Source organism: Scophthalmus maximus, chromosome 21, assembly GCF_022379125.1.
Source record: "Scophthalmus maximus strain ysfricsl-2021 chromosome 21, ASM2237912v1, whole genome shotgun sequence".
NCBI classification, from domain to species: domain Eukaryota; kingdom Metazoa; phylum Chordata; class Actinopteri; order Pleuronectiformes; family Scophthalmidae; genus Scophthalmus; species Scophthalmus maximus.
The window spans coordinates 8805732-9382447 of NC_061535.1; the positions used below are offsets into that span (position 1 = coordinate 8805732).

Here is a 576716-nt window from a genome sequence, read left to right on the forward strand (position 1 = left end):
CTTCATTTGTCTGAGCTCAGGAACAAATCCGGCAGGGGAGGACTTCCGTGATGAATTGCACCACTTGCTCAACGGCGTCCAGTTTTATGAAAATGAAATCAGCCAGTTCCTGAGGCCCCGTGGAAGCTTTCCTAAGTGAATTAAAATGTAAAAGTGTATAGGCTGTGTTGGGGTCACAATGGCGCAGGGAGAGCGAGATGAGGTAGTGGTGTTCCGGATTATATTTAGAGAGAAGAAGAAAAACAGGAGCTCCGCTGGAAACCACAAAATGAAGAGGTCACAGCTTCTGTTCAAACAAGCATAACAAACCAGGGCTTGTTTTAGCCTCACTGGTGAACAGTCCAGAGGACACACACTTCTGAGCGGACAGCTGTGGTATCTACCAGAACCACAATCTATTACCATTAGATAGTGACTCTACAATAAAAGACAATGCCAAGAATAACAGCCATAAAATAGAAAAAAAGATCACCCCCCCTTTTACAACATAGGTCCCTTGAGAGTGTGCATTTAGTTTTTGTTATTTTTCTATGGCGTTTCTGTTCATGCACCAGAACCAAGGCAAAATGGGAGACATGGGCAATGAGGGTCGACTGATCATAGAGGACTGGTGAGGTTGGTTCTTATTCATCATTTAATCTTATATGCATTTCGGGACATACTCTAAATCCTGCTTTACTTCGCAGTTTAATCATCCTGTTGTGCTGGTTGTAAGGTGGATGTGCTGCTGCAGTGTAGCGGTAGAATGGTCCTTTTTTTAGTGTCTTGTCTTATGTCAGTAAGCCGTCGACCCTAAAGGAGTGCGTGGGAGTGTGGCATTCACCAGCTATGAGTCAAATGTAACATTAAGGGACAAGACATGCGGCACAGCGCTGCTTTAGTTACGTTCTCACAACCTCAAAACATGAGAAAGAATGGGAAAACCTTCTTATATTCTAACTTGGTGGATTTTTCAAAAAACTATGATCAGTCACACTCATAATATTGTCTAAATTAGCTATTTTATAGGACTAGTATTTCATTAAGTGACATCACACACACACACACACTCTGTATAAGGCCACGTTCAACCCTCAAGCTCCTTTTTGAGAAACGCAAATATCGTAAATCAAAGCACCTGTTAGGGACGATGCAAGATCATTTTTTTTTTTTTCAAAGACACTCTGAACTTCTTTGAAAATCATCGCTCTCCTCTTTGTAGGGCGTTGATTTACAACCCACGACTCCATAAAAAAAAAAAGAGTGATGAATAGAGCGGGCTGTCGGTTCAGGGAGACAGAGTGGATCCTGTCTGCGCGAACGGCGGAAAAAAAAGCGAACCTCTCTAGGGTAACGAAGGGGGCGACATGTTCGGGCTTGCTGACTTAAAAGCAGGTATAAGGAGCCCCTCAGCACGTCCTGGCACTCCAGTTCCTGCCATTTGTTCTCAGTCTCTGGGATAAAAAAAAAAGAAAAAGAACCCCGGCTGAAAGCACAGGATGTCGGATGTAGACAGCTCTGCGGGTTTTGGACACGTTTGTCTGCAATTGCTTTTTCTCGAGGTCTCGCTCGGAGAACCTGTGTAGACATCCTCGCTTCCTCTCGGCGTCCTCCTTCCCCCTCGCGCCTCCTACTTCACCTCTCTTACAGCCTGTGTCCGCAGTGATTTCACCTGCGGAGAAAAGTGAGCAGTCACACGAGAAGCCATCCCACCCCCCGCCAACCCCTAACCCTAATCCTGGCCTTGTCTTTCCTTTGCCTTTCTTTTCGGTCATTTTGCCTCGAATCATCATTTGGAAATCGACCCCACAATTAAGTAATCTTCTAGGAATTTGGCTCTGTGCTGGTGAAACACTAGATGACGCTGGTCTGGTCAGGGGGCCGCGCTGCCAAGCCACGGGCCGGAGAGAGTGCATTCGGCCTCTACTCCCTCAGAAGTGTCATCTGTCATGGCCGACATGTGCAGCACCTGAGCAGACGAGTTAAGGTCTCCCCGCCGCCAACGGCAGCGCCGACGTCGCCGGCGGGAGCGGCCGGCAGCAGTGTAAATAAATAGCTCACCTGTCCCCACACTTCCTTATGCAGAAACCAGGCTAATTCCGCACTCGAATCAAGCGGCGGCGATCGGTTTACCAACAGCGTCGGCCCTCCCCTGTCATCCTGCCTGACACTGTGATGATAACAGAGTTAATGCTGAAGCCTCCCTGCCTCATCTCCCTCGCGCCCTTTGCACGCAGATTAATTTCCGGCTCCGGTTTGACAGACAGACACGTCGTCAAAACCTGCCCCGCCATGCGAGGTTACGGAGTCGAGGCTGGCATCAGGAATGTGCGTGCACCTGCGTGCGTGCGTGCGTGCGTGCGTGCGTGCGTGCGTGCGCGTGTCTCATTGCCTGCCTCGTCTACTGCGCCTGCCAAAGCCACTTCCTTAAACATGTCAGACATAATCCTGTCATTGCTGGAGGGGAAATAGCCGAGGCCAGCAGGCGAGCCAGGCAGGGGGAGGGTGGGGAAGTAGAGAGATGGATGATTAAAAAAAAAGGTTATATGTCCAGGTGTGGCTGTCTCCACCGCACACCTGTACCAGAGACACATTTAGGGAGAGAGTTAAATTAGCCCTCCCAAAACCAAGTGTATGCTTGCATTTATGGAAAGAGGACAGTGGTTTTCGAAGAAAAAAAAAAGAAGCCACAGTAGCAGCGGATAGTGGATGTGGGTTTGAGGTGTTCCTGTCGTTTGGCAGAGTTTCTCTCTAAGTGGAAAAACACAGATGTCAACAAGACTTTTCTGGAATCTTGCACCCAGCTCCTTTTTCTCACCAATGCTGGTAACCGTTTCAAAACCAGACTCCAGACATAAATAGTCGCCACAAGTGTGCACCGTTTAAGGCTGTAAGGTTAGTGTTGGACATAATGTCTATCATTTATGATAAAACTGTACTCATCAAAGTGTAAAAGCTGAGATCTGGTAACACTGGCGACTAGATTACTGTATATATGTCATTTGGAGGTAAAAGGGAAAATGTGAAATATTGGTAATCGTCCCTCATTGCACAGGTAAACTGTGTTAGCGACTTATAATAAAAAATAAAAAACCTGGATACCTCATAACCCTTGGTCAGGTGACCTGAAGCTTTCCAGGTCCTCCATGTGCTCAGCCATCCAACATAATGATTTCCAAATATTCCTCAGTCATTCCCTGTTGTCTTTAACTGCCCTTCTGCTCGCACACTAACACCAATGTAATATTTTGTCCGAGCATGATCTACAAAAGCCGCAGTCCAGGTGGTGTGATTTTACAGCATTTTTCCGAGGGAAGGTCCACACAGCAACTCATTAAGGAACTGGAGGATTAACAGATGTTGTCCATTCACCTTTCCACCTTCTTTCCTCCCTCGAATCTGGGAATTCAGAACAGCAATGCAGAGCTGCAAACCCGGGGCCTGCGATAGTATTTGTGCGTATGGAAAAACAGCATGAACGTGTGTTGTTTTGGTCCGAGTGCCTTCCCCTGCCACGGTGTGTGCTGTAGACGTGTATCAACAGCGGCACAAAGTCAAAGGCTGTCCCCCTCCACACAATGACGGAGGTACCGATAGAGAACAGACGGGCTGGCAGGAAGAGATAGTAGATACCCCACCCTTGAAATGAAGACGTCAGCCCCTCTGTCCCGTCTGTCACCGACACCAACCTGCCGCCTCCTCCGCCTCAGATTGTCTTGGCACCCTCTGCCTTCCTCCGCTCGCGTGAGGAAAGATTTCTTGGCTGACGTGCGTTGAACAAATGTAAAGAGCACATGCAGTAATTCCGAGGCTCCACAGGTGTTTTTGTGCAGCACGAGGCAGCGCATGGGGAACCTGCAGGGCGATTTGTTCTACAAAGATCAGAGAAGAAACGGAAATATGGAAGTGATGGTAGACTCGGAAAATATTAACGAATGAACATCTTCCTTGTAGCCAGATTGTATCGTATTTTTATTTTGATAATAACATTTTGTTTTATTTTATTTATTCCAATATTATGCTGTACATCCATTTTCAATGTGTGGACTCAATGCTGTTGATTGTCCTGCGAGAGGGATTTCATGGGTTTGTGTTTTTAATTTTCTTTTTTACTTGGAGTGCTATATACACAAAAAGTTATTATTATGAATGAATTAACATAATTAATAGTTTGTCCTAAATGAACACACAGGCATCCTTTACTGCACATGTGGGATCCTCGTGTTTGGCCTCGCAAAACTTAACCAAGTTCCCTGTCAGTCAGTTAGCAATAAATAACTGCATCAAAACAAAGGGATGAAAATCGCAGCATTTATGGTTTGCACGAGTGATTCTAGGGACTCTGAAGTTGCAGCTGACTGTTACCTGCCGAACCTGTATTAGTCCCTATACCGTTTTTCCCTCACCGGGTCCCAGATGTTTGGTTTGTCCCTCTTGACAAAATGGAGGAAGGCATTCCATCCCTTTTACCAAGCAGCTGTAGTCCAACATTAACAAAGCCTTCCGAAGCACATATATCACCCTGCCATGGAATTCAATCTTTCCCAGAGGTTCAAAAAACAAACCCCTCGCTCCCCCAACCAAGGCAAGAGGTAGCATCTGTCAATAAAGTCGAACTGAAGGGCTTGATTATACAGCTGGCTGGCTCGGAGCCATCTCTGCAAAGGCAGCAGCGGAGGAAGAGTGAAAGAAAAGAAGGAGACGGAAAGTAAGAATTTGGTTGTTTCACCTCGGCCGGGCCCTTCCTCGCCCGCGCAGCTGCTGTAAACGCACCAGTCAAAACAAATCGGGGATGCCAAGGGCTATTCTGCTTTCTGCACACACCCCAGCTGCACCTATACACACAAACCTGCGCAGTATTTCTTCCGCGGACTCCTTCTCTGCCATGTGCACACTCCGCCAACGATCTCTCTGCGACGGCGTCTCACAGAGCCGGGTGACACGTGAGGCCGGTGGCACAGCAGACAACTTAGCCGGCCTCGGTGAGCGCTCATCCACTTGTAGATTGAACTCTCTCGTGGAGTCGAAACAACAAATAATCCATTCCCGACTGGTAATGTTTGGTTGAAGAGCCGATGGATACAGCAGAAGACTGCGGAATGTGAACAAGATGGGGGCCCGTCATTCAGATATATGTGCTCCGCCTTTAAAAAAAAGAGCCCAGAAAGAAGCCGTAAAGCACGCCAGGTCAATAGCTCACCTCGAACCTGCCTGATGATGAAGTTAAGAGAGCGTAACGGCGACTAGAGATGATGCACAAAGCAGAGGCCAGCTATAAACAAAAGAAAATGTCCCTACATATGTACAACAAACAGCTTTTCGAGGAGACGGGACAGGTATGGTTTTATGCGGAAATGGCTCTCCTTCTCTCGTGGGGGCCACTTGAAGACAGACCAAGCCGGGCCGCTCACAGGCAGCGCATGTGTTTGTGTGGAGGACCCACAGCGCCTCGCCCGGCGGAGCCAGCTGCGCGCGCTGCATGAGGCGCTCCGACATCCCACCTAGCAAAATAAACTGGGCTGGATTAAAAACACGGCATACAGGCCCAGCTCCACTCAGGACAAACACCTCAACTTTTCCAGCGCTGCCCCCAAACGCCTCCTCGCCCCCAACCCACCCCCTTTCTCCCACCTCCTATCCAACTGCTTTCTTCTTTTTTCACATGCTTTTACAGTGAGGTACGCTGAAAGCTCTCTTTGTTGCCACGGTCTGTGGCGTTTGAATGGTACCAAACAAGCGCCCAAGTGCACCGAGCCCCCAAGACGGTGCCTGAATAGAATTCCTCCCCTGACTTCTCCCTGGCCCAGTGACAATGAGTGGGACCACTCCTTTCTAGTCAAGCCCGCACTAATGGCTAAGACAATATTTGCAGGAATGAGGGGGATTTAATTTGCATTCAGGCTGTCTCCATTTCTTTTCACAGGACCTGGGCCTGCTCAGTTCAACTGTGCCGCAGCCTCTGAAAGTACGCATTCTGCCGATTTCACTTTGATTTTTCCTTTGTCTTTTGCGAGGGTGGGAGTTGGGGGGGGGGGGGGGGCTGTCTTTCAAACACCACTTGCAGCCCTGTGCTTAGTTTCTCTAATTCAGAACGGGGGGGGGGGAAGAAGAGAGGGGTTGGAAGGAACAGGTGTGGGTCGGAAAAAAAGACGACAGTGTGGAAGTGCTATCGTTATCCCTTCTTTTCTTTCTTTTTTGCACAGTTGGTTTTCAGATAATTCTCAGGTGCAATACATCAGAGTCCTTGTGATCGTCATCATGGAGGGTCCACAACTTGATGTACCAGCCTCCAGGATTGACTACAAAAGCTCATTATCTTCAACTGATATTCAAAAGCTATTGATGCAGGTTCAAAATTGGCTGCGGGAAAGAAAAAATTCTCGGCCGACGCCCGATTAAATAAAGCAATTAGCAGGGTCGTCCTTAAAAAGGTCGGTGCTTTAGATTACAAAAGAAAAATACAACAGGCAAAAAAAAGACAGCCTTTAATGCTGACTGACAGCAGAGAGAGTGGCGAGATGTCGTAAAACACCCAAACTGTGTTTTTCCTCCGGGCTTTTTGAAGTCGTTCAAAGCGGGTTCCACTCGCACCACACACACGTTACGCTGCGCACGCGCTGGTAATTATCACGGCTATGTGGGTTTGGTTTTTTTTACCCATTTGATGCTGAAAATGAAAATGTTCCTGAGGATTGTTACCATAGAAATCAACTTACTAAATGCCTGTCGCATCAATTGCTACCGTAGAACTGACTTTTTTGGGGGGGGGGGGGGGGGGGGTTTCCCTCGCGCGGCGCCGTAACAAAAGGACGGCTGAGCTCGACGGCGGTTTGGGTATTAAACGGCAGGAACGCAGCCGTCCGTCTACCAACAGACAGTCAGATCGTTTGCATACTCAACGCCGACAGTGAAATCTATATTTCGGTTGCCGGGCTGTGAAGCAGTGATCTGCTGTGTGTTTACTTTGCTCGCTGGGAATGACAGCAACGACTGAGCTATTCAGAATTACAGCCACTTTTGATTCCCTTTCACTTGCACCAATATATTTGTATCATGCACAGAGAATTTTTTTTTAAAAAAATCTGCAGAAAAGGCCCTTGCTTCCTTCTTGTCCTGGGTGGCAGGGAGCAGGTGGAGGGCCACTGGACCCCTCGTCCCTCTCAGTGCCAGTGACGGACATTTGGCTCTTCACGTCCGGAGGATGAGGCTTCAGTCTGGCTGTGGTGTGGCATCGAGCCAGTGGTCCTCTGAGCTACGTTTGGCATGATAAAATGCTGATGCTTGTATTGTCACTGTGAGCGGGTATGAGTTCCTTTAGACAATATAGTCCTAACTGCTACCGTACTTTAAGGTGTGGGGGCTTGAAGCACAATCTCTTGCGAGACAACGTCACATTTACTCCTATTTGTCCTTTGTGGTTGTAACACTCACATTGTTCCTTCCTTTAAAGCAGAGACAGCTAACTGCTCTTGTTTCAAAGACATCTTTCAGCAGGAAAAATAAATGTTGCCTCTGTAAATCTGAAATGGTGAACATGTAGGAGAGGGCTGCTCACACACACACACACACTGCAATAAAGCAGTTTGTGTTTGAGTATTTTCTGTAAATTGTCTTAGTGGTGTCGAAATTTGTCTTTTCAACATTAACATTCAGTGGACAAAATGAATAACGATGTTGCGGATGCACCAAACAGGATGGGATTCTCTCTGACCCTTTGAAAGACCTTTTTAAAAAATAATGACTAGTACTATTTAAATATTGAGTATGATAACATTTCTTTTCTCCATTCGTTTTTGGTCTCATTTCAGTTTTCATTTTGTCACACAGGGGCAGATGTGTGTGTGTGTGTGTGTGTGTGTGTGTGTGTGTGTGTGTGTGTGTGTGTGTGTGTGTGTGTGTGTGTGTGTGTGTGTGTGTGTGTGTGTGTGTGTGTGTGTGTGTGTGTGTGTGTGTGTGTGTGTGTGTGTGTGTGTGTGTGTGTGTGTGTGTGTGTGTGTGTGTGTGTGTGTTCGTTCTTGTGCATAATGTGGGGTGAATGTTAAGACAAGGTTCATTGTCACTACTCATTACTCCTCTTCAAATTGCCATAACTGAACATTGATCACCTCTGGGGTGGAGGAGCAGCACGGCACAATACCACTTTTTCTTTTAAAGGTACTTTTGGCCCAATTGCACCTCTTTTCCCAGCCCCTCTCGCCACATTCTGGTCTGCAGGGTCAGCAGAGAGGGGAGAGCTGAGGCATCTGCTGTCAAATCAATTCTGGCTGTCAGAATGCTGTGCCACACATACACGCACGCATGCACACACACACAGCCACACACAATCACCACTCACCTTCACAAAATAATGGAGAAAAAAAGATCATGTATAACTCACTACAAAAACAAGGAAAGGCTGAGTGAGAGCCAGAGAGTTGGGTTTTGTGAAGTGGGAGAGAAGAGCTGAAAGAAGGTGGTGGTGGTGGTGGGGGGGGTGACAGGGGCTGAAGTTTTGAACTGTGCATCAGGGAGGATGGGGGGTGAGGAGGAGGAGGAGGAGGAGGGGAGAGAAACTCACTCATATTGAATGAGCGCCGCGCTCCCTGTTTGCTGCCCGAGCCAGGTCTCAGATTGAGGGGGACCAGCTCCACCACCATTTTCTCGCCTGCGGTCATATTGACTCCAGCCAGGCTGTTGGGTCTGATATGACTGCAGGCTATGTGTGGGCCTGGCTGGTTTCCCCACGGGTTGGGGGTGGAGATGTAGGGGGGTGTAAGGTGGGAGAAACTCAGTGAGTGTATTTTGTTTTCCACGGGGCAAATACCCGCGCTCCCATCTAGCAAATTAACGAGATGAAGCCCCGACGATAACGATTCTGACAGCTTGTCTGTCTGCTGTCTGGCTTCGCCGAAAGTGCGCAGGAGCAGCGCGTGTCTATATGGCAGGAATTCCAATGAGGCCCGGTCCAGAGACTGATTGCATTGGTAGCTGCATTCCCGGAAGCCATTTTTTGGTGAATCTAAACAGCCAAGGCCTCTTACGCTGTTCCACTACTCATGATGGGTTGATGTCCTAGCTGAGCACTTGCTCATTATGCGCGAACGTACAAGGGAGTTTACTCCAAAAAATTCCATAACTGTAAAAAGCCCCAACTTTTCACATTCCTACCCGTTCCTATATCAGTCTGCATGGGGCTGGCCACAGGTGAAATACTCCGGCGTCAGAGCTATACTTAAACAATGACAGGTGTCCACCCTCAGCCCTGTTAAAACGCTGAAAAGAATACACTGCAGCAGCTCTCTTGATTCATGGCTCTGCGGCGGAGAATTTACTTGACACTTTACAGCTCCCTGTCAATTCAAATGTGAATTATGATGACAGTTCCTTAAACAGCAAAGATCCCGACTCTGTCTGTCTGGCTCTTTTTTTTTTTTTACCCCCGTTCACAGCAGCTCAGTTTAAACGGCCACGTGCGTGCACATGTTAAACTGATTTAATCCACACACACACACGTCAAGGTTCCAGTGGGTAAATGTAAACCAGAAAATGTTTAGAATTGCAAATTAAGTATTTCCAGGGGGAGCCTGTGTTTACTTGCATCACGTTCCAAACCCTGCCAGTGGCCAATCAGATAAGGGAACACCCCCACTCATTTGCCTCTTGATCTCTCTCTCTCTCTCTCTCTCTCACACACTCACACACACACACACACTGGAGTGCCCCGAAGAGGAAACATTAGCCGGCTACAATGTGCTACTAGTGAGTATTTCCCTGGGTACCTGATGCTGGTCTCGTGCTTTCATCTGCTCTTGTGTTCTCATGATCATAGACGTCTCCTACTGGATCATCAAAGTGAGGACACGTCACCAAACGGCAGCACTCTGTCATCTCTGCTGGGGTGGAGGTTACAGGGGCTTATAAGATATTTCCGTTAAGGACAGGGGGGGGGGGGGAAATCATTTGTTTGCAAAACCAAACAAATTTAACACACAATTCAAATAATCATTTAGTTATTTCCCTTTATTTGTCGGTTGCAGGAGAGAGATGACAGGAAATGAGGGGAAAGTCACCTGCACCCCCCCCCCCCCCCCCAGAAATATCTTTAATTATTCAATTATTCAATTACATGGCCAACTGAAAGTGAAAGTATGTTTACCATGAAAACATTCTCACCACAAGGCCCAATTATCAGCAATGTTGGAGCTTTTGATCGTATATCACACAATCTTCAATCTTCAGCAGATAAAGTATATCCGGCTGTCACAGATTTTGGAAAATGCTCCTTTTGCTGAGCACTTGATGGTGATGACGATGAGAAGTCCCATAATTCTGGCCTTACACGTCGGGAATTGAAAGATGAAGCGGGACAGTTCATTTGACGTGACCTTAAGCTCCAGAGCAGCGACTAAACTTACCTTGTGTTGACTTGTACAATTTTCTAGAGTTCGTGAATTAACTTTCAGTCCAAACTCGCTGAGAAGACACAGATGACAAATACTGCTCCAGCAAAATGGAAATTTGAACCTTTGAGAGTGTTTGTGCCATGAGCAGTTTTTACAGTACATTGTGTGCGAAACATCATGAGGATGGGAAAGATTTGCACAGTGAGGCACGTGTTACTCTGAAGACTGAAATGTGTATGTCCACGCACAGGTCATGTCCCTGTAGTGTCGGCTAAGAGGCCACCAGTGTCCACTGTGTGAGAGGGTGAAGGTCTGCCGGGGTGGTCTCAGCCCTGAGACAACAGCTCTATACGCCGCGACATTGTCTCCTGCTTTGTAAGAAGGCCTCGGCGAATTAGCCCCTGCCGCCTCTCACAGGCCCCTGTGCTCCGCCAACCACCATGAATTGATCTCCATTGTTGCGCCACATAATGTAACAATCTCGTCATTACCTGACTGCAGAAGTTTCACTCGCGACGGCAGGCGATGTTCATGCAGGGAGGGCGGGGGGGGGCTTCTGGGGGTGTGAAGATGCAGCAGTGGCCACAGTCACCTCTGAGGACTGTTCTATCAGCCTCCAATTAGAACTAATTGGATTTCTTGTCACCCCTTAAATTAGTTTGGCTGATAAGCTCTCCTGCTGTCAGACAACTGTGTGCAAAATAATGAATAAATACCGTATTTTAAGTCCGAGGCTCTGTTGCTTCACACTCATCACAGGTTCACAGAAAGAAAGGAAGAACTAAAGGTAAAAGAATGTAATTTGCCTTCCTGAGATTGAATATTTAACAAAGTGCATCAGTTTAAAGAGTAACACAATGCTCAGGCATCGACATTCCTATTAATTTTTAACCAGCTGAGCTACGCATTCAGTGGTGTGTTCCCTCAAATCGGTTTTGCATATAAAATTAGGGATGCAGTATGAAAGCAGGAGATTTAAAAATTAATTGCACGTCCAAATGGACACGTTGCTCAATCCACTTATGTGTGCACTATGCTGCAACTCTTACATTGCCACGTTTACCAGTAAGCAGAGTCGGTTTTAAGGGATGTCAGCTCCTGGTGTGTGTGTGTGTGTGTGTGTGTGTGTGTGTGTGTGTGTGTGTGTGTGTGTGTGTGTGTGTGTGTGTGTGTGTGTGTGTGTGTGTGTGTGTGTGTGTGTGTGTGTGTGTGTGTGTGTGTGTGTGTGTGTGTGTGTGTGTGTGTGTGTGTGTGTGTGTGTGTGTGTGTGTGTGTGTGTGCGCGCGTGTGCGCGCGCGTGCGCAGCCCCAGCGGCCAGTGAACCAGAAGATATTCCAGTGACCTCGGATGTCACACCACCACTCCCCTGGTTGGATGTTTTGTTTTTGCACACATTTGTGTTCTGATGCGTTGAAGTAAAATGCCAGGAGCAGAGACAATGAGACTCCTGAGGATGCTGTCACAGCTGGGAACCCATGCATATATATTTATATATATATATATATATATATATATATATATATATATATGATTCAGCTGGCAAGAGAGAAATGGAAAAAGCTCCAACAATAACTGTTGGTCAAAATTTAATGTATGTTTAATCTTTCAGGACACTTCGGCGGCAACAGTGTGAAATTTCCCTCTCAAAAATTCTATGCAGAAGTAATTCAGAGAAAGAGAACATGGTCATGCATTTAACAGCTATTGTGTGCGGATATGGAGGCTTAAAGCATGAGCTACAGAAAAGGCCTGGAGCCCGCAAGGACGTACCGCGGAGCGCAGGCTGTTCAATCAAATCAAATCTCCACGCACCACGGCAGGAAACTTTGGCCTTCACCACGGGGGGGAGAATGTCTTATCCCAATAATTACATTGGGATGTAGAGATTGCATTGCCACAGGGCTAAGAATATTCCCATTGCTAAAACTTCTCAGCACGGCAGCAGCCACAATGAGCCTGAGAAGTTGGGCCGCGTTTGATCCTCGTAAAAATGGGAGAAAAATCAAGCACAGACATGAAGTGCCGAAAATGACTCGTGTGTGAGCCGGATAGACGTGAACATAACAACGCATGAGAAGACACCGCTTGAAATTAACTAATGGCCAATGTAAAAACAAAACTACTGAGAATTGAGGGGGGATCTTGGCTTCTGTAAATGCGAATAAATAGATTTTTCAGCCCTATAATTGAGAACCAATGAGAGCTGAAACTGTGTTTGTGTTTGGTTTCAAGGCCTGACAAGAGAGACCTTTGGAAACGCCGCAGTTCTAGTTTTCAAAACTCCGGGGTTGAGTTTTTTTGAGATTCCTCTGGATGACAGACACCAACATTCATCCATTCATTCAACAAACATGATCCATCATGCTCCCATCACATGATCCCTTTGTAGAATTATGGTTGTAGCCTAAGTTTGAGTGTTATCCACACCAATAAATTCTATTTTGAAACAGCGTTTTTAAAATGAAAAGGACTTTTGTCCAGGGGAGCATTTAAGGTCTGTATTAGAAATAATCTCTATTCATACTTGCACACGTAAAAAAGGCAAAACATGCTGGTGAAGACAGGAAGCAGATTGTCTACTTGCAGTAAGTTGCATTGTTGCAAAAGAATATGCAAAAACACAAGAAACCGCAATGGTGACGAGTAACAGCAGGAATTTTATCTTGGGCCGATGACGAGGTGGAACTGTTACTGACAAGAACCAATCAGGAAGTGAACGTGGGTGACTTCGTCATTGTTACCAAATGTCTGTTTCTTCCAGACTAAAACAAAACAATCTTTTCAACCTCTTATGGAGCCTTTGGTTTTTCCAAACTTCTCAGTTTTGGGGGCTTTGCTATCGTGTGGACTGCAGATGTAAACGTGGCAGAAGGGATGGGGTGTAAAGGGAAGCACAGTTAGTGTGGATGTAGCCTGCTCATACAAGCCGGCAGCATTCTGCAGCGTCAAATGAAGCACTTTGTTCACTCTCCCTGCTAATCATTTGTTTGCACTGGCCGGCAAACAAACACCAAGCTGTGATACAGTAATGGTGTGAGTCATTCACTGTTAAGGCAATTAGTGAAATCAACTTATCCTGATCTAGTGATTCTTTAAAAGTAACTGGTTTCACCAGAAACCACTAAATATTTTTCTGGATGTTGACTGTTATGTTAAATCAACGCTCATCTTTGGTTTGTTGTAGCCTTCCAATGAAAACGGTGGATAAGAAATATTGTTTTTCTGGGCGGAGTAACATTTTTATTTTTACTTTAAAATGAAACACTATATATAGTGTTATTATAATGCAATACACTACGCTTTAAATTTAATTTTAGTTTTATTGCACTAATATGCAGCAGGTGTTCTGCTAAACTCACGGAAACACGTTTACAATTGTTTGTTGTATTTTGCAGACTGGTGCCATATTCTATAGTTTTAAGTAAGTTTTATAATAAAAAAAACACTAAACCAAAAGTTAGTCTGTCTCTGATACTCAACCCCAAGTCCATTTGTTCCCATTGAAAACTTGTCTAAAGGAATTTTTAAAACAATATGGCACTTAGATGACTGTTACTATTGGTTTTCTGACTCCAACAAGTCCAATTTTTCAGTTGTGGATCAGGTGCACTCTTAGTTATGGCAGCAGGACGGCAGCTGGTGCATGTGGGATTGACTCTGAACAAACTGCAGTGCCATTAATGGTAGCGAAGGGCAAACATCACCCATTGCAACAGAGAGGCACACTGAGATAAGATATATCAGGCTTTGGATACACAGACAACACACGTCACGCTCAGTGTTGGTTTGGGCCTTTTCGCGGAATTGGTTGACAATATCATAAATGTGGAGTGTGTCAGTTGCGAACCTTTGGCTGAGATGCGATGATCTCTGGCTCTTCGTCAGACCACGGTGTAAATGCGGCATCTGTTTGCCACACCGGCCCGTGCTCACCCGTGACGTGGCTGCCTAATGAGGCGCGGAGGCCAGGTTGTAGGTTATGGGAACCTGGGCCATGGTCAGAGCCTGGAACTGTGGACAAACAGGGAGACAAATGCAACAAACGAGATCCGACACTGGGGCCCATTCACTCTGAAAGGCCGGGAGAGGAGACACCACGGAGTCACTTCCTCTTAACTTAAAAGTTCAAGTTACTAGTACTTCCAATGTAAACCTGGAGTAACGACACTGTTCTGGGATGACCTATCCCAAACCATTACATCCTATTGTCTATCTCTGGGTTTCCTGAGCGGGAGGTTTGCCATTTCCCTTCCTGTCATGCTTCACTTTCCCATGTAAACACCAGGAGGAGGGAGAGAAAATATTACAGCCTAAAATGCAGTTAATATGTCCATTCACTTAAGCAAAATCCCCATCTCTCTGTCGGTTTATACTCCCGCCGGCAGCTCTGCCTGCTCTGGATGCCCGCCTCAGTGTCAGATTAGGAGCGAGTTGTTCATGAATATACAGCTGGTTACCCTCATTTCATAACATTAGCCGCTGTTTGGCTCGGAGCCAGTACAGTAGGGGTAAATAGAGTAAATACAGACAGGTCTTGCAGATGCTAATGTACTTAGCGCTAGCGGTAAACAAAATGAGATTACCGGGAAGGGAAGGCAAACTCTGAATTTGATTTACTCAGGCTTAGCGTAAACAGCTTGTCAAACTCCTGCTCTGCTGCTATGGAAAGGCTGCAGAATGTGTATTTGACTAACAAGCACAGTAAGAGTTTCTCGCTATTCATAAAATTACAAAGGCGCAATTGTCACTGTAATTGGGAGCGACTGTGGAAAGAGAGTGTGTGGGCGCGTCGCCCCCACAATATTGTTTACTTTATATATATATATATACTGTATATATATTGTTGTTGTGTTTTGAGTGATAGGGGATTAAGGCGAATAGTTAGGGATCAATCTGTTCAGTTATTATAATAATAGAATCTGCATAATGCAAAATTAAAATCACATAAACATGTTCAGCACAAAAGTACAGCGAGAAGAGATCACCTAAATGTTAGTTAGTGTGTCCGTGTGTCTCTGCACAAATTAGCATAATCCACAGTATAATCCAGAGGCGGCGGCACGGGCTTCTCCATAACGACGCCGATAACGAGCGCAAGACACCAGTCCTTATGGGAATAGAACTCGGCTAAATGAGATGGAACCAGGCTTAGTGCCCTTATTATATGATAAATAGGATTTTTCTAAGTTGGAATTTCCTGGCATGTTCTGGCAATTTTTTTTTTTTTTTTTTTAGTTCTGTTGGCTCCAGCAGTCACATTATGTCCCCCCCCCCCTCTCACTGTGGGGAGAAAAGTTTTCAATGTCTCCCCACAAAAAAAAAAAAGACAGGCTAATTGCATGTCAATAATTCAATGCTTAATTTTAATGACCAGGAGAGTTCATTTATATTTCGTCTAGGCTGCCTGACGATGTGATTAATAGGGATGAAAGATAAAGCTCGCAGAGGAGGAGAGAACGGGTGGGGGGGGGGGGGGGGGCGTGAGGATGGGTGATGTTATAGGCTCTTCTATTCTCTTCCTCCCTCCACCCTTCCCGAATGGCAGAGAGGTCTCGCAGACTCCTGAGTCGACAGTTTGGAGGAGAGTGTGGGCTGTCAGAGCGCGTGTCGAAGAGAAGGAGGTGGAGGTGGAGAAGGGACGGCAGGGGGGAACAGCAAGAGGAGCTGGATGGGATTTTTTCTCATAATAAGAAGTCAATGCAGAACTTTATGTGGATCCAAAAGATGAGCTCCACACACCTATGGTGAGGGGAACATTCATTTTTTTAAAGTTTTGTTTAGTTATGGTCGACAAATCCACTGATGATCGTGCATAATCCTGAGCAAGGTGAACATGAAGGTATCACAGGCACATTATGAGTACGCCTGAAGTGCCTGAGGCCCCCCCCCCCCCCCCACCCTGATTGGACGAAGATGAAATTACCGCAGACCTCTCCTTACAATGGAAGCACTTCCTCCAGGCCTAATGGCCCCTGAGCTGCAGCTTTTGTCCCCTGATTAGCCAGTCCATTCAGGGCTCAGCCCCCTAATTGCGTAGCCTGTTTAGCTACCCGGCATTACAGTAAGAATTAATGAGACACAATTACGGCACCCAGGGAATCTCCCGTCCCAGCGACCTCTCCGATCTGCAGGGGAACCTCGGTGCATAAAACCTCCTTGAGTCTAGAATTCAACCTACTGTCAAAAAAAGTGGAGCACGAGGTTTTTTCCCCCCTCCCTCGCAGGAGGGAAAAAAAATACATGTATTTATTCGAAGCTATCTCATAATTAGGCCCTAGAGTGAATGAGTGAGTGGGGGAGAGCAGGGGAGGAGACGGAAGAACGAGATAGAGGAGTGGAGGGGGGGAGGGAGAGAAAGCAGCATTCAATAGCGAAAAAGGCCCGTATATACAAAAGGCAGAAGAATGACAGGCACAAGAGTGAAACCTGCTCAGAGAAATGAGGAGGGGGGAGGCAGAGAAGATGGATGAGGGGGGAGGGGAGAGAGGGGGGTTGAGTCAGATGCTGATCCAGACCTACAGTGTAGCTGCAGATAACATCTCATCAGTGTGGTTCTGCGAGAAAATACGGAAGCAGCTCAAGGTGGGCAGCCCGGCCTATGCTAATGGCCCACAGTGACCCTGGAAAGATCTCAACTATACTGCTTGGAGCCAACAGCTAATAAATGTACCGGTATATTCTAAAATACATGTATCTTTAGCTGTAGCCATGACTCATATCTTCTTTTTTTTTCTTTATGAGAGGCTACACTCACAGCTTTGTATTTACAAGAGAGACAGAGAGTGGTATCCATCCGCTCATCTAACGCTTGCAAGAAAGCAAAAGTAGGTTAATCCCCAAAATGTAGAACTGTGACTTTAACTCCAGCAAACAACTGTTGAATTCCATTCAAAGGTTCTCCAACGTTTAACCAAATCCAGTTGGCAGGGAACCAAATACAGGCCGATCTTGTGTGTCCAGAGGAAAGTAATCTGTGTTTGGACGTTCACGATGCTTCATTTGCACAGTGTCCGGACACTGTCCTGAACTTCTGCGGAGGGGCTGTGTGTGGGAGCAGGCGTTGACCCAGACATTCACCGGAACTTCTCCTTCCAGCTGTATGTTGGTGAAGCTACCTTGATCCCATGTGCATGTTAAAAAACATCTCTTTTTTTTGGTCAAACTGGCTCAGAAAGACGAAAAATCCAGTAGGAAAAATGTCATTCTAACTCGAGGACCAAGGACTGTCTATTTTGTGACAACACAAAGGGTGCCGCCCCCCTCCCAGTTATCAGCTATGTTCTTGTAAGCGCGTCTCTTATATCTGCTCGCTGTTGCTACTCAGTCCCTCGACAAGAGTGGACCGGTAAGGTAGATGAGATAAGGCTGAAAAGGTTGAAATTTGCCAGCCGCAATTACCGCGGACGTCTCAGTCACTCGTCAACATTCCGTCTGCGGCGCTTTGCCGAGGAGGTGCCGATCAAACACAAAGCATATTGATTCTTTGTCACAGAGTCGTGTGGTCCACGAATGCAGTGTTGGAGTAAGCGAGTGAAGGGGTGGGGGGCTTTTCAAGTCCCCTTATATGGTTTGTAAGTTCTGAATTCGCCCAAGATTAGCCTCCATAAAGAGGATTAGTACTTTTGGATGTATTTTCAACACTGGCGAAGTCATTTCAGGAATGTTCAGTGGGGCTTACAGAGCATTGTGTTTACTCACCTGTCAGTCTGTTTTTCCTTTCCGTTCACTGATTGAAACAACCCACACACACACTCACACACACACGCACACACACCTGACCCACCCTGAGCACTCCGAGTGCTCAGGGTGGGTCACACACACTCACAGCCGAGTCCGCTGGCGTGGCCCTTTGCAAATGCTCCTACATTAGCCTCAGTGTTATCTTCAGTGGGAGCCTGTCTGTCTCAGGCCCGGCTCAGAGGAGTTTACCTGAATGGCCTTTGTTTGGCGTTGACCTCCCTTAGAGGAGGTCACCGCCTGGAGCCATTCCACCCTGGATCTGGCCCTCCTCGGGTTTCCCGCCTCTCGGAAAAATAGAAAAAGAAGAAGCGAGGGAGCGAAGGGAAGAGAAGAGAAGTGCAACGCAGATGTAAAAGGGGAGGTCAGAGGCTCAGGTGAGCTGAGCGTGTAGCATGTCAATCAGACATCATACGGCATAGCTCGGGGGAGGCTCACTCCAGTGCCCCCTCCCCAACCTCATGGCGCTCCATTTACCTTTGTGTGTCTTTCACAACACATTGAAACATACTCAGATTCACAAAACTACTTTTTCTTTTCCTCACAATTTTCCTTTTTCGTGTCCATGTTGACTATGAGGCCTGAAACTAACCCTTAACTCACATTTGAAGTATCATACCAGAGTTCATTTTCCATATATATATATATATATTTTCTTAATAGCATGTCAACATCAGACTGTTGACTTTGGCAATGGCAGTATATCAAATATAATACTCTGCGTCTTGGGAAGCATAACTTTCAACATTTTTCCACATAATGGTAACAGTCTGTGCACATATAATCTTGCTAGACACAGATCAACAAACAGGAATTTAACAGTTTCCTGGTGCATTAGCTAACTAGCAGGTCAGACAAACCAAGCTGTAAGGCAACTCCTTAATAAGTGTAAAAGCTCAATAAGAATGCGGTCACAACCCTCATGTTTATCCTGCCTGATTGCACAATTAGCTTATAGCAGCCCACTAAGCACACTCGCATTGTTGGGAGATGCCAATCTTAATGGTGTCATTGGCTGATAGAGACATCCTGAGTCCACACCAGCGGAGATAACATCATCAGCTGAGAGAGTCGAAGCACTATTAGGCTGTTCGTTACCTGCCTGACGCAATCAGTGAAAATGAAAATAAAAAGTACCATCTAAAGAGCTCAGTCCAGCTCGCTAACCTCATTTCAGCAACACGATGATTTCCATTGATCCAATTATCGTTGGCTGGAGTGGAGGCCCGACGAGGGTTGGAGGTGGAAGAGAGTGTCAGGTGGGAGCTTTTATCACTCGGTGCCGTTGCACATTGCACAGTCGGACCTGGAATGAGCGGATGGAAAGAACCAACACACCATCGATTCTCCGGGTGCATTTCCTCCCCCGAGGAGGAGGAGGAATCAAATGTCCAGAAAAGGACAAACAGGTCATGCTTTGTGATTGCTAAAGCTACAAGTTTACATCAGACGCTAAATGACAAATTTTACCATCCCGCGCATTCTCTCTCAGGCGGGCAGGATTCAGCACGGACACGGTAGATCCGGCTTTTGCCATGTTCGTTCACGCGACAAGCGTCCAATCCTCAGTGGGCAGACTTCACCTCAAGACCGGGCCCAGGCTCCAAGAGTTAAATCATCTGGAGATGCCATCCCAAGTAATACCTCCACCAAGTTTGGTGAAAATCCGTCGACGTGTTTTTGAGTTATTTCGCTCTCGGCCTATGCCGGCGCGCAGGGTGCTGACATGAACCAAGTCATTCGGCCAGGGGATTGTTGAGAGTCTGAGGCGTTCCTGGCCGTGGAGAGACGGGGTGGCAGCAAGCGTGTAACAGACAAGGTCATCAGTGTCCCACTATCTGGCCTCGGGGAGCCTGGGTTTTCCCTCTCTCACACACACACACACACACACTCACACTCATGCCTCCAGCTCATCGCAGATGTTTTCCAGAGGGGCTCAGATCAAATTTGGGGGGCCCAAATCAAGTCTGTACTCCGTGTAAACCCAGCGATTAGCCCAGCTAGATTAATACGTTAAATAATGTCTGTGTTTACATAAATTAACGTGTCCTAATCAGACTGCTAATGAGCAGTGTATGAGCCCAGGGTAGCAGCACCAGGGGCGTCGCTCGGCCTCTGATGTGAACACCGACAGCGTTCGGGGGGGGGGTTTGATCGGAGACCGCCAAAGCACGAGTCGCAAACGCCACAAGGTCGCTGGTGTTTTACACATCTGCTACCTCGCCGCTTCTGAGCCTCTCGCCCCCCCGGGTCTGGTTTCCCACTTCCCATACCTTGTCGTTTTCTTCCTCTCGCTCTCCCTCCTTCCTTCTGTCTGGCGGTCATCCTTGCCCTCGCCATCTGTTTCACGGTGTGCCACACACAGAGACGGAGGGAGTTAGGGAGGAACATGGTGCCAAAAGAAAGTGGAAATACTGTACATACACCCGTAGACACTTTTAGACTCTCTGGTGTCATGTTGTTGGGCTGCTTCCAGAGATAACACAAGGATTTCATGAAGACATCTCAATGTATCTGGAGCAAAGATGCTTTATTAAGGACTATTGTAGACAATAGAACAAATTTTCCATCAACACTGGGCAAATTGGGTGAGAAGATTAATACTCTCTCACTCTCTGGGATAAGAAAAAATATTGAACTATCTTTTTGAGCCTGAAAAAAAAAAGAAGGTTGGCACTTTTAACGCTCAAAATTATGTTTTATACATAATGAAACAGATTCACATTGCTGCTTGGCAACTTTCATTGTTCGTGTGGAAAAGTTGCCACAGCTTTTTAAAGGGTTTTATTTACCCAAATTACAAATTACATTGATGAATAAATTGTCCCAATTTGGACATATGCTGCCTTTTTCCTGAGATCTCTGCTGCCACCCGGTACAATGGAGGTGAGTGGACGTTCAGGTTCCACCGTCTGACTAGTTAACCAAGTGCTTGAAGTTGAAGTTTCTCAAGAAGCGGTCTCTTGTTGTCAAGTAAAGTTGACTAGTGCTCCTTCAAAACTGATAGTTTTTACTCTCCACACACACACACACACACACACACACACACACACACACACACGCGTGGCCCCTGGTCCCTCAAGGAAGAACAGTGGTTGTAAGGAAGGATTTACTGGGGCCGCCTGTCCTCCCAGCAGTAGGCTGATTGGAGGGGCCGGCTGTGTTTGTTAAGGTAATGGGCCCAAGGTGAGTTAATTCACAGGGTACACGCTCCACGCTCTGTCACCTCAGGGATACACCGGTGGACAGAGGGGTTGCCCGGCGGGGGCTGGGGCTGAAGGCTGGGGGGGGGGGGGGGGTTTTCAGCTCTCCAGCTCTCCCCACAATCCCCTCAGCATTGCTCCGGCTCCTCTAGCTCCACCTGAAAGTGATTACCAGGCCAGCCGTGAGCAAACAAGCCCCATATGGAGTGTCTATAGCGGGGCTGAGGCTGGAGCCCGGGGAGCCCTCCTCCATCCCTTTGGAGAGAAGAGGCCTGAGCAAACACAGCTAATGAAGTCTTAACAAGCAGCCCCGGGTTAGCGCGAGGCCGCTAAATGCCACCGAGGCTCTTGGAATTGTGTCCAGCAGATTGGATAAATCTCCCCGAAGCTTTCCTTTACAAGATAAAGTTGCATTAGCATATATCTCTGTCTCGCCATCTCAGAGGTAAGTCCGGGATCGGGGAAGCAGTCACGCTTGATGGGGTTTCCTTTCTCCAGCCGGAGCACTTGATTCTGACTGACAGAATGGGACTTGAAATTGAACACATTAACTTTGGATCCCGATGCGACTGTGGATTTTATTCATTGGTCACAGAGTATTTCTTTGAGGCTTTGGTTCTGGAGGGGGGGGGGGGGGGGGGGAGATTTTGCCAACAGGATATGAGACTTCCTCGGAGTAAATCATTATCTCTGTGCAGACTTGCTGCCCTCTCTCGCCCTCGTCTATCCTCCCTGTGTTCCCTCGAGCACGCTCCCACACTGTGACCAGCACCTTACCCTCACTCCCTTTCTATTATGTGTCCGTTTTCACACGTCTCCAACACCCGGGTTTATTATTGGGAGAATATCACACCATCCATTGTGTGCACAAACATACGCGCATACCTCCACACGCCGCTGACTAGCCGAACTCTTGTTTCCTAATCAAAAGCAAACAGCCATTAACAGAGCGCCTTCCTTGTTATCTCTCACTGGCGAGTCACTTAATCAATCTGTGCTCAGCAGATGCTCGGCTCCGTCTGGGTTATTCTATTCATTCTGTAAAAGAAGAAGAAAAAAAAGGCTGCCTCACATGATAAAGACCTGGCTCCACTCCAAACACAATACCTCTAAACTTAAACTCCATCACCACCCGGGCCCCCGCACAAAACGTTGGATTTTGCTTGGATAGAAAACAGGGAGGAAGATGCTTCTTTTTTTTTTAAAGACCACACATTGGCCTCAGAGCACCCAGACTCTGCAGGAACTCGGTGTGTGTGTGTGTGTGTGTGTGCGTGTGCGTGTGTGTGTGTGGAGTAGAGGACAAAATGTCTGTTCGAAAACACATCCCTCTTGTTAGCGAAATGAATATCAAGTTTCGAACAGATGTGCCGATCACATGTCTGGCCTCGCTTGCCTCGTTTTAACAGAAGCCGCATTCATTTTTAAATTCTTGAACGGTCTGTGATAACGATAATAATGATATTCATGACGACACAGAATCAATTTTGGGTTTTTTGGCTTTGTGATTATTTTTGGTTTGTAAGAACATCTTTTTAACAGAAGCGTGTCAGTAGGAAGTGTGACTAGCGAGATGCCCTTCTGATGGAAAAAAAAAAAGAAAAACTGTGAGCCTTGAAAGATTTTAGCCTTTGCGGCCAAATCCAACACAGATGAGATCTTCTTATGTGCCAAAAACACAAAACAAGACGCAAACATCAAGATCATTTACTTGTGTCCAGTACAAGTTCAGGTTCCTGCATGCAAAATATTACTTGAGTGAAAAAAGGCAAATGTGAGAACAATGCAAGTATGAAAAGAAAAAGCACTTTCTGGGCGAAAGAATATTGTGCCTTTTAATTCCTGGATTGTCAAAAGTGTTGCATTAATGTTTGAGAAGACATTGATTTTAAACCATACATCGTGCACTACCTTTGGTCAGTTTGAGCTCACCGTGTGTTTTAATTGAGTGTGTAAAGTGACCATAACTGCAGAAAGACTGAATAGAGTGGAGCACAACGTGCAGTATTTCCCTCTGACATGGAGAAACACAAAGTGCCAGAAAATGCAAGTACACTTCAAGTAGATGTCCCACAACGAGAAGAACTTCGATACTTTTCACCTCTGCAAACATGCATATCACAAGTCTGTATGAAAATGTCCTGCTGAGTGCGCAGTCACGGAACGACTACAGTATGGCTCAGGAAATATGAGTAAATAAAGGCACATTATGATTCAAGCCCTCACAGAGACAATCCGGTGGGATCAGTGTGTGTGTGTGTGTGTGTGTGTGTGTGTGTGGAGACACCATACTACCGAGATCCTCGCTCATCCTCTGTGGGTGTTATGTGAACTCTGGGTGTGCGCGCTCTGCCCACACCGCCTCGCCATCCAGTGCGGTGGCGCGCTGCTTGGTCTTCGCCTCGCGCAATTACGCCTCCCGCGGAGCTCTATGCAAGCGTTAAGCGAAACATTAGCACCTCATTTAAAAAATAAAACGGCTTCTTCACGAGGACAGACAGCTCCCTGGGCAGTCTTATCATGCGCAAATTAGCCAATTTAACAAACTGCCCTCTCTCTCACTCACTGACTCTCTCACACACTCACACACACACACACACACAGGGACAACTATTCCCCCTCTCTGCCTGGTGTATGTGTGTGTTGCCATTGTTGTGTTGTGACACTATCAAAGATTGTGTGTCAGAGGAAGTCACAACACAGTGAGCAGAAAGTTTGGTCCCTTCCTGAGGTAGTAGCTCGTTGCTTTAATCACTTGGGACATGTGATTGTGATTATGATAATAATATTTTAAATGACTTATATGGCACAAACCCATTGCAGGGCAGTTTAAGTTTATATTCTTGTGGGAAATGGGTCGCCATACATTGACATACACGGAGTATGATGTGATGATGATTTTTTTTTAATGATTGTTTTATGATTAAATGTTCATATTTGATTTGTGATAACCATGTGCTTGCAGGTCACCAGTCACCCTACACATCGTCCACATCACCGCCTGGTGCCACAGACACCGGCTGAGCAAATGTGATCATGAGCTGTAGTGTAACAAAACATTTGAGGTGAAAGAGAGAAGGGGGGGGGTCCAAATGATTGACACATGGGAGGCACCGCCCCCCGCGGCTCTGCGATTGGAGCCGCGGCTCCGGGGGCGGAGTCAGCCCGGCCGCCGTATATATTGTCACCGCGTCGTCGCCAGGCTGATGATTTGTATGGGAACCAGGATTAAGGTGGGACGAGCCGGCCGAATGTGGTCGCTGTGTTTGTGAAGAAAGAGAGAAGGCCCACGTTTTTATTTCCCACCTGGAGCGATCGGACAGCGGCACTTTGGGATTTTTCTTTTTCTTCTTTTCGAACAACCGAGCGTTGGAGGATAACGAGAGAGCAGCTTCCAGGAGAAAAAGGTGGATTCTTCTCTCAGCCATCTTGACTGCTGCCCGCCGCCCTGAAGGCTGCTTTCTCCTCCTCTCCTCCTCCTCCTCCTCCTCCTCCTCCTGCTGCTGCTCAGCCGAAAGTAAACACGGCTTGCGCACCGCTCGCAACTCCGTGCGCGATCCCCCGAGGAGCGAGATGGGCTCGCCGCGCCGCGTGTAACGGGACCGCGGCGGCGGAGCGGCTGAGGGGGGTTCTCGCCGTCGGTTCGGCAGCCGAAGAGGGGGGACGCGACGCGCCGGAGAGATGGACCTGTTTGGGATCCACCTGCTCCTCTCGCTGGCTCTCCTGCCCCGATCCAGCGGCACCGCGGCCAAGGAGATCACCTGCCAGGAGATAGCCGTGCCCCTGTGCAAGGGGATCGGCTACAACTACACCTACATGCCCAACCAGTTCAACCACGACACGCAGGACGAGGCGGGACTGGAGGTGCACCAGTTCTGGCCCCTGGTGGAGATCCAGTGTTCGCCGGACCTCAAGTTCTTCCTGTGCAGCATGTACACCCCGATCTGCCTGGAGGACTACAAAAAGCCTCTCCCGCCGTGCCGGAGCGTGTGCGAGAGAGCGCGGGCCGGCTGTGCGCCTCTCATGAGGCAGTACGGCTTCCCCTGGCCGGACAGGATGAAGTGTGACCTGCTGCCGGTGCAGGGCAACCCCGACACGCTGTGCATGGACTACAACCGGACCGACTCCACCACGGTCTCCCCCGTCCTCTCCAAGCCCACCAACCACCCGGGCAAGGGCTACAGTCCGCCCAAGAGCAAGCCTGGCAAACCCGGCGCGCCTGGGAAGTACAAGCCGCCTGCCGCGCCGTGCGAGCCGGGCTGCAAGTGTCTGGAGCCCATGGTGCCGGTGAACACGGACCGCCACCCGCTGTACAACCGCGTCAAGACGGGCCAGGTCACCAACTGCGCCATGCCGTGCCACAACCCCTACTTTACGCACGACGAGCGGGCGTTCACCGCCTTCTGGATCGGACTGTGGTCCGTGCTGTGCTTCGTGTCGACTTTTGCCACGGTCGCCACCTTCCTCATCGACATGGAGCGCTTCAAGTACCCGGAGAGGCCCATCATCTTCCTCTCGGCGTGCTACATGTTTGTGTCGGTCGGCTACATCGTGCGGCTGATCGCCGGCCACGAGAAGGTGGCGTGCAGCCGCGAGTTCGACGTGGAGCACATCCACTACGAGACCACCGGGCCCGCACTCTGCACCGTGGTCTTCCTCCTCATCTACTTCTTCGGCATGGCCAGCTCCATCTGGTGGGTCATCCTGTCCCTGACCTGGTTCCTGGCGGCCGGCATGAAGTGGGGCAACGAGGCGATCGCCAGTTACTCCCAGTACTTCCACCTGGCCGCCTGGCTCATCCCCAGCATGAAGTCCATCGCGGTGCTGGCGCTGAGCTCCGTGGACGGGGACTCGGTGGCGGGCATCTGCTACGTGGGCAACCAGAACCTGGACAACCTGCGCGGCTTCGTCCTGGCGCCCTTGGTGATTTACTTGTTCATAGGCACCATGTTCCTCCTGGCCGGATTTGTGTCCCTGTTCAGGATCCGCAGCGTCATCAAGCAAGGCGGCACCAAGACGGACAAGCTGGAGAAGCTGATGATCCGGATAGGCATCTTCACGGTGCTCTACACGGTGCCGGCCACCACCATCGTCGCCTGCTACTTCTACGAGCAGCACAACAGGCAGACGTGGGAGATCACGCACAACTGCTCCAACTGCCTGCTGGAGCGCGACCGCCGCAGTCCGGACTACGCCGTGTTCATGCTCAAGTACTTCATGTGCCTCCTGGTGGGCATCACGTCCGGCGTGTGGATCTGGTCCGGCAAGACGCTGGACTCGTGGAGGACGTTCTGCACCAGGTGCTGCTGGGGCAGCAAGGGCACGGGCGGCTCCATGTACAGCGACGTGAGCACCGGCCTGACGTGGAGGTCGGGCACGGCCAGCTCCGTGTCGTGCCCCAAGCAGATGCCATTGTCCCAGGTCTGAATGGGGAAAACAAAAGCCGCTTACGAGGACTGCTAATTGTTCGGGAGATAACCCATCCCGCCCTGTCTTAACCAATTTGCATAGTAATGACCCGCTGCTGAGGTGTGTGTGTGTGTGTGTGTGTGTGTGTCCCACTCCTGCCTCCTGAGCATCCACACACACACACACCTCTGTGGGGAGAAGTGGTTGAAACAATGTACCTGGCATTCACCGAGGTTAATTCCTCCCTGTGTGTATGTATTAGTGGCACGTGCGGAGGCTTTTTACGCAAACGGGGCATTACTTGTTGCGAGCAGGGCGACGCGCTCGTCCCCCCATGAGCTCCATTCAAAGAGCATTTGGCTTCTTTTTTTTCTATTCTTTTCCTCTCTTTTTTTTCTACCATTTTATCTACTATCTAGTGCCAGATAACATTGTCCAATTCAATCACATCAAAGACAGTTTAAATTAAGCCTTAACAGTGCCCAAGTATTTTGTACGGGTCGTTCGTTGTTGTTTTATTTTGTAACTTCCAATGTATTTATATGAGAAGAAAAAAAAGTTATGTAAAAGAAACCGTGTACATTTGTGTATAAAAGAAAACTTTATAAGCTATTGTAAATTTGTACAAAGTGTAGATGTCTCTTTTTTTGTGACAAAGCAAATATGACCTTTATTTTGGCAATAAAACATGTGATGAATCTTGAGGATCTGTGTAACTTTCTAGTGTTTTCCCAGAGCATGCAGGCACATTCTGTGGTTCCCTGTGGTCACCGTGTCGAGGATGGCAGCAGCACTAGCAGCTCTCCGAGAGTCCTGGCTAAAAGGGGAAGCCCTTTTAACCATCGCAGGCCGGTAATTAGAGGCAGGGGTTGAGCTGGAGCATCTCCATAATTGTTAAAAGTCCTCTTCACATGCCTGCCGAAGCCCGCTTTCTTAATTTAGTAAAAGAGGGAGTGGGTGAATGGGGGGTATAAATGCAGGGAACGGGCCCCTTTTCATCTGCAGAAACTTTGATCTTTCTTTTTCAACGGGCCCAGAATAAAGGTGGTGTGTATTAGGAGTGTCTGTCTGATGTGCCAAGGTTCCCCCTAAACGTCCCCATTTGGATGCTTTGATAGATGTCCTACAATTGAAAGAGCATTTTGGAACCCCTCTCTCTCTCTCTCTCTCTCTGCTTTTTTTGGGGGGGGATTGTGGATTTGTCAGAGCTGAAACCTGCCAGAGCCCCCTGCGTCTTGTGTTTGGTTTTTGTCCCTGCTTTTTTTTCCCTTCTTTTTCCTGCAGAGCCTGAATTGAAACATCTTCTTCTCCCTCGGCTCAAGCTGTGTCAGTGAGTGCAGGGGCCTTGACATGAATGATATTGAAATAGCAATGAAAGCCCCACAGGTGGTCCGTTCACATGATCTCACATCTTAGGAGCCCCTAATCGAGGCATCTTTTGCGACAAATGTATCTGGTTTGGTCCCAATTAACCCGATGCTCTGGCATAAGATGATACTCTGTAACGCCGCGGAGAAAATGCCTTTGATTTACTGGTCAATAGCGACAGTGTGCTTTGTACCTTCTGCTTTGTTCGGGCTTTTTCTTCTTCTTTCTTTTACACTCTGCACACTACAGATGTGAAACTCCCCAAAGCTTCTATTCGGCGTGGTGCAGACGTGCATCTGTTGGCTGTGCAAATCAGCCATATGGATCCTGCACCGCAGCTGTCAGCGAAGACACCAGGCGGTGAAGGTGTGCTGCAAGTGAGAGCAAAAAGGTCGGGGGGGGGGGGGTTTACTATGAAAAGGATGCGGCCCCTTGAGGTAGAGCGGTTCTGTTCCGTGTTAAGTGTTTGTGTGCAGCTACTGGAGATCATGTTAAGGAGTTTTAATCCCGTTGTTCGGATGCAAGTTTGACGGGTCATAAGAAAATGGATCATTTCTCAGTTACAGTTCTAAGCTTGGTGGAGACCAGCTGTTGGCATCATCCATTCTTGTTTGGTTTCTGTATTGTTGTTGTTGTTGTTGTTGTTTACTGGGTGTTCCCTCCAGTGTGCAGCTCCAAGCTCAGACTGCCTGCCCCATCGCTATGACACTGATGTGCAGCCCCACCTAGTGGTGAGAGCAGCACTGCACATTGTCTCCATCCTCCTGCGTAAAGCCCAACGTGAATGTTGGGCTGTATTGCTGCCTCCTCGTATGAAGGCAGACAGTGTTGTTCAAGCAATGGGAAATCACGAAGGGGACGTTGAAAAAGCAGGTTATCAGGCCGAGGTGCGTGCAAAAAGAGTTAACATGTCTATTCAAAAATACGATTCATAAAAGGCACGAATTAACTCTTGCAGCACCGCACCAAGCTGCTGCCTCCTGCACCGTCCGTTGGATGACCAGTGAGTGACATTTGAACTCGGCCCCACCCAACTGGAGCCCATCACCTGCTCAGGTACCTATTTTAGGAAGGGGCCAAACAGATGCAACGCATCAACATAGCTGTGTGGAAACGCGGACGACTTGAACAAGCTGATTTCATCTGTGTAACTTGAATGATGAATCGATGGATTAACAGGAGCCCGGGAGTAAAATCAAAAAATCCTATCAGAAACACGGGTTAATGTCTGGAAACAGGGCCCATGGAGAAATCGAAACGAATATTTTCACTTATATCCAAAGTAGAAGATGTGAAATGTATTTGTTGAAGCCATCAGCTGATTGGGCGCCTGCGGGGCCTAGACATGATAATCCTAGTCGTTATTCCACAGCAGGTGTCACCGCAGAAAGCACGGAACACTTGAACCTTGACAACAGTTAAGTCTTTAAACTAAGATCCAAACTTTTGTATTTGTTAAGATTCTTTTTCTTTTTTTCTTCTTGGCAGATTTAACATTCAAATAGCCTCCGGCGTACACACACTACCCCCACGGACCAACCGTCCGGGAACATAAAAGCAGCTCGTCCTGACCTGACTCCTTCACACACACACATTGTAATTGACAGGTAACGGCCCATTTCCTCCACTAAAGGGGCAGTTTGCAGGGGAAAGCAGTAAGAGGTGCTTCTCACAGACAGGGCAGGGCTCTCACAATTGTCGGGTGTTAACTGGTAATGGTTCCGGTCAAGTCTGAGTTCACCTCGAGTGTTTTTTTGCGGACGCATCGGAATCTTGCTGGGGCTTGTCCTCGACCGCCAGCAGTGGCCGGGAGAGCTTGGCGTTATCACCGGGCTCACGTCGCTGCAGAACCAAGTCACCGACACTTCACAAAACAGGAGGGAAACACATCCCCCTCAGACCAGGGCACAGGTCTAAGAACTGATCTCCACACGCAGCCTCCCCGTCTGATTGAAATGTCTTCTCTCTCGTGACCCCCGTGTTCAGCTGTGGGAGCCTCCCATGCGGGGGCGAGGAGGAGCATTCTGACATCACTTCCTGTCAAATATTAATGGCGGCGCTTGAAGAGAGGCGGACACAGAGGCCAGAGGGTGGCTGAGAGGCGGGACAAGAGAGAATCATTGTTGCTTTAAAAACATAACTTTTTGACATTTGAAATGAAATGGGGTGAAATGGGTTTTTTGTTTTTTTTAGCAGCTCTGGACTTTGACCTCAGTATGCACCTTTAAATGTGCGGTTTAAAAAGTGCAAACATGCGGCTACATGTGGGTTTTGTACACACGATGTTGGTTAGTGTAGTTTCTGTTTACTTGCCAGAGCGTATTTGACAGAGGAAGACGAACTATTGTACTACAGAAAAAAAGCAGAGTTTCCATGGTCGCGTTCTTCTATACATGAAGCATAACGGTGACCCTGGGGTTTCAGTGACCCCCTTTAGATTAATGGTGAGGCTGCTGACCTACAGCCCGGCCACTTTTATTCCCAGCCGGCCGTCTGAGACGCCAGATGTTGGAAAATGTAGGAGCTCAGCCTCCCTGAGTCGCGCCAGGCTGCATGGTTCCAGTTTCTCAGGGACGTGGACGTCACCGATGCCACGGTCAGGAGGAGGGTTGAGGTCAGTCCCTGACTTCTATCTCCTCAATTTCTTTGTATAATCCATAAGCATATTTATATGTTCTTTTTTTTATGCTATAAAAATGTGCCGTGTCTCTTATAAAGGTCAAATTAAAAAGTTGAAATGAAGAGAAAATTGAAAATTGCTGTCAGTGTCACTCATGTGGTGTTCCATCAATAAATACTGCACTTAAAAACATTCAAAATATCTAATTAACTAAGCTGTTCACAATTTTTTTTTTCAAAAGACAATGAATCCCAACTTTGTACAATCCTATCATGTTTATTTTAAAAAGCACATGTACTTCACGTTGTATGTCCAGTGTTGTGTAGAAATCAGGTCGCTCCAAAGAGTTGAAGCTTTTTCTTGTCACATTTTTCATGTTTTTGAAAATGACACCTTATTAAATGCGTTACCACCGTTTTACCACTTGGGGGAGGCATTACCCACATATTGTCCTTTCACCGCCACCTTTAGACAACACAATGCTACACTGGCAAGATCATTTCATCCATACAATAAAGAAGATGCCTTCTGCCTCCGTGGGCTTTACGTCTCCTCGGCCACTTGTGTCCATTTGGATTCACATCCTTCGTCCCTGCAGATAGTCTAATGTGTGGCCCTGAGTTGTACCTTCATGAGGTAAGGTTTGGGAGACAGAGTCACCCCAAAAACTGGCGCGTAGTCGGGCTCTCCGGCCTCCTCGGGCCAGATGAACTTGAACTTCCTCAGCAGGGTCACCGTGATGAGGAAGAGCTCCATACGAGCCAGACTCTCACCGAGGCACACGCGGTGACCTGGGGATGTAAAAGGTCAAATTAGTAAAACCAGCCAAAAGAGTTGTCCTTCAGAAAGAAGGCGCAGCACAAAGTGTTGGGGCTCAGGGAGGTCAGGGAGGTCTCGCACCTGCAGAGAAAGGCATGAAGGCCTCCGGTTTGACGAACTCGCCCTGGTCATTGAGGAAGTTGTCAGGGTTGAATTCGTGAGGAAATTTCCACTGTCCCTCCTCGCTCAGCACCGAGTCCAGGTTCTGGACGATCAATGTGCCCTGTGGAAAACAAGAGGGACGACTGTGAGAGCACCAAGGGAGACAGGCGGCAGAAGAAGTGCTTTTATTTATTTATTTTAAAAACAATGTATCTTTCCAACAAAACTGTCTTTTAGTTGCTGCCTACCCGTGGCAGGGAATATCCCATGAGCTCCGTGTCTGTGGTTGTAGAGTGGAAGACACTGAGAGGGACAGTGTTGGCCGTCCTCTGGACTTCATGGATCACAGCCTGGATTCGTAAAGATCAGACAGACAAATATGCGTGAATCTGCCATGGATTTCTTTCAAACAACATGAGAAGAAGCGAGACCCGTAGAATTGTGTCAGCAGCCGTGATCACGGCCCCGCGGCGTCTCTCTTCTGCCACCAGGCGTCGCCATTCTGCCCCCGTGACCCTCTTGAACTCTTCACCGACTTTTGGTTATTTCTTTCACGACTCTCGTGGACCTCTTTTGTTTCTCGCGGACTTTGACCGTGGTTTGTTTCTTCAGTTTAGTTCCTCGGTCTGCCTTGTCGGTGTGTCTCCTCACTTCCTTTCCTCCTGTGATTGTCTGCACTTGCTCCTCATGCGGTTCACCTGTGCTCCGTCCGCCCCGGCCCGCCCACCCCGGCTATGCAGTCTCTGTGATTCACGTCGTCTCCGTCAGTTCGTCTGTCATGACACGTGTTCTGTTCCTCCCCTGTGACGCGCGGGACTGTTCTGGATTCCCTCTTTTCCGTCTATGAGTTGGCTGTTTTTTTGCCTCGCAGCAGAGGAACAACCAAGAAATCAAAACCAAACAGTCTTAATAATGCACCTACCTGCATGTAAGGCATGTTGTGCCTGTCGCCGTAAGTGACGTGCGCCTTCTGCTCCAACGTGAGGTCTATCTCCTGCTGACATCTCTCTGACGGAGACAACATGAAACAGGTTCAACAAAAGCCACATTGACAGAAATCACAGATTGGAAAGAATAGCAGTCAGACCTTGTATGTGGGGGTAGGTCATGAGGTAGAGGAAGCCAGTGAGCAGGGTGTTGGATGTAGTGTCAGTGCCGGCAAAGTGAAGATCCAGAACGAAGAGGCTGAGTCGATCCTCGCTGAAAGAGGAACCGTCATCGCCTCTCTGGAATGAGAAGAGATTTTATTATTGTTAGTTGGTTCACTTCTTCGTTCTTCCTCTGTTATTTGAATACTTTACTTGTATGACGCACACACCCTATCCAGTTCATCCAGATAGCAGTCAAGAAAGTCTCGCGGTTGCCCGGGGACTCTGGTCCTCTTATGCTCCGCAATCAGGCGGGTGGAAAGTTTCCTACACGTCTGAGAAATCAGAAATTTGTGTCTTGTCATTGACCAAAAAGGAGGAAATGTTCCAGGATTCTATGGAATCAAAAAAGATAGCACAATTTTGCTCTAAGGGGGGGGGGGGATGAGATTTTAAACCAGACCAAGTACTAACCTCAATGTTCTTAAAGGCCTTCATGAATGGCAGCGGGAGTTTTCGAATCATGTGAAAGGAGTCATACAGCTGTGAAAGAAACAAACTGGGTTTTTCTTTTGTTGCAGATAGTTTTGGATTCAGTTTGAGGGTGAAGAGGGAAGAGGAGGAGACATCTTTCAACGTATCTTCTGTTTACAATAAGAGCTAGAACCATCCTGAACTGTTAAATAAAAAAATGGGATTTTGATTAAAAGCTTTACCAGATTCAAGTCCAAGAGGAACACGATTGTATCAATACAGGACCGATATGGTAATTTTCAATAGTCCCAACCAATAGTCTTTCAAGGCCTGTTTCAGTTCTGTCACAATCATTACTTTCTTTTATTTCTTTTAACATGTCGTCATCACAAACAGGAGGAGCATCAGGACGTCATGCGTTTCAAATAACGACTGTATCAATGACTTGATTCGGATGTCATTATCACTCCCCGGAGCAAAATGTCCGAATGGAATAGTGGTTCTGACAGACAGGACTCACCATAGCCCAGGGCCCATTAGCTATCTTGGAGTTTTCTTTGAAGCACTGAACAACCACTTTGATGAAGTCCTCATCATAGTCGTATCGTGTACCAAACAGAACCTGGCAGATGATGTTGGAGGCTGCGTTGTGAAACAGAACTTGGGGACTCAAGTTTGTACCTGCGACAGACGGAGCCGTGTTTATGTTACTGTAGCGGCACGTCACTGTGTAAATAATGTGCCGACTGTCGAAGAGGGCACAGAGAGTTCACCCACGGTTGTCGTACCAATGCTCTTCTCCAGTGTTTCCGCTGTGAACTGTATCTCTCCCAGAATCCTCTGCTCCATGGACTGCTTCCCCAGGCCCAAATTCCTCAAGGTCATCAGAGTGAAGCGGCGATGCTCCTTCCAGCCAGGGCCGTAGTCTGCCAGCACCATTGCTGCAACAGGCACGGATGTGGGCATGAATTTCTTACCTTCAGCGATCTTCCGTACTCGGTCCTTACCTCCGTCTTACCGTTCTGGGTGATGTCGCCGACAAAAATGTCTTGGGGTCGTCCGGCAAAGTCGGCAGCCTTAGTGACCATCGCCTCCTTCATGGCCTGCACCCCATTGATGACCACAGCTGGTTTGGGACCAATGAACAGGCTGTAGACGTTTCCATAGCGCTTCCTCAGCTATAGGAAAGGGGCCAGTAAGACGCGGTTAAAGTTATCGTTAAGCATTGGCAAATGCAGCATGCATCGGATCTTCCTTCCTCTCACAACGACGTAGATGATTTACTTTTTGAAGTCAGCGACTGAGAATATTGCCTCATCCAGCCTATTGAAATATTACAGGGTGAATCAGATTAGATTTTTTTCAGCCAGGCGTTTGAAATCACAGCACTGCTGAGCAAAAGTTTCTCCCAATAACCATAGTGGCCTACACATTCTTATCCAAATCTAAATATTGCTGTTGTGTCACTTGCCGTGAAGCAATGGATGCCTCAAAAAAATCGGAAGCCACTCTCATAGGGTTCTTCGAAAACGGTAGTAGAGTACAACTTACTCCGGTAGGAATGTGGCCGACGATGATGATCAGTCCCGTGTCAGTGTTTTTCTTACCCTCTCAAAGTCCTTCATGGGGTTGTCTAGGCTGAGGTTCAACAAGTTCCCCAGCACCGGCAGAGGAGTAGGTCCTGGCGGAAAGTTCTTGGGTCTCTGACATCTGAGACAGAGAATGAAGAAGACGACACAGAGCCACAGGAGGATGAAAGAGACCAACATGGTGGAATGATGGACCGTGCGGAGTTTGAAGAGGTCTCGGCGCTTAACTGGCTTTAAAAAAAACAAAAGAAGAAAAGAAGTGTTGCTCAACTCTCAGCCCTGCCTCCTCCCTGGCTGTTTAAATGTAAATGAGCAGGTAAACAGTTCAGACACGAGGAGAAACCCAACAGAACGAGCCCTGGCAGGTTTTCGGCTTTCCTTCTTCATAGGAAGCACAAGCAGCAGCATCAGACATACCTGTGACTACATGCATGTTGCACACATACATTCCCAGCATTCCAGTTTACATGGGGCAACCTGCACAGGGCCTGGAAAAACGGACCGGCAATGCTACGATTGCCGACGGAACAACTGCTGCTGGCATTAGCTCAGCTCGTTTCTCTGACAAGACCCAGACGTCTGATCACTAAAATCCTTCCTACGTTTAAATATATAGTGTTTCATCGAAAATGTGGCAGGATAAAGTGTATTTTGACACTTCTGGCAGACAGATACAATGCTGACACAGGACGCCCCTGATATGTGACCAAATGAAACCAACCGTCACCTTGATCAAAATTATAGTTACAATATAAAGTTTAAAACATTGTCCGAAACATTTGGGATCATTTAAGTAAACCAATGAACAAGTTGTATAACATTGTTACTTATTGAGTTAAGTGACATATCATAGCTTTAATTACAATAGCTGCAATATTCATCTATGAAATGGCATTGATATTCTACTAATGTGCGACAGCAAATATGTCTTGAGAGAAATGTAATCCTGCCTGAATGACATTTTTAATTCAACAAAATCAGGAAACATTACTTCTTTTCTTTTACAGTTTGCACATCTGCAACATAAATATCCCCTCACATTCATTGACGTCTGATTTAACCTTTTTATTATTATTATAGACACTCAAAGACTTGGGTAAGGTTAGTAACAAAATGGGGTTTGATGTTGAAAATGTCACCAGTGACATGGACCCCTGGGGGCCTTGAATGGGGTCCACAGTTCAATATTCCCCAGGTCCCTTCAGCAGGATAAACGCGCCCAGCTTGTCAGTAGGACTTGTATATCTGCATTTTAACATCCCAAAGCACCAAGAAACCTCTAAAGCAATGAAGTGCCACAGCTACTGTTGTGGTGAATATTACATTGGCGTGGCCAGAAATAAACAAAAGTAGGAAACCTTAAAATGTTTTAACAACAACAACAATTTTTCCCACAAATGAAATATTCATACATTTTTTTTTAAATATCACAAGTTTTAGGAAGATAAAAATATTCACATATTAAAAGTCATTAATCACAACACCAGATCCAACAATTTCAAGTTTTGGATTCCACATGGCAGCATTTCACAGTTTGCATCACTGGAGGGCAGCAACATTTCAAACTACAGTACTGATGAAGAGACCACAGCACAACGGACTGGCCCAAACAAGAACAGTTACAATAAAGTGCTTTAAAGAAATAATGTAATCTTATATGTCCCAGTAGTTTATGTAATATCAGTGATACTGATGAACAGCCATAACTATTACACATACAAGGATGACTTTACATTAGAGAGTCAGTGCAAAACATTAAAAAACAAGAAATCAAACAAAAACCATCATTTGATATGAAAGATGGGAAATTATACAAAATGTGTACGTATAAATAGCGATATAAGTGTGTAAAACAACACAGATTGTTCAACATTATATCATCAACATTGTCATTTACAGGATAATTGGCACCTGATGAAAATGATGAAAAATAAAATTTAGATTAAGATCATCCCCAGGTGGTTTAACAATATACCCAGGCATTAGAGGGCAGAACACCAGTAATCAACAAGTGTAACTGAGTCCAGCTTGGGTGAAAGTGGTTGTACGTCATCTCTTTTCCAGGGTCATTACGTTTACATTAAACACTGGGTGTATGGAGGAGGCGTGGCACCGTCAGACCTGCTGTGGTCCGATGAAAGCCTCCTGGTCTCCAGGCTGCAGAGCTCTGTGGATGGGTGTGAGAGACTGACGCCGGGAGCTTTTTGTCTGCTTCAAAGGGCCCACAAGAGGAGAAGGATCAAAAGCTATCCGTTTACACAAAGACCGGCCCCCTCAGCTATTGAGCGACAGTCCTATGGTGATGTTGCTGATTTACGGTGGGAGTGTGTCACAGTCCTGGGCTAGGATGTTCAGAAAAGGGGCTTACACCGCTGTCGAAAAAACCTGGAAGCCAAGGAAAATGGTTTTATTGCCATCATAGCATCTATGATTGACATGGGTCAGTGCGATGCAGGTGCAGCATCCACATGAGCAATTGAGCTTTGATCAAGGCGAAACCAAAGCCATCAGCAGGCAGGGTGGGGATATCCCGAAGGGCAACAGACAACGCTGCTCCTTTGCAGAGCTCCGCTGTGCTCTATTTCTAGTGTCAGTGTGTATGCACAGGCTTGTATTCCTCCTAAGCCCCACGAGGCCCTGAAATAGCGTGACAAGCCGTCTCCATAAATACAGAGCCCCTATGGGGGGGCATAATTGCTTTGTTAGCCTATGTGGGCTTTGAGGGACTTCAGTGTCCTTCACTTCTGACAGAGGAATCCTGTTCTTTTCTTTGAGCCCAGTTACAGCACCTTAAGCAAGACGATTGTCTTTCATTTGAGCCCAACCTTCTTCTTCCAGAAGGTCACCCAAATATCCAAGCACTGGGCCCAAGGGCTACCTGCATCCACTTTAACCCCCGTGACCTACACACAACAGAGAGGGTCTTTGGTTGTATCGTATAGAATGACAATGGTAGGGGCGGGTGTTTGTGTCTGTGGAACAAGTCAAGGCCTGCCTTTGTTTATGTACAGTCTGTCATTGTAGGTGGGGTGAAGCCAAAAAGGGAAGAAGAAACAGGTGGACTGCACTCTTTTAGATTTTCTCAAGGTTGGGATTTGCTCAGGGACACTTCAGGCAAGAGTGTCCGGTCATTCCTGACTTGTTTCGTCAAGAGGTTTTGAATTCATGACTTGAATTCTTGTCGCTTTGTATCCACTGAGCTGGAAAAGGCATGCTCCTCGAAGGCAATGTGATAAAATGGCATGATAAAAAAAAAAAGCAAACAGCAAACGTGATGAACGTACTGCTGTTCTGGATTCTCCTTGAGTGACAGTGCAGTCTGTTGTAAAACGAGGTAGAGAGCGTGGCAGGATGTCAGCTCCAACAGTTGCTGCCACTGTGTAAACCTCGGGGCATCGCAGTCTGTTTCTCATATTGCTGTCACACCCATTTGCCTCACTCTTACGTTTCAAAGTGACCTTGAAATAAAGTAGTCAAACCCACTCTGATCTTTTGTCCTGTCCATCATCATTGGCCTGTAGCTCTGCGCCGCTGCCCAGCTCCACCAGCGTATACTGACCCACCCTTCTAATACTGGTTGCTGCTGCTGTGGAAACCTCCCCGGTTGTCCCTGCTGATGCCGCAGGGGGCAACCCAAGGTCCCGTCTGGGAGGAGGTGGCGGTTTGAGTCGATTGCGTTTGCTAACACGGATGGATCTGGGTGTTCCCATCGGCTCTGGGGGACAGAGAGCCGCCTCACTGCCATTCCTTTCCAGAGCCTCCTCTGGGCAAACAGAATAGCCATTGTTCCCGTTTGTGTTGCAACCTGGGGGTCCTGGAGCGAGTGGGAGAGAGGAGTGCTCCAGACAAGATGGATCCTGACTTAAAGCAAGCATTCCCCCTCCGCTTCCTCGCCTCTTCCGGAACCCCCCTGACTGACCTGCTTCCCCCTCTAAATCCTGCAGAGCCAAGGAGGCATGTTTGTCCTTTCCCTTAGAAGCCCCCCCGCACGATAGGAAGCCTTGCTCTTCCTCATATAGTTTCTCCAGCGACATCTTCTTCTTGCTCTTCTGCCTCACCGAGCGCTTGATTGCGCAGATGAAATCCAACACGTTTAGGAAAAGGGACAGAGCGGCCACACCAAGCATGAAGTTGAGCATCAAAGTCTTCTCAGTGGGCCTGGAGATGTAGCAGTCGACCTGGGTGGTGCACGGTGGATGCTGGCACAGGAACCTCCTGGGGACGTAGAGACCAAACAGATAATAGTGAGCTGCTCCAAACCCTGCCTCCAGCAAAGTCCTAAGCATCAGATGTAGGATGTATGCTCCCGTGAAGTGCCGGGCCAAACTTCGCTCAGGTACCTGAGGCATCTCGTTGCCGTTCGTCTTGCTGAATGGCTCCTGGTGGGTCTTTAACAGTGGCATGTCTCTGACGTGGCCAGAGGAGTTCAGGTCCACAGTGAGGCCATTGGCCACCTTATGGACCACGTAGACGACAAAGATGAGGAAGGGCAGACACAAGGTGACGAGCTGCACCAGCCAGAATCGGAACAGGGAGATGGGAGAAAACAGATCGTAGCACACGTTGGCGCAACCGGGCTGAATGGTGTTGCACACGAATCGCTCCTGCTCGTCCTGGTAGAGAGGGTAACCAGCAAGGAGGAGCAGCAAGATGCGGAGGAGGATCATCACGATGAGCCACACTTTTCCTGAGAGTGAAGCACATCAGAATTTAAAAATGTGCTGATTTGACAGTGACTCGTGACTTAATGAGCGTAGCAGGTTTTCTTATAAACGCAAAAAAAAATCGTATACAACCACAACAAAAGCTGAAATATTCAAGTGCACATAAATAACACAATGATACCAAAGGTTTTTTTTCTATTTGATTAAGTCAGAAACCATCTAATCTCTGTCGGTGAAGTCAACTCACCCATCAAAGTGATGCTGTGATTGACGGAGATGAAGATGATCCCGGAGGCACTGGGTCCTGCCATGCTCCCACCTCCAGTCCCGGGCTACAGGGTAAACGAAGCCAGCACCTCGCTCCCTATCCAGCCACTATTCCTTCCACATACACCCTCTCAAGCCAGGGCCACAGTTGTTTCCAGTAGCATAATAACCCCCAGGTGGCCGCTCACAAGGTTTCCAGTGGCAGTCTGACACTCGATAGAGATGCAGTTAGGTCCTTCTTGGAAAATCCAGCCCGATCCACTCGGGTCTCTGAAACCAAGTAGATACTGCCCGTCTTACCTCTTGCTCGGTCCCCTGCAGACAACCGTCTGTCCTCAGACCACGGAAGACAGGAGCGAGCCCCATTGTGGGTCTATTCTTAACACACTTCCAAAAGCGCGTCGCCGTCCTGGCATCGCAGAGATATTTTGGTGCTGCTGGTTGTCCTTGCAGGAGAGGAGCGAGCCTCCTCACTTGCTCACTCTAAATTGCAGTATTAAGTTCTCAAGCACAATGGCAAGCATGTTCCGACTGGCAGCGCCATAAATAAAACCAAAAAAAAAACAAGCTCTCACTGTGAATCTTCGAGTGATAAATCAAGATAACACGTAGTCATACAGACTGGATTATCTCTCATGAAATGTAAGTAGGCAATAAACTGTACTTGCACACAGCCGGTGTCAGTTTATGAGTGATGGGGACCTAGTTTATTATCAATTCATAATGGAAGTTGGGTTCAATCATTAATCTGAGGTACAACACGAGTAAATCAACCAGCCACATTGACACTTAATTCCCAAATAGAGAAATTGAGGGGGGGGGGGGGGGGGACTTGCACCCATTTTCATCACAAAGGTAATCTATGAGACATATCTGCCTCTGACCTCACGGATTACTTTGCATGAAATGGGAGCGCGATTGCCCCTCTCGTGTGTCGTTTGGAGGCCGTGCTGACAATATTAAAACTTTCCTGAGGGAAGTTTTGCAGGCTCTTCCCCCTCCACCACATCTCCAGCTTCAGCAGTTGGTGTCATTTCCATGCACGCTAACGATCCTTTCATTTCAGACTGCTGGATATTCCCCCCCCCTTGGCCGGTACCTGCTACTGGGCCGATTTCCCGCCTCAGTCATTACCTGGCCGTCGACCTGATCCCACAGCGGGTCCCCATTCCCCCATTAGCGATGACGACATGAGCAAAATCATGTTGGTCCGTTGTAACTATAAAGCCTGGCAAGTTTATTTGAATGGTACATTTTAAGAGAAAGGCAATACAAGAAGATCATTATGACAGAAATGAATGAGAGTTTAAGAGTTAAAATTAGGGACTGACTACATGACTACACCAAAACCACTGGCTTGGCTTGTGCTTATTAACTTCACCGACTGAAGCCGAGTGCTGACTTTGAATTGTTCTTCCCTGTCTCCGAAAAACAATGACTGACAGTCTTGTCTTTGATTAACTGAGGGGAAATTCTGGCACATCCAATCATGGGTTTCTTTGATGCACTCGCTCAGGGCTTGTATGAGATAATACTCCTGCTCTAGTAATTAAACTGTCAAAATATGACGATAGGGCATTTTAAAAGATCAGATATGTCGTTATGGAATTATCTCCCGACCCTGTCGTTCCCATCAGCTCAGCGAAGCTGTACCGTCGCAGCACCACAGATGCCTTCCCATGTAAGAGGTGTAAACCACCTACGATACTTGAGTGGCTGCCCAGTGTTTCTAGGCATGTTCTCCTCTGAGTCGGATTTTGTCCTTTTTGAGGAGTTCGGTGTTGCATGAAGGAGGCAAGCACGACTGTGAATGGTCTCGACACGTGATGCTCATCCTTTCAGCTCTGACCCAATCTGATGACGTGTGTCTGGAGCATTTACGATTGCGTGCGTGCTTGGCCTGAAGTTTGCAAACTGTACATTTCCATTCGTTTTTACATGTTCAATGTAGTTTATGAAAGATATTTGAAAAGTGTTTTCACCAAAGCTCAGAGCACCTCTCCATCGTACTGAATTGATGTGTACAGCACTTTACCACAGTGGTGATTGAAATGGAAAATCAAGGCTAATATGGAGGATTAAAAGGTGTCCTCTTAATCTTTATATTACCACTTGCTCCGAGTCATTTAATTGTCTCTCGTGGAGAAGAAACCCTGCCGAGTCACATACAATAAAGAACATATTGAAATATCCTGCTACGAAGTGGAAAGCCTTTGGGATAATGAACGACAGATTTTTAGTCTCGGTGCATTACGATAACCTCTTCCAAAAGGTGAAATAATCCTTTTGCATTAAACAAGAGACAGGCAGTGGGTTTATTGCAAGGCTGTAAAGTTTAATTCTTGCACACGTTTTTCTAAACATTGCTTCAGAAGAGAAAAAAATGGGAGCAGTTCTGTAAATCATAGGAGAAAACTTTCAGAGAAAAAGAAGAAAATAGAGGAGAGAGAGATCTGATTTTGGCAAAACTGAGAAGAGGAACAAATGACTGACTCACGAGACGGGAATTAGTACACTGACAATAACAACAGAGTACAGTACAACTTGTTGAAAATACCAATGAAACATGAACCAAAACAAAAAAAAGGTCACAGCTCCAGCAGTTGACTGAGGCTAGCTCGGGAAATCGTCCCGATCAGGGCTGAATTTCTAGAGTCCAAATGTTGCCACTGAAAAGGGGAAGAAAAACCAAGAGGAAGGTAAAACTCTAAGCAGAGGTAGAGTTCAGTGCACAAGGCTATGACACACACCTAGTAACCAGCCGACTGGACGCCACAGACCCATGGTCTTTGCTGTTGGGATTTTTCCATCTCGGGACTCACCATAGGCATCAACGCTACACTGGGCTGTATGCACACAAACGTACAATAAATAGGGATATACAATCCTCGAATACCTCTAACAGTTTGAACTCACAACAGCAACTCCAGTAACGTCACTTTCCTAAAAGAAATGATCTGTACTTTAGTTCCCACTCACTCAAAGCACCATGCAAAACGACAGCTCTCTTTCCAAGACCCCGATCCCTTTTTTTGTATACTTTATGTGCAAATGGTTCCGTATCATAGCAACTCGTGGAACACGATCGACCTCCAGGCACGAAGGAGGTTACGCTCGTGTACCAACTTGAATGACACCTTTTTGTTTTATAAAAGAAAGATGCATTCAAAAATGTTTTTTGAGATTTCCAGGTTGTGTCACGGTATTTTTTGTAGCCTACAGTGATGAAGTGGAGAAGAATGTGAGTTCTGCTGATCATAAGGCAAACAACCACTGTTATGAAGTTCATATATTAAAAAAATGAGTTGACACTTTACTTGACCCATATCCTCGTGAAACTGAAATGAAATAAACCAATTCAACTCAAAGAGATTTTACCCTCTACTACATTGCTGCTACATTTTCCTATTTCTGATGATGAAAAGAGCAAATAAGGTTGGGATTGTTATTTCCAGTAAAAACCTGGGGAGCCCCAAAACTGACAAACTGTTGGTAGAGGTCATCAAACAAGTCACAGTTAACTCATAAGTAGATAATATTGTCAAATAATGAAATCATCGACTGAAACTTTCTTTTCCTTTAACTTCCAATTAGTTGGTAAAAGAAGAAGAATTTGCTTTTGCTTTTACTTGAACCACCAATCAGTTGATGAAATAAATAAATAAATATTTACTTACCCTTACTCTACAGTTCTTCGGCATGCTTTTTTTTTTTCTTCTTTCAACTCCGTTTTTTATTTTGTTTTAATATTGAACCTTCGAACAACATAATCATTTACCTTTAATAAGAATATATCATAATCACAATAGTTTTCAAAAGTCCTAATTCTTATATTTGAATGTATGTCTAGGACTGTGTGGCTAGCCAACTTAACTGTAAACGCTGGTAGGTGATCACACAGAGCGTGAGCCTTTTCAGCTCAGCCAGCTAAGGCTTACTTTGGTGATAAAAATACACACGCCAGTGCCAATAATATGAACTGTCCATACACTGAATTGCATACAGCTATAGCATCACTGTACAAACTCATGTCACAGTAGCTAAACATTATTAGCTGGCAAGTAAACGCGAAAATACTTTCACCTTTGCAGCTGATGCATTTTTACCACATTTTCAGTGGGAAAACAGAACCAGGAAGAGGATTAACAATTTCATCTGTACCATGATCCAATAAGTTGAAAAATGAAGGAGCTTATGAAAAACGAAATGATCTTAAGGTAAAGAAAAGTCAAATATATTTTCTGAATCGACTGATTGGTGTTACATAAAAAAAACAGCAGCAGGTGATTAGTTGTTATATTAGATGTTTTAAAGAAAATAAAAGCTTTGTATAACTTTTTACTTTATTTTATTTAACTAACAATATTGATGTAATTAGTCAAATTTTTTTAGGAATGAATCTGGAAAATGTATCTGGCAATGTTTACACACTGGGGCATTTAAAGAAATGACAACACAATAAAATTTGCCTGATTTGTCCTGTATTATCTCTAGATACCAAATACAGCAAGTGACACATAATAATGGCATTTTTTGCAGTGCGAAAACATCAAAACAAGAAAACCGACATAAGTATTCAGTGGTGTCTCCCATTTAAATCTTAATACTTCTTCTAGTTACGGTCCCCATCATGTACAGTAAAAACTGATCCAATATAAATACTCTAACATCTTTCTTGGTGGGGTTCTGCGTTGGTCTTTACATTACGACTCCAGTCTACAGATTTGCACACTGGCACTGTATTTACACTGTACAGAGACAATTAGGACATTTTTTTTTTTTTTTTACAATCTATCTTTGTGTAAGCAGTGTCTGAATTGTCACACATACATTGTCATTCATTTGGGTCCCCTCCAGAAGAACGTCAACAAAAACAGCCCCCGAAGAATCATGCTTTGAGTGGCTTCTAAATGTCCTTATTCGATTTGTGCTGTTTGTTTGTAAGCTGGAAGAACCATACAAAATGTTAAAGGAAAAAATACTTCAGTTATTTGTTCTTTTCCTCCGCTAGAAAGGGGAGAATTGTTAAATTAGCTTATTACAGGCACCTAGGTCAGGACAATGGCAGTGAATAAAGTACAACAGAAGCTCTACAGTATGTCTCACATCTGTCTCGGAGTAATGGACCCCCGTCTTCCAGTCAGTCTTCTCCCAAGTACACATACTTTATTGTATTTAATAGCAACAATAAGGTGATGCATGAATATTGCTTTAGGCTGTATCTTAATGGTGGCTGTGCTATGAGACGAAACCCTTCTGCAACTGGATTTGTGAAGTTGAATTGTCAGGTCCTGTCAAAGCGCCCCTTGAGCTAAACACGGAATTGCGTCCAACGTTCGCTCCCTGCATGAGAGCTTCAGTTGAATGGCTACGGTGCAAATGGCATATGATATCAAGGAGGGCTGATGATATGTAGTCCATCAAAGGTATTAACTGTACACAAAAGTTAACAGTGGAATGTACATGTCCCTCCTTTGTGTACGTTTGAGTTCTCTGCTGGATGGGAATGCAAATGAGCGGAATAAGAACAACAAAACACTAAGATAAATTGAAGAATTAAGCATTTAAGATTTTAGATGTGCCCGAATGCGGTCAAAAAAAATGATGTCACGCTTCAAGAAACAGACTGCACTGAAATGTTAAAATCAAAGGGAATGTTCATGGCCTCCGTCAATCAACCATACACGCCAGTTAAGCCTCAAAGGGAATTATGAAACGCTGTTGCCGCTGTCATGAGTTGTATTTCGCATCAAACTTGTTCCTTTTTTCTTTTCCCAACTTCACACACTCGCTTATATTGCCAGCTGTATTTCCATTTGGCCTCTTCTTTTTTTTTCTTCTGCAGCCAAGGCCACTTCATTGTCACAACTTTCAACCACACATCGGTTTGGTTCAGCTCCGCTCCGTTTGGCTCAGTGCAGGACGCCAGTGGGACTTGTTTTATGTACAAGGACCCAGGGAGGGTGCAATCTCACTGGTAAAAGAGCCAGATTGTGTCTGTGTGTGCGTGTGTGTGTGTGTGTGTGTGTGTGTGTGCGTGTGTTTGTGTGTGTGAATTCCAGACAGACCCACTGATCCACAGGACCGCTGCCCACCTGGTTCGCCTGCTTCCCAGGCAGAGATAGAGAATGTCTGACAGGTCTATGTGTTCCTCTGCTGCATGCTGCTGGCAGCCAGTGTTAGGAGAGGATGGCTGGACACCACCGCACCACCAACAGGTTGTCTGCGCTCACTGACCGCTTCTTGGCTTGTTTCTTCAAGTCCTTGTATTTGTCGTCACACAACCGTGAGATGGCCTGAAAGACAAAACAAAGATTTGATTTTTTTTTTTTAAGCATTAAAAGTCCATTAACAAGCACAGGGGTACTTGTAACATTGACAAATGTCTCTAATCTACTGAAGCATTAAAGAGCCATACAAGTGAGACGATTGCGATTGCCTTGGAACAAGAAAATCAAGCAGTAATTAACGTCATTAATTATACCAGTCTTTCCTGTTGGGAAAAATGTTTTTACTTGAATAGAGAAAAAGCAAGCAGACAACAACGTCATCACTGTGTCCAAGATCTGTTTGAAATGCTAAGTGCACTGAGCAAGGCAGAGGAACAGAAGATGAGGCAGTGAAGCAAATTACACAGCAACATGGCATTATACCCTTCGCCCAACAGAGGATCTAGACCAAAATCTAAATCTGCTTCCACCTCTCTGTGTGTGCGCTATTCACCTCCAGCTTCTGGGCCTTGTCCCTGCTGAGGGGTTCCAGGGGGAAACAGAGGTTGTTGGCCTCAGCCATGGAGCGCAGGTCGAAGTAATACTTGGCGTAGACGCTGGACGGCACGTTGATGTTGAACTGCAGCAGCTCCAGGAACTGACGCTCCAGCTCATTCCTTCAGCAGAGAGGATATTTTGACATGTACGTTCAAATTATACATACATATTATACTTATATTCAGGTTCATCATTTTAATTTGGGTTATTTTTTGAAATGGTTTTCACGCTCGAATGGTAAGAAAACGCATCACTTTCCCCATACTGTCTATAACTGCAACGCCTTTTTACAGCCTCTGACTGAAACAATTGGTCTTAGCCCCTGTCTCTTTAAGGCCCCCCTCCTGATGAAGCCAAGTCTGCTCTGATTGGCCAGCTGGCCCCTGTTGTGATTGGTCAACCGCTTCCACTCTCACTCTCGCTTCACCTGGCTTTGTTAGGGGGGCGTGCCAGACTATAACACTATAATACACAAGCCGGATAACACACTAGAGGAAAGGCAAAAAGTGTCGGAGCGAGTTAAGATTTTAAGTTAGTTGGTCCATTAAAATTGAATTTCTGTCCACAAATGAAATCCAGTATAGACGGAAAGAAGAGGAGACATGGAGGCTTGAGTGCTCATGAGACCATCGTGGCAAATCCATCACCTCATCCAGAGAGTGGGATTTATCTTCACATTTACAGTACCAGTGCTCAAGCACCCGGTAAATCCCCAGTACGCCCACCAAATATAAGCCTTTCCTAATAATATCTAAGCAATGGAGGCCCCTCAGCATTATGTGCAAAGAAGAATATTAAATCCCGCATCGTGAAAAAGGTTGTTGTCATGCATTGGCTTGTGGCTGACAGCTCTGTGATCCTCTCTGCAGCGCTGTGACAGCCGCTTTCATCAATTTCTCCTTCCTCATTTTGCATCGCAACCTGCAAAAGGAGCACAATCCATCTCCTCTTTCTTGCCCGTTCCCCCACCCATGCACACTTACAGGCATGCGGCAACAGAGAAGCTATATTTAAACTCCACTGTATCCAAACACTGCCTAACAATACTGCCTCTTTCAGCTATTCCCATCTGTTTCCTTTTGTGTGTGTTAATTCTTCCCGAAACTTCCCTTTGCAGTCATTTTACAGCCAAGAGGTGGAAAGGGGAATTCAGCAGACTATGTTCCAGAACGGGGATTTATAAATATAAATAAATATACTGTGTATAACACAGATCTTCCAAGGAAATATTTGGTCAAATTCTGAGTCACCGTCCATATGCACAGCTGAAGCACATTCTGCGCTTCTCTCCCTGCACAGCGTCTCACACAGGTGGATTAAAGTCAGTCAGCTGTGTCCAAGGACAAGAATATACAGCCACTGGCACAGAGGAGCACGAATGTAGAAGAGGTCAGAGATCGTAGCAGTGGCAACACGTCAACAGCGTCATGTTCCCCCTCACATTAATCCACCAGCCATTCCTGTGGATTTGAGACGGATGTGGCGTACGGGACACAGACCTCAAAATGCTTTCCCCCCATTTTAAACACTCAGATTTAAGTATTACGCGCAGCAATGAGCGTAATAAATTGTGACGGTTGCGAGAACCGAAATGAGCTGCGTAAATCATCCTCTATTAAAGGGAAGACCAAAGGAGTCGGACAACATGGGCAGCGGGCGACCTGAACATATCTGGACGCAGCGTACACGTGACTCTCAACACCTCTTGAACCCAGCCCGACCCCACAAACAACAGGCTATTCTAAGCAAAGAAAGACCCTGAGTTGTTTGTCACAAACTGAGGCGAAGACAAGTACAGGGGTAAAGTAGAAAGGTGAATGACAATGAAAAACAACAAAACTGTTTTATGGTCAGCAACGCTCACAGCCAAAGCAATGAGTCAATTGAGTTAAGTAAGTTATTCAAGTTATTTTTAAGTAAAAATGTCCTGAAATTAAACTTTTCATTTGTAAATACAATTTTACTGTAAACCGAATGTATTTCAGTTTTGGATTATGGGATAAACGCGTGATTGACAGGAAATTAGAAAAAGTTGACTCAGAACAAGAATAAAAGTCCTGACTTGGTCACACTCCACAGACCAATCAACCTCAACTGAGAGCTACTGGCTATTAAGTCACCAAATACATTTAACAAATCCCTCACAAATATATTAAGTTAAATATCAGCCAATTTATTTTATGTTCCCGATAGAAGTTGAGTAATGAGCAGTTGTCTGGTCAGGCCGTGTGTTACTGATTATGAGTAAAAACACCCTGCCACCTTCATAGGACAAAAATACAATCATCTAAAATAAATTTCCCAGATTAATAATTATTATTGTTGCACAATAGAATGTAGGTCAACAGCCACCGTCATCAGCTGCTGAATCGACAGGCCTTTCTAAACCTCTATATATACAATACGCATTGTTTTCTCCAGGTTTCTCCAGGGACTCACATGTCCTCCACGGTGATATCCTTGAGAATTTGGCAGTAGTCGACGTTCCAGACAGCCTGGTCGTCCCACACCTTGGATGCCAGGAGGATGGCTCCTAACACGATGCGCTTCCAGTTGGCAGGACAAATGTCGATCTCAGCGTAGGTCAGGAGCCTCTCCACGTACACCTGAAGACAGAAGAGGTGTCTCAGAAGAAGCCCCTTGTTTACTACTCCTTGTTTTTTTAATGTACATTTACACGACGTGCAAAAGAACAGCAAGTAAATGACACAACAACAATCATATCAATCATTTCCCTACGTAATTAGCATGAGCCGGTGTTCATTCTGTGTTTACTGTTTTGCATTCCCTGGTGAAAACCAAAATAACAAGATGTCAGAGGCTGATGAAATTGTCCCCAGAGCTCCTCGTAAAATATCCATGTGGATCGAACACCTCCATCTCCCTGCCTCTCTCCTCCTTTTCATTTCTCCTTCTCTCTTTCAGGAGCCAGAACTCCCACCGGTCCCTAAAGCTCACTCCACCCGCAGGTAGCCGTTCCTCACAAGTCGGAACAGAAGCTGATCCTTCTGATCATCGCTCTGTTAGAATCTATGAGAGAGTGTGTGCTATCCCATTCTAGAGCTGTTCTGTCTGAATCTGCACATGGGGCAGAACTCAGTAATATGTGACTTTACAAGTTAAACAGACACCTAGAAATCTTTTCGAAAAGGAGATGGTGTGTGTGTGCTGGAGGATTTTTACTGTGGAACTAGTGGACATATAATGGTGACTCGTGGCTCGGACGAAAAGAGAGGCCAAAAAAAAGATTTCGCATTAAAAAAGAAAAGAAAATATTATTTCATCCTTCACAGCCTGTTTAGACTAGCCCACTCGCACAGCCCCGGTGGATAATTGGACCGGTCATGCTGGGCTGGGCTTCGTGCCTGCAGGGCAATGCTAAGCTTAGCTATCTCTGCAGTGGCTCGGAGACTGCCAACAGACGGTGCATGTACACTCATCTGGCAGCAAACACAGAGGAGAGGCTGCATGAAATGAGAAGCGACCCACTTGCTGAGTGACATGAATGCAACTGCACACAGAGAGACAAACAGGCACAACAAAGAGTCCAGACAGAGCCAAACAGTGTGTAACCAGACCCAAATTATTTAATGTTGTGATTTTTGAGGTTCGGCACAAACACCGTCACGCATCAACTGGCCTCCGTGGAGTTCAAACGTGGAATCAAACGTCAGCCTCAGGACGGAGTTAATTCTCTGGAACAGAATGTTCTCATTGGATTAGAAACTGTAAAACGATAAAACACTAATTAAAAATTTGTGTTATGCCCTCTCTTATATAACACGAAAAAAATATAATAGAGTGACTTTACGTCTATTGTTCATAAAAAAGGGAAAGCACTTGAACTTGAAGTTTTTCTGCCAGAAGATGATTGTAGAGTGGAAGGAAGACGTCCAGTTTCCATCAACTCGCTGATCTAAAGTTAGTTAAGTTAAAACCCCATAACCACCCACCTACAGCGCTATTCAGTAACGGATGGCATGCCAGACATTATAGTGGGGGACTGGAGGAGGCAGGCTATGTGCCAGGCCGTGCTATGTATACGCATTTATAAGTCTTGTAAGACAACATTTGGTGAAGACCACCTGTACATAGATGAAGCTCATAGAGACTCAGCGTAGTTGCTTCCCAGTTACAAATTCACACCCATATATATATATATATATATATAGTTCACACATTTGTGTTTCAGGAAGTAGAGCAACCCAAGGGCTTTACTAGGCCATGTCGCAGTCTCCTGGGACACACACATGTTAGCCAGAGTGACAATGTGCGGAAAGAGAGGTGTCTGAGCAGATGAGAGGGGAGGAAGAGAAAGTTCATTTCATCATGAATGTCTCAGATAAGAAGATTTAAAACTATAGCTGAGTAAGTAAAGTAAAGTAGATTAACCCTATTCTGTATCCACATAAGACTGCATATGCATGTTCTTGAAGTTAGTTTATACTGTTGTAAAATAGACACTAATGCTTGACAACATCATATTTTATTCTAACCATGAAAAAAGGTAATATTCCTGATTACTTCATTTAGATACCTTGAATCTAATGCTTGTAATCGTTTTATGATGAACAGAAAGCACTTGTAAGATACAGAAAGAAAGAGAACAGCTGTCTTTGTTTTTGCATTTTTTTTTATACAGGTGGGCACTGCGGGATGTCATAAGAACATATTAAAGTCCCATAGTATACGCTTGCTACAGGCAAAGACAAATGTCATACAGGTCTGAAAGGAAACACCGGAGACACAACCTATAGGGATATACTGAACATTCTACATGAATCCAGAAGAAGAAATTAGTGAGAGGAAACAGTCCAAGGGAGGTAGCAGAAACAAAACAGTGCATGGCCCTGGAGAGGAGGATCGGGAAGCAACACTCCCTCCTAGTGTGAGCTCAGAAACACATACCCACACACATATATACGAACACACACATCCACTCACCAATGTGACAATCGCACACTCAGCGGTGAGTTGTGCGGCGCTGAACAGCATCCGGACGAAGCGGTAGATCTGCTTCTGCTCCGGGTCGTGTTTTTCATAATCGGCAGGGACCTCGGACTTCTACAACGAATAGAAGATAGCAGCGAAACAATATGAAACACACCAAAAAAACAATAATAATTGATATGATTGTTTTCCACAACGGAATGAGTATTGATTTTGAATGGCGTGCTGTGTATTTATTGGATTTTGAGGCAGAGGGCTTGTGAAAATCCTCAGATTGAAACCCAACTAAAAATACTGTACATGTGAATGGACTTATTTGCTGTTCATCCGTTTGTGTGGTTTGTCTTGTTGATGAACAGTGTATGCATTATGGAAACGTGTCTTCAAGTGAAGGCCTTACGGTGAGCGGATGCAGTTTCTCATCCAAAATGTCTAACACCATTCTTCCGTCGACATCTCTGAAACGACAAGCGGAGAGGAGTATCATCAGACCATGAAAGTAATAAAATAAAACATTGCATTTAAAGTATGACGTCTGCTAACCTAAAGCAAATGGACGAAAAACCCTTTTCATACCTGTTCTTTATGTGGTAGTATATTGCGAGGGATACGCTGCAAAGACAAAATGAGCAACACTTGAACGTCTCATCATTTCAGACTGAAATTGAATATCACACAGTGGGTTTTCTGTGATGAAGTTACCATTTGATGGTGTATTTGAGGTTGGGCTGACTGACGGTGCTGTCATCCAGGAATATGGTGGAACACGAGCTGTACTTCCGTCTCACCGGGCCTGGATGATGCTGGAGATCACAAACAAACACGTACACATTAATCTCTACTTCTGTCAAACTCACACCTGCCCACGAACAGCCATGACAAGTGGGGCAACCTATCAACCCACAGACATCTGTCTTTGTCTCACATGTTTGCATGCAGGAATGGCATTTATGGTAGAGTGCATCTTTGGAGAACTTCTAACTACTTTCTTCTCATTGGCTTGTTTTGTTCTACTTTATTTTGTCCTAATGCTTTATCGGAAGTCACAGAAACCTCCTTATATTTGCCTTTTTAGATGAAAAGTCATTAGTTGATTCTAAAGTGCAAATATGGCAGTATTTCTTTCAGAAAATTAGATTAAAAATACAAAAAAAGGAGGTTTATTCCTTTCTAGAGAAAAATCTTACTGACTTCATAATTTGAGGAGGAATGGGAGAAGATGAAGTACATCATAATGTGATGACATTTTTTCTATTAGGTTTGACTGAATCTAATAATGACATGTAACAACATCTGAGCACTGAGTTCCTTTCAGGTTATTAAACATGACTGAAGCTGTAAATGGAATCTGTGAGGTTTGACGAGGGCGGGACGGTGAAAGAAGGGCCGGGTCATTTTCAAGGGTTATCCTGAGCACTTTACCTTGTTCTCCGAAATGTGTGTGAACTTGCAAAAAAATACAAGACATTGAAATTACCATCGGCACAATCATTATTATCACAATTGTAATACCCGTAATTACCTCTGCCATGGAGGTGACATTTTTGCCCCAGTCCATACATCCATACAATTTTGGCTTGGATACGGAATTCTTTTTTTCTTTAACATTGGGAGATTTTCTCCAATCTGCTGGGAATAATTCATGAATCTTGATGAAAATAATAAGGCATATTTAGGGGACTGATATCTATGAGTGTGTGAAATGTGGTGCAGCTTGATTGAGTCTAAAGGGGACTGTCGAGCCATGGCGGAGGTAGGCGCTCTACTTGGGTAGATCTATTCACAGTTAAAGAAACTCCCTCGCTTCCTTAAGTTTCACATTGTCCTTGCTCTTACTTACATGGTTGATGTAAAGGCTCTTCCGTTTTTCCCGAACTGAAAAAAAAAAAAGATGGAGAGACAGGTTGTCAGTATCAGTGCAGTACACCACCCTGACAGACAGGGAGCAGCATTTATCCAGGGTTCATAGCTTTTTTTTTGTCATCATTTTTTGGGGGGGAGAATAAACTGATTGAACTGTTTTTTCCTCTAATTATTCTACAGTGCATTACACAAAAGCAAAGCAATTTCACTTCATCGAAATGGTTTTGTCTCCTGGCACAGTGGAATTTCTGTTTTAATCTGAACGAGAGTGAACAAAGAAATAATCCATTCATCAACATGAGTCCAGATTAATCACATGTATTTTCCTTTCTTTCTGTTCACACGGATCTGGTCATTTGCAATGTTAATTCTGTTCAATGGACATTGAGTTTTGTAGAGCTCAGTTCTCTGGCTGTCGTGTCGTGTCATATAGCATAACAAACACAGCTGTGTGTCAGCACTGTGTCTATTTGTGTTTGCCCGACTGTGAGTGTACATATGTGTATACATGTTCGCTCTGATGAAGGAAAACACACAAGAGGGAAAAGGCAGGCAAAGCAAACTGGAGCAGTGACGTTGTTAGCTGTCTGGCACCTCTCGTCCCGGTACTGTCTGTCTCTTACCTCGAACACACACGCGTACACACACTCTAATGTACATTATTTTCCCACTGAGCAGATGTGACTGTGTGCACAGCTTTCTAGCAAAAAGCAACAGGCTCTTACGTCATGAATAGGGCTGCATAGTTTACTGAAAACACAAATAATTCCAAATTCTGGACGTGTGGAATATCATCATCATCATCATTTACTCATACAACGGGACGAACACCCTTCTACACAATGTGCTCTGATACATGAATCAAATCAGTTGCCCTGGTTGAAGCCTAACATATTTCGCACAACATTTTTTTGGCGCACTGCTGACAAGAAAGAGAAGTTGACACATGACATTTCATGCAGACATGCAAATACACACTGAATGACACCAGCAGCTCAGCAGTGAAGGCACACACACGCACACACACACACACACACACCCTTCTTACAGACAGGTCGATTACAATAATACAATAAAGATCGAGACTACACGAAGTGTCCAGGCCAAACACACTGGAAGCATAATTTCACCTGCCTACTGGGGACCAGACACATTCATGCTTACCTCTTCGGTTGGGCACAGCAACTGAAAAAAAAAGAGTCCAAAAATGTCTCTATGTTTGCTTGTAACACAGATGCACAATGGACCTGAGTGGAATAAAGTTTTAGGGTGTATAAAGTAGCCCGCTGTGTGGCGTACTGTAGTGGTGCAATGTGTCGGGAAAATAGGCCAGCAGATATTCACACAAGAGCCAGATAAGGCTGAAAAAAAGAGCATGGAGACTCAGCCCCTGATATCAGATCAATACATCAGCCTTCAGGCTGTAAACTCGTCCGCTGCACCCGTGTCTGTCGATGGAGCAAACATGAATCATCTTATCGTCAAAGCAAAGAGATTATATCTACACTGAAAGGTAATCCCAAAGAACAACTTCATCCCATTTCAGTTGATATGTGATATTACAGTCAGCCTGAAGGGTCCAGACAGCTCAGACTCAGTCGCTCTACAGCCTGACAGCAGATTAACGAAATGATCCTAACTCCAAAACAGAAAATCTGACAAAGAGGCAGCTGGTAGGAAACGTTCACACGCGTGCAGCCTTTACGCTGGATTAAAGGATGCTGGTCAGTGGGACTTTTTTTTATCAATCCGCATCTGAAATCCGCATCTGACATCTTTTCCCACAAAGTGGGAGGCACGTGTTGTCTCTTGACGTGAATGAGTTTGAAATATGAAGATACATTTGTGGTATCAGGTGGTAATCTGCCAAATCTTTGAGGATCAGTGCCAATTGATAATGTACAGGAGACATATGAAGTGTTCGATAGATTTCTCTGGTTATTTGCGGGCGTTTGACTAAATCCATGACAAGAAACACAGGACGTTTCTTCACTTTGCATCAGACAAACACACAACAGGTCTGAGCAGGTCATATGTCTCATAGTGAATCTGCTTCATTGACAGTAAACAGGTTTTCAAACCAACCAACAATATCCCAGGTTTTATCTCTCTCTCTCTCTTCCACTTGGTCCAAAAAATAATCCGATCATCACACTCGTATTATAAAAAAAGGCATTTGCCAAACCAAGGAGTGAGGATTTGCAAGGTGCCAATCTTGGAATAGAGCAAAACCCACCGTCGGTTTGTGACTTGCTGAGGAAGATGGTACTGGCCCGGGGGTGATCCGAGGGGTTATACTCCATGGGCAGATCTGGAAGAGGAAGAGGAGAGAAAGAAAACTTTTGTCTCACAGGCTCAAATGTTATAGTCATTCCAAACGCATTTGTTTACTGCAAGCTGTGTAAACCTGGACGACCAAGATACACTTTGTGTCTGCTGGAGGCTCGAACTCAATCACATTGTGGACTGCAACATTTCCCCTCTTGAGGCTAAAAATGTGGGATTGTTTTGAGGGGGTGCACCATCGCTCTTGTAATCAACTGAGCTAAATGGAAAAAAACAATGTGTTGCCACAACACTTTGCTGCACCAGCGCTGTGTAAATGGCAGTTTGCAAATCAGCGCACTTGACAAACACAGCAGAAAGGTATAGATCTGTTTAGATCACTGTCTCTGCACACACATGCAGCACCAGCGAGGATCAACCCGCGGATCAGACAGTCGCTGCCAACAGATCACACGCACAAAAGAGCTTTGAGCTGGGGATAGATGACGTTGTCTGATGGCAGGTTTGAATTAAATCACCTGTAGCTTCTGACTGCGACACTGAGGTGTGTCTCCAGGTTCTCACACAGGGTGTCAAGTGCTTCTGCTTGTGCAGTTTGAGCATGACAGTACAAGAGTTGAATTTTTTGCTTTTGCACCTTACTTTCCGGATATCTGCCTTGTACAGCCAGAGGAAGTGTTTCCTCTCCGTCTGCATCCTCACCACTGTTGCTACATTGTTGAAATGAGGCCCATATTTTGACTATCAGACATCTGGGGTCAACGTGTGCCAATATTTGGTTTTAAAGGGATCAATTACACTTGCTGGAAAGCTTTTTATTGCACTTGACAGAAGACTGCTATATAAAACTGAATATATTAGCATCGGTTTTGTCAATCAATCAAATTATATTTGTATAGCCCATATTCACAAATCACAATCTCAATAATGTGAAGAGGTTTTATGGCCTAGTTTCTTCACCCTGATAAAAGGCCAATTCATGTTTAAACATTGGTTTTCATTGATAAATTATAAACAGGAAGTTTACAAAGAAAAGTTGGAATTTAGCAGGTTTTTGTAGCATGCCGGCGTTGTGTCCATATCTGTGGTTAGAGAAACAGAGAGCCACAGTTGTTGAAACACTTATTATACTTCCAAGATTGCTTGAATTTTATGGTGGTCAGGTCAGTTGATTAAATATCCTGAACAGCCTTAGAGAAAACATTTGTTGACACAAGGCTACAATCATTATCGAGTTTCCATCTGGGTTGAATATTAACTCCTTAAATCTCACCGAAACAAATTAACGATAACACACAGATGCAACATTGAAGCCGTAAACCCTCACTGTCAAAACCTAGGGAAGGAAAATAAACCAAAATGCAATGAACACGAGCAGTGTGGGGTGTTGACCCCATCAGCAGCTTCTTGGTATCTCGGGTGATGTCAGTGAAAGAGGAAGGATCAGGAAGAAGGACCAACACCCAGAAACACTAATAGAGAGAATGAGGTGAGAACAGACAGGCTGGTCACGGCAAAGAAGAGGGACAACGAGGGCAAGAGAGCATAACATCGGGCGATGAGAGTGACAGTTCTGAAATGTGATTGCCTGGGAGAGAGGAGAGAAACGCGGCAATGAGAAAAGAGACGGGAGATGGGAGGGAAAGAGGGGAAAGGGGGATATGAGAGAGGAAAGGGTTGGGCAGAAACTGGGGGAAAACGAGTCTTTCAGTACACTACAGGTAATGCTCGCAAGCCACCGCTATTGTGTCCGAAACTCTTTTGAACTACTGTCTTTTTGTGTTGAAGAGCCACTTAAAGAGCTTCAAAGGACAGACACACACAAACACACACACACACACACACACACACACACTTACGATCAGGGAGGAAGTGCTGAATAAAAGATTGCTGTGTGGGAACAAGCAAAGAACGGTGAAGGTGAACTGAAGCGGGGCTCATGATGGTGCACACACTGCTCGACTTTTAGTGATGCATACACATTCAAGTCAATGCACACACACACGCACGCACGCAACTGCCACATTTTGTAATTGCCGATGATGTAACCAGGGCAGGAAGCTCGGGTGTGTCCCTCACTACGGCCGGGGTCAGTGACCTCTGGTGCGCCTCCACCCTTCCCCCCCAGTTCTCTCTCCCTTTCTCCAAACCTGGGGTGGACGCAAGCACCCAACTTCCTGCATTTCAGGAAGCAGAGAGGAAACGAAGTTGGGGCTGGCGGTTACACATTGTTAGGGATGACAGCTAAACACAGAGTGGAGGGAATAGGTCAGTTCATTTATTACCGATGTAAAGAAATAAAATGACCAGTCGTTTGTACCACAAAACCCAGAAACATTCACCTCAACCAGCTGCAAACGCTTGAGGAGGACACCGACGCTGCTGGTTACATTGTTAAAAGAAAACCCGGCGCTCTGCCGGCCTGCTCTCAGAGCCTGTCATGATGAGGGTGGCTTCAGGTTGCAACATCAGCCCAGACAGGAAGTCCCTTTGCTTTTTTTTTGGCTGCCCTGCCGAGGTGTCAGCCCGGGGAGGTGGGAGAGGGAGGGGGCGTCCAGATGGCACAGCGTGGCACTGCCCTGCTGTCAACAGCATGCTATCAAACAGCACACCCACACAGCTAAGATTGGAAGCACACAGCACATCTTGTGAGGGCTTGAGAAAAGAGCACAAGATGGGCGTCTGGGTCCGAAAATAGATAAATTGAGAAGAAAAAAACGCCTCATCGCATCAGATCGCGTCAGTGAAGCCGTCCTCAGTTTGTACGAGGATCCTTCCTCGAACAATTTAAGCTCTTGCCTCAATTGGCCGGTGTTTCCCTTTTCTCTTGAAATCTCACCTTGAATCTCATCCACCGGCTCTCAGCCTCACGAATGCAGCTGTGAGCAGCAAAGCAAACCAGCTTTCATCTCGTACTTACCACAGTGCAAACTTTACAACCTCGGGCACCACATGATACGGTGGGCTGGCGCTGATAACAGCTGTGTGTGTGTGTGTGTGTGTCATAATAGGAGAAGAGTGGAAAGTGTGAGAACTCCAACAGAGAGGACCCCGCCATTAACACACACAGCGGGCACTGGAAGCGAATAAGGAACAGAGTGTGAATGTGCGGCAGAGGGCAGATATTGACAGTCAAGTGGCTCGGACAGCAAAAAAAACACTTTGCAGAGTTCTCGAGGTGTGGCGAACAGTGAAATATTATGAGCTCTCCTGAGGGATTAACCCGGCACCTCTCTGAAAAGTATCTTATCTGTGTTATGGGAGTTATCTGTGTTAGAGAGCTGCTGTGTTTTCATCTGGTGTGTGTGTGATAAGAAAGAGCACGAAACAGATGAGCGAACAAAAGGTTATTAGCAGCTTGCAAGTCGGTGTGCATTTGCATATGCCACGGAAGTTTGCTAAAAAGATAAAACCTATTTTAAGTTATTATTGTCCTTAAACGCCTCGTCAGACTAAGGTTAAAAATATTTTATTTGATGTCGCCATGTTATTTGTCACATTCACTAACCCACCTCTGTTGGCGACATGCTTTGCCCTGTTGGCCGTGTTGGTTCTTTTTCTTTTTGCGTAGGTTTCAAGCATCTTTTACAGACGGGTTTGCCCTGAGTGTCGGCTTTGTAGTAGAAACAATGCCACTTTTTCGCTCCTTGCGTCTGCTTTGATGACAATCTGTGTTTGGTTGGCAAGAGCGCAGTTGAGAGCAGATGTGCCTCTCGTGTTGTTGTCCCCAGGAAATGTGAAAACACTTGACACTACCATAAACCTGCAGGAACAACTCATATGATATACATCTCTTTTTAAAGCACATTTACTCGTCAAATGTGGCATAGTGCCGTAGGCAGGCTATTGTGATTCCCCGACAGTGTACCTTGCCTTGTGTAGTGATGTGTTGGATGTGGAACACTGCTGTTGGTTACTTTTAAACATGACAGATCGATGTAATTAAGTGAAGCTGATATGCAACAGCACACGGGAGGGAAGAGGAGAAAAGAAAAGAAAAAACTGATCTCAAGTAAAAAAGCAAAAAGCACTATAAAAACTGCAAACACACCACATGCGACACAGTGTTTTCTGTATGAGTTTCTCAATACATGCTAGGAAGCTACATTTAAAGATCAAGGGGACAAAATAAGCAGCAGTGAATGATGCTGCAAGGACAGACATAAAAAAAGGATGTTGCAAAAGCAAGGACAGAGAGGCTGCTCTCCAAATTTTATTGACATTTAATTTACTAAAGACCAGTAACTCATATTTTTCCAGGCACTTAAGTCTAACGGTCAGGTTCAAGAGCAAACTTCTGCTGTTACACTAAGAATTATTGATGACAATGAAGTTTCCCTTTGCCTCTTCTTTTTAAGCAGCGGCCCTGAGACTTTACGGCTCAGATTCATTCGTTCCGCCATGAAGTTAGAAATCCCCAGGGATACACAATTATACAACACTGAAAACTCAGTGTAGAGCTGTTCCACAACCCTTAGTCCAAACACTAACAAATGTCATATCACATATACAATGGAGATTTTAGATCCATAGTTCAAAGGGAAGCGCAATAGTTAGACACAGAAGCGAGTAAGGGATGTAAGGTGTTGACGTCTTCATCGACAGGGAGAGGACTCATTTACTCTGCATGCTAACCAATAAACCCACCCTCCCGCTTTCCCTCTCCTCCCATCCCTGCAACCTCTCCTCTGTAACTAGGCAACGCTGGCTTGAAACGATTCAGATGGCGGAGGCAAGCCCATCAAAGGCGAAGACAGATAGCCTGGCTTTTTTTTCCTTCCTTTCATTTGCTCTATCTCTCTCATCTGCTTCAATTCCACACTGTACCAGTTGTTACCGAGTTGCATTGCGCTTGATGATGCGGCGACACTGTGCCCACTGCACTGATTTCTTAAGTCGTGGGCACAACTTCACACACTGCCCGACTGATGGAGATCGGAATTCATTCTTTCTTCCGTAGGGAAACGAGAGACATATAGTAAAGAAATGTGCCACCTGTGCCACGACAAATACAGTGTAACTTTTGCAGTGCTCTGGGATCCGGGACTGTGTGATAGATAGATGTAACTTTATTGACCCCAAACCCGGAAATTCAAGTACACACAGAGCTAGTGCAGCAAAGAAGCTGTGGAATAATAAACAAGCAAAGCCTTGCTGTCCAATTTACTGTGAAATGTCAAAACTGTAATTCTGTCATCCGTCTTGATGACGAGACACATGGGGCCAGATACTCATGTGCGCTCAGAGAGAGACGGAGCACAGGTGCAACTCTGGCAAAGCTCTGTCACGGTATCCATCACATACACGCTGGGTTATTATTGGGCATGGACCTATTGTGAAAAATTCTGTGCTGAACCCAGTGCTGTTGTGGAAGAATAACAATTTGGCCGACTGCTGAAACCAATGTTTTTTAACCAGTGCATTGTGGTTGTAGAAAACATGCCTGGCGTCTGCAAACAAAACAGTAGAAAATATTTGTCGAGCAGATGGTTTGGTAGTTTCGACTTGTCACATGAACCATGGCTCTGTATGGGACTGACCTGTGCTTTTCCTACAGTGACATGTCAAGATGTCCGCCCAGAAAAGGGTCTACAGAGTGTATTTGGCTCTCAAGTGCTGGCTGATTTAGTCCCGAGTCTTCTACACAGAAATAAGTCCACAGGCAACCAAGAAAGTCAGGGAAGGCAACATTTTTTTTATGTCATTATAATCCGTTGCCACAACACATTGGCAAAAAAGGCGATTAATACATGTAAATTCCTTCACTTTTTTACATGGAGTACTATTGAAGAAAGATGCATAAAATATTAGAAATGGTTTGCTAGAAGAGTTGTGATGCATTAGACTGCCACCACCCGTTGCTCCTCTCACAACTCCTTTTCTAATCTCTCTTTCTTTCCTTCTCTCTCTCTCTCTTTCTCTGCGGGGTTCATCCGCTGTCAAGCTGTGAACGGAGCCGAAGATGACAGGAGGGCCATCTGTGCCAAGCTCTGTCATACTCGGTCTGTGTTTACATTTCCACACAACACATACGCACATGCAAATGTTGCCATGCACATGGATTTGTGCGCACAAACGTAAAATCCACAAAGGCACAAACAACCACACCAAATGAATAAATGTGTGTAAGTGGCAAATGACAGAAGGCACATTATCTGAACCACGATTACACAGAGCCCGTCAAGCTATTTATCTGTTGTTGTTGTTGTTGTTGTTGTTGTTGACTGTGTTGGCTGTCTGGTGCTACTGTGTCATTCTGGCAGTCAAGGTTAATTTCCAACAGCCAATCAGGAGCATGTAATTACCTCCACACCTGCTCACCAGACCAGCAGCAGCAACTCCACCGGTCCCATCTGATGGCTGCATGCTCGGTTAGCCGGCTAAATTAACCCTGACGGCATAAACAATAAGAGTGTAGAGTGTATCTATAGGAGAGAGCAGTGTATGATTTTGTAATCACCCACACAAGAAAGTCCCATGATGAAAGCCCACATGTGGATTCAAACCACATGTTGGTGTTAATAAGTCTAGTGGATGTGTTAAATGTGAAATAAGAAAACTGCTGCCAGTATAGATCATTAACATCAGCGACATTGAAAGCATCTGTGACAGTTGGCAGGCATGGCTGTTTCTCAATAACCTTTGGGAATATATAATATTCTAGTTAACAGTTTCTTAATGTTCTTTAAAGTTCCTTTTCCATTTTAAAGCTCCATTTTGGCTGATAAAGTCTCTTTCCTCTAAAACCGAAAATCAAAAATCAAAACCCAAATAGGTCTTACACCAATGGTGGATATATTGCTTCCCAAATAACTGTGGAATGTATAGGATTATTAAGAAATTTTAACTTCACTGTTATGCCTACCACTACCACTACCGCTACCTTTCCCAGTTTTCATCACAAATTTGCCAGTAATGCAAGTGGCGTGCGCCCAAATGTCTTGAGCTCCCAAACACCACATCTGATTGCCATCGAGTCCCGTTCCCAAACTGTGCACTTGGAAGCACCACTTCAACAAGCACATAGACAGATCGCATTATGTGAGCTTGCTTTCTAATTATACAGAACAATGAATGATAGAATCTACTCTCGTTGATTGATTTCCTTTTTCCCCCTGCTTACAAGAAAGATTGGATTTGGGGAATACTCTTGTTGAAGACTTGGTTCACTACACAGCCATCTTCCAGAAGCTTTTAATTCTCTGACAGCACAAAACCAAAATACTAAACTATTCTATTGCACAAATCCTTGAGTTTAATTTTTTTTTCCTCAAGCAGCATCAACTTGTTCTTTTCCAAAAGTAAAGGCATGAGGGGAAACCACCATTCAAAATCCCTTTAGTACCGGGGAGACCTCAAACACACCTATTAATAGTGTGGACATGGCTGGACTCATAAGCCCTCATGTGGCATTCTACATACACATCCAGCATTTACTTCTATTATAATGTACTACCCATTTTCACAATGTGAGGTGTGATAATATTATTCTGCAAAAGCAGACCATCAACTTTTGATCTTAGCTGTGAATAATGAGCTCAAGTGATCAGTCTCAGTGAAAACTACACCCAATGGCCCAGAATATAATCCCAACAAGAAGGATCTGAAATGAGCTAAGGATCTCACAGCACAGAATGGCTATTAGAATATTACACCGCAATAATACTGAAACACATCTTCCACACAGAGACATGCTCTTTAACTATCCTTGCTCTGTGATCCAGAGGCTTGCTCCCATCACTTAATCAGGACAGCAAAAGGCAATTTTGCGTGAATTTCTCAGGAGAGTTGGGCACTATGAGCAGGTAATTTGTGGGCAGCAGATGCACCTTCCAAAGTGTTGCATATATAACGGGTTGACAGTCAAGCCTATTTGAAATGCCGTATCGGTCCTGTCAGTGCTGACGGTCCTTAACAAACCTACAAATGCTCCATTTTAAAAACAAGTGTAATGCTGCATCTTTTATGAACGGGCTCCACAGTGGGATCAAAAATCGTTTTTCAGTTTTCATTGGTTGCACCAGTGCAGGTCGGTCTCTGTGAGTGAACAGTATGTGCAGAACAGTCCGTTCTGGGAAGACCCGCATCCTACTCAGCCTCTGATTGGCTCTGACCCTGACATTCTTTGCTGAGTGATTAGTGGTGGAAGAAGTGTTCAGATACTTAACCTCAAGTTAAAGTCCTGCATGGAAAATTCTACTTCCGCAAAAGTACCTCAAATATTAGCAGCAAGAGGTTGTGTAAATGTCGAACCACTGTTTCGGTCCCTGTGATGTATTATTTCATATACCTTCATTATATTCACTTCCATAGATTTGGTTAGATCCTTATTGAAATGAAAACATGTGAGAACTTTAGTATGACGTAGGAAATTTCAACATAGTCAGTTAAATTTGAATTTTGACTTTTTTTAAATCTAGGACATAAAGACTCCAGACAGAATAAGGAGAATTTTTTTCACCTCATCAACATACAAAACATCATAGTTTCATGCAGCCTACATCTAGGTCAACTCGTCTGGAATTCCTGGTTAGGAGACTCCCCAGGCTCATCAACCAGGCATGAATAATCCATGTCCAGATTTCAATTAGCCTGCGAGCCTCAAACTCATCAATGTGTGCGTGTGCATGTTCGTGTGTGTGCCTATGTGTGTGTGTGTGTTCCAGAAATGACTAACTTTAACACTGATAAGAGTGAGACAAACGCTGGGCCTGGAGCCACTGCTCATTTACAGATGTCTATGTTAAGTAAGAGTGAGCCATCCATCTGTCTTGTCTACCAAGTGTCTATCTCTTCTCTCCTATTTCTTCCGAGACATCAACTTAACTAAGAGCTGCTGTGCAAAAACAGTTTCTGATCATTCTCTGATCAAATTAGGCTAAAAATAGCTCAGCTGTGTAGAATGTCTGTGAATGGCAAAAAAAATCAGAGCTGCAGCTGAACCTTTTCTAGAGCCAGATGAGATACTGTTTGTGTAAATGAAAATATGTTCTCTTATCTCGTCTTCTTCTATTATTCCCCCTCTCCTTCCTGGACTGCAAAAAATATTTTCATTCAGCCAATTTTTCTCCAAAGGAGCAAAGAAAAGTGACCGTTTCCCTTGTGTGAGAAATTTGAATTGTGTGGATGTGTGTGTTTATGGTCAAGAAATGTGGAAATTATGTTTCATTACTTTCTATTAACATCCAGGATTGGTTCAAGCACAGTGCTACTCTCCATTGCTGGGTCTTTTTTTTATAGGTGGTATGATATGATCCTCTGAAACAATATCTTTGCTTCTGTTGTGGTGCAGTAAATTCACAATAATCATTAATTGTGCTGACCATAACTTCTCTTACTCTTCCTCACTCTCTCTCTCTATCTATCCCAGGTTGTCCATTCCCTTGGAGTTAAGACTGAAAGTTTTATTTACAGCAACGAAAAATGAAAATCAAGAAAGACAAAAAAAAACTCACATGTTCTGTCCATTATCAGCACCTACACTTGAGTTGTAGTGTGTGTGTGTGTGTGTGCTTGTGCGTTTGCATGTGTTTGTGTGTGTGTGTGTGTGTGTGTGTGTGTGTGTGTGTGTAGGCATGGCAAATTAGATTTGATTTGAATTCAATTCAATGCTACTAATACAACTACTAATAATAATAATTTAATTCATTAATGGGAAAATTGGTCCATCTTACGATCAATCTGACCCCCTCCAATCAACAAGATTTTGAATTATCTGCACAACTCTATCAGGTATTAGCACATTGGAGTATTTTGTTAGTAGTATTTTGAGCATAATTCAATTGTCAAAAAATGAAATAAAACACAGAATCAACAAGAGCACTCGGAGAGCTCAGACCTCCGCCAAGGCTGAGCAACCCCCCACCTGTCGCCTACTCATTTTTAAAATGCGATGTATTTGTGAACATATGTTGTTGTGCCCTATCTTACAATGGTGAGGATAGAGGATTTCTATAGATATCCTGATATAAAGTGTGAATTTCTTTGGCCACAATTACCTTAAATGAATTACCTAAAGCCTTTATACCCACATCACTGCTGCCTTCTGACAACATTCAATGCATTTTTCACATCAAATGCGTTTAGACCGAAAGCATCTCGACCATTGAATCTGCTCGGTGACCACACAAACCACTGGTCGAACAACCCTGGAGCCAGAGAGCAGAGGAGTATTTCACGAGTGATTTCCTCCGCTTGCCGATCAATTCCTTACCCTTTGTGTTGATAGCAACCATAAAACTTAACAACCCTTTGGGCCTGTACATCAGCAGCAGTCGACATGTCTTTATCGTAGTCTGAGACAAGTGATGGGCTTAACCTTGATGTGCTGAGGAGACCCCATGCCCTGGTATTGGCATGCTTACACGTGCTGTGAAGTACGACCTATATAGCCTGACAGAGGCATAAATAGAGACAAATAAGCTGTCAGGAGACGTGTGACTCTCCAGCCGCTAACACCGACTGATGCAGAAATTATGATCACAACTCAGGGAAACGTACAGAGACTGAGCGAGCAAATGCTCGGGCAAATGAGATTATACTGCTGCTTTGTGAAATGCGCCACTTCAAAGACCCTCTGTAACTGGAAGACTGTTCAATGAGCACTGTGTGTGTGTCTGTGTCTGTGTGTGTGTGTGTGTGTGTGTGTGTGTGTGTGGGTGTGTGTGTGTGTGTGGGTGTGCACGTGTGTCCTCACCACAGCAGTTCTCTTGGCTGATTTTCTTTTTTTTTTGTAATCACATGCTCAATGTGCCACACGGAAAATCACACGCAAGGAAAGAAGAAGCATTCATGCAAACAAGACCAGACTATGTGTCCAGGTAAAAAGTTAAACACGTGTCCTTGCATCACATGATCTCCTTCTACATATTTACCGTTCAAACTGTACTCGAGATTACACCAGCTATTTGCTACAGCCATGGCTTGGGTTTGATGACCTTCAGACCATGTAACTTGCCCATGTATCCATTTGCCTGGACTAAGCCGTGTTACTCCACAGGATATGGCTGTGGAGTGCCATTAGAGGTCAGGTGGCAGGGTCAAAGGGTCGATACCTAAAGACTTGCGTAAACAGCGACATAGGATAAACACTCAAAACCAGCTTGAAACCTGTTCTTGCTCTCCCTTTCCTTTCATCACAACAGTTACTCTAACAATTAGTCTAAGGCTACAGAAGCTGGTTAAGGTGGTTCCGACACCTGGTTCGGATTGGCCACACTGTGGAGGTGTTCCTGGCAGGTCCAACTAGGAGGACAGCCCTGGACGGACCCAGAACACGCAGGGAGGGATTACACAGTATATCCCATCTGGCCTGGGAGTGTCTTGGGATTGCCCGAGGGGAGCAGGAGGAACTCACTAAGGAGACAAGATGTCTCGAATACTTAACCCGGTACTACAGATGAAAAAAAGCTCTTTGGGAAGCTCAAGTCCACAATTAGTGTCAATATCCATCTTTCCCTCATTCAATATCTGCTCCATCACATACAGAGTAGCTAAAGAAGGCACAGATCAGACCCTGAGGTTTTCTTTTCCTGATTACCCACTGCAGGGAGTCCAATCCTCACAGGGGGGGGAGTGCAGCGAGGTTGACTGGCCCCTTTTTTTGCAGCACATCATTTAGACTGAGCAATATCGCTCTGGGAAGATCGCTGCCACGCCAGAGAAAGTGAGACAGACGTAAGTGCAATTGGCATTTTGACCTGTTTTTTGGCTGACATCATGGCGCCCTGCCAGGGGGCTGTTTCTACTATTTGTATCCTCTTACGCTCTGCACTGTGTGACAAAAGCCCTGATCTCTACTCATTTCACCGTGACAATGTGATGCCAAGTTGGGTGACGCGCTGCCGCTCGAACCGAGTTTGCTCCGACGACTAGCATCAGGACTAGTTCCTGTCCTGTGTCATATGTCATGTTTTCTAATAACTGCACGTTTCCTCCAGCACCACAGGTAATCTCCTGTTAGTGGTGGCATGTTGGGATGATTTACTTCCTTCTCCCTCTCCTTCCCATGTCTTTGCTAATCACTGGGGCTCCTACTTTTTTTTTGTCAATAATACACAATTAGAAACAAGTTAGATACTAATGAATCCGCACGATTGTGCAGAACTGTTGTCTGATAAAACTATACAGTACATCTGGCCGGGTAAATAACATATCAAAACATTGTGCTAGCATTTAATGAGCCAAAAGTGGTTTCACTGAACTATTCCTCAATTATCTCGCACAAGCGCAACAGTTTTGATCTGTAACGTACAGCAAATGTCCCAGCGTGAGGGTGCTGGCGTTACTGAGCGATCAAAAGTGTTTTGCCGATCATTCCCTTTTAAGAAAGCCAGTCGACACCCTGCCGTTGCCGTAGAAACCATCCATCAAATTCACCCTCCTCACCCTTCAACATGCTGTGTGAGCCGCGGGAATTCAGTCACACACACACACACACACACACACACACACACACACACACACACACACACACACACAGCGAACATGAGGCAAAAAGCTGGAGGTCCAGCACATCCGAGTCATGAACCTCCATCATCCAATAGACTGAGAGTCCCAATACTTTTTTCCCAGCATGCCTCAGAAAGCCCCAGGTTTGGGCTCCAGACAGCACCAACCTGGAAGGTGACGGAGAACCCTGAAATGTAACAGAGACTCCAACAGGGATGTAAAGGCGGGGGACCACTTATAACGTGACACTCCACAGAAATCCCCAACATGCTGGTGGGCTGGAAAAGGGGGGAAGCAAGCCTCCAGTACTGCAGTTGGTGTAGTGGGTGGGTGGGTCCTTTGCGCAGATGTTGCACAGTCGCCATGAGCAGTTAACAGGGCAGCCTCAGTCTGCAGCGGCGGCGCGCGCGTTCACAGAACAACACGCGCCGTATCAACATCAATGCCGTTGCCCCTACCGTCCAGGTTCTCCCTGTCGCTGATGTGCTGCAGGTTGCAGCCCGTGTCCTCGCGACTCAGCTCCGGCTCGGGCCGGTACGACTCCAGCCGCGAGTGGTTGTTCCTCCGGTGCTTGGGGCTGGACGACACGCAGCAGGAGGTCGTGTTCCCCATGGCGGCGGCGGCGGCGGCGGCTCTGGTCCGCGACCCGGCGGCGTGTTGTCTCCTTCAGCCCCGCGACTGCGAGAGAGAGAGGGGGAGAGAGAGGGAGAGAGAGAGGGAGGGAGGGGGGACGGGGGACGGGGCGGTGATCGTTACATGCCCCTTCTCTCGGGTCGAACACGGACGAGCGGAGTCATTCAAATTCAACACGAACGTCAAAACGAACCAGTGTAGGCCGATGCACGACGAGGAGCGTCCCGCCCCCCCTCCCCCCCTCCGAGTGTCCGGTCGAGGGCAGGTGGTGCCTCTATGTCACAAGCTTCGGTTCCTCCGTCGACTCCGTCGCCCCTTGGCTCCCGTCCGCGCCTCCTCTTATCGCCATGGACACATCCCGACACAGCGTTTCTTCATGGCGACATTAGTGACGAAACAATCAAATGGGGACGTGATACCTCGAGTTGGTCGGGAGGAGAGATGTCGTCGCTCGCGGAGCTACATGGTTGCCATGTACTGTTACTGTAACTGTTACTGTTGCCGCTGCTGCTGCTGCTGCTACATCCGCTGCCGCGTTGCATTCAAGTAAACCCGGGAAAGTCGGAGAATGAAAGTCCAAAATTGGCTTCGCACTTAAAAAAACTAATTCTCCTCAGTCTGGGTTTTACACATGGAAACTAAAAGAAATATAATTAGATCTTGGGTTTAGAAAATGGGTGAATTTGCCTCAATTACTACTTGTAATTGTGGTAATTACAACTTGTAGCATTGGTTGCTTATGTTATTTTTTTCTCCTTTTTTTTTTTATAAACAAGTGACACAGACAGACAGGGGCACAGTTCATTTTACCTCCCGCTGCTGAGTCTACAGTCCTGCTGTTCCTTTTTTTGAAGACGCACACATTTTTACCATACTGAGGGAAATGGTGTAGTAGCCAATGCAAGCAGGAATTACAATATTTCCGGCAGCACGTAAATACATCTTCAAAACCTACAGCGCCGTGGCTGTAATAATGGAAAAGGTTCCGGTTCAAGTGTGGTGGTTACAAATGTGTCATAAATGGACAATTATGACCGTCTCTCTGGGGTTTAATAAATCAAGAAAGATGTAGTTTAAAATGATAGAAGAAAGAAAAAGGTGGGTTCCTGGGGCCTATTAAGGAGTTGTTCCGTTTGATGTCCATATTTATCTACAGTTATTATAATAACAATGAAATAATAATATACAGCCTTTTCATTATCATATCTAAAAAGGTGGGTTAGCACTACTGCTACAGCTGTAGCTTGGTCCCTGTCTGGGACCCATTGTGAACATGGACACCTGTCATTTAGCTCCTACACACACACACACACACACACACGTGTGTGCCAGTTGATTATATGATCTTGACTGATGCCTATCAAAATCTGTAAAGGGCTTTGCTCTGCCTCTGTCTGAGTAAAATGGCTGCTCAGTCTAACTCTCTCTTGCAGCATTTAGCAGGATTAGCCGAGGTTGACGTAAACAGAGTGGGGTCCTGAGGACCGTCCTAATCCACTCAGATGTTCCCTTGACGTGCCAGACAATGTGCTGCCACCGATGCCTCAGACGAACACTGGTAATGCCGGAGACTGACGAATGCATGAGGAGAGGTGGGCTTTATTGCATGATTACACAGGTTGTACTATAAAGGTCAGGTGCGGTGCTGTAGCGCTGCCTGCTGGTACTGCAGCTGCATTGCATTTAAAGACTCAGGTGCGGCCACATCACAGCCTGATCCAGATTTATTTATTTTAGGACATTGCATTTTGAGATCTGATAGACGTTTTTTTACACACATCTGTCTTCAAATCCCCGAGGTTCTAATATAACCTTTAGAAAGTTAAACAATCAGCTGTTTTGTATTCTGCTAACCAAGACTTGGGATAGAGAGCCGTAGCTGTATTTGAACATGTTTCATTTTCAAGACAGCATTTCCTCCCCCCCCCCCCCCGCCACTCCATTCCACATAGTTTGGTCTCTATCAGTGTGGAAGTCCCCTGTGTTTTGTCGTAGGCAAGGAATGAGGTTTCACAATAGGCCCAGGTTGCGAGGCAAGTCTCCATGGTATAGGATTCTTTCCCTTTGTTGTTTTGTTCCCAGTGACGTCTTCCCAACAAACAGCACAGAAGATTGACCGAGCAGGAAACCTACAGTCGCTGCAAACCAAGCACATAGACACAACATTGACAATTTAAACGTCTCTATTTGAGGTGTTTGAGGAGAAAATGCAAACTTTTCTGGTCTTTTAATGCAAAAATATTAATTTCCTGTTTGGCCCCTGGTTCACACTGAACAACGTTGTACAGTATGTGGGTGTCCAATTCACTGTGTGAGAAAACCACACAGACAGATGAGCAAGAAAACTTTATTAAAATACGGTGCGGTAAAAACAAGACAACAGCTAATGTTGAAAAACAAAACAAAACACCAACACTTGTTAAGAGCTGAATTTCAGCATTCAATTTGTCATCAAAAACTTCTAACATCGTCTAACAACTTCAATTTTAAATGATTGTGAAGAAACGTGATTCAAAACACAGAGTTCATACAATTTTAACAAACATTATTTTGTGTATTTGTTAACTAAATATTAAACTTACAATTTTTAAAAAATAAATATTAATGCCACAGGTTGAAAGCAGAAAATGCCCTTGCAGACATTGGTAGGTCTCTGCATTAAATATGAAGGATGGATGGTGGATGATAAATTCCTGTTGGTATGCTTGCATTTGGATTTCTGAAGTGGAATAGTATAATTTCTATGAAAGAAAAACAAAAACGATGTTCCCCGTGCACAGCAATGCTTCTCCTGGGTGCCAGACGGTGCAGGATCAATCACAATGAGAAAACAAAAAATGTCAAGCTCAATCCTGGCATCCTGGTGTGTGCTGGAATTTTTTGTTTTCTTATTGCCATGTGAAACCCCGATGATGAGGTCCCATTTGAACATTTGGTCTATGAAAGTGTTTCCCTGAACAAAGATCCCGTAGCGAAATACAGCAATTATAAAAAAAACTAACGGCTGATATAGAATATCATCAGAGCCAAATTATAAAACTAATCGTAAAGGAATGTTAAGTGTGGAGCAGCACATGTGACGGATCAATGCTGGACCTCTAGTATCTGACTCAGTAAGGCTTTGTGAGTGTGCAGGTGATCCATATATTCCTTCTTTGTCTTCCTGCTTGCTTTGGCTGTACATGGGACATAAGCTCACTGACAATGACCCTGACCTGAAACAAGGTCCTTGTTGTTGCTGGTAGTAGCGTGCGCACGGTTCAGAGCCAGAAACATTGACATCATCCTGTAAACACATTTAACGGCAAGAACAAGGAGTGTTTTGTGCGAGTGTGTTCATGTGAGTGTTTGTACATGAGAAAAAAACCTCTAGTCCTCGAGACATCTCACGGAAACCGACTACTGCTCATAGTTCCACACAGTCGCGATGCCTTCAGAGGAGTTATTCAGCTTTGTGCTGATAAATGTCTTTTAAGGCTCTAAGCTCCTCAATCAGAGTCTTGTTTTGATTTTCCAGCACGGCCACGCGATTTTCTAGGCATTTGACATATTCCTTCTTCTTTCGTCGACACTCCCGGGCGGCTTCCCTGGAAGCAACAATAACAAGAGTCAGCACGAGAAGAGACTCTTGGCTTTGCTCCAAGACACAACAGAGAAATCATACTGTCCATGAAACAGTTTACACATAGGGGGAAAGGAGAGCTGACAGTAATAAAACTTGCAAAGAAGTTGTCACGAAACAAAAAACCAGGCAGCGGCAGCAGTGACACAATGTTGTTTACAACAAACACAAGTGTGCAGAGTGCTAGTAGCGGAACATGTCGGCCAACTCGCTCTTAGCGCCAAACATATGCTACAGAGTAGATAATGGGCAGGCAACCTGAGAATTAGTAGATTAAGGCTCTGGATGGAGGAGAATCATGCATTTGAATGATGATAGGCTTGTGGGTCTTATCATGACCTGCAATTATTGTCATCCACTGATATTTGCCAAGGCGTTGGGAGAATTATACTGTAGGCACAGCAGAAAGAAGATTGGAAGATTTACTGCTACATGAGCACAGAACATTTTTGGTGAGGTTCCCTTAAAAAGTGTTATCAGTCTTTATGTTAAGTTAAGCTAATCAGCTGTTTTTACCAAATGATCAAATAGTGCTTTATAATACCTCAAACATCTTTGCCCTTCTATGCTGTCCCATTAATTATGAGCCACCATATGCACAGATGCCAATATACTGTATCTAACATAGTCAATATCTGCTGCTGATGTGGCTAATTTGGTGGTCTAACGTCGAGGCTCATGAGCACGAACGGTCCTCTCTACCTGTTCTTCTGCAAGCGGAGCTCTCTCTTATGTGAGACCACCTCTCCGGGCTTCTTGGAGCTATGAGCAATGGCCCCTGCCCCCCCGTGCGGGAGGCTGGAGCTGGCTTTGTGCTGCTGGTAGGCAGTGAAGTCACCCGCGGAACCTGGGGAGACACATGTCGACAAGTCAGACAACAGGATTGTGTTTCACCAGCTACGCGTACGTCCATCACAAAGTCTGCGTGTAAAGTCCTTCCAAAGCAACGACTGTATACGCTAGTTGCAAACTAGCCATTTACTAAACTGGGTTTCACTAGTCATGTCAGGTTTTTGTATTATGGGGATGGGAAACATCTCTCACGTCCTCAAATGATTCAATCAATTGTGTAAACAGCAAGTCTTTATGGTCACAGGCTGTAAAATAATAAAGCTGGAAGACCAGCCATGCATAGTGTCTCTAATGTTACTGGTTGCAAAAGTGAATGTATTATTTCAACCCATGACGTCATTGTCTGACTTCATAGTGACGCCACGATGACATCATTCCAACCCTGTGATCATCAATTATTGCTACATGAGCTTTAGGTCATGAGATACCTCAAGAAACAAACATGTTGCCCTGCGATACGTTGGCGACCGGTCCAGGGTGAACCCCCACCTCTTGCCCAATGTCAGCTGGGATTGCCTCCAGCCCCCCGCGACCCTTCATGGATAAAGCGGTATAGATAATGGACGGACGGATGGATGGTCACGATGGGTGATCATTTTCTGATAACTATAATTAGATTTACATTGTCTCTATTATTATGTTCACATTGACCTTTAAACAATCAGCCCTTACAGTTAATCATCTGGAGATACATTCCCACTTGGGAAGGTATCTTGGGAGGGTAAATCCGTATGTGGGTTGTTGAGTTATTTTGACAAAACACACATACAGGTGAAAACAATACCCTGCTCACTCGACTATCCACGCAGGGTATATATGTGTTTTATCTTCAGTCAAATTAAAATTATGTGGGACTATCAGATTACGCAAACTCAACCAATACTATCTGGCCGATTGCCAATGTTATTTGCCCGACATTCTGAAATTTGAGATACAGTTCATTGGGTTGTTTTTGTTAACTGCTAGTTTATATTCAATAAACAGAACTTCTTTTAACCTTGTCAGTGTGACTTCTTTCTTTTTTTTTTCATTTAAACAAGAGCCTCTCGTTCATATGATCATAAATCGTGGGGATGTTTCGGAGAGTCCAAGCGAACGTCATTGTGAATTCACTGTGGTTTAAATAGATTTAGATGTTGACGATACGGTTTTTATTATTCATCACATGATTATGTGCTGTGAAACTTAAACATATCAAATTTAAGGCTGTAAATAGGTCATAATAATAAATAGATATAATCAGAGGATAAATGACACTGGAGCACATACAGTTCTACTCTTTCAAACTAAATCAACAACACATTTATGATAGTACAGAACAGTTGGAGACGTTGTCATTCTTATCTTTGTCTCCTTCTGTTCACTGTTTGCTCACTGCCCCTCACATTCTCATACGCCGATGATTAATTCTGTGATATCTTCAAATCACGAAGAGGAACTGCACATTATCACAGCGTGACTGGCGACTGACGTCAACGTGCATCACGTTCGGTGGTTTGCATTTACATGTCGTTGCCGGGGGGCCTGTTCCAGGAAAAGCAGTGACGTCAGCTACTGCTGCTATGTGCTGTGAGTGGGCAGAGCACTGAAGCATTTCACAGAGAGTGAGAGCGCAAGGGTGGGAGTGTGTGTGTGTGTGTGTATGTGTGTGTGTGTGTGTGTGAGAGAGAGAGAGACAGCAGGCATGGAGAGAGAGAAATAGCGAGAGGAGACAAGCAGAAAATGTTTCTTGTTGAAGTAAGCTGGCTTCAGCTGACTGTAGAAAATGAGAGTAATATATTAACAGATCCTTTGCTGCTATTCCAAACAAGCCAACTCAATATTTTATTTTGAGGAACTGTTGCATTTTATAATGGAAACTGTGTAAATGTGTAAAGGTTGTGTCTAAAAAGCCCGTCTTGCATGTCTTTTAAAAAAATGTAAATACTCCAGAATTAACTCCAGAATTTCCCCACATAGTTTGCTGTAATCAATGACTATACTTAAAATTTCAACTGAACAAGAATGTTTGAATTACAATTTAAAAGAAAACCAACAAGATTTTTAGGTGTGGAAGTAAAAAAGATAGCAAAACATACCTGTTTCTGTCTCATCCCCAGTTACAGCCATACTGTATCTACTCCCAGGTTTTCCAAGAGAAGTGTCCCCTTCAGAGTCTCCTCTCTGACTGAAATGTGACCTCAGCCAACAGCGAGGCTATGTGTGCAATTTACAATTAGAGGCATTGACATCAGCATGACATCACTGGCCTCCTGATGTCAACAGTATGGTTTGCGCTCTCTCTTGCGCGCTCTCTCTCTCTCTCTCTCTCTCTCTCTCTCTCTCTCTCTCTCTCTCTCTCTCTCTCTCTGTTTCTCTCCCCGACACAGCGCTATGAGTCAGTGGTTGTGATGTTTTTCTTTGGAAAGGAATTTGAACACAACACCGAAGAATATGGCATGTTGTAAATGGACAGGCTTTAGATTATTTGCACAAACACACAAAGCTTTTTGTATTATTTATATACAGTACAGTAGAGTATTTGAAATGGTATATATGCGCAAAATTACACTGTATATTACTACAGTGTGTCTGTACTGTATATCAATCCACTGTCACAGCAAAACAACTCTCAGCTGATTCATCTCACACTGAAAGCTCAAGGAGGTGGCGCCCTCTGCAGGCACAATAGAGGTTAAAAAAAAGTTCTGTTTAAACAAATGTAATGATGTCTTATGTTTTGTTTCTAAATTTCCCGTATAATGTCTCAACCATTTGAAAGGTTAGTGAGACAGTGATGGAAAAAGTTTTCAAATCTTCACTCAAGTAATGACCCCTACCAGTGTAAAATACTAGTATTAAAACCTGTGAGTGTTATGTTAACGGTTCTATATCACTGGCTACCTTAACTTCTTTCTATTTTATTTCTACTATAAGGTAGTTTAACCTATGACAATACGTAATTCATAAGTCCTGTATGCAAAATAGTAACTTTAGAGTAAATAGAAAGTTTAAAGGTGCATTCAAATGGATATACTTATTTAAAGAACACAACTCAAATTTACACCCAAGTACAGAACTTAAGTAAATACACTTAGTTACAATCCTAACCCTTATAAGAAATTAAGTTAGTGCTGTCTTTATGTGATTTGTCCAATATTTTGATTCATGAATAATTTTTACTGTTTCCTGTGAGTTATAAGATATTGGCTCTGTATATGCTGTTGGGCTGCAACAAGTAAGAAATTCTTCACTCATTTCATAGGTTAATAAATATGTGTATCTGACTATTCTCATCACCCTGATCAGACATAACTACCAATATATTTGTTGGTGGTAAGCTGTACCACCGAGACTGTCTAATATGATCATTAAATCAAAGATCAATTAAGTTTCATATCAGTGCAATAATTTAATCTGATGTTTACAGACATGATGAAATAAACCCAGAGCAACTGTCGCAATCATTCCTTTTTGCTTCCCAAACTAACAATTTCGCTGCAGTGGTCTGGGAATCAGGTGTTACCTGACAGTGTCTGCTTACTATTCATCTGTGGCTGGTCCAGCCTGTCCCTTCTGTTCTCTGTGGTGCTCGTCGTAGGGTGTGGTGTTTGCAGCAGGATGTTATGTGTTCCATCAGGTTGGAACTGGACAGGACGACCTTGAAAAAAATGTATTTGTGAGTGAAAAGGTAAGAGTACATAACAACACGCCGACCTTTGACACAAGTTTGGTTGTGATCTTAGCAATAACAAAGTTTCTGCTCTCTTTTATCTATCACACTTTAATAATTTGCTTAATATAACGTTATTTATCAACTGTAAGATACAGCTCGGAGGCTGTTGCCCTGTTGTGGGCATGGACACAAGAACTCTACATACAAAGAAAAATACGGGGCGAACTCCATGCAGAGGACTATAGTAAATATTCAAACTCTGCACCCGATTACTCCATGCTGCAACTGTGTTTGTTGTCATACAATGAGACACACACGTCTGGGAATAAAGTCTTACCTTGCAATGTGGGCATACCATAGTGCTGCATGCGATTCTGCACAACACTATAGTATTGAGAGGTGCCCGGTAGAGGCTGCTGTGTCTGTGGGCCGGCCATGGCCATAAACGGCAGGCTAGGGTCATTTTGCTGGGAAGCAAACCACTGAGGATGTAAAGGAATGGACGTCACAGGTGGAACTGGCTGACAAGTCTCCTCTTCCTTCATCCTGACAGGCAGTGAGAGGGGCTGCTCACTCAGGTTCACCTAGTTGATGTAGGAAGACTAAGAGTGAGGGGGTTTGATTTAGCTAAGATATAAAGCAGTATCTACTTTGCCACCTCTTCATCCTCATCCTGCCAGCATCTTAAAAAGAAATTCAAATAACACACAAGGAATCAACCAGTCACGTAAAATTTATGAAGCACTTCTTCTGTTCCTCCTCCGGGCTTTTTTCGAGGTTTGAATTTTTTAGGTTAAAGCGAGGTTAGCTTGCCGCCGGATACTGCTGCTCCCTCACATGAATGAAATATGACAGCGGGACAACACATTTATCATTAGCTATTGATTTTTTTTATGGTACCTCATGTAAACGGAGAAATCGTTGCGATAACAGTGAAAGTGCAATATTTGAAAACAAGTGGACCACAAACTGGCCTTGGCTAGCTCGCTGTGCTGGCTAAGTCAAGCTATGAAGGTCTCTCCCTATTTAAGATGTAGATTCATATTAGAGAGATATAAAATAGACAAAATAATAACAGTAGTTATAATAGTAATGAATTAAAAGCAAGAATTACAGTCACCTAAAACAGATTTTGCTATAGTGTCAAAATTCTACAAACTGACAAGCTAGCTGGTGTTAGCTAGTCACTAGCAGCATTGTGCTTGTAACTGTGACGCTGTCCCTGTTGCAAGAAAACCTGCTGAGCTTGAGCAATGTTATGAATTATGATTTAATTTTTTATGAATAAAAAAAATTGAAATAATGAATTAAAAGCAAGAATTACAGTCATCTAGAACAGATTTTGCTATAGTGTCAAAATTCTACAAACTGACAAGCCAGCTGGTGTTAGCTAGTCACTAGCAGCATTGTGCTTGTAACTGTCACACTGTACCTGTTGCAAGAAAACCTGCTGAGCTTGAGCAATGTTATGAATTATGATTTGTTTTTTTTATGAATAAAAAAAATTGAAATAATGAATTAAAAGCAAGAATTACAGTCAAGCTAACTCAAACTGATATATAGCTAGAGTGTTTACATTCTACTAACTGACAAGCTAGCTAGCGTCAGCTAGTTTCTAGCACCCTTGTACCTGTGCTGCTGTACCTGTCGTAAGAAACCAGCTGAGCTTGGGCAATGTTAAGAAGTTGAACCTCAACTTAGTTCTCAACAGACTTGATCATTCGTATAAATTCGTATGAGTGTGGGTTTCTGTCATATTCCCTTCCTGTCATATGCGATGAGATCACAGGAGTGTCAGTGTGTCTACCTTTGATTCTTTGATCCTTGATGTCATCGGCGATGACATCTGATTTGCATCTAGGGCTGCGGCTAACGATTGTTATCATTATCCGTGGAGGAGCGAAGAACAATTTTCATAAACACTACTTGAACCGATCAATCGATCATCAAAATTGTTGGCGATTAATCGAGTACTCGATTACTTGTCGATTAACTGTTGCGGCTCTGTGTGCATCGTAATGGAATGTTTTGATTTGAATTTTGTTTTATTTAAAAAAATAAAAACACCCCCCCCCCCACACACACACACATAAATACACAAACTAAAGCAATTCACAGAAAACCACCACTTAAATAAATGAATACATTAATTAATTAATTAAATGAATAAACGACTCGACTTTTAGTTTCACTGTAGATGTACACACATCTTCACATTCGTGATTTGAGCTGGGAAGCAAATGTACGCGCTGTCTTCATGAAACAAGAAACAGAGTTCATTAAAAAAATCTATGGCTATATTATTATCATCATATTAACACATTTTAATACCGACTTCCTACGAGGTTGCCGTAGTTTTGGACGATACCACGCGCACGTGGGTGTTCCTGCCACTTGATTCCGAGCGCGTTTGGTCTTCTGACCAGCGTTCGGTCTTATTAAAACGTTCACATGGCGCCGCTTCAGATGGACAACACCTCGGGGGCAACACGCGAACATAACGAGAGAGAGGGGCCTCGCCGCCAACTCACGCTTGTTCACAATCCACCCCCATGCGATGCGTTGGTATGACCCGGGAGGTAGGGGAGACCTGTGAGTGAGACAAATCAAGCCTGTGACAGCGGAGAAACTTGACTTCTATAACAAGTGAATACTGTCCAGAGGTACGTATCATTCTCGAGTCCACACTTGACCGTGTTCGACAGACAGCACCGTCTCCTGCCGGGCTGTCAGTGCGAACGGGGGCGGTGGCGGCTGACTGAGAAATAAGATGACCATTTGCTAGCGATAGCTGCGCTGTCGTTAGCTTCCCGCTAGCCGCTAGCCCGATGCCTTAGAACGGCTGCGGCTGGAGCAGGAAGAAGTAGCATTCGCTAGCTGAAAGCCCGTTAGCCCTTTTTTAAGCTAGCCAACCTATTTAGGGATTGGCATCCCGCAAGCTAGTGTCCCGAACTCGGCTGGCTGGCATCGTGTCCGCGCCCGGGCTGTCCACCGAGGCACGGTAGGCACCAGCTTTCGAACGGCGGACATCGGAGTTACGCGAAGTGGCTAGCGGGGGGGGGGGGGAGTGTGAATGAAGATGTTGCTGTGTGTGTGTGTGTGTGTGTGTGTTGTTTTTTTTTCTTCTTCCTCTGACGTGAAACCATCTGGTATGAATGACGAGGGACAACACGGGGCCTAGACTGTCCCACTTGCAGGTGATGTGTGATTCTCCCCACACACATGTACCGGTGGAGCAGTGTCTCCCGGTCGATCGCGCAGGGTCGATGGCTGGTGGTTAGCTCGGTGTGTTTACTGCCGAGGAACAATGGTGTCTCTGCCATGCACTTGGGCTCAATGGCCATCTCAACTGTTGCCACTGTTGTAGTGTGAACAGCTGTTCTGACACAGGCTATTTTACAATTAGGCCAATTTTTCCTACACTTTCACTCTGCCTGATGCCCTGGCAGCTGTGCTATGTGGTCATTGCCCTTGGATGCTATTTTCATATCTCTTCAGAATGAATTTTGTTGCGATATTACTCTCTGTTTTCTCACCCATGTCTGTGTGTTTTCGTTTTGTGTCAGGTTGAAAGAGAAACTGTACAATGTCCTTGAAGCCGCGGGTGGTGGATTTTGACGAGACATGGAACAAGCTACTGACAACAATCAAGGCTGTCGTAATGCTGGACTATGTGGAGAGAGCCACTTGGAATGATCGCTTCTCGTATCCTCTGCGGTCTTTGCTCCATGTTGAAATTTTGACCACGACTTTTGCACAGTTTCAGTTCAGGGTTGTGGACAAGACGTCCCGCAGCCGCTCAGTACAGTATATTAAGTTGCCTGCTTGCGTAAAGCTTGATATAGTTGATTTTATACAGTTAAGCGCATATTTTATTCAAATAGTTTTGATGTTAAATATTGTAAATTTCAGCATGAAATTATGAGTTTTAGACTAAAGTGGTGAACTCTTTAATTGTAGGGATTCACTAACTTTGAAGATGCTATATCCGGTATTACATGCACACAACATCTTTTTAAACTGTATATGCATATCTATACATAATATTAATCGTTATTATTTATCCTGAACTTTGACACCAGTGACATATATGCCTTGTGCGTTGCATACCCAGAGCCTCTGGGTGAAAGATTATACACAGAGACCAAGGTGTTTCTTGAGAACCATGTTCGGCAGTTGTACAAGGTAAAAGCACCAACATAATGTTGCCAGTCGTCACATCAAGTGCTCTTTTATCCCTGCGTTATGCTTACCCCTGTCATGGTTGTGTGTATTTTAGAAAGTCCTGGAGTCAGAAGAGAAGGTTTTAGTGATGTACCACAGATACTGGGACGAGTACAGCAAAGGAGCTGACTACATGGACTGCTTGTACAGGTAACATTTATTCCTCTTATGACCTCTTTTTGTCCACTTGCTATGCTGATGTAGTATTTGACATCAGTGAGTCAAAAGGCTGATTCACCATTTAGTGTGGCCGTCCTCTACTTTGCCTTCAAGATTTTTGCAAACAGCAAGCTGAAAAAAAACACTTATGATGACGCTGTTTCCTTAAATTCCCACTTGTATGAAAATGGACGGCTAGTTTCGTTTTTTCTCTTTGCAATGTTTGTGAAGAACAAGTTAAGGCTACCAGGTGGAGGATGTACATAAACATGTGCCAACCTGTTACTGGCTGTGGTTTGTGTGCCGTGGTCAAGTATAACTTTTATCAGAAGTTGTGCGATGATGTACAGTAGCTGGCTGTCTTTGGCAAGTCTAACTAACTATTTGAAGTTGGCTCGGTGTGTTCGGGGCCTTTAATGCAGAGTGTACTAATCCTGTCGCAAGCTAGAATATTTCAGTGTACAGTTTTTGTAAACTCAAATTATTACATGCAGGCGTGAGGTGTGTCCTGATTTATTCTAAATCAATACTCCCTGGGAGAGCTTTCAGATCTATTTTTATGTACTTCCAGCAAACTGCCCTGTGTATTCTTTGTAATTCATTTTCAGCATGAGCAAAAAGGGAAAAACTTGGATTTAGCGGTGACATAGTTGTCTTCTGTTCTTAATATAGAAGATGGTCATTTATTATCCTCAAAAGATCTCTGTGCATGTCTTCATGTGTATGTTTACATCCTGTCAAACACAAATCATGATGCTGCTGCACTGAATTATATCAAAACTGTTAAAATCTTCACTCACACCCCCGCTCTGCAGATTTCATGGTCATTGGTGCGCCACACTGGCTGCTCTACATGTCATAGCCGTCATTTAACACTTGCTGCTGGTGCAACTATGTCTGTCAAAGCTTCGGTGTATGAGAGAAATGAGGCTGAGTGTGACGGATTTACCTCTGAAGGTACAGTGGTGAAATCGACACATCATTTAAGGTGAATCGGCCAACAGAGTGGCGATGACAACATTCAAAATGTGTGTCAGCCTGTTTGACCTGCTGCTGACTTACTCCTCGCCGCTTACGAGAAGAATTGAAACACCACAGAGATGTGTTGAAACGTACTTTCAGTTTAGGGCTGTCAACATCAGGGTGTCTGTCACATGAATTATTGTCACTGCAAAATGGATCTTCCTCATGTAAATCCAAAACAATGAGCTGCAGTCTTGGGTGGTACTGATTTTAGTGCTCCAATAAACTCCTTTCATGTAACACAACGTCTTTTAATTAACTGTTAATATATTACATTTTTATTATATACTAATGACCAATCATTGATTGCCTAATTCACTGTTTCTGTCAATATTAGGTCAATAGTTTTAATCTGTCTTCCTATTAATTACTATTAACTGGAATATATTTAGGGGTATTTGTATCAGCTGATCTCTCAAATAGCATTTAATAACATGCTTGAAGTTCCACAGTTTGCTAAAGTCTGCACTGGAGCCATGAGAATGGCTGAAAGGAAATACCGTATCCATAAATACTGGTTGGTGTATTGAGAAACCTCCCGTCTGCCTGTAATGCCAGATGAAAACAACTGTGGTCAGTGCAAAATTAAAAAAACAAAAAACACAAAACAATCAATCGATGAATGGAGAAAATAATCAGCAACAAAAACTACAACAGTAAAGTCCTACATAGACAATAATGCACGCGTGTTAATAGTCAATCTATTACCTCTCATGGACAGGTTTTTTAACAAACAAGTGTATCTTCAGATGATAAATCGTAGGAGCTGATCGATCAAAGGTCAAGGTCAACTAAAATGTGATCCGAAAAACACACTTTCCAAGATATATCTGCAAATAATAGGACTAGAGAGACAATCTGAAGCTTATATTGGTCAGGAGATTATTCCCCATCATATGATATCATGTGATAAGTGACATCATGTAGAATCCTAATGAAGTCAGAAAATGATGTCATGCATAGTTCACAAATGCATTTCTTGAGGTGTCTCTGTATCCTGTAGGACTACAGACATGATCTAAAGCTTTTATAGATCGGAAAAATAATTTAGATCATATTGTTGGAAAGATGCCATCGTGATGTCACTATGAGGTCAGAAAATGTCAACATGTATCTCTATGTCCTACAGGATTATGGACAAGGCAGTCATGATGACGTCATTATGAAGTGACTTAATTATGATATAAAAACGTCAGCATTGTCTGAATGGGGTATAAACAGGGTCATTGTAAGTCATAATAATACTTATAATTTTCAAATACCTAAATATCACGATATCGTGAAACTGTGATATATTCTGAGATGGTTATCATACAGTTACAACCCTAGCAGTCATAACATTTCCAAAACAGAGCTCCCCAAAGTAGCAGCCATTCAACAACCCTAAAAACAAACAAAAATTATGCCAGTTTCAGGTGAAACGTTTTTATAAAAATGCTTTCATGTCGTCCCTGGTTCAGGCTTCCTGGACAGTCTTGGCTTTTATTCACTGACTTGATATTAAATAGCCACAGAGTGAGTAAGTGACCATTAGGGTAACCAAAGAATGACTGTCTCACATGACCTCTGTGGCTCATTGAACTCAACATTGGATGACACCTACCTCGACTCCTTGAGTTACCATTGATATCATAAACCCCCCCTCCCCATTTTGTTCAGGTACCTCAACACTCAGTTCATCAAGAAGAACAAACTAACGGAAGCAGACCTACAGTATGGCTACGGAGGCGTGGACATGAACGAGCCACTCATGGAGATTGGAGAGGTACTGACTGATACATAAACATTTCTCCTGCACATTCACTTCCACATGGGATGATAGATACAAGTACGAAGCTCATATGCACAAAGCGATCAAGGGATTAAGGGGATTCAGCTTCTGGGATCCAGTCCCTAGATTTCACTTTCAACCTCCCAACTTTCACTGATCTGCTCCGAGGTTCGCCTGCACTGTCGTGATACGCTGTCTTCATTTTTTGTTGCAGTTGGCGCTAGATATGTGGAGGAAGCTAATGATCGAACCCCTTCAGGCCGTCCTGATCCGGATGTTGCTGAATGAAATCAAGAAGTATGTTCCTCATACAGGCTGAGCTGAAAGAAGTTATTTTCCAAAATCCACTTTTCCTTATCTGGAATCCGTAATTCATTTCTTTCTGCATTGGTAGAGATAAGCGAGTTTTATTAATTTGCACCTGGGTTTCTCACATGATGCAGAGAAATTTGTATTTTAGTATAATGGAATGCCTGATTTCCAGTTCTATTAATATCTCATTGGGCTGCAGTATTTAACCTGCGCTTGAACCCCCCTTCCCTCCAGAATAGAAAAAAGTGTAGTTCTCTGGAACTCTGTAATAGTTTCATGTCTAACAGCAGCTTCCTCATGTCCTCCAGTGATCGCTGCGGCGAGAACCCCAACCAGAAGGTCATCCACGGGGTCATCAACTCCTTTGTTCATGTTGAACAGTACAAGAAGAAGTTTCCCCTAAAGGTGAGACAGCAAATAACGACCCAATGATCTGATTCCCAGACTGTTTATTCACTGTTTGTTGTTATGGATTGTCTTAATTCACACAGCCACAAGGTCAAACTCCAAAGCCACAAATTCTAATTGTTTCTGCACAATCATCAACAGTCTGCCGTATAGTGGGCATTCATAGTTCTGTGTATATCCATGTATGTGAAATCTTTATGTTGTACTACATCTGTTTTCCCGTGTTGCAGTTTTATCAGGAAATCTTCGAAGGGCCATTTCTGACAAAAACAGGGGAGTATTACAAACAGGAAGCCTCCAATCTACTGCAAGAATCCAACTGCTCACAGTACATGGAGAAGGTAATCCCAGTATGTGAATGTACTTTTTGAGTTGTAAGTTGAGTTTTGATAATATGGCTCAGCTGCGTGCGTGCGTGCGTGCGTGCGTGCGTCTGTGTATTCACCCAGTGTGTGACCTGTCATATCAGTCTGGTGACATAAGAGTTTTAATCTGAGTATTAGCTCGACTATTAATGCGATAAGACCTCTGGGCTACTTCAGCTGCCATGACCTCTCTCTTTCGTCTGTCCCTCTCTCTCTCTCTCTCTCTCATTCAAATCAGCTTTAATCAGATCGATCGATCCCTCTGTCCTGTAAACATTAAAGCTTCACCAGGCATTGGAGCTGTGTGCTTAGCCTTCCTGTTTGATCTGTCACTGTGTTGACAGGTCATTATGAGGATTGATCTGTAATATGATAAATAAGCTACGGGTCTACAGTACAGTGCAGTCCGCTCCTGATTTAGTTTACAGCTTCAGGGAGGCAGCTTCTTGTTTTGTTATCCTTGCAGACCTTGTGCCGTGTGCTTAAAACTATGGAGATCAAAACATATCATCTGCTGCCTTGTACTGTTAAGAGCTGTAGGATTTGAAATTATAATTTTTTACACTTATGTCGGTTGGAATGTGTGATGGAAAGTAAAAAGAAATATTGCTGGAAGAGGCAGTACACCTCATTTTCTTAATTTGAAAGTTGGTTATGATTTGGAAAAAAATTCAATGTTATATTAAGCATTTGTTCAGAATTTATTGATCGAGTTGGCATTCTCATTCACAAACCTTGATTTGGCTGAATATTGCATGGAACCAAAAGTTATCCTGTGACCTCTCTTTTTTTCACCTTCATCATCCTCCAGGTTTTGGCACGATTGAAAGATGAAGAAGTGCGATGTCGGAAGTACCTGCACCCCAGCTCCTACGCCAAAGTCATCCACGAATGTCAGCAGAGGATGGTGGCGGACCACCTGCAGTTCCTGCACGGGGAGTGCCAGAGCATTATCCGGCAGGAGAAGAGAGAGGGTCAGCCTTCCACCGTCCTTTGTCCAAAGAAACAAAACTAAGCTCTAAACGCTGTGGAACTGAGATCAAATTGTGTGTCCTGTTGTGTATGTTTTGTCCAGACATGGCCAACATGTACACCCTGCTGCGGGCCGTGTCCAGCGGGCTGCCCCACATGATCCAGGAGCTGCAGGTTCATATCCACAACGAGGGCATCCGAGGCACCAGTAATCTCTCTCAGGAAAACGTAAGAACTGTACAGCAACGTGTGTCCGCCTTGCATGCCTCCACTTGTACATGTGCATTTCCACAATCGTGTTTTTTTTCGTGGTGCCTGTTAGGGCCTGATATCTCTGCCCTAACAGGCCACGTTGTAGGACTACAAAAGTGGTAATTTGATGTCATAAAAAATTCCTAGGAAAACAGTGATTGTCCAGGGATTGAGAGGTTGTTGTCGTCAATTGGATTTTGAAATACAAGCGTTCATTATTTTTCTCTCTCTCTCCTCTGATTACTCTAGATGCCAACGCTGTTCGTGGAGTCGGTGCTGGAGGTTCACAGTAAATTTGTTCAGCTCATTAACACAGTTTTAAATGGAGATCAGCACTTCATGAGCGCCCTCGATAAGGTATTCAAGCCCAAACTTTAACGGCTGGTTCCTCATTGAACAACACACTCATGGTGTTTACTAGATGTTAAGAATTAGGTTGTTGTCAGTGTATTGTCTGTAAGTGCAAAACTACTAAATGAAGTTATAAATGTGGAGAAAGTATAATCAGGTTCACATATTAATGTTTTTATTTTGTTTATTTGATTTCTCTTTCTCAGGCTTTGACGTCTGTGGTGAACTTCAGGGAACCCAAGTCCATCTGTAAAGCCCCTGAACTTGTGAGTACACACACACACACACACACACACACACACACACACACACACACACACACACACACACACACACACACACACACACACACACACACACACACACACACACACACTCACTATAATACACAGTGCCTTGACCAGGTCATGTCCCCCTCGGTGTCTCTGTCCAGCTGGCGAAATACTGTGACAATCTGCTGAAGAAGTCTGCAAAGGGAATGACGGAGAATGAAGTGGAGGACAAGCTGACCAGTTTCATCACAGTGTTCAAATACATAGACGACAAGGACATCTTTCAAAAGGTGACAAGAAGGCCTCTGGTGCTCGAAAATGACCAAAAAACGATTTCCCACCTGAGCCATTCTGATGTACAGACTAGAAAGATGGTTTTGATCTTAAAATAGTCTGAGCCTCACGGTGTGCCCGTTTTCAGTGTCCTCAAAATACACAGCTTAAGAAGAAGATTTGTCCGTCACTGCGTTAACCACTGTGTTTGTTTCATGTCTTATTTTTCTTCGATTTCCACAGTTTTATGCCAGAATGCTAGCAAAGCGGTTAATACATGGTTTATCGCTGTCAATGGACTCAGAAGAAGCAATGATCAACAAACTAAAGGTAAATCCAAATCTCTGCTTTATAAACTTGTAAGACTTGTGTTGTGTCTGGCAGACACTTAATGTAGAGGTACTGTAGATCCAGTTTATGATGCAGGTGTGATTCTTTCAATGTCCTGTTTCATCTCCTGTTTGGCCACAAGGGACATGCTCACACAACGCCCCATCTCTCTCTCTCTCCTCTCTTTTACCTTTATACTCCCCCACATACTCGGCTCTTGTTCCTTATTCTGCAGCAAGCGTGCGGCTACGAGTTCACGAGCAAACTCCACAGAATGTACACAGACATGAGCGTGAGTGCCGACCTCAACAACAAGTTCAACAATTTCATCAAGACACAAGAGACAGTGGTGGACCTCGGCATCAGCTTCCAGATCTATGTATTACAGGTGAGACAAGACAAAACATACGACACCAATGAATAGTAAAAAGTACAAATACAGAAAAACACATCATAGCTGCTTTCAGACATGCACTACAGTCTGGACATTTTCCTGAACTTCTCCGCAGGGGCTGTATGTGAGAACCCTAATGGCCGCAAATTTTGCTGTGAGCCCACATGAGAATACAGCAGTTGCTGTTTACAGCAGCCAATCAAACTGGCAAATGTATTTTTACATTTGGTGGGACCTGAACCTTTTCAGTTTAAACTGCTGAGCTCTGTATCATCTGCCTGACGGTGGCAGTTCAGAATGTACATCTAGATTTGAATATATTTCAAATATTAAATATTGTTACTAGTTATTTGTTTTTTCAAACATATCACCCTATTTAGCCTGGCTTCATCCACCAGACTCATCTTGTATTCTATGTTTTCAGTATAAGTGTGTAAAGTTGTTTTTATATGCAATATGTTTGCAGGCTGGAGCCTGGCCTCTCACACACGTCCCCTCGTCCACATTCGCCATTCCCCAAGAACTAGAGAAGAGTGTGCAGATGGTGAGTGCGCTCTCGCCGAAATTTGTCAGTGATTGAGGTTCATATAGATGACAGGAGCCCGTTGTAACATAAATTCAACATTCCCCTTCCTTTTTACAGTTTGAGTTGTTCTATAATCAGCACTTCAGCGGGAGGAAGTTAACCTGGCTGCACTATCTCTGCACAGGTAACACAAACACCCACACACACACACAAACACACACACACACGAGCCAAATCTCAAAAGTGCCGCTGCAGCTCTAGACTGTGAGCTACAGTAAGGCGGTTTTCGTAGTTTCACCCTTTCATCGTCTCGCCACCAACAGGTGAGGTGAAAATGAACTACCTGTCCAAGCCGTATGTCGCCATGGTGACCACCTACCAGATGGCCGTGCTGCTGGCCTTCAACAACAGCCAAACGGTGACCTACAAGGAGCTGCAGGATGGCACGCAGATGAACGAGAAGGAGCTACAGAAGACCATCAAGTCCCTGCTGGACGTAAAGATGCTCAACCACGACTCGCAAAAGGTCTGAGCCGCCGACGTGCAACAAGTGGGATGTGAAGTAGATCCCACTGCTGAGTTTGACAAGTTTTGTCGTTTCTAATTGATATTGATTGGGAAGTTTATTTGTCAAATCTGATTATATGTTAGCTTGAGAACTAGTGGCATGTCTCCCTTCCATCCCTACCCAGACCACTACTGTAAAAAAGGGCCTTCTATGCAGGTCTCTGAGTTGTGTTACAGTATTCTACTAGCTACAGTTGAGTGCATTTTACTTGCTAGATTTGTGTTGTTTATGGCCTTCTTCTATACCAAATTATTTTTGATTTGTGAGTAACTTGTCATATGTTGCACAGTTTGAATGATCATTCCAATTCTTGATAAACGTTAACTGAGGTCCTATCACACAATCCCTGTTGATGCAACAATCAAAGGATCAAAGTCACACACACACATACTCGTACTCCTGTGATCTGTGACTTCATCGCATGTACAACAGGAAGTGAGCTCTCGGAATCTCTCCCTCTTCCTACAGGAGGAGATCGAAACAGAGTCCACATTTTCACTAAATATGAGTTTCACCAGTAAAAGGACAAAGTTCAAGATCACGACGTCAATGCAGAAAGACACGCCACAGGTGAGACGAACCGTTTCTCACGTTCCGCTGCTGTTTGACAGCGAGGTCGGCGTCTAAAAAACTCACATGTCTTGTCTGATGTTTAGGAAATGGAGCAGACGAGGAGCGCCGTAGACGAGGACCGCAAAATGTATTTACAAGCTGCTATTGTGAGAATCATGAAGGCCCGCAAGGTGCTCCGACACAATGCCCTCATCCAGGAGGTGTGTGGAAGTCATATTACTTTACTTGATTTCTTGATGATGTGAAGGGGGTTTGGAGACGAGCGGGGGAATAGCTCGTGCATACAGTACATACCACTCAAAAGCTTTGTCAAAGGGGGTTTACAGGGCATCTGGTAATATGAAGAGGGATTACGTTTGTTATGGAAGCCTGGGCACTAGAACAGGTTGTACCCTATGTTTACTCTAAATAGAAGTATAAAGTAACAACAGGCTGCCGGGAGGCGTAGGTACAGGACAAATGGTATATTGCTGCATGAACAAATCTATTTAGAGCAAATCTTGTGTATGTGAATGGTAGATTTTGTGGTGGCGAGGTATCACTGTTATAACAGAGGGTTGAGTTAGGACCGGGACCATGTTGGAGCACGTTTGCAGTGGAAGAATCAACTCCTTGTCAGCTGACAGCTACAACACCCACACTCAAACACTATATGCTGTTTCCCAACTGTGATAGCATATTTACAGTATGTGTAACACAGTTTGGTTACCACGTCCCCTCTGTGCTACTACCTCACTTTTTAAGGACTAGCTTAGAGTTTAAGCTCAGGTAAATTCATAGCATACTTTATGGTAAGGCATATAGATTTCTGAAGTTAAAATATATAATTTTTTCTGTATATTATGTTTTTCAATCAAAACTGTAATTGATATATATGAAGACATTCTGCACATATAACTGACTGTAGCGTAACTGTTGTGCATTGTTTCTCGACCGTCCCTGTGTGCAGGTCATCAATCAGTCCAAAGCCAGGTTCAACCCCAGTATCAGCATGATCAAGAAGTGCATCGAGGTGCTCATCGACAAGCAGTACATCGAGCGGAGCCAGGCGTCCGCGGACGAGTACAGCTACGTCGCATAGACGGAGGAGTTGAGCCGTGGGGCCGCCTCCACATAAACACTCACCTGTGTGACTGACTGGCAGATACAGGTTTAAATCATGAAAACAAAACAACAAAACAGGCGCATTCATTCGTTTAGGTTTTGGACTGTGGCTGTCTGCTGTGATGCCGTGCGGTGACTAAAGCAGGACTGGTGCCGTCATCTTTTAAAAAAAAACGAGATTGGTCATCGTGTCTCGTCAGACAGCCAGCTGACGCCACCACCCATAGGGCCCTGCTCCCAGCCCCACCCACCTTCTGATTTTAAGCTGTTTACAACATCACCAGTGCCACGCACCCGTGCGTCAAACAACAAAAAAGAAAATGCCTATGGCATTTTGAGAGGAAAGAGCGGATAAACATACGAGTTCACCGAAAAATTAAGGAGAAATAAAAATAACGGGGGGAAAGAGTTAGCTGTGACATCAATGACATTTTGGTGGCTTCACATTTTAAAAAAATCATGCTTTCTTTTTCTCACCTTTGCAGTTGTTGTGTGCTTATTTTTCTTTCTTTGTTAAATGTACTGAAGTTAGGAAAAAAAATATTGTAATAAAACTGGTATACTGACTATTGTATCTACTTTCAAATGTAAAGAAAAATGAGGTGTGACAAACATGATCCTGCTGCTTGTCAAATAAATAAATAAAAACACTGAAGGGTTTTATGTAAACATTCATGGATTCATATTTGAATTGTTTGTCAGTGAATTGCACACTCGGATACTGAAACTGTCTACTGTGACATGGCAAACAGTAAAGATCATAGTTTCTGATTGGTGACTAACATCACTAACACACTGAGTAGATATAAGAACTTTTAAAGTTATATGCCATTATAAATAAGACTATTATTTGATATTTTTACAACTATTTTACAAATTGTGCTTTACTCTGCCTCCTCGTAAAAATGTTAATACATTACACACGGTGTGCTCACAGCTATGCTTACTCTGTCATTTAACTGTTTATGCACAGCTTATATATGAGAAATATTGTTTATAAAAGGTTTGCTTCCTGTAAACCCAATATCATGGATGAAGACCTACAGTGAAATATGTCCAAGCATTCATCTCTGTGTATGTTGGTCAGCCCATATATTGTCGCCAATGATATTTAATATGGACTCAAACAACGGTCAATAATAATAAATGTCGACGTTTGGTCATTTTGCGAACCGATTGGTTTGTATGAACTCATGTGAAGTCTCATCAGCGTCTGACCTGCGCAAACCCTGGCGTCATGTGCGCATGCGCGGTTCGGCACGCACCCTGCAAAGCTTGCATCGCATATTAGTCATGTTTACTGTGGATGAAATACAAACTAAAGCACAAATAACACCAACGATTTTATTTTTATTTTTAAAGATTTCTAGCAAGCTGTGTTGAAACACTTGCGTACCTCAGACCTCGTGGCGCAACGGTAGCGCGTCTGACTCCAGATCAGAAGGTTGCGTGTTCAAATCACGTCGAGGTCAGTGCTCCTTTTGAACGTGGATCACAACAACTGCACTCGCACAGAATCGGAAGAGTGGGTGCATTCTTAATTTAATGTGATGTACAGAAACAGCTCTCGGACTGCTGGAGCTGTTCTGCCTTGTATGGGCATAACACAGTAAAAAAAAAAAAAAAAAATTAGGTTCACATAATTTTTTTTTGGTTCAATGACGCTCTTGGGTAAGATATTTGCAAAACAGGCCTTTATGCAGGAGAGACAGACACAGAACTCATCCATATGACATGACCTGAACAGTTATGTGGTCTGATCTTACAGCAGAGTGTCACTGCGCTGACCCTGACGTGATTTGAACACGCAGCCTTCTGATCTGGAGTCAGACGCGCTACCGTTGCGCCACAAGGTCACAGCCGAGGGTCACTCAGGAGATCTCCTGGTGAACTGGGAGAGGAGACGAGCGTGGACCTGCTGGTTTTTTTTAGAGATCCACTCAATAGGGAGCAGAGCCTGAGCAGGACAGGTTCCTCACGTGGCCTCGGGACATCCTTTCAAAATAGCTTTTCAAATGTGAAAAGGGCTGCGGTCAATTATCTGGTACTTTGTCAAATATTTCGTGAGACCCTCCTTCAACATTCCCATCCCAATCCCTCATGAAGGCTGTGGATAACTGTTCATAATCAAACTCCACAAAACGTCCACGAGTAGTGACCTCAACATTGAGCCCTGGACCCTGTCATCCGCTGGCTGTGTACCCATGGTCGTTGTCCAATGAGGAAACCGACCATCTTTTCCGGCCTCATTTTTACTACAATGAAATCAATCGACTGGCAGTCGGATCGAGGCCTTTCGCAGTTATTGTCACATTGAGCAAAAGTTACTTGTGTGTCTCCTTTGAAATATGTGGATTTTTCCCAAATGTCAAGTCTAATCCTGGTTACCTTTCTAAAAAAACACCTTTCCATCTGTACTGGGTTCACATAAATATATTTGTGCGATATCGGAGATGCAAAACAGCAGCGGGGGGCATTTCCTCGTCTGGGAAATTACAGTGCTGAGGCTGAGCCAACGCCGTCCTCGGTGCTCACAGCACACGCCGCGTCCAATCCCCGCAAACACGCCAATTAAAGGCCTCTGGTGCCCTAATCCAAACAAAGAACATTCCCGGAGAGAACACAAGATCAGCTGCAGTGTTTTTTCCCAGCCTGCAGATGGGGCCACTTGGTTTTCAGGAACGCAGACTAGCAGTTGCAGGACGCAGCAAACTGTGGGATACAGTATGTGAATTAGGAAAACAGACGTTGAGGGGACGGAGGCCTGCGACGGTAAATCATGGTTCCTCACTTTGCCGCTCTTGGCCATTATCTGCACGTATGATACACATATTTATTCGACTGTTATGAAATGAGCTTGATAAAATGATAGCTTCCCCCTGAGCCACGTTCTCACTGATGACAGGTTTTGCCAATAAGAAGAGTTCGAGAAAACCTCCGGCACAGAAAGGTGGTACAAGAAGAATGTAAAGGCGGAGACATGTTGCAACAAATCACACGAGTATGAATGGATGTATGCAGAAGGCATACAGTATATGCGTGTGTGTGTGTGTGTGTGTGTTGAATTCCTCAGTGGTGAGGTGCGTCTGTGATGACAGAGGGAAGGTGTCGAGCGTGACCTCTCCTACACTCCCGCCACCGTGCTGCAGCACGTCTGCCAGGAAATGATACATAAACCTAGTGTATGGGGGGGGGGGGGGGACACACACACACTCAAAAACAAGATTGCAAAGTGCTTCACGGCCACAAAAGCACATAAAAAAAATACACAGTGCAATTACGTAATAAACCGTTACGATGCAATCAGGAGATGGGAACAAAGATAAGCGGAGACAAAGAATCTTAAGAATAAATAAATGAGTGTCAAATAAGTATAAAACCAACAGGAAAATGGTCATTAAAGGCCCTTTTTTTTTAGAGGAGGACAATGAGGAAGCTTTTCTGATTCCCAAGGGAAGGTTGTTGCAGAGTTGAAGAGGCCTTACAGTAAATCCCCCCCCCCACCACCGCCCTCTGTGTCCAGCTTGGCCCGGGGGAGCAGTGCAACAGCTGCGGATCTCATGAGAGAGAGAGACGGAGGGAGAGAGGGGAGTGAGGGGTGAGAAGGTCGATAACGTGAGACGGGGTAGGACCGCTCGGTGAGTGACCTCCCTCCGTCAGTGATCACCACGTATGCACGCAGAGACGCAGGCACGCGCGGGCTTCGTTGACTCAGGTCCCCTCAGCACTGCAGCTCCACGTGGCACGAAGCCGGAAAACGCGTAGGAGGAGAATTTGGATTTCTCAAGGTTGGACGATCAAGGAGGGGGAGCTGTGACATTTGTTGCATGGTGCACACACGAGAATTGGACCTTTTTTCCTGTCAGGTTGAGACATTCGCCGCCGTACAAATCAACTGTACAATGACATGCCATAGTTACTGGATGAAAGATGTCCAGCCTGATAAATCACACTGACATTTTTTGGGCCTACACTTCTCTGAAAGCTGCCAATCATCTCCAAACACTGCTGACGTGTCGCCTTTCTTTTGGCGTTGTCATAGATACGCGTGACCAAACTGTACAGTAACCTTCTCAGATGTTATGACAGTTCGGTCGCTCTTTGACCCGACTAACGGGCTCATGTGTATGGAGGAGTATCGGGGTTAGGGTTTTTTTTTTCCCCCTTCCTTTCTCACGACGAGAATAAAGACATTTTTCGTTAAACAGTATTGGAGGTACAATAGGAATGAGACTGTTCAGTCATTTTTAAGTTTCAAAACACCCAGCGCTCTTCACCAGTGGGACACGGACCTCCTCGGGCCGTGGGGTCTTGCTCTCTTTGCACCACTGTCTCACCACTGCCCCCCCCCCCCCCCCCCCCTGCATTCCTCATGTGCAGTGGATATACTACGACTTAAGCTGGGGACTCATCTCACGATAGCCGTTTTAGGGCATAAAAGTGAGCCAGGAGCTCCGTGGCTCACGGCGAGTTTGGGTCCTATTGTCAAAAACACTCGAGAAAATGTTTTTAAAACATAAGCCGCCTGGCCAAGAGGGGAAGAACACAGCTCCACCGTGGGGATTTGGGCACAACTTTTGGAATGCAGAGGTGACGCAAGTAGCCCATGAAATCATCAACATCTTTAGTTTGCTATTTGGGGAGGTTTTTTTTTTAATTTTGGGGGAGCGTTAGTTGTGTGAAATTGGGAAACATGAGTTGGTGCAGCAGCTAAAAGTTGCTGATGTCCAAACAGTACAACTGGTGGAAAGAGCTCAGAACAGATGTAGTTCTTCACCTCGTGACTCCTGTATACGCTGAAGTGTAGGTGATTGACAATGTCCCTGACCCTGTTGTAGGAAAAAAAAACAACCAACCAACCAACCAACCAACCAGACTGACTAAATGAAAGTTGGGCAAGGATTCTTAACTTTAACGTCCAGGCCATTCTCGAAAAAGGAGATGCTGTGGTTCAGAGACGGGCCCGCAGATCTCGCGACTGTGTTCATGCTCACTCATTTGGACGACATTAGCTCATAAAGAATAAGAGCCGCAGCTTTTGCCGCCAAATTGGGTCACGTTGTAGATGCAGCCGTGGGCTGGTTTCTTATCCTGCACTGCAGTTCAATAATTTAGACGTGTGCATAACATGAACATGCTCAGTCGCTCAGTGCGGCTCACTCGAATGCCGGTCGGACTGTGGTCTCAGCAGCCGCTCCTTTGAGATCATGCGTTTGTTGATGGGAGTTGAACTCATCCCAAGCCATTCCAGTTGAAACTCAACATCTAGTTGACTCAACCAGGCAGTCACAGACACGTCACATCCGAGTGTGGCAGTATGCGTCATTCTTGCTGCAACTGACCTGCAGTGCGTAACCTCAGGCCGAATCAGTTTTCTTGAAATTTTCATAACTCGCAGAGCCTCCGTCTGATAAAAAATCATTTGATTCCTCGTGCAATGTTTGATCAGCACACTTTTTATGAATTGCGTTGATATCATTTGTTAATTTTGATTTGGACAAACTTAATTCATTTGTGTTACGAATTGAAGTTTTTCTTTTTCTAACGGTGGTCCACCGGTGGTCTTTCTTAAGTGCAGCTTACATCTCGTGTGCAGTGACACATTTGACAGGTCCTGCTTCTCTGTTACTGTGTCAACCTGCATCTGTTCATCATAAACCACAACAGCTGCCCTGCGGTTTCATGCCGGAATACCAAGTGGCCAAAGCATGGGCAGAGCCCCCAGCCCAGAGCCACGGGGCCCCAGGATCCATAGACGTCCCAGGCTCTACAATCCCAGATGACCCCCACTGATAAAGGGCTGATGAACTTAAAAAGGGGTTAAAGGTATAAAGTTTATTCACTCACAATAACTCTCAATTACCATAATAATAATAATAATAATAATATATTGGATTTATAAGAACCCAAGGAGCTGTGATCGGTTCCATCTCTGCTTGCTTTTGGAAGTTTTCCTTTCTTTCTGCACAGCCGACAAACAGCATTTTTTTTTTTTTTACAGATATTTGCCTATGAAGCGTTTGTGTTTATTTTATTCGTCACGAATTTATGAATTCACCTCCTTAAGTAAGGGAACACATGCTCATCTTTCCTCTGTGAAATAAAGGATTTTGGGGTCTGACTGTGGAACGTCTCTGAAGGCAGACGGCGACCCTTCTCAGAGTACTCCAGTGTTTTTTTCCAAAACCGATGGAAGTGATGAACAGACGTGACGCGGACGGCCGCCAGGTTCACGCCGGGCCCCGGTCCTGGCGGCGGACACATTCTTTCGGTGCCTGCTCCGACATGTGGGCGCGCGCGCTCGCGGCGCGTCAGGCCAGTGGTGCGCCCTCGCCGCGGAGGCGTTCTGTTGGGAACTTCGTGCGAGCGAGCGAGTCAACGCGGCGCGCCGGGGGGAGGACGCCGCCACCCTGCACTTGCCCGGATCCAGTGCTTCGCTTCTCAGCGCCTCGCAGGAGATTTGGATTTAGTTTTTTGTTGTTGTTGTTGTTGTTGTCTGTTGTTGTTGTTGAGGGGGTTCAAGCCGTGGCGCGCCGGGGATGGATGTTGGCGCTTTTACGCGGCTCTTTCCTCGTTGGAATTAACGCGGCGGGCGAGACATGAAAGTGACGGTGTGTTTCGGGAAGACCCGAGTGGTCGTCCCGTGCGGAGATGGGAATGTGAAGGTGCAGAGCCTTATCGAACAAGCTGCCATGAGGTACAAGAAGGCGATTGCAAAGGTAAGTGCCCCCCCCCCCTCCTCGCTTTTGTAACGATTCCCTCCCGAGTTGCACGCTGCACGGTCCACACTGGTGCCTCAACATGGCGCTCCTCCTCGGGCTGGCAACTGGGGCTGGAGAGAGCCAGTGGACTGGCTGCTCCGTGGAGGAGCCGGCGGGGACCCCCAGGGGCCCCCCACCCCATGCATTGGAACTGTCCCCAACCAGTACTAGTTGTAGTGTTAGGAAAGTACGCAAGAGTGCGCAGTAATCACCAAGAGTGTGTGTGTTGAGCAATGACAGTGAAATGGGTGTGTGTGTGTGTGTGTGTGTTGTTTGTGCTGTAAGTGTAGATTCAAATATCACAGCGAAAACATCCTGACAGTAAATATATTGAAAACAGTAATCTGGCCCCAGCATTATACAGGAAGTCTTTGTGTGAGTGTTTAGTTATTAGTTAAGAGTAACATGTACCATGCACTTTACTGTACATTCACTGTGAGATAGTATAGACACCCAATCTCTCTCTCTCTGTGTGTGTGTGTGTGTGTGTGTGTGTGTGTGTGTGTGTGGACTCCTGTCTATATGTCTCAACTCAGTTAATCAGTTTCATGGAAAATGGGCCAACAGGCCCGATGGAATCACTATCCCGTCCACGGATGGAGAAACCCTGCTTTGCACTGTAGCTGCCCTCTCAATTACACGCCTGGAACTCAGGTTTTTGAGTTGATCCAAGTTCCATGTATTTAGCGATGGAACGCGGTGACTGTGTGAAACTTTCCCTGAACGGGGTCTGACTGTAGGACATTGATTCATTTTCCCGCTGTGGGATTCAAGCCTCTACTAGTGAATGAATTCAGGTTTGAGAACTGTTGCTGTGGTTAGTGACAGCACTTTCTCCTCATTCCCGCTCGGTGGTAATACCAGTCGGAGTCATGCAGTTTATCTTCAAAGGATTGGAACACCTTGACGAACACACGCACGTTGCTGTGTTCTTACCGATTTGAGTTTGAGATAAGCTTTCAGCATCTTTTTCTGGAGAGAAGGGCCTTCGTTAAGGTTTAGACAGGTGTATGGAAGGAGAATATAGTGAAAGCATACAGTATGTGGTTTTGATCGGACAAAATCCTTTTTCCCACCCGCAGTGTAGTGCCAGAGGTTTATAAAAAAAAAAACATCTTTAAAATTCCTGGAAAAGCTGAATATTCTCTGTTTTCCCACTGAGTGTTAACAGTGGCAAAGTACCCTAGGTCAACATTAACACTCATTCTAGAAGAGCACTTCCTCCTGCGACCCCCCCCCCCCACACACACACACAGACACACACACACAATTCGCTCCTGTGTTAACCAGAGCTTGCTGGTTTTCCACGGTTCAGCAGAATGGAGGCGACCGCTCCATTGATCCATGCAGCGGTACTGTAAATGTGGAAGTGTAGGCTTTCCCTCCGAGGAACACTTGGCTCCGGGTCAACGCTTACTACTGTATTTAGAGGCCAGCGAGGACCTTTGGACTTCAGGAAGACGTAATCACACATTGGGCAGTTATTAGACACTCACGCTTTTTTTTATGGCTGCATTAACAACGTCATAAAAATCCCAAGTGTTTGCCACAATTCAGAAGCCCTAAGTCTGTGAAGAGACATCCTGCAAACTGGGGTGACACCGACAAGTGCACGTACTGTACACTGCTGCCGGTCCATATATCTATGGGGTGTCTGTGGCATGGCACATTGCAGACTTTTAGTTCTGGTCCGGCTTGCTCATGCTGACGTATTTACAAAATGAACCAAGAGGAGTAAACATAAAGTTATAGACACTGACAGGTATGTTTCATTCATCTGCCAGATTTTGTCCAGCAATATATGAAGAAGGTCAAAACTGCTCAACTCAGTTTGAACTTTAAACTCTCATTTTCTGACCGATCGAGGAAAATCTCTGCACTCTAAAAAAAAACCGTGCATGTTTAAAAAAATAAATCAAAAAAATCCATGGATACTGAATGACTTACAGAAATATATACACTGTCTATAAATCATGCTAAAAGCCGTCGTAAGATCCAGTCACAGCTGTAGCAAAGTCCACATGGATTTGGACCAGGCGATCTCGGTCTGCACCAGGGTGTGGTTGACTGCTCAAGGCAAAGCCCGGACAAAGTGCACTAAATGAATGTTGTTTGAGCTGAACCAGAAAGGTTATGTGTGAGTAAGTCGAGATTAATCTCCTCCACGCCTGTTGTACCACCCCATTTAATTATTTCTTTATCTGGTTTATCTGGAGACACATTCAAAAACAACACTACACATTCCTTGGCCTGCTCTCTCGCCTCCACCTGCATTCTGCTAATATCTTAATTGACCTCTTATCATGCATGAAGTATTCCGCTTTGCAAAACTATTTGTTGAATGTATTGTCGGGCTTGTTATGGCAATCCTTTGAGGCCTTTTGTTCTGGCACCCTTTGCCCTTAGGTGCCAATAATATCAGTGATCTATAGAGGTTTTATCTTTAAAAGCGAGCTGTGAGTGAATTGGCCGAACCAATAGCGTTCCTCGATCTTCTCCCAGGACACTTGAGGGCTTCATCGCAGTCTCAGTGGGACCAGGAAGTCCGCATCAATCACCCACTCAAGCACCATTAACTCCAGAGTCAATCTGGTCTACAGCGTGCACAGTCATGAAGGATTAATGCTTAAATGGCTTTTCAGGCTCCTCATCCGGCCCTTCTCTTGTAAACAGGAGAAATACAAATATGCTATTTTGTGGACTGCTCTGTTGGCAAGAGCATAAAATGCCACATGGACGTGACTTGGACGTTCACATCTTCTCCTGCAGTCTTTGCCCTCAGAGACATGAAACAAAGGCGCAGTGAAACACACAATGCAGTCTCTGCCTAATCCATAATTTGTGGCTCCAACTCGCCAAAGAGCCGAATTTCTAGGTTCTATTTGTCTTCCACTTTCCCACAGCATCTCCACCTAAATGTAGATTGAGGCCTTAAAAGCACATAATTGTCGTTCTTTTCCTCCCCAAAAATTCCACAAATGCAGGCCTGCAGAGATGTCACAGCCCAGTCGAGTTGTCGAAACACACGGATGGAGAGTAGCTTTAGGGGACAAAACAGCTCAGCAAAAACAAAGTGGAATATCTTTTCTTTCATCCCTACTTTAATTTTACTGTACATCCGCAGCATATGATAACCATGTGTCTACTGGTTCCTGGATGTCTGACTACAAGTCTATTAAAGTAATGATTTATCTGTCCTCATAGCCCTTACAGATGCACATGATATCACAAAAAATGGTAAAAGCCCAGCAGTCGACCTGACCACTATGGAAATACTGACAATAGCTGTTATTGAGAAATTGTTTGTTCTGCCTGGTGAGAAATGGGGAAAAGCTGCGTCCGTCGTTGCAGTCGAGGAGATCTCGATACTTTTTTCTGCTGTAGGACAAAGTTGAGCAGCTGACTAACAAAAAGCATCAAAGTCATGTTATGATATGTTGGGGGGGAGATGAATGAGAAAAATGGCTTCCAAAACACAAGTTAACTACATCCGGAGGAGCAACCGTGAAGCTCTTGGCCTTTTCATAGAAGGAACGTGCAGCATTATAATTTGGAACGTTTTTTAATGGCGTGTTTTGCATCTACGCTGTAATGCCAATTCAGTTTCAAACACTGTTTGACTGGCCTGGGGATTGTTGGCCTTCAGTGAAAGTACAACCAAAGTTGTCCTAATCCTAATCCGTTCTAAGGCAAGGGCCTAACATGCGTCTCTGCACTAGTGCAGCTCTACAGCTCTGTCCGAAAGTGGGAAGTACCTTTGGAAGGGTTGCCGGTGCTCATCAGCTCACTACACTCAGCGGCTCACTGGTTATGTAATGAAGAGGAGCTGTAGGACGATGGGATGCAATGTGATTGATGGTAACTGAGTACGAGTAGGTTTATGGTTCAGCTGTGGTCAAGCAGCAGTGATTTTTTTTCCCTAGAGTTCCTTTCCACCACAGCAGGGTACAAAGCAGGCGAAGTAGATGATAAGTGTGGACTCAGTAACCTCTCATCTTCTTTGTGTTTTCTTCTGTTTTCTTCTTCAGTTTCAAATAATTTGTTTTCCCTCTCTTATTTCCTGATGTCTTTTTTCTACTTTTTTCCGTTCTTCTCTAGCCGGTCAGCACAGTGCTGTCTTCCAGTTGGCTTAGCACCGTCTTTGCTTTTGTCCAAACACCTTCCAGGGGAATTTTTTCCACTGTCTGTCTTTGAGTAAAACATCACACGCCTGCTGCTCCAGAAAAAGTCACGGGTTGAAGTTTGCCCAAGCATCCAGAAAAGATGTTCAGCACCCAGTCTGCACTGCACTCTGCCTGCTGAGGACAGTGATTTACTCATTCTTCCTGAGTTTTGGGCTTTTAAAACGAACCTATTGAATTGGTAAAGTATCTGCAATGTATAGCTCCGGTGGCAATAAGAGAAAATGCTGTGTTGCTTGCAGAAAATAGATTGTGCAGTACTAAATGGCCTGTAATTTCCCATGGAGGCCGGTCTCAGAATATTTACACTAGCATGAAATGGTGACAGTAAATAGTAGACTTTTTAGAAGTAGACCAGTAGTTAAATATGAATCTCAAGTGCTAGTAGAGAGATCTTAAATAACTACTTCAGTGTACGTATAATTCAGGCAGGGTAGAAACATAAATAGCTTATTTTGGTGCTCTACTCAAGCACATTTGGAATTGAAATGAAACAAGTTAAAGTGACTTTTAACTTTTCTGATACTTTCCCAGTAATGTCAGATGAACAGTGCAGGACCGGCGGACAGGGAAGCACACATGTCCTAAACATACAGCAAGGCAACCATGGTGTTTTTTTTTGAAGGCCTAAAATTGGTATGGTCTTTGCCACAACTCAATTACAAGAGACACTGGTAGTAGTACAGGCCTAACAGACCCTTGTGTCACTGTACAACGAATATGTAAGGACTGCACTGTAGGGTTGAAATAATTTTTAATACATTTGTGTGGCTTGGCTTATGATTCAATGTCACAGAGTTTGAGACTGCTTCCATACAACCCGTCTGGCTGACAGACTCCCGGAAGCTGCGATTGTTTGGCAAGCTTCAGTATTCATATGAATGGTACCAAAGACAACACACCTCCATGAGCCCTTTATCGTTCCCAAACAGTGCCTCTATTCATGGTCACCCTAAGATGTCTTTGGGGCTTCCACACTGGCGAGCATGCATTTAAGGTGTACACACAGGTGCTGCACATAGTAGGGTGGGCACAAGCATGCATGCGACTATTCATGACCGCAGAGGACAAAACATCAGCGACTTTGGATGCTCATTTGAAAGCATGGGGCTCGAGGGTTGCACACAAAGCCGGGGGCATTTCTGGCAGGAGCTTCTCAACACAGCAATGCAAGCAGGCCACATGCCATAATGGTAACTGCCAAGGTCTGAGTGTGCCATGGCCATGCCAAGCCATTGCGTGCCTGGTTTTCCAGCTCCATAGATTCTGTGTTGGGGTTTTCTGGGTCAGGGTCAGTTCTTGTAGACATTGCTAATGTTCTTTTAATAGTTGATACAGATTTTTGTGTTCCATTTGTGGTTTTGCTGTCTCTATCCACTGCCCTTGGAGTTGAGTGAAAAAAAAATTCCTCTTGTTGTCAAAACATTCACAGTTTTAGCAGGACTTGACACAATGTGGGAAGAAGCACATGGTGAATTGCAGGGTGTGTTTTATATGTAAGCATGTATTTGCGTTTGTGTCCTCAGTGAATTGTTTTTTCTTCTTGCAGAGATAATGTGTCTCTGACCATGGTGACCTGTCAAACAGGAGTTCTTGCTTGCTGTTTGCCATGGCCTTGTGTTGGTCGGGACTCCGTTTTGTTAACCCACTGCTTCAGATAATCCTGGTAATCATTAGCCTGAACCGTTAGAAGCCGGACAATAGGACCAAAGCACTGCACGTGATCCCGCTCAACTTAGACGTGTGTTTGCTTTGAAAGGCTACAACTCACAGCTTCAGAAATGTTGGACCTCAGAGAGAATTAGGAGAGCCTCCAAAATGTCCTCATGTTTTTGTTAATTCAATATGCAGAAAACCTGCAGCTATCACCAAGAGCTCTTTGTTTTGTCATTATGAATACAAAATGGAGTTTTGTCCCTTTGAAGGGCTCTTTTAGTTTTATTAAGCAGACTTACATTCTGGCAACCTAAAACTGAATGGAAATCATGATTTGACGTTTGGTTGGCACAGATCATCTGAATAATTGAATTATAGGGGTTTGTGGCGTAAGCAATTACTTCAAACCTTCGTTCATATCCTTACAGCACTGCCTGTTGTCAGGCAGTCATTTAGCGCTGGTAGCTGACTGGAACTTGTTGGTTGGAGAATTTGATTTTACTTTTAAACCCTGCACAATGGAGAAATGAGACCTTGTGGCGCAACGGTAGCGCGTCTGACTCCAGATCAGAAGGTTGCGTGTTCAAATCACGTCGGGGTCAAGGTTTTAAGATTAAACCTATCATATCCTTTGGCATACAAATATATCAACAAGAAAAAACAAAAACTAATTTTTATACACTGCTGATGGCGGAACTTTCAAAATCAAATGTATACCATCTCACATGCACCAAAGGACCTTGCCTAGATGCTGCACTCCAATGGACAACTGGTTCATTCATTTATGCCGAAGGATATGTGGTATATTGTTAATTCTTTGACCCCGACGTGATTTGAACACGCAACCTTCTGATCTGGAGTCAGACGCGCTACCGTTGCGCCACGAGGTCTCATTTCTCCATTGCGCAGGGTTTAAAATGAAAAATGAATTTGCGAATTCTTCAATCAATAAGTTCCAGTTAGCTTTCAGCACTAAATGACTGGCTGACAAAAGGCAGTGCTGTTAAGGTGTTTGTCATGTCTTACTTACAATTTTTGGTTTGCCAAAAAGTGGCTGTGCGTCTTAAAATCTTGATCGTGCTATAACTTGAACACAAACTTCCAACTGGACTCGCTACCATCGTACCGCATCATCTTTCCCTTCTTATCACTGCTGCTCTCCCTACCACTCCAGGATAAGAGGCAGAAAATAGGCCCATGAAAGAAGGTGTCAAGCTGTTGACTTGAATTTATTTCAGGCAGGAAGGTCTGGCTCTTTCTGCTAATACTGCCAAGATGGAAAAGCACTTTCACTCTTTCCAACACATTCTTTAAGTCTGTTTTGACAAAGTCCACTGTCTACACCTTGCATGTCTTAACACGGAGCCCCCCTTTCTGCTCTTAAAATACACACAGGCATTACTTTTCCATGCAGTAATGGCGGTAGCTCCTCATTTTAGTCAAGGGAAGCCCCCAAATCTGTCTCTGTTATAGATATACAGTCATTTCCTAGAGGCAGACACAATCACAGCGGTTGAGTTAAACCTCATGCAGCCGAGGAAACAGCCCTGCAGATTGGGAGACATGAAAGGTTTGAGCAATATGAAAATACAATGAACTTGAAATGTCAGTTGTGGTAACTGATAACTATTTTAGCAATTCAGTTAGCCAAAACAAAAAGTTATTAACTCAAGATAAGCGATAAACTGCAATGAGCTCTAATGTGACTAAGCAAGTATTATATATCGGTATATATCAGCATTTGACCATTTAGATTGCAGGGAGATGCTAACAAAACTTAAATTACAATCTACTCTTGTTCATCAGTTGCAGGACAATGTTTGATTGTTAATGTGATTTGCTTGACTGGCCTGCTGGTTTGGAATGGACCGAAGGTGACACTGACCACAGAGTCAAGGAAGTGATGTCATCTCTATTCACAAACCAACAGCTATGGTGTGTTGAGCCAAATACATTTGCTTTACTTACCCATGAATGTATAGTGTTCCTTAAGGTGACATATGTAGGGCTAACAACGTCGTTTTTCAATATGTCAATGTGGTCAATTCAGTTATTTGGACAGCAATTTCAACTGCATTTTCTTTTTTCAGTGCAGTGACTTTCTGAAGTACTTTGAGTCGTCTTCGTCACACGACAAGTCCTGCCTCCAGCCGGATCCAACTTTGAGCAAGTTGTAGCAAAAGCCAACTATGTGGGCTGCAGTGTTTCAACACGCAGGCCATGCCAGGCCCTCTTGGGTGTGATCCCCTGTTTTGTCAACAGCTTATTTCTGTGGCCATGATTGTAGTTGCTGAGCAGCAAGCTGTTGGAGTGCAAGCACGGCTTGTTTGTCAATGTATAACAAGAACAGGGAGGGGAACACCTGACACATTTTTTCTTCTTATACAAAGGTTATTTCCATCTCACCATACGTGTATCATGTATGGTGAGATGAGACAATGTTATGCGAATACCCCCTTTGTTACAATTCATAGGTATATTTGGTCTATAACACCCGGGTCAGGGATTTATGTATATGTATTGTATATGTAGTGGCTTTATCTGTTCAAATAGCTGGCACCTTGAAAGACACATCACATTGGCCTATGAAAAGCAATGGCGACAGCAATACATAGAAACATTGGAACATTTTAAGATTAGTCGCTGACTGATTGTGAACGCACCGGCGGAACATTTATCACATAAACGTTGTGTCTTTCCCATTAGGTTTCGTCGGTTAGCCGTGACGGTGGGCTAGCGTTCACAATAGCGGGCCCCACAAATGGAACGCAGCCCTCAGTGACCTCATCGAATGCAGCTGTGTGGGTGATATAGCGGCATATGGTTTCGTGTGCTTCGTACATTTGCTGGGGCAACATGTCCGCAAAAAAGGGGGGTGTCCACAGAAACGGAGCAACATTCGCATCCATCTGGAGTTGTGTGTCTAGCCAGCCGAGGCATGTAAGTCCAATTCTCACTCCTCAGCCAGCTAGCTACAGGAATTGCTAACTTTTACCAATTTTTTGCTGTGAAACTAGCTGCTTTTATACGCGCGCAAAATTAGCTCACAATAATACTTACCTCCTCTCTGCTAGCTTAGCTTTCTTTTAGCCTTGACCCCTGACTGGCCTCATCTCGGGCCTGCATGGCTCCCTTCTCCTCCTGAGGAAACGTTTTCAAAATATGTTATCAGGTCCATGTAATTTGTCCTTCTCAATGTCGTGCCGTCTTACCTGACGTACAGCAAGTATCTGTGAGGCAAATTACTCTTGTACTTGCTCAGACTGCGAGGAACTCACACAAGAGCACAGTTTCAGCTAGGGTTACCAATTATCATTTAAAATTTGACCAAGGCCAGCAAAATGTGTCATTCAGTACAAGAAATCCTGGCAGGGTTGTTAAACCTCAGTCAACACAGATGCGATATAATGTGTAATAAGCTAAGATACTCCCACTTGGGGGGTCCCGACTCCAAAGGTGGGGTCGTAAGATCATTTCTGGGGGGCGCCAGATGGTTGTCGAGAAGAAAATAAAACTAGAATAAATAAATGAAGAGAAAAAATACTTTTATTTTGTGAAATTGACCACTGCCCTATGGAATGCCTTGCTCAGCAACACTTAAACAGGGCAGAGCTTGACAGCGACTCTCTGGCAGAAGGGACAGTACTTAAAAAATATATTCATAATCAGAACAAAGAATTATTTGCTAAGTTCCATATTCTTGCATCAGCAGTTTTAATATTTGTTATGAGGGCTTAGAATAACTATGTACAATTAGCCAAAACATTCCTGTATACAAAATCAAAGTGCTCCCGTGGCTTTGTCCGTCATTAGCTTTTGATCCCTCTAATGCACGCTGGGTCTTTCAACCCCTGAGCACTATATGCACACACAAAGCCCCGTCTTTCAATGGATAAAGTAAATAAAATAATGGATGTGTACAGTCAGTAGCTGCACTGGGCTTATATCAAAAACCATTTAACCTACATTTTGATCTCGTATTAGTGGATCAGCCTGAAAGATGCTAAACCTATCACCGAAGGGTAATTCATTATCTGCGTGAGATCATTGTAATGTTGTATCTGTAGACTCACAGTATCCTTTTGTTGCTAACTGCGATGATATAGGCGACATCATGAGCCGATGCCTTCTCAATAAAGTGATCAATGTGTTGAGACTTAAATGCCTAAACTAAAGGTAATTTCGAATTCTGAGATTTTTTTCCAACCCCATTTGTAACTCTAAAATGGGTTTGGCTTCAGGATATCATTATCATCATAATTCATTCAGTATTCTTTATCAGCATGATCTTAATTTTTCATGCTGTTGATACAGCAGCTCCCTGGATGTAGTTTAGGCTCATTAACTTAATGTGAAAAATAAAACTGCAGAAAGGAGGGGACTAGAGGGGACTGGCATCTTTAGAACCGTGCATCTATTGATCAGCCACAACTGTTCACATGAACCGTTCCCTACTGGTCTGGAATCTATTATGTTGTCAAATTAAATCACTGTTAAATCCCTGCTATAAATCACATGTTTAGCTCAGGGCACTTAGCCAAGTAACTGAATAATCTCCCCTCTGTAATATATGACCTTTCTTTACACTCCATTGTTTTACATGTGCTGCAAACACTTCTGCAAAAACCTGGCGGTTTGAAAAAGGATTTCACGTTGATGCAAAAATTCAGAATTAACCTGTGATTGCTGTTTGGAACCATGTACTTTTTTATTACTGCTCACAGAAGTTCTGTTTGTCTTTGATTTTTTTCCCCCCAAACATCTGCCCACCAAGATGCCCTTTCTAACATCCAGACAGATCTGTGAAATGGAAAAGGCGTGCTCAGGCCTACAGGAAAAAAATAAATCCTTGATGTTTAAGGGGCTTAGACGTTGGCGGGACTTGAGGATATTAGTCTGTGGGATACTGCGCTCACGACTTGGACTGATGTATTTTGAGTCAGTGGCATATGAACTAGGTGACAGGCTTCTAGGCTACACTCAATCTTTGTAGAGTTAATGAATGCAAAAGTAAGGTTCTTGACAGCTTTAAGCTTTGGAGCTCAAAGTCTTTAAAACTGAGAGTGCTCTGAGAAGGATTTTAGGGGCCAATCGCTGATTGCTGGAAGCAGTATCGGCCGATACCAATCACAAATTGTGTTTTTCGAAGGACTATAGCGATGCATAGGCTCAACAGATTCTGTTCTGGACGGCTTCCGACAATGTGTTTTTTACACTGTGGTTAGGGTGCTGTTGGTCTCAAGAAGACGAGTTAAAGCTCTGTGGTGTCCTTCATAAGCCTGTCGACATGTGCATACACTGTTTGGTATAACTGCAGCAGGCATACAGCAGTTAAATATTTACACCCTGGCAGAGTGCAGTGTGCCTCCAAGTGGAACATGAGTTGCCTGAACCCTTTGACTTCCTCAAGAGACAGTGGCTGCTGATGAAGGCATATGAATTCCCATATTTTAGGGCTGATGGGTGTGGCGATTGAGTCGCTAAATAATCCCACTGTCTCTCTCTGCCTCTGTCATATTCCCTCTCATTACAACCATAAAATGTCAAGTGTCATACAAAGGTTTGTGGTGTTGAAATGTTTTTAGTTGCAAGTGTACACATGCTCTAGCCTCAGTTTGCTGATGCTACATGTCCTGTGTGTTACGGTTGTGGCCCTGAGCACTGCTATTTGACCCTGGCTGTGACTTAAAGCCTGTTTTATACATAGGATCGATGCAGAGTTTACGCAAAGTGACTTATGTTGTTGTGAGCATTTACTATACTTGTGCACTTGTGTCCAAACCCTGTTAAAAAGGAAGTTACTGCATTGCAAATGTAATTCGTATATGGTGGTGCTGCTCTGTTGCAAACCACAGCAAGAAGTGAAGAGCCCAAAACAAATGTCCTACTCTACGGGACAGTAAAGGGAATCTTGGAGAAGCTGCCGTGTGTGACAATTGAACTGATTGAAGCCGAAAGAGGGTGAGTTTTGTGTTCTTGTCCAGCCACTGGACGGACGAGACATGCGACCAAGCAGACCATCATAACCAAGTACTAAGATGTAGGCTACGGCGAACACTACAGCACGGCTACAACGCTGAATGTTAATTTGGCCTTCACTGTGCATGGAGTAAATGACCTAGTTCTTCATTGCTCTTCAACAAGGACAGTTACGATATGCGATTGCAGCCCAAGGCTACAAAGCTCGTCAAGAGAAAAATGTTTCTGAGATGACTCAGCCTTTTTGTCATGTTGACTGAAATGCCTTTGATTTGAATTGACATGTGCCCAGGAGAGCAATAGCCTGCTGAATGTTTCGCTGTCCCATGAGCACCCAAGGGAAACCCCATCCAACCCGGCTTTGCTCTGAGGCCGCTTAACCTTGGACAAGTTTATATATCGCCACAGCCTGCTTTGGTGCTTTAACAGATTAATAGTTTGAATAACATCACGTTGTGAATTGATATTGTGGTTTGTTGGTTTTGTAAGCACCTAAGTTGGCAAGAAGAGCAACATCTTTTGTTGCTGGCTTTGTGATATTGGAAGGATAAAATGAAACTGATATCTCAAGGCATCACGCACATCTGCTTCTTCTCCCCATTGGCAAATCCATTCAAACAATCGAATCATCTTTACTGGTTTTCATCAAAAGAAATGCATTGTAAAAATGTATATTGTTCCTTTCTTTGTGCATTTAGTGAAAATTGGCTGATAGAGACATAGATGCTGGAGTTCAGTCCCGGTGTAGAAGATAGCAGGTTGATGTTGAAATAATAAGGGTAGACTGGGTTACAGATTTCAACCTTATAGTGACGACATGACTCTGCAGCTCATCTAGTTTCGATGGCCAACATAGCGATTTTGCTGGAAGAATTTCCCTGATGGATATGTAAAGTTGCGGATTTGTCTGTGCAGAGTAATTTCCTGCCCAGACATTTTTTTCTGCTAACAGAACATGTTGTGGGATGATTAGTCGTTGCTTGGACCATGAAATGGGGTCAGTCGGTACAGACTAGGCTGAAGTGCGGCTGAAAGACATGGGAACTATTTAAACTTGTAAGCATAGGTGGTCCCAGTGCATTCATGTGTTTGTCTTGACTTTTCTATGACGTCAATGTTCATTAAAACATAATATTTCCCCCATAAGTGACTTCTTAAATTGACTTTTCAGCTCATATTACTCATGTTGGGCGAAACAGGGACTGCTTTCTGTCTGCACTCTGGGAAGCCTATGGAGGAAAATTAACCAGTTATTCCGTATTTTAAATTTCTGCAGGACACTGACTCATGGTCTAGAGTATCATCCATCCTGCCCAGAAACAATTGAGAGACAATTGAAGCAGACTTGAAAACGTCATTAGAAATCATGGTTGTGTTATTCTATTCCTACTCGGATGAGAGCTACCGTACATTGATTGCACATGCGTTTTTGCTCGGCAGTTTTCTGCGGCGGTGAGGATGCTGAGTTGCCACTGACAGACCAGCCACCTCACACCCTATGATTATGGATGGGTAATGCTAGAGGGAAGTAGACATCCTCCAAGTAGCATCTGCTTCCTGCAGACAGATCCTTGCATTGATAGCTCACATGGACAGCTCCGGGTGAAGGAATGGAAATGCAGCTCACCTATTGCAATAGATTTCTAATGTGACTGCCTTTATTTGTTTCCTACATTTATAATCAGGAAAGTGGTCCAGACCTTCCACTTGTGAAGCAGTGCTGGATTCTGTTTGAAATATTTTACCTAATTAACATTCCACCTTATATACACAAGGAAATCTGTGGAGTTTCACATTAAGGTATATGTGTTAACGGCTGCTTTTCACTGGGTTTGTTTTTACATGATCCCTGTTTAAGAGAGGGACTGGTGCTGCAGGATTTTCTTTGCAGGAGGCTGATTGGCATCGGGTGTTAGGTTTCTTCGATCACATTACACCACGGAGTCACTGTGTACTATAATCCCTCTGAGGTGTTTGTGTGCGATTCTACTTGTATACTAATGACTTTGAAGGCCTCTACAAAGCAGCACTTTGTAAACACTCCATCTGTACAGCAGCATGTCTGTCAAACACGGCTACTTCCTTACAGATGCATGTTCCTTTTTGGGTATTTGTTAACAGCAGCCTGGCGAGAGAGTGCGCGGGTGTGTGTTTTACGAGTGTTTCTGTGTGTGTGTGTGCTGTCAGTTGTAGGTGAATGACCTGGTTGAGCCGGTTTCTGACACTCAGCGTCAACCCACAGTCTGTCAGACAAATAGATTTCCAAGCAGCCCTCCTCTTTGCAAATGACAGAGTGCCGTGAGCCACTCAAACTTTCATCACCTCGTTTCTTGTCTGTCGCCTGCAGCATTCCCATGAAAATTCCCAAACCGGCCCCTTCGGTTCTCAGGTGATCCAGGGACAGATTTTAGGTTGTTTGTAGATTTTTTTCTGTATAAGCTCAGTTTTGTAGCCAAAAGAGGAGATAACTTCACATTAAATATTGATCTTTTTGTAGGTTTTAGCAATATTACACCAACTTACATGTAATGATTTGCTGAGTTTCAAAAACAAGTCTTCACATTGAAAGTAATGAGCTGTCTTGGTTGAAATCCCTTGACGTTGACATGAACCAAACTGTTTCAAGTTCCTGCTTTTTTCCAAGTCTATCAGGAAAAAACGGTGGATTTAGAGGAAACAAAACTGGTTCTCCGACATTTTGAGGTGTTTGTCCTCTGCGTTGGCCTGCAGTCGTCTGGCAGTTCAGTTTAACTTGGAGGTAAACGCACACAAGCCCCAGTCTGCTCCTTCTGCTTCAAAGTATTTGGATCATCCCAGCATTGTTTACAGTGGGTCTCTTCACCTCTTCAACCATGCAAACAGAATGCATGGGAATCTCCCACCACCACCACCACCACCACCCACAGACTCCGAAGACAGGGGCCAAAAAATGGCCATTCCTCCTCTCCACTGGCTCTCTTCTCACAACAGGCCTTCAACACTGGTGGTCCTAAAGAGAGATTGATGGCGCCCCCCTCCATCACTCACTGACTTTAATGAGAACAGCCTCAGTGAAAGGACTGGACAGAGGGGGAGGCCGGGCACTGAGCAGTGAGGAGCCTGTTGGCACTCGAGCAAATACAAAGGCTTTTTATGTCAGATTGCATCTTAGACAGAAACCACGGAAAAGTTGGCTCACCTGTTGCAATTGTTCACTGCTGTCGTAGTGTGGCGTCATAGAAGGGAGGAGACATGAGACAAACAAGTTGCTATTTGGAATAAGCTGGACGCAGTAACATCACTGCTGTCACCATGAGAACAGAAGCGTCCACGTTCTTCCCATTAGTAGCTCTGAGATGGTTTGAACTGATCCAACAGATTTTTTGCTTTTTTCTCAGTTTAGCGGCGCCATGTCTTCATGCACAGCCCAAGAGAATGAGATGTATTGAGGTTGCTTTACATTACAGTCTTGTTTCAAGCATCAGCAGGTCCTGAGATGTGTGTGTGTGTGTGTGTGTGTGTGTGTGTGTGTGTGTGTGTGTGTGTGTGTGTGTGTGTGTGTGTGTGTGTGTGTGTGTGTGTGTGTGTGTGTGTGTGTGTGTGTGTGTGTGTGTGTGTGCGCGTGTGAAAATTTCAACTCTCCTTGGCGGAACTCTTCCTAATGCACTCGTCGATAAACACTGAGCTCATTAGATTTCACCTTGCAGCGCAGCCTCTGGTGCTTTCTCTCAACATCTTTTCTATTGTCTCTCAACCTCCTTCCCCCTCTCCACACCTCCTGTTCCTGTCCTCCCTCTCTTTCCCCACCCCTTTCTTTTTTTAAACTACCCTCAGTTAGATCCTCCCCACCCCCGTCTCCTGTATTCAGTTTTCTCTCGTCTTCTTGTTTTATTTTTTTTATGTCCCCATGTCTCCAGCTCTTTCTTCTTTCAAGTCTCTATTTCTTGTGGCTCACAGTTCATCTGTTGAGAGGAGACGCCACTGGGATATTCATACCTCATCTGTTTTTACATTTCAGATTTCACGTTGACATCACATCAGAGACATTTTTGCAAAACAGCAAAGAGCATGATGGCTGATCACGCTGAGACATGGGAATAGATTGGTGAAATACATTCTGAGACTTTGAAGGTTGCGTGGTTAGTCCATTAGCAGACAGGATAAAGTAGCAGAGAGGGCGTAGTATCCCGGAGTAAAGCAGCATGGAGACATGACAAACTCAATACTGTCCACAGCTTTACTGCTCAAGCTTTATATTTTCCAGCTGGTGCTCCTGTGGAGAAATGATCGTACCCGTGTGAACGTTTCTCATGCAAACCCTCTTTTGAGTGCACGTCTGGAATGGCACCGCTTTTCTCCTCACAGGCACTTCATCAGTTGTGGGTGGGTACCCTGGAAGTTAAATATAATGTTGTTATGTTTGGAGGACTCGGTTGCTATCACAAGGGCAACACAGGGAAACCGGGGCATTTACAAAGCTGAAACGCACAGAGGAAGCGTTCTGTTTCTCAGGTTAGGAAGTTGTCCTCCTTTCTGCACTCATATCCAATGGATAGTGAGTGGAATTATCAAAAGACGGGTCTAAATAACTGTGTCTCTTAGTGCTTAAAGTCATCTGCGGAGTTTTAAGCTTCGGGAGATGCATGCACATCTGTTAAAACTTTTACAAATATTTCTTTCTTACCAGACACATGTAAAAACCCCATGATTTGAGGGGGAAAGGGAAACAGCAGCATTGGTATCCCTCAGCTTGAATAACCCACCAGAATGTCACCACTGTCTTCCAGCATTCAGCTCCGTTACACTGCATTAGTCCAGATTCATGACATTGATGCAGGAAGTCTATTCCGGCGACGCTCTGCAAGCAAACACGTCTGCACACTTTCACCAGCAGGCTGCTGACAGTATGCGTTAGCCAGGTGTCTCTGTCAGCCTTCGGTTTCGCATGCAGCTCATGCTGCCAAGCTTCAAGACGGTGAGCAGGAAAGCGCTTGAGTTGCTTAGTGGCCATGTGTGTTTCGTCCCAACGCCGCTGTCGGAGTCGACACATGGGAGTTGCAACGACACAGAAGCAGATTGTATTCATCTGTGAATCAGCACCATTTTTAAAATAAACATGGTGGTTGATTAAATAGTTTCTCATGAGTGTGGGAGGGGATGATACAGTAATTCTCCATAATTCATAACGATCCCAATAAATCTGAGCAGACTTGGTGGTGTGTGTTCATTGAGATGGATTTCACAATGTCTCAAACCAAGACTAAATGAAAACGGGATTGAGTTTAATTGTGTTTGCTGAATGTTAATGTTTGTGTTTGCGTCACTGCTTGATGTTCGAAGAGTACAGGGAAGCCGATTCATTATCATACCACAGTAGTCAGCACTAATAGTGTACTCTGACCGTGAACGTGTGATGCGTGAGCGATCTCTATTTGAACAGGTCAATATGTTCTGTTCCAAAACAAAAACAGAAGATTTGGCAGCACATTAAGCCAGTGACACACTGATGATCATGCCATCATGTGATGAAACCTGCCGGTGACAATCCTGGCCTGGATTTTCAATTCATCTGAATAACGTCATGCTCTTTCCCATGTTTGCATGACAGATCATTTGGCTAAAAGAAATGCCATTGGTACTTGTTAATTGAGGTGTGAAGAGATGAGCGTTGCATCAGCTCACCCAGTATAGAAGACAATGACAAGAGAACAGAACTTGTTACCTCTGAAACTATTTCCTCTGTCAGTTTTACAGCAGACTGATTCATTTTCATAGTTTACAATGAAGTTCCAGCGAGGTTCATCCATCTGATGGGGATTGTTTGTGCTGAAGGGCACAATGTTTCATCATAAATGATGATAAATGTTAGAAAAGTGAATTAATTAGTTAGTAATTCGTAAATGAATCTAATTAGTAGAGGTTCAGAGGGCCTTCCAGTTTGAAACAGCAATCCTCGGTCCGATTTTCAAATTCCCTTCAGTCCCATTGGGTTTAGTGCGTTGAAGGTTGATTTGTACTGGCTAGGAAAACAGATTTTCTGGTTAAACTCTTCACCTGTTCCTCCCACAGAGGTTTTGAATTGTCCCTTGTCGTGTGAGATGTAACATGAGATATGACCTCAGTGCGATGCGAGGTAACTGGCTGCCCTCACTCCCTTTTCCTCTCTTTGTCAAGTCGGTCCATCTAATCTATTAAGCACATCCTTTGTCCTTGATCGTCTTCCCTTTTCTCCGTCTCACTTTCACTTGGGGGGTCCTCCTGCTTCCCTGCCCTTCTCACGTCCCTTCTATCCCCCCTTTCAACCTACATGGAAGTTTCCCACTGATGTTGCTTCTCTGCAGGCTCAAGTGCTTTTCCTATGTGTCGCCTGTTTCCTGTGCGGGGTCAATGAGCATTTCCCCAGCCATGGAGTCAACTCCTCCATCCCTCAGTGGGGGTTGCACAACGGCACGTGTGACAGTGATCCTGGTTGTTATGAACATGAAGCTCCCCTTTAAATGATTCCTCAGCTGTCCGTGACGCCCTTTGCTCCCTCTCCTTCACTGATGTTAGACTTGGCTGCGTTGAAATGGCTGAGTAGGAGTTCATGGTTGACCCCAATATTGCAGTTTCTGTTCTGTGGAGCACTAGGCTTAGAGGATGTCGAAAAACTCCTTATATTATTTCATAATGTGGTCCGCTCAGGAGAGCAAATGGGAAGCAGGTAACTCAAGCGGGCCTGCGCATGTACGGTACAGTTCTGCATATAATAAATCCTGCTAATACAGCGCGGCACAGCGTGGCACGGCGGTATTTGTGAACCCCCGGGCTTTTCGATCCATCCCGATGGATATTTTCAGTTTTCTTCACCTGGCAAGTTCACTCTGTCGGCTTCTTTCACAGTTCCTCCCCCCGGTGTATTGGCCTTTGTAAACCTTTGCTCGGTGCCCTTCGTGTTTTTTCTTCCCGCGGTTGTAAAAACACAGACCCAGATTCTCCAGAGACGTTTCACCGTAAGTAGAACTGTCACTTCCAGGCTCATGTTGAAATGTGACAGTCCTCACACGCGCAATTCTTCTTCCATTTTACATTGTCAGCTCTTGTCCACGCAATCACTTGTTATCACCAGATAATGGATGTGTTTGAGAGCGGAACTCAGTTTGAGCTTTGGCAAAGCATAAACACAGTGTACCAGAATATACTGCGCTCAGCTCCTTACAAATACAAGCACACATCTGGGCTTTCTTTCCCCCTTTCCTCCTTCTCCGTAGACAGCTTTCTCTCCCTTTGTTTACATCTCGTGTATTTTTGAGTCCGTTGCTTTACTGTTACTCCGTGGCTCGGAGTTTCAGACGTCAGTGTTTGTGGATTTTGGATGTTTGCCCCGGTGATCGTTTGGAAAGAGGCTTCCATAGCTCTCTCTCTTCTCACCCCTTCCCTGTTCTGTCTGTCTGTTTGTCTGTGCTTGTCTTTTTCCCTGACAACGATTCAGAAGTTGCTGTTACATTGGAAACTTCTTTAGAAGAAAACGTGGGTTGTTTTTCCTTCCCATGACTGTAAAATGCCTTTGGCAACTACCATTTATCATATAATCCATTATATTTCGAAATAATGAATGGTTTCGTTAATGACCAATGCTACATGATCTAAGTTGATTGTGTTGTTAACTGGGTGATCAAACACATTTTGACATCACATTGACACAAGTCGTGTCATTCCTTATTCTATACCTTTTTTTTATGAACAGTATCCCCTTCACCAGCCTGGCTGTTGTCCCGAGTGACATTCATTCATTGTAAAACGCTGACCCCGACGTGATTTGAACACGCAACCTTCTGATCTGGAGTCAGACGCGCTACCGTTGCGCCACGAGGTCCTGTTATTTATGAATGAGACACATGATGTTGAACGTTTATAAGTAATTGCCATCATTTTCCTCTTCAATGGAAAGGACCTAGTCGGCATTCGAGGATTTCATGACAGAACCTCTCAAGGCCTTCAGCGAACATGTGCAAAAGTCCAGGAATCTCAAAAAATGTCACATGTACATGTAGTAGATATTTAAATAGTTACCCTGGTCAAGGGGGAGGAGACTGGTGGCATGCAGCTGCAAGTGGCTTCCTTGACATTCAGTCGTGTTGTCACCTGGTCCGACCGCTCTGCGTTTCCATGGCAGAGCTGCAAACTGTCTGTCAACCCCCTCCAGCTTTCTGCGTTCTATCCAACTGTCATGCATAATGTGTGACTGAGCTGCATGACTTTAGTCTGCGCTGACTCAATAAAGGACTTACAGCATGCTACCTTGAAGTGGCCGTTTGAAAGCAACCAGAAGTCGAGAATGCTGAAACAACATGAACAAGGTGGTAAATATAGAAGGGCAGGTTTTTCTGTGATCTGTGAAGTCACCACACTGTCTACCCACAGTGTGTTTCATCTCAAAGTGTATCTTTAAATAGTCTTAATACATCAGCAATTATATTACTCACCATAATAAATGGGTTATATTTATATTCTGAGAAGCCAGGCAGTGGGTGGACTGTAGGTTGGCTGTGATGAATCAAATTTCCAAGACTTCTTTTTTTTGGAAAAACCTAGTGCACAGCGCACCTGCAGGTTATTACCGCGGTGTGGGCCTGCGGTTGGGCAGTGCAGTATGTTTCTTTGGCTGTGTCGCAGCAGTGACATGACACGTCGAGCACACAGAGTGGACCAGCGAGCTTCATTTGTCACCGAAAGGAGACAGGTTTAATTTCCCCTGCGATGTATGTCGTACCAGATGTGTGTGAAAGTGGTAAGAGCACCTGAGCTTGTTTTGTGCCCTGCAGTTGTAGTACAGATGTGGTGAGTCTCAACACGTGGGACCAAAGAGTTGCCACTCCCTTCTGCTGCTCTTTGCAGGCCTGGGAATCTCGATTTCTGCCTCACACATGTTGTTCTTCAACACACACACACACACACACACTCACTCGATGAAGTGTGGGAGAGGCTTTCATGGTCACACATTCTGCTGCTTCTCCACAAACCGTAATCAACACACGTCTCACTACGAGCAGGTTCTGTACGTCAGGGTGTCTGGACTGAACATGTTCTTTAAGATGATATTACATGGTCACCAACCGGAATTATACATGTTATTACTTCTCATAATTGTGGTAGTACTTCAGAATTGAATACAACCTGAGTACGTCCTAGTGGTGTATCGATTCTGCAAATCCATAATTTGGTTCAGACCTCAATTTTGAGGCCATGGATTCTTTCATACCTTGGCTTTTTGGGATATAGTCGTTTGCAATCTTCACTCTCAGAGCAAAGCTTGAAAACCATTTGGACATTTTTTCAGGAAACTTCACTTTTTTGTTAGTCAGGTAGTGAAGTGGTGCCCTGTGATATTTTGAGTTATAGGAGAAAAATGAAACAACTTTCTTTGATTGTGATTGCAGCAAATGTTCTGCTCTTTCAGGGTTTGTGGGTGCTGGGGTTGATATGTCATCTCCTGAAGACTCTTGTTAAAACTCAGGGTTATTATCCATCTTGAGCGAATTAGTTCACCGCAGGCATCATCACTCAAACATGATTGGACCAAAATGGTCACATGACACGTGCAGTCTGACGACAATAAAATAGATGTAATAAAGGATGTAGCAAAAACTTACTTGCCCTAACTTGAAATAGAATAATTTACAAGTGCTTTTGTTGTTAATTGCTGAAGGAAAATATTAGTAAAATACTTAGAGTTCAGTGGGTTGTGGCATCATTGTTCTATCGTCCTGAATGGGGCTTGTGGACACTTGTATTGGCAATTCCGTCTTGGTTTTGGAAGTATTACAGCCCCTTTTCTGCCTGGTAACTGTGCATCTCCTGACTGACTCAAGTCTATACCAGTTGCCACAGATGCCGCATGATTGTAGCTGTAGTTTTGACCATTTGTCTGCAGGAACACTGACATTAAACAGGACACAATATGCAGCACATAATGATGTTTGTTCCACATTTAGATCCCGGGGAACCTCCTTCTCGTCCACAAACTCAAATCCTACAAAACACTGTTGGGTCCTCCCTGTGTTCTCCACATCTGCAGTTTGTGTATGTGTGTGTGTGTGTGTGTGTGTGTCTGTGTCCTGACATCTCCACTGTGGGTTATCTTGTTTGTGGTGATTCGCCCTGCGCTCACTGCTCCTCTTGGCTCAGTCAGAGGTCCCATCTGGCAAACATAACCCCTGTGCTCATGTAATAATAAACAAAAGTGTGCCGAAATTGTGCTGACTGCTGCCTCTGTAAGTAGACAAAGAGTCGTGCAGTGCTCAAACAGTTAAACTGAATCAGCCGGCGTTAACATGCAGCAGTTTGGAGTCAATGTTGGACAGTGCTACAGTAGAAATTGACTGGCTAAGCAGTATTTTCTTTGCTACTGTAGTAATCACAGGGGTTTATTCCATGGCTCAGTTATAATTGTGAATGTTGGTGTGACACTCATTGTTCTCTTCTTTCTGTCATGATGTAATTGTCTGTACACCTGTATTGCTGCGTATTGGCACCGGCACGTCTGCAATTGTTATTGTCATACCTCAATCAACCTTAATCCTTCTCAGCGTATTATGACACACTGATGGTGAATGATGAGTAACTATTGATGCCCTTTAAAAATCTGTCACCACCTGCTCTCCAGTCTACATCCATCTAATAGAAATCACGTCTGCACCAAACCGGACTCTTCCTCTTCCCGGGTCCCAGGCTGAGCAGATGGCCTGCATGGGACGTCTCCCTCAGGGTCTGAGACTAAAACGCCCTTTGAGTAACGCGACACCTTCACCCTCTGTCAGTTGAATTCGAAACACAAGTGTTTGAAACGGACAGACTCATCATTAATGGGCCTTAAGGAAACTGTCCTTTTGCCTCCTGGCATCCACAGGGGGGTCAGAGGTCAGGGTCGACAGGGGAACTGTGTCCTGTTAGCATAAGAACTCGGTGTCTTGCAAAAGACGCATCAGTGTAGCAACTGAGATCGAGTAATGTTCAACATTTTGACTTCAGCTTCATGCTTGTAATTACATATAAAACTAGATGCTGTTTTTGTTATCAATGCATGCCTGTTGACCAACCGTATTTCAAAAAGTGTCTGATGCCAATTAACATGGTGCTGAAAACAAGTTAAGGAAATAACATTTTTAAAGAGCTTTAAATCCCAGTACGACTTTCTTTCATACACGCCGCTTTATTGTTATTATTATTCTTTGTTTCATCATCTTTCATGCCTCTTGCTCTCTGGCACATTCCGTCTGAAGTTTTCCTCTTAAATTGGCTTAATGATGTATCATTATGAAAAGAGCTCAATGAGATCCTCGTGTGATAATGTCTGTTTTAATTTGTTGCTGAAACCTTCATCGCAGCAGTGGTTCCACCTCACGCTGAGCCATGAGGCAGCATGTCTGGCCTGTGTGGACACAGACACACACACACACACACACACACACACACACACACACTCCCAGACGACCTGCTTTTTTTTATCCAGAACAGATGCTCAGCTTTCCACTCATCATACAAATCCCCGACTCAGGCCGATCACACAGCGGGGCGACGGCTTCAGACGTTCATCCAAGCACACAACTCACAACTCACAACAAAATCTGAAATCTTGGAAAATCAGGTGTCACTTGTGTGAACGATGGCTGTGCCTTTGACTTGTCGTGACAGGACTTTTCCAGAGACACCGGAGAATTGTTGATCTTGTTGTTTTCTGCTCTGGCCCAGTGTGTGTGTGTGTGTGTGTGGGTGTGGCAGATATTTGGAGGGTCGCGAGGTCAAGACGCTGCAGGACTGGCTCTGTGTTTGACAGGCTGGCCGGAATCACCAGCTCCATCCCTCGCTAACCGCTTTGGCACCAGTACTGCCACTGTGCTGCAGTGCACAGGATGGGGAGATGTGAACTGTTGGCCAAAGGAAATAGATCATTTTATCCTTTCACTGCAAACATATCCAACTTACAAAGCCATGAATCTACTTATGTTTCTTTGTAGAAGGGTTTTCACCAATCGTGTGGGAACTTTGGCTTGTTTCAAAGTTGTTTCTTTTGAGCTTTTGGATTAGCATGATGGTGCAGTTCTGCCAAAAAGTATTACTGGATTGTAAACATGATTAATGTGCTCCTATGAATGTGCAACATACAGGTGTGTGCAGAGCTGCGTGTTATAACATGAGAGGAGATACACATTTATCAAACATGCAAAAAAAAGCTTCAAGTGATCCATAGTAGAATATCTTTTTATTCATTTTTAATAATTTAATTCAAGGACTAAGGTGCAGTCTGTGGATGAGCTGTGTGCGTGTGCAGCAAGGTGTCATGTTTCTCTCAGTGTTGTCCTTTGCAGGCTGCGGTTGCATTGGGCAGACAGGGCATCAATAATGCACCTACACGCAGATATACTGTACTTCACCCACAGAATGGGACTGTGAGGTTCTACTGGGAAGCGACTGTTACACCCTCGAGGGACATTCAGTCTATTTTAAGTGCGATAAAACAAACCCAAGGCACTGAACCAAACTGGAAAATCAACTGCTGTTGAGGCAAGAGTTCGTCTCACCCCAGATGTATGATGTCAACCAGCTTTCTGTTTGCTACGTGTCAGCGACAGGTGTGCAGGATCCAAATCGTGAGCGGAGAACAAAAGGCAGAAATCCTGCACACTGTCCTTGTATGCTTTGTAAAAGATTGTAACAGGGCGTGGCTTTTATAAACCCCCAGTAATTAGGTCTTCATGAAATCGCCGTGTAAAGCTTTGGAGGGAAATTGTGACTAGATGAGCACTGTCGCTGTAACAGAGCTGCCTAAAATTCTGAATTTTTATGTGTTAGGACCAATAATATTATCTGTTTAAAGATAATTAGCAATAGTTAAAATGTCAGTATATATATTTATACATATACAGAAAAAAAAACCTTCCCAAAGATGCACAAGTAAATTTGAGCACTACATGTGACCTTATTGTGTAAGAAGCAGTAGACTTCTACTTCTATTTTGCATTTAGCTTTTTACTTTGTCCTGGTAGCACTTTGGCAAAGATACAATGACACACTTGTGTTTATGACTCACAGTAGAAAATAATACACTCCATAAATCACAGCCATTGATGTGCTGCAGAGTGAAAACTCTAAAAGTGGGAGGTTGAAAGGTTGAACTACTGGGTTGAGCTGACGGTTTCCAGGGAGGCCTGTACTGCCAGAGGTCAGAGGTCACAGACTAATGGTGATCTCTGAGCTCTGAGCTTGCAGGCAGTGAAAGTCTGGAGATGTGGCAACCTCTTTAAACGACTTGGTGTTTATCTTTTCATTTTCACACCGTTCTCTCTGGATCGTGTCATCACTTGATTTTTCCTCTCAGTGCCAATGGGATAGCTATGGTGAAATGGCAAATGTGTCCTGATATTCCTGTTCAGACACACTGCAACGTGAGACAGAATACTGATTCATTTGTGTTCCTGCTCGCACCTGCTACAGGCAGATAAACCATGCTCCGCTCCGTTTGTTGGCTACAGGGACTTCTTGATCACACCTTGTAAAACATTTAAATGTGAAAGTATTTTAATTTATAGCAAACCGGTTCTGTAGACATGAGTTCTGTCCTGTAAATGGGTCTTTTCATGTCCCTGGTGGTCTAGTGGTTAGGATTCGGCGCTCTCACCGCCGCGGCCCGGGTTCGATTCCCGGTCAGGGAACTTCTTTCCCTGTTTCCCCCATGATGACCAATAATCAAAGTATTTCACAGCCAAGTCATTAGTTCCTTTGAAACAGTGATAGCATGAAGAACAGATGACTTACAGTAAGACTGTGGTTATTGTTCCTTTGTAAATGAAACCGCAAAGTGCCGACTCACTCTCTAATTATAGACACCGACACTTTGAGGAATTGAATTGTGATCAAGTGTTACAATTATCTAGTAATGGAAAGCTTTGTCTTTTCACTCTAGACTATGTATGAGACTTGATTGCGCTTGAACGGACATAAGCTGCTTTGAGACATTGGCTCTGAAATCCAGACATTTTTCAGACATGTTCAGGAGGGGCCGTATGTGACAACGCAAATGTCTTGCCACTTGCCAGCGCCCTAGTTACATTTCCGGAAAATTGCCAAAGTTAACCAATGTAAGAATACAGCTGGAAAATCTCAGGGAGCGGTTGGGTCGATTTCCTCTCTCCTGCAACTGCACTTTACGTGTCCCTGGTGGTCTAGTGGTCAGGATTCGGCGCTCTCACCGCCGCGGCCCGGGTTCGATTCCCGGTCAGGGAACTGCTTTCCCTATTCCCCCATGATGACCAATAATCAAAGTATTCAACAACCATTTCATTAGTCCCCTTGAAACAGTGATAGCATAAAGAAGAACAGTGTTTGTGATGGGGCTGGGCGATATGGCTGAAAACTGTATCACGATATAAGTGTTTCTTATCGGTCGACCGATAATTATTGATAATATTTATGATCTAAGAAACACAAACACGAGCCAACGAGGCGGCGCAACCAAACGTGATACTGTTACATGATTGGCTATTAGGCGTGTCACTCCATACGTTGCTAGGTACCAGAGGACGAGTGCCGGCGTATCTGGCGGCCGGCGTAGCTAGACTCTTTGCTCCGGTTTCGTCCAACAAGGAAAAAAAATGATCGAAACGTTCTACCGAACGCATTTTCTATTGATGTTGATTACGTGTCTATCGCGATACATATCGTTATCGTTTCATCGCCCAGCCCGTAGTTTGTGATATTCATCAGTAATTCAGTTTACAAAACAGACTGTGTTTATACTGTTTTAGGAAGATAAGAGACAAGGTCACATTTCACCTGTACTCTTTTTGTTTCGTCTGTGAAACTGCATCGTCATTCTTGAATCACCTCCAAATGCTGGACATTCCCCACCGGGCTGGCTAATGGCAAACATGTCCGTGTGTTGGCTTTGCTAGATCCCACAATTGTGACTGGCATTTCCCTTTCCGCCCTCATTCATCTGTGTGTCTTACGAAGGCATTCCACTTTCTTAATCTATTCCTGTGACTTGCCTGGATTGTTATTCATAACGCGGCGGCGAACGGCAGTGAGGTTCATCAGACATTCAAAACACACTGACCCCGACGTGATTTGAACACGCAACCTTCTGATCTGGAGTCAGACGCGCTACCGTTGCGCCACGAGGTCCTGGGGAGTGAGGAGGGGGACGCCGCGCGCCTCGCGTTACCCCGCCGGGAACAGCGACACGTGCAGGAGCTAGTGCGGCAGTCGTAAAACACACACCGGCACATGTGCTCTCTTTCTCGCACACACTTTCCTTTTGGCACCCTCCTCCCTCGCCCGGTTTCCTCCAGGGCCCCAGTCTTTGTGTGGTCTTTGACGGAGACGGGCAACCCCATGCACTCCGGTACAAAGACTCACATAATGGGGTGAAGGGAGCTATTGTCTGGGCTTGTGTTGCAAGTGTGTGTGTGTGTGTGTGTGTGTGTGTGTGTGACACACACACAGAGAGAACAGTTACCTGTCTGTGTCCTCTCACCTTCTACGCTGGATCCGATAAGCGGACACCTGATCGGACTATGGTGCCGGTGTGTCACTCACTAGGTCAGCGGGGCAGCGGACAATACTCACTGGCGCACCCACCCTGCGCGTTTGCACAAAAGTCTTTAAACCCTCGCAGATCTTTTTTTCTTGTGTGTGTGTGTGTGTGTGTGTGTGTGTGTGTGTGTCAACCCCATGGGCGTAGCCGCTCCGTTTGCTTCACTTTTACCTCGTGAAAGTGAGACCAAGCACGCTGTCGCATCTGGCAACGCTGCATGAAGACAATTCAAGCTACTTTTGCACTTTATTGTGAAATTCATCTCCCCTTTTCTCAGACTCTCGACTCCAGTGACAGCTTTCTTAAAGACTGAAGAATCCTTTGTTATGTAATGGCGCAACTGCATTGAGATCTTAGTTGTAGCGATGCTTGGTTATAAAGTTCTCGCTGCATCTATCAAGTATCATATCGTGTCAACATATCTCATGGTTTGATCGTGCATTTCCTAGTTCCATGATGAAATTCTGCAGCGCTCTGTTAGGTCTAATGTTGCCGTTGTTCGGGAGGTGTGTGTTGTGGCTAACGCTTCACGTAACATTTTGTACCTGACCTGAGAAAGTTCGGCGCGGGGGTGAAAAGTTACATTTCGCAAGACACTGGTGTAACTTTAGAGTCTTGATAATCCCTCATCCAACACATCCAACACAGGTTAGACTCGTTCCTACAGGTCTTCAACGAACCCTCTTCCTGTTTGGAAGATGACTTGCAGTAAGACAGGACAGAGATATGTTCTTCTCACACTTTGAGACATACGTGGCTCAAAGTGTCTGTCAAAGCTACACATGAGAATTGTTCTTGTCGGATCAGTTTTCTTCCTGTGGTTATCGTTCCTTTGTAAATGAAACCGCAAAGTGCCGACTCACTCTGTAATTATAGACACCGACACTTTGAGGAATTGAATTGGGATCAAGTGTTACAATGGTCCAGTGATGGAAAGCTTTGTCTTTTCACTCTAGACTATGTATGAGACTTGATTGCGCTTGAACAGACATAAGCTGCTTTGCGACATTGGCTCTGAAATCCAGACATTTTTCAGACATGTTCAGGAGGGGCCGTATGTGACAACGCAAATGTCTTGCCACTTGCCAGCGCCCTAGTTACATTTCCGGAAATTGCCAAAGTGAACCAATGTAAGAATACAGCTGGAAAATCTCAGGGAGCGGTTGGGTCGATTTCATCTCTCCTGCAACTGCACTTTACGTGTCCCTGGTGGTCTAGTGGTTAGGATTCGGCGCTCTCACCGCCGCGGCCCGGGTTCGATTCCCGGTCAGGGAACTTCTTTACCTGTTTGATAATAGAATATCCTATTAACAAGCATTTCAGCAGTGCCTTTTGGGACCATCTTGCGAGTTGCCGCCCCCCTGGTTCAATTTATGTAAGAATACAGCTGGAAAATCTCAATGAGCGATTGGATTTGTCGATGACTGGAAACATGAACTCTGCTTTCAGCAGGGGGATTAGCGTCACATCCTGCCCCCTGCATGCTCTACCCGGACGTCACAGAATGTTCCCGAAACGTTCCTGCTGGTGTGAACACGGTTTACAGACATGCTGCATGGATCTGATCTCAGGTGTTATGATAAAAACCTCTTGCCGCGGAGAAATGCAGATGCAGAGATAAAAAAAAAAAAAAAAAAAAAAGGTCTGAATGCTCCACGTGCAAGAGCCCGTTTTGTGCAACGTGTTGACTCAGTTGCAGAGATCATTTAAAGAAAACTGAGCTGAGGTTGAATGCTGAGCGTGCTGACACTTAATCAACTCTGAATCAACCGCTGTCCTCCCTATCCACCGTTACTGTACTGTCACAATGCACTCCTTGTTGGAAGGATCCGCTCCCCCCGCTTCCCTTCAGTCCAGTTCTACTGGTTTCCATACGACATGTGTTGAACGTTTGAGGAAGCCCATGTGTGCCTAGTGTGACAGATGTGGTGAAAGCTCATTGGCCGACTCCCAAACTCATGTCAGGGAGCATGTGCCAGATATTTATCTTTATATGTAAAGTTATTGTTTTAAAGGGGAATTGTAAATAAATCGTCCCACGAAGCATCTTTCAAGATCTATGTGACACCAAGGCCTCGCGAATTGTTGTGTAAAGATACGATGCACAAATGAGATTATCAGCTGTCACTGGGAAGATAAATCATGTTCTCAAATACCATGAAAACAGTAATAAAATTAGTCCAATAGAGCCCGGTCGATATGGGAGGGTCTTACTTATCTACCAGGAAAAAAAAACATGAGTCGTGTGTGTGTGTGTGTGTGTGTGTGTGTGTGTGTGTGTGTGTGTGTGTGTGTGTGTGTGTGCATGAGTTAAGACTTAAGTATCTACACCAAAGTATTCCGTGATGATCCCCAAAACACAAAATCCATCCCACTCCCAGTCAGCGAGGAATCCTCTGATGTTACTCCCATTATGAGGAGTCTCGAAACTGGGAATTCTCAAGTACTGATTTTGGTTATTGGGAGGCATTGATGTAAGGATTTTTTTACATAATTCAAACCTAAACTGTATTTGGCAAAATCTAATTCTTGCCTCCCGTCCAAAGTGTGTTTCTGGGATTACGTTTTTGCGGCTGAGCTTCCCTCAGAATGATATTTCTTTCTTGTAATCCATCTGAGGAACGAGTCTGGTCGCGGATGCCAAACAGACACGGAGCGCGTCAGAGTTTGAGACTTTAAGGATTTTCTTTCCCGAAGCCTTAAAACAGAGGGTCAGTTTGCGGTTTGTAATGGCTTCCAGAGATGGTAAATATATGCAGTGTCTGTCTTCCTCTGGGGTTATATATGATTTGTAGTGGCGTTATTGTGTAGTTTTAGCATTCTATCTCAGGTCGGACCAAGCTTGGCTTCCCAGGAAACACAGTCCTGCATTCATCAACACAACACATTATACTGCACACGTACGAACCCTCTATAGGTTTCTATCATGACCACAATGTTGAGTTGCTCTCTCCATTGTCCTAAACAGTACTTACTTTCCTTGTCTTGTCTGTGGAGAACGTGCCCGATGAACTCGCCATCCTTTCCCTCTGACTAACCCCTCGGAAGGAAGGAAAATACCACACAGTCATTCCCCTCATTGGTTGGACCATTTTGCCTGGTGAACCACATTGGAGCTCGGTACAACAGAGCCGTGCATGAAGGCATTCAACCACAGACCTGAAGACAGCTCAGTTTGGAGGGGAAAGTGACGGAGGCAGGGGAAATGTGAGTGAGAACAAAATGGAGACAAAAGAGCGAGGAGATTCTCTCCTCGCATGGCGGATGAGGAAGGACGCAGTCCCTGAGCCGAGGGGTCGCTCTTTACCCTCCTGCCTGACTGGGCCATCATGCCAAACGTCCATTCTGGTTCTTTGACTGTATTTGATTATAGTGTATTTTGCAAAATGTCCTACATTCACCCAAGACATGAGGCTGCTTTGCACATCCAATTTCCCCAATTCCCCACAAAGAAAAGTCTTTTAAACGTCTTCACGTCTCTTTTACTTTGAGAATATATTATAATTTGGGAGGGAACTTCCTTCGACGAGGGAAGTCGGACTCATCTACTCCCTCCTCTGCTCCCACGTGAACAAAGGGTTCGAGCCATTTGCTCATTTTTGCAGGCGATCCAGCGGGGGATTAAAAAATATGTCATAACTGCTATCATGCTGTAAATCCACAGCCAAGTCCGGGCCCCCGTGCGCGCCGGCCGACTGGATCGGTGCATGAACCACAGTGTGACTAGATCAGCTGATTCTTAAGGACGCACAAGCTGCTTAACGCTGCAAGAGCACATGGCGCGAATAAACACAATCTCATCACCGGGCTAATACTCGCTCTCTCTTTTGTTTTTCTTTCAGGGCGTCAGCTACTGGGTCCAGGTCCACAGGCTGGAACATGGAGACGGGGGCATCTTGGACCTGGATGACATGCTGTGTGATGTGGTGGATGACAAAGACAGGGTGAGTCAGATTCTGTGCGCGCGTGTAGGAATGAGAGAAAAAATTAAGTGTTTGCATATTTCATTAACTCCTTCGTTCTCCAAACTGTTTCCACTCGACTTGTCCCTGTGCTTAACGTCTTTGCTGGGATCTGAACTCTGAATCTTCGTGCATTACACTCTGGCAGGACTACAGAGAGCCTCACAGGCATGCGCGCATGATTACACCTGTCTGCTGTTTACGGTCTCGTCATTACTACGACATTACGAAACAGTGAGCGACTGCACACCCCCATGTTCTCCGTTTAATCATTGCAACCTGTTGGCAGTTCTCCACAGCTCTCATACCTGTGGAAGTTTGAATCCCACAGTGTAGTCTGCCGTGTTACGCTCACGGTTCCTCTTTTATGTGTCTCTCTCTGTGTGTGTGTGTGTGTGTGTGTGTGTTTTTCTAAATTTGCTAGTATAAGAGTGTGTGGGCAAAATGTAAGAGGCAGCATGATGCTGCGCGGCCCACCCCCCACCCACTGGACCAGCTGTAAATGATTACCCCCGGTCCCACTGCGTCCCTCCCATGGGAACAGCGCTGACTACACCTGAGTCACTCGCTCTTCGGCTTTCATGTCGGGCCAGTTACTGGGCTGTACCCCCTTGTCTGTGTCTCTGTGAGTGGGAAGTGGTTTGAAGGGTTATTCTCATCCGGCTGCACGGAGGGCATGGTGGGTGATGGCGGGCTGTGTGCCAGAATTTACTCCACAGCGAATGCGCACATGGTCGCCCGACGTTAAAAGATTCCCAAATGAAAATATAGGATCGATTTAGCCGACGTCCTGGTGTGGGTTCGTCATGGACGACTTGAATGGACGATGGAAGTCAACAGGATCCTGGGACTGTCGATGTCTTGGACGTGCCACTGTGATCTTGTGAAATCTGAAAATGTATCCTGTGTGTTTTCTGCTGCTAGTCCGTGCTAAGCAGCAGCTGATCTGAACAGTTGGTCTGCACGGCTGAAAATGGAAGATCCTCTCTTGTTTAGTTCAGTGTGCATGTGCATCTAATACACACCTAATGACGACTGTGTGGTCGCTGCCATGGTTACGTTCCAGGTGGGATCAGTGGTGGGAGCAGCTGTTTTACACCTGCTGACTGAAACACTCGTCCTCCCTTTTCTTCCTCATCTCATCTCATTTTGTCTCATCTCGTCCTCCTCCTCCTCCCATCTTCTGTGATCATCCTCAGCAAAGAAAGAAAGCAAAAAAAAGAGGCAGTTAAATTGAACCAATACAGATGTAAATATACACATCTTTTTTTCATTATGTTCATTTGCGCAGATGCTGTGAGTATTTGCTCCCTCTGGTGGTTGTCCGGCCTCATTGCATGTCTCTGATTAGACTTTACTTTTCTTGCTATGATAGCATTTAACCTTCCTGTTTCATGACCAATTGAGAGACACAATAAAGATACCTTTACTCGAAGGTGAACAGCCATATTTGTCTGTGCATGACTTTAGCTCAGTGTGTGTTTGCTTCTTTTATGTGGATATAGTTGTAGTAGCAAATCCAGTCTGACCGGTTCTTTGCATCAGTTACTGCCTCCATCCCTGTTCTTCTGTCTAATCTACCAACAGACACACAGGCAGGCACACTGCTGTGGACATGGTGCTTCCACAGCAGTGTGCCACTGAGGCTGGTTTACTTGTTCTTTACCCGGAATTGGCAGATTTTTTTTCCATTGTTGTGCTGCTATTTGATGGTATAGAGCTCAAAGCGTTTCCTGCCCTTGTGTAGTGCACGTGGGGACACAAACTCTTCTGCTGTGGCTAAACTTACACATAAATGTGTTCAGACTGACAAACGCCCGAATAGTGCTCTTCAAACGGAAGGTGAAATGATAGACACTTCCCTCCCTCGACAGTCATGATCCAACGTATTTTTCATGTTTGTGAATATGCAGCTGACCAGGGTTGTTTGGCCCAAGTGACTGGGTCATTTTCATGTGTGTGTACACAGTTGACTGCACGGGTTCAGCGGGTTGCCTCCGCTGGTGGTTGTGAGCATCCACCCGTTCACCTCAAAACACACTGACCCCGACGTGATTTGAACACGCAACCTTCTGATCTGGAGTCAGACGCGCTACCGTTGCGCCACGAGGTCCTGTGTTCTGGCACCGTCACGTGACGTCCAGAATTTACAATTAGGTCAGGTAGGTCGGTAGTTAGATTGAAGTCAACATTTTTTCCTGTAACGAAATGGCCAACGGGCCAAGTCTAGGCACAATTTTCAATTAGATGGAAACAAATGGAAGTGTTGTTTGGCGCTGTGAAATGCAATTCGTTGATTCAGTCTACGTAAAAAGACTTGTTTACAATGTAATTCAATAATCAAACCTATTGCCTCAACAGGACCAACTAACCAATCACCTTTAGACCACTAGGACGTATTTCATAAACACTGAAAGACAAAAATGTTTCTATGCCACAACTGGAAACAGTAAATCGTTGAGAGGACATGAGAAACCAATTTTTCCACACCATAGAATGGTACTGTATAGTGTGGTCCGTCACATGAATGAATGATCTCATATCTACTGTGTGTCACTGCAATAACAAGGGAACAAAACAGCGGGGGGGGGGGGGGGGGGGGGGGGGGGGGGGGGGGGGGGGGTAATGTAGAAACTACTGATTGCAAGTTTCAGTCCTTCTTTCGTTGGGAGCACCCAAACTCTGTTTGTGTGTGTGTGTGTGTGTGTGTGTGTGTGTGTGTGTGTGTGTGTGGTTGTGTGTGTGTGTGTGTGTGTGTGTGTGTGTGTTTGTGTTGTTTGTGAGACATCTGGCAGAGGATCAGCAGTTAGATTTGTCATGCTGTGATTCATATTCAGTCACAGAGCTGCATGCCGCAGCCTGTCTGTCTCTGCTCCACAGATCTTCACACTAATGATCTAACTTCCATTTTAACTGCACAGGCAATGTGAGAGTACGTGTTTGTACAGTTGAGGCAAGGTTCAGTTTTGTGTTGCACAAATGGCCATGTTGCTGAACTAAAGAAAAGTTATTTTCTTCTAAATGCTGGTTGTTGTCATATTGACTCAGATCGGTTTCCTGGAGATCTGGCTCAGGAGCTTTCACATGCATCCTGTTTGTTCATGATGACCTCACACCGTTCACAGAACTGCGTCTCGTTGTCTCGGATGTATGCTCTTGCAAAAAGCTTTTCAGGAGTTTGTTCATGTTCATTGGCCATGTCGCCACAAGCTTTTTGGTGCACTACTGCCACCGACTGGACTGAAGTGTGAAGTAGTACTTTGTTTCAGTAATGGACGGTGGAGGAGGATGGAGGGATTCAAAAAAAACAAAAAAAAGCTTTCTTTGCAAGTGTTCCATTGAATACTATTGACGTTTATATATCCATTGCACTGGTAGGAGAAAAAAATCAAATGTCAAATGTTAAATGAGCATTTAACCTTTTGTTTCGTTGTGTATGATCCCATCCCTCATGTGGTCACATGAGGAGAGGAACAGGCATGAGAATGAACATATCACACTGGCTACTTGATCAAATGAATAAAACAAATCCTGCAAGTATAGAGTTTAAGTTCAATTTCCAAAATTGTTTTATCAAAGTTATTGACTATTCCATGAATGTTACTTTAACAGCTGCAAGAAACAGCCCAACAGGCTTCACATGAGCCCACTGTGGCTTGTGATTTATTTTTCATGAATAGTACATTTGTTTTAGAAAATCTCTCCCTCTCTCTCTCTTTTTTTGTCACACCTCGCTCTCTGTGCAAAGCGGAAACATATTGTGCTGATACATAATAGTTACCGCTGCCGACTCCCAGCCTCAGTGAGCCGACCGAGTGTTCGGCAGGGCTGAATGAGCCCCGCGGCAAGTCAAACAACGTCGTACAAATGCTTCAGTTAATCTAGTGACGAGGGAGGAGGTGGAAACATCTCGCTGAATGAGAGCCTTAGGTTAGTCTTAAGAAAATTCATTCCGTGTGGAGAAACCCCCCCCTCCCCCCCGCCCGCCATATAGCCGTGGAATGACCGGGAATTGCTGTGATGCAGACGCTCCATCCATATAGCAGATGGCAATGAGGCAATTAAAATGACTCCTGGTTAGATGATGGCCCCGGCTAAGAAAATTCACAAGATGCGTCCGTGGAAATGAGTCCATAAAGGAAGGAAATGGGCGTGATACGGCCAATTAGATCAAAATAAGATTTAACTTTAATGGTCATTGCCGAGGGATTTGGCCTTTCGATGGATTAGGCTTGTTTGTCTGATCGTAGCAGTGGAGCTCACTGGAGAGAAGAGGCGGAACACATTTGCTGGCGTCTGTGCCGCTGTTGTGGCAAAAGGGAAGTTCAGTGTAAACGTGCAGCTCTCCGGGGAGACATGCAGCTCGGGGCACGTTGTCGCCCACCGACCCGGATCCACTTGAGCTGTCTGTCTCGTCTCATGTCCTGGCTGTGGCCGCCCGCACGTTCCCTGTTTTCAAACTGCACGGCTTTAATTCCCCCCTCACTTCACACGGTAGTAATTTGTGCGTTCACTTGCTCCTCGGAGGGTCTCATCTTCCCGAGTAGTGAAGTCGCTGCTGCGACTTCGGTGAGGTTCATCCGCTTAGAAGTCAGAATGTGGGGGAAACCACATGGACGCTGTGAACAAAACGTGTTGTATTCATGTGTTTCGAGCGTGTAAACAACACCTTCACACCTCTTTCCAATATTTGGATGATAACAAAGACAAAGGATTGGGTGAGACAGGCGTATTAACGTGCGCGCGTTAACCATGAAAACATCTGTGCTGGCCAAAAAGTGTGGTGTTAGGTTCTTGTTAGAGATGGACATGCAGTTGGCAAGTGACAAAAGTGTAACATTTGACAAGTTCACTTTAAAAGCTACAATTTAGAGCTGTTGATTGGTTTAACGTGTTTGACATCAGCAGCTAACAAACTTCGGAGTCGTTCTTGCGCCTGGAGCCGGCGTTCACGTGAATTTTCCCGAGCCGGGAACTCAATTGTTCGGATTATTCCGAGGCCACATGAACGCGCCTTTGCGCTAAACTGAGCCCCATCCGACTAGTCTGCCCCTGCTAAGTGTGCGAGTTAGCGTCTGGGCGTTTTGTCCCCAGGGGCCTCGATAACCAGCGAGTGAGGAGGACTTTCCAGGTCCCTCGAGTGTCCGTAGCCTGGATCTCCCTCATTAACGCAGGCGAGTCGAAGCAAGCACATCCCCCTGGGCTCAATGAGTGAGGGGCCGAGGGGTGAAGCCTCACAGGTGACAAAACAGACAAATCTCATTACAGGACTACCCTGAATCACCTGAGTCAGCAGTTCAGTGTCTTTTTACACAGCAGGTGCATGCAGCGTGCAGACGTGGTGCATGATGGATGTTGCAGTGGCACTCGTCAACCACAGAGAGGCACCTAAGCCCAAGCAATGGCACCATACAGCGTTGCCTGTGTAGCGTCTGTTGCACAGAAAATGTCTTCTTTTTTTGGGGGGGGGGGGGGAATGGATATCCAGCCTCGGAATAACAGACGCACCTCAGCCATGTCAGGGGGAAAAAAAAAAAAAAAGCCAAACGTAGGAACCCAATGTAAAGAAAAAGAAGCGGGGCGAAGGGAAGTGACTGCCTCCCCAGCATGTGTTAATATCGCCTGTCTATGATGAGTAGCACATTCGTGGCTCCTGCGGTTGAGCTCCTCGAACAGTTGGCACTTCCTTGGCCCCTGAAGTTGGCATTGCCATGGCAACAGCGGCCGGGTGCCAACTGGGCACCTGTGCTGGGTCGAGATCAAGCCGTGAGTGAAATTAGCCAAGGCTAAATCAGGCTACCAGCAGCTGCCCCCTGGTACCAGAACACTGCCGCGGGAAATCAAAGACTAATTACTGTGTTTGTCTGCGTGTGTGTGTGTGTGTGTGTGTGTGTGTGTGTGTTTGTGTGTAAGAGTTTGTCTGTCTTTCTCGGTGTGTGTGTGTGAGAGTTTGTCTGTCTTTCTCGGTGTGTGTGTGTGTGTGTGTGTGTGTGTGTGTGTGTGTGTGTGTGTGTGTGTGAGTTTGTCTGTCTTTCTCGGTGTGTGTGTGTGTGCGCACAGGCGCGCCTTTTTGCTTGAACGCAGCTTCTTTCGGCATAGATCGAGGACTATTGTGTGTGGGTGGCTGTCTCGCGCCATCGTCTCTCAGACAGTTTAGTGCTTTCACCTTACGCTCCGAGGATTTATTCGGTATTTCCTGTACATCTCTCCAGCCGCTGGCTTGAGAAATCTGCCCTGTGAAGTACTTCCAGAACATTTTACTGTAATAGATCCATGCAGCCCTATTAATTTTTGCAGTACAGTGTAATAAAAGTTTTCTTGTTCTGCTGGTGGAGGATGAGAGAGTCTGAGTAATTGAAACTGTCAAACCGTTCTTGTGTCTTTGGATTGTGCTAATGCAGGGCGTCTCAAACTTTTTCCACCCCCAACCTCCCCACACCACAGTTTCTTCATCTGAGGCCGGTTTGCACAGCGGGGATCATGGACTGTAGCTGCGATATTGAGCTGTCCCACCGAGACAACCACCTGACCGACCAAATCACGAGTCAAATTCAGCTGCCAAATCAAGGTGTTTCCCCCCAGTTTCATAGCATCAAAAAACTATTTAAAAGCAAACTGATCAGAAACCATCTTTGGGAAAAAAATGGCTGTATGTAATTTGACATTTTCGTCCCATCTGCTTACACGGAAGAAGCGGGGTTAATGACTTGTACTGCAGCCAGCCACCAGGCCACACGCACCCACACACACACACACACACACACACACGCACGCACACGCACACACACACGCACGCACACACGCACACACACACACACACACACACACACACACACACACACACACACACGACATGTGTGTCTCTACAGTTGTGAGGACCCCCATTGACATAATGCATTCCCTAGCCCATTATCTTAACCATAACCATTACAACTAAATGCCTAACCCTAACCCACACCTTGACCTAAACCCAATTCTAACCCCAAAACCAAGTCTTAACCCTCAAACAGCCCCTTGAGGTTGTGAGGACCGGCCAAAATGTCCTCACAACGTCAAAATGTCCTCACAACGTCAAAATGTCCTCACAACGAGGGTGTAGAGCCAAAATTAGAAAATTAGAAAGACATGCTCGCACACACACACACACGCACACTTGAACTCCTCCTGACATCACACTCATACGTTCCCACGGAAACACACATGCCCACACGTACAGTACATCTAGACAGACGCACACGCCGCTGTAGCCATCTGTAATTAGCCAGTGAGGGACCAGAGCCGGCTCTGCAGACTCGTGCGCTAACAGAATTTATCCTCACTTCCGCTGCTCTGCCCGGAGGGTTGCAGGCGGCAACAAGCAGTTTTTCATTGCATTTTCCTCCGGGGCTTTGGATTTATTGTCCGTTGCTGCTTGTTTATTAGGTTGCTAGTTTTTGCACTTCACTTGCGCGGGGTAGATTTGTTGAGCACTGTTGTGTCTCGTTCAGCAAATCCCTCCTTCCCACTTATAATCCCTCACAGAGGGGAGCTGCCCGGTGCAACTGCTCCAGAGAACCGCCGGCCTTTATTCTTAGCTACTCTCAAGTCTGTGGGTCAGTGTGCTCTTGTGTGTTACATGAACCACTTGCTGTTTTTACTGTGAGTAGTTGACTTTTTGAGTGCACTGGAGTGGCTTAAGCCAGTGTTTGTTGTTTGTAAAAGCACCAAATTTGTGGGAAAGGGGAAACTTTTTCAAACTCACGCAATAATGACGGTAGTTTCACAGCAGATGGTGTTCTGTAAAGTGTACAGATAATTATATCTCATTATATCGGAGGGGAAATATACCTCTAATAGGGGTTCATTCTTTTTTCTCTCCCAAGGTGATGTTAGATTTCTCTACGCCCTCTAAACACAGGGTACAATAAATGTGGCGTTTGCAAGCTGTGCAACTTTATTGTCATGTATTTCTGCCGGCTAGAAATATATTGGAATGAGTTGAGGCTTTGTGCCAGGAGGGCTTGAGGAAAGGTCATGTGAGGGAGGATAAAGTCACACACACATTGAGCCGGTTGTGGTGTATGAATGGGTCAAGCAGGACTCTCACCCAGGAGGCTGAGGTCCAAATTCAGCCTCATTATTTTACTCAAACTTATCACTCTCAGTATTTTTTCCCTTAGTTTTATTACATATCTGGCAGAACGGCTGTTATGTGTTGCGAAATCTTTTGCCTCTCAGGGTTTCCGTAGGTTGGAGGGCTGCGGCAGTCTGAGGGGTCACCAGACAGCCTTGAACGTGGAGCATGCCCACCTGCGGAAGATTCTGATATAGACCCGCCGTATAGACGACGCTGATCCATCCTTGTCGACAACGCCACTGCTTCATCTGTGTAGCATATGCAGTGTGACGTACACATCCCCTTTGCCTGGGGTAAGAATGATGCCGCTTCATATTGCAAAGCAGCGGGCGACTCCTCTGTCTTCGGCTGTGGCCTCCCCCAGAGCCGGGTGAAATCAGGTCATATCACCGAGTGTTTCTTCCAGCTCGAAGGCAGCCCGGCCAGCCACGTAGGTGTCTTTGATTTCTCCTCCATGACAGCCCCCCTGCAGGAAGAGGTTTCTGCCGAGGCACCAAATTGCTACTGACACTGCGGCGACTCGCCTGAGCGCTGTCTGGTAATTCTGTGGTGTTTAACCAGAGGATAGTGGATAGGTCAGTGCCAAAACAGGAAAACATAGTGGAAGGACTCACACAGAAAGAATGAAAGTGCAGATATATCTACGCACCAATGTACCAACAGTCATGCACGTACCCACACACACACACACACACACAGACATACTATAAGTGACCACATACACTCATCCTCATATTGTGCACATGTGTGTGTCATGCATTTTGGATGTTTGTTTCTAGTTGACAGCTGTCAGGCCCGCTTTGGTTCCAGCGTCTGGATACTTTGCCAAACGGGCCTATTATCTGCAGTGGTGGAGTCCCGGGGAGGGGCCCGGTATCGCCTCGGGGGGTCGATCCGGGGTCAGCCGCAGCGAGACAGGCCCTAAACTGACGTGACAGATACAGGCTCCCCTCTGGGATCCTGCCGCCCTCCCAAGGACCCCCGGAGGGATTTACCTCGGAGCGTCAAGATAGCAAAGGACAGCAGGCATCAGACTGACACGGGGGAAGAGACGGCGCCCTGGTTTCTAAACGAGTTGCGTTCGCCGTTTATACTAATTGTGTCTTCATGTGGCTGCAGTAGGACCGGCCCCTGAGTCTCTCCCGCCTCACCTCATGGGGGCAACAGTGTATTCTCCGTGTGGTTCTGTGAGCATGAGCTGCCTGTTCAACAGGAACTCCGGTCTTAAAGAGAAAACTTCAATCTACCATCAATTGCTTATTCTTTTGAATATAGACAAATTCCTCCCTCACCCTGCTGCCTCTCAGCTCCTTGTTAGACCAAGTGAGCGCCTCTTCTGCATGACAAGTATCCCAGCGCAGCCTTTTGTCTCTAGAGTCTCCAGACCGTGAGCGACTGTTTTCAACACTCGACTACTTCCCTCAGAACCACACAATTACCCTCACAGATCCAAAGTCGACCCAAGGTTGTGTCTGAAAATTGGCTCTCAAATAGACTTTGAAAGGGCGAAGCTCTGTTTCAGACTGGGTTAATTTATTACAGGGGATATGATACACACCAGGCTGGCTGGGCAGAGGGGATTTGAGTATTGAAGCAATTAGCATAGCTGTAACTACAATGCAGGGGCAAATAGAAGAGGGACCTCTGCATATACATGAGCAGTCAACGTGAACCTGCAAAAACACATCCATGCAAATACTGAGGAGGAGAAATCCAATAGATTGAGGGAAAAAATGGAAAAATCTAAGGCAAATAGAAAGACAAGTGATACATCAAGCAAGTAAGCAGCAAAGAATAAACAACTAAAGACCAGTGACCAATGAAGGAAAGAGAATTATGACACTCAAGTAAAGGAAGGAAGCAATGCAGGAAGCAAAGAAGAAACCCAGTCAAAGTGGAGTGCAGGCGTTGCCGCGAGCTAAGCTGAGTCTGGCGTCGCACCAAGCTGAAGTTCACACTGGCACAAGGAGGTAGGGCCGTGCCAGGGCCAGGAAGCTAAGCCCGGTTTGGAGAGCTTTAGACGGGCATATTGTAGCAGTCAGAGAGCTGAATCCCCTCTAACACCGCGGCTGTGCGCTCTCATTGCCTCTCTCCTCGTGACAAAAAGGCTAAAGACCGCTTCAGATCTGCTAAAATACCGGGGGCTTACAGACAGGCTGGGGCGCTGCATGCTCTCCTCTTGCACCGCGTTCAGTCTGGAGTGCTGCGTACTGTTTTACATACTTCTCTACTCATTTCAATCGCACAAGTTAGTCGGCTCAAACAGCCGCTGCATTTTTGATAGTGGCATTGTTAAACATCTTTACACAGAAAGTATCATTTCATAGTTTGTGATCATAGTTTAGCACATCAATTCGTAGTCCGCGTGTGATCGTCGCCATGGCAACCGATGTCAACATCCCTCGTCTCTCACTTCCGTTGTCGCTCATTTCCCTTGTGTTGTGGCCTTTGCATTCCACATATAGACTTTTGGGCCAAACACTAATAATATTCTCAAACTGGAAGAATATAAAAAATTTGCTGCTTCTTCTTAATCAATCAATAAAAAATTAGAGGAAGCTATAGAATACAACAACAGTACATATAACATAAAACATGTTAATGCAATGGATTTTGATAAAAACGATATTGTGATTATTGATATATAGTCAACATTTAATCTAAAAAAAATGTATATTTTCAAAATAAATCAACGTCTCAGTGCAGTCTTAATAGAAAGAGTCTGATCTGACATTAATATGGAATAAAAAATCTTCTGTCTCCATCTTTGTGTCCTCTTGTGTCCCTGCACTAGAAGTCAAGAATACTAAGAGCTCTATGCTTTTCATGATGGAGGGTATCTGAAGGTTAGTGGGCCAATTTCAGAGACTGTGTCTCAGTGGGTCTTTGTGTGCAGCCGTGGTTGTACCCAGAGGGGACTTTTTTTAGGAAGAAGACCCCCTCCGTCGCTATTCCTTCCTTCTCCTATAGTGTTTAAAAAAAGCTCATACATCACATGCAGTGAGTGTGTGTATGTGTGTGTGTGTGTATACAGCATGTGTGTGTGTTGTATTGCATGGGGAATCTTGAGAGTCCCTGCATGAATGCCTTATGTCTCTTCAACAACAGATGTACCACAGCCTAGGGTTGTAGCTCGTTATGTGTGTGTGTGTGTGTGTGTGTGTGCGCGTGCGTGCGTGTGTGTGTGCGTGTGTGTGTGCGCTAGGGAAGACTGCATGCTATTCCTCTTCAGAAGCCAGTGGGGAATTTTCTTATGAGGCAGAAATAATAGGCACCCATTTATCTCTGAAGACATTCATCCGTCAGCGCGAACACACACACACACACACACACACACACAAACACACACACATACACACATCTGATGGTTTGTGATATTATTGCTCTCTTGTGCCAGAAGCTCTGTCCTGTATACACGTATTAGAGTGAATGTCTGTCTTTACACAGAGGAAGGAGAATCAACGTGCGATGCGCTGCGTCGTCCCCTGTCAGTAACTCTCCCTGGTTTTTATTGGTTGGGGCCATTACACTGTAAAAGCCCTGATTCACTCAGCGACAGTGTGTGTGTGTGTGTGTGTGTGTGTGTGTGTGTGTGTGTGTGTGTGTGTGGGTGGCCTCACCTACTGATGACACCCCCAAAGGACACACAAACTACCCTCTCCACGGCCGTTAAAACACTCTCTGCTTTATTTTGTGTGATGTGTATGTATGCAGCCAATGCAGCTCCCGTGTAGCTTATCATTCTCCTGCGAGGATCTAAAATCATCACTCTCTGCTCTGATGTTTTGTCAAGACAACCGGAATCTCCAACCTCTTTTAATGTCTTCCTTTGGCTGTTCGTGCGCCACTCGCCGCTTTGTCCTCAAAAGCTCTCAGACAGTACATGGGGGAAGAGAGAAGACAAGAGACAGCCCTCGCCTTTCCTCTCTAATCCCATATTGATCACCGGGCAGCGAATGAACTGCACGCTGACGAGCTGACTCTATTGATCACAGCAGCGACACACACACACACATACACACACACACACACACACACACACACACACACACACACACACACACACACACACACACACACAAACGCCAACAGTCGTTTACCTCTTTTACCAGGAGGCTTATTAAAGAAAACTACAGACTATTACTGTGCAGAAAGTGACAGTCACATTATGTGCAATGTGGTGAGAAGGGGAGACACCGCCAAAGTGAGTCTGAGCCGGTTCAAGCTCAACGTTAAGTGAATTAATTTCCTGCAGCTCAAAGGGAAACAGAAAATTGGATGTGGTTTTCTTTTCCAAACCACCAAACATTTCACCAAATCCTCATGTAGACGTCGCCAAGGTTTTTTTTCTCTCTTCTCTTTTTTTTTAGCCGGATTCGTAAGTCTGAGGTTTACTTTTCAAAACACGACTGCTGTTATTTGGCCTTTGTTTCAATCCCCCCAGCATGTAATGCGGGAGATCTGGAGGTCCGTGTGTCTGTCTGCAATCATTTGGTCTCCGAAGCAGACCTCGGAAACCCTTTGGCATCTGTTCATGAAACTTCACAGTTATTCGATTCACATAGTGAAGTGGTGCCTTTTGATATTGTGGGTTTCTTCAATTTTTCTTTCTTTCTTCTATATTCCAATGGCAACGGGCTTGACTTGACTTAGTGGAATCTGAACTCAGAACTTTCCACTAATGAGCAACAGGAATGAACCACACAGTTTATAGGGTTTGCATATAGAGGGATTAACTTGTTACGACTGTCACTGAATTACATTATCGCTCAATAATCTACACTTGCACACTAAATAAAAAACCATATGAAACTCCAAAAATGAAATAAAATAAAACAAAATAAGAACCCTGAAACTCTGGCGCTTTTCTTACATTTAGTTATTTATTATTATTTATTAAGTGAAATCATGGCGACTGCTGCTGCTGCCGGCAACGGCAGGATGTTAATAATTCAGGGCAGGAAAAAACAAACCCCAGACAGATGTGCCCCATTCAAGTATGGCTCTTTGAACAACAACTGTGGAACGCGTCCTCATGACCAACCACCACCGGAAACCTTCTCTGACGAATTGCGCCAAGCCTCGCTGTTTTCGTCTTCGTCTGTGGCAGTGCGCAGATGGGACACATGTTTTTCACAACAACACATGGAACTGAAGTGGAGCGTTTGTGTGTGTGCGTGTGTGTACGTCATCAAGTTGATAGAGAGTACACGGGTGTGGGACAGCGTACAGTATGTGTTAGATCAAGAATGGCAAGGTTTTCATGGTTTAATGTTCGTCTGTTTGTGATACTGACAATGAAAAACACAAAATGATGCATAAACACACACACACACACACACACACACACGGACACCCGCTGAGACCTGAAACCATGTTGCTCCATCAACAACACATGCTGATCTATTATTCAACGTGTTGCCTATGCGCTTATGATGAGGAAGAGGAGGGTGGAATGAAGGGGACCGAGAGAGTCCGAGAGGAGAAGAAAAAAATTAGTGGAGGTTTTGGAGAAAATACTGACAAAGCTTTTGCACACGTGTCAAGTTAAGATCTCCATCCTGTCTTTGTTGCTTTGCTTGTTCCCCCCCCGCCCCCCCTCTTTTTTAAATTTTTAATTTTGTACCTCTGCCTGCCTCATCTGTGTTTTCTGAAGAATAAGTCATTGTTTAATATTTAATGTGTCTCTTAAAACCGAGATATAAAGAGTGTCTTTAAATCGAGACGCTGGTTCCACACACAAACACAATCCTCAAATCCTGAGCGAAGCACACGACTCCCCGGTGTGTCTGGCCTTAGTCTGCGTGTCTCTATAGATATATACCTGTTTGCGTGTGTGTACGTGTGTGTACCTGTGTGTACGTGTGTGTGTGTACGTGTGTGTACGTGTGTGTGTGTGCGCGCTCTCTCCTAGTGCCAGGCTCCAATTACCGGTCCTATTAGCACAGGCGCGGCACCTGAGACCTGAATGGCCGCGCCAGGAGTTCCCCCTCGGCTGCAGCGACTCTCAACCCAACACTAGGAGAACCGGCCCCTGATTGAGGCGGACAAAGAAACGAACTGTGACATTTTTCGTTCGGCAGCTCAAAGTTCACATTTTTGTCGTGTGGCTGTGAAACTTCGTTTCTTTGCTGCAAGGGGAGGAAATTCAGAGCAACGTTTCAGACGCACATTGCTCGGGAGGCAGAAGGAATTGAATCAACGCGCACAGCAAAGCGTTTATCCTCGGCAGCAGAGTGTCATATGGGGAGAGGGTCGTAAAGCAAGGACGCTTCTTTTTCCTCCACAAAGAACAATGAGGTGCAATGTTATCACAAGCTGAATCTACAGTGAGGGATTTGGTTTCTCATGCAAATCAGCACTTGGAGGTGTGTTGCGTTCCCCCTTTTTTTTTGTCATTCACCTGCCGTTGGGCCGTTGGTTCAGTTGCTTGAACACGAGTGTGAGGTGCAGAAGGATCCCGAGGCCGAAATCTGACGCTAGAAATGTAGTGAGTTTTAAAAAAAAAAAAAAGGAATATGCTGTGCCTATATCCGCTCATCATTCCACCCCTGTCTGCACCTTGTTCTGTTTGTCATTTCTTCTTCGTCCGTCGCCCATCAGTCCGCTCCACTCCACCAGCTGGGTCCTGCTTTCTAATTGGGCCGCTGACGACGGCCATGACGGTGGATTGTCCTCGGCTGCCCGGGGGGGGGCGTTTGGCGGGACAGTCGCCCTGGCCCAGCGCACTCTCATCACTTGGCATGGTGCCCTCTCTGCATCTTTTTGTTTCGTTTTTTGCCTTTTACATCTCTCCACAGGTGTGTTTGCATATGCATGTGTGGAATGACATCGGATCATCCAATTTTTGTAAACTGCCTTTTTTCAGACTTGTAGACTTTGTCTATTTGTCACCCTTGTATTTTCACCCGAGTTCCACAGTTTGCCGAAAAACAGGAATGTTTCCTCTTCATCAAAGTAAATCAACAAAATTTCTGTCTCAACTAACAATTTAACTTATTGATGATCAACATTGGCTTCACTTTTCTGTTTATTTTTCCTGTGTTTTAAAAATAAAACAGAAGACAATAGACATTTGGAAAGTAACCAGATACGGCATATGGAATGTCATTCTCATCTTAAACATCCTCCCGTTCGAAACCACAAATCCTTGTAACGTGAGTCAAAGCCGACAACTTGTTTGCAAAACCATATCACAGCGAAGGGTCACCGGGGAATTTCTTCATCTATACCGAACATCTCCTCATCCCGCAGCGACTCGCTCCACTGCGGCAGGAACGTGTCAATGATAGCATGGATCAGAAGAAGTACAATTACCTCTCGGGGATGTCAGAGCGATCCACTAGTGGAAATCGGAGCTTGTTGGACAGAGATGTCTCTGACTCATGACTCCCTTCGGGTCGCACTTTTCCGCAGTGGCAGCAGGGGGCACTGTGGCACTGTCGTAGCCTGCACCGTCTGACAAGTGAACAGGGTCAAATTCCTCTGAAGACAGGAAACCACTGCTAAGCCACTCACAGAAAAAAAAAATCCCGTCGACATTAAAAGGGGTGTTATTATGTAATGAGTTGTGTCCGCTTGACTGATTACATCCATAGATCATATTCAGATGTCTGCTCTCTGTCGCTATTTTAGGCGTTTAGCTGATTCTGTCAGAAAAGAAGGGGTTTCCCTCATGAACACCCTGGTCATTTATTGGTTGTAGGGATAAAAAAAACCCCCACGTCTTACGTTTCTGCACGTATCAAGAGTATCGCATTACCCCAGTGTTGAGCCACGCACGTGTATTCAGAGACCTGGGGTTTTCGGCAGCGGCAGCGGCAGCGGCCGTCCGCATCGTGAGAACTTCATGCTCTGTAGATGTTCACAGATTCCTTTCAAAGCCAAATTGAGGGACTTCTCATCACAGCAGGAGTAACTCAAACCTCCCCTGCCTCATTCCTTTTGTCAGACTGGCTCATGCTTCTCGCTGGTGTGTGTGTGTGTGTGTGTGTGTGTGTGTGTGTGTGTGTGTGTGTGTGTGTGTGTGTGTGTGTGTGTGTGTGTGTGTGTGTGTGTGTGTGTGTGTGTGTGTGTGTGTGTGTGCGTGTGTGTGTGTGCGTGCGCGCGCGGAATGAATTTACAAAAGTTAAATGTGACATAGGTGCAGCGCTGCACACACTTGAACACACTTGTTGGCGATGAGAAAAGCTAAGATTTGACTATAACGCAAGCAACGTGCCGGGCAAGAAGCAGATGCCGACCTTGTTCCCTCCTCCTCCTGTCGTCACCTTGATGTGGAGGCTGACAGGGAGGGAGGATGTCCCGTTTGTTAGCCACCATCCTCTTCATCATCTTCCTCAGCCACTTGCCTTACACCGTGCGTAAAATAGCTGCAATTGGATTCCCTTTGTGTACTGGAAGCACTGCTGTTCTGCTTTTTTTTAAATGAAGCCTGGCCTCCACCGGGGGCTCCCCCTGCTTTCGGGCATCCATCCTGTAAAATATCTAACACACTCACAGGGCTCACCTTAACTTTCTGCGTGCGTGTGCACATGAATCCGATTTCTCAGCCAGGAATTTGGCGCATGTGTGTCTGTGCGCAGCTGTGGTGGTGGAGGAATTTGCCCCATCACATTTTCAAAGTGAAAAAGTTTCTCGACTCGCCATTTCACTCGGGCTTTCCCGGACGGATCAGACGGGGTCTCGGCAGACTGCCCTTCTCTTATGAGTGAATCCTGTTCATAGACTTTCAGAAGACGTGGATGGTGGGAGCACAAATCACTCTTACACCTTAGTCCTTCAACTCATCCCTTTCAGTGTAAGACCGTCTCTCCCTCCCTCTGCGAGGAAATCTCCCCCTGGCGCACTTTAGAAAAACTTCCCTACATCTGCAGCGCTTGAAAGCCCTAAGCCTTCTGCCTCTCAACTCCCACCGTACACATCTTTGAAGCATCGCTCATCGACGATAATACACTGCTTGGAGAGCTTACGCACCGGAAGCCTAATGGCCCAGCGCTGGTAAACTTCCAGGCTTATACCCCTGTTGATGAACTCAGGCAGCCATCACCACCGCCTCTCATCCCAGCTAAAACCGGCATTGTGCTGGCGAGGTTTACAGATGAGGAGAGCGAGGATTGTCAATAGATATGAGGGAGAGAGAGGAAGCCGGGTGGAGGACTTCGGAGAAACCCTTAAATAGACGTCTAAGCTGCAGCCAGAAACTCTGGAAGAGTGAACTTTGAAGACACGTGCGTATGCACAGACGCTGTCAAGCAGGTTCAAAGGATCCGCAGAGCAGGATTTACCGTTTATACCACCTACACAGTGTCAGTCAAGGTTGTGTGCAGTCACGTAACCCCGGCCGACACTACGATGTGCTGCCCGTTAACATCAGTCGCCCCCATACCGAGAGTGAGTGGCGTTGAGACATACAACACTTGAAGATCAATTCTGTGTTTGACGCGGGAGCGAGACTTTTTTAAAGCTGCCCCGATTAAGGGCAGTCATACAAATCCGAGTTGACACAAAATACAGTTAGTCATAGTCCACAGACATCCACTGAAGGCTGATGTCAAGTCTGAAAGCTGTTAAACCATAAAGTTGACAATGTACTTGAGCCATATTGGCGACGGGGACATGTTCCGTGACTTACCTGCGGCCGTTAAACCCTATGGTGCATGAGATGATATTGCTGATGTAATGGCCTCGACTAACAATGTGTTAACCTCTTGACTCTGCTGCATATCATGCCATACTCCATCGTGTGGGTCAAAGATGGCATGTATATATCCTGTGTCTATCAAGGTACCTGTTCGATAATCAGGTAGTCAGGTGATGTAAAATATGAAGCCTTTTCTCAACAATGAATAAAAAAGCCAGTTATGAGCCAGAGGCGTTAAATGGAACCTCTTGGTGTATTTATGTACTTTGCTCCTGACGTCCTTGTGACAGCATCTAGTGGAGCCTCTGCACTTGCTGCTGCTTTATGGCCAAGTAAGTCTGGTAGACAGACAGGCCTTATTACCCATCAGCCGGCCAAAAAGAAACGCCCCCCCCCCCCCCCCCCCCCCAACGAGAGAGACCGAGTCCTAAATCGACCTGAGGAGAAGCTACCGTTTTCTGCCCTGGGTGGCTTTGTTTTATCGCCCTCCGCATGGAGGCCTTATTGGAGGGGCTCACTTGTGTCAGGGAGAATTTTATGGCTGATTGCGTGTATTGGAGAAGTCATAAAACCAAGCGGAGGAGACCCGTCTCCATGGTGTCAGTGGTGGCCGCGCTTACAACCCATTTGACTCAGGGATAGGACTACGGTGTGTGTGTGTGTGTGTGTGTGTGTGTGTGTGTGTGTGTGTGTGTGTGTGTGTGTGACTGATGTCTTGAGTTGATAGACATCAAAAACCCTAAATGGACCTGGTCGAACTTGTAGAAGTGGGAGTCAGTTTTGTTTCCTCTACTCGTAGCGTTGATGCAGTAGGTTCTGCCAAAGGCCTCAGGTGTGTGCAGCAGCTTCTGTTGTGCATCGGGGAAATCATTTGTTGAACCAGGATGCATGCCGGTGTTCCCGATGGCCAGATGGCCATTTCCTCCTGACCTCGGAGCCTCGTACACACCGGAGCTCCACCTCATAAGCACCGCCGCACTCCCTAATGTTTCCACACATGCCATCCGATGGGAAGACTCTGTACGTTTTGTAACGCAGACAAAACACCCACACAGGCTGAATTTTATAAATGTGAGTGACCCTGAGGACATTCCTTTGTGGGGTGTTACACCCCACCTGGTGTTTGTGGAACAAAATCACTGAATTGAACGCTCTGTTACAACACTACAGTATATCGTTACATGTCCTTGTGGCTTTTTAAGAGGGGGGACGTGTATCTTTGTGCTTTTTTTAAGTGGGTATACAATGTACACCTGCAGAGATTTCGTTATCTACACCACTGGTATTGAGTTTCGATTTTTTTCCTGCACCCAATACTTCATCTGGAGACATTCGCTCAGCATCGACGATGTCGATGCTTCACTTTTCTCTGATTTGGTTGTGTTCAAATATTCTCAATACAGTGGCTTTGATCATATTTCCATTAAGCCTTAAGGATGTTTGGTAGGAAACTCAAATATGCAGCCTGAGAGAAAGACAGAAAGGAGAGGGCAAAGTGTGGATCAGCCCCTGTTGTGCTCTCACCCTCCATGGTAAACAACTTTCCCGGCAGGACCTTGCAAAGGTAGTGCGTCTGACTCCCGACCACGAGAGTGTGTGTAACAGTCCTGTTGGGGTCGAGGCCTTTCAAAATGCCGGGTGATAATCCTCCGATACACATACTCTGCTGGGAATTTTCACTTTCCTGTGTAGGAGCAAACGTGACCCCTCGCTGCACGCGTGAACGGAAATGTGAGCATTTGTTTTTTCAAGGGAGTAGACACATTGTGAATATCGGCACATCTGCAATTCAGATTCTTATTTTTGTTTTTTAATTCCGAATATTTCAGTTTCGATGGTGTGAATTATAGAACACAAGTAAGGAGTTAGTCCTGTGGGTAACTTACAGTCCACAGGCCTCCTGCGTTTACTCTGACTCTCTTTTGTGTTTTTTATCCACACACCCACACTGGATCCTCCGGAGCAAAGTGTCCCTTTCGCCCCCCCCCCCCCCCCCCCCCCCCCCCCAAAAAAAAATCTCTCGTTCTTTGTTTCTCGTCTGTGCATCTCTCAGGCAGATTAGAGTGCAACACTGTGCAGATGTCCAGAGCCTGTTGATGAGGTTATGGTCAAGGTATTAGCGTGGAGCTGAACGGGGGATACTCCACACCTCATCTCTCTGCCCACACAGCCACTGATAGGAGGATCATTATGCATCAAATGGCCGTAAATGGCCCTCAGACTGCCTGTCTTATCTGGGCGAGCAGCTCCCCTCAGGCTCCGCGTAATCTCTGTGTGTGTGCGTGTGTGTTTTACTGTAGTGTGTGTGTGTGTGTGTGTGTGTGTGTGTGTCTGCATGTTTTCAGTGTTTACACTCCACACAGTTTCCATACCATGATTTTCTTTACATGTTCTTCATGTACTTGTTGTACCTGTGCGCCCCTGCCGGTTGTTTGTCTGCATAATTCATGTGTTTTTGTGTATATGTGCAGTATGGTCGTGCACATACAAGCTTATACTTGTTTACCAGACAGCTCGTGTACACCCCCCCCCCACCCCCCCTTGCATATCTAACCTCCCCTCCCCAGTCTACCACATTAGCTCATGCTACTGATAGAGAGCTGATAACACATCCTATCACATCATGCGAGCTACGGCGAGCGCTCGGAGGGTAGAACGCAATCCTTCCTTCCATTCCTCTCTCTCTCTCTCTCTCTCATCCTTCTTTCCACCCATCCCCATGTTAAACCAATTAACAGTAATTACCAGGCCACCCCAGGCGCATCTTCTTTCTGCTGGCTCTGCTGTTTTGTCCTCATCACCACGCCGACACGAAGGGAGGCTCCGAGACGTGTCGGGAAGCAGGTCATTACTGTTTATTAGCTAAGGGAGGCTGATTTCCCCCGATGGGCCCCGGAGAAAGCCCGGCGAAGTTTGGCTGTTTGGTCACGCAGCTGACTTTACACATCAGTCCATGTTTGATAGTTTCTAGTGATGCGGCTGCAGCGTGATTGTTACTGTGCGAACACAAGTGTGGAAGGGGACGGATGTTCACAAGCTCAGGGTGACGCAGCCTCACTTGATAATTTATATGTGTACGGGCACATTTCGGCAAGAGCGTGAGTAATGATGTGATTCAGCTCAACTCTGTTGCCCCGAAGGAACCAATGACGGCAGTCGCTGGGATCAAACGTGTGACCTTTTGGCCATTTGAACTAAAGTAAGCTGTTTCCCTGCCTCTGAACCATGCTGAGATAGACTTCCAGTGAATACATCGTTTGTCATTTAAAAGTTGTTCTCTATTTGTTGCCGTCTCAAGTTCCCCACAGCTATTTTGTGATGCATGCGATGTTTCAGGCCGTATCAGATGTGAGGACATTGACTGGCTCAGGAAAGCTTACCTCAGAAATGAATGAGTGAATGCGATAACCGAGCGCGTGAGGCGACAGTCCATCTCGCCCCGTCCGCGGTGAGTGATTGACAGTAAGCAGAGTCCAACGCAATGTGCACAGTTGTATGAAAATGCTCAACTCGGCACACTGATAACGACGGAGCAGTTGTGATGGATCGCCTCACGCTGTGGAAGTTGTTTATCCTACACAACAGGAATGAATGGCAGCTAATGACTTCCTGTGAAGGCCGGGAAATGGCCCCTGATATCTCCATCAATGCTGACAATGTGCAGACTGGAGCCATCAAACGTCTGACTCGTGTGTTTAGACTACTCTGGACAAAACTACATGTGTCTTATCTCATTTAACTGTTGAATGTCAAAACATGGACTATATATCCATAACAAAACATTCAGTTAATAAAACGCAAATATTATTAACTTTATAAACAATGCAAAAGAAATAATAAACATCACACTCATCTATTGTGAGACCTTTCCATTTATATTTAGAAGTTTTTTACCGGGACACTAATTGTTCAATTTCTAATATAAATATATAACATTACTAGAAATATTTATTTATGAAACCAGTTTAATCTACGAGAGAGACTTTCAATAACAGAATAAATGATGGATGTCATCTCACGCTCAAAGTTGCATCGTCATTAAGCAGCCCTATGGAGGCCCGGGTGACGTCTTGCGCATCATTTGCGTATCCAAACAAGGAAGAATTTGATGACATTTCGTGGCAGCCAACACGAGAAACAGGTCGTTATTATTCAGATGAGCCATTCAGCGCGGCGAGACATAATCAATCGGTCACAGACCACACATTATTCCAGCAATGAGACACAATCAATCATGCTTAAAAATTTGCCTAACCTGTAATCACAGTATATGCTGACGTCTGAAGTTTGCCGAATTCAAATGAGGGAGACCCCTCCCCCTGTTCATTTTTTAACAAATTCACGCACGCACGCACGCATGCACACACACACACACACACACACACACACACACACACACACACGCAAGATAAATGAAGGTTGGTTGCAGACTGAGTTGGTGTTGTTGGTGCAGGAGGTCACAGCACTGCCACCCATGATGCCACATCTCATAATGAACTGGGGTGACACATACGTACGCCCACACATTACCCCCCAGCACACACCCCCTACTGCGTCCGAGGGACCATGATCTCATGTGAGAAGTCCCCCACATCCCAGAGTATGGTGGGCACCTCTTTCCTGAATTATTAAAAGGCCTTTTATATTTGGAGTCTTGGTTTTGGTGCCCCCCCCCCCCCCCCCCAATTTTGTCAGCTTCAATAATAGATGGGCTGAGCAGTGGGAGTGGGGTCTGTGGGGGTCTGTGCCCGTTCACCAGCTTGGCAAAGAGGGCTGGCATGGTAATATGATCTGACTGATGAAAATGAAGCACTTGACCTCTATGAACTACGTGTGTGCGCGTGTGTGTGTATGATGTGTGTATGTGCCTGTGTGTGTGTGTATGTGTCAGCCTCGACTTTTGTGAGTGCACAAGAGAATTGCAGCTCTCACCTGTCTATGAGAAGAGAGCAAGAGGGTCAGGCTCCCAGATATTAAACCTGCGCACGCATACACACACGCAAGCACACGCACGCACACACACACACACACGCACACACGTGCACACACTCACAATCTCTGGTTGATGTTCAGCTTCTATCTCCCGGCTTCAGGTGGCTCAAAGACCTTGTGGCTGCAGGGCCGGAGGGGGTGCACTGACCCGTGAAAACCTCCAGCTCCAGACAGTTCACTCTAGTCTCTGGCTAATTCAATAAAGACCGTTCAGATGAAATGTAGCCAACATCTGTGGACGTTCACGCTCCATAGCGGCCTGAGCAAGCTGCCATCTAGTGCCTCGCAAAGCTGCTGAGAGACAGAGGTTTTCAACCTTTTCGCTTGTCTCCCACCCAAGCATGTAGGAGAACCTGCAGCGGCCTGTGTTCTGTACTGTGGAAACATGGTGGTGCAACATGATTCTCCTGCTGTAGAGACAGTATGAAGGGCTCATTCTGAATATAACGTAAAGGTTATAAGACACTAACGAAAACATATATTATGAATATTATGTTCCATTATTGCCAATAGATCCCCCTAAATCCTGCACACTGTTTTAATTTTTTTTCGAATAAATGCCTATAAAATAAAAACACTAAAGCACCTTTATCAATTATTAGGAAAGAATTGGATTTCTTTTTACCAAAGCCAATGTCACTGATGTGTCACTCGGTGACTATACAGCCTGTATTTGGCATGTTATCATTCAGCACAGATAGTTCCACAGGTAACAGATCAGAGGAATGCTGTCGCTCGTCCTCCTCTCCTCCGTTTTCCTCCTGACATCTGTCTGATAGCAGAAAAAATGGCCGACAGAGAGAGGAGAAAAAAAAGGATGTCTTTGTCTGTTAATGTTGGGAATGGAGTGGATGGAGTGTGTAGGTGTAGGATGTAGGGGCAGGGGGAGGTATCAAATTACCTCCCTCCCCCTCTGCTCCAAATGCTGTCTCCTGGTTTTATCAGTCCTCGGCACCTCCAAATTAAATTTGTCTTGAGGAGGGGTGGATAGTGGTGGTGGGGGGTGGGGCAGCCTGCTTTGCTCCATCAGAGCACCAGGGGCCCCTGAGGAGCCGAGCTGGCTGCTGACGATGACAAGCCAGATGCAATCAGGGATTGGGCCGGGGTCTGAGCGTACCTGTGTGTGTGTGTGTGTGTGTGTAAGGTGCAGGTGAAAGGAGAAGCCTTTCATAGAGATAAACATATAGCGTCAGTGGAGCCCTCAGCCCGGCCCGAGTGCACGCTTCCTGTCTGCCGTACGCGTCCCCTCGCAGAGAATTGATTCATCTCTCCTCTGCAAGCTGAACCCATCAATAGGAGCGTCTCAGACTAGAGTTTCCTGGTGCGGTGCAAACTGCAGCGTCTGTCAGAGGAGCAGATGGCCAGATAAAAGAGAAAAAAAAAAAAAATGCTCTCGAATGAAGCCTCTCAAGTCACAATTGACGGGCTCACCCTGACCTCGCAGTGCTCAGACACCGAGGTGGACGACAGTCACAACCATTGTGAAGAACATCTCACCCGTCTGCTCTGCAGCTGCAGATTGGAGATTGCTGCTGTATAATTCTTCGCTCATACATTACTCCATAAATCATTAATGAATGTCCTCATCAGAAAATAAAACTCCAAATTTGACATCTTGGTTGTTACATGGTTGTAAATTTGAATATTTGTTATTTTTGAACTGTTGGTCAAACAAAAAAAAATCTGGAAAATTGTGACAAGCATTTTCCACTTTTCATATACAGGTCACATGATTATCAGTGAATTAACGTGATAAAATGATCTGCAGATTACCAGGGTAACACCAAACAGGTGCACAAAATAATAAAGAAAAGAAATAAGAGGAAATAGCTGGAGGAAAAATGACCCGTAGGTTATCTGTGCAGCAGCTTATTATGACCCTTAGATGTTAATACATTGTATTCTGCATTCTTTCATAATTTATAGTTTTGTCAAAATCCTCAAAACCGTGTCCCACACTTTGTGTGGATGAAGGGTATGTAAAACAAGTAGTGGGGACTTGAAGTAACAGTATGTTTTCACACAGTGTTATCAAGTGCACCCACTCCCGACACGTTCATTTCTCACTCAAAATGAATAATCTCTCCCGGAACAAGGACCTCGTTATCTCTGAATCTGTAACAACAACTGCTCCCCCTCTCACTCCGAAGGCGTTCGCGGAGTCTCTTTTAATTCGCACAAGTCAAGTCGATGTATTAAGGCTAAACTTTTCCTCGTTACAGATGTCGGAGCTCAGCTTGTAATGTTCCCCTCTCCGTCTCATCACGAGCGTAAACGTAATTTCAAATTCGCATCAACACAGGCGATCCCTTGAAGGAAATGTTTCACCCTGCATGCGTAGCGCCATCTCCTGCACCAGATTTCCTTTTAAGCATCCCCTCGAGAAGAGCTTCAGGAGGCTGCCGAGGAGCTCTGTTGTTTGTTTTATCGGGAAAATCGCTGCGTGGATACTGAGAGTTTTGCTTGGCATTTTGTGTTGTTTGCTTTCTCTTTTGTTTGCTCAGACGTCTACGAGAAAAGGTCGATTCCCCCGTTGGGCCTACTACGGTGAGGGAAAAAATTAAATAACCAAGCCGACGAAACCTCAGCATCTGACAGCTACAAGTGCGGTGCCTCCAATTTTCTATTGTACATAGTGTAAAAGCAGACAAGAAGCTTTTGTGGGACGCGAGTCCTCCGGCATAAAGGTTACCTCTTAATTGAGAAAGGATCTATGACAGTTTCAAAGCATTCAGCCTGCTGTTGAGATAAGAGGCTGCGTTACCGACTTTGAGATGTGCAGTGTCCTGGTACAAAGAGATATAATGAGCTGCTCGTATGCAAACACACGCACACACGCACACACACACACACACACACACACACACACACACACACAGCAGCAGCAGCGTAGAAAAATGCAAGTGCAGAGACGCACACCTACAAAATGAAACACATTTATTCTGTAGTTGAGTGTCCATTGGTCCTTGATGAATGTAGCGAGAGGGCCTGAGTGCAAGGCCTTGCCTGGCTCTCTCTCTCTCTCTCTCTCTCTCTCTCTCTCTCTCTCACACACACACACACACACACAATCCCCCCCATCTACGATGTGACAATGGCTCTTTTCAGACCTCTTAATCGGCCTGACACTGACTAATTGAATTCATTAACCGTCTGGCCGCTGTCCTCTCATTGTGCTTCCAGTTATTTACAGGTCCATTTAAAAAGCAACAATACAGAGGAAATGTCAGGTTATAGTTTGAATGACATTAAGGGAAAGTACTGTGTGTGTGTGTGTGTGTGTGTGTGTGTGTTCATATTTGAGTTATATTTAAACACACACAAGTACTGTTTAATAGCCATGAATGATTTAGTGTGCAGTCTACAAGGAACGGAGGAAAGCCCCCCACTCACTCCAGTTGACGTTGTTTTATAGGCAGACGTTGACAAAGAAAATTAATCATAACCTACTTAATGTTTGGTGTGTGTGTTTAAGTGTGTGTGTGTGTTTAGGTGTGTGTGTGTGTGTGTGTGTGTGTGTGTGTCAGGCAGGGTTAACCAGTCTATAGGAGAGGGAGCACCCTAGGGAGGGCTTTTATTCCAAGCCAAATAAAATCCTACATCAAGCATGGTTTCAAAAGCTATCCCCGAGGCCTACTTAAGAAAATATCAACGCCCCATATTCCAGATCCAGGGAGTTTTCAGTTCTGGGAACAGCTTCCCCTCCCCTCTCTCCTGTTATTCCACAGACTTAAAAGTATTTAGACGCGTCATGAAATATGCTTTTCTTAGCCTATCATTAGTTTTCTGTGATTTATTGCATTAATTTCAGCAGTGCTATTTTGCAAAAACACTGTGGGGATAGCTGTGAAGTATTAAAGTGGACTTCTGTAGGTATTTGTTTAATTTCCCTGCATTGAAATATATATTTTTAATTGCCCCACCGCTTTTACGTACTGACTGATCGTCAGTGATTTTGATATCTAAAGCTTGTGTGTGTGATCCTCATGTCAGTCATAGGCCAGTTTGCAGAACTCTGATTGGTTAAGGGTGTTTGATTTGCAGACTTCTAATGTTTTTCATTCATTCAGCTTCTGTTTCAATTTAGCCCTATTGTGTTTGCAGAGGGCACGGTTACCTCGTCCGTGTGTTTTGTCTGTCTCTGTCTCCGCTCCAACGGCGTGCCCTGACCGTGTCACGGCGCTGTGCTTAATTTAGACTTCCCATGATGCTGCTCTGTTCAGGGCACGTCACGGGTGTTTGGCAGGGCAGCGCCGAATGAGGCCCAGGTGTGTGAATGAGCTCTATCCACACTCCAGTAATTCTTTTTTTTTTTCCAGCACTGCCAGAGGGGGGGGAACACACACACACACACACACACACACACACACACACACACACACACACACACACACACACACACACACACACGCACACGTGTTGGAAGCGGTGTCCTTGGGAATCCAAACAGCCTGTTCAGCTAACTTCCTTGTATTTCCTTACACATGTTTTAACCAAATTGACTTACGCCGGACCACAGGAAGTGGATTTCTGGGTCAGATGGGTAACATGCCGAATGTGATCACCCCAGGGTGAGGTCAGCGGGGGGGGGGGGCTCGTCTGCGAGGTGGGCGCTGGAGACGGGTGGGAGAGGAAATGTGAGAAAAGCAGGGGTACACAAGAAGTACGAAGAGAGCGACTCTTATGTTTCCTGGTTTTGTGTGTTTTTAGTGCCCAGAGATTCGTTAACCTGCACCTCACGGGCAAAGAAAGACAAAATATGAGTGGAAGAAAAAGAAGTCACGTAGATCTTGTCAGGCCCAATTAACTGTGGGAATATGAGCCCAGCTCAGGGCCGTAACCCCCCCCCCCCCCCCCCCCCCATGGCTGCCTCTTTAGGAACCATGTGCATACTAAAAGCATTTTAGATGTTAGGTGTGGTAACTGATTTACTCTCCGAAAGCTGTAATTCAGACGATGGAATCGGACGGCTCTGGACAGTTGTGGCCATCTGTTATTAGGATCACAGCTGAAGCTGACGCCTCAGTTCCAGGTTGATACGACCGTGGAAAGGGTTATTGCGCCAAACATGTAAAACCTTGTGTCACAGTCAAAATCAGACGAGATAAAGACACAGGCACCTGTTGTCAGGAAGTTATTTCAGTGAGATGTGATTGTTGTTGTAGGATTTTAAGTGATCACACATAGCATGTTTCATCCTTTTTATTTCACTCCGGCCTTGTTTTTTCCACCTTCCACTAAAATCATTTTTTTTCTTTTTTCCGGGCCTGTATCTATGAATACGGTCTCTGTCTGTTTCTTTTTATCCTTCTCGTTCTCCCTCTTGACTTTTCTTACTCTTTTTTTTTTTTAATCCTTGCTCCAGCTCCTCTTTTTCATCTTGTATAAGCGCTGCAGTGTTTTTCTCATCATCGTCCTGCAGAACAGTAGACCACGTCTGCGGTCTGCCGTTCCACAAACCCTCCCATTTGTTCGGCCAACTACCATTTTTGGCGGCTTCACTCTTGAACACGCGCGCGCGCGCACGCACACACGCACACACACACACACACACACACACACACACACACACACACACACACACAATAATGACCTGTTGATGTGTCACCAGCTGGTTAACTGTTACTACCCACTTGTGTGTACTGAAAGTTCAAATGCATCGGGTCAGATTCAAGCCGTAGCTATTGATCGTTATTTGATTGCCTCCTGATATTAAGGGCAGGAGACCAATATGTATTTATAAAGCGACTGGGAAAGCAGATGCAGTCACATGTGCATCGGCATACATGTACTGAGTGCTCACACGCAAGCATCCATCACATGCACTGTTGCCTTCCACTATGGCCTGATGCTGACAGCCACATCATAGGTAAACAGTGCAGTCCAGCCGTAGCCCCTCTCTGTAACAAATAGCTGGTCGCTGAGGGGCAGCTCATATAAATACCTATTAGATGACCCAATTGTCTTACTGCCAGCTCTGGGACGGCACCCTGGCCGCCTCAATTGGGCCCCAAGTGGCATTCATCAGCGTCCATTGTCATTCCGTCTCCCTCTCTCACTGGAGGTAATTGACTGGAGAATAATGCCAGCCGATCAGTCCACCTAAGGAGAGACAGGCCATAGATTGATTAGCTCTTTGGCAACGCGGTGAGCCGCGCAGTCGCTGAGATATTGTTATTCTCTGATATGAAACGGCTCTAATGGAGCTGGACAAGGACTGATGATCAGAGGGGATGGCATGGAATAAAGAAGAGTGCTTGAAATATTACTGCGGCTTGTTTACTTAAGAGGCACAGTTTGCTCAATGAAAAGGTTGAGCTTCTCAGCGTTGCTTGTGGTATTCAGAGAGCAGGGAAGCAATAACTGAAGTTATTAGACGGGCGATCTGCCTGCCTGCAGTCTTATTGCTGATGGCGCTACGGTGACACCCCACGATAAACGTTACTGTAAAGATGGGCCGGACAGTCTTGCACGTTCACAACTCCAAGTGGCAGAGGCAGTCTGAATACTATCAGGTTTCTATTGGGCAAGGGGAATACAATCTGTCCATGCTTCTTTGGACTGTGGACAGCTTGTATTTTGATGCTGCTGCCACCTGTAAATGAGTTAGGGTATCTAGTGTGCTGTGTGTGCAATGGATATACTGCATGTAATGTCCGTGGAGTGTGTGTGGTTTCTCTGCACTACTCAAATCAAATTCCCACTTGGGTGTGGTGCTGTGCACAGACTCAATGTTGTCACTGCAGTTGTTCATAAACATGAACGTATATATTTGAATGCAGACTCTTTTTCACTCTCCAGCTGCGTTCAGACATGTGTTGAAGTCCAGATATTATCTTGGAATTCTCCAGGTGAATGGGAGAAGGCAAATGTCCACAAGTTGCTCCGGACGTTTTCCAGAACTCGTCCGACTGAGCCCATGTGGGAGTACATGGCAGTCGGCTTGTTGATGGCAACAAACACAAACTCTGCCTTCCACACCGGAATCATCGTCATGTCCGGCCTCTTGCTGCTCTACCCAGACGCTTCTGTATATGCAGGTTTTTTCTCTTCTTCTTTTTTGTCTCTGTTGCGTCATGTTTGATGTCACAAAAGTGCCAGAAAAGCAGAAAGCAGCACAGAGGCCAATTACTATGTTATGGCACTTATTTAAAAAAAACGAAGAAAAAAAAGCAAAGCCGAGTGAACAACCTTTGAGCACTGAGACGGATGGAATCTGTGACGGAGATGGCAAAGAGTCGCAGAAGTTACGAACAGAGGTGAAAAGCCTTCATTGCCTCCTTTTTTCAGCGCGTCCACACACTTATCATGTTTCCGTCGCTCCTGATCGGAGCCAGAGCCGATAAATCCCCAGAGTCATTGGACCTGGGGATGAAAGCTGACTGCACCCATTCACACCGAAGACAAACGCCAGGTGTTACTGGGTGTTTTTTGCTCACTGTTAAATGGCCTCTAGAGGATCTTTTTTAGCCGCAGCGTATCTTAGAACTGACGTGGACCGGCCATCTGGAGGCTCTGGAAAGTGGGGCCGCCATCCGCCCGGTCCCATATGGCGACCCAGGGTCCGAGTCGGTGGCATACGATGCACCCGGAGAACCGCTGTCACATGTTGAAAGTTTTCCCCTACAGGAAAGGCGGAACAGCCCATTGTGTGTTGAGCTTCCTGCACCGTTCTCCCATCAGTATGGTCTGGATCCTCCTTCCCCGCCTCTCTTCTGGGGGGGGGGTTGGATGTTTGTTTGTTTTTTTGCAAGAGACACAGTGAGAGAGAGAGAGAAAAGTCTCAGCTGATGGAAGTGACAGTGACACTGGGCTTATTGCCTAGTCGAACACACACCACTGCTGCCACACACAGAGGCCAATGGGATCTGCCCATCGGGAGCAGGGGGACCTGCTAGTCGGCGCACTAACTGAGCCGAAACAGTTTCATTCTGCCGCTGTCATACACAGAAAATGGGCCCACTTCAGTCACGGCGGGCCCTCCGAGGAGCCTGCCACTTCTCTGCTCCGGCAACGACGGCGCTGACACAGGCAACGAGAACTTATGCTTTCACGTTGTGAAACCCAAACGGATGCGACATGCAATTTCACCTGGAATGAACACAAACTGTGTTTTCATGAGCTCGACTTCTCCCAGCTTGCCTGGAGTCACACCCATGTTGAGCAGGGGGGGGCGGCGCGGTCCTAACGTTGACAGCGATACAAATAGACCTGCGCCCACCTCATCGATGGCGGATGGTATTTTTCATCCTCTTCCTTTGTTTTCCACCCTGTAATCAGATTGTGTCGTAATGAGGCTGTTGGGGAAGGGGAGGACAATTATGTGTTCAAAATGAGCTCAGCTCCTCTGCGTAAAGCTTTTTTTTCTCTCTCTCTCCCCCTCTTACGTGTCCGTGGGAGATGCTGCTTGGAAGTGGCCCAGATTGCTCCCCACAGGGCTTTAACGCAGCTCTCTGCTGATTGCTCAGCGTGATTGCCGATTGAATCCGGACATGCGTGTGATTTTGTGTCATTTTGTCAAACGGTGCTTCGACAAACTCAGATCGCCTGTGTTTGGGGGGACGTTGTACCTCCCATCAGATCCTGTTGTGGAGCGGGTCAGATGTCTCACCTGGTGTCTCCAAACTTCATCATGCCCACTATATTTTTCCTATCAATACTTCGACCGAAATGGAACAGGAATTTTTAGACAACCGTTATAGAACTACTACATGTTGGTATGCGGGCTAGTGTCCTCGCTGCACTGCACATTATTGCTATTTATCTTTTTCTTTGCTTTTTTGATGCTGTGGGAAAACAGAAGAGGCTTTTGGCTTTTGATATTCTTATTTTTAAGAAGATTTGTCGCAAGCAAAATAAAAACAACATGTTCTATGCTGCTGTAAATTCACCATCCTTGTGCCTCCTGGGTTCAGTCTACTTGAGGGAGCATTATTGTGTGTGCGTGCCACATTCATCCACACATTTTACAATATGTTATTCAATTTATATAATCCAGCGCAATACCTTATCAATTCGATTGAAGGGCAACAATGAGCATGGAACACCACTCAGCCCATTTCACAGTGTTCATACATGTCACAAATTTTCCCTGGGTTCGGAGCTGAGCTACCATAGCTCTATCAAATCAGTCATCATCCGGTTGTGTTGTGTGGTTGTGTGTGTGTTGGCATGCACAGAGTCTGGCATCATGAACCCATGCAGAGCTCTGCTAAAAGGATTTGCAAGGGGCCAAATGTGAACAGTTCTTTGCGAATCTAATCGTCAGTGAGCTGGCGTTTTTTTTTTTTTTTTTACAGCGGCTCACTTTCTCCATGTTTGTGTCTCTGTTGAACGATCATGTTCATGTCCCACAAGGGGCTGCGCATCATCAGCAAGCTTCATTTGGCACGCTGGGATCCACACTTGTACCACTGCGAGAGAAAGGACAAGAATAGAAGAAATGAAACTTTTATTTTCTTGGCTGAATATAACACACGCTCGCACGCACGCGCGCGCGCGCGCGCACACACACACAAAACGAAAAAGTTTTCATGTCTGCTCTCTTCCGCCTCCTCCTCCTCCAGTGCCATCTCGCCGTGTGTCTTGAGGGGGTTTGGAGAGCCGAGGAAAACCCTCTTTTCCGGAACCTTATCTATTGCGCAGCTTGCCCTCATGCAAACACCCCACAAATGCCCCCAGACACACTGAAATTAACATAATTTCCAATTTTCTGTGTGTTTCCTTTTTTCTCATTCATAAGAAATATGTTTACTACTTGTGCATGGGCAATAATGCACAGCGAGTCGACAGTGAGGTACAGGCTGCTCTTAGCAGGAAGCTGCTGCACAACACTGCCTTTTTCTCTGCGGATGCTTTAAATATCAAGCGCAAATTCAAGTCTGCGTGGGTAAAGATCCGATAAACAACAATATACTGTATACAACCCAAGTGCTTTGACATTCATTGAAGAGACTGGCCAGTTTTGTTCTTCAAGCTCTGAACATCTGCCTATGGAATAAAGTCTGTGCTGAGCCAAAGTTCTGCCTCTCTGCCAAGTGCTTTTTTTTTCTATTTTGCATGCCTGAACTCTCCGGTCTCACAATTTAGAGTGTAGATGGCTCGATTAATGCAGTGTGGTTATGTCAAGGCATGAAATATCACACTGACATAACACATGAATCAATGTGATAATACAGCTTGAGGCATCCATGGAAACAAAAACACTTGCTAATTTGTCCATATGTTTTTTTTTGTTTTTTTGTTCTTTACATTTCGCCCCTGATTTAAATGAAACAAATAATGTCACACCTGTATAGGTTATGTACTATAGCCCCCGCCCCCCAAGGGCCTTTTCTATCTGTCACAATCCTTGTATGTAATATTGTAAATGCACCTGCTTGGTCTATTTTACCACCGTCCTCACTACTTTACAGTACATGTCACTCTCTCTCTTCTTCCCCTGCTTTTCCTCTTTTTCATCCCCTCATTTTTATGGGTCTCATCTGTATTCTTGGTTCCATCACAATGCGGTTTTTACTCCGCTCCTCTCCTCGTCTCTCCTCTCCTCGTCTCTCCTCTCCTCTCCCACTAAGTGATGCTGTGTTGCCTGGATACTTGTTTTCTCCTCCTCTGTAAGAGTGGGGTGGGCTGGAGGAAAGAGGGAGAAGAGAGCAGAACGGATGGAGAGAGGGAGTGGAGAAGGAGGCCAACAACAATCACCACAGGGCTACGGAGCCACTGAAGGGAGACGGCTGGAGTAAAGATGGGGAGAAAGGGGAAACGGAGGGGGATGGGGGCAGCTGTCAGTCTCTGGCTTGGTCTGTGCTTCTTATGATCCGTTTTTTTTCATCTTTTTTTGTCTGTTTTCTACCAGTGGTATATTAAGTTGAACCGCACATACCATTAGAATATAGCATGTAGCCTCAGCTGTAGGTCTGTGTGTTTGTTTGAATTATTGATTCATTTGTCTTACGTGAATTATTGATGGGGAGGTAGTGAGAGAATGGAACTTATCTACAGGTGAACCTGTAGTAATCATACAAACACACACAAACACACACACACACACACACACACACATACACACGTGTCTGTCTTGCTGCAGATCTTTGCATCGTGGACCTCACTCACCCCTCACCCTTCATTTCTTCCTTCATAATAACCTGTGCCAGTCTCTGTTTCCAAGACAACCACTCCATCAGCCTCTCATGGCTTTGCTACCAATAGTATTGCCGGTGAATTGTATGTGTGTGCGTGCATAAGTGCCTGCGTTTGGGTGTGTGTGTGTCTGTGATAAATACTACTGAATGTGACCCTTCCACTTGCTCTTCTGTGAGTTATTGCAAACAAAGTGTTCGTCAAGATTGAAAATTGATTTGTGATGTAGTATGTCTTGGCTTGGTCCTTCCACAGGGGGTAACTCCTATAAATAAATAAATGTTTATATATCTGTAGATATAGATTGATATAACATGCTGTTTTTTGGTCCGATAGCACGTGTGAGTTGTTGAGTTCATCCACCCTTTTTATTCCTCGCTGGCTCACTCGGTGAATCGTTTTTCACATAACCTTGATTTTCATCCAGCTGTATTGTGTTTGCACTATAAACTTGAACCTCACGTGGGTGCCGTGTTGATATTAACCCCTCCTTCTCGCTTTGCTTTTGTTTTTCTGGTGCCTTGCTGCTGCTGCTGCTGCTGCTGCCGCCGCCTCCTCCTGTGTGCGTGTTTCTGATCCACCAGGTAAGTTATTTCATGTCCCTCAGTCACAGAAGCCTCTTTCATCACTGTGTTCAAAACCAAGAGCCAGGCCATCATGAGCAACCCCCCCCCCCCATTGATCCAACTCTTCTTCTTTTCATCTCCATCTTCTCCATCCCTCCTCACTGTTGAGAGGCCATTTCATCCCTCCTTCCCGGTGGGCGTCTGTTCCGTATTATTATGGGATGTCCGTTCGTCCCACTCCACGCTGAAGGGGGCCCCGCGCGGCTTAGTGTGTGTGTTTGGTGTTGCGACAGCAGCGTTGATGAATGGGGCTGTCAGTGCTGGATCCAGATGGAGGCAGGCCTCGTCTAATAAGATTCCATGAAGACAGAGATCCCATAGGGTGATGAGCGAGGTGGCCAAGCAGGTCGAGTGAGGCAGGCCCGATGGAGAGAGAGGGAGAGAGAGGGAGAGAGAGAGAGAGAGGACGAGAGACTTCTCACACACACACACACACACACACACACACACTGTAGTCCATGCATAATTGCATTAATTCATGCATCGTTTGCCCAGTAAATACACTCTATATGCATGCAGATGTTTGCTCTATATGCTGTTTGTACATGCTTGAAAAGTGGCAAACATATAGACAAACATGCTTTGTCTCAGTGCAGAGTCTGAACTGTTATTATTTTATTACTTTATTTGTTTCACCTGCACATTACCAAAGTGACAGAAAATAATTCAATAGTATCATAATAAAAAAAAGCTCTAAGAATTTTTGAATGCAAACATGCCTGAAGTGATTTAAGTAATTAATGAATCAATGCGAGGAGGTAATGAATGCCCGTTTCCACACAGTACATGTGTGTTACTATCAAAACTTCAATCAAAGAGATTACCTGTTGTGATTATCAAACACAGGGCAGTGCAGGGGGAAGGCACTAGGAGTGTTTTAAACAGTACATTGTATTCAGAAGATTGAATTAGTCTGTGTGTTTATAGCTCATATCAGTCAACTGTGATTCAGTGTTTAATGTCTAGCCTGTGTGTGGTAAACAGCCCGATCTCTCACAGTGTTGAAACACGGCAGCACTTAAGCAGCAATAAAACATTTTTCTTTCATGGACCTTGTTCACCGGTTCAGAACGTTTCACGTACTTTCAGATTCAAACCAAAGTGAATTTTATTGATACCCGTGCCACAGTTCATCTTTAATTCAAGATACTGGAAAGAAAATAAAAATCATTTCAAGCTGTAACAGATTTCAAAGACAGTAGCTCTGTGTGACACACACTAACATTATTTTCCACATGCATTACTCCTTGATTTACACTAGATGTTGTAGTATATTAGAGATCGATATTAAATAACCGCCAAGTTAATTGTGTCGAACCAATGAGACTGTGCTCGAGCTCTCCTGCCAGCTGCTTTGGCCTTTTTGTTCACGCCACACATTTTAACACATGATGGTGTAACTGATAGAATTAATGACGCTCTGTTCTATTCGTCATGTCCCAGTAAGACATGACAGTTTGACAGTGAGCGTCATGCACAACGACAGATCCCTGAGACCGAAAAGGAATTCAGCCATCGTTGACGTTATCATTCACACCTTTTTGCTGTTTTTGGCGAAAAAGTGATGTGAATTCTACCTTTCTGATATCTTACATTAAAAAATATATTTATAAATGTGTTAGAACTGATTGTTCTTCAAGCCCTCAACACCGTCTGTCACAAACATGGAACTTTCTGCTTTTTCTGGAGTGGACACAAATTATATATCGCTAATGTATTTCAAATGATCTGCTGTTGCAGGCTCAGCCATTAATATAAGCGTGAAATATATATTCAAGAATCACCATCGCCATATCTATATATACCTATATTACAGAACTACAAATCCCAAAAAATCAAGCACTATTCATTCTGTGAATATAGGCATAGAGGTATAATGCGACAATTGTCAGTAACCATGTGGCTGGCACATGATCTGCAGTTATATAAATTATACAACAAGTAGTTTCCACCATTACACTCCAGGGTGTGCTTCACCTCATTATTGTCAGCCACGACTGCATGACTGTCGTGACAATAATCCCCCTCTCTCTCTTTTACTATTGTTTAAATCATCATTTGAGATTTATCATGACAACCTGCGCACAACTCCGTACACTGTGTAGGCCTGAAGGCAGAATAGTCTCAGGTTGTTTCATTAATCTGCTGCTGAGCCTGCTCTTGGTGTTTTATAGTATTAAATGTATGTGTTCATGCCGTTTCATGTTCAATCAGTGAATATGGGTCTAACTTAGCTTGTGTATAGATAAGCAAACTATTTTGGAAGCTTTATCATAAATATCAAATCCATAATCTTCAATTAACTACATATTTTTCAATTATGTACATTTTTTAGAAAGCGGACAACTTTTTGTTATTATGAAGTTTGGGGGAACAAGCCCCCCCACGCTCCTCGGTATTAGCGGCCTTGTTGTCAGAATGTAAATGTAGGATCAGGTCGTGCCAGTCTTGTCAGTAATGGCCTCATTTTGCTGATAGTCACCAGACGAATACCTCGATATTGAAATAATGATGGGAGCGATTATAGAGCTGAATGAGTTCTGAGGAAACGAGCCAAACAGGTTTTAACATTCGACTCATTGACTATAGAGGACAGATTCACTGGGACTTTCTCATCTGCTATCTACTTAGCATAACAGGCTGTTTTCCAACAGCAGTTTGTATGTTAAGTGAGACCTCACACGGGCGGCTGGAGCCTCTGCTGTTGGCTCGCGGTCAACGGACGCATAAGCATCTGTGTAGCACCGAGAAGCAGCTTGAGGAGCTTATAGGCACTGAAAGGCAGTAATATGAGACGAGTGTCATCGACATCATCCAAACAAATGCTTCCTTTACGAAAGATCCTCTCGTCAGTCAGGCTGATTGATAAGCATGTTTCCAGCTGAGCAGGGGTCATTCACCTGACACCTCGTCACGAACTTATACAGAAGATCCATGGAATATATTTAATTTCGCCAACACTCATAATGTCATATTGCGAACGTACTATAACGACGTCGTCCTTCGGCTGCGACTTCACGACCTTCCGTCGCGGTCCGGACGGGTGTCTTGTTTTACCACCTCAAAGTCTTCACATGAAATTATACGAGCCGGTCTCCGTGGTGTCATTGCTGAGCAAGTAATCACATGCGAGCGCTGAGTGAAAGATATGATAATACGGGTGGAAAAAGTGGCGGAATGAAGAAAAGAGTACCGTGATGTATTCAAAGTAGTTCAGTGTCATGGCACCTCGAGTCGCTGCCAGCAGGGTGAAAGCGGTGGCACCTCTCGGCCTAAACTCGAGCGGCGCCTTGGAGATTATAATAAAACACAGAGCAGCCACTTTTGCTCATCTTAGCTCCACTTTACAAAGGCCTCTTTGTCTTTGTGTTACCTTTTGTCTCTTGTCTTTCCGCTTCGCGGCTCTTTCCCTCTGCAATCCGACCAGAGCGACAGTGACATCAGATTGTATTCAAGAGTCCGACACCCTCTGTTCAGTTCGGTCTGGCCAGTTTGCATTCGTCACGCTGCTCCGGTCAAGTTGCCGTTTAGTACACATGCATTCATACTGTCTCCTGTGTTCACGCCGCCTCTTCCTCCAGCTCACTTTCCTCTAGTGGACGGCTGCTGTCTCTCACCGCTCACTCCGTCTCCCTGGCAGCTTTTGTAAGATGCTTTTGATGGCAGCTCAGTGGACAACTGGAGCGCTGTCTTCCTTTCCCCCTTCTCTCCCTTCAAACTGAGCCGCCTTCAGTGCGTCGCGGAGACCACTGTGTGTGTGTGTGTGTGTGTGTGTGTGTGTGTGTGTGTGTGTGTGTGTTTGTGTGTGTGTGTTAGAGAGAGAGAGAGAGAGAGAGAGAGAGAGAGAGGACCAGCTGTGAAGTTCGCTAATAGGCTCGCTGGCCCGATGTCGGCGTCTCGCACAGTCACCGCTTCCATCTCCACCCTGCCGCCTTCATGCCCTCTCAGTGAGAAATAACACCCTGGCATTGTTAGCCGCGGAGAGAAAAGAAACACGAGGAGGCAGAGGGAAAGAGAGAGCGGTGGAGGCAGAGAAACACTCCCTGTGTACCTGATATCATAACCGTTATGTTGCCCCTGTCCCGTCTCCATCCTGAGTTTGCCGGGTTACTTTTACACCTGGCATAAAAACATGCTCCTCTGGTGTTCACTGAAATTAGATTCCTGCCGCAGTACACATCGGTTCCTCTTAAAGCCTCCCAGCGTTCACACCCTCGCTGTTATTCCTGTCACTCATTTGTGACCATGTTAGTATCCGAGTTGCCTGCTTGCTCACTGTGTAATTTGCGCTCCCTTATTAGATCCACACATGAAAGCGTGTGTCCATGCCTGCACTTGCTGAATGTGATTGAGGTGATCTGCTCTTTGGTTTGATCTTTATTATCTCGAGTAATTTCACCCTTGGGGAAGAAAAAAAAAATGCTTTTGATTGCTTATGCTGCATGACACAATGGAAACAAGGTCAAAGTGAAATAGGGAGTTAAAGACAGAATTAAGTTTTTTCTTCTTCTAATAAAATTGCATAAAAAAAAAAAATGATGGGCACCTTTTGTCCGTCGCAACTAGTTAATTGTGTAAAGTGAGGGATGCTTAGTTTTTTCCCTCCCGTTCTAAATAGGTCGAGGCAATAGGGAGCATAGACGAGGGGGTATCCACTGTCAATCACGCTCTTTCTCTCATGCTTAACACACACACACACACACACACACGCACTGTCCCATTGTTGGCCTGTCTAAGCATGACTAAAGGAGTGCCTGCTACATCTCTCAATTCAACATTGCTCATTTCTATAACATCGTTGGCACAATACGACGACGATGATCATGCACAGTATTGCCAAAGTGGTATGCAATTTATTTAAAGCACGCAACCTATGCATTCCCACATTTAATTGATACGATTTATGATATGATGAGTTGTTTAGCCCGTAAGCGAGATAGTATATTGTAACCACCATGCACACGACTCTATAACGACCAGTAATTATTTTGTTTTGACACAGGTAGGGAGAAAAGTACAGATCTCCTAGATCTCTGTCTTCGTCATTCACCGTCTTCAATCTCATCTCCCATGACAACCCCCCCCCCCCCCCCAACCACCACTCAATATTAAAGCACTAATGCTGCCACTTCATGCGCAAATATTTGAGCCTGCCATCAAATCCCTAATCACACCGATCAATCTCCCAGATATTACGGTTCAACTGCAGACCTTTGGACAAGCGCATTGATTTTGATGTTTTCGAAGACATGTCCCTTCTCCACAGATATATCAAGCCAAAGTTTTTTTATTCTTTAATATTGGGTAAATATTCCCTTCATCCACTCTCAGGGTGGCAAGGGAGGCTTGTCTCATAAAACGGTTTAAGTTGGATCGCTATCACAAAACAATAACCGGCGACGGTTTTCTCACCTCGCACTTGGCGCTCCGTTGTGCTCTTTGCTGTGCACATGAACAACACAAACAGCTCATATCACCCTCTGATTGTGCATGAGTGCATCATGATAAGAAGCCTGAAATGTCTGCGGGTGGAAAACAAGTTAATGTCTGTAGCCTGCATATCATCGGGCTAATTAGGCGGAGCCAGGCTTTGTGAATGCATAGTTAATGAGCGCCTTCTCCATCTCTGCCGGGATCACCCGACACATCTAATGGTCACATAAATTCTCATTTATAGGTCATAATCTGTCATTTATGTACATGGGCTGCCCCAATTAGAGTCGTGGGCCCTTCAGACTGATGCCTCTCTGGGGGATTCACAGCTCTGGTACCCTGGCACTCACAGGGCCCCATTAGTGACAAACCCTGACCTTGCGTCCCAGCTGACCCCGGAGGGCTACGGATAATCTGGCTCATAAATGGCGCCGGTACAGGGGAATGGTTCCAGGTGCTTGTAGTGAGTGTCCCGTGTGTCTGTTTCGGTGTCTGTTGCCTCAAATTGTAAGGGACTGGCAGGAAACCAGCAAACTGAATCTGAGACAACAGGGAAAGGGACATGAAAGAGCGGTAGCTTCGCTTCTGGTGCTGACATTTGGTATCCGACTGCTGCCATTTTGCTGGACAATTACTATTCTATTAAGAATGAATGAATGTTTATGGATCACGTGGGCCAAATTTGAATTGTAAATAGTCTACGAACCCCAGAGCGCATTCTGCTTCACTTTCATTTGAAGAAAGGATTTAGATTGCCAGTGAATGGGGACATTTCACTTGGTCCCTGTGGAATCACCTAAAGACCAAGTGAACACATTCCCATGACCCCTGCAGTGTTGTTGCCCACATGCAGGAGAGCCAGGCTTCCAGCTGCTGGGGGACAGGGTCCGTCGCAGAGAGCTCCAGGGAAGGAAGTAGAGATTTTAATTAACTTCTCACAGCAACGTCCTCTCCGAGAACGAATATGGACACAACTTATGCAGTTCTGAGGGGTTAAATGTCCCCTGGACTATTACCTCTCCTTATGCATAATTACTCCACTTAATTTAATTTAATTTGGATGCATATTTTTATGTTTGTGTCTTCATGCACCTTAGCGTGGAAGGTATGCATGAAATATTACTGCATTATTACTCCTGCAGAGGCTGAGGGCAAGAAGTCATTTATCCTTGAAGCTCTTCTGGAGGAGAGAGACACTTTCATCTTTAGACATGTCCTCTCCTGTTTGCATTTTTCTGTAGTTGATTAGAAAATATAGCTCCGTCCTCTTGGAGACTTTGCTTTGAATATTCCAAACACAAGCACTGCTGTGTTTTGAATACAACGCCAATGTGAAACATACAGTAAGAGAGAAATGAGAGTATACTTGGCTCGGATGCGCATTTATTTATTGGAGACAGAGCATTTTATGCTGTCATTGTTTCCTAATCTCCCTACGTGTAACGATAGTTGGACCCCAAAGAAAGAAGGCTGTTGTTATTTTGTCAATATTGTGTTGGAGCATCTTCGCTCTGCATATGGACATGGACTCATTTTATTAGATTAGCTCTTGCAGCATCGCTCTCATGCCGTGGTTTTGCACTGGCACTGTATGTAAGGAAATGTCGACTCAAAAAAACCCCTCCATTTACTGCGAGTCACGGTGTCAGACACAGTGAAAGTCAAGTTATCCTTAATGGAAAAAGAAGGTCAAGCCAAGAAGTGAAAGTTGACCTGCTCCCACTGTGATGACCCCCAGGACGACTGAGGCTGGTTAGCCCTTGTTGAACCATTCCGCGTACAGTCCACACCGCCGCAGGTTGCTTTTCCAGGAAGTCGCTTTGGATGCTTTCAGCAGCTTCAGTTCTCTCTGGAGACACTTATATTCTCCACGGTATGTCATCATAGTCACATTTTCTCGCACTCTTTTTTCTCCCTCCTCGCTCTTCATCCTGTCCGTCCATGGTTCTCGGAAAAAGAACTCAGAGCGACCTCAAAGTGCTGTTTTATCGAAAAGGAAAGCAGGAGGGCATCCCGCTCCTGTCATCTCTGTCAAACGGTCAGTGCACATGGTTTCCTGCGGAATGGAAACATGTCAGATAGCGGCACAGAAAATAGAGAAACGGTAGGAAACGAGTAGGCCAGGCAACCGGTTCATACGCCGGGCTTGTTGTTCAGCTAGACAGCAAACGGTAATCGGAGATTTACACTATTAGAGCGATAGTTCCACAGCGTTGTCTGTGTTTCTTGAACCATGCAAAGTGAGCACAATGGTGCTGTCCAAGTTCTAGTTGTGTGTACTCGCCAGCCGTGTTGCAATCCAAACGTTCCATGCGCCCGTCAGTATGGGTCAGCGTCGGGGTGTGGGCGCTTAGTGGGTTCTGCTTCCAGACAAGGAGGAGAAGAGGAGACGGTTGTTATGGATCACCTCTGAATCTGTGGGGGTGAAGAAAAAGAGCACATTATTTGATGCCTCTCGAGGATGCAGGCCAAACATACTGTAATCTCTTATTTGAAAGGCAAAGTTGTGCAGGGCCCGAAGGTCTGTGCTCTCGGAGCCGTTGATCTTTGTGCGGTCAAAAGGCCAGAAAGAGTCAAGAATGGATGAAAGAACTGGGTAACACGCAGAGATTATGAGAAGGTACAGCCAAGGTTATAGTTTTGACAACAGGGTAAGAGCAGGTTGAATAAATATACGACTTTACTGGCCCCGTGTATTTAGCTGACAGATCAAACCTGGCAGTCGCTGTATTGCTCTTACCACTCTGCTGCGGCGTGTTTATTCACTGCACTGAAAGAGTCATAGCGGCTTTGATGTTGCCCTGACTCCGCTATTATATTCTTGTTGACATCCATTTTTTTTTTCTTTTCAGATGATACTGCAGTCTCCACTGGATAGTGGTTAGCTCTGAATAATGCATATTAAGTAATGAGCTGCCCAAATGGATCAGTGGGCTGTCAGTTAGACCATGCATAAAGCAATCAATTATTCGATCAATAGCCCTCATTAGGTCGTCATATAGTTAAACTGTATGTATGGGCCTCTGGTTGGAATGAATAATTTACGGCCCACAGAGGGAAATGAGAAGGCTGGCCCAGTTCAGTCCTGTCACGTGTCTGTCGCCTTCATGTGAGAATAGGGACATTTTTTGGGAATTAAAACGATTCGTACCATTGAATTCTAACACTAATTTGTATTTCTAGAAACAACTAGTCATTCTATTTCTCTTCATTGTAATTTTACTTTTGTTATATTGTTGGTAGAGGGATCCCTCCCCTTGAAGCTATTCAGGAGGTTTCTGAGGTCTAATGTTTAACGCTGTGCCGATTGTGAATGAGCTTTTAGGGCAAATTTATGAAATGTAATGTCAAGCTATATGATTACAATTTAAAACATTTAAAATAAATAAATTGACAGATAACAAGCCAGTTACCTCAAGGCAGCAAAAAAACAGTTTCTAACCACTGGATGTGACTACTGTACGCATCTCTTTATGTGTGGAAAATAGCACCAAATAAGACTACGTGACCCTAAACAGTGGAATGTGTCTGAGGCAAAAACCCTTCGCCGCACATGTGAGAATGCACCTTTGCCTTCAAAGCCCTTTCGCCGAGAGTCGTGCTGCGCAGCGTTCTGTAATATTTCCGGGACACATTTACAGATCTTGGTCGGCGGTTGTTTTTTTCGCCGAACGGAAACCTCGCTCTCGGGGGGCAACGCTGGGAACCTGAGCCGAGCTGGCGCCAGTGTCGCGTAGCGATAATCTGGATGGGGCGGAGCCTTTGGAGATCACAGAGGTGCCGCCATCATAGCTTTTTTCTCATGGGACCCTTAAAACTGCGGGGAAAGAAATCTCGAAACCGCATTCACCTCTACACTCCAGTCTTACTTCATTAGGAACAGTTTTAGTGTAACTTTATTTACCTAATTACAATGGTTGGACCAACGATTTTACCAAGTTTGAATCTGGGGAAATAGTTATTCTGTGTTTGCCTTACGCTCGGCTTTCACTCACAATTATCAGCACTATCTACCGCCCAATCATTAGGCTAACTAACAGTAGTCTCAATTCCCAGCCCAGTGTCTTAAATCCCCTTCCTGCCATAAGTAGCCATGTTTCCTCGTTCTAATTGCATCCAGCCGTTTGGAATCAGAATCTGAATGGCCGTCTAGGTGTTAATTGGTTTGAAGGACTGCTAACAGGAGACAAGCAGGGGAAAGGGTGAATTAGGACGGTGCATGTGGCCCATAAATAGCACGGTGCGGCCTGGGTGCTGTCATGCCTTGTTTACAGGTGTTCTGGCTTATGTTCTCCATTAGGCGGCCCCGGAGAAAAGACGTACACACCCTCACACACACACACACACACACACACACACACACACACACACACACACAGACACACACATCACGAATCGCACAAACACACGTTCTTGTGTTTTGCCTGATGCAATCATCTTCTTTGAAACTCACCCATGCTTCCCAGACTCACCCTCTTCTTCCATAGGCACACAATGAATTCATGGAGTCGTCTATAAAACATGAGTCAGGGGTGGAAACATGGTTACGCTGCTCGTGGAGAGGCTTGGCTACCTCTGCTTGTATCGCTCCTTCTCTTACTGTTGAAGAGTCATCTCAGCTGCTTCTCTTTCATCCCACTGTGAACGTTTTTTAAATGTTTTATTATTATTATTCCAGGGCCAAGGAAATAATGCAATTTTAATAGCCTGTTTGGATAAATGTGAGATGACTTGAAAATGCAGTTAGATGTCTGTTAGCAGGCTGCATTATGGAAAACGTTCGGGCACTGTGATTGCTGTGAGACCTTTCAAACAGCACATTATCCGCTCTCTAAGACTTGGACCGGTGTGTGTGTGTGTGTGTGTGTGTGTGTGTGTGTGTGTGTGTGTGTGTGTAGTCCATAACTTTTGCACTGAGTGCTTTATTGACTCCACGTCTGGAGCTGAAATAAAAGCTTCTTTGAGAAAGACCTTAGTGTCAAATAAGGTCTCAAGCGCGAGTGAAGATCAACACAGCTCAGTGCCTTTTAAATTACTCCATCAACAAACTTCAATTTAAGAAAATTTCATTTAGAGTGCACTTGTCAGGGAGCTTAGTGAAATACCAGCACAAAATGCAAAGCAAAAGCACACGCTGGCGTTTTTTGGTTGTCCGGTTAACAGCTTTCTCTTAATGTCGTCAGAAACATCTCTCGCCGAGAAACTCATTTTCCCCGTGGCCCCGGCAGAGTGAGGACAGGTTCCTACGTGCGCTCGGAGTTCAAAATGCTTTCCGGCGTCGCAGGTGTCAGAGGCGGCTGTTTCCCCGCAGAGAAATCTGCTGATTTTGTTCGCTGAAACCTGCAGCTTTCACATCTTCCCATGGCGGGGATTATGCTCTCGGGAGGCCTTTTGTTGCACCCCGAGTCACTGCTGCCCTGCCCGTTTTGCCGAGGGCTATTTTCTACGCAGATCAACTGTCCACCTGCTAGAGGAGCTGCCACTTTGGCTCGTGCTGCATGCTCCAATTTCCAAAGGAACCTTTGAGGACGGCTGGCGGGGGGGGGGGTGCGGATTATTGCAGCTGTGTACAGCAGAGGGGAACCTGCTTCTCCAGCTGGTGTTGGCCTGGTGGGGCTACAGAGCAGGGTAGTGTCACACTGGCCTCTGTGTTTAGGAAGGATGAGCGTGAGTGTGATCCAGCGTCATTCTCAGCTCATGCTTTGTAGGCATATTTTTGAATGGTTTGATATACCTTCACACCTCCCTCTGCTCCTAAACTGAACCCTGAATTGAACGGAAACATCGGTGTCTGACTTCATCAGGAGCATTTCAATTATGAGATACTGTACATGTGAGCTGTACATGAAATGTGTATGCAGCTGTAAAGCTGTCAAAACACGTCCAAGTATTATTCTACTGAGTCGTGATTCATTAGATACGTAAAAACAATAAGAAACAGATCAGGTGACACTTTCTGCTTGCAACGAACTTCACCATAAGCACAAGACATGAACCTGAACACTAATCCCTCCTAATCTTTTCTTCATTCAAGTACACCCCCAAACCCGAATCCTCATCCAAAACTCAGGTACTGTTCACCCCCGGTCCACAATATTAGATGCTCTTGTTATAATATAAGGCAATAAGACACAAACAGACACTATTTCTCCCTCACAACCGTAGCTCTGGTCCTCTGCTCTGTGCCACCAGCCGACTGCCTCGGTCGTGTCACTCTAATGACACTGCAAATGAACTATAAGGGCTCAGTGCGGAAGCTCGTTTGTCACTCCATAGTCAGACGATGAACTTCGGCATGAACGGAAGCTGAAAAGAAAAGTCGAACCCTAATTGAGATCGGTTAGGGTGAGGGTTCGTTTTCTGAATGAGAAAAAGACAGAGACGGACTGAGATGAACATTCTTATAGACAGAGAATGAACAGGAACAAGAGCAACAACAAAAAAAAAGCATGAGGAGAAAGAGAGGAAGTGGAAGTTTGGACAGACAAGAGTAGAGAATATGAATTTTGGAAAGAAGTGCAGAGCCTCTCCTCTCCACCCCTGAAGGTGGCTGACAGCATGATCCACCTGCTGATTTACATTCATGACACTATGCGCGAGCAGACACGAGCTCTCTGCCGTCTTGTGAAGTGCAGATCTTTATTTTACCTCTCCATCTAGCTCTCTTTATCTCCCCCTTTATCGCACAGCTGAAAATCTCTCTGGTATTGCCCTTTGAGAACCGGGCGAGCACGAACAGTTGGATGTTTTTTTTCCACTTTTTCCATATGCAGCAAGTTGTGCCAAAGTTTTTGTGTTGTGTATCAGAGGGAATTTTGCCTCCAGGCTGCTAGTCTCATAACTGTTTGATGACTCAAACTCGGGGCTAAGTCTTGACAGATATTACCCGCAATGACATTCCTGACAATATTTGGATGAGCTGGGTAACTTCTTGTAAATATGGCGCCTTTTGATCTGTGCTGTTGACTGAGTAAAACACTCAAATGTCGCCAATAAATTATGACGGGTCTGTGTTGGCAAAATATAAGAACACAGTAACTGCAAAGCAGATGTTGACAGGTATGAACCCAGGTCAAAACAGGCCTCCGAGCACTGATACATCAAAAGGCGCGCGAACATCAGTGCATTGCTACATACTGTAGAAACATTGAGGTATAAGTGCGGAGACATCTGTGTGTCTGGTGCGCGTTGCGGAGCAAAGAGGAGACGGCAGTAAACAGTCGCTGTGGTCTGCCCTATGGCCTGGGGTTGTCATCAACACTGTCAGCCAAGTGCTGATTAAGAGATGGAGTCGAATCGCCGACAGCTAACTAGTCTCCGACCAGACCCCGACCTTGCACTGTTCACCCCTTGCCCCGCCAACACCCACCCACCCACCCTTATAAATCCCAGCCACTCAAAACAAATGTATTCTCAAATTAGATGTCGGCAGGCTTTTTAAACCCGGATTAAGAACATTGACATTTTGAAATTCTCTCACCTCTCCACCAACACTTCAAAACCTCTCATCTGCTTCGGCCTCCCCTCGACTTCGCGCGCACTCCGTCGGAACACACGGGCCTCTGATTTGCCCCCCTCCAGTCTTCAACCTCCAAACCAGGCTCAGGCCAGATCAGCGCTCTGCTCAGCCCAGCACGGCTTCTCAAGGTCGGGCCAAGGAGAAGCTGCAGAAAGGCAACTCTTGCCATCTGTTATTTTTTTTGGAACCCGTCCCAAGTCGGACCGCGCTGCCAGGTACGGACGGAGCAAGACGCTCATCAGATTTAGAGCCGGATAGCGAAGGAGAAAAGCAAGACATTCCTCTACTATCAAAGTAATGTTTTCTTGTTTTGTCAGCGTGTCACTTGTTTTCACATCCGATTGACCCGGGAAGTGTGAGATATACTGAGGGGTGACGTTGCCTGGAATAGTTCTGCTATTTGTTTTCACAGAGGTCTGCTTGATGATGGATGCCTGAGAAAGTGGCCCGACTCCCCCTAGAGCCCCAGCACTAGTAAAAATACCCCATACCCTCGGACAATTAGTCTCTCCCTGCGTATCTCACAGCCACAGAGTTTTCCTTTCAAACATAAATATTGTTCCTCCCTCAGCAGGAACTCCAGTCATGGGAACCCTCTGGCCTCCGTGCAATGTCACCTCCCCTCCCCGAGGTTGCAGAGTCAGACTAACTAGTCCCCTCGCCTCCCGCTTACTAACTAGCCCACTAGGCTGTGACATCTTCATCTATCACAGCCTTAACAAGGGGTATCTTTAATTACACCCTCCTCCTCCCCACCCGCGGATCTGTGTCTCTGTTCTCTCTCTCTCTCTCTCTCTCTCGCTCTTAACAGACTCACATCCATCCATCCGTTCGTAAAGATCCCTCCCAGGGAAGGCTATAGCGTGTCACTGTCCCAATGCTCGGGACTCGGTAAGTCGATCCAACAGGAAATCAATAGCAGGGACTAATGCTGAATAATTGAGATTGCGGGAGTTCAGCGGCGCTCCCCAGACATGCGGCCCACCCCATCGCGTAACCTCCCATTATACACAGGGTGGGGCGCGTTCTGTCCTCGTGTCCCTTCTCTTACACAGATACATGTGTTTGGGTTACTGATTGTTTTAACAGTGGAGCGCGCCGTCGCGCTGTCGCGTGTTAGTGGCTTTGCAGTCATGGATCTACTGTGCGGGCTCATCTGGTGAAGTAAAACATGCAGCTCGACTCAGAATACAGTTCTGCCGAGACGGAATTCGTGTCACATCTCTTGCAAGACATACTGCAAAACACATTATGGGTGGAATTTTAATGTCATGTGCATCTATTTTTGTAAAGCCCGATTTTAATTTAAGGTTCCTTGCTGATACCGCAGCTTTTCATAGGCACATTTCCTGTGTATTGCCAGATTGTAGAAACGGTAGGATGTAAGCAGAGTACAGGTTACTTGCAATGCACTTGGAGAGTGGCATGCACTAGAGGGCACAAGCTGCCTTGCTAAGACTCACATTTCCATTTGGAAAGGACAGAGAGGGTGAATTAAGAGGTACAGACCTCTGCTCCACAGGACGGAGAAGACTTTCTCGAATGTTTCACCTTTGCGATGAAAGGCCAGCAAAATGAAGCTCATTCACTCTCTCAATGTTTGATTCAAGGTTATGCCTGAGGCGTGAGTAGTTTTGTCACTTGTGGGCTGTGCAGTCAGCGGCTGTGGCGTACACAGTGCACAGATTTGGGTTGATTTTATTCTCAGCTGTCAGCGTTATGTTTGTGTGTATATATCAACCAGAAGCTGTTGGTATTAGTTTATTTTTGGCAAACACGGTGCAGATCTGTTTGTCTCTGTCTTTTGAAAGAAAGCTAGACCGTGAGGAAGTCACCACTGACACACCGGTATAACTAAAAAGACCAGAAGCAGGAACCCGTCCTCGCTCCCTGCCCCCATGGCAGCTCCACTGATATGCTAAGGTGTTTTTTTCTGCATGTTTTTACTTTGTTACAGTAGCTTCGAGTCAGCGTGTCACTTCTGCAAAGGTGAATAAAAGTCTCCAAGAAGTGTCTTTTAAACTCCAGGATGTAAGCTTGCCTCCATGTGAAGCTGACTGCAACACAACCACACGCACACACACACACACACACACACGCACACACATACACACACACACACACACACACACACACTTCTTCTCCACAGACAGAACTCCACTGTGCCATAGAGGTGCTGAGCTCGGTGAAGTGATGCGCTTGGCTGTCGCCACAGAAACAGCATGGGAAGGAAGAAGCTGCAGAAAAACACACTCAGTATCTCAGTGGACCATGTCCTTGTTATTCAGGCGGAATCTCCAGTGCTTCTTCTTGCTGTCTACAGACAGAGCCATCCCACATACATAAATGTCTGCCCTCACGGATCCCTCGCGTCAGCTTACCATGAACCAAACAACACGTTTAACGAATGATCCAAAGTGAAAACGTATTGAGGGATGATTTGAATTTGAACTGTTTTGTAAATACTTCATAGCAGCACTTAAAGAGAAAAGTGGGCTTAACGTAGTCACTACCGATTTGTCTTGTCTCTGTGTGAGATGCAATTTCACACACAAACACACATACACACACACACACACACACACACTCAAACACAGACACACACACACACACACACACACTTGTGATGGGTTTTGTCTGTCAGGTCGTTCTTGTTGAGCACACTGCTGCAGTTGCTCTCGTGTAATGTAGCACAGTGGATGTGCACCTCTCTCTCACAGAGCAAGCCAGGCTGTTCCCTTGTTGGCACGATGCCATTTCTTTGTTGTCTTGCCGTGCGTTTCGGCGTGTTAGTGAGAGTGTGTGTGTGTGTGTGTGTGTGTGTGTGTGTGTGTGTGTGTGTGTGTGTAACCCCCTGCAGATACACACATGAGGACTAGCCCGCTCTCTGCCTGTTTCACCTCCTCTCCCCTCCGTTTCCTCTCCCTCCAGGCTAAGGCCACTCAGGCCTGCAGATGGCAGATAATGACAGTGCTGTCCCCACCGGCTAGTTTGTGTTCTTGTGTGTGTGTGTGTGTGTGTGTGTGCGTGTGTCGTAGATGTTGGCTCTGTCTCGGCTCGATTCAGTGGCGTTTAGCGCCACCGCCCGTCGGGGGCCACTGGCCGGCCTGGACACGTCATCGGCTCACGACCCACCGTTATAGTAATCGCTGACATACTAACATAATACACCAAAAGACCGGTTCTCTTGCTGACAGACTGGATGGCTAAATAGCTCGGAATTCACTCACTCACTGGCTCAGTAGCTGACTGGCTGGTTGACTGTTAGACTTACCAGATGATTAGCAGTTTTGCTGGGCACCAAACAGGATAATTGACAAGCTTACTGGATTAGTGGCACAACAATGACAGCTGCTCAGCTATGAGACAAATAGGGATATAGTAACCAAACTGTGTGTGTGTGTGTGCGTGCGTGTGTGTGTGTGCGTTTGCGCATTGCTTCAGTACCCCTTCCTTTCGGCCTTCTTGTATTTTACTGACTGGTAGAGAAAAACAGTACGCAGTAAACTCTCCTGCTTGGAGAGCAGCGACCTAACAAATAAAAACAAAGACCCTTTCACGCTGGACAGACACTCATCTAACACCCGACACGCTGATTGCAATGCGATGACCCCTCTCCCGTCTCAGCCACGATTTTCCGTCCATCTCTGTCCTCGCGGTGCTCGAATGTCTTCCAGTCTGCGTTCGGTCTGAAGAGAGACTGAAGTATAGGATATAAAAATAACTGCTGTGACATGTTCACTGGCCTTCATGCCGCTTTCTGCTGTGTATCTAGCCTGTTTTGCGGTGCATTCGTGTCGTGGAACATCACACACTAGAAAGATCAAACACAGGAAATCAAACTCGTCTGTCGGCAATGGGCAAGGAGCACATCGCATTCTTTAGCAGGTTTACCCCCCAAAAAGATATTGCATATACGTGTCAAGACACACTAATTTGGTGTAAAACGGGTTCAAAGCCAGTTTGTTGTACTTTTTTTTGGAAGTTAAAGGAGTATTCCAGAGGTATGGTATTAGATATTGGTATTAATTACTATGATTATTAATTTCAGTGCTAGTTTTGATTTGTTGATGTGGAATGCCAAAATGTACGAAACCCAAGACATATATAGCCTCTTTTTTATACAAGAATATAATGTTCCAAGCAACACAAGTAAATGAAATATAGAATGAATTACCAATGATCTGCTCTCAGTAGTCAAACTGACTGAGGTATTTGTTTTGAAGTTTATTTTACATTTCAAAGTAAAGTCTTTTTGAATATAAAGTAGTCCACGCCTACACACAGCCTCTGTTGTTGGGCCATGGCCCCGGGCTGTCAGGCAGCTCACCCGGGGACGTCCCAGGTGACGGGGCAAAAGCCACCCAGCAGGAGACCCCCCTATAAGTCAACCTGAATCCCTTGCGTCACATTGATATTATCTGTATATGTATTGCAGCCTGAATCTGAAAAAAAGAAGATTTTGATGAGGATTGTTTGGCCAACACTATTAACTCTCTCCTTTATCCTCGTCTATCCTGCTAGCTTCCTTAGAAGAGATCACCCCGCACATAATATTCAGCTCTCTGAGCCAAAAACCCAACACACAAAGTTAAGTGATTAAAAAACACACACTTTTGAGCAAACTGTCAGCAACATGCCTTGGATTTTATAGGTCAATTTGGGTTTCAAGAAACCTATTCGTCAAGATACTTCCCGTGCACACATGCTTTTGGTGTTAACCTCCTAGAATCAAAGAGAAAGGATTTTTTTTTCTCTCTGTCTTATCGAAAACGCTCCGAGACAGATAATACTTACGCAGTTCAAGTCGGCTGTACGAGATGATCTTAAAGCTTAAAGTCAGGTTAATGAACGGGTCTGGCCTTGTTTCAGGTATGAAACCGCTGACTTCCATCCACCTTGACTACAGAGGATGCACGGCCTTGTCAGGGACTCAGCTCTCTGCTCCTCATTCCCCCCGTCTCTTTCCACAGGGAGGCCTTAACTGTTTGAAGTTTCTTCCTTTTTTTTCTACTGGCCCGCTCTCCCTCTCTGTGCCAAGGTCCCTGAATGTGGAGTTTTTAATTACTCTCTCCTGGCTTTTTGCATAACCAATGAAAGATTGAAGGGCACTTCCCTCTGAAAAGCACTGTTAGAATAGTTTTTTTTCTTCTTCTAATGCCATCACCTTGGGAGAGGAATACTAATACACAAACTGTGACTTTTTTTTTGCTTTTGTGTTCATTTGCAGTTGGTGCGTATGGATGGGTTGGTGCACTCATGTATAGATATTTGTGTGTGTGTATTTTTGAGCTCGACCCCCTAGACAGACAGTGCGGCTGCTGTTTTGCATGTGAATCGAGACTAGGGAGGAACGGCATTATTACTTTGGGTGTGCAGTGTGGTGGGAGCAGGCTGGAAGAAGACTGGGAGCAGGTAGCTGCATTGATTAGATTCCTCAAGTGCCCATATTATGCTTTTGGGGTTGTATAGCTTTCTATGTGCATCTAAAAGTTCTGCTAAGTTACAAAGGCTAAAGTCCCTGGCGAAGGGAGTCCTCACAGAAAACTTTGCTCAGAAAAATCCCAGGAAGCCTCTGGGTAACGGGTTGACCAATCACAAAGGAGTGGGCCATGCTGACTGGGCTTTTTGGAAGGCTGGCCAAGAGCTAATATTTATACATATGGGGGAAAAGAAACACTGCAGCTATGAAATGCATATCGTGAACACTACAACACATAAAGTTTTTTTGTTGTAGAGCCCCTAATTCAAATTATGGACGTATGAATGACCTAACATGGGCCCTTTAAGAGCAGTTGGGGGGTGGAAAGCCTCAAGGTGCCCCCAATAATTCTGTTTAGACAGAAAAATGCATATAGGGTGTCATTAAAATCAATACATGATACCATAAAGAAATTATTAGTTTACACAAAGCACAGTTTATACACAAAGTACAGCCTGTTCTCTCTCTCTCCCTCCGTGCATTCAACCCTCAAAGTTCAACGTCCTTCAACACAACAACAAGTAAAGTGCATGTAGCTGAAGAATATTTTAGACTACATTAATGAATGTTTAGGCCCAAATGAATTGCAAGAAAATAATAAATATATGTTCACCCACAATGGAACACCATAATTAATGTTATTACATGTAAAGATGTGGACATGTTGATGGAACAAGATTAGTTCAGCATTATTTCACGTGTCTGCTCAGTGTTAATTAGCATCAGGGGATTGATGGTTATTTAGCCCCTCACGCCCATAAGATGCTCATCATGTTTGTTGCTTTCTTATGGACACCCACTCTAATTGCATTCATGAATATGTCATCATTTTTTCCCTCCATCGCTCCCTCCTCTCCTCCGCTCAGTCTTAAGTTGCCGACTGCAAAGGTCTTTTGTGTGCATTCAACACAAGTCGGATTATTTCCCATGGCTGAATAGTGTTGAGTTGTACATATGACCATGGGTTATAAGATATTAATATACACAGCAGAATGCGGCGGGGGTGTCGTTCGGATTCCCCCTTCTGTCAGCACTGCATAGGTAGCGCTCGCACCGGGTTCCCTAATATGTGTGAATTCATTTCCTCCAACACAGGAGGAAATCTTCAAAGGCAGGGACGAGAACCTGACCGAGTGGATTGCAAAGGGATGAGTTTCTAATCTGGTTAAACTTTGCTTGCTCTGTATATTTTCTTGATGCCTCCTCGCCCCGTCTTTCTTTAACACCCCTCCTAATTTGTGTTTTTTTCTTTTCTTCTTCCAGCAAGTGAATCTACGTCGCGAGCTGTTCTGCTTTCAAAAGTAAAATAAATGATGATTTGATGTTTTTTTCTTTTTTTTTTTGCGAGAACAGCAGCGTAAACCAATCTAAGGACTTGCGTTTGCTTGTTTGGGGATTATATTGCTTTGAGCCTGTCATCTTCCTGCTCGCCACAGCATGAGCCCACACCACCCAAACACATCCCTCACCCCTCAACCCTCACCCTCACCCCTACCCCGCCCTCCTGCACTAAACGGAAGGGTGTATTCCATGTGCTGCAGCGTCTTTGCACATTACGTTGGCTCTGTGGCGTGTCATCATTTCAGCTCTTGCCTTAGCAGGCCCGTGGGGCATTCTTCCGTTGCATCAACCCCGCGTGACAGCACCTGAAATATGCATATGCTTCTGGAGTGTTGCGGGCTGCCATTTGAGGGTTATTTTGAATGCTAGCGATGGCGGGGCGGATGCTTCAGATCTATTCTCTGAATATATTAATGAGCAGGAAAAAATACAGGACTAAGCACTTTGTTGGTTTGCTCGACTCAGGGCGTGTGAGAAATAATGGACAGCAGGAAATTATGAAATATTGAAAATGTGTGATAACTCTACAGAAAGGGGAGGGGGGGTAGAGGTTACAAGTAAAGGTCACATTCTCCTAACGTGTACGGAATTAAAGGACCATTTGCCGTCTCTACAGGGAAGAGTGTGTCATGTGAGGTTGATCTGTCTGCGCACCAATAAACGATAAAAAAAAAATCTCACTCTCTGATGGATGCGTTAAGGATCCATGGCTGATAGATGGAGAGCGTTGTCGGTGGTGAATGGATGGATGGATGGATGGATGGATGGCTAGTGTGTGAATGAAGGATGGTGGCTCATGGCTATTACTCAAGAAGTTTGGAGTCCGCGTTTTTTCTTTTGGGTGGAGTAAGTGGCTTTCACACTTTCCACCATTATTGTACCTATAATAACTTTGTGCCCCTGGTGCCCTTGCAGTAAAACGATGATAAATGATAGAGCGGGGAAATAAAACCAGGATGCTTTGTTTGTGTGTGTTTGTGTTTTGCCAGAGACAGTATATGTGAAAGTAACAGCCATTGCATAAACCACAACATAACTGATTCATTCTAATTAACACGCTGGTCTTTCCATCCTAAGTTAATCTAAAAACACACAAGGCAATTAACAGAGTCACACAACTAGGAGGGAATGGAGTAAATTCTATTCGACAAATGTCTCTTATCTCTCTATTCTTCAAATTATAATCACAGCGTACAAGCCCGACAAGCTTTTAGATGTAAAGGGAAAAAGAAAAAATGTCCGGCAGACAAATGAATAAATATTAATCTCGTCTCAGAGGGGTTGCTTTGTGCAGCAATAAGTATTCACAGCAGGACGTGGCCTAGCACGACTTTGGATTTGCTCTTTAATTGAAGGTGTGGATTTGGTGGACAGGTTTCCCGCGGGTTGACTCGTGTCAGCCGTCCCATCCACTCGGCTGTGAAAGAGCTGTCGTGGCAGATATGGATTAGTGTCAGAGCGTCGCAGTGCAGGTATTACATGTCTCTGGTGGCACTGCCAACGCCGGCCCCGCGACTGCTCATAACCTCTGTTGTCTTGCGTCGTCGGGGATGTTGCTCGGCGAACGCTTGGCGGACACTTGGGACGCCTGCTTTGTACCGGTGCCAATCCCAATGCCCGGGCTGCCCGTCAGATCGGAGGTTTCTGAAAGTGGAGGGGCGTGTTTGGTGGAGGAGGAGGGGTGGGGGGGATGGAGGGAGGTTGTCAAAACATCTCCTCATCCCCTCCTCAGCTGCTTCCTCGCCCTCTCCTCTTCTGCCGCACCCTTCCTGCCAAAAGCCAGAAGCAGATCAAAGGAGGCCGACATGAAAGGCATCCCTGAGATTCTGTTTTTTCGGTGCCCTGTCTCCCTGCTCCCTCCGTCACAGATATGGAAATGCTGAATCCCAAATACCGCTTGTACCTTGGCTGCAAAATAAACCCTGCCTCATCTCACTCTCTCTCTCTCTCTCTCTCTCTCTCCCTCTCTCTTTTCCCTTTGCTTCTTCTCCTCTGCCTCGTCTCGCCCCTTCATCATCACGTCTCTCCATCCTCCACTCGTGCCTCTCTCCAGCAGCCCTCCGGCTTCCAGGTAGATAGCGGTTGATTGGCAGCTGCTGTGACAGTCAGTGGAACTGGCTGTGAGTGGATGAGTGTCAGCCTTGCTCCAGGGGCTTAAGGCAGCAGCAGTGTTGTAGCTCCCTGCTCGAGAGAGAGAGGCGCCCATGAAATGAGACTCAGTTCTTCTCTTCTCCTCGCTTCTCTCAACTGAAGCAGGTAGCGGCTAAATAGGTTTTTCAAATTGCTGCAGAGTTTATCCGGCGACTGGAAAGTGGAACGTTTCCCTAACTCACATCCTGTCATGTGCTCTCCTTCTCTCGTTTCCCTTCTCCTACCTTTGGTTCTGTGTATCTGTGTGTTTTATTGTAGGGTTGTTTCATCGTTTTATTCAGGGGCTCTTTAAAATTCTACTTTTTTTTTTATTGCCCTCCCTCCTATCCGCTCGGAATCCTCCCTGTCAGCTGTCACGCTACTTGAAAATTAGCCATGCCGTTCCCGTTTGCGCATCCCTACAAAAACTTTTTCTTGCCTTTGAAAAACTTCTGAATACAAGTTGACGCCCGCTGTACATGCAGCCACAGGGGGAAAGTGTGAGAATGAAAGAAAAAAGAAAAATTGAAACGTGAAATTGTCTCAGTTGTAAGTGGCTGTGACCAATTCCCCGATGGGGGGGGGGGGGGGGGGGGTGGGGGGGGGGGGGCTTTCGCTGTGTCCTGTCAACAGTAAGAATTGCGTCAGTTTTCTCCACAGCACAGGCCCGAGGCAGAGGCGACAAATTGAGGAGTCTTCATGGCGTTCTTCTCAAAATCTCCAAAGATGCATGTGCAGACATGCATCGATGATAAGTGTGTAAATCTAACAAGGAGGTTGATGTATTTTCAACTTCTTTTCCGTCTCTGTGTGTGTGTGGTTTGGCCATAGTCCAAACGATTGGCTTTAAGCAATTCTGCCACTTTCAAAGATAATAAGTCAGTGAGTGTTAGAACTGGACCTGGCAGATGAACATACTCGTATTGAATCGAGAAAGAAATAAACTTTCAGATTTTGGTTTGTAATAAATATTCACGGGAGATTGACATTAATATGATATGCATCAGTGCAAAATATTTGATATTAAATGATTAAATATGGCAACACCCACAGCTGAACTCATATCATTGTGATGTGACTTGAAAATACATCCCAAAGGTATTTTAATTTAAACACATTGTTGTTGAAAATTTTTGTTGGGGTAAAGATTTAATTTCATGTAAAAACATGAAAATATAAAAACACTCTTTCTACTACCAACTCATCGTTCAATCATGCCCTTTCATGTTTGATTGTACGAGTCAGACGACTTCCAGGTAGTTCGATGTCTCAGCCCCCAGCTTACAAGAAAGTCGATCAGTTTTATGAGCGGTGGAAACTTTCCACGGCTCTTTGGGTTTAGGGGACGAACAAGCTCTTTCAAGAGCTCATAAATATTGAATGCAGGATAAATGCAGGCCCATTTGATTATGAAATGCCGGGTGTGTGGATGAGTGTAGCTGCACATGATGTCAGATGCCCACTGAGTGCTCTGGAGTAGCTGTTAAAAGGATGCGTGGCTCAGCAGAGTGGACCTAATTAGAGGCATTCGGAACATATTTGAAAAAGAATCACACTCCGCCGCCACACCGACAACTGTATTCACCGCATCTCCAAATGGGCTGCTGGCAGGCAGAGGGCTTGTCGGGTTGCTAAACACTCCCACCCACATATGAATGGGAGGCCTGATTACTATTGTCGCTAATGATTCATTGGCTCTCACGTACACTTGGGCAGGTCAAATCCCTCGGAGGGCTGTCCGCCTTATTTACCAACAACCCCAAAAATCGTGCTGGAAATTACCTCCCCATCTGTCTGATTTCTTATATTAAGGCCTTCTCGTTGTGTAGCACCAGATATCTCTTCTTTCTGATTGCCTTCCTGGTACACTGAGCAAATTTTTGATAAACCCCTCACAACCTGAGGAATATCATTTTCAAAACCGGAATTGAACGTGATCATAGAGGGAAATGGGTGAAGCCCTCAGCGACAGGGGTGCGTCTCAGAGATGGTATTTGGATGCAAGGAAACATCTTAGATAAAACCCCCAGAAATACAGTCTGCTTTAATTGCGAAGAGCCAGCGTGAGAGATGCGGCTGTAAATTATGGCAACAGTAAACCACAGAGGGACACTCACAGAATAAAGGCATAAATTCAGATACACAAACACATACACACTTCGGGATCATCCCCTACATATGAATTGAATCGAAAAAGAAGAACAGGGGCTTCTAAACTTGTTTATATGCAGATTTCCCTGTGTTGGGCTGATGAAAAACAGCAAATACATGGGGGGAAAAAACGCAGTTGTGCTATTTTTACCCTGAGAAAAATGCGATGCTTGATGCACAAAAGCTGTTTGCTGCCATTGGCAACCAATGCGCCCTTTTGTTAGTTGCTCTCTCCACATCCGCGGCCTTCCATCAAATAGATTTGCAGGTAAGCACAAAGACGTGAAAAGGAACTCGACTCAAGTCTGTAATATACATACTATTGTTCTGTAGAGCATGGTGTGTATCAGGCTGCTGCTGTACGATTGCTCTGTTTGGAAGGAATATGAGGTTAATCTTCTTGTGAGAGGTTTAGTGACAGGCTGTGCTGGCAACGAACACCGCTCCTCTCTCCTCTGTCTCTCTCCCTCACCCTCTACGTGTCTGTCTCAGTCTAAGAGCCAAAGGAAAAGCCTTGACTCGTATGTACTAAATCAGCATTGGCTCATCTAATTTACTTTACTCCGATGAAAGAGGAAACGCTGTGTAGTGTTTCTTCTGCGCCTTAATCCAGCCGCCTGCCTCTCTCTCCCTCGCTCGTTAAGCTGTAGTGATGAGCAGTCGGTGTTAATCTGATAATTATGGGATGCTGTGGGTGGGGGTTCTCCCTATCTGGCCTGAGAAATGTGGCAACGTGTCACCTTTGTGGTAATGGAGCAGCTTCTCGCTTTGGGAGCCAAACCTGGCAACCCGGCACGTCCCACGCAACATCACGGCAGACTAAAATCCTGACATGAGTAATTTGGGCTGACATACAGGCAACATTACCTGAATATGAAATTACAAAGCATGCACATATATACTGTATGGATTGACACATACACATGCGTAAAAGTAGAAACAAACTCATATTGACTGTCGAGGCATTTCTCTCTCTCTCTTTATCTCCCAAAACATGCGCTTCATGTGTCTTCTCTCTCCAGCTCGTGGCTGTGTATGAAGAACAGGATCCTCACAATGGAGGTGACGGCACCAGCGCCAGCTCTACAGGTACACAGAGTCCCGAAACCTTCCCCAGTGAGATGAGTTCGGCGTCTGCCTTCCAGCCCTACCAGACCAGCGGTGAGATCGAGGTCACTCAATCCGCCATGCGATCCAGTGAGTAGATATTAAAACTTTACACTTTCTCCCAGGGTGTTTTATGTGTCTGATCGTCTGTTTTGTCGGGGGCTGTTAGAGGTACGGTATGGCATAGAAATTAAAACGAATTAATTCAATTGGTGGGGGGAAAAAACTTACACAGCATCAGACTGTGCTTTTTAAAAATGATAAGGCAATGTATGCCATTTGCAGGAATTGACACTGCAAAGATGTAATGTTCTTACACATGAAAGTTCATCTGCCAAATACTTGAAAAGTCAAGTATAACGTACTGACCATAAATATTAAGAGACCAGAGAAGCTAAGTCCCAGTAAATATTTGCCCAAGCCTCTGTAAAGTTAATTTATTGTTTTGAATTTCCCAAGATGTCAGAATGTTGGATATAAGACAGCGGGATTAGAGGTTACCAAAACATGTCTACTAAATGTACGCATGGGAGTCGTCCGGCTTTAGTTTATGAGCTTTGGATTTGTCTGTATATGGACAATATGAACATGACTGAAACACTACCAACATTCAACAGAGTAAACTTATTCTACTTGACGTCAAACTGGCCGGTGTCAGTTTTACTTGACATGCTTCAGGTGCGTTGAGGAGTTGAGTCTGTCCTGTCTGTCAGGACTGTTGCAGCGTGTCCAGGGAACTGCAGCATGCTGACTTAGACAGGTAGAAGCCGAGACAATGGGAGGAATTGAGACACAGTTGGATGCTCAGTCATCCATGAACAAGAGCACACATGCCAGCGCAAGTTGGACACACTCACACATGGCACACACAAGTCAGTGACTCAGATGTGGCTCATGTCTGCATATTCACGTCCCATGAAGTGGAACCAGTGATGTGATGCAGGGCTGTCTTAAACTTTAAAGGACATCCAAGACATCCAAAGCCAGAAGTCACATACGTGCATGGAGCATGCACATGAATGCATAGTTGAATTTACTCTCCTGGTTTCACCTCTGAAGGTGTATCCTGGCTTCTCTCAGCCAGGATACGTTTGATGTCTCTGGAACGCAGGTTGGTTTGAAACTATCTGACCTGCTGTCAACCGGCTTCAAACAAACCCTCATTTGAAACGTGGACTTGCTTTCTGGAAGAGACAATATGTCGCGAGTCATTTCTCCCCCTCTCCAACAAAAATTTGCTATAACTGATTAACAGCTTCTTAGACTGTTCACATGTAATGGGAGGATGACTTGAAAACACTAAACGAGGTTTTAGGTTGTGCTGGAAGATTGTTAGGAGGTTCCTTGAACAAGACAATAATCTCTGCTTCAATCCCACACGGCACCTTCCCTCCCAATAGCAATAGTTAGTGGCAGTGAAGAGGAAATGTAGGAATGAGTTCGAACCTGACGGTCAGACAGATAAGGCCAGTGATTTTGCATAAGTGCAGTATTGCCAAGAAGATACACGTGAGATTGCATTCTTTGCGGGATGTGTTTGTTGCCTTGAGATTATGCATAATGGACATCGACTTTTACCCACTTACAAGTTCCAATTTTAACTCCCTGATAATACCTGAGAAGTTTTTATTAAGAGACGGAGAGACAGCCGGTCAGACAGACAGACAGACGGACTGACTGACTGGCATCAGGACTACACAGACAGGGAGATAATGGTCCATCCAGAGATGCAAATGAGCAAATTACTGGCAGCAATATTACATATCAGACATCAAAGTGTAGCAGCAGCGCCCTTGGCAGCTGTGCTCTGAGGCAGAGAATTATGGCTGTTTAAAATCATCATCTTTTAGAGCCATATTGATTGTTTTTTTCCTCCTCCTCCAACTCCCAAAGTCCCAAACTCTCCCTCCCATTTTCCTTCTGTCCCCCATCCCTCCCTTGCCTCTGCCTCGGGGAACCCATTTTAGATTTCCATGCTAACATGCGGCGTGCAGGTCAAACTGCTAATAATTGGATCGGAGATGAGATGTAAATTACAATAATGAATGTAATTTTCTTGTAATTATGCGGATGCCAGAGCTGCCTCTGCCTCTGCTCACCACAAAAATTCTAATCTTTCCAAAGTGAGACAAAATGTCTGAAACTTTAAATTACGCTGGATCCTAACGCGGTTTTAGCTTGGAAATTGAATGCTTAGTTCTTTTTTTCTCAAAGAGTTTTACTCAGGTCCTTTTTTTTAAACCAGGAGTTGACTTTGTATTACTGGCACTCCATTTTGTCAGTTTCCCTGTACTTGGGTTAAGTGTCATGCCCAATGACTCTTCAGCATGCGGACTAAGGGACGCGGGGAATCGAACCGCCCTCTGGTTTTGAGTTAGTTGTTAGGGCTTAAACCTGTGCCCAGTGTCTACAAGCTGACGGGTTAGAGTGAAATACCTCGGACACACACCTACATGTGTGAATGCAATATTCAACAGCTGATAAAAAACTGTTCAGGTCACGGCCTCTTCCACTGGCGTGTCTCCCTTGACCTTCAGTGATTACTACTCTTTTGTGATTGTTCCTTGATTGTGAGGATTTTGATCACTGCCTTTTTTTATTTATAGTGGCTCAATTGCAGTTGCTCAGGAAACACAATCAGTAAATGGGAGAAGCTAAAGTGCTATTGACATGGGTCAAAACTACACTGACATTGACGTTGGAATGGCTTCACAACATGAACAGACGATCACAGTGATTGCAGTGATACTCTAGTGATTGACCCACGCTGGGATCAAACCAACAGACGTCCAGACCACTTTTTAGACTTTCAGTACTCGACAATAGAAGCTTGCCTTACGGCGTTCTATCCATAAAGAGGACCGATGTGGTAACGTGTTTTCCATTCCTCCACTGACCTGCCTCTGTGGCCCTTGAATCTTCGCTCCCTTGGTCCTTGAAGCTCCACAGTGACGGGGTTGCTGGAAGGCCATTAGAGAGATTGCCTGTGGGGGAGAAAGTGTGGACACCTTCGAAGGAGAGGGCCTTCATCTAATCAATTTGGCTTAGTGGTCTGCCACTGAGCAGGCTCCCTGCCGTCAGCCAAGGCCATATAAAAGTCACTACAGATGAGGAGACGCACAGTGACACTGCCAATACACAGTGTAAGTGCACATTGTTCACAGTAACCCACGTGTAAGTCAGCATGATTGTAAAATGTCACACAAAAGCTGCTCATCTACGACATTACTTTTTCACGGGCACTTGCTCTGAGACGGTGTATGAAGCATTCTTGCAATATTTGTGTCTTTTTAAGAGCTCCATCTCAGATTGATTTAAGGCGTAAGAAGTGGACTGGCCCTCCATTGTGGGCTCTCCAGCGGGATTGGGTGAATTCCAAAATCTGTGATTGCCCATTATAGATAAACTGCCAGGTCTAAGTTTGGAACCACATGTGGCTAGGTCTGAGAGCAGGCACTGATACTTATCTGTCTCATCGGCCCCCTCTCTGTCTAACCGTCTCTGGTCCAACACTGCCTCTTTAATCTCTCACTTCAGTGGTGAGCAGGTGACACAGTACCATCAAGGGGCTTAGATATCGCAAGAATCTCAGAGTTGATAATGGTGCCGGTGTGCATCTGCTGATTGGCCCTGTCTGATGGTCGACCCATCGGTCGTCTCTTTCTACCCTCGCTCACCCCCAGGAAAGTTCTGAGAAGCTTGTTGTGGCTGTTGAAAATTATTGTTTATTTATTAGTTATTATTTTGTAGGATGTTTGGCATTATTTGCTCTGAGGTTCGTACTCTATAGCGCTGTTTATATCTGGTTAATCTTGGGTGATCTGATTTGATTTTTGACAAAGGGTCCTTTCTTTGTCCTTCATACTCTATGATTTAAAGAGTTCCAGGAAGTAATCAAGCAATCATGCTGCAAACCTTTTGGTTCCCGTAGGTGTTCCAGTTTTGGGTCCAGGCACTTCTGGCTAAAGGCTGATGAAGTGTCATATAGCCAACAAATTGGCAGCAAAGTACTGTGTACTGTGTCCCCCCACCTGCCTTTGGAAAGCTGGTTTCTACAAAAACAGACATGCAGTGCTGAATTAATGTAAGGAACAGCCTCCATTTCTCGCTGACTTTTATCAGTACAGGCAATTGAATTACCAAGAAGACAAGACATTTTTCAACTGGTGCACTTTAGTTTTCTCTTCTTTTTTCTTTTTTTTTTTTTTTTTTACATTTTTGGCTTTGGGCACTGGTGATGAAATAGCCTTCTTTAGGACTCTGCTTTCTCCCTCCTCCTCTGCAGTGCCACAACACCATCCAGCAGCATGAAACACTCGTCATGGCGGGCTTATCTCCTCCAGCTAACACTGAGCAAGAATCAAACATTTATTTAGCTGTGATTCAACAGAAAAAAAAAGAGCTATGTATTATATCCTCTCCAGTGATGCATTCACTGGTGTTAAAAGTGGTTACGTAAGCACGGCACTATTGTTCTAATTGAAAACAACTAGCTGACTGAATTGATCCAGTTGATGCTAGAAATCTTGGACCACTACTCCATGTAGTTACATCATGGTGGTCCTTCCTACACCTCCAAGCCTTATTCACCAACAAACCACGGCCACTCCAACTGCGCATAACAGCCTCTCAAAGTCGTCCAGCCGTTGAGTACTCACTCGGCAGCGAGAATGAGGAGATGGCAAGCTGATCATTACCAAGCTGAAAGCACTTTTACGCTCACGGGTCCCTATGAGAGTCTGAACAGCCTTCCTGTACCTGACTTCGTGGAGAGGCTATTAGTTATGTCAACTTTTAATCATACTCGGGCGTGTAGAGCGGGGATGCTGTGCCCAGGGTGGGTCTTTACACTGCTGAGGAGTGGGCGTTCATTTCACGGTCACTGGGAATATTAGTTATAAAAACACTCATAGTGTCATAATATCATACTGGGCTTATTATAGCTAATTATTGCATCCGCCGGCACCGTTAAATGGGGAAGACAGTGTTTTGGTAATGAAGTGTGAAGTGCTCGGAGTGGTCAAAGTCTCCACTCAGCACCGCTGGGAATGTGCTACCAGAACTATTCCTATTATTACGTCTGCCAGGATCCCAATAAAGCTGCAGCTAGACAGCTGAATCATGTGGAGCGTGTGTGTGTGTGTGTGAGTGTGTGTTGACTGCTTTATTGCTTCCTGAGCTGGGCCGAGATCAGTTTGGCGGGTCGCTTGTGTCACACTTAAAGCAACACAGGAGCGCCGAGGTCTTGATTGAGAAATAAAGTCGTTTACACTCTCTGACACGCCGACGCAGACTCAAATGGGGACTCTCCGTAACCCCGTGACAGGGAGCATGGGAAGAGAGCCAAAGTTTATTTGCACTGACTCTGGTGTCGTCTCAGTAACGCAGACACTCTGCAGAAGGACATGTGGCGGAATTATGTGTCTGCCTGTCACAATCTAAAATATGGCATCTCTGTCCACTTCTGACTTCACACTGGACAAGTTTATGCACCATGTAAACGCTCACATATTTATGTGGTGTTGAGAGAAATCCTGTTCACGATGGCATCGCTTTGAGTGATAACTTGCAAGAGACCTTCCAGACACAGGAAGCGTTAGCAGGAAATATGACTGCAGAGGTGACGAGTCATCGACAGAGGCGAGGAAGGAAAGAGTAGCTGTTCCATGTCCTTTTCTCATTTGTTACCACTGAAAATATCACAAAGTGTGTCTTGCCTGGTTACAAATAGGGCCTTCAAATTAAAAAGACAATTTAATTAACTAAGTCCAATATGTAGTTTTCTCTTGAGTCATGAATGAACGAACAAGTTGACCCTCTGTTTCTCTGTGAAACGCAGAGATCAGTTAAGAAGTTGTTCATTCTCTGCAGGCTGCTCTGAAGTTGGTGCAACATAAAGAGAATCATCTTAAATTCTTAACAGTCTTAGTTTTCTCCACCACTTCAAGTTCTTCTGCTTGCTTCTCCCTCTCCCTTCATCTGAGAACAACCCAATGAAACTTGCCTGTAGTTTCAGTCGACACTGAACTGGCACAACTGTTAATCGGTAACAGATTTGCTTTGGTATAAACTTTGAATTTCCAAAACAAAACAAACCATGGCATTTGTTCCACTAATCCTGTGTGTGCTCAACTTTTAAACGTATTTCTTCACAAAAACAAATATGGGACATTCTAACATAGAACACAAATAAGAGAAAAAAAAATGTGGTTAGCTTTATTTAAGCACTCATGATAGTTAGAATGATTGTATATCAGAAACATTTGCTTAATGATGCAAGTTTTAACATCTATTCAAATTGAAATGATTCTAGTTAAATGGTTAAACTTAAAATAAACAGTAATTCCAAATAATAAATCCACCTTTATATCACTCTCTCATTAGTCAGTGAGAACCTCTGGTTCATTTACATTGTGTATGACTTGTCAAAAGAGGGTCACACTTGGCCAAGGGCAATGCCTCCTGGGCTTGGCACAATAAGTCCTCAGAGGATTACGGGGTGTTTAGCATCTCTTTGTCTCCAGGCTCTTCATCTCATTGGACCTGCAAACAACCCCCTCGACTCCTCCAAAGTCCCTTCGTAAAAAGCCCCCCACCCCTGTCTCGGTTTCATAGTCGTCCGCGGGGAGGTCACCTGTGAAGCTGCGAAGCACGGGAGCATTCGGAAGGCATGTGCCATCACTCGCCAGCAGCCACATGTGGTTAGACACACGCGTATGTTTCTACAGTCGGCACGCGGGCATTCATCCACTCATGGTGATGCACTCATGCATGACGACACGAAAGGCGTTGTTGTGTCGACAGTGCGGGCTACATGATGTCCGGGGCCCCTGGTAAACAAATTGTTTGCTGCGTACTCCCTCATAGGGGAATGCTCACCAAGTAGCACACAAGCGAAGGTTTCATGAATAAATATGGAACTGGTCCTAACTTGCTCACTAGAAAGATTTATGTCCTTGTCCGCAGCTACAGTAAGTCTGTCTTGCTCCTACTGTCCCCCCTTCCAGTTTTCCATCAGATCCACAGTCCATCCCCGAGCGCTGTTGTAATCCTAGAACACCCCCCAACCACATTCCCATCTTCCCGCAAACATGATCATTTTCCGAGTACTTACTTTGGCTCACAGAGCCAGCTTTGATGAAAGCAAAACATTTTCGCCTACCCCGCTTGATTTATTGTTTTCTCTCATGGAACGGTCTCTGCCAGCCATTTGAACATTAAGGGCAAATTAATTTGACGATGTGCAGCGACTGCCCGGCAGACTTCCTGTATGCTGCCCTTGCAAAATGCTAAGGAACCACAAGTCGGTTCATTGGACTAACGCTCTAGGTCTGGAATGTTTGGAAATAAGTTCACAAAGATACGCCCTATCTTTTGGCAAAGATTTGACCATCAATTGATTAATTATTGATATGTGTTCAGATGCGTTCCTGTTCTTACAGGAATCAGCGAGTGAAAACATCCCCGACTCGCCCAGTGCAGCAGACTCCCAAGTAAATATGTTGTGTAGGAAGTTTTTCTTGCATTTTTACTGATCAGTTGCAGATGTTTATTTTTCATCATTGGAATCACTTCTTGGTTTAACAGCAATGATACTTTATTGATACATTCATTGAAGCCCCCTTTAATTTCTTATGTGGACTTGTCAGTACTTGGTCAGCTAAAGGAAAACTCCCTGGAGCTGGTTTTTAGTGTCTTCTTGTAGCAGAGACATGCAGATTTACATGTGGGATTGAATTCCTGCCCACTTCCTAAAGCCCGCCGGCCCAAATTGCCTTTGTCATGTGGATTTTGTTGTTTTGGGTACAGCCCAGTGGTAGAGCCTTTGACTGCAGATCGGTTGGCCCCTCAGTTCCGATCACGACATGATCCATGCTTCTAATGGAGACTGGTTTCAAGTTGTTTTCGAAACTGTGAGTGAACTCACAGTTCACTGAATAGCCCGTGATTCAGAAACCAGTCGCATTCATTTACCTTAAACCTTGTTTTGGTACTTTGAAACTGATCTCAGTTCTGCCCTCTTGCCATCAGTTACAGTAGAGCAAGAAATGGGATAAACCAGCATTCATGTCTTCTTTTAGAGTTTCTTGTGAGTTTTTACAGAATAAAAGCGTTTTCAGTTTGAAACAGTTTTTCTACTCTTTTTTAAATTATAAACTATGAAACTGATTTTTTTTTCTGCAATGGACAAGCACATGCAGTTGGGGTTCAGTTCACTTATTTTCACCCTATTTTGTATAAATTGAGTTTATATACAACTAAACAGAAAGAAAAACTAAAACATGACACAATAATTAGCATTGATAGAAACCACAATCTTTCATTAACCTGAATTCGAGTGCCTTTGTTGTCTCCCATGTTTTATTCCTGCACTTTTATTGACTCACCCTTCTCAAAAGGACATGAACCTAAATGCGTCAGCAAATATTTCAGCTAGCAAACTTCCATGTGAGTGTGACAGCACAATTTAAAGTGATTAATCCTTTCAAGTTTTGTGAAATGGAAGGGCGTGTGTGCAGACACCCTGTCAAAGTTCATGCTTTTCGGCACATCACCAGGACTTCACTACTTCAGGTGCTCTTGCAATTGCTGAAAAGTCACTCGCATATTTCATATCTCCACGCCTTGCTGTGAGGTCCAGTTGAGACATTGCCCTGAGCAACTGAAACTTTGGACCTCTGTGAAGTCCCGTCACTTGCTCCATCTACAAGCGCAAAATGTCAGGAATTCCGAAGTTTTGCTCATACGGAAAGAGCGTCACCCCTTCCCTCATCTGGAATGTAAAATAATCTCTTTTGTGCCATAACACACCTTCCTAAATCTGTGTGTAACCTAACCTAGTGGTGTATGTTGGCAGCATGGGGTGCGTGTAGTAATGATTCACTGACGTTTGAGGGCAACACAAAGCACCTTTGACCCCTCAGCCTCACTGTGACTCATACACTTCCTATCCAATCACCGCTCTCTCCGACTATTTGAGCATTATCTTGTGTGTTTTTGTGCTTTTATCATCAGTGAAACTGGAGAAACGTCTTCCCAATTACACCTTATATGTTCTTTCTACCGGCGATACTACCTATACCTAGAAAAAGTTGCATTTCTGAACCCGTCTAATCTCTATGAAAACATCATGCAGTTCCCTAATGCCGTGTGACTAATTGGAGTGATGCATATCCATAGCACACAGTCAGCACATCACAATACCATCTGTTTCTCAGGATTTCGTCTTTACTTTTTCTGAATCTGTTTGAATAAAAGTTTTTCACATAGAGTTTTGGAGTTCTTTGGTGTTTTTCCTCTGTGTTATGGAAAGAGCGCCTCTATTCTAAACTGCTCTGACCTCACACACGCTGGTGTGTGTGTGTGTGTGTGAGCAGAAATAGATTTATGTGTGTGTGAGCTGTTTTAGCTGATTAGCATATGTACTCAGTGGCGGATCCCAGCAGGCAGCTTCTTTAACCAGAAATGTCTCAGTTCATTCAACAACACATTTAAGCCAGGCCTCCCACCATTGCCCCTATCACTCCTCCCGCAGCACTCCTCTCATCTCACACACCAAATAACTTTCTGTTTTTCCCAATAAATCATCATTGGCTCCAGAAAAAGTTGGGCAGTCTCGGTGAAAGTTTGCATTTGTCATCTTTTTCTCTCTCTCTCTCTCTCTCTCTCTCTGAAAAGAGCAGCTGGTGTGAGGATGTTTTTTGTTCAGAGCCGGGGAAGGAGTTGTTCCCCCAGCTGAAATGTTTGCGATATGGATTTTGTGTACGTGCTGTCTGGATACTGCAAATGAAATGAGCTTCATGCTTTAGATGCTGTCTGACCTGCCGGAAACAGAAATTCGTTCACTCACTCTTCAGTTTCCTCCAGTTTCCGCTGGCACATAGACTGTGACAATTAAATCTGTTGCAATCTAAACTTGTCCGGGGTGAAGCAGAATAAGAAAATGCTTTGTTCCGTATACAGTCACCCTGAAACGACGACCACAGTGGAAAATGCATTTTAATGGCTGGTATTGGCTGCAAGTCTTCGCAGAAATACTCAAAACGATTTGAGTTACTATTATTTTACATTTACACATGATATCCATTACACCTGTTATGGTTTTGGATATTTTCTGTGCATGTCAATATTAAACTGACTCCTAAAAGGTGACAAGCCTGGGAGCGTTGGCCTTGCCTCTAGCTGCCGCGGCTCCCGGCTCATGATGTTTTCAGAGCAGTGTTTTTAACCATGACCGCCTTGGCCACATGTCGGGCCGAGTGAGATTTATGGCCCCGTTTTTGTCTGGGAGCCTGCACCTCTGGACGGGACAGAATAAAGAAACACGCAAAATGGTGTTTACACGGCAAGGTGCTGCTGTGGACCCGTGTCTGGGCTGGCCAGGGGCTGTTTGGTTTGCTGATTAGCAACTCTCTGGAGTCTCCATGAGACTTAGTCCAGACAGGAGTTGTGGTGTTGGGGGCTCCTGGTCCCATTTTGTAGCACAGTTCTTTTTTGGGGGGAATAACATCGTTAGGTAGAGTTTAATATGCTAGAAATAGGAAAGATCTGTACTATACGAATCAGGAAGTTTAATATGAGAACCACTGGATCTTAAAGCAGGACTGAAATTAGCAAACCAACATACTGTATGCTTCCAAACCTTTCCTGGTAGGACTAGGTGGGGTCAGGAGGGGTGAACAAGCATGACAACCCCTAATGTTAATTCAATGTTTTGCAGTGTCAGTATGAACATAATGTGCAAGTTTGCACTTATTCATGTGTGTGCACACACACACACGCACACACACACACACACACACACACACACACACACACACACACACACACACACACACGAGTTCAGTAGTTGTGTGTTGCCCTCTGGGGTCTCAGCCTGAGTAGAGCCTCGACCTAGATGAGTCAGGCTTGATTTGGGGAGTGAACTCCCCCTTCTCCCCCACCGCCACCTCACCCTTGTGAGATCTTAATTGACTGGGGAAACAGACTGCGAACAGCACGTACACACACGCACACACAATGGGGTTATTGTTGCTTTGCCGGGGGCCTCATCTCCGAGAGCTAGAGGAAGGTTGACATCCCCTCCTCTTTTTTCCCCCAGTAAATAGTGTGTATTGCCTTTCTGTCAGGAGAAAAGAATCTGTCTCTCTTTCCCTCTAGTTCTTGTTCAAAATGAAAACCGGATGATTCACTCAGAAACCCTGTGGGAAAACAGATCTCACCTGTCTTATTGTTTGACCCGCAGACAGCGAGAGGACATCACACCAAAATCAACACTCGCATGATTGAAAGATGAGGTTCGCCATTGAAGGTTGGACTGACTCTGAGAAGAACTTTCTTGGTAGCATCTTTATCCAATGGTTAAGCACTGCAGCATCCTGACGCGGAAATTATAGCTGATGAATTATGCATTTCTGAACAAAGGTAATGTCATAGATTACATCTAATCGGTGCCGGTGAGAGATCCATGATACAGATCAGTATAACTGCAGCCATAAAAAGTTCATTTTGAAGCGATGATGATGACACTGTGTATAACACTGACGCTGCAATGTATCAGTTCTATCAACTTACAAAAGACCTGGAGATTATTTCCTACAGAGGCATCATGCATGTTAAGTGTTTTGTAAAAGAAGCTGCTTTGTGAAGAACTTCACCATGAACCTGTAAATAAAATGGAGGATAAATCCAGGTCAGCATTTCGATTCCATCTTTGCATGAACCAGCTGAATGGTGCATTGGTAAATAGAAAGTTGACCAACTAGTAACATTTTATTTGTTTCACCCTCTAATTAAAATAGTTCCAGACCTTTATTGTTTCCCCAAGAGAAATTTGCAGAATTTTATCATGGCTAATGCAAGTTCATTGATTTCTTTTGTCATTAAAGGCATTGGCCTATAATGAAATGAAGTGGAAGCTAGAACAGGCTTGCTGTCCTTTAATGTGCTCAGAATCAAAAAGGACATAAAAATGCAAAAAATCCATATATGTACATACAGTATGTGCATGTTCATGAAAGCTCTCTCACACACACACACACACACACATGCAAACACAATGCATAGACAGTTGGGCACTTAGCTCCAGAGCAAAGGAGGGTTTTTTTTGTTTTCTTAACTGCTCCGTTGCGTTTAAGTATTTTTCCTTCCATGCATCTATTGGATTTCATCTTCCGCTCTCAGTAAAGGTCAACAGTTGATTTTTATTCACAGTTTGTCTCATCCCTCGGTCCGACAGCGCATCAGATTAGAGTTTACACTCCACAGAAGTAGTCTGACTGCTATTCTTGACCCTGTTTAGCCTTCAGTTTATCAGCATCCTATTTAAGTCTTTTTCATATTTCATCTCTTTGGCCGCAGTCCTGGTTCCCACCGGTCCAGAACTGTCCTCCCCTCCCCAAAAACTGATCCCTTTTCCCCACTCCGTGATTCAGGTCCGGGTGTATTCAGTGGAAATCCCCCTCACTGCACACAAGGGACATCAATATGTAGTCGGTGGTTGGAGAGAGAGTTAAAATGGCTCAGTGCCATAATTTATTCAGACATTGAACTGGCCAAAGCTTGAAGAATTCAAAGTAGCCCAGGAAAAAAAAAAAAAAAAATCGCTTTTAGACATTTCATGAAGGCATGGTCGCATGGCATTTATATTTAAATCAGTTTGATGTGAAAGCAAAGACTGGGAGTGTGACAGGGCTGGAGGGCCACGAGAGGAGAAACCCAATTCACCTTCTAGACTGACTTCACCGGCTGGCTGATGGTGCTTGTTTGCTTATACTGTATGCACACATTTGTGTTTAGATTATGGTGGTGAGGACCTGACCTCATTTATCCCGTAACCTTTAGCCCAACCTTACTCTATAAGGTATATGGCCTACAAGGTCTATTGTAGCATGTTATTATCTGTAACGTTCGTACGTGTGCTGCGGTTGTTATGCTGTAATTATACAAAGTGTACCTACTCTTCCTGGAGCCAGCCCCTCGTGTTCCGATTAAAGCATTAACCCACACATAGGAAACCAAATTGCCGTCGAACAGCTCTTCGTGGGTCAAACGCCCAAGCACGTTGAACTTCTGGGTCTCGCCCCGATCGGCGGCGTCGGAGAAGGTCTATTTCATTTGACAGCTGGCGACAGACATCTGCTGCAGCATCACACTCGACAGCTTCAAATCCACCAAAAACAGCAGTTTTGAGCTTCCTGAGCTCGCCTTCCTATATCAGACGGCATCCAGCTGTAAACTATTTTCTTCTGCAATTGATGAGTGGCAGAATGGACTGGACTTTGTTAATTTTAACCCCTATGTGATCTTTAAGTCACCGTACGGATAGAAACAAACACAACACACACACGCACGCACACTAATACAATGCCTATCCTCAGCGTGTCTTCTCTGCAGCCCTATCATTATGCCGAGGCACAAGCTCCATTACCTTGAGTTGGCAGCCAGTCAGGACGAGGGGCCACTCCCTTCTCTCCAGGTATACTATAGGGACCCCGTGTCTGTGCTTCATGCCATTTCAGTGATTGGAAACTTCCACAGCTAATACATTAGAGCTGACCCCCGTGTCTTTCAGCACTAAGTTGGAAGTTGATTTGGCCGCGTTATCTCGGAGCCACTGGAGGAAAACGTGGGGAAGTGAAGTGAGGTGGATGTAACTTTACAGGCCGGCGTTTTTTTTTAATTTTTTATCACCAAGTTGAATGATGATTATATAAAAAGTATGTGCAGTCTATTTTATTTCTTTCACCTGTGTTGCACTGCATAAAATGTTGCTTACAGGCCATCTGGACTAATAAGACTGCAGACGGTCATCCTCACGCACTTAAACATGTATGTTAGAAGTGTCACTTGACATCTGCTCACAGGGGAAATTTAATTTTTCCTTATAACAGCATCGACAACTGCAAGGGACACCAGAACAACAAGGAAGCATCAGGGTCGAATAAGTGTTTCCTCATGTTTTTGTCTGACGACCACTTGGCTTGAGACTGGACTTGTTTAACGTGGACTTGATGATATATGACAGTTATCTCCCCTCAGCCAACTACATTAATTTTTCCTATTCCTGATTAGACCACCCACACACAAACACTAACCGGGGGCCGGACTCTTATTGGCATTTGGCTCAGAATTCTAAGCTGGAAAGACAGAGAGGGTCTTCATTTTTTCCCAAATTAGTGCCTTAATTATGGAAAATGGGCAGTTCACATGCTACAACATGATCCATTTCAAATCTGTTACACCTCAGACAAATCATTTTACACATGAACTAGTTCATTCTCATTTATTGTTATTGGATTTTTTGTTGTTCTGGATGTGCGGAGCCAGAACACTCAACACTGAAATCTCCTTGCCTTCACAATACTGAGTCCTCGAGACTCATCTACAGCTGGTTCAGATACTTAACAAGTGGTTTATTGGCTTTATAATTCAGTTAATGCCCAACACATCTACTCACAGTTCCCTCCTTCTCTCTGTACATCCACCTGCCTGCAGATCCTTTGGCCATAAGAACAGCAGAATTCAGTCCTGGTGCCTGCTCTGTAAACCCAGAATCAAGTTGCGTAACCTCCCACCCTTCAGAAAGATTCTGCAATCTAATTCTAAACTAATTGACTTTAATATTGACTCCTCCGCTGTGTGTATTTGGCGACGCTTTTATCCACAATGATTCACACAAGTTAATATATTTCTCCTCCAAACAAGGTGAGTGTGAAAGATAAACAAAGCACCAAGCAATACGAGGTAATAGCCCCCAGACAGTCTGACCTTTCCCTGTGGTGAATCGTAGTGTGTACATCTCTATGACCCTGCGCCCTGGCCGTAATCCTCACTACAGGGGCTGGATTAGGAACTCGTCTTATTAGCCCCCCCCCCCCCCGGTGGTCTCGCTCCCTCTTCAGACTGGATCGATGGCTGGCTCGGTCTGAAGTGGCAGCTCTGGTTATTAAACGTGGCCCCTGCCAAACCCTTTGGACTGCCGGGATAATCCCTCCCCGAATTAAGTAGATGGAAATTGGTCAGGGAGAATGGAGAGTGGAGAGAATCTTCATTTTGTGACCTTCTAAACTGCGAGCACACAAACAAGCAGACGCATGGCAACAGCTCTCTCATTTATCAAATATTAATCTGTAAGCATTTGTTCCGTCAATGGATCAACAGTTTATTAGTAAGAAAACCTCATTGAAGGGGAGTCCTCGTCAATCTGTGGATGCCAGTGGCATGGCAAAACAGCCACACATGATTAGCTGATGTGAAAGCATAGATCCCACATGCAAAGAGTATCAGAGGACTCGTTTTATCAGTTATATTTGATAAATCTCACTGTGAGTTTTGTCATCTTGAAGGAAATGCATGATCAGCAACGATGACATTGTTTGATTAAACAGTAAAACAGAATATCCTAATCTAGTTGGATACATTTAACATTAAAATACATCTTCTAATTTCAGCTGCAGACTCGCTGGCCTTTGTTATCTTCTGCATTTGGATTTAATTCAGTTATTTTGTTTGGATTTTTAGGTAAGGATGTTTTTTTTTAAAGAGATTGAAAATAAAGATTGAATCCAACTTCTTAGTTTGCTACATCTGGAAACAATCATGTTGCATAAAGCAAGATCGATGCTGTGTGGAGATTCAAAGATCCAGATTAACGTCAAATAAGAGCTGAGCCATGGGATATTCCAGGAAATACACAGGCTATCAATTCAACAAGTGCAAACAACAAGTGCAACTCCACGCACACACACACACACACACACACACACACACACACACACACACACACACAAAAATAACGGATTCATGGAAATATGATTCAGTGATTCAGATTTGTCTCCGAGCCTTTTCAACCCCTTTTCTCATTCAGAGTTTTTGCCTCTCAATTGTCCCTGTCCTTTAGGATATTACTTCCCCCCTGTCCTGCTGTATCTGTGTGTGTGTCATGTCCAAGGCTGTCATGTAGGATAATACGCAACATTAATTACCCCAGCTGTCACTAGAGTCCTGAACTGGATGTGAACCAGCCGTTACCGAGAGCGGGCAAAGTCTATTAAATGGCATTATTGAATCTTCAACCTAATTTAAGAGTGAACGCACAACAACCGGCCGCCTGGCTTCTGGCTGTGGTCTCTTTACTCGATTCCCAACCTCCTTGGAGGAAGTCTACTGACAATGGGCTAAATAAATGAAACACATTTGTAACAGAGGAGCACAGAATATATTACAGGCGGCTGGTGTTGTTCTGGTGCAACACGGTCCATGTCAGCAGAGTGATTCAGTCACAACTTAATTTGGAGTTAGTTTGGGGGAGACTTTGTTTGAAAGTGAGATTTTACAGGCTACCTTGATTTGCAATTTATCTATGTGTTTATTCATTTCTCATGTTTCCTTTATGAGAAATAATTAAAGTTACTTCACACTCGGTCCTCAAATTCCTAAAACACGTCCTGGAAGCTTTGGAAGGGAGACTGAAAACAATTTGTGACCTAGTTGGAAACTATAAGATATATATATATATATATATATATATATATATATATATATATATATATATATATATATATATATATTTTTTTTTTACAACATACAGCTTAAATTTAATGGCCAGCAGTACTTGGCAATCATGCTGCTTTTTCGTAGGTGATTTCATAACCATTAAACGATTGTTAAATGTAGTGAAAGTAATGAAACAAGTCAGCGCCGCTGATCAGAGGCCATGAGTGTGAGGCTCTGTGATGGTACAGCTGCCTTGCTGTGATGTTACTGCAAATGCCCTTTGGATTATTGCTCTGTGCACAACGCTGGCACCAGACAAGTTATTCTTGGGAAAACCCAAGAAGCTATTCCTAGATACATTTTGACGCTCACTCTCAATGGTTTCAAAACTATCACTTTCTACATGTATGGTATGATCGAGGTTCGATGAATACATGTGCTATGGCAAGTGAACTGTGAACAAGGAATAGTTAGAACTAATGGACTATGACACCAAGATAGAGTTAGGGAATGATGGGTTGAGTCAATAAAATGGCGAGTTTTCACCGACTCTTTTCACAGACTACAGACTATCTGGCATGTGATAGCAGGAAACGCACAGATGGAAATGGTAACTTTAAAAATAACTGCGATCCATTTGGGTGAGCAGTGCACGGTGGCTCACCGTTATTTTTGCCTAGGCAGGTTCCTGCCCCTGCAATTATATGTGCCAGACGTAATAAGAGCAGGTTGATGTCTTTATACTGTAATGAAAGATGCTTCTGTGCTTCCTCCCTTATCTCATTTAGCATAGTGGACTATCCTTTATGAAAGGAGAGGCAATAATGCCGACTCGCAATTTATTGCGGCGACAACATTGATTGAGCCATTTCATAACATCCGCTGTTAGTGCACTCAGATTCTTTGAGCACAGCAGTCTAAGGCCTTGTAACTTCTCCTTCACATATTTCCTTGACCTCATGATTTGATCAGAGTCAAGGAAAAGTGGATAGGATAAGACTTTTTTCCAACTGCGGCCTCTGCCTCCACATCCGTACTTTTGGTCTCACTACATACGGGACACAATACTTCCTGCATTGTCACTAAACACTGGTAGGTGTGTGACTGTCCGTGTGTGACAGTAGAATCCGCTTCAATTTTCCCATAGATAAACAACATTTCAAGCAAAGGGTTGGTGAGAAAAACAAACTCCCGGCCACTGAATTATCTGGTAGGACAGTAATTAGGGGGAATAGGAATGAAATAAGTTGAAGTGAAATACTATGGAAGGAGAAGCACAGTTGAAGGGTGTGAGGGATCGGATGTGGGGAGATGTTTTGAAAATATTTGCTTGACAAAATATGGAAAGATATGTTTTCTCCCGTGTGTTTCCGTCTCAAATACACAGGAAACTGACAAACACATGCTAATCTCACCTTTATTTTGGGGGGATTTCAGTTACGTAATTACAACTATCTCCATCCCCGGCTGCTCTGCGGGCGGTCTTAAGAAACACTTACAGTAGCATTCTGAACTCCACAGTCTTGTCACGGCATTAAAATACGCATGAGTTGCGGCACAGTGTAAGCCATGATTAGAATGCGTCGCTTCCACCACTAAGACATGTCTGTGGTGTATCAGATGGAGGCTTAGCACCGGCATATGCTCGCTGCAATGATCCGCCGGTGGATGACAGGTGGTTATCCTACCATTTGCATAATTACGGGTGTAACGCGCCGACTGCTAGGATGTCATAAACAGATCCATATGGCCTTTTGGGAAAATCCAGATGATTCACACCACGGCGCGCAGATATACAGTACTTACCGCCTTCCCTGTGTAACAGGCATCGGCAGGATTTCTCACTGAATGTTTAAACGGAGTGTGAAGTGAGGAGCAACTTCATTCCCTCTACTTGTTTTGGCAGCTCCGACCAAATGTGGGAACTTTATTCTGGTTTGTAGTTGTGCGTCGGTTAGTGTGTAATACGGCCCAGTGTTTCCTGTGCAGTGTTGTTGTAGAGGTTTGATTGCGGGGGTAATTTTTGGTGCTGAGACCAAGTTTCATTCTCTGGAAACTTTTCAGGATCAGCCTCAGTTGGTAGTATGGCAAGAAGAAATGACCCTTATCTTGAGAGCCACTCGTGATATTCCATAAGTGCAATTTTGGTGCAGTTTATAATTATTTGCACAGTGGTTAGTGGCTATAGCTGGGCAACAGCTTAGATGATCATTAACATACATACTTCCTTTTTTCTTATAGCTGTCTGGGTAGTCTTCAAGCTAAAACCAGATCAACAGTATATTTCTTTCACTATAGCAGGACTCGGGCCAAACCTTCCATAGTTGTACAGTGTTTCCTTTTGGGCTCAGTTGGCCTTTTATAAAAACAAAAGTATTTATAATCACCACTTCCCATGTGTCTCAGCTGGACTGCTGAGGCTTTGGGCCAGAAAGAGCAGAAACGTGTAACTGTTGGAGCACCGAGTTGGAAAGCGATCTGCTCTGTAAGTGGATAAAGCAATACGTGGTTTGTTGTTGCTGTAACTCTCCCCCCCCCCCCTTCTCATTCTTTTCTTCCCACCCTCCTCGCACTCCGCTGTCCCCGCCGCAGACATGCCTCTCCACGTCCGTCCCAGCAGTGATCCCTCCCTGGCCGGCGAAGTCCCAGTTGGTCCAGAGGAGCCGTCCAGAAAGAATCCAACTCGCTGGTCCACAACCGCTGGCTTCCAAAAGTACAACCACAGACCAAACACAAGCACAGGAACCGGCAGTCTGGAACGAAAGGTAACATATTACATAAAACATCATCTACAAATCTGGTCAGTGTATTAGCTTTAATTTGACAGATCAAGAGAAATACACCAAAAAACGTTTACGTCATAAACCACTGTCGACATTGCATTGATTCTTAATTTTACTAGTATATTCTGATTCTCTTGCATGTTGGAGCTATTTTTCACAGTGCTGCAGATGTACGGGAGCAGCATCAATTACAATGTCAGCGATGCAGCAATGTGCTCTGAAATCCACTAACCTCCAGCAACCACTTTTTTTTAATCCTCCTTACTTGACTTTCTTCCCTCATCTTCATTCCCACTCTCCTCTGCTCCCCAAATCAAAGAAATAACCACAGCGTATGAAACCTGTGCTGCTCTGCCTGCAGATATCCAGCTGCGGCATAGACGGTCTTTATCTGAAACTAGGTCTCTCTGATAACACCCTTTCTTGTCTTTCAAAAAGACGAGCAGAGGCTGTTGAACACTACTTTCACCTTTGCTTGGGCTTTTTAAACTTCTGATTATGAATCCCCCCCCCCCCCCCCCAAAAAAAAGAGCCGCTCAGGTACATCCTCCCACCGCGGTTTCCAAAAAAAGAATGGAAGCCAATTAACTTCTAAAATGGCGGCCCCATGTGGTGCTGATAGACCTATACGTCTCGCAAAGAAAGAGATATGTTCCCAATGAGACGAGGGGTGTTAAAAAGAGAGAGAGGTGATTGAGTGCGTGGAACGTGACGAGGCAACCCTCCACGTGATTAGTTTGTCTCAAAGCGTCGCCTGATAATCCCATTTAAAGACACTTTGGTTTTCAGAGGCATGACAATGAAACGGCACACTCCACAGCGGGAGTGGACGAGAAAGTTCGGTGGTAAAATGGATTTTTGATCTTCCACTTTGTCTGAGAAGCTTCCTTTTTGGCCCACGTCAAACCGAGCAAATGTGTAAGAGTGTTTGTGCGCTCAAGGGGAATGAAAAAGGTAAAAGTAGAGGACCAGGAGTGTCAATAGATGCTCCCTCTGACATTTTAATGCAGTTTAATGCAGCTCTGCCCTGTGCGTTCCACTTTTCTGTCCACTCTGCAGGTTATTAATATTAGTATAGATTAAAATGTACTGCTTTGCACTGAGGGATAAGCAGTGTACAGGTTGTTTGATTTTGCATTAACAATCATAAACAAATAATTGCCTTCAATGATCCCCTTAACATTTAACAACACTTACTGTGACGTTACACTACAAATTATGAAAACTGATTTCATTTTTGACTGGATTACTCACACAAGACATAACTTTAATCCTCCTTGGTTACAAATGTGAGGTTGACATATGATTGAAGGGGACAACCAAAATTTCCATCACATTATGGCAAAAATAATGCTTTTTAGATTTTATTTCTCCCCCCCCCACTGTGCCTTAGTGAATGTAGTGTTCAGGTATCCCATTTAGTTCTTGACTTCTATGTGCAGCAGGTGATCAGTTATCTGGATTAAATCAATTTCAGTCGTGGTCCTGTCACTGGTGACTGGGATGAAAAGTAATGAGCTAACACCAGGAGGCCGTCTTTTTTTTTTTTATGGTCCAATTTTGACAGGGGTATTAGATTTTTTTTTTTTTTCAATAACCCAGGAGTCTTAGTCCCCATAATCCTCAGTATCTCCTTTTTTAATACATCCAACTGTCACACATTCACCACCAGAAGAAGAGGAAGTCTATTTTCATACAATCGGCAGCAGATGTTGAATGTATTGTGTCGACTGTGATATATTTATGTCTTGGCGCTCGCATTTTTTTCTTAGAGGGACCATACATCAGTGACGAGCACTGCCAAAAGAGTGCAGGCAGGCAGGCCATACTGACCGTACGCACAGACTCTCCTCTGTTGTCTGGGATCATTTCACACTAAAGCCACGATCTAGTCAATTCCCCGTGAGTCCACAATCTAGGTCAATGGGAATCTTCATTCATCAGCTCGCACTGTAAACTCATCACGTCTCCCAATGACTTTACAATGCCTCATACTCTGGGTCCTCCACGCTTAGCACGGTCAACTAAAGGGATTATAGGCGGTGGATATGAGCCTGCTGATTTACTGTTACGCCTCTACTATCTGTTTTTTCTAGGCATTTTACGATCTGATGTGTCATAAAAGTTTGTGGAGAGGGGTCGTTTGTCGCGGCGTGTTGCACGGCGGGGACAGAGGTTAGACGGTGGCTATCGGGGGCCGTCTCAGCCGAGCCCACGTGTCCGGCTGAGTTTTACAGTCCTGTCTGCCGCGCTTCCTCGGGCCCACGTCATGCCACATTGAGCTGCACTAAAACACACATGGCTTATTACTGCATGCAGGGGACAGTGATCTGTCTCCTGTTCTTTCGCTTTCTCTTTTTTTGGTTTTTTATTTGCTGTTATTTTTTAAATCACAGAGAATAACTTGTTTTGGTTTGCCTTTGTAATGTCTCTCATTCTGCAGTAAGCCTCTTATTTATTTATTTTTTGTAAGTTTTGTCTCTCTTTTGTTGTGTGACTCCTCATCTTCTGTCTCTAGCTGCCACTTCATATCTCGTCAAACCTTCAATGATTGTCATTCTGTTCACCTGCTCTGGTGAATCGCTGTCGCCACAGTGATTCTTTAATATTCGTTTGCTTTCACTTATATTCAGATTTCTTCAGCCGCCATGACCTTCAATCACCTGGCTTTCAAGGCCATAATGTCTGGAGTGTAATCTAGTGCGCCTGTGTTTGTGTGCTCACGGCCATTGTAATAAGTCGGCTCAAATCTGCCGGCGTTTGACACAACCTTGGCAGGAGCATTTTGGAAGGTGCTTTTCGTGTAATGTAAGAGCTCAGCTGTGGCCGTCTTATTATAAGAGGCCTCTTGTTAGCAGCTCGGGTTTAGCTGTGGGAAGGGGTTAGGGGTGAGGGTGGAGTGGAGTGAGTGACTTGAATGAAAAACTCAAGTTTTGGTGTGTGGCAATGCTCCAAGGCAAACTAACCAATCATCCGCCACAAAATGCCTGTCATCCAGCTGCGATAGCACTAATCCACTAAACTGTCAGTTTAAACGGCAACAATACGGATGATGGATCAGTCTCTGAATTTAAATGAAAATAAATGATCATTTCACAGCAGGTTTCCGTGTCAAACTCGTCCGGTGATGTAAATCTCTCGAAACCTTTCTCCTGTTTCTCTGCAGGGCAGAGGAGCCCATGCCTACCGGAGTCTTCCACGGGACGCGAGCGGCTGGACCACTCAGTTTCAGCGAGAGATGACTCGATCCTCCCTGAGTGCCAACCATCCAATGGTGGACCAGTGGCTCGACAGGCAGGAGCAGGTATTGTTCAATTCGATTGTATTTGGATAGCGCCAAATCACAACATGCATGCCTCCTGTGTGGAATCCTCATTAAATTTGTAAAAAAAAAAAAGGGTGAAATGTCCACGTTTACCTGTTACATTCATACATTGATGGTGGGCCACAGCAGCCCACAGTCTCATACTATATTGCATAAAAATTGATTTGTGTGTGACAGTATACCTTTCAGCGCGAACACTGCTACTGGACCAGTACTCGCTGTCGCTGAGCCTACCCAAAGTTGTGGGATCAAATTTGATCTTGGGAAAAAAAAAAGTTGGATCTGTGCGTTGCAATGGACGGATATAGTTCAAAGTGTGTGTCAGGCGGAGATTATCATATATATATATGGAAAGAAGAAGAGTTTTCACACTCACTTGGCAGCCATGTTGTCATAATATTATGGCCTGCTGAGTGCCAGCAACATGTCACCTAAGGTAGCATGAACAAATATGTCTGGCACCTGTATTTATACTTTCTATCGGCAGATTATCCATGACTGCACATTTGATGCTATGCTGCGTTGTGTCATAATCTATCATGTCCCATTACGGTGTCATAACAATGTTAAGCACAGCAGTGGCAGATAACAGAGTAGCGATTACAGCGACACTGACTGCTCACTGCCCAAGCCACCGTGAAACCAAGACACCGACTGACAACAAATTCTTTTCTGCGTGGCAGTTTCTCTTTCTCAAGCAACACTGTGCCCTCGCAGTCGTCGCAGGCTTGTCTCCTCACTTTACACCGCCTCGCTCTGTCGGCACTTTGTGATTGTCTCACTCCGTGACTGGTCCCTCTGCTCGTCAGCCTGTCAGAAGAGAGAGAGAACATTTTCCCTTTAAAAGTTATTAAAAGTGACAGAGGCTCTCTGCTGGGAGAACTGCAATGACCTTGGGAGGCGTCAGACGCCGCGTGCTCGGCGCTACGAGTTTGCCTCTCAGTCTTCGCCCATCGCTCCCTCAGCTACCCGATCTGACCCATGTAGGAGGTGTTTAATTGATCTCCCTTTCATGCCATGGAATAAGGACAGAGCAATGAGACAGACTGAAACGTGTAGAGGTGAGATGAAGAGTAAAGTGAATGCAAGAGCAACTGGGTAAGTGACGAAAGCTCAAACATAAAAAGTGCCGATTGAGATTCAAGTTAGCAAACTTGTGGCCCATGGCTCAAATTTCAACTTCCTACATTGGATTCCATGTTTTCTTGCCAGGGTTGTCACGTAGAAGTATGGGCTACGGTGAAGTGGGTATCTAGGTCTGGGTGTCTTTCTCTTGCTGGTGCTTTTTGAGGATGCATTTTTAATCTTGTTGCAGTTTTTTTTTCTCTCTGGCTGGATAATGGGTGTGCTCAAAACGATTCAATTAAAAAAAAAAAACAAGCCCATTTAGTGCAGTATGTGTGTAAAGCTATTACAGCATTACTGTAATAGAAGGCCACAAATTACAGAACAAGTTAGTTTGGGTCACCTGACCTGACTTATTCCAACTGCTTCTTGTCATTACACTCGTCGTGCATCTGCAGCATCTCCTGACAGAATGATTGGCTGAAGACGTGGAGACTATGATCATGCACAGTAGTTTGGTTACAGTTGTAACACAGATTCATTTATATTAAATCTGATCTTCATCTTTTAATTCATACGTGGATATAATCAGTTCAAACTATTCATTCAACTCTATTACGTGAGATCTATTACATTGGCACTGGGCTGTATGCTAAACCCTCCATCTAACTGTGTGAGTCTTTCATTTGACTGTGTCTGTATTTCGTTTTATCTAGATTTTAGTAGGAAAGAATTCATTGGCTGAAAGAGAAGAAGAAATAAAATCTGAGATTCATGTTTAAGGGTCATAACAGCATCAGTGTGCAAACAGTTGGTGAATATCAGCAGGAGGACCTCATTGTAAGAATCCACGAGTGGCTATTAACCGAGTCGCTGCAATCTGACGGTTGTATGAATTAGAAGATTCAACAAAAACATGCAGGAATCCGCTCATTAGAGGTGTCACCGTGTAGCTTTCAAAGGGGCACGTAATTGCCCTGTTGTTTCTTTGCTTCACTCTCTGTATCTCAGCCTTGATCGCATGCTTTTCCCGCCCACGCGTGACACTTTGATACTTTGCTTTCTTTGTCTGTTTTGATGGACAGGCGGCACAGCAGCATCGAATTGTGAGATTGTTGGATAAAAATATACCGCGTGGGCTGATTATAAAGAACTGAGATCACTGCTGAAGCGCAGGCGGAGATAATGAGTTTGTACGCACACACGCACGCTCACACACACAAACACACACACACACAGTGTGTGCCTAGGTTTTTCGAAAATCACACCAATTAACAGTTGTAAATTTATCATGGATTTTATATCCGCGGTACTGCATTGTTCTGGTTTATGAGTTTAAAGCCACAGCCACCATTTGTCTCTGTTCTCCTGAATAAATGCACTAATTACTTTGTATATGTACAGTACATGTGTGAAGGTATGTGTGTGTGTGTGTGTGTGTGTGTGTGTGTGTGTGTGTGTGTGTGTGTGTGTGTGTGTGTGTGTGTGTGTGTGTGTGTGTGATGCTCCAGCAGCATCCTTTCCTCCCTGCACCTTTAGAATCTAGGCGTAAAATCTTTTCCTTTAATGGCCGATATGTGTGCAGCAGCTCTGTTCTGCCCCGTACCACTTGGTGCACTCTTAAAGTGCTTTACCTCACCATTTATATTTAACCAGGCCCTCCCACCGCCCCGCTATGAATTAGGAATGCGATGTCTATTCTTAAAACACCAAAGCGTTTCTGGGGAACTTGGATGCACGACACCACGGACTGTACAATCTGTGATTCTGTCGTCACCGCGGGAACCCAGAGGTGTTAAACTCGAGACAGGTTTGCAGATGGGAAACGGCAACTCAGGGAGTGGTTCTCTCAGAATTTTATCTCGGACCACGCAGTGTGCTGTCGTCATAAAATGCAGCGTACATGTTCAGCATACACACTGATCCCAAGGCCATCTCGTTGCGAGTTGATATTTTTATATTTAGTTTACACACACACACACACACACACACACACACACACACACACACACACACACACACACACACACACCCTGCCAACTGTGTTATGGAGAAAAGCATGCTCCATCAGGCCATGAATGCCAAGGCCTTATGAGTTATTGTTTACATAAACAGCTGACATTAACCAGCCTGTTATCCCACTGATGAATGCTAATGGGCCTTCCCACTCAGCATCACACACACACACACACATACACACACACACACACACACACACACACACACAAACACACACATGCTTACACACATTTGGATCTGGCTCAGTGCTTCCCCACAGTATTATTTTGCAGCCTTGATGAGGGACCAGAGGCCATTTTCATGAGCTGTACCAGAGGCGGGACTGATACCAGCTGTCAGTCAGAGAGGGGATTTAGTTGGAGCTGCAATATTTATCGTTTCAGCATCGTCGTTGCAATCTCAGCATGTGTACCAGTCACATCGCAGCACGTGCAATGTCAAAAAAGGCCGATTAACTCAAACGTGTCATGATGTTTATTTTTGCTGCTTGTAAAGGAAAACTCGTACAGTTCTAATTTCCCATGACCAATCTGCAAGAGACGTGGATCTTATATATAATAATTTAGTCCGATTGAAGGGGTCTCGGAGTACATGGAGTTTGTTGAGACACGAAGGCGCTGCATGAACAGAGAACAATTCATATCAAACAACCAAAGCAGGCGTCGCCCAGAGTGGTCATCGAACACAACCTGGAAATGAGCGAGAAATGGAACTGAAGCAGAGGCTTTGGTTGTGGCAAGAAAAACATTGGTAGTTGTATGGATTTTTTTTGGCTACAGAACAGGACGATGTCGACCAACAACAGGTATTCAAGTCATCCAGAGAAAATGTCTTGTATTATTTTCATATGCCAATATAAATTGCATGAACAAAGTATTGTAGTCATGTTTTCCAATGTTGCACAGGCCTAGATTTACCCCAGTAAAATAGCTCACAAGGACGGAGACAGAGTTGGATGCAAGAAGACATTTTGTCATAGTCACGGTCATGTTTCATAAGTAGAACCGTTTTTCTGAACTATTAGTTATCCTTAAATGCTCTTATTCATTTATTCACTTGTTATTTCTTGGCTTTTAGAAGTCCACTTTGAAAAGGCAGTTTCAAACAACACATTTAGAGAGAGAGAGAATAAAGAAAAAGAAGAAAAAAAAACTTAACAGTTACATAACCAAAGATGTCTGAGTAGCACCAGCTCTGATCAGACATCTTTGATCAGGACTCCAGCTGTCGGAGTGCCTCCCCGTGTTTGTTGTCTAAATGAGACACCTTGTCTGGCGAGTTTTAAAGGAAACCCAAAGTGGCGAGGTGCCCAGCTAAATCAGTGAGCAGACACGTTGAAAAGAAGACGAGTCCGTTCAACTTCAAGCCCAGTATAGACGAGAGTGGGGAGCAGCGTGAGCACACTCCTTTGCTTTCATATTCTCACATCAAAGATTCCGCACCGAACAAACACAGATTGCCATCCGTGAGCTTGTCAACGGGAATGTTAGTTTCCTCCCTTTTTTCCTCTGCCTCTGTCACTTCAGTCAGAAGCCGGCAGTTGTGCTGTTTTTTCTGGTCTTTGCACAGTGCAAGTCCAGGTGTATGAATATGGACTAAATGTGTGTCACATTTATTTGTCTGTTTTGTTTGTGTAGTGTTGCAGCCGGTTGGTATCTAAGCGGATTCTCGTTGCTATGCTGGCATCAACATTTACAGGTATTTCCAAGGGACTACTGCCTGTGTAGACTTCCAGTCGAACTGTGAGAGTCCCTATAATGACAAATGCATGAATGTCCCTTTAAATATAAGCTTCTTTTTTTTTTGCTTGTTTCTTCCATAATGACTGAAGTGCCTTATTTCAGGATTCAAGTTCAAATTTTAGAAAACAAACCATGGCTTTACTTTCATTTGAGTAAGTCCTGAAATGGAGGGGCTAAACAAATAAATATAAAACTTACTTTTTAAAATTAGAATACTTTGGGAAAAAAACCTTGGGGAAGTCACGTCTTCACAAAAGTAAAGCATTTCATTTTTTTCTGCCGTTGTCGGTGGGTGAGCTTATTCAGTGCGTTCATTCTCCTGACCAGCCTGTTGGTAAAGCCCACACAGTGTACAGACCCTGAGGCGAGCTGCAGGCGATGCTGGAGCAGTTGAACGTGGAGAGGAAACCGCGCTAACCCCCAAACCCTGCCTAGGAGTCTGCCCTTCTTTCAGTCTTCATCTGTCTCTCTGAATGACTTGGAACCAGGTGAGCTCACCTCCCCAGCCTCACCCATCCGCCGTCCTTTCTCTCCCGCTGTCCGCTGCTTATGTGGTGGATGCAGTGTGCATAAACGCGACCATGCATCATGGTTTGGGTAAGCCTGCGTCAAAGTTTGATGAAGAGCAGGTCGAAGGGTGCGCCCCGTGCAGCGGAGAGCGCGCCGACAAACAGCGACCCACATTCCAGAGCGGTGCAGTCAGCCCTGTCGTGTTGTCCCGTGTCTGCAGACGGGACTTTGCTTTTCTCCAGACCCTCTCAATTCTCCCTGAAACACGCAGAGGAGGAACACATGCAGATATACTGGACACGTCTTTTCTAATTGCTGCCCTGTGGGCCTGACCAGTAGGAGCTGCTGTTTATTCAACAATGACTCTGAGCACACAGCAGTGTATTTCATCCTTTTAAATATCATCTCTATTCGTATTCATCTTACAATTGTTGTCTCTTAAACACTGCAAAAAACATTGGCACTGAAAAAGTGAAACTGTGATTGCCATTTTGCATTTTTTTGGCAACATGTAAAGGCTTTGAGAAGCTCTGAAAACATACTGTAGGTCTCTCTGTTGGCATGGTTTTTTCCCCTTTGTTTTCTTATTCAACAAATTAATAGCAAAGAAGTACAAAGCAGCAAATATGCACAACGTGACCTGGAGCATCCACCTACGTATTGCACCTTTAGAACCACATCTAAACTTGGGAACAAGCAAATAGCCAACTTTTCTTCAATAATGTCTCATAGTGTGAATTTGTCAGACAATGTAAAAAGTGTGTGTGTGTGTGTGTGTGTGTGTGTGTGTGTGTGTGTGTGTGTGTGTGTGTGTGTGTGTGTGTCTGTGTGTGTGTGTGTGTGTGTGTGTGTGTGTGTGTGTGTGTGTGTGTAATTTATATTGAGACCGCGACAGTCAACTATATCCACCAGGTTTTTCTGCCCAGAAGCTTTTCCTCACTTGGCCTTCTCTGTCTGTTAGCATTCAGGATGGCTCCACTCTCACCTTCACTAACACACACACACACACACACACACACACACACACCGAATGTGAATGATAAAAAGAATTGCTTAGCAATTCAGAACAACTTTCACAACATAATCCCAAACACATAACACAGCAAACAAATGTAGTTCCCAAGGACAGTTTGTGAAGAGGCCGTCGGCAGCGGACGCGAGGAGAGAGACAAAGCTGAAAATGTTGCTTCTACTCTGAAATCAGAGAAAACCCTACTTTTTTTTTTGTCCCACAACAAAGTTTCACATCACGTTGGCCCTTTCCTTCCCCTTGAAACAACATGTGTCTTATTTGCCCCAACTCTTCATTTTCTGGATTTTCTCAAGTTATTGAAAACTGTGCAAATCATCTCTCTCTTCTTATCTCCTTTGAACAGGAGAGAGGGCGGCAGACTTTTATTTTGGAGGTTGGCGACACGCTCTATCAGCTGTGCTATAGCCTGAACATGTTGGACCTGTCTCGCTCTGCAGGCTGTGTGTGTGTGTGTGTGTGTGTGTGTGTGTGTAGACGTGTGTGAAGTTTAACTGATCCAAGCTTCAGAAGGCTCACAGCAGTGACAATTAAGAGGAAGCCTTTTGTGCCATCTTTCAAATTTGATCATTTATATGCGAAAACTCCCCTCAGGGATTTAATAAATGGTGACTTTTACAATCAGGATTGTCTTTGTTGCTGTCAGAGAGGAAAAAGCCTCTGAAAAAAAAAGAATCTGAGAGACAAAAGTTAACGACAAAAACAATAAACGGGCGTAACGTGATCAAGATGTTATGAAATCAAATGAAAATACTTGCTGGATTGCCATTCAGGCTCACTTTCTCAGTGGCTACTTACTGCTCAGAAAGTTTTGTTCATTTTCTTTTATCTTGTCTCACTTCAAAACACTGAGGATGAGTGGATGTACCAAACAGATTTTTTCCAATGAAAGAGGAAAAGCTGTTATCATCAGGGACTGTTACTCCTCTTTTGTGTTCCCCTTCCTTTTTTTTGTCCACGCACAGTAGACATCACCTCTACACTATCCGAGTGGTTATCCCTCTCTGCACTGCTGGTTATAAATGTGTTAATTCTTGATTAGAGTTCACGCACTCGCCTTCTCCGATTTGCTCTGTGGAGTGAGAAATCACTTTCTCAATGAGAATAATTGAACACGGGCAGGGGGGTGCCAGCTCATTAGCCACAAATCACAGGGTGCAGGGGCACCTTAGCCGAAGACAATAATGATTTCGGGGAATAAAAGTGGGCTGTCAGCACGGAGGCAAACCAGCTCGGGCAGCCAAGAACAAAGCGGGGAGAGGTTATCGCCGTTTCTTAAAGTGAAAACATTCTGTTCTTATCTTCCATGCATGTTTAAGGTGAATCAATTTCATTTTCTCAGAGCGGACAGTGTCCGTGTCAGTGGCACTGGAGGGATGCGTTGAGTCCTTTGTAGGAGGAGCATGGTCAATATTACACCCGAGCGCACGCTGGTTCCCAAAAAAAATCTCCTTCAAATGGTCATCCTAAGATGAGCTACACCGTAACCAGCTCAAAGGACAAGAGGGAAACAAAGACACAGGCCAATGAAATATATATTCTGCAACAGCCACAGCTCAAAAGCTAGGCTCTTCTTTTTCCTGATGGACTTGGCTGATTGACACAGCCCAGTTTCCCACCGGGCGAAGTCATTCACTCCTATTTATTTGATTTCTCTCCACTTTCTCACCCTCTCTTTCCTTTGCTGCTTTTCTAAAAGCATGTGCCACACTATCCCACTTTCCACTGAGTGCCAAATGAGTTCACTCCGACACAATGAGCTCCATTGTCACAATGGGCTTTTCTCACTGTTTTATTGGTCCCATTAGGGGGGGCAATGCTTTTAAGTTGCTGAAGGAATGTAATAAGGCCCCGACCGACAGTAAACATCCACATCTCGGGGGCCACAGAGAAACATGAGATGGGCTGCTTTTCTATCTCGGCCGTAAGAGACCCGTGTTAATTTGCATTGGCCGGAGAACAAAAGCGGTCACGGTTGGATTTCGAGAGGAGAGGAATGGGGTGGTTTCATTTCAGAGCCAAGGAGATGGATGGATAGAAACTAAACTTCTAAAAGGAGCGGGTGAGGAGGAGAGAGACGGTAGCGGGCCAATCAGACCATTTCTGGTCCTTCCATGAAGATCTAGATCGTTATTATTCGGATTCATTCATTTATTCTGAGCCATATCTAGCTAGTTTTATGACAACATTTGATGGAGAAAAGCCTAAAACTTGTAAAGATACATACAGTACTCCTCACTATAGTCGAGGGTAAAGGACAGAGGATGTCGCACCTTGTACAGATCGTCAAGCGCCGAGGCAAATTGTGATTTGTGAATATGGTCTATAGAAAGGAAATTTGATTGGTTGATTGATTATGTGAGAGCGAGTATAGTCCCATTGTAGAAATATTGAGGCAATCTCTGTGCTGAAGGACTTTTGTGGCGGACATTTGTGTATCATATTAATAGTCACTCAGTTGGGTGGCAGAGAGCAGCCAATCAGAGCCCTTGTTCATAGTTTTATTTAGTAGATGCGGTGAAGAGGATGATGTAGAAGAGTTGGCTGCCCATAAGCTAACCATGCATGTGTGTGCATTCAGAAACATAACCACACACCTAAACGGGCCCGTTGTTCCTCATAAATACCAGTGGAGAAAACCTCCTAGCATCTCTGTATTCTTGCGGCACACTGATTACACACCCCTAACCAGCTACAGTGACAGCCTGAGCTATCAACCCTTCAATACAATCCCTGCACACGCCAGTGTGTCCGTCAACTGTCAAACGTACTGGCAAATTGCCCTTGAACATTACCCTACCCCATCATTATTGTACTTTGGAGAAAGATTTTTGTAAGTCAAAGTCAAGAAAAACTTTGCCAAGTAAAGTAGTGATTTATGAAATATGATGGGGAGGACCGAGTTCAGCCACTGTTGGAAGATAAGCTTTTTGAATTTGCTTAAGATAGATTACATAATCATTCACACCAAAAAATTAGGTCACCCTTTGTCCCTCCTAAACTTAAATTGCTATTATCTTGCAAGGTAGTTGAAAATACCAAATAGTTGACATGAAGCTGCGAGAAGCGTTCCCACTCACTCATTATGTGGTCTGACCCAAAGGCAAGGATGAGGGTAGCGGGAGTTTTGTATATTCTCTGCTGTTGGCTATCTAAATGTAAAATCTTGGATGTTGGAGCTTCACACCAACACATTAATTCACCACCCTGGAAGACAAATGATATCGGGCTTGACAGTAACTTTCATCGAGGTAGCATGATGTTCCCAGTGATAGATAAACTCCCGTGTCACTTGCAGCCAAATACACGGGCACCAACCGCTGTCAGGAATTTCTCAGGATAATTAAGATTTTTGAAAAAAACAATGGTTCACTTTTCATGCAAAATCACATTGAATTTGGAATAAATCGTGATAATGGTGTCACCGCTGTCATGGACGGTGATTCTCCCGGCGCAGCGGTTTTCCACTGGAATTGCCTCCTCTTTAGGCTCCAGCTTTACAGCTTGCACGGGAACTGTTGCATAGAGTAGCACGCCTGCTGAGCTCCATCACATCACACCCTGATACTCCCACACGCATTTATGATTTCAACCAGCACCATGCTGACAGCTTTTTCCATTTAGAAAATGGTGTAGCGGAGAAACACAATGTCGGTTTGCGTGTGTCTGATACTTTGATATGTAAGTGTGCCTCCACGTGCCCTGTGCGTGTTCGGTGGCAATATTGTAGGTGCATGTCCTGACGTGTGCAATATTTATGTGTTGCAATCTATCCGTGCGCCAAATTGTGTTGTTGGTGGAAACGCTGTTGATTTTGCCGTGTTCTAATCTCTTCGGTGATTGCACTTGTTGCATATAGGAAGTAAATTACCATCAACTCAAACTAACCCACTGCGTCCATCAATCGATATCCTGATTAAACCCAATGCACATCAACACATACAAACCCAAAAAAGGATCTTTATATCAAAATCACAGTGATGTTATTTCCCTCACCGCATCTCACACCTTCCTTTTATTCCTCTTCTCCTCTGTCCTCCACTGAAGCACACCCCCCTGCCGCCCTCCCACACTCTGCCCCACCTGTCCTGGGTCCACTAGATTGTCGTGGCCGTGCTGGAGCCTTTTGGGACCTCTCCTCATTACTGGTCCTCCACAGGCCCCTCATCGCCACACGGCCCTGTTCATTTAGCCCCAGCTGAGTGCAAGGTCTCAGCGTAATGGCTTTCTCTCTCCCCCCTTATCCGAGAATGTCAACTTCCAATTAAAATGAAATAGAAAGCACCCCCCACCTCGCCTCCCACCGCTCCCACGCCGCCGCCGATGAACGTCCCACACTGCACCCCCCCCAACACCTGCTCAAACAAGGCTGCAAACAACCGTTGATCTGTGGAATAGGACGCTCGCCCCCTGTAATAACTCGCTGCAGTGTGTACCAAAGCTTTACTTTCCACTAAATTATTCATAGTTCAACATCATTCACCCTCATTCCCTCGTCATCATTTCTTCCTTCTACATGTTCAGTGTATTTAGGTTTTGAGGTCACAGTGTGTTAAAACATCCTAAAGGAGATGAATGACATTCTTGTGTGAATAGCTGCTCTCCTATTTTCTTCCCCGGTGCTTCCCCTGTGATTACTCGCTGATACATTTGCATCTCAGTAAATATTGTATTTAATAGTCCACATGACAACTTGGCAGAGCAGGAAGTGTGGTTTATTGGCAGCCACCGTGCTACTCAATAAGGCAGTTTGATTCTGACTCACATAATATTAGGCGGGGGCTACTAAAAATGTACTTAATTACAATACAGCTCCGGCCACGGGGGCTCTCGTTGAAATTCAAACAGCCACTATTATTTCAACCGGGGTAACATTCGCTCATTGACCTTCACAGTTGGAAAGATGGATTAAACATTGTGAGCAGCGGAAAGCAGACTGTCCTCCCACTTAATAAGCTCAAAATGATGATTAATCTGCGAAAAGCACCATAGAGCTCCTTTTAATGCATGGGTAAAGACCCGGGATTCAGCTGGGCCGCGCACTGGACGCCCTGGATTATCTGTTCAGAATCGTGTCCCCACACCCGAGCCAGGTGTCTGGAAAGACATAATATCCCTTTTGAACTATATCTCATGCACCAGGAACTCTAAATCTGCTGCAAAATGCCCCCTTTGAAGGGCTATTGTAATGCAAAATGCCACGCACGTTCAGACTCTTTGAAACACTTCGACTGTATTCAAACAACATTATTCACAGAGCCTGTAAGAGCAAGAAGTGCTCTGGACAAAAGCCGGTGACGATAACTCAATTCACAGTAATTCCTACCCGTTTGAACCTCCGGCTCTCTGGTACAGGAGCGGTCTGCTCCGGTTGCGGCTGTTATTGATGAGGCTTGGAAAAAAAGTCTTGGGCCTCTCCGTCCGCCTTGGGCCCGTGTTATTGACCTGGTGATTGATTTAAGCCCTCATAATTAGCAGGCCTAATTTAATTAAAGTGCAATTTAACGATGCAGTGGGCAAAGGCATAGGCAGCTGTGTCATTGATAGATCAGTCCAGGCCTGATATGAAACAGGCGCGAGCACATGATGTATTCCACACACCGACGGAGGCAGAGACAGGAGAAGAGACAGAAATTGTAGACGCAGGACACAAAGGGACAATGAGAGGAGTAAACGGGGCATTTGTTTTTTTCAAATGTCAGCCGCACGCAGCGCTGTCCGTCCCTGACCCCCGCCCCCCTGTACGTCCTGCCGCTCTCTGTCCTGATGTGGACAAATGCCGCCTCACATCTCTGATCTAATTTGCTTAACAGCATCAGGAACCTGTCTGTCCCTGTAATTTGCTTCAAGTGAATCCACAGCCGAGTCCAAACATTCATAAGCCAGAAGCCGTACCCTTCCAAAAACAAAACAGAGACGGACAGATTTAAAGGCTGGAGATTTTTATGTTGATAAGAGGGAGGTGTTGGGATGAGGGGATTATATTAAATTTGGCAATACAATATACAATTGATATCACCTGCAAAAAAATCCTCATTTTATTTTTTCATATGAATCAATAATCTCAAGAATGTATTTTTTAAATGTATAATCTGTACCCTTTTCATTTATTCTTCAGGTAAGGTCAAAACAAAAGAATCATTTGTTTTTCCCCGTCTCGCCGTTGACAAGATGAATGTTTCCTGTTTTACACAATAAAGTAATCGCATTTGTTTGATGCTCAAAATCCTATTAAAAAAGCTGCATTCATGGAAATGTCTTAAGTTCAAAGCCGGTTGTTAATACTCAGCCCCACTCCCCTGCCTTCGCCTAGAAAAACAACGCATATTTGACTCCGTCTCCTCATTATCAACAGCAATAGTACATCTAATCTGGAATGCAAGTGCTCTCCTTTGAACAAGGCTGGAGCCCATGGGCGCGGGGTGTGAAATATGAAAGACAACACATGTCCTCATCAGAGGACAGGCTCTGCTTCGTCTCCTCTCTTTGGCAAACAAACACAGGGCTGTAGTATCATAACCCCTCTCCATATTTTCTCTCTTTGTCTCTCTCTCATACTCGAAGCAGGAGATGGCAGTCACCGAGGTCACACTGCTTTGATTTTCTTTTTGTCACATCCACTGTTTCTGCTCCGAGCCGAAGCAAATAGTTTGCCAAGCAAGTACGACATTCGCGGAAAGAGGACATGATGCACTTCTCTGTATATTCTGTGTTTTACTCCCTTTTCTCGAACACAATGCATCCTCGTTACCGCATATTGAAATGGCCATTAGCTTACATCATCGCGATCCTTTAGATCATAACAATATAAAGAAGATAAGGAAATGTGCTGAAACAGTTTTTGGCCTCCGATGACAGCCACTAAGTGCCATTTAGAGAACTTGTGGTTTGGTCGAAGGAGGTAATTATGACATGTCATCATCCACTCACTGATTAACTCCTCGCCCAGCCTTTTACCATTTTTGTCTATCGCTAACATAAATGTAAATAAGTGTCTCGTGATCCCTGTGATTGTGACATATGAGTTGTTTTAATGGCGATGGAGTCCAACGGGCTGCGGGGCAATGAAGGAGTTAAGGGTAGTGGAGAGGGTGGGGCTGGGTCATGGGGTGCAACAGTTATTGTCAATCTAATCACAGAGGCCATTTTGGGGCCTAATTTGGTCCTAATGGCAGTTTGCTCTAAAGGAGAGGGTGGGAAGGATAAACGGCCGATTGTAACATGAAGAATAATCCATGTATGGTAAATGGTGACACAACTATGACCAGGTCATCCTACACACTGGATATGCCATCCATCAGCAGCTGGTGAAGCCTGCTGCTCTATGTTCACATGTCGGGATCGTCTGTTGTTCACATCGTGTCCAAAGCCACAAAGCTTCCTTTAGGGGCTGAGTGAAGACAGCGAGATTTTCTGGCTGCGGTTGAAATGTAAAAGTATTGATAATTGCTTTGTGAGGTCAAAGGAACTGTAATAGGACTATTACAAGTTATTACCTGCAGCTTGTCTTTGCATGTCAATACCTTTGTGTAATGCGGCGGTGGTGTGAAGTCCTGTTTGGTCTTTTCCGTTGTACAGTGTTTAGTCGAACTGCATTAACTCGAGGTAATGAGGGTACAATTATGGCTCCTTAACCTCTTGTGACAGAGAGGGAAACCCTGTGCAGCTTTTTTCTTCCTCTATTACACCTCTGCCGACTGCAGGCAGAATATTTCTACACATTACCTTCGTTTGTTACCTTTGGCTGGTTTGACAACACAATTAACGCTTCATATTCTTAGCTGGTCAATTCAGGAGGGAGGCCATGTCTTTGTAAATATTTCAGCAGCTATTTTTGATGAATACCCTCGTTAAATAGCTTGTTTCCTTTACTCTTACATACATCGAACCCGCCACAGACATTGCAGGCATTTTCTGTATCCTGTTCTTTGGCCTCCATTGTTCTGCTCGCCACAGACGGCTCATTGTAGGGGAGCTATGACATCGTCTGACAGGGAGGCCTGTTCCGCACATGAGGCTGTCACGCAGATGTGGAGCTCCGCTCTAAAGGAGGGGTGGTGGCCAGTAACACACCATTTGCTGTGACCTCTGAACCTGTCCTTGTTAAGCCCTTGACGCCACAGATACACTCCGGAGGGAACCCCCCCCCCCCCCCCCCCCCCCCCACACACACACACACACACATTTCCCAAGCAGCTACATGTTGTACTTGCCCATGGCTAATGGCATGACACACACACACACACGCACACACACCCACGCATGTATGCCAGCACGTACAGTAGGTGTCCTTAAGGACAGTGGTTGATGGAGGTTGACAGCTCCTCAACACACACCCTTTGCCCCAACCCTTGAGCATTGGCTTTCTGTGTGTGTGTGTGTGTGTGTGTGTGTGTGTGTGCGTACCTCATCCCTCTTGAGCAGACAGCTGCTCCCCTCCCTCCCTCCTTCCTACTCTTATTCTCGCCTTCTTCTGTCCATTTGAAGGTAACAAGACTCTGCACTTTACAGCCGTCCCTCTCTCTCATCCCTCTCTCCCTCTTTCTCTCTTCTTATATGATCCTCAATAATCTAATGCAACAGCTGTCAGATGGCCAAGTCTGTAACCCTTACTTTTGCTCCCCTTCATTGTCCAAAAGCCTGCTGTATTTTTTCTTTGGCCTCAAATCAGCGCTCCGAGCCCTCCGTATGACATACAAGGAGGGGCGAGGGAGGGAGGGATGGAGGGAAAGTGAGAGAGAGAGCAAGTTCGGACTGAGTGCCTTAGAGAGTTGAAAAGCCTTGCTGCGTCCCCACTCCACTGGTTACCAAGGGATCAACAGGGTGCTAAAAGCACCCAGGGGAGGAAGAAATGGAGGGTTTTTAGAGAAGGGGAATCGGAGACGTTCAGCGTGATGGAGGGATGAAGAAAGAGAGAATTCAGGGAAAGCGGCGGTGCACAGAGAGAGGGATGTATATTTAGCCTGTTTCTCCCCTGCTGCCACCCTCTGCTTGGCTTCGTCACAGACAATAAGTGAATTGGCAGTGAATATAAGGAGAGATGACTTCCACCCCTTGTCACAAGGAGACGCTGACCCCTGCAATACTGACTCAACAGCCTGTCAGGTTGTTGTGAGGTCGGCAGCCAGTCTGAAGGACTTCACTGGACGAGATGTGCGTCTTAACAAGTCATTTTTCATCATATTCCTTCTCAGACGTGGTGTTTGTTAGCCTGGTGAAGGCACAGAGACTGTCCGGGATAATGAAGCGGCTGTGCCCTCGCTGGGTGGAAACCCCCCACTGTGACTCTAACGAACCTCAGCGGCCACTTAGGCCCTGCCTCATGAATCCTGTTGTCAGGTGTCGACCGTGTGCTTCTGTCTGCGGTGGCAGCTGACTGGCAGTTGAAGCATCCGGTACATTCAAATATAATAAAAATGACCACATTCCTGGGGAAATGTTTTATTTTAATTGTAAGGCAACGAACTAAAACCAGTGGTGTAAAATCGGTGTTTCAGCGAAACAATAGACGCAGAGGCACGACGCATTTTGCCCATTTTTCGTAAAAACATTACAAATCCCACCAACGCACTGAAAACATTCCGCTCCAATACCCAACGTCAATCAACTGTTCCACATACGTCCTTGGAACTAAAGTCAATGTCTGAGTTAGGGGTGTGCAACACGGATCACTGCACTTCTGTCAAGGAGAAAAACACTTAAGGACGGGGTTTTGTTTTTTTAGGGGAAATCTCACGGCGGATGCTGCAGGTTTTTCTTCTTGTTTTTAAACTGCAAGGTTTTAACCATGAGGCTTTGCAGTTCTCCCCATTGTTCATCTCTTCTGCCCCATTTCTCTTTGATCACAACTCATTTCCTCTCTGCTCTCCGCCATTACCAACTCACTCATGATTTGCTCACTTGTGTTTTATTTTGTATTTATTTTTTACCTGGTCCCTCTTTTTCTTGAAAAGATTGATCCCTTCACCGTTGGTGCTCTGTTGGTAATTATCACTAGTGAAATGAAAGAGGAACAAAGACACAATCACGCCAAAACCATTTGCTACCTACAGGAGCAAACTAGTTGCTGTGAGCTGCTGTTACCCACGTTAATTACGTGTCACTTTCAGTGATGATACCTCTTTCTCAAAGTCAACATATTCCTTCAGCTTTCATACTTTCTGCCAATCTTGTCTCCTCGCACACACTTATATTTATTCTGTTCTTCCAATTTCACCTGCCTTCTCCACTTCTTGCCCTCTCGTCTTTATTCGTGGGTTCCCGCATACGTGGCTGGGTATTTTTGTGCACAGCATATGGTATATGCATCTAAGAAAATATCCAGCCAACCAACCCGAGGGGTTTTCATGAAGAGCATTGCAAATAACGGGCTCTGCAGGGAACCCAGGACCCCGGCTGACACTTAATTAAAGGTGGGGTGGCTGGTTGACTGACTCATTTTCATATGGGACAGTTAGAGAGGGGAAACAGACAGGTAGGTCGAGTCGAGGTCTCCTAAGGCGGACTGCTGATGCAATCTTCACCCCCCCCCCACTCCACCTTACCCCCTCACGTCTCCAATAAATAAATAGGGGACAGAGTCTCTCTGCCCCACTACTGCGTGCCGCTAAAGATATCCCGGCCTCTGAAAAGGGTTGAATCCCATTTCCATAAAGAAAGCAGAGAGGCACAGGACCAATTTGGATGTGCTTGACATTTAAGTAAAAGAGGGAGTAGGAGGAAGGTGACGGGTGAGGGCAGGGTGTAACAAAGCGTTTCAGCAGACGCTCCTAAGGAGACGAGGCGCTGTCTGGCTGCTGACAAGCTCACCCATACGCACACGTGCAGAAAAACACACAGAGATCAGCAGTTAGTTACTGGAGCAGAATAGAAATGTGAATTCTTCCTCCTGAAGTCCAGTGTGCCTGTCACTTGGTGATGAACCTCCCCTGCTCTCGCTGTAACTAACTAGACTAACTAGGTGACGATAAGTTGAAAATGAACCCCGTGTTATTAAATATGCCCCCCCCTCCCCCGCCCCACCCCTCCATTCTACAAACAGCATGTCATCACTACAAGTGCCCCGCTCAGTCTGAACCATCCCCATAAAGAGAGCTCAGATAAAGATTTTATTCCCCATTAAGGAGAGCATGAAGCCGCTGTCTCATCCGCGAGCCTAGTTAAGTCCTCAGACGTCTGGCTTGCCTTTGAAAGCCGCCGCCCTCCAGCCCGGCTGCCTAATGGCCCTGAAGGAAGATGAGTAAATGAAATGAAGAGAGTGAGAGAAATAGATGACAGCAAGTGCGACCACTTCACTCTAGACCTCATCGCATCGCTGCGAATACACGGCAGTGTTGCCACGCCCCGGGGGCCAGACCTGATTGATAGAGCCGGAGCAATTGATCAGGGCCACTTTGTCGCTACGGTCGCTGAGGGTTTTTTGACTGAGGAGGGCCCCGGTTTGTCCTGGTGTGAACGTCTCTTTTGATTTAAAATAGAGACGCTGACTTGTTCCTGCGGGTAATTGGATTAAAAGCCAGAGGAGAGGTACCGGCGGGAGGGGAGGGGGTGTGCAGGCACAGCCAAATTGAAATAATGACAGAGAGCTGAAACACACTTTTAATGATTCATCCTGTCTTTCTTCTTTTTCTGTCTGTTTAGGAGGAGGAGGAGGAGGAAGAAGAGCAAAGGAGACAAGAGAGGAGGATTGAGCGGATAGAGCCAGTAGGGCGGGCTGACTCCTCGTTGGAGAGGTCAATGGTGTTAAGTCTAGAGTGAGTCCATCCACCACAGCACAATTGGGTTGTTCGTTTGTTTGCAGTCATCACAACATTCATAGAAAATGGATAATGTTTATTTAAATGTTATCAATTTACATCACTGGAGGTTTTGTAAATTCTGGTGAACCAATTTATTATATTCCGAATAACAACATAGGTGGCAATGTTTGTTAAAAAGACCACCATTGAATACCTAAACATGAGATCACATCATTACCAAACGCATTTTCCGTCCAATATCATTGCACACATCTGCATCTACCGTTGTGTTCTTTTGTCTTCACGTCTTTGCACAAAAGAACCCCCTACTCCCCGTCCTCCCTTCCTCCTCAACACGTTTTCGATTAATTTGCTCTTTTTTTCCCCGCACAAGTCTGATCTTAATCACTTAATTGGAGTCTCCATTTGGGTCCCTAATCGACCCTGAGGTCCACCGGCCTCACGTTGTAATGGATGACTTTGTATAGGCAACACAATCCAACTCCACCAACAAGGCTGCACAAACCCCCCACACATCCCATCAACCTTGTCATGTTTGCCCGTGTCGTCTTTTATCTGCGGCTTCCCTGCATTCTCTTGTCATTCTTGTTATTTTTTATTCATGCATGTCTCCCTGTGCCTCCTCCCTCTTCTCGTCCCCTCGGCCACATCCATCATCGTGCTGCAGAGGCATGCTCAGGCCGGTCGAGGTGTCCAATGGAGGAGGGCCCCTGGGGATCCACGTAGTGCCTTTCAGTTCGCTGGATGTCAGGTAAAAGAAAGACAAGGATTCTGAGAATCAATGCATCTTCGTGTGCAACAATGGCTAGTTAGTCTCACCATCAGATGTGTCTCCTGCATCTTATGTATTGACGCCCCAATGGATGTTGCTCTCTTTTTGCTTTTACTGATCATTTTTTCTCACTTTCTCAAGCATAGCTTCTTTCTGTTCTCTCTTATTCATCTCTTTCATGTGTTACCCTAGGCCTTCTTTTTCATTGCCTCCAAGTCTTCTGGCTAATTTTATTTTTCATGTTTGCTAGCCTCACTGCTGAAACTGCACTGCAATGCTCATCACTGCTCACATCCCAGCGCCCCCAGTGGGCGGGAGAACAGATGAAAGTAGTTTTGCCCCTCACAGCTTTTCTAAGTCTTATTGAGCTTTTCTTTTATTCCAACGAACGTCAGTGCGCACTCTGCGTCCAAGGTGATCCAAGGCTTTTTCCTTTTTGCGTTTTTTTGAGCCAATGAGGACTGTCCTAGTTTATGGTTATTCCAGAAAAAAAAAAAAAAGGGGACAGAGGAAGTGGCCAGAAGTAATCAAACTAAAAGCTTGTGCATGACACAGATCCCTGCTGCACGCCAAGCGACTGGCTCGCCACCAAGGTGAATGTGACTGCTCAGTGCTGGAAGAGGGAGGCAGGGGACTGAGGTGAAGAGACAGAGTGAGGAGATGAAATGGGCTGACATTTGAGGGAGTGACGAGGGCTGTCATTGAAGACTGCTGCATGTCATTTCTTTGGGACACTAATCCCATTGCTGTTCATAAGCAAGTGTCAGGAAACTATATTTAGCTCTGACCCCGTGCGAGTGACTCTCTCTCCGACGCTGCTGTGACACGGAGTTATCCTGAGTCAGAGGATAAACTAAATGAAGCGTTCATGAAACTCTAGTGAGCAACAGTGCTTAGATAAAGGTCAAATCTAACACTTTATTAGGCCTGTTGTTGTCCTTTAGCTACTCTGCATTCCCACACAATCAGACCTGCATTTGCAAAGCACAGCAGTAATGCTGCACGGCCACAAGATTCCTTCTCCATCAGCTCTGGATGCCACTAATAGCTATCAGAGCCTTCAATTAACTTTCAGACATGATAAGACTCAAGCGTCTGGTCAGTGGGATGATGCTAATGGCCCGGCCCAGCGCTTTCCTGTGCACTAGGACAAGAGGCATTAGGCTCAGCGAGCTGTCATTAGTGTCTAGACCAGGGACGCGGGGGTCAGACAGCCGGCAAACAAGGAACTGCAGGCGCTCCAGCGTCGGCTGCCTGCATTTTGCTCCACTGCTCCGACAACAAGCTAGATCCGAGCAGGTGGGGCGGACAACTGCAGGGGAGAGCTTAGAGACTCCGTCACTCCAGCAGCCAGTATCTCTCTCTCTCTCTCTCTCGCTTACACACACACACAGATACACGGGTACCTGGAAAATTAACTTTTACCGTTCAACTGTTTTTACAACAGCTGCCTTCTCTCCTTATTGCACACATGGAAATGGTTACTGAGCAGAGCGGACTTATCTCGAGTGCTGTGTGCAGACATAAATACTCGCACACACACACACACACACACACAAAGAGCTCTCACAGATGCTGTCTTCGCCGCTTAATGAACTTCTCATTCCATGACCAGTTTCAGTTGTAAACAAAGAACGGGCATAATTGCCGTACATAAACGGATCATGATTGGATTATTACCGTTTTTGATTAAAGGCAGTAGATGAGAGCAGGTGGCCTCCTTCAGATTATTGCTCAGCGCTGCTGCCCAGCCACAAGATGGAGTAGAGCCATCAGACAACGCTGATGCATGTGTTGTATAAAAAGTAGGACTCAGACAGTATTTTTCTCCAGAGTCTGCAAAGATCCCTCCAACTGCAGACTCTGTGTGCTCACATGTGACTTCACCGACTTGCAGCTATGAGAATGCCATTTAGATTTTGCATTAGCTCTCTTTCTTTTACCCAAGTCACTGATAAGCATCTACAAAAAACCCATCAGTGGGACAGGAGTGAATTGAGAGGGTGGCAGTGCATTACACTCGTCACAATAATGGTGCTTTTATGAAATCATCATCTTCCTCAAATCCCTAAAAAGATGCCGCTTTATCCCCAATCCTCCGTGCTGCTGCTTTGAATACTGATTAGGGATCAACCGAAACTCTTTTATCTGCTGTCTCTGGCCTGCCACCACGTCAGAAGCCATTAGATTCCGCCCATGCTGTACTCTTTGTGTGCAATACTTTGTTTTCAAGCTGCCAACACTTATGGAGATAAAGCAAAATCATGTCCACTTCCACACCGCCCCCAATTACCCTCTGTTCAACACACTTAGTCTGACCTGGCAACACTGGCTCAGACGCTGCGAAAGAGGAAAGGGCCTATTGTGATCTTTAACTTCAACTTAATGCTGAACCATTTACCCCCGTTGAGGAGCTGAGATGAGTCTGCGGCGTGAGCGTGGATGTCCACATTATGCAGCCAATTAGGGCAATGTTCTGAGAGTGGCCCTGTTTGCCTCAAATGCTAAAGAGCTCGGCAAATCTGCCCTTGACGTCTATGGTAAACAGGGTCACAATTTAAAAGTGTTGTTGTTTTTGTCGTCGGTGACAAGAGAGGAAATAACTGAAAGCTTGCCTCTGATGTCCTTGGCCGCAGATAAACTGCTGATTGCAGTGTACATTTCTTATTCTTGTAAATCATAATTTGGCTTCTAAATCATTTTGGCTCTGATATATTTCATCATTGTTTTTTAATTTCCCAAACGTGAGCCTCGGCGGCTTTTGTCAGTTTACACAAGGCCCTCAAACGTTTGCGCTCCGTCAGTCTACCTGCTTCCTCAGGCGCACGGCGCCTCAGAGAACGACGGCGTTCGCAGTTCTGCTGTGCCAGTGCACATCAGATCTCTCCATGTGTTTATCCTCGGGGCCCGACCAAAGCCCCACAGGGCTCACTGATGTATTTATTTAGAGGAGGGAGAGAGGGACGGCATATTTGAAGGTAAAGGTTGCCTTTTTTTTGAAGGGATTGCTGAGACGGAGCTGTTGTGCAACTGCTTGAGTATTTATTACAGCACTGCTGGCTCTCGCCTTAGTTAAGGCAACCGCTGTGTTTCCTCTGAAGGCATAAGATGATCTCTCAGCTGTTGGTCGGGATTACCTTTTACAACCCACCATGTCGTTCCTATCAGACCTGCCCACAGATACGCAGAGACAGTGGAGGGCAGAGGGACGGAGAGCGGCTTAAAATGTTGCCTCTACAGGCCGCAATAAAAATGCAGGTCTTTATCCAAGCTTAGAGTTTTGAAAGTTAACTTCTGTCGACAGTAGGGCACAGAAGTACAGTCCGTTGTATCAGTGAACTTACTTACTCTCCCCCAAACTTTTAAAGTATGCTGATACTTTTTCACGATGTCATGATGATTTGGATAATTCTCATCACATCATTAATAGTCACTTTAGCCCCTTTCACACTGGCCAAAAAACCCGTTGAAACCCGCTAACACCCGGCGTTTTCTGCAGTGTGAAAAACGTTTGATCGGCATTCAGCCCCGGGTCAAATGACTCTGCAAAAGACCCGGGTAATAACCGGCCTCACCTCCGATCGGCACTGATGTGAACATCACACCCGATCAGGCGGTCTCTGGCCCGCTGGTCAGTGTATGGATATGTGACCGTGTGTGGCCTGATTGATACGGTATGTTTCCAAGTTGTGCTTTGCGTCTAACCTGTTGTGTGATGCATTTGCAGGACTCAGGGTTTGCTCGTGAAACGCCTGGAGCAGGGGGGCAAAGCTGAGCAGGAGCGTCTCTTCCAGGAGAACGACTGCATAGTCAAGATAAACCAGGGAGACATCCGCAACCTGCGCTTCGAACAGTAAGCTCTACAGTTGGTCATCTGTTCCCTGCTACCGTAACTCCGCATTATGTCTTTGCCCTTTGCGAACTACTCACAGTTGACATTTTTCTTCTCACTGGACACCATTTCCTTTTTCCTTCACTATCTCCAACGCTTGTGCACAGACAGCATAATTCTGTCCACGGACTGATACAGTTCACACGAAAAGCCCTGTGTTGGACATTAAGTGCAGTGGCGGTAAACAGTGTTGCTGTTGATAAGTGCAGGCCAAACTGCAGAGGGACGTGACACCCACACAGCTGCACAATAAACCAGAAACATCACTGACTTGTTGGCCTTCCCCGAATGGGCCTCAGTGACCTGCAGTCCTTCATCACCACTCTGCCCTTGTGATCTTAAACCACCTACACTCTCCTCGCGATTCATTTCTATCGATTCATCACTCCCCTTCATTTCCTAAAGTGGAATGAAGATGTAATCCCCCCCCCCCCCCCCCCCCCCCCCAAATTTATCCAGAGCCAACCTCACACATTCCTGCACATCCGCTGGCACACGCATGCAGTGACGCTGAAATATAAAGTCATATCTACACCCCTGTGTGTGTGTGTGTGTGTACTCGTGTGTGTGTGTGTGTGTGTGTGTGCGCCAGCCTGAGAAATAGATTGCTTCTCCTCCAGGCAGGGCTCTGGAGGCAGTGCATGGAGGTGGGCTGCTTGGCTGTCTTGCTTATCGTCCACTCCTCCGCATGAAGAAATATCCTGGATCCCTGCTAATGAAGGCCCAGCCTACAGTCGCACTGGGCTGGACGTAGTCATCTAAAAGCACTGGGCTTAGAGCCACATCTTCAATGACTGACAGGAATCAAGTCTGGAACTGAGTCTGGAGTTAGAAACCACCGGCTTTCTTCCTGAACAACTCAATCACTGTCAGAATGTTTTGTTTTTATTATTATAAGCAAGGCACGTATAACATCATACAACCGACTTTTGCAAAGATAAGAAATGCTCTCCATCAGCCCGAAAACCCCAGACTACCAGAGTTATCTTACCACATTATGCTAATGTGTTCACCAGACTGTGTACAATGCCAGTAAGGTTTCCGGATTTTTTTGTTTTGTTTGTTTCAATATGATGCTATTGTCATTAGTAAACATTCCAATTTCCTTCCGAGCCTATTCCACTGAGAGAGAGGCTTTCAAACCAAATCCACAAGGGACTGATGTTTTGTAGCGCTCCGCTCTTACCCTCCTCTGCCAAACGCACGCTCCTCACCAGCATCCAGATGCACACGATGTTTGTAATTCTGCATGAAAATGAGGAGAAGGAGCTAAACTTTCCTCCCCCCTACCCCAACCTCACACAATCAGGGGACACCCCCCCCCGATTGTGTGCCGCACAGTGCAACAATTTTAAGTGATAGTCTAATCTCCTTGGATTGTTTTGCATGGGTAAATATTTTGAGGCGCTTAATCTAACTGAATGTAATGATGCATTGATGGGGTAATTTATTATTCAATCAGGCTCGCGTGGAGGCTGATTATCGCAGTGGCGGCGCGGTATATGTGCATGTGGGAACATTTGCGCACAAACACACATCCCCACTCAGTCACTGCCTCTCGTGTGAGTGATTTTCTTTTTTTTTTTTTTTTTGGTAAATTACCATAAGAATAAAGATTGGAGAATCCAAATCCCACTGAAGTGGCCCGATACGGTCGCAGCCTCTGCGACACCTCTTGAATGAAGCGCTGTCTATTGTAGAGAAAGCAACTTAGTGGCTATCATTTGGATAGAATCAGCATCGTATTACTGGTGCGGTAATGGGGGTCTGGAAGCAGGCGCTGGGGTTGTTGGATTCCAGACATCTACCACACCTCTTATGCTGCCGCATGGCTTGCTCATGGCAAGCCTATCTATATGCTAAGTGCGGCAGGCAAACCAGACTAAACACCCCTCGTGTATGGGAGAGATGTTGAGCTCTTGTCTTAGCTTATTCGGGGCCCTAAAACTCGCATTGAGACTCAGTGTGTGTGTTTTGGCCTTTTTCGCCTTTTTTCTCGTTCATGTGCGAAAGGAATGAAGCGTCCGTCTGCTTACTCTGGAACCACATTGTCTGGAGAGCTTCCCCGATGCATGATTCATCATCTCTGTTTTGCTTGTTGAGTCAACTCATGTTCGCTCGTCTCCAGCCACACAGACACAAACAAACACACATACTGCTTTACCCTAGAAAGACTCTGAACACAGTATGTTTCGAGGCATAATATAGAATGCACAGTATATCATATTTCATTACTGACTCTCCATTCACCATCCTTATCTCTTTCCTGTCTTGATGCTGGTAATTACTGATAATGGTTTTTTTCAATTCTCTGCTGCTATTCACTGAGTAGCCCGCAGTAGCCCTGCGATTAGCCACACTAACCTCAACTCCCCCTATCGCCTCTCAACATACAGTACATCATAGCCTTCCTTATCCCTCCACATCTGCCAAGCTATGATCGTACATTATTGTACTTGTATCTCTTATCATGTTAAAGCTAATGTATTTCTGTGTGACCTCCACACTCTCTCTCTCTCTCTCTCTCTCTCTCTCTCTCTCTCCGTATCACCGCCAGAGCCCAGAACATTTTCAGGCAGGCGATGCGTTCTCCGGCCATCCTCTTCCACGTGGTCCCCGCAGCCCTGAAGCGGCAGTACGAGCTGCTGTCCGCCCAGAGCGAACTCAGTCCGTCCAACAGAGTCTACTTTAGCCAAGCCACTCAGAAACCAGGCGACAGGGCGAGTCTCGTCGGGAGGCCAGCGTCCAGGCCTGGACCACAACCCGGTCTCAACCACCAGTAGGTTTGACCCTCTCTTCGTTGCCATATGTTTTTGGTCATTGGAAAGATGTGCAGACGGCCTGCACACAATGCTGAAAGCAAGTTCCACTTGGGTCAGAGTGAACCCCCATGTCCATAGTTGTCTGCAGTCACATCTATCCTGGAGCATGGAATGAAAATTGCCCTATTCGTTGGATGAATACAAGCAGCAGTTTCTAATGCAGGCCAATTCTGCTTTAATTACACCAGTCAACGACTTTGGCGTAATATCTTCACTGTGAAACCATCATAGTTTAAAAGCTACACAATAAAAGACGATTAAATAAGAGTTTTCTACCTGAGACCTCCGAGCCCACACCAACGATCATCTTGTTAAAAGCCCATTTTATATACCTGTGGTTACTATTAATTTCTGTAATGCCTTTGGCCAAATTCCAGGAATATAAACACGTGGTGTTTATCAATTAGGTCTGTGTCTGTAAGTTTACAGTCTTCATTTTCATTTTTTAGTCTCCACTGCTTGGAGATGATGATTTAATATAGAGACATCTTGGTTGAGAGTGATGTGCATTGAAATGCCGATCTACAACTATTACTGTAAATATGAAGATACAAAATAATCTGAAAATCCCAAATCTGCTTGCTGGTAATGTCAAAGGAACTGAACAACTGTTCCCTTTTCCACCGTATTTTGAATTGTCTGTTTTTATCTCTGTCTCGCTCCTGTAGCCACCAGGGCCCGCTGGCTGGAAGCACCCCAGAGCCGATCCGACGGTACACCACGCTACCCCACACGTTGGTCTCCAGGACCTCGTCGGCCCCCTCCCCCTCCCTGCAGCGCAGGATAAGCACCAACATCTCCAACAGCTCCTACCTGAAGAACAAAGGCCGCATATTCAACATCCAGCTGAAGAAAGGTACGAACCAGCAATAACAGCGATGCGTGGTTGTAAAGGTGAAAATATTTGAGCATTTTCATGGGAAAATCAAGCAATCAAGAATGTGGCTAAATGGGAAGTAGCAAGTGTAGTGAAATGGCAAGATTAGCAGTGGTGTTTTGTCTCTACTCCTACTCCCCTACTCCTCAGTGAGTTGAAGGACCATCTCATCATATTTATGCATTTATTTATTTTTTTCTAAAATAAACAATAGATTCAGGGAGAGTAAAGGAAACTGAAAATCTCTCCCAAAATATTCAGAAATATCTTTTTGCCTCTGGGTTTCGTTTAAGAGAGCGAGCCAAACGCACGTCTTGAAAGATTGTGATTTGCACGAGGCCGGATCACCATGGACGTATTGAGTAAATATTCAGTAATCGGCCCGCCTCCAGCCGAGGTTGGTTTGTTTGTGTACAGGCCTGTGATGCCGCGGTATTTGTATATCTTAGCCCGCCATTGTGGTGGATTTACTGCCAGGCCCAATCTCATTCTCATCACCTCACTATCTTTACACATATTGACAGGCAGTGGGTTGTGAAATGAACCAGAGCAGGGCTGACTCCTCTCTCTCCCTTTTCTTTTTTTTTCCGGTCCTTTTTTTTTCCCTGTCGGAGGCTGCAGATGTTTAGTCGGAAGCTGGCACCGAGGCCTGAGCAGTGAGCTTCTGGGAAAAGAGCGGCTAGTGAGGGTCGCAGCACGGGCAAAATGCAACATACCCATGGGGGAAGCAGTCACATGCCGCTCTAATATCTTTGGCAAAGTTCCCCGAGCTGCCCAGTGCAAGTTATATTTATTTGTTTATAATGTGATTAATTTCTCCCTTTTTTTGTTTGCACACCGGCCGCTCATTTTAATCAAGACCAAGCCAGGGAGCTGTTGGTGGAGCTCCGGCATGAGACCTGGGCCTGTAGTCAAGTTTGCCTTTCACTAGCCACATTGCTCATAATTCCTCAAAGTATGTTTTTGCCCGAGTGACAGAAATGGTTGCTGAGATCATTGGCTCATGATTTAAATGGGGCTTACTGGAATGAATGTGCCTCGCTTGTAAACTTCAAACCGTTCGTAAACTTGAAATGGAGATGAATTATTGTCCAAATGTTGTCGAATCGGAAATTCAACTGAGCGCTGAAATCGTAGCGCGTTCAAATGTGCCTCTGAAATTCATATTGACAGTTCCATTTGATTACCATCATACTTTAGCACTACTAATGTACTTTTGGACAGTTTTGTTGTTGACTCACTTTGTGATTGTTGTGATTCGGCCTAAGTGGCCCTGAGTTCCGAGTGGCGGGAGCAGCAGATCGTGCATGGCAAATTAACAAGAGTGCTTTAATCAAATACTGCAGTCGAAAAGGACATGTGATGCCCATTAAGTCATTCTAATGTGCCTCAGCCTCTCCTCATGTTTGCTGTTTAATTGGCTTATTGGAACCAGGATTCCAACTAATCCAGAAAGGGCCGTCTATTACCCAAAATAAAGACGTCAGTGGTTAATTACTGCAGCACTATTAGAGAGGCATTCTCCTAATTGCCTGATTGGAGACCGTTAACTACAGGATCATACAGTGGGCGGGCGTTTGAGTCCTTTATTATTAGTTTGTGTGCAGGCCGGGGAAGGAGGGGTCACTGTTGAAAAGGGAACAAAGATCTTGATGTAGAAGAAGTGAACGTGGCTCCCTAATATGCTGCTTGTCTGGAAAGTTGGGAGCTGCACAACATAGGAACAGTGGGGTGTGTGATGGTCTTGGGAGTAATGACCAATAAACATTATTTAGAAATCTTTTACAAATTCAATCAACATCATTTTAACAGTCTTAAAGCAGCTGAAAATCACGGCAGCCTGTGTGACCTTGTAATAAAAGTTATTCGCTCAAAAAGACACATTTAACATTCAACGCTCGCAACGGCAGCTATTTCTGTCTGCAGAGTTATCGTGCCGCATTGATGGAGAGATCATAGCGCGTCGTCAACCTGAGCAGCCCAACTTTCTGCCTTCATAAGCAACCTCTTCATCACCTCTTCTGCAAGTTTGTTTGTGTGCAGAAAGAAGGGGAAAGTTGCCATCCGCACTACTCCCTCTTTCTCGTTCGTCAACACCATCACTGTCAGCGAGACGGCAGACTGCTAGAGAGACGCACTGGGAAAAGTAGGTCATCATGAACCATCAGAGGTGCTGACAGCTCTGCGAAATGAGCAGCTACTTTGACATGAATACTAATCACTGTTGTTACCATCAGAAAAAGCCTCAACCGAAACCACGCGTCTTTCCCACTTCTCTGCTCAAAACTCCAGCAGCGAGGTCATGCGTGGTGGAATTCATCTCTGAACACTGATCTCCATGACCTTCTAATAACATTAAGTAGCAGCAGGGATATTGAATTCTGAAACATTCTGTCAAAGAATAACAGACAGACAAAATTGATATGGTTTACCTCTTCCCTGGCTGACATTCGAAACAATTTCTTGCTTTTATTTGACAACATCGGGGTATGGTCAGCAGAAAAGGTCAGCCCTGAGATCCTCTTATTTATCCTTTATTGTATTTGCTCACTTCCTCCAGACCAGCAATCCCTATTCATTTGATGAACCTTAAAGGTCAGCCTCAAAACCGAAGGCAAATGGCTTCGCACAGCTGATGCTTGAAGTGTTTTCTCCGATTCAGTCGTTGAATTTAGCCTTACCATTCACTGCACTTTAAAAAGGCCTGTGTCTCTTGCTCAAGGATACATCAATAAGAAACAAATGCAATTTAAACGTAAAGATCACCGCTGTCTATATTATGCAAACGTCAAACTATTTGTATATAGCGAAAGATCTTCTTGAGCCAGACACGATTTGAACACAGCCTGTACCAAAGAGTCTGAAGGGCTTTTGGTTAAATCATCCAGCACATGGTACATGGATGATTTAGAAAACAGTATTTGCGCTCTTTTTATTTAAAGAGGCTGTTGAACAGCATTTTGATGCATTCTGCAATCCATACTCATTCATTTCTCCCTGTTTATTCTGGTTGATAGCTGCTCTTTAATCTGACCATGAAGTACAGGAGTGGCTTTACAGTCCACATGCACATATCACAAACACTCAATTTTGGTTCATAGCGTTGACTCTATATTTAGAGTTTGGGACGTGTCATCGTTTGTACTTCCCAAAAAACCTGAGTAAGACACACCCGGATGGCAAACCGATGAAAAATGTGTGGATGGACAAAAGTATGTTGGAGGCACAGAGAAGGATGGAAAAGCCATAATTTAATCCCTGTGCAGTGGCTGCTCATGTTACAGTGACATGAAAAGTATCTTTCCTGAAAAGGATTTAAAACTCAGGTCAGTTTCTTAGAGTCACAGTGGAAGCAGTATGATGGTTTAGCATATTTTATAAGGATCCACTATGACTTTAATTACCAATAATGATGATGACTTCTCCAAAATATTTTTCTTGTTCTCCCAGGTCCAGAGGGTCTGGGCTTCAGCATCACATCCAGAGATGTCCCCATTGGTGGCAGTGCTCCCATTTATGTCAAAAACATCCTTCCGCGAGGGGCTGCCATCCAAGATGGCCGACTGAAAGCTGGAGATCGGCTGCTGGAGGTGAGGCTGCACTTTGTTTAACCTTTAACCATCACACAGTGCTGAGCGAGTGCGCTCTTTGAGATTGTATGTTATTTCAGAGACTAATTAGTCTTTTGATGATGATGTGGCTTCATTCCAAAATTTAATCTTACAGGGCTTTGTTGAAGTAAGTCAAATGCTCTGTGTTCCCTATGGCTATAGCACAGCTTTGAATTGCAGAGGAAAATTGGTTAGATGGAGCAATATTTTGATTATACTTCAATCAGACTGACATGAAAACCAGCTAGTGCTCACTTAAGGGGAGAATAACCCATGTTAAAATTCAAGCTCCAACTGGCTCTGACAGTAATCTGCATAAAGGTTATGTGGAGGCCATAGATTCTCCCCATAAAGTCTGAGAGCTCTTTGATTTAAGTTTTGACTGTGTGTGTGTGTGTGTGTGTGCACAGGTTAATGGAGTGGACCTTAATGGAAAGACCCAGGAAGAGGTGGTGGCCCTGCTACGAGCCACACCCATGGGTGGGCCTGTGAACCTGTTGGTGACCCGCCAGGAGGACTCCCAGCTGCCCCGAGAAGTGGTCAGTTATTCTGCAACTATTGTGTTTCGTGTACTGAGATACAACTACAGCTATGGGCATTATCACGCAAACACACACACACACACACACACACACACACACACACACACACACACACAAACACACACTCATGTACATAGAAAGAAAAGACTTATAGTCAAATGCACATTCACTAACAAGAGCAAGGGATGTGATACTATGACACACAGTCACAATATGAAGTCGCACACGCAAGCACGCAGACACACACACACACACAGTTTTAGCTTTGTTCATATCCGCGCACCCCCTTGCACTCATGCACACGGACACTGACACGGACACATTCCACATACACACACTCCCACTCAGACACACAGCCTACATACAGGGTGACTTTGGCTGTCGCGCAACAGATGGTGAGGCGACTGCCCTCGTCCAGCCCGGGCTCAGCGGCTCTGACAGCAGGCTCGGACGTCACTGCACCTTGGCAGACCAGAGGCCCCTGATGCCAACCTCACTCCTACCCATAAAACTCAGCCTGGCACCTGCACTGTTAACCCCGCTGTAGGAGCTGTTCGGTCTTTAGAGTAATGGCCCACCGAGACACATTCTGCTCTGCTAATGTGCTTGGGGAGGGGGGGTTAGAAACCCTCTAGACTTAGCTGTAGTGAAATTGGTAATTTTCTGTAATTTTCATATTCTAAAAGTGTCAAATGGGCACAGATATAATTACCGCACGTATTAAAGAAGTGTCCCCGAAATTCTTAGCTTTGAATTCAGGAACCTTGCACAGACTGCTATCTTGCTGTGACGCCACTGGCTTCTTCTGGCATAAGGTGTGACCTTCAGGTACCTCAAAATGATCTTGAACCAGTACAGCCAACGCTCAGATGCTAACTGAAGAGGTCCAGTCGACTGACTCATGCTCCACAGCAGCTGAATGTTGCTTTGAGGAGTTAAAAAGAAAAGAAAAAGAAATGCACAGCTCCCCCTGGCCTGTCGACTCATGAGTGGTTACACTCTTTTAGCTATTCAGGCATGACGCCATTAGAAAAAAGTTCATCATGGAAATACTGTCTAATGATCTCTCTCTGCGTTTTTGTTTCCCCCCCCCCCCTCTTGACCAACTTCTGCATGCTGTGAGAGAGAGTTTGTTAATATTTAATCGCTTTCCATGGAATATTAGCATTTTGCCCTCCCTTGATTTTCCTTTTTACTCTTTTTTTTTTTTACCTCACATTTCATAGCAGTGCTTTCACAAATCTCAATAATCCCTCCAAGTATGTTCATAAAAATCAGATAAGGGAAGAGGGAGGGGGGGGCAAGACTGCCGTTGACAGTTATTGCAAATAAAGCATGGTGGAAAAGCATACTTGGTAATTGCCTCCTCAGTCACACACTCCTTGAGTGTGTGGTGTGTGCGTTTGAATGCCACACACTCCAGACTCACATCAACACACACGTATGGACGACTGCTTATGTGCAGTCATTCATCTAATTCTCTCAATGATAATGTGATGATGACGTTTTAAAAATGCAGCCGATGCAGTGATATGCCAGAGAACTGCTGGCGTCTGTCAAAGAAGAATTGTGTATCTCTCTAACACACACACACAGACACACACACACACACACACACTCAATGGCAGGAGATCCAGTTGTAAAGATGAAAATAGAAGGGAGACGTTTTTTTCTGTGTGTGTCTAGTTGACATTTGCCTGCTGATGTTTAATGTCAGCGCTGGAAATTTCCCTTTGTTTAGATGTTTTATTGTGTGCCAGGCGTGGAGCACGAACCCCCAGAGGAATTAATTTACCCTCCCAGCGTGTTTTCGCTGCATCTTTAATTACCACGGTCGGGATGTATTTTGACATGCTTTCAGTAGCGATAGCGGCGGCTCTCAATACCTTTCAATAAACATGTACTCACAGAGAAGAGAAAAGGTTAAATGGCAATAGAGCGGAGTGGGGCGTTGTCTCCGTCTTTGTCTGTGTGGTGAACTGCTCCCTCTCTATTCCAAGGATATCAATACACACTTTGAGACGAATGTTGTATCAGAGAAGTAGAACTGGCGTAACCTTTACCAAACTTTGGACTTTTTAATACCTCCTTCTTCTCTCTTATTCTCACACTTTTCACGATAATATTCTATAATAATCTTTGGACGGAATTGTGTTGTCTGTTTCGCTATGTATGTTGGATTTCTGTAGGATGAACCCTGCGACCTTCGGGTTACAAGACACGTTCATTGATAGAGGTGAGACGAGACGAGAAGAGTAGGGACAGAATTTTCTCCAAGAGCATCACATGAAACCTGAAGACGCAGCAGGAGACTCTGATCAATGCCTCTGTGAACAAAGTCACTTGTCAAGTGAAGTGCTGTTCCTTCACTTGACAGCTATGGGATGTTGGATCAGTGATTGCGATGCAGGATTACAACAGACTAAAGAAGAAGTCAGAAGAACTGCTCAGTTTAATTCAGAGAAACGTGTGTCTTCAGAGGGCAGATATGAGTAAGTAGAAAGTCATAGTGGAAAAACCCGGGATATACATGAAGATATGTAGTGACTTAGTGCTTCATGGTTTTAAGATAACAGGTTTATGCATAAGCTCTGGGTCACGCCGTTGAGGGGATTCACTGGAGTAGCTTAATCTGGCACAAGTCACCTCTCCTCTTCTTTGAGATTAATCTATGGTCCCTGATCTAAGAGGTAAAGACTAATGCATGGGCTCAAAAAGACAGGTACATTTTGTCAGCAATAATTGCAGAGATGATGTGAATATGGATGGTTTGGAATTTTGTCGGAGGTCCCACTTAAATCAAAAGGCGTTTAACTCTGCTGAAATTCTCCCTTGTGACACAAACCACCATTCTCTTCCCTCTCCCTCCACTTTCTACATTACCTCAGATGCCTTACAACTCCACACACACACACACACACACATATATCACTGAAATTCTTCCCAAGAAACCACGCAAAGCATGTAGTGCACACTTCCCACGCATAGCCCGTGGATATTATTTATTGTAGACATTTATCTCCCTGCGTGCAGCGCTGTTTGTGCTTACAGCTGCGAGCAAATCTGTGCCGTCAGTCCAGCTTTGTGGAGATTGAGTTCCTAGCTCCCCCTTTTCTTTTTTACTGGAATAACCAAGTCAAACGTCATGATTCACTGTGCAACAAGCCATGGCACCAGTCCAAAAAATGTTGTCCATCCACACGCTGCCGTCAGTGGTGGAGCTCCACATTAATTTAGAGCAGACACAGCAAAGCAGAGGCAGACAAATATAACCAGTTTGTTATTACACAAACAACGGTCAGGAGAAATAAAGTGCCACGTCCCCGCTCATGAAAAATCAGTTTGATTCATTCCAAAATCCTTACAGTATAAGTGAACTAGCCTGCAGGTATTGCTTTGACACACTGTGTGTGTATTCTCAGTCCTGTTTTAAACATATTTTACATAAGAGCAGGAATACCAAACCCCCCCCAAGTGAAACATGACACACGATATGGGTTTAATTAGTCACATATGCTCAAGTGCCATAATAAAGTTGTCAGTGCTCACCCTTACATTCATTCTGTGACCCAACATAAATAGTATTTTTCCCATCCAATAGGACTATGGGCCGTTAGGGTTGACGAAATGGACTCGTGAAGCCTCTGTTTTAACACTGCAGAGTACATAAAAGCAATCAAACAGTGCATTAAAACCCCCTCTTTATGATCATATCACACTTGTCACTGATCCATTAGTAGCTATATCTGCCAAGCAATGAGAATCTTAATTGCGCAATTAATTCCGACCTCTGATTGATGTGACAGACGAATTCATTGCTTGTACGAATGCTGAGGACATATGCGTGACAGTATTGCTGACAATTATAGCAGACTAATGGCCTGTTTCATAAGTGCCAACCCCGGTGGCCTGGTTTCAAAATCCTCCCTGCCATGTTTCTGCTAGTGGAATGTAATTGAGGCATTTAGAACTGTACCCCATTTGAAGATTTGTTTTAGTTGCAATAATGCTATTTATATAAGGCCTTGAAATAGTTATATACAGTAGAAATAAAAGCACTTGGTTCCCTGAAGTGGTTCAATCCAAACAAGCTCTCCATTGTATTTCTCTTCCAAGTAAGGGCAATCATTGTCAGTGTTGCGTTGCCTTGCACAATTATCCTCAGCAGATGATATCTTGGTTCCTTTTTCGTAATCATTCCGCTGACAGTGTTACACAGCTGTTTTTTGTTGTGCCGCCCACAGTACAGTGAGGTTACAATTCGCGATTTGCCCATATTAAAGTCAAGAACAGACTTAGGAAGCCGTATTGATTTTTGTGCTGCTGAGATCCATTTACCGAGTCGGTAGAGGGAGAAATGAATTGATACAAGGCGAACAAAACACGGTCCGCTGTCTTTGGACAGCAACTAAATGATACACAGATTTGTTGAGTCAGAGCCAAGTTCACCGGATTCTTTCATTTACTCCTCAGCATAGAATTTAACTTTGCCATCAACAGTTTAGTTTAAACTTAAAGTGGAAAATGGAAAAACAGAATCCAAACTGAAATACTATCTAGAGTGCCTGACAATGGATGCATCGTTGATTTTCCCGGCGTATTCTCACATGGGCTCGATCCCATTTCCAGTCGGCTGGCTCACAGGAAAAGTTCCAGATAATGTCCGGAGCAAAAAATGTTACGGACATTTGCGTTCTACCACACAGCTCCTCTGGAGAAGTTCAGTCTGGACTCCAGTGCATGTCTGAAAGCAGCGCATGTTTTCTCAGTAAGTTCTCTATTCACCAAGTCACGTCGCTGCTCAGTTTTACTATGGTTCATCTAGGATCAAAGATTAAACTCTTTGCTTTGATTATATGGAACAATGTAAGGCATGAGATAAGATGACTTACATCGTCTTGTGCCCCCTCCCACACAGAGCAGTACAGCGCTGTAACAGCACTGATAACACTTTGGGAGAATAGAATTGAAGTGGCGATAAACAGTGCGATCCTAAGCTATGTGGTATCTACGGGCATGCCAAAGAATTACATCTTTGGTGTTAATATAATTAGATGCCTCTGAGAGTAATGCTCTTTAGCCTCACCGTAAAGATGATGTAATGCATTGTAACTTTTTGCTAATAAAGCTCCACAGACAGAATCTTTCTGGTCTGTCTCTGAAGGAGTTTATTTATGTAACAGCAGTGACTGAGCCATATATTTTACCTTCGTAAACCTTGGCAAACAACTTGAGGAGATGAGTCATTTCATACGTGTGGGGCTGATCATTTAAGGTGTTTCAACTCTTTTCCAGCATTCGCACTTCTTCAATAATGAATTCCCAGTTGTACCCGATGATATAACTTAAAAACAAACCAGCTGCTATAATGTAATTGGATGTAATCAGAAAATTGCTCTCCTGTTGCAAATGTCAAGAACTGGCCGACCCCGACTTCGTAAATTTGTCCTGAAAATACTGTTGGAACTCAGGTGAAGTCAAATTACAGGAATTACTCTGCAGGCCTTTGGAAGGAGTTGTGTAGGGTTGGGGTTTGGCAACCTGCAATCAGCGAGAGCATCTGTGACTGTGCGGAGCTCTTCAGAACAGTTTGGCAGCAGCAGATGCGTCTTGGAGGTCACTTTCTCTTCCACTCTGTGTCTACAAATAAGTCTGAAATGAGAGGACGTGGTGATCCGGTGGGTAAGGGCTCCATTGTGTTACCATGGCACATACAATATCTTCCACATCTCATGAAAAGCTTCATAAAATTCATACCTTGCTTTATGCTGGCTTCCATTGCCTTACTCGGCCTTCTCTGCCATGCTGATGAGTTCCTCCTACATTATAAATCATGGCTCTGGGGTTTTTCTGACCAAAGCGCAAAGTTCAGAAACAACGCTCCGTCAAAATTAAAGCTAATGCTCCGGAGTGTGCCTGAAGACAATGCCCAGTGCTGGTTGACGATTTCCAAGCGTGTCGTCTCAACACCACCTGTTTTCGTCGAGCACTGCTCGTTCAGCTGCTCCCATAATTATGCTTGTTGTCACCGCAAAGAATGCGAGGGTGCACCGCAGCGCTGTGCTATGCCAATAAACAAGGCAGCTAAAGGCCACTCATGGGGACACACTTACTCTCCCAAGGGGGATTCGGCATCTGATTCCAGAACACATAATGGGATGGTGTGTGCATGTGCGGCTGGTCATACCAAAGCGCTTCTCATCCACCATTAGCTTGAAAATGAGAGGCGTCTGCTTCCTGATGTGCGTCAATACTTTGGACGAACTGAAAAGACCAGTTGCCAAGTACACTCACAAAGTCACCTTATTTTTTTTATTTGTCTCTCTTTGATTCGATGTGTTTCCTAAATCGCCTACAGAGGCTTCTGGTGTCAGGTCAACCCTCCACACAGTGTCATCCACTCGGTGTCCTCACCGATAACCAGTAGCCGTGACGCATTAGCAGTGATGCAGACGTATCTGGCCTCAGATGCCCTCATGGAAACCGAAATTGCTCAGCTAATGAGCCAAATGAGCTTTCTCATTAGAATGTCTGCAATGGACGACAGTTCAAGTTTGTCATTGCCGAGTCCCAATCTGCTGGATTACCCCGCTGAAGAACTTGAATTGTTAGTTCACAAACACTTTAAAAAACCTGGCACCGCTCGCTGTGACCTTCAGCCCGGCGAAACCTGAGTTTGCCTCTCAACCCCGTCGCTGTGCCTAAAAAAAAAGAGAGAGCCCGGATTGCGTTGAGGCTTAGCGGTGTTTAATATTCTGTCCCTTTGTCAGAAAATGTTGTGAGAAGAAACACCGCCAAAAGAAATTTGTGTTACAATACTTATCATGCGTACACCCCTTTTGCAATTACATCCATGGCTGATTTCTTTTAGCCTTTTTAAATTCATTTCCAATGACCTTTAATGTGCCAAATTGGGCCAAGTGTGGAAAGAAGTTTCCAGCAGTGTTAATTGTTTTAGGCAGTGATGTGCAGAGAACTCAGAGTTATGTGTGAATAGAACTAATTGTGATTCATTTGCGCTCTCTCTCTCTCTCTCTCTCTCTCGTATCTCACTCAGGCTTTCTCGGTCGCTGCGTTTCTCCGACACACACTTGAACACGTCCAACACACCTTCCTTGTTAGTGTGCGACAAGTTAAGCGAGGTAGAAACAAAACAAAAGGGCCGATTAAGCAGGCGGGACACTTTCGTTGGAGGGACAAGCAGTGTTCCCCTCTGCCCTCTTCTGTTCACCTGCCTGCGTCTCTGCTCAAAAACGCTGCCTCCATCACCGTCCCCTGCCCACACAATGGGCTGTAATGAACGGGAGCCGACCCATCGCACTGTTAATTAATAAAGGACCTAATCGAATAATGGACTGTGACTGCATGGCTGAGTCAGAGAGAGCAGAAAAAAGGGCGACGACATGGGCTTCTTGCAGGCACTCCACTCAAAAGTGGTGGTAATGAATTTGACCTCAAGGATCAGTACCCGCCCACAGCACTGCACCGGTTCATTCACCAGGAGTTTTACGTTATTTTCATTCGCAATCCTTTGGATTTTGTTGTTTAACGTAAAATCTAAATCATATGACACAATGTGAACCACACACTCTCCCAGCCCCTGGATCATTTTGAACTGTTATAATGAATCGGCACGGATGAATCTAAAGTTTGTTGTTGTAAATCAACCTTTGCAAACCTGATGGATAAAGCTGCTCTAGAAATATATTGAAGAAAATATATCTTATTTTTTTGATTGACTCATTGGTGATGTTGCACAATGACACTGTGACAGATCCTGCTTTTGGGAGCAATCTGTGTACAGACACAAAGCAGAAAACTGCATTTAAAATGTAGAATTCGCGATTAGAAAAAAAAACATCTTAAACACAAAATGTTATCGTGAAGAATTGTTATCAGTTCATATATTTATTTTTTTATTTTTGCCCACAACTTGTTTCCTGCAACTTTTTCAAGTTTATTTATTTATCATTTCACAGTTTATCTATTGTCAGTACTTGTTGTACTCTCTGTCCCAGGTGCAGACATGAGACTGAGCTTGGCGCTACAGAGGGAGTTGAATCCAGCTCTGCCTGAGCTTGGATCGCTGCAACAAGGCCTGTCAAGCAGCCTGACAAACTCATTCTCAGCTCGCAGCGCTTGCTCCTGTCTGATGGAAATGTTACACTGCTCTCTCATTCTCTGCCCCGGCCCGCTATTCCCGGAACACAGCTCTGAGTGGGCGGTTATTCTGTCATCATTTTGGAAGCGAGGGAGCGGGCGCAGACACAAACGCACACACACGGGCTTAGACGGGCTTCATCCAAAGTATCTTTATTCATTTTTTTATCCAATGTGTGCTATCCTCCACTGCAGGGCTAAAAGCATCTCCAGTGACTACTGCTCACTATTTTTTGTTGAATTTTTATTTTGATAAAACATCTTGATTAAAGATTAAAAAAAACTGATCTTGCCGATGACGCATACGGTTATTCATCCACAAGTGTTCTTTTCTCTTTCTCTGCATTGGAACCCCAGCTGATCACAACCCGTGAGTTGGAGTTTGTCAGATGTGAGCTGTCTTGTCTCTGCAAGTTCCGCACAGGAAGAGGAAGTTCGACATTAGCGATGCATTATATTTACCCATTCACTGGATTGAAATCGTTCTTCAACAGTTGTGTCTTTCTGTCCCCCATCTGCTTCATTCGGTCGCCTGAGGAAATGCAAAGGGTCATTTCTTGACAAGAGCCGGTGATTTCGTCGATACGGCTGGCACAGTTGTTGAGACGCAGGGCGATTGCATGAATTCCAGCAGTCTGAATTCACTGCCCGCCTATTCAGGGCCGAAACCCCGCCACAGACAGGTGTACGACCATTTTGAAAGAGGGAGAAGCAAAAACAGAGAGAACGAAAGAAAAGGGGGCAGATAAGAGGGCCGTCCGGAGAATAGGGGGCTCAGTCAGAAGGTGTTGAAAAGAGCCTCCACCTGAATGCATCACTGCATCCTAATAACTCCTCATCCTCCGAAAAGAAAAGAAAAAAAACACCTTTTTCTCCACCTGTCCCTTCTCTCCTCGGCTTCACTCTTTATCCGAGCAGCTGTGAAGGGCACACACCTGGCTGCCATCCATCTGTGTGTGTGTGTGTGTGTGTGTGTGTGTGTGTGTGCGCGCGCGCGTGTGTGTGTAAGCGCGCACCCGTGTGTATTGATTTGGGTCTATTTAGAGGGCTCTTGCGGTGGGTTCCTGGGGTTGATTGCTCTCACCACCAGTGTTGTTCATGTGGATTCGGCTGCCATGGCAATATCCACACGTGTACAGTAAACCAATGTGGAGCAGTGCTCCTAGGCTTCCTGTGGAGCAGGCTTGTGACTAGACAGTCGTCAACGCGTATGTGCTGAAGGCAAAGTGACTGGGATATTATCTTGCTCTTCAACAACAACTGCTGCTGATGTGCCCTTGGACTAGGCACATAACTCCCAAGAACTGCAGTGGTTCTCGGTGTAGCCACTAGCACCGGCTGGTATGGTTGAGAGTGTCTTATTTCCATGCGCCAGACAGTTTGGACACAACAAAAGTGTGAAAGCTTCTGATTTCAGCATATTTACTTAGTTCCGTAAATGTCCCTGCTGTTGTCGACATGTCTGACTCAGACCTTCTGCTGCTGCGTTCTTCATGTGACACTTTCAAACTCTGGAAAATTTGCGGACCCCTATTTTCTGGACATTTTCAGTTCATGTCTGAAATCAGCCCTATAGTATCTTGGCTACATCTGCAATATCTTTGGTAAGCGCTAAAGCTATTATTGGGAATTATTTTAAGCTCATTAAATCATTACCAGGTTTTCCCATTGTCAACAAAAGACAAATTGCGAGTTCCCCCATGCCTCTGGTGTCTTCCCCACACCATTAAGGTTTCTCTCACACCTCTTTTCCCAAGTGAGATGTTCATGGCTACATGTTACAAATGCTCTTTGTTAGACACCAGTGGTTGTCTGATGGACCATTTTCCAGCTGAATTGATCTTGTCGCCTATTAGAAACTCTCTCTCTCACACCTCTCTCTGGAATAAGTACTTTTTTGTGCACTGTGCATGAGGATCTGCAGCACAGACCCTGCAACAAAAGGCTACTATGGTACTGTTTCACACCAGATTACACAGGGAGAGAAAGTCACATTCTTTAGGTGTCACAAATAGGGCTGTTGTTCAAAGGAAGCCACCGCCGTTTGGGTATCACTTTGCTATTTGGCGTTTCCAAAGTTCTCCTCGGTTCCCACTGTAAATACACCAAGCTCATGACGGTGGAAAGGAATTAGCTTCGCTCGGCTAGATGGTATGACCAATTGATGATGGCAGCCCTGAGATACAGTATGTGACATGCTTGCCATCCATTTTCTTTCTTCTCCTGCTCCCCTCATCTTAGCCCTCTTTATCTTGTCTCCTGCTCGCTTTCCATTTTCTTGTCATTTTCCATCTCTGATTTCCTTTTCTCCAACTTTTGTTGAAACTATTCTCTGTTATCTTTTTATTTTGTCTCTTTATTTTTCTGTCTTTTCACCAAAGTTAACGTAAGATACTTCTCACAGGCATTTGAATGCAACAGTGACACTGTTGCGGCGCTCAACAGCAGTTTGTCAGCTTTAAAGCTGACATCACAGTCTTTAAAAAAACTCAGTGCCCGTTTCTTTAGCACAGCACATCAGCAGTGCCACAGCATCACAAATATCCACTTGGTTGTATTCTTTTTGAAGACCAACTGGTTTAGAATACAACAGATCTCAAAGAGACACTTCTGTCTTTCTTCACTACCCTCAGCAGCAAGAGGAAGATGAAATGGTGTTAACCCCGGATGGTTCCAGGGAGTTCATGACCTTTGAGATCCCCCTGAGCGACTCGGGCTCTGCAGGCCTGGGTGTCAGCGTCAAGGGGAATCGGTCCAAGGAGAACCATGCCGACCTGGGCATCTTTGTGAAATCCATTATAAACGGAGGGGCTGCAAGCAAGGCAAGTAACTACTCCCACCTACTTATCCTCTGAACATGCATTCATGTATTTCATTGATTTTATTCATTGTTTTCATTGTGACCCGGACCTACAGGTAAAGATGGACCACTGTGGTGTAGAGTTGCTCTCCCACTGAAATACTGTATCAAACTCAGCCACTTTGTGATTTTCGAGTGGTCACAATTGATTCAAAAAATATATATTGTATTTAAATCACGTGTTAAATGAACTGCAAGTGTCACACTGTATCCTTCAGGGTCTGAATCCATAAGAATAACAGCATTACTAATTAATAGGGAAACAAGGTTTTAATATCGCCCCTGTATCTGTGGAAACAAGATATGTGTGATCCCAGGAGCCGCTGTTTGTGTTTACATATTAGATGAGCAAGATCTAACTTTCCCCTCACTGTGTTCTTCTGCAGGATGGGCGTCTACATGTCAATGACCAACTCATCGCGGTGAATGGCGAGTCGCTGCTCGCGAAGACCAACCAGGAGGCCATGGAAACGCTGCGGAAATCCATGTCTGTGGAAGGCAACAAGCGAGGGATGATCCAGCTCATCGTGGCTCGCCACCTGGCCACAAACAATGAGGTAGCCACACAGACAGGGATTAGTCACAAGGATTCAGATTTTGTTGGTCTGCACTTGTTTAAACTACAATTCAAAGATGGATTGTGCAGTCAGTATACATTTTTCATAAACACTCAACAAAACACACATGCTCGCTTAAATTCAAATCCTGTCCGTGAATAAGTGGAAGACATATTGAATGAAGAAGAGGGATGGCTACATTTCAGCGGCACTGAATGATAAATGAGACTGTCTTTCTTCTACCTTGCCACTATCTGTCCCCCATAGGTTTTTTTCGGAGCTTTGAGATAGCTAGAGGAGGACCTTTATGAAACGACCACGGCACCATGCAAATCTTCAAACAGTCCCATTTCCTGTGCGAGATAGGTGATACGTCTCATATTTCCCACGGTGGGCCTTGATATGATATCTCAGAAGCACTTCACTGAGTTGTGATTGACAGGCCTGGGAAATAACACTGTCAGATAGCCAGATAGAGGAATATGTATTGCGTTTAGGTGAATATTTGTCATGAGGCAACAGTGGAGCATATTAAAAGCGAGGGGATTTCAGCTCCGTGAAATGTCCATTGTGAAAAAAGAGGTAATAACTCTTAAGTTAAAAAACAAGATGAATGTGAACTGCAGAGTACAGTGTGACTGTATTTCCGGACTGCGGAGTCATGTGTAAGTACCTCGACACACTCGCGCACGTTCACTCACCCTGCAGCCAGAGGTTGTAGATCAGGTTTGATTAGTGTTGCTGTGACTCTAATTGGAGCTTGTGTCCTGTGGCTGTGTGTCAGTTTGGAGGAGCACCGCTGAGCCCCCGTCCTCCCACTCTGCCCTTCACCCTCCCCGCGAACCCTCATCCTCCCAGCGCTGTCTCGCTCTCCTCCGCCACATCGTGCACCTGGTGCCCCGTGAGCTTGTTGTTCTTCTTGTTTTTGATGTTAATTTTCACCTCCTTTCCACTCAACTTGAGCGCCGCCCCCCACCTACTGGGCTGCTCTATGCTGCTAAAAGTCATTTTTTATTTTCCCAGTGATACAAAATTCTAGTCCAAACAAGCTGATGTAAAGTGCTACTTGGGTCGAAATCCCTCCACTTGTCTGCTAAAATAAAGTAATGCAGTGCAATAACTAAGAAAGTAGGTGTAGCAGCAGGAAATATGTTTGGGAAACAGAAATGTTCCTCATAACAGCTTTAAAATGCCCTAACTCAAAAATTTCTCCCCAGCCCTGTGTCTTCTGTTAACTTCGATCGTCACTCAGTCGAGCCCTCCCTTTAAGCTCTATCGTTTTAATTTCATGGGGATGAATCCTCGTTTCCGAAGCCGTCTGTTTCAGGCTGCTTTCAGACAGACAACGGCGCTGCGTGAAAAAAAATAAAATGCTGCCCCCCATTATCCACTTGAAAAAGACCACTGTGTTTTCACAGCAATGGTGGAGAGACAAAAGGATACTGTGAAAAAATGTGGGGAAACAAAAACACAAAAGATTAACACTGTTGAACTTTTGCTCTAACATCACCCTCGGTACTGTACCACAATTTTGTTCTACTGTTTACCTCAAGATCATCTCGATGGAAGATGAAATAATAGCTCCTGTGCTGTATTGCTCCAGTATTATAATCCGCTGTGCAGTGTTGTGGTATTTTGTAATCCTCCAAACGCATGAATCTTTTACTCCCATCAGACTTCCTGGATTGTGTTTTGTTGTCTCAGTGGTACTTAAAGAAACTCGCCCCACCAACGCAGAAGCATGGCTGTTTTCAGTCTACAAGCACTTCTGGGTTGTTTTTTTCAGTCTGCCTTCATCCCTTCGCCACCGTCTTCTCCCTCGTCCCCCCGCCTCCAGACTAGGGGGGCGGGGTACATGTCCCTCCTGGGGAAGTTCAGCCCCAAGGTTCAGAGAGTTCTATCACTTCGGTCCAGTCACCGTCCTGTCCTCATTAATCCCTCACCAGCAGGCAGACAGGTAGGCAGACTGACAGCGAGCAGACAGTTGGGGTCACAGACATGCATCTGGAGAAACACTAAAAATACGATTCGTTTTTTTTACACTCTCACTCTGTAGGTAGACGGATGGAGGGTGACATTTTTACATTCAAGTTTATTACAATTTTGATCCATTTTGGGGAGACAATTTGGAGAGGAATTTTGACAGGTTTGTACGTAACTTTACATTCATTTCAACATCAGTTGCCATGAAGCAGCATATTGATGATGTTGCAGAGAAAGATTGAGGGTGTGTGAAACCAAAGGGTAAGGGAGATGTAACAGTGCATTTTAGATATCATCCATGAAAGTCCCATTACAGGCAATCATGCATTTGTCAAGATGCAGTGTTTTTAAGGAAGCGTCGTGGTTTTTCAAAAGGTTCCACAAAGTGGGAATTTGAATATACTCGGAGAAGAGAAAAGATATGATAGTAAATGAAGAATTTAAGGTCAGTTGCAAATGCTCAAATAAGGAAAGCAGGAGTTAAATGTCGACGCGGGCTCCCGGCAGCTACATCCACCCCCCTCTTCTCCCCTGCGCTGCTGTGTTGACCAGGCAGCAGGCAGATTTGTGGGGAGCCAGCGTCAGTTTGCCACTGTCACCCAGCCGAATGGGAGTGAGCACTGGAGGCCACCATTGAAATGAATCAGATCCATCACTGTCTGCAGGGGAGAGGAGCCGAGCAGTACAGCCTAATGCATCAGCGACGAGGACTTGGTTGGGTGCAGCATATCCAGGCCACTTCGCTCCATGAAAATTGCATTGATTTCATCATCGCTTGGTCCTGTGGGCTAAAGTGTGATCATCTTTGTTAGAGCACAGCAGTGAAGTGTTTCTCTGTAGCTTAAGCTTGTTTGTTGGTGGATATGGAGCTGACATTTGTTTTTCGTCTGTTTAACTGAAAATGTTAAACGCTAAAAAAAGGAACCTGAAATACATGGATACAAAGTCATTACTTAACACGCGCACGCAGGCATGCTCACTGCCCAAGGTCTCTCAGAGGCCCATTTGCTTTCAGCAGAACTCGTGGCGATAGCCATCCAGACAGATCATCTCAGTGGCAAAGACAAGTGTTTCAATCGTCTGGTTCACACTGCTGATGGCCCCTGATTAAGCCCACGCCTGAGGTGGAGTACTTGGTCGACTTTTTGCTGCCCTTGGTTAAAATGAGGAATTTTGCCGACCTTGAGATAAAGAAAAAACCTACTTCACCTTTCAAGCCTTCAAGATTCAAGCCAAACAAAGCAGCATGTCTCATTTTCATTGGGGATGGGGTTTTTTGTTTTTTTTAACTCAAAGCCAGAAGGCTCAGGGAGGCTGTTTCAAAAACGGACAAGTGTGGACACTTACTGGCCTTATTCAAGTTTTAAAGCACTCATCATATTTTGCAGAGGAAGGCCCTCGCTCAAATGGTCGACCGGGGATAATAGTAGTGAGTCCAGGATGCAGCAGGTCAAATGGAGCAGCTTTCAAAGTCAGAAGAGCTGATGAAGCCTGTTAGATTAATAGCAAAAGTTAGAAACCATTCTCCATTGACAATACCTAATATTTCAGTTGATAATTAACCCAACGGAAGACAAAAGTAGGTTGAAAAGTAGAGTTCATAACATGTTAATATGTTCAGTACACACACACACACACACACACACACACCAGAAACAATCAATTACCCCCTCTGCTCCAACCCCCCCCCATCTGAAAAACTACCATTCTGCCCCAGATAGTCAGGCGATATGATTGGTCACTGCCAATTCATTTGAAGTATGGTAATTGCATTGCTGCTTCAGAGACTGTATAATTTCCTCATCTGTATCTGAGTTCTGCTAATATCTCGGCACATGTGTTTAAGCAATTAAATTCATGAAAAGTAATTTCAGTTCCATTATTGATTAATTATTATTTGGCACACACTTCCTGAATGTTCTCCGTCTGTCATTTCGTTTTGAGAGACGCGCGTGATCCGCACAAGTCACAAACCTTTGTTCTCTGGTTTTCAGGGTTGGATTTATTTCCATCTTCACTTTTGATAGTTTTCAAAATGTCCATCCATTTGGAAAATTGTCCATTATATGGTTAAAGCAAAGAACTAGGCTTATTGTGAGACATCATCAATACAAAGGTGATTATTGGAAAACTTTAAAGGAGCTAAAAGGGTGGGAATTAAAGGTGATATTGTTACAATAAAAAAAAGAAGAAAGTCTGAGCTCATAAAACATCCATCCTCCTCTCAACTTTCCCTCATATGCTGTTTATACACTTTTGATCAGTGGTGAATGTTTGTGTTTGTCTCTGCCGCAGCAGCTTATGACATTCCTGTAGGATTCAGTATTAATCGCACAAGCATCTAAAAGCAGACAGGCTGATGATAAGCATGTTTGGTTCGGGTTTCATCTCTGATTTGGAATTCATCACACGACGTACGCACACGCCTCTCTGTGCATTTTGATGTTATTTATGGCGAGATCTTCTGCAGACACCGACGATTTTTTTTTTGTCCTTCCTGACAGTGGCAAAGCAACTTGCCAGTGAAGCACTGCATTGATCTGAGCAACAAAAACATACTTACAAGGGAAAAACCTATCTCGTCCTCCCTGTCTGCGTTTTGCCGGCGAACTACTTTGCTTCATCTGCACATCTAGTTAAATTTCGCAGGGTACTATTTTTATACGCTGGTGCGAGGGCCCAGAGTTCTCATGATAATTCATGAGATGGAGCTTCTGCCTAAGGATGTTCTTTGCTTCACCAGTGATCCTCCCCATTTGTTTGATTCCATTTATTGAAATAAAGATATATCTAGCTTCGGCTTAATTTTTTTTTTTTGCTTGTCTCAGCGGACCTCTCTGTCAAGAACACCTCGAGACGTAACTGTGAAGCTTTTATGTAAAGGTTTCCCCCTCTTCTGACCGCTTGAAAGAGTTTTCCAGTCCAGCAGCCCCAACTATGTAAATACAATGTGGGAGAGGAAACCACGGCAAAGTGGTCCAGCGCATTTAGTCACCTTGTTTCTGGTTTCCTGTTCCCTCACTCCTCAAGCCTCTGCATCGGAGCACATTTGCAGGAATGTCCTCTGGTGTTTTGCTGCTCCTCGACAAATGCACCACTAGTACTTCCATCATTTACTGCACTGCTGAGGTTTTGATATACATGACAGCTAATTAACGTCAATGCTTTAAGTTGAAGTAAGGTGACAGGCTCATAACAGCATGATGCATGAGGATGACAAAGCAGCGTGAAGAGTGAGGTGGGGAGGGATAACCCCCGTTTTTGGGCTGACATAATGACATGAGTTAATATGAACACAGAACAGCAAGTGGAAAACAAAAGAATGCAATTTAAATATAACAAGGTTTTCACAAAGAAGGAGCAAAACAATTTTTTCCAAAAAAAACCCCATTGTTTTATCTGTGGCCATTTGCTTGGTAATGATGACCAACTACAGATCATAAATTACCTTGCTCCTGTTTTACGGCTACACCATTACGGAACACGATCAGGTAATGGGCGAGCTGCAACGCTGTTTTATTATTGATGAGGAGCAGCGGGAGTTACAGGACCATGATCAAAGCAGCAGAGACTTTATCTCATGCTTTCACCCCAGCATTGTTCCAGCAGAGATGCTTGCAGTCATAGTAGCTTAGTAAATTCTGTGGAGAGAGTAGATATAACAGCTTACCCTGTATCTTAAAGAGCACCCAGACAGTCTCCCCAGCATGCCAATGGCCCGTGTTTGTAATTCATTCCAATACCGTTGCTGTTCGTCACTCAGAGAATGTTTATGCAAAGAGACAAGGGGGAAGGAAGTGGCTGGCCCTAACAAAAGACGCTCCCTCGGATGAGAGAAGGGCTGATCGATAAAGCCTTGAGAGAGCTATCAATCAGAGTCCCGGCCTAGTAAATTATGGTTTTATTAGTATTGAGCTGACCACGACTGCGAGAGAGACCTTAAAGCACTGAGATGCTGGCCCAGAACAGGGGCAAAAGGCAAGGGATGGAAATCTGTGTTGACCACACCCCGTCAACCTAATACGGAGCAAAGCCCTGTTAGATCACCACATGTAAAAACTGCGATTCCGCCTGTTGTCGAAAAAAATGGGGAGTGATTCATGAAAAAAAAAGAGGACAGAGCCGGGTAATAGAGAAGTGAACTCTGGGAAATGCAGTCTTGTCACAAAGCGGTGACTAAATTGTGGAAAGTAGATCGCAGAGCAAGAGAAATGCAATTCCAGTGCTGCCGGCCCCTCATTCCCAGCCGACTCTCCGAGGACTAACTCATTTAGGAGCGGCAGGGGAAACTCAATGGGACCAATTGAGAGAATAATATATTGAATCTGGTGCTTGAGTGGGCTGCTTCGTCATAGTGGAGGACTGCTGAGGTGAAGTGTGTGCTTTAGTGTCTGCAGACACAAGTATTGGATGTGAACACGCGCACACACACAGACACACACCACTGCATAGTAAATGCTAATTGCTATTAGCATTAGTTCTATTCAAGTTGGTCGACTCTCAACAGGTCACGATCAGAAATATGCATCACTATTGAAGAGATGAAAATAAGATGGAAGATTATTTGGCTGACACCAAGTAGTATGAGAGACGGGTGATATGTCACAACCGTTGACAGGAAACGTGACCATTTAGCAGACACAGTTCTGCAATTTTTTTTTATTCAAAGAAGAAGAATCAAGAGAAAACAATGGCTACCAAGTTGGTGGGGCACTCCGGATCAAAAGATGGTTTGCCTCTTCGCAGGGCTTCTAGCGTGGCTGTAGATTCTCAGTCTTGTTTCCTCGTGGTCTGTTGTAGTGGTTAGTTGGTAACAGTGGTGGGACATTGAAATGCGATGAGAAGTTACTCTCACGTTTCCCGCTGTTGTGCTGATTTCCTCTCTGTGTGATTTCCTGATGTTTTGGTGAAATTGAAGTTTTCGCTGAGAACTCAAAAAAAAAAAAACCCACCTGCTGGTGCACCTGGCAGGGAAGCCCCAGCATTAGATGAGGCTCTAGGTGGATGTGAGAAGCTAATGAAAGTGGGGAATCTAGCCAGCAGAGAGGTGAGTTGTGCCTGTGGCAGGATGCAGGAGCTTAAGGATTGTAATTACAGCATTATAGTGGAGGTTGACTGGATTAGGGACCAGAGCAACAGGCTGAGACCAGGATAGAAGGCCAGGAAATGGCCATGGACTTCATATTATTAGCCTTAGTTGACAGCTTAAGACCAACCCTGTCAACGCTCAGCTTCTTCTCCCTCACTGACTACTCAAGGTCAGGGAGATGCTGATGTAAAAAAAACAACATTTGTGCACGAGTCTGCACTTACCACAAGTGCATATATACGCACGCGCACACACATGCATATAGATGCAGTTATGCACGCACACATCCTCACTCTATATTCACACGTACTGTAAAAGCATTACCTTGAACACAGAGACACACATGCATGCGCCGCCAGTGAGCGACGGCTGATCTTGACGGGGCTCGGTGTAAATCACAGTGCTCCGCCCTCTCCCTCAGTCAACAGAATAATCCACCCCGAAAATGACTAGATTAGGGCAGATTAAGCACATGATGAGGTGATGAGAACTGGCGGTAAGAAAGGACTTAAATCTCATCAATGACACTGAAAGACTCAAAGGAACACATCCACTTTTGGGCAATTAAGCTCTTCGACCAACTTGGCTCTGCTTGTTTTAGGGATTACAACAGGAGCAATTTGAACATTGTGACACCACACAACAGTTTATTTTGTCTTTGCTGGTTTTGTTGATTTATGACCCTGTAGGTCAGCGTAGCGCAAATGAGCGCACCTTGTGTGTGTGTGTGTGGACAAAATTACTTGCACGTATGAATAATCACCAAACTTGGTGGGAATATTTGTTTGGATTTTATCGCCGGATGATTAACTTTTAATGCTGAAAGGTCAAAGTCAAGGTCAACATAGATATGGTGCCCCTGCAGAGCTAAAGAGACAATTTAAATCTTGTGCTGATCAGAAATGTATACGCTATGAAGAAGTCACAAAGGAGTCCGAAAATAGTCTTGTGCAGTTAAAAAATATTTATTTCGAGGTTGTCATATTGAATAAATTACATCATGATGACATCATTATGAAATGGCATTATTACTAGATAAAAATATTGCACAGGGTATGCATAGCCTCTGTGATGCTTGCCAACTTTGCAATTTTTGTTAGTTCTTTGTCAATTGAGACAATTGTGGCTATTGCTAATGCAATTAGTATGAGAATATCAGAATATTCTACCCGAGTGTCAGAATATTCTACCCTAGAAAGAAAGAAAAAAGCGTATATGTTGAAGACTGATAAACGGGTGACAGCAAGGGGAGCACATTTTACATAAAAAATATCACAGCTCGTCATACAATGTTGGGCCAGTCAGTAAACATTCGCAGTGTGCCAAAGCATTAGCATGCACAGAGGCAGACTTAATTAATACTGGATACACAAAGATTAAATTGCTGCCATTTTGGCTCTATGTTAAATGGTTCCAAAGTCTATTTGCAATAGAATCCAATGAATACTTTTAAAATAAGCCTCTTCGGCTCTCAGAGATAGAGGTAGACAGTGACACAAGTGTCTCTCTGAGATCTGTTCCACTTGACGCACCCTGCACATGGTTTTCATATCATTCGGTTCTCCGCCGCTTGCCCACTGTTCCACTGTGTCCACACATATTTCCCTACCTCTATACCTGAAACCTTCCATCTTACTCCGTGTCAGCTCATGACAAGTGTGAAACAGATCAGCAGTCCGGCGAGGTGTTGAGTAGAGGAGAGAGAAGTGAGTAAAATAAATCTTCAGTTAAACAATTTGAACCTTATTGAGTCGGAATCATCCAGGGACATGCTTTCTATAACAAGACTGGCTGTGGCTCTGATTGTAATGGACCCAGCCCCGAATGTCAAATGCACACACACACACACACACACACACACACACACACACAAACACAGACACACACACACACACACCCTCCTCGACCCTCATTCTTATCAGCACATTGTGCCGATAGAGTCCTGCGCTCCAAACCTCTCATTTATATTAAACAGCCAGTTACTCCGACTAGCCCGGTACAGTTTGCATCTCCCCTGACACTCTACTCCCACAAGAAGGCGACTTGACAGCACCCGCACTGCACCGTGGCCTCAGCTTCCAAACTCCCACATTTCTTCCTATTTCTTCTCATTTTGTTTGTTCACCACACACTCCCCATGCACCACCATGCCAGTGCCCTCTTCTTGTTCGGTCCTAGTCCCGATCTCCTTTCTTCCTGGTGTTTTCTGATCTCATACTCCCCTTTCTCTTGGCTCGTAGCCAATGGAGTATCATGAGACATCAATTTTTAGCCAGGGCCAACTTAAACATGTTTGAGATACAGAGCGGAACTACAAAAGACTATCTAGCTGAGAGGGAGCTATCTGTAATAGGTCCTGTACAGGGAGTTCCTCTCCGCTGTATCCCCTGACTGCCCACAGGCTGCAGTGAAGCATCATGGGAAATAAGGCCAAGGCCCAAGCTTTATTCTTTAACTCTCTGCACATGGATCACCCCCCCCCCTCCATTCCCTGAGCCGTCCTGCGGTCGCTCCATTGTATCTATCATAAAATATCCCATTTGAAGACTGGACTCTGGCCTCCTGGTCTCACACCCAAGGACTAACTACTTACCATGTCACCTTGTCAAGACTGACACATGCACCAAGTGTGCAGTGGGCTCAGTAACCAGCAGTGTGGCACATTGACCACATGGCAAGTGTCACTGGTCCATTGACTAGGGCTCATTGTTAGAGGCAGCTGTCTATCGTCCAATGGGAAATCTATGGAGCTTTATCCAGCTCAGACTTCTGCAGGAGCCGTTTCACACTGCTGAAGCAGAAAATACCGATGTAAGCCGAGATGGATGCCGAGGACCCAGTTCCATGTTTTCAGAGTATTGATGGCATCACATCAGGAGCCCTGCTGTAGCAGACTGCATTTCTTCCCTTGTGTGTGTGAATTTGACTGTGTGTATGAATTCCTGTTTATATGTTGCCTATAACAATAACCTGTAGCTGGAACAAGTGGAACAAGATTAGGTTTCAGCAGTTTGGAAAATGAAAAATTGAAAAAATCCTATTCTCGACTCATTTATTCAACCCCTAGACTGTAACACTTGGCAAAATGGATTAGTCCGAAGTCACAGTCTGATTTTAATCCACAGAGATTTAATACATAAAATACATAGTACATACGTCTCTCCCCTGGTGTCTGTAGGAAGATTCTGGCAGCCATCGAGTTCTAGAGCACTCCATGGACTCTCTGCTGGACAACCACGAGCGACGGATCTCCCACTCTCTGTACGAGACCATCGAGGACTTGGACAACGGCTCGACGCCACGGGTCAACGTGATCGGACGAATCGGTGAGTCTTACACTTGAAGGGGTTCTTTCACGCTCCCTCTCACCTCACACCTTCGGGTATCTTTCAACTGCAACTAGACGGGAAAAAAAGGACTCAACCCTTTTATTGTGTGTGTGTGTCCTGTGGTTGTGTGGTTGACCTGCTAACCTCATGCTCATCGCACATATTTTCCTCATGAATTGGTGCAGTCTGTGATCTAACATTTAGGGATCACGTTTTTTTTTTTTCCTCCATCCACTGTGAAGTGCTTCTGCTGTGCCCTCTTCCCTTAAACCCCCGGCCAGCGTCACTTTCAACGCCTCTCCCCGCCCCATCGCACCGCGCCCCAGGGTGTGCTTTTTCACTATCCAAACCTCTCATGGATTAACGTCATCCCCAATCCTCCCCACCTTCAATCCACTCCAAACTGGCTTCACTCGGGTCAATTCCCATTCTACCCAGTTGACATCAGCACGCTAAGATCTCGGCTCGTCGGGTGTATTAGAATTGGCAATTCAATCCTCGGCCCGACGCCGCTGTCATCTCGACATCGACAGACCTCTCACATATGCGCGCACAAAGAAGCTGACGGTAATTGCATCGTTGCAGTGAGGGAGTCTTTGTTAGGGATGATGCAGTGTAGTCGTGTGTATCTACACTTTTTTTTTTTATCAACACACATACAGTAGGTTTTCAGACACTTATTTTCTAACCTTCCAATATCATCCATGTTATTTCTTCCTCCATCCTCCCTTTGGTCTTTTAACGTCTTCTATCTCTTTTTCTTCTTCAGATTTTTACCTACACTAGTTCCCCCATTTTACTGTCTCCTTTTCACCATTTCTTTCACCATTTGTCTCCTCATGGTCTCCTCGTCTCCTCCTCGTCTCCTCCTGTCTTTCTTTCACCTCCCACCCTGTTACCGCTCCCACCTCCTCTGCATGGATGGGGTAAATTTGTAATCTGTCAATGATCTACAATTTGTCCCTCTCCCCCCTTCTCCCACTCGTTCTCCTGTTTCTCCCCTATCCTCTCCCAACCATTCCCCCGCAGTGAGGTGCCACTCTGCTACTGATCATAGAAGATCAGAGGCTGTGTCAGAGGCAGCTGATGGTTAATTAAACCTGCAGATCAATAGGGCTTGCCCCTGACACACGCTCTCCTTCTGTCTCCCAGTCTCCACTGCTCTCTCTTTTTTTTTTTTTTTTTGAGCGCTTTCATCGTGTCTTGCTCCTCAATCCCAAATCAAATGTTCTCAAATTGGTTGGGTTTTTCCTCTCCGTTTGGCCTATTTATTCCGCTTGCTTTTCCGATGCAGGCTTTTTTAGAATGCTGCTGTGATCATAAGCGGCAACTGTGGGCGCGCTGATGGAAAAAGTTCCTCGGCATTGAAACTTCAAGGGCACCCAGCGCTCGGCTCATCCTGCGGAGTGGGATTCGAATGAGCCAAGTGGAAAGGTTTCAGGGGTGGGGGGGTGGAGTGGGTGCTACAGCACTAAGTTATTACAGCCGATTCTCAGAGGAGTCTCAGATCTTTGACTCGGATTGTCTTGCAACGGGAAAATGTCAGATCCTTTTCTTCCATGTCTTCAGGCTGTCTCGGAGCCGTGCCCTCATTAACCCCTGCAAATATTTTTTGACAGGTCTTCATCTTTTTAAACAGGCACAATTCTGTTATTTAAATTTCTGATGCAACCAGAGATTACTTTATATTCATTACAGCAACACAACACTGCCGCACTGAGGTAGAATTAAGCACCTCAGATGTAAAATCCAGGAACGCGTTGCTCAGACACCGTCAAATTTGGGGTTTTTGCAATTGCTGTGTTTCTGTTCCCCGTGTTCTTCTTCTCTATTACTGAAGACGAGGATGTATTTTGTTTTGTTTTTCTAAAATGCATTAAAGCACAGTTGCTATCTCTGAAAACTAATTGGATGATGTAAGTACAGTCTCGGTCTTTCCCGTCCACGAGTGACCTTGTCCGCCGACAACAGCTAAGATTTAGTTAACCTTCGTCCATGTCTCAAACATTCACTTTCAAAGCAGCGTATCCCTGACGCATCTTACTCATTTGTGTTCGTCCAACTTGTTTGGTTGGGTTTTTTTCAGTTGTTTTTTTTTAAACCAAAATATCAGTCTTCTTCATATGCCCACTTGAATGAGGGTAACGTGTAAATAATAAGAAATGGAGACGTATTAACATTATAAAATAAGAGACATTAGTGTCTCCTCATTTACTCTCCACTAGTGTTGACAGTAATCTTGTGCAGGCTAGACTGACAGTGGCTGTTTCTACTCGCTATCTTCTTCTATGTATTACTTCAGATGGGCTCAGACACATTGCCCGGCGTGTGAGATGTGACAGTTGTGGTTAGAGGACAGATGCTGAGATCGGCTCTGCAAGGTCAAGGAAGCACACAGCCGCCAGGGCCTGACTGACAGCTCGGTGTTGAGTGTATCTAGACCAGGTAAATTACTGAATCATGAAGGCCAGACGTGTGGGGTTTGGGATATGCTCGGGCACACATGCTGCAGTACAACATCTCCATCGGGTTATACACCATCCCCACTGATGTGGGATATACATATTTTGCTCAGAGCAAATAGTGTCTACTTATAAAAACTAAAAGACAAACTCCCTAACCAAATCAGTCCATCTCCTCTAATTCTCTCTTTCCTTATACTACCTGTGCTGTTATAAAAGGCCCACGGCAAAGAGGTAAATGTAATGGACTGGTTTCACTGCCTTGTTGAAAAAGAAAAACTAGCTGCCAAATCCTATGGATGCATAATCTTTCCTTTCGTCTACTCACCTTTTTTGGAAATTACAATAAGCACCATGGCAACAACATTGGAAAAATCTCAAAATAACGCAGGAGACAGGAGCTATTATGCTGGAACAGTGCCATCATATTGACTGTAAGGGCACTTGGTCTTCATCGTAGTGTTACGGGCTGTCATTCAGAACTATCTGCTGTTTGTGTATTTGTTGGCGCCAGCATTCAGCCAATCAATTGTCCGGGTTAATTCCACTCCCCAATTGCTTCAGTAAGCCATGAAATGCTGTGATATTTTCTGCTTTAGCTTCACTCAGGCACACACACCATGAGCTGTAGCATCATGGCGAGGGGCTGAAACCACAGCTAGCAGGTGGTGAACTGTGCAGAACGCTCTGCTTGAATCCCTGCTCGAATGAAATGGGTTACCAATGCTTATTTTATTTAGTCCTCCTGTTTCCCTTCCAGCCCCACACTCCCTTTGCCCCTTTTGTGAGGACGGGATAGAGAATTTGACACGGCCTCTTTCAAGGCAGGAAAAACAGAAACAAAGAAGCAAGAAAAAAGAAATGGGAAAGAAACAATGGAACAGAGTGAAATCGCCTGCGCGCACACAGTGTGTCTGCGACAGCCGAGGTTTGACACAAAGGTCGTTAGCATCACACCCGGCTTCGCCTTCCGTCCTGTTTAATTGAAAAGTGCCACCGGGTGAGGGGTCTCCATGCTGGGGTGAAAATTGAGGCCCGTGGACTGACGCTTTTCTGTGGATGTGACTGTTTGGCCAAGTGCCTGATTAAGAATGCACACCCAGGACTGGCACAGGGGCGAAGGTGGTGTAGGACGGCAGGCTGGATGTGGGAACCAGCCAAGCCGACTCACGCTGGCGTCACACAGGAAAGTAGATGTTCACAGGATGCAACACATGCGGTGCGGGCCATGACACACGTCGACACAAATCCAAAATGAGTCACCTATAGAAGTGCAGAACAAGCTCTGTACGTAAACTATATTATATATTATATTCATTACAGGGAGATATTTTTTAAAATAAGGATGTAAGTGCAAGAGAAAACACACACATAGACCAACCTCAGGGTGTCCCCAGATGCCATAGTCGTCTCTCAGGGTGTTTAAGTAGGGCCGTGTTCCCGGGATTTGACCCTGCTGTCCCCTCACCTCCAGTATTTCACAGTCTGCAGACTCATCCTCCCTGTGCACTCAGCCATCAGTGCAGGAGATGAGGCAGAGTGACCGCCCTTAACCTGGTGCTCCCGAGTGCTTCAGAGGGCTATTAGCATGCCTCAGTGTGAGAAATGGCATAAATGTTACACTACGGTCCCTCGTGTGAGTAAAAGAGGTGTAGCCGCACTAATGTAACCTTTTAAGATATTCTGTGACGACTGTGTGCGAATGTCTCTCATCATGTTCGGTGACCCCACGCGAGTCCAGCACAGCTAACGCAACGCATGCCAGAGCAGGGGTCTGACTCGGGGTGCAGGTCTGCAATGCTCCATTTCTGATTTGATTAATGTCACGTGGTGATAGGCAATGCAATGAATCCGCTCACTTCCTTGTTCAAGTATTTTTAACCGATCGCATTTAGTGGATGATTTGATTGATAGCAGCCCCCTGCCTCAAGTTACAAATGTATGAAGAGCACGGTATATATTTGCCTGTAGTGTAGATGTATAGCATATGCAGCTGGTGCTAGTGTGAAAAGGTTGAGTTGGATTTTAAATGATATCCCCTGAAATGGCATTTAAATGCTACGTATCCGACTCTGACAGGAGGGCAGATCTTCCTTCAACACTGATGATGGCTTGATCTCTGGAACAGGGAAAACTTTTAGCCTCATTACGGTGATATATGCCAGAGAAGTGGTTGGTTCAGTTTGGTGCTTTACTGGAGATCAGACCTTGGGTGTGTCATTGGCCTCCTTATGTAATACATATCGATATTTTATATCAGGTTCCAAAGCATATACGAATAGCTACATTTTGTCGATATGTGGTCTTGGGGACCTGTATGACTGGGAGCCCAGAACTCAGATAAAAACTGAGTATGACAAGTTGGTGATTGCTCTGTTTCCCAGTCCATGGAAATCACTGATTAGCCCCATTTCTCTGTGAGTCCTAGTGTTCAGTGTCTTTATTCATAGACATCTGAGTGCAGGCATTGAGTTTCTCTACAAGGAAGTGAGACACTGTCCTCAAGCCAATCAACTAAATGTTCTGATCAATTGCATTGATCTGGGAATCCCCCGGAACACTTTTAAGAAATGGCACCAATGTCCCCTGTTGGGCATAAGGCTTTGGTTTCCACCAGTGTGTACTTATGGTGATTACCTGCTGCAATCCATGCCTGGGTCTGATAGCTGTGGCAGCGTGGATCAACTAATGATCTCCTCTCCGGGCGGATCAATAGGCCAAAGTGTCACAGAAGGAGGGAGGAAGACAGAGAAGAGAGAGGAAAAGAAAGAGTGAGAGTGTATGATGGGCAGGAATTGAGGAAATCATGGCGGAGAAAGAAGATGGAGTGGGGCTATTAGCGTGACCTCTCACCTTCCAGCTCAACGTTTCAACGGGCTGCGCTTGGTCAGAGGGCAGAGAAGGAAGAGAGTGAAGCTCTGATCTGGTTGGATGGATGCAGCCAGGTGGCCTTTCGAGCCAGAGAGCCCATCTGTCTCTGTCTTCACCCTCTGCCAGAGGGAGGAGGAACGTCTCTGCTTCACTATCATGAAATAGCTTCCACACGCTAAGCACGGCTAGCCAGGGGGGGGCTGCGTGTGCTTCAGTACAGTGGTGGAAATGGGATTTCCACTACAGTGATTGCACTCATCAAACTTATATGCATTGAGTGGACAGATAGGATGGGAGCACTACAATGTGATAGTAAAGTCTTTAATGCGAATAGAGCTCATTTGATTTGAGCATCGCATGAAACCAATTCAAATCTTTCCAACATTTTTAGTGTTTGAGTGATGATGAAGGACAGGTTCAGTGACATTCCTAACATGTAAATAAACAACCACAGTTTTCCCTTTGACTTGAATATCTCTCAGCTAACTGCGTTGTGTTAATCCTTTGCATGGAAAAATTATTGCTAGATGGCAAACCAAAACCAATGACCTGCGTATGCTTTTAGCAGGATGATTATTCTAACAGTGGATACTGATGTAGTGGGTGTGTGTCTGTTTCTGCCATTGAGCTTTCATTAATTCATTTCAAAAAGTGCCATGAAGGCCATAGTAGCATAATCATGCTAGAGAACCGACAAGCATGAATCAGAATCTTTAAAGCAAAATACCAACTAGCCCCTTTGTGAAAGAGCCAGATCCTGAATGATTATTTTAACCCAAGAGATGTCTATCCTTGTGTGACCTCTCGTACATGTCTCTGAGATATGCGAGTGTGTGTGTGTGTGTGTGTGTGTGTGAGTGAGTGTGTGTGTGTGTGTGTGTGTGTGTGACTGCTGACTCATTTGTGATGGCATCGTGATGTTAAAGTATTTCTTTTCATTTGCTTTTCATTACACAAAGGCTCCAGTGTTTTCGGAATTGCCAAGTCATCAGAGGCTAAATCACGGCATTTTGATTCTTGCCAAGATAGTGGGTCTGGGGTTTGGAGAAAACAGTGATTGCACTCACACAACCCAGGTTTGGAATGCTTGCGCTTATTTTTGCCCTGGCGAGAGAATAACCGGGGGAAAAAGTTAAACTTACCGGCAACAATATGTTCAGAGGACCTTTTCTCAGCACAGTAATGTAAACTACAGAGACAACACTCACGGGCTTTAAAGGGAGACTACAAACAAGGTACTGGATGGATTCAGTCATTGTTTGCTTCCAGTATCTACACTTCATAATGAATAACCTTGACTGTTCCTTATGGAAACACAAACACACACACACAGACACACACGCACACAGTCAGTCAATTTGCCGGCAGTAGGAATGGGAGTGTCTCTGCTGCTACTGTCATCTTCCCTTTTCCGATCATCACCAGCTGTGCAGGCCTTGTCAGATACAGCGGCGTTAAAACAGTGAGTGAGCAGTTCCATCTTCACCTCAAAGTCCACTACCTCTCCACCTCGTGCCTGTTTCCCCACTCCGCCTTTTGCTCTTCATCTTTCTCTGTCTACCTTCACCAAAGGGCCATTCATCACGGACTGAGTCATTTGCAATTTCATTTATAACTCTTCTCGCCAGTCTAAGATTTGTCTGCTTCATTGTCCCAGTTTCGCTATACATTGATGTTTGATATTAACTTGCTGTATGCAAGAACAAAAGGGAGTGGGTGGATTCCCTTTCTGCTTATTATGCTAACAACGGCAGAAAAGAAAGTGGTGCAGCTTCTCTAATTATTCTCACCTCTCAAAGGCTCATCATGGCCCTGGCTTTACCTGTCCACTGGCCATTTATTGTGCGTGCCTCCGTGTGCATGTGTGTGTCCTTTAGCTACTTAGTAAGGCGGATGGTGGGGGGAATGCTCTCAGCAGCTCTTCATCTGCTGTGCTGGCCACTTGTGTCAAAAGGTCCTGACTGGAAATATTTCATAAAGCTGGCAGAGGGAAGCTTGCAGAGTTTCTAATTAAAACTGTGTCCTCTGGCCAAAGTGCTGTGCGGACATGAGGGAGTGTAACGTGATTATGGGTAATGCATTGTCTTTAAGTGCACGTCGTGAATGCAAAGGAACGCGCGTTGTGTATTTGAAACACCAAACCGAAACCTTTTCACAAAGCTCCGTTCCAAAGTCTCGACTGGAGTGACATTCACACTGACGCTGATGCAACTGAAACGTAACTCTGCCTCAGAAGCGAAGAAAACGAGAGGCCGGGACACGGATGGCCCCATGTGGACACACAGCCGCAGGCCATCTCTTATTGACACTGACGTTCTTTCCCTACACCGACTGTAAAACAGAGACGATGACGACAGAGGAGTGAAGTGTTGAATTATGGGACGGACTCGCTAGAGGAGCTGTGCGAAGACTCTGAGGTCCCATCTACACCTGCAGACAGAAAAGAAAATATAAATTCTGATAACCACATACACAGATGACAATAATGGGGGGGATTTTGCTGCAAAGGTAAAAAAAAAAAAAAAAAAAAGTTTTTTCCCATATGCAGATATCACCATCACTTGTTTTTCTGTACAAAGGAAATACCAGAACTAACCCCTACGCAGTATATCATAATATCTGTCGACACAAGTATGATGATATAATAAAAACATGTCATTAAAGACAAAATATATCGCCCAGCTGATTCAACTCCTAACGTAATTGGTCGGCCGGCTCTGAAGGTGAAAAGTGAAAGACCTGGCTCAGTCACACCCACGCCCTGGAGTTTCTCACTGTCCTGACTGCGGTCCTGCCGAGTTCGAGCACAGGGCGAATTCAATTACCCGCTGTTTCTCTGTCACGCTGCCCAGGTGAGCAATGGCCTTCATTCCACCTGTACAGTGTTGGCAGCCATCTTAGCTGGCTACAATGAGCAGTCCGCAGACAAAGGGATGAGGCTTCCAAGAAAATCCATCAATACATTAAACAGGGAGCAGCATAGAAAGCGTGCACAGGTATAAAAGAGTTGGCCCTACCCTGAAGAAGAGCTTCATTTTACAAGGATGAATTTAAAATAAACATTGAAGTAAACGAACATCGTAGATATATGATTCAATCTATCCACTGTAATGCGGCATTGAGGATTTAGGATATTATGAGGATCCCCATTTGCTGATGTTGAGCATCACTTACTTCATGTCTAGTAAAAGTACTTCCCAAAAGTATAAGGTATGATACTTGAGACTTGATTATTGTTTTGTTCTTTTAACTCATTGTTCTTAGAGCTGGATCTTTATACACCCACCTTGCTGAGTCCCCCAGTGCACAAGTGTTTTGTGATGGATCTTTGTTTTCCTTCAATTTTTTTTTTTTTTTTTTTTTATGTGCAAATAATTGAACTGCACACCTCATTGCTGTGTTGATTGGTGCTCTGATTCACTTCCACAAAATGCATTTATCATTCGTCGGGCCCCAGTGAAATTAAATGCCTCTCCGACTCAAGTTGGGATCCTGCCAGGGTAAATATTGTTGTCTGCTGTTAGTGATTACACACAATTGTTCCGAAGCTATTAAATTTGCAAAACGGCTCTCCTCTAATGCAAACAAAAGCAAAGACCATGGGAAGTTCAGTATTTCTGGAACCCTTTGTCTAATAGTAAGCAGGTGTGTGATAGGGGCTTACACGTCATTACTCATGTTGACTTTGATTCCCCCACTTTTCCATCCGCACTGCACGCACTGATCCATTTGCAGAGTGGATCTTCCGCCGCTGTATTGTAATGCCACTTCTCATGCTGCTGAACAACCCCTTCTCCTGCCCTTGGTGCTGAGTGGCAGCCGCGGCAACTCACTCCCCATCGACTTTGACTCCTGAGGAGCAGCAGAGGAGCGATTCAAAGAAGTCCGCAGTGGGGAGGGTCAGGCAAGACAGAATACAGATCAGGGGAGCTCATCTTCTCCTCATATGTGCCCTTGGAGAGGAGAGAAGGAGAATAGATTACTAACTTCTAAGTAATCCAACTTTTGGATGTGACGTCAAGAGACTGGGTTCCAGACAGCAGGTCACGTTATGTTTTTGTTTGGTTCCTTTGTCCTGTCATTCGCACCGGTTTTGACAGCCTTGGCGTGTTTAATGAGTCGCTTGGTGGTCTTTGTATGCATTCACCATTGCAAAATTGTACCTGATAAACACAATATTTCTCTGTTTGAGAAGTATAAATGTCCTCCGGGCATGTCCTTGCATGAAAATGTCCACGCACAATTATCTCTGTTTGCAGTATTATCTTCCTAATTAATAAAGTAAGATCAAATTGTTATGTGAACTCAAACGTGTCTGTGGAGGAATGCGCCTCCCGATGTGGACATCATTTGCTCAATCTGATTCGTTCACAGTCATTATCAGACGCCGCTGATTGGATGTTTTGTATGTAACTGTGAAGAAACTTCTTCGATATCTAATGTTTCTACCCCTCCTCTCTCTCTCAGGTAACTACCAGCTCTCTCCAACTGTGAACATGCCACAGGACGACATAGTGATGATCGAAGACGATAGGCCGCCCCTGCTGCCTGCCCACCTTTCAGACCAATCGTCCTCCAGTTCCCACGATGATATGGGCTTTGTCGGAGAGAACCCAGTGCCCTGGATCCACGAGCTGCCCGGTTCCAACGAGTGGTGAGCAGGCCGGACTATTTATGACCTGACGGACTTCAGACAGACTCTGTGTGGAAGAAAGCCGGACAGTGTTTGGATGACGCGTTGGTTCGCAGGCATTAGAGTTGAGCATGTCTGTGTGTATGGTTTGAATTTCTGGACTGTCAGCGAGTGCCGTGAGTAGTTTTTCGAGTACTGATCCAACAAACTAGAGAACGAGTTCTCTTGACTTAACAAACCAGGAAGTACAATTTTTCTGCGTCACACATTATGTTTCTTATGAGAAAGTAATGGCATTTTGCTTAGGGCTATAAATATGCAGGTGTGTGTGCGTGTGTGTGTGTGTGTGTGTTTGTGTGTTAAATAATGGATGACCCAGCAGCAGTAGTTGGACTATGAGTAAAAAAAAAACTCTCAGGGACTATACTTCCACCTCCAAAACCCCAACCACCGCTGGGGTTTCAGGGCCCGACTCTGAGTCTGCAGCCTCATAATAAAATGTGGAGGCCGATCTCATCAACCTCGTCGAAAAACCTCCTTAGTCTCCTTAGGGACCGGTTTAAGCAGAGAGGAACCCAGACAGACCGGGGGGGGGGGGGGGGGGGGGGGGGGGGGTTTCAAAAAATTCCAGCAGATTGAAATGGTGTCAAAGCAATTTTCTGCTGATTTAAAAAAAAAGCTTTACATAAAGTCTATCTTTATTTCCGTCGGTGAAAGGCTGCCTTTTGAGACAGGAAGTTATAGCCGTTCACACTTGCAGGGACAATCACCCACTCTAAAATGACACATGGCATTTCATGACAAAATTGCAGTGTTCACGTCCAGGAAATCAAAAGGCAAGACATTCAATCATGTCCTCTTTTCTCATCTGAATGACAGATTTTCTTTTCTTTCTTAGAGTGAGTCTGTTTTTATATAAAGGTTGCTAATCTCACTTGTGATTGGTCACACGTCTGAAGACATGCAGCAACACAACCGCAGACTTGAAGTTTTGTTTTATTTTGTTTCGTTTCCAAGGAGGAAGGCTGGCTGCCACGAATTGAGATTATTTATTAATTTTCTCTCTCTCTCTCTCTCTCTCTCTCTCCCCCTCGCTCTCTCTCTCTCTCTCTCTCCCCCTCTCTCTCTCTCTCTCTCATGTATTACGAATGATAGATTTGCTCATTGTTCATGTGATGTCAGAGGTTTGTCATAGTGGATTAGGTTTACAACATATGTCTGAACCACGCTCAGACCTCCTCCTCACACACTATCTCCCCATCCGACCAAACTCCCACGAACACACCCAAACACAGAGACAAACTCACATACACACACACACACACACACACACACAGACATGTACATGCATGCCGAAGTGTGCTACGTACATATACCTCCGCCTTGGGTTATTGTAAATAATTCATGGTCTCAAAGTCTCTCTCTCTCTCTCACACACACACACACACAAAGACACACACACACACACACACACACACACACACACACAGCATACCGCAGCCAGCAGGGGATGTGGGTCAGCCAGACTCCAGTGTACTGGAACTGTTACTTTTTAATTAAGCTCTTGCAACAGTGCAGCCAGAGCCCTGTACGTGTTGAATATGTATTGTGCAGAGCTATGAAAATCTCACCTCTGGCCCCCAGTATTATACAGCCGTCCTCATGGGAGGCGCCTCGCCAAGGCCACGGCTATACACCTACAGTGCATACACAAAACAAGGGGGGTGGAGGGGGGGGGGGGTTGACTTGTACAATAATTGTTATTCAGGCTCTTTCTCTTCCACCCAGCGGAATTTAACAAACTTGGATTTCCTCTCTCTTCTCTCGTTCTTCCCTTATTTATCTCTTTTCTTCGGCACCGGCGCCGTATGTGACTTTGCTCATGCATTGAATAGCAAGCATGCTGGCGTTAAAAATGAATTTCATCCTGGCTTGCTTCTCTCTACAAATGTAGCGGTAATCAAAGGGTCATCCCAGCATCTGGTAGTGATTATGATAAATGTAAAGAACCACTAATGTAAACAAAAATCAAGGAACAAAACCCCTGTATTTTTTTCTTGTTTTTTCTTGCTCATTAAGCTCATTCCATGGCATACATTTTTATAAATTTAAATTCCCATCTTTCTCTCTCCTCAGCAGGCCCCAGTGTTAATGCGTAGGCCCCCAAGATGAATGGTTATTTTAGAGGCAGAAATCCCATCTCACACAAATCACATAACTTGACCTAGTTTTTTCTTCTTGACATCCCTAGCCAATATCTAATGGGTGCATGAGTTCGGCCTATGGTGCCTATTTGTTTGCGTTTCATTGTGTGGAGACACGTGCCTGTTTTGCCTTCTGTTGAACACGCTGTTGTTTTGAACCTCTTTTGCACCGTATCAGCTCTACAGGCCTCGAGTGAATATAAAAGGGGCTATAAATATTAAAAATGAATACTTTTATATCTCTGTTAAAATGGCAATGTAAAGATGCCCCAAGCTTTTATTTGCTGCAGCTGTATTACAGACTGTTTTATTAGTGTTATTATGAAGACTTTTTATCAGCTAGGTGTTGGCAGCGTGGTTCTTAGTGGAAGCTGCTTGCGGATACAAGTTGGTGGCAGATTTAAACCTGCAGCCTTCGTGGAGATACTGTAGAGGTGCTTTTAAATCCATCGCACTGTCATGGCTCTTTGTCAGACTGTGGCTTTGCTGGTTGAAGTCCAGGATCTCAGTGTTTAAGGTTAAAGGGTGTGTGAATGTGGTTCAGTGTAATGATGGAAACCAGCATGTGTCTTCTGTCAGGTTTCACAAGATAAATAAAGATTGTAAATGATTACTTTGCATATCTGCACGAAGTTCATCGGAGCTCCGGGTCCTGACCCATCTCATTAATTCCCTCTGCGGTGTCTGCCTCCTCCCTCATGAGTTTGAATCTAAAGCCAAACAGGAAGGGCCGCGTCTCAGTGATTTACAGTGAAACAGATAAGACACACTGGCAGATATAGTGGCTATGCAGAATGATTTGGATAAATGCAGAGATGAAAGTGTTTTTTTTTCCCCCTCTGTAATGTAATGTGCAGTGTCAGAAACACAATTTAGTGCACATTCACAGCAGCTCCTACAATGTAATACATGCAAGCTTTCGTGCCAGCAGTTGATAAAGTGCAGTTGCAGGGTGTGTCGGTTTTCTTTTACTGGGGTCCAAGCCCATGTCTGGTGTTATTTAGGCCAACACGGTTAGTGTGCAGATAATGAACTCTTCCTCGTATACAATCCATTAAAATAAAAACCTCAGAAATCAGAGATCCTGGTCGACAAAAACATAAAGATGTCCAGTTCTGCAGAGATGCTCCCATCAGCTTCCTGTGTTCTCAGGCGTCTCAGGACTAAAACACTCGGGACCTTCAATTTTGACTGCTCGGCACCATCATTCACGCCTCAATGAATATTTCCCTTTTGCATCACTGCCGCATTAGTAGCCGATCTAATCCTCACTGAGATGCCTTCAACTTTGTCCTTCGCAAGAAAAGGAAAAAAGCCTTTCAAAAGTATTTGCAGGCTCACATCGCAATGTAGCATCCAAACAAGACGAAACAAAAGTCCCTGAGCTGCAGGAAAAGTTTATAAGAGCACCACAAGGATTTTAAAATCCTTACCTACAAAGTTCTGAAGGAGAAAAACTTGACTTTGAAGACGAGGCTCTGTCTGAGGCCGGTAATGTCTCTTCTACTTCCTCATGCTACTTTATTCAACCCACAGGTTTGTGTTGTTCTGCCTATGCTGCTGCTTGTGGTTTATATGCGCAATTCTTGTGAAAAAAAGTATGATGAACCACAAACTTCTGTGGCATTTCTAATAATACCAAAAAATCCAATACTTGATGCACTAAAATGTAACATTCGACCAGAGCACCTTTTTATTGCTTAGCTACAGTTCACTAATCTTGATACACTGCGACACTGTTACTGCTCACGTAATTACACATGTACAATGGAAAGAGAAGTGTACACAGTTTTTCCGACATAATTACTATACAGGGTAGAAGGTTAGGAAGAATTTAAGAATGTCCTTATTCTGAAAATATGAGAAAGCGAGGCTCATCTCTGCCACAAGCACACCTTCACTCTCAGCTCCCGTTGCACTCTGCATCTCGAACTCACCGTTTTCTAACGTATACGCGGGTGAGAGGTGAGAGTGCGGTGAGCACTGAAGTGCAGAAAATAAGCCACGGGGGTGTACGCAGCGTGCTCATCAGTCTGAGGTTCAGGGAAACGTTACACAACATCGCTGAGCGTCGGGATCTAACTACTTCCTGGCAGATAGCCCGTGGCCCACAGGCTGCTATTACCATACCAACCACTGTTATCATAGCCGCCCCGCAGACCACCTGAGTTAAGCTTCACTACTTACAGGAGGAAATGAGACGTGTGCACAATTGCCAATTGTGTTCTAATTAATACAGCACAATTTGCTAAATTATGTATTGATTGTATGATTGATTTAATTGTTTCACACCCCCCCCCCCCCCCCCAACCCTCAGGGTTTCATTCTCCAGGTTTTTTGAAGATTGTATTGGATCTACCAAGGATTGAATTGTTGGGTTAACACAGAATAGTAATTATTTTCAGATGTTTAGCATTAAAAAAAAAACAACATTGCACAATAACCCTGCAATGCATATTATTCTATACTTACAACTTACTTCCTCAATGCCAGAGATCCTTTCCCCACAAATATGGAAAAAAAATTCTCAACAAAAAACTGTCAGATCCAAATACCTGATGGGTCACATGCAAAAAAAAATGGATAACATGTAGCTTCATTAGAGATTAGAAATGAGTCCCTGTGCTCTAACGTTTCACTAGAAACCATGGACTGAGAACAACAGTTGAGCTGGAAGAGGAAAAGTGAAAAAAAAGGAAAAATTACACTTTCCCTCTTGGATCACGGGGCCACTGTCAATCTGAATGAGGCTGACAGAGGATGAGTGTCAATTCTCATTGAGGTGAGAGAGAGAAGCGAGTCGGACAGTGAGAGAGACGGAGAGAAAGAGGGAGAACTAGACTGTGTCCTCCTCCGTCTTTGTGAGATGTCGCAGGTGGAAATGTCATTTCCCATGCAGCTATGACACAGTCCGTCAACCAGGAGAGATGGAACAGGACTCCAGGCGAACACGCGCGCGCGCGCGCCCACACAAGCAAACCATTCTTTTGTCTTTGTGTGGACGCCATTTTAGCCCCTTGCTCCAACCCAGGACCAGCCAGAATGTCCTAATTTCCCCAAAATGTCCCCAATCCCAAGGTCTAAAACTCAAACTGGTTTTCACAGAAGTACATGTACGTACACACACACACACACACACACTCAGTCTCATGAGTGTTTAGATACACATTGGCTGGTAAACAATTTCACAAATTAACATATAAAGTGGAAATGGTCCGCATAGACACGAACAAACAAACTTCCGGACTAACACTGCAGGCAGATTGCCTACTTCAGTTGACTCCCTAATAGTCTCTATCATCAGTAATGTAACTAAGAATCACAAGTGCTCTATTAACCATGTGTTTTTCCTATCAAACTATCGGCGTAAGTACATATAAATGCAAACAGCCTTGTAGTGCACACGCACACACACACACACACACACACACACACACATAATCTCAAATGTCCATTTAAGTTTGCAGTGATTTTTTAACACAATGTAGTGCGCACACACACACACACACACATGTAAATTGCAGGCATTCCTGAAATGCTAATAGTCCCCGCTATCTTTATGAATATTTACTATGTCTCAGCGGTGCACCTTTGCTACAAGCATGTCATACATGCTCTCATTGCTGTGCTCACCTTGAGCGTGTTTATCTGCACCTTCTTGCGTGTGTTTGTGTGTGTGTGTGTGTGTGTGTGTGTGTGTCTGCCCTACATTGCCTCACTGTGACAGGGTGCAGGCGAATCTCAGCATGAATGATGCCAAAGTAACCTCCACGCAAGCTCTTGCCGCACAAAGCATCTCTCTGCCTGGTCCCCGTCGGTGTAGTCAGTGTAACAACAAAAGTCAAGAGCACCCTCACACCGGGCAGGTGATGAACGAGGGGTGAGCACAAGAGTCGGCCGACGGACTAAGAAAGTCTTAATTGATTGCGTTCTCTCACTCTCTGTCTCTCGCTGCAACGTCATCAACATCGGAAAGGGGATCATGGCTAGTCACAGGTGCAGCTGTTCGTCTCTGTGGCACTGATGGACCAATTTTATTTGATAGGTTTTCTTTGTCCGGGCTTAAGTCAAGTCTTCTAAGCGTGCAATTAAACAAGTTAAATAAAAGCTTTAATCTGTCAAATCATTTTTTACAATAATCTCACGTTTCAGAACATTTTATTTTAAAGGGGGTATAGACAACTCTCCACTCACCTTTTTTGTCCCCCCTGACAGTTTAGTGTCCACCGGTGCACCTGCCGGCATTACAGACCTCTGCAGCAACTTCTCATGCAGGACTTTATGCAGTGATTGAAGGCACCTTCAAGCTCCTTGGCCCACCTATGCATTCATGCGCTCAGCTGAATTGCCCCTGTCCAAACCTCAGAAGGACCATTTCATAAGAACCTCACCGAGTATTGCTCTCCACCTCTTGCCCGCCCTCTGAGGCGCTGGAGCGAATGCACAGAGCCCCCCGCTAGTCGATCAGACTGAGCTGCACTTTTCTAAGTAGTAGGACGCTTTGAGACTTACTTCTTTGGGGTCATTTTTAAATGACGGTACGAAGCATTGGGAGTTGGTAAAAAGCAAAAACACACAAGTCACCGGGGTAAACTGTGAGCTCAGAGAGCTTTTAGCACACACCGCTTAGCAACGAGGCCAATGTGCAGTTTGACACATTTAACTTCCTGCGAGGGAGACAGGAACGAGTAAAATGCAAGTTAAAGCTGTGGTTTTTGCCTGTGAGCAATCCTCGGGCTGGTTAATTTTAGATGATGGGAGGACTTTGAACGCGTAGGAAGGCATCTGCGCGGAATGGTGGAAATTGCTTTTAAACACTGTGTAAAGAAGGAGAGATGAGAGAATGTATTATCCAAATGGATTGGGCCCACTATTAAAAAAAATAACCCAGAGGCTTGGACAAGATGGATGGTCTGAGGAAGAAAATTGTGGCCCTCTGCAGATTATCTAACTTCTCCGGGAGGCGTGGTCAAGCTCGTTCTTAGTCCCATCGGTCCAATATATTTTTCATTGAGCATGTGACCAAAGTGAGCAAATCAGTGAAGTCCAGTACGGGTCGCACCATCATAGACTCAGCCAGACGAGGTCGGTATTTCTGTCTGCCGGTGGACAACATTTGAACTTTAGAAACATCTGGATCAGAACAAAGAGACTCCCAAAGCCGTATCTCATTACAACGAGCATTCCTTAGCCAGTACAGAGTGAATGCAGAATCTGCCATTGAGTGCTGCATGTACTATTAATGCACTGTACAGGCTTTGAATCCTTGAGTGCATGTTTTAAGTAGACGCGAAGATTAATGCTAGCTTTGCAATATTTGGTACAGTAAGTAGCACACGTATTGGTGTTATGTGGTTAAAATGCCATCTTTTGTGATCGTTTTGAATCCGCTATGGAATCTGCAACACTCAATTGTGTAATATCTGATTGGTGTAGAGGGTCACCACCAGTGATTCTCATAGTTATTATTGCTTATAGTCTTGTTTCATAGTTAATAATGCTTATTTTGACCTTAGTTCTGACAGTAAGTACAGCATCTCTGGCTTGTGATACTCAAAAAAAGACGTATGCCAGCTTCTCTCCAGGTTACCCTGGATCCCAACCCTGGTGTTTTGTGACTGCTCTGTGTGAACCAAAGTGAAGCAGCAGCGATGTCAAAATGGCTTCTTAAACGTCAGCTTTAACCAACAGATCTGACGTCCCACCAAGTGAATTTGCACCACCGCTGGGCCGTCCCTCTGAACATCACTCTCACTGCCCACAGATTTCTCACCATTCTTGCTCTGACACGGCGGCTTCTGATTCAGCCCAGCTGTAATGACTCTCACACTCTCGCCAACAGTCTGTACCTGTGTGACAGGGCTGTTCACGATCCCACCCGCCGGCCTCACACTTTGTCTATGTTCTGTGTGTGTTCAATTTCCCCAGAAGCACAATCCTGGCAAGAGCGAAGGAAATCTAAATTCAGTCTGAAAATGATCGTCCTTTCTCATCTGCACCGTCTCAGTCACGCTCCGACAGATGACATTTGCCGAAGCGGAAAAAAAGGGAGGGCAGGCTGTTTTTTTTTGTGGGCTCGGGATGATGAGAGGAGAAAAAGTGAGGGATGATGAATAAATGAATAATACATCTGTGCTGTCATCCCCCTCTTCCTGCCCCACCTCCCTCTCATCCCGTGTCAGCTGGAGTTGGTCCTGCGAGGCGGTCTGATCTTAGTTGGGATTGTCAGGGGTGGTCCACAGCAAAGTGACACGTTGACGCCGGCTCCTTGGTGACACATGAAGCGGCTCTTTCGTTAAATGGGGTTGACGACCCAAATGCGAATTGTGTACATGCAAACAAGTGCTCGCAGATCTGCGGTTGCCGTGAGGTGATACTACTAATATTGAAGAGTGCTTCATGGAGCATCTACTCAAAGAGGATATACTGGAAAACACAAATTCACATAAACTATATTGGGACAAAAAATATCTGTAAACAATACAAATGATGATCAACAGAACAAAAGGAAGTGTCTCTCGTGGGCTAACATTTGTTAGACTCTGCATCGCACTGCCTCCCCTCCCTTCTGTCTCCCCTTAATTGTAAATGCATTCTTCTGCATTCAGATGCCCGTGTCCCCCTCTCCGAATCCCCTTCACCCGCTCCCCTCCGATTTTCAATTAAGATCCAGACAGAGATAGAGGACCTCAAATAGGGAGTGCGCTTTGGTGGGGCGGGCCCCTGCCACAGCTCCAGACATATTGGAAGAGGGGGGTTATTGAGTGGCCATGACCCCAGAGCACCCTGGAATACCCCCCCCAAGCAGAGATGGCAGTGTCCTTTATTATAATAGACATTGAATTTAAGGATCGGAATTGACTGACTGTGTGTGTGTGTGTGTGTGTGTGTGTGTGTGTGTGTGTGTGTGTGTGTGTGTGTGTGTGTGTGTGTGTGTTTGGGTTGAGCTGTTGGGGCGTATGAATAATAATTGATTTTGTCTTCTATTCCTATTATTACAATGCCCCCTGGCAATATTTAAGCAACCTGATGTTGATGATTATAACATATATTCTTTATTCGGATAATCATCGGATTAAAAGGTGTACGCTTTTGGAATTACTGTGCTACGGCCATGACTCTTTGATGATATGTATTATTTTTTTTTCTTCTTCATGAACTGCAGCACGCTCAGTCCTGACGCAGACCCGGATGGCTCGTTCCAGAGGGAAGGCTTTGGCCGGCAGAGTATGTCAGAGAAACGCACCAAGCAATATGAAAATGCTGCCAACCTGGAGATCGTCAAGACCCGCAAGTCGAAGAGCATGGATCTAGGTAAATGCTCTGCTATGTGAAAACCAACATCACACGTCAAGAGTGTGTGATTGAAGGAAAAGTTCAACATTTAGGCAAATATTCTATTTTGCTCTTTGAGAGACAGAGGAGCTCTTTCTGTCGTACTTGTTCTTAACCACAAACTAAATGACCATTAACTTTAACACTGTCTCCGCTGGGTCTCCACTGGTTGCCCGGCAACTGGTCTTGGCAAATAAATAGTTTAGCGCATGCCACCTCTTTAGGGGTGCTGCTAGACAGATTGTATTACAGTTGAGTAGAGCAAGGCCAACTGTTTCCACCCATTGAGATTCCAATAGTGACCTGACAACAGAGAGCAACATAAACCATTGTTACAACAATAAAACCAAACGATATAGTCACACACCACAAAGCAATAAATGCAATATTCCGATTGTGTTACCTTTGGCAACAAGTCCAGCCATCAACTGTCCTTGTTTGGCATCCGCATCCCTCGGCCTTTTGTCCAGTGGAGCATGGGTAAAACACAAGAAAACAAGAGAACAATGGCCTTTTTAGTGACTGTATAGTGGTGGGAATGCTGGACACACACACACACACACACCAAACACACATTCACACACACCAGGGAAGAAAATGCTGTCAGTCCAGAGACTCTCCCACTGAGGCTGAAGTAGACGCTGCCTTCTCTCGGATCACTGGCTAATCATAACAGATAACAACTAACTCTCCTCCACAAGGAGCCCAGAGACCTGTAGGAACCTTTGACTCTCTGCCAGACACATGTAGGTCCGGACCGCTGCACTTAGCTCCGTGGGGTCCACCTTTCCTACATCAGCTACAGCATAGCCTCTGTTCACCATCATAACTTTCTCTACTCCTCAGTGAAGGCAGACAAAACAAACTTTTAGCAGAAAGTGCCGCTTTGGAGAAAGATGATAACTGGTTGTGGGAGAGATTTCGCTGAGGAATGGGTTGACCCAAAAAAATAAAGAGTCTCCATTATGTTCTTGGTGTTGAAATATGATTGGACATTACCGAGGACAGGAAGTGAGCAGAATGGATAGGGAGCTGAGATCGCTCCATGATGGTTCTCATTATTGCAAAGGCAGATCATCAAGTTGAATCAAAAAAAGGTTCTTTATTGAGCCAAAGTGGCATCAGCATTTATTTGTTAATTTGATTAGTTCTAGGAAACAGCCCTTGTTTTTATAAAGGAGACTAGTTCCTCTGCTCATAAAACAATACCTCACCCATAGATTAACCAGCGTTATTGATTTTTTATAAATCTCTGTTGACTTTATTGCTTCTTAGATCAGATCAGTGTGCATGTGTTGTTAGACATAATTTAAAATCACATTCCGTTCCACTGCTTTGAGGGCCCAATTGAGTTTGTGAAATATCCCGCTGTCAGAAATCCCTGCCAATGAAATAATCATAATCCATCAGTGAGGATATCGCAGTGTTCAGATGGTGCACGGATATAACTCACTTGTTCCTCTCCTAATAACTCTTGTAACTGACACGGGTTCCCAGAGGAGAAGCGTTTCAGTCCCTACACGGACCACAAACCGTTTTGGGGTTTGCTGTTACAACACAGGCAAGGAGGATCCAAACGCACGCCGAAAGGCAGGCAGTAAAGTCAAGTCAAAAGAAGAAACTGGCCGACAGGCAGACAGGTGCATGAACATGCCACAGGAATCAGAACACAGGCAATGCAAACATGAGCAGCAGAACAAAGGAGGATACTCTGGAACATAAACCAGAACATACAGAGATGAACTGCTAAAGAGCTTTTGACAAAGGCAGGTAGAAAAACTGACAGAGGTGATGGGATAGGTGTGTGTGTGTGTGTGTGTGTGTGTGTGTTGTAGCAAGCTCAGGTGATTTCAAATGAACAACAGGTGAGCAAGTGTAACGGAGGAAAAAGTCCAGGGACATCTGGTGGGCAGAAGGAGAAAGACATGTCCAGGGAGAGATGAAGAGAGGCTGAAGACGGGGGCCGAGCGGAACTGAGCAAATCTGTGTCACAGGCTCGGGAGCGTGTGTTCAAAATGAAATCTACATATGCGAATTGCTGTGTATCTAATGGCATATAAGTCCAATCTATCTCACTGGGACACACTGCCATAGTATTATTTTAAAATGAAATTATTACATCAAAGCAACACAATGAAAAATGGCCCATGGGTAATGTATAATAGAGCTGGAAATTAAATCAGCCAAAGAACATATTGCCGACGTTTTTTCCCCTCAAGCCTCGGCGTTTTGCTCACTGTTGGTCATTGACAAGTTTGTCTTCAGAAGTTCGGTGAAGCAGGAGGTGTAAATACGGTGCCTCTCGTCTTTCCATTAACACATTAATAAAGCTGTCCTTCCCTTTCAAAGCTAGCCTGACTAAGTTGTTAACATGGCCAACAGTGCTGTACAGACTCATTTTCTTCTGTCACTAGGTATTTTTTGTCCCTCCTTTCAGTCGTGTTCCAGGTGCTCCCAAATGACATCCGCAGATGGATTTCGAGACTTTGAAGCTTGTTGGAATATGCTAAACCAGTCAGCAGTCCCGCAGTTCAATCCGATTTAGACAGAGAACTAAAAGTGAGTGAGGGAAGAAAAGGGGGAAGAAAGAGACGTGAGGTGCGACGGCTGACAGTAATAGGTTAGCGCATTCCAGCCACTTTTCCTTGTAAAGCCTCATGATTGACAGGCTGTTGCATGGGCTGGAATATCTGCTCCACTTTATATTGCTCTTCTCCAACTGTTCAGTATCTGCCTGCACTTTCTGCTTCTGTCTCTGCTTTGCATGCGCTCAATGACATGGCACAGAAGGCACTAACCACTCCCGCCTGTTTATGCTCTTTAACAGTAGCAGATGAGATTAACGGCGGCACAAGAACCAGCGGAGGTAAGCGACCATGTCGGCACAAACTCAATACACTCACACCATCCCTACAATGGGCCATTATGGTCGTTCAGCTGGGTCAATGATACAGATGAAACAGTTCCACTCTTTCTCCATAACCAGCACACAACCAGCCATTATTGGCTGTGTGATCTTGGCACCTCTGGATGTATATGAAGGACAGGGCTGTTTGAGGTAATTGCGGCATGATCAAAAGACAGTTTTCATACTGCTGAGAGGGAGTTGCGCGGCATTGAATGGAGACTTGGCAACTAATGTGGGAACCTGTGCCATTGTGCTCGTTCTGCAGCGCGAGTGATTGAAGAAATGTCCCGTTCCCGCGCGAGGTGTGCGGGGCTGGAGAAAGCCAGGCAATGGAGTGGCATTTGCAATTGAGAGACATTCATTGCCAGTTGGCCTCTTCGGCTCGCTGCAATTGATCCATCCTAGTCGGGCTGTTTCGAGCCTGGTTTCCATCACATTAGAGAGCATTCACTCCAGTAAATTAGCACAGAATGAGCCGATGACTGAGACACAAAGGGATATTTTTGAGTGATTTTGTCTGAGAGCACTCATTTTAAACTAACATGCTTATCAATTGTTGTGTTCAGGGATATCTTAGGGGAAGAAAATACCTTATATATGCCCATATTTGGTAAGCAACATCACTTTCTGCAAAAATACGACAACTTTGTGCATATCTCAACAACTCCTTAACAGGCAGGAAAAGTGTAAAAGATAGATATTAAGTGGAAGTCACCGATTGGCCGTGTTAAATGAGAGATGGGCACTCACCCTAATTGTGGGTTTCAGTTGCTGATCCAGTGGGTTGCCATTCTTGGCTTGAAAGTTGCCAGCCTCTGCATATTAGTAGCCGGTTTAGCAAGTAGGCTTACTGTTAGAGTGATGAGCAAGTATGAAAGTGAAAAAAATATTGACCACAGGAATGTATCCGGGAAATTCATGATTAAGATATCAACCACCAGCACCAGGCCATGATGATTCCTTTGCGACACATGTTCAGCGTCCGGAGGACGTCCTCTGTCGGGCTAATGATCCACAACTGGCAGAGACGTAGGAGCCCGGCCGACCCAGTGATGCCTCTCTGCCAATAGGACACCTGGACATGGCCTTCGCTCGACCACCTTGGAGGCTATTTTTAACATAATTACCCTTTTACCACCCTACTTAAAGCCCTGACTCTTTGAATAAATTATGTGTAATGGAGCCCCTGTCTGTACACAGATCTTTACATGCAAGGGCCTGTGGTGAATAATGGCTTGGGAGCATAGTTTTAGCTGCTCTAATTATACTATGGGCTCCTGTCCCTGTAATAACAGCTGCTGATTTATTCATGGAGTTTGCCATACCTTCCCTCTTACGTTTAATGGCAATGGATCTTCTGCAATTAACCGTCCTTGCCCTTAATCTGGCTGAGGAGCACAGCACAATGGCTATTTTTTGTCTTTAGCCATGGCAAAATTCCACGTGCACTCCTCCCATATGTGGTTCGATTGTCTATTTTTTTTCTTTTCTTCTTATTTCATTACGGTGATTTTCATTTCTCCTCCAAACATATAGGGAGAGACGAGCTCTTGTCTGTATGCAGTAGGGGGAATATGTATTTTCATCCCTCTGAATAAGAGGGAGATGAGGAGCAGGGCACCGAGGCTTCTGTTGTGTGATAGGAATCGCATAATAGACTGGCATACAGAGAGCTGTCCGTCAAACTCTCCCAGGAGATCCAGGGCTGCCTCTGATGAAAACAAAGGCAGGTTGGAGGCAGCCGGGGTCTGTGGGCAAACTCTCTCTCTTTGCTTCGCTCTCCCATTCTCTTTGTCTCCCTGCGTCTCTCAGTCGTTCACCACGAAGGCGAGAAACAATGCCAAAGGGGATCATGGTGCGGAATACCAAGCGGGAGAATAATTCCCTGTTTCCGAGTACAGCAGATGTCATTTGTGTTCCCTTGAACTGTTGCATCCTGTGCGTCTCTAACTTGAAATCCCATTGTGTCAAACATGCACCCTGGCTTCTGCCTGTCCTCTGTTGGCAGGATTAATGCACCAGCTTAAAAACACAAAATTTACATGACATTTGTACTGGGTTGATGGAGTTTTATCCACAAAGTATGAAAAATTACATCATTTTCCGGCTATGCTGTATCTGCGCCTGTTTCCTTGTGATACATTTTTTCTTTAGACTGTCCTCTCTTGTCCTCCACATGATGAGATTACTCCTTCTGAACAAATGAATTACATGATTTTTTTTTTTACTTGCATTCTCTTGCTCTCGTAAGGCTCTTTATGCTTCCCTGGCATTAAAATTTGTCATAGTAATCAGAAATGGTCTGAGGAACTAAGCAGTAAAATGTGTCTTCTCTTCCTGCAAGCAGAGAACGTTTGACCTCTTAGACATTTGTGGTACACGGTAAAGTTTCATTTTAGTGGTCTGAAACGGCCCGAGGGCGCACACTTGAGCTCTCCCCACTAAATGGGATGCAACGTTATTGGATTGGTGTTCGTTTATTTTGAATGCTACTTTCAGGATTGAGTCCAGGCTCTCTGGGGATTTGTCACTTGTATTAACATTGACAAAAAGGAAGGGGAAATGGTGTGTTAAATGCATAACAGTACGTTCACCAGCCTGGGAACCCAACACCGCTGGCTAACAGCTGACCTTTTAGCCTTATCTGACTTCTTTGACACCACATAGATGACGGAGAAGCACTCATACTCTCAGTATGCATACGTAGCGAACACAGCAAAACAACGGGATGCCCTTGTGACGGGGAAAAAAGATTCCAAAAGGAGCATTAACACGTTCAGCTCCTTTAAAAATAACAGGACTGACTGAAAGTGGAAATCAGTCAGCATCGCGTTTTCCTACATTTGTCCTCTGCGAGTAACTGTCGAGATGAGTGTTTGAACTGGCAGGCTCATCACCGGTGAGCTGCTGCAGGTTTGCTTGGTTAAGGGATCAAGAAGAAGATCGCAAAGGCATTCAGCCAACAAGAAAAAGAACAAGCTGTCATTGGTGAAATTACAGTAACAATGACAATAACAGTTGCAGCATATACACATTTGTGCATCGTGTTGCCAATGTAAGCTCTCTCTCTTCCCTAAGCTCATTCACACCCTGCTTTGGTAACCCTTGTGTGTTCACCATGCTTGATATTCCCTCTCTTCCTCTTTTAATCTCTCGTGCACTGAAACAAACCACGGCCCCCAAATTGTTTTCCCTCAGTGATGGGGGTTTATTTTCTTTGCCTTACCTGTGTTTGGCCCCGCGACCCCTCCAACTGAAGATCCACTGTGATCACCGAGCTGCAGCGGGTCACGCCTCATTTAGGCCACGTTAAACATGTCGAGGACCTTGTTGATGTTAGTGTGTGTGTATAGATCGTGCGTTTGTGTTCTTGTGCCTATTGAGGAGTTCCTGCGCGGGGACATACAAACATATACACCCGGTGTCGGCATGTGTGTGTTCTGTTCAGTGGGGGTAGAGAGACGAGACCTTAGAGCAACATTTGCCATTGGAAACCAACAGGAGGAGCTGTAGGAGACATTCATTTACACCACACGAAGCCACAGAGGAAACAGCAGCACACACCCGCTCCATGCGGTGGGTCTTATGTGGTCCGCAGGGAGTCGTAAAGAAACAATGCCGCTCTGTCCAGACCTCATCGACATGTGCTCCGTCCTCAGAGAGTCCGTGAGGCTGCAAAAGTGATTGAATCAAGAGCTTATCCGTTATTACTGATATTTTTCTCCGCGCAGAAGTTTATATTCTAACAAGGCCTCACTTGCACTTATTCAGAAAACCGCCCTGTCGTGTTTGACAGCGCCGCGCAGCACGCTGAAATCGAGGTAGAGTAAAGGGGACAGAAAATCAACCGGCCTGTTTGTTTACCAACTGGCAGGTAAGGCAAGAGCTCCGGGGAGCTGACAGACGCTCCCTGACAAAATGAAATACCAATACCTGAGTCGCGCTCCACTAACATACCCTAAACAAACCCCTGGCAAGCATTGGAAAAATAATTACTGCCTTTTCGGGGCCTGGCTCCAATGTTGAAAAAGGGGTTGACTGATGAACATTCACTAGGCTCTCTCCACAGTTGGCCCACCGGCTTGTGTATCAGCACGTGTGTACGCCCTCCGAAGAATGAACGTGCAGAATTAGCTGCTCTGATTTTTGTGAAGCAAGTGGCCATGAACGCTATTTCCATGCTCATACTAAGGTGTGTTTTGAGTTTCTATGTACAGTTCATGTGATGGCACCAGGCTAATTTTCTTAAGGCTATTAACAAAGCAGTTTAGTTTTATTCTTAAAAGTGAAATTGTCTACATGTGGTGGTCTTAAAATGCAGCCGTATGAAGAAGAATATAGAGGAAGAATAAATCTTTGCCTTTTTTCTCCCTCCTTTCTGGTAGAGGGAGAGAGAACAGAGAGTGAGGACCACCCAAGGGATCTGTTTTCGGTTCACGGCCTCCATGAACATTTTTGGAATTTATAATATTTTAGCATAACACCATAATCACTCTGGTACATTGCTGTCTTTGATATTTCATTTATATGCATTATGCTACAGCCATATGATTTAACTCTGAAGGCTGAATTATAAGTCGCAACAGGAAAATGTCTCCGTGAAGATGTAATACTCTGTTCTCATTTCACACACTTCATTGGCCAGGCAATGGCGTCATTTGTTTTTCGAGCTAATTGCCAGACTCACACTTTCTCTTTGCCTGCCAGGTTCGGCACAAAAACATCATCCCATACAGAACCAGCTGAACGTGAATGATTCATTGACACGCAATGAGCTTCGTGATGATTAGTTTTAGGTTTGCCATCGTGGCGGCGTTAGAGTCACACGCCATTAGTCTGCTGTCCTCAGTGACACAATGTACTCTCTCCATAGGCACCGCAGAACAAGAGGTCGGGCCCTCGCTGGGCCTGAAAAAGTCCAGCTCCCTCGAAAGTCTCCAGACGGCCGTTGCTGAGGCGGCGCTGAAAAGTGAGATCAACGTCAACCGGCCACGCTCGCGGATCGCCCGGGGCCGCGGCTGCAACGAGAGCTTCCGAGCTGCAATCGACAAATCGTATGAGAATCCTGGCGCCGCGACGACAGAAGAGGAGAACAGCATGGAGACGTGTGAGTGTTTAGACACCGAGATTTTTGGGGGGATTATTCAGAGTAGTGATCCAGGATAGTGTGCCCGGTACTGTGTGATTTAATAATGTACAATGGAAGATAATAGTAGATCATTTCCGGAAAAAAAAGAATTTAGTGAAATGTAGGCCAACACAATAACGCTTCGGCAGAGTATGTTCAGAATGACTTCAGCCACCAAGGAAACTAGGTTAGGGATCCCCACTCGCTCTAGAGAGAAATGAGAGAGAGATTGTGTGTGTGTGTGTGTGCGTGTGTGTGTGTGTGTATGTGTGTGTGTGTGTGTGTGTGTGTGTGCGTGCGTGTGTGTGTGTGTGTGTGCGTGTGTGTGTGTGTGTGTGTGTGTGCGTGTGTGTGTGTGTGCGTGCGTGCGTGCGTGTGTTTGTTTGTGTGTGTCACAAAGCACATGGCAACAAGCATCAACGTTACACACTCATTAATATTCACATCCTGTAGTTGATGTTTAGTGGAAAGTGTTTCCCTGGAGCTTACATAATCTTAAAGTGCATTGCCATGTTTTTCAACATAGTGCATGCAAGGTGAGAGCCCCTGCCGCACACTTACATCACACATCAGGCCCCTATTGTGTCCATTCCACAGGTCAGATGCACGTGTCGTTACGATGACTGTGATTAGAAAAGAACTGGAGCGTGCTTCGGTGTGGGACAGTTAGCTCTGACACATAAGTCCGGACGACTTTTGTTTTCCTGCGTGCGTCACGCCGAGTGAAACCAAGATGTACCTTCCTGGAATTTACCTTAACTGCGAAAACTAGAAGAGAAGAAAAAGAACGACTCTCTTTGAGTGGATATATCCATTTCCACTTGGTGTTTGGTGACAAAAAAACATGCACTGGGTATAGAGAGACAGCCGTCTTATGTTTTGCGACAGGTAATAACACTGCAACACCACAAGAGTAATCACCGGATATAAATTTCCATCCACCATTAAAGGATTCCATTAAAAGAGCTGCGGGGACGTTTGAGAGAGAAAGAATTATTTGCCTGAAACGCTTTGTTCTCATAAGCTCTGTCGGCGTGCCACTAAATACAGTCTTATCTCTGCAAAGAAAAATGGGGAAAGCAACCGATTTCCCTTGCCGCGGTATATTGCATTCTCCCTCATGATATTCAAATAACTCTGTTTTTTCAATTTAGATAAAAGCAGCCAGTCTGTGCTCGTCACTGAGGTTAATAGTCAAAGTTGACAGATAAGCCTCTGCCTTCCTCTGCTCCCAGACTTTTATTTACATAAAATAAGAATGTGGCGTCACCCAAAGAAAATGTGTCCCCAAAGATATCCTGCCTGGGCAAAATGCACTCCCCCTTGTGTGTTTCATCTTTTGAGGAAAACGGTAAAAAGAAAGAAGGAAAAGACGCCGTGTAGAGCAAAAATCCCTTCTTTAATGTATCCTTCGCGACTGTTATGACCTTCACCGATAAGCCAGTTAAAGCCAGATTATTAAAGCAGGGAAGTTTTCGCTAAAGTGACTAAATGTTTCCTGTGGTTGTCTGTCTCGTCAAATTGTCTTTGTCTCCTGTCGTTTTCATAAATGCCCCCGCTGTCATTTTGAAATCGTGAGCCGAGTTGCTCTTCTTTTCTGTTCCATTAAATCGCCGCGCATTGGCCTCACATTCGGTGTCCAGTGATCGCGGCTTTTGTCAGTGTTTTTGGATCGGAATCCCCTTCTTATTTTGTCTTGCTGTATCTGAAATATTCCAATGATGGATGGAAGACGATGATGTAACGTAGCCACGTACATATGAGACGCACAAGCACACGTGGCCGCTGCCCTCTGGGAAGCTCTGGAGTATAATGTTATCTGCAGATTGGCATCGTTAGGCAGTAGCAACATTAGCACTCATTTACATAGCGAGATAGAGCTCACAGCTGCTATTCACTGCTGTTGTTCTTAAGCGGGTGATAAGCAGGCTGAATGATAAAACTGATACTCAGTTGGAGAGAAGGGAGGGAGGGGCCACGTGCGGCAGTGCGCTGCGTAACTGAGCAGGTTGAGGCTGCAGAAGTTCGCTCTCTATTCCTGCAATCCAGCGCCCCACGTTGAGATTCCATTTCAGTAATTCCCCGTGAGATGGCGGCTGAAAGAAACAGCCGATAGCTCCGCAGATCACAGGAGAAAACAAACCCCACTGTTCACCCTTGAAATGGGAGTCCGGCAGCTCCTCCCTCCCGCAGTCTGCCTCCCCCTGTACGCTGAAAATCCATCATGGCCTCCCCTCCCTCCTCTTCCCTCACGATAAGCGCCTTTCCCTCCTCCATCAAAGGCGGAACTTAGACAGCGACACGCAAGACAGTAATAAGTTGTAATCTGAAGGACATCTACCTCATGCCTCAGAGTCAGAGATACGCCGTAGACAGGAGCTATGCCGAGCACACCGCATTTGCAATTAAGATCCCCGGGAGCCTCTTTTTTTTTTACGATTATTTGAATGTATAATTACTGACAGATTAATTACATTTTGCACATCAGTTCTGATTAGATGTGATGGAAACTTTGAGTTTAATCAACCCTACATCTCCGAAGGAGTTCAGTCTCAATTTTATGTCAGGGTTGAAATGAGATGCAATTTAAGAAATGTGAAATTAAGAACCAGATTCATATTCATATCATTACAACTTCTGTTATTTGGTCATATCATTTTGGTTTGAAATGCAACAGAAATTGGGGGGGGGGAAAGATTGTTCTCTTGTGAGCTGTGTGAAAAGTACACACTTAAAATAACTCCAGGCTTTCAGCTAAGTGAAAATATGTTCAACTATTCTCAAAGGGTGTACAATGTAAATATATTCTGCTCTAATGAGATGGATGAATTCTGCTTGTTTTGTTCAAAGCTGCTATACCTTGTGGGAGACACCACTTCTTTTAATGGTTTATCTGATATTACAAGAGAAAGTGATTCTTGGGTGTTGTGTGCTGATTTCAAATGAGGCTCTGGGATCTACGGGGAGTCAAGTAGAAGTTTAAGTTTCTCTCTCACTTTATTGACTTACTTACTTTTTTATCTTTCTCTCTTGCACGTCAAAGTTCTGACATCCTCCCCATCCCCTTATCTCTTCACTGCAGTGGACGAGGACACGGAGGGAAGTTCCCGATCGGGTCGTGAGTCGATGTCCACCAGCGGTGACCTCATTGTGGGTTCCGGGCTGAACGGCAACCTCTCCAAAGAGGACAGACGCAAAGATTGGGACAAGGTTGGGGGGAAGGAAAAGAAACCAGAAAGGGACAAAGAGGAGAAAGACAAGGACAAGATCAAACCCAAGAAAGGCATGCTGAAGGGCCTGGGCGAGATGTTCAGGTAAGAAACGAGACGGAGCGACGCTCAAATTGCCAAACAAGTCGCCCCTGTCTAGCCTCGAGCTCCGACTGCTATCTCTCTATTTAATTCCTCCCAACACGTTCACAGCTGGATCATACAGAATTTGAATGCATTCTCGGGATGTTGCCGGTGCTAATCAGGGACCCCTCTCCTTGAACCCTGTGAGATGGAGGGAGTGGAGGGGGGGGAGGGGGGTTGTTGACCTCAAGGGCCTCTGGCACTTTTGAACCAGATTATTTTTAATAGGGGCAACATGTTTTATTCATAGACCCACATAAGCACCGCTCCTATCCAAACACGCTCATTTGTTAACCATCAGACAATGTCCAGGGCCCATGCGGGTGCTAATGCGGGAGCTGTGACTCGGGTTCTGGGGATAAAAGGCCTTTGGAAATGATGAAATCCACTGCAGGTTGGGATTTTTGCTTGTGATCGACATTCTCTCAGCAGCTGTCTCATCATGCACTTGCAAAATTTTGGAGGGAGACATACAGTTCCAGACTGAAGTCATGTCTTGGCAGTTATTTCATAAAGTCACCTGTTGTAGGTCTTTAACAATGTGTGGACACCTTATACTGTATACCCCGGGAAGCTGGCAGCAATTTTCAAGTCTGACACGTCTCCTGCTGAATGTTGTGGTTGTTGCTTCCGGTCTGTAATATAATACAACTGCCACTGAGGCAAAAAACAGATCTTTTTACCCTACAGTAATGTGGATTTGAACCACACACTGTGCACATAGACAACAGTAGGAGAAACATGCAAAGAGACTCCAGATAAAAATAAACATCCTGCGGGTATCCATTCAGTATCTCTGCCACAAGGAAAATTAGTGGGGGAGTCACATTAATTATTTCAATTCCGTGCACATTTGAATATGGAATAAATTAATGGTGGAGGCAGTGCGGGCCGTTATCGTGCCGTAAGTTGTTTTCATGTGGATTAGTTTAATGGGATTAGTTAGCGTATCGTGGCGCACGGCTCGGTAATGAACAATAAAGACGACAAGTGTGTTTTGAGGTCACGATTGAGGAATGTGGGGAGCTTGCTCATCTTCCATTATTTTTCACTCTTGTGGGTTTGTGTTTTTTTTTTAAACTCGACTGTCTCTGCATCATGTGGTGTTAATGCATAACGACTCACACGGGCTCAGAATTCTCTCGCACGCCAGGCGTTGAGCACCGATGTTGAGACGCACACGCATGCTCACAGGAGCACACGCACAGAGAGACGCTCTGCAGCAATAGACAAAGGAGGACATCTGAGCCACAGGTTTGAACGCTCTGTGACATTTTCCGAGCGCCGTTGGCAAACCGTTTTGAGGGGGCCGCGTGCTCGGCCGGATAGAGGTGTCTGCTTGGTGATTTTAGCTGCGCCCGTGGGCCCCTCGGCCTCATCATCGTTCTTCATTATCTCTGAGTGCCACTGCCACTTAAGAGTTGGCATGTGGCAGGCCTCGTTGACACCCGCCTCCGTCTCCATGCATTTAACACCGGGCCCTGTGCCTCCTGAATGCAAAGAGGCAGCCTCCCAATGCAGCATGTCCCTCCGACTCTCAGTCTTTGTCTTTCCTCCTCTCGTTGATACCTCAAACAATTTCCTACTTAAGACTATGACAGCTCACATACCCACACTTCTACACTGACTTTTTTTTTCTGTTCTCTCTCTCTCTCTCTCTCTCTCTCTCTCTGTTCCCTCACAATTCACCAAACAGATTTAGAAAGTGAGAGATGGCAAAGAACTGAGGTGAATATGAATGTGTCCCACTGGATAAAATATCCAACTTTTTAAGTAAAGAACAAAGTGGAGTGATGTGAAATGCTTGGCGGTCAAAAAGGGGGAGAGGGAAAGAAAGTGAAAGATCTGCCGTGTGACTCACAGTTGACAATTCTTGCAAAAAAGAGGTGTACTGTGCATGACAAAGGGTTCGGCTGGCAGTAAGTAAACGCTCTCAAGCTTACACATCATGGATAGAATTTACACGAGCAAGTTTCACTCGTGTGAGTGTCTCACCGTTGAATCAAAGCATCGAAAGGACTCGCTGATTGGGGTAATCTTTTGTAATGCTTGTCTCCGTGCTTCCCATTTGCATAAAGTGGACAGGCAGGCACTCACTTTTTTTTCCTGCTTTTCTCACACACTGCGTCTCTTACACTCACCTTCTCCCTCCGAGGAGATCTCAAGGAGCTTGCGGCGCGCTGCAATTTGAGCTCATTTGCATGCGGGCCTCTGGATGGCCTGATGAACGTGTAGCGCACGTCCGCTTAATGGACAGTCTGATTGGGAGTGCATTAACATCAGACCCAGGGGAAAGGAGGCCGGCCTAATACAGAGGGGGGAGGATAGAGGGAGAGAGGGAGATAAATACTGTGAGTGCAAGAAGGACTGAAAGTGTGCAAGTGCGTGATGGAAAGAAAATTGACTGCCTGAAGCCCAAAGCAAGGAAAGTGTACTGTAGTACACGAGCGTGGCTTCCCTGCCTCTCTGGATTCATACTGCACTGCCTCTAGGATGGCAGGCTGCCTGGTCCACAGTCTTCTACCATCCACTAATGGATAACTTTTAATCTTATGAATGGATAGCAATGTGCATGCATGCATGCATTGGATAGCCTACAAATTTATCCCCGGGCAGCTTGATATGATAGTTATTTCGTGGATGTCTGTTGCATGCATGTATTGCCGCGTGTCCGTGTCGGCCTTCAGAGGGATATTACTCGATGTGATTATTCATCTCCTCTCTAGTGGATAAGATGTGATCATTACTTTCTGATTCTATCAGTTTTGTTTAGGGGTCGGAAGCCTTGCCCCGGGCTCTGTTCGCATGGTAGCAGACAATGAGGTCTCAGCCCCGGCCTTCGAGACTCCCTTCAACAAGTCTAATGAGGTGTTGTTTATCTGCTCTGTGACTGACTGACCTCCTCCATCAAAGGCCATCCCCCGTCTCTCGATGTGTTGACGTGTGTGTGAGCACATATAAAGTACACATTCTGGGTAATTTATTATATGGCAAGTATTCAGCTGTTAAAACAGTGACAAGTAATTATTTCAGGGGTTGAATGGACTCATTCGATATCTATATCCATCTTCAGAATGTTGATATACATGGTTGTGTATTTGCACATTCATATTTCTATGTCTAAATAATTTTGTATATATGTATAACTGAGGGAAATGCATCATATTGTTGAAAAGGCAAACAGTAGTATGAAGGAGAAACAGTAGTGTGAAGGCTGCAAAAAAGGCAAGGCAGTGTTGGGACGGGGGACTGGGGGCCAGATATGAGGGGGATGGAGGGCGGATTGGGTGAGAAGGAGAGAGGGGCCGTGTGCACTGGAGTGAACTGGGGCACCAAGGGAGGGTGGGAAAGGAGGATGCAAAGGAAAGGGAAAGGAAGAGGGGGAATAAGAGAAGAGGGGGGGGGGGCTTTTCACAGCGGCAGTCACGGCATCGTGCTGCTGTCTGCCTGGAGGCAGGTTTGAGGATCTCTGGTGATTTTTCTCTTTTCCCGGTGCACATGCATGTGTGTGTGTGTATAATGCATATTTTGCGTGCACGTGTATAAATAAAATGAGTCGTGTTGTTAGATGTGTTAATGGGCTCTGGCATCTCATCCTTGCTCGTCCGTGTTAGTCACTCACACACACATACTGTTAGCCCACCAATCTGATAAGTGGCATGCCTCGTGCCGAGCCATCAACCGACTCTGGAGCTCGAGGTGACATTCTGCCCCCCCCCCCCCTTTTGACCCAACATCACCGCTCGGGGACCTCATCTGCCTGCCCCTCCCTGCGGACGCAGCCCCACTCAAGGCTGCATGGAAAGATGCAGGAGGGAGGGGTGTGGATGGGAAAAGGAAGCAGTGAAAGATGCAGAAGTGAAGGGATGCTTTCTATCTTTCAATCTTTGCTATTCTCGGGCAGTGTTGAGCCACGCTGGAAGAACTGTGTGTGTGTGTGTGTGTGTGTGCGTGTGTGTGTGTGTGTGTGTGTGTGTGAGTGTATGCTTGCATGACTATGCCTTGAATATGGACACCACACCATGAAAGCTCAACTGTGTTTAGCACGAGAGTAGGTAGTTAGCGTGTTTCCGTGCTGCTCCGTGTCGTAATATCATATGATTCTTTCTGCTCGTGTGGGTGTGAACAGCTGATGGCGGGTAAGTGGGTTTGATCATTAGTACACCGACATGACACATGCATTAGCTTGGCTTTACACACACACACAGACAAGAGCATGCCGCCTGATGGATCAACATACATTTTTTTTCTCTTCATAACACACCCCTCGTTCCCTCAGCCTTCTACCAACACACCCTCACATATGCTTGTAGCATTATACCACAGTTGATTTGGAGGCAGCAATTAGCCGCCTCCACATGTGGGCTCTGACATCTGCTGAATGTAATGTGAGAGAAAATGATAATTGTTCTGTCTTTGCTCCGCCTCGCTCCTCATAATGTCTGTTGCTGAGGTGGTGAAGGCCCGCACGGGGCACAGCATCACGGGTGGAGAATGACTGGCAGCCTGGGGTGATGTGAAGAATCTGAGAAATGCATTTCATTAGAAAAAACAATGTTACACATCATGGACTTTGGATGGTGACGTAAAATTAGACATCTGCTCAGCAGTGTGGTCGGTGACTCCTTTAAAGTGCCCTTGAGCAACAAAGTGGTTTCCTCTCAGCTTTGGGCGCACTTTTTTGCTGCCGACCCCTTTGACCTCGAGGTGGAGTTGGTGAAATTAAAGTTGGCCGCAAATTCTCCCCGCCACGGATGAATATTTCCGAAAGGCGAACTCCATAGTGAACTTTGGCAGCTTTGCCAAGTGCAGAGTCGTACCTCAATATCACCTTTAAAAGGCTGCGCGGCTAAAAGAAAATATCATGTCACCGAGGGCACAGTACAGAGACAGGGTCGGCTTGCCTAACTTCTCCGGGAAAACAAAAGAGCACAAAAATGTCCTCTGAGTGTGACATCCCATTACTCTCTTGCCAATCATGTACCAAAGAGGCCCAGCAGGGGGCCAAACAACGAACAACAAAGTGCCCCCCACTGGGAAGATTAGCGTCACAGAGTGCAGCGTCAGGAGATGAAAACAGTAAAACAACAAAAACTCTTCTGTACGCCCTGTTAAGGCAAATGCAGCTTTGTGGCACAAAAATTAGATGTCACTCAATTGTTGGTCGAGTGAAGAATTTAGAGTTGGGGCGAGGCTGAGTGATAGAATTAAGGAGGGGAAGGAGAGGCTGCCTTGTGACTTCAACCACCATGCATGAATGAGGGATGGCCTTTCGAAGCATTGGGGGTGGGGGTGGGGGGGGGGGTGGTGGTGTTAGGGGGGGTCTGGCTGTCCGGCCGCACTTCCCCGGCCACTCGATGCAAATGTGATTGGGCAGCACTGGGCCTCCATCAGACAGCCCTGGAGTAATTATATTTAGAATGATCATGCAGAGCTCTGAGATAGACCTTGAAGCGGTGTGTGTGTGTGTGTGTGTGTGTGAGAGTGAGTGTGTGTGTGTGCGCGTGTGTGTAAGAGTTGGTGTTGCACGATGTAGTTAATTGAATCTGAAATCCTGTTGGCCTGAAATGAGATCCACCGATGTCTCTCACGCTGTGTCTCAGGCAGAGGGCTGCAAACATGACTGAATTCATAAAGTGTGTTATTAAAGAGCTCAAATTAAGTGTAGCAGTGCACCCCTCCATACTCTACCAGGCCTATGACTACTAATGATCCAACCCCGGTGGAATCGCACCCAGACCCCACCAATGGAAGCCATCTTGTCTTCTAACACGCTCTTCTCTTCCTCCCTCACTTTACTCTCCCCCTCTTTTTGCCTTTCATCAACCTTGATGTTCGGAACAGAAACCGCCTTGTGTTTCTTAACTTCCTCCTTCTCCGTTTGATATTTGTCTTTCACACTTTGAGACACTTTCAATCCACTTTGATGTTATTTTTTTCACTCCGGCGCGCATCGCTTTGATCAATTTGAGGAAAGGCTGTCCCAATGCGAGTCAACTCTCCGAGGACAGGTGCTGTCGGAAATAATGAGAAAATATTAAGAGCCAGTACAAGGATCTCAGAACGGCAAAAATCCCATTTTGTTTCTCTAAATAGTGCAAATGAACCACTAATGCCGTCCTGCAGTAAACCAAAGTAGATTTATGTTATGGTCTGAGGAAGGGAAGAAAAGTAAAGCACAAGCTGACTTAGAGATGCAAAGCATGCTTGATATTACAGAGACAGAGGTGAGAAAAGGCGCATGGGAGGAACTATTTATTTCCCCCTATGTGCTATGCAAATGAAGTGTGCTGCCTGCTACAGTAGGACTCATTGCTAGTCTGCTCACCCATTTCCCAGGCTTAGCATGTAATGAAATAGAGGCCTTTGGCTGAAATGACCTTTCCTATCCACTGAGTTCCCACCTGCTGATGTGTGCATACCCCCGCACATGTGTGTGAGAAGATGGGTGGTGGGGGAGAGACAATCAGGGAGGAAGAAAGAAAAGCTGGGAAAATTGCTTTTGAATTACAAAGGCAATATCAATCAAGGTTGAATTACACTTGTGATTTCCATCATAGGCAACCAATTAAAGCTACGAACCACATTCCTCTTGTTCTGTCAGCGTCTCTCACATGTGTTTGGCATGTAAATTGAAATTGTCCTTCAGTTTACCACCACTCTCTCCGACTCTGATCTTTGTATTTCTGAGATTATTTTCATGGCTGGATCAGGATTCCATTGCTCTCTCTATGTTTGTCGTGAAGGATTCTTAATTGGACTCTCCTTCTCACATCAAGATGTGTGAGCTGTTAATTGTGTATCAACAAATGTATATCCATACCCAGGAATTACGTCCTTATTGTTTATTCCTGCACCTTCTGATTTGCATCTGATCCCAATGCCGAGGGCTAATAGAAGAGGTTGCATGTCCTTTATGTAGTGAGGTGAAAGACTATACAATGGGCTTTAATACAGACCTGCAATTAATATTCGCAGATTTATTGACCATAACCATGATCCTCTCTTATTCTTAATGAAAGGGTTTGACCAACCCTAACCATCCACCATCTTCTTGTACCATAAGGTACCTTCCCTTTGTGCTGTAAATCTGTTCAAATCAGTTTATGAAATGTAAAATGCAATTATGTACGTGAGTGGAGGCTGTAAATCCTCTTATTGAACGGGCCGTCTCATTTGTTTACAGTAATTGTACTAAGGTTTTATAAATGATTTCTTGACATTTATGGTCCTATTCTTTTAATTTTTATTTATTAATTTTGCTTTGGAGAACCATCCAACTGTACAAGGCCAGTGGACAGAAGAGGAGTGTCCAGCATTATTTATCTAATCCTGCTTGTGATATACAGTCACCATCCCTGAGATTCCATTGGGAATCCTTCTCTCCCTCATCCTCACTTTTTTCACAATTACTGTCACTCTCTCCGTCTTTCTTTCCATATGCCCGCCCATATCCCCCTCCCCTTCCCTTTCTCCGCTGCCCTGGAGATTCATTGTGGCATTGACAGAAAGACCTCTCCCGTCTCGCTCTCTGAATGCTGGGAGGGATGTATATCACGGACGAGCAGTTCCCCTGTCTCCTTTCGCCAATGGACTCAACTATAACGCCTGGGCCGGTGTGTGTCCGTGCCTGTATTTCAAAGTCTGACGTTTACGAGAAAGAAGATCTGCCTCACTTCTCACCTCGCCTGTCCTCGGGCGAGCCTCTTGGAAAATCGTGGAAATCAGGCATATGAGTGTTGCGAGGCACATCTGTCTCCAGCCTCATCAGCATGTAAATTAGCTGGGAGACAATTGCAAGGAGTATGGATAATCAAAACAGAAAAGACGAGGAGAGGAGCTTGATGAACACAATTAATTTATGTGGTAATCTTGTGTCACGACAATAATCATAAGCTATTTCCCCTCACCTTCATCTCCCTGTGGGTTTGAGTTGTAGCAGGTGAGAGCAGCTCTTATTACCACACCACTCCTATTTTCAGTGGAAGTGTGATACCCCGAGGTTTCTACACACCTACACCGTTAGGAAACTCATGTTACCATCCACAGTTGCTGCCATCGTTTATCGAGTGGAGCGGACTTTTGGCTGCTGAATGCTGAGATCTTTGTGTTTGAGGCGTGCGGGAGGAGCCCAGCGAGTGGCAGTGATCAAAATGGCCCATTAGGAATGCAGTGTGCCATACTGTATCTAGGTCATAGCCCGAGCCACCGCCTCCACAGGGAAACCACAGCGCTGTCAGCACCACATCCCCCATCTCCGATCCTGCACCCTTACTTGGGTGGGTGAAGTGGGGGGGTTAGGCTTCAACCAACTGTGATTGTGTATATGTACCGCATATGGCCTTGAGAGAATGAATGTGTATTTGCATATTCCTTGGTTGTGGCGAGCCGAGGCATTTGGCGACTTCTGTGTATGTCTAGTTGTGTGTGAAGTCAGAGAAAGAAAATGTGCAGGATTACCGCGGAACAAATATCAGCAACTCATCACGACATTACTTTGAATGATCGGAATGTGAACACATACATGCACAAAGCTTACGCCCGACATCCGAACTTCCCTCAGAGCCGCTGAAGTGTCTCTATGCTAATTGTCCTGCAGAAAGTCGCTACTCGCTGCACTCATACACTTTAACAGATGGATGCATGAATGTGTCTGGACTGTTTATTTGTGTTGTAATGGGGCTTTAATCAGTGGTGTCAGGGATTTGAAACGTCGCTCAGAGTGTGTGCAAAATACACCCCTCGCCGCCTCACGCACACACACAAACACACAACTGAGTGATTTATGTTCAACATTAAAAGCAATCATGTTGGGCTGGGCCTTGTCCTTTGTATTGCACAAGCTGTTATGAAATATGGACAAGCCGAGCTGTCCCTTGATATACAGGCACACACACACATATAGATAAAACACACACACACACACCCTTAAGTGAACCTGCTTTTGCTTAAATATGAATATTTGGAAAGACACAAGCCTCTCTCATGTTCAAAAACTTTAACGTAGATGGACTTTTACACATACACACTCACAGTTCAACAGTTGCTTTCATTTTGATAGTTGTTAGTTTAAAGGCGTAGAACATCTTTATCCATCCACTCTGATGTAATTCTATCATCTTGGATGTTGCTGCAGCGCTGTGTCTGTATTTTGTCTGGTCTCTCTATGTGTATAGAACATTTCCCCCATAAGAGCGGATTAACTCTGTTTTTGAAAATCCACCATGCCCTCCACACACACAAGCACACGCACACACACACACACACACACACACACACGCTCACATATAAAAACAGAAGTACAATGAAGTATCTATAGGATGGATACCAACTAAAAATAGCCTGTGGCTCTCTGTGACTGACCATTCTTCACGCGCATATATTTATTTTAGTCCAAACCCTTTTCCCTGCTCCTCCGGGGGTGTCGGGGGTGGGGTAAAAAGGATCGGTTTGTCTTTGGTTATCAAACAACTCGACAATTTTGTAGAATGCAGTCGTTGATCAGGCGATTGGACACACACACATGGCTTTGAAAGAAAACCAGCGCAAGCTAGAGAGATACATTCTAAAAGAGAAGTGTGAAGACATGGGGGGGGGGGCTGATGGAACAATACCCGGCTGGTGAATAACAGAAATGACAGTCAATTCTGACTGACGCGGCAGGGAGAAAAAGATAAATCTCTTGTAAGGGTGCTATAGCAATTTCTATGCATCTGTATTTCAGCCAGAAAATCTTCATTTCCATACAAGAACCTCTTTATGGTAAACAGGTTGGGACAGTGGTATTGGTTGAGAAAAATCATTTAAAGAGTCATTTAAATACAACAATGTGACATACAATGCATAGACTTGCAAATAGTTTTTCTTTTTTTTTAATGGTTTTGATATTGTGTAGGACCACACAGAACCAATGTGACGGCGTCTTCTTTGCTCAGCTCGGAGACCTAAGAGTCATGGAAGTTGCTGGTGAGAATCATTTTATCTCCATCTCGCCCGTGGCGCTGTCCCCCCTCCTGGGGCAAGGCCTGATGTCATGAATAAATGCATGTCATGCCTGCGGAATGCGGGACACGCCACTCTCCCACCCGGCATGAACCATCTTGACTCCTGTCCTCCATCGTTCCTGTACCTCTGCACACCGTTGGTGAAAGACCCGGGGTTGGTTTCCCCCCCAGCGCTACAGCCAATCAACAACCCAACCGCCTTGGAGGAAATTGATTGGTACTGTGTGCACAGGCCCTCGACCAATGATGTGAACGCACAGAGCTGTCATATCTTGCTGTGACCTGTAAGAGGCAGAGTCCCTGCAAAGGCAAGGGAATGTGCCACTGCATTAAGAGATGTTAGTTTGAAAACCTGCGTTCCATATCCTCATTCCCAAGATGGTGTGAACCCTAAGAGCTGCTACCTAATCTTATGCATTCACTGATGAATCTCAGGTTGCCGTCTTTCTCTTTAAACTCTTAAAGAGAGCCCTTTTCCTTTCCTTAAGAAATTCTAAATTCTACTTTAAAAAAGCGGCCTGGCTGAGCGGGGAAAGCTCTGACTGACATTACAGGTTGCAGATAATGAGTTCCGCGGGGAAGGAGATAATCGGCTGGCGTTGGCTTGAAGCTGCAGGAATGACGGGAGAGTGTCCTCCCATACCTCTCTGGGGTTGGTGTCCCTGGAAACCGGTGGTGGCAGCGTTACGCAGAGGCCACTCGACGATAACGAATGCCCCTTTAATGCCTGTTAACGATCGCTGGGTCACAATGTGATTTGTAAGGAAGGGGAAAAAAACCAGCCTCTCTCGCCCTTTTTTCTCGTTTTCTTTTTCTTACAAGGCATCTGTGTGTCTCACCCGGGGTAGAGAGTGTTCACTCACCAGAGCTGCAACAACACTCGCGCTGGCGAGGAGGACAGACAGAATCTGACAGCCTCACCTTTCTAACAAGGCGCTATTAAAATGACATGTCATTGTCAGGGTTTTGCCCTCGGTGCAGCGCTGTGTAGAATCATGCGCTTCTACATATTGGCATGCCCTTCCACTGGACAAGGATGGGAGGAGACAGAAAGGGAAATAATGTGTTTGTGTGAGCTTGTCTCAACTCTCGGCTGTGCACTTCTTTGCCGTCAATAAGAAGATCATAATGTCTCGATTCGTTTCTGAAAAAATATGGGTATTTTTCATGGCGTTTTATGGATGGGCACAATGAAATGCAGTGGGCGGAGGCATAGTTATTTATTTTCTTCCCCACGGCAACAAATACAGTTTCGGGGGCATGGGGGCGACTGTCTGTGGGAGACTTCGCCCTGGGAGATTCGGATTAACTTTCAGGTTCGCCGAGCAGAAACGATAATGATTCTTTCTGTCTGCCCTTGAAATTATCCTCTCATCACTTACTCAAACTGATGGATGCAGTCAATTTTTTTTCTTCCTCTGGCTCACCTGTTCCATTTGCAGGTTTGAATAATGCCAAACGATTTTAACACCTCATATGATGGGCGCATCATGTGAGGTAAAATAACAGTCGCTCCCTCAGATACTTGGATTCTCTTCTAAAAAAAACACAGATTTTAGTGCAATGAATAGGCAGCTTGTGCCGCTGTCCTTTCTCCCGGAGTCGGAAAACTTCCAGGGAGCAAACCACAAAATTCCCCACAGAAGATGTCAAAACAGATTTGCTTCTCTCAAATCTGCTCCCCAGATTAAACGATTTTAACTGCTTTTGAGGCTTTGCATAATTCTCTTTGGAATTTTTTTTTTTTTTTGCTCCACTGTTGTGCCGCAGCCTTGAAGTGTTATTACTCTGTAAATCGATGAAGATGATGTATGAGGCATGCACTGCAAGTAATATAAACCCTTCTGTTTTGCTGTGATATAAGAGGATGTATCATATTGACTGGAGTACATATTTACTGACTTCTATTCTGGTGAAAGCAGAAACATACAGTACAACAGGATAACACCTATATGCGTATAATGTATTTGAAGACATTTGTTTTTTTACGAGACGCTGTCAGCATATGTCTAATCCAGGACACTTTGATTGAACACTCAATGTTTCAGACATCAGCGGCCGTCAGAAGCGTATATTATATATGGCTGACACATGTTAGTGCGTCTGGATGAGGTTTAACGGCCAATCAGACATCATCAAGACCAAACAATGATGAATTGCCTAAATCAGCTCAGGCTCTTAAAGCATACCCGAAGATCATATCTGGTTTCTGAGTGCATATCACCGTCCTTCTGATCAAACCAACATCTTACTCAGCTATTGTGCGTTTGCACTCATTTGATCTTAACTAAACCTATTCCTACCCATTGGTTCTTGCGATCTACATCTCCCGTTCTTTGTCTTGTGGAAGGCCCCTCTGCATTTCTGTATTCATCACTCTTACCTGCTGTCCGCCGCAGTGAGATAGACGCTTATGAACGGATCATTAAACAGAGCTTTGGTCTGGGGGACTGAAGCAGAAAAAGATCAGAGCTTTTTGAGGAGCTAAATGGCGTATCATTGTTCACCTGCTTGAATGGAGCTGTTGCTCAAATAGCGACTTCTGTAAGTCAAATAGCTATTTATGTTAATTATCTTAATTGCAAAGGTTCGCCTTCTTCTGGAAAATGGAAATGTGGACATTTCATGTTAAGATTATTTCATAACTCTTAATTTCCCAAGGTCAAGGTCAATGTCTGTAGTCCATTCAAATACGTCCTGTACTTCCGTGAGTTAAAATGCCTAGGTTCTAGTCTTACTGCTGTGTAGTCACACTAGAAAAAAACGGACTCCTCAGACTTTTTGGCCAAAGTGAGATCTCTCCGCCAAACTGCTGTGTAGTTGGTCCTTTGTTATTCTACCCAGGAGTTGTAGCTGCCAATCAATATCTTATTACCAAGCCTCAACAACCTCACTCTCAATACTGATGCCAGCCCTGATTAATGCCAAGGTGCCAATAGTGGCCCGAGAGTTGCCATAGAAACGAGTTTATTTCTTCCTGCTCTGTGTCTGATTCTCTTGGTTTCTCAAATGAGACGCTTATCTTCCAGAGACAGGTTGTACTTTATATAAACAGTGTGGCACCACAGATTTCTGCTGGTTGTTGAGTGTAGAAGTATTGCGTTGGGGCTTGTGCATCATCGAAGGTGCGGTGGCTAATCCCGTGTTCCACAGTAGTCCCCACTGGCAGGACGTGAAGGGCAGAGCCATGTTGTTAGAGAACCGGCAACTGTCTGGAGCCTTCTAATAGCCCTGGTGGGATCGTCCCTTTCCTCCGCCTCTGCTTTGATGTGGGCCCCGCTTCTCCAGCCACCGGCGATGGGGGAATAGCCTTTCATATGGGAACTGCTGCGTGCCCAGGATCCTGCCCAGTCTAATCCGCCAATACGGCTCACTATGACAAATTCCCTAGCTGTAGTGATGTGGATCCAGAAAAAGAGGGAAAAGCGCTGAGGGCAGAAGTTTGTCTTCCCGCAGGTTATCTTGTGGTTTTTTTTAGGCGAAGGTTGGTGTGGAGAAAAATGGAATTAGAAAAAGAGAGAGGTGTATTTTCCTCGGGGGAAGTTAATGAAAGTCTTTGAAGTGAGGTGAGGAGAGCTGTCACCTGCCCTGCTGATAGATAGCGGGTTCACTATTATTAGCGTTCTCAGCCTCAGCCTGGAGTTTTATGCCTTAGTAGAGCCATTTGTTGATTAATTAATCAGGTAATGTATGCTATCTGTGCTACAAAGGAACCCACATATCACTCCCTCTGCCTCTTCTGTGCTCTCTGCGCAACCACAAGCCAGGGTCTCCCACCAGGCCGCAGCCCATTCCAAAGATTATAGCTCCGAAGCAGCCGCTGCACAGAGAAGCCATTTGCACAAAACCTTAGAGTTGCTTTTAATCCCAAGTAGAATAACAAACATCTATGAGGGAAACAGTCTCCCATTTCATGAATTGATTCACTTCCACCGGCCCAAAGTCAGCCTCGTCTGATGTGATTTATTTTTTTCTCCAGCTTTCCGAGAAAGTTTTCAAACTGTCAAATAAAGCTCGGCTACGAGGACGGTGAAAGTAAACTCACAGCGGAGCACTGTGGGACTGCAGAGCCTAATGCTTTCTTCTGTGCCGCTGTCTGGAATTTGAAACGGGACCGCTCGGAAAAGCCCATGTGGAACATTGTAATCGATGTTACGTAATATAAACACTCAATAAAAAGCCAGTACTTTACTGTGATTATATTTATTGAATTTCTTTTCATTTGTGGCCACACACGCCCCCCCCTCCCCCCCCCGCCCCCATGCCCGTACACTTTCTGTTATTGCCTCGTCTCCGCGATCATCAGGTTTGTTCATGTTTGGCCTGGTTTCCACCAACCTGACAATCACAAGTCTAAAATCAAAAGTACTGCCGTACATTGCCACTAATTCCAGAGTTTGTTCTCTGCTTTTCATGCATACATATTCAGAACCACATAGCATGGATCACGGTAGATATAGTAACATTTGAATCTACTATATGTGGTGAGCATATGGGCTTCTATCTCCATGTGCAAAATGATGACCATCATGCGCGCTTCCTGGTTGTCTGTCTTTAATACATCCCTTTTCTGTATCCTGCCGTTTTGCACTTCCTCCACAGCTGGCCCCATTGTGGGGCGGCAGGAAATGACATCACACTTTCACCATATGGCCTTTCCTGGTCTGTGTCGCGTCAGAGAGTTTATCCTTGATCACTAAATTCTGGGCACACGTGTAGTGTTGGCATCGGATCTCCGTGTCATCCACAAGCACATTGTTGTGAGTAGTGAAGACTCAGGCAGTGGAGTCAGACTATAGAGTTGTCCACTTTGTGTGTGTGTGTGTGTGTGTGTGTGTGTACTGTACTCCACTCCTGTCAACTGCAAGCCTCATCTCTATTTTCCATTCTTCATCATCATCATTTTCACACACCGCTCACACAGCCAGAGACTCCACTCATTTATTTGCAGAGCACCAAGCATGGCTGACCAGAGGAATTTGCTACCAGCGGCATGGCTTATTCTCACCTGCGGTAAAGCTGTCACGGATTACCGCAACCGGTGTGTCACCCCCGTCGTTAAAATGTAAAAGTTGGTGACACTGCCTAGAAAGTTACAAACGATGCCGCGAGCTTGGTGGTTTCCTGCACTGTTACATTACATTACATTACATCTCGCCCGTTTGCAGGTAGTTTGTTCCCTCCCCGCTCAAAACTAAATCATGAGCTGTCACTGCTCCCCTCACTCTGAGTAAACTCTACAGCTGAGGGACGAAATGGGGAAAATTTTCATTTAATTCTGCACACTGAATCTTTTCTGCTGTCCTGGGTTGAGTCTTGTCAGGGAGGGTAGTCAGCGTGTTGGGTTTATCTTTTTATATGACTTGCTGCATTTTTATTGCATTTATTTGAAAAAGGCCAAGTTATTCTTTCAATAACGAATGGGTGCCCAGGGAGACCCCTCCTGAGCTGTCACCCCAATACAAACCCAAACTGAGGATTTTGACAGTTTGACACTCTAATTTCCTACTGAGTATTTCAAATGAAATTGCTGGACAAAGGAAGAGACATGCGGTTGTAAAAAAATAAAAATGTCCACATTGGGTCAGAAATTATAAAAGCCTGGGCCTCAATTAAATCCACTTCCACCCTTCTCTTCTACTCAGGCTTGTAAAGCACCGGAGGGATGAGCGGCCAGGGGAGAGGATGGAGAGGAGGAGCTCCAGTAAATCTAAAGCCGAGGACATGCAGGCGTCAGAGGAGGAGACCCTGCGGATGAGACTGGAACAAGAGAGGTGAGTGCTCAGACAGAGCTTTGGCTCGCTAAAAGCCTAAACAATTAGGTCCCAGCTGAACAAAGGGGAGGAAAAAAGGACACTGCTGACCGGAAAATTAGCAAACTACCTAATTAACAAAATGGTGGAGCAAGCTTGGGAAATTCTGGGAAAGCACTCAGATGTCAATTTGTGAAATGTCCCGTTCTTTTATATCAGGACATTAAATAGATCATTTATGGATTGTTGTTGCCTGTGCCATTCAGAGGCACTGACCTCCTAATGGTTCTCGTAGGCCCCCGTGGATTTGCCATGATTGAACGGTGCTCATTATAATAGCGAAATCGATGTAGCGCTGCATTTGTCTTCTCCTGCAGTTCTCCCAGGTTGTTAATCGCTCAAGAATATGCTGTTCCTCTTTATCCAGCCCGCTTGGCGCTGTGTCCTCTGGTGTTTGCGGACATCAGGGTGTCCGCAGGAATAAGGCAAAGCATTGGTTTGGCCTCACGCGCCTCATCCCTCGAAGACAAGCCCCATTTAATTCTCTCGCCATTGTTCTCCACCAGCCAAAATGAACTCAGTAATCAAACTGCCGTTGGTAATGACAGCTAATTGAATAGAAACAATAGGGCTTGATACCATTCCCTCTTACAGGCGAAGAGGCAGAGGGATGGATGGCTGTTGAAAATACACGGTACCACAGACACAAACAATTGCGAACACAGAAAATCACTCGGGAAGGCTCTCCTCCCCGCTGAATGGAACATCTGGAGGCCTCGCTCAAAAAGCTGTTGCACATTTCTTTTCAGTATTCAACTATGAATTGCAATGAAGGTCCTCTCCGACGCGGGTGCGAACCCCCTCTGGCTGAGGGCCCAACATATTTCCCTCAGTGCACCCTGGAGACCAGTGGGCCGGGCTCTCCATCCAGATCCGTCCCCTTTGAGCAGCTCCCAAAACGACTGTCATGCTAAGCAGCAGAATCAACACAGATGCACAGTGGGCATGAGATATGTAGACTACATGTCCTCGACTCGCCCCTCCCCTCACAGAGACACATAAACACACACACACACACACACACACATTTTAAATATTGCCCATACTCCTTTCACCGCTGTCAACCAATTTCTTTGTGTGCTACTTTGTCTTACGGCACATTCGCCCTCCTTGTCTTGTTTGTGTCCGTTCTGCATGTGTGAGCTCCAGTCCCAACCAGGGCAGCCTAATTCTTCCCTTTTGTACCTGTTCCGAAATCCCATCACTCAGCCAGGCCGGGATTGCCCCTCGGTTAATGGAAAAGGGAATCCTGAGGGAAATGGTGGTGGGTAATAATAAACCAACATGCCATGGAAGCCTAGTCAATATTCAAAGCATTAGGCTTCAGCAAGACGGCAGCTCAGAAATCCATTACTAACTTGTATTTTTTGGTCGCGCTACGATATTACACTCCCAAGGTGCTTCGTTTGATTGTCGTAGGTCTCGGATTTAGGTACCCACTCAGATTGATTGCATTGCTGCCACGGGAGACAGGTCCATTTCAGAGTGCGTTTATGAAATTATGGATCGGACTGCAACGGGTATCCAAAGTTGGCAACGGTCAGCCAGCGCGATGCGTCAGCATGATCCGGGATGGGCCGCGGCCAAACTCCCAGCTCGGCTGACATTAGGGATCATTAATTGAAGCAGACGGTTATGACAGGGCCTCTTAGCGATTCAAAATAGGAGTCAGAGAAAAGGTGAGACAGATTGATTAATTCATAAAACCTGCCCCTTTTTTTTGCCCTGCAATAAGGCAGCTATGGTTATATGTTTAAAACTTTGACCTTGATATGATTCGTGCAATTTATGGTTTGGCCCGTGAACCTTGCAGACACAACCTGTTTATTTTGAGCAAAAATGCCAACTGATATCTAGTCAGCTGCTTATGGAAGCATGATAGAGAAGAGAGTCCATAGAACTTTTGACTTAATTTCGGCAGCACAGTGCAGTGCATCGACCTGATGAAAAGTGACTATCAGGGGCATTTGTTTTGCTGAAAGCTGGCAGATTTTGTGCAGCGCGTGTGATTGGCTGATTCATGTCTCATCAAAGCCGAATTAGAACCCGCGGTTAGGCTGATCCTAATCACTGTTCAGCCCAGCGGTGACAGCCTTTACTTTGGTTTCTCTATGCCTGTGGACAGCACCCAAGACACCCCAGTCTGATTGGCTCATGTTGAGAGGACTGTGGTGACAACAAGCTCTGTGATTGGACCCTGGGTGGGTTGGAGAGAAGCCGCCTCTTTGGCCGTGGCCTCATCCATACAAAGGCCATTGGGGAGAAGGGAGAGAAAGAAAGGCAAAGCACCGGGCAGGTAGTGTTGGTGGAGCTTTTGTCAGTCTCTGACTTATCTCTGCACATGTTAGCCCTGGAACTATATTTTCCTGGCCAAAGTGGGCGAGCACACAAAGACAACCTAACAATGTTCCTTCCTCATTTTCTGCCTGAACTGAACTTCATTCCCTCTCTGTCTCTGTGGCAGCTGATTATGATGTCCATTCTCTCTTATCTGCTTGGCTCTGGTTGGCTTCTAATCAGCGGCCAGCACTCCACTGCCACTCTCCTTGTCCCATTTCCCAGACCACAGGAGAACACATCAATGGCTCTTTTTTTTTTTTTTTCCTAGACAGCGGCTCCGCTTCCTCTTTGTTTGTTGTTTGATTTCCTGCTGACTCTGTACAAACAAAATCTCCGCAGTGTTTCTGGAGAAGGTGAGTCAGCACAATTCCCTTTTGACGTCAAACATGGATTAGGCGTGAGAAGTTGGTCTGGTATTTAAGTTCTTTTCTTGGACCATGTTCATCATTTAAAAGAGGAATAAAGGCAGATCCTGTCCTTTCTGTTTTTTGTCACAGTGATCACGGCACCAACATTATCTTTCCACTTTGTCGAACCATCTCATTATTTCGGTATACAGTTTGAGTCTCATTTGCATAGTGAGTTCAGAGGAAGTTACAACTGGCTTATTGGGGAGTGTGATTACATTTGTAATTACACTGATACCTACAGCGAGTTAATGTGATTATTAACACTGGGAATTGACACCATGAAACTTTGACAATTATCTCTGTGATTACATTATGCTGTTGTGGGCCAAGTGTCAACTCAAAAAGATGGGCAATTGGAGGTTTGCACAGACAGCTGCACGCCGAGTCATTTACTGCACTTTGATTAGATTCAGAATCATTCGGCTCTCCATCTGCAGCACAGAACAATAGACCGTGTTTTGATGAGGGGGTATTGAAAGGAAAAATCTATTCAAGGCGGCTGGATGAGAAAGTGAGAGTGCAAATACATTCTGTTTCCTCCGACATGGCAACAATGCATATTGAGGAGGCAGGCTTTCAAACGTCTAAGTGTGCTGACTTCAAAATGAGTGTCTGAGAGTTGGGACAGCTTCCCTGGCCTTCCCTGGGGTAGATTAAACATTGACAAAAGTATGGAGGAGTCTGCTGGTTTCGGTCGTCCAAAACAACAGCCCTGTCGGAGAAACAGTGAGATTTATTCTGTGTGAAAAAGGACTCGGGGCGAGTTGGCACGTTGCTACCAGTCCACACCGGGCCTCACATTCTACCAATATAATATGTAAGAGTAATTAATTATCAGTCTTCTGTTTTCACGTAAATTCGCTGAAATCAATCCTATCAAGCCAACAATACCATTACAAATCCAGTTTTGGTTCATGTAAGAGATTTTCAGTCTGAGTTCAGTGACAATGAATGACAAAAAAAACAACCAAAAAAACAGGAAAAGAATGGGGGTCAAAGAAAGAATAATGTCATCTGGCTGCAACAGTTTTTATTGAAGACATGGTCAGCCGAGGGACTAAGAGTTGAACTTCAGCTGCCCTGAAAGCCTCATCATTAGACTGTCTAGACTCTCCGGCCAGGAGGAAATGCCTTTCGACTGCACTGTTACAAAGAAAGGACAAGTGAAGGAAGCATTGTATTTTTTTAATTAAAGGTACATGTGAGGTCAGTTCTCCTTGTAAGAATATAGAGTGAAACATGGGCAACGCAAAAAAGACAAAAAGAAACCAAGTAATTACTCACGCAGCACTGGAGGTATCTTTTTCTTTCTGACATCAGTATGACTAGTGCAGGGGGTGTTAGTAGGGGGCTGATTGCTCGGCCTGCATTAATCTAGCTTGCTAACTTTCTTGAGAGCATCATCCAAATAACTTCACACATATGACCTCGTACAGAAACACGGAAGCCCCTTGAGGCTGGGGCGGGTAAAGAAATAAATAAGAATCATATGTAAATATATATAGGCTCTGGTTTTTAGAAATCTGTGCGCACGGTTTATAAGTCGCGGTCTTGTAAACTGTGCCCTCGAATCCTTGAGCTCAAACAGCCCGCTTTGCGAGTGAACAGTAAATACAATGTTACACTATGAGAGGGATGAAACCTCCACTGCACAATGCAACACAGCATAAAATGTACCCGCATGTGTTGCACGTAAATGACGTGCTGAAAAGCACAGTGTAGACGGCAACCCCTGGAATTCTTGGGTTGTAAATCGTCCAGGTGCTACAGTGCCCTTTTAGTGTATTTCAGCCTTTTTCTTCGAATTCAAGTAACATTTAGAAAACGATTTTATGCTTTCTCGAAAACAGCTCAGTCAAAATAAAATCTCAATTGACAATGCATTTCCTTGGGTCATCAGCAATAGTCAAGTTGGTGAGCAGAAAACAGACAGAGTTTCTTCCATTTATTGTCCATTTATAAATTGAAAATGAAAATCCACAGCAGGGCTTCTGTGAAACACTAAAACCTGCTTGTCACCTTTTTGAAATAAAATCCCCCCAAGCAGACGGCATTCGAAGCTACAATATGTCCCCTGTTCTCGTCGTATCTGGTAATAGGAGAAGAGAGGAGAAGGCCTAGTAATTGGGGCTGTGGAGTAATAATGTGTTTAGTGTGGGCAGCACTTTCCTCAGTGTTAACATGCTGGACCATTAATTGGCTAATGGAGTATACAGTGGTATGGTACGGTGCGGGGGTGGTCTCTCCGGAGAAGGTGGGGGAAGGAGAGGAGTTGGACGTGGAGCAGCAGTTGCAGGTTGCCCAAGAAGAACGCAATTAGCAGGTGTGAAAGTTTTGCGCTAATGGTCATGATACAGCGCAGAAAAAATGGCTACCAAATTCAAACCCCGTTTCCTATAAAATGTGTTCATATTCCATTCATTTGCTTCATGGTTTTGTTGTTCTCCTCGTTATTTCATAGGGAGGAGGGGTGGATATTTGGCTTTGACAAGAAGCTGTGCTTCATTACAGGTGTTTTTAGATGTTAAAAACGACAAAAAAAAACCTTTAACATGCCAGTCAGGGTTGACTTTTCAAAACTTCAATGTCACAATCTTTTCCTAATTTTCAATTTCAGATATTGTTGTAGGTAAGATACGTGGACAGAAGTGTCTACAGCCATACTTGTATCTCTGTGCGGCTGTACTTTGCTTAGCTTTGTTTTAGAGCTAAATGCTATCAATGTTAATGTTATTAATTTTAATTCTGGACACATAATGACAAATAACTCAATAGAAGTTGTCTCGCAGACAATATGCACTTGAATGTAGCATTCACATGTGAGCTTGCCACAGAGACCTACTGCCAGCCAGCCAAGGATGGAAACTTAACACCGAATAATAGGCCAGCTTCTCTGAAATAGGCCTCTCGCAGTAGACTGACAGGTTCAGATTGTGGGTATGTTTTCTCCACAAACACTCAGACAGATAGATCTTTTGTTTTACAAAGGAACCATGACCTCTCCCTATAAAAATGGGAAGGCTGTCATGAATTTAATCAACAGCTGATTTTGAAAGCTCGTGAGGACAAAAAAACGCAGGATGGCTCTGGTGGTAACAACACTAATGACAAAAAGCATGACTCACATCTGTGGCATTTTCTTGTTAATACCCTTTTATTGAAATGCGCCTATTAGCTTTATCCATGTCGAGCCCCGGAAGAGAGGTCTCTCCCCTCTAGCTTCGTGTCGCCAGTCTAGCCGAGGCCATTATCTCATCCCAAATGTCAATATCGCCGTTTTTATGAATCTGATTAGTCCATAAAACGCCAGAGGGTCTTGAGATCCCAGTGGACTTCCGTGAACCTGTGGTAACATCATTGTCTGGTCCTTTCTGGCAGAGATCTGACATCACTTTAGCCAGATGGCAGGTGAAAGGGCCATTGGGAATTAGTTTTCCCTCCTTGTGCAGCCTGTGTTCTTTCTCAACAGCAAACGCTGAAGTGAGACCGCACCGGGTGTACACAGCTGTGCTGTGAGTGGATCACTTTCATACTGTACCTGGTCGGCAACAATGAAAAAATACATTGAAAAAGCTTAGAGGCTTTGTAGATGACTGCATATAATGTAACATTGCATCAGGCCTCCATCAAAATGTCATTCTGGAGATAATGCTTAGAAAATGGGATTTTGGATGGCTAAAAATAAACAAGGCAGTCTTTGGGAAGGTTGTGGGAATCGGGTTAATCCGGCAGTGAAAAATGGTGATTGTTTGAAATGTGATTACTGTTATTAAAATACACAGACATGCGGGAGAAAATTAGGCTAGAGGGACTTTTTGCTCCGTTCCAAACATGTCAGTCATCTGTGAAGAGCAGCAGCCGGGGGGGGGGGGGGGGGGGGGGGGGGGGGGGGGTCAGAGGTCAGTTATGACCTGAGGTAATAGGGGAAGTCTAGCAATAGTGGGAGGTAGCACGTGCGCGTATGGATGTGTGCTACCCTACAGCGGGGATACAACATCTGGAACCAGTGAGCAGCCTGGTGGCTGCTGCCAGGGTCACCACAGTGGGAGGTCAACCCCCCCTCGTCTTGTCTTCAGCCCTCCTCGACTCCCCAATGTCCACCTCCCTTCTCTTACAATGCCAGCTCTCCACGCGCACACATGCAACAGCATGACTGAGACTTGTTAGCTGCGGACAGATGGGCATTCACATGGAACCATTCTCTGAGACAGGAAAGGTCCTGTGAAAGGCTCTGTTGTGTAGAAGTGGTCCTGGGGAGAGGAACGGCATGGCGGGAGAGGAAGGCGTGGGATGGAGGAAGAGGAGAACACACTGTCTCCCTCCCACCCCTTCTTGTTGGAGGACCTGTGGAATAAGATCAGTGCACTCATCTCAGCTCTCTTAAGGCTCATTGGAAGCTGCATATTTGAATAAAGGTTACAACCTCTGTTCCACCTAATTAAATCTGGATCTTGAAGGAGATTTCTCGGAACCTCGGTGCTATCCAGCGAACCCGCCCACATTTCCAACACTTTTGAATGGTAATCAAGGATGTGTCATCAACGCAGCACAACAATGCACATTTTTCCAAACTGTGCTCAAAATTAGGTGTGTAGACCGAAACCTGTTCAAATATTGGTGGAAAGGGTAAAAATGGTTTCTCTAAGTACAGGGGAAGATCATTTCCTCTATCCTTTTTACCTGTTACCAGAGAAGAAAGCCACTTAAGAAGTTTGAGGAGAAGTGGCCTTTAAGTCTGGACCGATCAATATCTAGGAATAAACTTAAAGCTGCTGAAAGCCTCTATGAGAATTTTTTTTCTTCCTGCTGTGTTTCTGCCCTACATTTCTTAAGTATCTCTTTTGTCTCCTCACAATCTGTAAATCCATTCTAATAAAAAAAAATGCATGAATGTGTTTCCATCAGCAGGGCATAGACTGATTAATATTAGGCCATTTGATATTGTTCATTTGCACCAACTGAAGTTGACAAGACACACACTGTAGTTTCACCAAAAGACAAAACACTTTTTGTCTGGCGAATGATCTCAAACGTTTGACTTGTCGAAAGAATTTCCATCAGAATTTGAGGGATAACATCCTTGCCATAGTTTTTGAGTGTAAAATCCCTCACCTTTTCCACTATGTTGGTTTCTGTTCATTTTTTGTTTGCCAAATGATTCACGAATAATAAAAGAACATTTCACAACTTTTCTCCTCAATGTTTTGATCACAGAATACAGGCCAAGACTCGGGAACTTCGGGAGAGGCAGGCAAAGGAGAGGGAATATGCTGAGATCCAAGATGTTGTCGGCCACACCTTTAGCTCAGATGAAGAGCACACGTACGCTGGCATCGGATCGTTGGACTCGTCGGTAGATAGCAGCAACGTGGACCATTACAATCAAATCTACCATCTCCCTCAAAGTGGCCAGAGCCCTCACCTTCCCTCGAGCCTTCAGGACAACGGTCCACCCCTGGAAGCTCTGTATGCCCAGGTCAACAAACCTCGCAATGGACGCCCTGCATCTTCTGACAGGTGAGGAGCCTCCGAAAGACTAGTTTATATCCGGGGATTGCAACAATCTAGTTCATTTACACCACATCTCTAATATAGAACCATTAGTGTGACATTATTTCTTCACCTTTACTTGTCAAACTCAAAACAATCTGTTTTTGTCCCCTTTATTATCACTGCCTTCTCCCTCACGGCAAGCAGGCAGAAACCATAGACAAGGTACAACAACACCACGAGCCTCTGTACTTGCTGTACCTGCCGGTAAAAATCTTAGAATAACAACCAAAAACATTTAAACTGTAGAGATTCTTTGAAGTGGATAAAGTTACATTAAGATAGCTACAATCTCTTCACACCTCAACAGAATTGTGCTTTTTTCAACCCTAACAATTCAGCTTTCTGAAATCTATATGGATAACACGCTGCACCTGTTGCTTTCACAAAACTAAGTTGTTGCATTTGATTTGCTATATTATACAGCTCCCCGTGACCTTTGAGGGTGTTTAATGTTGATGGATTGGATAATACCTACCTCCTGTGATTGACAGCTGCCACTTGGGGGCTTGTGATCAATGCACTGCTCGGCTCAGGTGGGGTGTATTTGATCACGACGGAGCGCCTCCATTAGAGTGTGTGCATGTTTTTAAAAGGAGACACAGATGTAGAATCGCCATCCTGTAACACACCCATGACCGTAATGACAAGGTTATCTGCCCTCTCAGATAGCCGGCTTAATCCATGTGCTAATACACCTGGGGCTCAGCGAAGGTCACCGATCCTTACGTCTAAAGTAAAGATTACCTCCACATGTTTCCTCAGGATGGCCTGGTTGTGTCATAGCAACTGTCTTCTGTAAACTATCCCACTTCCGAAGTAGCAGAAGTTGATAAGTCTGGCAGCTATTTAAAAGGCAAGGGAACACTTGATTGGTGGTTAGCCTGTGTATTCAGATCCCAAAACCCTAAGTTGTCGGTCAGTGATAGACATGCTGCAATTGATTCTCACTGTTAATATCAATACGCACTGTGCAGGGATACAGTATAAAAAACTTAACCTAAGAATGAAAGAGAAATTAAGGGAGGAAGAAGACATCCTGCATGAGGGGTCTGACTGGAATCGGAGGCTTTGTTACTTTAGGGGCTACAAGTTATTAAATTAAGTTTTCAGATGTTCTCGGTTGCTGATGTTTATTCAGATTTGGCCAAATTTTCTCTGATCATTTCAAAGCTGTTTCGTATTTCTGTCGTTTTTAATTTTCTCTCCAGTATATCATTTTTGGACATATTATGTGTGAGTCTGTCTCTGAAATTCAATGGTATGAAAACGCAAATAACAACTCAACACAAATATCCTCTCTTGATTTTGCAGTTCCTTGGAAAAAGTGAGTTCTCACCTTCATGGGTTTATTTCCGCATAAAAAGCTTAGTGTTGCACGTTAATTATACATACAAGCTTAAATTTAGTTTGTGGTCTGAGCCTTGAGTATTGATAGCGGTGTACGGAGTTTTACTTTTAGGGACCGGATTAGCCGTTGCAAGCGTTGTTATTTGATTTGAAATATGCACTGCATGTTCAACACTGCATTCTTGTTTTGCACCTCTCGCTGCTTTGCATATCTCGTGTATGCCAGCCCGGCTGTATGCCTGTATTATTTGTCTTGCTGCCTTTGAGATATAATAATATGCGCTGGTTCTTATTTAGCTCAGAGGCTTTCTATTTACGATTTGCAAAAAGGAGCTTGAAACACATTCAGATTCAACACTGCCATCACTTGCCTATCATAACAAATACAAACAATAATTTGCATTTCTATATTAAACGTAATGGAACTTTCATAGTTGTGCCAGCACAACAGAAATGTATTTTTTTAATCATTTCTGACGGTTCCATGTAAAAAAACAGCAAAATCTCAGACCTTTTGTTTTGCAATATAGAGATCCGGAATGACTTTATTTACTGTTTTGGCCAAGTGCCAAATAACATAAAGATAACACAAACGTCCTGTTAAAAGATTCAGGAGAGGGAAATAAATGAGGATTGTTCAGGGAAGCTTGCTCATTCCTGGCTGTCAGTCACTCTTCAATATGAAGGAGGACAATCGGCCGCATTCACCTCTGACATGGACGCTGCCTTCTGAGGTGGACCCCAGAGGAACACACTCCGATCAAAGGGAGAGTTTAAGGATCCTGTCTGGGGATAGTTTAGTTATTTTCTCGTAGAGTTACGTCCCATGACGATACACAATTGTCAAAAGATGAAATAGTTCCCAAAGGATTTTTGGGAGAGATTCAGACGTTACGTACCCTGTGAGGAAATATATATTTCTTGACTTGTTTGTATTTTGTTGTAAATCTTACAAAAACACACATGGAAAATATTAATACCAGAATTGCCCCTGCTCTCTGTTGCTGGCTTGCTTCCACTATCTCCCACAGCATAGTAAATAATGTTTTATGGGGATATTACCATGGTGCAAGCCATCTCCTGATTATCATATGACTTCTAGAAGCATGGCACAACTGCACAAATCTTATCTTGGAGAATTGGTTCCAGGGACCAAGTGAATGGAAGTTAATTGAGTTGAAATTAGCTGACAGCCTTCCTTTAATTCTCAGTGTTTGCTGGGAAAAACACACCAAGTGCTGACTACACGTATCAGTGTCTGGGTTCGCATTGGTTGGTTGACCGTACATCCTCGGTGCTGTCACCGGACACATAGGGCCCGCCAGTTGATGTGGGGAGGTGTTCCTTCTCAGAGGAGGCGGGGTCTCAATGCCTACAATTGCTCGTAACCGTTTTGCATTTTGCACTATTTTTTTTGCCGCCTGTGTTTATGCACATGTGCATTCATTTTACGCCATAATAAAGGCATTCACCCATGTCTTGGGAAGGGTTTTCAAAGCTGCACGTTTTGTTTATCCACTACAGTTTATATGAAGAAGCTGCAGCTGGATAAATAGAGCAGGAAATACGCCTCTCTCTCTAATAGACCTTTGATTATGGAGCCCTAATGGGAAGGTCACTGTGACTGTAAAGCTGGAATGAATCAGACCCGAGCTTATAAACCATAGGAGATACGAGGAACACTGGTTGCTCTGGGCGGCAGGAGATCGTGTCCATTCTGCCGTATCAGGTTTTACTGTTTTTCTATGAGATCACGGTAGGACAAGAACTTTATTTGACAATTTATAACCAACCTCCATGTTATTAGACCTGGCGGCACCAGCGCTGTTTTGACAGTGCTGGAAGACTCAGTAAAACTGAAGGGCACCAATAGAAATCTGTCTAGATTTATTTATGTTCAGTTTTGTTCAACCTGATATGAAGGAAACGTAAATATAATTTGACCCCCTTAAACCTGTAGCATGAATTCTCCTCTGTCTGTTACAGAGTTTACATGAAAGTGAGCTCGACGTAAACACCTGATCTCAGTGTTTTCTTTTTCAGGTTTTTTTTTAAATGTATTGTTTTGGCTCACCGTATTATAAAAAGGGTAGGCCTCGCAAAAATGGATTGACCTCCTTTCTTGACAGGCAGCTGACAAGTCAACCCCTCCCTCTGCCCAGGGACCGCGGGGTTGGGACGACTAGCGTTGGATGCAGCGTTTCAGAACGACAACCTGACAGGTGCCAGGCTCGATGGGATTTGTGGGAAGCGAGCATGAAACAAAGCATCACCTTTGAAACGGCAATTTGATTGACTGCTGCTCCCATTACCCAGTCGGGTTTCTAAAGCTCCTTAGAGCATAGGCATGAGAAGGAGTCAGGGAGACACCGAGAGGAAGAGTCGGTGGGGGGGGGGGGGGGCAGGGGAGAAAGGGAGGAAGAGATATGGAGCTCACGGAGCTCAGCGGTGCAAAGCCATTGAAGTCCTCTGCAATTCAGCAGCTCGAGGAAGGAGAGCCTGGCAGGCAGAGAGCAGGGAGAGAAAAAGAACCCAAAGATCCCCGCCTAAAGAAGTACTCACTGGGGTATTTCTCCCCTTGCTCTCCCCAAACTAAAGTTCAGTCAAAACATCCGGTTTGCATCGTCTTGAAATTCGATTATCAGGTAGCTGCCGCGTTTTGCAGCGCTAATAAAAGGTCAGACCGTTTGTGCGGATGACTCCCCTCGGTAGCCCCTCTATTGCCCTTAAGAAGAGCCATCTTTTTGGCTGCTTGTGCTTCTTTGCGCTGAACCAAACAAGCCAGCGCATTGCAGGCTGTGTGAAGAGGCAACTTGTGAGGAGGGAATATGCATCAGGACACGTACTTCACACCTCAGATGAAGGGTCTTTTACAGCTGCTTTTAACATCCTCCCTGTTGTCTGGAGCATCATCACCAAGACCAATTCATATCCTCTCATTCGCTACATATTTATTTTGGGCGGAGAAAACACAACAGTAACATTCCAACAGGGATACATAGTCATTTGGTTTTATTCTAAGCTTCACTGTCTGAATGGACCACTGGATGAGTCCATTAGAGTAACGCGGATGGAGAACAAGTTCTTAGGAGCAACAATTCCACCTCAATCAGACGATCACTGAGCCAATCTGAAGTAATCACTTTTTTATTGTTTGCTGTCTCTTATTTGGCATGTGTAATTAACTCTGCAATCAACAATCAGTCTCTGTGATTTTTATTGTCTATATTTTCATTTGAATGCAATCAAAGTGAGATTAGCGACATTTTCTGACGGCAACATCTGTAGCTTTGATTAAATGCTACCTCTCAGTAATTCATTGGTAAACAAATGAATCTTTTATGACCCCCGCATCTGCGTCGAGACTTTAATAACGGCTCGTAAGTCTCTAATAACATTTTCCCGTAGTTCCCAAGGGAATAAAACTGATATGTCTATCATCAAGGAACAGTTTGCCTTAATGAGACAAATACATTACTGATAACTAATTACATTTGACTTACTTATCGGTATCTCTTGTTATTCCGGGGATGTGTTCTCTGGTGTATCCAGTTCCTTCACCTCTTGTAGGATACCGAGCTAAACAAGGTTTAGAAACAACAAACAACGACTGACTGAATCCCATTTTATTCCCAGAGCCACGGCAGCATGTTTTGGCGCTGCCTTTTGTTTTATCTTTGACATCCACCAGCGTTTTCCATTACTCCCTCTTGAGTATCCTTGTGTGGGTGTGAAATTAGTGTCAGTGCATGTCTGGAGCAGTGCCTTCTCCTGCTCTTAATTGAGAATTTCCACCAAGAAAAAGGGACACTGAGGTAATGCGGAGAGTTCAGGTGGAATGTCAGCTCCTGTTGAGAGAGCTGTCGGAGTAATGAATGAGCCCGGGTGAATCCTCAGGTCAGCTGCTGTGACCGGTGTCTGCGGGACAGATCCTGCACCTGGTAAACCTGTGTAGATTGTGTTGCAGTCCCCGCACCGCTTTGGAAAAGCCCCATGTAAACCCTGTAGATGAGTCCGACACACACATCCGTGCACTGACCTCTACCCGCGTCCCGTTCTGTGCCGTGGCGATAGTGAGGGAAGCCTAATGCACCAAAGGCACATCAGCCTTATCGCGGGGGTTCTACGCAGATAGCAATGTGTATCTCCCAGGCAAAGCAAGTGAATTATTTTCCCGGTCCCTGTTTTCTTTTTTCTTTTTTCACCATCCCGCTTCATGGAGAGGCCCCTGTGGGATGGATGTGATGAGATGGAGCACAAGAAGGCAATTTATCCTCCGTTTGTACCATTACGTTCATTTAAGAAAGCAAACAGCCTGAGAGCAGATTGAGAGAGTGAGAGAGAGAGAGAGAGAGAAATATAGACCCACCTCACCTTCAACTCTACATCAAGTGGATCAAGCTGATCAAGGTTGCACGTACAGTTGCGTATGTATTTTATCAGCGTCCTTCAAATTGGAAGCCTGGAAGACGAGCATGCGGCACTTAATGAATTTTCACGAGAAGATGAAACGAGGCGAGTTGAGCGTGCCCCAGCAAACACAATTGGAATTGGAGATGCGGGAGGTTCGAATATGTCTGAGGGCGGCCCAGGGGCTACAAGCCCAGACCATCTGTGGCTCCGTGTTGTACAAACAAAATAAACGGTTGTGTAAGTGAACGATAGCGCTTCATATTTATGTACACTCATTCACCATTGACTAGTTGTTTATTCTGCACGGGAGTGTGAAGAGGAGGCGCCTTTAGAACAGAACCCGGGTCTGTTAATATACGTGCCAAACTACTCGTGAATTGTTAATGAGCAACACCTCACTTTAATGTGGAGTTATATGTACATAATTAACACTTGTGTTTTGAACATAAGAATAGACCATATTTATCAAGTCTGATTAAGAGATAATTACTTTTTATGGTGGGCTATACTGAGCAAGGCTTATTAATACAACATACATAACTGCTTCCTTACTTAATTTCAGTAAGCAGTAATTGTGAGGTTATTGAGAGAAAACTCTTGTATGTATCTGTGCCAGTATGCCTAATAGGAAATAGGTGTCCCTTATATAAAGTGTCACAGTGCGGGCTATATAAGAATTTTAGGGATATTTCCAAATATATCATACATATCTTCTGGATCACTTTGGGAATTTTACGTTTATCTGGCAAAAAGGTCAGACTGGCTAACTCGCTTAACATTTGTCAATAAACCAGTGGTTCTCCAATCCAAAGGAACTGTTGCTTTTGGGGCCTTACCTTTTGTTGTGACCGCTGTCGCAGAGGCGTCATTGATTGTGCTCCATCCTTGCCAAAAGAAGGCCGCAGAGGACTGACTGAGCTTTTATATATGAGAATGTCACCCAGCCCCACCCGCTCCCTTAGTCCCTCCATATCCACACATAGGCAGCAGAAAGGATTGAGGTTGGTTTCCAATTTAATTGTTATTTTGGATTATTATTTTTTTTGCCTCTGACAGGACGATTCGAGGATAATCACAAAATATACCCGGCTAAACATCCGGGAGCCCGATGGTCGACAAAGCCGATGGCGCTGCCGAAGCCTCGTTTGTTGAGCGGCACCAGAGGGCATCTCATTCCTTGCAATCAGCACCTGCAAATAGACAGTTAATCCCCCTCCCCCCCCTCAACTCTCTGCCGATGGCTGACAGGCCGACTGACTGTACTGTACTGCACGAAAGGGGAGATTAACAAAATAGTCGAGCCTTTGCTGGGCATGGCAAGTTTTCCTCTACAACGTATGATGCATTGGATTATTTGTTTTGAAAATGTCACAGCAACTATTTGGGGGAAAGCACACTGTTAGCAAATGTGGGATGGACTTTTCTCCAAATTCATTCACCGAGAAATCCGTTTCGATTGAATAACACACACTGTGACTCGAATATGAGGCCGCCCACTGAGAAAACCGGATTTTCACATGATAGATAACCCAATTTTCATAAACTAATCACGGGTCCTCTCCACTAACAGAGCATCGCCACATTCATCCCCGCTACTCGCCACTCTCACACGGGACGGGGCGCTCCACAAATAGATCAGGTGGGGAATGCGATTTGAGAGGCAGGTGACTGCAGAGCGTGAGTGAACCCTGTCAGCGAGCAGATGACTCTCACGCCTCCCGATCCTCCTCGCCACGCTTCCGTCACACTCTTCGGTTACGGCAAATCTGAACACAAACTCACACATGAAAGTGGCCTCGTCGTGTCTGACACAAGTGCTAACTGCTGAAAGCCGGTGAAGTCAAAGCTGGTAGGGCCATGAGTTTGTCCGGGGCCTTCCCCTCTCACTATGACTTGTGGGAGATAGCAGAGCACAAACTGGGCCACAGAGGAACTGCGATGCAACTGCAAAGCAGAATCCTACAGAATAAGGCGCAGTAGTTCTGATTGACCAACAAAAAAATAAGGTCAGAAAACAACCTTGAAGGACAGTGAACACAGGAAGAAAGAATTAGACTCATTCTTCCGTTGCTGCATCAAGTCGACATTAGCCTCCATCAAAAATGTAAAAGAAAATTGCCATTTGGCGGCAGTTACTCCGGTGCCGGAGAAATTGTTTTGAAATACGATGTTAGATGTTATCTTCAGATGAGATCAAACCCTCATACAATTACGCCTCACTCGAAATCCTGCAAATTTGACTTTTAACCGGTTCAGAATGTGTTATGTTGAAATATAGTCATCAAACTCAATTGAAATAAATGGTCTAATGTGATCACTGTTTGATCCACCCTTTTTTTAAGTGCAAGTCGACGTAACAACAACAACAACAACAACAACGTGTTACCACCACCACATCAGCTGCTCCAAAAATAAACTTCTACAAGTCACTGCTCATGCTTAATTTCTCCGCCCGCACCCTGAGCAGCACGCCGCCTGAGGACCGGCCAGGGACCTCCGAACATCTAGCAGCTTGCCAGTCCTCAGATCTCTTGTTGTTTCTCAAAATATCTGCTGCGGTGTCAAATCTTTGGTTCCACGCAAACCTCTCACTGTCATTCCCTTATTGCAGTAATGACAAAGACCCTGCTCATATTTGCTGTACAAGGGGTTCAAATCCACTATATAAATGGAGGAGGCCACTATACAGTCTACAGAGTAGAGTTTATAGGCCTGAAACTTCTGGACTGACGAGCAGCTCCTGCATAAATTACTCAACTGCATCTCGAACACTATTTCCAAAGTGGTCGCTGGGGTACGACTGCATCAAGACATTAGCCCATTCTAATCTAAAAGCCAGCCAGTGTACAGGGCACGTAATTAAATTTACCTTGCCCACATCTGAGCCAGCGAGCATCAGCATCAGTTCTCGCTGTGTTAAAGAGCAGTATCCATATTCCTTTGTCAGACTACGCCATTGTCGTTTCCAATCCCTGTGCCTTGAACAAGCTCCCGGCGGCAAATCGGATCTCGGCGAGAGCCTTTGTAATTACAGGGAGCTGAATGGGGGAATACATCCCAAATCCACAAGACCAGCCAGTGACACATTCCATCTGTCTTAAGCCTCCCTCCAATATTTGAGATTGACGCATGTGGAGTCTGCTGTTTGTGGGGAAATTCTGTTAAGTCCTTGGAAAAGTTCTGGACACAATTTGTCTTGGAAAAAATGAAGGTGTGTCACAATAATCAATAATTCTGGAAAAGGTTGTTTTGTTCCAGGGACATTGAAAATGTGACATGTTTGCATAACATTGCCATGTGGATGAAAATCTTTTGTAGTGGTGCATTTGGCAGAGATGCAGTGGTGCAATGCAAAAGTGCGAAGTGTGATATTTATCGTAATTTAGAATAAAACATGAACACATAAAAAAAAAATGTATATTCCGTAATACAAAATATGTATTTGCTTTTAATTTTAATGTTCATGTTGTCTGACAGCCACAACCTTTTCTAACTTGACAGATGGATATATTCATGCTTGTCAGTAGAGGTTATAACCCAGAGGGTCATACAATGAACATAAGGCTTATTTCCTGACTTTTTTACTGCATCAATCCATGCAGGTAGATTGGATGTAAACCTGCATGTACCAGGGAAAGCCTCAGGGCCGCAGTCTCTGCTTGTTGCCCAGACTCGACTTCAGCGCCCCTCTAGCGATATGGGACGTGTCCTGTCTTGGGTCATTTGAGCCGGACCTGTTTGAGCTCACCTAATAAAACCCTGTGAGGGCCACCACACATTTCCAATGCCATCAGCATGCCAGTAAAAATGCTCTTAGCCCCTCGCTATAGAGTAATGGCAGCACATGGTCTTGTTCGTGCGCCGTAATGGGCCCATGATGTCACCACGGATCATCGTGGAGCCAAAAGTCTCAGAGTCTGGCCTGTTCTCAAAGAAATGTTCAGGGAAATCACACAAGTATCTTCCAGTTTCCACAGTGGCCACTGTGAATGGTATTTTGTTTATGCCAGAAGAAATTACTGGGAAAGTTAATAACCACAGGCATTTTAACCTAGTCAGCCCTATTTAATTGGTTCACTAATTCAAACAAATGCCATGTAAGTCCCTGATGATACACTCCACTTTTCCTCTTCCCCGCCTTCTCTACAGTTTGTATCCTGCCTGGAATTGAACAGTAAATATACACTTATTAAATTCCAGTGCTTTTGGTGCTTTCCAAGTTTGAAACAACTTTTATTGCATTATGGATTTAAATAAAACATAATTAAATATGAATTAAACTAGCTTATTACGGGCAATTTCTCAGATGTGTGCGTGACAGTGTGAGCTTTCTGTGATATTGTTGGATATTACCACCTAAACACAGCTGCGGGACTGTGGGCCCCCTCCTCTTCGCCATCCTTTAGCTTATAGCAGCTTCTACAGCTGAATGTCTGTAAGTGTCCCGGTGAGGGACGCCATCCCAGAAACACTCGTCTTCTCTGCCGTGATTAAACATGAAGAATAACCCTCGTCCTGCAGTTATATGGCAATCATTAAAAGCTCACTGCCAGGCTGACCTGCAGTCAGTTCTGCCCAGCATAAGAGACGTGTTTTAGTGGTAGTCAAGGTTGTCAATTAAAATCCACACTGGTTTTATGACCTTTTGTTATAAGTCGTGGTTCATCAGATTTACGGCGGCGAGAGCTGAATACGTGACAAAGCCTGTTATTTCAAATCAGTTTATGGTTTTGTGTTTATGTGTTTATTGCTGAGTATTGTATTCGTATTTGTATTGTGGTGCGTGCGTGCGTGTGTGTGTGTGTGTGTGAGCCACGTTTGAGGGCAGGCATGTGTGTAACCCCTCTTTGTCTGGCGTGTGTCAGTGTCTGTCATTTACTCAGAATTTATCACAACAGGATGAGATACGATTGCGCAGGATGACTTTATTAGAGTGGCTCACAGTGGGGCCTGGGGTTCTGACTGGAACTGGAGTGATTCTCAGATGATGAAACGTCTAGACCAAGTATGGTTACATATATAGAATTACTTCCTGGTTTATTGAGATGATGTCTTTTGACAAATGTGTAACTTCAGCAGTGTGAGTAGCTGCAGACGGAGTTTTGAACAAAGTACATTTGTTCTTCTTACTTAATAAGAAGAACTGCTTGTTTTCGGGTTCTCTTCCATATAAAGAGTGTCCTATGAAGTGCACCAGAAGTTCTAGATTCATTTCATACTGCCACAACAACCCAGATCATAGGCCTCAGAATATCACCAAAGAAAAGACTTGATTATTAAAGAGAATTAACCAACAAACGACGGGGTCTGTTTAGTCCGCTACATCAGTAGCGATCGTGTGGACGTATGTGGACAATGTAGTGCAAGGTGTTGTGGAGTGAAAATAAAGCAAGGGCTAAGGACTGGAAGCTTGTGGTTTGATTTCCTCCATCTGATTGGATGCTGCAATCAGGCCCTTCAATCAGCCACGTCATCCAGAGACAGCTCAGTTATGAACAACAACTGAAAGTAGGATGAACGGGGGTCATCACATACAATTTAGCCAATGCGATTTATAAAATCTGCCTACGCAAACTTGATTGATATATATATGATATATATATATTTTTTTGCTTATTTATTCATCATAGTTCAGATTTTGTCAACTTAACTTTTTTGTCCAATTGACAAAGTCTGCTTGTGGATGCATTTGAAGATGAGAGTCAGATGTCATCTTTTTTAAAAGGAGCTCTCCACTGATTTTTAAAAATCCTTTTACTTGTCCCTGGCAGTGCTTATCAATCTGTTGAACCAGTTGTGTTGAATGAAAAGACACTCTCTGCTCGACCCATAGCTTGACCCACAAGGTCATTTATTTTGGCCACTGCTGCTTTGGTTTTGATCATTCAGTTTCATGCGGCGGTGGTAAAAATCAATATCGACGAAATTTCCATTTTACTAGACACAATAGCGTGGTCGTTCTGTTCACAAGTTTCACTCTTACCTCTGTTTTTTCTTCCCGCCTGCTGTGTAAGCAGTCACACACATTTGTCCTCAGTCCTCGATGTGGAAGAAAGTGATTCCCGCTGCAAGGTCATGGATAATCTATCGTTCTGCCTGTTGTCTCACTATGTGTCCGTATCATGACAGTAAATCTCAACCGACAGAGCCGGAGTCATGGATATAGCAAGCTGCTACATATCAGAGCATATATCACTGGAGCCGTTCGTCCAGTCCTGTGAGGTCATAAAGTGTGAGATGAAGAGGTTAGAGATTTCCTCGCTCAAAGTATTTCCTGGAGCAGCTCCTTGTGTTGCTTTTCATCATTGCCAATTGCTGTCAGGAGGCACATTCATGTGAGACAGTAAGACGTATAGTCAGAGACATTCAACAAAATGCATCACAGTTTAGAAAAACACATTATACATAATACGTCTGCTCTTTAGAACAGCATGGCATTCAGGAAAAGCATGAAAATGAATCAAATCTGATATTATTTCAATCATCGATAATGCCTCTCAATGCTCTCTATAATTTTCATCTCTTACCAAACTCTGCATAAAAACTGGCAGACCATGAATGGATGGCAACCATTCCAACCCTGAAGCAACGGTGCGTGTTAGGAAAATGTTTTAACTCGCACACTTTTGTCTCTTGAAAATAACATGTCGTACGTGTGACGCGAGAAAAGAGAAATATATGTTGTAAGTATGAGCAGGATATAGAAAAGGTTATGTCCGCTTTAGTGCAATGAAATAGAAAGTGTGAATTTTGATATCAGTTGTAAAATGTCCTTCCCATCCAATTTAATCCGTCCTCCATTGTGAGATTATGAAGAATATATACTTGTTCACCTCTTTTATTTTGCTTCATTAATGCTCCTTTTTCTCTCCAGTTTAATTTGCTCGTATATTCTTTTTTTCCTTCTTTCCTGTTGCACTCTTACCCTCCCCACCCTCCATTTCACATCGCTCTCCATTTATCGCCGTCTTTCTTCCCCGTTTTCCACCAATGCCAGGGATGCTGAACGAGCCCCAGCTATCACGCCGTAATGAGCATGTTCACGAAAGCACTGAGTCGTCAGGACAAAGAGAGGCACCGGGAGAGAGGGAGAAGGATGGATGACAAGGGGGAGTCAGAGAAAGAGAGAGAGATGCTGGAGTGTACCCTTGAATGGCTCTGGATTGTAAGCCCCTACAGCTTCCTCCTCCTCTGGCTGTATTTTTCTTAATAGCCTCTTGGGCTATTTCTTGTCCCCTTTTAAATGAGAGGTGGGTGGGAGTGAATGCAGTGAAGGGGTAGAGGTGGATGAAGGGGTGTGCGTGCGTGTGTGTGTGCGTGCTTGCCAGTGTGTGTGCACATGGGCCGGGGGGGGTATTTGGCCCCAATAATGAATAAGCACTCCGACTCGCAGCATCAGGGGTGGTGCTGGTGAGGTTGTGTGTGTGTGTGTGTGTGTGTGTAGAGGGCTCACTGTTGCCACTGGAGACGACGAGGGAAGAGATGCATACACGCGCATACACGCGCACACATGCACACACAGACGCTCACACAAACGCCTGAATGTGGAACCTCCAAAGCTGATTAGTCAAACTTGTGATTTCCAATTTCAAACCCGCGACACAAATCCTGCACTTAATATTCATGCAGAAAGCAGCAAGGCCCCGTGCTGTCCCGCGCTGCCGTAGGGCTGTGGGTTGGGGTTGAGGGTGAGTAGGGGGGTTGGATGTGGCGGCGGCGGTGGTGGTGGGGGGGCGCTTTTAATCAGCTTAGTTATAGGATGGAGATGAGAGAAAGAGAAGGATGACAGGGAAAGAGAAAAGAGAAAGTACTGGGGGTTTTTTGCTACATGATTGGGTTGGTGGCCCATTGGTGAAAGCAGTACGCACACACACACACACACACACACACACACACACACACACACTACGAGAGATATGCTGTAAACAATTTCATTAAACAGGGCATTTTGCTGTCACCCCCAGATCAGCAGACTGAATGAGACAAGACGTGGGTGGGGGGGTGAATAGGAGGGGGTTCATCCCAACACTCTGAACCCCTAGATAAGATGTCCACTCTGCACGTGTGTTTGTGTGTGTGTGTGTGTGTGTGTGTGTGTGTGTGTGTGTGTTGATTTTTGGATCTGCTCACGCCTGTGTCCCAGAGCACACACACACACACACACATCATGAACAGAATTACGGCCGCATCTGACAGACGTCATTTCCATTTTAGCGGTGGTGACGGTAGCACTGCCACGGTTTTTGTGTGACTCCCCCGTCTGTGTCTTTTGACCTTGTAATTGGGATGGCGGGCTGTGTCACCGCCACTTCCCTCGCACGGTCAGAGCAAAGAGCTGCGAGCAAAGCAGAGACGAGTGAATTTGCGTGAGAGAGAGGAAGGAGCGGATACACAGACTTCAAATACAGGCCGGGATGTAAAAGTGGAAGGTGGAACGACCTTACATTTGTAAAACCACAGATCTAATCACAAATATAGAGCTGATGAGAGAACGACCAGATGAGAAAGAGAAAAAAAAGAGAGAGAGAGAGAGAGAGGGGAGAGACAGTGAACCAGACAAAAAGACAAAGATTCACCCCGGAGTAGTGAATACACAGAGGCGAGCAGACCTGCACCTTCCCAGAGAGCAAGACTGATGGAAGTGAAGAGCGTTTCACCCTCCCACGCCTCCCTGTCAGGGCCACGGCCGGAGACTCCCATCCCATCATTCATCCGACCATAGCCGCGTGGTGCGAGGTGTTTCCAGTCTCCACCGCGCTCCATAACTCACCCCTTTTCTCCTCCGCGGAGACGCTCCTTAAACACCGCCTCCGTCCACCTCTTCCCTCCTCGCTCTCATCACTCCCATCAGGCTGTCTTTAAAACAACCGTCTGGAGATAGGAGGAGCGGCGGCCCGCGACCATCGTACCGTAACTCCCCGCGCGTCGACCTGCCCGACTCATGCAGGCCAGGGGCAGCAGAATGCGGTCGACATGTGGACAGTGGCGCTCCTCGGGGAGACTTAAGGAAAAATGGCAGCAATAGAGTCGGCAGGGGCTATCATTCACCGGGCTGACTCAATGATGCTGTGACACGGTTATTGGCCATATAAACCAGAGCCGTCACGGTGTCATTAATGCTCACCTCCATGTGAGACCATCCTTTTTTTCTTTAATTTGCTTATCGCTTATTTCCTTCTTTTTTTTCCGTGTGTCATGACATTGCAATCGATGCCCCCCGGCAAAAGAATATACCTTTGCTTTCCTTTTGTGGTGATTTTTGCTTTGGTTTCGATGTTGAAAACACACACGACGGCACATTTACAGGACATACAGAAGACGTCGGTTAGGTGGCTGCGTGCCTGCAGGCTGGGGACAGCAAGTAAACACAGAGGAGGAGCCTTCATGTGGCGTCTCAGAATGAGCATTATATCTCTTACTCCTGTCAAAATATCATTCAGCAGCTATCTGTGTTGTCTTTTTTGAACAGCCTAAGGTTAATTCATGTATTTCCAGACAACATTTCGAAGCATAACTGAAGACGCGGTGAAATGCCGTCATTAAAACCAGTGAAGCACTTTCCCCGTTTACCTGTGAATCTTAACATCAAACGGAACAAAGGGGATATGGAAGGAAATGTTAGGACGCCCTTTTTTAAAGGGGGAACCCCATCGATTATACTCTTAAAGATCAGCTTACTTGTCACAAGGAGCACAACTCGACCTGTGGTCGTGTAATCTCACACGCTGTGGATAAGTTCAGAGCCGCCACCGAGTCTGAACTCGTCCGCCCGGGTCTCTGGCTTGATGCAAACCACTAATGTTACAGTTTATGGTTGACACCTTATCCCCCAGACCACCAGGCAACACCAGATTATAACCACTTTACTACACAGTCCATTAAGCTGGTTGGTTTATAGTGTCTTAGACTAGACTGACCTATGAATCTGGTATTTCCACCTATTGTATAAGGTAGCGCGCACAAATGCCAACGTTTCCTTGGGCCCCCAGTTGCTGCTGTTTCCAATCTCAGTGCAGGCAAGTTGAGAAATTTGGAGGTGCTTCGGCAATTCCAGCAGTGAACTTTACCGTGGAACATTATTTCAATTACGTGGATTGAGTTTACAGTGTCTCACTTATCTGGAGTGGAGGCTTTGCTTTGTTTCAGTGCCAGTGTGTGACTGAGGTTGATGAAGACAGGCTGTTTCTGCTTTTAACGTACGATCTTGCCTCGCCAGGAACTCAGCCATGTCTTGCGCTAAAATATTGTTTTTCCGTTCGGGTTTTTTTAAATATTTCCCTTAAAATCTTTGCTTACAAAGAGTGCAAGGGTGGCTAATATATATATATATATATATTTTAATGTCACCTGCCTCTCTGTATCTGAGGAAAAATACAACCTCTTGGATTTGTGGCCAAACTCTGCAGCAAATTCTGCTCCAAAATATTTTCAGCATTTTCAGAAGACAGCTATCAAGCAGCAGCGTCTGGGTAGAAATACATTATGTATTGCGACGCAGCAACACACACACACACACACACGAGCATGCACACATGAACACATGCATTAGTGGCCACACCAATATCCAATTACCCTGTCTGGTAAACACTTTTGGTCCAGACCATCTCGATGTTTGAACCTCGATTCTAATTTGGTCCTGCACTAGATTATCGCCAATTACCTTTCCAGGGCGGGTTAGCACATTTTTAGTCTTCATCATCAGCAGCCCCTTGTCACCTCCTCCTCTGTCTGACTCCATCTTACTTTCTTTTTTCCTACACTGTCAGTATGACCCCCTCTGTCGCTTGCAGGCACACAAACACACATACACATGCAGGGACGCTCGGGAGCCCTGAGGAGGAGCTGTCAATCACCCATCAGGCTGCCAAATGTGTCGTATCAGTGTGCTCCCCGGTGTCAAGAGCCCTCATTATAGGCCAAAGGCTAAACCAAGGGAGTGAATGAGGCTGTCCCCTTCATTATTTCCAGTCCCCCATGACCCCCTAACCTCCCGTGCTCTCTCTGCACTTCAACGTAGCCATCCCCCATACCTGGCCACAACCTTTAACCAAACACAGTGGCACAACCCTGTTTCCCTGCTGGCCGTGGCCCTGCCGCTGCCGGTGAATCCACTCATGCTTCCAACTGCTTCTATTTTAACACTCTCTTCCTTTCTTAGTTTTCTCCCCTCCCTCACCTCCTTCCCTTTACCATTCTTTCCTTTCTAAAAGGCCCCGAGGAGAGAGCTCGACAAGGGGCCTTAGAGCTGTGTTTTTACACAAAGATGGTGCCCGACGCTTTCTCTCTTGAAGTGTCAGCGGGCTGGGAAACTAACCTGGTTGTAGAACGCCAAAAAGCTTTGGCCTCCGAGCAACTGGGCAAATTCTTTTTTAAGCATCGCCCGCGCAGCGTTTGGCATGACGACTCCACAACAGAAATCATGTGAAGCGTTTGTGTCTTCTACCTGTGTTCGATTCCACATCAGCAGTGGGATCAGTGTAACCACCCTGCAGCGTGTGGAGTGTCCCGGTGTTGGCCAGACACCATGACGGTGGAATCGCATTGGCAGCAGAATTATTATTAATTCTCAAATCAATTAACTGTCATCGCAGCATCTGTCTGATGAATTGCTCATAATTAGCCCGTAGGTGTAACAGAGCCATCCTCCGTTATCTGCCTCATGCCCGCCTGCGTGCTCGCTAGGCCAGCTGATGTGAGCTTAGATGGCTTCCCTGCACATTAGCCTAACACAATTAAAGTAATTATTGATTTTTGTTTTGCCTCCATGCAATTTACGGCCCAGATAGCACTCTGTAAAATAAGGCCCGCTGATTTTCGGGGTAGATTAAAGGGAACAACGAGACACATTTGGCAAAGGACGACGGTAAGTTTAGATCGCTGTTTATTTGCAGTTTTTGAACCCTGCAAGGCTGCCAGGGCGGCAGAGTTATATGTGTTATATGGAACATTCATACACTGGAATAAACAAGGTTATCTGGAGACCTTGGTGGCTTCACATCAGTAGTAACACAATGGCTCCAGTGTCTGTTTGCCGGTCCGTCTTATCAGAAAGGAAATGATTTACAAAACAGCATCTGTGCATGATTTAAATATCGCTCTCGGTGTGGGTTTAGTCACAAAGGGCAAATAAACTGTGGTTAACGTAATACGTGCGCGCACTAAACCGCACAGTCACTCTCCAGATACGAACAGGTTAAGTAACCTTAATGGACATTGGCGTGAAGATGGTGTCATGTTTTCGTATCGTTAGGTGAATAAAAAGCCCAGAAGCCTCATTTTGACAGATATCAATAAATCAAACTGTAGATAATGTAAAAAGGCAAAAATCCTTATCCTCTACTACCTTTTTAGTTGAGGTCTTCGAAGTTAAACTGAAACTATTTTTTTTTTTTACAAACTTTCAGACAGAACCTTTTAGTTTGTCTTTGTCACGTTAAAACTCCCTTATTTTTACCATTACATCACTGAGCATATAACAGGGTAATCTTACCACGGGTTAGTGTGCCACTGCTGGCACGGTCACAAGCACAGGACCAGGGTGCAACTGTGCAACATTTGGCCCCTTTGTGTGTGTGTGTGTGTGTGCGTGCGTGTGTGTGTGTGTGTGAGAATGTCAAGTAGCTGAACCCGGGGCCCCTTCATCTCGGCCTCCTCCTCCATTCATCTCGACACATGCCACTGTGAAGCTAAACTGTGCTACATGTAAAGCCTGCCCCTGCAGGATAAGCCTCATTCAGTCCAACATATGGTGCTTGACCACGATGGAAGGAGAACAACACAGGAAGTGTGGCTGGGCAGAGTCAAAGAGTAGAGAGCATTCTTAGAGCGGTAAGGAGGCACACTAATCCCTCCTCCCCCACCAGGTGCTGAGAGAGAAGATAATCGGGGAGACAATGGCATCGGACAGGTCTCTCCATATGGGCCTTAGTGTGTGTGTGTGTGTGTGTGTGTGAGTGTGGAAGCAGCAGGCTGAGTATGTGGGTGGGTGGGTGGGTGTCGGAGGGACCGGCAGCGAGAGGGATAACAAGAGTGAGTGAGAGGGATGGAGGGACCTTTGTCTCTGTTTTTGCAGGCTAAACAGGGATTAGTGGCTTGCTGACATTTTCTGTCACTAGCCTCACTGAGACGGCTGCTCAGAGAGTCGACGGCTCAATGAAAGTGAGCGTGTTGTTTGCGAGTGACCCGCCCCCGCCTCAAAGCCTCGCTGACTCATCTGTGTCTGAGGGCTACTGGAATGACCCCCTGCACTTTGCTGAAAAAATGCTCATGCTGTGTACATGTCAAGTCCTTTCCTGACGAGGACAGAATCGTCCAGTTTGTACCTAAATGGTTTAATGACCTAAATTCAGTGTCTTTAAAATTGAATTTTCATGTCAAAAGCCAAACAGTTGACATTTGTTCCTGTTCGATTGGGAGCAATTAATCTGCCAAGGCTCACGGTACTACAGCACTCGAGTACTGTAATACTTGGCAAATATTTGGTGATAGTTGATAGATCATGCTTATTGATAAATAATGCAAAATTGACGACAGAAGTTGAGAACCTGCTAGCTTTAAATGAGGCGGTCCAAAGAAAGCCGTTTAAAAGCAATAATTTAAAAAAAAAAATTGTTTTGCAAGACGATGTACCATTATAGCTCATTATATTTATTTGAAAGCGTCAAACGAACAGAAGCATGATCAGGTTTTTTTGGGTTTTTTTTTTTAAACACCTAGAATAATGTCTTATTTGTAAAATGATAAGAAATTATAATTTGTGCTGCTGTGGGTTCCAGCTCTCCTTTTAACTGAAATTGACAGCCCAACAAAAGTGGGGGAATAAAGACCTTCTCCTTCACACTCTGTAAGGCTGGGGCCCCGTCACATTTGATTCATTAAAAACCCCCCGATAAAAGTGCAGCATGGCAAGTTTCCTCCGGTTACCTCACCGCCCACACATTGACATTCACAGATCTGGCAGCCCCTATTGAGATTTCTTTGTTTCATGCCTCCACTGTGTAAAAAAAAAAAAAAAAAAAAAACTTTGCGTCTGTCTGCAGAACTCACAGCTCTACCTTTGTAAAAGTGAAAGTCTACCAGGCGGAGACCAAAGCGAGTGAGGCCTCTTTGTTCCTTCATGCTTTTCATATTCTAAACCTGAATTGCCATCAGCAGTGTCAAATTACAGGCAAAACCCTTTCTGACTTTAACCCAGATTCTTATGCAACACGTTTCTTTATTCTTCCTCTGTTCACTTTTTCCTCTGTCATTGTCTTCGCCTGAAAACATCCGTTGGCTGACGATAACTTTTGCAACAGAAAAAGTTGTCTGCTCTTTATTCGCTTTTGTATTTTTGTGTTGTATTCATTATATTTTATGAGATAGCAACTGGGTGAGTGCTTGAAAAAGGAGCACGGTCCTCTGAAAGGGGGGGGGGGGGGGGGGGGGGGGGGTGAATTGAGAAACTGAGAACATGGCGTTTTTTTCCTGTTTCTGAGCGGGAGGGAGGTGATATGACGATAAAAATGCCATGCTGACCGAGATAGGGCATGACTCAAACTTGGCAGTCACTCGACAGCCTTTCCACTTTTCAACCTCACATCGGCGGAGCGGTTTCTTCTTTTTTTTACTTTATTAGCACGGAACACGTGCAACAAGAGACATGCCACATTCTGCACTGAGACATTTTGTAACTGCAGAACCTGGAATCGAGCCGCGGTGATAAGATCGCTGGTGTAACACCACCTGATAGTGTCCCTAGATGACATGCGGTACAGTACCCCCCCCCCCCCCCCCCCCCCCCCCCCCCCCCCCGCTTTTCCATACTCGTACACATTATTCTCTGGCGTTGTCTGCCAACGGGCTAGGTCTTCGACCAGTTCACGTCAAGTATCAAATGAGCAGCGCGCGCGTTGTAAATGATTGCCCCACAGAGGCGATCTTTCTTGCCTCTGCCTTTTGGAAAGTTCTGTTTATTTGTTTAGCTTTGAGCCACAAACGCTGCCTCTGTGCTCGAGAGCCTTCCGACTGCGCTTGACATGTGAAACATCGGGCGCTATCGGAGTGGGGAATACTTCTTTTTTTTCCATCAATGCCGGCCTTGTTTGGCCAGCGCAAAAGGGGGGACATGAGGGTTAGACCAAATGCTAAGGTCTGGAGGTTTTGGTGGTTAGGGATGTCCTCGGGCCTGTCCCCAGCGTTGGAGACGGCGTTACAATGACCTCCTTGTCCGGCCACTGAGGGAAGAGGGTGGCAAAGCACGTAACCGCAGAATTAGGCTCCAGATGCCCTGACGCGTGTGCCAGTCCGTTTTTACAAAGAGAAGCCACGGAAAAAAAGAGTTTAAGGAAGCATTGCGGAGACAATTATGAAATGTTACCGCTTTGGAGAACTGGCTGTGGCTTGTTGATGGTCAGCTGAGGAAGATCCCATAATGAGGCACGTGTTTCCTTGTACAGAAAAAGGCAAAGCACTGATGCAAATGGGTGAAAGCAGCTGCACCCCCCCCCCCCCCCCCCCCCCCCCCCACCTGGCTCGTTGTCCCAAATGAATCTGAATTTAAATTCTCCTGGCACAGGGTTGAACACATTTCCCTTCATTCATACAGTTGTTATTACTTTGCTGCTGTATTTTGCTGCACTGACAGTTTGAATGTCTTTACTTTCATTACAGGGAGTAATTGGCACATTGACTTTTCACTTCATGGAGGATGGTGGTATTTCTTCCAGTCGGATTGTACTTTTCCATTTGAGACCATTGGTGTTGTTTTTATATACTAGTTCCCCTTGTTACCATCCTAAGGAGATTCATACATATTGATGTATAAGCACTTGCATTACATTGCACAGTCTCCGTTCCACACCAGGTGATTGGGAATATTCTGAGGCTTCGTACGTAAATCCAGACTACGCCTGCAGAAAAGCAAAACGTCTCTCAGAAATAATTCTCAAATGGAGCAAAACATCCTTCCCAGCTACCACTTCCACAAGCCTCGCGCTCTTTCTCTCTTATTTTGATCTTAGCTGACAAGTGAGGACTTTCTCAGATAGGAGAAGACACAGGCAGCGGGGCGCACGGAGGAGGTGGCTTTGATAGTGGAAATTAATGAGGCTGGATATGTTTGGCTCCGCTCATTATGCCTACACATAGACCCCAAACCCTGGGGGCCCCTGTGCTGCGCCTCTCCTCTTTGTGCCATGATCTCTCTGTCTCCTGATTTAGAGCCTCCTCCACTCTTTTCTCCTTCTTCCTTTGCTACTTTTTCTGTCTCCACTTCCCTCCGTGCACCCACACCTCGGCCCCCAACTCTGACATTCTCTCCTTCTGTGGCGCGTGGAAGAGGGAGATAATATAGTCAGCCGTGCATGGTGAGAACAATAAGTGTGTCGTGTCGGGTTGACATGAAGCAGACACCTCTTCAAAGCCACCTTAACATTCCACTTCAGCCCTGACTCCATGTGGCTGGAGGAAGGCAGAGGGTTGGAGGAGATGAAACCCCCCCTCTCCCAAAGGAAGCTACGTCTGCGTGTGTGTGTGTGTGTGTGTGCGTGTGCCTTCCCATGCAATGGGTAGAATAAGAATAAGATTTTTGTGCAAGGCCGGATTCGTTCCAGAATGAGATTTATCGAAAACACCGTCTCACAGTGTGTGCGTGTGCATATGTGTGTGTGTGTGTGTGTGTGTGTGTGTGTGTGTGTGTGTGTGGTTGTTTGTCTCTGTGAGTCTGTGAGTGTTAAGGAGTTGATGGGTTTGAGGTTGGTCCCGAGATAAGGGGAACATCTGTTAGTCTGTCTTTATCTTTGGCAGAGCTCCTGGCACACCGTAGTAAGAAGCCCCATCTAATCAGAGCAGACACAGAGTCGGGGGGTGGTTAGCATGGCTGCCAGCTCTGTTGCCCATCCTGCCTCAGCCCTGGCACCATGATACACATACACACACACACAAATACACATCGCACAAAATAGAATATATTTTTCCTTTCTTTGCTCTTCGTTCAATTTTTTCCCGCATTCTGTGGTTACACACGGCTCATATTCAGTTTTCGTTATATACATATATATTTTTGCAAATAACTGTAATGTGCATGCATGTCCTGTTCTTAATGGATACAGTTTTGTATTTACAGCTGCTGCCCAGTCGTCGATACTCTACTGATGGCACCATTTACATGCTTTGCTTATGGGTAGCTTAACGGTTAAGTTGCTGATGAATCTCCTGCTGTTATTTTCATCACCCGCTGCCAGTCACGAGTGTTTAACCGGCCTTCTCTTCTACCCTCCGGGCTCAACACACGCATTTTTGCAGAAGTCAGCTTTTGCCCCCAGAGAATAGAACTAGTTTTCTCGCAAGTATGTCATCACCGCTGCCATTTTGTGCTCCGTCACTTCAGTGTTTGCCCATCAACTTTTACCAGCCCCGACACCGTCGACTGTTGCCAACTTTTAGAAGTCAAACACAATACCTGTCACACTCTCTTACACAAATTGAGCAATATTGAGTGCTAGGTGGTCTCACTGTGAATCACGATTGATTTTGGTCTTCTACCATGTTTTTCCCATTTGCAGCATTTGTTTTTTGCATGTGTGTGTGTGTGTGTGTGTGTGTGTGTGTGTGTGTGTGTGTGTGTGTTTGTGTGTGTGTGTGTGTGTGTGTGTGTGTGTGTGTGTGTCAGGGTAACCAGCAGTGACACCAGCCTGCAGTGCTGTATGGATCTTGTCCTTAGGAGTTCTAATAAATGTCGGTGAGCCTTGTCACTGTGTGTCTCCACGCTACGCCCGGCCGATCATGAGAGCAGACAGGTTTATGCATCTGTGGCGACTCCCTTGGGAAGTGGGATGCAACAGGGGCAGGCACCCAGGGGCGCGCGCACACACACTCACACACACACACACACACACACACACACACACAGAGAGACCCACTTTTACCATTTGCCCAGTCTGATTGATGCACGTGCACGCAAAGTTCTGGTCAAGTGGCCAATAGTCACGGCCTGTTTTCAATGGCAGAACTGCCTAAGAGCTTGGTAACAGTTACCAGAATGTTTTTTTAAAGCCTTCTAGGGAACACATGTAGATTATTTCATTTTGTCAGTATATGTGGATCAAATACAGGAGGGCATATTTTCTTCTTCCATGTATGCTATCTCATATGGGTTAATAACAAAATAGAGATTTTGCCAATTAAAAGCACAGTTTCTGTTTGTTCTTGGTGTTTCAGTTTGTGACTGCATAGGCCTCTTTGAAGAAACACACATTCAGCTCTCCCTGAACATTCAGGCTTTCATTTTCATTATTATTTCTGTGAGGAAAATATTAGCACCAGGAGATACCGTCTTTCATTTTCCATAACTGTGAGTCAGAGATTGTTATTTTCCCTCTCATCTCTGTAATGGAAATTTATTCCAACTAGGGGGGGCTTCAATTTATGGCTATTACATCCCATACGAATGGGTGGCAGTGATAGAAACACAAGTCGACGGTTGAATCATGTATTCCGCATTGGTGGTCCAGGGGTAATCAGGAATCAAATGTCGGACTTTTCTTTTTTGTTTGTTTGTGTGAGTTGAATTAATATGCATTGTGTTTATTATGTTTCCACCATCCCAACCACAATGTAGACTCAATCGCCATTTTTGCGCTTGGACTAAATTATGTCTGGAACATGACTCCTTTTCATTTCACATCTGATCCAAGAAAATGACAAAACCAGTTTAAGCAGCCGACTGGCCGAATGGCTCACACCTGTAGCGTGTTTCTTTCCTGACAGCCGAACACATGGACATTTCCAAATATGGGCTGCCGATTCTCTGTCCCCCCCCCCCCTTTTCCAAAGTCAAAAGTCACACTCCAAGCCCCCCCTAATAACTTAATTAACGCAATTTTCCTTTTTTTAATCCTTACCATGTCAGCTCTCACAGAGGGAGACCTTTGACTTGTCAACCCCCGCGCCCCCTCCCACGAGCGCGGCTGCCTTTGTTATGCTGAGTCTTAACATGTGTCACTTTCCCTGGTGTGCTGTTTCCCCGGCCTGTTTAGATAAATGCCTATTTGAAGCCTTGCTTGTCAGGAGAAATTATGGCATCACATCTCATGTTGGAGAAAAGCCAGGAGTCTCCCTTGTTTACGCACATGTCATTTAAAGCTGGACTTTAAAAGACAGCCCCTCGTTCTCCTGAGCAAACACTCTGGGATTTAAGAGATTGAAGTAAACTGAAACCCATCTCGTGACTCGAAGAAAGGAAATTAAGAGTGTGGGAAAAGGTTATGGCAGCCTTGTCAAAACCGGTGCAAAGGCTAAACACGTTTGTGCACAGTTCTGGTTTGTGTCCATGTGACTGTGCAAAAGGGTTGCTGTGTGTCTCAAGAGCATTATATATGCATCGCTCAGTGCATTTGTGCGCTTTCTTTCTTGTCTCCTCTGCTGACAAGATGCTGTAGTTACAGAGATGCTGTCGGATAAAATGTATTTCACCTGCAGAATTATGCATCAAATTATTTTCATATCACCCTCAAGCAGCTGGACCTCCTATGGAAATGATTATCTTGACTACCAGTGATGATCATAGGACAAATTATATCTTTGATGGGCAAAAGTTTATCTAGCCGTTCATGGTTCAGACGATCCTTCTCCCTCAGCCGTTGCCACTCAGGTCTATTGGAAACACAGCAACAAGGGGCAAAAACCCCAGCACTTTGAAAGCGTTTAAGCTCATACCTCTGGAGGTAGGCAGGCATGGAGGAGATAAGGCCAAGCCTCTACCTCTCTTTATTTCCCTTTCTCCCTTCCTCTCCGTGTGCCTTCTCCGCTTTTCCTTTCAGGCAAGCCCAGTCGGGGGGGGGGGGGGGGGGGGGTATCCACAGTTCAGATGTCCTATTGTGAGCCTTGGATGTGCCTCCTCAGTCGGGAGATCTGTCATTCATCGTACTGCCTGGAATGAGTCGTACAACCTTCAGGCAAGAATCATGTGTCCAACACAACTGTAGCGAATGGTAGTATGATTCTTTTTTTAATATATTTTGATGATACACTATCACTATTTTTTACAAGAAATTTGAATAGTGGTTGTTAGAGAAACCATATCTTGGAGGTGAGAGTTTTTTGAGATGGTGTTCTTTAAGGACAAGCTGTTGCACTCACCTCCTCCGTGTTGTTTCTGTGGGGAACTAGGGTTTGGTGATGGATCAAGGTGCTTTTGTCTGCGCAGGAAAAGGCCTCCGGTAGCTATCATGAGCAGCACAGCTGGTACAGTAGATTGTAGCCAACAGCTACTCCTGCTCTCAGCAAGTTGGTCGTTGCTTGTTGAGTAGACTCCTCACATCTTGTTTCCCGGGGTTGAAATAAGTCAGTAAACTTTGTTTTAAATGGCTTTTTTCCCCCAGCATTATACCTGTGGCTTTGTTCTACCCTTGTGTTGACCTCCACAAGTGCTGCAACTGACATCACATATGCCCACAGTCAGTGTGCCGATGCAATGCCACACTACAGAGCCACACATGGGGGGAAAGGGTTGTTTCCTCTGTTCAGCTCAGCACAGGGGGGAGTCTTGCCCCCCTCAATATGTCAGCCCCCAGCAGGGCTTAGCATGTAGTAGGATGGTAACTACCCAACACATCCCAATCCCCAAAAGAGCTGCCCTCCTTCCCACAGTCAATCCATGAAGCAGAGGGAGGGATGGCCTTTGCACAGCTGGAGCTACTTCCTACCTCAGAGTACATAGGTAGGAGAAATTAGGCCGCCATGGAAGAGATGCATCATCTTTAACCTTTCAGCGAAAACCCTTTCCATGTCACGTTGCTCTTTGACTTTGATGTTCAGGATGTCAGTCGTTGAACATATTAAGTAACATCTCATCACTCAAGTTTTGCTCAGTTGTAAACATGAGTAATATCTGGCACTTTTTTCATAAGAGTACATAGCTCCCACTCGGAGCACGGCCCCTTGACAACACCTGAGTCTGAGCAAATATCTACAATATCTATTATGTTCTCGGGCCCATGTCCAGCTCTTGGCCCCTGAACCATCTACAGTTGCTTCCACATGCTCACACCATACAAAATGCAAATTAAAGAAAAAATAATCAACATTTACAGTGCAGTAAAGCCATTTAGGTGTTAGTATGTCAAAGGAATTAATCAATTAACCAACCATGACCCATAATAATAAGTGTCTGTACACTCATGTGCCTTGCCAGCAGCCCAATCTCTCAAAGAGTTGGTGACTTGAATTGGTTGTGACAAGGTGTGACACAAGGATTACAGTCATGCTGTCAAACACACTAATGTACAGGCATGCACAGACAACCCAACCCAATAGATACAGTATCTATTGGATAGCACACACTGTAAACATACAGATTTCATCACATATACCCTGATCCTACCTGGAATCGTATATGTATTTCCTATAATAATGGGAATCAGGTGGACCGTGCATTTGCTCATGGCCGCTGCCATTTGAGGGGGAGATTAACGAAAGGACACTGGCTCCACTTCATGCACATCCATGGAATTTGCGTTCGCACAATTTGCACTTCAGTTGTTCAACGCTGCCTTACAATTTGCACCGACGTGGTTTGCACTTCAGAGACGTAAGAGCATGTCCACACAATTTTATCCAAACAATTTCACACAGACACGCAGGTAAAAAAAAGGCACATCGGTAGGATAGCACTTCACACGCACACGCACACGCACACACGCAGAAACGCACCTGACACATTGAGCAGTAGGTGCTCACTTTTTCACAGTCCAGAGTGGCTTCATAGCCTGTGATTTAATGGTCATTTTGTTGGCTGCAATAGCATCCTCTCCCATCCCCTGGTGCCCAGTGGTTAAATAACAGGCTCTGGGCTCATCCACAAAACCCACAGGACCACACTTGAATCATTGCTACAATTTGAGCTATCAAATCATAATGGGAGGACGAGATTGCCTTTCTTTGCTCGGTGCGTTTGTGTGTATGTGTGGGTGAATGTGTCCATGGCGGGAAGCTAAGCAGGTTTATATTTCCCGGGCCCGCAGGCTCGGGGTTAATGTGTTTAGATGGTTCACATTTGTTCGCCTATTTCCTAACTGAGGAGAGGGTGATTTTTCTTTGTTGTTGTACTGTTTTTTGCCCCTGCTGAACTCCCTGTCTTAATTAGTAGAAAACTGGGAATAATGTTTGTACTATTTCTTTTTCCAGTTGTTACGTTGACGTCTTTGCCTGTGTGGGTTTCTAACGCTGCAGCACATTCTTTGTGTGATCTACGTGATAGGAAACTATCTCTTCATATGGGACTCATATCGAGCATGACATAATGAGTAATATAATACTGCAATTTCAAAGCACCAAATGTGTTTCTTATGACATCACACACAGCGTAGACCACCGTGCACGCCCTGGCTGCCACGGGGATGGCAAATGATGAATGGACGGCATTTATATAATGCTTTTCTAGTCTTAACGACCACTCAAAGCGCTTTACAACACAAGTCATAGTCACCCACATCCATACAAGGACACTTCATCATGCAGGCTGGAGGAGCTGGGCATTGAACTGACCTTCTGGTTAGTAGACGACCCGCTCTTCCACCTGAGCCACAGCCCCCCACGGCTCCGTGTGTTGTCTGTGACCTAATTCCTGCCTCATTTCTTCCTTGACGTTGCGACTCCAGTGCCAGGTTCGTCTTGACGTCACCTCATTCTTGTGTCTTACGTAGTTTTCCTTTGATCAAAATCGCACTGCAAGTGACAATATACCAGTGGCACAGAAAAAAAAAAAGGACAGACAAGAGAGAAAAATGCAGAGAGCAATGGATGATTGCCCTTAGTCCAGAGACTCTGTTATTACATGGAGTAGCCGCCTGTGCCGCCACAAGAGCAGTGAGGTCAATTTTTCCTCTGTGAATGGAATGTAATTTGCCGTCAGCTTTGTGTAGGCAAGCCATGGTGGTGGCAGAGAGCGCCGTCTCTTCTGCTCGGGCTAATGATCGCCTTCGACAGAGGGATGGCCGCCGTGCTTCTCACCACAATCCTTATTCCGCCCGCATTGATCCCCCTGCTTATTTTCACACAGTAATGGATGGCATTGTCCCTCCCTCGCCACTGTTAGTACAAATAATTACGAATCAATATGCACTCAAGGCCCCACATCAGAATATAATTTTAGCACATGATTTATTTCCCCCAGCGCTGCGCAGTCCCTCCCATGTGCAGGAGTCAATGGTGAGCGACTCGGTGACGGACTCACAAGCCCAGCGTGATCAATCAAAGCAATCAACTAAAGGCTCTCGGTTGTAGCTGAGAAATTTCGCTGCATGTCACCTGTGTGTGTGCGTGCGTGCGGGCTTGCGAAGCTTCCCGGGAATTTAATTGGTTGTCTGCTATGACGACTCACCTCACAGGAATACAGCGTCAAAATATGTCGTATCCAACACTCTTTAATGCCTTACACCCTACATGTATCAGCTCGTGGTGTCTGTGTCGTTATTAATGGCATAACACTAATAAAAAAAACGCCAGTCTCAATGTCGTAACTGCTCAGCAATTAATGCTGAACAGCTTTTTTTTTGTAAGACCAAAAAGTGCTGTAGGCAAGCGTTGATATTTGGATCATTGAGCGGGGTGATGGTGGTAAAAGAGTTACTGTATATGAACTCCATCTGAACTAGGCACATTCCCTGAAGGCGGAGTTCGACACTGGCAGACAGACACCGGGCATAGCGTAGACTCACAGCAAAGGACTGTGGACAGACTGTGGCATTGTCTGCTGAGGGGCTGTCGGGCCCTCTGTCAAAGATACAAGGAATGTGTAACTGTGTGTGTGTGTGTGTGTGTGTGTGTGTGTGTGTGTGTGTGTGTGTGTGTGTGTGTGTGTGTGTGTGTGTGTGTGTATTTAGCAGACAGAAAGTGGGGCAGCCAGCTGTTGGGGGTCAAGTCAGGTCCTGGATGTTCTTCTTCTGTTAAACATTCACTCACAAACTCTCTCTCTCACACACAGACATTAAAAAAACCATACTTGCATGTTTCTTCTTTTAAGACCGTCTGTCGTGCTTGCCCATTTCAGCAGGATTACAGTCTTTGATTCTCGGCAGATGAAACAAAAACAAACGTGGCCCCAGCAGCACACGACAGATGGAGGTCAGGCGCCCTGAGAAGTAATTTTGTGCAATGGATTTTAGAATTAACAGGCTCATGCACACGCATACATATCCCCCACACATTTCTGAGCATTAGTAAGTGTTAGTGCAGTGTCTCGTCAGTGGCGGGAGATGAGTGGTTTTGGGATTCTCTTTGATGGCTGTGTCCCCCTGCTGAGACACCGAGCCATCTCCTATTTCTGTCTCACAATTTCCCCTTCTCACACACACACACACAATCTCTCCATCCATCCCCGATATAAAAGCATTCGACAATCAGAAACATAGGAGCCATTTACAAACTTTGTGGGGGGATGTAATGGCCAAGAGGTCAGTGTTCCCATCGTCTCCTGCGGCAGTCACACACACACACACACACACACACACACACACACACACGGAAAAGATCACAGTCTTGGCAAAGCAAGAGAGACAAGAAAGCCCCAGTGTACAGTCGCAAAGGGTGGGAGTAGATGAAAAGCTACAGGCCGGGACTCTTCAGACTCTTTAATGTTTCATGTGAGAAGTGATTGGCAAACAAGTGACTTGTTTTGTAGGGCTTGTTTTCATTTAAAATTTGGGCAGTGTCGATGATAAGCAGTTGGCTCTCTTGTTTTCTTCCAAGGTGACATTCAGTCGCAGTTATCACAATTCCTCCACCTTGCCACCTCCGACCAAGCGGCCTCTCACAGCGATGCCCCTAATTAAAAGTGGCCTGTCCACTTTCCTGCTTGGATGGAGCCTCTGCCTCGGCTCCACAACTGCCAACTCTGGACAATCTAATCAATCTCCTCGTGTTCCGAAGCTGTTACGTGAACAGCATTGAGCTAATTAATACTGCCAAGTAGCGGGGTATAGGGTCTCTTATCTGGTCCTTTTTTATTTCTGTCTTTTTACTCACTCCGTCGGAATAAGTCATGATGTACCTTCCCGGCGGTGGCTTTGTACCTTGACGAAGGGGGCAGATTTAAATAACTCAAAGCGCCTTTGCTTAGACCTAATCCCCAACCCCACTCTAATCAACCCCGCTGTTCCCTTCTTCGTTCGTAAAATTTTCTATGTGATGGAGTGAGGCAAGGCCAGATAGAGGCATTAAAATGTAAGTGCTGACAGGCTAATCTCTTCAAATCCACCCTCCGTTGCTTCCATTACTCCAGCGAGGTGTGCGTTGTTTTCTTTTCTTTCAGGTCATTCCCTTTGATACAACAAGTCAGAAAGTGATTTCTCACAATCTGAAAGACTGCCATTACTCACTGCAGTTTCAGCACCAAAATTAAACTTAAAGTTGGAGTAAGGGATTCTGGAAAAAAGACTGTTGACATTTGAGCTCAACAAATACACCCCTTCATTCACTGCGCCCCCAAATTCATGGACGTACATTGTCATGGCAGCGACACGATGGCCGAATCCAGATCAAATCAAATGATCATACAAATGCCATGCACACAAGCACTGCATCGAAAACACAAAATGCAACTCCAGTGACTGATGAGAGGACCAAAGGTGTGCAGCTAAGCTAAATAACTCGGCATATCGGTTCAACCATGTGCAGACAAATACTGTGATTCATAGTAGAGCAAACAACACTTCTATTTTTCCTTTTGGTTCTTGAGACATTGCCTGAGCCTCAGCCATCTCTGCTTCTTCCTTTTTGAAAGTATATTTTTGGGCCGCTTTGCCTTTAATTCGACAGTGGAGAGAGACAGGAGACCATAGACTGACATGCAGTAACTGGTGTAAACGCCGCAATCACACCGCTGCTGGTCGGGGGTTCCTTCCTTCCGTGGACTCAGTCTAACGTTGCAGCTGGTCTCGCGTCTGCAGTCACAATCAATCCCTCCCCTACGTTTTTGCCAAATCGGGACGTTTACCTTATTATTTATCTATCTAGTGGAAACATCATTGAGATCCCGACAGGATAAGTGAGATCATTTTCTTCCAGCGTGGTTATTATATCCCCCGCCGCCCATCTTTGGAGCTCTGCACCCTGAAGCAAAACAACACAATAAAATATAGTTTTCTAAAGTGAATGGAGCACCCAAAGTTCCCATGGCATTCGGTGAGGATAAAAATCTTCAGGGAGGAATCAGCAACATCCCCAGCAGCCTTAGCGTTTTAACCGCAGGGAGAGAAAGCAATAAAAGTGCAGAGATAAGATGAGCTGATGGTGCAGACTGTTTTGGCAGTAATGATGCCTTCTCTGTTTTGTTTTTTTGCCGCGTGCTTAACCCACCATTTTCTACAGATTTTGATCGTGTACTGTTAATGTGGCTGCTTCACATATTTATGGATGCACATATGGATCTACAGCAGCAACTCACATCTTTCAATTTTTGGTGTCAGTTTTCACCACAGAACACTGAGTCAACACTTCATTTTCTGTATACACCGCAGTGCATTCGACACATTGCTTTTATCTAGGGGGTTCTCAGCTCCTCATCACTTTCTCGCGGGTCTTGTTCCTCCCCCTCCCACCGCTATTGTGGAATCTTGGAGCAGATCCCACCAATTTGGGGGGGATCGCAGGGCTTTTTCCACATCCAGTGACCATATCCATTGTGAGGGAGCAAAGTCCACCAACTTTTACCCCCCTCTTCCTGCCCAGTCTTTCAAGCTGCGCACTTGTCGTCTGTCCATCCATCTTTCAGCATGTCCGACAGGGTTTATGACACAGATGCTCCAGCAGTTGGAAGACTGGAACATCTGTGGAGCATTCCTGTTCAGACCCTGCTGACCCGAGCCCCAGTGAGCACCAGGAACTGGTTAAAGGAAGGTGAGGGGGTGAAAGCAGCCGATTTTAAAGGCTAGTGTCAACTTTATTAAACATGTCGCTGTAGCAGTATTTCACAGCTCTTTGAAGAAGGTTAATATGTGGAAATCAGTGTGTAATCACTCTTACTTTCTTACCCAGAATTACACCTGTTCTATCCAAATGAGGTCCTTATGTGTAAACTGAGTATAGTCGTGTTTCTGTTGCAGTCTTCCCTTGAACATAGTATAGTATTACAGGAAACTGCACGGAAGGGTTCAGTTAAGATAATCTCAGTATCAAGAAGGTCAAACACCACAAAACATCTTTTGCAAATCAATTACATACCTATTGAAGGGTGGCTGGTAAAAGTTGGCAGATATAGACATAGCAGCTGTAGTCAGCTTCAAATAAGTTCATACAGGTATAAAAATGTCAAAGGACACTTTTCACTGCCAAAAACTTATTTTTAGTTTAAGACTCGTATGGAATAGTATTATTTTATGGAAACTATAACACTTTGGCAAAATTTGAATTGCATAATTTAAATGCAAATCTATTTAGCCGCTTCATGCATCGTTTTTAAATGTATCCGCTCAAGAATCTATTATGATTAATCTCTTACTGACTACAACAGAAGTGGTGTTGAGAACCTTGACGGGTGTTTATGTTTAGTGATTTTGTCACGACCGTAGCATCAAAACCATACAAGATACAGTCACATAGTCCAACGGGTGTGGTCCAACCCATGAGTGCCGAGTACTAATTATATTGTAATAAGCTAGTAGTCAGTGTACAAGGCAGCATGAGGCCATCCTCTCAGCGGTGGTGTGAGGCCTCCCTCCTCGGCATATCCCCCAGCTCTTTAGAGGATCCCCACCCCTTTTCACCCCACACCCTAAGCACACAAAGAGAAGAGGAGACAGAGTTGGCCTGGGTAATTGGGATAATAATTATTTCTGCATTTAGTGCCAGCTGGGTGCCTGAGAAGGTCAGGGAACAGCATGAGGACAGGCTTATCTCCGTGTTGGTGCTGGCTTCCATATGGCAGCAGACAATAGGAAAGGGCCTTGGCCCCGGAAACAGCAGCATGGCACAGGACTGCCCCCACAGACAGAACACAACGGCACACCACAAACCACGGTGGGTCTCGGAAACTGCCTCACAGGCTGCTTGGCCGAGTGACTGGCTGCTCAGCAGTGGACTGGCAATAGAGGACAGTGGAGAGGTGGAAGAGGGAGGGAAGTGGAGGGAATAGAAAGAGAGCAACATAAATTGAGACATTAGGCACACGAGTATGCAAAGTGCCGTTTCTATGTAGTTGAAATCATGAACTTGCTGCAGTTAAGTCATTGTCTCATTCAGCACACACATACCTCTGTTCTGGCCTGAATGGAAACAACGAGAAAGGCTTTTCGTTATTTATGAAGAGGACTTTGACCCCTCTATTGGAACTCTACCTTCATGCATCAGCCTGGTAAAAGCTCCAGGCTTGATGAAAGGATGTGAACAGTGAGAGGTTAAAAGTCTTTTCTCACCATTCTATGGCTCTTTATTCAGCCGCCCCTTCGACCCGACCGTTCACTGGGTTACCATGGCACCAGAAAAAATAACCCTGGTAACCCGGCCTGAGCTTCATAAATCAGTTTTTTACCGTGTAGCACTTCTTTTAATCTCCATCTGCTGACGGCTTTATTTGTTTCCTTGTCTTTGGAGGGCTTTCAGTGTTAAGTCCGACCTGAAAGGAAAACCTGGGTGTTTGTATGCATGTGAGAAAAGACCTATGCAAAAAACAATGTCGTCCAAGGCTCCTTTGAACCCTGTGCATACATTTCTGTATGAGTTTGAGTCTCCAAATGACCCCCCCCTCCCCCCCCCATGTGTTGTGACTTTGAAATGAAACCTCTGCAAGAATCATCCCTGCTTTTATGATAAGTCGTTAATCTTCTACTGGGCTGCAATCGTATTTAGCTGTCCTGTCCAAATGATGAGGGGAGTCCATTTTTTCTCCCCTCTTCTCTCCCCTTTTCTCTCCTTCCTTTTTTTAAAAAATGTAACTTAATTCAATTAAAAGGGAACTTGGCAGTGTCCAGACGGACCCATGACTTATTCATAATGTGACTTTGTTCTGTGCGACCTGTTAATCAGCTGTAAAGAATACGAGCTGGCAAAACCCCATCCCTGGGCCGCCGTCCACCTCTAATACGGCTCACTAGTCCAGGTCGTAGTCTTGTCTCAGTGAGCATCTCCCAAACAAACAGCTCAGTTGAGGGAGGACAGCCCTGACGTGACGGAGAAGGGTTCAGGGTGAGCGACAGAGGAGTTTGTGCATGGCCGAGGCGGTTGAAGCGTCTGGGCGGAATGATACACTGCTCCAAGGGCCATTTCAGTAACCGTCCCATTGATCTGCAAGTAAATGGATGAGATGGCTCTGTAATGGCAGGAATCTCTGGCTCTCACCAGCAGCTGTCCGTCTCAGACGTTATAACCTGTGATCGATGAGAGGGCCGTGTGAAATCAGAGGCTGAGGTTGAGTAGTCGCGAGTCTCCCCGGGAGAGAAAATGTGTTTGTGTTTTGTTCTTGGTGTGAAAGGATTTATACTTTTCAGTTTGTACAAATGCCTGGTTATGTGTGAGGAGGTTTACGTGTGTGTGTGTGTGTGTGTGTGTGTATATAAAGTATGTAAACGCGTGGAAGGTTTTTCCACTGTGTTTCTGTGCTTCCCTGCTTTTTGAAGGTTCGTCACCTAACTTAAAATGAGTAGTTTGACATTTTGAGAACTTTGCTCTTCCTTCCTTGCTGCAAGCAAGATGAGAAAATCAAAACTCCATCAGCTGTAAAACCAGCCGCCAGCCGCCAGTTACCATCACTCAGCGTAACGACCGGATAAGGGGAAAAGAGCTCGCCTTACCCAGTTTGAACATAATGAAATCCGCTCTAAAGATCACTGATTACAATATTATCATTTGTTCAATCTGCACACAAACTAAAAGTGTTTGTTAAACTAAAAAATGACACGTTGGGAATAAGTGCTGGGCTGTTCCTGGACAGGAGCATAGTGAGAGAGAGTTTTATGTTTGCGTGTTTGTCAAAATCCACTTGCTGTATGTCTCGTGTGTCTGTCCCCATTCAACACAGGAAATTAAACCAAACGTGTCTTCAGAGATGTTGCTATTTGAGGCCATTAGCACTTGTTGTGCAATGTCGCCATTACTGAAATAACCCGGGGAGTGGAGAATATTGGATTTACTGGAGCAATCGCCAATTCATGTTTTTTAAGTTTGGCAATCGCCCACTTGGGGAATACTGTGATGGCCTTGTGCAAATATGGATGTCTGCTAAGGAAAACTACCCTTACCTGCAAGAAGTGAAACTACTAGGTTTCAGCTCCTGAGGAAATATTACACTAAACACAGCAATATCCTCATCTTCATAGGATGTGAAGGAATTTTAGGATTGTCCAGTTCATTCCTGAGTAAATGGTAAATGTTGACATTTAGTCATTTGTCCAGTGTCGATCAGCTGTTTTATATAATTGTATTTTTGTTGGTTGTAGATAACATGTTCTTTCTGACCGTATAAAATATTCTAATGTCTTAAAGTGGCAGAAAATAAGTACCCAGTCCCTCCTGTTACTCAAGTTGAGGCAACGTTTGGAACCTGAATTGATTTTTGTTCCATTTTTGGCATGGCAACCACGCCCTGCTTTGGAGATTAGCATTCTGTGAGTGCTCGCCAATTGGCGACCACTGTTTACTGCTACCAGCTGTTTTTGCCCATTGAAGCTGCTGCCTCTCTTTCACTCATCAATCTACGTTTTCTCTCTATTCTCCCCTCTCATTAATCTTTACAAGATCCCTGTGTTTGGCATGAGTTAAGCTGTGCCATATTAACTGGCCGTTGAGGCCTCTTAAAGCTTTTTTTGGGGAACGCCTTGGTTTTGATCAGACTATGACGAAAGATTAGAATACCACTTGTTGAGCTAATTTCATTCTTTTACTCAGTAAGTGTCTCTTGATGGTGATGGATTGGACTTGGTGGGGTGTGTGCAGATGGCTGACTCTTGGGATGTTGGGTGTTGTTTTTGAAAGACAGGGACGGTTGCGCTCTCTTCTCCTGTTGAATGTATTCGTTATAAGTCTCTTTAATGTTGTTTTTCTTAGTTGACCCAACGGTGTCCTTCAGACACTGTCGTGCCGTCAGAAGTTTCAAAAGCCTGCTCTCTTGTCCTTCTCCCTGTCTTCTTCAGAAGATCACCTTGCCAGTTCTCTGGTGGAACGGGGGGGAGGGAGCTGGACTGTTTAAACGTGATAATGTTTTTTAATCTGCGCCAGTGATGATTTATCAGCTCCCTGGCCGGGGCCTCCTGCTCTGACTTTAAAACATGAAATAGAAACTGTTACCTATTACCAACTCATTGCTCATTTCTTTGAATTTCTGAAAGTGGGGGGTAAAAGCGAGAGGGAGAAAATGATAGGGGGGGGGGGGGGGGGGGGGGGGGGGTAAGAAGGAGGCATGCAGGGAAGGATTCATCTTTCTTCTTTTTTTTTTACTTTACAAAGCCACCACAGCTCCAATCCAATTTGCCAGGCGTGTGGAGTTATCCTTAAGCCTGTCAAATGCACTGACAGGGAAAGCTGTCACTTCTCGTATGGTCATATGGTCACCATCAGCACTCAAGTTATTTATGGGTCTCATCCTTCACACACTCACTACGACATGGACTCACATACCCAGACACCTCCGCCACTCTCTGAGATCATAGGAGAGCCAATTTACTCATTTAGTGTCACCTCTTTATTATCCTCTCAGCCACGAGGAACATTTTATTATAGAGTCCACAGCTGTTGGGAATTGTGTTATTTAATGGTTCCACATTATATGAGGTGTTTATGGTCTTCAGCAATTCACAAGAACTCACCTAGGAATACATAAAGTAAAAGGAACTTAAATGTAAAATAAATTAATTTAGTCTTATTATCTGCAGTTATACTAGACTACCAACATTAATGTAGTAATAATATACTAAAGTACTCTTGTACGCAGCAGCTTAAAATGAAATGTTAAAGATGATGGTAAATAAAATGAAAGTTTCTTGCACTTTTGTGGGAGGAAAGCTAATTCAATGTTCTTCAGATATTTCCTCCTCCACTCGGACTGGCCACTCACTTCTCAGTTACCAACAGCACAATTATTGCTTCATTTCCCCCACATGGCCATTGGCTTTGTGTGTTTTGTCATAGCCTATACCTGGAGAATATGTGTTAACTCAGCAGGTTGAGCATTACCAAAGACCTCTATTGTTCTCAAAGCCATTGAGAGTTCTCTGAACACTGGCCTATAATTAAAGAGCTCACTCCTACTTAATGCTTTTGTTCTGATGCCCCACCCCTCCACCCCTCCTCCCCCCCACTCCCATCCTGGAGGTTAGGGATAATGAGCATTTTGTCAAGCAGATGTAGTTTTGACTCGCTGGTGCATTCATTCACAGATCAGCCACCGCGGTCACCATCTGTGGTCGAACCCATGACCGCTTTGTGGCTAATCCTCTGTGGCTTGTCTGGGACTTGCCATCACGAGGGTCGCCGCTGACGCTTATTCCTTAACCCACCTGAAGGTGACAGTGTTTTGTCATCAGCTCCTCTCAGCTTCCCTCTCTGAAAGTGCGGGCTAACCTTTACCCCGTAACCCAAAGTCAGCCACCTAACCAGGCCTGAATAATTCTCTTAGACATTACAAGGTGCATCAGGAGCTTGGCTGAGTGCTTTGCTGTGTCACATTTAAAATGTGGCTCCATATAGGGGTTTCTGCCCATGAATATGTTGCCTTGCCAAAGCTTGGAGCTGTGTTATGCGCTACAAAAACCATAAGAGGTGCTCCAGCTTCTTTCTTTTCTTATCCCTGTGATGTCCACTCCAAGTTCCTCTCGTGAAACTGTAGTTTCCTCTCATGGCTTCCCGAAATGCCACACAGGAGTTCCTCTCAGTGGAGGAGGTTAATTAGATAGATATCTGTTATTGAGGTCACAAACTCTGCTTCTGTCCATTTTGTTTCCCTCTCATCTCCTATCCCTCGCCCTCTTTCCGCAGCTTGTTTTTCTCTGACTCTGAAGGCCGGTTAGACAGAGGATTAAAAGAGATTACACTGTGATGTGGTTTGTGATAACTGCTCATATGTGGGGAAGTCCAATAATCACCTGCACCGAAGACACAGACAGATGCACCCAAATTCTTATGTACCATCAATATTATCCTCACCAGCTGTCTGTTGAAAGACAGTGAAAGACAGTAAAGCCCATTTCAACAGGAACAACAGGACAGGACTGATGTTAGCTTGAGACTCCTGAGACCCACTTCAGATGCTGCGTCTGTTTCTGGGGGAGGGGGTGTTTGTGCATAAGAATGCATGTGCACATGGGAACGCTGCCATCTTGTAAACTAGAAGCTTGACACAGCTGACCTCATAGCTTTCGGTTGGGCTGAACATGGTTAGTTTTGTCCCTCTGAATCTCCAGGGAGGACGGAAACACGCTAAGATCGTCGACGGCCTCGCTGCAGTGACACACGATCGACTTTTGGAATACATGCGCATGTTCTGAAGAAAATGATACATGCGCATGTTCTGAAGAAAATGATTTGAACCAGTACTGTGTAGTTTTGCATGTTGACTTTACTCACCTCCAGATCAGAGCTTATTCAGTTAAGCCAATTAACATTAAAAGATATAAAGATATAATTATACTTGACCGCTTCTGTACCCAATGGCCTTCTCCGAGCCCTGATTATTGACTGCCAGTGCTCCTGATTAGCATGTCGGTCACAGGGGAAGTGTTGGCCTGCGGTCGTGATGATAATTGAGATCATAATCACAGCCAATGAGGGGTTTTTTTTGTTGTGTGTATGTGTGTGTGTGTGTGTGAACGCTGGTCGTGGTGGTAGAGGGGCTACCAGCTGTCATGGGGGCTTCTGATTGATTGATGCCTGATGTAAGATGATGGATGTGTACTCGCATTAGGCCGACCGACGGCCAATGCCAAGCTCGTCGCGGCCTCAGCAGTTTAAGGCAGCGTTATGGCTTCATTAAGAGAGAGAGCCCCTGCGACCATAGATCACGGTGGTGACAGGCCAACATTGTGTCTGGCTGGGTTGATAATGATGTCATGAATGCGAGGGTCACAGGTTGAAGGGGCATTAACATATGTAAAGCTCCTGGAGGTTGATGGCCGATAGCAGTCGTGGCGGAATTTCTTCTTCAGCGATTTGACTTTGTGAATTTATGGGCTGATGCAAATGCATTACAGCATTGTAAAGGACCGGTCGGGAGGACTGGTGGCATCTGACATGTGAACACGGTTCAAAAGCATAAACATTGAATAAGAATAACATTTCTTAAACACAATCAGATAAACTTCCGCAAAACGGAAATTGCTTTGTTGCCACTGCAACAACACACATTTAGGAAAAACTGCTATAAATATTAACACATTAACAATATTCAGTATACAAGTAGAAAAATGTACGACTGGCGTCTCACAGTAATAGAGCGGCTGACATCACACACGGTTGCTGGGTTAACTGTCTTGTTGTCCAGCGATGTCACATTGCCCATGATGATAGAAGTACATAAGGTGATTCTCTTGGCACGTCCGTGCATCAGCTGGTCCCTTGTGAAAAAGAAAGAAAAAGTTGCACAGATCTGTATCTACTCTAGCATGTTTCTAGGGGGGTGCTGCTTGAATAAGTCCATTTTAAAACTTTCAACAAGTTTGACAAAAGAAAAAGCAAGAACTGCAACAGGCTGCATGTATGACTGACCAAAAACAATTTTTTAAAGTGTTTGTTTTTTTGTTTGTTTCTATTCTTAGCATATTTTGATATTCATAGAAGAGTTTAACTGTCTGTTATGTAAATCAATTTACATTGTTACGTGAATATTTATTAGTGTTTTAAACTCATATCCTCTCATTTTATTCATTGTATCCTTCTTCTATTTGTTCCCATCTGTCTGTATCTGCCAACCTCTTGACCGTCACATTGATTCTTACACAACGCTGATGGCCTAAATTGAAACGATGCTGCCATCTTCATCCTTCTTTCTTTGCGCTCGTCTGTCTGCGTGGCCATTAGTAAAGGTCATAACCCCTGACCTCCTCCGTCTTCCCTCTTGATGGCTTTCAGAGGTTTGGCTCCGAGACTTAATCCAGTAATGGAGAGTACAGCAGAGCAGCCAGTAAAGGACACCAGGGGATGGTAAGGAGGGGGAGGGGAAATGGGTAACAGTTCCCCTCTTCTCCAATTCCCTCCTTTCGTTTTTTTCTGTACCTCCATCCATTCCCGAGAAGTAAAACCAGCCAGTAGTCTCCCCAGACCGCCCCTCCTCTTCCCCTTCCCCTTTCCTTACCACTTAAAGCTGGGACCAGCTGCGCCAGGAGCAAGTCATTGGAACCCATCTTTTTAATTCTGCTTTATTACACCCACTATCAATATTGTTATTGTTTAAAGTGGCCCTGGCTCTAGCGCGGCTCTGACTGACGGGCATCCCACCGCGCCGTCTCGTTAATTATGTATAGAGGAAGTAGCAGCTGCACGGGGGGTCGCGGAAGAGAGGACTTGTGGGCTGCTTGTGTACGGGACGAGGAGGAGATCTACGAAGGCCTGGCTTGAATTATTTACCGATGAATCGCGGCTTGCCCGCAGAGCGCCATCCACTGACATTTTGAAAGCGAGCGATTGTCTGCATTCAGCACAGTGTGATGTCGTGCTGGCGTAAAATGAGATACTTTGTGGTGTAGGCCGTTAAGAGTGAACCTGAGAGACCTCAGTGCCCTAATAAAAGACAGGATATCTGCTCTGCTGGTTAGTTGCTTGAAGAGATTCTTTTTTCTAAATGGGTGTACTGTACACGTGACCACTGAATGCCGCAGTGAGGAAGTAAACCTTTCAAATCAGCCAATCCTACTGAAAAATGATGCACCAGATGTTAAATAATACATTTCTGAATACATATGTAATATGTGGCCAATGCATCAGTGCTGCTTATGGCCCATCTGAAATCTAATATTAGCCGTTCATTATATTTTGCCAGTAGGAGTGTGTCACTCTAGCAAACTGCTGGAATAGCAAATGTGTAAGAGAGAGTAGAGTGAATACATTCAGGCAACCACTGATTCCCAGTCAGCACAAATGTTGTATTTTTAATTGCAGACACTAAACACTGAACATGTGGAATGGTATACATGCATAATATACACCATGATTGCTTTTTATTTTTTCACTGTGTCACAGTACACTACCATTGCGTGGTCATAAAGTAGCATACAGGGATTATTTGGATACTTTCCAAGTGGTGTTGAAGGCTCAGACCTTCAAGACTACAATGCTGCCTGGTAATTAATTCTTAGTCATGTTCATTTCAAGCCATTTTGATTAATTCATTATTAATTTGGGAATTGTCTAAATCTTTCAAAAGGATTACCACAAACAAACTATTGTGTAATTACAACACTGGGTAATTATCAATCAATTCATTTTGATATATAAAGTACGAGCAGTGAAGGTAGTATTACCACCACTTAAAATTAAATTGAATATTTCACTTGACAAAACACTTTCAAGCCATTTTCTGGAGGGTTTTTTGTTGCTCTTTTATTTGCAGGGACTCACCTCTTGACCTGTCTTTGAATTGCTTCCCTCCACTCTGTCTGTTTTCCGTGCTGAGGCAGTGGTACACTGCACTTTAAAAAAAATGGAGAGAAAAAAGTGGACTGTTTGTGCCTCTCTAATAATTCCGGCACACGAGAGCAGCTGAAGGATGAGTTAGTCGCAAAATGCAAAGTGAAAAAGTGAGTCAAGTGGGAAGGAGAGGTTTGGCGGGGGGGTTGTGGGGGTCACACAGCTGTGTGATGAGCTCAGCTGGACCTCAGCATGGATAACAACAAGTGTCCCAATTTTCCATTTTTATTCTTAATACAAAAAACCTATTCAATTCATTAGTTGCCTTCCAGATAATTTAACAACAGTTTAGGACTTCTCACTTTGGTTTTTGCGGTTTATTAACCTTCAGAAGCATATTCTATGCGAAGCACTTGCGATATCAATGCCTGCTTGGACAAAGTCGTCTCAAGATCTGTGCCGACAATCATTTAGCCTGTGCTTTTGCCAAAAATACTCTTGTTTGGTGTGCAACTCAAAAGAGAAACCTGCGGAGTTGACTTGTCACTGCGACATATCAGTCTCACTAGGTGTTTATTGGGAGGTCACATAATGCAAAATACAGAAACCGATTTCATATTTCACGACACCAACCTATACTTGGACCAAACATTTTGGTCCCGGGGTCCATAAAAGAGTTTACTGGAAACCTCAGTCATATAGTTTAGCCCCAGCTCACTTCTCTTCCCTCTTAGTGTCTAGCTAGCTGATATCCCATAAAAGCTGTCTTTAAGGCCTGATGGGCTCATAAAAGCTGAGCTAAACTGTTTGGATGGATACTTTATCCTGTGGCCTTCACACCTTATTTAAAACGGACTCGTCTCTCTCCTTATCCCGAAGAGGAATGTTGACTCATCAGATGTCTCTGGACAACACGAACCACAGTAACACTGCACACTGAGGAGACAGAAAACATGGCCTTTGACGGGAATTAATCGCCCTGTTGTGAAACTTGGGGCTGTCACATGTTTCTCAAACGTTTTGCGTGTGCTTCTTTGAAAATAGAAGATTTGCTGCATTAAAGGGTCCGGGGGGCATGATCCAGCAAATTCATTTTGTGCGCGCTTGCAAGTTGTGAACACATGATTCGCTTTAATCATAAGCATGCAATGCAGCTCTGTCTCATTATGAAGTGGCACTCAGTCTGATGTGTGTGTGTGAGTGTGTGTTTCTGAAATGTGTGAATGCTTTACGCAGTCCCCGCCATACTCCGAGTCCAACGCTCTCTTTCTGTCGGAGTGAGCGGGTGCCTCTGAATCAATGGACTGGGATTAGGGGCTTTAACTTCAAAGATCATCTCTTTCTTCGTGGAGGACGCAGCTGTCAGTCAGAGGCTGCCATGCTTCTATCTTCCCAGAAAACAAACTTACAGCTAAGTTGCCAGCGATCGAGGTGGAGAAAGCTTTAGCCGTTTAAAGACTGCATGCCACGTTAATGTTGCGATTCCCCCTTTTGCACAATGTTTCATGCTTTAAGAGAACATATCAGGGTCACTCATGGGAGCAAGTCAGGAAAAAGAAAAACATTGCTGCTGCTGGTTGTAAACTGGGTTACACCAACTTGGATTTGATGCAACTCATGAGTGAGTGAAATGAATCATGTGGAGTGTTTTTATAGGATGTGCTGTCCAGCATATACTGTACGCATTAGTTTGGGACTAAGTGGGACTTTGGAAGTACTACACTTTCCAACATTTTACAGTCAAAAATATCAAAGCTCCGTTTTTTTAAAGTACTTTTTGAAATCAACTTCTTTAAGTTGTGTTTACTTCAGATGGACAGCCACTGTGACCTCCTGTCTGTCCGTCACTCCGAGTTAGAGCAGCTGCCATCTGCCTCACAAGATCAGTTGAATAATTGTTACATTACTGGACTGCAGCTGAGCATTAATTATTCTTTGTTACTTTTATTTATTAAAATATTCTGGCCATACAGCTGACTCTGCCATGACATTGCCCCCAGTCATTTTGTTGGTCGGTAGAGGACCCTCTCATCCTCTTTCTCTTTTGCATTGAAGCCAAAGACAATATTCGGGGTATTATAAATCCACAGAAATTACTTTCTGTTCTCTTTTTTTTTCTTTTTGAAAGGTTACACCTGTTTTCTTCGAAAAAGGAGTAAAACTTCCTCACATCCCAGCACGCAGAAAGAAAAACTATTAATCATCTGAAGTGTATTTTCTTGGAACCAAAGCTGTAAAACTTCCCAGTGAAAAGGCAGGGCAGAAGGCATTGACGGTGTCTCTCAAATGTAGACAGCTGTCAGGCCGATTCCTCTCTTGCACCTGTATTTGGACAATTTCTCAAAAAGAAGTAAAGACAGCTTGTTGGGTTTTTTTTGTTGAAAAATGTGGGTGTAGCACGTGTCTTTGGGGTAAAGAAACGGGGGAGAAGTTGAGCCAGACCGGGTGGCAGGCTATACTTGAGTTGGATAAAAAAGGGCCTTTTGAAATACTGAGGGGTATAGGTTTCTAAAGGCATGGAGATGTAACCAGAGACCTTCCTCTTTTCTTCATTTTTCTGTGAGCTGCCTTTCCTAGAGGACGGTCTTCTGTGGGTCCCTTCAGGGCAGAGCTGCATCTTCATTTCTCACACCAGGGAAGCGGGAGATGAACGGTGCACCAGGGGCCAGCCATTTTGGGCCGTCTGCCGGAGGGAGCAGCTCTACACTCATTGCTTCTTTCCCTCGCTAATCAGAGCTCCATGCTCCCCAGTCACGTCACTAACATGGGCTAGGCAGGGAGCCTAGATGATGGCCTCCTAGGACCCCCAAAAAACCCATATGGAGCCTGAAAGGAACCATGGATAGACATGCACACACACACACACACACACACACACACAGCAAGAGCCCCCATCTAGAAGTGGGGATTTTAGCTGGCGAGGCGCCAATGTCGGTGCATCAGTCACAGGAGGACATGGGTGAAGTCAGAGCCTGACAAATCCATGGTATTATCAGGCCTTTGTCCAGCCTGCAGCTGTCACTTACCAGGATAGTGGGAGAGGATGAGGAGGACAGAAGGGAATTCATGACCTACCCCTGTAACCACAGAGGAGGACTGAGGCATTCAGAGATAAAGCATATGGGAACAAAGAGAAAAAATATGAAGATATTTTTATTAAGATGGGAAATAGAGAGTAAAGTGGTGAGGGAAATAAATGCAGGAAGAAGGCTACGATATATGCTTCAACTGTTCTCATTTGATTGCCACAAAAATCACAGCAGATCTGCCGATATATGCTGATTTCCTCTGAAGGATCTAAAAAAATGTTTTATCTTTGTCCCTCTCCCGCTCAAAAATGACCAGCGGTAATGCATATCTAATCTTTTTCAATCATCACGTCGGGTCCCAAAGGCTGTCCATCTCCCCAAAAATGCCTCATCTCTGTGTCTTTGAAATAAATGAAAGTCCACGGGGCGATGGAATAAAGATGAGCTAAGCCTTTGACTTGATGTGAGATTGCCAAAGGGCCCAAACTTAAGAAGCCGGCTCCCTCATCTGCCGCGCGGAGATACTCGGGCCAGAGCAAGAAACCAGATAATCTGATAGAATTTCAATCAACAGTGATCAGATAAGAAATAACAGACTCCCTGATTTTAAAGTCAGACCGGAGACCCAACAGTTCAGCCTTTGTCAATTAAGTTGGAAATGAACAAGTCTGGGACAATTCTTGTCAAACTTCATATCTGGAAATATTACCTCTACGATTGTGACTCTCTGCAGTTCCGATTCTGATTGGCTGGGAGTGGCCCCTGGCCTTAGGTATGCTCATATGACCCATGTTGCACTCTTAGCGATTGGATTACCCCTTTATCGGCCAGTTGCAGCGTTTATAGGACATGCCGAGACTCAACGCGCCTTTGATCCACATACGGAAGCAAATAGGGGGACTGTGGCATAGTACGCATCCTTGGCGTAAGCCTTGTGGTGTGTGAGACATCTGCCAAATCCTCCTGGATCAAAGGATGACTATTACACAGAGAGGCGTCCACATACCCCCAACTGCTGCCTTAGAGGGCTCATGACCCCTGTCAACAGGTCAGGTTAGAAAACACAGGTGGGATGGAGGTCACACATATGTATGCACATAGACAATTGCTCCTTCATAGTCCATAGTTTCTAAAGAAGGGCACCAATAAAGTAGTTGCTGTATAGCTTGTGACACTGTAAGCTGTTAAGCTAAAGCTACATTCATCACATGTTCACAAAACTCTTGGCCTTATTTTTGGTGTCCTGTGGTATTTTCCTACTTTTGCTAGTTTTTAATCCTTTCTAAATAAGACGAGGATGAGTAGGAGTATCAGCAAGAAGTGGAGGAGATCAGTAGAGGGTCTGTTGTTGTTCAAACAGGCCTGAGTCCTCGTTGTTCGACATGAATCTACATGCATGTGAAATCACAGGTTCACCTCACCCAGTAAGCCTCCAGAATAAGCTTTGCAGCCAATCTATAAATACAGCAGCAGTGTGATTTTACAGTGTCTGTAAATTGAGGAGACAGGGACTGTGAGATAGTGAGATGTGTGTCGGCTTCTTTGTGTCTCCTTCTACGTCTGTGTGTTGCAGTCTGTGTTGAGTGGGTCTATGTTCGCATGCATATGTGAGCAGCATTGCCAACCGGAGAGGCCATGTGCTGACATTTCAGTCTGCAAATAACACAAATGAATTTTGAGCAGATCTCATTATACAGGACCGGATGAAGATGCTGGCTGTGAAAATTCTGTGGCATATGGATATTTTATCTGCCCCATGTTTTTTAATTACTTTACAGGCGGTATCCTACTTTCAATTGACTTACATTTTAAAAAGACGACTGCTCTGGGACTAAGCCTCGCAAGCTCATACAATCATGATGCAGACATTCTTGCTTAAGCACAAACATGACATGGCTTACAGCGAAGTGATGAGCAGTGCTCATTCATATTCCATATATTGCTGGCAGGGCTGATACATTCATCCTAACCGCTGAGGTGATCTTCTAACATAAACTGCTACCAATCTTTTCTCGCAGTTCTTGTTCTTCAGGCCCATTACAGACACTGATGTATTCAGGGGGGAATTGGAAAGTGGTGACACTTGATGCATCAGCAACGATCATGCTGACTAATTATGCGTTGAGGTCCCCAAGCATTGGGGAAGGCAGCAGAATCCATCTTCTTTATGAATGAAGACAGGCCTTCTGTCGACTATTGCGGTGATAGCGCAGCTTCTGATGCCACTTTGTAGTTGATTCCTGCCCTTCCTCAAAGCTTAGCTAACCAGGTCTTTTTTCTTACCGTATGAATATATTTACACAGGAGAATTCCATGGAGTGCATTCCAAGAATCCCATCAACTTGCTACCCCCATGGTATCATGGAGGACCAAAGGAGAAGCCCCTACAGATAATCGAGATATTGCACAGGCCTCCTTTGAACTACCATGACAAATTCACCCCTAGTTAGATCCCACCCCCACCCCCAACCCATATTCGATGCAATTTCCATTTGCAGCTTGTGGGGAAAGTGCTTTACTGCTATTTCTTTACTTTTCTGGAGATCTTGTCTTAGCTGATCTTCTCCCAGTCAACACCACACAATTTTATCCACCACATTCTGGAGCAGGTCATCCCTCTTTCTTGATGCTTTAGTGGGTGAGAGAAGGGCAATAGGTCTTCTTATAGAGTAAGTGTATATGGACTCAAGTATTCTTGTTTATAGCCTGGGGGGTGGCCCTTTGTCTGGATCCCCAGCTGGCTTCCACTGGACCCCCCGATTCCTCTGGCCCAGTCGGGTCAAAGAGAAAAATTTACGAGGTTGTTTGTTTGGAGTCAGCCTCGATTTCCCTTTGACCAGCCTCAGGGATTAAGCTAATTGCGTGTATTGGGCTTTTCAGTTCTATGTTTTTGTCTGTTTCCACCACTCACATTATTTTCAAACCTCTCTTTCAGCAAGCAGAGGATGATACTATTATGATGCTAATGTTATGCTACTTTTGCAGTTAATAAATTAAGACTTATAGGTAAATATCTTCTTTTATAAGCCTTCAATGTTATCAGACTCAAGACTTCGGTTATCTCACTACATTTTTTAACAATGCATATACTATTTGACCAATGTTATGCAAATATTAAGGGAATACTGATTTTGTAACGAACAGTAATGGGACTTCACCATCACCCCACAGCCTAAAAGCAGAAGAACCTCACACCCCAGTGAGCCACTTAATTGCCCACATCCACATAAAAGGCCTAATGTGTGATCCCTGCACTCCCACACACATAAAGCTATAGGGATCAAATGGAGTATAACTAATACAATTGATTTTGATCAGGCAATACGAATAACACGATAACTGCATTTCACCAAGTGCTACTCAGGGGCATGCACTGAGATCCGTGCATAGTTTATGAGCTGCTATTTATTGTGCTTTTAATGACGCTTGATTGGCAGCATGTCCTAGTTCCCATTATCATCAGAACGATGTGCTCATTCTAATCTGCAATTATCACCATAATTGCACCCAGAATTCTTCTGGGCCCCAAATAAGCAATCACTTCCACTGCTGGCATGCCACCTGTAAGTGCTACTCCGGAGGACACACACAATGACCAGGTGACAGGTCCTTGTTTCAAGTGTCCATTTTTACAACGTTTTCGGCTTTGTCTCTCCTAAATATATACTATTTTATCCGCCTGTACTTCTCTACTCTTCGTCTTTCTGACGATTTCGGTTACTTCTTCATGGCTGACTGTGTTTCTTTCCCTTGTCTCACATGCTCTTGATTAACCTTTCCCTTTTTTCACTCAGCACTATACGCAATAACATCCCTCCTACCTTTATCTCCCTTTCCTTCCATCCCACTCCCTACATCCCCAAGCTCCCAACCCCTCCCAGCACAAATTCCTAACCTTTGGTCACTTTCATCCCTGTGGTATGCATAAATGCAAGCCTATTATCGCGCCGGTTGTCTCATCATAATTATGCATTTTGAGATGTCCAGACTCTGTTGCTGCTGATAAAAGGAGAGCCTGATTAAGCTGAAGGAAGGCTATTGATTCCTATTGACAGGCCCCTCAAAGCCCTTTAATGAAGGGGATGTAAATGAGGGGTTTCCACAGTGTTTAATGACTGTGTACTATAAAATGCCAACATTCTCCTGCAGTCTAAAAGGGATATGCATCATTCACAATAGCGCACGAGGGACACTTCCAGTTAGAGGGATGTTAAGGAGCAATGGATGGTGAGAGGGAGGGTAGGAAGAAAAGGCACGAAGATATGTCAGTCAGGTATGCAATAGGGAATCACTGCTGTCAGATCAAGAGAACCTCCGCACAATTTAGAGGGGTGTTAGGGTGGTCAAGTGAATTACTCAAAAAAATGAATAAGCATCTGTAATAACATGCTCGGTAGAGTAATGTGCCAGGTGTCATTTCCGAGGGTTCGCTGAAAAAATACCTCTGAATATCCGCTCAGCGTGTTATCTGGACTCAAAACAACTGGTCCCACTATCTTACCTCCTGTTTCTTTCTTCTGCAGCAGTCAGATGGCTCCCAGTAACCACGACCGGATACAAAGGCTGCGGCACGAGTTCCAGCAGGCCAAACAGGAGGATGACGTTGACGACCATCGGCACACTTACAGTTTTGACCAGTCTTGGGTGAGTGTCCAATAGGAACACGCTCCATCAGAGCGGCGCTGAGCTACACAGACCCAGAAACAAAAAGGCTACACAATTCCCTGCGATGAAAGCTCCTACCGTAATCCCCCCCAATGCTCCACTGGACACACATATTATCAACAGATACACACCAGCTGCTTGAAGAACTTGGGAATCAATAAAGGATAATCTTATTTGTGTGATTATCTACTTGTGACCTGACCTTCCTTCAGTTAGAGTCGGGCACCACTCCATAAACTTGGCATAATAATACCATTGTTTCTAACAACAAGCACTAACAAATCCATATTTAAATGTTTCCTGGAACCATATTTTATTAGTATTCTCTTGATGATTACCACTTTGACCCAGTTGATTTGATGGAAAACACAGCAAAAGGAAATGTTACAATCAATTTGCTCTTTCTGAGTGATGTAAGTGATAAAAGAAAGTGAGGAAAATAAGCTTCCTGCACCATTCCCAGGGGAAGATAGAGTGTTAAGTCATATATCTCTGCAGACTACAGTTAAACAGTGTAATAAATTCCTGCAACCAGGGACTAACAATAATATCAATGTTACATGTGAAACTTAATAATAATTGATATAACACAGCATCAGCATTCATTGGTTAAATGAAGTGCCACAATCGCATGACACAATCTGACTCATCAATAAAACTGTTTCTTTTACCAATTTGTACGTTCAAGATCGTACGTTGGTATCAAATCGCTTAATATTCATCTCTGCCTGGGCCTTTTCTATCTTGGAAATATGACACACTTATTGCAGGAAGGCAGAGAGAAGATGTACAGGGAACCATTTGATGACAAGTGACTATGTGAGGCAAAGTAAGGGTTGGTCTTTCGTTTTCATTTTCATCAGACTTGATTAAAGGGATTTTTAAATTAAAATTAAATTAAAATTTTAGAGGAGTTTTTTTTTTTAGTCATTCTCCTCTCCCATGATTGATCTGTAACAACGATGGGATTTACTCCTCATAATTGGAAACATGAAATCAAGTTAATTCCTTTGTTAATTAATTCACACCTCGTGAATCCCTCTCGTATCCTTCCATGCTGTGCATGAAAAGTTCAACTGTGCCTTGAGTAAAGAAACACGTCGTGTAATATTTCCACATACCCCGTGATAATCTTGACATGTAACTGTACTGGTTTGTTTGAAGGAAGTTGACACCTAATTTAAGGTCATACCTCCTCTATACTTTAAACTGCATACACAAACTTATATAAACAAGCAGGAACAAATTGGAGTTCAAACAATTGTATATTTTTTAGTTTAATGACTTGAGACATGCATTGCTTTTTTGGGGTGTGACTTTCAGACATGGTTGTAGAGAAAAAAAAATTATATTTTGCACCAAGCGGAGCTGTTTTTTAAATTATGGGTCAAAATGTCAGACCTTGAAAGTAAAAAAAATATTTGGCATCAAATTTTCTGGAGAATTGTCCGTCAGTTTGTCAATTAAATTGGTTCATAGAGGTGGCGTGCATTTTCTGCTGTTTTTCCTACTGTCTTAATGAGTTTGTGTTAGACATAACAGCATATTCCCCCTACCACGTTCTCTCCCACCAAGTTCTCACACAGAGAAATACTTTATTTGCTCTGCATCAGCTGCAGGGTTAGTCCTACTGATGGTTGAAAACCACTGAAAGCCAAATATCGTGCTCCGATGTTTTCTCAATCTCTCTCACTCTCTCTCTCTCTTCCCGTTCTTGCTGTCAGACTGAGACGTTAACTGTTTGTTCAGAACTCAGCCGTCTCACTCTGTCTCCCTGAGCCTCTGAGCTCCTAATTGCTTGTGATTGTTGACATTGTTGAGCATACCCTTGCTATTCCACGGGTAAGAGGATATAGGGCCAGCCCTGGAGTATTGAAGTCTGTTTTATTAGCCCCCTTTCATGTTATTTTAGTCCTGAACAAGGAGTCACAATGGCAGAGCTTGTTAGGAAAGATACAGACGTACCCATATTATATGTTGACACTGATTAGATGGACTCAAGGGAAATCCTGTCTCAGTGTGATCCAAAAATCAAAACAGATATGACTCTATTTTAGATAGATGCGGCAATCATTTAAATATGAAAACCGAGGAAAAATATGGTAAGAAAATGAGACAAAAATACAAGGTGACACATTTGTGTTGGATTTGTTGTTGAGAAGAAGTTTTAAAAAAGTTATTTTAAAAAAGGATGTACAGTTCATGTAGAAAGAGGTCAACTATATCACATAGATTAGCTTGTATCATTCACATAGAGTTTCTGTAGAAACTGCATATTTTTAGAACGGTTATAAAATTGAACATTTGTAAAACTTTCAGAGAAGGAACCTTTTTGAATGTGTGGGTTTCATAAGCGTAGGTGGCGGAATTTGTTTCGTCAGTAGCATGTTTTGAAAGACCGACTCTGAAAACACAACCTTGTGGTTGTTTTCTAACTGTGGATTTCACACTGTGTCATTGTTGAATGTTGTAAACAGTGACCAAAATACCTCCAGTGACCTTCAATTTTTTGGTGAATTGAAACATTCAGTAAAAAGTCATTGTAACCAGGAAAAAGGGAAGATGCTTACAAAGGCAGGTAATGTTGTTCGTATTTGTATAACATACGTGTCCTTTCGTCATCACCTACGAGGATGGATTCTACCTATACTTGTCATTGATTGGATTGTGGACTGCTGTGCCTCTGACGCCGGTGTCTTGTCAATTTGGCCGGTGGTAGCTTCCGTTTGAATGTAATATCATTATGGTATTACAACCAGCATCACCAACTTCAGGCGCAGTACTCAACACTAAGTAAATGCCAAATTAAGGTTCTCGTCGGTCAAACATATCATCAAAGGCAAAGACTGCAAGCAATACCATTTTATGTATTGCAATTTCTTCTCCTCTTCCCTCAGGTGGTATCGCGGCTCATTTTTGCTTCTGTTCTGCTTCTTGCAATTGGTCCAATTGTCCAGGATATCACCGAGACCTCCTCTTTTGGTCAGACTAAAGGTTGGTCTGTTGGTCTGGACCGTGGTCTGAGGCAAACTTTCGCACCTGCTATTTTGGTTTGGACTTAACTGAAAAGCCAGAAGGTTCTGGACCAAACAAGGAAGTTGCGAAAGCTCCCTAAGAAAGCTGCAAAATGGCTACTAATTGGATCCAGGGCTGCTAGGTTTTGAAGAATTAACACAAGTGATAGTTTGATATACTTGAATGGTCAGAGAGGTAGAGAGGGAGCAGCATGAGGTGTGGGGCTCCCTCTCTGTGGGTTTGACCCCAGCGTGTCTCGGAGGTGTTGAGACTCAGCTCAGGTATGTCTGCTGTGAATTCCTGTGATGACACTGCTGAGGTCAGTCCTCGAACCCCGGCTCCTCCTTGATGGAATAATGACTAGGTCACAAGAAGCCCTGTCTATCACGTAACCCCAAGTCCTCAATTAGAGCTGGCATGTTTTCTCCTCCTCCCTAACTGCTGCTCTGTGCGAGGGGATTTCCAGATGTTCATCATAAAAACGCAATGTATTTTCCAAAGAGTTGGCTTCTTCCTCTCTCGCTCTTTGTCTGAGGCAATAAAATCAATTTGTGCTGTTGGGTTGGAGGAGCAGTGAGCATGACCACACAGACGACTTAGAGCGCCATGCTGGTACCTTGGATCAAACACACCAACAGGAGCTTGTAAAGCCCTTATTTATGTGAATTCCTTTGAATTTAATATCGCTCTATCTCCTATTACTTGGATACATGTGTCCGCAAGAACTTGTTAGGTTTGTGCAAACTCTGGCTGCTCTGAATCTGGTGCTTTCATGTAGGTGGTTGTTTTATTGTGATTGTGAAATCTCTCCTGCGGGATCATGGGAAGAAAAAGCCACTTTTAGCCGTGGTCACTTGACTTCCCAGGGGCTATGGGTTGGAGTTAAGGCAACGTAGCTCTGTAACATGACAGTGTGTGAGCCCCTGGCTGACAATACATGGAGTGTGTTGCCCGATGCTGCAAAGCAGGGCTGTGTCTTAGGCCTTGTCCAGACCTGGTATCATCATCTGCCTCTGGTGATCAGGTCACCATTTAAGATCTGATCACTCAGACCACCTTCAGACAGGTTGTGGGATGAATTGTGAAATCGTTCTTTTATATGTGCGAACGCAATTGTGTCCTGGGCCACATTGAGGGACCACCTACTCGGCTGACGTCCTCTGACTCGCTACAGTTTCATTATGAACCAAAAGTATTTATTACACTTCTCAGTGTTTCGCACACATTGATTTATCCGCTCAGAAATTGGACATAATGTACGTGTTTCTTTGCACATAGAGCAGGGGAAGTGAGATCCAATGGAAAGTGATTGTACTGAAACAAGAACGCACATTTGAACAGATAGTATTACATGGTAAATATCTTACAGTGACAAACCAGGTGACTCTGGACCACAACATGATGTGGAATCGTCGGACTAAGATCTTGATCGATCTTTCGTCAAGCTTCCTCTTAGTTCGCCAGCTGTCAAGGCTGCATGTGTAAATAATAGATAAGTGCTGGTCAGTGTTGTGCGAGTAGTGTGTGTGGTTTACTGATGTCATGATCACACCTGCCACGAGCAACAGAAACTCTGCAAAATATACAGTGTTGTTGCTCTGTTCGACCCTGCTGCTAAATCACAGGGAAAAAAAGGCACATTTGCACTCATGTAAACAGATGTGCACACGCACACACATCCAACATTTTTATCGCACTCGATTCATAAGAGATACCGAGCTGTGTTAGCAGATAAGACAGATAGCAGAGGCAGGCGAACGGTTTCCTTCAGCACTATTACCTCACGTATCCATCCACACACCAATGTGTTGCCCGCAACAACAAAATGAGACTGCAACATTTTGTTTTCTGCCCTCCGCACGTGCTGCGGAGTCCTTTAAGTGAAGATAACCAGTCCGACCTGCCGTCCAGCACGGCTTCCTGGGCCAGAGACCAGGAAATGGCAGACCACACCGTTTGCTCTCAGATGGATCCTCTGCCCAGAGCTACACACCGCTGGCAGCCACAAAGGGACCGGGCTTGCTTATAATAAACTGACGCAATCAAAGAGAGAATCCCTATCCAGCTGGGCTTTTGTCAGGATGTGGTGTTTCACTGACATTCTCTCACTTTCTTCTCATTCTCTCTGCCCATTAGCAACATAAATGTCTTCCATATGTGTGTTTGTGGAAAAAGCACGGCCGCTCTCTTCAAAAAAAAAAAGAAAAAGAAAAGAAGGTGCCCCCGATGCGGTGGCCTACAAACGGCATCACGAGGAATGTGGGCGGTGAAACCATATGTTAGTGCTGACCCATCACGGCAAACCTGGTTCCAGATCAAAACGGTGTGCCTGTCTGAACAAAGAAATATTTTACCTTGGCTGTCTTTGCTTATGTTTTGAACTTTTGAGGCTCGGCTCCCTCCCAGCTGCTTCCCTGCACGGTCCAGGGATTTTTGATAGCTGCAAATAATTTTCATAATTATGTCCCCTCCTGGCTCACCGTCTGTGAATGCTCCTGTGTTTTAACAGGTGGAGAATTCCCCTTGCCCCCCCCCCCACCCCCCGCTCCCTGCTTTGTCTGTGACACCAGCGAGGAAACAAGGGAGGGATAAAAGTGTGCCGAACAGACATCATTTTTCACGTTATTGGATAAAAAACGAACACGGACGTCTCTTTGATTTGATTGCACCGAATGTCATGTTATATACGGCATTGTATTCCAGGCCTAACATGGAATAATCTGATTCTCCTTCCCTGGATAATGCCGTTACACTGACTGATTTTCCTTCCTGGATATTTCTCATGCATTTTCTCTTGGCGCGGCCTCATCCACCTCGAGCACCGCCGGATTCCTTGCCACGTCTTTTTTGGATTCACATTTTTGAAAGAAACGCTCTGCGTGCGTGACTAATTATTTTTTCACCACCACATTTGGCCCCCGCGTAAAACAATTCCTCCGATTCCCTCGCAGTTCGGCTGATATTCGTTTATGTGCGCTACACTCTGTGAACTGGGGGGGAAACGTGTTGTTGCAGCAAGACCTGAAACATATGAGTCCAATTCACTTCACCCACATGGAATACTATTATGTTTTCTAGACTCGGAGGGAGAGGGAGAGAGAGAGAGAAAAGGGACTTGCTATCCACGCTGAGTGAAATGTAATTGCGCTGTTGTTACAGCTGTCCAAGTGGGGAGGAAAACAGCCATTTCAGGAACACAAGATGTTTCCAAAAAGACACTTTTGCTGACAGCCTGTCCATTTGCCTACACACCTCTACTACCCCCGTCCGTCCATTCTGCCGCGCACCATTACCCCCTCTTCCGCCGCCGACCCCACAAACAAACATACACAAAGGTTTTTCAAAATTGTCATACACAACAGCACCGATTCTTTGGAGGTTCGGTTCTGTCCTTCCACGCCCCCGGCTGCCTTTCTGCAACAGCTGACACTCGGTCAAGTCCCACTCACAACGCCTCCTCAGCTCGCCCCTGTTTCGTTCGCTTGGCGTGTTTTTTCACCAGCCAGCTCGTTAGCAGTCGGCCGTGTTGAGGGAGATGATATCTCCATGTCAACCAAGTCGATGATCAGATGACACACACACACACACACACACACACACACACACACACACACTGGTACAGGTCAGTGATGTGTAGTCGAGTCACGCATTGATCTGCGGGACGAAGCAGTGACTGGTAATACTCACCTATATTCCACGCCTCCAGTATTGCAGTGGTGCGTAAACTGGTGCACATGCGTTGATTAAAAGATATATGATATACATTTTGATGTAGCTCTGACGTCTGTCATCGCTAACACACCTTTCTCTCCGAGACACTGTGACGACGCTCGTGCGTCTCAGGTGCAGTCACACGAGCACAGCGCCCGAGACTTCTCCGTCTCAGTCCGTCTCCAAGAAAACTCTTTTATGAATTTGATTACGCTTCAAAAAATAGTTTCTTTCCAATTATTGTTAAATGCCACTCGCTTTGGCGCTTCAGTGGAGTTAGTTTTTGTGAGATTCTATGACAGTAACAATGGAGTCCAGATCGGATTCTTCTTCTTTTATACAAAGTGTGTTATCTGGCATTCCAGCAAACCAAGGATTTGTAATTGATAGAAAGATCATATCTCAGTAAGTGAGGTTTTTCAGCAAGATCGAGGGTCATTTTTCATCCAGTGGCACAGGTGCATTTCTCAGTGTCGTTGTCATCATGGATTCACACGCACTAACAACCTGTTCCCTGAGGGCAGCCCAAAAACAACAGGAGGCCTCACACTGTCAAACCACCTCCTGTGCTGAGGGACACGTATTCCATCATCAAGTGTGCGTGCAAGTGTGCGTGCGAGTGTGTGTGCGTGTGTGTGTGCGTGTGTGTGTGTGTGTGTGTGTGTGTGCAAACAAGGCTGCTTTGGTTAGGTGGTAATCGCTGCATCCAAATGTTTTGTCTTTGTGTCCGTCTGTGTCTCTCTGCCTTAACCGTGCGCGTCTTGTCTTGTTTGATTCGACGGATGTTACAGGCGAGCAACGGGACCGAGGCGCAGAGCGGCCGTCATTCTGTGACCGTGGAGACTCAGGCTCAGAAAGAGCAGCAAGAGGACGGAGATGGTTTGCAACAAGCGCAGAGACAGTACAGCTCCCTGCCGCGGTGAGACATCCTTCTGTATTCCATCTGCTGCTGCCTCCCTCCCTCCCTCCCTCCCTCTCTCGCTCCCTGCCCAGTCTATGACTTATCACGTTCCTCCTGACCTTTCTCAACCTCTTCATTTGACTTTTTTCGATTTCCATCAATTTCTTTTGCCGCCTATTTGTTCCTCTATTCTTTTTTTTGGAAACACTTTTTCGAAACTCGTATTTCTCTTCGGCTACAAAGTCAAACGCCACAAAGCCACTTTCAACTCATCTCCAGACATTTGAACGATTCTCAGCAAAACCATTTGAGTTAAAATCATTTAATGTGATTGCTTGAAATGATTTGACTGATATTCAGCTTCATTAAGTCAATGGCGACCCTGAAGTACGGGTGACTTTGTCCCAGGCATCCCCCCCTCCAACACTCCCTTCATGATTAACAGCTCTAAAATCCTGTTTTTAAAAGGGATTTTCTCTTGGCAGTCTTGCGCCTCGCGCAGCTTGATTTCAGAGCCACAACTGCTGCACTTTATCTGCTCCACCATCTTCACTGTTTTGATTCTTTTGCATATTTGTCAAAGAGATGCCAAGGAAAGCTTACCATATCTTACATCTTGAGGCCTTTCGGGGGGGGGGGAGTTTAGGAACAGCATTTGCATTTCCTGCCATTGCTCTGTAAAGCGTCTTTAAGAAGCGTCTGACACTTTGTTATCACACTTTAGTCGATGCAAATTCCAAAGCCGAAAAAATGTCCATGTTTTAAGCTTTGCATCTGTAAAGAGAAAGTCACTAAAAGTACTGAATCTTTTAGAGATGTGCCTAAATTCTGTCAGACTAATCAGATTTGGCCGTTCAATATGAATATTCATTGATTTCTTCCTTTTCTCCAACAAAGATCATCAAGCAACGCATTATTGAATTGCCAGATGTTTACAAAGCGGTTGGCAACCATGTTCAGCCGAGTTGTCCCTCTGAGCTGACATGTTATAACCACGCTTACGACAGATAGAGAATGTGCAGCAGCACTTTTTGCCGGCAGTAGAAAACAAACAAAAGCCAGAGACTGTATCGCAATAAGTCGCTGTGAGGCGGTAAAATTGGCCACTTCCAGACAGAAGATCACATTATCGAGGTCGGAGCATAACCAGACAGCTGGGACCATCTCACTCACATTCACCCTGGGTGTCGCAGACATCTTCAACGGGAGGACGGGATGACTTGACACGGTGGAGGGCGGCAGGACAGCGACGAGCGCTCACTCTTTTTGCTGTCATGAAATGAACAGTGTGCTCTGGAATGCTCAAAGTGAAGCCAGATTTATTTAAGCTTGCTGCTTTGCCAGCTCAAACAAAGAGAGAGCACTTAATGTGTGTATATACGGGACATGTGTGCGGTCTTTTCCCTCTCTTGGCCAGAGTAAGTCTGCTCCCCTGGGATTTCAGTCTTTTCCCTTCCACAGCCTCGCAGCCATCCTTTCTCCGCTCCGCTGTCTCTGAACAGTCACAGTCGGGGTCGATTGGAACATGGGATCCACATGGACCCATAATCAATGCGCTCTGTAAAAGCCAGACCGATCCATGCGTTCCCTTCATAGGCGTTATCTGCTGGCATCTCATGTGACGTGACAGTTCGCCGCCGGGCCTCCCCTCTGAGTGAGCTGCTTCTCCTGGGAAAGTCCGTCTGGCCGGCAAAAAAAAAGCCAGGCGAGGGTGGCCTTTGATATGCATTCCTCCCATAATCTCATAGCGGCTTTTAGCGAAGACCGGCATGAGTTTCGGGCTTGACATTTGACCCTGGCTAAAGCCTCATGGAGCTCGTGTTCAGCATGGCTCCCTCATCCGAGAGCTGACGTCGTACAAATAAGACGATTAATAACCACAGTTCCCTTCTGACTCCAACCACCGCTCTTTTAGTACCTCCTCATCCTGTCTCCCAAAACAGCGAGCCTAAAGGGAGCGGTGGCTCGCTCAGGCAGAACACCGCCCACGTGCACGGGAAAATAAAGAGGAGCTTCTTCCCAAAGAGCTTCCAGGAGAAGCCAGGGTGGCTGGTTATCTGATGACGGCCGGGCTGAGCTGGCTGTCTGGGACAGGAGGACTGAAAGAGCACTAATGAAGGCTTGATGCCGGAGCGGGATTAGCGGAGACAGGCAGCGGCGGGCGAGACTAAAGGGGCTGTGGGAGAGGAACGGGTGTGTTAGCCGCAGAGAGACACCACTGATTGGCCCGGAAGAGAAGCACTCGCACACAAACACACGCATGAATGTGATCAAGATATAAGACTCTTAACCGGGGCCCGAGTGAGCTGCCGGTATTTCTCCCGTGTACCCGAGCGGCTCTTTCATTCCTCGGCCAAAACAATATCGTTCCACTCTGTAAAGAAAACATTATTCCAGGTTTGTTAACAATTTATCTGTAAGATATCAAAACAGATTTTTTCTATGGCATGCATGTTTTTTTTCCCTGGGTGTGCGCGCGCGCGTGTGTGCTTGTGCGCGCGCTCTCTCCTCCATCTCATAAACTTTGATTCTTCCCAGCTGTTTTAAAGAAACACACAGCAGCCACAGAGTTTTTCGCTGCGAGCCAACTTCCTGGCTTTGTTTGTTATGTTCTGTCATTCTAAATTTACCCCGCTCTTTGGCGTGACGTATTTTCCCATCCCCTCCCTCTGTAAATGCAACTAATCTACCCTATGACATATTCTGGCGCAGGAGGGGAGGTGATAAGAGAACTCGCTCCCCTGACGCATCAATCACGATCACATTCCTGGGGAACAATGCCATTTCTGCTCTCTCCTCATCGCCCGCCAAAGAATTTCCCCTTAAATCCCCCTACTTCTCTTATCTACTTAAATAAAAAACTAAAAGTTCCTTCTGGAAGTGCAGATCCCCGCCCCGCGCAAGTGCCGACCTGCGTTGCCGAAGGAGCGTCTCCCTTGTGAGCGGCGGTGGCCGCCATGAGCCAAACCGGGGTGTAAATGCGTGGCGGCTCGCCCAGACAGCGAAACCCAGATATGGAGCATGTGGTGGGGCTCTCTCTGCAGTCTGGCCCTGCAGCTGCCCCTCCGCCAGTTACCCTCATGCTTCCACACACACACACGCACACACACACACACAGTGTGTAGCAACATTATGTATTCTCGCAACACATGTACAGTACATACATGCATACACAGTGGTCCATGTATGCATACATGTAGACCCAAGCTTGTTCTTCAACTCCTCCCCTCCCCTTTGATACTATGGATCACGAGGGTTTTCAAATTTGAAAAATATTGAAAGGAGGAAAAGTTAAAGTGCAGCATCAAGAAAAAAAGAACATTTTGACATTTACGTTTCATACGAAGCAACTGAAGTAGGAATATTGCCCAGATTGCTTCAAATCCTTAAACCAGCTTTACTCTTGACTCAAGGGGTTAGTGGGAGTCCTGCCTCAGCGCAGATACTTACAACAAGGTTTTCGCAGTCCTGTACATGTTCAGTCTTGTATTATGCTTTAATTATATTTGTCACACTAACGGTCTTTGGATTTCTTTCATTTACTTTCTGTGCGTGTGCTTGTAGGACTTTAGTTAATCCAAGTCATTTACATAGACTTAATTTTGGGCTTGTCACTATCACTTTCATGTACTTTATTCATTCATATAGTGGCGAGAGGGTTTGAAGTGGAGATGACTTTGCTGAGCCGAGTCTTTCTTTAATGCCCTCAACCCTATCTTCGTGATCAACAGCGTCTGGAGCCGTCAGAGACTCGCAGGAGAAAATAGAAAGGGCCAATCGCCTGTAGATCAAACTTGTAGTTCGATTTTATTTTTGTCACGCTTTAGATACTCTCTGCTGCGGTGTAACCTCTTCATACCAATTTTGGCATACAGTTTACAATCTCAGGGCTTTTTTCAGACCTCTTTTTTTGACAATAAATAGCCTATTCTGTCTTTTGTTCCTCTCGGAGTCTCTGGCGTTTAGGCCTAAAAGCATGCTGGGGCCCCGTCTCCATCTGCCGCCACGTGCGCCGTGAACTCAAAAGCCTCTGGAGCGCACAGTGGGGCAGTGAGGTGTGAATGGGATTTCTCTTAGCACCCTTGACGCAGAAGACAATGTCCTCCATCGCATGTCGCCCTTAATGGATCCTAAAAATGGAGCAGCACATTTAACACTTTAGCTGGCAGTTCCCAGTGACGGCTTTCCAGAGCCAGTTTCTGATAGGGGGAGCATGTGTGGCGCATGCATGCATATGTCGGTTATTTATTTATTTATTTATCTTTAATGAGAGATAATGCGTGTATCTTGGGCCGTCCTGTCAGCGCGTATGGCAGCCGTCGTCAACTGGCAGCAATATTAACCAATTTAGAAAACGTGAGCAGGATGCAAACGTGTACCGCTGCTGAGGATATCTGGCATGTTTTTGTTTCTACGTTGATATTGCAGCAACCTCCAAAACAACTGACATAATTTTATTAGACATTATTCATAGATTTTATTTGATCTTTTTCATGTCAGACCTACCGCGTTCACTTTTGCAAGTATGGGTACAATTGCTCTTATCTAACATTTTGTTTGAATTTTTTCCTTTTTTTTCTGCACACATGTACTACATTATTATTTTACTTTTGTTTTACATACTGGTATTTATATATACAGTATATATATTTTTATTTATTTATTTATTTATTTAACTTTTCATTGTATTTTTTTCAAATGCTTTTATTACATTTTTTTCACATGCTTGTATTTAACTTTTATTTCTATTTTTCACATGCTCTATTTCTTTCACACGCACCATAACGCTGACTCATAATAACAATCAAAACTTCTCAGTCACAAAAAAATGAGAAGAGGTGATTGCTTTAATTAAAAGCTCTTAAAAAGCACAAGGGCACGGCAAATTCCAGCCTTGTGTGACAACAGAAAATAGATTTCAATAAATAATACAGACAGGCCTCGGTTGCCAGAAATGTTGCTTATAAGAATCAATTGAATGGAACGGTTCACCGCGGCTTCCTGCAAAACATCTGTTCATCAAATAATACGTTAAGTAGACCATGTCATTTAATAATGAATCCCATCCGAAACAAAATCCTAAGGCTGAAGCACATTTGGATAACTAGTGCAGTGCCCGTCGAGCTGGAGTTTGACCCGTTTGACGATGTCAGCGGCGACGTCCTCGAATGCTTGTGTCTCAATTCGAAAGAAAACATGGCACTTGACGCTGACCAAAGTCAACAGGGTGAGCAGTTGTTGGGAAAATTTAAAAATACACACAGACGCAGATTCCTCCATTTATAACTAATATGGGAGACATTTTATTTGTCTCCCATTTCATCACCAGGCTTAACAGCTGTTAGTCCTTTTTTACAGTCAGTTCCTCTAATGTGACTTGGTAACGTCCATCGACCAGAACATGGGGCGCACGGACTTCAGTGTGTCGTGGTCTGGAGGTCAAACCACCCAAAAAAGTGCTCAAGCTTCCTTCTAACCCAAAGGCATCTACGTTGTCCCAGCAAATCCAACACAGATTCTTCTTTAGCCTGTATCTGCAGATCAATTGCTCGCAAGTGTGAAAGTGTGTCTGCCCAAAAAAAAAAAAAAAAAAGCAGCGTTGCACGTGTCTTCTCTGTCTTGCGTGATGTGCAGGTGGTCAGCTATGCCTTTTTAATTAACCCCACCCGTTTCCCGCCAAGAAAATGTCACCGGTGGTATTAACCTTCCAGCGGAATCAAAAGCCAACAGCTCCTCTTTGAAATCTTCCCCCATCAAAATAGCTGACAACAACAGACAACTGGGAAATGTCAGTGTGGTGAGTGGGCTCATCAGTAGCCAGGGATACGCGCTGAGCTTCCTTGAACCCATCGAGTGCAAGCCGCTGGATGTCTTCTACCAAGACGTGGAACCAGCCGGGGGTACTTAAAGCCGACAGAGGTATTTGCTTAAAAGAGGGCAATTATCCTGTCCGTAGATATGCAGGGAGCGGGCCTCGCCAAAACACTGACCGTTCGCTCCTCAACAACCTCAGCAGGGGTAAATGGTTTGTTTTTGCCTGGCGAGAATCCTGAAGAGATGCGCCCGTTGTCCTCGTTTGCTCAGTTAAAGTTGGGTTATTTATTGCGTTGGCATGGCAATGTCCAACTCTTTGAAAGTTGCATGTCTTTCCGCTTTAGGCTTCCTTTCAGTTGATGCTTTTTCTTGCTCGACCGACAAAACAAACCGCTTCTTCCTGTCTCCTGCGAGCATTTCACACCAATCAGGACGCTGCTGAAAAGCGTCAAACCCGGTTATGTTTGTCTGTGGACATTTGCTGCCGATCAGGACTGCACCAGGCAATCATGTGTCCAGAGTTACATGTACTGCTGGGTCAAACTCTGGCCCTTGGACAAACTTTGACGACCCCTCGTGCAGAGGCAGGCAGGCAGGCTGGAGTTGAGTCGAAGGCAGACAACGCCATGAGGCGTGTCATCCCTCTGTCTGCGCTCTAAGTGCGCCCGTCTGCATCTCCGAGAAGGAGTTGAATGGATGATCGCAGCCATTTTTCTCAGGGATGCTTTAATATTTGTGTTTGTTTACAATGTGGAACTAATAGCCCTGTGGGCCTTTCAGGTTTCCTCTTGTTTGTTTCCTGTCATCGTTCATGTCTCGGGTCTTTGCGCCGGGCTGCATCAGATCCCTCTCTGCTCCGACCATGTCGCTCTCAGTATTTTAGCTCAGCGCAACTACCGCGTGCCTTTTTAATCTCGCCAAATGTGAAAATGGTCACATTCTCTGCTGAAGTGCAGTTTCCTTTGAATTCCCCTTCAATAGTGCTGACCCGGGGGCAAAGCAGAAGAAAAAAAGCAATCTTTTCTGAGCGGGAGTCGGCTGCTGCCCTCCTCTCCTCCGTTTAGATGCAGCTGCTGTTAAAGGTGACTTACTCAACGGTGAGACTGACTGACCTCTTTACCGCTCTTTACCTGTCTCCGTGTGTTCAGGCCGCCTCGTAAGAACCCCAGCACAGCGTCCCAGGAGTCGTGGGACAAGTTCCAGACCACCAAGGAGAACCCCCGCTACTCTGCCGTCCAGGGATCGCACAACGGCTACCTGGGAACGTCCAGCTTCAACGCCCGCGTCCTCCTGGAGACTCAGGAGTTGCTGAGGCAGGAGCAGCGACGCAGAGAGCAGGAGGCCAGCAAGGCCCGGCCGCCTCCCTCACAAGAAACCCCCAGCGGCAGCGCCTACGACCACACTCAGGCCCCCGGCTCGGCCCGAGTGCAGTCCCCACCCCAATCCAAGGGCCCCTACAGACAGGACGTGCCCCCGTCTCCATCTCAGCTCGCCAAGCTCGGCAGGCTTCATGGCTCGGAGAAAGGGAGGCCCTTTTACTCCTGAGTAGTAGTTTTGGGAGATTGAGGGAGTATTAACCGAGAAAAACACAAAGAGGGCAATAAGTCTTTTTTTTATATATATAAAATTCTGAGACTTTTTTGGGATTGTTGATATAAAATGTTAATATTTAAAACAAGATGGTTTTTTTATTCTAAGAATCATGATCCTTTTTAGCTGTATGAAAATGGAATTATTTGAGTCTTTTTTTTAAACTCGTCCACCAAGATCATCTGTGTGTGTAAGTGCCTTGATGGATCACCATCAATGGTGAACTCAGTGAGCTCATGATCAGCGGCGTTGACGCGTCCGTGCAACACGTTCGGTAAAGCAAAACATAACAGCGCGGGGCCCGTCGGGACATCACCACGTCTGACAGCTCAACATCATTACTCCGAGCACAGGACACAGTCCGGCCATGTGTTCTCGTGCTTCTGTGAATCGGGCTCATTTTTTCGCCGGTCACGGGGACTGAGTCAGGCACCACTGTACATGTGTGTGTGGGTGTAAGCGCTGGCAGCAGCTGGCATGTAGTGACACAGTGTGGAGGCCGGGCCGCTTGTGTGAACCGCCGACCCGGAGCTTGGGCTTTTGGCCATGACTGCTCAACCGCCCCCCCGCCCCCCCGTTCAGAGAAATGTCCCATTTGGTTTCCCGAAAACAACACAACCCTGAGTCGGTGTCCGCCTTGCAACCCCCTCGTGTGTTTAATATGATAATCCTCAATTCGCTCTTCCTCTCTGCTCGCCGCTTTATCTCTGCGTTCTCTCATCACATTGTCACCAGACGGGAATCTCAGCGGAGGGAAAACGGCTTCAGATCTCTGCCGCACCCACCCGGGGAATCCGACAGTATAAACGGGGTCAGGTCTGGGTTATTAGTTAACGTACCTCATTAAAAAATGAATGCGTCCCTTTGTGTTTGTCTGTCTGTTTTGTTTGTTGTCAAGCGTGGCGGGGAGTGAGAAGCGGCGACCTCGCTGGCACGCCGCTGGCCCCTGCCTGACTTGGAATGATTTGGCTGTGACGGCAGCCCGTCGGACCCGAGGTGTCTGAGCCGTTCCTCGCTGAATATTTCCTCAGGGTGGTAACGTGGGGAAAAACCTCATGGGCTCTGCGGTGGGTGGCCTCAGCGCCGAGCTGCCTATCCATAGGCCCGATACAATGGAGCTGATTTTGTTTTCCGTGCGTGATTATGTCCATTGATAGCGAACCACTTGGGAGCTTTTTCAGCGTTCAATCAATAGCGAGCGGTGCAGTTTTCAAAGTGTGTGTGTGTGTGTGTGTGTGTGTGTGTGTGTGTGTGTGTGTTGCGCGTGCTTGTATTTCTATCCCTGTAAGAATTTGAGCTAAAGTTCTCAGAGTGGCGACACTTTTTGCATTCGGAGAGACATTTTCCTTGAAAGACAAATGTGATGGTAAATTTGTTTTTTGTTAAAATTGTGCATTTTATTTGTTTGATAATCGATAGGAGGAAGTTAGGAAATCACCCTGGCTTCTTTTTTACTCAATCTGAGTTTTGGTGCCGTTCTATGCATCAGTACGTTCACACGCACTCAAATTAGTACACAGGTAAATGGAGAATACTGTTACTGTAGTAACCAGGTTACGATACTGTAAAACCATGTGTACTTACCACAGATCAGTCCTTCTTCTCCTCACCAACCGTACTTGTGTTCACTGTCGTAGTAACACTCCAGGCTGCCTCTTGAATCATTCGTTGTTTTTTCGCAAATCGTAAATTGTTTCAAACCAAATTATTATTTTCCTTGGGCTCAGGATTAAAACCATGATTTGGAAGAAAAAAAGAACATAAATAATATACAGACATTCTGTGCCAGAGAGTCTGTGGCCCTCAAGTGCGGGAAAAATTGAGCTTGTGTTTGTGCTTCCTCACACTTACAAGGATTAAAAACAGCACCAGTATGTTTGTTCTGCTACCAATTTTCCAGTGTGTTTGTGTGTGTGTGTGTGTGTGTGTTAGTGTAGGTGGACATGTGTTTAAGTGTCTGTGAACGCTGCCAGTAACTGGATGCTCCAATATGTCTATGAATATGTCTTGGCAGCCATATGAACCACTTGGCTGCCGAGTGGGAGAAGAGCAGAGGAGTGGGAGGGAGAGAAGACGGGAGGCCTGACCTTGCAGATGATTCAGTCAATGGAGTAATCACGACTATTCCTCTGAGTCTGCAGCACAAACAGGAGGTTACCGACCAGGCTGCGCTTCCACCGCCACCTTCTCCTCTCCTCTGCTTCATTTATGTTTCTCATCTTTCCGTCGTTTTCTTCCCGTTTGTGTGGATGAAAGCGGCTGCGTGTGTGAGTCTAAGTGTTTTGACTGACGTCACCGTGTTGCGTACGTCTCATCGTGAGCTGGGTGGGGAGGGGGTTCAAGTGGCGGCAATATCTAACGAGTTTTTTCTCCTCGTGCAAATTTGATATTATCCCATTGTATATGTTTATTATTTGTGCTGTGTAATTAATGTTCATGTGCCACCTCTGTGACACATGGATTCCTCCCATAAAGCTATTGTTTCAGGGAGATTTTGTTTGTTTTTTTAATTCTTGGGAGAAATGAGAAGTATTGTTATTGCTTCTTTGTATCTTTATGACCATCCCTCATTGTGTTTTAATATCCACAATATGGTATTATGGTGGTGAAAGATGACTAATATGTAAGCATAGTGCAATTTTCATTGTTACAACAATGCATCATTAAGACCCGTGTCTGCTGTTCTCTGTACATACGATATAAACTTTTTTCAATGAATAAATTGTGGTTAGTTTCAATCCTTGTTACAGTAACTTCCCTTGATTGTGTTGCTTTAAGAATCACAAATGGTTCCTCTACGAGACGATAACCCGGCAGCGAAATGAGAGGAACAATTGAAGGCAAATAATGGAAATCTTTTTCCTTCCATCTGGCATATTACTGACTTGAGTTGGCCTGACTTCTAATACTATGCTGTGATTACTCCGGTGGTGAAAAAAAGACAATAGTTCACTTTGTGATCGTTCCACTCCGAGGGGAAAAGGCAGGTTTTAGAAAGTGCTGGCTCTCGCCCTGCGCCACAGAGCTGCTGCCAAAATCGCTCCTCATCCTGAGGAAGGGAGAGGTCTTTGAAAGAATCCGACTGGTCAGAGGAGAAACATAGGAGAAAACACGTGTAGGCGTTCACTCTTGTGCATATCACCTTTAAGGGGGTTAAGGGGGAAATTAAGGTGAAGTTGAGAGGGGAGCATTTTGGCTCCAAAAGGGGTTAATTATTATTATTAAAGCACTATTGTCTGACAATTAAACACGTCAATGTAACACTTGCCCTATGTTACCATGAACAGACCCTGTAGTTTATTTTTGCCCCCCCCCCCCATGCACTGTGCCCCTGCCCCAAATACTCTTGAGAATTATACTCGAGAATTACGTGGCAGTGACATTTTGTTAAAAACTACAGTGCCCTGTAGTATTTATCTCCTTGCTACCCTGATTTGAACACATTTGTATGTGCGGATATAGTATTTCATTATACGAGGGTGAAAAACTTTTGGTTTTTTTCGCACCTTCTCAGTGCCAGTTTTTGCGCAGTATACTTTAGAAGACACAGGAGTGTTTCAATCTATAAAAGTAACTTACCGAAGAGTAATATAACGCCATTAAACAGTACAGTGAGAATATTGTTCTCCAGGGGTTTAGAGAAACGTTTTTCGGGCGACACATATCATACGGCGTGGAAAAGGCTAGACCATAAAATGTGTTGGACTGTGGAAGGGATTTCCTTATGTGCAATGATGTCATGACAGAAAAACTGACATCACATCCATGGAGTTAATGTAAAGCCATCAAAACACAATAGGTTTCATCCCAGTGTGATACACAACGCAGCATGTAACCTAGTGGGTACTCAGCCGTATCATCTTGCGCCCTAAACACTTTAAGGCCGGGGGGAACAGTAAAACTGTCTATGGCCCTGCTCTGTCCGATCATTACTCACACCGAAAGGGCTCTGCTTGGGTCTTTAACATCCTCCTTTTGCTTTACCGCCATCATAATATTCCATAATGAAAACCTTCGGAGATTCCCAGTGATCAACAGCAGACACTGTCATTGGGCCGGTTTGATTTTATTACTCCACTCTGTCCTCTTGACCCCTGCAGGCCAGACCAGTAGACCCTGTGTTGGCAAGTGCAAGTACGTTGATACGGGAAACAGATGGGATCCGTGTGAACTGCCGGTGGATAAAAAGAAACGCTGGAGTCCAGGGATTTGGGAAATGATTTTTTTACACCCTGTTCCGCCTGGTGGGGCAAGAAGTCGGAGTCACCTGTTTTGGGTTGAAGAACCTGCTTCTTCCTCTGAGCGCCGATCTGCTGCCCCGCTGGGATTTCAAAAGAGGAAGCCGGCTTTGTTGTAGGAAAAACTCTGTGGTCATAAATCTTGGCAGATGCACGAGAAAGCGAATTGTGGGGAGGCTGACTTGAACACGCACGTACACAAACACACACACACACACACACACACACATATACCTGGGGGTTCTTCCCCAAAGCTCTGGGCAACATCTGGTGAGTGCGTGTGTCTGAAGTGAGGGCGGTGTCTGTAATGGGCTAATGTCTTTCACTCTCTCCGTGTGTGTGTGTGTGTGTGTGTGTGTCTGAGAGGCAGAGAAAGAGGCACAGATGTACTGGCTTACTGAAAAGAAAAGTCGACCAGATGAGGAGCAGAAAACATAATGTGTGTTAACAAGAATGCAAAATGGTCTCACCTTCTCAGTTTAAGAGATTAGAGTCAAAATGCTTTTTATTATGTAAATTTAAAGACTTTAATTTGAAGCATATGGATGAATAATCGTAATTTTTTTTTCCTATGTCTCATACTTTACAATATTGGGCGAAAAAAATTGTACCATCAAATTGATTCATGCTGCGTTATCATAATTCTAGAGAGAAGGCACAAGGCAAAGAGAGCAACTCAAGAAAGATCATATCATTAAATATTCAATCGTCTTTTCTGTCTGACAATTGCATATTTCTCGCCCTCACAAACATCTGTGAGGAGAAAACTGTATGAGTTTACCTATTTCAACACTTACACAAATCTTAAAACCAGCCAAGGCCAAAACAACACAGCCTCGTTTTTCCTTTTCCCATTTCTTTGTTGAGTAATAAGGTAGAGACTCGAATGTGAAGGAGTTAATATTCCAAGTAAATGGAGTTCGCAGTATATTTGGATTTAAAATCTAGCGGGACCCCAGACAAAAAACTTTGCATTGATTTTCCAGAAAAAAGAAAACTTTTAAAAGTTGCTGGCCGCGCGTGACTCCTGGTTCTTGTTCCTCCACACACCTGATCCCCATCCACTCCCTCCCCTGCTGTATATAAGGACCGCAACACTTCCTCTCTTACCTTGTGGTATTTCAGCCTCCCCCAAACCCTGCACCGTCTTCGTCACCTGCTCACCTTGTTCTGTCGGTCGCGCTCAGCCACACTGTCCCCTGGACCCCCTGCACTACAACACTCAGCCCCTTCCCTGGACACCGGGTCCCCCTTTAACACTCGCCTCCACACACTGTGCCTGATAGTTTCTCTTGCCGTTTGTTATTCACCTTGCTTCTTTTACAGTGTCGCCTGCTGTGTTCTGCACACTGAGTCTTACATTCCTGTGAAACCTCACAACCCCTGGTTAAGCTCCCGGATGTTGCCACACTGGTGGTGACTCCGACCGCAGATGAGTGATGAAAAGACCGGCAAATGGTGTGAACATCTGTGAGTAGAATGTGCTTTTCCTGTCTGCGTTGACTTGAGGGTGCACGGGATGAAAATGTTGTCATCTGCAGGTGACAAGGCAAGCTGCATTGAAAGAAATGATAAAGTGTCAAGAACTCTAACTTGTATCTCCAATCAGGCGAGGCTGAATATCATCATGGGCTCTAACAATGTCATAGTTTTCCTTTTTAACGAATTTTATAGACTCAAATGTGCAATGTTAATGTTAATGTTTTGCAGTGATGATTGAAAATAATCACAGTTTCTGCATTTATAGTCGCTACTTGTTTTACAGCCAAACAGTCTCCACTGCGTGTCCACTTATCAACTCAACTTAGTTTATCCTGTCGTCAGATGAGCAAAGCCAGAAATAGTGAGCGACCAGGTGACCTACTTGATTTCTGCGGCTATTTGGCACATGTTAATCATCAGGCAGAAGGTCACAGAGCCCAGCAGCTACCCCAACATCCCTGATCCCGATGCACACCGTGAAATTACATCTCTCCGGGCCCAAATTGGCCCCAACCAGGCGACGGCCGTCCCCTGATAGACCTCCCTCCCCTCTTCCTGCTCCAATTTAACCCAGGGCCAATTCCCATCATGCCACCCATGGAGTGTCACACGCTGCCTGGGACCGGCCACAGCCCTGAAGGCGTCAGGAGGCGAGGAGCGACTCCCCCACAAATGAGGAGCAACAGTCGAGATAACAAGCCTCCACATGTGCCCGTGAGTCACCGCCTCGTGAAAGTTGGGGCTTGATGTTTTACATGAAGATTTTATTTCACGCTCCGTCGGGATTTGAGGTGGTCATGAAACCTGCAGCAGGGTACACGAAGCGGCCTTTGGGTTTCTGCTTATTATGATGTAACTTCATTACACAGAAATAAAATTAAAGTCTGTCTCCTCTGAAGCCTCAGATGGCTGCAGCACTCTTGTGTAATTCAGGCCTTGGTCCCACTGTTGTTGCTGAAGGGACGCAAAGTCACGCCGCTGCTAGAGATACTGAAGCTTGTTGGGGGAACTGTGGGCCTTTGCTGCTGGGCTGCATTGGAAGTATAATGGGACCAGTTACTTTCTACACACAAACACACACACACACACTCCACGGTGGATCATCCAGGACCCTCTTCTTTTCCAACCTGCCCGTCAGCGAGCCAGATGGGAAACAGAAGGTGTTCTGAGGGCTGTTTGATTGGCGACACATGTTGAAAGGAAAACCGTCAGGAATCACAGAAGTTTCCTTTCTAGCACAGGGAGCCTTTGATTTTCTTCTTCTTCAAAAAAAAAAAAAGGATCTGCATATGTCCCGCATGAGGCATCTCCTCATGCACACAGCGTTATTTACCTTGTGCAAGTCATGTGAGAGTCACTGTAAGTTCACTGCAAAGATAACCTGATGGTTTATAGCTGCTCTCTCTCTCTCTCTCTCTCTCTCAGCTCACAGGCCAGCAAGGAAATATAAAAACCACCCAAATATACAAACACAGTTTCATCTTGTTTTCCTGCGTGGACAAGGAATTACACGCACTTGACCAGCTTTGATATGGTAATGCATTGTTTGAAGTTTTCTGGTAAACAAAGTATCACAGCGAATGCAAATATGCCGCGGCGGATTTGATCTCGTAATAATCTTTTTGCCCAAATTCAAGTTGCCTCCGTGTTTTTCAACATCAAATATGAATGGATTAATTCTACTGAATATCTACTCGTGTGATGGCATCTATAATTGCTGTTTTCATCGCTCTCGCTGGCATCGGCTTCATCCACCCTTAAGTGTAAAGATGTGAGACAATGGCAGTGCAGTTTGTGCGTCCCATACACTCAATGTGTGCCACGCTGTCATTTATGTTGACATTTCACTCATGTCAGTTGTCTGCCGCCACAGACGCACATCTGACCCGCGTGTGCCCCACTGTCTGTGGAAATAAAAGAGATGGCGCTCCAGAGTTGCTCAGTATTTATGTATTTATGTATTTATACGGAACATCCCAGGCCACACGTTCTGCTGAAGGAAACAGAAAGGCTCCAGCAAAGCGTCTCCGTTGAAAATCTACATGGGAATAAATCCCATAATCTCTCCCCAGTTTGCACACTAGACTGGCTGAGAGCAATTACTCCAACAAAAGAAAGCATTTTTCCCCTCCTTTCTTTTCCTCCACTTTGGCTCCTGCCATCCTCTCTGCCTTGTGTCAAATTAATCCTCTGAACTTTTTTAAAGATCTTCGTCTATTTCTTTTTTTCCTTTCGCAGAGTGCAGCCACTCCCCCCCCCCCCTGTCTTTCTCAGATACAGCACCCAGGAGAGGAGATTGCCTTCCCGAATGAAACAGCTGTCAAGAATTCCCAATGTCTCAGTGCGCTTTCTCCCCCCTTTGTTCTACCTGACCCCCCCACCCCCCTCATCCCCCACCCCCAGAGAAGAGAGCGAGAGAGAAAGAGAGAGCTACGCAAAGGCCTTATCTGCTCTTGGTGGGATCCTCACAGGTGCTGAGTGATGGGAGGCTGTGGGGGGGGGGGGGGGGGGTGAGGGCCCTCAAGAGGAAGAGGGAGACGAGGAGAGGAGGAGTAAGAGAGGATTAAACAGAGGAGAGATGCCATTCCTTTTTTGACAACCAGGAGGGAGGGAGGGAGGGGGTCTGAGGCTGCTTCTGGTTATTATTTAACGATGGCGGGGGGGGGGGGCTGACACCTGTGGGGGAGTGCTGAGGGGGGGGGGGGGGGGGGGGGGCTGCGAGAATCGACGGTGACCATCTGTTGCAGTCACAGGCGATGGAGACAAGAGGCACCGGGAGCCTTCAACCCGGTCCAGAAATGTTAATGTTGTGCCACTGATGCATATCAAACGCACATCTGCACACGGAGCCGCGCTCCCTTCCCCACTGTAAATACATGATTCATACCTGCTCCCACATGCTTTGGATGTTCGTCGTATATCATTGATTAGCATTATCACTCTGGGTTGCTTCACTCTCTCCCCCACGTGATGCCAAAGTTTCATTATTGTTTCATTATTGTATTATTGATTCTTACTTTAATTGACCTGGTAGCATAAATGTCCCCAAACCAAACAATCCATACTCTTAAGTGACTCTAATTTGATTTTTTTTGTTTTCGTTTTAAACATTAATCTGAATTTGATTGTGGATGCAGTCGAGCACGGATGATGAATTGTTTGTTTCACAGTAGCTGCCATACGACAAGGTTACAGGATTGAACTTCGGAGAAGAACATCCTGAGACACAACGTTAGTAAAGAGCAAGGTTAGTGTCTGGATAGTACATGTGCATATTTATGGCATTGTAGTTTAACGTGCAGCATTAATAATATTTCCTTTTTTTGTTAAATTGACGAAAATCAAACGCACATCTTGTGATTCAAGTTAGCATTGTCGCTTTTTAACTGTTTAACCAGGAGCATGATGTCCTCAACCAAGTATGACAATTTCAACGTTGATACCTCCGCTGCTATTAGGAAATATTGTAAGGAAAATAATGGGTTGACAGAGCTCAGGAACCTGGAAACCCCCATTGAAACATTTCCTTTGGTGTCTAAATAAAAACTTGTAATCAATGTGAGTTTTTTCTAAACATATTGCAAATGTATTTTTCAAAACGTGTTGCCAGTTAGTAATCTATGAATGTCATTTCTAGAGGATTACACTAAAAGAAGTAAAGGCAAATGGGAAACACTGAAGAAATTAATTAACAGAAACTTCATCACCTTGCGATGAAGTTCACACAGCCCCTAAAGCAATTTTCTATTTCCATCACCAAAGCGATTGACCAACTTTTTGGAGAGAAGTCTTTTTGTCTTTTGTCCCTCACACAACTACTGTCCATAACTCTTTGTATGTGTGAACAAAAGCAGCACTGTAAATGCCTTTAAAGGAAAAACTGTCCGAAAGATAATGGTGTTATCCCCACTTGCTGGGTTGTTGTGTGTCAGTCTTCTTGAAGGCAGGGCAACCAGCCAGTCTTTCCATTCAGAACAGCTTTGCACACCGCCCGCAGGCGTGGTCAGATGATACATCATACAAACGAGTTTATTCTGAACAAACCCTGCAGGCCTTAGAAAAGCAGTCACTGTGGTTCAGTGCTCTCGTGCAATCCGTCCTTGTGTACACAGTGCTAAGTGTACAGGCCGAAGTTTTGTCCTTGTTCTATGGTTTGGGTATTCACCACATATTCTTTATCTTCACCTTCCCCATAAGTTACAGACATTGTGCTTTCATAATACAGCACATGTGGGCTCCATCCCACTGTCGACCTCCGCCTGCCTCCCTCCACAGTGACAGTGAGTATTTTTAATGGTGACGCTGTTTTGTTTCTCCTGTCTCTGGGGAGGAATAATGGGGAACGCTCCCCCTCTGAGGCGAATGGGCCAGAAGAGGCTCTGTAAACATGGGGGAATGAAGATTAATCACACACTAGAGATGGTGTTCCCACTTTAATAATCAGTATTGATTACTGTCACCTTACATCTGCACCAACAGCTGCTGCGAGGGCGGCCCGTCGCCAAAGGCTGGTCCACCTCACACTTCCCGTGTTAAATCATTGTGTATTCGGTGTAGAGAAATACATTCCTATAAATATTCTTTATTGTGTATTCAACAATAAAACTACAGACGCTTACTTTAGCTTTACGACAACACAATGTAGACCATTCCTAACCTCATAAACATGAACATAAACATGGTTATTTCAAGGGTAAATTTAAATCCCACAGGTCTCTCTTTCCCAAATAGACTCACTAAAATATTTAATTCCAGTATTTAAGCTTTATATAATTTGATTGCATATGAAATTTCAATCGATTTGGATTACACAGATTTAATAGAAGTAAACCATATTTGTCAGTCTCACATAAATGAAACAATAACGACTGAAATGTATGTAATAGTTATATTAAGCCAACATCAGCGTGTGACAATGCAAAATCATATAAGAAAAGTATATATTCACATTTAGATTACAGATACAGGAGGAGATACAGATTTCTGGATGTGGGATTTCAAGGCATCTTCTATCTGTCTGCTCAGACATGGTCAAGACCTTCGAGTGTGCTTTTTCTAACTAGCACTACTATTTTGTGGCGCTAATGATTTATCTTGCAACATCACAAGAGGAGGTGTTAGGTCTCCACACGTATCGTATGTATAAATGGAAGTATTTCAATAAAACTAATCTAACACCATCAAGGTGTTGTTCCATGACAAGCTTCATTGGACTGTTTTTTTATTTATCTATTTTTTAATTGATCCACAGCAAGTTGTCATAATGCTGTGGCTGACGGGTTTAAAGAGGCAGATGAGAGCAGCAGAAAGGAAGCATTGAATTACCTTTCCTAAAGATTTGGAGAATCTGAAAAGCTGCCAATGACATACTTCCGGGTCATTTCAGGATTTATGAATCAAGCAAATTTTGACAATTTGACCATGCCCAGAGTTCGTTCTCTGCTGTTTCCAAGTAAAGTGTGACTCCTACATTCTTCCGTCAGAGCAGTTTTGCTATGTATCGTCTGTATATGTGACTCAAGTGCAGAAAAATATGTAACCCTGAATGTACATTTGAAAATCACTGTTTTTTAAAAACCCATTATAGTCATTTGAAATGTTCTCTATGTTATTAATTTGGGATATCACAGTACCACCCCCCACCCCCCTTCCTTCAGATGTTTGGGTATACTGTAGTGCTGACAAAAGCCTATTCATTCACCCTCTCTGGTTGGTAATAATCCCTCCTTCTGCGCAAGTATTTTGCTTTCTGAATAAATAAGGCTTTCTTTTCAGGCAGTCACAGCACATGACACCCAGCTCCAGTTTTCTTGAAGATGGACACACAAATCAGAAACGTATGAGGTCTTGTAAACGCTGAAGAATTTACCACAGCGCAACCAAACAACATTATCCATGGTTACAGTGACAGTGATACAAGGATGAGGAGAAGAAAAAAAAATTCAATACTTCAATAATATCTGACCTCTGACCTTAGGCTGAGGCGTGCTGCTGTGAAGGGGGTTTGCCCAGACACGGGGCTCGTGGGTAATGAGAAAAGAACAGCAGTGGGGTTTTCTCTGAATGAGAACAAGGAGCGCCGTGACCCCAGGACGGCCTTTCTCCATTTTCAAAGCCCGGGGCAGGAAGGCTGGGAGATTGAGAGTCAGTGGGGACCATTTGATTGGCGTGTCGATCTAAGCGCATACACAAAAACTGACGTTCAATGGTTGAGTGTATCTGAAGCCAAACATGGAAGTTGTAAATGAAAATACGTTACATCAGTAACAGAAATTAGGGTGTAAATTAAAAAAAACAACAACAACTGGACTGGAAATATATCACCTGAAAATGTAGAAGTCGAACGTATTACCTGGCAACAGGTAGCGCTGTGCATGTCTTCAACTAATTGTGCTGGAATAATTACACCAAAGTGTTGTCATCTGCACGTACAGGCCCACACGCTTGGACAAGGCCCATTAAAACTACACATCTCAGATAATTATGTGGCAAAACGACAGATCAATAACGCCATTTATTTGGAATGGCTTTTCAAGTGGAATTCATTCATGCATTTTGTAAACATCAGAGGACGGCGCGCAAGGAGTGAGACGTGATGATTGTTGTTAGGTGCGGATGGTTACGATGATAAACTCTCAGTCTATTCCATGTATTGAACGCGTGCCATCATTCAGGTCCTTAGGAGACAATGCCGACACATTCACAGCAGAGTAATTCAGAGAACTTGTCTGCAAAGACATGCAGCTGCTGCACACACAGACTAGTTATTAAAACTTGCTTTAGATTATTGGAGCTATTTCCTGAATGCTCAGGGATGTTGCGTCTTTGGAGAAACAAGTAAAATGAAAAACACTGGCGCCATGCAGTTTTGCAAAAATGCACCACAAGGCTTTGGACTGACTGATTGGACTGAGACCTGAATGGCTTGCTCTGGGAACAACACAGAACAACAACTTACAACAACTCACACATTATGTGTTTACTGAGAGGTAGGAAATCACAGAGAATGATGGGGATAACTGAAAACTCAATAACATCTGTAATTTCCCTTCTACTACTTGTTTTCCCTGCCTTGTCTTCACAAAAGAAAATTGTTGTGTTCTGAGGCAGTCGATAGAGATAACCGTCTCTTAGATCCCACCGTTTGATAAATTAGGAGTACACAAGCTGAGGTGTTGTCACTATGATAACTGCTGCTCCTTTCCTATATTTACTGGTTGAGGCCACGAATAATGATGGGTCACATCGCCAGACATATGACCTAGCCTGCTATTATTCATATCAGAAATGTTTCTCTGATTTTAGGTCAGCGCCCCTGACAGCGCTGATCTGTCTGCTTGGCTTTCAGGGTATGATAGACTGTATAGTTGCTGGGCCATGTGTGTGTGTGTGTGTGTGTGTGTGTGTGTGTGTGTGTGTTGTCGATAGTGTAATTGCGTGTCATTTCACTCTGCTTATCTCTGTTAATAATCATCCCAGTGTGGATGAATGAAAATGTGCCCCTCAAGTGTCAGAAACATCTATCAGCATGTCTAATGGAACCCCTGGTCAATGAAAAATGCATCAGCTGATTCACTTGGGAGGGGGTGAAACACAGGCCCCCGTATAAATAATTATTTATGATAGTGGCTCTGTGAAAATGAAGAAGAAGAAGCAAAGCAGTTAATGTAAATCGTTTTTCCACACTTGGAATACGAATACGAATATTTCAGGCACTGCTTTGGTTTCACTCACAGCAGTCTACGTCCATTTAGTCTACTGTGAAAAGCAATATTGGTTTTAAAGAATTAGGGAGGAAACAAAACAAGTATGTGTACACTGTTTAGGAGTATAAATGGAGCCTGGTCCAGGCATTAAGTGATTTAAAAAGATGTTGTCATTTTCTTGACATCACATGAGCGAAACAGCGCCCCTCTGAGTTGTAAGGGCTGCGTAATGTCACCCAGCTGTTGTGGTCAAACGTGGTACTGCAGCTTTCCCCGACGTGTCGAGGCTGAGCGCCAGGTGAGCACAGGTGGACCTGGCGTCCTCTGATTACGTCAGTGAAGTTATTTAAACGGTCACCGTGGTCCTATCGCGAGACTTACGCGATGGCACGTGGCCAGGCCCATACAGCAAATGTGGAGGGAAATAAAGCAACAAGCCCAGAGAGTTTGGATTATAACAGCTTCTCAGTGTTGCTGAGAGTATTCGCTTGCTAATGCTAGCAGCTAGTGGAGCAGCGAGGGAGTGAGGACGCAACAAAAGGAGCATTACAATTAACAAGTGCAGTGAGACGTTACGTGACCTGGATACTTCACATCCACGGGGGCAAAGGTGAGTGTCTTCTTGTGTTTTCCTGGCTGCGTGGTTGACCATCTCCCTCTGTGCATGTTTCATTGACCACCTTGGCTGTGTGGTTGCTGATGGTGAGGAGATTGTATTCTGCACCTTGTCTCTCCTGGACAGTGAAGGTGTCACTGTTGCAGTTGTTGTGTTCAGTACGGTCCGTACAGTTGACACAGGCCTTTGAATAATTTGAGGCTTCTCCTGTTTTGTGTTTGCTGGTCGTCCTGTCAGCTGTTGGTCTGCTACATTTTTTTTAAACTTTTGTGGATTTTTATTTTCTTTAGGATTGATGATTTGTTTAGTTGTGTTGTCTTTGCCATGCGTACAGTGCACACTATTCCTATACTGCTCTATACCTGTAAAAGAGTAAGCTCGGTTGTAGGGAGTATATTTATTTGTGTGCTTAAACTACACATGTACACAGTGTATGTTTTCCATCTTTGATATGTGCATAGTTTATTTTTTAATCTAAACATAAATCTGAAGTAAACTAAACTAGGTGGTTTGGGACATTGCATCACAACGGAGCTGTGATTTTTTAAAATGTGATTTTCTTACCATGGTTGGTGATCAATGAAAGGAGTTATCATGCAGGTACATGCGCATTATACTATACCTTCACATAGTAATGTGGTGGAAATAATCAGGATAAACTGTTGGCTACAGTGTTAATTGTAATTGTCCTAAAATTGAAAGGATGAAGGTCTGTAACACCTTAAACTAAAGGCAGGTCATCCTTACAGCCTTGGGCTGTCTCATTAGTGATCAAATCAGTGTTGATGGGATACTTGCATAAATTAAAGCTGGGATGTTTTCGATTGATTATGATTATTATATCCAACGTCATCAGGGTACAAAGTTCCATTGTCCTCTGTAGCCGCTTCATGAACAAGGAAACCTGCAACGGCCAATGTCTTCTCCATAAGGAGGAAGATTAGCATCTGTTTCCGTCTTTGTCCCATCAGTTATGATAACCAATAAGATGAGAACTACCAAAAAGGAAAAGAAACAGAATTATCATTTAACTGAGAGAGCGAATGCATCTTCTTGTATTTCACTGAAGACTTCAAATGATGTATGTTACCCACATGATGTTTTGGGCGGTTTTGAACTTAAAAGTGTGAATTTCACACATGTAACACTCATCTTACAAATTTCGGTAACTACAAAATCATATCTGCTTGACAATTGAGTACGTATTTTTGGCCATTTTAGCTTGACATTGTGATGTGTAAAGAACCTGCTTCCATAATGTAAATCTATTTCTAGAGACGCATGAGACAAATTAACTCGGAGACAAATCATCAAATGAAACTGGAATAAAAAACAATAATTTTCCTTCATATTTACCTTTAGGTAAGGTTGAGCTGGAGTACATGGAGACCTTTCACACACACACATGGCTTTTTTCCGCCAAGTGCCAATTAGACACCGAGTAGGGGTCTTCACACAATGCGAGTGGGGGAAACATAACTCTACACACATACTGTAAAGTGCTTGGCACATAAGTGCCTACAATGAAAATGTTAAGTCTCACTGTACATATTTTTGGTCGCATTTGTGGTCTCACTCTGGAGCCCTGATGAGATACTTAAATAAATCCTGTACAAGTCCTTACCTAAATTAAACATGCGAGTTACCTTAAAGATTATGAATAACAATTATCAAAGTGAAGTCTAAGCTAATGACGATACCTGTTAAAGGAGGATGAGGATTAGCATTTGCCTCGTTTTTACGCAGACTAATCCAGCGATAGGTGAGGGTGATCAGATTGTATCACACAGGCCGAGTAATCGACTTCACGTGTTCTTTTTAATAATTTTGGGCAGGTAATCAGCAATTTGAAATGGATTATCTTTTGAGACTAACCTTGCCAACCCTGTTAATCTATTACAGTTCACCCTAATGTAATTTCATATTAAACTGGGTGACAATTCATTAGGTGGGTGAGGCAATAGGAAGGACCTGACCCCGCAATGGACCCACAGTGACAATGACCAGTAACGCTAATGGAAATCGTGGAGTGAGGGGACAAGATGGCTGTCATACTCTCAGCAAAGGGCATGATCTCCCTGACAGGGAGAATAGGCTTTTTGTAATTATTTAGCGAGGACATTAGGAATGACCGAAGTAAATGGAGATCAGATGGGAGCTGAAACACAGAAGCAGGGGACATGAGTGCTTGTTGTGAACTGTTGCTTAGTGGGTACATCTTGCGCAAGAAAGCTGTTTTAATGGCCTCACTGTCTTTGCTTAGGGGTACAGAATGTGAAAACAGTGATATTTAACATGACTCTCAACATTGCAGCTGAATGCCTCAGATTAATGAGGCCTATAAAGGTTTTATAGCCCCATGTGATTAAGACATTAAACCACCTTAGGTGTGATAATTTACTTTTAAGTATAGCAATATTCCATGAAGCCAGCATGTCATGGACCTTTTTATGTGGATCTCAGCCTTTAATTTCAAAAGCTTGGACGTGTTCTTGCCTTTTTCTTCTTCTCTGTGTTTTGTCAGCTGTATGGCCACACAGGGCTGCATTTCACTCCAGCATGCATTAGGAGTACAACATCTCTGCATCCATAGATAGTTGGGGATGCAGTTGTAGGGTAGAAAAGCACTGAGCAGAGTCTGCTGGTGTTTTAACAATCTCTCCCCTGAGGGAAATGTAGACGATTTCTTTGGCATTATTCCAAAGAGATAACCGAGTCAGACATGAGGAACCCCACTGAGGTGGAAGGAAATGGCTCAATGCAGGGCTTCCAGGCCATTGTGCATCACACTAGCTCTCTAATTTGAATGTGATCTGCGTCTATTTCTCTGTCACAGGTTAATGAGATGGTCTCATATTTTTAACAGATGGTGCACTAATGATTAATTGGCTTTCGAGCAAACATGAAGAACTGTACCACTGTACCACACATTTATAAACAACAATGTGCTCTCTCTCTCTCTCTCTCTCTCTCTCTCTCTCTCTCTCTCTCTCCTTCCACATGTGTAACATCTGAAGATGTTTACCAGCACAAAATAAGGTTTATTGTTTCTTTTGTCAGATTGGTTCCTAATGAATATTTTAGTTTGTTTGTTATAGTTTTTGTTGTTGTTGTTGTTTCTGTTTTTAAGAAAATTAAATTTAAACTCAATTAAAAACCATGAAGCCGAAGCAGTTTTTTGCGATTGTCACGTTAATTTAGATTCAACAGCAATGCACTCTTTAGTGAAGACTACAGTTCATTTGTTAGTTGACTCAACATTTGTTGAAACATTGTCTAATGCTATATTTCCCCTATTTGTCTTTTATGAATGGCGTAATGAACAATGAAATGTGCTATTGTGGCTTGGCAAGATGGGGTTAAATAGGCCTCTGCGCTGGAGAAGTAAATTGCCGTTCTTTGTGAAGAAAATAGTGATGGAGCGAAAATGGATAAAACTCCTTTACAAATAAACCATTAAAAAGAAACATAAATCTGAGAAAAAATTGCATGCCACATTATCAAGAGAATTGCAAAAGAACAAGGGCACTGACTTCAGTCATATTGCTAATGACTGCAGTTACTGACACAAGTTTAGTTTCCACCAAAGTTTATTAATACACAAGCAGGCACCCATTGGGAGAGACATGTCACACCACCTCAGGGGGTGTTGAATCTCACAGGTTAAACTTGGAGCGAGAAGCGTGGGCCACCAATCCACCTGCTATTCTCCATTACACTCTGCAGATTGTATCAGAGTGAGCAGTGTACAGACTCAGACAAGCAAGTGTACAGACTGTACAAACAAACATTTACTTAGACGTATAAAGAAAAGTGTTTTCAGGAAACTGGTCGTAGGTCTGCGGCTATCTGCTTTCATTTCACTGAAGGATTCTGAGTGCTTACCATCAGCGATTGAAGGGATGGGGAGTGATTGTCTTCCCTTAAGAAACCCCTGACAGCTGTCGTGACCACAATATCTTGTGCAAGAGCAGAAAAATGAGAGGGGGGGATAGAAAGACAATGTGACAAGACAGTGACACAAAATAAGACAACACAGCCATGTGTCCATCCACTGCAGGCAGATGCTTTGTTGTAAACACATAGCAGAAATGCAATGTGCCCTACAAAAAAACTGAAACTTTTAAATGGGTTGATGTGAGTGGACTGACTGACTGAGCTGTCTGGGAAACACATTTAATGTTGGACAACAAGTATTGACATTGAGCTGTCAGTGTGTTCATAGAGTGTAGATTATAGGCAGTGCAGCTTTATAGATTTTTATAGAATATAGAAATATGTAGACTTTCTGGCCTGTAGTGTGTTTGCCGCTTGCTTTCAGCTTTGTTGGCTACTCATGTCAGAAAATCCAGGTCTTGAAAACAAAGTGGAACCGGGTGGAGCTGAAATGGGATGAGCGTCGTGGCAACGAAAATCCTGAAAGGTGAATTACAGCAGAGAATATTGCTCCATTGTCCATCATGCTTACATCATGTGAGACAGATCGGGGGGTTGAGACTAAAAGTTAGAGAAACCACAGCCAATGAAACTCCTCCACCGTGGATGCTGAGGCCCACTTCCTCCAGACTAGGAGTCATGTGGAGGGCTTAAGGTTAGCTGCTGCTGCTAAGCTTCCACCACCGTTGATCTAAGCGCAACCACACAGCCACATGAAGAAAGAGTGAGGAGAGACAAAGGGTGGTGATGGTGACAGGAAGTGGGGCAGGATTAGAAGGATGGATTTGGATGCTGGTGAAGGGTAACCAGACGGTGAGAAGTAAGGCAAACCAGTGAGCAGTAAAGCTCATCGTGGCAAATGAGATTCAGCAGTCTTCTGCTGGATGGTGGTCCATAAAACATGGTTGCTGCTCCAGCTGAGGCCCGGTGTGCCTGAGTGGTAGAAGGACGGCCCTCTAACCTCCAACCAAACACTATGTTTCAAAATTATTATAAAATTAAATCTTTTATTGCTTGATTGGCCAGTTGGAGGGTTAGGTAGTGCGGTAATGTTTTATGAAGGTACATTCAAAGATTCCAGATTTTTTTTGTTCTCTTTTACAATCAGCCTTGAGTGCATTCAGTTCTCATTCAGTTTTGCTCCATCTCTGGAGTGTCCATGGTTACAGCAAAGGGAAGAGCTGTCTTTTTACTTAGTTTCAGTCTGACGGCCCTCTTGGACTTGACAAAAGATTTGTTGAATCTCCAGACATCGCTGTCAACCTCTGGGTATTAGTGTCAGGGCACCACGATGCGGACCACTGACCCATTCTTTCTTTTGGCATAACAAAGTGGCTTTTCAAACATGCAGGATTTGTCTCATTTTAATATTTAGCACCCATTCCCTGTTCCCTCAAATGCAGGGGACCAAAAACAAGCGTTTTCCATTAAAAACCCCCAAGTATGGCTGAGAAATGATCCATGTCCATGTTTCCAGATAGAGAACAAGACTCCCTGCATTTTCAGCTGAATTAATCTGTGTTTATACTGAATATCATGTTGGAGATATGCGGTATATTTATCAGGAAGTGAAATACTTAGAGGACATTTGAATACCCAATGTTGCCAAGCAATGTTATCCGTCAGTCGCATTACTCTTCTCATGCCAACTAGCTTGACTTTCGAAAAGAGCTTTAATTTTCACCTGACTTCTTCGCTAAATGAGGAGTGTTAACTAATACCTAGAGGCATGCAGCAGAATAATTTACACTATTGAGATGACAAGAGTGTCAGGGAATTAATTATGGCATTAAAGCTGCAGATAGCAACAGTCTCTATGCCTCTGAGAGACGAAAAACAGAGACGAAGTGGAAGAAAGCGAAAATTAGAGATAGTTGGGTCGGAAGTTATCTGCACCCTGCAGCATAATGGGGATGTTGAACATAGCTAAACACTTAAAAGTGTGATTCAGTACAGGAAGAAGCGCTCAGGAGAATAACCTCTGCTTTATGTCTGGTTGTGAGTATGGTTATAGATCACCTGCACTTGCTCCCCCTCTTCCCTTTGTCTTGGTTCCAACTTCAGCAGAGCCAAATTCTTCAGTTTGCACTTGTGAAGGTACACAGGAAGCCGACGCTCTTTCATCTCCAGCTGATTGCTGGGACGTTATTGCTTTGACTGAGGGTGACAGCAGCTGTCACGCCTGTCAAACGACTGGGCCTGCAGCATATCAAACTGCAGGTTATGGTGTGACTGGTGACATGCTCAATCAGCCATTAAAGCGAAATCACTGTCAGTGTTACATGGCCGCTGACAATCAGTCATCACAGGGAGGAGACTCATAAGTCCAATTGGACTCAAGGTGATTGCAAGCAAAGTTTATAGTTTAAGGTTGGGTCAATATCCGAGTTTGTGAGCGTTTTCTCTTTTTATTAAATATTGGATATTAGCCAATCATATGTTCACTCCCAACATGATAGAGGTTCCTGTATGGCCTGTGATGGTTTTGAGGTCAATTTGTGTCCTGTCTAGGCTTCTCCTTCAGTGTGAGCATGTGGGGAGGAGTTGAGCATTGTCAGTGGGAAATACGTGACACCTGTTCTGTGTGCACATCTACCTACAGAAGGTCACTATATGCAGAAGTCACCATAGTCACCAATCTCTTTTTCCTTTTTATATTTAGACTTTTATAGACTAATTCACTGGACATAAAAGTAAAAAAAAAATTGAGGAAAGAATTTACCAGATTTTTTACAAGACCCCCTGTAGTGTTCCGGACGCCCAGTTTGGGAATGACCAGTATGAATCATTCGTTTATTGATTAGACTATGAACATTTTGCTTTTGTACCCGTTGGATTCATGTAGCTGAAGATTGTGAAGACGTCATACAAACTGTAACCACATGTTCTACGTTATCACCCTTACACAGTCTTTTGACTTAAATTCTTGTGCATGCGTTTGATGTATGTTAGCGCGAACGGCTCATGGCTTCTGGCCAGTTTGTTATATGGGTGTTGAAATGTGGTTCGCATTGGGCAGACAACTAATCATATTTTCTTAGGAGTTTCATTGTTGTTCAGGGGGTTTCTCTGCTCACACTGTTTGTGTAGATGAATGTTCAAATACATTTTACGATACATATTTCAATACTCTACAACAACGTGTTGTGTTGAATTATGAGAAAAAATTGTAGTTACTATAGTTCCACTATTACCAAATGTATCAAACTTCAAAACGGTTTCCCCACAAAAATGTTCCTTTCCAAAGCCAGTCCCCTTTAAATATGGGAACAATAAACAAAACAATAAAAAATTTCCATAACCACTCCGTAAAGGTTTTTTTCTTTAAAGCAGAAGTCAACACTTTTGGGTCACACATAAATCCAAACCAGCGCACACAGGACTGATGTAAGAAACTGAAAGAGCAGAGAAACATGCTGTCAAATGCCAAGAACTGCAGTGAGAGATTGAATCCAGGTCTGTCCACAGTGGAATATTACAGTTATGCTGTAATACTGCACAGAGGGCCATGCTCCCCATAAAACATCAATTGAAGCTTTCAGAATCACCCCGCAGGTCAACCATAAACCTGCAGAGACAGCTTTGAAACTGTAGGTGTGGTGTTTCAATTTAGGCCAGGCTGTAATGGAAACCTTTCTCACATGAAAGGAGCTTCGGGTGAAGGCAGGTGGAGTGTCACGTACTGCTGCCACTGGTCAGTAAAATGCATAGAGGATAAGAGGTAATGAGGAAAACAAACCAGTATACAATCACATGTATAAAGAAACCGTTGAACCCTGAGAACGCCGTGTCTGTCAAGCTCATTCCAGGGGTTAACAGCTGGCTTGTGCAGGAGGAAGGATGAGGTGAGGTGAGGATGGGTTGCAGGTGGAACGGGGGAAAAGCACCTAACCTTAATCCCCTAAACTTTCTCCTGAAGGAAGCACTTTTTTAATACCAGACTTATCCTTCCCTGGGGAGGGACCGTTATCAGCTGATTCTTTCTTCCTCCCCCCTGCCCCTGTTTTGCTTTTCCCCGTCCCTCTCTCTGATGCATCTGCCAGGCGTGATAAGGCAGACAAACGTTACCTTTACAGGGCTATTAAAACCATTTCCCCTCACAGTTTTGAAATGATTATTGCCTTAGGCCCACGGTTACAGGTTAGCTCACCTCCATCTGCCCATATCTGGGTGGCTCTTTGAGGCTTAGGGCCGGCTGGGTGGTTGAAGATTATAGGCGTTGCTTAAAATGCTTGAATACCAGGGGAAAACGGCAAAGGTGGAAGGGAGGAGAAGAAAAGAGGGGTGGAAGAAATGAAAAGAACCGGAGTCCTGACGTCTACAATGCTGTGGCGGATGATAAGGGATACAGTGACAGCTCTTCCTCCCTCTGTCTGGGGCTTTATGTGGGACACATTGTCAGGGAAAGGGCAGTCTCAGTCAGTCATCAAGAAAGGTGGGTGGTGTTTACTGCATTGTAAAAGGATATATCCTTATTTTGTTTTATATTGGATTAAAGTGAGATATGAATCTTGATTCTAAACACCTTAGGCTGCAATTGTTTGGTGGAGGAACAGATTGCAAACTGAAGCCATCTCATTTACAAACACTTAAAAATTGCTTACAGTAGACATTTGTTAGCCATTGAGACAGCTACAGTATCTATCCCCCAGCGTGGCTGCTTCCTGCCTGCCAGCACTGTCTCCCAAATCCTCTCAAGCTTTACGTCTGCTCCATAGAGATATCACCACCAACGGCAGCTGCCGCCGGCTTCCACGCATTACCTCCTTCTCACTTATCTGTCTCTGGCTGACTGATGGTCTGCCCATTTCCTGCAGCCCATTGCATTGTGTCAATTATTGGTTGTCCATCTCGGTCAAACTTGATCCTTTTTTCTATAATCATATAGTTTTTTTTAAAAAGATGCTGGGCCAGACTACTAAAAGACGATGCCAGTTCAGTTGTAAAAGGGAACTGCTTTCGTTCATTTACTCTGTAAAGGTGCAAACAGCCCTCCTCTAACCGCTCTGAAACCTTCCTAACACAATAATCTGATGGCCGAGGCATTTAATTGAGGTAGCAAAGGATATATATTAACATTAATTTAATTGCACTCAGAGAATTTCCTCTCTAATTGACCTTGGCCCCCTTCACCACATAATTACCAAGAGCGTCGCTTTAACTCACCGCAGCCAGAGACATCCTGTAAGGTCAGTGACCCTGCAATCTGCATAAAGAATTAAACAGATGATAAAGCAGGGTTTACAACAGCCTAATGACAAATTATCAGCTGATAGAACCTGCAAATTCATTTTTAATGTAAACCCTGATAACAAGTCATGTGGGGACCAGTGCGTACGTGGCTAATAAGACCAACTGGGAGGCAAAAAGGTTAGTTAAATAGAAAACAGCTGTCTTTTGTCTTAGTGCATTAGCGCGATTACGCCAAATAGAAACTACGGAGAGCTGAAGCCAACATGAGTTACAGATAAATGTTTTTATGGTCGATGCTAAATGCCAAAATCGCTTGTTACTTTGGCATTTAAGACAAGTACAATCGCTCCTTGGGGCAGCTAGTTTGCACTAAATATAGGCTCGGTTTATGAACACGACTCCAGCTGTAAATTGTATCATTTAAAAAATCAGTCTACTGCCACTGAGCTTGGAATTGATTGACAAAAAGTCCTTTCTTAAAGCTGCGAAGAGAGTGATTTGTCACTGGAGACATCCACTGCTGTTTCCCTTGACCTTGCGGCGAGCACTAACTTGTTATTCTATACAATAACATAAGGCACCTTTTGACTGGAGTAGCTCCTTTTAACCAGAGCTTCGAGCCAGTGGTTCGCCGGGGGGTGACTGGAACTGCTCAGCCATGCAGTCGAGAGCCTGCTGAGAGCTTTTCACCCCGGTGTTTAATGAGCTACGTTCATGTCCACTCCACATCCATCCCAATCCATTATTGGCTCCAAAAAGCTTTCAAAGCATCATTTGAGCGCTCAGTTTACTTAACCAATAGCCTAATCATGATCGGCCAGTAGTCCTAAAAAATAGGTCATTTGAATTCTAATTTTAACAATGGAAATATCTTGGACATTCAGACTTAGTTGAGAAGTTGGTGAAATCTTGAATAGTGGTATCCGCATTCTCATCACAAGTGAAAATAGATGTACTCGCTGTTGTGCCTGTACTGCTTCTAAGACCTAAATGACAAGGGCAATAATGTGGCTATAAATTCAGCTCCCGCATTTTCATACTCAGTGGCCCATTTCTTAGGTTGGACATGTTTTTATTGAGAGAACAAAACCCGCATCAGTAACACGCTCTCAGGATTAATTGGAGGCCTCATAGGTGTTTTAAAGCATCCGTTCTCCTGCGTTGGAGCCCCCAGGGGTGTTGTTTTCTCTGCCGTGGTGTGATGAGGAAATTTCTGGTTATGAAAAAAGGAACGGCGTGAACCTAGCCTGCAGTCCTGAGCTGGCTCCTCGGGGAGATGAGAACATCTTATGAGCGAAGCCTTTCAATAATGGAGTTCAATATTAATCATCTCCGTTGCATGTTCGCTTTGTGTCTCCCTTCTATTTGCTTTTCTTCTCAACCACAAAAAAGCCCCTCTACTGCTACCATTCAAGTAAATCTCTTCCTTCCTACCTTGTGATTAGGGAATACTGGCAAATGTTTTTTTGCCCTGACTGTAAATGCCTTGAATAAAAGGGGTCCATCAACTAATAAACCCCAACATGACACAGAGTGGCTCTGAAAATCGGAGAAATCAATATCTGAATTAGACGACTTACAGTCCAGAGTCAAATTATATGTCTTGGATATAGACCATCAAATGCATTTCTAATGTTTGAGCGATCACTCAGTAGCTATAGCATACTGTACCTTGCTAACCCAGTATTCTGATAGGCTACTTGTTTTCAGATCCAGATTTTTTTGTATTTAGCAATATGGATAACTTTCCTCCCAGATGGAAAAACTGGCCAATTCCAAGTCTGACCCAAAAGGTGCCTATGACAATTGAAGCGTGTTTGCAAGTATTTCCACTTTATACTGATCGGTTTTAGACATTGGGCAAAAATATTCAAACCAATATTTTTTTATCAAGGTTATTTAGCAAAACTAGATTTGGGAGCATTTGAGTGGCAGGTTTATAATTGGCAGGCATTCAACCTCACTGTCTAAACAAGCCCAGGGGAAATACCAACTTGTTTGTGTATATATGATTGGAAATAAAACATAATGGATGTACACAAACACCAGAAGATTTCATATTCATGATCGTTTACAGCTATTTGTTTGATGTGGATGTTTGCTCATCTCCAGTGTGTTTGGAAACAGTATTTGTATTCTTCACTTGCTTCAGTTTTTAACCAACTTGCTACGAGACTGAATCTTACCTCGATAGCTTGCAGCGATTAAATGACTAGATATTTAGTTGAAAACAGGATTTTTAACTGTGTTAAAACTCTGTTTCGTTTTTTATGCAATAACATTAAATTGGCTGTAATGTTGGCAAGAAATACCAAATTCTTTGAAGTACTTGATCAATACACCCATTTATTATCAAGCACTGTCAGCTGATCAGCCCCCATTGCTAGTCTGAGGCCGCATGTGAAAACGGTTGCAGGTTGTGTGTGAGCGTATGCCAACAAGTCCTAGTCATCATGACTTATTTACATTGTTTACTCTGGCTGTTCCCCAAAGAGGCCGAGCAGGGGCACGGGTGGAGGAGGTGGGGGTCGCTGAATGATTCACAGAGCTCAACAGGCAACACGCTGGAACATGCAAGGGATTTTACATATTTATAGTCAGAGGTGTTGCTGGCCTGTTTGCGCTGCCTCACAGGCCCAGCTCGAGGCAGATCATGGCATCTAGTGTTACCTGATCATCAATGAGAAGCAGAGACATATGAGCAGCTCATGTTTTTGTTATACTCGCTCCCATATTGAAAACATACGTGTTTATGTGAACATCATGTAACATATTTTAAGAAAAGTCAGATTTTAACGTTGGAAAAACCAAACCTAGTTAAAGTGTATCTGCGTGAGCCACAGGCGTATTTGCGCTGCCAGAATGTGAACGCTGTGCTTACACATTTAAGACATTACCACCACGGATACAGCAGTTTCAACATATGGTCTCTATGTGTACAGTGCGTGCCAACAGTTAATCGCACTATTTCCTGTGATTCCGATCCCATGGTGCGCAGATGACTGATACCCAAACAGCAGTCTTTTTAAAGAATAGAATGAAAAGAAAACCGATGCACAATATCCTATACTCCACTGATGAAGAGCACATTTCAGAAAGATTGATGTAGGGAAGACGACCCAACATCAAAAGCCTTTTTTTAATATCATAGGATGGAGGAGTTATATATTTAAGGACTTCAAAGTTCCATATGCCTTCTGAATATATTTATCTGATCACTGTCCAAAAAACTGGATTTCATCAGGTATTGATTGAGGTAATTTCTCTTGAGCTGCCTGTTTTGTTTTGCCCGTCTGTGTCTCTTTAGCTTCACTTAAGAGGGACGTCTGAGGCAAAGTGCTCTGTGTGCTGCTTCTGCAGGCTTCAAAACCAAAATAAAGTAACCCACAACTGAAACCTCTGTTGAATTAGATTAGTTAATTTGCACATTACACAATATATTGTTGATGCCTGTAGAGGAGCCTATTTTATTTTAAGCAAGATTGGTTTTAACAGCTGATGTCACTCTTCACTGGTATGTGTTGTGGCAAATCATTGTGTTTAAAAGTGCTTTTATTGTGTTTTTTTATTGTGTGTGTGTGTATGTTTATCGTAAACCATGTCTGTGAGGCACATTTACTTTACGGGAAAATAAAATTTGAATTCAATTGAATTGAAACGTTTTGTTTCAGAGGCCAGCCAGTGTCACAAGCTAAACGTTTGTGACGTCCGTAGAGGAGGCAACGTGAGCAGACCTTTCCATGTGAAGAACTATTCAGATCTTATTTCCTAATTATCCTGACATACTCCAGACGACATGGTGCTAATCAGCAGCTGAGAGTGTTCGGGGCGCACAGGGGAGGGAAAAGAGCACGGTGGATAATGCTCACCTTCTTAACCAAAGGTTTATTCTCAGCCGTTGTTGCCTTGGTGAGCCAGCCCCCGCTGTGAGCAGAAACGTGCTACATTACCAGTTCACCGGGCTCTTAGAAGCCGCAGCATCACACAGAGCTCAATGGGTGCGCCTGTTGGCGTACAGATGGTTGTGGCGAGGCCCTGGTGGAAATAACACTAAATAAAATTCTCTGAAAATTCTCTCTCGGGATGTGACAAAAGAAAAGTGGGGCTACCTTGCCACCTGCAACGTCTGGCACCTTCCTCTCCTCTCTGCCAATTAAAAGGCTGAAAAAATAGCCAAGCCTCCAAGCTAAGTTTTGCATAATAACATTTGCATAAAATGAGACCATCTGTTTTGAAACCTTTAATTTTTTCGACTGTGACTTTAATGTGTTAATGCTGTGAGCTGTGATTTGCTACGGCGTTGATTTCCTTGTGGGCAAGGCTACTGAACAAAAAAATGAAAGAGGTCTAGATCCCTATTTAACACAACACAGGCAAAGTCGCAGCTCAGTTTGCGGCAGCATGGCAGTTTGACACGTGATGCTAATAAGACAGTGACCTGATTACTTTTATGCAAATTATATATGTCAATATTGGCTCAGAGAAAATGACATGCAAGTCAAGATAATAGTTGCAGTAAATGGCTGCAGCGTTTAAATCCACACTGTAGTGAAAGGATAGTTCTGGTTTATTAAAACTTGGGTCTTGTTAATGTAGTTTGGGCCATAATTTGTAATTGTTTTGATCTGAGGATATGTGATGCTGCCACAGCAAAGTCCAAATAAGTAAGAAATGTGACCAGTTGCACGATCAGGCAGAATAAACCACTTTATTGGGAGGAAAAAATCCTAAAAAAATAGAAGTAGAAACCTCTTAGTAAAGTATGGTTAATACAATAGATCAAAGTTCAACACCACTGGAGCAGATGTGAGTAATTTACTTTGATAGATAGATAGAAGTACTTTATTGATCCCAAGCTGAGAAAGTCCAGTGTTATAGCAGCAGGTATCAGGCACACAACACAGCCTATAAAAAAATCTAAGAAATACGAATGTAAAAAAAATATAAGAACTGCAAAACAGTACAAGTAAGGAATATGAAGATAATAAAGTTGTAATAAGGTGGAAGTTTATCAGTTTCCATGTAGTCACTCAGCTTTGGTGCTGCTCTTTGTGAGTGTCGTGTTTGTGCCGACTCTCATTTGTTGTCATTATAGTGGAGCGCATCCATAAATACACAGTGCCTCGCACGGTTAGAGTCCAACTGAGCTGCTGCTCTCTTGGCACCAAAGGCCCGCGTTCAAGACCAAGCCAGCATGCAAGTGGTGCAGAAGGGATGATGGATTCATAACAAATGAGAAATTTTAGGAAACAGCCGAGCGTGAGCACTTCCAGAAGGGCTCGTTGGTTGCCGATGGCCACTCAGCAAGAGGCCCACAGCCATTCGTGTCTCTGGAACTGCCAGGAGCTGTCTAAATGCGCCTCGTAGGGGTCCTCAACAGATGGTGGACATGTGTGTGACAACTCTGCCTCAGAATCTTCCTTGATTTCCAGTACATACACTCACTTGCAAATCTGCTTCATGAGTAATTGCTCGGACTTCCTTGTCATGAGTCTAGCGTTTATTAAATAGTCGAGGGTTGTAACGCTCAGTATTTGTAAGATTTACTGCATCCTCAGACATTTGAATTTCATTGTTTGCCCTCCCTTGCGCTGACTCATGTCAGACATGTCCCTGCCTCCGGCGACCCAGCATGCACTTCACCTCAGGTTACTGTAACTGTACACCCCGCAGTGAGTTGCTCAGCTGATTAAAGAGAAAAATAATAATTGAAAAAAGATCTGGAGCGCCTGTTCTGTGGTTTGCAGATGAAGGGCCATCTTCTCCTCTGAGGCAATCAGGCTGTCAACCTTTGTGGTGTCTCCTCGACCACAAAGCTTGTTTTTGAGATTTAACTTTGAATTTCTTCTTATCTCAACAAAGGCTCGAGTTAAGCTGTTTACTGGAAAAGAGGCATGATTTGAAATAGCTGGCAGTTGTCATCACTACATTTGCAGCCCTCCCATCAGTTTTGCTTTATCTTCTCCACCACTATACAGCCATTATAGGATTAAGGCATCACATATTTGAATACATTACGGTATAAAGTCAGAATGATGAGTTTAATCTCATCTCCCTTTAAGTCCTTATGCATTGGTATGAACAGCTTTTGTCTTCTCTTGGGATTATTTATTTTACTTTTTTGACAACTCCAGTTTCACACAATACTAAATTGTTATAATTGCATGAGTATAATTACTAAAATTGGGAAATCAGAATTCAAATAGTAAGCCGCACTGTTCTGCTTCTCCTCTCCATTGTGGTGGTACCGCCATCTATTACTGACACCATTCACCACCAAGGTGTCTCAGTATTTAGTTCAGTGTAAAAAAGATGCATCACATTCATACTGATGTCCCCTGCAAAAACAACCATCACCATTTCAGTACTTATAATAATAACAATTAGGCATGGGCTTACTGGGCAGAAAATAACGATGCAGGCCATACGGTGAGACTTCATAAAAAATTCTGAATATGAGATTGACTTATCTGGTGGCCTGTTGGGTGCAATTCAATTATCTCTTTGTTTTGCTGCAGGGATTGGAGGGAGTAGATGGAAACGCAACACACAGTGAAATAGCGGGAGACTCCTGGTACCGAAAGAAGGTCAATAAAAGCAACAGCGTGAAAGAGAAAAGTGATTAGCAGTAAAACTAATAGATTGTGGAATATTGTACTAAGGGAGTCATTTGAGTTGCATTGTTTCAGTCAGAAATGAGAGTTTTTAGTGCATTTCTTTACTAGTGTCTTTTTAAAGGAACTTCTGTTGTTCTCTGATGGGAAACTGCGGTTTCCCCCGCTGTGTTTCCTGCGTTTTGATGTTCCGGATCACATGCGTGCACTGTGCTTTTCCCATTCTTTTTGAAACTATCCCTTGATCCTTTTGTCTATAGAAGACAAGTGCTGAATCGGACTTATTTAGCTTGTTCAGCTCTGTTTCAATAGCGGGAACAACTATCGAATTTGCTCTCATCTCCAATGAAGCAGGATGAGGAGTAGAAGTTGTTAGAAAATGGAAAGGCGCTTCGTCTTATTTTATTTTTTGAACACTTCCCAGAACTCTGATGTTATCAAAATCCACTCTCCATGAAATGCAGATTTCATTCAATCACCATGTGATCGTCTTCTTTCCGCTTATCTCCCAAAGCTTTTCTCTTAGAAAACCCACAGGAGCCGACTCTGCACTGCTCGCGGTGATAACGGGCAACGGAAAAGAGGTGGATGTGTTTACCTGCACTGTTTTGTGCCAGTGATCAAATTGATGTTGTCTCTGAGACTGGAAACTGTGGGCATATGGGGACACCCTCCTCTGCAATGCAATATTCAAAAGGATCTTACATAATTCATTCATTTTCCTCTTGTTTTTGGGGAGCCATCCTCAAAGTGTCACTGGCAGACCCCCTTTAATTTGACAAGCCTGTGAAGCCGAAGTGCAAAAAAATCCTGACGGCTTGGCTTCGCAACTTCTCGCGGGACGGGCTGATACGGGGATGATAATGAAGCCCTCTTTTCAAAAAGAATGGATGAATTAATAACCAGTCATTGGTCTGGGAGGAATAGTTCAAAGGCCGTCATGGCTCATACAGCTCCACTTCCAAATGAGAGGAAGCATGATTAATTTAGGTCATGAGCAGCGGGGTTGATGAATAAATAGTGATATTATTTGTAGTCTCGAAACAAACAGAAAACAACATAACTGGGAAGAAGTTCAGACTGGAGTCAGCATTCAAGCTGCTGTGATTCACGATTCACAATTTAGGCGCCAACACATTTATGACCGCGAGGAGGAATGTGCATGAATGTTGATTGTTCTTGTGTGCAGCGTGCTCACAGTTTATGTGCAGCAGATTTAATTGAGTCTGTGCGGGCAGCAAGCTGAATGGCATGCACCTCCTTATGTCCCATGATTCCTTGGGAGGGTTTATGTACTGTATGTGCGTCTTAAGTCGTTTATTTTATGTCTTTTCCCCCCTGCCACATTGACGTAAATGAAGATCACACTATCTTTGGAAACACACAAGGCATGTGAAGTGATGAAGATAAACAAAGATAAACGTAATTGTTCATATAATCTCCATTCACATTTTGGTGCTGCGGACGGTATGATGATACAAAACTTCAAAATGGGTCTTCATTGAAAACTAGAAATTGTTTTTGATGTGAAATTAACAAAACGTACATATTAACGTTAAGTTTAAAAGTAAGTTAGTTGAGTTGACTAAATTCCACTGAAAAATTCACCCCATCACCAATACTTTCCACTCTTACTCTCCACCTCTAAACATATGGGGCACTACTTACCACAACACATTGGATTTACTGCCAATGTAAATCTTTGGCTATGGAATTTCCAGTGTGAACTTAATATGACCATATTTTTGGTGCTGGAAATAGCCTCTGTGCTCTGTGTCTGCCAAGTGGATTTCCTCCATATCATTCTTTCTGTATGCCAGTGAGCCTCGTTTATAAGAATGAGTTGGCCACAGTGCTGGAAGGAATGGTTTGAGATTATTATTATTATTTTTTAAATTTTCTCTTCTACTATCATGATTGGATACTAGGTATCATTTTTATTTCCCATCATCCATAAAAAATTTTCTCCTCTCTGCGGGTGTTTACAGCCATAATTTCTAGGTCACACTGGTGTGTCTCTTGTAACTGGAGCAAAATGCGTTTTTTTTTTTTTTTTCCTTTTCAACTTGCTCAACTTTTCAATCATGCATGCGTCTCCTCGATAGAGCGGGTTCAGCACACTGAAAATACATTACATGTTTGTTAGCCAACACCCAGCTGGCCTGCCGCTCCTCCCCGAGCGGTCCAGAATTAATTTGTTGTGGCGAAATAGTGTGCAGGGGGAAAGTGTGAGCTGTTGTCTGGATGCCGCGGTCCCCACATGAGCCACCCCATTTGTCTCAGCAACCCCAGACAGCTGCAGCTCTTACAGCTGGGTGAGAGAGAGGCCATTAGCAAGCAATTTCACCCCTCCCTCATGCTTTCCCTCCATTAGACAACTTCCTTCACGCTTTCCTGATGGACTTTTTTTTACATTTCGCATACCAGCACATGTAAGTTTAAGGCATGTGCATCCCAGGTATGGAGAGCGTTGAGCTCTTTGTTTTTCAGGTCAAGTGATCCAAAAGAAAGATAAATAGAACGTGATTAAACATACTGTGTGTTGAAAGGTTTTTTTTACCCATAATCCATCTGCCCACTTGGAATTACTTCAACTGTATGAAGACATGCTGTGGGGCTGTTTTTTTTAAGCTGAGGGGAGAATGGCATCTTGCTTATTAGACCACTTGAACAATTTTCTCGCAGGCAGCAAACAATGAGTCAAAAATAAACAACCCAATGGGGAAGAGCAGCAGCATTATTCTCACTAAGCTGTCATTCATCCATCATAATTGAATATGTGCACTATCAAGCACATTCGTCCGACACTCTCATTGTTGACTCATTGTTAAACTCGGTGAATGAATGTTGTTGATACTGCTGAATTTTAATGGCGAGCCGTGCTCATGTGACGCTTGTGGATAAAATTAAAATGAGTGTGGGTTTGCAAGTCGTGTGATTTTGGCTTGAATCTCGGTGGCGATCATCGGGGCCTCTCTTGGTTAATCATTTCCTTGGGTACGATGCAGGATACTCGGCCAAGTAGGCACTGTGAATGGCTCCTGGGAAGATAAGCTGGGAATGTAGTTCCTCTGTCACCGTGTACAATAATCCCAGCGCTGCATCTATCATGCCCGCTATTGAAACGAACAGATGGACTCCCACACATGCAGCACAGAGGGGGTAGATAAAGCTTTTTTCTACACGCTGCGACAGTTATTTATTGACTGTTGATTAGACAGGAAGTGGCCTGTGGAAACGTCTAATAACTGTCCATATTGTTAGAAAAACATGTAACGTTTAATTTTAATTTTAATGAGAACAATGAACATTTTGTTGTGGTTATTTCCTTCGGGTTCGGGGCGCAATAGTTGTGCAGCTTGACATTGGTTTAAGATAGTGGTTGTAAAGAAGGACCTGTTGAATTCTGTTTGTGTAAACATATCACAGGTTATAAAACTTTAATTTGCTTTGTGGAGATCCATAATTGGCCTGGGTTACCTTATGTCATTCATTTTGTGATATTCAGAGAGGAGGCAAAAGTTTCATCTTGTTACGTTTCTGAAAAGGAGACTTTAGCTTTTCAGTTTGCTTAATGATCACATTGAGGGGGAGCAGTGGTTTCTGTGAGCAGAAGGTTTCGCTGTTGAGATAACCTTGTTAAAAGTGTGTCACTGAAACAAAAAAGACTGCATAGTCTGTCTTCAAGGTTTCAACATTATAAACTATCTCCAGCCTGCAAGCTTTTTGTCTTATTTGGTCCAGATATGACATTTTCAACATATAGGGTTACACATATAGTCAGTGAGTGACAGACTTTTCAATGCAGCATTTTCACAGGTGCTCCTCCATATGCCTGTCTGTGTATTTCTGCTGACAAACGTCCCACCATCACATGCATCAGCTTCTATTTCTGAGATGCGGTTCATGTAATCTTGGTATTGTGAGCTCTTTCATCCGTGCTTGAGAAAAGAAAGTGATCGAGAGTATGCGGTGAGCAGAGGCAATGCTGAAAAGGTGAAATGGATCTCTTAAAGAGAAAAAGATCAAATTACAAAGAAGCAGATTAATGTTCAAACAGGAGGTGGGTGCGAGGATAAAGAAAGTAATAACTACATTTCTTTCTCAACTCCAATCTTATATATGAAAAAAATAAAGGGTAGTTGTAAAAAAAAAAGAGATAATGAATGTGAAATTATTACCTCAAGGCATTAGATAAACATTCATAATGACTTTCTCACATGTGTAATATCTGAGATGACCTCAAAAAAACCTACTTTGCATATTGTTTTGTCAGAAACAAAAGCTGAGGTCATTGTTCTTTGGTCATTAACACCGTAGGCCATTCTGTTTGTGCAATGATGCAGAAACCTTATTGTTTATATATATATTGCTGTAGTCTACTTTGAGACAACAGAAACGGAGGACATTTTATTTTGTCCTTTTATGTCCTTGTAAGCTTTCTGTTGCCATCTTTGTTGTCTACACACTTACCATAGCTGTTCTCCTCTATCATGAGGTTAATAGAAAAGGGAGTGTCCTGTTTTTATTCTTTATCGTGCCCACGTCAATCAAAAACAGACTGACTCTCCTCAGTAAATACATCTGTCATCCCCAAACTCTGGCTGTGCGTCTGTCGTCCCCACTCAACCAGCATCATCGGTGCTACTGCTCCATATTATAATCATATTATAAGTTCAATCCACTTACCTGTTCACAGAAAATGTTGATATGTAAAGAAGCTAAACCAACTTCTGGTGGAGGGTACTGTATTTTCCATCTAGTAATATGACACTTTTCATTAAAATCTTTCTTTTCCATTAGCTTTTTTTTTTTGGATCTGACAATATATTTTGTCATAGTTGTAGTTTTTAAGAGCTATTATTTTGTATTTTTGTTAGTTTTAGTCAATTTATTTCCACGAAATGCATTTTACCACTTGCACATTACTTGATTCGGTTGTAAGCTTATACGATTTATTACCTGATTTAGACTCAGAGCTAAATAGAGATCGATATTGTTTGAAACTGGAAACGTGCCTCCGAAACACGGAAAGCTGCACAAAAATGATCTGAAGAAAACATTTTTGAGGATGAAAGTAAAAGAAAACACATGAATGCTTGTGGTCTCCTTTTAACTCTTAGATTGTAGTTAGTAGGATGGTATCAAACATTTTGCCAGAGCCTATTAGTGTAATTGGCTCTGTAGCTGATCTCCCTGTAAGATAGGTCTTCAATGGAGCCACTGACCTAGAATGATGTGCATGTGCCGCAACATAATGAATGTGCAAATACGTTGAAAGACGACGTTGAATTTGAAGTAGGATCTGAGAGCCGTTACTTATTCTTCATTTTGGTTTAGCTCCTAAAGGGAATAACATGTTTTTGTTCATATCGAGAGATTTTTGACATTTTGGGTCCTTTAAGCTAAATTAGATGAACCGTTTGTTTATCACAAAGTGGAGGGTCATCTAAATAGTTAACCGTAACATTTCCTGAGATTATTATTTTGTTTTTTTTAAAGCGGGATGGCATGATGAGTACAAAGGGATTAGTTATCACACTGTGACATATTTTTCCCTCTTTGAAAAACCAAGACTTGGAAGCAGACTCTCCACTTAACTAGCACAAGACTTGTTTTCCCCTCTGGATGAGACACATGTCTTATAATCAGCGAGCAGCCAACATGCGAGACATATGGCGCTTTCATTGCTCTGCTCTCGTGTCGACGCTCATGCAAGTGGTGATTTCATTGTTGTGTTTGCCTGTTACTTATTTTTTTTTCTTTTTTTCCTGCAAGTGAAAGTGGCTTATAACATGAATAATTAGTGGCTGTGATAAATTGCAGTGAGCCTCATCCCAAGAGGCCACACTAGAAGACTTACTCAAAGACGACAGCCTTCCACTGTCTTCAAATGAGCTATTTTTACTGTAGTAGTCAACAGGCAGTTGGGGGATTTCACTATGCTCTGCTCAGTCTTTGGAAAATAGTCTATAATTACTTTGTGGTACATCTGTGGGCAAATTAAGATATCATGTCTAATTAAACCTCACAAAAGGCAGACGTTACAGTACAAGGGTTGGTTAGTAGTATGGTGTCCTTACTGCAGAGATGTGCATTCCCCGCTCTAATATCTGAGCTGTGCTTTATCTCTGCGCTCCTACTGTACGCAATCAATGATTTATACAGACTTTAAATGAGCAGCACATGCTTTAAGTGATGCAACAGATTAACGGACATCAAACACTAATGAGAATCTTAAGGATACAGATGATAATGAATGATATGGAATATAGATATATGAAAAATAATTAAAAGTACCTAGAGAATGTGTTCAGTCCAAGGGTCCTTTTGAGTAGCTTACTCTGTTGTGGCCTAAGGGCACAACAAGGCCACGGCAAACAGCGATTACTGTATATTTGTTGCCCTATGGTCTTCAAGCAGCAAATCACGACATTGAACCATATTTAATAATACTACATTTCCAGACTTGAATTGAGTTCATTTGAGTGTAATCAGTACAATCAGTGGATTTGCTCAAGAAAAAAAGAATGTGCCGAGTGACTTTTCATTTCATTCTGGTTTGGTGAATTTTGATAACCAGACTTCACGCGTCATTGTGACCCATAACAAAGTGTCTTATTAGTGATGAGCTTTGCAAAGAGGAGCTAAAAATGTAGAGGAACCATGGACCCACAGTCTGTTCTTAAGGTGCTGTCACACCCAACCTGTATGGTTGGTTCGGACAAACTTCTTATAACGGATTGTTCATTTAAAATCTTCTGTTAACCGAACAATGCACCGAGGCTGCCTGAAAACGTGGGTCTTGGCCTGGATCCAACTGTGACTACCTGTGGACCTTTTCCTACAAGCATCCATGTTGCCACCAACTTCAGGACCTACAGTTCTCGTACAACCAGGGGTCTAGCACCACATATTCACCACACAATCATCCCTCCCTGCCCCTTCCCCTCAGAGATTCTGTATTTCTATTAAAGTTTGATTGGAGAGATTGCCCCTATATTACTATATATGTAATTATTAGCATAACATGCATCCTGCCCATTCCAGTACAGTATGAACAAAATGTTGAGTGCATTTGTGACATGGCACAAAGCATCCAGCCATGATGTCAGGCTGTGTCTGGCCTGTCAATGTGTGCACCGACAGGCATGAAACTCTCAAACGCGGTCCAAAGGTTATGCAATGACTCATTGTCTCAGCAAATGTTATTCTAGCTGATGATTGGTTCCATCTGACATTTGCAGTCGGCCCCCCTCTATTGACCAGCTAATTCTCTTAATTCCTTTCTTTGAAGTGCTGTGAGAGGAACTCCGAGCCTGCTCATCAGAGGCCCTCGATGGCTTTGTGAGTAACCCCTGGATGGAAAAAAAGGGCAGGGTGGCGTGTATGATTAAAAAAAAAAAGTATTTTCTTTTGAGAAGTCACCAAGCTTCATGGGTTCACAGTTGATATGGAGTGCGGCTGGTGTACGGTTGTAAGATGATGGGAGGATTTAGTGTAATTGCAGGTATGATGGATAGGGTTGGATGTGACAGATAGAAACAGGGGGAGCTTACACAAACCTCACTGTGGTATGCTGCCTGTGAGGACCTGACTTTGTTGACATAATTACTTTAGCCCCAAAACAAAAAAAAAATAACAGTGGAGTAACAAGGTTTATGCAGATTTGGAGACAGAGAAATGTCAGTTTGTGCCAATGGCTCCAAGCTCTGTTTTGATTAATGCACTTACTTTTTTCTTGTAGTAGTTTGTACCATGTATGGTTTTCTTTCTTGGCTTTTTCCTGGCTGTCATATATGTCAATTGCAGGCCGGAATATCCTGGCTGACTCATTAATCATGTAGGCACTGGCAGACATAGTGTTATATACCGTGCAGAATGCCCTGCAAATGCGATACAGAACACAGTTGCATGCTAACGACATATTTAATCACAGAGTGCGTGCACTTTTGCATCACCTGGGTTCATTTGGTTATCACTACAATTTACTGATAAGCAGCACAAAGGAGATGAATCAGCCCAATCTCATTCACACCTGGGAACTGCAAGTAGGAAGAATTGGAAAAGAAAAGAAGAAGAAAAAGTCCCGGCCTGTGCCATCTGACTGATGAATACACTCATGCATGTGGACACTTTGCCGGCGCACAGAGAATAACAGGGAGGGGATTTGGCACTTCATCAAGTAGACCTACTACTGGGAAATCGCTGTGCGAGAGCGATGAGGATGATGCGGTTATCTAGCTTCCTCTGTGATGCATAACTGGTTCAGCTGGCCTTGCTCTCGCGGCGCACAGTACGCCTTCAAACCAGACGCTCGGATGCAACAAACGTTGGACGGCACCTAATAAAAGTCGTCAGCATTATCTGCCTTTGGTGTGATATGACACACTCTCCTACAGACACTGTGACCACACACAGCGTGTGCGTGCGTGCGTGCGTGCGTGTGTGTGTTAATTGGCAGCCACAGAGCCTAAGAGGGAATGTTCTGCGAGCCCAGCAAAGAGTAACTCGGACCCAGGGCGACTCTAATTATTGCAGGCTGCCCGCCAAACTCAGAATATTACGGCCTCACAAACTCATCACTGTTCATGTTCCTCCGTGTTGAGTGGTGTTAAAGGGACTCGATTTTGGGGATAAAGTGTCTAGGAGAAACCAATCTAACCACAGCACTAAGGAAAAAAATAACTAACTTGATATCACTCACTTAGCTTTACCAAAGACATGATTCTTTTGCTATCCCAAAACAAAATTAGTTAATCATACCAAAACACCCCAAACTAAAAGCATTAACCCAGTTGTTTCTTAGTGATATTTAGCAGCATCTTATTTTATTTAGATTCAAGATGCAGATTGCCTGTCACATTTTTTTTTATTGATGGACAAATTCTTCCATCCCTCTAATGTTGTATTATTCATATACAACAATCATTGTAGCCGAGCACCTAAAAGGCCCTCGATTACTGCACTAACAAGTCTGCACTGAACAGACAACTGTGAAGAGAGAAATCCCGAAAGTGGCATAAATAGGGGAAAGGGGTGGTGGGCGGGGGGGGGGACCGAAAACCCAGCTAGGTAAATAAAATTTGCTTCTATTCCCGCTGATGGCTGTCAGAACACCAGCACTTTAAGCTGCAGATACAGTGGCAGCTCGGGGCGGGGGGGGGGGGGGGGGGGGGGGTGTGTGTGTGTGTGTGTGTGTGTGTGTGTGTGTGTGTGTGTGTGTGTGTGTGTGTGTGTGTGTGTGTGTGTGTGTGTGTGTGTGTGTGTGTGTGTGTGTGTGTGTGTGTGTCGATCTGTGCATGGCAGGGGCTAATTATCATGGAGGAGGGGTAGGAAGATGAGGGAGAGGAGAAGTACGGGAACAACATCCCCTCATCCCCCGGCCCCCACCCAGCTCCCAATCCCTCACATACCCCCTGCCACAGTAACAGCCCCCCCCCCTTCAGTCTGGCTAATAGAATAGCAGTGGAGCATGCTTGAAAAGGGGGCTTGGTTTGAAAGCCTTTGATCAGCGGTCCCCCGTGACATCAATTAACCATTAATGTGCAGTCATACAGCAGGAAGATGGAGAGCCGTCCAGGGTCACATCCATCCTGCAGCCACCCAGCTTGATAATGACGCCTATTTAACCCAACCTCTCTTACTGCAGTCCGGTGTGCGTGTGTGTGTGTGTGTTAGAGAGAGAGAGAGAGAGTGTGTATGTGTGAATGATGTTTTTGCAATAAAACTCTGCATAAGAAGAATAATCGTGGTATATTGGGCCCTTGTGAACATCATGTGCCGTACTTCCAGAAATAAATTCTTGTAATTATTTTCAGAATTAAGTTTCGAGTTAAGCCTGGGTGATGGAAAATATTACACATACTGAGATGGATATTTACGAGATTATGTGTGTGCAGAAAGGGTAAAAGGTATCTTTATCTGCCAGGTTCTGTCTGCCACCATTCTCTTAGCGCCTCTGGCTGAATGGCTGAAGACTGCAGCTGCAGGCCGACAGGGACAGGACTCTGCATCACTGCAGACAAAAACAAACAGTCGTGGCCTTTTCTGTGCCTCTCACCGCTGTCCGCTGATGCACGTTAGACCGTTGACCTCGTCATTTTGCCTTCACATTCACACAGTGTTTCCCGATGTGGCCAAACTCATGCGCAGAGAACTTTCCCCTGCGATGAATTCACATACATCCCCTCCTGGCTTAATAAGCATTCCATTTTCCTCATCTCTCATTACCATCCTCCCTCCTCTCTCTCATCTGTCTTACTCATTTGGCATTGCTGTGTGACATCTGGCAGTGGCCAGACATTCCCAAGCCGATGACCAACGTTCTCCCATAACAAGGATATACGGCTTCATTAGCCTGCAACTGATTATTTAATCATTTCTTAGATGGCTTTAATTGAAATGGTGTGATGAATGGTGCAGAGGTTCACTCCCCACAGTTAGGTATAATTGGGCTTCTGTCCCGGATGCCTCACCTTGGATCTGTCAGCCAAGGGCCACTTCAGTCAGAGGTAAGGGGTAGGACGACAGGGCGGGGAGAAACCCTGTTCGGACAAAGGAGACAAAAACCTTTTATTTTTAAGAATGACAGTTAACTGTCTTTGGACTAACTAACCTTAGTTGCATACTGTATGTTGAGGCATGTAAGTTACCATACATTCGACCTAACATTCATCATAAGTGGGTAGATGGTGAGAGTGCAAAGTGCAGGACTATGAAACTGGAGATTCGGGCTAGTCCCATATGCATTTAGGTTTCGGCAGTTAAAGTCCTGCTAAGGTGTCAGTACAATATTTATCAAGATCTTTACCTAACCTTAATTCATAGCATTTCTTAATATGTCGATTAAAAAGGCATTATATTCTCCTCAAAACGAATTTGCTTCTCCAAAATCAGTAGCGTATGAAGATAAATATCTATGATTAGGGGTGGTTTTCTACCCAGTTTATCTTCTGTTCTTTTTGCTCTCAGTTTTGAAAAATGGATATCCACATCATGCCACGTATCAGATGTGCGCTGTTTGTCTAAATATAGCCCAAATGCCACGGAGATATGATGCGGCACTGACATTTATGACTGTTTCAGGATGGCACCATTGATATACAGTCAGTACGGCACTATTTTTATGGAAGCTCCCATTTAGGAGCACCATTTGTTAATCCCCTTTCCCACTGGACAAATGAAAATCTGGCTTTTGTCTTCAGTGGAAAGGTTGCAATCGGCATTCATGGCTCTGCAGTTGTCACAGGTATTTATTGACTTGATGATGGCAACATGACACCTGGATGGACAGCGTTATTTATTTCTTCCACCCGAGCTGCGTGAAAACCCGACCTCAGATTGGCTTATCTGGATTTTCTTACCCTAACCGTAATTAATCACCACTCCTCATGCCTAAACTTAACCACCCCAACCAACAAAGGCAACGAATACTAACCAATCAGAGGGAGGGGTCGTGTGGACACGCTAATTTTCTGCCCTTTTCCGATGTGATAGTGTGATTAATGTCTAGGAGGCAATAGAGGCCTTCCGCCTCCGTCTGTAACATCTGCAACTCTTTGCCATCTCAGACAGAAATTCTTTCAGTGTCTCTTAAACATTGTTCAGTCTGTGTTGAATTTAAAGAGACTTCTGTAAAAAAAAAGTTACCGCTGTAACTCGAAAAACCCCCCCAGAACTCATCAATTGCCTTTCTTAGCAACAAAGAGAATGCTGTACTGACAATTTCAATTCCATTATAGCTGCATACCGTTTTAAAGATAAATAAATATTAAAAGGAAGACGGGGAGAATAAGCAATAAGAGGACAGTGCGTATGCTTCTATTCTATCAAGGGCTCGGAGCAATACCAAAACACACGGAAAACAAAAGACACTATTTCTTGTGCTTACCCGTTCGTGATGACCCATATTAGAGTGACGAATAATTACAGTTTGAATGCAGAGAGGAGTGAAAGCATATACCACGTGTTGCTGATATGACTGTCATTTTCCCTTACGAGCTCTGCTATCTAACTCACTGAGATTAGTTAGGTCTCTAATCTATTGATCCCGTGGGAACGTTCCTCCATAAGTCTCCCAATGGCTTCCTACTTAAACCCTCATCAAAGGCTGAGGCGATGCGCTCGCCGAGCTGTTTATGTCAATACATTTAATGTGATGCACTTCACGGCTCGCCTCTCAGACACCAATGGCGGCACAGATGAATATATAAATATCCGGCTCGAGACCCAAATAAAAATGAAATAAATGGAAAATAAATTCTCCCCCTCCGAGGTGATAACGGGGAGCGCTCGGGGACAAGATCAGGGAAATGTAAGACAAATCCCAGTGCTGAGCTTCAATTCTCTTGCTGTCATTTCATGATCCCCTCCCTTCCTTTCTTCTTCTTTTCCCCCCGTAAACACATTACCGTCTCACCATTCAGACAGCCCCGTCTTTGTTGGCTGTCGTCTCTGTGTGTCGTGCGTTAATGGTAGGGATAACCTATCATGGCTTTGTGCAAGTGTGATCCTAAGTGACAGTAAAAAGGATAAATGCCGTGAATAAAGTCTGCACCAAACGCCAGCCATGACCTTTGGCACAAGAAGCCCACAGCAGTGGATGCTTGAGACACAGTGAATGCAAACTGTAATCAAACACACCCTCCATGTTTGTTTCTGGGATGAAAGTGATGAAAAAGGATCGATAGCCTGTTGTGTCTGTATACTGTACGTCATCATCACAGAGACAGAAGTTTGATGGCTGATATCTCATTGTTGGGAAATTACACTGATTTCCAAATGGTTCTTGGAGGGAGTGGTTCAACAAGTAAGGTATAAAAGGAAAACAAACTATTTTAAAAATGAATGATATGCATAGTAAAGCTGATTCCTAAATTGTAAACCGTGGCGATCGTGGTGTCAGAAAACCAGCATTTCAGATAACTACATTATTTTTATTAGTACAGTCTGCAGTAATACTGTATGGATGCACTGTGCGCATGCTCACTTGAAGGCGGGCGTGGCAAATTTGCATTTAGAAGGTCCGCTTTGTTAACAAAGATAAAATTTTATGTGGTAAGGCAAGTGTGTCTGCTCGGTTGAGATCCAGCCACGATCGTCAGTCATCTGACTTCTGACGTCTGACTGATTTAAATGGGTTCCACCAGCGCAGCTGTCTGAAATGGCTCGCGCTGTGCTTCATTCATGTAACTGTGAGCAAAATCATTTTCGATGCTTCGAGTTGTCTTTATTTTAATTTCGCCTGACACAGCTGTCAATCAAACCACAGATCCTCAAATCTTTTTAATACTGACACATTGATCGATGCGTCTTTACATATCAGTAATGTGATTTTTATTTTTTTTCTGGTTGAAACTAAATATGTGGGCAAGGTGTAATTAGGAAAGGACTCAATCGCCAGACCGGCCTGAATCAGGTATGAGTAAGTAAATATTCTCAATTAATCTTACCGTGGGCACTCGCTTTGGTAAAAATAACAGTCACGCTTTTACATGTCACTCTATTTTCCTCCTACAATTATTACTGCGTATTTATGCTGATTTTTCAAATAACTTCTGTAATGGTGATGTGATGAAAGAATGTTTAATATTGGCAAATTTGAAACCTTGAAAAGTACACATTGAAGCCATATCAAAGGCCAACACATTCCTTTTAATGCACAGTGGACAGCCCGCTCTAGAATGAGGAATACATGATTTAAATTAGAAAGTAAAATCAGTGAAATGTATTAAGCAACACTGATTAAAAACTACATGTTTGAATTATACTTTCCTATCTCATCAAATGTCCTGGGGCTGTCTCCTTGCCGCAGTGGCCATGGTTCATATCCGGCCTGGGTCCTTCGCCGCATTCATTCATGTCATTCCCTCTCTCTTCCCTCCTTTCCTGTCTCCCTCCACTGACGGCAAATAAAGGAAAAATGCCATTAAACTTATAATATAGTCTGAACCTGCGCTGCACACATAATTGAACTCTGCTGCTTCAGTGCTACAGGGAAAAGTTATAAAACACTTCCAATGTCAAGGCTAAGCTAAATAATGGGCCTAATACACAATATACACAGTTCTGACCTACATTGTAAGCTCAGTGCAAACACAATAATGATTACATTGTGATAAGCATCCTGGCGGACACATTAGGTTGTGTTGTTATTTTAGCGGATAGGAGTTTATGGCCCATTTGTCAGCATGTTTGGTGTCTCTAGGTTATCTCTGACGGAGAAAATGGCCCAATGGAGCCAGAAACCGTATCATTAATTGGGTTTGTTGTTCTTGGGAGTTAGATAATCAAAAAAGTGAGCGCTCTAGTTTTGCGTGCGTTGTGAGGCCTCGCCATTGATTTTTTTTGTTGTTTTCTGTGCGTGTGTTGTTGTGAATTTTTGCTTCAGGAGCATATTTGTTTTTCGTTTTCATTCCCTGGCTGCCGAAAGGTGGAGTCGAGACGCTATCATGTAATTAATCTGGCCAATCAATACTTGATGCCTTGGGCACATGAAAAGAGTCAGCTGTCTGAGAATCACCTGTTGTCTGTCTAGTCATGGTCACTTTCTCTGCGTGTTTGTGCATATAGTTAGAACGTGTGTGTGTGTGTGTGTGTGTGTGTGTGTTTATTAAGATAAGAGGACCAGAGAGTTTCAAATACGTGAAACACTTTTGTATTGATGACTTAACACATATGTATTTCTGCGCTCTCTGATGAAAGTTGCCATGTACGAAAGCCGTGGCCATGGCGACACTCCATTACACTTACTTTGCATAAATGAGTCGGGGATAAATTAGAAATCCAATTTGTATTGTTTGCTATGTTCAGAATAGACAAATGTACAAATGTATCAGCCAGCTGATGCTAATTCACTTGGCAGCCTGTGTTGTTCTGATGATGGGAGAGGAGTGAGGGGGCGGCACTGGTTTGCATGTGCAGTGTTGTTTGTCATCATCTTTATTTAACTTGCGGCCACTCCACAGGCTGCGGGCATATGGCTTATGATAATTAGCGTCCGTGTCAGGTTCTCACATCATCTGCGATCCAGCACTCGCTTTTTATTCACTTCGCCCCCTTTGTGTGCGCTTCCAAATCTGATACTAGTTAGATCATTCAAATTACCATATGGCCCAAAGGTGAAAATTCTTCTCTTTTCTTAGCCTGTGCTTTTTTCGCCCGCCAACTCCACGGAGAGGCTGCGCGGGGAGGAGGTGTTGTGGATGTACTGTTTGTAATGTTAATTCTATATCCCGGTGGAATCTGATGAAGCAGTTTGGTTTGTTGTTTCCTCTCTGCATCAAGGTCTCACCGCAAGCACGCTGATGTCGAGAGAACACTCTCGCTATAAGTTGCATGACTTTTCAGGGGCAAAATATGCAATGTATATTATAAATCTACCTCGCTCCAGCGCTTAAATGGCAGAAACTTTACAGTAGCCCATTCATCCTCACCCAAATGACTAACCTCAGTAGGCTTCTTTAACAAGGCTTTCCATTAACAGGGTCTGACTAATTAGAGGCCGTGATTTATTTCTTCCCAACAAAAAATCTCTTCTTTCAGTCTCCTGCTGGTCAGAAGAACACTGGTCTTTTAGAGGGGCAGTTTTAAGGGAGAGGGACACATTCCCACACCATGAGCAGCGACGGATGTGAGATAATTAACAGGTAGCCTTGTGGTTCAGGCCTTTTTTTTTCAGAATGCAGATCAGTTTACATTTTTTTGGGGTCCAAGTATAAGTTGGTTATTCCACTGTTGTCTAAAGCTAACAAAAACACACCAATACTCTACGCTATAGCTGACATGTTCCTTCATTAGTATGACAAACCCTTTTGTTTATGTTGACTCAATCCCAATCAATGTCAATCAAGTCTTGGCTGCAGGCTAACGCCGCTCTCTGCTCCTCCCGAGTTTCGTCGCGTTATCTTTGGTTACGTCCACACTAATAATGCGGTGTGGTGTTAAAATGCATGACCTTTTCCACGTTTGTCCGCACCGCTCTGGAGTGTTGGGGCCGCCCCCCACAGAGAGACTTTTGGAAACCCTGCTGGCCCTGTTTTAGTTTGACGATTTGAGGGTTGCATTTTGAGTGTGAACGGGCAGAAACTTTTCGGAAAAAATGACGCAGTTGTACGGATGTACAGGGATTTATAGTGTATGTTAACAGAAAAATGTGATGTGCGTGTTCAGTTGTTTATTTCTGATTCGGAGCTTAAACGCTTGTCTGAACAGGAAAATGTTTTCCAATTTGAAATGGCGTTTTAAAAGGAAAACATATTTGATTGTCCTTATGTTTTCACACATCACGCGTGCATTCCGCACACACACACACACACACCATTGACTTACTTACAGACACTGTGCTGTAACCCTTTTAATTTGGCATTCTAATTTGGCTGAATGAAATATTCTTTATTGATCGTTACACTTGGTGCATCTCCTTCTTTTTTTTTTTTTTTTTTTGGGCCGCTTCAGCCATGTCATAACAAACGAGGGCTCTTAGGTTGTTTTGTTAGAAAGTTTGTTTGTGCCTGAGGCAGGAGCCGGCACATGGCGGTGATCGGGCATGCTAATTAGGTGAATCTGTCGAGCTGTGTGCTGGTTCTGGCTGCGTGTTCTGTTTGCCAGAGCAGTCTTGGTTTTGCTCCTGTGTCGGTTTTTGGGAGATGAGGGATTATTTTAGTTTTTTTTCCCTTTTCAGATTTGATTGGTGACCCGGTGTCTGGTGTCGTTTCATCTTTGCTTTGTGTTCCTTTTTTATTTTTATTTTAGCGGTGTAGTGACGACGTGGGTTATTGTCAAGTTGCTTGCGGACAACTTCCTCGGGCCGTGGGATTCTGCGGGTCCACTGGGTTTCAGTGCATAAGTACCTGCCAGGGGCCCACATGAAAAATAGGTTTGAGGTATTTTTTCTGCACACGCCACTGACATTAAATATTTCCACACCCCATGGTGTAAACATTTGATGTGACTTTTAATCTTTTGCTAGTGAACCAACGTGAGCAAGGTCATAACACCCACATTCACCGTCCTGCTCACTGAAACACAAAATTACAGCTGGAAATGTCAACTTCTACACTATTTACAGAAAGAAGCATGAGGTTTAAAGAGTGTAGACACGTACGTACATTTTTTCATGGTCTGAAACTGCTTGGCTGCCCCTTTGTGCAAAAGCTAGGCTAAGTGGCTGCTACATGGTTAACACATGAGGATGTTACTCTCTCGTGTCTGTGTAAAGTATAGTCTATCTTAGCATAAAGATGGAAAAAAGGCAGCAATTACTTCAGTCCTGTCCAATGTGACAACTAATTAACGCATTAACACATTTCTATAGTCTAGTGGTGCATGAACAGAAATACTTGATGCTCTTGAATGATTAATAGTCCACTTGTGTGCCGAGAAATTACGACACAAGTTTATTTTTTCATTACTCCTGCTACGATCTCCCCGTCAGGTTCCTCGTGTTGTCATTATTTAGACTGTGCTGGTAAATGTTTCTGTACCACTGAGCGCTGGCATTAACATTTCACAAACCATCCTTTTAACATTTTGAGTAAATTACTTTTGGATGGCGTTAATAAAAGAATTGAAACAACCTGCTTATTCGCACAGCCAGCCATGAGAAATTGCCAGCACCTGTTTGGAGTTTTCTCTCTTTCTTTTAAGCCTATTGCCGAATCATAATGCATCAAAGCTGATCTGAAAATTGCAAGGTTTCAAATCACTCTGACTGGAGAGGAAAAACTACAGCATGCAGTCGCATTGTCCCGAGGCCAAAGCTCCTTCAGTGTGTCAAACAACAGGTCGTCTCCCATTGCCGGCTGCCTGGTGGGGCAGGCGAACCACCGGGAAGATGTCAGGAGCTGCTACCGCAGCAGCGTGCGCCCCGTGGTCCGCTGTCTGGTCACATCAAAACATCAGGGAAGCAGTGGATGAGCCTCTGGACAGGTGCCAGCCTGAGGTGGGACGCAGCATTTTTTTCCTCAGTTTGGATCATAACTCTCCAATTTGTCCTTCCTTTTTTCCCCCCTCACTTGGTTTTGCCTCCCTGCTACTTTCTGCGATTCTCCTCCCTTCTCCTTTTTCTGACCTGGTTAGGTCTCTCTACCGCAGACATCTGCCAGCTCCAGCCAATGCGGCCAGGGCTGACAATAACACGTTCACTCGTAGATGTCTCCAATGGTTATTTTTAGACGAGGCACGGCTTGCCACATGAATTGGCAAATGAGTTTCCCTGGGATTGAATTAAGACTTGGAATTGCACGCTAATTGGAAATTACGAAACCCAGTACAAGTGTTGGCTCCAGAAGCCTGTCTGAGCATGTGTCGCTCTGCTCAAGTGGGATTTTGTAAGCATCATACCAGGCTTTTCATTTTTGATGCAACGCGAGGCACGTTCACAATAGATTGGAATTTAAACTAAACCACATGTGAAAAGAATTCAGATCGTGCCACCCGTACAGAAAGTTGTAAAAAAGTATGTGGAATTTTGGGGTCTACTTATATTTCCAGAATACCTCCAGAATAAAACTGTCCTGAGTTTCTTAGACCAGGATCTCAATCGAACTTGACGAACACAGAAATGTTATTTTATCGGCGCAGCTGCACAATAGCAAAATGTACTGTGAGGACAAACCAGAAACAGTTGTTAGTAGAGAATTTATTGGAAAACATGCCGTTTTGTGCCAGCATGTCTAATCAAAACCAGTGTTGTTCCCCTCAGCTTTTTAGGTGTGGTTTTTATAAATCTTGACGTCCTTGTTTCAGTTATAAGCTCAACTTCAGGTCCTGTTTGTATCTGTGAATATCAGCTCTCTATATATTTCAAAATCAATATTTATTATATGATATATATATATATATATATATATATATATATATATATATATATATATATATATATATAAAATATTATATACTGTTTTTGTGAGAATCCCCAATCAAGAAGTGGCTGTCTATGGTGAGAATAATTTGCAGGCAGAAACAAAGATCATATGGAAACACAGCTTAATGATTTTATTTCGAGATTGATTTTTGTTATTCAAAGACAATTTTATACGCTGCTGGATTCATATAAGCACTGCGGCCACTTTGCTCCCTTAACCACATCACTCTGATTTCCTCGTCCTTGTGTCATTTTTCTGAGGAGGGGAAAAAAAACAAAACAGTCCAGAGTTAATCTCTGTGCCATATGGGCGCACTGATAGATGCTGCGATGCTAAGTGGCTCGCTCAAACCGTGCTGGCTCAAAATAATTATAATTTATGAGGCCAAACATTGCGATTCATCACAGACTGTGGCTTTTTTCAGGCAGCCGCGACACGTCGTTATAGGGTATCACCTTTCTTTCTCTTCCACTTCCTAATCCAATAGAGGAGTGGTACCTCGACACATGCTATTGTCTTTGGCAATGCTGCGCAGTAATGGCTTTGACCTGTCGAGGCGCAGACAGAGGCATGGCTAATGAAGCTTTATGTGACATGAAGACGTCAGTCAGACGCCATTAGGCCATCCTTTTGGCTATGGCTCCATAGTGTTATGACCTAGCGACTAGCAGGGGATGACTTCCTGTGCTGTGAAGACTCAAGCACGTGAGCAGGCATCATATGAACAGTGCTCTTGTGGAACATGGCTAATCATGTCATTACGCTGCCCCTTTCAAGTGAATGTGTTTTCAGATCCCTCTAATACCCAATTGTTTCCCAATTTTCAGGCTGCTTCATTTTGAATGAATGCTCTTCTCAGCCATTCTGAAGCCAAATCAGTTTCAATTAAAAAAAGTTATTATCGGTTCCAAAGCAATACATTTAGATGGACAATATTTCATCCCACACACTGTCACAATAAACTTGTAATACGTGTCTTGTGCCTCACAATAAGAAAGTGATTGAACATAAAAAGGACCGGAATCTTATTTCTAAGCTTCTGCTGCCAATTTGTCATCATTTAACAGCAATGATGGCTCATTAAGTGACCTTGGATCATTTTTACAATTAAAAAAAGTCTAAAGTGACTGTCTGCATTTCAAGAATGATTCCACTAGCTGATGAGTTCAGGATGCAGAAGCAAGGCTAAACACTGGAATGTTGATTATTAGTTGTTTTTTTTGGTTTCACAATGACTTTCCAATCTTCCCAGCTGGAAAAGTATTTATAAAGTCATTGTTATTGATCAACATCACTATCAGATTCTGTCAAATGTAATTTTTTTATGGATGTTAATCTTTGTTCAAATTAGTCTAAGCGTACAGTCATCTTCAACTTCAACCAGCTTCCATGTGGGTAACTCGACAGAAATAGCATAATTTGACAGGATATGTACCATATAGGATATGTCATATATACCAACCTGCTAACCTCCTAACTTCTAAAGCCTTCGCGAGCTCCACATTTTCAGTCATCCATCCGAATAAATGTTAAGTTCTGAGAAGCTGAGAAAAACGTAGAAGTCATAGACTTATGTTAGGTTTACTTTTTCTCTTGTTGTATATACTGTATGACCTGCTGCGGTGCCTAGCTGAGACCTTGTCTCAGCATAGTATGTGCAGTCAAAAATGAGTGAAGCCTCAGAATGCTTCAGAAAGCACAGTTGGCAAATACATGTGCCTGGTATTACATTTCAGAGAAAAATTATGTTAATCTTCTCAGAAGTTTTAAAACCTTCTGTCCTGGTGTATGGTGTTGGATTCACTTGAGTCACAGCAGCACAGGGACATGTATGTATCTGTCCTGCTGCCACTGGGCTGAAACCTTATTATCTCAACTCCCAGTCATGTGTAATATATGGGAAACATAAAACTAAAGCAAAAAAATTGAATATATATAAATGTAGAGCTGGGACATCAGCATGTAAAAGAGCACTGGATCTCAACTATCGGTGTGTGTCAAATTCTGGGTCCCCTTTGAGCTTCATTATGTGCAAAGCTCACTTTCATATTGAAATCAGACTTCATTTTAATTCGCGGGGTGCCGGGGGCCTGTCACTGACTCGGTGCATTTGTAAAAAGGGCAATTGCATCAGTTTGATTGAAGAGCTGTTGAGACTAGTGAAGGCTTCTGCATTAAGCGTGCAGGCCGGTTTTTGCGCATCAGTACTTCTTGTATTGCTTCACTCCGCTGTGTTTTGAAGCACTGATTACATGTCTCCCTCCCCCAAACATCAGAAAAAAGTACTCGCACCAGACATCCACGGCCCCGGGCCGGCCTCCATTTTGGCTCCCGAGTTTTTGTGCACCGGCTAATCTTCTTGAAGGACAGACGGGTCAGTGGAGATGAACCGTGAATCGCCTCCGCCCCGTCCCACAGCGCCACATGAAATAGGGCCTCTCCTTTTGGCATGGATGTTAAGGGAGCACCTGTCTCCATGGTGCATTTATGAGGCGCTGCACAGCTGTTTCAGAGGCTCCAGCACGCACACAATTTCTATATGATTCATGCTTCTCGTCTCACTTCCCCTCCTCCTCTGTAACAGTGATTCCCCTATACTTCCCATTGCTACCATAACCTTTTTTTAAATGGAATCAAACACTTCCTCATCTTCTATTTTCACCAGTAAATCCGGATATAGACCCCTCTCTGTGCTCTCTGTCTTTCTCTCTGTTCTGCCAGGTGTTTTTTTTTTTGTGACATTCTCAACCTGTAGTAACTGACTGAGCAGAGTCATGTTCACATGTAGAACAAGACAGAGGTGAGAGGTGTAACTTTGGTTAGTGCGGTTTGACACAGGAGCAGGGGGAGAACGAGGATAATTGTCCCTGCCGGTTGGTGACATTATGATCTTTTCAACGTAAGGACTTCCGTTCCCTTATCTAGGGGAATGGGAATATTAAATATTAATACTATTTAAGTGAAGCACATGCTGGAGTGGTGACACCACAAAAATCCACAATTTGACAGCTAAGAGGGGAAGTGTGGTTAAGAAGGAACACAAAGGACCTGAGAAATATGCTTAAAGAGGTTGAAGAGAGCAATTGTTGAAAGCAAGAGAGCCTTTGTCATTTCTTCTTGATATTGTTCTCCAACCTATTGTGCAATAAAAGAAGCCATTTGACCGAAATTGCCCAAAGCTTTCCAGCAATCAGATTGTTTTTTCTTTCCCCAAACCATTTTCACTATCTTATCCCTCTTTTTGTTACAATGTTAATAATGAAAACACAGGGTATATGCAAAAAAGAAAAAAGGCTCTTTGTTTTAACCTTTGACAAATGTATGCCTGGACAAATTACAGGGGCTGTACAGTTGTGATCAACAGCTACTTACCTCCACCGCTCTCCATCTCCCCTCCCAACTCACCCGTCCTCTCCCAGCTGTTTGAAAATGATAGAAATTAGTTACCTTGGTAATATGGAGCCCATCCTACTTCGATAAAGGCCCCGACCAAATGAATACTGATTGCAGCAAGTGCGAGGCCACTCTCAACCCAGAACCAACATTGGTCATGATTTGAACTCCTTTTATTTCATGGCTATTTCCATTTCATCCTGTGGCCCCCCTGTTTACTTCCTCCATCCTTTTCCATCTACTTGTAGGTACCTTTCAGGGTTACATTAATGGGGTTGTGTTGTTATGGCTGTCTGCTTTGCTCCAGCTCATCTTGGAAAATAGGCCTCATCAGAGATTGTATGAGAACATACTAATAGGACAGATGTTTGGAGGGAAAAATCAATAGAGATTAGCTTTTAGGAGGTCGAGGGACACTCGGTGCCTGAAATAGCATGAGTGCATGGAACCAGGTGACTCTTGTGTATGATTAGCTGTGCACTGCCGTAAAAAAACATTTTTTTTCAAAAATATATTTTTTCCTTAGTCTGTACTGCCCCTGATGATCTTTTGCAGCAGCTGCAAAGTTTTATTTCCATATGTATTCCAACAAAATGCTTTATGTCTTCGGAGATTCTCATTCATCCAGGTCATAGTTACTGTATCAGGACCTGGTTCTAAGCCCAGTTGCCCCTTCTTCAAGACCCTCATGGACAAAAAACTACTTCAAACTCGAAAAATGTCCCCCTTCTTTCATTATAAAAGTATTAGAGAAGGATTTCTTATGTTAAAGTGAAATGAAAACTTAAATTAATTGACGTTAAATTAAGTTTTCAAATTTGGCATCTGTGTGCAGTGTGTGACACAGCTTGTTTGAGCAGTTGAGGCAAAAGGCCAAATCAGACAGCATGTGAATCAACAGGTGCCGGGCAACATAGCAGCATAGAAAATGTGGAGCACCACTGCCTAAAATTGGATCTTGGGCCTTCTTGGAACCAGACTTGGCCACTAAAGTAAAAGAACCACGGGACAACGAGAGGTCGACAGAGAGAGCAGCAATGACTCTCTGGAAATGACTTCCTCATGAGCAATAAAGCATCCACCTTTCTCTGCCAAAGGATTCTAAACTTAAGTCATTCAATAATGACTTTAAGTTACAGACATGGGGCCGTAACCTTTCTGAACAAACCAAACACACGATTCAAATTTTAGATAAGCTCGGGCTCAATTTCAGCTCAGGGAATCGAATCAACGGGTCCGGGTTTTGGGAACTTTTTTGAGGAAGTGATTATCCCAGATGGACTGGAGGAACGAGCTGGGATCTTAAATAATTAATTCAAACCTGAAGTTGATGTTAGTTTGTGACAAGTACAAGAGCTACTTTTAGAACATGAAGGAACAACGACTCAAGTCATGCATTTTAAGTTTTTCTGGAATGACCTTTGGTTTACATTGAAAGCACAGAGCAGAATGTAAAAGGGTGTTGTATGGCAACGTGCTTTGTATTTGCTGTGTATTTGTCAGTTATGGGTTTTGTTTTTTGATAGTACCACTACCGTTTTTTAAGCTTCCAGTTTCGTTAGGTCTTGTGGTTTTTGCCTCACAGCACAAATAAGCAAGTTTCTGTCCACATGCCTCGAGTCTCATGAAACATTAAATCAGCCACGCATATCAAGATGAACTACTTGATATCTTTGTTTAGTTGTATGATCTTGTAAATTTGGCCTCCTCCTGTGTTTTTCCTATACCAAGAGCTACAGAGAACAGCAGTCAAATTCCTTGTGCAGCATGTCTCTACACGGTGTTCTTGGCTAATAAGAGCGTGTCTGATTCTGATTGTAATCCTGAATACCTGTTATGGTTTTGCTGAGAAGTCCAGGGACCAACACAGTAAACAGTCCTCCCACACCAAAATATACTAGGTGGATTTTACTATCTTTCTACTAAAATGACAAAAGGCCCCACAAACTAAACATTTAAAAATTTTGCATTCACAATTTCTCCATTGTAAGACTAATAAAGGAATATCTTATCTGATCTCTTATCTTATTTTTTCTTGCATTTCCAAACCCGTATATGAGCTGACATCCCTATTTATGTTAAAGTTATGGAAAGATAGTTGTAATGCTAGAGGAAAAGTCCCTATCCTGATCTCCACTGCCAAGTCTGTTTTAAGTATATTCTATTCTGCTCTCTTTCCTTAAGGCAGGTTGAGTTGTAACAACAAAAAATGATTAGAAACTGTTTGGAAAGATTAGAAGTTCAGTAATATGAAAGTGCCGTCTTCGCTGCTGGACCTTTGCATCATGTTGTTTCAGCAGAGGCAAGATTCACATGGGTGTCCAGGAAAACGTGGTCTTAACAGAAGCAGTAACTGTTCCACTCCCTAGCACATGCTTGATGAAACCATTACCCATATCTGACTGGTTGATCATCAACCATCCAACACACAACAGCTGTACCTGCCTTGACCAGACCTGACCTGTCAACACACAAAAGCCATTTGAACAAATCTGCCACAATCTCCTGACAGACTGCTTTTGAGTCCACACCAGAACAAAAAAATAACTCCTTCTTCTTACCTACTCAGCAGGAAGCTGACTTTTAGAAAATGGATTTAAATTGTCCTGAAATTGTGCTGAATTTGATGTCTAATTCTATGGGTTTAGTTGCTAACGGTGACTGGATTTAGCTCTTTTAAGGTCACTTGTGCCGAAGAGAGCAGTGACGACAGATAGTGACTTGTACTCCCTTGATTAGAAGCCTGAGAGCAACTGCAATTTTCGGAGTCCGCACTGCCAATTTGAACAATATTCCATCTCACTGAAATTATGCTAAAAATGAATAGGACACTCAAGTAATTTTATCCCTTTCTTGCAGCAAAGTAATTTTTTTTTTTACCAAGGTAGAGTTTTTTTAACATGCTGATGAATGTTGTCAACATATTAAGTTGTCTATGTTTGATCAAATCGTTGAACAATTTTGTGATGAATGCATAAATGAGTGCAGCTAAAGATTTACTCTCTAACATTTAAAATAATTCACTGTTTTTATTGAAACTAAAATGTACAGCTAAATCCTTTACATTAAAATCTACCTACAATTGATTAAATTAATTGATCGAGAGCCCATAATTGCATATTGTTGTGCCTGATACAAATGGTACACTCCCACATGCTTTTGCATTTCCCTTTGTTCAGCACCATCGCTGATATACCTAGCGATCGTGTTTGTTGGCTATCCAGTCACATTTTAGTATCCTCCGACCCCCCCTGTCAAACCCTTTGATAATATCAGCTAGAGTAAGTAACAACCTGCGAACATACTGGGTCATTAACATTTTCCATTTAGAGAGCCTGTCGGAGCCTATTAGACTTATATCAGAAGACCTGAGAGCATCAGGGGAAGGTACCTGGTGTCTGGTGTCAGACTCGTCAACTCCAACCAACCCCCCAGTCTGCTTCCAATCTTAATAAATGCAGACAACCTGAGCTTCAAGTACCCAAATCAATGGAACATGGCAAGGTCAACGCGCAGAGAGCTCCTTTCAGTTAAAAACCGGAGGGGGTGGTTTATGAGCGATGGGGTGAGGGGGAGGTGGAGGCGACTGTGCCGACAGCCTCCCCATCGCCTTTTACCACCTTAATGTACAGGGTCATAGTGCAGTGATATGATGAAGTTGATCAATCAGTGAGTTACAGTTGCTTTCAATTGGCCAACTCCAACATGGCTGCATGCTTTGATGTTGAATTTGTCCTTAAAATCCAATAAAGGATAGATTTTTTTCTCGCTGTTATTGCCTAAACTTAACCCTAGACAGACCGGAGTCTGGATCTACACCCTGGTCTCTGGTATAAACAGTCATGTGCTTTGTGTTCCCACCCTCCTCCCCAACCACCCCTTGGTGACTCGTCTGCCATTAAAAAAAAAATGTACTGCCACATTCATGCAGCAAAATGGCACTAAATGTTCTTAGATTAAAAAAAAAAAAAACTTTTTCCAAAGGGGCCCTGACCAAGCATCCATGTGACGACTTAGGAGTGAAAATGCGTTAACTGATTAAGGAAGCGTGTAGTCTGGAAATAAATGCCCATGGCAATTTTTCCCAAAGCCCACTCTGATGTCCTTAAATCTTTATTTTTCTGGCAAACAGTCCAAACTGAAAAATAATTAATTTACTATCATATATGATAGAAACACAGAGCAAATCCTCATCCTTTTTTTTGCTTGAAAAATGATTCCATCAGTTAGTTTGCATGTATGCATATGCAGTTGCGAGAACACAATCGCATCAATATGCAGACGAATGGGTAATGTGTGGCAGATCTGGGACCTTGTCCTCTTCTGCCTCAGTCATCTCTGTCTGCGTGGCATTTTCCACGGGCAAGGTCTCAAACTGTCATTCACTGGGAGAGGTGGTGAAAGGCAGTCCGACGCTGCTTTTTCTTTGGCTATGGCCTCTTTGTTTCTCCGGGTTGACGTCGCTGAATAGTGGGATACTGGGATGTGCGCCTGATACTGCGGAGCACACTGCCCCCAGGCAAGTGCATTATCATTCACTCTTGCATCAACGTGCCTTGCCTGAATATGTAAACAGGGAAGTTGCAGCGCCCAGAGAATGGGCTCTTGCAGCATCCGAGGCCTGTACAGTCATTTGTCAGCTGCGTATGGAAACTTGATGGGAAAACATACAATAGCACGTTGGAACATCTCATCATTTCAGCTTTCCTGCTGAAACCCCCCCCCGCCACAATACAAGCAGTATTGTGTGCCGTGACAAAAGATGAAAGGCGTTTCTTTGCACTCGGAGGAGGCACACAAGTCAGTGGTATCAATAGAGTGCTATAATAGGCAGCGCTCTGTTTAGACACCTCAAGTCACTCATGCAAATTGGCAATCGCCACCGTTAAGGCTCGCACACAGAGGGGATGTGTGCACGTATTTACCCATGTGGGTTTGTTTGTCAAACATGATGACATGTTTTTTTTTTAAGGGAGTCAAATGGAAAGCGTTTGTAAAGTGTTTGTGCGCAGGCTGATTTGAAGTGAAATGGGTTTCCTTGGGTAGCCAATGGGATTGCTTTGATGTCTGACATGTCATTGTGCTGTGTGTTATTGTGTGTCGGTTACGAAAAAGCTTGTTTATTCCCATCCAGAGGCTCAAGCCGACAAATGTCGGAAAGGAGGTGGCGTTATCGCATGCACTGACAGCTTACATCAGAAGACTTGTGACAGGGATTTTACTTTTAAATTAACGGTGGAAATAAAAGTTCAGACAGAAAAATATATATATATATATATCAGTATGAACACATGCTGCAAAACTAGGACTCAATGTCCCATGACTGTGGCTGTCAACACATTTCAATATCTGTGTCATCTCATGAACTCATCTGGCATCAGAAGGAATTCAAGACTATCCTTCTTTTGTTTATTTGGGACGTGCAATCTGCGCAAATCCCCCCAAAAAAGGGGTGAGGAGGAGGGGGTGGCGGGTGGAAAAATAACAAATGAGAACAAGCGAGACGGTGAGAGATTACGACTACGGGACAGAAAGAGACGATGAACACGCAGAGTGTCTGCGCGGCGACTGTGAGATGTCCGTGGGAATGGCAGCTGTGGCAGCGGAATAAATTTGCATGCGGTTAATAAATAACTTTGTGAACCAGAGCACCTGGCCCGGTCTCCAGTGCAATGCGGTGTCACGGGGGCCTGCGCTGATTATTCACTAACCTTCCCGTCAAATGAATAGGTCTTCTGCTTCTACACTTTGCCTCTTTGCTTGTCTGCTCCGGGGTGAGACACAACATGCTGCCGCTGGTGGTGGGAATGGAAGGAAACATTCATTTTTGAGAGAGGAAAAAAAACAACACAAGAGCAGGGCTTATTGAAAGATCCCATTCTAACTGAATTTACAAACACGTTGTTTCATGGTATGCGGCGTGGCCTCATCCTGAAAGGAAATATAGTAGATAATAAGCTTAGAGGGCTGAATGAAAGATGCAGAATCTAAATGAGATACATGCCGTAGAGCAGGATTCCAAAAGCACATATTAGAGGCAGGAAGTAGCACAAAAGCATCGAACCATATTGTTCTTCCCCTGATTCAGACCGACCCCAGATAATATAATGACAGTCTCCTCATCACCCTGCCCGGGAATACGATCTCATTATAAAGTCATGCTTACAAATCTGGGTTGGATATTAACTATGTAAATACCCCCTAGCTCACAATTAAACATGTCCGTCCTTTATCCTTATTTTTTTAATTTATTTTGTTTGCCAGATCCTATACGACTCCGCCTCTTTTTTTCTGTTTGATTTTCTCTCTCTTCCGCCTCTCGATATAGTCCCTGTTTCTCTCCCTCCTGCTCTCGGGGCAAACTGCGCGCCCACTGGGAAGGATGATGACCAGAGGCCTCCCTATCATTAAACTCATTTCGTAAAACAACAGGGTGCACTAATGAGGAATTTTAATTAATATTCTAATTATTTTTGTAATTGCCCGTGCCAAGTGATTATGTGCGGGCCCGGGCCTTAATTCTGCCTCGGCTACACGAAGGCGATAACTGCTAAAGTTCATATTCGTGGTCGTATCTTCAACATGTTAAAGTATCAAGAGTAATTAGAAAGTCCTTTGATGATAAATATTGCCCCTGCAACTCATTTAGCTTAAGTCTACATGACGTACCTCATTGTGCACATCCTCATGCCTGAGGTCATGGCAAAGTAAACGCACGAGCTGTTAAAGGGATTGATGTTTTAGATGTACAATATGTGCATATATTTAAGAAACCCTGGCTTCTCATTTTCTGTGCAGATTTTTTAAATATATTTTTTAATTAGTTAGATTTTTCCATGCATGCGAACCAAGCAGGGACCAATTCCTGAAAAATTTTCTGCACAGCACCGTGGCTATGAACGCCTCCGTGTGCCTTTCAGTTCCTCTCAGGTGCACAGCACTTGAAGTAAAGGTTGAAACCTGCTTCTCCATGCTGCACCATATCATGAGTTTTTACAAAGATGTTTGCGGGGCTGTTTCTTTTATACTCTTTTTAAATCACATTGGCTTTTTTTCCTGCCTCTTCACAGAGGAACTTCTGCTGCTGAGATTCATGGCATGTCTTCACAGAAAGCATTTCAGCCACGTTGTTCAGGCGCATCTGATGGAACAGATACGCTTCTATTTGAATCAATCCAGCTGTCTAAGCAAGCTGTGTAACGTTTGTTCTTTTCTTCCATCATACACTCGAGTATTTTACACTTAAAGTCTATCATTTTCATTTCATGCACATGACTACAGCGGAGGTCTGAGCGCCGTGCCCGAGGATCTCCTGTGTAGACGTGGTGGAGCATGGAAGCTGCTGGTGCTCCTGCTAACAGAGCAGCACAACACGTGTTCTGTGGAGACACGGCGTGAGGTGGGCCTCTGCACACACGGGCAGAGCATTTGCATGTATCTGCAGACAACCTTGGTTTCCGCCTAATGGGGCTTTCAGACACAATGTGTCGACAGCACCACTGTGCTCCGAAGCCCATTATTTCCGATGGCTTTCAGCGCGCCGCGACGGTTTGTCGCTGCGCCGAGCAAAGTGCACGCACAAGGGCGCCTCTCCGCGAGCTCAGTTGAACTCTGACCACTGCGCGCCGAGACAAATGCTGAGACAAAGGCCTGCATGGTTAACAGGAATGAGGAATTCAGAATGAAAGGGAAAATGGTGGAAGAACTAATAATGTGTGTGTCTAAATCTAAAAAAGATTACATTTGAGGAAGGCAGGTGTGATAGATAGATAGATACTTTATTCATCCCAAGCTGGGAAATTCCGGTGTGGCAGCAGCACGTTTTACACAGCACACATTAAAAATATATACAATATATACACAAATGAATTTAGAATATAAAATTGCAAAAAATATAGAGAATAAGAATAATAAAATGTAAAGAATTTACATTAAGTATTAACGGTGGAAGTAGTGCAAATGCGCCGGGATTTATGTTTGCTCTTTTGTTTAAAAAACGTCTATCTGTCAGCCAGAGGTGAGGAGTTATAAAGTGTTATGGCTTGTGGCAGGAAAGTTATTGTAGGTAGGCCTATATGACATATGGTTTGGGTTGAGGGTTTTGTTATGTGTTCCCCCTATCCCCCCTGTCCGTCACCTAAATCTCAGGGACACATTTAGTAAAGAGATGAAGACCAGCACCGAAGACAATCATCCATCATGAGCTTTCTGGAGCCTCACGTCAGAGAGAGGGCCACTTCCTCCGACATCTCCCAGTTCCTAGAAGACAGACCCTCTAGTCCACAAGTTACCCGAGCACCCCTGGATTTTTGGCCATCGTCATCTGGTACCCTGTCCACTTCATTGACCCTATTAACTGACTGGAGTGTCTGCAAATCCACAGACACTGACTCTGGCTTTCTTGAAAACGGTCAAAGATAACAAAAAAAAAAAATGTGATGATTAGTCATTTTACGCTAACACACTTATCCACACATACAGCCATATGTTTTCCTCAGTGTGAAATACTCCAGTAAAAAGCTTTTCTTTCCGAAAATGGAACAAGTGGTAATGATCAGTTGCCAGCCAGGCTGCGGGTGAATCACTGACGGCCGTAGCATCGGTCCTGCCGTCCTCCCTGGAGCCATGTCAGGCTCCCTACGAGGCAGCATGACCAGTCTTCAAGGCGACTGCTGCAGGAGATCAGTGGCAGATGAGGCCCTTGACCAATTCATCTGGACATGATCTGGACATGGAGGGTGCAGAGGGGAGCCAGAGGCCTCTCGATGAGAAGCATGGATACGGCAACAGACACAGACAGCCACAGACACAGCTTCCCCCGCGGAGAAGATCAGATGAGATCAAAGGAATGGGAGAATATTTCAGATGCGGTTTTAGATGGGATATTTCCTCGAGGGGTTGTAGCATCACCCTCATATTAGCTAGATTAGTCTGGGCTGTCAATCCACAGCCGTGTGGAATAATACGTCTTTGTTGGCTGTTGAATTTTAAGTTTCATTTTAAGTGTCTTTTTATTTTTACTTGCAGACAAAGAAACTTCAACACTTTTTGACGCACACCTCTTCTGCAGTTTGACTAAGCTCTCGCCACACTCGCACGTTACTTTCCCAACAAGCAGTGGTGGACATGAAGAGTGGAGATGTTCAACCATTTAGCTTTCTCACCATGATAATTCCTCCCAAGTTCGTCGGCAGCTATCTGCTTTGCCACGAGCCGCAGACACGGCCCGCAGAATTTCCCCCTAATACTCTTATTTTCCCATTTTTTATTCTTTTTTTCCCCCTCCCCAACCGTTCCTTTATTTATTTATTTATTTATTTATATATTTTTGCATTTATCTGGGGACCGTGTGTGTCTTGTTTGTGGGAGACACAAACTGTTTTGCATTCACTAACATGCACAGAGCATAAATATTGGATTAAGTAAACAAATCCGAGGGGCTCACCTCTGAATGATATCAGCAATTCGGCTTTCGGAGCCAGCAGGAATGCCACGGTCGCAGTCTTTGCTTGAGACTCGACCGATGAAAAGAGAGAGCGAGGCAGAGGGAGACGGCGAGAGAAAGGGAGAGAGAGAGTCAAATGGCAGTTTAATCCTCCCTGAGTGTTATCTTGCAGGTGTTTTGCAGACTGTGCTCTCTTTGGAAACTTTGAAATCGGGCCAGGCTTTCATGTGCAGGGTAAGGTAGAGGGAGTGTGTTGCCTGCATGTTTGTGGGCAATAAACATCGACACAACGGGGCAGGACTCCAGCTCACAACTCCACTTAACATGTTATTCCCCCGAGCTCCTTGTTAGGCAGTCGGCCATGTTGTCAAGTTAAATACAAACCCAGCCTTTCCTTTTTCTTTGGTCCTTTTTATAGTATTTCTATTTTCCTCAAACAGGTAATCATAATGCACAGTGAGTCATGCTGGAAGCTCTGGAGTTCTCTAAAGTAATTTGAATTGATGTCATTTTATCTTTAGCAATTATCTCACAGCGGCATCCCATAACACCCATATGGATATGGAATTACATTTCTCCGGGTTATTCACATGCATGTTCCATGACTTCATTAGAATTGAACCCTGCACATAGATTTCCTCGCTAGAAAATTAGCCAGACTCTAAAAGCCAAGATGAGAGCAGGCCCGCGGTCTCCTGCAGACATCCAGTATTGGGTGTCGCCGAGTTTTAATGGCCCTGTTCATCACCGGGCTTCCACGACAGCGGACGGTCTGGCAGCATTCGGTTCCCCCAAGAGAGTGTGCTGTTTTATTGGCCTCCTCAGCGCTGAGTTCTCCCCTGTGCCCATGCAATACAGCAGCAAGCATGGAGGGGAAAGGCCCCCCTCCCTGATTAATCGGCATTGTATGTTTCTCAATGCTACCGCAGTGCTCATGTTCCATATTTTCTAATGGTTATGGGCACAGTCATTTAAAATGCTGCTGGGGGAGCCATCACTCAGGATGTTGCACGGCTGAAGTGGGCCCAAGTATTATCGAGCGAAGCACATGCGCACGAGAGCCTGTCTGGCAAGAAGAGGATGAAAAAACAGATGCGTTGGTGTATGCATAAATTAGGCACGTTTGTCGCGTTGTGTGTTGTTTCACATCCAAAAATATATTTAAAAAAAAACTTGTAAAGTGTCAGTTTCTGAAAGTCTTGTCTTTCAACAGCACGGTTTGTCCCTGGGAAGCAGCTTCACCGAGCCTCCCCACTCACCTTCTGTCGTGGAGAACAAGCCCGAGTGACGTTAAGCACCTCTCACCAGGTAAAAGCTAAATCATTCTGACAACAGCGTGGGGCACACGTAAAATCCCAGGGAGAGGACCACTCTGAGCACTTGACTCCCTGAGGCCCGGCATTATGAGAAACGGTTGTGGGGCCCAAATAAGATGGGGCCATGGTGAGGAGCAGTTTTTTTCTTTCATTACGTTCTAATTCCCACAGAGCCTGGCAACTCCAGTGTCTCAACATAACGCCCAAATTCAATGTGGCATTTCATAACTGTGCTCCCTTCACGGTACTGTGACTGTGCTGGTTCTGGTGAAGAGAGAAGCCCGCTCTTTCTGAGTGGCTGGGGGGGCGGGGTCATGCATATTAAGCAGTGCTTTGAAGATGATGTTTTCTTGTAATATGCAGGCAATGCAATGCGGTGACATTGTGAGCAATGATTTGTGGGAATGTCAACATTCATGTTGTCAAAATGTAAAGCTGGAAAACAGAACGGACCCAGTCACATGGGTATTTAAAACAGTCAAGTTCTGCAACAACATCAATTCATATCAATGGATCGTAGTAGCAGAGTAAATTCACGCAAATCTTCCGCATCACGCTCACCTCTGATGAACTTTGACAAATGAAGGTGTGCTGCTAACTAACATCAAACGTTGTCGACAGTGCCGACCTTTTGAGAGGCGCAGAGATCAAAACAGTCAGAGCTATCGCAGCTCATTAACTGTGTTGTCCAATCCACTTTTATTCAACCTCTTCTGTTGGAGTTTAAAGTGCTGCTTGAAAGGAACATGGTTTATTACAAGACAGGAGTCGATGTTGCAAATACTCTTGAATAAACTTTGTGAACTAAAGGCGCCATTAACAACTGACAGGAAGCTAGCTCAGAGAGCTTTTAATGTCCAAGCCCCATAGGAACAGAGCTGGGCAAGGAGGCAGTTTTGTTATAGTGGCCAAGGAGGTGTGGACGCGGGTCAAATGACTTGGACTTGTCAGACCCGAGCAAGTAATTTGATGACTTAAATACCAATGACGTATGATTTCACTTGGGGTGGAAAAAAGTTTTAATTACATGTATTATTTCATAATTTTGCTAGCCGGAAAGATATCATTACATTAATGAACTCCCAAATCTTCACATTTTATGAGCCCCTCATATATTTTGTTTGTATAAATTTTAAATTTATAAAGAAACTGGTACTGGTACAATAAATCCTTCTAAAATCTAAGAGTAGAAGTATAAAGTGTCCCCGCATGGCCATGAAGCCTTTTCTGTAAGTATGTTTAATACGCTTGACCTCTTACAGATTTGAAGAATACCAGATGAACAAAATCATCACAAAAGAACCACAACCGCCTTCATCCACAGCAGGAAGTTATCACCAACGCAAAATTGTTCAACTTAGTTATTCATAGCAACTTGCCCCTGTCTATTGTGGAAAACAAGGCACTTTGTGACAGTAGTCAACGTTGAGAATTCTGCTGCACAAAGTCATTCGAACTGGAAAACTCAGATGAGCAACACAGTGACAGTGGACATATGGTCTGTTTGAGAAGATGAAGGAGTTTGGCTGGTTTCATTGTGCTCTTTATAAAGAAAGACGCCCAGAAAATGCAGCCATATCCTTTGGCCTGTGACCACTTCAAAGCGCCACTTTCAGCCAAAGTAATCTGCTAGCAGTTTGAGGTCATATGTGTTAAATACATTAAAGAAAAGCTGGACCATATTATCAGAGGCATGCGGAAAGTCTGCAGTGTTTCCCCCCCAAAGCGTTGTCTTTCAAAGTTATCGACAACCAGTTTGGGGAAGACAGAGACATCCCTGTCGCTAAAGCACAAGATGGAACTCGTCACTGAGGAAAGCGATGGCGGTTCCCCAATGTGATCACCGAAAGCTTTCTCATGTTCCACAAAAGGCAGGGCACAAGAGGTTGATATTCGTAGCACGGGATCGGAATCTGTTTCTGGAACTGATAGACATTGTTACTGTTGTGAGAAATAACAGATTTGACAAAGAGGGAGAAGATGGTCACAGTGTGTTCAGTTATTCCCGCTGTCATTAAATTGGCACCTTACAAAGCTGAATTTTGTGAACACTAGTGTCAAGCGCACCTTTAGAAAATGTATTTGCCTCCACATTTGACAGAAATGTTCACTTAAAGATGAACTGATTAGATTTTGCTCAAAGATCAAGGTCACTGTGACCGCACAAAAGACGTTTCTGGCCATAACACAAGAACTCAGGTGCTAATCGGGACCGAAATGCCTTTTAGTGATCCCTTTAAAGTCTTTACTGCATATATTATGTGAGTCTGGACAACTGCACCATGGTACATGCTTTGCTTTATCAAAAGCATGATAAAAGTACAAACAAAACTTAATGGTGTATATGTACAAAGCTACAGTTGTTTTCCAAGTAGCCCTGCAAGTAGTCACTCTGTCACCAAGCTTCAAACACTGGCACTTTAGCAAGGATGACATTTTTTTAAACCACTTAATAGTATGACTAAGCCTTCAAGACCGAGCATTTGAAAGTGAAATGAATCCTGTATATCAAAATGAATACACAGTCTACTGTAAGTTAATTGGCCATCAGCATTGGGAGAGAAAAAATAAAGTATACGTTAGTGATCGACCGATATATCGGTTGTTTTCGTTTTTTACGTGTATCGGCATCGGCCGATACACGCTTGCCGATAGTTTTTCCCGGCATTATTTACAGACAGCCGTCCTTGTTCTACCTCACCTGTTTTTACTATTTGTTAAATATTGTTTTTTTAAGTTCAATAAATGTTCCTTTTGTAAATTGAGACTCGTAACATTTGTTATCATCATTGTGTAATTTTTATAATGTAAATTGAGGGAGCAAAAGTAGTGTCGGCTCCAAATATCGGCTCAAGAAAATCAGCAGTCCGTATCGGTCATCGGCTAAGGCTGATGAAAAAAGAAAACGGTATCGGCATCAGCCCTAAAATATCCATATCGGTCGATCCCTAGTAAACGTAGTAGGCAGAAAGCTCCAGTTATAAAGATTTGATGTTCTTGAAGCCAGCAGCGAGATAAGAAAAAAAGAATGATCGAATAAGACTGAGGGAGGTGAGTGACAGTCAACTGAACTGTATGTGATAAAAAATAATAACATTTGAACCGAGCGTAAAGGGCAGATTTGACATTTCAGTGGTGTAAGGGGGCAAAGGCACAAGCGCAGGTTGTACACCCTGGAGCCCGAAACCTACCTGCTTCACTGGTTCGCACATTCTCACCTTCCATCACTGAAAGCAGATTTATACATCTCCCCACTGTCACCTTTTCCTATTTTCTCCTTACTCAGATCAGCAGCAGCAGCAGCAGAGTCCATAGAATACCAAAAACATTATGTCCATCCAAGCAGAAAATATGCTCCAAACACTGCCCTGCTCTGGCCGGCAGCGATGCAGGGTCCCTGCTTTGTGATAGGTTATCAGCTGGAGCAGAGATGGCCACAGCCGAGGCCTGTTGGTCATCCTGGAGAGGAGACATGGCAGATGGATATCTTTAAATTATATCTGAAAGAAAAGCACCTCGGGTTGCCAAAGTGAATGTAAAAAAAAAAAGGGGGGGAAAAACACCTTTCTGCTGCTATCCAGATACAAGGAGCCATTTCTCCTCACAATTGCTTCACAGTTTACACTTTTTACTTGTCACACTGGCGAAAGATATTAATGTCTGATTGGAAAAAGTCTCCTAGCACGTTATTTATCAAACCCTAAACATTTCTTGTTCCGGCTGTGATGATATTCTTCTTGTCTCTGTTTATATAATTGTGCATTAAGTATGTTTGCATTATAAACTCTTGGTGAGACGAGACAAGCTCCCTGAAGACAACAACTTACGCTCTGGGGTAAATTTGATGTCAAAACTAAGCAACACATAAATCAATAACAACATTGAGACATATTATGCTCCTATTCATGTTCATAATTTTAATTTGGGTTATTACTTGTTCAGTAAACACATCAGCTTCCTCATACCGTCCATTGCTGCATCTCCTCTTTCCAGCCTTTGTCTCAAACGGTTCAATCCTGTCTCTTTAAAGCCCCCATCTCCCAATGAAGCCCAGTCTGCTCTTATTGGCTAGCTGGCCCCCTTTGTTGTGATTGGTCAACCACTTCCAGAGAATGTCGGCCTCCGCTCTTGGTTTACCTGACATTTGGCGAGTACTGACGAGGAGCTTCAGGAGCAGTGTTTCCTGTCGGAGATAGGAGCTCCCTTTACTGCGGACTTTGGGCTTTTTGACTTTGCGGGTCTTTTACATGCACAAAAAAATCTATATAACAAACTGGAGGAAAGGTAATAGGCATAATATGTCTACTTTAAGGCAAACGTATGCTTTTCACTTCTACAGTGTCATAAGTTTGCACCAAAAGCTCATGTCCACGGTTGAGTGTTCATGGGTGTGCAGACCATTGCATGTGACCAATCCTGTCCAGGTTGGTTTGAGGATATAAGTGCTTTTTGTTGCAGGTTTAATACATTTAAATTTTAAATTTAAAATATGATTGTTGTTGTTGTCGAAATAGCACAAGCCAGCAGCATGAATTTTACTTCTACATAAGTAACATTTCAGGAAATGGTTCTTGGCAGGATGTTTGCTTTTACCCTGCCCTACCTCATCCCCCATCCCCCCACCCCTCGTGGTGATTGCCTTGCCTGCTATCTCTAGGCAGCAGTTCTGTTTGTGCAGTGCCTCTGTATGTCAAAAAAAGAGCCGCCTGTTAATTTTATGATCTGTCACACGTCTGCCTTTCTGCGACGGGCAGTGGGCAACTGGGTCTGGACTTCCTTATCGCGCTGTTCATTTCTGCCCACCCCTGCCAGAGTGGAGTCACATCACATATCTGGGCAGCAGGACTGAATTGGTTTCCACGTGCTATCGAGAATAGGTCGACTCACAGTGAGGAGATAATTCCAATGCTTTGACTTTGAATGTAGTTCAAAGCAGTTTGGGAGGCAGGCTGCATCAGTAATGAAAACTGCAGACATTTGTGCTCACATTTTTACAGAGCAAAATAGTTAAACTTCGGTTATTAAATTCCTGCATAATCCTAAATATCTATTTGTATGCAGATGATGTTGATCATTCAGTTTCAGTGTTATTCATTTCAACAGTGGTCCAAGAAAAAAATAATAATTGTGGAATGTAATATTGCCTTGACATGACAGCTATGATATCCTGTTGAGCATCTTCATTCACTCCAGTCACTTTAGTTTCTGTGCTCAGAGAAGGTGGGGGGTTCTCAAAATGAGCTTTCATCAAAAGGAGAAAAATGAGAAAATGATCTACGTGACACTAAGGACAGTCACTAAGCCTCCTGGGAAATGTTTCATAAAGCCCGAGTAACTGTGTTGTCTTTTTGTGTTTGTGATTAAGTGTGTGTGAGAGCATGTGTTGGTGTGTACTCCCGGAAGGAAATGCTAAAAGATATTAAGATTAAAACGATAAATTAAGATCTCACATTCGCAGCAATAACAAATCTTTGCACGTTGAATGCCGGGTAGCCCGACATTGGAGAACCAAATTTTGCATTCCAGAGTTAATGGTGGCCTTTCCATGAGTTAAAGCATGTTTATTGGAAATGTATTACAGTGTTTGTCTTGTGCCTCCTTGAATCATTATCCAGACAAGTCTACTGGTACTTTTACAGATAACTTTGTTTATATCAGGCTATCTACTTACATCAGCACAGGAATAGGAATTCAAGATCGATATAAATCCAAAATCATGCAGCACTCAAGTAACCCAAGCTTTGTCAGGATGAATTGGTAAATCTTCTAATCACATCTACAATCTTAAACAAAGACGCTATCCGTCTCTCTCCGCCTGACAAACACAGAGCAGGTGGGCCACTTTGCTATGTTAATCTGAAGGCTGTCCGCCAAATTTGTACACAGTCGCAGAAATTAGACGGTGGCTTTGTCCTGTAGGGAAATGGCGCCACAGTCAAAGCAGCCGGCACATCAAAGCCAATGAGCACACACAGAAAAACAATCTTCACTTAAATAACTGCAGATGAAATGAGCATGGCAACATTTCTGGTGAGCGTTAAGGAGTTGGATGATTGCCAGAGAGCAGATTTTTTTTTCCCAGAGTAAATGGCTAATGTGGTGCGTTATTCTGGGTTGGTGTTTGTGCAACGGGACTGCGCTCTCCAGCGAATCAGATCGGAGCCTCGTGACGACTGCCTGGGGAGCCGGGGTGATGATGCATTAGGTCTGAGTTTTTCTGAGATGGCTGTGCTGCAGTCACCAAGACAACAAAAGGATCCCTGTGCCAGAAAGCATTCCTTTTTCCTCCCACTCTCATGGACTGCTAATAGGAGACTTTGAAAAAGCAAAGGAAGCCATGGAAGGAGACATTGGAGAAAAGATGCGAGCTCTCCCACCCATTTGAGAATAGTTCCCACATACTGTGCAGCCATTGGGAGGACGGGGGCCATCAACGTAGTTTGTTTGGATCCATTACTGCATCTCAGTTTTCTCAAAGCTGTTTAATTGTTGAGGGCTATGGGACATGATTACAGTTCAATACGGGCTTTCAGGTTTTCAGCAAGTACGATAGAACACTTAATTTTATTCAACGGGAAGGGATCAATGCATTGTTCTGAATGGTGAGCTCCTCACTGCAGCATGAAGCTCATGCCTCCAATGGTTTCCGACCCGTCGACATTCTGAAATTCTCAAAGTACCATGTCATACCAGGAGGCCTCTATTTTGAAATCACTGGTTCGTGGCAGTCATAACAGAGGGGATTCCGAGTGTTGGTGGCTTTTTCCTATAATTGCATAAGAATGGTAAACATGAGAAAAAAAATTCTGTATTCCGAACCGTCTAGAGACGCAGGGTATGGCATGTTTGTAACAGTGGTGGAAAGAGCGGTTTGTCTGGGGCACTTCTTTAGACTCCGGACTGAGGGTGGCACACTTCAGAGGCCAGATGGAAAAATATGCCAGGCAAATAGAGCAGAAATTCTATTGTTGTGGGTAATGACTTTCTGCTGGATTCATGCTGAGAATATGAAAGGCAACCTCCCCCTCTCTTCTCCTCCAGAACCCCTCTCTTCCTCTCTCAATGCTGCTCTGTCTTCGCCCCTCCTCTCTGGACGAATCCTACAAACTGAAATGCACACAAACATGTCGCCTGCCCAGAAATTCACTGGAGCACAAACATCCCTAACACACGTGTATATATGGTTAATTTATATTGATACCTGCACTGACTGAACATAACTTCAGTATAAGCAGGTGCGGTCCCATTGGGGGTGGCTTTAGAGCTTCTTATTATCCCATTATGCCCATGGTGCACTTTTCTTGGGTCGAAGCAAACAATTAGCATCATTGTGATGCTGGCTCGCTATATTTCCACTCTGGCGTAATTAGGACTCCATCCACAGAGGCTAACCATCAGTGGTTTGAGCACAGGCTCCCATAACAGGTGACCATCTGCATAAAGATACAGGTGCCATATGACAAGTTCATGTCATATGGCACTGGTCTCAAATAACACTGATGAAAAATAGTCATTATTTTAATGTACAGTGGTTAAATCTTTGTGTCGTTTAGCTCCGTTCATTAATGCAAAGCAAAATCCAACAAAAACTCAAGAAATATCTTTAAAAAATACAGATAAACTGTTAATACAAATCCCCAGGGATAAATTGAAAGACAGTTATATATTTTTGGAAAGAACAGGAGAAGAAAAAATAGGTCTGTTCCAGGCCCTCCCAATGCCACATAATATCAAAAAAATACATATAAAAGCATACAGTCATACCTGAACACAAGCAAGGTTGCCAAGTAATAATGAATAACATTTGGTTTGAAATAAATAGTGGAATTGTACTGTAGTGATCCAGTGCAAAGTGCAAAACATCTGAGCAACAGCTGCTCTGTGCCAACAGATGTCAAAAACAGAAAATAAATATAATGGTTTCCCGTTCTAGTGTGGTATCCCGATTGCACAATGTAATAAGAATGGGGCCGTTTCAGCAGAGCACTGTCAATCAGAGCCAACTTCACCACAGCCGCGCACATTAACTCTACACAATGCTATCCTGTACACCCAAACCTCAGTGACCTGCTTTCCTGTGATGAGTAAAAGGAAAGCACCAGAGGCAAGGAGGGAAGAGGTTGTCATTACATTAGGTGGGGTGTTTCTTTTGATTTGGAAAAAATAGTTTCTGCATTAATGGAGTCGTTCTGTGGCTCGTCTCCTGCTTCAAAAGAGGGGAAAACAAAGGCTGCGGAATGATAGCCGTGAGCACTGTCCTCACATAGGCAGCGTGTGATGCTATACATTATTTTAAAAAGCCCTGTGCACGATACAGAGGCCCTCATTTTGCTATTCAAATGATATTTCTTTTCCATTTTTCACAAACAAAAATACGAGGCAGTTCATAACTATTCTATTGATGGTAAACATAACCTAGCGTGAATGTTATAAGATGTTATAACAATCAAATATTGACAGTTTCAGCCTTGGGTGTGTAGTTTTCACAAATACACAATAACGTCCTTAATGATATGAACTGCACAAACAAATTCAATGTGCAAAATATTTATCTGGTATGTCATGTTTATCTTCAATAACTGTTACTTTGAAGCATGATTGCATACAGTAGTTTTCCTAAGACACTAAACTTACTAAATTCCAAACCTGAAACAAGTTGTCATATAAAGTCCCACACTTGAATAACTGTCCTTGTGGTACACAGTGTTGTATACTCTGATTTAACAGCCCGAGTCGTCTAATTGGAGAGTTTTTGAAATGCAAGGAAAAAGATGAGCTCTGATGATAATCAGGCTGAAATTAGCTCAGGGCTGTAGTCACAGGTGCTGGGCCCTCGAATGCACTGACGAGGGCTAGCGATGCTAACTGTATTGATTAGCTGCTAGCACTTTGTGCCACACAATCAGCATTCCGTGCACCAATGGAATTAGCCACATCTGCACCCACTCCTCGGCTCCACAACATGGTCAACTAATCATCATCACAAACCATTCAAACTTTTGGGAGAGGTCTTTGATTGCAGCAATTCTGTCAAGTTTGCAGAACTGCCTTGACTATTAAGTTGTTTGAAATGTGCTATTTCTGTTGGTGCTTAATTTACTACAGTGCTTTAGGTAACAGGTCTAAATTCTGGCACTTCTCAAAGCTTGACCTTTTTAAATTATTGCGTCCAACTTCATCTCTTTATACTGTAGATGAAGATTTCTTTGAGAAATGGAGATGGTACAAAAGAATGGAAGGAAACAAGGACCACCTGAGAATGAGGGTGTGTTGGTCTTGGAAAGGACAACAGAGGTGTAATGAGGAATGTGATAGACATCAAGTTGGAGTCATGTTACATCAGTTGAGAAGCTGAGAGAGCGTAGAAGGCGGAGACAAAGAATGGCACTTGAGATAACCAGGGGAAAGCAGATCCTGCAGAACAACTCTGCTTGTCTGATTTATTCTCTTTTTCCTCTTGTATACAGCAGCACCTGAAAGATGCAAAGCAGTCCAACTGCACATGCTGTTCTTTACAACTGCATACAAGGATGACAGCAACAGACAGTAGTGGTGGGGCGACGCGACAAGAGCTGGTGAAACATGAGATCCTGCCATCTCCCCAGTGTACAAACAAGACATGGCTGCAAGGGAAGAGTGTGTGTTCTGCAACAACTGTCTGCCTCTTTTGCCTCTCGCTTGTGTTTCTAAGCGTCTGGCCGATGCTTATCACCTACTGTCAGGAAAGCTTTCCCCGTGTAGAGAGGACAAAGGGACGAGCACAGAGGTGGGAAGGACTGTAGAAAGAACTGAAAGGGTTACATGTAGGCCTCTGAAGGTGCCTGAAGCAGTGGTTGTGCCACAAATATGCACAGGGATGTGAAATCTGCACGAAAGATCATGGCCAAATGACTGCAATACTGGCAAATGGTCTCTTGTGCTGAGGGACAAGTAGTCATTCATTTATGTGATTTTACATTACATTCATTTTACTGACGCTTTTGTCCAAAGCGACTTACAATGGTAGCATTAAGAGTCTTGCCTAAGGGCCCACACTGGGATGACCTGGAATCGAAAACCTGACCTTTGTACCAAAGTCAGCTGTGTAACCCACTAAGCTATGCCAGCTGCTATGTGGTTGCCCTACAGGTTGTTTTGCTTCTTATGTCACTTTCGCTGCTCTTGTTGTTGTACTGTTGCACAAGGCATCATTAACTGTTAAATGTTCAACCAAGAAGCTTGTCTGCAAACTAGGATTTATGTTTACAGTGGACAATGCTCTTGATTTCTGTATCTAAATGATTTTGGCTAACGTGGGGTTTGAAACCAAAAAAATAACCAACAAACAAAAAACGCCTGAATTCCTGTGTTACTATTACCAATAAAAAGGACAACAACCAAAACTACAAACCGTAAGTTGTATGAAAACATTAGAGGACTGGCTGTTTTTCTAGCTTAATTTAATAGAATGAATACCATTGGCTCCTAGACTCCCTTCTGTGTCTCTTCATAAAGTCTCTGATGTTCACGTACGGCTCTTTAAACTTTCATCTCTGCGTTTTTTAACATTACTATTTTAGGTCATGTTTGTAGTGATGAATATGTTAATGTTCTGTGTTTGCTCTGATAATGCTTATGTGGTTCCATAGATGGTGGTAGGAAATCCACTGAGGACTGGGAGTAACCCCATTAGCACACTGCTGGATAACCATGCACAGGCCCAGGGGAGGTCATTATGAAGGAGCTGTTTGCTATCTTCATATCTGTAATTAACATATGCAGTGCTGATTACTTCTAACCTACATCTACATCGCAACCACTCTATATAACATGAAGAAACCCAGACACAAACATAAGAATCTATCATGGTGTTAAAACGTCACCTACATTCCATAGAGGCCAGTTTGAGTCAACAGGTTGACAGCTGTTGGAGGAAAAAAAAGCCCTTTTTATATAGCCGCAGTTCCTGTTTTGACACTTTGGTGACTTTTTGGAAGTTTGGAGTTTGAATGGAAGGAAAATGTGACAGGGAACCAGGGTTGTATTGTGTGGTATCTCCATGTGAGATCTCCGTGATAACCAGCTGCAGAATTCAGTTAACACGTTGATGGCTCCATATTTCCTCGTAAAGAAAGCATGAATAAGGAACAATTCAGTCCCAAGGTTCTGCCTCTGTTTTCACCTCATGCGCTAAGAGAATGAAAGGAAAGAGGAAAGAAAGGAAAAAAAGCCATGTGAGAGAAATGACAGCACAGCAGAGGAATGTTTCATATACCCTTGGACTGTGAAGGTAAGAGTTCAACGCCAAATGTGTACATGTGTGTATGTTATGTGTTTCTGATGAAACATAAGTGTCTTTCATCTGAAGGAAAATAATGGTCACCTTCTTTTTGTGGATTGCCTCGAGTCGATTCCCAGCCAGTGATTTAATTCACCTATTGGGAGGCAATGGGCTAATGTTCAAACACATGCCAGCTTTACTTTAGGGCATTGCCTGGTGGTTTCAGTGACTACACACAAGTTTGATTTCATTTGCTGATGGCCAATCCTCTAAATAGACCGGCAGCAGCATTCACTTTCAACTTAACTAACCTGTGTGAAAGTGTCTATACAAATCAAGAATGACTAATGTATAACGTAGCGATGAGGTGACTACCACTGAGCCGGTGCTTTGTAAAGAGAGGAAAGTTGCAGAAGGGGATCTGTTTGTGTTCCTGTATTTATTTGAATCACCATATTGGAAGGACTGTCAAGGTCTTTTTCTTTTTAAAAACTCAAAAAATCAACCCCACAAACTTTTCTGTTTTTTTTTTTTCAAATCAAGAATTCAAGGTGACAGTGTAAGATGTTAACAGAAATCATGCAGCAGTATTGCTGCTTGAATAGGACGTGTGGTGTGCTGAGGCATAATGGTGAATGCAGATGATTTTACTGTGATAAAGGTGAATCACATTGAAGGCCATTTGTAATTTATAAAAACCCAAAAATGAAGGCCCCATTTCGTACTGTCAATGAGATACAAAGCCTGTTTAAAACCGACCTGCTAAAGGCCTGTGAGCAAAAGCACAGACTTGCCATGAATAGTGCTCAAATATTGATTTTTCCATGGACGCAGTTTGTCCTGCTTAAATGATAACACCGAGGACCAGGAAAGCTCTCTCAAATTAAACCTGTCTCGTGCCAAACTGATCAACATCACATACAGTGCGTTGCAAGTGAGTCTCATTACTTTAGCCTGTAACTGAATCTCTGTGGTCCGGACTTTAGTTTGATGCCAGTCTTCCTGTTCATGTTTTCAGCGACCAGCTATTCATGTTCGCTAATTGCTCTCACAGCCGTATTAGATCTGAATTTTAGGTGTGCAAAAATGTCCTGCTGCTGCTTCATATTAGAAGCTTTTTCCTTGTCGAGAGGCTCTTTATGTGAAGCACCTATTGAAAATACAGTGTTACCTTGGTAGCAATGCTATTATTCAATAAAAATGGTTCTACACAGCAAGTTATGGACATATCATGTAGAGATGTTCCGATTCCGATGCCAGTATCGGAAATTCCTCTGATGCTGCTGAATCCGATACCACGTCTTTAAAGTAGTTTCACACGGATAGAACTACAACGTTATTTTCCGGGAAATTCATTTCTTCTGCACGTCTGTTGCGCTGTAGTGATTTCCGGCTTTGAATTGTCAATTGCAATTTGGCAATATTTTACTCTGTACATGACGCACAGCGTAGGTCAAGGGGAGCAGGTCATAATGACCTTTAGGAAGAGATTGTCTAACATGCTGAGCACAGACTTACATATTCGCCCTCAGTGGGTCACCTAGTGATGTTCCTCATAAACAAATCCAGCTGCTTTGAGCCGTCCTTGTTATCCAGCCACAAAGCAGGCAATCTAGGATATGAACGGAGCGGAATTAAAAAAAATGTGCACAATCACACCTCCCTTTTCAATCCTGTCCTCGTGTGCGTGCACTCTGTTGCATCGTGTAAATAACCGGTACGAAACACTGACAAGAAGTTTGGCACCCTATTGTTGTTTGGTAATATAAAACAGCAAACTGTTGGGTTTCCTGCAGTTCATGGTGTAATGAGCCAAGACCCTGATAAACATAAGGTACCAGCTGGTCAGCACCCGTTTCCTCAGAAGCAATTTGCAAATGGAAAAAGGCTTTCATGCCACACACACACACACACACACACACACACACTCACACACACACACACACACACACACACACACACACACACACACACACACACACACACACACACACACACACACACACACACACACACACACACGTAACAGTATGAAAGAGCCCGAAGCTGTTTCAATACATCCAGACCACGGAGAACACTTTTGAAGTTGTGCAGGTCTGAGATGTTAATGTTTTCCAGGTTGAGTCTGGGTGTAACTTTGCTAGCCCCGAAGTAGATTGCATGCCTCGGATGATTCTGTACCCGATCCAAAGGATTCTGGTGCTCATTGAGGGCCCAGGGGGTGAAGGGAAGCAGAAAAAAGTTACGAAGGGAGGAAAGCCGAAGATGAATGAGTTCGGTTGGAGTCAGAGACATCCTAGTTTTCTAATCGCTGGGCAAAGTGTTTTTTGAATTTTAAGTTTTCACATATCTTTTTCTCTTTCATGCTTCAAAAACGAGTTTGAGCGGGGTGAAGAGATAACTTCCCTGAGCTGCGAGGGCGAAAACGTAACTCTGCTCCCTGGAGTTTCTCTTCAGGTGCACGGCAGAAGTTGTATATTAACAAAAAGAGACAATTGCTGACTGTTTCTTGAGGGAGTCAAGCGGAGCTGTGGGGCGTTGCACTCTTTCATCAGAATGCTGATCCAGTCAAAATGCCAGCCTGGAAAACACAAACTTGGTGAAAGAGGAGAGCCTTGCCGTGTCAGGAATTTGCGTTGATGCACCGAAGAAGAGGGCGGGCTCTCCTCTTTTTCTTTCCCCCTCATGCTCTCCTTTTCTCTTGCTGTCTTCAATTGTTCTGCTCTGTGGCTTCATCAGCATTTTCCCTTCCATTTAAAAGCGTGGGATTATGCAAGAGAGGCTGCATCAAATGATAGGTAACCCACCCCACCACCAACATCGCCACCCCCCACCCCTGAATAACACCCCCTCTCTTTTGTCTTAAAGTCTCCTGGCTGCTGGGCATGTAAATATGTGAAGCCTGTGAAAACACAACTCAACAGTCAAGTCACTCACTGACAGGGAGCGCTGTCAGCACACGCACACAACGTAGGGACCACTTTACGTTTTCATATTTGACCTTGACTTCAAAAGCTCGTGTGTGTGTATGTTTGCGTGTAATGTTGTATGTGGGTTAGCCGATACATAATGCAGTGTCTCTAAGCCGCAAAAGAGCCTTCAGGATGCAATTGTCAGTTTCAGTGTGAAGCAGCAGCATCGGCGCTCTGGTGCGAGGCTCCCTGTGTATGAAAGCTGGGATGAAGTCGGCGGTTGGTTATTCCACTGCACCCTGCACTGCTCTCTCCATTGAGAGGCAGTGTTGATAAAGCCCTCTAGACACCTTTTTTTTTTCTTCCTCCTCCCACCTCTGCATTTATTTGTGGGAAAAAATTGAAAGAATTCAGCGTCATTCAGCTTCATTTCCAAAGACCATTTATCAGCTGACAATGGCCCACATTTATACTGACAACTTGTGTTAATAATAAAATAGTCAGGAAACGGCTCTTCTGGAAATGATTGCTTACGCAGGACGTGCTCGCGCCGGATTTATCCCCCCACCTTTGACACGCTGCTCTTACTTATGACAGAGCTGGTATGGATGAAGCAAAGTTGCTTTTATTGACGCCGTGACTTTTACATGTGCAGTGCCCCAGAAACTCGTCTGATGCTGTCAAGCCGGAGCACATTGATTATTGGGTGTCAGTGAATGAACTATCTCTGAACCTTTGTCTCTCATCTGAGGCGTCGGAGCCGTCCTGTGAGTCATTGCTTTGCTCCCGTTGTCTACACAGGAACTCACACTGTCCTTTTAGTTGATGGAATCTCTCTATCTGTGGCCTTTTAAAGGATCCCACTCAAAATATATGGATCATTTTTTTATTTCTTTTATTTTATATTCTTTTTTTCAGATCCTGGGATCAATGCTTGGTGCATGTGTGTGCCTTGCAACTCACAGATCCAGCAAAACCAGTTCTTTTTTTTTATCATCAATTTTTCATTGGTGATTAAATTATTCATTTGAATAACACAGTTACTTTATCATTGATCTTTTCCCGATAAGGTGATTAAAAAACTGCCTTTCTAGAGTTCCCATTTCACAATCAGTGTCTGATCCCCTGACGGGATTTCCTGGCCTCTGTGTGTTAATTGGTGATCGCGTGGTATTGAATCTATTAGTGATACAATGCAGGACCTTTTGTTTCATTGACAGACCAGCTGTTCATCCCGTCGGCATGCCAATAATCCTTTAAACACATTGTTTACTCTGCCCATGTCAAACAGATCCACTCTTGCATCATACGGCGATACATTTTTGCCTCATTTAATAATGCTATTAAATTTTTACTGTGCAATGAAAAGACTGTACTCGCATCCATTAGTGGCAGTGCAGGAAACCAAGTGTGCGGTAATTTGCACCGCATTATCGCCTCCGTTTCACTTTACTGTTAATATGATGACCCAAAGTGGTGGACAGCTTATTGCTGTGGGTTTAGATACATTCGGATTTATATTTACAGTTTGGACGTCTGTTCATCTATCACATGGGCCTGCTGTATATTTCTATGTTTTTGCTCTTGCCATATGAAAATACGTATCCTAGCACAACATACCTAAGAGAGCTTCGGCGCTTAATGAAATCCCTCAGTTGACTCCTGCAAGGAGCCGAGTGATAAAACATCACATCCTCTTTTCATGCGTGAGTGTCACCCCGCATTACACCTCAGTGGCTGCACAGCAAACCACACGGGCTCAAGTAATGCCTTGCAGCCTGCCAACTAATCTGCCCAGCAACAATCTTATCCAAGGCATGACAGATAAGCAAAGGGGGAGACGTTGGTGAATGGATGAGTGGGCGTGCGGGAGATGTTCAAGGCATGGACGTCGTGGGGAGGGGGGAGTGTATCAAAGGGTGCGCGGGTCTGTAGCGCGTGGCGCTGACTGGAGAATAAAGGAGTGGTGTGCAGCCTGGACGAAGGACTGGAAGCAATGAAAGTGCATCTAGGAAGCAGATGGGAATTCTTACACTAAAAGTATATGCTTCTGCATCTGGGCGTAGTGGTAGCTACTGTACATGTTGTGACTTCGTCAGAGCTAATGTTCACCTTCTCACCTCCGCATGTCAGGGCTGTGTTGGGCTAAGAAACTAGTGGAGATCGGGGGACAGGACAAGATACTTTTGGTTGAAGAAAGGCTCAACAATTTCCTCTTTTACATAACTACAGTTATATGTGCTGCAGGAAAGTTCATGTGGTGACTTTGTGTGCCATGTGACAGGTTATCTGATAGCTTCCTTCCTGTTGGACTCCCCTGTGCACTTTGTTGCTGAACCCATGGTAACACAGTTGCAACATATGCACGTATCTCCCTTTAAGAGTCTGACTCATCGTCTGTGTGTTTCTCCCCTCGGAGACCGATGACTCGTTTGCACATTTATATGATGTTTTTTGTCGTTTTCAAGGCACGTGACCAGTAACTCGGGTCGTGATTTGCTGGAATCCATGTCAGGAAAGTGAAGTACAATGGAGGAAATGTCTTTTATCGGTAGTTTAAGCCCAACAAAAACCTTTTTTTAAAAAAAACAATAGCTGACAACCTGAGCGACGGGGGATATATGGCAGTTACTTGGATGAAAACAACAAGGACAATGTCTTGGAGGATTTGGACAAAGCCCTCAGCGTCTCTGCTGAGCTGCGAGCCTGTACTCGGGGTGAGGAGGAGGATTCTGGCCTCTTCTGACCTGATGCAACGCGGTTACAGTCACCAAAATCCTTTTTTGGCCTCTGAAGCAGATAGAAACATGCAGCAAAAAGCATTTGAGGACCTTTGCCCTTCATTGTTTTTGTGTCTGTTCTCTAAAGTTCATCAATATTTTTTGATAATTCAATTAAAGAAAAACTGAACTGAAAGGAAATGTTGACAAATGGAAAAAGAAAAGGTCTTGGTGAATGTCAATCTTCCTCAGAAAATCCTCAGGTTTTTGGTGGTGGTTTTGAAACGCTTATGTGATTTGAATGATTTTGTTAGAAGGGAGTCTTAGTTTTTAGTGGATAAAAGATCAGGACTGTCGGAGCAGTTTCAAATTGATCAGTAGGACAGAACTGCACATCAAAGTTGAGACTCAACGGCATATGATTCCAGTGATCACGGCGATTCTATTAGTAACTGATTTCAAGCCTAAACATGGCTCTAATGTTGTGCCGGTGCTTCACACTGGGTTGAATCCTCCACTGAAGCACGGATACATTCCTAGACTCTCTCCGTCTCGGGCGGCGGCACAGGAACACCTGGAGAAATAAATGAAAAGGTCGGCTGTAAACTTGACTGTCAGAGCCTGGGCAAGGGATGTGAAAGAGCATGTGGGGCCAAGCAGTTGGTTCGGCCACGATAAGGAAAACCAATGCTGTAAGCGAGAGACAGACTATAAGAGAGATAAAGACCTGTGATGGCTTATTCCATAAAGGACACACTGAGAGGAGGGAGAATCCATGAACACACACACACACACACAAACACACACAGATTGATTTGGGTGAGCGGTTGAAAGAGAGCAGGGGGCGAAAGGGAGAGAAGACGAGGTGTGGGGTTGATGGACGCTCATGGTGGATGTCCACATTATTGTTCTGGCAGCGCAATCTTCCCCAATCTTGGCAGTGCGTAATGGAGGCCTGTGAGATACCAGGTGCTGTTCCCTTCTCCATTTGAAAAGGCCGGACCACATGCCAGAATGAATTGGATGAACCTTTTATTGTTTGGCCTGCACTCGGCTGGGTTACTGCTGTAGGGCCCCTGCTGTTTGCAACAACAAAAAAAACACCCAGAGGACAAACGGGAGGAAAATAAGAAAACGTCTCAATGTCCGTCCTGACACACGATGTGTTGTTTAACAAGAATTCTAAAGAAGGAAATCCAGTTGCACATAACCCTGGTTTTATTTATAGGGTTTTGGATGCTTTTCCCTTGGTTAAACATCACTAACAGGGAAGTCAAAAAGGGGGAGAAACCTGAGGCTGCATCCATACTGCTACGTTTTTGTTTTAAAACTGAAACGATCTCCATCCGCACACGCGTTTTAGCTTCCTATCAGTTTTAATCCCCTTCTATACAAACACACTTGAAAACGTATATCACATGACCATTCACGTCCACTGGGCATGTGCTTACTGGTGTAAACAGGAAGCAGATTGACTCTGCAGTTGGTTCCCTAGTTACAGAAATTACTACAAACGAGAAACAACAGTGGGGAAAAGTGATCCGGCATCACCCTCAACATTTTGAGCGTGCTCACTTTGTGTCACACTTCATGTTGCCATGTTCCCAAAGCTCCTAGAGCAAGGACTCTGGTGACTCAAGTTAAACATTCTGTCCACATTCTGTAACGTTCACTCCTCAATCAAACATGTAGATGGCTCCTCATTTGGAGACGGAGTGTTAATAACACAGTGATTACTCAGTCTGATTGCCAGCATGTCTTGACGAACCCATAACACAAGCACATCCCCCCCCCCCCCCACGATGGGGGGGGGGGGTGAGACAAATGAAAAAGGAGCGTGTGTGTGTGTGTGGGGGGGGGGGGGTGTACACAGGGACTGGAGATCATCAGATTAATTAGCTTCTCTTTTATTAAGAAAACCACATTATTGTATTTGATCATCTAAGCATGACAAAACAAGCCAATACACTGACTGCCTCAGAGCTGATTAGTGTCCATTATGTTTGTTTGGAGGACTTTGGTCAGGCCCAACAGGATTAAGGCTGATTTAGAGACTTGAAAAAAGGGGATTTGGAAGAGTGTGTGCGCGCCTGTGTGTAGAAACTGTTGCTGCGAAAGTGCGACGCAAACACTTTGACTCTGTAGAACAAGACCCCGAACAGGGAGCGCGTTGCCTCGTTGCCTGGTGACTCCGTTGCTAGCCGCATTGGCGGTACAATAGGATAATGAAATCTCTTGCTGTTCCAACTCTCCAGGCTACAGCACAAACAGAGGAGAGGAAGAAATACACTTCAGTTCATTGTAGCTGTTGGATTATGGATCTCTTAATAACGCCTCTTCTTTGTGAGGGAATAAAAGCCCGGGACATTATACGCAAAGAAAGAGGGAATCGCTCCCACCCGCACCTCTGCCATAACCATAAAAGTTGTCTCTGCCCGAGCGTGTTGTCAATTTTTGATGATTTTTGATCAGAGCCAAAACACAAAGACAAGGAAAAACAGAAAAAAAAGCTTCCCTGTCGTCATAGCTCTGCAGGGCCAGAGGCCGTGGTGAGGATGGTCTGCAGCATATGATGAGCCTCTGAAGGCCTCCTCCTCTGCGTTCTCACCTGTCATTAGTGACGACACCTTCTCCCACAGGCCGGTCACCTCAAGGAAGGTGTGTGGATAATCTATTACAGCCACCGACATGTCCTCTCGTTTCTTCCCCCTCTCACCTGTCCTCTGTTTAATCTTCTTGCTTCCGCCCACCTTATTTTTTTCTTTCTTCCCTCTCCTCCTCCTCCCCTTCTTGCTTCCTCTTGTGGAACTTCTCTTTCACCCCTCTAAAGTATCAAATCAGGCTTTTTAGACATGGGATTCATTCCCTTTGCCATTTGGGCACAGGGGAGCCCAACTCACTCCACCAAACCCTGTCATCTGGTCAATTACTGTGAGCAAGGTACACAACAGCAACAGGAGAAAAGACATGATTACCTGCACCTTGGTCCGCAGGCTCTACGACAGAAGGGAGAGGAGATAGAGGGCGAAACAAAGATGGATAGCTCATTGTGTTTGGGAGAGTTGAGTGGGGGAAGAGGTGTGTCTTTTTGGTTGTGTGTGTGTGCGCGCGCGCGTGCATGTAAAAGCACACTCCCTGTGCTTCTAATTAGCTGATGTGTTCATTAGCTCTGTCGAGATATTAGGCGTTCAGTCAATCAGGGTGACAGACTGAAACCCGGCTCTTCATTTTTCTTTCTCTTGTGATTACGCCAATGTTTCATTTGTGCGAGAAGGCCGAGATGTTCCTGTGATCGTTGTCGCTCACCATTCTCTAAAGAGATAGATAAATAAAAAGGCAGTGCAAAAAAACCCATGTCACTTTCTTGGCTTCTCTTTTTCTTTACGGTAAAAGTCTACAGACCATTGTTTCCTTCCCACACATCATTCATAACCTTGAGCAGCCAGGGAGAAGTAAGAGACTCCTACCAGTCAATTTCAAAAGAGGAATTTTTCAATAGCATCAGCAGGGAAGGAAAAAGAAAAGTGAGAGATGTGGCCCTCGTGTATCCATGGTTACCTTGGCTTTATTGCTGTTTGTCTTGGGCAGCAGATGCAATAAATGTGCTGGGAGAGAAATGACTGGGCAAGGAGTGTAATTGTGTCAGAGGGGACACCCCATGTAGGTGTTCGGAGGGTACCAGGAGACGGGAACTGACCCCAAAAGTTGTCTGCCCTTCCTCCCTTTCAAACCTATCTGCTTTATGGGAGTCTCATTAGCCATGATTGGACGACCCCTGGATGTGCACGTACTGTACATCATATTTTAGTTTTCTAATTAAGATCTTTCGAGCTACAGGACTTCAAGGTATGCTGTTTAAAAAAAAAAAAAAAAGGCCAAATGGAAAATTAAGTGTCTCTCGCAGCAGGGTTGATAAGGCTTGGCCTCATAATAATGAATAATGAAATATGGAGGTAGCAACTCATGCGTGTACAATCGAGGAGGAGAGGGAAAAGTGAAAGGAAGAGGAAGGAGGAGGGGAAACTGGAGAGAAATATGTGTTGGGATGCATGTAAACCATTTTCAGGGGTACTGTAAATCACCTGTTTTGTTTTGCACAGTTTGCCATGTACTGTAGACAAGTGGACAAGGGAAGGAAGTATCTTTCTTAGTAATTGCACCTCCGCTGAGGGCCTGAGAGTTAAATGACATAAAGCCGGGAACCCATTCCCACCACCGTGGTCCTGGTGGGACATAATCTCCTGTGGCGAGGCCATCTCAGACAGATGGCCCACTGGGGGCTCAGGATAGTTGCTGATACCCCCCCCCCCACACACACACACACACTCACGCACACACACACTTTAACTTTTTGTATAATTATAAGTAATGGAGCATCCACAGGACCCCCCACCTTACCCTTCACACACGCATGCACATATAGAGTGTGTGTTCCTCATAGCTCAGAGTAGGTGTGAGGTTAAACTGCCCCATGATGCTTCAGTTTTGAGCTTGCACGTCGCTGCGGTTTGTGAGGATGTCACTCCAGCTGTTGCATGTCATTGACATTTGCAGCATTATGCAACGACAGATGAATAGTGATAGCCTTCACAACTGGGAATGTGAAAGGAGAAAAAAGAGAGGAAAAAAAGTAAATGTCAGAGGAGTAAAAAGTCAACACTGATATGATGGGCAGGTTTGTACACAATTAACACACTGACACACTAAAGCCTCTACACTGACACAATCGACTGCCAGCTAGTTATTGTTCTGGTGCCGGCTCATCAGGGAGAGTGTTGTCTTCGGGGAAGGACACCCGTGGGAGCTCCAGGAGAAAGCACGATGATGACACACGCGGTGCACATCATTCAGGCGCGTCCCCCTGGGGCTCATGACTTCCTGATGTCATACCAACAACTGACAAGCCATCTAATCCACGCTGTGAACATCGCCGTCTGGAATTGAACTGTGATCATTTTAATTAGAAGGGGTAGGATCTTGGCGTACTGTTGAAATGAGAAAAAAAAAATGTTTACACCTAAAACACAGACAACAAAACACTACGTTATTATTTTGTGTCACCACCGACAGGTACAGCGTCGCTTAGCATTCATTAAATGGGACACAGGAGATTGTTGGCAAAAAGATGCCTTTCCGTTAACATTGATTTGAATCCAGTGTGGGAACTTTTAAGAAAACTATTGTACTTAGAGGACAATAGAAGTGTAGAGAATTCAGGCCTCTGCATTGCAACTTGGACAAAATGTAATGCCACATTTTCTAAATTCTTCCAAGATTGACCCAGAAACCTAAAAGTGAACCTTAAAAAAACCCCAAAACTGCTGAACCTTTTATCAGATTTTTTCAAAGCGCTATCCTTGGCTTTGGTCTCATAACAACGCATTTAAAGCTCATCAGTATCATCACAGAACCAGACATGTTCTAATGCAGAAGCTCATTTTTACTGATAAATCAACCCTTCTTTTCCATCTCAGCCTTAAGACTGTTCCTGCTTGTCAAGTCCCATTGTCTTTGTAGAAAATGAACTGGACTTTATCCTCAGGAGCCCGCAACACCGAAAAACCAATCCCACAAACTTTGCATGCTATAGTATATATAACTGCTTTCAGACATGCACTGAAGTCCAGACATTTTCCTGAACTTTTCCAGAGGATTGTGAGAATACAAATGTTGTTCCATACATTCCCCTGCCCCCTCTGTAACATTTTCTGGAGTGAGCCAGTGCATGCAAGGTTTATCCAACATTAACATGTTAATAGCTTTCTGATAACGAAGTCATCCTGAAGGCTCATTTCATCCATTTCTCTTACGTTGCAGAGATGCATAAAATACATTAACCTTCAGACGCATCGTACGCTTTGCTCTTTTTTTTTCTTCTGTTTCGATGTCTGACATGTCTACCTGAGATACTCTTACATTGCCACTCAGTGTAGCAGTGAAACAGACAAATCTGCAGAGGTTCGCGTTTCATGTGCAGAGTCGGGAGTTGCGGGTGAGAGGCAGGGCATATTAATAGACCTGCAAATATAAATGAGGCAAAGGTGTTTAATGCCATGAAGGCAAGAACTTAAAAATATTTTTGAGACAGAGAGATGTGTTTTTAGCTCCAGTTTCCTGCACCATTCATGCTGTTATGTTGCATCTGACAATGCGACAGTTATCGAGGCCAACGTCTTGTCATCTCTCAGTCTGAAGGAGGGTGCAACAAATTGGAGTGGAAACGTGTTAGTCCAATTATTTAGCCGAGTCTGAGCAGGTGCCATTACCAGGGACTGCATTGATCGCCTCGGTTCTCTTGCAGATATCAAATCAGACAAACATGGGTGTAGCAGGCATACAAATGAGATGATGGAATGTGTCTGCGCATCATAATGTTTGAATCCGAACAATTGTAAAAGCAGCACAAAAAAAAAAAAAAATCACTTGGATCAATCCAAATAAGCTTTTGTCATTGATTTGACCTGCAGAACAATGGGGATTCTACATTCAAATACAACTGAGGAGGCAGAGCGAAAGAATCTAGACGCTTCAAAAACCTCTCCTGATTCATTAAAAAGGTCTGTGTGTGTGTGTGTGTGTGTGTGTGTGTGTGTGTGTGTGTGTGTGTGTGTGTGTGTGTGTGTGTGTGTGTGTGTGTGTGTGTGTGTGTGTGTGTGTGTGTGTGTGTGTGTGTGTGTGTGTGTGTGTGTGTGTGTGTGTGTGTGTGTGTGTGTGTGTGTGTGTGTGTGTGTGTGTGTGTGTGTGTGTGTGTGTGTGTGTGTGTGTCACAGCTGAGTGATCCTCCTCACGTCTCTGAGGGGTAGTTAGATGTGGCGGGGCCCGTCGTTGCTCCACAGGCCTCTTCAGTCCCGGGGCACGGCTGGCTGTGTCAGCAGAGTCATGGAGCTTCGTCTTTGGAGAGAACAACATGCAGCGGACCCCTTTTCTGTGGCGGCCTGAGGGGTCACTCTCAAATAATCAGCCTGTCAGACTGAACTCTATGTTACATGCTCCCCAGTGATGTTTGCTCTTACAAATTCCTTTGCTTTACTTCCCTTTCATTTTCCTTTCCTTTCCTCCTCCTTTTTCCGGTTTCGTCCTTTTTAATTTAATTTTGGGGGGAGTGTTCCTTTTCTTTCTCTTTATCTCATTTTCTATCCTCTCTTCCTCATTTTCTTTCTTTCCATTCTCCATTTTTCCATTCCTTATTTCCTATCTTTTCTTTTTTACTCCTGTTCCCTTTTCTCAGTCTCTTCCATCATCTCTCACTTTGTCTCCTTTTCATTTTTTCTTCTCGCTTTCTCTCCATCGCTTCCTTTCCTGTCTTCACTCCTCATTCCCTCTCTTTCCTTTCCTTCCCTCTGCTTTATTTATGTTTATCTTTTACTCTCCGCTCCTCCAGCTTTCTTATCGTGAGTTGTATTTTTTGTGACCACTGTAACGTCCAGTGGTTTCTGAGTATAACAAACCTTGTCTTTCCATCCTTCTCTCCGTCATATTCCCTTTTTTTTCCATCTGTCCTTATTCCTGTCATTGATTTTCCACAGCAAGGAGCATGAAGCCTATCAATATTTCTTGCTGAAGAATGAAATCAATCGACGACACCCCTCCGTGAGTGGTTAAAAATGTGAGTCCACTGGTCTATTATTAAAAAGCCAGTAGCTAGAATTCACCCACCCATCTTCTCGTGTTCAGCTTGAGCCCGCGTTCATTAATGGCTGCCCCATAACCCACCTCAATATACGTGATCGATCCGCCGCCTTATGTGCTTAAGGAGACAATCTCCAAGTGGAGCAAGTGCTGTTGCCATCAATTGATCATCCAAATAAAATACGTGCTCTGCATTTGGTTTGATTGAAGACATTTTATCCTCTGTAGACTGAGCTTAACATAAATGGATAAAATATTTGGGTGGCCCCCTAGAGCATTACTTTCAGAGAGTAGAGCAGCTTACTGAAATAATGCATCTGTGTTGCATTTTCGGGGGACAAACTACCTCAAAGATGTTCTTTACTTTTTAAAAATATGTCAAGGCATTTATTGCTGCCCTTACAGAAGATGACGGGGCCACTGTGCCCTCCCTGTTTTCAACCGGTCCATCCCACATGCCTTCGGGTTTTTTTGTTGTGTAGGACATTTTCTTCTACTTTTGGCTGCATGGTGCCAGCTTTTCCTCTTCTGAAGTTCCAACCAATCACAATCACCAATCACAGTGTGGAGGCTCAGTGAAGGCAAAAGGTGCAATACTGTGCGAAAAACCAAGTGAACCAAAACCCCCCCCCCCCAAAAAAAAACTACAGAGAAAAGAGTGTAACCTCATCGGCTACCGTGCGGTCACACTGATGATGCATCAACCTCTCAAATGTACTTCCTGCACTGTACTTCCATTCACCATTTCCATTAGTCCTGGTCTCCCCAGCACATGGTAAAGCTGTGGAGTAGTTTCATGTATTTTTATTTTTTTTACAAGGTAATGGCTTTGTATGTGTGTGTAATGGCGAACAACACCCAGGTCGAGCCCGACTGGCAGCCGTCTGGCTCCCACAGCCATCAGTGTACAGGTCAGCCGCCCTCCAACCTGGATAACAGATGCCTGGGGATTTTCACTGGGCCATTGTACAGTAGATGCTGCACATGAACACCATGTCCCAGCATCCCCTCTCTGATCCCTGACAGTAGTGGCAGTTTCTTTCTTTTTTTGTCTGAATGAAAACAAAAACCAATGTCAGAAGATTGTAATTTGATAAACGGACAGAACAATTCCTTATGCAATGTCTGGAAATCAAACCATAGCTCCTCCCTCTCCCTGCTCCTGTACGCTCCACCCAGCCTTTCACCTATACTCATCTTCTTCACTGTCTCAGCTCATCCAAGAATCAGGGGCTTGCCAGTCTGTGAGTCAGCCACGGTCACCTCTTCCATCACCATCATCACTAGCTTGAAGCCTGAAAACCCGAAGAGTGAGTTCACATCGATTGACAGCTGTGAGCTCCGGCTTCTGACTTTGACCTTCTCTAATTGAATAATGGTGCGAAGGCTTGACGGCCTTTTTATGTGAATATAATATATATTTTTTATAAATGTTTATTTATCACTACTAGTGCAGTGCCAGTTTAAAACATTTTTTGGGCTTGTGATGTGCTGCTTTTCCAAGAAGTGTGCATACGAACAACTTTGCATGGTGCTTTCTTAATCCCGAGGAATACGGTGGTGAAAAAGTGTTTGGTTGTAGTCCATAAACGCTTCATACGTTATCGTGAACTGTGGTGAATGAGCGGCGGACTGTGTATGAAGGCACACTTGTTCATGACGTGTTCCACCCGGTCCGCAGACTGCCTGTTGTCCCGTCCCCCACTACTGCACAGACAGCAGAGCGCTGTTCGCCTGTTTATTTAAAGCTCATTAGTATTGAACGAACCAAATGTTAAGCTGATAAAATGAGCGGTTTTTTTGAGATATCCCAGCCACAGACTGACTTTAAAAGATAGATGTGTAATTCCATTTTCATTTTTGTCTGCAAAGTAAAGGGGAACCCACGAGATATAGTATCACAAGAGACACTTGTGGCAAAATTGGGCCAAAATCACAGCAGCAGAGACGGAGATATCCTGACAATTATCTGTAGAGTTTTTTTTTTTTTTTAATGCTGATGTGTGTGTGTGTATGTGTGTATGAGAGCTGCATAATAACGATGCATCCTAATTTCCCTATTGCTCAAATGCAAGTCTTTGAGTCACACTGTGCAATCCTGTCTTTGCTTTGGGTGAATATTAAGCCTCATTAAAATGTGTCAGACCTTTTCCCTGCCCCAACCCCTCAGACAGATGGCATGGTTCACCATTAGAATGCTATTTAGGTTATTATCAGGGCAGCACCCACTTCTACACCCCCACCTTCTGATTATTTCCACACAAACACACACACACACACACACACACACACACATTACTCTGCTCTGCATGGGCGCCTGGAGGGGAAAAGGCCAGAGCTGCAGCTTTGCCCTACTGAATCAACAGGACACCACAGGGAGCTTCTCCGTCACTGGAGAGTGCTTCGAGGGTTGGATGGGACAGATGATGAGGGGAAAAGGAAGTAGGAAGGTATTGGCCATCTGCTTGACCTTCTATGTACTGCTAATACTCGAGAAGTTCACGGCACTGAATTAAAGCCGAACCTGGGTTTTGTTGTGCACCGACGCGCAGGGAGGTCAGTGTGAGGATGGCCCATGTCCATGTTAACTCAGCTGACATGAAATGAACAGACATTTGTGATGATCGACAAGAAAAATCACCCCCTCCCCTCTCTCCCCCCACTGCGCAAAGGGCATTTGAAAAATCTAAATGAACACATACGCAATCCATCATTGCAATGGAAACAGGAATAATTGGACCAAATGCTGTGCATGTCGGTGGCGCCGCATGAGCGATGGGTATGATCTATGAGTTCTCTGAATGGTTCCCGCTGAGGAGAGCTGCTCCACTAAGGACGTGTAAACAACTTCATGCAAACAAATGGAGTGGCCGCGAAACAATAGAGGAAAACCAGCTCCTGTCAGACTGACATGTCACAGGCAAACAAACAGACAGCTGACATTTCACACCGCAGTCGACAATCAAGCCATTGCTCATTACCTGCATAAGTCTGAGGAAAAGGAGAAACTGCCTTCTTAATGAATTTGACCCCAACACACACACACACAACACAGGACGACCCCAGATTGGGGATCTCCATCCCCCCCATTCCCACCAGGCTTCCAGGCAGTAGTGTGTGCAGTCAACTACATCCCCTGCAAAGACAGAACGAAGGGCTGCACCACATCCGGGCGACTCGACATCCCTTAATGAATCTGGCATTTAGCTGATATTTACATGCCATGCATGACGCATGCCAAACACTAAGCTTAAGATTAAACAAAGCTTTGCAATTACACCGAATCTATCATGCAAAGATTTACTGCAGGTGACCCGTGCAGCTTAGCCAAGACGTCCACTTAGTCCTGGTTCCCCCCAACCAAACCTTCATTAAAATGTTACACACACACAAGTTATTTACATAGCGGTGAAGCGAAACACCGTATCTCTGCGGGGGAAACTTTCAATCCTGTCCGTCTGCTCAGGATGAAATTGCTCTGCTGACAAGAGGCAAAATATCAATCAGAAGTAATTTTGTTCCTACTGCCTCGGCTGTCAGCGCTGCAGTCGAATGTTGACCTAGTGTCATAATACATTTGTTTACCATTTACATCACTCACTACACCGGCTCCGGAACACTGAAAGATGATATGGCAGCAGCAGCAGCGGGAGAATATAAAGCTGTAAGGGTGTTTGTCGGGTGGATCCCTCACTGTGTGGCACTCTCTCAGAAATGATTTCACCTCAAGCTAAACCGGCCGGAGCAGACAAGGCCGCATACCGAAAAATCTAAATCATGAATGCCAGACGAAAGGCAGGAGGACACACGAGGCAAAAGGCGAGCTCCTTTTTTTTTTTTTTTTTTTTTTTTTTTACATAAATCCGATGACAGTGATGGTAGGTCTGCCATCAACAACCCTAATGGAAATGTTACCTGACTGACAAGCAAATGGCGTTGACAGAAGGGCTTATGTCAGCAGGTGAACTCCCGGGCAGCCTTGTGAGGCGCTGTGTGTCAAGACCTCAACTGATGGGGTACTACTGGTTCGAGGAGAATGGATGTCATCTTCGGTCTGTTTTTGTTTGTGTCTATACGTAACCTTCTGCTTCTAACTCTTAATTATCCTACAGACCTCAGCATCACAGCCCCTCCGAAATAATTTCCTCTCACCTCACGACTAAACACTCTGGCACTGAATTAGCATTGAACCTGGATAGAAATGTCAGGCCGATAATTGCTGGTATCTAATCCAATCGTGGCTCTTTTGCGTTTTCGGTACACGAGGCCCGGCAAGTCACGGTTACTTTGATAAATTTGTCACCGGGTCACTGAGAAGGGAAGGCTTAAGGCTGGATGTTGGCCCGGCGGGCGACATAATTGACACTTGCAGTTAAAAGTCAAGCACTGGTGGCAGCACATTCCACGGCGAAGAAGTTAATTCAACTGTGTGGCGTCAATAGGATCATGTGTTGCGAGTGAGAAAACTCACTGCCGGATTGCATGAGTGATTTCACAAATGGCATTTTCGTTGTAAAAGGCTGAGATAGCTGTCAGTGTATCCAATTTATCAATCACAGAAAACAGACTTGGTTACAATTAGGAAAAATAACGGATCAGGCAACTTCTTCCCTTTCTCGTCTCCCTTCTCTCTTTGTTACAAATACACCTGTGTCCGCTGTCAATTGCTTTGCTGCTTGCACTATGACATCCCTCAGGTGTGTGTATGTATGTGTGTGTGTGTGCGCGCGCATCACCCTTCCCAAGGTGTCTGGGAGCCGGGGACCCATCTGTGGGCTTCCTCCTGAGCCCCTTGAGAGGGCCACAAAGGCTTCTAATTATCCCTGACCTTCTGGCTCTCCCTTTCTCTGCCTCACACTCCGGGCCCCCGTGGCTCGCTCGGGTCTCCTCTCTCCCCGCGCGCTCCTTCCTCACTCTCCTTGCCCCCTCGCACGTCCAAAATAACCCCTCTGCTTAGCTCGAGCCGCTAATTGCTGCCATTTCAGAGACAAAGACGGTGTTTGGCGCGAGGCAATCCCGAAGGTCAGTCAAGGAGAAGGGCTCCAATAACACCTGCCTGTCTCTCGAAAGCCGGAATGGGTGTGTGCAGTCACATTGTTTTGACAGGCACAACTCTTTGTTTCACCGTGTTCCATTTGTGGAGAAAAGTGATGCTTTAAAACCAGTCATTAGCAGCCGGCAAGACAGAGGGCAGATGACGTGCGGCCTGACAGGATTGGTTTTGCTAAAAAGCGTTCATTATCAATAAGATAAGATAAGACACTACAATATTAATTTGCTGTTGAAACAGCCCAGCCCCTCTGGCTGCAGGTATCTCCTCCCATTCGGACACAAGAGCATTGGTGAGGTTGGCCACTGATGCTGGGGGATGAGGCCAGGCTCACAGTCGCTGTTCCACTTTAAGCAAAGGTGCAAACATCTGTGCAGGTCCGTCCAGTTCTGGGCATCATCATTTGCACCTGGCTATTGCCGTGCTGAAACAAGAAAGAGCTTCCCCAAATTGCCGCCGCAAAAGTTGGAAGCACACCACAGTATAAGATATGTATCTAAAAATGCGTAGCACAAGAAGTAGCTAGTTGAGGTTGTGAATAAAAGGTGTGAATTTCGCACTAACCACCTTGGAGGGATGCCTGAATACTAAGGATCGACCGATACAGATTTTTTAGGGCCGATGCTGATACCGATTTATTTTTCATCAGCCTTAGCCGATGACCAATACCGACTGCCGATTTTCTTGAGCCGATATTTGGAGCCGATACTACTTTTGCTCCCTCAATTTAATAGTTAAATAGAATTACATTCAGCGGGTTGTCTCGTCTGATCTGAGGTCTTAGTCAAAGTGGGCTTATGGCCCGGGCCGTGGCTCGCCTCCCTGGGTAGAGGGTGACGAGGCTCACGTCGCTCTGGAGCATCTCGGGAGTTCCCATCCCAATGCTGCATAAATGCCAGATTTTGAAGAAAACAACCGTACCGCTCAGCCTCAAACACACTGCGGTTGTCGTCTTGCAGTACGTAACTCTTAACCAAACTTCATAAAGTGTTTACTAATCAAGGTGAACTAACATTGGCCTGGTGTTGACAGCGGATGATGTATGGGTTTGGGACAAGGGGAACTCCGTTTGTTTCTCGAGCTTTGCCACAGCCGCTCAGATCGCTCTCGTTCGGTTTACGGTCATGGATGAATGGGGAGAGTGAACACGGGGCGGTAATTAAGACCCCGGCTTACTGAATTTCACACTTTTCAAATTTAGATTTATCACCCAGTAAAAGGTGGCCTCGCCGTCTGCCGTGCCTCGTTGTGAGGACGCTGAACCAACAAACGGCGATTAGCACGTGAAATAACTCTTCTAATTAGCCTTGAAGCACATATTCCTAAATGAACCTCAACAAGCTTGTGCGCCTCAGAGGTTCAGAGCCTTATTACACATTCAACTTTTAAAATACATGCATTTTCCAAATATAACAAACAACAAAGAATAGGGTAAAAACTATTTTTTAATTATTGATAATTGCTGTATTTCAAAATGTCAGTTACCTGACCAAGGGACCATCGCCATGGAGACTGTAATTATGTATGTCCTGATGTGAGGGGTGAAAATAGACATGGGAGAAAGGGGGTGAAATTGTAGAGGACGTCAGTGAATATCAGAGCTTGAGCCCTGCAGTAAATAATGACTCCACTGCCGCACTCTGTCTCCAGCTGAAACCTCTCTGGTCTCTCGGAGAGAGTTGCCAAGGAAACAGTGAATGAAATAAATCTACAGTTTCATGTCAGAAGGTTTAGGGAGACTTGGAGGAACATGACAGGAAACAATCAAATCTGCAATCATTTGTGTCCTGCATGGCTGTACACATACAGAATTGTGATATGTGGAAAACGGGCTGCATAAAACATTCTTCAAGGAGAGAAAAAAGGGTGGTGGGGGGGGGGAATTGCTTTTTCTGCCTTGTTATCATGTAGGAACAGAATGTAAAACTGTGATGGGGGAAAAATTGTGGGGGGGGGGCACATTTTGAAGTACATTGCGGATTTTTCCTTGAAGAGTTCTGCCGCCTTGAAAACAAACAAAGATGGCAGAGGTGCGAAAAGCTTTTGCCGTCACTGCGAATCATGGCGGCAAACGCACTGGAAACCAACAGCAGCAAAAACAAAGCCAGCCTTGTTAGCATCTCGCTTTGTGTTCATTCGGTGTATCTGTCAGTTATCTGGCTTGTGTTGTTTTACCTCCATGTTTCTAATTGACAAGTCTAAAGCCGCCCCCCCCCCCCCCCCCCCCCCCCCCCCCCCCCCGTTCTTAATCCTCCCCACCAGCATTAATTAAACATCCCTCCCCTCGTCTAATTAACAGAGCATTACGAGGGCAACCAAGTAAGTCAGCACTCTGCTACTGATAATGTATTCCAAAGTATATATCAGGCAACACAATTCTCCCCTCTCGCTCTCTCTCTCATGTAATAACACACTGATCAAAGTTTTGCTCCATTTTGATAGGATGCAAAAATCAGATTAATCACAAAACAAATGCAAATCTGGTCTATGGTTTGTCAATAAAGTAAGAGAATGTGATGAGAAAAAATGAGTCAAAATTTAGGTCATGTAACACATCTGAATGGATGAAAACTTTGGGACTGTTTTCATGTGTGTTTGTGGCCTCTGGTGTTGCGTCAAACTATTTGGAAACTGTCACAAACTATTTTCCTCTCTCCGACTTCTGGTTTTGAAGAATGGTTATTTTGCGGCTGCCGTCTCGGCAGTGATCAAAGGCCAGAAGCTCCTTTCCATCCTTCACTGCTATGACTGTGTTTTCTGGATCACATTTTGTAATATGAGCATTTGACGTAGGTGGAAAGCCCTGAAATGCAAAGACATGCCGACAAACGGTTCTGCTTTTAATATCTACATTTCTTTTCTATTTTTTTTAGGTGCACAATGAAAGAAATGTCACTTTCTCTCTCTTCATGCCGTGGGTCCAGAGCGGCCAACCTGTTTTTGTTGTTCAGAATTGTCTTATGAGGCACTGAGATGAGATACAGCATTTGTCTTTGTGTGTGTGTGTTTGGCATATGTTCAGCGTGTATACACGTTTGTTCTTTGTGTACCGATGTTTGCCGCCTTGTTTCCTTCAATTACACACGTACAACTTGCCAGCAAACTCCCAAGTTCATCCATAATGGATCAAGGGATATTCTAGCCGCTCGTACTGGATCACCTCAGTGAGCAGGCCTCAAACAGCGCGGCATGTCCTGGCAATTGTCCCAGCAAGAGGAATGGGGACCCCGGTGACATGGATCTAGAGCTCAGGCAGCGCCAAGCTGCTCAAATATTGATCATTGGGAGCTGTCTTTGAGCTGGTTGGTCTCAGCCAGCCAGTCAGTCAGTCACCCACGGGACTCGGTTGGTGGGTTGAAAAGGCCACAAGGCAAACGGAGAAAGAATTCACAGGTTTGTCTGACTGCATCCGCGTTTAACTGGAGAGATGCTGGGGCTTCTATCGCAGCGGTCGTCCTCGGAGACGGAGAGAGGGGGAGAGCATCACCTTTATATTGATGTTCTGCCCAGCTGTGCTAGATGACACATCCCAGAGGATGAACGCAGGTTGATCATCGGGGGTCAATAGTCCATTGAACACCACAGAGTCTGAATTCAGCATTGTCAAACAGAACGCAGCTTGTCCATGGACAAAACTTGCTGTGGAAATCGATTGGAGAGAATGATATTCCCAAACTTGAAAGTTGTCCTGTAGGACAATTCTAAAGATTGTTACTAGGAATGTTTTTACAGATCTGTACAACTATCTGTTCATAAGTATCGTCAGTACATATGTGTTCAAATCCCAGTATTTCCTTGCACATGCCCTCTGAGTCGCAAGCACAGACTGCTGCTATCTCTGAGCACCAGCTCAATTCTGTCCTCGTCTAATCAAAACATGAAACGCTCGCCTTCAGCTTTTCAATCACTTGTAAGCTGTCAAACTTTTGAAGTGTCCTCTCTCTCGGCTGTCATTCAGCTGTCATTTCAGTGCCGTGAAGTTGCGGGACCCACCTCCACCTCTTCATTGCGGATGCACGACCCTGGAGTCTGTCTTCACATTTTCTCATCATGAAATGTGATTGCAGAATAAACCCGTTACGGTTTTCCAAGGCGCGTCTTGCCAGTGCATCTTTTCTCACTGTCAAGTGTCAGATAGACTTTATGGGAATCACGAAAGGTTTGAAAGTTTCTATGTGGTTCTACTGTAGACAACACATTCATGTTTCGCTGTACCACAGCACTATATGTATTTACTCAACCAGAGAGCTCTTGTTGGAGATTGTGGGGAACTCGAGGCTTAATCACAAAGCTGCAGATCTCAGACCTGGAAGTTGAGGAATGTTCCCAGGTGCTGATATTCAAAATACAACTTCTTTGGCTCTGTTGCTCGCCTTTTCTATGATTAAATTGAACTTTTTCTCTAACTTTTACCTCACCTATAGGTAAATTGTCCAGACGCCAAAAAACAATCTCTCTGTGACTCTTTCCATACTCTCAGATCCTATTTGGACGCCTGCCACCGTTTCCCTGCACGACAACGCAGCATCAGGTGCTTGGGTCTGCATTTCGACTCATCCCTTGCCCAACCTGAATTTTTCCTCATCGTGACTGCAGGCTGCTGAGTGGTGATGGCTGGCCGAACATCGCGGCCCTGCCAGAATCCTGACACGGGCTGCAGATGCAGGGACTGACACGAGTCCCCTCACCCCACTGGCACAGGCCCTCGCCTGGCCATCTGGTACTTCTAGAGCAGGTGCCAGTCACTCAGCGCATCCGTCTGTCTGCCCGCCTGCATGCAAGACATGGCCCTCTGCTGAGGCCTTCAGACCGGCTTCACAGCTCCACTCCCTCCTCCTCACTTCCCCTTTTTCGCCAACAGTGAGTTATCTGCTGCCCAGGCCTGACCCCATGGGGTAAAGTTGAGCCAACATGCTGTGGTCGTTCAGAACCAGTTCGCGCACATGATGGGCCCGCTAGTCACTTAGCTTGTGCGGAACAAAGAGGGGACGTACAGAATAAGTGACGCGTGCTTAGACAGATTGTCACTTTGCCCGATTTCAACATGGCGGAATGTCAGGGGAATGAGCAAACGGGCAGCCAGTCACTTTGTCTTGCGTGTTCAGGGCGATGTCTTGAAGAGGAATAGATGTGTCGCCAAGGCCGACAAGCTCTTGTAGAAACCCTCATCAATCCTTCCCCTGTCAGTCAATGTTCGGCTGAAAGAAATCTCCCGATCGAAGCAGCTGGGAGCAGAAGATGAAGGCGCTGATTTGACTGATGACATTTCAGTGGACATTAGCACTTAAGCTGCCTGCTTTGCGAAAAAGCCCATCAATATTACCGCCTCCTTCTTGTAGACGGGCGGCACGTTGCTCTCGCCCTAATTTTTTCTGCCTTTCATTTCATTAACTCAGATGTCGGCTGAAATGAGCAGCTGTTTTTTTGTTTGTTTGCTTGCTGACATTTCCTCTGATGTGGACAATGCATCAGAGCAGCCATAATCTCTGCCCATCTAAATTGCTTCTTTTTGAAAGGAGGCACAGCTCAAGATTCGACACGAGTTGCTGCTAAATCCATTACCCTGGCAGCTTGTCAGTGAGTGTCAGTAACTACAGATGAAGGAATACATGGAGCTCTTCTAAATAAGGATGGATGACATCAGACAAGTCAGTTTGTGGTTGTTTGGATTTTGAACCAGATACTTGTATTTCAATTTCTGAAGTTTCCTTTTGAAAGATGATCACATGCTGTACCACTTGTGTTATTCATCGCCATGCTTTCGTAATAGTCTCCCAGCCACATTAAGTCTTCCAAACAAGCTAACTTGGAGTCAGATTGTAAACCAAGCCGGGTCTGTTGAAGTCCAAGTGTGTCTCCAGGTCACGGCGAGAAGGTCGACATGAAGACAGATGTTGTTTGCGCTGTGTAAATGCTGGAGTTGTTTCAGGGGTGAGCAGACACGTGAAATGATAAATGTCTGTCAATGAGACCCAGCACCCCTCAAAGGGAAGTTTTGCTCGCGAGCAGCGGCCTCACGGTCTTCAAAGGGCCAAACCGTGCCATGCAGCGTGTTTTGCAAACCACAGCAGCTCTTATCTTGGGAGTCATAAGCACTTCCAGAAGTCCTATCTTTTTTGCTGTCATGGGTTTAATTATAAACTGGTGAGTGTCCTTGTGGTCGACGTGTGATCTAAGAACTGGATGAGTCACTGTTCCAGTTTTTTTCTGCTCAAGTCTGCTTAAGTCTTGCACCGCTGCATTATTACACGGCAATTTTCAGTCTCAAAATGAAATCCTCAGATGAGCATTATAAAGCCTTTCAATGGCTTGACCCCACAAACATGCACATACAAACGCAGAAGCCTTCCCCACCCATGCGTGGCAAGAAACCCAGCGTGATAGCAGCATTCCAGCGCACATTACTATCTTCATCTCTCTGCTGCTCTAACACCCTGACCCGTTGTTCAGAGATAAAGAGAAGGGGACCATATGCACACAAACGCTCGCTCACATACCGACACGGCGATAAATGTCACTGCTCTCCTTGTCCGTCCCCCCCCCCCCCCCCCCCCCTTAGATAAAGGCAAAGATGAAAGCCCCCTAAGGAAATATAAAGGGGAGAATCATTTCTTGTGTTTGATAGCATCGGCACGGCGAAGACAGAGGAAATGCGTGTGAGGCTCAAGAGGAGCATTCACTGCAATTGCGTTACTTCACGAAGAGGCACAAACACAACACTTGGAGCATCGTGCCAGCGGCGTCTGTCCTCGGGTGCTCTCCAGTCTGAGGGGAAAATTAAATCTTTGTGTATAGTGTGGAGGACGTTTGCATCGTTGAGAAAAGCCGCTCCACGAAAATGGGCAATGCGGAACAGTCGAGGCGATTTACAGATTTCGCTCAGTCAGTTCAGGTTGAGCCACATAAGAGGGAATTGTTTGACAGTTTCCCGTTGCACTTTCTTCATCTCTGGAGTTTGATAGAAATGGTTGATTCACTGTCTCGGTTCGAATCCAGCAAAGTGCAGGCAATGTTCAAACTATTCCCTTCTCTCCTTCATTTTTGAAATGTCAGACGAAGAAAAACAAAAAATCATGACCAAAGGGAGAAACTTGAGCAATCATACACTTTGCAGTGCGGGTGTTTAGTACTCTTGAAGTGATGTATTAGTCTCTTAATAAAAGGCTCTTACCCCAAATCTGAAGGAAACGAACAAAAAGTGCAGGATTGTGTGGTCGAAGGACTTCATGAATCATACTGATGTCGAGCCCACCCCAACCCCCCAGGGTAGTTTATTGAGCGCTATAGGCTCTTTCATTGTGTACACAGTGAAGGGCAACATTTTTGCAAGTCAGCCAAGTTGTTATCTTATCAGATGTGATTTGTGTGTTTGTGTCTGGCAGAATTTATTAAACGCTGTGAAGTCTTAATTAAAAGTGAGGAGCAAAAACTGAATACAGATTGCAGGTGATCACGGTATTGAAAGTGAAAGTTGCTTTTTACGCTTGTTGACTTATAAATCTTCCCTCTTTGCGAGAATTAATGTTTTTTTTTGGGGGGGGGGCATATTTATTCTACCAGTTACTGGATAAAATATAGACACCAGCACTTATCTACATTAAATTATTATTGTCCAAAGAAAGGCAATTTACCCGTTTGTTTATTATCAGGCTTAATGTTTATGGATCATTCAACATGTATGTTGATGTACTGTGCTGCGCGCATGACAGAGGGGCAAACCGTAATGATTGCAGCAGATTAATTGATAAGCAGAACATTTTTTTTTTGTTTTACTCAAGGAAAAGTTCCAATATTTTGGCAAATACACATTTTTACTTGTTTGCCAAGAGTTAGATATTGTTATAATTTTCATGACTTGACACCGAGGTTTCCACCAGCATAAAGACGAGGGATAATATGCTTGCCATACACTGTCCAAAAGTGACAAGATTGACTGATAATCAATGAGCGTAGACTGATAACTGATAATAATGTTTGCAGGAAAGCTCACAGGTACTTGGGTATTTGGATGTTAGTACAGCTGTACATGATATTGATGTAAATGTTATGATTGTACATCATAGGAATATAGAAACTAAATCTATATACACGCATATCCATAATTAATTCTCATACACACACACTGACAAATACAACCATACACGTACATTCAACAGCAACACACACATTTAATTCAAAAATTACAATATAAAAACAAACAGGCTAACAAAAAAACCCACAACAAACCATCTTTTGTATTAATTTCAGTTCTGTAAAATTGTTGCTGCTCTGTACTAGTCTGTTAATATTACCTTCTCTGTGGGAGCAAGTCATGTAGGGTTGTTGCATGTGTCATCTCTTTCACCAGATGAGTGTCTGTCTGCCCCCTCCTCCTCTGGAGAATCGGGAGTTGCGGTGCCGGGTTGCGGCCCCTGGAGCTGATCCCGAGGGCCCCCTTTTTTGTGCACATTCTCCAGCAATGCAGCCTGGTTTGTATTGCACCCCACACCAAAAGGACAAAGCACCACACTCCAAATATGGGCTCGCCACAGCAATAGAGACGGTATGTGGTGGCCGATCGGCGTACACACACTGCCTGCTGTTTTGTTTGGCTTCACACTGTCTCCAAAATATGCATCGAAATACTGTGAGACACTGACCACTCACCAGATAATCATATTCACACACTCATTCCTGCTCTCCCCTCACACTCCCCCTGCATAGTCAGACACTTCTCACATTTTAAGGAGGTCAACTATATTTGTTTCTGCAGCTGGAAATTCCAAAGAAAGCCAGACATAAAATAATGTGAATAAGCACATTAAAGAATCACAAAAGTTTTAACCCCTTGTAGATATAAATCCTATTTAGCACATACTGTCATGTAAGTACATGCATTCCTCTATAGTTTATCTTCTTTTGGGGTCCTGTTCAACAAAATGTACCTACATCGGGGCACATTTGCTGGGTCTCTGTGGAACAAGCAACATCAGTTGTCTATAAGCGCCAGACCAAAACACAAAATTGAGTTGGAGGGGACCAGTTTCATTGACGAGTAGTGAGTGGAGGAAGATCAGGGAGGCCATTCGCATCTGATGCCAGGGAGACCAACTTTGAATAGAAACCAGGGTTGCAATCACCTCCGCATATGTGATCATGTTCTTGTACATGATCAAAGTTCCATAGTTAGTTCACATGATGGCAGCTCAGTTGTCTCCATGACAACTGTGGAAAGTAATAATGACCATGAGATCTTGTTCAAAGCTTGTAGAATGTGCATGTGGCCACCACTTCTCCTTTTTATATGGTTTTCTCACACTCTGAACCATAAGACGCCTCTGTCAATGAAACATAGACTGTCCCATCCAGTCAAAATAACATTTTTTTTAACAAAAATTTGGTGGTGAAAAAAAGTTATCCTAAATAAAACTGTGTGTGTGCACGTCCCTGCCAATGGGTGATTGTGGGGGTAACAGCAATCAGCCAAGAGTCTTTGGAGTGTCACGTTCTCCAAAATCAGCTCGTCTATCACTTAGAATCCCTTTCATCCCTTTGTATGACAAACAACATCTGCAGAGAAAACACACTCGGCAATCAGCCTTTCATGGCTTGATCTCTCTAAATAGCCAATTTGCTCTTTATTTTGCCTCCGCTGTACATCAACTGAGGCAGGAGTCAGTTTGGTTTTCCATCTCGTCCGTCAGCAGCCGTCAAGAACACTTGAGCGCGATGAATGAGTCACTTTGAATCAAGAGATTATACTCGTAAATTACATGAATAAACATCAGTGATAAACACAATGAGCGTGCCGTCTCTCCTCATGCAGTTTTTTTTCTTACTTTCTCGCTTCATATTATTTTAATTCTCACCTATTAAAATGCATAATCTCCTTTACTCATCACAATTGCGGAGAACAATTGCAGCCCGAGAGTCGTCTATTGTATCAACAGTATGATAGCGAGCAACAAAGGCCTAATTACTACCTGCTGGATATGATGAGGAATAATTAGCTTGATTGTGGGGAGCCACCGACGACGAGCTTGCAAGGAGCTCACCGGTGCCCATTAATGGAGTGAAATAAATGTATCATCTCAGATGTGTTCACATGCGTAGTCAGTTGGATGTAACGACCGCAAATCCTATCCCGTTTAGTTTGAGTATATCTCCCGGGTTGGGCTCTTCAAATCCTTCGGCAAGCGTTCGATTTCCCCCCGAAAAGCAGTGCATTGTGAAGGAAGCCAAAACAGAGGGAAATAATGATGTGAGAGCTAAACACCTCCGGTAACTGCCTTCCCCACTAAGAGCCTTTTTCAACAGCTCGCAAACCTCAATGTATCACGGTGAACGTATCACAGCCTTTACTCACACCTCCTCCATATGCATCTGAGCGTTTAGAGCTTCTTTGCTGGGTTAAAGTTTAATCCTGTGTGATGTTGTGTAAAAAAAACCAACCAAACAAACAAAAAAAACAACCTCCGGGACCTCCAGGCCTTTCCTTGTTGCTGGGGTTAACTTCCCTCCCTGTTGGTCCACGCGTAACAACATTCCTGCTCCTCGGGCCGGCCGCAGATCGCTGCGGACCATTAGCATTGAACAAAAGGAGCAGATCAACGGGGGCAACAGGGGAGAGGGGGCAGAGTGCGGAGGCAGGTGCACTTTAATGACCATGGTTCTGTGCACCAAGCGTGTGCACTCCCCGAAATACACTTTTTAACAACTCCGAGACACCGCGGCAGACGTGCCGCCACTTGAGAAGAAACCTCTCCACTCTCTCTCTCTCTCTCTCCACAGTGTCTCTTCCCAGATTCTATCACACTTTCACAGGTACATTTGACAAATGCCGTGTGGTTAAATGTCAGTGTGTGGCCAACTATTTGTTTCCCTTCTGTGCATGTGTGTGGCCACCTCGGTCTCATTTTTGCTACCCAAAACATTACAGATAGCTCCATAAATCAGCAGTGGCTTTTGCATCTTTTTTTTTTTCTTTTTCCCACAGTGTAATTATATCCTAAAAAGCTTGCCTCTGTTCCTAATGGGAAACAGTGATTATTTCACTGAAATTACCAAAATAAGTCATTGTAACTTGTTGCCCGCACATTAGTGCACGAAAAAAAAGAAGCACAATTGAATTGTGAGGGGAGAGCAGCGCATGCAGATGAAATATGTTAATGAGCTGCCAAGGAATGAGCGCAACTTCTGGTTAATGGCACAACACTGCAATCTGGCCCTCCAGGGGAGAGAGAAATGAGCATCTTCATCACCACAAGCCCCCCCCCCCCCCCCGTCTGAGAAAGGGAGGCAAGAGTCAAGCAGACAGACAGCATTAAAAACCCAACGAGAAAGACCGAGAGGGGGCTGCTTCCCGTCCACATTATCCCTTCAACCACAGAGGGAATCGGCAAAGACAGGATAATTTCCTTGAAATATCGGGGGGGAAAAAGAGCACATGAAAGCAAGAGAAAGGATTAAACAAAAAGGGGGAAGCGTCAGGAAAGTGAAGTGGAAATACAGGAGAGGGAGAAGGAGAGAGGATTTGAGGCACGAAGCCGTGAAGGGAATGATCTCTGCAAAAGTGCTGAGGAGGAGCAGCAGCAGGGGGTCGCCGTGAAAGTGGCATCGGCACATCTCGGGGAACCGGGGCCATCAGATCCCATCCCTCTCAACGTCGCCGGTTGTTTTACACACACAAATGTAATGCCGTTTCAAAGCCATTACAGAGCACCTCAAAGATTCATGGTCGCCTGGCTTTCCCTCGTGTTTCTGCGACGGTCCAAACGGAATATATATATATATATATATATTTTTTCTTTTTTTAATCTTTTTCTCCTCTTCCTATCAAAAGCATTGCTGGTCCTGCAGCTGTGGGAGCGAGCGTGACAGCCGTCTGACATCAGTATCCCGGCCCTCTCCTGGAATGATACCACACGTGGGTGGGCTGCCTGAGCCGCTGAAGGGTGAATCCTGGAGACGGGGCACGGCGAGGTCACGATGACAGCCCTGAGCATGACGCAAATAGAGGAGGCGATGTTTCGGGGTGGAATTGCAATCAACCAGCCAGTGTTGATTAAAACGACACAGTTGTTTTGCATATAGGGGGCTCCAGAAAATGAAATGGCCTTATTAAACCGTGGTCTGTCTCGGGCTGTGGGGGAAGAGGCAGCGATAGGAGAAAAACATAGACAGGGACAATTTGACTGCTGTGTTTATTGTAATGAAACATCTCCCGACAACACAGAAGTGGTTTGAGTGGCAGGCTATTAGTCAATTCAAATATTCCGACAATCACAGTCGGGAGAATGAAAGAGGGACAACAGTAAACAAATATACTGCTACTGATATTGTTTGTTATTTCTTTTTCTTTTTTAATAAACCCAGCGAATAGACCAAAACAAACAATTAATGGATATTGTATCCTCGGAGGAGCCGACGCCTGATACACAGGGAGCTCATTATCATGAACACACTCTGTATTTATTTCGATTCAATCCTGTATACATTTTCCTTCTGCTAGGTATACTCGCTGCTACACACAATGTGTGTTAATCCTCCACTGCAATTACTTACTACAGCATCATTTACTCCTGTTCCAACCCCTTTTTGGGGGACTTACTGAGCCTTGTTTTAAAAAAAATAATTAAATAACACCTCTCTTATCCTTATAGTCTTCATCGCCAAGGTCATACAGAAACAAAAGAGTACCAGTGCCACTTAAAAACTCACCAATTGCGGCTCAAATTCAAAACAACCAAGAGACATGTTTACATGATCTAAACCTTTAATTTACTTCCTTCCTCTGTCTGTTTACATCCCGTTCACACGCTTTCTCATTTGTGCACTTTGTTTATTTCACCCTACAGCAGCCCTTAGGTTGCGGGGCCTGTTTTGCTTGTGTGCATACGCGATGGAGTGACATGACAAAAGGGGTTACAGTCTGTTTTTCGCCTATTCGAGACCGGTGATCATTTTGTCTTCCCCGTCCGCAAGATGGAGGAGGCGTACAGAATGGTGATACACATCGAAGATTACCATCGCCCCGTGGATGCCTCATTGTTCCCTCCATGCTTGATTGATACAGGTTGTCACCTGTGTGTGTGTGTGTGTGTGTGTGTGTGTGTGTGTGTGTGTGTGTGTGTGTGTGTGTGTGTGTGTGTGTGTGTGTGTGTGTGTGTGTGTGTGTGTGTGTGTGTGTGTGTGTGTGTGTGTGTGTGTGTGTGTGTGTGTGTGTGTGTGTGTGTGTGTGTGTGTGTGTGTGTGTGTGTGTGTGTGTGTGAGAGAGAGAGAGAGAGAGAGAGAGACAGTGACAGTGAGGGAGAGCCAAAGACAATGAAATTCCAGGGTGAAAATGACATGGCTATTTAACAGCTAGTTGTGCATAATTGTGCCGCAAATGACTTTTGCATACTTAAGAGTAGACGTCCTAGACAATCACTTACCCTTTATTGCACACAGAGGAAAACACACACACACCAACACGCAAACTTAATCATGATAATAGCTTTCGTTAACAGCCGGGGTTGAAGGCTCCAGTGTTGACAAGAAATTGTTTTGTAAGAGGTTTTAGAAACCAGCCTCTTATTCACTTAAGGGTTATGAGAATTTTTTACAGGGAATTATTAAATCTATAGCACCGTCTGTCGTGTCCCCCCCCCCCCCCCCCCCCCCCCAATAACAGTTCATGTACATGTTCTGCTACAAGGCACACGGCTGGGTTGAACGATGAGGCGAGTGCTCCACCAGAAACCCGGGCTGCCTAATGAGAAGATTTAGCAGAGCCCTGGAGTTGGAGACTCGCCATCAAGTTGCACTAGTTGGAATTAGGGAGACTAATTACGTCCTGAGGGCTGAGAGGGGCTTCCCCTCTCTACCTGTCTCCCACTCTCGCATACATTTCTCTTCTTTGCTCACAAACACACACACACACACACACACACAGACTCTTCATTTTACGATCAAAGCGCTAAAGTTCATGGCACTGATGCATCTCCAAATCCACTTTTGCTGCGCCAGGCGCAAAGTTCCGAAGGGTCGTACTTAGTCTCTTAATTAATCATTAATGTGTTTTGGCCGTAACATGCAATAAGCCAATCGGCGTGCCGTCTCTTTATTCCCTTCTAAAAGCCAGGGTAAGCGTGCACCCTGGCAGATTTTAAATGACATAGATGCAGCGAATGCACTTGTCGCCTCTTAACGCCCGGTGTAGGTTTAGGGCCCCCCTCTGTGAAATACGCCCCGGCCGCAGCTTGTTTACCATCTCCTGATCGTCTGACAGCTCCCCTCTTACCTCTTCACACAGGAGGCTGTTTGGCCATCGAGGCCAGGTGACAGATAAGCCGGTGGACACTCCGCGTCCAGGGCTGTAACGACGCTGACCTTTGTAAACACAGATAATCAGTGACTCATTCGCCTCTTGAGTCCCAGGACCTCTGTTGTTTGGGAAGGTTATCTCTCCGACTAAAAGTGGAGTCTGCACCCCGCAGGCATGTGAACAGGACGGCAAGCTTGTGTGACCTTGTTAGCCTCTGTGTATGCAGAAACCTCAAAGCTGCCCCTGGTTAAAGGTTAACACTCAACACAATCAAAGGCTTTTTGTAGTCGGTGACGTCTGCGAGCGTGGATCTCATCAGCCGTGGAAGCTCTACTCACGAGTAAATCCCCAAAAGAGAATTAATCACAAAAAAACCCAACCTGATTGTTCTGTTCGGTAGCTTTCAAAGTTTGTCTGCTTCCACTGAAACTTTGTTTTTACGTGTAAAATCCCTTCCCTAACCCTGACCTAATTTTGGGACAATGGCTCACTTATTTCAAAAACCACTGACAGGCCCGTATGCAAACTGTTAGTTGTTGGTTTGTGCTCATTGAACAGAGCTCACCCTGAACAGGGCAAGAGGCAAACTGCTGTAAAAATCCACATTGAGACACGTTCAGAACATCCTGTACACATGCTCCTAAAACCTGATGATTATCAGCACGTCCCACATCTCTTAGTTGGAAAATTCTAAATACAGCACGAGTTCAGATATCCAAACAGAAATATGCTGCTTACGTTTCCCATATACGGAATAATAATGGAATATTGGCGTGGCGGTGAGAAAAGCTCCAGAACGATCATGGCAAACAAAAGATTCATATTAGATCTCAGGAAAGACATTTCGAGTCATCCAGCACCTTTGAATACATACGTGCGCTCGATCATGTGATCACTTGAGACTTGTTCGTGAGTAACTTTTACACAACACCAGAACTTTTACTATAAGTTTTGACAACTCCAGAGGATTTGTTAGTGTAAATGTTAAATGTGTGATAATGTAAATAGGGACTCTTGTTCTGATGATGCTAAAGAAGTGAGGTTAGTGCAGAAAGTTCACAGTAACTTGCTTATTCCAGTGCATGAAATTACTTTTAATTCACAAAAAACAATGAGACCAAATATGGAGCCTGAGATCAGGACTGTTTTTTTCAGGCCATGTTTTTGCATGTGTCTCTGACCCGCTGACTTTTCAGCCTGTTGCTCAACTCGCCTGATATCGAGTGCAATTCTTCAATATTTGCCTGCCCCACAAGACAGCCAGCCTTCGTTTTTACGGAGTGAAACCAAGCAATCCAGATCCTATCTATTTGATTTCTCACAGTCCTAATATAACCTCTTCCATATGAGGCTTTTTATTACCGCTCAGGGAGACCAGCTTTATTTGCAAGCTGTTTGCTGTGGCAAATAGTTATTGCTCCGTGGCATTTCAATTGAATAAGATATCAAGTTATTGTGTCATTCACATGGGCCTCTGTACGTGCCTCCAGTAGGAAAATCACATATTTAAATAGGGATTTTTAATAAAGGGAGCTGGAGATAGGATTCTACCTGAAGAGGGTAGAAAATATCCAACAATGGTCTGAAAAGAATAGTCGTCCCCGACTGATAGCTGATAATCTTTAGCACTCGAAACGTGCACACGCGGAGGTAGGTTCATCTGAAAGCGCTTTCACAACATCATGTTTAAGAGTACTGACAGAATATTTCCGTCACGCTGAGCGGTGTGAATGTTTGGCAGCGTTTCAATGTACTCTGTGTGTTTTTCGCTTAATCTAAAAGCAGAGGATTTTACTTTCAAACATCTCGTGGTGCAGTGGAAACGTGGTCACAGTGATCGACTGCTTATGTGCATTAAAGATGCGCCTACAGTGTTCATATGTCTTTCTTTACATGACAATATGGAGAAAAAATATTTAAAATAATATATAAACAGTTTTCAGAGTGACTATTTCTACGGCAGAAAAGTAGTTCCAATGACAATTGCGTACACATTTTATTTTTTATTTTTCACTTCCATTTCATATTAGTGGTGTCTGCAGTGCGGATGAAAGGATTTTATCTTTGACCTGGTTGATAAGATTTGAAAAAAATAAGTTGTCACTGAACCTTGAGCAAAATCGAGTCACAGTGTGACTTTGCTTTGCTGAAACCTGCAGGCGCCGGGGCTTATCTATGCAAAGCCCCCATCTGCAGCTGCCAAAGAAAATACCTATTTCACCAGAAAATTACCGACATGTGCCCGCAACCGGTCTGTGTGCAGCTAAAACGTTTGGCCACACACTGATTCCTTTTCTTTATCTGCTCGCTGACAAAATTGTTGTGGGACACCCAGGATGACAACGCACACAAGCTCACATCAGGCAAACACAGACAAACAGACTCCGCTGCTATCCAACTGAAACAAACACACACACACACACACACACACACACACACACCTTATCACAGCCGAGGTAGGTGGTTTTGAAGCTGTGACAAACTGTCCAGCTGACTGAGGCTATCCATGGAGAGCTTTTCTGTTCCGTTGTTTGATGCTGTTTTAGTAATTAACTCACACAAAAGCTCCGGCAGCTCCCCTCTGATGTGCACTAAACACAAACACACGCACACACACTGCACGTCTATCCTCCATGATAAACAGCGGCGTCTGGGGGATGTGCAGAATGTATCAACAACACATGTTGTCATTCGGAAATAGTTTCAACATGAGCATATGGAATATGTAAGAATCTCTGTTTGTAGATGTGTTGAGGAACACGTGAGGTTTTGATTTGTACTTACGGAATCAAATGCCGAACGTTTGCCTGGCGTCCTTCAACAGGTCCTGAAACACGAGACTCGCACAGTAATAGCTGGAGTCCCGTGCGATGTAAATATGTCAGCACTTTACAGTGTAAACCATTAAAAGCCGCACTGGCTATGTGGGAAAGGGCAAGGAGACGATAGGAAGAAAATCTTAATTCTTACTGTGGGCGCTTTTCGTCTGTAGACAGGAGAATTGGTCAAATCAAGTGCGAAAAACTGATTTTAAAAAGGGAATTCAGCAGATGAGACTCGAGAAAGACTTAACATTACAGCAGCAGTGGCCAAGGAATCCTGACTGTGGTCCATCAGTGTAGGTCAAGGTCCAAAACACTACAGTTTCCACTTCTGTCACTTTATTGCATCTTTTTTTTTTTTTAAATGTTCACCTCTTTCAAACGTACAGCTTGAAACCAAAAATCTGATAAGCCGATAATGAAATGCCTTTTACAACGGCATGTTGTGTAGCTTCCTTAAAATTGAATTCATTCCGTATTTCTGTTTTTTCTTTTGCAGCTTTTGATGAACACCATTTCCCACGAGGCCCAGACCTTCGCATGCTTAACATCTTGGCTCGACAAGTTTCCCTTGAGAGGTCACAGTGAGGTGAGAGGTCACAGCGAACTATTTTTTTTTTCTTTCTGTGCTCACAAAGTAATCATTGCTAAACCGTGTGTTAGAATCACAGAAGTTTCGATTCCCTAAGCACTGCTGTAGACCAGTGGATACAAATTTGGTGAATATGGAAAATATACTCCGGAAAAGAAATCAGAAAATAATATAATCACTAAGTCAACAAGGACAAGTAGCTGTTTTTCTGGGGCTTTCGATCGCGTCACATGAGGTTCCTCAGTTGAATTGCGGACGTTCCAACCGCAATCTTTTCGTGGACTTTGTTCAACACTTTGAGCTTTTACATTTAAAGACGAGAAGCTCCAGAACGGCCTCCAAACGGACGTCGCGGTGCGATCGTTGTGTTGAATGGATGTTCGTCTTTGAAGCCATGCGCTGCTGCCAAAATGCTGCTAATTTATAAGGAAGGAGACACATACACTAACACAGAGCCAGTCTCTGGCCTCCTCTTTGTGAAAACAAACAGCGCCAATGACAGACTTTGTTGATCCTATAATGGTCCATAACAGTATTTACAGTTGCCGCCATGGAGCTTAGCAGTGCAAAGTTGTGCTTTTTCAGAATTCAAACCAGAGCCTTGCACTGTATTTATCTAAGTCTTGTCTCTTCTCGAGTGTTTGGTGAAAGAGGGGAGCGGCGTTTTCATGTTTGGAGAGAGTGATTCCTCGTCTGGTGACGCTGCTTTTGAAGGAAGTAAACTCGAGCCACGCTGTTTGGTTTATCTTTCAGAACTTTTACGGCCCTCCCTGGGTTTGACTTCTTACCCTCCATGTTTATGAGGGAATTCAGATGTTCAGATTCAAAGCTTTTGAAAAATTCTTGTCCACAATAAAGGACACCTTTTTGTGGCTACCTCGACCATGACATCTTGCGACTACAGTCTAAACATGGGAAGCGGCAATGAATACGTCGGAATCCCGGATTAAACAAGCAGTGAAAGAAGTTTCCACTTATTGAATCATCCAGTTTCCGAGCTCAGACCTCAAAACCCGACCGGTGCCCTCAGCTGCGTTAACCAACTGCCCTGACCCTAAAGAAAAAACCCCTCACCCGCATTGAAAACCCAAAGAAATTCCAAGCATTGCGTCGTGTCGCTGAGCCAAGTTAAACATTCCACATGAATTGGTATCAGAGGAGGATTTGAAGAGTTGCAGTTGAGTGTTGCAGACTGTCAGAGACACTTCCAAAGCAGCCTCGTATCTAAGTGAGATCATTTTGTCGAAGCATCCCCTGAGGTGAATAGCCTACGAGGCCCCTAATAATTTTATTACCACATATATCAAGGCCAGGCTTTTGCTGGAGCTTGAATTTGCCTCTGAGCTGCAGTGCTACCCCTCCACTCTCTCCTCCGTTCATTTGACCTACAGCCATTGCCAGCTTCTCTTCCGTTTTTTTTCTTTTTCTTTCTCCCGTCTTTGTTTCCCTGCCTGTCTTCATTAAACTTGTCGAGTTCCTGCGGCGGCTATGCCAGCCCTGTATCATGCTCTGCTGTTCTCATCACCGTGCCCTTCAGCTGCCTGGAAACAGAGTTTGACGAAGACACGCGAAGAGGCAGCGAACACCTCCTGACACAAGGTAAACATCAGACCTTGTTAATTAAAGTATGGGGAAAAGTTTTAGAAGGAAAGTGAGAAGCAATTACAGCGATTACTGTTTGGTTTTGACAAAATGTAATGGCGTTTCCTTTGTTTGGTCTGTAGCTAATATATGAATCCGGACCGAGAAGGACTATGGACAGGTAAAAGCCTTGATGTTGTTGGCAATCAAGGATACTCATATATTCTATGTTTCTCCCCTTTTCCCCCCTTGAAGTCCAAACCAACACGTTCACAGTCCCAACTTGTCACATACAGACAATTGGCCAGGACCGTTTGGTGTTTCGACAGTCCTCAAAATGTGTCCGATGAGAAGCAGGAGCGACAGACAGAGAGGATCTCCCTCCCTCTGTGTATCCGGGCAGCCGTCAGTCCATCATCTGTGACGGCGAGCCGGCCGTATGTGTGGATTTTTCAAAGCAGTGAAGGAGCACATATCAAATGCCACCAGTCCTACTTGTCAACAGGCCCCCCATTGTATCTCCTCAATGTGTGAGACACATTACAATGCCCTGTCAGTTTGGTTTTTTTCTGAAACCAAAACAAATGTGGCCGATATCTGCGTCAAAGCCGTGCAGCAGCTGACATCAAATCGATACGGGGGCATGTGTTTGTGGGCTGCCCCGTGGCTGCAGGGCTAATGACAAGGCAAAGAAAAATTAAGTGTCTGCTTACAGGTGCACTTCCTTGGCCTGACAGAATGATGGGAAAACAAGGGGAAGAGCAGACAGGAAACCGGTACAGCTGAGAGGAACACCTCATTTGGAGAGTTCTTGGATATGCTGTGCACAATGCGACGTGACACTGATTACCACCGGCGTGTCAAGGCGAGATATCCTCGGCACGTATGTGTCGCGCTGGGTGTGTGTATGTGTTTGTGTGCGTGCGTGCGTGTGTGGGTTGCCTCAAGGGCCCATTGTGAGGCGGCGAGGGCGGCAGAGTTGGAGAGGCACGGACCGGGACTGATAAAACAGACAGAGGCATATCGCTACATCAGACGCTGGCAGTGAGACAAATGGGGTCGGAGAAGGTCAACGGCATCACAATGTCAGTCTCAGTCTGCTGCTGGTATATGACCGTCAGGCGAGCGGAAACAAGGGAGCTGATAAACCAAAGGATGAGCAGTCGCGCTATTGCTTAACAGCCACAGAATGTTAGTTTGTTAGCACATAGTTTGGTATTCGATTCATATCAGTGAAGCTGAAAGGGAGGGGAGGGCATTTGAGAAATCACCAGAGCCTTTAATGGTTGTGTCCAATTGCAGATTAAAGTAACAGTTAACAAGAATGCAATGTGTGGTGCTGTTAGTCTTGTTATGTTCGCATGCATCTAGTTGCCCGTTAAAAATCAGCAACTCTCACCAAATGCTTTATAATTAACTGTTAAATAAAATATTAAAAGATGTGTTTACTCTGTCTCTAAAACTCCATGTAGACCAGGCACTAGAATGGGTGAGCCGATTGCAATCGAATAGTGCAAGCGAGGTGTAAATGCACCTAAGATGCATTGAGGACAGCTTGTGATCCAAACCGCCTCTGGAGGTCGTCAGGGACGCACTGTGACCACGTTGAATAAAGGTATGAATATATTTAGTACGTCTATTACACACGCAACAATTGGTCGTAGATGATAATCGCACTCCACAGTTCAAAATCTGCTACTGTAGGCAGCCGTTATCCAGTAAACACATGAAGCAGTCCCCATGATATTGAAGACACCTGTGGACGAGACCAATCGCAAAAAAGGAAGCAAACACAATGACGCAGCTTTGCGGATGGCTACTAACTTCTTCCTCTATTCTTGTTGTTCTTCAGATTTTCGTTTTGTGTTTTTTTGGACAAGAGGAGGATGTGACGTGAGCGAGTCGGAGTGATCGGGTCTCAATGGGATCTCTGTGGACACTGGAGACACATATCAATACCAGGTGTAAATGTAATCAGGATAAAATTCTATCTAGATACATTGTGGATAGGATAAATGTTGTAGTGCCAGGTGTAAATTGAGTCTAAATCTCTCTATCTGTCTGTGTTTTGATTTTTTTTTTCCAGTAGACAACAAACTGTACATTCAAGTCTTACATCAAACAATAGTATACATGGTTGTGTAGTTGTAACCAACTGCATTTTTCTCCCCCCCGTCAACCTCCATTTCTCTCTCCCTCTCGTTCTGCTCTTTCTGTATTCACTCAATCGCAATCTCTCTTTTTTTGTTCTATTTCTTTCCCCTCCTCCTGATATTTATATTCCTCTGTCTCTAGTGATTGCAGCTTCTCTCTCCAGCGCTCTCTATATCCAATTCCATTTCTCCCTCACTGTCCCCTGTCTCTGTCTCTGAATCCAAATATTTCCATCCCTGTCTTGTTCTCACGCTGCCTCTGTGCGACTACGCGCGTCTCTTCTCCCCCTCGGTCTCTGTCCTGCTGCATCTCTTCTCCTTTTTTTTTTTTCTCGCTGTCTGTCTCCATTTGTCTCAGCGGACAGGTCGGTTTCTCTGAGGGCTGCGCTCTGACACGGTGAAACTGAGTTAGTTTGTTCCTGCAGCGACGGCGGCACTTGGCAGTCAGGATAACAACTCCAGATATTGACGGAGAGGACTTCGGGGTTCAGCGAGAGCTGGATAGGAAGGAGAGGTGAAACCTGAAAGCACTGCAGACAGTAACTGTAGCTGGAGTTACAAGAAAACACACAACTCCACAACTATACGTGAGCCAGAGGTTCCTTAAAATGTTTTTTTCTTTAGAGGCTAATCGTGGTTAGAGCAAAAATTGGGTCCTATGCTTTTTAATATTGGTTATGATACCATACATTGACATCATTGCTGGGATTTGGGAACATGGCAATTCTCAGAATGGCCAAGGAACATGACATGTTTTTAACAAGCCACCAGTTTAGTAAAGTACTAAAATCACTCATCATCAAAAACAAAAAGTGAATGTACCAGAAATAAAAATAGCCTGTAATGATCTGACTTTGCACAGTAAATGTATGCACAAAGTTAAAAAAAACCTCTATCTGAATGACGAATTGAGTTGTGTTTTGTTTCCCTCTTCCAAACAAGGTTGTGCAGCCTTCCTGACTCCTCTGACTGATGGAGACTCTTCGCCAGTTGGACTGAACCGTTGCACTGTGACTGGTCATCTTTGGATGCCTTCCGTTCTCTCCCACATGATTCTGATATCGGGGGAAGATTGTCAAGAGTGAGGACGACATGAATCAGTGTAATGGAAATACTTTCCCACTGTTGCGGTGGTGAGTTTATATTAAGTGAAGGACCTGTGTTGGCACCCAGAATCAGATCGCCGCGCCGGGACTGTTTCTGGTGCATAATTCATCGTGGGTCTGGCAACCAGGCATTTTGACTCAGGCTGCCATTGGGTTATGTCATTTTGTCGATGACAGGAAAATACTGCAAGACTTACTAAAGCCACAACAGGACATCATAGTAATTTTAAAGAGCCCAGCTCCCCCCAACTTTGTTAAATTTGACTATCAGTCTATAAAGACGACAGGAATATTATCCATAACTGAGCATCATATTCCTCGCTGTTGCTACACCCTAAAATCCCATTAAGCAGTGCTGAGGACACAGGGGGGTCTATTAGGTTTTTGGGGTGGAAGCCAGATTTGTTTGGTTAAAAAATAATTTGAAGTTCTGCCCATGCACAGCCTGAGGACGCTGATATATCCTGAGCAACCATGTGATGTGTAATGTGCATCGGTTTGCCGCTGGAGAAATTTTTTCGGCTTCGTGACGAGTAAATCCTTTACTCAGTCGCATTTTTTGCAGGCATTTCTCCATTTTGTTCTCACATTTAGAATTATATATACTCTGAGAGTGCATGCAGGTAGCTGAACTGACGTGGCCATGTGATTTTAGACCTTTGATGTGAGAAAGCTCCTCAGTTGTTCTGCTCTCTGTGGAAAAAAAGGGGGCCTGATCAGAAAAGATGGGTAATTCTACGCATATCAAAAACTCCTCTTTGGTCTTCTTGGGAAAAATGCAGTCTTGTGATGTGTGTGTTTGTGTGACTGATACCATGGCGCAACTGCTACTTCCTGGTGAAGTTAGATCTGAGTCAAACATTGGTCTTTTCTCAGAGCCTCTTTAGTCACATCCCGTCAGTCTTTGCAAAATAATCCAAGACTAAATCACCAGGCCCGTCACATGATAAGAGTTTGGTTGGCTTTTTTTGTCGGCGGCGGCAGCAGCAGCTGCTGCATGAACACGGTCCGATCTTGTGACAAAGACAGAAAAACCAACAGACGTTTAACACAAATGTGTTAAAATAGCAACATGAAAAATAGAAATTATCACCATGACAGCAAACACACTGGATGTGTGCTCCACATTCACTCACACAAGCTCGCACAGCGGGACCGAAGCGGTACCTCCCACCCCTTCAGCAACACACACACACACACACACACAGACATACGCACACTCATTTACAAAGACCAGCGTTTCATCTTCCTCAGTTAACCGTCTCACTGTTTCGGCTAATCTTTACCATCAGAGGCAGGGCCGCCATTGTTGGGATTTCCTCCTCTTAATTACTGGGACACTGGGCTTTGTGCTTACTGTGCTTCTGTTTCAGGCTCCATTTCCAACCCTGTTTTGTGTCCTTAACCCCCCTCGTGAGGTTGGAGGGCCAGAGGGGCAGCTAGGTTTACCACCTGTTGTGGCAATTACTAACAAGCCAACAAAGCATGGAAGCCAAGGAGAGGCTTCATTTCACTCCGCAATACCCTTCATCTTACCCGGGAAAGCAGTGCAAAGATCGGATGCCTGTTGGAGCCGAGAAGAAAACGTCTCCATCCACAGACAGGTCAGCACTAGAGGGGGGGGGGGGGGAAACTAAATACATAACCAGCCTGGATCGAGTGCTTTAAATAGAGGAACGGTGACTGAATCACTCCGGGAGTTCAGAGGTGAAGAATGTGCAGTTTAGCAGCATTGTGTCACATGATTTCCGAGCAGCAGCAATCTGAAAGTTACTGTATGAAGAAAAGCTTCTTTTTTTTTTTTTTTAGGGTCATGGCTTGTTCATGAGACAATACAAAGAAGATGGAAAAAACGATGATTGATTATCTATGATATTATGTTTGTGATTATGTCTCTGGCCTTTAGCTTTGATGAAGGTCACCGATCCATGAACAAACCATATAAGTGAGAAATTTTCATAACATTATGTGCAAGGGGCCGTAAGTGTGTTTGGGTTTAAGTCTTATCCATAAGTTTAAAGATTAAAATCTCCTCTTCACCGTCTGTCTGAGGGTGAATCACACAGAAAGCGTGCATTACATGTTTCTCTTTTCTTTTTCTTTTTTTCTGGCATACTTAGTGCAGCCTAATCTCCGAGAGCAGTTTAAATCGTACAGATCTCCCTCATTTTATCTGTTGTGAACAGTATCTGGAATGATTGATCAAGGCCCCCAGCTTCACATTGAGCTTACTGATTTCTGTATATAAATGTATATAAAATTATATGGTTGATTGCTGTTCACATCTGGCTTTTGATGTGGCCTCGATGTACCCTTTACATTATCCATTGTTCTTCTAAACAAGAACTTGATTCCATAAAATCATATCTTATCAGCGCTGCATTTTTTAGGAATTTACGTTCATAGTCCAAGTTTACAGTAAGACAGGAAGCAGTGTGTGCTTTATGATGAGTGTCATCAAGAAAATATGTCGGCATGAGGCAGTCATGTGGGAGACGTTTGCATCCAATCACGGATTTGATTTATTTTTATATCTATCTAATACCAACCACGATTAGTTCCTCGCTTGCATTGTAGAAGGAATAATTCAAGAATGCTGCCACTGAAAGTTCCGAACCTTGTCATTGAAGGAACACTTAGGATTTTGAGGGTCGTCCAATGTTCCTGTCTGGCAATAGGTTTGCTCTCACTATGATTTGCTGTTTAATACACACAAAGCAGGAAGCGATCCCTGAAAGTCTTGATAAATGGGGAGGAGGGTAATTCCCTTACCCGCCGCATGTCAGCTTGTATCAGAAGGCTTCACCTTCACAATACAGACAGTGTATGACTAAGGTTTCTCTGAAGACCTTGGACAGACTGCAAGTATATAAATATTAGCCGTCGTACTGTGTAGATCTCTATTTATAGATTCCCCTGGGAGCAGAGGGTTGCCGCGGCAGCCACCGGGGTGATTTTAGGGAGGGTAATCTCTCATAATTCAAGTCGGATGGATTCACCAGGAATCAAATCAGCTTCCCAGACTGTGAGCTGAGGAGGCAATATCCCAGTGCAATTCTTCATTGACCTACATAGCATTTCTCCCCGACAGTTCCTTCCCGCTCTGCACCACCCTCCCTCCCCCTCCTTTGCCCTGATCTCTGGGGCTTCTCCTTGTGTATTTCATGATGAGCAGCACAGTATCCATCATCTCAACCTCCAAAGTGGTGGTGGGGAGATAAGTGGAGAATAGAACATTAACACACCTGTATAGAAAAACAAAATATACTGTAGATATTAAAAAAACAACAGCTTTGCACCGAAATTGTAATATGCCAGGCGGTTTTGCTCCCTGGCTCTCCAGAAATGCAATTAGGCATCAGAGACGATCGCAAATCTGTGTCTCCAAAAAAATGATCGCTTGATTAGGTATCGAAGATTGGGTAATTTCCATCGGTGATGATGTGAAATTGGGGTGCTGCAAGAAGTGTGCGGGACTCACACACACACACACACACACACACACACACACACACACACACACACACAACAGACACACACACACACGCCCATCCATTTGCAGATAAATGCTGTCACATGTGCAGACACTCATACAGACCCACATGCACACCCAGAGACAGACAGTAGGCTGCCTCATCATTAATTCAGGAGCCATCACTCTCACCCTCCTTCTGCTCCTGAGGAGCTCTCGATGCTTCCCGGCAACATTATGCATATTTATTCATACGTCTTCCCCGCTTCACTAAATGTCACTGTAAATGTTTCTACGTCTAATGAAGCCATTTCTTTATGTTTTGTTTTTTTGTTCTATCCCCCCCTTCAGCCCCGCCTCCCCCTCGTCCTCTCCCTCTCCGTGTTTCCCCTGCCGCTGTTTGAGTGAGGAATATCCCTCAAAACGTCTCAGGTCGGTTGTTTTCTCTCTCTCTCTCTCTCCATTACCATAATGTCTCTAAACTTCCGAAGCGCTTTATTCAGCCCTCTGCTAATTCCATTCACACTTAGTTTCACCTCGCCCCGAACGCCTCGGAGGAGAAACGCTGCCTTTGTAGCAATTACTCCAGACCTTGATCTGAGTGAGCCTCCCTCTCCCCTCCCACCCCCTCGCCCGCCACCCCGCCTTTCAAGAGTCCGTGTTGCAGTCTCCTCCGTTCTCCCATGTCTTCACCCGGAGCCTCGGAACGTGAATTTGAGAGAGCCAGCTCACTTCAGCCTCTGTTCATCTTTATTTCCAATTCTTTGTTTTCAAAAACCATTCACCTCTCTCCCTCCATGGCTTCTCCACCTCCCGTTTCGCGCAGACAAACACGCCACATTCTTCCCGAAACAAAAAGACCCAGGATTACGACACGAGAACAGAGTTTGGAGGAGTGTCGTTGGGTGCCGGCAAGCCTGTTCAAGGGTGCGTGAAAAATTCTTTGGCTGGTAAACGAAAATTGTAAAACAGGCACAGTGCTGCAGCTTCTCTGCTGTGGGGGGCAATACAGCCCCCGTTCACACGTCATATAACCTCTGTCCCTGTAGCTCTTGTGCGGCGGTCGTCATGGAGAGGACAGTGGAACGCAGCATGATTAGTAAAAGTTCATGGTCTGTACCTCTAATTCACTTTATAATGCAGGGGACTAGGAGGGGTTGAGGTTATTTGCCTCTTTAGTTGGAACGTAAACAGCCAGAGTATGTGCCACAGCGATGTCCCTGATACACGCTCTCCGACAGTCGGAGAACTTGCTGTTTTTACAGCAGGAGATCCTGCCAAGACGGATGAAGCAGCTCATATCAAAGGTTGGGGGTTTCGTTGCGCATAAATCCGAGAGCTTAAATGGTCTATATGACAGCGGCAAGCAAGACCCGTGGAGTCTGACTGAAATCACACACACGTCGGTTGATATGACATCAGGACTGGCATCCTGCACCCAGTCATTTGAGGCAGCGAGGCCTGAAAGTATCAAACCTTGCTGTGCAGCTGCAAATCGGGAAAAATGGACGACATCTCTTAGTGGGTGGCCCAACTAATCCCCCCCGAGACTGCTGGTTGGTTTGATTCTCTGAAACCAGTTACTGTGCGTGATCACTAGAGTTTGTAGCTTCAGGGCATTTTGTTTGATCGAAATCAGAGGATGAGATGGTGAACTTATTGCGTCTCCCCTTGTTTTTTGGGGGGGGGGCTGGAGCGGAAGTGAGAAAGGCAACACGGGAAGAAGGCCGTGAAGAAGATATTTGCCCAAATACAAGGATGAGACTGTTTCGTCTTAGTTCAAGTCAAACCTTGATTTTATTTTGACCGAACTAAGACCGCTTCCTTTCCAGGGTCTCTGTGCGCTTGTTTTGGTCCATACGAGAGTACGATGTTTTCATTTCTGCCCAAAGCAAATTGCACCCAGTGGGACAAGCAAGCGGCGTCCAATTAAACTGAGCTCAACAACACAGATCTGAAAGTGTTGCAGAGACGACAACGCGCCGAGTTAAGTCTCTACTCATACACCAGCGGGGGGTTGACGGGCAGGAGGCACTTTTCATGCCGGAGCCCAGAGTTTGCCTCCTGTCACAGACCTGCCATCAACGTTTGCATTATTATCAACCATTACCAACATCTCTCTGAGCCTCAACCATACAGTAGCTGGCACGTGAAAAAATATCTTTAAAATGCGGGATGACAAGACGTGTCGTGTAATCACAGGTTTTGCACAATGTTTGTGGTTGGACTATCAGGAGCCTCCAGACCTGCTTAGGTTTTTCTTGGCAAAGATGCTGCAATTTTTCTTGAATTGCACCGGAGTGGCGGACACCACTCTTCTGAAATACATTCCCCACGTTTAGTGTTTCTCGTTAGGTGGCGGTGGGCACTGTGTAATAAGTTGGTGCTCTGTCTCCCGTAGGGGTTCTGCAGGCCATGACATGCAATTCACTCATCGAACCGCTCTGTGCGCCTTCATGCCCCTCACAACAACATCACTTGTTCTGGTGGGTTTTTCTGTCATTTGTCACCTGTCAGTAACCTCTGATCCAAAAAGAAGCCCCCAAAAAAGTGTTAAATCGTGTCTGAATTCTTCACAGCCGACTCTGTGGCAGAACGCTCACTCTGACTTCATGCCAAATGGTTTGAGCGTGAACATTTCATAAAGGGCAGGCTAATGAAATCAAGTCCACTTGCTCACAGGGGCCATAAAATGTCTGCTTTTGTACCAGAGCTAATTATTCATCGGGGCCTTACTAAAGATTAGTGCGGATAAATATGAAGAAGCAAATCCTTTAAATGGCTCTTTTATTGTTGCCCCCCTCTTTTAAGATATGGCACATGCAGGCACCCTTGTGAAATGACTCGAAGCCATTGTTCCTGTGTTATCCGGAAGACACGAAAAGACTAGTTAGTGCTTCCTTTGATAGAGATGCCCGGCACCATTTTAACATTTGTGTTATCAGCAGGACAGAGAATTGCCAGTGCTGAGACGGGAATAAAGCCACTCGATCCTCCGTCTCCCTCTCTCTAGGAATGAAAAAAAATAATAATGCGCCGGCGTTGTAGGCTTATCTTGCTCTATTGTAGCTCCAAAACTTTTTCAAAGAGACATCTCAATACGCCATGTGCATAAAACATGTCAAACCACTTGAACTGACAAAGTCGTGGCGCTTGCATTCCTCACAGGGCAACACCGGTGATTTGGAACAGGGGGGATGAGAATATGTAATTCGCAAGTTAAAGAGTTATTATCCCACAACAAAGAAGAAATAAGAGAACAGCGTTGAGGCTGATGCATGGGAAGTCGGACTGAAATGTCAAGTAAATATAGTGATTACATCTGCGGAAAGCTTTCATTAGCGCACTTGTTTGTAAACCCAGCTGAGGAACCTCAGAGGGCAGAGCAGTAAGGTGAGCCTGGGGAGCGATGGGTGGATCTGTCGCTGTTGGGAGAAGTTAGTCTTCAGGGCTTTCTGCCACAAAGTGACTGCATCAGTTTTCAGTCGCAGTTTGGTTTAGCTAAGGCATCGAATCTACTTGATTGGGTTAGAGAGAGGATCATGGTTTTGGGGGTTAAAATAGACCCTTTCCCAACATCACCCACATGTAAAGGCTTCTTCTCTGGCAGGACGCCTTGAAGGGGAAACTTCTCCCATGGGCGTCTCTCTCTCTCTCTCTCTCCGACCTGCTCACCAGCTCTGACGCCCCCTACAGGGCAGAAGGCTCCTAACCACAGAGACCTGCTGCAGCTGGAAGCCTCCACTCAGTTGTGCTCAAACAGCAGACAGAGGAGTCATGCCGCCCCTGTGCTATACCGTGGACCTTAAACCTCGAGGTGCGGTGACAGAGGCTGGAGAAATACAGGATTGGGGAACTTTCAGCCATATGAGGCCAAATCCGGTTTCAGTTCCTCTCCACTGGAGAGAGTTGCACAATGGCCCAAAGAATATATTCATATATGAATGGGTGTTTTGACCGGACGTCTCCACTGTTAGTTCTCAGGAAATGTGCTGGGGGTTTTTTTTTTTGCTCTTTAACACTACTACTAAATATACCATGGCATTTCCTCAATCAGGTGTTTTTAAATGATGGTGAATAACTGCACTCATCATTGAATCTGTTGGGACGCCTGCAGCTGTGGAGGCTGAAAATTCAAACACAGCACAGTTCATCCTTTCTTTTTAGACCTCTGGAATCCCTTCTCTGTCATCCTAAGAGTTAATTTAACCCCAAAAAGTTTTCATTTGATTCCCATGTTTGAATCACAAACAATATGCTACACACAGGGACTTTATTTTATTTATTAGTCGTCGTCCCCCCCCCCCTCCAGATCTTGTACAGTGACATATGCTGTCACTCATGAGTCAGTGTATTTTTGGTAGAGGCCGACGAAGGTGACAGACAGATTGCTCACACACCGAGAGAGAGAGCAGCCTCTTTGTTCGCGGGAAATGACACTCAGCGAGTCCCTCTGGGGCCCCTACAGGCTCCCACAAAACAGTGCATCAGCCCAGAGACCCACCACCACCACCACAGTGTTCTTATGTTGCTATAGGGACTCGTGGTGTGATATCACTTTAATAATTCCACATTGGCTACTCCTGTGTGTGTGTAGTTGCAGGTTTACTACTGAATGTTTACCATAATGGATTCCTGCAGTTTCACTTAACTTGTGTGTGTGTGTGTGTGTGTGTGTGTGTGTGTGTGTGTGTGTGTGTGTGTGTGTGTGTGTGTGTGTGTGTGTGTGTGTGTGTGTGTGTGTGTGATTCAGTCTTTTTTTTTCTTTTAAATGCATTCATTCTGTGATGGCTGACCGATGCAGATGCGTAATCGGGTTACAGCGCATTTTATGTTTCTGACGCGTCCAGCGGTGGCTCCAGGCTGGAGGGGAGGGAGAAGCAGCTGGGTGAATCTGCATCTTGATCGCGTAGAGACCCCCCCCCCCCCCCCACTCACCAGCCCTCACGCACGCAGACAATCGCGCGCGCCCTCGTATACTCATCCCCTCGTAAAGGGGCGTGTGGCGCTGGCAGGGACTCAAACCCTCTGCTTCTGCGTCAGCGGAGGAGCCGAGAGCGGTGGCGCACGGAGAGACGGACGCGCGGAGGAAGAACTCGCCATAGATTGACTTTTTCTTGTTTCAATTCTACGTTATTGTTTCCCTGCCATTGGCCTCTTGGGACCGTCTATTTCACTTCACGGTGACCGGGGGTTTTCACTCGTGTCTGCGCTGAATGGGGAGGAAGCGAAACAAGGAGCTCCGCAGAGATCAGCGGGGAGGAGACTAGTCCGACCGCCGAGAAGGAGAGTCCGGGCTTCGGCTGTGCGTCTTTGCGCGGTAACAGGGACCCAGGACCGGGTCTGAGGGCGCCGTGTGGTTCCTCTACGGCTTTTTCTTTTTTTTTTTTAAAGCTGGCTTTTGGGGGACAGGAATAAGTTGACTTGAATTTTGTGACATTTGAGCAGAATCGGGGGAAGCCCATCGGATCGTACACGCTGCTCCGCGCATGTTGGAAGTGGAGCGACGGGGGCTGGATACCTGCGGGTCTGCGAGTCCTCAAGGCGCAGGTGAATGCAGCTGTTTTTATTCCACTTATGCATGAGGTTGAAATGAATATTGCTTCGTTAGGGTGCACGGCAATCGTAATAGATTTGTTTTACTCAATATTTATTCCGTGATATTATACCCAACAGTTTTTTCACATCATTTACCTGACATGATAGATCCCACTTTTTTCTTTTCAAGGCGCTTTATATATTTTTAGTTTTTTCCAAGTGTTCAAATTACAGCATGTTGAAAGTAATTTTCATAACCACGAATCCTCTTGTACATTCAGTGTGTGCAGTATGTCGGCTGTACAGTGCTGATGGAGGTGGCTGAATGCAAGCCGGCTCCTTTCTGTCCCTGTTCTGTCTTCAGTGTGACCCAATAAGAGCAGCCTGAAGTTAACGGCCCCAGAGCTCCTACTATAATTTACGCTTTAATTGATTTTCCCTAAATTTCCGAGTGCCCGTTTAATGGTGTCACTGTTGTGGAGCTATAGGCTTTAACAGCCGGCAGCTCCGGGCCAGAGCTGCTGGCGCATACAGACGAAATGACGCGGAGGAGAGAGAGGGAAAAACATAACTGTCAAATTATTTCCTTTTTTCTGTTGTTAAGGCCCTGATGAGAAGGACAAAAATCGTGCCAAAAAAAGCAGTGAATTAGCCTGTAGATGGGTCGTTATGTTTCCATTTGAGCTGGAGAATCATTCTTATGGGGGGGGGGCATGTGGATTTATTTTTTTTAAAGACAGGAACTTCTTTTCAGTTTGTCACAAGCGGAAGAGGACATGCAGAGGAAATACCACGACAGATTTCCCTCGTCATCCTGACACTTAAAATAGTTAAAATGTGAGATGCTTTGCGGTGGCACAGTTTCGCCGAATGACCTATTTTGTATATATGGCAACATCCCAAATAATATGTTTTTTGAAATATTCCTAGGGGGGAGCCCCGTTGTTTTACTACATCTGCCATTAATGTGTAACTCTGAGGATATAGGGAGGGAGGGGGGAGAGAGACAGTGCGTAAAGGAGAGAGAGAGGGAGGGAAGAAAGGGAGAGAGAGAGTCAGAGAGTCATGTCCCTTAACGGACTGCTGGTGCTCTGTGGCTCAGTGTGCAGCTCCGCTCACATACAAAGGCGCGCGGCTTTTAGCCCATAGGTCTGCTTATATCAAGCCAATCACAAACCTCCTCGAGTCTCACACTTGCGAAGTGGTCCCGGTCGGTTAGGGGAAGGGGTGCACAGCACCAGAGGCTTTTCGTGTACGCGCTCACATCGGCGACGCTCTCTGTCCGATTGTCCTGTGCGCAAAGGCAGTGGCACGCGTTCGCAACCTGCCCACTCACACCTCTCCCGTCTGTTTCCCTTCCGAACTCCGCAGCCAAGGATTTTACCCTCTGCGCCCCGGGCGTCGCTTGACGGAGTAGAGGGGACGCATTCGTTCCGCTTCTTCGTGCACCTTGGAGAGGACATGGCACCGTCGGCGTCGGAGAGGGGAGCGCAGCCGGCACAGGCGGGAGGACACAGGAGCTGAACGACAGGATGCCAGCGACCTGAGCCCTACACTCAGATCACCTCCAGCTCCGCCGACAGAGACTCGTTCTGACTTCACTTGTGCAGTTGAGAGGAGAAACAGAAGAAGACACCTGGTCACGAACAAAAGAAAAAGAAAAAGAAAAAAAAAAAAGCTTTTGGAGGAGTTTAATTTTTCAAAAGTTTTTTTTGTACGCGTAATTTTTTTTTTTTTTTGGGGGGTGTGATTCAAAAACAAGGATGCATTGTGGATTAGTCTTTATCCTGTTGACGGGAATCCTCTTGGTGGCCAAGGCTCTAAAGAACGGTAAGTGTTGACATCTGATATATGTTTAAGCAAAGCTTTTATGTACACATGCAAGAGGCAACTAATCCCAATATTTTTTGAAGAGATTAACTCTCCCTGATCCGCGCTGATCTTCTGGCAAACTCGCAAAGTCGCTCACCTGCCCACTCTGCCGACACTTGAGGAAAAACCCTGCATCCTTCGTCATTTACGCGGAGACGTATCTGGATGAATTACGCAATTATAGTTTTTGGAGATTGCAACGCCGATCCTCTTTTCTAACTGTGTTTTCAATCTTTTTCTTCAATATTTCAAATGTAAATTTAATGCGGTGTTGAATAGTGGGTTTATTGTCAAGGCATTGTATGATGTCGTGTGAATAGACTCAGTATTAAATACGTATTTTCTTTAATTTGCTCTAAACTTATTTCTGATTTCCTCCGGGGCCTCTGACATACATTCGATTGCTCTTTCAGAGTTTATTCAATGATTTTAATCGCCTTTCGTTCAGCAGGAGCTGCGAGCCGTGCAGTAACGAAACGGTTGAGATATGACTGTGTTCAAAGAGTCAGGTCGAATGCTCGACCTTCCCCAAGTTCTGCTCTCCAGCCTCGGCTTCGTGCTGCCGCTCCTCGTTCGTGTCGCTCCGTCAGAGCAGGCTCGGGCTATAGAGCAGCAGATGTCGGAGACTTGTATAATAAATTGATGAATAGAGGCGCAAATGAAGATGAATGTGAGCAGCATCAGCAGCAGCAGCAGCGGGCCTGTGGAAAAAAACAAACAAAGGATTATTCCTTTTGATGATGGAACGCACTGTCTCGGGGAGGTTTAAAGGAACAACCCGTGGAAAAGAGCCCGTGACTGTTGACTTCAGCAGCTCAAAAAGTTTTCAGGAACATTCTTTCCTTTCAGACCTTTTACTTTGATTTCAGACCAAACTGGGCTAAGAGCTGCTGCTTTTCTCATGTCCATGTAAGGCAATACGACCACTGTCAACTTCACAATTTGCAATAATCTATTCTAATATTAATAATTATTAATTATTCTATATTATGTATTATTATCAGATTAACAAAGTACATGCGGTGACACTGGGATTGAGATATGTCCTCTTCTGTGTGTGTGTGTGTGTGTGTGTGTGTGTGCGTGTGTGTGAGAGACAGTTCAACAAGATCTCAGTTTATATTGGAGTGGTGAAGTCTTACTCTCCTTCTCCTTCCATCTTTTTAAGAGCTGTTTTTCTGTTTTGTTTGCTTTGCTCTGCAGACAAATGTGGAGGCAACATCAGAATCTCAACCGCCAACTACCTCACGTCGCCCGGATACCCCATGTCCTATCCCCCCTCTCAGAGATGCGTGTGGGTGATATCGGCGCCTGGTCCTCACCAGCGGATCCTCATCAACTTCAATCCGCACTTCGATCTGGAGGACCGCGAGTGCAAGTGAGTGCAGCACAACAACAGTTTGCCGTCTTGTCTCTATGCAAGGCAGATGTGAGTTTTGGCCCCAAAAAACTCATTCATTCAATAAAGTCCCCGGCGCCCCAGTCTGATTCTGAAGTTGGTTTTATAGCTTTATGAGGGATAGAGTAAAACATGTGATGAAAAAGTTATTCTTACATGGTTTTGTTCTGCAACCATTGGGCAAAAGAAATAAGGGGTATTAGCTGCCTAAGAACAAAAGAAATAAGGGGTATTAGCTGCCTAAGAACTTTTAGGACTTTACTCTCTTTTAGAAACCACACTAGGATAATTAAATCCAAACATGCAATCACATACCCGAAGACTTATTCATATGTACAAACATGTGCGTTTGCTTCATGTACATGTGAGGTTTATTGCAATTATGTGCATGTGTGAGACTCATGCCTTCCTTTCCCCCTCCTGCCTATTGCACATGAAACTGCGCCATCTAGTGGCCGCTGCCTCTCTGAAGCGGTGTTAATGTAATCCGGCTCTGGCACTACAGCAGGAATGTCTCACCCCCTACCATTTGGTTTTGGAATGTCCCCGCTTTTTTCGTCTTTGTAGAATGAAGTCACCGGGGCATAATACTGATTTGAACCACCGCCGTGCCTTTTTGCAGAAGGCAGTTGGGGGAAAGAGTGTGTGGCCAAGAACTCACCAGAGGCAATTAAGTGTCGCTACATTTTATGCTGCAAGAAAAAGAAATGCCCCTTTTTAATAAGCCTTTTACGTTTATTTTCCCCCTCTTTAAATCCCATTACTCTCCAAACAAGTGAGGAATTCCAAGAATTGGTCACATTAATCTCAGCTTAATTTAATTCAGCACTCATTCTGTTAATGTCAGACCTGGAAACGAGTGAAATGATCTTTGATATTGACCCAAAAGGAGGCGAAATCTCCCTTTTTTTCAAATGTGATTTTTCCGTTGCAGTCATTCACTGATCCTTATTCAGCGTGTGGGACACAAACTGGCATCCAGCAAATGGCTAAGCAGCTACCAACCTGTTGTCAGATAGATAGTTCAAGCTGATGAAACTGGAGACAGACAGTAATGTGATGAGCCTGTGTCAGTGTGGGTGCCCTGAGGTGAGCCTTGCCTGGGCAGACTGCCTCGCTCTGATTGCCTGTGTCCTGTGTGTGTGTCCTGTGTGTGTGTGTGTGTGTGTGTGTGTGTGTGTGTGTGTGTGTGTGTGTGTGTGTGTGTGTGTGTGTGTGTGTGTGTGTGTGTGTGTGTGTGTGTGTGTGTGTGTGTGTGTGTGTGTGTGTGTGTGAGACTGATTGTGTGTGTGTCACTGATTGTGTGTGGTTTTTTGGGTGCGTGTGTCGGTGCCTCTGCCCCGCTCTGTCTCAGCTGTTTGTTTACGCTGCAGGGCTCGGGAGAGTACAGGGCTTTGCTGGATCTTGTTACTGTATTCCCGTTCCACCCAAAACCTGGACCTTGCGCTTCCTTTGTGCTCCTTGAATGGCTCCTGCATTGGTTTGCACGGTTAAGTTTTTTTGGGGGTTTTTTTAATGCCTGGATTTCCATCCCACTTTAAACCTTTCTTTACTGCTGTCAGAGATTTATGGCAGATTGAATGCCGCTGCCTTTTTCGAGGCCGGCTGCTCCTTGACACTGCTCCTGGGTTCCGATTTCAGCACCAGAAGGACCGCTGAACTGACCGAGATCCTTAGTCAGAAGCAGAGCGCGAGCGAGGGAAGTGAGGAAGGGGTGGAGGGGGGTGGGGGGTCAGGAACAATGCTTGTGCTAATCAAATTAGTGAGGAATGAATTTCCTGTGTCTAAATACACGCCGTAAAAAAGAATTCGGCCCCGCAGGCTCAAGGAAGGCAGCTTTCTTCCACGTTGAAAGGAGGGCGTTCTTTGAGTTTAGTGATCCATCGGTGTATCTGTTACAAATTAGCTCTGCTCTTTCATTTCGCAGCCAGATTGCAGATCACCAGGTAATTAGCTGCTCATACATTTTATTAGCAGATGAAGTTTGTGTAGTGTATGTGTTTACATATGTGTCTGTATCTCTCTCTCTCTCTTCTCCTCTGTTTTCTTTTTCTTTTTTTTCTTTTTTTGCTTCTGCCATATTTGCATATTAATTACATTTGGAGCAGACACAAGCTATGTAATAACAATAGTGTGGCCAGAGGAGCTGCTCGCCTCGAGGAGCTCACAAACGGCCCAGGCTGTAAACCTTAAGTAAGTCTCCCGTTCGTGTGGCCCACTCAAGAGATTGCACTGGAAAAACCGGGTCATCTTGACCTACAGCCTTGTCCTATTTTTAACATGGTGTGCCGTTTCATTTTTAATGTTTTGATAGAGTGGTTTTCACGGGACTTTAGTTCCACTTCACAATACATTTCCACCTTGAGCGACTTCACCGGCTTCCTTTTTTCCGTGTTAATTTTCAAATTATGGCAATGTGTAACATGAGCGTATGGGTTATCGTGATAACCGCTGACAAGGCATGTCATTGGTAACTCGATTATGAGCAGGAGAATAGTCACTTATACATCTGCAGACAGTAGGGCATGATTTGTTTTGGAGCCATCAGACTCCCTGTCGCAGCTCCACTCACCAAATCTGCCCTTACATAATGGAAACTGATGAGAGCCAGAATGGCTTCCTTATCTGATGGACTGGCAGAGAGGGTGGAGGCGTGGGAAGGGTTGGGGGGGGGGCGACAATGCATGCTTCAGTGCACTGCCTTGCAATCTAATTAGTGGGCAAATGGAACACACATGCACCACATGTTCCCCTACACGGCTGTTATCAGCAAACCAAACAAGAAGCACTCAAAGTGGTGCTCGTGAAAAGAAAAACAACCACTCCTGAGTGGAGTCTGGCCGCGGCGGTGTTGTTGCACGTGTGCACTGCCCTGGACAGGTTTGTTTGGGGAAGTGCAGGGGCCTGTATCCTGAGAGCCGCGGAGGAGGCAAACACTTCATCACAGAGATAAGGACACTAAGTGAGCCCTGCGATTCTGAATGCAGAACGTGTTTACCTTTCACGCACCGCTGTAGACTTTCACGGAGTGGAGTTCCAGGGGCCACCCTCGCCGCTCTCTCATAGCCAATGAGATAGAGGCGTAGCCGGCATTCGAGGCAAATGTTTGAAGTCGATTTGCTCTGAAAAGCAGAGGAATGAGCAAGGCTAAGGTGAAGTGAAAAACTCCAGTAAATAGATATGCTTCTGCTCCGCTCACTCCCCATGCACCTTGTCTCTGTTCTACGGTCTGATCAGGGCCGTCAGGCTCATCTGGCTGCGGCAGCTCCGTCGACTGAAGGAAAAATTGGGGTTTCGGTGGATTTGAATCTGAACAGGTTTCACGTCGCGCACATTGAAAGGCAATTTATCAAATTTCTAAGACCTAGGTGTTATTGTTCACATCCATTTTTTTCTCGTTTGTAAGTCTAATAAAGTTTTCCAGAGTTTTGAACTCGCTGAAACCCAGAGGAAGCCCGAGAGAGTGTTTCATCCTTAAGCTGCAGGCTGTTCTCTCCACCTTCTTCCCTCCCGCTGACACGAAGAGGTGAACCTGCTTTCTATAGATATGATGCACTCCTGACAACATCATGAATCATTGATGCCATCGGATTTGCTGACCGGACCGAAAAAGCAGTTCCTGTACCTCCCTGGCACACTGGAATCTCTTGCAGCCAGCGGGTTAGTCGAGGCTGCACTGTTTGTTTTGGAGGAGGCCGAAGAGAGGAGTTAAAAACAGCGGGAGACGGTGTCTCCTTTTTCTCAGGCCTCCCTCGCTACTTTGCTTTTCTCTCTCTGTGTCTGGACGGTATATCTTGGACCTCACAGAAATTCCAGCGTGACAGAGTCTGTGCAGTAGATTTGAGGGGGTAGGGGGGGTTCAGAGATGCATGGCAGGGTGGTACTTAGCAGTGGAGATATTTGAGGAATGTCTTCTCAAACACCCTTTTGTGAGGGAGATTATGCCGAAAGTCAGCAAAAGTCTCCTGCCTGGCCATGGTCCAAAGATCAGCGAGAGCCGACCTGCTTTTGGGAGCTTGCAACCCAACGATTGGAAAAGCCCACTTGTCTTTTTTAAAAAATCGTAGCCCTGTCCTTTCTCCGTCCCGCCGCCCCTTCAACTCCGCTCTCCCGCTGGGCAGCTCCCGTGGAGATGCTTGGCCCGCTTGGAAGGCCGACATTCTCTGCTGTGCGCCCTCTACAATAGACATCCTGTCCGTCCCGGCATTCCTGACCAGGCCTGGACTCCCAGAGATGACTAACAGGAGCTTGGGAAGGGGGGAGTTGGGGGTATTAACCCTATTCCAGATCTATAGTTGGCGACTTCTTTGTCATGTGGAATCCCACTAACTCCACTCATGTGGTCATAGTGCACAACAAAGAGGGCCACCTGTTCCGAGGAAGCGAGAGTGGACAGAGGAGGCTTTAGGGAAAGGATCCTTATGGCCACTTTCCCTAATTCCCCTGTTACCCTTCCACCTGAACAGCATGCAGCAGCTCCTCGATAAAGAGCAGCGGAGCTTCACAGCTCGGGAGTGGGGAGCATCTGAAAACAGCCCCATTCTCCCCCGCTCGCCGCTCTCTCACGCTCCCCTGCAAGGCAACCATGCGCAAATAAGGAGAAGCGGGCCGTGTGACCATTTATCAGCCGTTGTCATGGAGGAAAATAAATACGGTAGGAACGCGAGAGGAACCTTTTTTTAACAGGCCGGCGGCTTTTAAAGAAGGGAAGTGCTGTGACCTCGGGGGCTGAGGGGACGAGGCTTTAGAGTGACACGGATTGTTGGAGATACACTTACGGCCCGTTGGCGGACATTTATTTCTGTCGCCGTTCAAAGTGCGTGTCAGAGAAACATCCACGCTGGGGGAGTTGAAAGCGGCGCCGCCAATTAGGCACTGCGAAAAAATAAAGAGTGCCCACGGCGACACCACTTCTTTTAACTACCAGCTTTAACAAAGGCAGCTGAAATTATGCACCTTGCATTTCCCACAGCAATAGAGTCCCACAGTTCCATAACAATGGAAATCAAATTACACCTGAAATTGCATTGAACTTGAAAAAAAAAAATTGCCTGTCAAACGCATCCCAATGAGCAATCCACTTTGATTTGTTTGAACTTCCCCGCAATTATACCGAACCTTGTTTTGTCAGCACGGCAAAACTCACCAAAACCAAGCCCCTCCGTCTCGTCAATTTCTATTTGCAATGCGTCGTCCTATTTCCTATCTGCAAAACAGGGCCGCTAATGAGGCAAGCGAGCCATTGGAGGCAAAATGAGAGCAGCGCTGATAAATGTTACGTGTTCACCTTGTTAATTAACCAGAGGGCAGAAGAGACGGGGCCGCAGACAGAGATGTTGCATCAGGAAGCCGTTGACCTTCACTGTCATTACTCTCTTTCTTCTTCTTCTTCATCCCTTTTAAACATAAAGGCTTACTCCCTGGCTAATGAGCAGGATTAAAGTAGGTCTGCGCACATGTGTGCTTGCATGCACACAGTGTGTGTGCGCGCGTGTGTGTGTGTGCGTGTGTGTTAGTGACCCGTCAGGTTGAGGCTTTTTTTTCGTCTCTTTTCTCTTCATCTGCTAGCGAAGTGTTTCACCTTGGCTCTGGCTTGGAAGGGCAGCCTGATTGAAAAGCTTTCTGGCTGTGGCATCTGCCATCCTCCCCACTGCTCTGTCACCACTTTGATTCATGCACAACCTGACCACAACCGGGAGGCGAGCCACTCTACCTCCCAGCGGGAGGGAGGCCCACTTCACAGTGGAGGAGACGGGGGGGGGGGGGGGGGGGGGGGGGGGGGGGGGGGGAAGGAGGAATGAGGGAGGGAGAGGAAGAGAGAGAGACGACGAGACGAGGCCCGGGCTCATAAATAACCTCCCTGATTTCAAGTCTCAGTCACATATCTGCGGCAGAACAAAAGCATCATACAGTCTCACGTGTCCGCATGTTTTGTTTTTCATCTCGATGTGGGAGTTAGCAACTCGTGTTTGCCAGGAATCGAGTGTCACTAAGCTGTTTCTGGCACACGGCTGGTGAATTCTTTTTTTTCTCCCTCTTTTTTCCTTCGACAACTTCTTTTTCTTTCCAGCCCCAAACCAACACAAGCCTCCCCTATATGGCAGTTTCTTGTGGAACGGAGATCGCGGCCCGCACACAGCTCAGACATGTCAGCCGTACGCTCTTTTACTTCTTATCCAAAACAGATTGCTCGAAGAAGGAGCCGTAATGGAAGACACTCGTGATTAGAGGACAGCATTTGGTAATCTCAGCTCTCTCTCCGGAGTCACATCTATTGACTGTAAGAAACATTCATTCTCATTTTCCTTCCAGCGCCGATGAAAAAGCATTAAACACCGGGGCTGTAATTTAATTATGCGTTTCTGTTTCCAAAGGACAGTTGGCAATAAATACCATCTCTCCTCTCTCTCTCTCTCTCTCTGGCTCATATAACATGAGTAGCGACAGGTTTTTCCTCGCTCGCCTTGTTTTCTCTCTTTCCATCAAAAGCTGATTTCTCATTTTGTGAGTTTGTGTGGAAAAAAACCAAAAACAAACAAGAAGCGATACAGAGGGTGAATGAATGAATAATGATTGGAGTTCATGATATGTGCCTCGCAGAGAAGCTGTCGGGCGTTGATCACTTTCAAACACTATCTCCCGTGTCCCACTAATCCACCCACCCAGAGGAGAGAAGAAAGGGAAGAATTGATGAGGGAGTTCTGGACTCTTAGGTCCGGCGTGTCCAGGCTTGTCAGACATGTTTCCTTCAGTGGTCTAGCCTTGAATGGGGCTCATGATCGTGATTGATGTGGCCGTGGTCCTGTGCTGCCTGTTTGCTCCCCTAACGCCTCGGTGCTTACAGATTCACGAGGGGGGCGGCAGGTGGGAGGAGAGCTCGGCAACCACAGAGCTCTTTACTCAAACAATCAAGTGAGTCCCTGAAGGGGGCTCTGGGAGAAGCAGAGTTTGTTTGCAATGGGTAGGCAGGTAGGAAGTAAAAAGCAAAGACCCTCCTGTCTCAGCGCCAGATCCCCGGGGTCGTTTTCGGTCACTGTGTTTGCGCACAGCGGGCTGCCGTCGGACTGCCGGTGTTTCTCCACCACTCAACTCGGCCTGATTCGGTCGGGGTGGCAAGCAGACAGTGATTGATGGGGCGGTACCCCGCTGCTCTCTGATTGAGTTAGCGCACTCAAAATCCCTCGCTTTGTTTGCCCTTTGCTTGATCTCTCTTCACTAAATTGGCAACATTAGTTGTGGTCTTTCTTTTCCATTGCAGCCACCGTTGCTTTTCTTTTTTTCTTCCTTTTTCTCACGGCTCTAATTCTTTTGTTCGGTGACAGTCATTGTGAAAAAGGAGTGTAAATTTAGCCCCCAGGGCAACAGTTTTGTGGCATTATCACAGCAGGGTAGTGCTGAGATGGTTATTAGAAGCCTGTATCTCTGGCACGGCGCCTTTCCACGGCGACCCCTGCTTGGGATAAGTGACAAGAAGGCCCATTCTCCTCCTACACAAGCTCCAGGAGGATTTCACCAGGAAGCAGAGGCAAGTGATACAACTGGAAAGCAAAGTTTGGATTGTGGGTCCTATAAGTGGAAGAGTCACCTTGTCCTCCAAATGCTGGCCAGGGCCGGCTGGCCATCAGCACTTAGATCAGCCCCGTAATGCCAAGAATCTCACCTCGCTGCCCGGCACCACGGAGGAGATGCACCGCTTGGCATGGGGCCCCCAGGCAGCACGGACTGTTTGGGTGCATCATTGGAAAATCGGAGGCTTTTGTAACGCAGCGACAACAATGCAGCCGTCAGAATGAAATGAAGGATCTGGTTTTAAACGGTAGATATCTCGCATCCAAGGGCTGATCCTCTGGCAACAAATGACCAACTGGCTGTTCAAGAAAATACATGACCATTGTAAAAACACTCCCCTCATTTATTTTAATCATCATAATCCCCTTCCCTCTTCCTGTTAGGGACCAGGAATAGCTTGTCTTGTCTCAAGGTTTTGGTGTGGTTTAAGGTCACGTGTGTGTGTGTGTGTGTGTGTGTGTGTTGTATACACTGAGGAGGACAATCCCCCAACCTCCACAATTCTTTCTCAGGGCCTGTTTAGTCTCCCCTGCTTCCAGCCTAGTGGCTGCATGTCCGGCCAGATGACCGGGTCACTGAGCACCCAGCCCAGTCTGCTCTTTAACCCCACAACCCCCTTCCACCTTTGAGAGGCTGCAGGGATGACAAAGGAAAGAAAGAGGAGCGGACGCCGGGGGGGGGGGGGGGCAGATGGGTTGTTTAATTGAATAATTCCCAGTGCAGTTATTACCACCGTTGCCCTCGAGCTTCCTATCCATTGCAGAGCTGTGAAAGGAATCTTACAGTGGGAGCATGCGTCACACAACTGAACCTTTAGCAGTGTTGATATATGTTTGCCAACTGCCTCTATCAGCCATTTGCACCATTTCTTTCTTTTGTTCTTATTCCTTCGCCGCTTCTGTCAACCATCCCGACTCGCATGCCTTCACACTCTTATTCTATCTCCCTCAGCAGTCAGTCTTTCTTACTTCCTGCCCATTGTGGAGAGGAGAGAGTTTTGAATGGCACCCAGAGCTTTACCTCTAGTTGACCTCTCCCTCAACCCTGCATCTCCCCTCCCTTCCTTCCTCTTCTCTCCTCCGCTGCTCCTCTCGCCGTCTTTGAACGCGGCATGCTCTTGCGCACAACGCTCATTACCCGACGGGGAGCGTTGCTAACGTCTCACAGCATCCCAGCAACAGATAGACGATTGTTGGGCGGTGCAAATAGTCGTTATAGTAGTTTTTCTGCTGTTGTTTTTTTCCTCGTCAGCCCCTATGATGTGAAGTCATGTAGTGTTCACTCGGCTAATCTTGGTCCCATGTGAAGTTCAGTAGGTCAATGGCTCAGGGTTCTTCATAATCATCCCCACGTTTCCTCTTGTCACATGGTCTCAGCGCACCGGATCTTATTCATGCACATCCTACACATGTATGTCATGAGCAGGATATCCAGCAATAGTCTGTGGGCTGAAAGAACTTTTTTATGCTTTGCCTCAAAATGAATGGGATTCTGTTGTCTAGGGTCACGACCCTGGTCTGGAGGTTTGGAGTTTACTCTCAGAAAAGCACATAGTCGAACTGACAATTATTCTAATGGAAATGTATGAATGTAGCTGCATGTGTCTGGCATTGAATGGAGTTATACGCACAAAGCAGCTAATTCTGCTCCAACTGTGTTGATGATGGGCACTAACATGAATGATCCTTCATTGTTTTCTCTGGGTGCTGCTCTAGGCTTTTACACCTTTTCAATCGTGAGGCGCTGTGCTCTCAAAGTGATGCATACGGTCGTTTGCTGAAGCTCTGGGATGACGCACGTGGGAGCCATGCCAAGTAATACCACAAGTCTGCTGCTTCTTTGAGATGTTCTCAAATTCATATATTGTGAGCTGAGATGGATGCTATGGGTCTTTTGAGTCTTCATTATACAGTGAGTGTGGATGAGGCCGCCCCGTGCCCCCGCTCTGCAGGGTGTGCATGTATCCATGGAACTGAGCCCTGGAGGAGGGTGAGGAGGCGACAGGCAGCGTGTTTAAACAGACAGTATACGCGTCGGCCCCGCTATGCTACCGTGCCCCCTTTCTCCCAGTGCCCTGTTATTTTTACCCTTGACTCCCGATTGTTGTAACGACGGCGCGTCATCTGAGCCGCGCCGCAGACCCCCGTGGAGGACTCTCTCTCTGCGCTCACCTCTGCCTGCCCCGCTCTCCTGTGTAATCTAAGATCCTCTCAAATGTCAAGGTGGGACAAATGGGAGCCATTCCGCTCCTGTAATGGCCCCAGAAATGGGCTAGAGTGTTTCTCTTTCCCCTCCCTCTCTTTGTCTCGTCCCTCTTTGAGAAAACGCGCGGGGGCCTTTTCATCCGTTCTATCAGATTGGATTTCTTTCTTTGTATTTTTCAGACTTTCATACCAATTTCCTGCTTTTTTTTTCTTTCTTTTTTCTTTTTTTTGGCCTTTGGTAAATTGAATCACAGAGTTTGTGGCTCTGTTGTGATAAACACGTTAATGCTTTTCAGAACTGGGTGTAAAACTGACATATTTCATAACAGCTCTCAGTCGAAATTGATGAGGCCAATTCTACACTGCGGCTTTACTTCTATGAAGTGTTTCTTAGAAATTCACCCTAAGGATTTGGGCTTCATTCAGAGCCTGAATATTCATATCTGCACACTAAGATAGAAACATATAGGGCAGTGCTGTATGCAAAGATGTTTCATATCTGAAACTCGCTTAGCAGAGAAAAATTTATAAAATGTGTGTTTCCAATTGGCCGTGGGGCAGTTTTCACAAAAATTGTACTTATGCTCGCTGCGTTCACGATAAGAAGATGTGTGATAGAAAAATAATTTGCGGCTACATGGATATTTTCAACCCGGCTCACAATTGCAGCCATTATACAAGCTTTCATGTGGTCTGTTGAAACTTTAAAATCAACAGTGTACTGCAGAGTGAAGTATTTTTTACCAATTTAAAAATTGTTATTATATCAAGATTGAAAGCAAGATGAAAATATTCATTTAGAAAAACCCATTGCTTTTTAACAATGATTTATTGTTTAAAGTCCCTTGAGGGTTAATCCGCAGCTGATATGCATAATTATTATTGATATATCTGACCTCGGCAAAAAGACTTTTAGATGCATTAGAACAAAACAAATCAGCCGCTTTAAAGAAAATTGGATTAAGATAGGAGACATTTGATTGGCCTGGAGTCAGCAAGACAAATGAATAAGTAGTAGAGATACTTTCATACTTATATCATTATTTAAACTATGGACACGTATTCACACTTCTATATTGAAATTATTGTGATCTATTTGTCACTACTTGCAGCGCCCCCCCCCCCCCCCCCCAAAGGGCAGAATCTCCCTCTGTCTGTCTGTCCTCCCTTACATTTCAGAACAAGTGATTATTGTGCATGTTGCAGGGCGAGGGGGATGCAATAATTGAGCCTAAATAGCCAAATTCATTAATTTGATTGTTGGCGACAGCAGACCTCTCGACAGTGTAATTAGGAAAGCTAATGGATGGAGGCATGTTAAATCCATCAATGCTAATGATAATTGCTATTTGGGAAAGTGAATATGCTTTACAAACGTGTGGCCGCGGCCGCCGCAGAATCAGAAGCGGCCACGACGTCTAAAAATACGACAGAGCCCACTCGCACCGCGCGGGGGTGACACCCAAAAGAGGCGCGTTGGACGGGTGCAGCTGGGCCATCTGGGCGGGTGATCTACATCTTTTCATCCATCTTTTTTAACTCGCTTGCATCCATCCATGTGGCAGGGGAGGCGGCGAGCAAAGCAATCATGTCCCTCTCCCCCCCTGCCGACGAGGAACCACTTCTGAACCCATCAGCTCTGATTGGTCGGTGGTTTATCCCACTCGGTGGGCTGGTACGTTCGGTGGCCTTCAACTTCAGCAATATATATATTTTTTTATTCTTAAGTAGAGACACATCAGTGCGGAGGGTGATAGCTTAAAAAAGCCTCCTAATTTTTCATGCCTCATGGTCAAGCATCTGGTTTAATGATGAGGTCTTTCCCTTCAGTGAAAATTGTAACTAAGTTTATTACTAGGGTTAATATTTTTAGCTGAGAACATCAAGATGTGGACCTGGTTTACTGCCCCCTTTTATTTTCTCCATCCCGGTCTTTCCAGGAAAGCTGACGGTTGGGTCATTGCAAGTTGGCTGGCGGGGAAGAAATAGGGAACTTATTATTGTGGCTCGGGTTAATGAATGTCACATGCAAGAGATGGGGAGGGGGGAGGCGGTATGGGAGGGAAAGTGGAGTAAGAGAGACCGTTTTATTTCCGCGGTATGTCCCCTCCAGGCTTGGAAAAAAGTAAGTCGGAGATCAGCTTGTCGTGGGCCTCATTGTACAAATGTTAATGATATTTTTCCGGAGCCTCAATGACAGTTTTTCAGGCGAGACTCATCAACACGTAAAGTCTCGGGCTTGTGTTTTCTGACAGCTGACAACAAGGTCCTCTTTTCCTGCTGAGCCTCCCCGGGCCTCACAGAGCCCCCCCAACTATGTCGTACGGGCCTTTCCACCTGTGTTACTCAAGAGATGTTTTTGACATGTTGTAGGTGACATGTTTTTTGTGCAACAGCAATATTACCCCGTGACAGCCACAGAAAAGGAAACGCCGGAGAAAGTCGCCAGCCGCTTGTTCTATACACAGTTGAATGCTGGAGGAGAGCAACGGCACAGAAAGAGCTCTTGTTCTGGGGCTTTCCACTGGACGCCTGAGCTTATAAATGGTCTGATTAAGAAATCTAACCAACTGTTTGTGGCTTATACAGTCTGTCATAGCGTTATTCCATTGCCTCAGATTGTGTTTCTTTTGTAGAACCATATCAAGCAGACATTTATAGAGGGAGGACAGATTATTTCCATGGGAAAGCTTCGGGCAATATAACTGTTATATTGTTAGACCAGTGGTTTGTCGCCTTCTCTCCGGCTTTGCGAGGGGGGCTAATGTTCTCGTTTGACACTGGCGGATTGCTTTCTCTCTGTGCCTGGAGAAAGAAGGCAAGCTAATACATTTGAATCGGTGAAGCGAAGGTCGTTGAGAATTACATTCGCCCCCCCACCAACAGCCAACCCCAGTGCCTCACCCCCCAACCCCTCTCTTTTTTTTTTTCTTAATTTCCCAACTGGATTGGCAAACCATTTTCTCTATTAGCACTGCGGTAGGCAGGCAGGCAGCTCACTGTATATGTGTGTGTATTCATCTGTGTGTGGGTGTGTTGTGTTGTGTTGCGGTGTGCTGACAGGCCCACCCAGACCCAAACCAGACTAGACAGATAAATGGGTGCGTGGCTTAACTGGATTGTATTGTCATGAGGAATAAGAACAACAACAACAGCACTAATACGACATGAAAAATCACCACGCAGGCCCCTGAGAAGATGAATCCTATGTAGGCCAGTACAGTAGGCCATGTTGATGTTCTTCCTTTAACTGTCCAGTGTCTTCCCCTAAGACTCTCAACTCTCAAGAAGCAGGTCCCGGCAGGTGTTTAGAGGAAAGGATAAGAGCTACATTGAAAACAACAGGAGAGCCTTTCATAGGCGTTAAAACCGCACCGCCAAGCGTATCTCATAATGTCTTCCAGATGATACGGGCTCGGATAAAGCGTGTGGACCCACTGGTGCAGAACCACTGGAGTGCTGTTTGACACGCTAGTCATTTAGACACGAATAGAGACATTTTGGGGGTCTTGTCTTCTTCCTCGGAGCACAGCGAGGGACCGCCCATCCCACCCGGGGCATATTCTCTCCTCCATCTGCATCCTGTCTCCCACTGTGCCGCCTTTACGGGGCCGTGCGTGCTGATAATGCGCCGGGGTAAAAATGCAATAAACAGCTTTCCTGGAGGAGCGACGAGTTGAAACGGAGGCTCCTGTTCACATGCACCCACGTGATTACGTGCTATACCGTACACAATATGCATAATGCCGTGCATGTACACACTTGTTTTCGCATGTATCATCCGTGTGCACACACACAAACACCCTCAGCGGCACTGCAGCTTGCTCTTCTCTCCCTCTTCATCTCTGTGATGCATCTCAGCATCAATTCCTTCAGGCGTCTGGCAACGCTCAGCTTTTGGCAGTTGCAGGGGAGGAGTCGGGATAGCTGCAGAGACAGAGGCTCTGAGGTGAATTATAAGTCTGCTGATAGAGCAGAGCGGAGCCGCGGAGAGATTGATGCTCTCTGTTGTGAGCTGTGAACCAAAAGGAGGAGAGGAGAGGGAATCGATTGCACCAACTGAGTGAATCTGCGGAAGAAAACTCCCTACTGCATCTTCTTGGAATCTACTCGGAAAACAAACCACTTCCCTACAGACAGAAACAAACCACTTCAAACAAAATTTTAAGTGCAATTGAGATTGAGAAAATGCTTATACCAGTAGGATTGCTTTATTTCAGAAACAAATAATACATCACAATAATAACAGTATTAAGAATGAATTCAAAAATAACTTTTATTTAAGTTTTGACTGTACAAAATTTCTACTTCATTCATTATAAATATTTGTCCTGGTGACAGAAACATGATCCCTTTCAACTAGATAATGAATACCTCCCTGGCCGTTTCACCCTGAAGCGGGGGGGGGGGGGGGGGGGGTAAGATTGTAAACACATTGTGAAACTAGTGGGGTTTTTTCTGCAGCTGATAAAGCAGCTGAAACAAAGTGGTACTTGTGAAAGCCAAGCTTCTGCAATCACGGCAAAGGGAAATGAGGAAGAGCCAAACAACTGAAACTGTGGGATTTTCACAGAGCAAGCATCAGAAATGAGAGAACCCGGCTCCTGGAGGATTTGAAACGCGAGTGGAGGAAGCGAAATCTGTCAGGGTAGTTTTTGGATGAAACTTGTAATGCAAACTCGACTGTCGGCATGGAGTGGAGCAAACGGCTGGATTTCAAGGCCCATTGGCAGTCGTCGGATTTGGAGTTAGACAGCAGCTTTTCTTGCATGCGCATTCAGAACCAAACCTTTAGCCTGAGGCACTGGAAGTTGAAGGAGGAGGAGGAATCAGAGGAGACACCCGACGCTTGTTGAAGTCATCCATCCGCCTGGCTTCTTTGCAGCGTTTGCCGCCTTTGTACAACTCCACATGTTGCTGCACTCTGTCTTTCCCCCCCTTCAGCTAACAGGCCGTGATATTTTGCATATGAAAAAAGCCCAGTAGACGCCGCTGCCCCACCTCCCCCCAGTCACCTCTGGCAATTAGATTTCTGCTGTCTGAATTTGAGGCAGGTGAAGTAAAACCATTTTCCTAGAAAAATGGTACGTGTGGATACATGGCGAGCCCCACCCGAGGGACTCGGCCCACCCTGAGCCGTCATTCAAAGTGTAAATCGCCTTTTTGTGCTAAAATCCTGTGAATTAAGTGAGTTCAGAATCGCTAAGGAGGCCCGATGTTTTGACAGTAATTTGGGAATCAAGTCAAACTGTGAAAATAGGCCCCTTTGCCCAGAAGGCACATATTTCCTGAGGAAACAGAAGGCGTATGTGTGCGATTGAAAGCCGCTGCTCACCTGTTGCACATTATACTTTACATACATTAAAAATAATTTGTGTGCTTACGGTGTGATGCATTTTTCTTCTTTCGCCTGCTCTCTGGTGAAGATTGGCGGACCGCGGCGGCTGGTCATCGGGGTCCGGGCAGGAAAATGTTTGATGAGTAGCCCGCATAGCTGAAAACTTGGCGTGAACAGACGTTATGGGCAATTAGGATCCGCGGAAACCTGAACCAGAATCTGCTTTTAGAGGGGCGCTCGCCTCGTCACTCACAGTCAAAACACGGCACGGAAAAGTCATCTGAAACATCGTGCAAACTCACACACACACACACACTCACACCCACACGCAGACACTGGAGCAAAACCAACTCTTGACAACTGCCTGAAAACATATCCAGTGATAACCAGAGGCTGTTTGGACCACCCTCACTGGTTAGTCATTCTCATTTCTCCTCTGCCATCTGAAGGCTGGCATCCCAATTTCTGTGTGTGTGTGTGTGTGTGTGTGTGTGCGTGTGCGTGTGCGTCATAGCTCCATAGCTCCATTTCACAGTCCTGTTTCAAAGCTGTTTTCCTCTTCTGCTCCCAAACTCTGCGACGACTCAATTAGGCGGCTGCTCCCTTCAATAGCCGTAGGTCTGAAATTCCATTTGAATGCGATGTTTCAGCGTGTGTGTGTGTGTGTGTGTGTGTGTGTGTGTGTGTGCGTTTAATAACTTTCCCACCTGCTCTGTCTGCTCCGCCACCCTCCTAAGCTAAAGGCCAAAATATAATCACTTTTGATTCCCATAGTCTCCCAGAGAACAGTCAAACACACACACTGACGGTGTTCTCCCGATGTTAAGCACCACATAGACAACTGTTCAGCTGATGTTCAGTTACGTGAACCTCCGCACTGCTGTGTGCGCGTGTGTGCGCGCGCCAGGTCGATGTAATGAAATCAAAGCCTGCCCACCTGTTCTCTGAGTTTTAACCTGAGACCTCATTAGTACACAGTGTTTTATTTCCACTACATTACCTGCACAATATGCTGTGTTGCTCTGTGTTTGTGTGCTCCTCCGTGAATCGATGCGTGTGTGTGTGTGTGTGTGTGGTGTGTGTGTGTGTGTCATCATACACGCACAGTATAAACAACACAGAAGTGAAGTCCTAATTGCCAGCTAATGTGATTTACTGATTTACAGCTGGACAAGAAAACAAAGTGAACAAAATGAGAACCGAGCATGAAAGAGAACGTGTTTTGGAAAAGCACAGCCTGACTGACACCGCCTCCCTTCCTCTTGTCCAGATACGATTACGTCGAGGTGCGAGATGGCGTGGACGAGAGCGGTCAGCTGGTGGGGAAGTACTGCGGGAAGATCGCCCCGTCTCCGGTCGTCTCCTCTGGAAACCAGCTCTTCATCAAGTTCGTGTCCGACTACGAGACGCATGGAGCAGGTTTCTCCATCCGATATGAGATCTTCAAGACAGGTGGGTGGCCCAACGCAGCTGTAGCTTCACTTTTATCCCAGCTTCATGACAGATGACTACTACAGCGGGCAAAAAACGTTAATTATTCCTCGTTAAAGAATCGTAAGACATCTCCTGTATAGAAATACGGGGCAGGACATCACAAGATGCTTGTGATGGTCAGGTTGTAAAAATGAAGTATGAATCATTCGTTGACATCATTTACTCGATCTCTCATAGTAGCGACTCCATGTCGCTAATAATGTCTGTAGGATCTGTCCTTTACTGAATCCATCATACTAAACAGCAGGATACAAGATGGAATTCTGATAATGGGGCAAGAACGAGCCTCTCTGTATAATTTCATGGTTTGTTTGTGATTTAGTCAAGGCAACAGAGCATCAAATTATGCACTCGCAATATGGCAGAGCAATATGCTAGATTCAAAACCAATGAATCATTGTCCCATATGCTCCATAATTGTAGCAGTTTGTATCCTGTGCGAATTATTGCACAATAAGCAAGGGCATAATTAGCTGAGCTTTGATTCAACAAATGTTGTTTCCAGTGTCGGGCTTAATCGTCAGATGGCGAGCTGGGACAAGCACAGCGAGGACGTGAACCTGCCATTAAAACCAATGACCAGCTGGTTGTGGAGAGAGCGAGTTCAAAACACTTCAGGTTCAGGACCTGATTTCACCTTCTCGTGTTTTCTCAGCGCGGCTGTGTTTCCCAGTCAGTTTCATTCATCGTCTACCGCTTTATCCATTTAAGGGTGACGGGGGGTCGCTGGAGCCAATCCCAGTTAACATTGGGCGAGAGGCGGGGTACACCCTGGACAGGGTGCCTGCCTATCACAGTGCCTTATACAGAGACGGACAACCATTCACTCTCACATTCACACCTACGGTCAATTTAGAGTCTCCAATGAACCTAACCCCATTCTGCATGTCTTTGGACTGTGGGAGGAAGCCGGAGAACCCGGAGAGAACCCACGCATACACGGGGACAACATGCAAACTCCACACAGAAAGGCCCTGGTTGAACCGGGATTCAAACCCAGAACCTTCTTGCTGTGAGGCGAAGGTGCTAACCACTACACCACCGTGCAGCCTCCTTCCTTACTTGATAAACCTAAAAAAAAATGAGACCTCTGGGTAGTTTTAGTTGGGAGCCATGTATGATGAAGTACAAAGCCTTATCAGAAAAACAGCATAACACGAGGGAGCGAGGGAGTATGCCCTGTTGGTTTTGCTGCCTTGCTTTGTTTGGACTAAGTGAAGCAGGAGGGAGGACAACACATATCTGGAGAGTGACTATTGGGCAGACAGGTGCCACAGACTCCACTTTCATTAATTAACCTCAGCAGCGCTCCGTGGGACGGCCCCCGTGACCTCGGAGACAAGACGAATGGCCCTGCGCGGCCCCTCCTTCCTCTTAATCTGGGCTAGTGTGCGTTTTGCCGTGCTCGTGTGTCTGTGTGTCTGGGCTTGTGCGTGTCCCCATCGCGCCGGGGCAGCTGGTGGAGTGTGGGTCCATTTACGAGATCAAAGCGACACTCCACCCCCGACATACACCAACTCATCAACGCTGCCTCGTTCCCCTTGATAGGCCGGTTAAATCTCCTACATTCCTCCCCGCTCGTACAGCTTGGTATTTCCCATTCTCCGTCTATTAGCCAAAGCTGATTATAAATGAGGCATGTTAGGGCCCCGGTGGTGATAGAGGAGAAAATGCTGAACACACTTGTCGGGCGCGGAGATATGGGGAAATACAGATCTTGCAAAAAAAAAAAAGTGTGGATCGTGGATAGAATGCCAGGACTAGAGAGTAGTAGCCAGATGAGAATCTGTGTTTTTTATTTGCTGATGAATCCAAATCGGAAATCAGAGGCTGTGGGGTTCTGCTGGAGATTAAACCCAGGACAAAAGTTTTTCCACTTCTTGTTCCTCCTTTTGTTGATCCAGACCTTTATCACGCTTTGATTTTACTGTGTTTTTCACTGCGACGGTGCCAAGAGCAGGTCTCAGCGATGAATTAACAGCTCTGTTTGTTAAAGGCAGAGCGAGGGGGCGAGAGAGGGTACCAGGCAGGTCGAGAGATACAGAGCTAGTTTATTAGCAAAGCTTATCAACAAGCAGAGTATTAGTTGGGAAAACACTGTGTTGGCTAACACATGTAACGTTAATGATGGTACACAGATGGCCTGATAACGGATGGAGGAACGGGAGGCTCGAGCTTATGCATGCCAATGAAAGCAGTGCACAAAAAGAGAAAAAGAATATGCAGGCTGGTTATCACTGTGATTTTAGGCCTGGAGATCACTGGAAGTTAACCTCGGGGAACGGCAGTGGCTTTCATCACGCAAAGGTCACGTGGAAGATTAATATATACGCACAAAGCAAACATGTGTAAACACAGACTCAAATGAGGGATCATATGCCAATGTTTACATGTGCAGGTTTACCGCCTTAAGCTGTAAACTATGTAAATACACTTTCACACACACACACACACACACACACTTCAACACGCTGGCATTCATAGCCTTGGCTTTCATTAGTGGTAGCCTGCAAAGTGTCTAATTGGAGGAGAGCAGGTTGTTTTGCGGCTCTCTATGGCCACTTCCACATCAGTCTCTACCCCTCTCCACTCCTCAATCCAAGCCAACCATCTTAATTAGCATGGGCTATTTATTTTATAGCCTGCAAATTGGCAGCCTCGCTCCACTGGCTGAAGTCTGGCAGGAGACGGGAAGGAGTGAGACGGTGCGGGAGAGGAGGAGGTGGCGGAAAAAGAGGGGATAGGTCGGTGCGAGGAATGGTTGAAGCTGTGTTTGTGTTGCTCTTTACAGAGGCCTTCCACTTTCACATATTAATACAATGGTGAATTTAAAAAAAGCTAAATGAAACTAGCGTGAGCAAACATCCATTATTCCGGCCATGAAAATCCTGGTTATTCGGTTTGTCTTGTCACCGTGTGCACATCCGTCCTCTTCAATGTGAGCGCGCGTACACAACACATGTTTTCCTTTAACAGCCCTTGCCGTTTGCCCGGAGCCACATCAAGGCTGGCTGGGGGCCCATTGAAGTGGGCGAGCAGGCAGAGAAGATAGTGCCACTGGTGGTAGCCCCCCTCCCTCCCTCCCACCTCCACACACTGACACTCATCTTCGTCTATGACTCAGCAGAATGGCTGTCGGTGGGAGGCCCCACATCATGTACCTCTTTACACAAAAACAACATCTTTCACATGGAAACCCTGTTTATTATGTCATGGTGATGCAGGCACATTTACTGTGAGCGCACACCTGTGAAAACACTGTCAAGGTGCCTTTGTTTATATATATATATATATTTTGTGTGTGTGTGTGTGTGTTGGGTGGGGCCTAATGGAGGCTACGTTCTGCTTTCATGGACGGCACACCCTGATGGCATAGGTCACATCTGGCATGGAGACGCACTGTCATCACACACACACGCAGCCCTCATGGAAACCCAAGACAACATATCTCTTTGGGGGGAGCCGAAGGGAGACTGCAACACCCCAGCCCCTCCCTGCCCCTGCCCCCGAATCCCAACATCACTGTGTCATCCCTCGGTGGATTTGGGGGGTGGGGGTTTGGGTTGGACGTTCCAGGCACAGTCAACGCACCAAATCCCATGTCATGCAGTGCCTCGGGGGGGGTGTGAGCGCGGGGGTAAATGTAAACCTGCCTCTCCATCTGTTTCACTGACTGACCCTCCACAGGCTTCAGGTTAATGTTTGATTTAGTGTTGAAAGAGTTAATTCTCCGACCTCTGCCAGAGTGGCATGAGGACAGAGTGGAGGGGGGGGGTAAAAGGGGGTGACTGCTAGGGGGCAGAGGGGGGCGAACCGGGCTAATGATTGGCCAGAGAGCAACATGGAACATAAACGGTGGTGAGAACAACACTTCAGTCCCTATGGCTCTGGCCCCTAATAACCCCGACTGAGGAGAGAGAGAGGGATGAATGGATGAAAATATACAGAGAGTATGTGGGAAGGTGGAGAGAGACCGATTTTAAAAATGAAAATAGCGAGAGGCTGTCACACTTAACGCCCGTTCCTCGGCGCAGTGTTGTTCTAATGATGAACGCCCAGTCGCCGCTCCGCTCTCAGCACGTAGAGCAACAGCTTGACGGAGGCATAGAGGACAAGTCATCAGGAAGACTAACAGTTGAAAGTTGCCCTTTTCCCTTCATGCTGAAACCATATTTATCTAAGTTGTCTAATAAATCTCCCAACACTTGCAAAAAACTGAAATCAGATCTCCATTAAATATAATTTTACCAGCTGCAACTTGTCGTGTTGAACAAACTCTAATCAATCAGAGAGCGAGCGAGGGACTGACATTTGTTTACACCTCTCCCCTCCTGAGGAGAAGGGCTCGACATAAACGGGAGTTAAAAGAATCCATTACTGCTGGCAGTTAACGTCGGAGCGCCTGGTTGGAAGGTTGGCGGTAAATGTCGTGCGTTCAGGGTTACTTCTCTTTTTCTCTCTCTCTTTCTCTCTCTCTCTCCTCGCTTCCTGTCGTAAATTCAGCTGTCTGTTTAAAAGCAGCGGATGGACCACTGGGTTCACTGTGGCCACGCTCGTGTTTGTGTGTGCGAGTCACACCCGTCACATTCACAAAAAACCCTTTTTCTGTTTCCTATTCCTGTTCTTCCTCCGCCCGCTCTCTCTCGCTGTCGAGGGGATGTATCCACCAGGAGAGACAGTGAGTGAGGGCCAAGGCCTTAGTATTTGGCTGACAACGGGGATATAATTGTCTCCCGGAGCTCCTTGTCCATAAAGATGCAAGCACATGGAGTACATACACATGGACTGCTATCACCGAATGCCTCTCACACAGACATCGGCGCAAAGCGCCCTGGGTGTAGCGAGGGGGAGCGGCGGGGACGAAAGCCCTCCCGTGTTGAGACACTAGATAAAAGAGATCTGTTGGATGATTATCTTGCCGGTGGGAATGACCGGAGCGCTCTGTCCTCTCTTGCCACTCTATTATGTTGTGATGCCTTCGCTCTGTCCTTTTCTTCCGGGGGGGGGGATTTGATGCAAATACAGCATTTGCAAATAGTGGAGTCTCAGTCGCGTTCATTCATTAATGGTTAGATATGTTGAGTTAACTTATATTTTTAACACTATCCCAAATGCGAAATCCTCATAATATACTGAGCGTAATGCAAATGGAATATTAGTACGGGTGCCGGTCTTGTGTTTGTGATTTTCACAGTGAACCGTTTCCCTTAGACAGAAATCTGTTCTGTTCAACTGCAGAGCTGAGATAAGGGTCAAGGTGGGGGCTGATGAAATGGATGGAGAGTGGAGTTCTGAGCCGAATCCACAGGAAATTCAACACACTGAAGTTAATTGCACTTTAGATACCATGGCGGTCCAGAGCACCTGAAGGACGCCTTTTTCAAAGAAGTGGCTCACATCTTTACTTTTATCCCCCTAAACCTGGCTGATATTTCTCCAAATTACGGCGAGATGAGGTGCAGAACTGCAGCATCCATCCACCCTTTCATTCCAGGGAACTTTCTCTCTCTCTCTCTCTCTTAGCAAAACCTCTCGATTTTCCGAGGGGTAAATACGTGTGGAAGCTGTGAAATGAATGGCGCCCATTGTTCTCAAAAGCCACACTTTAGCCGCTGCACTAAATGTCAACTCTCTTTACAGTCAAAACGCTGCTTGCTGTGGCTTTCAACTCGGGGAGGAAAGAAAAAAATCGAATGCTTGTCGCTCCTGTCGCTCACTCCACTGGTGGACGGGCTGAATTGGGCCCGGTGCTCTTGAATTAGGTGTCCAGCAATATACTTGAATGACAGTGGGAAAAGCAGTATGCCACATTCATTTGGGCTGCGGTGACAGTAGCATAGTGGCTCTATCCCGAGATAACTCCCTGCAATTTTAGTCTTGATCGGCACCATCTGCACCCATAATGCCGTGCTGTCAGAGGAGCATGAAAATGACATTATGCTGTGCACATTTCTGCCACTAATGGCTCCAAATAATTGTCACCCTCTTTCACTTTGTGTTTGTGTAAAACCAGGCTTGGTAACACTGTGCTGGAGCCTGCACAGTGCACATGTCTAAATGTCTCCTTCCCCGCTGCTGCTTGCACCAGTGTTTTTCTTTTCTATTTTAATCATGTGTCACTCATTCTCAAATCATATTCTCACTCTCATGACGCTTTGACAAGTGGCTAACGAAATGTGTTAATGCTCCTCATCAGCTGAAAGGCAGCACTCCGGGGAGCTGTGAATAAATATTTTGACTTTCCCTGGTGTGAAATTGTGTGTTTAAGCGTGCATGTGCGTGTGTTGATGTATGCTAAGTCATTGCTCTCGCCTTCCATCACTGACACTGTAATTTTGCCTGAGCACCTCTCATATGTTTGCCAGACGTGTACTGATGACACCGCACATGCGTGCGTATATGAGAGATGTTTTTCCAGCATAAATCAAACTGTTTATTCATTGTTCCCCAATGCTGGTGACTGAGGCCTTTCACTAGTGTTGAGACTCATGTTCCAGATGTCCCAGGAGTTACAGATTTATGGCACATACACACACACACACACACACACACACACACACACACACACACACACACACAAACACACACAGTCGTAGACTCTACTGAATAGAAGAAAACATTAAAGGTGGTCTCATCTATTGGGCAATGTACTCTCCTCCACTCAATAGACCAGCTGGGAGGCAGAGCTTCTCAATGCCCAACGCACAAAGCCGCCCGAAAACGGATCACTTAACCAACTGTCATACAAAAGACTCATCCCCACCCCTATCTTGTTTCCTCTCGTCATCCCTCCTGCAGGTCCCGAATGCTCCAGGAACTTCACCTCCAACGGCGGCGTCATAAAGTCACCCGGCTTCCCGGAGAAGTACCCCAACAACCTGGACTGCACTTTCATGATCTTCGCCCCGAAGATGTCCGAGATCATTTTGGAGTTCGAGAGCTTCGAGCTGGAGCCCGACCCAACACCCCCGACCGGCGTGTTCTGCCGCTACGACAGACTGGAGATTTGGGACGGCTTCCCCGGAGGTGAGCAATCCTGCAATATAAACCACAACTGTGTATCTGTGTGTCATAAACAACATAGTCCACTCCTTGTTTAATTGAATACACTCACTTGGTATGCATCATTAACAAACTTCACTCCACCAATTTGGAAGAGTGATTGTCTCAATGTCAAAAGGTGCATTATCCCACTGCTTAGAAATCTGCTATCCTGTCGTAGGAGATAGTTCATCTCTGCAGTTCCAGAGGGAACAAACAGCTTTACGCTGTATGACGGCATTCACCGGGCCAGTGGGCTCGTTGCCTTAGCCAGACTTGGCCAGACTCCAGGAGTCTGTCGTCATGAGCGTAATGCTTCGTCATTGCTCAGTGCCAGACTCTTCCTGATTACGACGGCCTCCCCGCCCTTCCTTTTTCTGTCACAGGCTGCGTTGTGTCGGCGGATTTGTTAGCCTCAGTGCATTTGGGATTACGAGGTCTAATGTAAGCCACGATATTTAAGTCATCGCCTCTCTGCATCCTGATGCACGGAGAGCACAACCCGAGGACATGACTCGACAAGGAATTTCCCCTGGAAGTTTCCTTGTGTTTCCTACGAAAGAGAGAGAGAGGAGAGAAAAAAAAGTGGTTATTGAGTGTGAACTGAAGCAGCTTGGTCCTGATAAGAGCCGGCATCTCCCGGTCGCGGGGCGAAGCAACGATAGATTCAGACACACAATGAAATATTGCCATAGAAAAAATTGCATTCTCAAATCCATCTAAAAATCAGCAGGTGAGAAAGAGAGAGAGCGGAGAGGGCGAGCCGTGTTCAAAGCGATGCTTCCATAGCCCAAGATGAGACTTTGAACTCAGCGAGCAAAATCACCTCTTGAAGTTTTCTCTCCTGCCCATTCCAACACTGGGGGCAGACGAGATGAAAGCTTCTCTCACCCGTCAGCCGCTGAAATTGAAAGAATTTCATCTCGTGTCATTCAACCTGGTGCGTAGCCGTGTTCTCTGCTCTGATGTTCACGGTGATGGGGTTGAAGTTCAAATCTTGGCACCTTTTCAAGGGAGTTTAGTGCAATCTCACATCTCTGTAGATTTTGCGGTGGCCGACCTTTGTCGGTGTTTCCGTAACCCATTCAAATGATCTTCCTAGGAGGTGGCACATGTTTAAAGTGTTGATTAGAGAGCAGAGAATATCTCACATTATTATCACCTTAGATAGATATTAATGCAAAAAAAAGCTGCCTAGGGGGTTGAGAACAGAAAAACTCCCTCTGCTACTTTGACTATTTCTATGATTTCTCAGTTGATTGAGCTGAAAGCGCAACACACGAGAACCAGAATAAGATGCACCAGAATTTCTTTTACCCCAAAACTGAGTCTATTCAGGGCCGAAAACTCACTGGCATCACACCCTCCGTGGTGTTGTGACGGACAGCGTTGTGTAAAAAAAAAAAAAAAAGGCCATGGATGGAAAAAAAGGGAGTTGGCTGTTGCCAGGCATTTCCCGTGGTTTCTGCTAGATCGACAGCACATTATCACAGAAGGCTGGAGTCGTGTTGTTTGTTAGGGCAAATACCGGCCCTGGCGAAGCACCGGGGGGGAGTCGCACCCCGTACGTCTGCATCTCAAAGCACACCCTGCTGGGCAGGTACTGTGGAAGAAGAACCCCCACTCCAACATCCCTCTTCCCTGAAGACCAGAAAGGCAGGCAGGACTCAGAGTTCACAGCAAGGTTCTTTAAAATTTCATAGGACTGGTGGAGTCATGCAGATAATCCGGGAGATGGCTTTTTTTTTTTTTTTTTGTTCAGCCCAGGCCTTTGCGAGTTTAAAAGCACACGTGGATTCTCACACCTGGGTCATGAAGATAAATCGGAGCCATCAGATCTCTGCACCTATAACTCCCCGAGGCATTCCATGCAGGAGCTGGGCTGGAAGACGCATGTTGTGGATGACAGGCGGCCGCAGGGCGGCAGGACTGTCACTCGCCGCCGATCACAGCATCACTAATCACAGATTAGCTGCAGGTCCCTGCACAGCAACAAGGAAACAACACACTCACAAATGTTCATGGATCGTAGCACATCACATCAGAGGCATAGCACAAGGTCATTGTGCTCTCTTGCTCTCTCTCGTTACCGCATCACTCTTTTCCCAACTCTTCGCCTCCATTCAACTCGGTCTGCTCGGTGGAACGTGTGCCCCTCGTGCTTTTTATTGCTCTCCGTCATGAAATGCTTTCCCTATTCCGTCTGCCCAGTCTTCACTTGTTTGGTCTCCGTCACGAAACTCACTCGGCCGTGGCTGTGTCTGCCTCATGTGTGCACAAGAATGAAGGGAGAGAAGAAGAAAATACGAGTTTGGGTAGGAAAAAGACGTGACGTCTGAAGCGTTTACGGCCATCAAACAGACACGGGACCGTCTTCCGCCTTTCTCTTTTTGTGTTTGACCAGCAGGCAGGCATGGAATGTGGGAGTCTCTTCTCACGCATCGTTATGGGGGTCAAGTAAAAAAAAAAATGCAGCCGGTGCCATGCCTCACAGACACACTAGTTTTCACACCTCTACAGGGGGGGAGTTGGCAGTAAAAAGCCATGTGTGACATGGCCGTGGCAAACAAACAAATATTAACCTAACCCGAGTCCAACCAAGTAACAATGTTTGCGCTTTTCTCTCCTTTCTCTCTCTCTCCAGTCGGCCCGTACGTCGGGAGGTACTGTGGGCAGAACACCCCCGGCCGGATCATCTCCTACACAGGCATCCTGGCGCTGACAATCAACACGGACAGTGCCATCGCTAAAGAAGGCTTCTCCGCCAACTTCACCGTCATCGAAAGGACCGTTCCAGAGGGTGAGCCGGCGCGAAACCGCCGAACGTCAGACCGGTCGGGACTGTCAGGGAGGCAGAGGGCAGAGCGGGCCAAAGAATGCAGACAAAAAAAAAAAAAAAAGATTCTGTATAATTGAGGTAGAAATGAAATTTGAATCAGAATCCAGAGAGCTTTGTTCAGTGGAAGAAGAATTGGATTGGGAGGATACCGACTTAAAGCTGGGTAGTTGAATAAGCATTAGAGGGCAATAAAAGAAACCACCAGAGGAATATTACTAAGAGTAAGAAGCAGATGTTGTCTGCTGCGTGAGCGATTGTGACACATTCCCGCTCGTTTTAACAAAAGCTTAGGAGTTATTAAATAAACACCTCTTCCTTCTTCATTTGAGAAAATTTGTTACTTTTGAGAAAATCTTGTAAACTGCCTCCCGGGGTTTTACAAGACTTTATGTTTACACACTGTGAGCCCAGACAGGCCTCAAAAGGCAGCTTCCCCACCAGTAACTACTCTGGACACACACTCGCACACAACCCCCAGGGTTTTGTTGGGGTCTTTTCTTTTTTACATGCCACTTTGTCGTCACGGAGCTTGACCTCCCAACCCATTTTGCCAAACGCTCCGACTAAACATTTCATTAAGGAAGACGAGCACTGGTAGGAGTCATAAATCTGTCCAGAGGACAGACCACCCCAGACACGCACACACACATACACAGTCTTTGAGTAGCAAAAGAGATGGATGACATTCAACAAATCTTCTAATCATTTTGATTTTGTTTTGCCCAAAGGGAGGTTAGGAACTGAGCACATAACACACACACACACACACACACACACACACACAAACGACAATTGAACCAACTCAGCCTCACACTAATGAAAACTGTTGATGTCATTTCTCCTTAGTTTCCTCTGAGCTGAGTTGCTTTAATCACACATCAAGAATCAGATTACGCAAATCAACTTTTCACATTAAGCATTAAAGGGGCATGGTGAAATATCTGACCCATGATCAGTAAATACCTTAATGTGCTGAGTTGCTCGGTCTTTCATCACCAACTGAGAGGGTATCCGAGATAGGGAAGGAAAAAGAACCCTCCAAACTTTGTCTGTGCTTTTCCAGACTTGTACCACTTGAATCATTCATAATCCCCTTATGCATAATACACGGTGGATTTTCTCGTTTCTGCATGGCGAGGGGGAAGGGTACACTCTAACTGAAAGCTACTGTTGAGGGATGATAAGGTGATGAAAGGAAGCCTGGTGTTTTTCTCTTATCCTGTTCCTCTGGCTTTCATTCCCTGCGGTCGCCCTCCGCACCCTCACTTTCTCCTCATCTTCTCGGCCTCATCAACCCCTCTCTGATGGCCGGTAATGCACATGATCAGTTACCTATTACGTGGATCATGACTCAGTGATCTAGATGATGTGCAACTCCGTAGAAAAAAGTTGGGACGAGAGCAGACAGTACTTCTCGAAGAGAGTCCACGACGCGGGTGGAGAGGTGCGAGACAATTTTCTCAGCCTCACATATGAAACCGCACACTGACACTGTGATGCAGAAACACAAACACACACACACACACACACACACACACACACACACACACTGACCCAGTGACTGAGGTGTGTTAACAGTGTGGCAGATGGGGAGACCATCTGTGTTAGCTCATAGGCAGCAGCCACGTCGCAGTTCCACTGCTCCGCATACTGTGCCGTGTGAGTGCGTGCGTGCGTGCACACACTGAAATGTAGCCAGTTACTGAACACAAATTACAAAGCAACTTTTGTAGCAAAGTAGCGTAATCCGTTGGATTACTTACTTTTGGATAATTTCAAAATCAATATTGTAATGTTGTAATGAAAGAGTTATATATATTTTTTTGATTGCCACATATTAAAGATGTAGAAACCTTCTAAATGACAAATTTTTCAAAAGTAATCTGGGTTTATTATAGGTCCTTATGTTTTAATCTAATAACATAATTTTTAGGGGGCAAAGGAAAGTGTGTTTATAGCTTTTGGGGGTCGATAGCGTGAAACACTGTCAATGTGCTTTATGACCAACTTTATCACCAGCTGAAAAGTAAGTAAATAAACAATCAGAAGAGGGATTGTCCATGTGTTAACGTGCCTCCACATACCTCTGTGTTGTTGTGGTGACATGATATTAATCCTGCCCAGATCGAAAGGTCATATCGTTCGTTCTGTTGGTCGCTGCAGCTCCGTCCATATTGGTGTCGGCACGTCTGACCTCCAGGGGCTGGAGAAGCTGACCCCAAGCTGACCCAGCTCGGTCTTTTAGCCACGGAGCCCTGGATGCCTCAAATCGTCTGTCCCATGTCAACACAAACAAGGGGAGGCACCGCCTACCGCGGCTGGTTGGGCCATTGAGTGTGATATATGGCCCCAAAATACAGATACTTAACTCACCTAAACTCCCCCAAGTTGGTCTCTTGGGGAAAATAGTCACCATGTTCAAAAAAAACAAGATAAACTGCCCACAGTGAGGCGAGGGAAATACGTCCAGTCAGTGGAAGCAATAAGCGGAGTGGAAGTCACTTCGACGCCTAATGCCGACGTAAAACTTAGCCCGCAGTCAATGTTTTATGAAGACAATTTTACATCTTAATGCGGAAACAGTTCCATCCTTCTTCCATTAAAAAGCAGAGAGAGAGGGAGAAACAGAAAGGATTTACTGAGGCATCGCTGATACGCTGTTCTTTTCGAGCCAGCAGCGCTGAGTGCCTGTCGTGTGGTGTCCACCTCCCCAGAGACGAGCTCTGAATCAGGAGGACGGTGAAAGCGCATGCTGGGTACACTCTGGCGCTTTCAGTGCTCAGAACCCGGCTAAACATCTTTTGCTCACACTCCCTGTCCATCCCTCTCTTCCACCTCTAGACTTTGACTGCAGCGACCCTTTGGGAATGGAGTCGGGAGAGATAACATCAGACCAAGTCATGGCCTCATCCCAGTACAACCCCAGCTGGTCCCCAGAGCGCTCCAGACTCAACTACTACGAAAATGCTTGGACGCCGGCAGAAGACTCCAACAAGGAGTGGATACAGGTACTGCCACAACTTCCCGTGTGAAAGAGAGGAAATTATTGATTGAATTGATTCATTATTGACCTGTCAGCCGTAGCAGCTGCCTGCAGTGTGTTTTTTGGGGGGGTGAGTCACAAACTGAGGGGTGGTCTGCACAGTGTTCGTCCTCCAGTCGTTTGTCCTTCAGTCTCCGGAGGTGTTGTCTCTCCATAACACTTTTGACGAGAACAAACAATTTGGATGATGAATGTCGGCCGTCCTGGGGGACCTCTGGGTGGTCGAGTCCACGCCTCACAAAAATCGTCCACCCTCTCTGTCATTCTCTGCCGATCTGTGTGTGTGTATGTGTGTGTCTCTCCTCCCTCTGTCTTCCTGTCATACCTGATAACTTTCTCTTTCCTTCCCCGCCTCCGGGGGGATGCTGGGATGTAGTCCAGGCATCCTACCCAGCCACACACACACAACACACAACACACAAAATGGGCTGTGTCGTATATTTCTGTCTGTCGACTTATCTGCACGAGGCGATCATAACCCACCAGGGAAACTGTGGAAAGATTAAGGATTTAGTTCTCCGATCCTCAGATGGGGATAAGTCACAAATTCCAAGTCCACCCACAACACAACCCCCTGCCAGTGGCACAACTACCCCAGCTCTGCCCAGATGAATTAGTAGCATGTTTGATTTATTAACAGAGAGCCTCCAGGCCTTGTAAATGCCCAGACTGTTTTTCTTGTTCTACTGTTTTTCTACAGTTTTTGCTTCATTGCTGAAAAGTTTGGCCCCTGCATATTCCTCAAGGGATGAATAATAGAGCTGACCCAAAGCCAAATATTTGCTCGGGGAGGGCCATAAGCAAGCTTTTCCTTTTATTATTGCAATGAAAACATTGTCCTGGGGGCCCCCCGTTGCTCCTTTAAACTAATTTAATCAGTGTGTGTGAGCATGTGTGTGGGTTCACGTGCACTCTCCCATTCTTGGGCGCATCAGTGTGCATGTTCTTGACTCTGTGGGCGAGTAGGAAGGTCTGGCAGGGCCCGCATTGTCCCGCAGAGGAGCCCAGCATGTGTCTGAGTGGATCAGGATTCATGGCTTCCTTTTTACCACTTCTCCAGCATAGTCCAGAACACTTTGTTACATGAAAGCATTCGTCTCTCTGTAAGCAAAATCCATTGTTCATAGTTGTCCCCAGTTTCCCTTTTTGTCAGTGGCAATTACAAGTGAGCACAATGATTTGTTGCCACTCAAGGCTCCCCCTGCTGCTTAGTATTGATTATATTGAGGATTTGATTTGGCAGTGAAATCTGGTTGGGCTCTAATGGGCATATTGATTCCCCAATACTAATCAGATCAAAACACTGAATGGTGCTCTGCTAAAAAAAAAAAAAAAATGTTTTTTTAATTCAAAGGGCAGCAAAAGAGCTAAAGTCAGGGTTTGCCACATAATTTATGTTTTTACGAGGAGTTTGATGCACTTGTGTGGAGCACTCTGAGAAGCCCAATTATCACAAGTGGTATTAAAAGAGTTGAATTCCTCATTCCTCTTTCATCACGCCTGTCCGTGGTGCCGCAACAAGCTCGGGCCCCCTCACGGCACGTACAAATCATCTCAGCGTGCCGTTGCATGCATAGTAATCAATTCATTATTTATTTCATTATCATTCCCAGACTGCAGTTTGAGGCCGACAGTTTTATTATTCATGACAGGCGGCCTTTTGATTCCTGGGCCTTTTCCTTCGCTCTGCTTTTTCTCCTTTTCTTTTCTTTTTTTTGCTGAACATAATCCGGATTTGCCATCCATTTTAATACCGCCTCATTCTGATGCATGGAGAAGAGAGAGGAGGGCAAGATACTGTAGTTTGTGCATTCTTCTCTGGGTAATAAGATTGGCGAGGTGTGGTTCAGCATTGAGTGCTGGGTTAGCCAGGTCATTAATCGGCCCTTTGGTGAACACAGAGATGGACAGATGTCCTTTGAGGGGGTTGAGCAGGGAGTAATAAAAAAGAGGCTGTAATCCCCCAGAACAGGATTTCATCTTTTTTTCCCTTGTTCCTTTCAGGTCTGCTCATTTTCGTTCCTCTCCCCTGTCCTTGTTTTCTCTCATTCGTCTTGAAAATTCAGCTCTACAGATCAACATCAAGGTGGGGGGAGATTTGTGCATATTATCTGGCTGCGTGAGCCGCGGCTCTCTTTGAAGCATACAAGGATGAACAGCAGGGTCTATGCAGTTGCGGCAGCCCAGTTTATGGACTGATCCTTGCTTTATGAACTCAGGCCGGTTCCACAAGGAAAAACCTGAGTGACGCATAACATTGGTGAGGAAAATCCTTGATCTGCGCAGCAGATTTGTCTCTATGAGGAAGGGTTATATTTTTAAAACTGGCACGTCACAGACTGAGAACTTACTGTTCCTCCGGGACCGTGTCAGGGCCAATTGCTGAGAAGCTGACACGGTGTGGAACGGCTTTGTCAAATATGTCGCTGGAAGGATCTGACGGCCACCGTGAGTCACCGCAGCACCTATGAAGCAGTAAAAGCATGACAGGATCTTAGTCAGGCAGCCATCATTGATTGCACATACACAAGACATGAATAATTTACGCAGTCTTGGAGAGAACCGGACTGTCAATACCTGAAAGCCTCTTTATTGAGCATCTCATAATGGCAATATATAGTTCATCTTATCCCATGGACCAGATCTACGGTAAGGGTTTCTCACCAGTTAGTTTGTGCTCTCCATATCCTTGATTCACTTGCAACGCTTCCTGCCATTATCTTCAGTCTTCTCGCCGTGATAAATTATCCATGACAACTTCATCAGTATTTATCAGTCTCTATAACCTAAATTCTTCAATCATGAGTGTCACAGGGAGGTTAGAACGCTTTGGGACGGAGGGGGCGGGGGAGTTGGCATGACCCACTTTGACCGTACTTCCTCATGTGAATCTGTAAGGTAAACATCTCTGTGAAACCTGGGCCCCTTAGCAAAGATAACAGTTCGACTTCCACCGCCCGCCCGACCAAACAACCACTAATTGTACACTTCCTCGACGAAAACACAACTCTGGCAACTGTAGCTTTTCCTTTCTCTGCAGCCTCAAATGTTGAGGCGAAGATCAGCTCATAAACCAGCCAAGTTTGCCATATTCTGTTTTCCCTTCTCATCGAAATGTGCTTTCAATTACCCCAGGTTGGAGAGTTGCAGAAATGCCCCCTTCTCTGCCATTGTCGCTCTCTCTTTCTTCACTTCTGTCGCCCGGTCCGGGGCTTCCCGCCGTGCCGAGTGATGAGTAATTGTAATATGGACTGGTAATTAACAGCAGCTTCTCGGTTGATTCAGCGCGGGGACTGAGGAAGTGGAGGCTGGCATGCGGCTGTGCGGTGAGATCATCATTGTGCCGTACAAATGGAAACAATGGATGCTGTCTGTGCCTCGCCGCTCCCGGGCCTCGCTCTCAATTGGAAAATCAATGAGAGGATAGAGACCCACAGTTGAGTGGAGTAGCCCAAAAGTGGGACTAGAAATCGAAACATGAGGGATGGCATGATGTAATGAAATGAAACAGTGCTGCATAAGTACCCCGAGACAGAAAAACTCTGCTCGGCCGTAATCAGTGTCGTTTACGGTGCCGTTTTCAGTGTCTGCGCTGCAGACGAGGGAGACGCCTGAAAGCCTCGTCACTTAACGGACCTCTTCGGCTATATATCCAGGGGTTGGGTCATCGAGCCGCTTCCAGACGTGACATACCTCCAGGTCGCCCTCTTTTACGTCCTGATCACTGTTTCTCGGTTTCATAATCATTACTCAGAGTGTTAGTCATGTGCGTCTCTGTGTGTGGTAACGATGGGAATGATGCCGGAGTTAAACTCTTTAAGATGATTCACACAGAAGCAAACCTTGAAACCAGACTGTTGGGAATCCTTCCGCTAACAGCTGGGACTGAAACCATTAATCATGCAACAGCACATACCCAACCCTGAGCCCACGCCACACACACACAACAAACCAGCTTTTATTCTATTATATCTATCATCCCTACCTATACATCCCTCTTTGTCAGGGAAACAGATGATCGGCGCATAGGAAGACATGCATAATTTAATGCCACCAAAGAGGTGTCGGGGGCTAAAAATAAACTGTAATTGTGTCAGGTGAGTATTGTGATAAATGGAAGGTCGAGAGTGGAGCTCATAGGTCCCGCAGCATCGGGGTAATACAATTTTCATGAAAGGAGAATTAATTACACGTTCAGGTAATGGAGCTGTTCCAAAACCCTTCCAGCCACCAACACCGAGGTACTGCAGGTGAAATTAGTGAGGTGATTTCTGAACGGAGACGCGTTTCTTCAGCTGCCTCGTAAAGTGACTGTGTGTGTTCGTCAGCTCACAAAAGAAAAGTGAAGCCTTCCCCTCATTACTATACAGAGGACATTTTTTTTACATTGCATCTAACCTGATGAGCCAGGATGATTCCGGCCTGTCTCTGTTCCACCAGCTGCTCTTTGACTTTGGAGCACAGAGGAGCGCTGCCCCCTCCTCCTTTCTCACCCTCGGCATTTCTCTTGCTGTTGGTTTTGAGGAGGGAAAAGTAATAAATTCTTTCCCCTGAGGCCTTGGTTATTCACCCAGCAGCCCACACACACACACACGCACACGCACACGCACACACACACACACACAGCCTCCGTTGGAAGCAGAAAAATGGACTGAAAGAAAAAACGTATTTGGTAAACTTCTCTCAGAGAATGACTTGCTGCATACAACTTCTTGGCAACTCAATTATAATGCAATCAAGCAGCAAGAGATAGAGCTCTTGAGCCCTTGCTGCCCCCCATACCCCTCCCTTATAGACCGCATGTCTCCTCGCCGCACCCACACAACAATGACTAGGCTTCACCCTCAAATGCATATCATGTGGCCTTGCTGCAAAACTGAGTCACACAGCACAGAGACAATACACTCAACCACCACATAGACCTACACACACCACGGCCACAAAGGCCACTGGTGTTAAGGAATGATGAAAGTTAAAGTATATTTTCTGATTCATCAATCTCATCATTGATGCCCACAATTCGAGCACTTCTCTCAAATGCCCGATGTGAATTTTCAGTGGGTCTAATTGCGAGCGCACCTGATGTTACAAGCCCGAGCCAGATAATTATTTTTCTTTTTCTGCCTTTCTGGTTTCATTAGACTGTGAAACGACTGGAGCCATGTACACCTGTGGCTGTTGCAAGGCAAGAGACTTTGAGTCATCAGTTTGCCTCACGGCAGGGAGCGAGAGAACACACGGACGGACACACACACACACACACACACACACACACACACACAAACACACACACACACACACACACACAGAGTCAAACAAATTTTGGACCGTGACAAGGACACACTGAAGTCCTGCCCACGTATCAGCGTGCCATTGCTCTGTGGAAAGATTCCGAGAAGTCCGGGGGATTTCTTTCTTGCCCTGCCTGGCATGTTTATGTGTTTGTTTGTGGTCCTCCAGATATGAGTTTGCACCAGCATGCCCAGTATGTATACTGTCATTTGTCTAAAGGTGGGACTGAGTCCAACCATGCCTCACGGGGGGATAACAGTGCGGTGAATGTGGAGCTTCATTCTGTCGGCTCAGCAATGTCTCGAATCGAGACATGTCCCTACAGATGCTAGATCAGGACTCATAAATCCCACCTCTCAGTGCAGCGATTACATCACCCATTAAGCATGATTCAGCCGCTCAGAGCTTGATGGTTTATCATCTGAGAAGTATATATTTACCCCAAAGCCACTGTGCACTGTGGGCAATGTGTAATTGTTGGTTATCGGTTTATGTATATAGTTCAGGTTGTGTTGTTCATGGCTGCAGCGATAAAAAGGGAGTCCCGCTCGTAATCATTATCTGGGCCTGTTTGTTTTCACAGTGGTCTCTGTGGTGCGGGATGGTCTGCGCTTTGCATCCAAGTATCCCGGCAGCACATCTTCTCGCCCTGACCCGTGTAACCTCAGTCTGTGAGCGCAGGCCTCGGCCTCGTTCCTCTGCCTCTAACAAGCGGCCATTAATAAATCATGCTTCGCCCGTAACCCACGCCCTGTTAGCAGCCCTTGTCCGTGAAATTGATCTAGTCTGTGCACTTCTTCACAGGAGACCCGGCGGCTCTGTCCTTCACATCTTCCAAGGCGTCGCTGTCAGCGGCTAGTTTCCCCTCGCAACCCGACCGTCTTCACTCTTTCTCTTTCTCACTCTTTTCCTCTGTGTTGTTCCTCTTTCGTCTTTTCCCGTCCCGCACACTCTTGTCACGGGTGACCCTGATGGACTCGAGCTGCATAGGATTTGAGCTATTTGGCCAAAAACCTTTTGGCCCAGAATATTGATTAAAGTCATACATCAGTCCAACCCCTCTTCAAATCAGCCACATTTCCGCACGCTCATGCCCTGAGATTGTTTAGGTCTGAGCACCCATGAGGGTTCCCAATTAGCCTCGCCACTCATTTCATCCCCAGAGGCTCCTCCTCTCCATTACATCTAATGAGATCCTTTAAAAAAAAAAAAATATCCCAAGGCAGAGACTTTCTATTAGACCTTGTTTTAGTTGAGCTTTCTTAGTGAGCCACTTTTCCATTGGTCCAGATTGGAAATTAGTATCACCGGCTACTTGACTGCAGATGTTAAAGACTTGTCTGGGCTAATCTAAGCGAGCTCAGGTCTCGTTGCGATCTGCTGTGCTTTCCCCGATCCAGTGCTGGCACATACTGTACGGCTATTTACCCAACAGAGAGGAATTCAGCTCCGGCGTTATTAAATGGGAACCATCTGAAGCTGACGGGGATTTGATTTTGTCTCTATTTGTGGACCCCCAAAAGAAATCTGTGACTTACTGTGTAAGCCCACTGAGCCTGTAGACAGGAACAAAAGTATTCAGTCTTTATATGAGACTGTCTTCTTTGTGAGTCTCCATCCATCCATATCCTTTGAGTGGCCAAGAGACAGTGAGAGAAAAAGCATTGGGGGAACCTCATTTATTGCTCCCATCTGTTTATCTCTTTTTTACTTCTGAAAGTGAATTTGAGGAGCAGGAATGGCCGGCGCTCCGTGGCGTGCAGATGTTCCTTTCCTACTCTTTGCTCCGAGTCATTAAGTGTGGTAAAGTGCTGTATATAAGGTTGGCAGGCGAAGCTGGCGGGCTCCGACTGTATGGTTTTAACATGCTGGGGCTGTTTTGGAGGCAGATCAACCTGGCTTTGATTTTCTCAAATATGCACACGCCACTTCGTCTGTCTGCTCACGCTCACATAAAGGATTTGACTGTTGTCGCCGTCTTTGCACACCCTTGCACATGCACATACCGATGCTATCCGCCCCCCCCCCGAGTCGATTCAGTAATCTACTCAAAACTCTGGTCGCCATCCATCAGAGCCATCTCACGTCAGCATCAAAGGCCTTGTCTCTCATCATGATCTCGGAAAACCTGTTCCACTAACGCCCCGGCTCCGTGCATCGCTCGCTTGCCTTAGTGGCGCCTGCATGCAACGCCATTCCACCTCATTAACGTCAGCTCTGCCTGTCAGAGCCGGTGTTAACGCTTGTTAGGATTAAGCCCGCTGCTTCAGTTAGCATCGTTTGACAGTCGGTTACAAATCACACCCATGCTTTTTTTCTTAGTTATGGATGAAGGGGATGGTACGACGGGGTTAAGTAGCCTCCGCAGAGGTCAGATGGAAACCGATTTGTTATTGCTGGTGGCTGGTTGTGTCCCAGAACCAGCGGTAACTGACCTTCTTTCCATGGCCATGGTCTTTTTAAGTCCCATTGTGACATATAGAAAAGAGTGCGTGTTAGTGTTTTTCTCTTTACTGGCAGTGATTGTCATGTGATGAACAAAGCGTGACCAGGCCTGATCCAAACCAAATACTTTCTCTGCCCAGCATCAGCTCTGAATGCTACACACACACACACACACACACACACACTCACATTAGAATATATACATGCCACTACGGAACAGACGTATATGCAGACACTCTCTCTCGTGCCTCTCTGACCTTGCCGCCTCCGGCTGCCTCCTTGTGAAAACATAAAAGCCTCCATTAATGCACCGCAGTTCATGATTACTTTATAAAGCCCTGCATGTTTTAAAACGCCCAATATATTTGATATTCAGTGTGTATCTCTCTTTCCTCCTGGCTGATTTTGATAATGTGATTGCGGAATCCGTTTTATTCAACATTCACTTTTATCCAATAAGCCCTTGTCTCCCATCTCAGGAAATTAGATTGTCATCCTGTGTCTTTTTCATTAATGTGAATATCATTTCATAGCTGTTTATTAAATTCCAGGTAGCAGCTGATGAGACTATGGCCAGAGGTGATTCTAATGGGGAGGGGGGGTTATATTTGAACTCTCCAGCTTGTCAGTGTATTATTAATACAAACTGTGCATTGAAAGCCTTTTCTTCAAAAATTAATCATGCGTTTGAGAAAGAAAAGACCATTTTTGTTCAGCTGTTTCTGCTCCAGTTTGTCAGTGTCCTTCTCAGTGCCGATGGAATATCTCGGCTTTCCTAAAGCTACTGTGGAATTTTCTCACAACAGATCATCAGAGTCATCTTTCGCAGCTTTTGGCTCAGCTTCTGTGTCTTTGTCTTTCCCCTCCACAGGTGGATCTTGGGTTCTTGCGGTTTGTCTCGGCCATCGGTACCCAGGGCGCCGTTTCCCAGGAGACCCGGAGGACTTACTTCGTCAAGTCCTACAAGGTGGACGTCAGCTCGAATGGAGAGGACTGGATCACTCTGAAGGAAGGCTCCAAACAAAAGGTAGGAGATTCTACCTTTTTGTAATAAATCTAGAAAATGAAAATAGCTCAACAGCTGCATTTGGAATATCCCATCTCACTAAAGCAGCAGGATGAATTGAAAGTTGGTGTGGTCCAAGTTGCCTTTAAAGTCAACAAAAGTTGGAATACGCATCTATATGTACTTGTGTCCCAACATGCAATTATACGCTTTGCTCGGCATGGTAACGTTCACACCATCTGTGTAAATAAATAGTGTTTACAGCACAGACTGAAGCGCCAATACGGATCTGCAGTAGTTGCTGGGAGGATTGTGTAAAGAATGCAGCCACCGTTTTTATGTCAGGCTCCCGTCAACTTGTAAAAGAATCAAGGCTGACAAAAGACTTGACAAACCGGGGTTACAGGGGATCAGAGTAGACAGAAACAGGAGAGGCTGTCATGTTTGAGCAGCTGGTAGAGGTGGGTCCAGGAGGGGAAAGAGGAGAAAGGACGGGGGGGAGGGCATGCTTGACTGGAGCGTGACAGAGCTAAAACCATCGATTGCTGATCAGCCTGCCAAACAGACCAGGTTTTGTCCATGTGGAGGCAAACACACCCTCCGCTGTGGGTGTCCGGAGGGTCAGCGGGGCAATGTGTGTGTCTGACAGTCCTCAGGTCGTGTGACGTGTAAATACCACAAGGCGTTTTTGAGTGAAGGAGTGCGAGGCCACAAGTGGAACAAAACAATAAACAAGAGTTCTCAACAGCAACAGAGCTTCCAAACAAGCGTGTTTGTGCTGCTGTGCACATATACCCCAAGGCCTGATTCTTTTATGGTCTCTCCAAAGTACACAGTCCCTTCTGTAAAGTGGTGGCGTAAAGGTGCCATGGTGAGGCCGGCCGGCGTTTTTTTTTACGGACTCTAAAGTGCTTTTGTGCGGAGGGGCACCATTAGCTACGTGCTGAGTCTGCAGTTAGGCGTCTGAGCACAGCGCCGAAAAAAAAGCTACTTTACAGTTGGTGAGTGGAGAAGAGACTCGTCGTGACACGCTTCACAAGTACTGCTCAGTGCTGCTTCATCTGCCTGTTCCTCCTGCTCCTCTCAGCCGGACTCCCCTCTGCTGCATAGCTACTGTGTCTGGCAGGTCAGGAGGTCATATGGTCACCGGTGTGATTCAATTACCCAGAATGAACCGTGAAGGACTGTGGGGAGTTGCTTGGCTGGGTGGCCGGGCGGCCTCTTCGTATGTTGCTGGTAAACTGTCAACTGTCCCCGGGGGAGAACAGTGACATCTCTTGACCTTTAAACAAGACACTGCAGTAAAACGTCCGCCGGATTTGGAACTGGGGGGACCGCGAGAGGGCATCTTGAGCCAATCTGGTCCTGTCAATGTTACATTTAACTGCCTCAGGTTTCACGGTCACAAACACCGTTGGCATGTTTGTGCTGCTACATGTGGCGCAAGAGGAAGTGCCGTAAATGTCAGGAGTGACGGGGGGAAACTATTTATCAGTCAGCGGAACCAACTTTCCAACGGTTTTATGTGATATTTGTCTCATGTAGAAAGGTTTTGTTTCATTTAAACTTCCTCTTCTAGTTCTTGTGTCAGTACGTTGACTGAATGAAGGCAAGGGCTCGGCTCCAGCTATGAATCTCGGCTCTTTAAAATGAAATTTTAACTTGACGCGTTGCTGTCAATGATTTGCCTTTTCCTCCGCCTCCTTCGTAGGTTTTCCAAGGCAACACCAACCCAACAGACGTTGCCAAGACGATGCTGCCCAAACCCACGCTGACACGCTTCCTTCGGATCCGTCCTGTTACCTGGGAAACAGGCATCGCGCTGCGCTTCGAAGTGTATGGATGTAAGATATCAGGTTGGTATTTCTGAGATTCCCGCTGATCCGTATGCATACACACACACACACACACACACACACACACACACATCAGCTCAACATTTGCATACAGCTGCCATGGAAAAAAAACTATATAAACGCTGATTTATATTCTAATTAAATACAGAACCGTTTCAAATGCAATAATCAGATGATGCCACAGACGCCCGTTCAGCTCTCCTCCTGTTGCAGCATGTTGGTACTTCCCATCCCCGGCCCCAGTTGCACAAACACCTTCCCTTCTTATACGACGAAGCTCTATTTCTGTGCGAGTCCTCCTCTAAGGCTAAAGTGAGCTGCCGCATAATGGAGCAGCGGCACATGAGGGAGGATTACCTATTTATGCTACCCCATGTTTAGATGTAGCTCATTCAATATAAATGGAGCCAACAGCTGGCAGGCAGAGAGTGCTGGAGCTGGGTGGGCTCGATGTGGTCCCCCCCCCTCCCGCTGATCTGGTCTCAGCCTCATCTTTAGCCACAGTCTGTCTTTTGCTTTGATTTTGGCAAAGCTCTTCTCATCTTTGCTTTTTTTGTTGTTGTTATTTTAATGAGTCTGTTTGTGTGTGTGTGTGTGCGTGTGTGTGTGTTTGTGTATGTATATGTATGCGTGTGGCTCACTTTCATATGGTTTTAGCACATCTGTCTGCACCTCCATGGGTTTATGAGGAGGTGAATTAAATGCTAATGAGTGCTTACATCTTGCCCGGGCGGAAAACACAGAAAATAGCCTTTTGTATGTAAATGTTGTGAGTTCAGGATTAAGCCTTGTATTAAAGTTAGGGTCAGGATTAGACGCAGTCAGCCACATGCAAAGTCTGTTTGAGTTCAGCGAGTGTATGAAGTTATGCGTTACATACTGTGTGTGTGTGTGTGTGTGTGTGTGTGTGTGTGTGTGTGTGTGTGTGTGTGTGTGTGTGTGTGTGTGTGTGTGTGTGTGTGTGTGTGTGTGTGTGTGTGTGTGTGTGTGTGTGTGTGTGTGTGTGTGTGTGTGTGTGTGTGTCTGTGTGTGTGTGTGTGTGTGTCTGTGTGTGTGTGTGTGTGTGTGTTCATGTAGTAGCGCAGGCCACTGCGGGCACAGCAGGGTTGCAGCTGGGGCGTGTTTTTCGGGCACGCGACCAGACCGACGCACAGAATCATAAACACATCACAGGATCGAAGTCACCACAGGGCCTCCATGCTGACGTCAGCACCCCTGGGTGCTCTGAAGACACTGCCAGCTCCGCTGCGTGGTAGCAGCGCAGTCGGGGGGAGGGAGGGCAACTGGGGAGGCTCTTGGAAGACTGCATAAACTCATTGACTCAGTCCATTCTACCTTAAGTTATGAATCTCTTATACCAGAACTGTGATGGAGAATTTTTGATGATGGAAGTATGGATAGACTTTGTTTTTTTAACTTTTCCTGAACAGTGCTGCAGCCTTAACAGCGGTGTAGCGCTACAAAACAATTCAGATGTTAAGACCATGGCTCAGTCATTAATGAAGGGGAGGAGATGAACCCCAGAATGTTGCAAGATGTTTTTCCCTAAATACACGGTCCCGTGCCCCTAGTGACACAAACAACTACACATTAATAATAAAAAAAAGGACCGCCGCCCTGTTGTTTGTAAATATGCCCTGGGGTATAAATATCTGTGATGAACCACTGATGCTCCACCCAAAACCCTATATGTGGCCCGCCGTAGCCACGGATCCACATATCTGCGCTCGCGATCCACAAAAACACACGTGTTTGTTGCTCTGGGTGTGTCGCCGCGTGCGTGCCATCTCGGCAGCTTCTGTGATCGCAGCTGAAGTCGATTACCAGCCCCCGGATGACCCAGGGAGGTTACCCGAGTGCCTAAACTCAGATCAGGCCCCGAGCACAAGCATACACCTTTCTCCCATATCTGCAGACTTCAGAGATGGTCAGTGTGCGGGGCCACAGTCTAGCTCCTGTGATCGCTCCCAAACAGATCTCGGCTAAAGGCTTCGGCACTGATGGCGCTTGTGCCGTGAGTTCAGATTTTTTTTTCCCCGAGAATGCAGGACCAGAGGATCCCACGGGTCAGCATAGGAACAGCTTCAGATAACCGGAGACAGAGAAAGTCAAGTCTGAATGAAGCCTTGTTCTCCAAATCGTTTCCCAGATGCAAGCTCCGCTGTTGAGTCCTGCAGCGGTACAGTGGACACTCTGTCCCATACAGACAAGGAGGCTGTAATAATGGCCAGATTTATCCCTCTGTGGGAGCCAGATAGTAAATATGTTATTGCTTACCACAGGTCCCTGACTCAGTGTCTTGGGACTGAGTGCCGGAGAAAAAGTTTGCAAAGGAGAGAGAAGGAGGATTTAGCCCCGAATACAAGACGCTAAGTGTCAGACGTCTGGTGGTGATTAGGACGTGGAGAAGCATTTGTGTTGTCAACTTGGCTTCACAAACTGCAGCCAGTCGAACAATGTAGTTCAGTATTCTGTATAAAAATGTCAGTTTTGGAATTGCAGTATATCTATTGACACTGATATTAAAATGTCACCACTCACTTTTACACCCAAGGGACACAAAATCTGTGTAGAATTTTCAAAGACGGTATAATTCACAAACCGTGGCAATGATTGTGCCTCCCTACCTTTTATTAAAGCAGTCTGACTGTCTGTGTGAAAACAAATCCTTGAAAATGTAATATCCAAATTTAAAAAAAAAAATAAAAAGCTTTATCTTATGCGAACCAAGTGCCAAAGAGGGGATGCTACTTTACTAATGAGAAATCTTCATGTCCTTGTTGGGTAACTGAAACATTACAGTCAATAACGTTTCATTAGACAGGATCTCAACAGCAACCTAGCAAGCAAAGCAAGGGAAAACCATGTGGAAAGTCAAAAAGGTCTTTGCAGTATGTGAAGGGATGTTCGCGAAGAAGAAAGGATGAGGAGAAAAAATTAAACGGCCGCCTCTCTTAGGAGAACAAATGGCTGGATCTAAAGATGCTAAGAGAGTTAAGATATATCAGATGGCAGAAGTAGAATGAAAGGAGGAGAGGAAAGTTTGAACCCAGGAGGTGTTGAAAGACAGTCTCACAGATGTTGACAGCTGCGGAGTAGAAGGTAGATGACTGCAGCTGCAGATAAAACACAAAGAGAATGTGTTTTCTGTGCGCGAGTATATGTGAGTCCATAGAGGGAGGAGGGGGTGGATAAGGGAGATGAAAAGGGGAAAAAAGCGCTCCCAGAATGCAGGAGGTGGAAGCACCAACCGAGAGGAGGGTTTTAATTGGCTGCCTGGAGACAACCGCTTCAGGCAGAGGAATTAGTATGCATGAGATCTGCAGACAGAGGGAGAACGAGAAAGAGAATAGAGGGAAAGATCACAGGAACATTACAAAGAGTTTGGGAAATTGTCCTCCTCACTTTCACTGTCCCTCCTGCTACTCTGTGAACTTTCAAGTTCGCCAAACTGCATTTGCGGCACGGTAAATGATGTTGCACATCAAGCCCTTGGGTCTAGATCAAGTTGTTGCGTGTTTACCCATCGTCTACCCATTCCTTTCCCCTCTTGTCTTTCAGAGTACCCATGCTCGGGCATGCTGGGCATGGTGTCGGGCCTGATCACCGACAGCCAGATCACCGCGTCCTCCCACACAGACCGGAGCTGGGTACCGGAGAACTCTCGCCTGCTGACGAGCAGGACGGGCTGGACGCTGCTGCCCCAGCCGCAGCCCTACACCAGCGAGTGGCTGCAGGTGGACCTCGGCGAGGAGAAGCTGGTGAAGGGGTTGATCATCCAGGGGGGGAAGCACCGCGAGAACAAAGTCTTCATGAAGAAGTTCCGCATCGGCTACAGCAACAACGGCTCCGACTGGAGGATGGTGTCGGACTCGACTGGGAACAAGCCAAAGGTGGGTGTTTTTTCTTTCGCTCGTGCTACAGCAACTTTGTAAATTACTTAGGGATTTCCAAATATTTGTTTTGGTCTGCCAACAAATCGTATAACCAAAGAATCCTCGATGATTTCTTTATGTGTTGCCAAAGTTTCCTCATGGGAGTGGGCTGGGATTGATGGTTCGATAGATCTCACATTTTACCCTCTGACTCGTGGAAAAGCGTTTGACTACGTGCTTCTAAAAATGGCTCTCGGATACATCATGAACATGGATTCTGAGTTTGATGCATGTAGTCAATTTTCACCAAAGCGCTGTCGCTGGCAGTTGTGACTCATTCAGCAGTCGAGTCAATTTCAGCAGTGCTTTGAATCACATTAGGATAAGCATCTCATGTCTCGCAGAGTCCTTTTCCTAGTTCTCTCCTCCTGCTTTGTATTCTGTGCGGCACACGCACACATTTGCACCGTTCAACCCTTTCAGTGGACGGTGAAACCTCTCCAGAGAGGAAGGAAGGGTGACGAGAGGGAAGGGGAAAGACGAGGGCGGAAAGATGGTGCAACGCAGCGGAGTGACCCAAAGATTTATCTGCCAGTGTCACTGCACGCTCCGAAGACGCATGCCAACACATTGCTCATGGCGTGCACACGCGTTTGCTCAGAGACTGTACATACGGGCACGTACAGTACACAAGCACGCACACACAACCTCCAAGAAGAGCTACAACAGCCCGTCCCCAATTACAAGCGTCCCTGACAGGGCATAAATCTGATCCAGATGGGCTGATTGTTGATTTATGAAGGGAGTCAAGGGGATCCATACCCTCCCCCCCCCCCCGTCCGTCCTAGTTAGCCGCCTCTCTCCCCTCTTCTAAGAGGTTCCCAGCATCTGAAGCTCACCAGGCTCCTTCACGTGATCACCCCCATTAATCCGATCCCATCAATCCTCCATCTCCTCCTTTGCTCGCCGGCCCTCACACCCTGCACTCGTCCTCCTTTTCCCCTCATTTATCCCGTTCCGCTTGCGGAGGATCTGAGGCCGAGTTGAAGGAACTGAAAGTTGTCGCGTTTGACAGAGGCGCGTGCCGTGCTGTCTTTGCCACCGGCCCCCCTGCGTGAGCCGCCTCGGCTGTGCTTCAGATGTCAGCAAGACGAGAGCGATCTGGTGAAATCCTCTGTTCTCTCCCGTCTTTCCACCTACCTGGCGCAGGCCAACCGTCCAACCCACTTGTAGTCTTCAGAAGGCAGGAATACGTCTGCCTCGGGGGTATCTGCATTTGGAAAGCTGTATTAATCAAACCCCCCAGCAGTGGTGTTATCAACAATAAAGGTCTTTCTTTTAACTCCCTGCCCTTCTTCGTTCCACCTCCTCTCCTTGTCCCCTTTTCAGATATTTGAAGGGAATAGCAACTACGACACTCCTGAGCTGAGGACAGTGGAGTCCCTGCTGACCCGTTTCATCAGAATATACCCAGAGAGGGCCACTCCTGCCGGCATGGGCTTGCGACTCGAGCTCCTGGGCTGTGAGATTGAAGGTAAACAACATACCTATTTAAATCCATTGCATTATGTATCTATTGCATAAGTTTCGGCGAGTGAAATGCGCAAAGAAGACGAGTGGCGGCACCGTTTTTCTCCGTGGCGGTGACATTTCCTCCTGTCGCACTGATTTCTCTGAAAGCAGAAAGTGTCACCACCCAGGGTGAAACGTCGTCTCCCCCCAGCCTGATGACTAAACGCTTTAAAGCATAACTGTAATATTCTCTCTCCTGGTGGGGACATTACTCACCTTGATGATTACATTTTTAGATTTTTAGTCAGAATAATACCCACGATAACGAAAGCCTTCACATTAGTTTGCATCTGACATGTGGTGACACACACGCAGGTGAGCCATCTATCAGCCCACCTAATGACATGGCTGCGAGTAGCTCGCGCTCCATGTCTTTGCCACAGTTCGGGTTATTTAAAGATGTGTGTGAGGGGCTCCCTGTGTCGAGCCCACAGCTGTCCAGCTCCTGCTCTTTATCTCTACAAGGGACATATGTCTTGTCTCTCCGTGACATCAAAGCTGCCCCTATAGCCAGCCACTTCCAGAGAGGATCAAATGAAAGCCCGCCCGCCCCGTAGGATTAGTGCAGCCTGGCCCCCATCGCATGTCTTTCTTCTTTCAAAAGACCGTACACACTTTGCTATCTTTAAAATTACCCCTATTTCTTTTTTTCTTTTTTCCCCGTGCTCTTTATCTGTGTCTCTCGAAGCTGATGCAGCACACATACAGCTCAGAGTACGCGTAGCGCACTAGCCCCTAAGTGGATTTACATATTGGATTTCAGGGAGGCCCATTCCGTTGTAAGCCTCATGGACTCCCACCGGGAGCTTTAGTCAGATGATAATGCTTGTTTTCAGTGTTAATACCAAACACACACATACTTCACACAGACATATACACAGAGAGCAACCGCAATGCCAAACATGTGGTTACAGGCATGTGTACACAATCACGCACGCACGCACGCACACACACACACACACACACACACAGGTGCTTTTACTAGTGTGCACAAGCGTGTGTTTGTGTGTGTGTGTCTATGAGTGCAAGAAGTAGTAGGAGGGCTAAATCCTCATTTCTGTGAGAGGCTCCCCTGACGCAGTGCTGACCCCATCCCTGACCTTACCCACCCTGAATCTGACAGGGGCTGATCTTCCTCATATTTCATCCCGCAAAGCGAGAGAGCGAGACTATTGGTTCACACACACACACACACACACACACACACACACACACTCACAATCTCACACACAGACACTGTGAAAATACATTTTTCAGGCAGTTTGCCTTTCTCTCTCTCTCTCTCCCCGACCTCTTTCCTCTTCCTTTTTCCTCCCTCTGCACTGGGGAAGCCCATTCATTACTCAGTCAGCGTAAGCACACACAAATACACACACACACACACACTGCAGGACGGCTGTGCGGCAGCGGAGTGTGGCATGGATCTAGGGCCTTGCCCACATCCAAGTGCAACCTAGCCATAATGATAGGCCACTGTGGCAGCCAGGGGCCCTGCCTATAGCCAATCCCAAGCCCTGGTTCTGCATCTCTCGGTTTCAGCCGCACAAGCCTGAAGCACGGTGCCTGCGCTTCAGCTCTATTTATACACCCACATCTCCGCAAACCTGATAAAAACGTGGATGCTAATAGCTCAGGCCTGCATTAAATCCCAGCGTGCAAAAAAAAAAAGAATAACCATAAAGCGAGCTGAACCCACCCATCCAGACTAAATCTGCACCCCCATGCCAGCACTCCGCCAAGGTCATTGCATCTGGCGCCGATCGCACTTTTGATGTTTGTTTATTTGTGTAAGAATTCACCTCAAATTTCTGATGGCATCTCACTTGTTGTACCTACAACGTGTGAACACTTTTACTGTACGTCGCTTTTGGAAAAAGGCATCTGGGAAATCAATGTAATGAGAGCATTTCTCTCTAAATCTCAGCGGGACGAATTGGACGAAGCCCCAGTTTCTGATTAGATCAGAACAACAAGGGAACACATAGAAGTGGTGGTTTTGTTCAGCTCAAGCCTCCAGCTTCTACTGTACGTTCTGTGTTGGACTTGAAAGCTAATCTGCGCCGTCTCCTTCCTTCACCTTCGCAGCCCCTACGGTCCCGCCGACGACGATAGTCCCGAGCACTACTCCTTCAGACGAGTGCGACGACGACCAGGCGAGCTGCCACAGCGGCACAGGTGATGACTACGACGTGACAGGTGCTAACATCGCCCTCGTGAGACTGCAACCACTCCCCCGCCCCCTCTTCCTCTCTTGGCTCACACTTTGCCTGCTTTCTTCTATCAAATGTCGCCGCTCTTTCTCACACATTTTGATTTGATACTTCCACGGCTAATCTATCCCATCGACTGAGCACATTTGCATGCACTCACGCGCACGCCAGCATGAACACAGCTCTGTTTAGCTCCACCACCTTCTCCTCTGCCACACACTTGCACCAGAGATCACTAGATGTGCACATCTGCAGACACACCTGCTCCCAAACCTAAAGCGAGCACTGCGCCTCTCTTTTCCCTCACCTGCCTTGTCCTGCTGCACCGTCTATTCCACTTGCTCCTCTTGGCCTGATTTCCCACTAACCCAGTGACTCTCTGAGACCCGCACCTCTGCCCGCACGCGCCCATTAACCAGCAGTCTCCAGCGATGAGCACGGCACCGTCTCAGTCGCGTATTTTGAAAGTTATACCCAAGTGCTCTGGGGTAGATATACCGAGTGAGGGCAAAGGCAGGAATGAGGAAAAAGACAAGGCATGTGTTGATTAGCTGAAATCTAGTTAGAATGGATACATGTGGTGCATGAGTGCGGATAAATAAGAAGAGATTCTCTTCATGCCAGGTGAGACTAACTGTGCTCATTTTTCGTGACAGGTGTTACCACAGTGCCAGGGACCACGACTGTCGAAGTGGAAACCATCCCAGGTGAGCAGAAAGATTGCGGTTCTCGCTAAGCACCTAACGTGATGCCAGAACTCTGAAATACAGAGTAAATAGTAAAATGTCCATATATTTATTATGAAGCACACAGAAGTTGTAAATTATTGCTAGCTCCAAGGCGCGCTCTCTCTCTCTCTCTCTCTCTCTCTCTCATCTGATGTGTGTCTGTTATTAAAGCTGATGACATGGGCCTGAGAAGCTCCCGCTGACGGGGTGAGGGACGGTGTGTGATGCGGGGGTTGCTGATGATTAGCACTGGGGCTCTGCTGCTGCCTTCTCAGCATAATCACTAATCACTGGGCCGACACTGACACACGCACACACACGCACACACACACACACACACACAGTATAATACAAAACAGGAATCACAATGCAAATCACCACAGGAAATTAGGTGTGCTCTGGGCCCACATGCAGGGACACACACATACACACACTCACACTCACACACACACATTGTGGTGTCTCTTGTAGAAGGTTGTTGAGGCAGCAGCCAGCTGAGAGGCTGAGCCCCAGTCTGACCTTGGCTAATGGACCATAGGCTCCACCCAGCCCCCGTCACTCCATCAGCCTGCTCTGTGGACTGTCTGCTACAATATTTGTGTGTGTGTGTGTGTGTGTGTGTGTGTGTGTGTGTGTGTGTGTGTGTGTGTGTGTGTGTGTGTGTGTGTGTGTGTGTGTGTGTGTGTGTGTGTGTGTGTGTGTGTGTGTGTGTGTGTGTGTGTGTGTGTGTGTGTGTGTGTGTGTGTGTTTTGTGAGAATATGAATGTAACCAAACGTCAAACAGATATAAACACTTTTCATTTCAAGAGTCTCAAACCATGCATGCTAATCAAATCTGTTTATATATACGTGTGTGTGTGTGCGTGCGTGCGCGTGTGTCCATGTCTGAGTGGGTGTGTGCGTGCCGAACACCCTAATCTCGCAGGATGTAGTTTCCATTGGCATTCGTCATAGAAAAAAAGGCTGTTTTTTCTTTTCTTCAAATGGCTGCTCATATTATCCAGAGCTGGTTGGTCGCCTCGGTCGAAGCCTCACAAGAATTTAAAAAAAAAAAAAAAGAGGCCATAGCCATTTTAATTGGTAATGGGATTTCTCTGTGAAAAATGTGTCTTGGCATCTGAAACTCGTCTCCACGTGGGAATTCCATCCTTTGTGTTTAATGGGTAAATAGAGCCGTTGCCTGCAGAAACTAGTGAAAACTTTCCCATTATTAGAGGGAATATTGGTTTATACGGCGTGCCGCTTGGAAAGCCGCCTCCTCGTATCTCTGAAGTCATCCCGAGCTGAAGTTTGAGGCCGTGGCTAACACGCCAAACATCTCACTCCCTTGTGTTCTTCGGAGGTCTTTCTTGATCCAATTTGAAAAGCACGTACGCCCGAGCTCCCACACATTCTCTCGTCTCCACGGGGACTTCTTCAGCACGGCGTGTGTCCGCGGGGAATTTCATTGTTGGGAGTGGGGCCCTGGCACCGTTGCCATAGCTGTCATCGAACCTCCAGTCCCCGCTCTCATTAAAATCCTGAGCTCTCTGCGGGTTGCTATGATTTCTGCTTTCGTCAACTGGACACCGTGTCCAGACCCCCATCTTCACGTCTTTGTGCTTTGTCTGTTCTTCACGTCCCTCCATACATTCACTTTATGTCGCCCGTTACGTTCATTAAAAGAGATAATTCACGGCAGCCGAGGTATAATGTCAAGATGAGGCCTACGCTGACGGTTCTCTCTGTCCGTCTCATGTCGTGGTTGTAACTTGTCTTCCGTCCCAGAATGTTTCGTCCTCCTGAGGTGCTGTGTGGGACTCTGAGCTCATGTCCCATAGATCTCTGCTGCCCTCTACTGCTTGCAGTTAGTCACTGTTAGCCAAAGTGTAGCCTGTAGACCTGCTCTCAGGTCATTGTCGCGTATAAGCCCAGAGCTCTCTGCAAATTCTCTCTTGGAGAATTAAAGCTGATTAAATCTGATCTCCTTTGTCGTTCATTGTCTTTGCAGCTTTCCTGTGGTTTGCCTGTGACTTCGGCTGGGCCAACGATCCGTCCTTCTGCAGCTGGACGTCCGAGGACACCGGCTCCAGGTGGCAGATCCAGTCCAGCGGCACCCCCACCCTCAACACGGGACCCAACATGGATCACACAGGTAAGCGGAGGGGGAAAAAGCAACCATCTGACACAGTCCACGCTGAAGTGTCTGTCAGTTTTACAAGTTCTCTTGTCCCACAGGAGGATCAGGCAACTTCATCTACACCTTGGCGACGGGCCCGCCAGAGACCGAGGTCGCTCGGCTGGTCAGCCCTGTGGTCAGCTCCCCGGACGCGGACCTGTGCGTGTCCTTTTGGTACCACATGTTCGGGTCGCACATTGGCACGCTGCACATCAAGCAGCGCAAACAGACGGACGACGGGCCGGCCGACATCCTGCTGTGGATGGTCAGCGGTCACCAGGGCAACCGCTGGAGAGAAGGTCGCGTCTTTGTGCCGCGCACAAACAAACCCTATCAGGTAAAGGGAAACTCTCGTGGATTTCGGGGTTTCGACCTGGCATGTTTGTTTTTTTCAGTCTGTGACTTGTTTGTTTGCCATTGCACTTGCGCTCTTTCAAGAAAAGGTTGCCGAAAAGTCACTGTGTGCTTTACCTTCAGGTGGTGATCGAAGGTCTGGTGGAGAGAAAGAGCTGGGGAGACATTGCTGTGGATGACATTAAGGTTCTCAATGGGCTCAGCATGACGGACTGTAAAGGTGTGGCGCTTAATTGTTCATAGAAAGAATACCTCCATTCAGTTGTTGTTGTGAAATATGACTGTACACTCGTTATCTTTCGCAATGTAATAATTAGAAATGTATTTGTCGACAGATCCTGACGTACCCACTGAGCCCATGCTACCGGAGGACAATGAAGTCTGTAAGTTACTCCACGCAGAGGATTTAGTCACCAACATTCATTAGATTCAATAACTTTATTGTCATTGTGCAAGCACGGGGAAGTTACGACAGAGTCCTCCTCAAATCATCATCCTGTCATAAAGATTTACAAATGAAAAAACCAAGATGCAAAGAGAATACAGAAGCATGACACGTGATACAAATAAGACTGAGGAGAAGTTGTTTAAGGATCCTCCTCCTTCAAAAACCCCGTCACATTTTTTTGTTCTCACATCTCGTTCTCCTCTTCCCCACAGTCGAAGAGATCACCGAATACCCGGTGTTCGTGGAGACGAACCAGATCAGCGGCGCCGGCAACATGCTGAAGACGCTCGACCCCATCCTCATCACCATCATCGCCATGTCCGCCCTGGGCGTCTTCCTGGGGGCCATCTGTGGCGTGGTCTTGTACTGCGCCTGCTCGCACGGCGCCATGTCGGACAGGAACTTATCGGCCCTGGAGAACTATAACTTTGAGCTGGTGGACGGCGTCAAGCTAAAGAAGGACAAACTCAACGTACAGAGCTCGTACTCGGAGGCCTGAGGGCGGGACCGAGCGCACCGGTTGTGACTGTGTGACGTGCAGAGCTCGCAGAACTTGCACAAGACTGGCTGCAGGCGCGTTCCTCTCGCGCACCCGCGAGAGCGGGCTAGCGCTCAAAAGGACTGCCGACGCCCTCCACTCGCTGGAGGAGGGACAGGTTCAGGATCCAGTGGGGAGGTTTGGACTGATCCACGCTTTTCTCAGGAGCTGCAGTATAAAAAGAACCTACCAGTAGGGGACACTGTGTACAAATAAACTACAGAAGAAGAAGAAAAAAAACATATGTACAGATGATTTAGATGATATTTTAATTTTCTATTTTGATTTTCATTCATTTTTACAATCGGATGCTGGTGCTGAGACCAATTTATTAATAATGTTTAAAGTATTTATCGTTTTTTCTGGGAAAGAAATCTTCGTTTGTTTGTTTTTTCCTCATCAGTTCATGAAGGCTGTTGTATATTTTCAACTTTTTGAAAGAGACGTATCGAAAATCTTAAATGAACCATATCTGGCAAAAGTGTCGATTTGCCCCAGGGTGTGTCCGCCGGACCCTGAGACATGTACTCTCTCCCCTTTGACCCCGACCACTCTCAAGTGAGGGCTCCATTCATGGCAGTGTATGGTTCTAACAGTGCCTTTAGTACGTTTTGGTTGGTCTCCTCTGTTGAGTTTTTATTTTACTGTATATGGCTTAAGTTATGATTACAGGAAGCAGGGGCACACTATCTTATAAATATCTGCAAAACAGGATAACAATCTATCACAGCGCTTTATTTTTAAGTTTTTGTTGTTGTCGTCGTTGTTGTTCTCTGTCCAAAAACCACACACTGTAAATAAGTTTTAATATATTTTATTGCCCTTTTTCAAGAAAGTAAAAAGGTAAAAAAAAAAGCAAAAAAAAAAAGCTGCAGTATCCCTTTTTTCACGGGTTTGTGTGTTTTTGTGTGTAAATACAATCTTCTGACTGTTTTGTGCAGTGTAACTTCCTTCTTTTTTTTAAATCTTTTTTAGATTATATCGCTTTAGATCAATCTTGCTCGCTCAGACGAGCAAAATTTTTGTGATGCTGATGGTACAGCAGCTTCAACGTGCATTCAAGCCGTCTGTCATCGAAACACCCAAAAAAAAAAAACCCACAGGAGAACAAAAGAGTCAAAAGGTCAGAAAAGAAAAGAAGCTGACTTGACACTGTCTCTCTCTCTCTCCCTCTCCCTCTTGGCCAATCTCTTCTCTTCATCATATCTCTGCTTTGAGTTCGACTGGTCGCCAGAATCTTTCAAATAGCCTCAAACACGCTTGTGTCGATGGCCCAGTTTTTTATTTATTCATTAAGAACTACCTGCCAGCTTACCAAAAAAAAAAAAAATCCTCCTCGCTTTGCGTTAGCAGCGACCTAGAGGAGCTCGTCCCCTGCTCACATCACTGTGGTTGTCCAGCTGAAGGAGTGCTGTCTGGACGATGCAGCTGGAATGCACTTTGTTTCTGACTCCCCTCGCGGTGGGAGCCGCGGGGTCACAAACACAAACTGAGGAATGGTGCTATCATTAGTTTAGCCAGACACGCGTGGCCCATGATAAACCCCCACGTCTGTATCGTTCTCACATAAACGTACTGTAGCTTAAGGCCCCTCGGCACCACGGACAAAAAAAAAATCTTATTTTTACGTGTTTCACGTGTAGCAGCCATAACATTGTGATGTCAGAGCGTGATGTCATTAGGACGGGTCACTGGTGCAGCGGAGGATCGAGTGGCATCACCTGAATCAGGTCACCGGGCCTCGTCCGCCTCCTCACCAACACACGACTGCTCAGTTCACTAATGATCATCACTCACGAGAGAACCGACCACTTTTTTTTTTTCGCTTTGACCCTGTCAAAGCCCCCCGGGAGAGGAAATCATTGCAGGGAGGGGTTGACGGGACTTGTAGCGAAGTTTTTTTTTTTTTCCAATCTCTTTTTAATAAGGTGAAATGGACGACTCTCTCTGTGTGTGTGTGTGTGTGTGTGTGTGTGTGTGTGTGTGTGTGTGTGTGTGTGTGTGTGTGTGTGTGTGTGTGTGTGTGTGTGTGTGTGTGTGTGTGTGTGTGTGTGTGTGTGTGTGTGTGTGTGTGTGTGTGTGTGTGTGTGTGGGTGTGTGGGTGGGGGGGGTGGGTGGGGGTGGGGGTGGGTGGGTGGACAATATCTCTGTTGAGTCTCTTGTTTGCAGATGGACAGATGGGACTGTTACACACTGCAAGTGTGGGGGGGGGAGGAACTCAGTGTGACACTATCAGGGCACAAGGGCCCATGGGACCCTGGAACCTTTTCTTTTTCTGTTTTTTTTTTTTTTTTTCCTTTTTGCCCCACCACAATCAAACAATCAAAAAACTTGATCCTCTACATCCGTGTGCGTTGTATGTGGTGCCGTGGTGAAACGCATCCGTAGCTTGTCCGATTCCGCCTCTCCTCCGTTCCGTCTGCGCTTTGAGCTGAAGAAGACTGTAGCTCCAGCCATGTGTGCTAAAACTATAGAGAACAAGGAAACTGTAGTGTGGACTCAAAACAAACAATGTTGCACTGATAAATATATTTAAGAGGTTTATGTGTTTATAGCATTCGTTTTCCAAGAAAGAAAAAAAAACAGAAGAAAGTTTTTTAAAAAAAGAAACGTGTTCATTTTCTTTCATCCTTTTTATAAATATATATATATATATAGTTTCAGATTATGTGATATAATTCTGAAATGTAAAGATATTGAGATGTTTTCATTATTGAAAAAGGCATAATAGATTTTCCAACAGTAATGTCCCCCACCCTCCTACTTGGCATATTAACGCTTCGTTTTGTACTGTCATTCAGATTCTGTGCAGAATTTTTTTTTTTTTTTTTTTACAAGAATAAGAAAATAAGACTTTTATTTTAAATACTGCTTCTGTAATTTTGCTGTTGTAGGAATAAAAAAAGTGAATAAACAGCAAGGCCTTAAAAAGAAAAGAGAATATTTGTTGTCATCTAGAATCAGAAACTCAATATTTTTTTTATTTATCTTCTCTCCCACCTCATGGTCAGCTGGACGTCACAGTCGTGCTGTGAAGGGTTATAACCTCTTTGAAACTAGATCTGTTTGCATCAAAGTCATCTGAGAGCACTTTTTACAGCAGCACCGTGACGTGAATGATGACATGTCGTCCCGTCTTCGTCTCGCAGCCATTCCCTTTTCCAAATATAAAAAAATAAACAGCATCTTATTATGAAGGAGCTGGATCATTTATTTGATCATTCGTCAATTACAGAGCAATAAATTGTGGATATTCTTTTTGACTGGAGCTTTAAGCAGATAAAAAAAAAAGTCTCTAATGTGAGGACACTGTAGACAGGGGTTAAAATAATCAGTGGTGAAAATAATGGCACAGAGCGAAGGGCGGGCGCTGACCACTAATGAGAAACTGATGTGAGCTGCACTCAGTCTCAGCTGGTCTTCACGTCGGCCTGTCATTAGGTGAAATCAGGCTGGGTCTTCAATTTCATTGATTTTTTTTTTTTTTTCCTCCTCAAGTAATGCCACATCCTCAGTCTTATTTTGGCAGGACACTGAGAGGAAATTAGTCAGAATTATTCTATTTATTGTTTGGTATAATTGCATCTCAGAATGAGGAGACAAACGTACAGAACACCAGCAGTCACTCGTGATGATGTTTGTCTTTAAACATTAGGACGTCTCAGATAATAAGCGACTGCACTTAGTCTCCATTATCATAAACGAGCAAATTAGACTTATAACATGATTTGGCTGCTCATCCTTCACACACCATTAACTTCAGCCCAGCCGTTGTAAACCAAAAACCTTGCTAGATCCTTTATTATTATTATTATTATTATTATCTCTCTTAAAATGACTTGAATCAATAATCTTGCATAGCAACGATTTGCTTTAATTAGTTCATCAGTTGAGCCAAAGGAAGAGACGGAGCATCATCAATCATCTGATTGTGTCACTGAAGTGATCTGCAGCTGCAATCAATGAATTTGAATGAATGTAGAGGAATATGAAAAAACATAGAATAATATTTTCATTCCACATAGAATGGTTTTAAAAAAACTGACTTCATGGCGGGAAGCTCATATAGAATAGTTTCATTAAGCAGTAACACAAAAGGTTTAATTTTATTAAGGCTTTATAGTGTAAAGTGATTACTAATATTTGTTTGTGTTTATAAGTTATTTACTAACTATAGAGACAATATCAAACATAATATCTTTATAATTCTATTGAACTTAGTGAACATAAATCCCTTTTTTTAAATCAATGTTGAACTGTTTAACTTCACTGATAATTTCGACTAAAGTTCTGTTGAGTCAGATTTTTAAGGCAGCAAGAGGAACTTACGTTTCAGAGAGTTCAAACGCTCCATCAGGTTTTGTGGAAGAATTAGCTAAATCAGTTTTTCACAACCTGTCAACATAAACTTAGTTCTTATTAATGGCTCATAACTGCTGTGTGGTGCTCGTCCACAATGATAATGTTATTATTTACAACTCATAAACCTCTTTATGAATTAGAGAGCAGCTCACATGTAAACATTTACAGGCAGTAGATCAAAAGATGAGGTGTGTGACTTAAATAATAATCCAACAGCAGTAACAGCCTTTGTAGTTTTCTGTTTTGCCACTAGATGTCTCAGTGGAGCAGATTTATACTAATATCTAATGAAACAACAATTGAAATGTGATTCCAGTTGAACACAGGAATTAAAACTATATTTCCAACTTAATCACAGCGTCCTAATAACGGGCAGTTCTCATGACACACATTAATAGATCATATTAGATCATTTTATTTATTTTTCTAATGTGATCCATAGAAATGCCAAGTAGAAATACCACGTTTTTAAGCATTCAGATACTAGAGTAGGATTAATTACCAAAGGAAACGTGTAGTCACTTACATAAATACAGTAAACAGCTACATTATTTTTAAACTGAATATATTTTGACATGGCACAGTAGGAAAAGTATAAATAATGGAATTAAATTATTACGCGAATGCAGCAATATTTAATGTTATTAGCTGTATTCCCACCATGGCAAGTCAAAATGTGTTCTCTAATAAAAGTTACAGTTGTTGTTCTAACTTAACTTAACAGTGACTGTGGTAACTTTGAACAGGAAATACCAGTAAATGTAAATGAACTAAAAACTGCATGTTGTCTTTTATCCCTGTTTCCATGCAGTGACCACAACTGGCCACAGGGAGGCTCCGGAGCTCACTTTTCACGTCTTTGTCTAATAAGTTGTAAATTGCAAAACATCACATGGAAATCTCTCTACATACTTCAACTACAATCGCACTTACAGAAAAAATGAAAATAAATAAATATAAATATGAATACATAAATAATATTGTAGCAATTTGTATTTAAGATTTTACAACGTTTTACCTTCAGTGTGCAGACATCTGATCCATCTTCATGTGGCCTGAACTATTTTACTATTTGTGTTTTTAATGAACTATTTACTATTTGTGTTTTTAATCTTTTTTCCCCTGTTTTTTTTAATAACATGAGACGTTGATTTTTCAGTTTTTGAACGTAACCAGCCTGAGAATCTTTTGCTGAGATGAGATCAGACGGTGAAGCCACGGGAGAGACATTCAGTAAGTCTGCTACTGTACATCTGCAGCACACACAGTCTGTCTCCATGTGTGTTTTGGCTGAGTGTTGGTCGTGCTTGGCCTCCACACAGTCTTCATCTTCCTCACCTTCACTTCCTGTTGGTCAAAACTCACCCTCTCTCGTTTTTTTAGGATAATCTTTACCTCACTCTGTTATATGATTCATGGACTTGTCTCCGCTCTGTTAGTCCTTCAGTGTGATTCATAATTTTAAGTTTTAATCGCTGCTTTATTGATCTGTTGGATGAGATTCTGGATTCTCTGGAAATAAATAAGCCCCCAAGGTGGGCCCCAAGCAGAATTAATGTGGGGACCCCCGCTGCCTTGGCTCCGCCAATACTATTGACTATTGTCAATGCTTCATCATTTAAACATAAATATGTTTATATGAGTGTATTGAACATTTCAAGCTTACTCGGGGGACAGTTTAAAGCACTCTCGGGGGTCTTCAGAGGCCCCCCAAGAGCCACAGGCGCCCTCAGCAGACGTTCAGTTCACTTACGTCTGTAAATCCTCAAATGAATCATGAAAACTTAACAATTGGGTGTTTTGTTTCTCCCCAAAAAACAAGCCTACCTACTTTGTACCAGGGACGTCAGCCAGTAAAGAGAAATAAAAGTTTAGTTTCCATTCGTCGAAGCCGTTTAGACTTTTCACCCTTCCAGAGGTTACAGAGCACAGAGATATAAAGAGCCACATTCCCCCTGTAAACACCCTCTGGAGACTAAACAGGATCCAAGGATCTTCCGGACCCTGATAGTTTGTTTTCCCTCACATTTTTTTCCGCCGTGTCCCCAGAGCGGAGGCAGAAATAACTTTCCATTAAGTTTAAAGCAAATAAATAAATGGCCTGGGTTGATTGTTTTCACTAAAGCTGATCCAGAAACTGTGTTGGCTCTGCATGACTTATGTTTCATCTGATGCTCGAGGAAAAATGGAGAGGAAAAAAACTGTCAATGTGACCATTGGGAATTCAATAAACATTTAAATCGCACAGTTATCGTGTATACCTGCATTTATAATTCTCAGGTTTCTTTCTTTCTTTCTTTATTTGATTACATAGATAAAAAAAAAACATCTGGAGAAAAAGTGGAAGAAACATCATTATGGAATCTTAAATGACTTCCTCATCTTTATCAGTATTGAGCAGTCGTAAACATCAGACATATTAGCCGATTAGCAGTGAATTTGGGTGACAAACCTATTTGTTAGACTGTTGGGGTCGGAGTGGGGTTTTTCTGATGTTTTGTGGTAATAATTAATGACATATCAAACTATCATGAGGATGAAACACACATGATTTCTCTAATAACTTCTTTGTTTCATTGCTGAGATTGAAGTCAGCACAGAAACATGTATAAAGTCTGTTCTTGTTACATGTTGTATGAGCACATGTTCTTGCATTAACCTTAATTCTGATTCTATGACACTTTTTGTATCAGGACATTGGAGATGATGATGATGATGATGATGATGATGATGTTGTCATCTTTAATGGACTCACAAGTCGATGTAACAGTTGAACAGAAATGTTGGCAGCGTGTATCAGTGGACAGGGATGGGGGGGGGGGGGGGGGGGTCCTCGGGCAGTGACGCCAGCAGCAGGGTCGGAGAGCTGCATAAAGTCAGCAATATTAAAACAAATGGAACGGGAGGACAAGAAGCGTCTGCCTTCAAAATAAAATAAACTGAAATGTGACTTCTTCTGTTTTTATTTAGTCTGTGCTTCTTCCACCTGAATCATTATCATGTCCCACTGAGCCATGTCACATTCAGGTGAAGGCTGTAAAATCAGGATTGTACTTTAATACATTTTTTTCATCTCATTTCACAGGAGCGCAATAACCAACTGTGCAATATTTATATTTATATTTATAATTATGCTCCATGTGCAATTATTGCTTTTGCTCTCTGTATAGTATTTATATTTCATGTTATATTTTGGACTTTTGCTTTTTACATTTTTTCTATATTCCACTTTGCTGCTGTAACGCCCAAATGTCCCCGTTGTGGGACGAATAAAGGAACATCTAATTTGATCTTATCTGTAGAACCAAATTACGCTATATAACATAACAGTAGCATAGGCATATATATATATATATATATATATATATATATATATATATATATATATATATGTACTGTACATAAAAATCTAACGTAATTACATAGGTTGTGGAATCCAATATGTTTATATTAATGAGAGACATTAATTTAAAAAACTTTCAAAACGGTGGTATGTACATGTAAACCCGGAGTAAATGATTTGTACTTTAAAGTTTATTGGGGTGTTTTATTTTGAAGGTTGTTACCGGAAGCTGCTGCCTCGTACACCGCCTGACTTGACTCGCCTGCGGTCGGCCAGGAGGAGCGGGGCTCTGCGGGTTCTGCCTCTCCGATTTTCCAGCCGACTCCGACCGAGGACAAGACGAAGAGGGATTCTGTTTCACGTCGAGCTTGTTGAGTGTGTTCCTGCGACTTGGCTCTGGTCTGAAGGTGTAAACGTCCCCTCGGTGTGGCGGGAGGTCGCGGAGGGGAACGAGGAGCGGGGGGAATCTGCCGTGACTTCTTCTCCCCCCCCCCCCGGAGGAGACAAGTGGCCCCCGGTGCCAACAGGGCAGAGAGTCGCTGTGCGAGGCGGGTCATCACCGGAGCTTCCCCTGGATGTTGCCTCGGATACAACAACACGGAGCCAAGGTAACACAGATCATCTTGCTCTATTGTTTTCATCCTAACACAACAAGCATCCTGTCTGATGATGCTGTGATAGATACTTCCAGTTTGTATGCAGTAATGAATATGAAGGGGAGACTGAAGGAGTCTCCTCTTGTGTAATCATGTTATGATTCGAGTGTTCGATGGCTGTTCCATGGTGCCCTGTCACCACTGTGTATTATATGATATGCAATGTTGTATTTATATGAATCAATCCAAACTTTATTCATATAGCAAAATGCAATTCAAAGTGCTTTGCAGGTGATTGACAACACATGGGACAGGTGAATTAAAGACTTGATGCATTCCAAGAGGAAGAATGAAAGACAAGTTCTAGTTTGAGAAGGTCTTTTAAAGTGATGGTTGGGTGGTGGGATGGAGCTGAGGCTCATTTCTAGTTTTAAGGAGTGTTAATAAAGGAGGGTGTGGTGTGTGGTGGTGGGGTTCTACTGTAACATGATCATTCAACAAAACCTGCACTGTGGATGTTGTGTTCTGCAAGTCTCCATCATGTCACATGCAACAGGCTGCCGTGGCGACGCCTCCTCTTTCATGTGGATTGTCATATGACAGGGCCCCGGCACAGTGATCTCACATGATCCATTTCAAAACTGCACATGAGACGCTGACACAGGGAGAGGGAGACAGGTTGGCCGTTCTGAAGTGAGGCTCCCAAAAGAGACTGAGGGAAGAGAGGGAAGTCTGTCGCAGCGGAGGTGTGGAGGATGTTGAGCAGTGACTTTGTGTGACAGAGGAGCCTGCTGCTGGTCGTTGTTGTGCGTGCAGTGCATGGCTGAGAAGCCGCACAGTCCAATCCACTGATTGGATCAAGCAGTGTCATCCCCCCCCCCCCCCCCCCCCCCCCCACACCACAACCCCTTCCATTTGATCTGAAGGAGAGCGGGAGGATGAAGGCCTCATAAATACAGCTGATGGAGCTGATGGAGCTGACTCCACACTGTAGCCGGAGAGAGCATCAGTTTAATCAGGGAAATGGAGGCTGCAAGGGAGGCAAGCAAGGATGGAGGGAAGGAGGAGACACCAGAAGGAGATATGGAAGGGGGGTGGGGGTGGTGGAAGGACATTGAGAAGGGGAGGGGGAGGAAGGCTAATTGAGGATGAGGGTAGATGTAGGACAAGGGGGGGGGGGGGTTGGGAGACGGTAGCCGAGCCAGTAGCCACCAGCTGAGATGGATGTGACCCCGGGCCCCCAGGGAACAGCTGCTGCTCCCGGGTGGAGGGGGGCCGGGCTCCCACCTGATTTATGAGACCACTCACTCACTGCTCACGCGGGGCCACGCCCCGGCCGTCACTGTGGACATGAGACGGTTTCCGGCTGGCGTGTGTGTTTTGGTTTCTTTGTCAGACACCTTATGTGCGAACCGGTTCCCCTTGAGGGCCGAACATGATGAATGTGCACTTTGTGTGTGTGTGTGTGTGTGTGTGTGTGTGTGTGTGTCTGCGTGTTGCCTTGGTCCTATGGGATGGAAGTGATGCATGTGCATGGTTGCCCTCTGTGACACATGCTTAGTGCCGGGGGGGGGATCTCTGGCTCAGAGGTGTAAAGCGGTACAAATAATCGCCTGTTATAGCTATTTACCCCCACCACACACACACACACACACACACACACACACAAAAGTGCGAGCGCACACACTTTTCGAACGAGGGCAGGTCTACAACTGATGATCCCAGAAGAGCAGTTATGTCTGATTTGTGAGGCTGTGAATCACACACAGGACCAACGAGCACAAACCTTCCTGCATTCTGAGGAGTCCTCGAACCATATGGAGAAAAACAGTCCGTCACAGTACAACAGCCCATTTGAGACTCTCTGTGCAACACAACAACCTCCTGTGCTGCTTTTGCTCTGCTCCATTCTTCTGAATATCACTTTTGGCACAGTTTTGTACAAATACATATATATTTTTTGCAGCTAGATTACGGGGTTGGCAACACTCTTGGTTTTGGTTTGTGACCTCTGTAGCTGCATTTAGCCCAAAAACCCGGTTTGCCTCTGCTCGTCCCTGTGCTCCACACGGGGTCTCCTGCTTCTAAAAACAGCCTCCAAAAACGCCGTGGACGAATGGCCGTGGTTAAAGCTGACCTCCACTTGCCAAGGTCAGCGGAGGGGAGAAAAGACTTCACACGTTACGTTGGTCGTAATAAAACGGTAGCAGCTTTTTTTCCGCAGCGTGTTTTGTTGCCGTGACAGTGTGAAGTGTTATCTGAGCGGGAGGAGAAATGTTTATGTGCCCGCCAGCAACACTACCACTCAGTCCACGGAAATAGAATAGTTTGTGTAGAAATGTGGCTCTTTTTTTTTTCTTCCTCGCACGATCACTGGCTTGACAAACTTTAAGATGCTTTCAGACGAGCACTGAAGTCCGGACATTTCCCCAAACGTTTCTGGAGGGGCAAAATGCCAATGAGTGAGAATACAGCAAAACTAAAGCAGAACTAAAAATGCATATATGTATATTGAATACTGTCTTATTAGATGGGAGCCTGTAGGGAGAGGATTAAGCTGCCTTTGAGTATAATAAGTATTAATTCATTCTGTCTTTTAATATAAAAATTATAGTATATTATATCTATTTGACCTAACTATTATATTTCAACAGTGGTATTTGTCGCCGTACCTTTAAACATTTCCCTGAGCATCGATCCCGTCCCATGTGTTCTGCCTTCGGTGGCCTATAGGCATGAACACGTAGAAGCAGCACAATGCAAACACTGTTGCTCCGTCTTTGTGAATGTGGTCTGTTGGATGCTGACGTCTCAGGGGTGTTAAGTGAGTCACCAGCTAGTTCAGAGACACAAACCCCCCTTGTAGTACTGTAACTTCATACATGGGTGGGAAAGGGGGGGGGGGGGGGGGGGGGGGGTTATTTTAAAGGCAATCATCAGCATTGGGAAAATTCCCATTATGAGTTCAGGCAATGCAATAACGCCCGTCAGAAATTGTGGGATATTGGAAAGAAGAATCTCTTACAGTACAGATACTCACGACATAGAACCTCCTTACATCTTAAGATGATTTCAGACATGCACTGAAGTCACCTGACCTTTTCCGTCACAAATAGTGTAAGGGATTACAATTACTGCGTCAGTTGTTTGTAAAATTTGACTGAGTAATTACATTTACAGTTGCTCGTCTCTGTAAGGCTCCGTTACTTTGACATCCGCGAGGCAACTTGTGCGCTACCCTACTGGGAGTCTGATGAGGGGTCGACATCAGCGTGGTCTCTCTGTGGTCTGGAATGGGTGTGAAGTGCCGCGGCAGACGCAGCTTCAGGTAATAACAAAGTTGTCCTGCCTAGGATTTTTTATGTGTTCCGGACTCGCTGATGGGGCAAATTTGAGCCACATGTACGAGCTCATTCAGGAGTCAACTCTGTTTTAGAGTTGTAGGGACTTCTGGAGAGCTGAGCGCAGCAATGGAGGCTGAGGTCGCTGCTGGATGGTCAGTACATACGGTTGTTGAATTGCAATGTCTCGTTTTCCGTTTCCACATGTGTTAGATACCAAAGATGGGGAGTTGACTTTTTCTGAGGAGCTGACAGATGAGTAATGATGTAACCCACTACTTTTACTGCTTAGTTATTAGTAAAGTAATACAGTTACTTGATTACAACTTACGAGTAGTAGTTTGTAGTAGAATTAGAGTTTGTTTCTCCCTGTAATGATTAGACCTAATACCGACTGCTACTTGAGGAGCTTCGCACAAAGAAGGGCAACTACCATGAATTGAGGCGGACGATTGAGGCGGATCACGAGCTCGATTTGGAACTCCTTCATCTGTATCCACCGCCGGCTGCGGAGTTCAGGGACATCTGTGCGGCAGGGAAGGCTCTCCACGAAGTGCAAGCTTTTCCTCGGGAGTCCGTCGTCGGGTTTTTAAGCGGCACGGCAGCGCGCTCGGTGTTCAGTCCGCGGCCCCTTGCGAGCAGGTCTCCGGAATTGAACTTGACAGATATTCCTCACCGGTGTTCCCCAGGAGGGAATACATGTAGCCACGGGAGCGCTCGCAGTGGTTTCACTCTCCCCGTGGTAGCGGAAGCGGGGGCCCGCCAGTTCAAGTGTCAAGTCTGGGGCCTAATGAGAGACAGATGAGTGTCATTAATGTGCCAGTCTCGGGGCTTTGGGGCCTCGGCTGCAACCGGCCGGCGCTGCAGCGACTGCTGTCCCGCAGCCGGCCTGCTGCAGAGTTGAAATCCGATTGAAGACCAAGCTTTGACGATTCTGTGTGGCGCAAAAAGGGAATTCATGCAGTAGTTCCCACGCAGTCGCTGTGACTTTTCAGCTTCTGCGTGGCTGCTTTCGTCCTGACTTTCCCTTCCAGGGTCACTGCGAGGTTGACACTTGCAGTTCTGAAGTGAAATTATCTCGACAGCAACTGGATGGTTTGCTATGAAATGGACAACATGCACTAGGCTTCGTGACGTGCTTCCGTTTCAAAATAATGCTCCTCGTCCGTTTGCCGTCCACCTACCGTGAGTGTGTTTACTCACTACTTCATTCAGAGTTCTGTCACGAGTCTACGCAGGAAACTGTCCAAACACGGGAAAATTTTCAAAGCAGATGAAGAAGTGCTCAGAGCACTGCTGTGTCCCCCCTTGTTCAGCGCCGTCGAAATTCAATGGCGTACTGAGTTTTCATGGGTTTTCCGACCCGCCGCGACCCGAGAAGACAGCGGCTTGTAAACGCGGGTCGGGACCATTTCTCTGTCACCTCTCACACGAAGGTTCTGCAGCAGACACCTGGTTACCGATCAGCTAATAAAAACAGCGCCATTGTTGAACCGGGACGGAAACGGTTGAGCCGTAATAAGTAGAAGCCGGAAACGGTTGTGCAAGTAGCCCATTTGGTTCAGTCATTCATCTTCCCCCCAGGGTTGTTTTGTAATAGCTTCCCGTAGTTTTTCGTCTAGTGCCGCCATCAGGTCAAACACTTTGGTTTGAGTTTATTGTCATCATTGTCGTTTAGCGCACTCGAAGCACTGCCTTGGTGCAGCGCCCAAGAGCTGCCTGCGAGGCTGTAGACGCTCAAGGTTTTTTTCCAGACAGAGAGTCAAACAAACTTTGGCCTTGTCTTGTCCCGTCACAGCTGGAGAAATGGTCTCTATTTTTTTTGCCTCTGTCCTAACACACACTTCACTGATCACTTCACGGCTGTAAATATTTGTCGGGAGGCGTCAGACTGCCGTCTTGTGTCTAAATGATTCCTCTTCGCTGCCCAGGAGCTGCTCCCATGTCTGCGGATCGTCCCGGGGAATTCATATCCGTGTCAGCCAGTTTGTTGATTTCCAGCGAGGTCCTTTTCTCTGATTGTCCTGCATCGTCTGAAATCGTTCTCCAGATTTGTTTTTTTGTTTTTCACAGAGCTTCCATTACAGTGATTTGTCTGGCTTAGGTTCAGAAATCACACACGCTTGTTTCACATAGAATCTGTTTTGGCAGCTCGCAACATTTTTTGAATCCGACTCTCTGCGACGAGGCAGCC

General features: G+C 45.0%; 9 protein-coding genes, 1 long non-coding RNA gene and 10 other non-coding genes across 36 annotated transcripts in view; 10 read left to right on the forward strand and 10 right to left on the reverse strand.

Annotated features, from left to right (window-relative positions):
* Positions 1–24498: 24498 nt before the first annotated feature.
* Positions 24499–27414, forward strand: fzd8a (frizzled class receptor 8a). Its single transcript, XM_035619641.2, has one exon. The coding sequence runs from the start codon at positions 24983–24985 to the stop codon at positions 26726–26728; it is 1746 nt and encodes a 581-aa protein (XP_035475534.1). The 5' UTR covers positions 24499–24982; the 3' UTR covers positions 26729–27414.
* A 3552-nt stretch (positions 27415–30966) lies between these two features.
* LOC118291502 (cytochrome P450 2F2) lies at positions 30967–35145 on the reverse strand. Its single transcript, XM_035619803.2, has 11 exons — positions 34789–35145; positions 34200–34359; positions 33970–34122; positions 33702–33862; positions 33182–33250; positions 32938–33042; positions 32707–32845; positions 32542–32627; positions 31868–31969; positions 31599–31740; positions 30967–31489 (listed from the first exon to the last, which is right to left on the reverse strand). Exons 1-11 carry the CDS (start codon positions 34948–34950, stop codon positions 31302–31304), a joined length of 1467 nt encoding a protein of 488 aa, XP_035475696.1. The 5' UTR covers positions 34951–35145; the 3' UTR covers positions 30967–31301.
* Positions 35146–35720: 575 nt separating this feature from the next.
* Positions 35721–40264, reverse strand: LOC118291510 (gap junction delta-4 protein). Of its 2 annotated transcripts, XM_047329985.1 has the most exons (4): positions 39682–40264; positions 38690–39457; positions 38334–38584; positions 35721–37673 (listed from the first exon to the last, which is right to left on the reverse strand). In XM_047329985.1, the coding sequence occupies exons 1-4, from the start codon at positions 39743–39745 to the stop codon at positions 37581–37583; spliced, it is 1176 nt and encodes a 391-aa protein (XP_047185941.1). In that variant the 5' UTR covers positions 39746–40264; the 3' UTR covers positions 35721–37580. The 2 variants fall into 2 exon arrangements, with proteins under 2 accessions (XP_047185941.1, XP_035475710.1); XM_035619817.2 differs by having other exon boundaries at positions 35721–39457.
* Positions 40265–42015: 1751 nt separating this feature from the next.
* ccny (cyclin Y) lies at positions 42016–69186 on the reverse strand. 2 transcript variants are annotated; one of them, XM_035619111.2, is made up of 12 exons: positions 68844–69186; positions 68476–68695; positions 55518–55592; positions 54446–54466; positions 53259–53293; positions 52121–52221; positions 51995–52030; positions 51819–51876; positions 51413–51532; positions 48908–49074; positions 46425–46587; positions 42016–45997 (listed from the first exon to the last, which is right to left on the reverse strand). In XM_035619111.2, exons 2-12 carry the CDS (start codon positions 68627–68629, stop codon positions 45881–45883), a joined length of 1047 nt encoding a protein of 348 aa, XP_035475004.1. In that variant the 5' UTR covers positions 68630–68695; positions 68844–69186; the 3' UTR covers positions 42016–45880. The 2 variants fall into 2 exon arrangements, with proteins under 2 accessions (XP_035475004.1, XP_035475005.1); XM_035619112.2 differs by lacking the exon at positions 54446–54466 and having other exon boundaries at positions 68844–69184.
* Positions 69187–70981: 1795 nt separating this feature from the next.
* LOC118291203 (cAMP-responsive element modulator) lies at positions 70982–78817 on the reverse strand. 5 transcript variants are annotated; one of them, XM_035619247.2, is made up of 5 exons: positions 78587–78817; positions 77117–77363; positions 76630–76764; positions 72975–73119; positions 70982–72237 (listed from the first exon to the last, which is right to left on the reverse strand). In XM_035619247.2, exons 1-5 carry the CDS (start codon positions 78623–78625, stop codon positions 72093–72095), a joined length of 711 nt encoding a protein of 236 aa, XP_035475140.1. In that variant the 5' UTR covers positions 78626–78817; the 3' UTR covers positions 70982–72092. The 5 variants fall into 5 exon arrangements, with proteins under 5 accessions (XP_035475140.1, XP_035475141.1, XP_035475143.1 ...); XM_035619248.2 differs by having other exon boundaries at positions 76648–76764; positions 78587–78814; XM_035619250.1 differs by lacking the exon at positions 78587–78817 and adding an exon at positions 78424–78572.
* A 368-nt stretch (positions 78818–79185) lies between these two features.
* cul2 (cullin 2) lies at positions 79186–91329 on the forward strand. 2 transcript variants are annotated; one of them, XM_035619244.2, is made up of 21 exons: positions 79186–79442; positions 80346–80484; positions 80862–80964; positions 81059–81153; positions 83845–83950; positions 84171–84253; positions 84577–84673; positions 84907–85017; positions 85853–86015; positions 86117–86241; positions 86515–86622; positions 86823–86882; positions 87050–87178; positions 87405–87491; positions 87727–87879; positions 88352–88429; positions 88529–88595; positions 88735–88937; positions 89448–89549; positions 89636–89752; positions 90502–91329. In XM_035619244.2, the coding sequence occupies exons 2-21, from the start codon at positions 80366–80368 to the stop codon at positions 90631–90633; spliced, it is 2238 nt and encodes a 745-aa protein (XP_035475137.1). In that variant the 5' UTR covers positions 79186–79442; positions 80346–80365; the 3' UTR covers positions 90634–91329. The 2 variants fall into 2 exon arrangements, with proteins under 2 accessions (XP_035475137.1, XP_035475138.1); XM_035619245.2 differs by lacking the exon at positions 79186–79442 and adding an exon at positions 79957–79976.
* Positions 91330–92056: 727 nt separating this feature from the next.
* Positions 92057–92128, forward strand: trnaw-cca. Its single transcript has one exon. It is a non-coding gene; the product is annotated as a tRNA-Trp (tRNA).
* A 312-nt stretch (positions 92129–92440) lies between these two features.
* trnaw-cca lies at positions 92441–92512 on the reverse strand. The gene has a single exon. It is a non-coding gene; the product is annotated as a tRNA-Trp (tRNA).
* Positions 92513–96935: 4423 nt separating this feature from the next.
* LOC118291287 (partitioning defective 3 homolog) lies at positions 96936–386410 on the forward strand. Of its 6 annotated transcripts, none has more exons than XM_035619430.2 (25): positions 96938–97375; positions 128629–128730; positions 188343–188517; positions 207517–207689; positions 210874–211011; positions 229039–229151; positions 229825–229908; positions 233657–233782; positions 236379–236600; positions 237312–237499; positions 240971–241110; positions 241542–241670; positions 252467–252655; positions 253080–253250; positions 263501–263648; positions 273452–273638; positions 282987–283135; positions 285984–286022; positions 290938–291171; positions 294275–294506; positions 310195–310323; positions 318327–318629; positions 368503–368620; positions 376159–376286; positions 383231–386410. In XM_035619430.2, exons 1-25 carry the CDS (start codon positions 97256–97258, stop codon positions 383625–383627), a joined length of 4134 nt encoding a protein of 1377 aa, XP_035475323.2. In that variant the 5' UTR covers positions 96938–97255; the 3' UTR covers positions 383628–386410. The 6 variants fall into 6 exon arrangements, with proteins under 6 accessions (XP_035475325.2, XP_035475323.2, XP_035475322.2 ...); XM_035619429.2 differs by having other exon boundaries at positions 252470–252655; positions 368500–368620; XM_035619428.2 differs by having other exon boundaries at positions 96939–97375; positions 368500–368620.
* Positions 103785–103856, forward strand: trnaw-cca. The gene has a single exon. It is a non-coding gene; the product is annotated as a tRNA-Trp (tRNA).
* trnaw-cca lies at positions 104073–104144 on the reverse strand. The gene has a single exon. It is a non-coding gene; the product is annotated as a tRNA-Trp (tRNA).
* On the reverse strand, positions 116996–117067 carry trnaw-cca. The gene has a single exon. It is a non-coding gene; the product is annotated as a tRNA-Trp (tRNA).
* trnae-cuc lies at positions 122832–122903 on the forward strand. The gene has a single exon. It is a non-coding gene; the product is annotated as a tRNA-Glu (tRNA).
* Positions 123403–123474, forward strand: trnae-cuc. The gene has a single exon. It is a non-coding gene; the product is annotated as a tRNA-Glu (tRNA).
* trnaw-cca lies at positions 124303–124374 on the reverse strand. The gene has a single exon. It is a non-coding gene; the product is annotated as a tRNA-Trp (tRNA).
* On the forward strand, positions 125990–126061 carry trnae-cuc. The gene has a single exon. It is a non-coding gene; the product is annotated as a tRNA-Glu (tRNA).
* On the reverse strand, positions 130790–130861 carry trnaw-cca. Its single transcript has one exon. It is a non-coding gene; the product is annotated as a tRNA-Trp (tRNA).
* Positions 386411–397537: 11127 nt separating the features above from the next.
* nrp1a (neuropilin 1a) lies at positions 397538–564246 on the forward strand. 4 transcript variants are annotated; one of them, XM_035619378.2, is made up of 27 exons: positions 397538–397708; positions 484399–484519; positions 493657–493746; positions 495287–495348; positions 495474–495511; positions 496803–496945; positions 497183–497292; positions 497626–497997; positions 498426–498616; positions 499963–500193; positions 508971–509429; positions 510675–510849; positions 527252–527433; positions 534274–534501; positions 537161–537316; positions 540197–540363; positions 549007–549162; positions 550853–550997; positions 554559–554890; positions 556262–556406; positions 558530–558640; positions 559311–559361; positions 561373–561516; positions 561600–561877; positions 562018–562114; positions 562230–562277; positions 562555–564246. In XM_035619378.2, exons 11-27 carry the CDS (start codon positions 509363–509365, stop codon positions 562839–562841), a joined length of 2769 nt encoding a protein of 922 aa, XP_035475271.2. In that variant the 5' UTR covers positions 397538–397708; positions 484399–484519; positions 493657–493746; positions 495287–495348; positions 495474–495511; positions 496803–496945; positions 497183–497292; positions 497626–497997; positions 498426–498616; positions 499963–500193; positions 508971–509362; the 3' UTR covers positions 562842–564246. The 4 variants fall into 4 exon arrangements, with proteins under 4 accessions (XP_035475271.2, XP_035475272.2, XP_035475273.2 ...); XM_035619379.2 differs by lacking the exons at positions 397538–397708; positions 484399–484519; positions 493657–493746; ... (4 more) ...; positions 497626–497997; positions 498426–498616 and having other exon boundaries at positions 499960–500193; XM_035619380.2 differs by lacking the exons at positions 397538–397708; positions 484399–484519; positions 493657–493746; ... (5 more) ...; positions 498426–498616; positions 499963–500193 and adding an exon at positions 507065–507611.
* LOC118291262 lies at positions 443535–446704 on the reverse strand. The gene is made up of 3 exons (XR_004786588.2): positions 446424–446704; positions 445165–445234; positions 443535–444444 (listed from the first exon to the last, which is right to left on the reverse strand). It is a non-coding gene; the product is annotated as an uncharacterized LOC118291262 (long non-coding RNA).
* Positions 564247–570854: 6608 nt separating the features above from the next.
* Positions 570855–576716, forward strand: part of itgb1a (integrin, beta 1a) — a 24215-nt gene continuing 18353 nt past the window's right edge. The window contains exon 1 of one of the 2 annotated variants that reach the window (XM_035619006.2): positions 570855–571193. In XM_035619006.2, the coding sequence (XP_035474899.1) occupies positions 571161–571193 (33 nt within the window). In that variant the 5' untranslated portion in view covers positions 570855–571160. The remainder of the gene's footprint in view (positions 571194–576716) is intronic. The other variant, XM_035619007.2, reaches the window with a different exon arrangement.

Coding starts and splice junctions, on each gene's coding strand:
- fzd8a (XM_035619641.2), top strand. CDS start 24,983: ATGGACCTGTTTGGGATCCACCTGCTCCTCTCGCTGGCTCTCCTGCCC.
- LOC118291502 (XM_035619803.2), bottom strand. CDS start 34,950: ATGTTGGTCTCTTTCATCCTCCTGTGGCTCTGTGTCGTCTTCTTCATT. Junction 32,628..32,706: donor GACCTACCCCCACATACAAG/GTCTGACTGCTA, acceptor TGTCTCCGTCAG/AGAGATGTCAGCAGGAGATA. Junction 31,970..32,541: donor ACAACATGCCTTACATGCAG/GTAGGTGCATTA, acceptor TTACGAATCCAG/GCTGTGATCCATGAAGTCCA.
- LOC118291510 (XM_035619817.2), bottom strand. CDS start 39,745: ATGGCAGGACCCAGTGCCTCCGGGATCATCTTCATCTCCGTCAATCAC. Junction 39,458..39,681: donor TCACAGCATCACTTTGATGG/GTGAGTTGACTT, acceptor CTTCACTCTCAG/GAAAAGTGTGGCTCATCGTG.
- ccny (XM_035619111.2), bottom strand. CDS start 68,629: ATGGGGAACACGACCTCCTGCTGCGTGTCGTCCAGCCCCAAGCACCGG. Junction 54,467..55,517: donor CAGCAAGTCACAAACCGACG/GTGGGTTTTGCT, acceptor TTTTTTTTTCAG/TTGCTGTGCCCAACCGAAGA. Junction 52,031..52,120: donor CTCAAATACACCATCAAATG/GTAACTTCATCA, acceptor TTGTCTTTGCAG/CGTATCCCTCGCAATATACT.
- LOC118291203 (XM_035619247.2), bottom strand. CDS start 78,625: ATGTCATCGCCGATGACATCAAGGATCAAAGAATCAAAG. Junction 77,364..78,586: donor CAAGGATCAAAGAATCAAAG/GTAGACACACTG, acceptor TACATCAACTAG/GTGAACCTGAGTGAGCAGCC. Junction 76,765..77,116: donor TGGTATGCCCACATTGCAAG/GTAAGACTTTAT, acceptor ATTTTTTTCAAG/GTCGTCCTGTCCAGTTCCAA.
- cul2 (XM_035619244.2), top strand. CDS start 80,366: ATGTCCTTGAAGCCGCGGGTGGTGGATTTTGACGAGACATGGAACAAG. Junction 84,674..84,906: donor AGAAGAAGTTTCCCCTAAAG/GTGAGACAGCAA, acceptor CCCGTGTTGCAG/TTTTATCAGGAAATCTTCGA. Junction 86,016..86,116: donor CCGGCAGGAGAAGAGAGAGG/GTCAGCCTTCCA, acceptor TGTTTTGTCCAG/ACATGGCCAACATGTACACC.
- LOC118291287 (XM_035619428.2), top strand. CDS start 97,256: ATGAAAGTGACGGTGTGTTTCGGGAAGACCCGAGTGGTCGTCCCGTGC. Junction 273,639..282,986: donor CTGCCCGGTTCCAACGAGTG/GTGAGCAGGCCG, acceptor CATGAACTGCAG/CACGCTCAGTCCTGACGCAG. Junction 376,287..383,230: donor CAGTACAGCTCCCTGCCGCG/GTGAGACATCCT, acceptor CCGTGTGTTCAG/GCCGCCTCGTAAGAACCCCA.
- nrp1a (XM_035619378.2), top strand. CDS start 509,363: ATGCATTGTGGATTAGTCTTTATCCTGTTGACGGGAATCCTCTTGGTG. Junction 561,517..561,599: donor ACCCAACATGGATCACACAG/GTAAGCGGAGGG, acceptor CTTGTCCCACAG/GAGGATCAGGCAACTTCATC. Junction 562,278..562,554: donor ACCGGAGGACAATGAAGTCT/GTAAGTTACTCC, acceptor TCTTCCCCACAG/TCGAAGAGATCACCGAATAC.